The sequence below is a fragment of the Zalophus californianus genome, chromosome 1, assembly GCF_009762305.2.
Source record: "Zalophus californianus isolate mZalCal1 chromosome 1, mZalCal1.pri.v2, whole genome shotgun sequence".
Lineage (NCBI taxonomy): Eukaryota > Metazoa > Chordata > Mammalia > Carnivora > Otariidae > Zalophus > Zalophus californianus.
In genome coordinates, this window is record NC_045595.1 from 65586879 (window position 1) to 66074465 (window position 487587).

The 487587-nt window shown below is 41.1% G+C and overlaps 6 protein-coding genes, 1 long non-coding RNA gene and 1 pseudogene across 34 annotated transcripts; 4 read left to right on the forward strand and 4 right to left on the reverse strand.

Moving 5' to 3' along the window:
- Nucleotides 1-16890: 16890 nt before the first annotated feature.
- TRANK1 (tetratricopeptide repeat and ankyrin repeat containing 1) lies at nt 16891-117193 on the reverse strand. Of its 5 annotated transcripts, none has more exons than XM_027582772.2 (24): nt 117084-117193; nt 98956-99087; nt 94369-94495; nt 90918-91068; nt 88098-88216; nt 85496-85579; nt 85118-85256; nt 83107-83241; nt 71550-71720; nt 58410-58571; nt 56356-56610; nt 54396-54572; nt 51066-53966; nt 45596-45795; nt 45150-45287; nt 40694-40840; nt 38203-38359; nt 35366-35454; nt 31924-32027; nt 31681-31813; nt 26571-26716; nt 20403-23452; nt 19447-19542; nt 16891-18238 (listed from the first exon to the last, which is right to left on the reverse strand). In XM_027582772.2, the coding sequence occupies exons 1-24, from the start codon at nt 117104-117106 to the stop codon at nt 18138-18140; spliced, it is 8937 nt and encodes a 2978-aa protein (XP_027438573.2). In that variant the 5' UTR covers nt 117107-117193; the 3' UTR covers nt 16891-18137. The 5 variants fall into 5 exon arrangements, with proteins under 5 accessions (XP_027438573.2, XP_027438576.2, XP_027438575.2 ...); XM_027582775.2 differs by lacking the exon at nt 117084-117193 and adding an exon at nt 99529-99582; XM_027582774.2 differs by lacking the exon at nt 117084-117193 and adding an exon at nt 99470-99486.
- Nucleotides 117194-145846: 28653 nt separating this feature from the next.
- On the reverse strand, nt 145847-153628 carry EPM2AIP1 (EPM2A interacting protein 1). The gene has a single exon (XM_027587574.2). It carries the CDS (start codon nt 153494-153496, stop codon nt 151670-151672), a length of 1827 nt encoding a protein of 608 aa, XP_027443375.1. The 5' UTR covers nt 153497-153628; the 3' UTR covers nt 145847-151669.
- A 309-nt stretch (nt 153629-153937) lies between these two features.
- On the forward strand, nt 153938-198453 carry MLH1 (mutL homolog 1). Of its 4 annotated transcripts, XM_027587558.2 has the most exons (21): nt 153938-154087; nt 155916-156006; nt 158250-158348; nt 161166-161239; nt 162846-162918; nt 164098-164189; nt 165630-165672; nt 165813-165901; nt 168072-168184; nt 170490-170583; nt 171476-171629; nt 177801-178177; nt 179629-179777; nt 181809-181856; nt 187386-187494; nt 189416-189479; nt 194295-194459; nt 194998-195090; nt 195381-195494; nt 196095-196146; nt 196272-198453. In XM_027587558.2, the coding sequence occupies exons 1-21, from the start codon at nt 153972-153974 to the stop codon at nt 196331-196333; spliced, it is 2271 nt and encodes a 756-aa protein (XP_027443359.1). In that variant the 5' UTR covers nt 153938-153971; the 3' UTR covers nt 196334-198453. The 4 variants fall into 4 exon arrangements, with proteins under 4 accessions (XP_027443359.1, XP_027443357.1, XP_027443358.1 ...); XM_027587556.2 differs by lacking the exon at nt 196095-196146 and having other exon boundaries at nt 196272-196592; XM_027587559.2 differs by lacking the exons at nt 153938-154087; nt 196095-196146 and adding an exon at nt 154699-154745 and having other exon boundaries at nt 196272-196592.
- Nucleotides 198454-198593: 140 nt separating this feature from the next.
- Nucleotides 198594-305778, reverse strand: LRRFIP2 (LRR binding FLII interacting protein 2). Of its 13 annotated transcripts, none has more exons than XM_027587560.2 (29): nt 305512-305778; nt 286263-286406; nt 269141-269227; nt 267833-267883; nt 262133-262180; nt 261992-262036; nt 258484-258552; nt 256503-256544; nt 254960-255025; nt 252955-253029; nt 251451-251498; nt 251326-251370; nt 250418-250465; nt 249895-249951; nt 245403-245471; nt 243087-243176; nt 236355-236399; nt 234697-234813; nt 231880-231951; nt 225877-226047; nt 217773-217865; nt 215402-215494; nt 209619-209720; nt 209214-209346; nt 207401-207450; nt 202443-202563; nt 200026-200105; nt 199337-199441; nt 198594-198902 (listed from the first exon to the last, which is right to left on the reverse strand). In XM_027587560.2, the coding sequence occupies exons 2-29, from the start codon at nt 286350-286352 to the stop codon at nt 198792-198794; spliced, it is 2223 nt and encodes a 740-aa protein (XP_027443361.1). In that variant the 5' UTR covers nt 286353-286406; nt 305512-305778; the 3' UTR covers nt 198594-198791. The 13 variants fall into 13 exon arrangements, with proteins under 13 accessions (XP_027443361.1, XP_027443362.1, XP_027443364.1 ...); XM_027587561.1 differs by lacking the exon at nt 305512-305778 and adding an exon at nt 304653-305071; XM_027587563.2 differs by lacking the exon at nt 262133-262180.
- On the forward strand, nt 247295-248339 carry LOC118356374 (ubiquitin-conjugating enzyme E2 N-like). Its single transcript, XM_035724634.1, has one exon. The coding sequence runs from the start codon at nt 247346-247348 to the stop codon at nt 247679-247681; it is 336 nt and encodes a 111-aa protein (XP_035580527.1). The 5' UTR covers nt 247295-247345; the 3' UTR covers nt 247682-248339.
- A 108-nt stretch (nt 305779-305886) lies between the features above and the next one.
- LOC113918776 lies at nt 305887-350499 on the forward strand. Its single transcript, XR_003518683.2, has 3 exons — nt 305887-306127; nt 339248-339483; nt 349794-350499. It is a non-coding gene; the product is annotated as an uncharacterized LOC113918776 (long non-coding RNA).
- LOC118356373 lies at nt 338437-338978 on the reverse strand (annotated as a pseudogene).
- Nucleotides 350500-355215: 4716 nt separating the features above from the next.
- GOLGA4 (golgin A4) lies at nt 355216-476270 on the forward strand. 9 transcript variants are annotated; one of them, XM_027587142.2, is made up of 26 exons: nt 355216-355544; nt 372390-372479; nt 384641-384739; nt 388982-389047; nt 398442-398756; nt 401918-401965; nt 403457-403513; nt 409369-409467; nt 410282-410411; nt 411532-411719; nt 412010-412093; nt 414233-414380; nt 425223-425401; nt 427966-428094; nt 430684-430839; nt 432375-436621; nt 437612-437733; nt 438331-438461; nt 451834-451947; nt 452097-452117; nt 452482-452550; nt 454773-454848; nt 461787-461890; nt 466739-466825; nt 472954-473016; nt 475579-476270. In XM_027587142.2, exons 1-25 carry the CDS (start codon nt 355473-355475, stop codon nt 472981-472983), a joined length of 6861 nt encoding a protein of 2286 aa, XP_027442943.1. In that variant the 5' UTR covers nt 355216-355472; the 3' UTR covers nt 472984-473016; nt 475579-476270. The 9 variants fall into 9 exon arrangements, with proteins under 9 accessions (XP_027442943.1, XP_027442945.1, XP_027442944.1 ...); XM_027587144.2 differs by lacking the exon at nt 412010-412093; XM_027587143.2 differs by lacking the exon at nt 472954-473016 and having other exon boundaries at nt 475579-476264.
- Nucleotides 476271-487587: the final 11317 nt, after the last annotated feature.

Sequence of the window (487587 nt, forward strand, 5' to 3'; positions counted from 1 at the left end):
AAAAGTGCTCAACATCACTTGGCACCAGGGAAATCCAAATCAAAACCTCAGTGAGATACCACCTCATACCAGTCAGAATGGCTAAAATTAACAAGTCAAGAAATGACAGATGTTGACGGGGATGTGGAGAAAGGGGAACCCTCCTACACTGTTGGTGGGAACACAAGCTGGTGCAGCCACTCTGGAAAACAGTATGGAGGTTCCTCAAACAGTTGAAAATAGAGCTACCCTACGATCCAGCAATTGCACTACTGGGTATTTACCCCAAAGATACAAATGTAGGGATCTGAAGGGGTACATTTATAGCAGCAATGTCTATAATAGCCAAAATGTGGAAAGAGCTAAGATGTCCATCGACAGATGAATGGATAAAGAAGAAGTGGTATATATACACAATGGAATATTATGCAGCCATCAAAAGGAATGAGATCTTGCCATTTGCCACGATGTGGATGGAACTGGAGGGTATTATGCTGAGCGAAATAAGTCATTCAGAGAAAGACATGTATCATATGACCTCATTGATATGAGGAATTCTTAATCTCAGGAAACAAACTGAGGGTTGCTGGAGTGGTGGGGGGTGGGAGGGATGGGGTGGCTGGGTGATAGACCTTGGGGAGGGTATGTGCTATGGTGAGCGCTGTGAATTGTGTAAGACTACTGAATCACAGACCTGTACCTGAAACAAATAATACATTATATGTTTAAAGAAAAAGAAGAAGAAGAAGAAGAAGAAGAAGAAGAAGAAGAAGAAGAAGAAGAAGAAGATACCAGGAGAGGAAGAATGAAGGGGGGGAAATCGGAGGAGGAGACTATCCGTGAAAGACTATGGACTCTGAGAAACAAACTGAGGGTTCTAGAGGGGAGGGATGTGGGGCGATGGGTTAGCCTGGTGATGGGTATTAAAGAGGGCACGTTCTGCATGGAGCACTTGGTGTTATACGCAAACAATGAATCATGGAACACTACATCAAAAACTAAAGTTGTAATGTATGGTGATTAACATAACAATAATAAAAAAAAGGAGAGAGAGAGAGAGATGTTATTATGTACTAATATATATAAAGTATGTTATTAAGTGAAAAAGAGAAAGGGTATTATGTTCAAAGAAAAACTAAAAGGTCAGGAGGAAAGAAGACAATATTCATAGTATATTCTTGGGTAGTTTTAATGTTTTACCTTGTGCATAATTGTTGTGTTTATAGGTAAAAATTCAGTCGATATTAATTAATTTCAAAATATATTATCCAAAATAGTTTTTTCGGTTTAATGATAAGTAATAAAAGATAGTTTTATGAGAACCAATCCAACTCTCCAGACGTAGCGCTATTTGGGGAAATGGTAGATTTTCCTTAATGACCCCAATTCTTCACTCCTCCTTATATCCATGCCCTTCGTCTTTCGTAGGTAACTTGTTCAGGGATCTTTCACTGTGGGTGGGACATAATTTCCCACTCCTGACATCCATGTGACTTGCTTTGACGAATACTATGACAGTGAAGGAATGGGTGTAAGCTCCAAGATTGGGCTTCAAGATACTCTCTGTTTCAGTTTGTTCCTTGTGCTTCTGCTCTCTTCATGAAAAGGACATGCCCAGGCTTACCCACTGGTCCCAGGAGGGGAATGAAAGACAGATGGAGCAGATCTATTCCAGCTAAGACTGCTTAAAGGTCAGCTTGGTGCAGAGCCCCCAGATGACCCACAGACACATGAGCAAGCCTAGCTAAGATCAGCCAAGCCCAGCCTCATGACCTGCGAGCTCTAATAATGAATGACTGCTGTTCTAAATGTTCTAAATATTCTAAATTACGGTGGTTTGTTACACAACAATTTCTAACCAATAGGGCTGGTGTTGAGGCAGTTTAAATATTACCCTGGGTGATGTATGGTGAGACCAGAAGCAAATTAAGAGAGAGAAAGTTGAAAGACTTTTACAATATTGTTACTCATTGTTTCCCTGGGAGAGGACAGCCCACCACGCAGGGCCACTCAGGGAAGCACGAGGGTTGGTCAGGAGGCAGAAAAGAAAGGAAAACTGTAGGCAAACACCTTTGACATGGCTTCCGAGGGAAGGGACGGGCAGGCGGGATGAGCAGGTTTATGATTGGCCAATGTGAATAATGTCTGAGGCATAGAGGCTGTCCTTGGTGGTTTGGTACCTGGCCCTGGGCGACTGGGCAGCTGTGTGGTAGCCCATGTGTGTGGTGGTCCGGGTGTAAAAACCTGATAGGGTGGGGAAGGATTTAGCTAATCAGGAAGGAGAACTCACCAGCCTCTAGCTAGGACCTCAAAACTGGATCAGGGAAGTATTTTTTAAAAACTACAATACTCAGGGGGCACCTGGGTGGCTCAGTCGTTAAGCGTCTGCCTTCGGCTCAGGTCATGATCCCAGGGTCCTGGGATCGAGCCCCGCATCGGGCTCCCTGCTCGGCGGGAAGCCTGCTTCTCCCTCTCCCGCTCCCCCTGCTTGTGTTCCCTCTCTCGCTGTTTGGCTGTCTCTCTCTCTCTCTGTCAAAATAAATAAATAAAATCTTTTTAAAAAATAAATAAATAAATAAATAAATAAATAAAAACTACAATACTCAGGGTCAAAGTCCCTGTGATCTTAAGGACTTTATCATACATGATATGTGCTAAGAAGCACTCAGAAGCAGGAATCCCAAAGGGGGGGAAATCATAAAAAGACTGCATCAATTATTATTAATTATTGGGACGGAAAGTCCATTGGAGGTATTCCAGTTACTATGGCTGCAGAACTACCCCAAAGCATAGTGGCTTAAAACAAAATTTATTTTGCTTACAGATCTGCAGTTTATGTAGGGTTCAGTGAGATAGCTTGTCTACTCCATTAGGCATCATCATGTAGGGCAGCTCAAAGGTTGGGAGCTGGAATCATTGGAAGGCTTGCTCACCCATGTGTCTAGTGATGGGGTGTCTCATGTCAGCTGAGACCTAAGCCTGGGCTGTTGGTTGGATCACCCACAAATGGCCACTCCATATGGCTGCTTAAGCTTCCTTACAGCATGGTGGCTGGGTTGTGGGAGAGAGAGCAGGGAGGAAGCCATATCACTTCTTATGACTTAGACTTGGAAGTCATAGTTTTCTTCTACTATATTCTTTTCCTTAAGGTAGTAATGAAGTCCCACCAGTTCAAGGGGAGGGGAAATGAACCATCTCTTGGCGAGGAGTATCAAAGTGCTGGTAGAGCACGGGGACTGGAAATACTTCTGTGCCAGTTTTTGGAAAACATAATCTGCCATGGAGGTGGGTGGAGAGAGACAAGTTGAAGATGATAGAGAAGCACAGGAGAGATGAGGTGGGGGTGTTTCTTAGGTGGAAACGTGAGGAGGGGCATGAGGAAGCTCAGCTGCAAAGAGCCCAAGAGTGGAAGGGAGTAATCAGTACCCGCCCATGGTGGAAGCAAGAGTGAGAGACATGGTAGGGCAACTAGGAGCTTTCATGTCCTGGTGGTTTAACAGTTGAGGGAGTCAGAGTTACCTGATGCTTGATCAGGTCCTGAATGGGGCACATGGCTCAGGCCGGCTGGCTGGAGAGGCAAATCTGATTGCTGCCAAGGACATGGAAGGGGCAGCCCATAACACCCTCATGTTTATACTGTGCTAGCCAGGTGTGGAGCCGTGCTCGGTGGGTGGGTGAAGGAAAGGCACCACATGCAGCCTCACCTCCTCACACCTCTGTTTCTACATCTGCAGGGTGGACACTGTCTACTTTTCAAGGTCACTAGGAAGATTAAGCACAATGACAGCCGTGAGACACTTGCCAGTCACTGGGTGCTCTGCACAGAGGCCACAGCTGCCCTGCTTGGATTGCTCATGAACTTTCTTGAGGGAAAAGGAATGAATTGTCAATTCCTTGACCAGGAATAGATTGATTCCCAGGTGGCAAAATGATCTTATGCTATTAATGCCTGGGAACATTTAGGGAGAAGGCAACCGAGTTTGATAGGGGAGATGGCCCACTTCTTGATTTGCACCTGACAGAGCTCAAGAGCCTCCCACTCACAGCCGGAGGGCCTGCAGCCTGGGTTTCCCAGAGAAACCAGCCCACTGTGGCTGTAAGGGAAGTGCCTCTGTTGGAAGGTAAGACTGACACACAGCCCCAGATTCAGGCTGGAAGAAATCCAGGAGCCTTGCTCTTCCCCTTCTGCATGGGCCTCCCTGCATCCTCTCTACTGTCCCATGTCCCTACTCAGAGGCTAGGCTCAGGATGTTCTGGCTACTCTGCGAGGCTGCCCAGCTGGCTGGGCAGGGCAGGGCAAGACAGCACAGTGGGACAGGAAACAAAGGAGGCAGCACTCAAAAATTCTGACAGTCACAGACACATACGCTCGAACGCACACCCTTGGCCCTTAATCTGTCTTAAGCTGTGAGCCAAAAATGTGTCTTATCCAGATGGGAAAATGTATCTAGAATAGCAATTGTCTGCACCCACCCACCCACCACCACCACACACACACATACACACACACGCACACATACCACCACCACCACCACCAGCCCCACCAAATTTTGGGGCTGTACATTAGGTCTGGCAGATAGTAGGTGCTCAGCTCCCGGGCCTTCCTTTCTGTTCTCCCCATCCTTCTCCCTGCGAGGCAACTCTCAGTTCACTCTGGAACACTGCAAAGCTGGTTCGAGGACACCAAAGATTCTTTCTTTTTTTTTTTTTTTAATGGTCTTCTGATTCTTTTACTTCCTCTAAAGCATATGTCTAACTTAATTCAACAAACATTTATGGAGCACTTGCTATGGGTCAAGCACGTACTTACCGCCAGGACAGGCATCTAGATGCTCTGGATCTAGAGCTGCGCTGTCCTGTAGAACATTCTGTGGCAATGGCAATGTTTTAAACCTGTGCTGTCCACTACAGAACCACCAGCCACATGTGGCTACAGAGCACTTGAAAGGTGGCTGCTGTGACCGAGGAATGGAATGTTCAGTTATATTGAATTTTCGCTAATTTTAGTTTAAATCACCATATGTGGTTAGTGACTGCTCTATTGGACAGTGCAGACTAAAATGAGGCGGGCATGTGCACAAAAGCCCTGTTCCACCTCTGCTAAAATGCCGCAGTGGAGGTGCAGAGACTACCTGAAAAAATAGGTGAATTTCCACGTGGGCATTACGGAAGTCTTCCTGGAGGTGGCAGCCTGGGAGAAGAGGACTAAGGGAGGGAAAAAATTTCAACAGGTGAGTCTGGCTGGGAAAGGGACTTGCAGGAGAAACCAGCATTGGGCAAAAGTGCAGGTGCTGGGAAGTGCAGTATAAACACGGAATAGTTAGTTCCTTGGGGGCAAAGGAGGCTGGACAAGCAGGCTAGTGAGAGCCTGATTGGCAGGCTAGTGTTTGGGTGCCTCAGAGCAACAGAACGACGTGGTCATCATGAGCTTTAGGAAGCAGACAGTATGGCTAAGATACAAATGAGGGGAAAGCTGAGAGGCCCTTGCGGGGGGGGGGGGTTGGTTCACAAACCGGCGCCAGTACCCGAGGCAGGCACCGAGAGACTGAAGAAAGAGGCGGGCCACTCCAGATTGGCAGGTGGCAGTTTTCATAAGCAAGGCAACTTACTTACAGGCTTGTCTTGGCGGCTGCAAGATGAGTAGGTCCCACACCTGCCACCAGAATCTTAGAAGCTTATATAGAGGCCTTAAAGGGGCTCAGTCATGTATAGTGTCCAGGGGATTTCAACCACACATTGCTCCCACAAGGCTGTGTCCTTGAAAACAGCTCCCACCATGGGAAATGTGGTTGGAACGGACTTTCCAAGGACAGGGGAGGGGTGAGGAGTCTCCAATTCCCTGGGTTCAGCTTGCAGGTCATCCTCTCTATGACCTCCTCCAAGAGGGTACCATGGTCCAAATGAGGGGGAACAAAGGCCTGAGTTAGGACAGAAGACAGCTGGGGGGTGGGGAAATGTGAACTTGTCCTTGGATGACACTCCTAGCGCCTCCTACTTTGTCCTGCCTCCCTAACACCCAGCTACATTTCAGTCCATAAAATGGACTGTCAAGAGGCGTCTGGGGGCTCAGTTGGTTAAGCGTCTGCCTTTGGCTCAGGGTCCTGGGATGGAGCCTCATGTAAGGTTCCCTGCTCAGCGGGGAGTCTGCTTCTCCCTCTCCCTCTGCCTCTCCCCCCAACTCATGTTCTCTCTCACTCACTCTGCTGTCTCTCTCAAATAAATAAAAAAATTTTTTTTCTCATGGACTGTCAAAGCACATAGTAGACATCCAATAAATGTTTGCAGAAAGATGGATGAGACTGAGCAAACTCTCAAGCTGGGTGATTGATTATAAATTAGTTTTGGGGATAAAGCAGGGTTAGAGATTCATTCCATCAGTCTCCAGATAGCTACTGTGTGCCCACTAAAGGCTGTACACAGAAGCACAAGGGGTGCAACAGTGAAACAGCCCAAGTCCTGCCCTCAGGGAGATCACAGTCGTGTTGAAGGATGCAACCAGCTTCTTCCGGGACTCACGACTGAAGGGGAAGATGGCTGTTAATGGAAATTGAGAAATCAGGACCAAAGGGTGACCCAAGGGGACAGAGCATTTTGTTTGGGGCACTGGAGTTTGGTGTGCCAGTGAGACATCAAGTTGGAAAAGGTCAGCACGTCCTTGGAAGAGGTGTTGGGGCGGGAAGACTCGCTATGAAGCCATGAGCAAGCCAGGGAAACTGAGGCTGCAGGAGTGATGGAGATGTCCAGGCAGTAGGATCAGACAAGACAAAAGGGAAGCAGAAGACAATGCTCAAAGGACAGCCTTTAGGCCCCCTTCAGCCAGCCAGTCGTCCACACCTCACCCTCAGCATTATGGTCAACCAGATGACATCAACCTTCGGTCCCCTCTGCTCAGCCCACACTTCCCCATCACAGGCTCTGCTCTCTGCAATTGGGCAACCGGATATCATAGATCCAACCAAAGGCATTCTGCCTCAAGTATTGCTCAGAAAAGCTGAGCCTTTACCTGCTCCTCCAGGCCAAGTTGTGTCCCCTAAAGTTCATAGGTCAAGGTCCTAACATCCGCTACCTGAGAAGGTAAGATAGGGCCTTTTTAAATGAGGTAATTAAGCTAAATGAGTTTATTAGGGTGGGCTCTCATCCAGTATGACCAGCGTCCTTATGAAAAGAGGAAATGTGGACGCAGACATGCAAAGAGGGAAGACCACGTGAAGACACGCAGAAATGACAGCCATTTCCAAGCCACGGAGAGAGGCCTCCAGAAAAATCAAATGGCTGGCACCTTGATCTCGGACTTGCAGCCTCCAGAACTGTGAGAAAATACATTTCTGTTGTTTTAAACCCCCTAGTCTGTGGCACTTTTTTACGGTGGCCCCGGACAGTTAATCCCCGCGGTTATCATCAGCAGGGTGCGGGCCCTCTTGTCTCCTGTCAGACAGCTCCCTCCGGCTGCGCAGAGCAGGTACCCCTTCACCACCACCCGCACCCCCCCGCTGCCTCCCCACTCACCCCGCCCCCACACACACCTGCTCCTATGGCTGCAAGATGAGAAAGGGATCCATAGACCCTTCAGAGTGCAGGCTCCCACTTCATTTTTTTAACTGTCTCCTGTAGAAAGGGTAGACAAAACAGTGTTTTTCCCTTGGCAAAGACTCCTTCTCAGATATATTTGTGGATCGCAGTTCACTTGAACTAAACAGCCGTGGCTTGATTCCACCTGGACACCCCCGGGCAGCCTGTGCACTTTTTTTCCCTTTAAATTAGTTGCAAAGGAACAGACGGGATGAGAAATTCAACCACATGTGCCTTCTTCCTTTATGCCCCAGTCCCCCTCCACACACACACACACACACACACACACACACACACACACACACACACACGCATGCACGTGCGCACACGGACACGCACATGCAAGCACACAGGCAGAGATGCTATTCTTTTCTCCTAGCCAGTGTCCTGCCTACCGAAAAGCTGTGTCCTTGGGGCCCAGGCCACAGTCCCGCTCCTCGGCATAGACAGCCTGACAGCCCAGGATCTCCGGAGTCTACTTTAGTTCTAACAGGATTTCTGTTGCTTTAACATTTTTATTTGAAAACCCTTGATAGGAGGAAGATTAGTGTTCTTCCAGGAAGGCACCTCAGATACAAACCCAGATCTCCCTGAAAACTCTAAGCCAATCTGGGTTCTTAAGAGCTGAGTTTTGATGAGCTACAGGAACTGGTATGAAGGTCAGCAATCCTACAGTCAGCAATCCTGAGGACTCGGGTGTGGCATCAGGCACACAAAGTCCAGGATGACCAACTGCCTTTCGTGCGGCTCTTCTGACATCTCAGAGCCCTAGAGGAAGGGCTAAAGTGCTTTTCCCCTCGCTCTGATCCAGAAGCTCTGAAAAAGCTTTTAAAAAGTTGAAAAAGTCACCAACCTGATCCGTAGTTCTGTTTCCTCCCTTGTGAAGTCAGGAGCATTCCATGTGAGAGACTCTTCCCCTTCCTTGGAAGTGCCGGAGCCCTGTATTGTCCGAGGGGTCCCACTCCAAGATGAGCAACGTGGCGGAAAGAATCCCTGACTCAGGGATAGCTGAGTAGCTATCATCATACCATCATAGCTCTCACCAAGACAGTAGACTTTGTGAACAGTGACAGAAACCAGACACTGCCACCTCCTTCCGAATGCCAAATTAGCACCTGGAAGGTCAGCAGCCAAAAAAGCCAAAGGACTCCAGAGAATTGGAAATACGTTGACAACGGCTTGAAGGAAAACTGAACAGAAGAAGAAATTGGAGATGGAAGAACAGGGTTTTTATTCTCAAGAAAATTTCCACCCTTTCTGTCTCTATAGACTAACTTCTCTGTGATCCCCACGGACTAAGTCTGGAGCAGGTAGTCCTGAGGGACAGGGCTACATAGAGCTTTCAGCACTTTAGTCGCCACGGGTATGATGGGGGCAGTTGTGGGTACTCACCAAGGTAGGACCTGTGTGAGCCAGGACTGAAGTACTTATTCATTAAATGATATCTGTTGTGATTATCATTGCTTTTTGCTGGTCTCAAGCCCCACACCTTGATGGGCGTGTCTTCATAGCTCAAGAAAGATGCCCCGGAATATAGCAAGAGGATATCATCAGTCGGGATACTTAAGAGCAAGGATGTTGCCAGGGGGTAAGAAGTTCTAGAGCCAGAAGTACTACCAGTAGGACATCCAAGGACCAGCTAATAAAGTTCAAGTTGTCGGGAATGACCTTAAAGGGTCTCTCTTATTCACATCTGGCTGCAGATGCACTCCAGTGGAATGGAGGTCAGCTAGGATGAGAAGCACATGGCCGGGCTAGACCTGTGTGGGACCCCTGGGGTGTCTAGGGGAGCCTCTTTTCCTACTGGATTGTCATCACCATGGGACATATGACAGTCTTGCTTTCTAAACACCTGAGTGGGGGAAGCATGTTCTTCTCTGACCACCTCTTTGAGCAAAAAATATTTGCCTACTGTACCTCTCCATTTTGATTTCTAAAAATATCCTTACTGTTTTCTGTGACCACAAATATAATCCAAACAATTTTTTAAAAATCTGGCCCTTACAGAGTACCCAGAGTCACCACCACCACCACCTCCAATTTGGAATTAAATTTTTATTGATATTTACTTGAACCATAGAGCCTTTTTAGCTTGAGTTTTCAGTGAGCAATTGATTTTTGCCATATTTCCATGCCAGCACATTTAGCTCTTTTTAAAAACTGAGCCATATTCATGGTGTTTAGCCATACCCTTGCTGAATACTGGAGTTGGCTCCAATTCTGCACTGTCCCAGATGTTCCTGATGTTAGTAGGAGTGCTGGTAATAAACATATAATTGAACATGATTCAGCCGTAAAAAGGAAGGAAAATCGGACACATGCTACGACATGGATGAAGCTTGAGGACATTATTCTAAGTGAAGTAAGCCAGTTGCAAAAAGACAAATGCTGCATGAATCCACTTATATGCATCACCTAGAGTAGTCAAAATCGTAGAGACAGAAAGTGGAATGGTGGTTGCCAGAGGCTGAGAAGAGGGGAAATAGGGAGGTATGGTTCCATGGGTTAGAGAGTTTCAGTTAAGTTTCTGGAGATTGGTCACACAACGTGAAAGTAACTTTCACGTTGTGTGACTGAGCTGTACACACAAAGGTTTAAGATTGGAAATTGTATGTTAGGTATACCTTAACCTTAAGGTATACCTTAACCACAATTAAAATACTAATAATAAATCATTTCTTAAATCCCAAAAAACAAAAAGTGGGAATGCCAAGTTCAAAGGTGATTCCAGTTTTAATTTTAATAGATATTGGCGAAGTGCCTCCAGAAGGGCCGTACCAGTCTTATTTCCACTGCAGCGTGAGAGGGACCCCTTCTCCCACAGCCTCTCCGACACGGGCATTGCCAGGCTGTTCTCCATCATGATTTGGTAATGGCAGATGGGGACAGAAAGAGGGCAGAAGCTCGCACTCCCCCTGAAGTGTAACAAAAGAAAGTTCTTCTGTTCAGCCCATCTCGACACTTGAGGGGCCACCAAGTGAATTTGGGTTGCAGCGTTCTCCAGGGTAGGTGTAGATCTCTTTGGATGCCTCTGGAAACTCCAGAGTTATTCTAGTTCTTCCCCATCCCATCCCACTCCCTAACCTTAAAATCATGACTCCAAATATCACGGACTGGCCTACATATTTCCCTGAAACAGCTGTCCCGCAGAATCACTAAAACTTGGATTAAAAATAGCCTCAGTCTCTAAAAGAAGGTTGAGTCCCCAGAAACAAAGCCCGCTTAGAAATGTCCCCACCTCCGTAAAGGGCATACAAAAGCTAACCCAGCTCTGTCCCCAGAGCTGGTCTCTACTCGTGACCACCCCTTCTTGCCCTGGAAAGAGGTCCCTGCCTGAAATCTTTTCCCATTCTTGGTCCATCTATGGAAGAAAAACAGGGAACAAGGGAGGATAATGCAATTATAAACAAGCTACAAGCTCATGTCCTTATTTCCATTTTATAAATGCCCAAATGGGCTCAGAGACTTTAAATAACATGTCTGAATTCCCACAACCAGTGAAGGAAGCCAAATTTCAATCTTACATCTCACTTCAAAGATACTGCGGTGACAATACCCTGCTTCCCTAGTGTAACCCATCCCCCCTCAAAGGTCCTATCAGGTATTCAGGTCCCATCACCACTGAGGAGGGCCATGTGATGTGTCTTAGGCAGACAACAGAGAATTCTGAATAGGGCTAGAATTCCGCAGCACCAGGAGACGTTTCTAGACAACAACCCACCTAAAGAACGCCCGGTACCTTGCTGATGGCTTCTCCCTCCCCCTTAGCAAGTGGGGAGACACATTTTCCTGGGTGGTGGGTGGGAGTGAGGATCAGCTGTCTACTTTTGTTGGCAGACCTGGTTTCTTTGCTGTGGTAAGGGCTGGAAGTTTATCAGGTTAAACGGGGAAGCTTCCCATGAGCTCCTAACCTCTGTGCTGTTATCGTGGTTGCCAGGTGGGGAGATGGCCTCTGGCTGCCCACTTGACCTTGCGCTCTCCAGTCAGGATCTTCGAAGCATATTTAGAATGACAAGATCAGACAAAGCCAGCCTCAGTTTCTTAGGAAAGATATTTGTGGCAGAAGGAAGAGCAGATACCTGTTGCATTGGCTTACACATCCTCTGGATCATAAACTTAAGGATGATCCCCACGACATAGATGTCTGGCCATTACACGGTATTGATCCAGGAGGGCTTTCAAGGCATCCCAGACCCCAGATCAGCCTGCTGGAGAAGGCCAGGGATAATTGTATGTGTGTGTGTGTGAGAGAGAGAGAGAGCGACAGACAGACAGAAAGACAGAGACTGAGATGTTAGGCATTGAGACGATTAAGATGGTTATTATGGCAGGAGCATCTATGAATCCTGGATTCCTATCCTGCAAGGACACTGAAGGAGCAGATGCATGAGGAGAAATGACCAAGAGAAGTAGCACGAAGCTGTGTTCTTAGCTATATACTCTGCCCCAGACCTGGAAAAAGAGGATGTATCCACAGCTTTCTCTAGATTTTATTCCCATAGTGAGGAGCCCCCTGCTCAAATCTCCCTGAGTCTCTTCCCCACCGATGTGCTGGATCCAAGGGGAAGCCAAGAGTGGCTGTTCAGGGAAGTGAGGATGAAGCTATGTGATGAGCTTTCACGTATGGTTGGAATGCCCATACTCACGCCAGGAGACCCTTTGTGGTGTCGGCTGAAGCAAAGGGTGCGAAGAAAAAGGATGGGGGAGAGGTCTTTGTATTCTTACCCCACATCCCACAAATGTTAGGGGCAGACCTGCCCTTCTGTGATAGCCAGCACAATTGGCTGCCAGTGTCTCGGGGGAACCAGAACCCAGGAGCTGAGTGACGAGAACTCTGTAACGTTGGTCACAGTAACTCCCCCTGCAGGTTGCCCTGGCAACCAAGTCTTAGCGGCTGGTGAAACCTGCATGGCCTGCCAGATGTCAAGGTCCAGAGGGGAGGTGGCTAAGATGACAAATGCTTGGTTCCAGGGATAGGTTCTAGGATTCCTCCGGGTGCTAGGGTTCTAGGATCCCCACCAGGCCAGGCAGACAGATGGATGAAACCCCTTCCTTCCAAGGGCAAACTATAGAATAGCATGGGCTCCAATAGGAAGTTCCTATTTGCCTGACCTCAGGCAAACTCCTCCTTCACTTTACACATATTTGTGATAATCACTATATTTTGGAGCGCTGTAAGATCTGGAGCTAATGCATGCCTAATAGTACCTAACACGTAGTAGGGCCTGGTTTCAGTTATCTATTGCTGGGTAACAAACAATCCCAAGACTTAACAGCTTAAAGCCATAATGCTTTGTTAATTCTCAGTTAATTTGGGCAAGCCTCAGCTGGTGTGATGGGTGCTAGGGTCACTGCATTGGCCTCACTGAGCAGGCCCTAGGCTGAAATGTCCAAGAAGGCTCTGTTCACATGAATGGTGCCCCTGGGCTCCTACGTGCAGCTCCTACATGTGGCCTCTCTGCCTGGCTAGCTTGGGCTTCCTCACAGCATGGTGGCCTTGGCACAACTGAATTCTTACATAGCAGCTGGATTATCCCAAAGAAAAGCAGAAGCTGCCAGACTTCTTAAAGGCAAGACCCAGATTAGACAATGTCACTTCTGCTGCAATCTATTGGCCAAAGCAAGTCATAAGGGGAAGGAAAACTGACTCCACCTCTTGATGGGCAGGATGACACACACATGCAAGGACAGGAAGAAATAGACAGTAGCAGTCTTTGAAATCTACCTACCAGAGCCCTCAACCCTTATTCAGCTGTGAATTTGTGACTGTTCTCTCCGTATGTTCCACCCCCTTTTCCAAGGTAGTAGCTAGGACTCCTCAGTTCAGGAGTGATGCAGGGGCCAGGGGATGCCCTGACCAATAGGGACCTGCATTCACATTCATCGCAATGCAATGGGGAGGTGGGAAAACTTAAAGGATGATGGTTGAGTGGTTCATCTACAGATGCTGGACCAGATGTCCCAGGGCTCCTAGCCTCACCAAGCTCAGCTTGGAAGGAGAACAGTCACCCATCAACTCAGACCCCCCGCTAGCTTGGAAAGAATGTGTCAGTGGTGGCCACCACGAACTGAAGGAGAGAGGGCCTTCCTCCTTTTACCTGTGCTATGTAGACCTCCCAAGATTACAGACCTAAAGGAAACAAAAGGTCCCCCAAAATGACTTGGGTTGAATTTCCCAACAAAGAGGGCTCAGAGTAGGATTTTAATTAATTTAAATAAAATGTAACATTCCTTGTACAACTGAAATTCATGTGTACTGTCCTATTGTTAGATCATGAAATCCCAGTATTACCAAAGCCATACTAAAATCAGATGGAAACACAGGAAACTCACATTCAATGTCATTCACATTCAAAAATTCAAATGAAATACCTCATACACCTACTGGGTAAAACCTGGAAGTTGCTGGGATTTTAACATGGAGTGTTTATAGCCTTAATCATTTTCCTGGGCCCTGGGAGTGATCTCCCCATCCGAGCCTGGAGAATCCTGTGAGCTCCAGACAGAGGGCAGAGTACAAGCCTCATCCATCTCTTGGCTTCATCCCTCTCACATCCCCACAAGCCATGTGCCCATCCTGCAACACTGGATCAGCCCCCTGGGACGAGCCCAGAAGAGCCCATGTCATGACACTAGAGAAATGAATAGCTGACGCACTCCAGCTAGGAGGAGACCTTAGGGACAGCCAGGACCTGGAAGCACTACTATGCCTGCCTTCTGTGCAGAGAACAGGTGTGACATAAGCTGTAAATTACACTGAGCTCCATGAGCAGGGGCTCTTGCCATGGTCATTGTTGGCCAGGATGCTCAGCAAACCTGGGGCTCATTTTGCACGACAAGTGACCACTCTGGGGAAACTGAGGCAGGCCAGCAAGGGAAAAGTGAACATATCTACAGCCCTGGGTTTGGAGGTAGGGGATGAAATAGGATTCAGTATGCGAACTTCAGTATTCGGGGTAAAGGGTGGGTGCACTCAGGAGAGAGTAAAGCCGGCAGCTTGGGGAGCAGTGCTGAGCTTTGTCATCCACTGGGGATGACTCTGGGCAGCTGCTTTGTCCTGTTCTGAGTGGGTGGCAGGAGAAGACACATTAATTTCCTATAGGAAGACCCCAGTGCCAGAAAGCAGGTGAGAAGTTGAAGTGACTGAGCTGTGTCAGCGCCCAGGGGCCAGTCAGTGCACTCTATGTCCTGATACTGGGCTGGGGCGATGGGCTCCAGAAAGAATTGCTGACATTTGCTGTTGACCTCAGTGCCTGAGTCCTCCGTGGAGAGTGCTGGCTAGCCTCCGAAAACCCAGTCCAGGTCTCAGCCTTGCCTCAGAATGGCTCTGTGACCCAAGGTAAAATGCATCACCTGGACCCGTTTCCCCCACTAGTGATGAGGTGAAATACTGAGGTGTCAGCACAGAGCTGTCGGCTCCCACATCAGTGTCCTTCCTTCCTCCAGTCGTTGGAAGACTGAACCCGTTTCCCCAGAGAGAATTTGAGGAGAACAAGGGCTCTCGGCTAAGAACAGTCAGGCCAAAGCATGTGCATGTTGGTAGGAGCCACCCAGCCCTTTCCCTTCCCTCAGCAGGCTTCAGGGGCCCTAAACACCACTCCAAACAATTAATGCTGCCTGCAAAGAAGTGGAATTAACGTCTGAGGCAGTTAGGAAAATAGCTGATTCTTCATGATGGGATTTTGGAAGATGAACTGTCCCTGAGAATTCACCCTCTTTACAGGAGAGATAGACATTAGCTATGTACATGCTTGTCCAGCAGCTGGGTACATGGGGGCGGGGGGAGGGACCACAAGGCAAGCTAGGGGGCTGATCATGACAGAGCTCCAGCCTCGCGGAACCCCAGGAAAGAGTTAACACAGCAGGTCTGACTGCTCTCTTTTGAAAGAAACCTGCTTACAAGGTTTCCCCTTGGCTGGTGTCTGGTAACTTGAATTTCTGGAGGGTTCCTGCCATCTCCAGAACTGATAACCGTGGCTCAAAGTGCTCAAACTATTTGTACAATGTAGTTTATGCTGAATGCCTGCTTTCCTTCTGAGACGCTGTGACTTTGCTAGGTTCTAGGCAGAAGATACCCACATGACCAGGCCCCATTAAAAACTCTGAGCACTGAGTCTCTAATAAATTTTGATTGGCAACAATTCATATGTGTTGTCACACTCGTCGGTGGGGGAACTAAGCGTGTCCTGTGTGAGTCCACTGGGAGAGGACCCTCAGAAGCCTGCACCTGGTATCCCTCCCCACCCCCACCCCAGACTCAGCCCATGTGCCTTCTCCCTTTGCGCGCGGATGGTGCTTGGTATGCTTTGGCTATAATAAATCGGAGCTATGACTACAACTACATGCTGAGTCTTACGAGCCCTCTAGTGAATTACCAAACCTGAGAGTAGTCTTGGGGATCTCTGACACACAGCCCCCGTCCTGGATTTCTGGGCAAGGCCTGGGACACCAAAGCCCCTGCTACTGGGAGGGCCTGTGGATTGAGGTCATTGGTGGGAATTACTGACCCTGTCGCTGAATCCCATTCCTCACTCCCAACCTCCTCACGCACACTCTAAGCCCCCCTACAATTGAGAAGGTGGATTCCTGAGAGTGGTTCTCTCTAGGAGTTTCTATCAGACAGTGTTGATATAGAAGACAGCAGGCTCATCTGGCCCAGTTATGAGCCTCCTGGACCTCGAAGCATAGGATCAGAGGACACTTTGTTTCCTGAGACTCAGCTCTCCTGCTCACCCAACATAAGCAAACCCTGAGATCACACAACCAAGACCAGAGGGTGTTCAAACCCATGGCAACAACCTACAGAACCACTGGGCATCAGAGCACAAAGGGCTCTTGGACCATTCGATTCCCCCAAAGGGGAAACTGAGGCCCCACTGGACTACATAAATGCAGCTGCCACCCCGTGCGATATGCATTTCTATCACGGCTTCTTTCCCACGTCTCCACCTCCCCATCACAGCAGACTCTGAGCCCCCAAAGGGGTGCTGCATCTAGGCACTCAGTGATCTGACGCACCCCAGGTTATACCGCTCCGTAAGGGCGGGAGAGGATTCGAATCCAGGTCTCCTGTCTCCCAGGGCTATGTTCTTGTTGGCTGCAGTCCCAGAGGCAGCACTGACAAAACTCCGTACAGTCCACACCCCGAATGCTCAGGAGGCCCAGGCAAGGCCTCAGGAGACACTGCAACCAGCCCTGAGTCCCCGGATGTCTTCATTTCAGAAGGCACAGCAAGCTTCTGCCAGGGTCAGCATCAACCAGCTGGTCAGAGAGAACCAGTGCCAGGATTTACCGTTTACTCTCTGAGTGGAGACTTGAAACAAATAAATGGGCGGCTCCAGGTAAGAGAAATGATTTAACTTTATAAAAATGTGATAATACAGTAAGATTTGATTGGGTTTTTTTCCCTTTTGTTCCGGCAAGTAAAGTTTACAAAAAAACACCTGGAATAAAAATTAGAAACACAACCTAATAAAAATTAGAAACAAGGAAACAGTCATTTAGAAAGACGATAAGGAGAAAACAATAAGCAGCAAAAGCAGCAGAACACAGGGAGCAAGCGGTCTCTGCTGTGTGGACAGAGCGATGAAGGGCCCACATAACCCAAGCTTTCACAGCAGGCTGAGCTGAGGGGCAGGGGAGAGGGTGGACAGGAGCCATGAGCGGCATGGAGGCCTCCAGAATGGGACCACACTGATGGCCGCTGGCTCAGTGGGGCTTGGGTGTGAAGCAATAGCATCCTTCAATCAAGAAAACGAGACACACAGGGCCACATACAAACACTTTTTGGAATGTCTGCACCATAGCGAAGGCAGAGTTAGGACCATCTTGGAGAGGCAGGCTGGGAACCCCCTACAACATCCCCCAGGCTTGCCTCCTAGGGCAAAAGTCCTGAGGCTTCCGCCCACAGGACATGGCAGGGGGGGAGGAGGAGGGGGGATTTCTGGACTACATTCTGAGGTAGTCTAACCGTGACTTGCACAGGGAGCTGAAAATCATCCCCCCAAAAAATGGGGAGGAGGAGGGCAGAAAAGATGCACAGACAGAAGAAGCTACTGTACATAACAGAAGGGACCTTGCTACAAGTAGGTTCAGAGATGACCAGAGGGTGTGGCCGGGGGTCACAAGTGGCCAGTGGTGGGCCCACAGGGACCCCGGGCGCACACTGGGTTCCTGATGCTGCAGCCGCGTGAAAAGGAGATGAGGGAATCCGTGGAGGGATTTCCCAGCCGGGAGCAGCACCACCTCTGAGGTGAAGGGTGTCCCTTGCTGATGACTCATGTCACAATGGGGATGTGCCAGAGAACGTCAGAGCTTTGGGGTGAGGCATCCCCAGGTTATTTCAGCTATGACTCCTCTCATGTGAACAAGTTCTAGAGAGAACTACCACTGCTAGACTTCAAGGTGACAGAGTAATCAGGTCAAAGCCACCGGTGAGAAAAATAACAAGAACAAAAATCAAAGGTGTTGCTAGACTCCCCTACTTTTTTAAGCTAATTTACATTCCTTTTCTCTTCTGCTCCAGCACTCAGAATTCTAAGTCAGGATGGAATGTTCTGAAGGCTCAGGAGGCAGCAGCTGTGTGGACGTTAGTATTTTCTCTGCTTTCCACATTTCCGCAGACGTCTTCGAGGACGGAGCTCACCAAAGTCTTCCACTTCATTTTCGTAATCATCTTCCTGAACGATACCTGTTTCAAAAGCAAAAAACATGTGCTGTGATGAGCCCCGGGGGTTATACACAACTAATGAATCGTTGAACACCACATCAAAAACTAATGATGTACTATATGCTGGCTAACTGAACATCATAAAAACAAACAAACAAAAAACCAGAAACAAAGTACAGAATGGTGATTTCTTTTTTCACTCCACTATTAAATATAACATGCTAGTAAAACCTGATGTCTCTGTAATCGTTTTAAATTAAAGGCGGGAAAAAAGCCTGAATCAGAGCCCAACTGAACACCCTTCTCTAGAATTAAGTTCTTATACAAGGATGGTTCCTCTGCTCTTATTTCAGAGACCTTTCAAATGGCAAAGAAATCAAACAAAACCTAAGCTCAACCACAAACTTGAGTTGGTATACCAGTTATCTTCCTTTTGAAACAATCATAAAAATTATAGTCCCAGCAGGCACTATATTCTAAAGATTTTTTACTGCCAAAAGTATGTGTGCCAAGTCCCTTCTAGTTTTTCCCAGCTCTGGGGTCTGGATTTTCCAGTAGTATCTGGATTGATTAGGAGGACCCACAGAACATTCTGGGGCACATGAAATATTTGAAGAAGAAATAAGACACAGCCAAAAGCGGGCAACAATTAAAATGGCAAGAGGGAAGACTTCCCAGATGATAAAGAATTTGACAAGATCACTCTGACTGTCATGAGAAACTTGACTCACTCCATATAAGCCCTTAACCCTCCATGGGAAGGTGCATGCAAGTTTCCCATGATTTTGTTTGCTTTGCTCACAAATGTGTTTGTTTTATATCCCCAAGCCCAAAACAATGTTGATACATACTAGACATTCAATAAATACCCACTGACTTACATGAATGGTTCACACAGGTGAGCATATTTACCAAGAGGAGGCTTTTCAATACTTTGTCTGTCCTTGGGAGTCACTGTATTGAGGCGGAGTAGTGATTAGATGTCATCGATAACAGCTCATGAGAGGCCAAAGAGGTTGTCGAAAAAGCAACTAAAGTGAGCCCTCCCAGTCAGCTGGGGAAACTTGGATACTATGTTGCTAATAATCTGACTGACTGGGGCAATGCACCCAGACAGTGAGTGGCCACTGTTGACACCATAGGCAACCCCACTTCACATTGACCTGGGAGTCAGCAGAACCAAGAATCACGAGACCCAGAGCATTACCCTGGGATAAAGGGCTCCTTACCTTCCTCCTTTAAGTGGAGTTGTGTCTTCAGCCACTCCTGCGCATCCCTGACTGACCGGATCAGAATGCTGACCAACCGAACCATCACTTCCTCTGCTACAGGGACCAAAGAACAAGGTCTCTGAGTGAGGGGGCTGCTGCAGAGACCAGACCACTCAGTACTAGAGCCCAGGTCCCCACCTCCCGAGACCCTGTCTCTGTGCTTCCCCTGAGGAGGAAATGGGATAAGGACCCACAGCCACCTTCTGCCACCACAAACGTTACAAATTACAATTAAATACCATCACGGCATGTCTATAGAGAGTGCCGATAGCAAACCTCTCAAGGAAGCTTTGTTCAACATTTCACTAAACCTTAAACTAGAGGGTCCGGATTATAGAATAAGTTTTAAATACCTAGTTTCACTAATTTTATACATAACGTGACTTCCACGCAGTGTTGCTAAGAAATAGCTAATAAGGAAGTTAGAGGAAATCTGATTCAAACACCACGTAGGAACTCTTATTGTTGAAGTCTCACAGTTGGTATGGTTTAAGAACCCTCCTAAAAGGAAGACACCAGTTACACACCTCCGGATCTTAGTCAAGGGTTCAGTACAGAGTAGGTGTTCAAGAAATGATCACTGACGAACAGATCGGAAGCTCTCCTCAAGACTGAACGCTTTCCCTATATCCTTGCTACAGAACTAGTTAGCAAGCCCTTTTCTTGTCTGTAGTGCCAGGGGAAATCATCCTGACCCAAGATAATCACAATGTTTTAACGGGGGGCGGGGTGGTTCAAAGAATGGGGTTTTGCTGTACTTTGAGAACACACGTTCCTCGCTTGTATTTCTCGGCCAACGCCAAGTTCTGTCATCTCCAGGACAGACCACACCACAAAAGGACTTGACTCTGACACGTGTTCTCAAAGCCTGGGTTCTAACACCATCTGGGCCCCAATTTCTAAGGACCCCTTACCGCCAGCCCAGGCCTTGCGCCTGTAGAGGTCCTCCACCGTATCCGAAACCTTCTTGATGTTCTCCTGGACCTTCCTCTGCAGCATGTGGCTGTGCTCTTTGGAGCCCGGGTGACTGCAGACCCACATGCTCTGCTCAATGTCCTGTACCACCAGCTTGCCTTCATCAATGGCCGGGTCCACGTTCTCGCGGAAAAATTCCGAGTACTTCTGATAGGCCACCTGCTGCCTCTGATGACCTTCTAGGAGGATGTGCTGCTCGTAAGACTCGCTATTCCTCTCCCGACCCTCCGTGTCTCCCAGCTCGGCCCTGGAAATGGCCACCGCCTCTGAAGCCTCTCCCTCAAATGCTTTCCCGGGGCTGAAATAGTTGTCAGGACCTCCGGTGAACTTCACCCCACACAGGTCGCACTGGGTCCTGTCGACATCGGCCTTCTTGAAGTTCCCGACCCCGGGCTCCCTGGTCTCCTCCCGGAAGCACTCTGTCTGCGCACTCACCCTTCTCCTCCAGCTGATGCACAGGGACACCACCAGGCAGGCCCTTCTCAGCTTCCGCTGGATGGAAGCCTTCCACTGCTTCTGGGAAAGGATAGCAGCCAGGAGGCGGTCTCGGTCGTCTGAGGCCAACTCATCTGTCTCGTCCTGACCAAACTCGCACTCTGGCTCAGCAAGGTAGTCCACGGAGTCCACACAGAGCAGGCGGCTTAGTTTCACTTCCTCGTGGTAGAGACCGCGCACCACGGGCCCCTTGGTGTGCACGCTGTCCCACCGCCAGTGGCAGTCCATCAGGTACTCTTCGTCCCGTTCAGAGAGCAGGTCCTGCAGCGCCTCAGCCACAGACTTCACGGTGACTGCCGTCAACACCCGCTTGACCACTTTCAGGAGCCTCTCAGGAACCTGGGCCGGGCAGTCCATGCTCATCTGCTGCAGCCTCTTCTGGATCTCCTGGAAGTGGCGGTGCAGAAGAGGTTTGCAGCACGGCTGCAGGAGCTCCTTGGCATTCACCAGCATCACCAGGCACAGCACCAGGGTCCGCTCTGCCTCACCAGACACCACGTACTCTATCTCAGCGAAGGCATCGAGCAGGACATTGAAGTTCATGTTCTCACAGCCGCAGAGCACCTTGACGAGGTAGGAGAGGTGGAACCGGAAATCCTGAATGGCCCTTGTCACGTCCTTGGGTTTGTATTCCTGAATGATGCAGAACACGTCCCCGAGCTCCCTGTCTTTCTTGCTGAACAGGAACTCCCAGTAGTGCAAGAGCGCAATATAGCTCTTGGGGAGGCAGAGGATGGCATTCTTCAAGAGGCGGGCCAGAACCACCGCACAGTGGACAAACTGGAACTCCAACAGGGCCACGGTGTTCCCGATGCTGGGGATGAGCGGTTCTTTGCACCTCTTGACCAGGACATTCATAAAGCGGAAAAAGAGCCTCTTGTAGTCTTCTGGGTTCCTGTATACATAGAACTGGTCAATGCAATTCTCCAGCAGCCGGATGAAGCAAAGGTGGGTCTTCTCGGTATTGTCGTCATCCTTGTTGGGTGCCAACATGCCGAATTTTCCTTCTATTCCCTTCATCCTGCTGCCTCTCCCCCTGCCCCTTTCCTCTTTTTCAGCCTCTAGAGCTTTGAGTTCCCTGTTGTAGCTGTCCTCCTCCTGGTGGAGTAGCTTTTCAAACTCCTCCGGATAGTTGGAGGAGACAAGGAAAGCCTGCATGGCGCTCAGCCACAGGTCCGTAGACTCCCGGCGGCTTCGTGCCCTTTTGTTTTGAAACAGAAAATGGATGTACTCTTTCAGAGCAGACCTGCAGGACCGAAAGGATTTGTAGTTTGTTTTGAGGATTTCTTTGCACGCCATGGGGTTTTCTGACAACACTCTCTGATGGAAATGCTTAGGGAAGAGGACATTCAGGAAGGATTTGCAAAGGCCATACGTATCTGTAGGCAAAATATAATCAATTTCTTCAAGTTCTTCTGCCAAGATTTTAGGGAATACCTTTTTGGCTTCCAAAAGCAACCCACTGATGGCCACCAAGTGCATTTTTGACTGAACCAAACACTTGGCCTCGCAACGCCGCAAAGGCCTGTGGAAATCTTTACAGTTTTCATCCTCACATTTCAAGCCTACAATAAACCTCATGCAGACGCCTGGGTAGGTCTTCCCAAGCAGGCTCTGTGTGATCTGACACAGCCTACTCAAAAGGTGTTTGTTGAGGGCTAATTTCACTTGGTCAGTCATTATCAAGAAATAGTCTTTTGTTTTCTTCTCTTTCAAGTTCAAATCCAGGTCAAAAATTATTTTTAATATGGGTCCAGGGTCATTCTGAGCTATCTGGCAATACTTGGCATCCACCTGGGAAATTCCAAAAAACTCAAAGCAAGACTTGACCATCTCCTTCTCCGCATTGTTGGTCACTCTTTTGAGGGCCCTGACCAGATTGAGGAGGACTTCCAGACCCCCCGGAGCCAGGGCCAGGACCTTCTCAGGCTCGGCCTCACAATGGCTGGCAGCTTCGTAGAGCGCCTCCACCACTCCAGCTGAGTGATTGAGTGTGTCAAACTTGAAGAAGGCATCCTTGAGCTTTTGAAAGTCTCTCAGGATCACCCCCTGGAGGAAATGGGCCTCAGCGATGCCAGACAACTGATTGGTTTGATAACAGAGGTCAAGAGTTTCTTTCAGAATGGCCTTGGTGTGCTCTACATCTGAATCCCTGGCCACATTGAGGCGGGCAGCCCCCAGCAGACACGAGGCCTGGAAGTCCTTGTCGGCAGTGAGCCTGGCAGCCTCCAACAGGCAGCCATGTTGCTTCATCAGCAAGGCAGCCTCTTCTCGCCGACCTTCCCTGTTCAGCAGTTCTGCAGCTTCTGCAAGCCGTCCGCGAGACTTCAGGAACACCAGCTGGTCTTCTATGTCTAGCTTCGAGAGGACAGTCATCATCTCCTTGATCTTATTTGCACTCAGGTACTTTGCTGCCACTTCCAGGTAAAGCTGACTGGCAGAATAAGACAGCTTGGATATGGGAAGGGTCTTGGCCCTTAGCATTTCTTCGTACCTGCATCGACAGACAACACAAATGTCAACTCATTACCACCCAAAAGAAAATGTTCTCCAAAATACAGCATAGAGCCCGTTAACTACAATTCCCACATGTAGATATAAATAACAAAATAGGACCTAAACCTATCCAGCATCTTTACAAATGCTTCATTTCACATGGATAAAATTAATTCTTTATTCTCCAGAGGAACCAGCATCAGTGTATTTAATTAAAGAAACATAATGGAGTTGCAACCTAAGCAAATGGAAGTTAGGTTTGAAAGTCAATTTGAGGGGCAACAATTACGCATAATCAAAATTATCCCTGAAAAAAAACCCTTAAACTTTCATAAAAGCATGATAATCATTTTGGGTCTACAGCTCCACTGAGTCTGAGACGGGACTAATGAGAAAGGGTGAAGACAGAGACTGCACACACACCAGCAGGACAGTAACCTTCCTCTTATTACCCAAACTGTGATTTTTTTTCTTCTGCCAGGTATGCATGTGGTTGAGTTAGAGTGAGATTAATGAGGCTTTGAATGCTCCCCTTTACTCTGCTGATCAAAGTCAGTATATCCCCTACCACAGTCCCACAGTTTTCGAGGCACTGGAACAATCCAAAAAACATGCTTGCTTTTGAACTCTCATGGGATAAAATCCATTTCATCACAACCAGAAAAGTGCCCAGGTGCCTTATGATGCCCCAGAGTTATGCTACAAATATCAGATTTCCTAGCAGAACAGGCTTCCCATGAGGGGTGTAAATAAAGATGAAGAAAGGGAGTATACTTTACATGTGAGCATCGGCTGATGGAGTAAGGAGTAGTTTTAGCAAGTATAAAGAACTACCCAGGTATTTTCTTTTCAAATTTAAAAAGTCCTCAATACACTGTGAGTCAAGCCAGTCAGCAGATGAATTCTACACCCAGTATGCATGGTGTTCAAAGGACACTCAAATAGATCTAGTGTGAGGCTCCAGTTAATACTCAGATTACACTTAGATCTCAACTCAACACATCATTAGAAACTCTCAGTTGTATACCTCAATAAAGCTGAAAAAAAATAATGAAAGAAAGATGTTTCTGGGGAAAATCTATGACTGACTATTCAAGGCTCTACTGGAAAACTGAGGACTAAAGTTTAAATAACGAATTAAAAGTTTAAAAAAAAAAAACTCTCGGTTTTGTCTACGAACTCACAAGGGAATTGGCCTAGTCAATTACTCCCACCACCACTGCATAGCACCCTGATAACGGGGTACCCAATACATATCACAGCTGGTGTCCTGTTATGGACTGATAGTTTGTGTCCCCTAAAATTCATACAGTCAAGCCCCAACTCCCAGTGTGGTTGTATTTGGAGATGGGATCTCTAAGGAAGTAGCTAAGGTTAAATGAGGTCACAAGAGTGGTACCCCGATCCAAGAGAACTAGTGTCCTTATAAGAAGACACCAGAAGGGGGCACCTGGGTAGCTAAGTCGGTTGGGTATCTGACTCTTGGTTTTGGCTTGGGTCATGAACTCAGGGTCATGGGATCCAGCCCCACATCTGGCTCTGTGCTCAGCAGGGGGCCTGCTTGAGGATTCTCTCTCCCTCTCCCTCTGCCCCTCCCCTCACTCGTGCACACACACTATCTCTCTAAAATAAATTAATTTTTTTTAAAAAAGTAGACGACACTAGAGAGTGAGCGCTCTTGTGTACTCTCTCTCCTCAAGTGTCAAGGAAAGGCCGTATGAGGACACAGGGAGAAGGCAGCCATCTGCAAGCCAGGGAAAGAGCTCTGAGCAGCAGCCCAACTGGCCAGAGCCTTGATCTTGGACTTCTAGCCTCTAAAACTAGGAGAAAATACATTTTTGTCATTTAAGCCACCCAATCTATGGCATTTTGTTATGGTAGCCTGAGCTGACTAATACACACCCATTGCATATATCACATATATAATAGTACCAAAGACCCGGATAAAAGAATATGCTCATTTACCAGCCATGGCCCTGAACACCTACTTTTCCTTTTCCAAAAATAAAACTCAAAGTATTGAGTATCTTTATTGAGGTACTGGTTACACAAGTATATTAATTTTGTGAGAATTATGTGTACCTTTTTGAATATATACTTAAATAAAAGCTGATTTAAAAAATAAAAATCTGAAGTTTGAACATCTGGGTCAGTTATGTTCATTTTGTCATAGGTATAATTTGGTAGAAAGCAAAAGAAATGTAGAACCAACCCACACCCTACTTTTCCAGGAGCTGAAAGTGGACTCAACTCCTGCTCAGCAGAAACACAGAATAGCAGACTCTGATTCTAGCTGTCCCATACCACCAGGAAGATCTCCTAGGGGCATCAACAACATGCTATTTCTATATTCCTTGTCAAGCATTAACCCCACCATCTCCATTTCACCTTTGGAACATGAACTAGGCTAAAGGTTCAAGAAGGCCTCCAGTGGTCAAGTATGAAACTTATGAGGGTATGTGTTCATACACATATGTACGAGTGCATGGCTGAGGGTCTGCCAGTAGACTGCGGTGAAGCAAAATCCTGATGGCCCCCTAGTGCTCTTACCTTTATCCATCCGTTTAGCAAAACTGTCAACTCAGCAGGTAAAGGCGGAAGAGGACAGAACCATCATTGAGCACAAAATTGCCATGTGTGTTATGTACACACTTGTAACAAACCCTTCATCTTCTTCTACCCCTTTCTCCTCATGACACGGTGTCAAAGCTTATAAAGAGAGTAGAGCATATAAAATATACGTATACTAAGAGTGCGTATCCTAAAAGCACTGCAATGGCTGTCAATGGGGAGAGAACAGGAATGAAGACTGGCCATGAAGAGGAAGAGAATGAACAAACTAAAACCAATGGTGGGTTTGCTGTGAAGAGAAGATTATATTCCACTCTTTTTCCTCCCACACTTCCCATCCAGCTCCTCGGGTAATCCTTTAGGCTTGGCTCTTGCCTTCAAGGAGCTCCTGACCCAGCACCGACGCCACGACTCAAGTGGAAGGAGGGTGACATGGGCAAGCCACTTCAGAAGAGCAGGATAACACCATCCAGGGTAGGATGTCCCCAGAGAGCAGTGGGAGGGAGGGAACAGGGTGGAGGAAGGGAGAGAATAAAACCACCTACTTTTCCACTGCAATAGCAGCTTCTTCAAAAAGCCCCTCCTGGCAGTACATTTTGAGTGCTAGATCGAATTCCTGAATCTGCTCAAAGCATCTGAAAGCATCTTTGTAGCACTGGCTTCGCTTATAGTAACAGGCAGCATCTTTTATCTAGGACAGAGTAAAACATACTCTTAGAGTATTCATAGCATAACCTTTTATCTTAAAAATAACCCAACACCATGAATAGTATTGTCTGCTGTTAGGATCCAGTGAAAAACACTAAGACATAGGTAATATTAGGAAAACAAATTCTTTATAGGGAGAAAAACAAAGTTAAATCCCAACCTCACACCATACACAAATTTAACCTTTAGATAGGTCAAAGATCTAAATGTGAAAGCTACTGGAAGAAAATGTATGACAATATCTTTGTGACCCTGAGGTAAAGAAAGTCCTCAACAAAACCCAAAACACTCAAACATCCGGGGAAAAACTGATGGATTCGATTATATCACAACTGTTGAACAAAGGGCATGTGAAATAAAGTTAACAGAGAGAAGACAAACATTAACATCTAGACCAGCACTGTCAAATAGATCTTGCTGTGAAGATGGAAATGTTCTATAACTATGCTAGCCAATATGGTAGCCACTAGCCACATGTGAAGAGTAAGTGCATGAAATGTGGGTAGTGTAAAGGAGGAACCAAATTTTTTATTTCATTTCATTTTCATCAGTTTTAACCTTACTTTCCACCTGTGGTTAATGGCTACTGTATTAGACTGGACAGGTCTAGAACACTAAATGGATTCCCACAACCATAAGAAAAAAACTCCTGGAAACCCAGCAGAAAACTAGGTAAAGGATATAAAGTGGCAGGTCACAGTGGAGGGAAACTTGAATGACTAACAAATCAGTAAAGATGCTCAACCTCACTAATAAAGAATTGTGAATTAAAACCACATTGAGACACATCCATGAAGTTTACAAAAATTAGAAAATCAGAACCCATTGAATGTGGTCAAGAAGGTGGGGCACATGGAACCCTAATGCAAAAACTGGCACCGGTGTTCTAGAAAGAAAAGTAGCTTCCACTTTCACCTGGTGAAATTAAGTACATGCATACCCTAGGGCCAGCAAGCTCACTTTTGGCAGCACCCAGGACTGGAAGGAGACACGCTACGCCACAGTCCTGTATGCGGCAGCAGGTAACTTGGACGTTCACCGCTAGCGAAATGGATAAGTCAAAGGCAGGGATGCCCGTTCTGGATTACTGTCAGGGGTCAGAAACCTGGCCAGACCTTAACACTATAGCAGGGCGCGGAAAAAGTTAAAAAAAAAAAAAAACCAGAAAAATAGGCCATTTAAATAAGCTTAAAATATATATGTATAGAAAATATTACTATTTACTCTTCACTTATGCATGCAAATGGGGGCTCCACATTAAATGCACTGGAATGGCTGCCGGTGAGGAGACAATGGGAACGGACAGCAACCATGAAGAGCAAGAGGACGAACAGACGAAAACCACCAGTGGGTTTGCCATGGACACAAAATTCTACCCCACTCTTCCTCCCACACTTCCAGCCAGCCCTTCGGGTAATCCTTCATGCTTGGCCCTCCCAACGTTTGCCCAAATTCCCTTCCCACCACCTCCAGCACCCTCATGGCAATCCAAGCCACACCATCCAGCCTCGGCCTCCTCCCCACTGGCCTGCTTCTACTTTTGCTGCCTACACACCTCCTCCCGGAGCATCCAAACAATGAACTCCATGTCACTCCTGAAGTCAGAACCTTCCACCGGTTCCCTGTCAGCTCTGGACAAAATCCAGTCCCGACCATGGACTTTGAGGCCCTACCTGATTCGCTCCTGCCACCCTCTCTTGCTCATTTTACCACTTCCACCCACTCACTCTGCTCTGGCCCAACCAGCTCTCTTGCTGTTCCTCAAGCTCCCTGACATGCTCCCACCTTGGAGGGCTCTTGCCTGCAAGGATGCTTGGCCTGCGATGCCCTGCAGCACTGCTTGCAGTCTCTGCTCAAAAGGCAGTTCCCTTAACTATAGAGAACAAACTGAGGGTTGGAGGTGGGTGGGGGATAGGGATTAAGGAGGGCACTAGTGATGACAGGCACCCAGTGTTATACGTAAATGATGAACCACTGAACCACTCTACTCCTGAAACCAATATTGAACTGTATGTCAACTAACTAGAATTTAAATTTTAAAAAAAGAACAAACAAAAAAGGTAGCTCCCTGCCCACCCCCTGCCTAAAACAGCGGCGCCTGACACCTCTCTCCCCTGATTGCCTGGCCTCATCAGCACAGGCATCTCTTACGCTTCCGGCTAGTCTGTCATCCCTCTCCCACACTAGGAAGGCAGAGGCTCCTGCGTTGCCACCTGCTGGCCACTAAGCACCCAGAGTGCCTGGCACCCAGTAAGGGCCCATCTCTTCACGTTGAATATTTCGTTTCAAAATTCTACTCGCGGCACCTGAGGTCCAAAGAGAAAACAAAATCAAAGTGAAACAAGACAAAACACATATGCCAGGCCCTCTAATAAATCTGAGCTGGCTTTTATTTCTCTAGACAATCTACACCAAGCACCAAAATACAAAGAAGATCCAGGTACAAGGTTCTTCTATGTCCAGAGACCTTACAGAGCAGGGAACATCTAGACCCATCTCAGCCACATGAATACAACCCCATAACCCGAGCACCTACCACCCCATCTCTTGTCCTCTCCTGACAATGCTGATTACTCAGAAGGAAAACCCCCAAGTGGGAAAGCACGTCCGTCCTCTTAGGTGCCAAGCTTGTGCCCAACCAGAGAGAGAACAGAGGGCTGACTCTAAGCGGCAGCCCCCTGCTCTGCCTGTCTGCTCCCTGAGGGGAAGGGTCCCCACCTGCCATCCAGAGCAAGGGCCTTGAGAGGTTTCCAAGGAAACCAATGTCTCTCTCAGGCAAGAAGCAGGTGAAGCAGAGGAATCCCTGCAAAAAAAAGTCTTATACCCCCAGGGCCGCCTCACAAACATTTATTTGCGGGGGTAGCACACATCTGGGGGCTGGGAACATGGAGGCAATTTGGTCTAAGGATGTTGACAAACACTGCTGCCAAGCTGATCAACTTGAATCGTGCTGGTTGGTTTGGTGGGAGGACCACATGAGGTCTGAGGCTGGCTCAAGTTGGACCCCCTTCCAGGGAGGAGCCTGAGCAAAGAAAGAGATCAGCCCCTTCCCTGGGTGGGGCTTGGAGCTGCTAGAACATACAGGGGAGAGGAAGTGGAAGAGGCTGCTACCAGAGGTCAAGCCTGTGGAAGGGGAAGGAAACAGGGAAGGCTGTGTTTCTAGGAGCAGAGCGGCCTCCACATTTTGAAGACACTGAAGTCCCGAGGAAGGAACATAGGCTGTACTAATGGCCTCCTGGTCCCCGGGCCTCCTATTTTCCGAGGAAGAGCTTGCCAGGCTGGGGGGAGTTGGGTGGGCAACGTGAGTAAGGAGGAGATCTCTGACTCTGTCGTGGCAGACACTGGTACACAAAAAGGGGACACAAAGGCTTAGGCTGGTTCCCTGTAGCCGTCACCACTTAGGGTCCAGGTGGCGGCATGGGAGCCTGAAGGGCTGGCTACTAAGGAACACGGTAAAGTTGGAAGCTACCCTAGTTCCTAGGACCTTAGGACCCAAACTCCCACCCGCCCTGAAATCCTTATCCTATCCCCATCTCCCTCACCCTAACAAGTCACATCCCCTAATAAACAGGGGGCAGGGCAGGCAGCACCAGGAGGGCCTTACGATCTTTACACGGACTTGGGGCCACACTTGAAAGTCCCCGGTAGGTGCCACCCCCACCCCACCCAATGCCCAGGGTGCTCTGAGGATCCAGGAGCTACTACATTTCACAAAGACATGTGGAAACCCACCCCCCTCTTGGAGGGGCATAAAGCCCCTACCCCCGGGAGGAGGGGGGATGCAGCAGCCCCGGCTGAATCGTGTAAGGTACGGCATGGTGGCTATAGTTACCACTGTATTGTATATTTGAAAGTTACTAAGAGAATAGATCTTAAAAGAGCTCATCACAAGAAAAAAAATTTTGTAACTCTGTATAGTGATGGACGTTAATGAAACTTACTGTAGTGATCATCTCACAATACATGCATGTATCAGATCATTAGCTGTATACCTCTAACTGATATCATTTTACATGCCAATTATATCTCAATGAAAAAGACAAAGGAATCACTAAAAAAATCATCACCGGTTGGAGGTTACGGCAATGCCAAAGTGCTGTGACAGTCTCTCACTGGTTACTTTCATCTTCTGTGTTAATCTTGTTGCAGACAAATAAAAATCTGTGGCCCACCACCAGCCTGCCGACCACTCTGTGAGTAGCTAAGTTCTAATCAGCGGCTCTATCCAACAGCGCTTTCTGTGATGATGGAAATATTCTGGAACAATGAGCACTTCAAGTGTGGCTAGTGAGACTGAGGAACCGTATTTGTAATTTTATTAATTTTCATTAAATTATAAATTAAATAGCCACATGTAGCTGGTGGCTGCCAGATTGGTTGGTGCAGATCTAGAACAATTACTGAGAACACAGAAAAACCACTATGTCAATGCCAGGCCATTCACACAGGCAGACTCCAGACCGAACATGGAAGACAGGAAGGGAGGATCCAAAACCCACCTCCCCTTTGATTTGAACAATTGGGGGCGCCTGCGTGGATTAGTGGTTAAGCATCTGCCTTCGGCTCAGGTCTTGATCCCAAGACTCTGGGATCGAGCCCCACATCGGGCTCCCTGCTCAGCGGAAAGCCTGCTTCTCCCTCTCCCTCTCCCCTGGCTTGTGTTCCCTCTCTCGCTGTGTCTCTGTCAGATAAATAAAATCTTTGATTTGAACAATTGACCTTCCTGTGATTAACATCAGGTCGCAAACATTCACACAGATGTGGACACGCATGCGCACACACACGTCTTTGGAGCCACGTAAACACTCGTGCAAGTGGAGAAAAGGTGGCTGCCCTATAGTCTTCAGAGCCGACCTCTCCCTCCTTGGAGGCCCAGAGCCCCTCCCTGACTCAAGCAGGGGCTGAGGAAGCCCAGTTCTCCCAGCGGAATGCAGGCTAGGCCCGTACCTTCCCCAGCCTCTCGCACAGCTGGGCGGACAGCTGGAACTCCTTGGCATAGCTCAGGCACTTAAGGGACAGCTTTGGCTCCTTGCACTCCAAATAGGTCTTGGCCAGTTCCAAGTACTCCACCTGCTTCTCCCTGGAGAAGGGAGAGAAAACAGAGTACCCATGGAATGGTGACCTAGCCCCAACAGATCCCACCAGCTGATCTCACCAGAGCGGCCCTGAGATCACCCCCGAGGCTCTTACTTGGGGCTGACTTTCTTGGATTTCATGTTCAGAGCAGTGTTGTGGGCCAGCGCCAACTTCTCCTTCTCAAATGCACCTCCTTTCTGGTAACACTTGGCGGCAACCTAAAACAGGCAAAATGTCTTGATTCCCAGCAAGGGAATGGAGGTGACATACAAAACAAGGGTTAAAGCACACGTGCCATGTTTGCACTGACAAGGCAGTGAGTCTCATCCCAGCCCAGCCTGTGGGGGAGGAGCAGGAACGTGCTGATGAGCTAAAAAAAAAAAAAGGCCTCACAGGACAAAGCCCAGTAATGTTACCCGCGAACACTTCCCACTCAAAGGTTCCTTTTGAAGTGCCCAGAGAGGTGCCTGGGTGGCTCAGTCGGTTAAGCGTCTGCCTTCGGCTCAGGTCATGATCCCAGGGTCCTGGCATCGAGCCCCACATGGGGCTCCCTGCTCAGCAGGGAGCCTGCTTCTCCCTCTCCCTCTGTTCCTCCACCCCTGCTCGTGCACACACCGTCTCACTCTCTCTCTCAAATAAATAAAATCTTGAAAGTGCCCGGAATCCATGGAAAAGTTATACAGGATATATTTTTATAAGCTGCCATAATTAACACCCTCACTTAATCTTCCAATAGCCATGTGTGAGAAGTTTCATCCTTCTCATTGTATACAGTAACAAAAACACAGAGCCATGGGCCCAAAGTCACCCAGTGGCTCTTCTGGGCCCCACACAGGTTCTCTCTAGATGGTATGGCTAACCAATAGTCTTGGTGAAACAGCCGCAGCACAGAAATGGGGGTAGGGATGGGGATGGAGATGGTGTCACCACACATTCCAAAAGATAACTGGCTAGAGCCCTGGGTCATGCAGGTCTGTGTTAGCAGGTAGAAAGTGGGCAGACGAGCATCACAGGAATGTTGCCTGGACCCCCATTCCTGCCAGCAGAAAGCTGCCTTTCTAAAGCAGGAATGCTGACACCATGTCTCAAAGCACAGGCTATAGGGCAGAAAGTCACGTCTGGTCCAGCATGTAAAGATTAGGTCTCAGTGTGGGCGAGGAAAGGATTAAGTAGACAAGATGACATCTTGTTCCCTCAGGCTCTTTGCCTCAGCTTCCCCAGCCTCATGGGCCTCCTTGCATTCCCATGACCTGTGCCACACTCTTTCTCACCACAGGACTTTTGCACATGCTATTCCTTCTGATTGAAATGCTCTTCCACCCCTTCTCTGTCCACTTAACTTCATTCATCTTATAGGCCTTAGCTCAAGGCTCCTACTTAGAGCAGCCTTCCCTGGCCTCCCTGTCCAGGACGGGTGGTTCTAGGAGCAACAGGTCTCTCCGCCATGATATCTGTAACAGCTGGAGCTGGACACTCTTCTGAGTGCCTGTCCCGCTCACCATCACATCCCTGCAACCTAAACATGATGTTTGGCCCACAGCTCAACAGGAATTTGTTGAATGAATCAATCTCAAGTGATTGCCATTTGTATGGTGGTTCTGGAACGTTCACTGACATGCAGCCAAAAGCTCAATAAACCACCTGAGTCTTGAAGTCCTTTAGCGGAATCAAAATAAAATCAGGTGAGGAGAAGGCTTTTTATAACATTCTCATCTGTGTCTATTCCCATAAAAAAGGATTTTAGATTCAAATGTTCAAAAGGCTCTTGTAAAGGGATAAAGAATTGGAAATCCATAGGCAACACATATGGAGTAACACCAACAGTGTTCTGAAGGGAATAAAGGGAAAGGCTATCCAGTTTTCCAATTTCATATCCATACCTGCTGGCCATATTATCCCGCCCTTCCCTCCCTGCTCCTCCCCCGAAAAAGGATCTTGGTTTTACAGCAGCAGCCAAGTTTTAACAAGGATGGGCAGTGAATAAAGTTTCAGAGCTCTGTCAACCTCCAGCCGCTAAATACTACAGATTTGTGCAAACGCTTGGCAGACACGCCCAAACACACAACAGCGCGCATTCTGTTCTCTCACCCTTTAGCGCTGACTGCAAGGTGGCAACAGTCCGCCCATGCCCCTTTACCGTGTAATTCTGCAGCTTCTCCCACCCATGCATAGACATGCTGCCTATGACCCCTCCCTTCAGATCTGGGCCATGACCTGCTCTGGCCAACAGAATGTACCAGAAGCGACACAGGGCCAGCTCCGAGGCCAGGCGTCAGGGGGCCCCCTATGCTCCTCTGCTCTTTGAACGCTGCTGAGGCACCAGGTGAACGAGCCCAGGCTCACCTGCTGGAGGATGAAGTGCACGTGATTCAGGAACCCCATCACCCCCATCATCCGAGCCAAGAGCCAACCAAGCCCCAGAAGCAGACCTGCTTGTGGACTGGTTGCTGAGTTCAGACGTGGGTCACCTGGCTGAGACTACAGGAGCCACTCCGCTAAATTCGGCTGTTGGTTACCGGCCCACAGGATACCCCTCTCCCTCCCTTGCGTGATGGCAGAACCTGCCTGCCACGAAGGGCTGAAACTGCAGGATGGGACTGCTCTCCCAGACTCCCTGGCAACAGGCATGGGCATGTGACCTAGTACCGAGCAGTGAGATGTAAGGAGAAGTCTACGGGGAACTTCACGATAAAGAAAGAGACCCCCGAGAAGAAAGGCGTCCGCCCTCCAGCCCTGCTTGCGATGCTGCTGAGGGGAATGGGCTGCATGGCCTGCTGCAGTCATTGTGCTTCTGACAAGCCTCAGATGACACAAGGAGGAAATGGAATGAGACAGGGCCCATGATGAGTTTGTTGAGCTTAAGGTGTCTGTGCCTTGCAAGGGGAGACATCATCACCATTGCATCCTGGGAAACACACACGCCACGGTGCCCCACCGGAAACTGTGTGATGTGTAGGGATGCTGACCGTCGGGAGAGGGATGGGGCTCTTCACGCTGGTTTCACTATTTCCAGAGGACTGGCAGAGATAACACTGGCTGGAAGAAGACTGCTAAAGCTCACTAGGATGGCTTGTGGCCCAGAATTGGTCAACTGAGTCTAGTGATGAAGCTTAACCCCTGCTCACCAGACTCAGCTTGGCAGTCGAGTCTATGTCGGATCAAATTTGAAAAACATGAAAAACAAATGACCAGTCTGTGACTATTCTAAAATGCGGTGGGATGACAGCAAAAATGTTTAAACACAGAGCACAAGAGGGAAAGAAAGTAAGCAGAGGGGTTTGTCAGCAGGGCAGAGGTCATGACTCTCCATTTTCCTGGCAAGTCATGCCGACACTTGGCCACGGTGGAGGGTTGTCATGCTTGCCCTGGAGAAGGAGCTGGGCGGGGAGCTCTCCTCATCACAGGGTAGCCTGATGTTTCCGAAGAAGAAGCACAAGCACCACAGCCTTCGCCCTATCCTGCTGGCAAGCATGATGGTGGAAAACCTGCCTGTGAGGTCTGATGAGGTCACCAGTCACAAAGACCTCCCCCACTGGCTCCCAGCCCGGCTCCTTACCTTCCAGCACTGGTGTTTAGCATAATATTCTCCTTGTGCGATCCACTCCTCAGGCGTTGAGGTCTTAACAAACATACTGTCATCAAAGTCTAAAATGAAAAAAAAGTGGGTTTGCTACTCTGGGCGTCCATCCCCTTAAACTTGTCCTTATGGGCTGAAGTCTGCCCCCTTCCCCCACCGCAAAAATGCATATGTTGAAGCCCTAAACCTCAATGCCTCAGAATGTGGACTATATTTGGAGGCAGGGTCTTTAAAGTTGTGATGAAATTATAACAAAGCCGTTCAGGTGAATCCTAGTCCATTCTATGTCCTTACAAGAAAAGGAGATTAACACACACAGAAAGGAACACCAGGGGCTCACATGGAGAAGAAGCCATCTACAAGCCAAGGAGAGGGGCCTCAGAAGAAACCAAACCTGCTGACACCTTGATCTTGGACATCTTGCCTCCAGTACTGTAAGACAATACGGTTTGTGGCGCTTTATTACAGCTGCCCGGGCAAACGAATACACCTGTGCTGTCTTTCCAGGATTCATTTTAAGATGGGTTTTAGCTTACCAAGCCAGGTTGTTGTGTGTTTTGGAAGGAGGAGGCAGAGGGAAGAAAAGATGTTGCCCAGTTTTCAGTCTTCAGTCTACCTTCCTCTCCTACGGCGATGGATTAGAAGACAGAATATTCTAATTCCTCCTTGAAAATCCAAAGCCATGTGGCTCTTGGCAAACTCCCACACAGGGGACAAGGTGACAGGGTTTTACAGTATTTTCAAACGTGCAGACTTTGCCCTCAGAGTAAGCAATGTGACACGTCCCCATCGGTGGACATGGACTATCACAACCACCCGCTGTCAGGCCCTTCTGTTGTCACACTAGCCTGCTGGCGACCAGATCAGCCACCCCTCCTGCAGCCCCCCGAGCATCAACAGCCGTAGGCAACCCCTCTCTGCAGGTTCTGAGCCTCAGCTGCAAGAAGTATGTGGAAGACTGATGACCAACACAAGGTTGAGAGCCAAATCTGGGCCGAAGGGGTCCAGGATGCCCCGGCCCATGGATAGCAACGGGGGACAGCCAGGCAGACATGCCAGCTTCCTTTAGAAGGCACAAACTCCCTCTCGTTGGCCCTCTGCCATGCCCTGCAGTGCCGTGTGCAAAGATGACTTTGCAGCGTCTTGTCCTGACTCCGTGCGTGCTATCCGTGCTCCGGTGACATTTCATCCTCACAGGGAGCTCCCCGGTAGCTCCACCTAGGGCAGGCAAATGCTGCCAGCACGATGATAAAGACACCCAAATTACACAGTCAGTCCGCTCATCCCCAGCTCCCCCTGCACAGCGGGAACAGATGTTCTCACCGAGAACAGATGTACCACCGAGCAGAGAGCCCATGCACGTTACCATGTGCAACTTACAACACACTTAAGAATGTCCTTTTTCGTGTATTCTTAACGCTATCAAGACAGAAAATAAATTGTGATCTTGTTTCATTCGGAATCTTTAAATGAAAGAAAACTGCCTATCTTGATGATCTCTTATAACAGGTGCCAGAATCTACTCTGGGAATGAAAGGAATAGGCGCCACGAGGGAGATTAAGAATGACCACAGCAGGCCAGCCTGCCCCCTCCCTTTTCGTTGAAAAAGTGAAGGCCCAGGGTGAGAAAGTGGGTCTGGACAAGGTCATGTGGCTGCACAGGTAGAAAGTTTTGATGAGAAGCTAGGGTTTTTTCATTCCAAGACTTCAACTTTCCCCATAACACCCAACAGCCAGGGCCCAGAAACAGAACAGCTAACGCTGGTCCCCAACTGAGCCATTGGCTGCCACCAGAAATAGTCTCCATAAAACTGGCCAGAAAATGCTCAGGAAAGCAGCTGAGCCCTGCATTTTCCCCCATCCGTAGAGAAATTAACTGTGGCCTGGAGGAGCCGACTCAATGGCTAACCCATACGAAGGACAACAATTTTCTCCTTCATGAAGGGCTGATGACTTCTCCTGCGAGTTATCCTATCAGGAGATCTGCACTCCATTTTTTTAATTAGCCAGTAAGTGATCAAAACAATACACAATATTGGTTTGGCTTTTTAAGCACTGCAAACAGCACAGAAGGGGAAAAGTGAAAGGTGTCCCTTTCTCCTCAACAAGTCGCACAAGTCCTAGGACCAGAGAAGCCCCCAAGAACAGTTTCTCACTGGTGGACACTTGGGTCGTTTCGTTTCTTATAATTACAAATGGGGCTGTGAGGAACACTCTTGTGCATGTATCTTTGAGATTTTATTACAAGAACATCTCTAGGATAGGTTCCTGGAACAGGAATTGCTGGGTCACTTTTAACCCAGCACATTTTTTATTTTGATAGATATTGCCAGTCAGCTGTCCAAAGACCATAGCAATTTGTGTTCCCTCAACAAAGCCTATTTCTTCTCAACCTCGCCCAGGACCCTCACTTTTTTTTTTTTTTAAGGAGGCTCCACACACAACATGGGGCTTGAACTCATGACCCTGAGATCAAGAGTCAGACGCACTACTGACTGAGCCAGCCAGGGCCCCGCCATGACCCTCACTTTTAAAGGACCAATAATAAATCTTCCCTGAAGGTATTAACCTCCCCCCATCCCATTACAACCACACTTTCCCACACACCTTAGCAGTAAATACGAACTCTCATTTCTCAGAAGAATGTGGAAAGGAAAGAAAGTGCTTTCCAAAATCTAAATCCTTTATACCTGACCATAAGAAGAAGTTGAGAGTAACGTTCTGTTTTGTTTTGTTTTGGGGGGAATTATTATTTAAATGAGAGTAACATGTTTTGTTTTGTATCCAACAGCCAGAATATCTTAATGAGATCTTACCTTTATTTTCGTCTGTCTTCACAACTTGGACAAACCTTCTTCTCATGAAATATCTGAAAGCAGGAGCCCGCTTCTCTGGGGTTTCATCAAAGATCCAGAGGTTCACCCGGGCCCGTGTAATGGCAGTATATAGTTGCTTCAGCTCTCCATTGAGGAGCTAAATTGAGGACAAAAACGGAGAACTTTTTGTCTAGAGCTTCAACGTGATACACTTCAATTTGTTGAAATACAAAAACAAATTTCAGTATAGCAGAAGCGTGAGCAGGACAGGAGGCTCACTGTGGCCTCAGCACAGATAAGTGAAGCTGTAGCAAGGGAGAAACATTAGCACAGGCCTGCCCTTATCGGCTGTAATTTTATATTTTGAAATAATCATAGGTTCATAGGAAGGCACGAAGATAGTAACAGAGAGGTCCCATGTACATTTCACTCAATTTATCCCAACGGCTACATCTTACACAGGTACTATACCTTATTTTTACAAATTAAGCCAGTCCTACACTTCTATGACCACTATCATTAGTACAAAATTACTCATGACCTATGCCATGATTGAGGGCCGCAGATATAAGGGGGTTATGACTTGAACACAGGGAGGGCCTACTTGATTAAATAATGCACAGTTCCAAACAAGAGTGGATTTGTGGCTACCTAGAGGTTTGCATAGCTTGGCAGTGATTTAACTTTTATTTCTTTTTTTTTTTAAGATTTTATTTATTTATTTGAAAGAGAGAGACACAGCAAGAGAGGGAACGCAAGCAGGGGGAATGGGAGAAGGAGAAGCAGGCTTCCCACCAAGCAGAGAGCCCGATGCGGGGCTCGATCCCAGCACCCCAGGATCACGACCTGAGCCGAAGGCAAACGCTTAACAACTGAGCCACCCAGGCACCCCTTAACTTTTATTTCTGAAGAGCTTTCTAGGCATTTACTGAAATAACCTGATAATTGCTATTCTGTTTGTTTTATACTTTGTACAAGACATAAAACTAGGGCGGTAGTTTCTCCCCAAAGTTTTTCATTTTACTCGTTCAATTTTCACTCTCCCGAGGCTCCATCAACCTCCCTCAGTCAAGAACTCTGCAGAACTGCTCAGCTTTAGCCTCCTTCTCAGTGAGGCAGCTGCGATGTGAAGGGAAAAGGAAGCTGGGTCCCTTCACGGCGTAGTGGAGAAAAATTTGCCACCCCAAAATGTGTACTTCCATCTCTTTGGCATGTGGATTATTTTAGGCTGATTATTTTTACTTTTTTTTTTAAGATTTTACTTATTTATTCATGAGAGACAGAGGGAGAGAGAGAGAGAGAAAAGCAGAGGGAGAAGCAGGCTCCCAAGGAGCAGGGAACCCAATGCGGGACTCTATTCCAGGACCCTGGGATCATGACCTGAGCCGAAGGCAAACACTTAACCATCTGAGCCACCCAGGCGCCCTAGGCAGATTATTTTTAAGAAACAAAAGGTTCACAAAGAACCTTTGACCTTCCCCCTGACTTCCTAAAAGAATTTAGACAGAGAACCTGCTCCAGGAAGGGAGCAATCACCATAGATAACTGTAGTATATATGAACTAGGGGTGCTAAACAGGGAGCTCCATAGCAAAGCCTGTTTGTGTGAACTCCTCTGTGTCCCATTGATCTGGATGGCCCAACAAACATCTGCTTACCAAACATTCACGTTTTTCATATTCTTGTGAATTGCTTTCTTTCCCTTTGAAGTTCTAGAACCCTACACCTTTCTCCTTGGGACAGATACACCTCATTTTGCCTACTTTTGGAATCTCATGTTTATGTTGATTCCCTGTACATACATAACTAAATTTTATTTTCTTAACATTTTTTTAAAGATTTTATGTATGTATTTGAGAGAGAGAGTACGAGCGAGAGAGCAGAAACAGTGGGTGCAGCAGAGGGACAGAGAGAAGCAGACTCCCTGCCAAGCAGGGAGCTAGATGCAGGGCTTGATCCCAAGATCCTGGGATCATAACCTGAGCCAAAGGCAGAGGCTTCACCAACTCAGCCAACCAGGTGCCCCTAAATTTTATTTTCTTCTGTTAATCTGTTTCATGTCAATTTAATTTTTAGACCAGCTAGAGGAATCTTAAAAGGCAGAGAAACATTTTTTCCTCCCCAACAATAGTCAGGCCTGGTATACAAGTATCCATGAATTATTGTCCTGGACTTCACGTCTGAGTTCCCTGTCAGCAACTTCAAAATTTCTGAAGAGAGCTGAATTCCAGAGGTGACTAGAAGGTACAACCCTCCCCCTTTCACTTTCAGACAGTGCCCCACCCATCAAGCCCCACTCTCTGCTGAGAAAAGAGAGTCTGCCAACACTGAGATCCCTGCCATGCCCACTCCCATCCTCCACTCCCCAGTGCTGATGCACAAGAAAACCAGTCAAGTACCGGGCTCTATTTTTAACCTCATCTTCTCATTCAAACCTTGTTTACTGCCCTCCCCGTGTCAAATAAGCATGTGGACAAATGGCAGAAAATCACCTTGTACATTTCTGGATTCACCATGAGAGACCGACCCTGGGAGGAGCTGGGTTTCTCCAGGGGCACTTCAATCAGTGGTTGGTTTTCCTCTCTGGAGTCAGATGATGAAGACGTAAATGAAGAAATGATCTTCCATTCCTTGTAAGCCTGAACAACAATGACAAATTAAAAACCAACAGAATATACCCTTGAACTGTACACACAGCCTCATGATGAATTAAACCCCCTTTTCCTAGCTTGGGGCCCTCAGCCCAGCTGCAAGGAGGGGGCTATCCTATGGCCTCAGTTGGGGGGACCTCAGGTGGCACAGGCAGGGAAAGGGGAAGCTACCATGAAAACTCCCCCAGACACTTGGCCAAGATGGCCGAGAAGCCAGACACACATACCCACTTCCAAGAGGAATGCTAAGCATCCAGGAAGTTTCTTGCTTAAAGAATTTCCACAAGCAGTATGGAGGGAGGAACCCAGTGTCCTTCAGCCCTTTTCACAATGTGTGAGAGATGCCACTTAGTGTCAGCTGTTAAGACATATATGACAAAATTCTCTAACTAAATTATTCACCTAAGGATGGAACAAAATTCAGGAGCTGTGAAGTAAAGTGTGCACAGGACACTGAGATCAGACAACACATCTGTATCTCAGTTTTTTCACTCATTAGCTACGTGACCTCAGAAAAATTGTTTATTTCCTCCATGTCTCCTTTTCCTGCTCTGTAAAATGGGGATGACAGAACTACCCAAGTTTATTGGGAAATAAAAGGAGATAATCAATGTCGAGTGTCTAACACAATGCTTGACAAATAGTTGAGATTTTAGCCATGTGTCCCTTTATCCAAACTCAAACCACAAAACCATAGTGACTATATAGATCAGAAGTTGGCCAGTTTTTTTCTCTGAAGGGTCAGAGGATAAAAATTTCAGGTTTTGTGGGCCATGTGACCTCTCTCACAACCACTCAAGTCTGTTATTGTGATGCAAAAGCAGCCATTGTCAATTATGTAGATGAATGGGCTTGTGTGTTCCAATAAAACGTTATTTTTCAACACTAAAACTGAATATAATTTTCATGTGTCATGTAACATTATTTTCCTTTGATTTTTTTAACCATTTTTAAAAATGTAAAAACCACTGTTAGCCCACGGGCCATACAAAAGTAGACAGTGGGCTGGATTTGGCCCTGGGGACCATGGTCGACAGACCCTGGTAAAGCTAAAGTGCCCAGAATACATGCAGTATTTAGAGGGCAGAATTCCTATGACATTTCAGATTTCATACTTTACTGAATCTTGTGAGTAGCTAGTTAACTCCCCTCAGCCTTTACTTTTCCATGTATAAAATGGTGCTCCTTGCCACCTATGTATTTTCTCAAGAATAATGAAAACATGGAGTGGATACAGTTCACGACCTTCTTTAAGTCACCCCATAACTTAAACTAATAAGTATCAGGTTAAATGCTTTAAGCAGTCTAATTTATTTAATATTAATCAAATTATTATTACATTAAAATTATTTTGATATTAAAAAATAAACACTGTCTATTAAGTAAGGATGGTTATGCACTAACCAATTATGGAATTAATCACCATATTCTGAAAAGAGATGTGAATTATGTAATCATTGAAGTAGTTGGGAGTTAAAAAAAAAAAAGCCTCAGGACACATTTATGACTGTCCTCTTTGTAGAGCCATTCACACTCTGAATTGCTGGCCAAGGAAGGCAGGCAAAAGACACAAGCGTTTTGACATTTGTGAGGCTCTCCTGGCAGACAGCGTGAGGTGCAGACCAGCCGATCTTGGAAGGGCTAGTGAAGCACAACATATTTTAAAACTGCTGAATGAGAAGGAGAAGCCGCTCGTATGGTGCAGGACTAACCTGTTTCCAGGAATAAAACATACTTTACTTTCAAGATCGAGCCTCTGAGGAGTACGTGTATTTGTGGCAAGAATACAGGCCTACAGCACCTCTGACAATAAAAGAAGCAGCATGTAAGTCTTCCAGCTTCTTCTATTGGGACTGATCATTGTGAAGGTCACCTTGGTGGGGCCTGTTCTCTAAGTGAAAACCATAAAAGCTGTGGTTTTCAAAGTCCCTCCTGTCCTATTCACACAGGAGGATGAAGGAAAGGACTCCCCCGGGAGTCCTTACATTGGGGCTGAGTGTAAATGCCAAGCACCCTTCTAAGTCCCCACAGGAGGAGAGTTTGGGGGTGACTGGGAGAAAGACTGCTGCTCCCCGAAATGAGGCCAAATCCTAGAAGAGAAGGATTTGGCGTAACCATTCCTTGGTCCCTTCCCCATCTCAGAAGATGGCCCTGGCAACTATGTGGTTGAACAGGGAGCAACAAATCCTCTAAAGAGAAGAATCGCACACCAGGACAATAACACCCCCCACACACACACATGCACAAAGAGTGTGTTTGCCAGAAACATAAACCAGGGGTGGAAGAAGAGGCCAGGGGTGGAGAGAGGAGCTCTCCACTGTCCCGCGTGTCAAATACAATTACTATGCAGCAGCCTGCAGCCAGTCACCCCGAAGGAAACCCCACATGAGGAGCCAGGTGATTGAAGACTTAGGTGATCCCTGTCTTTCCTCTGCTTTGATTAGAGCATTTCCTCTCATTTAGAAATGAGATGTTTTTTGGTCTTAACTCTGTCGATGATAAATGGAGGGTGTGCTTTGTGCCGGGGGAATGCATAATGACATTCCTCAGGAACTGAGAAGGTGCACCACATCTGGAGTCTTTTTAGAAGTGTTATTGTGCACATGGGATGAAGTGGATGTTACCAAAAAATTCCATTTGTGATTATTTTAATTTTATGCAACAAACTGAGCCATTGGTTGGGAGCACAGGGTCAAGACATCTGGGCCTTCGCCATTTCCAGGATCAGGGTGAGACAGAATAACTGGATTTTTCTTTCGCAAACAGAAGTGACCACAAGTTACAGATCCATAAGTCCAGAGCTCCTTGGGCTTCTTACTGGCACAAGCATACAACTGGCAGTTAATAAAGGACAGGAACAACAAAGTCTTACCCCTTCCTCTTTCAGCACAGCCTCGGTCCAACCATGACCAATGGATGTATTATGAGAAAAAAGAGTTAGTTCTCAGAGATTAAAAATGGTTCCAGGGTTAATGAGAGTGCATCTGATTTCATTAACAAAAGTCAATAGAAAAGGAATGCACTTAAGGTATGGCAATGATATACTCATCGTGGAAGGTTCTGGAAGCCAATTTGCATGCGGGGCTTTAAAAGGAAAGGAGTACAGAGGAAAGATTGCAAAACTGAGAACTCAAAGCATCTGAGTTGGTCTCCAGGCTCTGGCACCTACACCGTGACTATGGGCAATTTACTTAATTTCCATGACCCTCAGCTTTATCTGTAGAATGAGGGTAATGAGAAGACATACAACCTCAGAGGGTTAGTGGAGGATGAAGGGAAACAAAGCATTGAAAAAGGGCTTTATAAACCGCGAAGTACCCATAGCAATAGTAGTCAGAGCTATCATCAAGGCAATCCTATTTTTTAAAAGATCAGGAAAAAAAAAATCAGGACTCCATTTAAAACAGTCAGTTCTGGGGCAGATTTAAGGTGTCAAAGCTAACAGTACAACAGCCCCTTCAAGCATGCACGATGTGCAGTGGGAAGTCTGCAACAGGGACCAGGACACAGCCAGCTACGTGCCCAGAGCAGAGCCCCCAGCACAGTCAGCAGCCAGCCTGAGCACCCACCGAAAGACAGTGGTGAAAAAGAAATCAGTGGCTCGAGTTGGTGACTCTACCCATAATGTACTGAGCTCGGCAAGAAAGACCATCCCAAGCTCTTGGACTCGGGAGCCAAGTCAAAGCGGTGGGCTGGCACGGAGGTCCTGCGGGTCGATCCAGAGACTCTCTCACTGCCATGGTCTGCATGGGCCACAAGCAGTGGGGAAGCCATGCCAGAAGGGAGCTCCCAGGCAGGGCAGCTCTCCTCAACCCCCACATTACCTGATCCAGTGGCCAGGAACCAGGCTTCATTTGTCTTCCCGGAGTTTTCTCTTTCTATGAACTGAACTTGCCCAGTTCTGTCCTCATAGGGTGGACACTGCTAACCTTGCCTTCATTTGTAAGGCTCTCCTTAGAGCTCACTCCAACTGGAGCATCCTTGGGAGTCAAGGATAACAGAGCTAGTGAACACTGGAAGCTGGCACTCGGGTACCAGGCATTCAGAAGAAAGAGAGAGCAGGGCAGGGCACGGGAGAACCAGCCCATGACATACTGGGAAACCACGCACAGCCACTGACAAAACCCATATCCAAGCACACAAAGCCCACACTGAATGGATGATGCTCCAGAACAGAAAGAGGTACCTGTGAGAAACTCACTTCTACTCAGCTCCACGTTCTCTTTCCCAGAGAGGAAGTGTAGCTCATACATATATATATGCATGCACAGCGTGAAAAGCATTTGGCATAACATACCTCAGAGTCAGTAAAAAAGTTGTAAAGGAGGACATCATCAAATTCTAAACCTTTCGCTTCATACACGGTTAGCACAAGGGCTAACCCCAGCTCTTCCGGAATTTTCTCCTTTGCCATTTCATTAGCTACAAGGATTACCTGGGGGAGAAGGAAAGAAGAAGGAGATAGGAAAGAGAAAACATCAAATTCTACAAAAAGGGATCTTGCAAAGCTCAGTCCATTTCTGTGGGAGGCAGGTAACATCTTTAAAAAGAAGTGGCCTGCCTGGATTTGGTAAACCAGGCTAGCTGAAATATTAACAATTGCTCCCTCACCCAGATCTGAAATTGACCCATTCTGGCAGAGGAGCTATTGCACTCTATGCTGTGGAATAATTCGTTCTCCCAAACCTTTTTCCAACTGCAAACTGCCTTTGATGTCACAACATGAAATCCCAAAAAGCTCACCTGGTGGGCTCCGAATTCAATAGGCTGGGTTTTCCTTTTGTTCCCTCGTAGCAAAATTGCCAAGTCGCTCACACTACAAGACTCCAAGACAGTTGGTTTGGGACCATCAAAGAGGCCAGAATCCCTGGGGAGGCGATCAAAAGATTCCGGGAAATAGAACTGAAGTAAATCCACTACCCCAGATGCCAGATTGAGGATCCCTGAGGTAGAACAGAAAACACATGTCAGATATGGAGCAACACGACAATAACATGGCTGTGGGTTTCTTTGTTTTTGTTTTTGTTTTTTGTGCTTTTGTGCTTTGTTTGGTTTTTTAATTTGGGCTTTGGCTTTTTTTCTTGAGAAGCAATATTGGTCCTGATAGTATGGATAATTGCAAGTCAGCTTCTAGTTCCCATTAGATTATCACTCTGCCCCTGCGTGATATTACTCCCAGTACAGGGGACGAAGGCAGAGATGCGTTGATAAGAAGGTTCTGTTGGCTCTCGTTCCTGACCTATACTCATATTAGAAAAAATTACCTCATAAAGAAAAATCAAGACAGAAATATAAACAATTAGAGCTGTTAGAAAGCTAATATAAGCAGCTGGCATGGATGGTAAGGGAACAAAAATTATTCGGACCCTCTCATTGGAGCTTGGAGCCGTAGAGACGTTGTCATGGTAACAGCAGGGCTGAATGTTAGGTAGGGGCAGCAACCAAGGCCTCCATCACCTCCCCATCAGGTTTATACCCAGCCAAGAGGACTATCCTAAGAAAAAAGGTAGAACTGGAGAAAGGATTTTGTGAAGAGCTTTCTCCCTGGGTCCCCTTGCTTATCTAAGCTCTGAGTAACGTTGCCAGTCATGATGAATGAACACTACCACAAGACAGGCACCTTTATAAAAATATCCCATTTAATCATTAAGACTGCCCAGTGACATAGACCAGACAATCCCACCCTTACAAGCAAAGACTCCAAGGTCTAAGAAGTTAGTAAAACCTCCACGTGACAGGATTTGAAGCTGAACTGAACACAGATCATCCTGGGTCTTCTCCATGGTTCACTTTGTGCCATGTGCCCTCTGCCTGATAGCAGGTAGAATACCGTGTTCTTGGTAGAACACCATGAAATAGGCATACATGTCCCCACTGCTATTACCAAATAATAAGGAGAAACTTTACTTCCCAGTAGTAATATTATTAGATGCATACAGTCGGGAGCACAAGTGGAAACTGCCAAATCTAAGCAAATCAGCTGCTACTGGGGTTCCCTCCTCTTTAAAAGCTAGCAAAGGCCAGAGATGTACATTAATGGGAGAATTAGAAAAGGGCACAGAAGTTTTGAATGCAGTGACAAATGGGAATCCACTGAAATGCCCTTCTAGAGAAACAAGATAAATAATTTTTAAATGAGCCTACCCAAAGAATAAAAGATGGTTCCACCATAAAAAGGAATGAAACTCTGACACATCCTACACCATGGAGGAACCTTGAAAACATTATGCTAATAACTTAGCCAGACACAAAAGGCCACATATTGTATGATTCCTCTTCCATGAAATGTCCAGAATAGGCAAATCCATAGAGACAGAAAGTAGATTGGTGATTCCCAGAGGGGAGGGGGGGAGGGGGGATGAGGAGTGACTGCTAATGGTATAGGGTTTCTTTTTGGGGTGATGAAAATGTTCTGGAATTAGATAGTGGTAATGGCCGCACAGCCTTGTGGGTAAATTAAAACCACTAAACTGAGGGGTGAATGTTATGGTATGTGAATCTCAATTAAAAAAAAAACATAAGGGAAAATATTCACTAAACGGAGTATATATCCACTACATGATCAATAATTACAGTGTGTGTGACACACACATTTAATGTCTATAAAGAAAAAAGATCAAAAGGAAATGAAACAAAATGTTTGCAGTGAGTGGCCTTACAGGTTGCTTGTAATTTTTTTTTAACATTTTAGGTGTTTTATAAAGTCCTTAAAATCTAGTACATATGATTTGGGCTTTTTCTGCCTCTATACACAGAAACATATACACAGTCTTCCCTCCATTCCAAGATGGGGTTTATGTAGTCATTGTCCTAACAGGTTACTTAGCAAAAACATCAAAATCGCTCCCAGGAACAGCGCCTCTGCCATGCTCTGTTTTGCCAATCAGAAAGGTTGTTGGCCCCAGACCAGTGGCACTGAACCAGAGGGTCAATCAGAATGAGGGGCTCATTCAACCACTCATGCCAGATCCTTCTACTGGGTGGGTCCAACCACAGAAAACTGGAGCCACTTCCTGAGGACAGAAAGAGTGAGTTCTGTGCAGCACACAGTGCCAAGCAGAGGAGGAACTCAGTAAACGTCTCCCTGAACAGAGGCGTGAGGGCCAGGGCTCCATTTCCTATTAAGAGACTAAATTACTACACAATCTGAGTCCCAGGTTATAAGACCACGGAAGAACAAAGTGTTGAACTGCCCAGACCCAGCCAGCTCCTGTGATTTTTTTTTCAAATGCGACCTCAGGGAGGACTTCCAGAGCCCTGGTAAGCTGGGCTGAGTTTGTGTGGTGCAGCTGCACTCTAGGAGGCCACCTGCCTTCTAATAACCTTCTGACTTCTTGGCTAAACAAATCAGAATTTTAATCTCATTTTACAATGTGTGTGTGTGTGTGGTATGCATCTTCTCTTTCCACCGAGCCACAGCCTACCTGAGCTGCATCTAGAGGAAGAGCATCTATCAAACCCTACAATAAACATCAGACTTAAATGGTAAAATATTAAAAATATTCCCATTATGCAGCCATCAAAAGGAATGAGATCTTGCCATCTGGCAACGACATAGTTGGAACTGGAGGGTATTATGCTGAGCGAAATAAGTCAATCGGAGAAAGACATGTATCATATGACCTCATTGGTATGAGGAATTCTTAATCTCAGGAAACAAACGGAGGGTTGCTGGAGTGGGGGTGGGGTGGGAGGGATGGGGGTGCTGGATGATAGACATTGGGGAGGGTATGTGCTATGGTGAGCACTGTGAATTGTGCAAGACTGTTGAATCACAGATCTGTACCTCTGAAACAAATAATGCAGTATATGTTTAAAAAAAAAAAAGAAAGAAAAGAAAAAGATAGTAGGAAGGGAAAAATGAAGCAGGGGAAATCGGAGGGGGAGATGAACCATGAGAGACTATGGACTCTGAGAAACAAACTGAGGGTTCTAGAGGGGAGGGGGGTGGGGGGATGGGTTAGCCCAGTGATGGGTATTAAAGAGGGCACGTTCTGCATGGAGCACTGGGTGTTATACGCAAACAATGAATCATGGAACACTACATCAAAAACTAATGATGTAATGTATGGTGATTAACATAATAAAAAAATATTCCCATTAACTTCAGAAATAACACACAGATGCCTGTTAAAGCTTCTGCTTAAGGCCCTAGCCAATGAAATATAGCAGGAAAAAACAAATGATAAATATAGAAAAGAAGATAAAGACTGCCCTTACCTGCATAAAAATGACAAAATCTAAAAGTTAGAATGTTCAGCATGATTGTTAGATTGACCGGATCAACATATAAAAACCGACAGCATTCCTCTATACCAGTAATAACTGATAGAAAATGTAAAAAAAAAGAAAAAGACGCAGCCATGATAGTAACAAAAGATATAAGATCCCTAGGATAAATCTAACAGCTGTGTAAAATGTCTGGGGAAAATTATAAAATATTATTTCGGCACTAAAAGACCTGAATAGAGAAAAATGCCAAGGTCATGGTTCAGAAATCCCAATGATGTAAAGATGTGAATTCTTCCCAGAGAGCCATAAATTCGGTGAAATTCCAGTCAACATTACAAAGAGTCAGAGAATCTGATAACTATGACAAATGTGATATCATGCTAACAGTACAAGAACAGACAAATGAGACAAATCAAAGAAAACAGTGAGCCCAGAAACAGAGTCCCAGATACATAAGAAAAGCAGCCTTACAAATCAGAGGCAAGGATGCACCACGCAGTGAATGGCATCAACACAGAATCTCCATATGGAAAAAAGTAAAATTAGATCAGAGAAGGGTTAGTTCAATAAAGACAATGTCACACCACACATACATTTAGATAGACTAAATTTAATTACTTAAATTTACCCAAATTTAAATACCTGCCTACATATAAAAAGCAAAATTTAAAACCATGAGAAAATTATACAGGAGAATATCTTACTAACTCCAGACCAGAAAAATTTCTGAAGACACCAAAAAGCAAATCGTAAAAGAAAACATTCGTAATTTTAAAGTATCTTCCTACTAAAGAACACCATCACTCATATGCCCCTTTACTGTAACAAAGTTAAAAAGATAAGCCCTGCAATTTTTATAATCAACAAAGGATGCAAAGGCAAAAATTCATAGAGAATTCTTAACAAATCAGTAAGAAAAACAACTCATTAAAAGGGTAGGCAAAGGAGAACAGGCAATTCACAGAATACAGAATCGCCGGGAAACACACAAAAAGACGCCACGTCTCAAGAAAATGGAAATTCAAACTATACCAGATATCCTTTCACACCCATTCCAAGAGTAAAGCAAGAAAGAGGACATAACATAGATCCAGAGAGATTTGCTCAGGAAGGTTCGCTCCAGGATTGTATGTCACAGTGAAAAACTGCCAGGAGCCTAATGTTCATTACTGGAAAATGAGTAACAAACTGTGGTACAGCCCTAAAATGGAATGCTAACACTAGTTAGAAATGCAGGGTCTAGAGCTTCGCATCATCAATATGCAGAATCCCAAAATGTAACGTGAAGCAAAAATACAAAGTGGCAGAAAGATATGTCTGGCACGATCCCATTAAATAAAGTAAAATGATACTCTATATTGCTCATGGACATGCAGGACACAGGAGGTGAATTGTGTGAGCATTCTATAAACCTAAAGGAAGGATTCTGACATGGATGGTGTGTTTTTCAAACCCTGCATGCCTCGGTGTCCTTTGTAAAATGGGAAGGCTGCCTACCTGGCAGGGTCGTTGTGAGGATGAAGTAGAGGTGGTCTACATCAGCTGCCTAGCATCACGCCTGGCACAGAGAAGGGGCACAACTGAGGTTTGAGTTAAAAGCATCTGAGTGTGTGCTATCTCCCATCACCCCATAGGCCTCTTTTTTGGCTTCTTGGGAGAAAAGCCGCTTTGGGAATCAATGACTTATAACTAGCACAAGAATGTGCTTCCAAAGTGCTTTAACAAAAGCAGTTTAAATGTTCCCCTGTAATGTTTTCATGTCATGGCAAGGTCCCTAAAATGTAATTTCCACTCCACCACAGCTTGAATTATCAACCTACAAATGACGAGTGGCAGAAACCATAAGACTTCTTGTTCATGGGTGCATTTCCCAACAAACTCCAAGATACTGTCCTTACTTCAGCTACAAAAGCCTAACCAAGGCAGCGCAAGATGATACCCAAGCACCTCCCCTGCAGGCAAGCACAAAGCCCAGACATACCCGAATGGGACCTGTAATTCTGGTACAGCTGGTGGATCTTCTTGGGCTTCCGGACAGCACACTGCTTGTCCACGGTGTTTCTACTGGCGTAGTGGAACAGAGAGCGAAGGTCACTGAAGCGGAAGGCCACGCCCTTCATGATGCTCTGGGCCGTGTCCCCCGTGAGGAACATGGCGTTGGGGTCATTGATGCATTTCATCAGCAGTGTCAGCTCGGCTTGGGTGAAGTCCTGAATCTCATCGCCATAGAGCTCATGGATGGACCATGGGAGCACCTTGAGTTTCGACAGCCTCCGGGAGAGGTTATACAGAACATCTTCTTCGTCAAAATAACCTTTCTGAGACCTGATCTGCTGGTACAGGCAGAAGAGACTGTAGATCTCGCTCCGGTCTTCCTTGAAATTGGGGGACCGCTTCCTCCCTAATTTCTTATACATTTCTTCTGTGAGCCTCCCCTGGGGGCAGCTGAGGGCTTCAAAAGACCCCTTCAGAAAAGATTTTATTTCTTTCCAAATCAATGCGGGGTTGTAGGAGGTTTTCCCTTTGATCATTTTGGGCCATATTTCATTGGTGAACACCTCAAATGTCACAAACACCCGGGGGTCACTGTCACACGTACGTGTTTCTGCAGCTTTATCCTCCTCGCCATTGTCCCCATCTGCCTCAGCCTCCTCCTCATCCTCCTGCCAGTTGGGGATGGTCAGCTCTTCCTGGGTGGACCATCCCACGATGGCTCTTTTCAAGCTGCCGTCTTCATTTCTCAGAAAAAATGGTTTGGGCAGGGAAGCATCAAGCAGGAGGAGCAGCTGCTTGGAAGTGACAAAGAGAGGAAAGTTCTCGTCCCTTAAGTCCTGAAGTTTGTGGACACTGGATTCCAGTGGTTTGTAGTGACTGGTGGCCTTGGTAGACTTGGAAAGCTCAATGAAATTCCTCTGCACCTCCTGGCACAGGACATGGTTCTTGGTCACGAAGATCTGATGTAAATGCTCCAGCTGGTGGGGATGCTCTGTGGCGCACACTTCCACCACCTGGCCAGGCTCGCCCGGCGCCCCGCTGGGTCCCACTGCACAGGCTTCGCTATCCCGCTCCTCGTCCATGCCGTCCGCTGTTTCCGCTTCCATGGAACCTTCCTGGTCCTCCTCCTTGTCCTCTTCGTCCGTCCGGGGACCTTCCTTTCCGGGTTCCACTTCCAACCTTCTCTTCACCCACAACTGCTTGGTCAGTAGCGGGCTTCCTGCCTGCTCAGCCTTCTCCCAGTAAATGTGGAATTTCTTCCACAGCCTGTACAAGCAGCAAGTTGTCTTCCCAGTGCCGCTCCGCCCAATGAGGATGATGGGCTCCAGTGGCCTGGGGTTGAGGTCAATCACGGCATACTCCAGCTCACCCACCCTGAAGGGGTACTCCACTGTCGCTGTTGTGTCGTTGAGGATGTTGGAGGCCATGCTGTTGCTAAAGCTGTGGAACTTCATGATGTTATACTCCGTCTCCACAGCGCTGGCCGGCGGGAAATACTCGGGGTTCACATGCTCCTGGCTCTTCTCGGCCTCCGTGTCCTCCACGTAGCAGCGGGGTATGCGCTTTTGGACTTTCACGTTGGCTGACACCTGGCCTTGGTGGATGCCCTTCAGCTTCTTCCGCAGGACACAGGACCGGCCCCGGTTGTAGGCGCTACAGATGGCCCTGATGGAGTCCGACAGCTTGCAGTGGTCCAAGACGATGTCCCAGATCCGGATGATTTCTGTGTAGACCCGACCCGACTTCTCCGGGCTGTGCAGGTTCCGCTCTGTGGCAGCGATGATCTTCTCCGGGTTCTCACTGCATCGAGGGGAGAAGTCAATGGCCAGCTCCCACAGCATTCGAGACCCCTTGTCCAGCTTGGCCTCGAAGAGCCGGATGCTTCCCTGCAGGTGCTTCAGCCGTTTCTGCAGGCCCTGCGTCCACTCACCATTCCCCAGCTGCTGGATAGCTAGGATGATTTTCTTCTTCATGACCTTTGTCATGACCTTACTGGACAGCTTTTTCAGCATTTCCGAAGTGCACTCGATCTCCCACGTCATGTTCTCGAAGTCCTGGAGGCAGACTTCGATCTCCTGCGTGTTCTGGCTGCCTGGATAATCGCTGCCCTCACTCCCTCTGTGGCCAGCAGGCATGAGCTGCGAGGCCCCGAGGCCTGCCTGAGCACATCCACCCCCTGCCTCAAGGACGCTGTGGTTGTTCCCACTAGAGTCAGAGCCTTGAGGCCCCAGGGCTCGCTGGAGCTCGTCCTTCTTTGCTTCTGTACCAACGCCTATCTCCAGAGGCTCAGAGTCCTGAGGACAGTCCTCGGGGAGGGACGTATCCAATTCAACCTGCTGAATTAAACCCATGATGTCCTGCACGAGGCGGTCTCTCAGAGAGCAGGGCCTGACAGCTCCAGGCTCCTGCCTCATCGCCTGGGCATCCGGGAGAGTCTCCCAGCTGTCGGGGACCATGGTTCCTTCGCGCAGGGTCCTGGCAGGAACGCTGCACGGCAGTGACTTGGATGAACCCTGGGACTTGAGCTGAGACGTGTGACCAGAGGCAGTGGGCCTCGGGAGCTTCCCCGGGTGGGCAGTAGAGTCCTGCCGGCTCCTCCGCTTGCTCTCCATCAGAGCTTTGTTCCAGGCCAAGAGCAGAGCATCGTTCTTCTTAATCCGGTGCCTCGCGTCTTTGCCTTCTTTGTTCTTCAAGTTCAAGTTGATGTCAAACTTCACCAGCAGGTCTATCAGCTTCTTCATGCGCTTCAGCATGCCCTTCTGGAAGATGATGTGCATCAGCGTGTTCCCATTGCTATCCTGGCTGTTGGGGTTGAGGTAGAAAAATTCAGTGGGTTTGGACCAGAAGAGATCCAACAGGTAGCTGAGGAAGTTAAAACCGGTGTCAGCTGAAAGACATAAACAAAACGCTTTGAGTGCTGAGCCGCCCTTCCCAGGGAACAGAGACCCCTGGATCTGGAGAGATGCCAGCCAGAGGCATCTCAGAACGCCACACCTCCCCAAGCACTTGATAACCCAGTGGTTGAAAACCAGGAACAATTTGCTCCCAAGGGATATCTGGCCACGTCTGGAGGACAGCCAACTTTGAAACTTAAGAATCCTCCTCAATCAACCCACCCTGACCATTCACCATGATGGTTGCTCCTTCTCATCCAGCTATGGGTGAGGGGCCAGGAGATAATGGGTGGGCCTGACCAAGAAACAGTCCTTTTTCAGATCATTGGTTTTCCCAATAGGAAAGATGAAAAAGCATAGCATCAGTTCTAATATCCAGCTTCCTCTTCAAAGAAAAGACTGCTTAAAAAATAAAGGCCTACCTTTGATGTCTAAAAAGATGTGGAGTGCTGCATGCAAAGGAGTATCACCTTCCGTGAGGGAGATACCGCGGGGGTCTGCACCCTTGGTCAAGAGAAGAAACGCCAGCTCAAAGTCCTCATGTTTCAGGCACATGACAAGCGGCGTCTCCTGGCTGTCATGGAGACCCTCGGGCAAGGCTGAGGAGGCAGAGGAGAAAGGCACATCCCCATGAAGGATGTACCCTGTGACAAGTGACCGCCTGGCTCACCTGAAGAGGAGGGGACCGCTTCTGCCTTATACTCCAAGGGAAGAGCTGATGCTGACCTGACTTCTGAGGCGAAGGCTTCCCAGAGCCCTCAAAGTGAAAGCCCAACTCCTTCTGGTGTCCCATTCATGGGCCGTGCCTCTCCCCACTCTCCTGCTCCCCTTCGTGTCCCAGGGTCCCGTCTTCAGCCCTGCCCGGTAGTGTGGACGGGACCCGGGAACAACGGAAACCCCAGTGCCTGCCTAATACCCTACCTGATACACAGTCAGTGATGGGGATATGAGCATGACTTCCTACGTCCATTGCTTCTATGACGCTTCTTCCTGAGGATGCCCATCTACCCTCAAATGGCATCTTCCCTGACACCTCTCCACCCCCAACATCAGCTTCCCTTTAGCTTGGTCCACGCCTCCCCTCTGCACCGCAGTCTCCGTGACCTGCACCCCTGCGATCTGCACACCCCCACGCAGCAGCCACGCTTTCACTTTGTCCCTGGTCCCCAGCACCCAATTCCAGGGAGGCGCTTCATAAACGCTGGCTGACTCAGGAATAAAACAGGAAGCCCATGACCGGCGCAGTTTCTAGGCAAAGGTAGTAACATTCCACTCGAGGAATGGTTTTGAAGAAATAAACTATAGGAGGCATGCCATCGACCTTTTGGAAACTGTGGGGACAGCCAATGCCCAAAGGCTTTGTATGGCACTTTGAGAGCGAAGGACCAATAAAGGACATTCCCTCTTAAACAGCTGAGCAAGCAGAAAACCACACGACAGTGCTCTTCCAAGAACCTGCATGCGTGAGCTCATTTAACATTCAAAACAGCCCTGAGAAAGAGGACTGTTATCATTCCTATTTTATAAACAAGGAGATGGAGGCAGATATAGCATGCCCAAGGCCACACAACTAGTAGTGGCAGTAGTAGGGGGGGTGGGGATTGGGGGCAGGAGTAGGCTGGTGTTTCCAATCAGTTTTAAAATAAAACCCAGTCCAGAGCACCTCGGTGGCTCAGTCAGTTAGGCATCTGCCTTTGGCTCAGGCCATGATCTCATGATCCTGGGACTGAGTCCCACACTGGGTTCCCCTGCTGGAGTCTGCTTCTCCCTCTCCCTCTGCCCTTCCCTCCACTCATGCTCTCTCTCTGTCTCTCTCAAATAAATAAATTAAATCTTTACAAAATAAATTAAAAAAAAAAAAAAAAAAAACGCAATCCAGCAAGACGCTGGCTCTCTCCAGACATACATCCAGCCAAGTGTGACTGCACTGAGTATAGCGGTAGATGTATCCACCCACCAACTATTCGACTGTTTCTTTACAAAGAAGCACCTTAAATCCTAATCCGCCGATTAGAAACGAATGCTGGAGAGTTGACAGGGACTCACACAGCATACTGAGTGCAGGGAAAAGTCCAGCCGGCAGTCAGGAGGAAAGGACCCTGTGTGCCACACCCGGGGCCAAGGGCCCCCTGCACGCACCTGAGGTCTCTCACACAAGGCAGAAGAAAAGACAAGAGGTGACTAGGATTCACAAAGATGCAGGGTTCCTACAAGGCCAGAACCCACTAACAGGGCATTAACCCAGTCACTGTTGCAAAATGAGAAGCTATGGAGGAAGAGAATGGGCCAGAATTTAAAGGAGTCTCCAAAATCAAGTGAAAGACCCGGGACCAGTGGCGTCCCAAGGGACAAGTCCCCAGTGTCCATCATGAGCATTCTCACCTCCACTGTCGATGAGGCAGCCCAGGAGCTGCATCCTCCGAGTGTCCCAGGTGCTGAGGCGGGGGATGACAGCACAGAGGTCAAGGTCTGAGAAGTTGCAGTCCTTGATGAGACAGTCTCCCAGCGGTGGCTCCCCACTCACTTTGCGGGTCAGCAACAGAAGCACTTCCGGCCATTTCTGTTTCTCCAGTAAAAACTTGATGAAGGTGTTGGCGCAGTCACGGTTAATGTCACAGACCAGGTCAGGAGGAATTTCTTTCAAAAATAAGAACACACCACACTCCCAAAAAGGTTCACGTGACTCCTGCCCCCAGATACCACCCAACACATTTAGGCATAATTAACAAGAATTATCCGTAGGTATTTTTAACCTCTGGGGAAAATATAAGCAAGTAATTACTTTGGGCAGCTACTGAACCACTCGTAAATGTTGGTACAAGCACCGGAGGTGTGACCTTCTTGGGAAGGTCAGAAATATTTCAAGGGGAGTAGAGTCTGGGCCAGGAGGAGAGCAGAACTGACTGTCTTGGAGAATACGTGAGTCGGGGCAGTCTACTGAGATCAGAAGGGCAAGAGCCAGCTTAAGTTTTGCATAATATTAAGAGTGTTCTGCTTAAGGAGCACTGAAATACAGGGAGACACTGTAGAATAATTAAAAAGTTAAGAGTTAAGAGCATTCTATAATTTGTCTGGCAACCCTACCAGTAAGAAAGCAGGAAGAAAGAGAAGGAAAGAAATCAAGAGTTAACCTAAATAAGAGCAATTTAATTTGCATTTGCTAGTTTTTGCTTCCCACCATTCTCCAGGATTTCTAACACGAATATTCATTTTAATATTTAATATTTAATTTGAAAACAAGAAAAACAATTCTGTGTGCAGGACCCTGGACCAAGTGCTCAACATCCATCATCTCAGCAGATTAGTACCCTGGTTAATGGAGGAGTGAAGGAACTGACGCTTAAGAAGTTAAATAATTGGCCCGAGGTCACAGATCTGCTAAGTGGTAGAATTAAGATGAAAATGTAAAACTCCAAGCCTTAAACACTAAGATCTGCTGCATCCCCTGAAGAGCACTTTTGTTCCGCTGGCCACCCCTTCCCACATTCTCTAGAAAATTAAGAAATCTCAACCCTTTGAATGTGAATGAATGCGTTACAGTCCATGCTGACTGCCAATCTAAAAAATACTAAATTTCACCCACTTAGGGTTTCTAGAATCTTCCCTAATTAGTATCTAAAATGTGTCATCTAAAGTTCTTTTCTAGAACTTTCCTGATTTCCCAATGAAAAAAAATTAACATTCAATTCCACAATAACCTTATATACCAACATTAGCCAGTATCTATTTTTTTTTAATTTTTATTTATTTATTTGATAGAGAGAGACACAGCGAGAGAGGGAACACAAGCAGGGGGAGTGGGAGAGGGAGAAGCAGGCTTCCTGCGGAATGGGGAGCCCGACGCAGGGCTCGATCCCAGGACCCTGGGATCATGACCTGAGCTGAAGGCAGACACTTAACGACTGAGCCACCCAGTCACCCTCGGGATATTTAAAAAGGGATCGTATAGGGGCACCTGGGTGGCTCAGTCATTAAGTGTCTGGCTTCAGATCAGGTCATGATCCCAGGGTCCTGGGATCGAGCCCCACGTCGGGCTCCCCATTCCGCAGGAAGCCTGCTTCTCCCTCTCCCACTCCCCCTGCTTGTGTTCCCTCTCTCGCTGTGTCTCTCTGTCAAATAAACAAAATCTTATAAATAAATAAATAAATAAATAAATAAATAAAATAAAATAAAAAGGGATCATATAGGCAAAAGTACTTCTAGCAGGATACATGAAAAACCAGACACAGAGACTGACGCTGGGGATGGGACTTAGGTACTAATGTTCAGGGTGGATGATACGAACTTTCTGCTGAATAATGTTCTGTGCTATTTGAATGTTTCACACATAGCTCATCACTTTCATGTTTTTAATTAATTGTTTTACAGATGTCAGAAAAGAGTTCTAATGGGCATAAATCATCTTTGGCACAACTGAATGTTGTCAGGAAAGTTACCTTGCAGAGAAGAAAGAAGGCGCAAGAACCTCTGAACGACTTCTTGCTTCAGAAAGTTTTTATGCAGTAGCCCGTTTCCTGAGTTCATGTACTTCACCAGCTGCTCAGAGGCGTTCCTGAAAATGTCAGTCTCACTAACAGGTCCGTCACCATTGTTCAGTCCTGCAAAACAAGCACATGATGCCTCCGAATACAGAGATCACAGCTGTGGGAGATTGCAAAAGTTACCGCAGTTTGCCACCCCTCCACGGAGCCCCTTCTTTGCCCCATGACTTCGGGTCTCCTTCCATCAAGAGGTGGAGCCTATTCTCTTCCCCACCCTGGATTCCAGCCTGGCTTCTGGACTTGGTATGACCAATAGAAGGCAGTGTGATTTTTGTCCTGGTTCTGAGGTGGGGCCTCAAGAGGCCTGGCTTAGTTCTATTCACTCTTTTGAGACCCTGGCCTCTGCCAAGTGAACAGGTCCAGTCTCAACTTCGGGGGGACAGGAGACAGCATAGAATCAGTCCAGATGTCCAAACTGGGGGTCCATAGATGTGAAAGAGCCTGGCCAAGATCAGCAAGACCACAGCCTCCTGGAGGAATTCAGTTAAAGCTATGAGAACAACCCAGCCTAAACTGCTGGCCTGCAGGGTCACGGATGAAATAAATGCTTGTTGTTTAAAGCGACTAAATTTTGGGAGCAGTGTGTTACACAGCAATAGATAACTGACATAAGAGTTGAGGGAAGTGACAGCAACAGGAGGGCTTAGCACCACATGCCAGCCGCCCATGCATCTCACTGGCCAGCAGAAAAACCCAAGAGGCAGGAGCCACCTCTCTGGCCAAAGAAGGGAAGACAGTATCTCCTTGGTTCAGTTTATTTGAGAAAGTAGTCAGGATTAGAAAACCCCCCCTGACAGAATGTTGAAATGCACAAATGTTTTATTTGCTATCAGATGATACACTCAAAAAGCACTCTCGCTTAAAACAGAATATTACTGAGCACATAAGGGAGCAAAACTGGACGTGTTTTCACACCCAATGAAAAGGGCCTGGCCCACAGCATTAGATGCTGTCACATTGTGCAGAGATGAGCAAATATTCAATGTCGTGTTCTAACAAAGTAGGAACACTTTAAAAGAGATGGACTATTTGAAAATGAGAAAAAAATGAAAAACATCCTACCTTCATCAGGTTTCCCAGCAGGTTTCCCGGCCCTGGGTCAAGGATTTGTGTGCAAGTAATTCACAAAGGAGGTGACAGGTGGGAAGCAGATTAGGGGTCAGAAGGAAGCCAGGTGGCCTTGCCTGATCCCACAGGGGAGTTCTGGAGTGAGAGTACCCCTCACAGCTATCCCCATCCAAGGCCAGGAAGACGGGCTTTCAAATTCTCACCTCGATCTATCACTGGCTATAGGCTGCCCTGGGAGGATGTAAGTTCTCAGGCACTTCTAGTTTGAAGGAGCCCCAGCAAAACTGGCTCCATACACTGTTCTCCTTGAGAGGAAGCCTTAGATGCTGGCTTCCCAAAGTGAAGGCACCCCCAAGTCGAGGGGCACACAACAATGGTTAAAGGGGTCCAGGGGATCCAAGCAGAGCTCCAACATTACCTGCTGTGCCTTCTGATGCACACCTGGGTCACCTTTCAACAAATGAAGTCAGAACACAAGAAACACACACACACACACACACTGACTTCAAGGGTTCATTGCCCTCTACTCAAGAGACCTTCAGGTGCCAGAGAGAAGCAAGACCCGCTTTAGCACCATCCTCCAGAGAAAAAGAAATGGAAACCACTTAGCGAAGGAAGACCTACATCACCTCAGCTGGAAGCCCAGAAAACATCTATGTGCTGCAACAGTGACTCGTCTCTCCCACCTTCATTCTAAAATACCTATGAACACACAGAAATGGTGAAAAGCTCACATTACAGAGAAATAGGATCCTTGGAAAAGGAGCAACTTCCTTCACTATCATGTGTTACTTGTCCCCCAGCCTCATGCCATTAAAATCTTTTCTAGAACATCATTCTTCCACTAGGGAAATTAGTATAAAAGTTACTTGACACTGAACAGAAATAGATTAAGATGGCCAGTACAATTAGATGCAGTTGTATAATAAACGCATGGTTGTGTGGTTCAAAATAGGTAAACAATGGGTCAGAGAAAGTTCCACGTGTCAGGAAAGAAACCAGAGAATGATATTAACAATGTAAAGACACATAAAAGGAAAGGTGCTGGCAATGGTACCCCTGGGTAGACGTGGGTGGCTTATTTATTACTCTGAATTTGTCTAGTTTTTTTCTAAGTTTTCTATAAGCTTAGTTAGAGACAAAAGAAACATCAGAATATAAAGTCGCTTATATATTATAGTCACAGATTGCTTTTTAAAAGATGATTACATAAGTGCTGAACAACACCAACAAAAAGGCTGGATAAACTATGCCAAAGTATAATCACAATAAATTTTTCTTTTTACATAAAACTATGTTTTTACAAATTTTCTACAGTGATATTTAGTAGACATATAAGATTTGAAATTAAAAATTAAAACAAAAAGAGATCTTCTGAAATTGCAATAGTGCTCAGAAGTTTAGAAAATAGAAATAAATCATTTCAAAAAGAGATTTTGCCCTAGCCTGAAATTTTTCTTTCAAGCTAAAAAAGGCAAAACTGATTAAGTTTTAGTACACACATTTTATCAATTCAAATTTATGTCCCTATTTCATTTTTTATAAAAGAAAAGAAAAATGTATAATTATGAAAGCATGGAATAAGACTAAATGACCAAATCACAAATATATTAATTTGGGGGGGCAGGTGAGTTTATGGAGAATTCATATTTTCTTGTTTTCCTTTTCTATATTTTGTAATTTTTTTAAAGAAAACATTGCATTTATAGTAAGGAGAAAGTATCCTGAGCATCCTTTAGGTCGATTCCAGATGCCTGCATTTGCTGAAAACAGGGTACCGTCTTTGGTGCTGAGGGATGGTAAGATGACGAACCAGGGCCTCTGAGTCCCAGGCCCCGTCAGTGGGGAAAACCAACAGAGAGAGAAAGTTCCAGGGTCCTCTGAGCGCTGTGTCTGAGGTGCCTGCATGAGCACAGAGCAGAAAGCAGCCGGCTCCCACTGGAGCAGCAGAGAGAAGGCCTCAGACACCTGGAATGGTTCTCTAAGTGAATCACAGATTACAAACCCTGAGAAGGAAGGTTCCAATCCTGTTCTTGGTCCTGAGAAAAGAGAATCGACAGCGGCCAGAGAGGTAGATGTGCTGCCACCTAGTGGTGGCCGTGAGAGGCAGGTAAAAGCAGTTAGTTTTCACTTTCCACCGAGGTCACCCAGTCAACCACAGTCCAGAAGCAGATGATCCTCCTTATATCAAATCGTCAGAAGGTCAGTAGTACAGGGGCCAAAGTGGCTCAGTCGGTTAAGCATCTGACTCTTGGTTTCGGCTCAGGTCATGATCTCAAGGTTGTGGGATCGAGCCCTGTGCCGGGCTCTGCACTCAACACAGAATCTGCTTGAGATTCTCTCTCTCCTTCTCTCTCTGCCCCTCCCCCCATTCTCTCTCTCTCTCTCTCTCTCTCTCTCTCTCAAATAATAAATAAATAAACCTGAAAAAAAAAGAAAAGGTCAGTAGTAGCCTAATGCTCTGTCACAGTGCCTGCATCATTCTCATTTCACCTGACCAGGCAGGCATTTTATCATCCCATATTATCACAAGAAGCGTGAGTACTATAGTCAGGTATTTTGAGAGAGAGAGAGAGAGAGACAACATTCACGTAACTTTTATTACTGTAGATTGTTATAATTGTTCTATTTTATTATGAGTTGTTAATCTCCCACTGGGCATAATTTATAAATCGAACCTGATGTGATGTATGTATAAGAAAAAACAGTACATACAAGGTTCAGTACTATCCACAGTTTCAGGCATCCACTGCGAGGCTTGGAAGTATCCTCTGCAGATAAAGGGGGACTGCGGTATATAGTCCTGACTACTTAAGAGGTAAAGCCTTGTTCCTACAAGTGGGCTCTGGCTTCCCCTGGTACTTTGCAAGAACTACAGAATCTCAGGTCCTGCCCTGAATCTGCTAAATCAAAATCTGCATTTTAACAGGCTCCCAAATGGTTCCTGTTAACAATGGGAAGCTCTGGTTTAGAGAACAGCAGAAATCATCAGCAAGACCCTTCATGTCTCACCTCGATGCAAAAGCCACCCTCTCCAAAGTCATCATCACCATAATCATCAAAATGTTGTACAGCAATGCTCAGGATAAGGAAAGGGTGAGAACATCTTTTATCTTAGTCTCTAAGTTAGAATGCTGTTCGTCTGGGTACAAAAGGCTAGCATCCTTGATGGTGCTTTACTTGGGGCCACAGATGTAAAAAAAACAAAAATCATTAAGTCCGTGGACTCAGGTCAGGAACCAGGGTACCCAACTCCCCAGCAGAAGCTCTTCCCAAAGACAATGGGTGTCCATCAAGCCTATTAATGTGTGAGGATGGGGAGGGATTAAAGTCCATAATATCTTCATTTTTATGACTGGAGATCTACATTTATGCCCATGGCCCCAGGCCCTCCCTTTGCCTGTCTTCTCAACTACTACTCTGGTTTAAAAGACCATGCCGGTGACATCTTCAGAGCACTAAATGAGAAAAATATGCAGCCAAGAATACTATATCCAGCTAGGCTGTCATTGAAAATAGAAGGAGAGATAAAAAACTTCCAGGACAAACAAAAACTAAAGGAATTTGCAAACACAAACCAGCCCTACAAGAAATATTGAAAGAGGTCCTCTAAGCACAAAGAGAGCCTAAAAGCAGCATAGATCAGAAAGGAGCACAGACAATATACAGTAACAGTCACCTTACAGGCAATACAATGGCACTAAATTCATACCTTTCAATAGTTACCCTGAATGTAAATGGGCTCAATGCCCCAAGTCAAAGGACACAGGCTATCAGATTGGATTAAAAAACAAGACCCATCCATATGCTGTCTGCAAGAGACTCATTTTAGACCCAAAGACACCCCCACATGGAAAGTGAGGGGGTGGAAAACCATTTACCATGCTAATGGACACCAAAAGAAAGCTGAGGTGGCAATCCTTATATCAGACAAATTAGATTTAAAAACAAAGAGTGTAATAAGAGATGAAGAAGGACACTACATCCTACTTAAAGGGTCTATCCAACAAGAAGATCTAACAATTGTAAATATCTATGCCCCTAACGTGGGAGCAACCAATTATATAAGGCAATTAAAAACAAAAGCAAAGAAACACATCGACAACAATACAATAAGAGTGGGGGACTTTAACACCCCCCTCACTGAAATGGACAGATCATCTAAGCAAAAGATCAACAAGGAAATAAAGACTTTAAATGACACAGTGGAACAAATGGACTTCACAGACATATTCAGAACATTCCATCCCAAAGCAACAGAATACACATTCCTCTCTAGTGCCATGGAACATTCTCCAGAATTGATCACATCCTAGGTCACAAATCAGGTCTCAACTGGTACCAAAAGATTGGGATTATTTCCTGCAGATTTTCAGACCACAATGCTTTGAAACTAGAACTCAATCACAAGAGGAAAGCCAGAAAGAACTCAAATACATGGAGGCTAAAGAGCATCCTACTAAAGAATGAATGGGTCAACCAAGAAATTAAAGAAGAATTAAAAAAATTCATGGAAACCAATGAAAATGAAAACACAACTGTTCAAAATCTTTGGGATACAGCAAAGGCAGTCCTGAGAGGAAAGTATATAGCAATACAAGCCTTTCTCAAGAAACAAGAAAGGTCTCAAATATACAACCTAACCCGACACCTAAAGGAGCTGGAGAAAGAACAGCAAATAAAGCCTAAACCCAGCAGGAGAAGAGAAATAATAAAGATCAGAGCAGAAATCAATGAACTAGAAACCAAAAGAACAGTAGAACAGATCAACGAAACTAGGAGCTAGTTCTTTGAAAGAATTAACAAAATTGATAAACCCCTGGCCAGACTTATCAAAAAGAAAAGAGAAATGACCCAAATCAACAAAATCATGAATGAAAGAGGAGAGATCACAACCAACACCAAAGAAATACAAACAATGATAAGAACATATTATGAGCAACTCTATGCCAGCAAATTAGATAACCTGGAAGAAATGGGTGCATTCCTAGAGATGTATCAACTACCAAAATTGAAGCAGGAAGAAATAGAAAACCTGAACAGACCTATAACCACTAAGGAAATTGAAGCAGTCATCAAAAATCTCCCAACAAACAAAAGCCCAGCGCCAGATGGCTTCCCAGGGGAATTCTATCAGACATTTAAAGAAGAATTAATAACTATTCTCCTGAAACTGTTCCAAAAAATAGAAATGGAAGGAAAACTTCCAAACTCATTTTATGAGGCCACCATTACCTTGATCCCCACACCAGACAAGGACCCCATCAAAAAGGAGAATTACACACCAATATCCTTGATGAACATGGATGCAAAAATTCTCACCAAAATAATAGCCAATAGGATCCAACAGTACATTAAAGGATTATTCACCATGACCAAGTGGGATTTATCCCTGGGCTGCAAGGCTGGTTCAACATTCGCAAATCAATCAACGTGATACAATACATTAACAAAAGAAAGAACAAGAATCATAGGATCCTCTCAACAGATGCAGAAAAAGCATTTGACAAAGTACAGCATCCTTTCTTGATCAAAACTCTTCAGAGTATAGGGATAGAGGGTACATACCTCAATATCATAAAAGCCATCTATGAAAAACCTACAGCAAATATCATTCTCAATGGGGAAAAACTGAGAGCTTTTCCCCTAAGGTCAGGAATGCGTCAGGGATGTCCACTTTCACCACTGCTATTCAACATAGTATTAGAAGTCCTAGCCACAGCAATCAGACAACAAAAAGAAATCAAAGGCATCCAAATCGGCAAAGAGGAAGTCAAACTCTCACTCTTTGCAGATGATATGATACTGTATGTGGAAAACCCAAAAGACTCCACCCCAAAACTGCTAGAACTCATATAGGAATTCAGTAAAGTAGCAGGATATAAAATCAATGCACACAAATCGGTGGCATTCCTATACACCAACAACAAGACAGAAGAGAGACAAATCAAGGAGTCGATCCCATTTACAATTGCACCCAAAACCATAAGATACCTAGGAATAAATTTAACCAAAGAGGCAAAGGATCTGTACTCAGAAAACTATAAAATACTCATGAAAGAAATTGAAGAAGACACAAAGAAATGGAAAAACGTTCCATGCTCACGGATTGGAAGAACAAACATTGTGAAGATGTCAGTGCTAATGCAATCCCCATCAAAATACCATCCACCTTTTTCAAAGAAATGGAACAAATAATCCTAAAATTTGTATGGAACCAGAAGAAACCCTGAATAGCCAGAGGAATCTTGAAAAAGAAAAGCAAAGCTGGCGGCATCACAATTCCGGACTTCCAGCTCTATTACAAAGCTGTCATCATCAAGACAGTATGGTACTGGCACAAAAACAGACACATAGATAATGGAACAGAATCGAGAGCCCAGAAATGGACCCTCAACTCTGTGGTCAACTCATCTTTGACAAAGCAGGAAAGAATGTCCAATGGAAAAAAGACAGTCTCTTCAACAAACGGTGTTGGGAAAATTGGACAGCCACATGCAGAAGAATGAAACTGGACCATTTCCTTACACCACACACAAAAATAGACTCCAAAAGGTTGAAAGACCTAAACGTGAGACAGGAGTCCATCAAAATCCTAAAGGAGAACACAGGCAGCAACCTCTTCCACCTCAGCTGCAGCAACTTCTTCCTAGAAACATTGCCAAAGACAAGGGAAGCCAGGGCAAAAATGAACTATTGGGATTTCATCAAGATAAAAAGCTTTTGCACAGCAAAAGAAACAGTCCACAAAACCAAAAGACAACCGACAGAATGGGAGAAAATATTTGCAAATGACATATCAGATAAAGGGCTAGTATCCAAAATCTATAAAGAACTTATCAAACTCAACACCCAAAGAACAAATAATCCAATCAAGAAATGGGCAGAAGACATGAACAGACATTTTTCCAAAGAAGACATCCAAATGGCCAACAGACACATGAAAAAGTGCTCAACATCGCTCGGCATCAGGGAAATCCAAATCAAAACCTCAATGAGATACCACCTCACACCCGTCAGAATGGCTAAAATTAACAAGTCAGGGAACGACAGATGTTGGCGGGGATGTGGAGAAAGGGGAACCCTCCTACACTGTTGGGAATGCAAGCTGGTGCAACCCCTCTGGAAAACAGTATGGAGGTTCCTCAAACAGTTGAAATTAGAGCTACTATTCGATCCAGCAATTGCACTACTGCGTATTTACCCCAAAGATACAAATGTAGGGACCCGAAGGGGTACGTGCACCCCAATGTTTATAGCAGCAATGTCCACAATAGCCAAACTGTGGAAAGAGCCAAGATGTCCATCGACAGATGAATGGATAAAGATGTGGGATATATACACTATGGAATATTATGCAGCCGTCAAAAGGAATGAGATCTTGCCATTTGCAATGATGTGGATGGAACTGGAGGGTGTTATGCTGAGTGAAATAAGTCAATCAGAGAAAGACATGTATCATATGACCTCACTGATATGAGGAATTCTTAATCTCAGGAAACAAACTGAGGGTGCTGGAGTGGTGGGGGGTGGGAGGGATGGGGTGGCTGGGTGATAGACATTGGGGAGCGTATGTGCTATGGTGAGTGCTGTGAATTTTGCAAGACTGTTGAATCACAGATCTGTATCTCTGAAACAAATAATGCAATATATGTTAAGAAAAAAAAAAGAAGAAGATAGCAGGAGGGGAAGAATGAAGGGGAGTAAGTCGGAGGGGGAAACGAACCATGAGAGACGATGGACTCTGAAAAACAAACTGAGGGTTCTAGAAGGGAGGGGGGTGGGGGGATGGGTTTGCCTGGTGATGGGTATTAAAGAGGGCACATTCTGCATGGAGCACTGGGTGTTATGCACAAACAATGAATCATGGAACACTACATCAAAAACTAATGATGTAATGTATGGTGATTAACATAACAATAAAAATTTATTTAAAAAAAATAAATAAATAAAAGACCATGCTGGGACTAAAGTCTAAAACTACACTATCCACTACAGTGGCACTGTATTTAAAATAAAATTAGAATTTCAATTCTTCTGTTGCATGAGTCATGTAGATTTCAAGTGCTCAAAAGCCATATGTGGCCAGAGGCTATCCTATGAGACAGAGCAGATATAGAACATTTACATCAGTACCAAAAGTTATATTGCATGGTCCTCATCTACAAAGATTCCCCAGCCCCACTCAGGTTTTAAAGTTTATGCCACTGGCAAAATCTTTGAAACAAAATGTGTGCATACAACTCTATACAGCTGTATGGATGCACAAAGTAACCTGCTACTCAGTACAGACGTCAGATTCCAATACCGACGTCTACAAGGGTTCCACCGCTAGGGGTCTTTGGGAAGTATGCTACCCGGAAGACTCCAACTCACTAGCCCTGCCTCCTAACTGGTCATCCTCCACTTGTCCGATTTTTATCAGTTTCTTTTGCTTTTCTTGATTCCATGTTTCCCTATAGTCTTTCAATATTCTTCTAGCATGGCAAGGAAAAATTCATGGTGGATGGTCTAGAATATTTTAAAGTAACCAAACATCCAATAAGTTTACCAAGGAGTATCGGGGGCTGTAGGCTTCGCTGTATCCACTGTCATCACAAACTACCCAGTGAGCCAAAAGGCAGGCTTGGAAGGAGGCACATTCCTCTTGAATGTGTTTTTCTTCCCAAGCGAGCATAACTGAATTCTAATAAGTAAAAAGGGAAGGGAACCAGCTGCTTTTCTACTGAGTCTCTTCTCCTGATTCCAAATCTGGGCCACAAATCTAGTTGGTGAAGGTAAAGAGAGAGGAAAGGAGGGTTAGACCCTATCTCAGAAACTGAACTGTTTTTAGGATTAGCAGATATTCTCTATTATGCTCTTCCCCACCAAAAAAAAACTGAAAAAAATCAAAACTTTAAAAACTAAACATAAGGGCGCCTGGGTGGCTCAGTTGGTTAAGCGACTGCCTTCGGCTCAGGTCATGATCCTGGAGTCCCGGGATCGAGTCCCACATCGGGTTCCCTGCTCAGCAGGCAGTCTGCTTCTCCCTCTGACCCTCTTCCCTCTCGTGTTTTCTGTCTTTCATTCTCTCTCTCAAATAAATAAATAAAACCTTTAAAAAAAAAAAAGGAAGTGATCCTTAAAAAAAAAAAAAACTAAACAGAATATCATGGCTTATGCTAAAGCCCATACCACTAGATATAGCATACACATACACATATACAGTATTCTAAGAATTAAGGTTAGAAATAATTGCAAACAAAAAAATTAAATGCAAGCAAAAAATCTGCAAACAAATCAGCCATTTTCTACCATTAACTGGCGGTCCTTTTTTGTTGTTACACTAAAACTGGAAATTTGCTGGTAAAGAAATCTGTTCGGTTAGTTTCAATTTCTCAAACAGTAGAACCCATCCTGGAGTTGAGATTACAGGCATAAACTCTCAGAAAGCATTTCACAGTGACTTATTAATTATACTACTTCACAGAAGAAATCACAAGTCCTTAACACGGGGGTCTTTTAAAACATAAATATATGTCACTTTTTAAAAAAATCCATGAAAAATAGAGAACTCTGCAAATACACTTCTTTCCCCTCATTCCTGTGATGTCACAGAAACAACAAACGATATTTTAAATAAGTAAATGAAAATGAAAACATAGATGGGGCAATGTGGGGCAGGGACGTTAAATGAAAAACAGCTTCTCCCCCATGTGAAAATTTCCTGACCCTGGCAATTGCGATGACCCCCACCTGTCCAACTGCATCCCACTCCAACACATACACCCCAACGGGCTGCCTTCAACTTGCCACCTACTTACCCACTACAGGGGTGGGGGAGTGTTTCTAGGGAAACACATCCACATAACTTCAGTAAACACACTAACCATCTATTAAGTATTAATCAGTCCAGTCCTTCATTCATGCACACAGACCATCCAAAGGGCAGAAGATAATTAAAGAAAAGCAATAGCACAAAAGAGAAACAAGAAAGTGAATCTACTCACCCCAAAAGAAACAAATAATTCAGAGAAGAGGAAGATGTTCTTTTAGGAAAAAAAAAATTCAATATTCTTAAATGCCACTCAAGAAGAGGCGGCACATATAAAACAAGCAAAAGCTGCCATAGATTAGAAAAAATCAGAGAGCAAGAGTTCTTAGAAATTAAAACTGAGTTTCCAAATTAAGACAAATGCAATGGGCAAGCTGAGTTATAAAAGGGAAAGCTGTAGACCAAGTTAAAGGTCTGGGAAGAAAAAATACCTAGAAAACAGTAGGGAAAAGTAGAGAGACTTGTTATAAATTCAGGAAGCTCAGCCATTTAATACTTGCAGCAAAGAGACATCAGAAGGGAATAAAATGATAGAAGATAAATTTCCCTGAGCTAAAAAAGTTAGATTGAGAGGGGTCAACAAGAGCCAAGTGAGAAGAATGTATAAGGACCCACACCAAGAAACTTCCCAGGGACATTTCAAAACTCGAAGGACAGAGAAAATCCTAGAAGGGAAAATAAATGAGACTGATATCAGACTTCTAATCAGTAGCAAATGGAGGTTAGAATACAATGACACAATTTCCTCAAAGTTGGGAGGAATGAGGTTTTACAGCATATTTCATAAACCTAAGATCCTGTGCATTGTCCTACACAGCAGCAACAGCTGCATCAAACTGACCCATCACTGATGGTGAAACATTCCAATTTTAAAGATGTGGAGATAAATTGCAATTTAGAATCGATGAAATACAATGCCTATATTCGAAAACACGATGCCCATATTCAACCAATATAAAGACAACATAAAGACATTTTCAAAAATTCCGTAAGTCCATGCCTCCTCCAGAAGAAACTTGAGCAGGTATACTAACAAATCAAGAGAGAAATCTAAACAGACAACATGAGCCACAAAGTCATATATGAGTGCAAGAACTAAAGGAAGCATTTATACACACACACACACACACACACACACACACACACACACACACACACTGGGGCTGAAGTCTAAATAAAAAGTCTAAATAAGGTCCAAACAGTATATATACGTACATACGTGTATACACATAGGGTTCATTAAACTGGGATGCTTCAATGGTATCACATTGAAAGAGCGAAGTTTTCAGGACGTTTGGTGGTTCTTTTCTATGGGTTCTGTTATGCTACCAGTTGTAGAACGTAGTTTACATAACCATTTACATAATCATACTACCACCATGTAAATGCGATTTACTGGTTTTTCATTTCTACAGTTCATCTATGGATGAAGCCCAGAAAACCCAAGAGCTAAGGAACAGAATGTAAATGACACAAATGACATTACTGGGCAAAATTCATCAGTTGGAACGAACTTGTTGCATTTCATCCTATACAGCAGCCAGTCAATAAATGCTGTCCCAAACTGATAAACCATATCTATTTCAGAGATATGAACATATTTTAAATTGTTGGTTGTAGTTGCTTCTGAGGAGTAGGCTTGATTTTTTGTTAGCCCCTCTTCTGTATGACTTTTTTTCCTTTTTATACTGTGTGCATGCATGGGGAAAAAAAAAAAATCACCCAAACTACCCAAAGGTGGACCTGGCAAAGTGATCAGGATGTCACAGACACTCTCTAAATAAGAGTTGTCTCACAGGGGTGCCTGGGTGGCTCAGTCGTTAAGCATCTGCTCAGGTCATGATTCCAGGTCCTGGAATTGAGCCCTGCATCGGGCTCCCTTCTCGGCGGGAAGCCTGCTTCTCCCTCTCCCACTCCCCCTGCTTGTGTTCCCTCTCTCGCTGTGTCTCTCTCTGTCAAATAAATAAATAAAATCTTTAAAAAAAAAAAAAGAGTTGTCTCTGTCTTTCAAAAAAAAGCAAACAAGTTTTCCAAGACTGGGGGTCTCACTTCCATCTTCATATACTAAGAAAGTATAAACTGATTTGTATCTAATGTCACAGGACCCGTTTTACCACCCATCTCCCAAAAAGTTATTTCACTAGAAGCTGTACCTGATAGGTCCTTAGAACATGCAGCCAGCTTTGCCAAGTGACTGTTGATTTTCTCAATGGCTTTGAAGTTCTTATTCCTCTTCAGGACATCCATGGCAGAACGGGACTGTCGATCCAGCAGGGTAGGGTCTGCCCCAAAGCTCAGGAGCATCTGCACATCCTCTGTTTGCCCTAGACCGGGCCAAAAGGAGAAAGGGGGGCTGTCATGGTCCCTTCCATAAGGAGACGTCCCCATGAGTGCTCTTCCTCCCAGTTCCCTGCCCAAGCAGCCTGGGGCAAGGGGACCAGTGTCACTCTGCTCATAGAATCTAAACTGCTGGCCTTGGGCAATCCACCCAACTCCCCGAAGCAAGGAGTCCTGTGTGGAGTGAGCAGGACAATAGCTCTGAAGAGGTTCAGAAGTGCGCTCCTCTCTACCTTTCTGCCCTCTCCCTGGCAACGAGCAAGGAGAGGGGGAATCTGGTTACTAGGCAACAGTTACAGCTGTAAGGATAACAGCAAGCCGTGACTTCAGATTTCTTTATTCCCTAGAGAGGAAACAGAATATTCTTCCAGAAAAAAAAAAAAAAAAAAAAAAAGCCTGTCTGGGGATTGGAAAAGAAAGTGGCAATTGCCTTTGCATCGGGGTCTTTTTGTTGTCACCGTTTCCACCCTCCCAGCCCCAACCCTCTGGCTGCCAGCTCCATTTGCTGCTTTGACATATCTATTTGCCAAGCATCAAGGTGTCTCCATGATCACAGATGCAACAGTTTCCTGAATGGAACGGGTGTATCCCTGGGGGTACAAAGACTGACATGGGCACAAAGAGTTCAGCAAATCAATGCCTGATCCCCATGCTTTCCTAAAATCCACTGCCTGGACAAGGCACCTGTACTCCAGGTATCGTCCTGTTCAGGGCGCTCTCCTTTTCCATCTCCCCAGTCACAACTGCCCTTCTCGCATTTACAAAAATGAGACAAAATTAAAAAGTCAAACGTTTTACCCTCGGAGTATCTCACTGAGGCAGGCAGAATTCCAAGACAGTCCCCAGGATTCCCAACCCCTGGTGCACACACACCTTCTCCCCCAGTTACTCAATCAAATATGAATCTAAACGTGATGAGACTTTGCAAATGTAATCAAGGCCCCAAAGCAGCTGACCTTAAGATAGGGAGATTACCCTGATCTAATCACATGAGCCATAAAGGTCAAAGGTCCAGAGGTCAGAAAGAGGGCAAAGATTTAAAACATGAGAGGGAATAAAAAAAATAAAAAATAAATAAAATATGAGAGGGAAGTGATTGCATAAAAAATTCTCCCCTGCTGGCTTTGAAGAGAGAGGGGGCTACATGACAAGGACTATGTGTGGCCTGCAGAAGCTGAGAGCAGCCTCCGGCTGACAGCCAACGAGGGAACAAGGACCTCATTCCTACAACCAGAGGGAACTAGATTCTGCCACAACCATGTGACCATGAAAGAAAGCCCACAATTCCAGATGAGAACACAGCCTCTGTCAGTACCTTGATTTCAGCCTCGGGAGACACTGAGCAGAAAACTCAGTCACATCATTTCAGACTACTGACCTACAGAACTGTGAGCTGGTAATGATTTTGAGCCACCAAGTTTATGGTGATTTGTTACAGAGAACTAGTTACTAATTAATGTATTGCCCCAAAGGCAGTGAAAATTCCTGACTTCCAGAGTGTCCACTGAAGGGAAAATTAGGTGCCTGCCAAGCCCCTTTTAAAAGGCGCTACAGGGCACCTGGGTGGCTCAGTCGGTTAAGCATCTGACTCTTGATTTAGGCTCTGGTCATGGATCAGGCCCTGAAATCAGGCTCCATGCTCAGCAGGGAGTCTGAGATTCTCTCCCTCTCTCCCTCTCCCTTCGCCCCTCCCCCTGCTCTAGTGCTCTCCCTCTTTCTCTAAGTAAAGCTCTAAAAAATTAATGAAATAAAAAAATAAAAGGTACTATAATCTACCCTCCTCTTACTGCCCTCCAAAATTATTATTTTCTTCTTTAATAATTAATTACAGAAGATTTTAATGTATTTCTGTTGCTTTGATATCTGTAGTAATAATTTTGTAATAATTAAATCTAGAAAAAAAATTAACCCCTAGAGTCTTAAATCACAGAAATTTTTTTCTAATTTAAAGCTATACAAGTACTTCTATTCCAGAAGAAGATCACTGGATGACTAATAAGATTTTCAAGCATAAACTATATGAGGGTAAACTTCTTTCTGAAAAGTAAACTAGAGATATGATCCCAAAAAAAGGAAGGTACAATTTGATATTTTTGACTATTAAAGAGCTGGTCCACAATTTTTTAAATACATGTTTGAGGGTATAAAGTTGCTGTAGTATTTATATTCTATTATATGCAACTAAAGGAGTGAGATAATAGTCTTATTTTAAAATATCTGTGTACACAATTCTGAAAATTACCTTTTCTTACATATTTTTGACTCACAGACAAAAAAGTCTATGCGTCAATATAAAAACATGTAAAGAGGTACATAGGTTTTCAAAATTCTTGAGGATAAGGAAGCAAAATTTGAAAACATACTAGACTTTTTTTTTTAATTGACTGCATCCATTAGCCCTTTTCCTGATAACACCACCTCAGTTTTCCTTTGGAAAAGCACCTTTCCCCCCCATTTTTAGCCTACCTGATCTGACGCGAGTAAACACATTCAGTCACGACGACATACTCAACCACTGCCCCAGCCCGAGCTCGGGGGGCGGGGGGGGGGGGATAAACATTTGATCAGAATCTGACCAACCAGATCATTCCATTCTCTGGCTCTGCCCCCAGCCCCAGATCCAGGGGTGAACACCTGATCAGGATCTAGCCAATCAGATCATTCCATCCTTCTGGCTCTACTGATTGGTTCCTGGAGGCATGTGACCAAAGTCAAGTCACGGAGGCGCATTCCTAGGACTTTAACTGAAATACCGAGTAGAAATATCCTCTTTGGCTGAGACTGACAAATAGGCATAATATAAACCTATTATCAGGTGGCTTCAACGGAAAGAGAGCCTGCCTAAGAATAACCCTAACGCAGAAGAAAGCAGAGCTGGGAGACAGGGCAGATTCTTGAAGATGTCTCTGGAGCACCTGGAGCAAACTCTGGACGACTGAGTCCCCTGAGCCAATAAATTCCCTTTCTTGCCTAAACCAGTTTGAGTGTCTGTAACCTATAACCAAGTCAGACACAACTACTGATCTGGCCTCATGGCAGTTCCAGAAGGTGATCATTTCTAAGCTTTAGGTCCTGGTAATTCCCTGAGCCTGAACCCCTGGGCCTCCCAAACCACATGGATCGGGAGCCAGGAGGACCATCATAACAACGTCCACCCACCAAAATGCCAACAGAACTGATGATTTCAGAGGCTCTGTGATGCTACAATTATTTTAAGTGGTGAATTTGGAATTTGGGCCACATTAAAGTATCTGGAAAGTTCCTGACTCTCCATGTATCAGAAAAGTATTTAAGATGTAGATAATCTCTGGGGCGCCTGGGTGACTCAGTCGTTAAGCGTCTGCCTTCAGCTCAGGTCATGATCCCGGGGTCCTGGGATCGAGTCCCGCATCGGGGAGCCTGCTTCTCCCTCACCCACTCCCCCTGCGTGTGTTCCTGCTCTTGCTATCTCTCTCTCTGTCAAATAAATAAATAAAATTAAAAAAAAAAAAAAAAGATGGAGATAATCTCATACACTTTTGGGGCAACCTTTCCAGGGTTCAAGTTAACAATAGTTTTCAAAAGCCAAATACATCCCTCCATGCTAACAACATCCTCAAACTGCACATATGTTTTTACTTATACATTATAGAATATTTGTGGGGGGAGCCTGAGTGGCTCAGCTGGTTAAGCAACTGCCTTCGGCTCAGGTCATGATCCTGGAGTCCCGGGATCAAGTCCCGCTTCAGGCTCCCTGCTCAGTAGGGAGCCTGCTTCTCCCTCTGACCCTACCCCTTCTCATTCACTTTCTCTCTCTCTCTCTCAAATAAATAAATAAAAAATATTTGTGGGGAAAAATCATAAGATATTGCTAACATTGGTTTCTCAGGTTAAAGGACAGAAACTCTCAATGTATACTTTTTGTATCTTTTGATTTGTGAATGTAATCTATTTAAAATTTAAATAAAGTGAGTTTATCCAAATAAATAAAATGTACAGTTCTTTGAACAAGCAATCTCTCAACTAGGAAATAATCCTACAGATATATTCCCACCAGTTCACAAAGATATATATAGGAAAATATTCTCTGAGCATTGTTTCTGGTAGCAAAATAACTTGAAAACCATTTAATCATCCATTAGCACAGTATAGTCATGTCAGAGAACACTGTGAGCTGTTAAAAAGAAATGAAATAGTTATGCAGGTACAGTTAGGGACAGATGGCCAAGATTATTGTTCAGGGAAAAAGCAAGTTGCTGAACAGAATGTAGAGTATGTGCACATTCATATTTAAAAGAGGAAAAGAAAAATTGGCAAGACTCACCAAAAAAATGCTTGGTAGACTTTGTGAAAGAGAATTTACTTTTTATCACATATCTTTTTAACGTGTTTGAATTCTTTTTTTTTACCAAGAGCGTGCCTTTCAATTTCTTTTTATTTTTTTACTTTTAAATTTTTTTTGATTGAATAAAATTCATCCTTTGAAAGTATACAATTTAGTGGGTTTCAGTATATTTAGGAAGTTGTGTAATCACCACTATCCAATTCCAGAACATTTCATCACCCCAAAAAGAAACCTTATATGCATTAGCAGTCACTCCACATTTCCTCCTGCCCCACCCCCAGGGCAACCAGTAATCTGATTCTGTCTCTAGGGATTTCCTTATTCTGGACATTTCATATAAAAGAGATCATGCAATATGTGACCTTTTGTGTCTGGTTTCTTTCCTTCAGCATAACATTTTAAGGTGCATCCTTATTATAGCGTGTATCAGTATTTTGTTCTTTTTTATGGCTGAATAATATTGCATTGTCTGGATGTACCGCATTTTGTTTGTCCATTCAGCAGTTGGAGATTTGGGTTGTCTGCATGGTTTTGGTTGTTATGAGTAATACTGCTATGAGCATTCATGTACAAATGTTTGAATATGTTTTCATTTATGTGAGGCAAATACCTAGGAGTAACGTTGCTGAATCATATGGTAACTATTTGAGTAAGTGCCAGACTTTTTTCCAAAGCAGATGCACAATTTTTCATTCCCACCAGCAATGGGTCCCAAATTTTCCACATCCTTGTCAGTACTTGTTGCTGTCCACCTTTTTTTATTTCAGCCATCTTGGTGTGGAGTCTACTTCTGATTTTTAAACTAGTTTTTGAAAGGTGATTCAAAGAAGCCTATATGAAGGGGTGCCTGGGTAGCTCAGTTGGTTAAGCGTCTGCCTTTGGCTCAGGTCATGATCCCAGGGTCCTGGGATCGAGCCCCGCGTTCGGCTCCCTGCTCAGCGGGAAGCCTGCTTCTCCCTCTCCCACTCCCCCTGCTTGTGCTCCTTCTCTCTCTCTCTGTCAAATAAATAAAATCTTTAAAAAAGAGAAGTCTATATGAACAATGAGACCAGTAGAATAGAACAGAAAGTCCAGAATTAGTGGCATCTCAAATTCCTGAGGTCATGAGAACACTTATAAACAAATGATGCTGAGACAAATAGGTAGCCACCTGGAAAATGGTAAAACTAGATCCTTACATGAAACTCCAATGGATCAGGGATCTAATTAAAAAGGAAACCATAGAGGCACCAGAAAAAAATAATAACTCTTTAACTTGGATGTTCAGAAGGTTTTTTTAACTCTGACTCCAAATACAGGAACAATAAATCAATAGATTGATAAATTTGACTACATAAAAAGAAAACATCTCCATGACAAAAAAGCCCAAAGTCAGAAGACAAGTGACAAACTGGGAGGGGGGGAATTCATAACTTATACCACAGACAAAGAGCTAATGAACAAAGAATTCTTAAAAATTGAGGACAAAGGACCAAAATCTCTGTAGAAAAATGGGAAACAGACATGAACATATAACTTGGCAAAAAAAGATTAAAAAATGGTTCTCAACTGTATTTTAAAAAATCCAAACCCACACATAAACAAAGAGATGCAAATTAAAACAAACTTGAGATACCAATTCACACCTCTCAAGACCAGAAAAAACTTAGAAATATAACAACAAAATTCTGTTGATGAGACTGTGGGGAAAGAGGCATTCTCCTCCATTACGGGTGGTTGTGCAAATTGGTACCATCCTTCCGAATGGAGATTTGACAATATCTAACAGACCTACATATGCATTCATGCATATGAACGAATATGGAGTGATTTCCAGGACATACTGTTAATGAAAAAAAAGCCAGGTGCCAGGCAGAATCTATAGAATGGGGCCCTCCATGTAAAAAAGGAGGTGTAAGAAAATACACATATGTCTGCTCATTACTGCAAAAGGAATCCAGAAAGAATGAGCCTAAAAAAAAAAAAAAAAGAAAGAAGGAAAGAAAAAGAAACTGATCACCTACAGGGGGTGAATGGGAAAGGGGCAGAAAAAGGGGGTAAGTGGAAACTTAGGGGGGTCAAGGGACGAGGAAGAAGTGACACTTCTCTGAGTATATCTTTCTGCGAAGTTCAGACATCTAGAACCATAGTAACTTTTCACATATGTGCCTTCCACATACCAAAATATAAACAAAACCAATCAGGATGTGAGGAGAACCCTAAAACAGAATGCAAACACTGAAAAATATACCTAAGTGTACTACAAATGAGCAAAATAACCATAGTAAATAGGGTGGGGAGGAAAATAACTTAGTATCTTGACTAGATGCTATAAAACTGAAGACAAAAAGAACTGAACACAAACATAAAATGAACATAAAACAAACATACATCTATTTAGATGTGTTTCTCAAAGGGACATGGGTTAGCAAGTCTGAAACTCTTAAAACTGAAAAAATAAATATATTATAGATGAGAGATGTTACAAATTTTAAAAAGCTAAATGACCATGGTGTTGGACCAGAATCAGAGGTATCAGCATAAACTCATGGTTTTTAATACAGAGACACAGTAATACAGATGTGTGTATTCATGGGTTAGTACATGACCATATGCTTCCTCCCTCTGTCTGCTGAGAAGGCCTAGAAATAATGACACTTCAGTAGCAATGATCACACCAAGTAGCAGACCTTGTTTTCTACACCATTCTTTAACAAAAGGAACTGGGGATCCTTGGAGGAATGGGAGACACAGAAAATTCAAGGTGAGCCTGAAGCAACTTGTGGTATCTGAAAGTAAGGAAGTGCTCAGAAAAGGATGGGGCTTGTCAAAGGAACACGGGAGCCAACCAGAAGAAAGGAGTGCCTAATGGCCAAAGCTGGAACAATTTGAGCAACTATGGATTTTATCCCATAGAATAAATATCCATGAGTCCATACATACATACATACATACATACAGAGAAGGGACAGCTCTTCATTGCAACAGAATTCCAAGTAATAAATGTAGAAGGAAAGAAGAAAATAAAAAATCAACATTAATTGAAGATCACAGTGATAACTGATGCTGACAAGATCCACCAACGAAAATAAAATTAGTGTGCAAAAATTTAAAGAGAAGCAGCGTATTTGCATAGCCTCAAAGTATCTCCTCCGAGATATTTAACAACTACAAAGGGAAAGATGGTAACTTTACAAGGGAGAAATCCCATGGATCCCACCTCAACCAACTAATCAAGGTTAACATCACAAGACATATTGGCATGATGAACTCCGTAATATAATACGGAGAAGACCACAAACTCATTTCTGTTGTATTCTTAGCAAAAATGCATAACTTTATTCCAATCATGAGAAAAACATCAAACAAACTCAAATTGATAGACCATCTACCAAACAACTGACCAATCTTCTTCAAAAGGGTCAAGGGCATGGAAAACTGAGGAACTGTCAAAGACTGGAGGAGACTAAGGAGCCCTGACAAGTAAATGCAGTGTGGGTCTCCAAATGGACAAAGGACATTAGTGAAAAAAGGGTGAAATTCGCACGAGATCTGTGTATTAGTTGACAGCACTCTGTCAATGTTAACTTCTTGATTTTGATAACTAAACCCTGACATATAACATGCTAAGATTAAGGGAAGCTGGGTGAGGATATACAGAAACTCTTGGAACTATTTTTGCATCTTCTCTGTATGTCTAAAATTAGTTCAAATTGAAGATTTAAAAAAAAAAAAAAGGTGAGCTCTCCCGAAAGAGAGAAAGGGGACGTGGGTAGTGAGAGAGAGGTAGAATTAAGAGGAGAAGCAGCCTATTAAGAGTCGTGAAGGCTCATTCGGTAGCGGCCGGGGGGGCAGGCCATGTTACACCTGCATGAAGAAAGGGCCATCTCTTGACTTCTTATGTTTATTCTCCCATGTTTCAGAAAGTCAGGAAGGTTTCAGCATTTGTAAGAAATAGTATTAAGTTGTGCTGTCCAATATGGCAGCCACGAGGCACAGAGGTGGCTACTGAGCACCTGTGGCTAGCCAACAAGGAGATGGGCTAGCAGAGCAAAATATATGCTGGATTTCAAAGACTTAGCACAAAACTGAAACACAGAATGTAAAATGTCTCCATACTTTTTATACTAATTACACATATGTTGGATAGATGGGTTGGATAGATGGGTTAAAATATATCACCAGGGCACCTGGGTGGCTCAGTTGGTTAAGCGACTGCCTTCGGCTCGGGTCATGATCCTGGAGTCCCCAGGATTGAGTCCCACATCGGGCTCCCCGCTCAGCGGGGAGTCTGCTTCTCCCTCTGGCCCTCTCTCCTCTCATGCTCTCTCTCTCTCTCTCTCTCTCTCTCTCTCTCAAATAAATAAATAAAATATTAAAAATAAAATAAAATATATCACTAAAATTAATTTCACCTATTTTGCTTTACTTTTTCATAAGACTACCAGAAATTTCTAGAATTTTGTATGTGGCTCTCATTATGCTTGTACTGGAAAGCACTCGTTTAAGTCCCAGGAAATGGAATGCTTGCCAAGTTATCGATGCATACAGTAGGAATCTAAGGCTCTGCATGCATATAAACTACCCAAACACTGCTCAAACCACCTGGATTTCAGGAGACTTGGAGTTGTGTTTCTTTGCAAACCAAAGAGTCTTGTCTGGAAATCCTTTTTCTTGGGCATTTTCTGGCTGGGGAAGTGTAAGGAGAGCACAGTGATTGGAGGCACAGATTTTAACCGTAAATTACCAGGCTAACGAGAGCTTTAGCACAGAGGTGTGCTGGAACCAGCTCACACCAGTCCACAAGCGCCAACTGTCGAATATCTAGAAATGCTACAAGATGGTTGGTAAACATGGCCATTATTAACAACTAACTTATTTAAACTTACAATAAATAAATTATATTAAAAACAAAACTCATCACTTCCCAATTATTTTACTATGCTTTGCTATTGTCTATGATGAGGTTTCTTTACATCTATCTTAACATGGATCTGTGTGGGGGCACCTGGGTGGCTCAGTTGTTAAGCGGCTGCCTTCGGCTCAGGTCATGATCCCAGGGTCCTGGGATAGAGCCCCGCATCGGGCTCCCTGCTCAGCAGGGAGACTGCCTCCCCCTCTGCCACTCCCCCTGCTTGTGTTCCCTCTCTCACTGTGTCTCTCTCTGTCAAATAAATAAATAAAATCTTTAAAAAATTGATCTGTGTGGTAAAAATACAATATGATGGTATGCTACTGCACATGTCCCAGCCCCATGTTCAAAGACATCACATTAATAGCTTGAAATCAACCATGGTGGGAGTATCTATACCAAGGAAATTGGCAAACACCACAATTCGGGGCTTTTCTTTTTGAAGATCCAGTTGTCAAGCATTTGCCAGAAAACCATGGTCTCTCAGAGGGTACTAAAATTCAAAGGACACCAAAAAGACAGACAGTACCAAGAGCTGGCAAAGACTTAGAAAAATTAGAATCTTTGTGCATTGCTGGTGGGAGCATAAAATGGTTCAGCCACTTTGGAAACTGGTCTGGCAGTTCTTCAAGAGATTAAATATAGAGTTACCAAGTGATCCAGCAATACCATTCCTAGGTATCTACCTGAGAAAAATGAAAATATATTCCAAAAGCAAAGACATATATATAAAAATTCACAGCAGCATTATTCATAAGAGCTGAACAAATGTCCATCTGCTGATGAATGGACAAATAAGATGTGCTTCATCTATACAATGGGATATTATTTGGTTTGAAAGCATGCTCGGTGAAGGAAGCCAGTCACAAGACTGTATGATTCCATTTCTATGAAATACCCAGAATAGGCAAGTCCCCGGACACAGAAGGTAGATTAGTGGTTGCTTAGGGCTGGAGAGGGAGGGGGAAATGGGGAGTGACTGTTAATGGAGACGAGGTTTCTTTTGAAAATGATGAAAACGTTTTAAAGGTTGATTGTGGTAATGGTTGCATAACTGTGAATGTACTAAAAACATGGATGTGGATGCTTTAAACAGGTGAATTATATGGTATATGGATTATATTTCAATAAAGCTCAAAACAGTATCTACAGCTCACCCTTTCTCCATTTGCCCAGATGTGGGTTCCTGGGACACAGTCCAGTGGGGAATAACATTAGAGAAATACCCCTCACTGTGCTCCTCCAGGACACGCTGAAGACACAAAACTCTAAGTTCCCAGGAGGACCCAGCAGGCTAGGGGTCCCCAACCGGACGCCTCTGGGCTCTGTCTAGTCCTGTTTAATTTTGAGCAGACATTTTATAATCATGAGTTGTCTTATTTTTAAAAAAAAAAACATCTTTCCAACGTCTCCTGCCATCAGAAGATGGCCTAGTTCCCATGATCGGCAGGAGGCTGTGGCCACACCGAGCCAAACTCCCCAGCCCTCCCTGTCACCTCCCTTCCACGGGGGCTAGGAGTCCATTACCATTCATCATCACAGCTGTAACATTATTATAGAACAAAATGTGCTGTCTCCATGGGTTTCCAGAAAGGCGAGAGGCATCAGAGAGCCTTCCTGTTTCACAGGCTAACAAGGTATGTCTGCATCAAAAGAAGCAGCTTATCCTTGCATGCATCAGCCTCACTCTTCGTCGTAGTCTGTCTGGCCCTGGTGAGTATGGTGGATGAAATCCCTGTGTTAGATTCTACAGTGGCCAAGAAGCAGGACCATGTCTGTGGTCTGGTTCACAGCGTATCTCTGGTAACAAGTGCAGATTTGACATGAAATAAAGCACTTAGTACCGCGTGATGAGGGAGAGAACAAGTGCAGCCAGAAGCCCCTGTCCTTGAGACATTCAATCCCACGGAAGCCACTGAAGCGGAAAGAGCACGTGGAACCCCGCCATTCTTCCTTCTCTCGCCACCCCCCCCACCCGTCTTTTCTGCATACAGCCTGCCCTCCCCGTCATGCTTAATTCAAGGTGAGGTTTAGTCCTGAGCCTGTCCCAGGATGGATGGGAAATACGTGCGGTCGGTTGTGTGGGCTCTCTAATGCCTGAGGTCATCCAGCCCATAGCGCACCCTCCAGCCCATAGCGCACCCTCCAGCCTGCTTACGCTTGATGAGGTATCCTGGGTAGGGGGCCGCGGCGACGACGTGGAGGACAGTGCAGCCATCCTCGTCCTTCTGGTTGATGCGGCCTTTCCACTCGGGCTTGTGGTCCATTAACCACCTGAAAAGATGGTTTTCCTCTGAAGGGAATTAAAATGAGTGACTGATGTTATTTTCTACAGACAGAAAATCAATAACGCACATCAGTGTGTAGCGCCATGAGGGAACCAAATGGGGAATCCCACACACATTTGACACTCAACACAAATAGGCCCGGGAGACACAGAGTCTGTAAATTAAAAGGATGAATTCTAGAATGTTATTCATAATAAACTCAGCCAGTTTCCCTAGAAGCAGAGCCTGAGACAAGGATTCCTGTACATGTGAGTTATTGACAGGGAGCTCAGGAAAGAGACTGAGGGAAGCAGGACAAGGCAGGGGAAGGAGGCAAGCAGAGATGTGGTCTCAGCTGATTCAGCCTCAGCCCGATCCCACAGGGAGCTCTGGAGCATGAACAGCACCAGTGTTGACCCACCATGAGGCGGGGGCTAACATTTTGTACCGCATGTCAGTTAGTCAAGAGCTACAAAACACCTCTAAGGAGGGGGTGAGGTTGAGGGAGAACCTCTGTAGGACATGGTGCATATTGGCAAAAAGCAGCCTCTGGGGAAGGAGGCAGCTGTGAACCGGCAGGGTGTGATGGGGGCCCTGGTGGTAAAGAGGCTCCAGGCAGGGCATCAACAGCACCCATGTCAGGAATCAGGTCAATATCTGAAAAGACTACCCTACTCATTCCTATCGATAGGACATATATTTAAAAATTATTTTCCCAGGCTCCTTCCTTGTAGCTCCTGGGCTCAAGGAATGCCACATGCTTCTACCAACTCTGCAAACACCATTTGTCACCATGTCAGAGTTTTCCTCTGAGAAACAAATCAGGGATAAAGTTAAACAGCTGATCTTACTGATTCCTGCCTGTCCCCCCAGGAGCTAAAGTAAAGAGCAGACACAGTGGGGAATCGTGACTCTCACAACCAGAGACACACTTCTCTGGGCTCCAGATTCCTACTTGAAAACTGGTAGGACTGGATCAGATTGCTTTTAATCAGACTTTACTTTTAAACCTTTGATCCGCCAATTCCTGTGTGAGAATAAAACATCTCATGGACTCCCCAGTAGGAAATGGATAACAGCAAGGCAAATGTGGCTAAAGCAAAGCAGCGGCCCAGGTCTTGAAGCCCCTGGCCAACCCCCTCACTCTTTCATTCCTGGGAAGGCAACCCAGCCTAGAAGAGGAAGACTGTCTAGAAAATTCTCTTGGCCCTTTCTGGCTCTAAAACAGTATGGGTACATGTCGAACGCTGATGCCATACACGCTTGGAAAAGAAGAAAAACAAGCTTTTTTATCTAACGTGTGTATGTGATAATGAAAAAAATTAAATATTTTAAAATTTAAATCCTATCGCCAAGTGGTGAAGACTTAAAAAAAGAAAAAAAGAATTTTACGAACATCAGCGTTCTTTAGATGAACCACAAGCATTCTGTCTCAGCCAGAACCAGTGTTTCCCTTGGTATCAGCCCCCCGCACCACCACCACCATGGCAGTCAGCCCTCTGGCTAGAGAGAAAATGAACTTGAACAAGGGGGAAAGACCACCTGTGCCTTGGCCAGCTGGAAGAAACTCCACAGCCTCAGGGAGCTCTGCCCAGCAAAGGCTGTCTGTCCCAAGTCCCCTGCATGGGTCTCAGGACTCCTCTACCCCTAGCATCTGTCTAGGAACACAGAATCCTTTCAACTTGGGCCCCGTAGCTACCAGGTCCCAGGTGAAATAAAAACAATGCTGTTTACCCCGCTGCCTGCATGCATTTGAATAATCAAACTATTTGCATATTCAGATCATTTGAATATTCCACCTTCAGGTGGCTAAATTCTGGTTTCTCTTGAGCTCAGCAGAGCACGTGGGAGCTCAGGGCTGGGAGGGCAGCTCGGACAGCGTGTAACTGGAAGAACACTCACTTGCTCGGATACAGAGTTGCATGAGGGCATGAAGAGGGTATGGTCCTATAGTCTCAATACTTGCACCAAGGCAGATGAGCCACTGAACTAATTTGGGCACCTGTTCCATCTTCTCATAAAGTCCAATGAAGACGTATTGCTGGGGAAAAAACACACAGGAAGAATCATGGAAGTCACTCCGTCAATATGAAACTTCAAACTCCTTCATTCATAATGTTGGGGTTCAGTAAAACCTGGATAGCTGTGGCCCAAGCCTGAGATGATTATAAATAATAAATTTGCAGTGAGACAGCTGAAGTCCCCTTATACAAGCTGAGGTCCCAAATATAAGCCTGAGTGGCCTGACTTGAAACCGTATGTTTTAAGAAGCCACCTTACCTCAAAGAGACTCTTCAGTGTTAACCCTGGGACATGGATATTTCTCGGTAGCCGGTCTTTTCTCGCCGACAGAAGTAGGAATGACTGATGAGAAGGGAGAAAAAGAAAAAGCTGGAATAATCATGTTCTCCACATAGATTATTAGAGCAAAAGTTATCTTCAGGGTTAAAACAAGCAAAAAAACAAAAAACAAAATACCCTCCAGCCCTCTCTTTTTAAGCTACCTGCCAACCTTTACAGCCTGAGCTATAATCGAAGTCCCTCTGTCCAGCCAATGTCCTGTTCCTGCTGAGAGCTAAGCTCTCTCCACCTTTCCTCAAAGCCTGCTGAGGATAGCAGCACCAGTGGGTAAAAAAGTGATTCCGTGCAAAGTTTTGAGGCTTACTTAGCAAGCAGAAGAATCCAATCCTTTACAAGTAGCTCCTTCCAATTCATTCTTTAGCACTTTAGTGTTTCATAAGCCCCAAGTGTTTGGGGTCTGCTAGACCCTGTCGAGGCAGCTAATGAGCACCAACTGCATTTCAGAATTCCCAATGCCACATCCTGTAGCCCTATTAATGAATTCAGATTGGGCCATGGTGAGAGTATTGACACTACAGAAATTGACAAACATTTTTTTTCTCAGAGAGCCAGTTGTTAAACCACTGACGCCATCTAAAGTCACTGAAGAAACTGAATCCTGGAAAGGTTAAGCAATTTTTCCTAGGTCACACAGACAGCATGTCCTAAGAGGTCCCTACTGAAATCATCCAGGTGTGCCAACAGGTCTAAGGGCTCCAGGCTCTGGCATGGCCACAACTGGAGACCCAGGCTCAGCCTCAACCTCCGTCATGTATGCACCTGCTAGTGGACGTGGGACCCCAGGGACTGAGCCAATGACCACATCTTGCTTCCGGGTTTTCAGCCTGATGCCCACTCTTTGCTGCTCGCCCTGAACAGACCCCAATCTCAAATGACATGCTCAGGATTCTGCCAATCCTGATTGCTGACCTGGCCTTTTTTTTTTTTTTTTAACAAGATGTCTCTATTTCCATTAGGTGAAAAAAATTACTGGGGCCCCACAGCTGGAATATTGGACCAAGTAGACCTACCACTGGGCTGCATTCTCGGGCCTTCCCTTGCCTGCCTGCTTTCTCAAGAACTTTTAATATGGAAGTGAGCTTCAGGGAACTCATTGCTGGACTTTAGGGGATTTCCCATGAACCACCTGAAACTATACCCATAACTGTGTGTGTATGCAAAGAGAACCCCATCGATTTCATTAGATTTCCAATGGAATCCATGAGCTTTTTAAAAATTGAAGAATTCTGTATTCTAAAGTCATTTGCCCTGCCTGGCTCTAGAGAGCTTTTGGGTTGCCCTTGCTTTTGGTGACTTTTCTGCACTGCCCAGCTTTAGAAAGCCCAGCAGGCCCTTCCTGATCTAACTGCCAGCCTTGACCAGCCCTTTCCATGCTGACTGAGAGCCCACCATCAATGACAACTACTATTCACTGGGCATTCGGCGCACGCCAGGTATCATAAAGCTCTGTTAGCTCGGTGCTTGGCATACTGTAAGCCCGTGATAAACATTAGCTAATATTATTAGTAGGTGTTCTTGGTCCTTTATTTCTCATCCTCACCAAAACCCTGAAGAGTAAGTTTATATCCTGCATCTTACAAATGAGGAAATGAGGCTCAGAGGGGAAGTAATTAGCCCAAAATAGAAAGTGGAAGACTATGATTTGAGGAGGCATCTGTGTGACACTGAAGCCCAGGCTCACAGTCCGCTCTGTTCCTCCATTCTCTGGATTCCCAGCCCTGGGTTTGGTTCCTGCAGCCTCACTATGATCTGTGGGCAGCAGTCCCTTAAAGCTACACAGATGCAGTGCGCCTGGCTGGCTCAGTCAGTTAAGCGCCTGCCTTTGGCTCAGGTCATGATCCCAGGCTCCCTGCTCAGCCGGGAGTCTGCTTCTCCTTCTGCTCCTCCCCCGCCAACCCCCATGTTCACGCTCTCGCTCTCTCTCTCTCTTGCTCTCTCGTGCTCTCTCGCACACACGCACCCTCTCTCAAATAAATAAATAAAATCTTTAAAAAAATTTTTTTAATTAAAAAAAAAAAGCAGCACAGAATTGCTCAGAGCAACACAGGCAGGTCTTTTGAGCCCACACTAGCAAATGCAATAAAAAAAAGATGATGAAGATGAACATGCAATCGTTTATTTTCCTCATTCCACATTATCATTAGCACTTGAACTTGACACTTCTGTGATGACAATGAAGACACAGAGCAATAAGGGAGATAATACATTATATATAATGTGATATATAATACATTATATAATATATATAGTATATATAATGTGATAATCTGAGGGTGATAAACATTAGCTAATATTATTATTAGGTGTTCTGAATATGTTTCCTATCTTTAAAAAAAACAGAAACTGACTAATTAATAACTCTCAGTGACTTTCTATCTTTAATGATGGTGCAGTTAAAAAGTTATTTTGGCATCAAAATAAACAGATAATAAATTACAATCCCTTCCCCAGTGCAGGCAGAAAAAATCCATTTAGCCAAGAATGTACTTTCCCCACAAGAGAGCCATCTTCTTTTACTTACATGCCATAATCCTTTTTTTGCCAACTTTTCTATTACAGATTGCCACACTTCTGTTGAGAATCCGGTAGTAAAAATATGATCAAAACAGGGCAAGAAACTTTGCAAAACAATGGGGTCACCTGAAAGAAAGTTCCATAGTTTAGAAATTTTAACCCGGGCAGAGTCTAGAACATTTGGGAAAAGGTCCACAGATAGACAAATGGAAAATTAAAGATATCAGAAAGAGAGGCATTTTCAAAGTAAAAGTAAAGTCAAAGGCATTTTCAAAGTAAAAGTACTCTATAATGGAACGAAGTGGAAACACTTTAGGTTCATCTATAAACTCAATGCCCAAGAGTTAGGCAGTGGGATTTAGCTCTTCCATATGCCAAGCCCCGCAATACGCGCTAATATTTAACCCCTCAAACAGACCAATAAGGCACTGCCCTATTATCTCCACTTATAGAGGAGGAAATAGAAACTCAAAAGAAGTTAAAAAAAAATTTAAAAAATAGCACCTCACATCCTTTAAGAAAGATGTTGACAAATATTATTGTCACCCAACTGATGAGAAATGATGACAAATGAGGTCAGGCTTCACGGCATATCATGCAGCTAGTTAACAACAAAAACAAAGACGGGGACCCAGATCTACCAACTCTCTTAGTCAATACACATTCTTCTAACCTAGTGGTCCATTGCATCTCATGATCCTCCAAACCACATTTCTCAAACTCATGGATGAGATCATCCAAGGAGCAAGGGCAGGTGCCAGAATAACACGGCACCTCCTCCAGGATTGTCAACTTCCAAAAATAAGTAAATATCAAAATAAACAGTATTGCACAAAAGGATACAAAATTTCCACAAATACATTTTTCAAATTTTAGAAATTGGACCGTGGACATACATTCACCCTACAAATAGAAATACTTTGGTATACAAGTATGGGATGCATTGCCCTATGAAGTTCTAAGAAGTGCCCCCTCTCAGGATGGTGGCAGAAGGGAAACCATCCAGATTTCTTAAGGGAGCAGTCCCCCAGAAATAAACAGTGACTTCACAAAGATGCAGAGACGACATGAGGGATGGTAGGGAACACGCCAAGCCATCACACTCAGAGGAAAGGGAAACAGGCTCGGTCACTGCCAGCAAAAGGCTGACTGGAAACCTGGGACCCGTCAGCATTTATCTGGGGATCTTCCACCTCTCTGTCCAAGGGACTCGGCTGTGCCGACCTCCAACCCCTTCCCACTGCCTGCCTGATATGGCTCTCACGCCCCCCACTCCCCCATCTGCCAAACTTGCCCAAATTTGTAGAATGTCGGCCACAGACCACAAGAGTTGTTCTCCCACAATCGCAGTGGGAACAGGTGGATCTGCAACAGTTGAATCAATTTCCCCACCTCTGAAAGCCAAAGACCTTTTTCCCGCAATTCTGACATGTGCCATTTTTCACATTCTAACATCTCTACAATCGGGACATGTGTGACAACTGATTTTGACTCTCAGTGGCAAAACATTTTCCAACGGCACATCTTAAGTCGGTACAACCTTAAATGCGATCAAACGCAATATTTGAAAACAATGGCCTGGTCATTGGCAGAACTTTAGTCCGTGCCAAGATAAGCACAAGAGAGCTCCTTTGTCACTGGCAAGGATATGTTACATCGTGTTTTATGGTTTTCAGTTTTTGCCTAATCCAGGCCACTGACAAAGCCAGCTCACGGCCAGGTCGTTAAGAGTAATAACTCAAGGCAGTGATGCAAAAAGTCCTCCATGCGTCACTCCTACACGGAGTGGCTGGGTCCTCCGCTGCAGTGAGCAGAGCCAGTGAGGCCCTGAGCACCGCGTCAGCTTCCACAGCACCCTCTGTGAGCAGTTAGTTGGACAGTGAAGTAGTCCTGGCCAGGGTCCCCAACAAGAAAATACGGAGTCAGGACAGCTAAGATAAAACAGCACTAACATCCTGTTTCACAGCTTAGACAGGAGCGCACTAGCATTCTGCTTTGCAGCCTTTGCAGAATTGACTTCTGCAAAACGTCCTAAAATAAGACAATTAACCACAAAGCACTTGTCACTATCACAGGCAAGGGGCAGTTAAGACATAAGCCCCCAGATGTCAGCAAAAAAGACCATCAGCATGTTGACATTAACCTAATAGGTAGATAATGTGACCAAAGCCCTGATTGGCACAACTCAGCACAACCTGGCTGCTTAAGATAGTTCCACAGAAGAACTCATTAAAAACCGCTAAACTTAGAAACTCCAGGGGCAACCCACTCGGGCCCCCCTCCCTCTCCGGGAGCTTTGTACTATCCCTCAGTAGACTTTGCTCTGCTGACCACCACTCTTCGTCTGACCTACCTCTTCTTTTTTCCAAGCGGCATGACCAAGAACCACGGGCATTTAAGGCAGAGAAATCCTGAGACACCTCCATCAGCCCTGCCAGGGTATTTTGATAGCAAACAGGACTATTTCTCGGCATATTGGAGAAACACATGCAAACATCACAGGAAAGAGCACAAATCACATAAAATCAGTAGCATAGAGGGGGAAAGATCTCTAAGTAGCAACAGAGAAAACTGAAGTCTGATTGGCAGAGCTTTAAGTGGTTTCTGCGAAAGGATTTTCTTGTTTTTACAAGGACATGAGCCACCAAACCTTCCAAAATGCTTTCTAATGTGAAAATCAGTTCCAGTCTAACGACATAAATAAGCCACAAAGAAACACCCTGAAATTATCTCCCCAGGAGCCGTTCGAATAAAATAACAAGGACTTAAAAAAAAAAAAAGGAAAGAAAGAATGAACAAAGGCTTCCCCCTCCCCCTTCCAACTTACTGCCCATAGTGGTGAAGACTCCCACGAGGAAATCAGCAACCTGGATCTGGTCTGGAGTGCCTTGCAGAAGTCGCAGACCCTCAAAAAACATGCGAGCTGCTTCATAAGGTTGGAGCAACCGCAGTAAGGAATAGCCCGCTTGGTAGTATCCCTGGGACAGAAGAAAAGCAAAACCGTAACTCGCCCATCTCTTCCAACCAGCTGCTAAAAGGAAAGGCAAGATTGATGAGCTGGGGAAATGGACCGTAGAGGTTTCACTTCTATGAAAACACAGATTTCTAACAAGCACTGGAGACAGCATTCCCACATCACGTTGTGTGCCACATTTTTCCTGTCATTTTTTAACCGCGAAGAAAATAATCAGTTTCAAATCCATGACTGATACAGCATCTAACACATGACACGGAGCGAGGAAGCAGGACTGGTTCCAATTATATGTGTGGCTTATTTATTCATGCCTCCAGTCACAGCCCGGGCAAGAAGAGAATGAAAAAATCCTATGATGACAGAGTTCCAGAAAAGAATGAGATTGTCATGTAAACACAGAAGTTGTTCCCTGTTCCTTTCAATCAAAGTAAACACAATTTCCACTGGGTATGTAGCCGAGGGAAAAAAAAAATGAAAATGGTAATGACAAGCATTGAGATGTATTGAGCTCCACATTGTGGGCCATGTACACCAGAGGCAAAATTTTTTTTCTTTCTGTAGAGGAAAATTACAATGAGTAACAGAGGAAAATGGTTTAGTTTTGCCTATATACAAACTGCGTACGTTGAGTAGGAACAAAATGATACTGCTTTTCTCCTCTTTGATTCTCTAAGGGAATCCACACCAGGACCTACCAAGACAGCATTCTAAGATAATAAATAAAAAGTGTTCACCAACCAGCTTAATAAAAAAAAAAGCAAGCACTTAAAAATTCCACTTGACACCAAATCTCTGGTTATTTATCGATTTGTTTTCACCTTCATTTGAAAGTCTAGAACCTCAGATAACAATCAGAAAAAAGGGGTGGGAGAAGGTGGGTTTTTTTTTTCCCCCAACTCGGTAAGCTGGATACAGAATTCCCCACTTCCTTGCCCTACTCAGATTTAAGTTTCTTTCATCTTTTACTTTGGCAGGGGAATGAAGAGGATCAGAATATGCCACCCCAAAATATGACACTTTGGCATAAGGGTTATCTTGAGCCCAAGGCATTTGAGATTCAACAGATGTAGAAAGAAGCCTTCCTGGAGCTTCCCTTATCTGACTAAAAGCAGAAAGTCTAAAAAACGAGGACTGCCATAAATCCCCTCTCCCAGGGAATTCTTATGGCCATGAAGAAGACAGAAATCGGCACTGTGGGACCAACACTGCTAAGCATTGCTAAGATAGCCTTGCTTTCCCTCCCATTAGTTTCCCCCATGTACGTGTGTTCCCACAGTCCAGGGCTCCAGATGTCTAAACCCCTTTCCTTTGTCTGACCTGTCTCCACAGTTTATTGCTCTCTGTTAAAAATGTATATGAGCTCTAGGGGCGGGGCTCAGTCAGTTTTAAGCTTCTGACTCTTGATTTTGGCTCAGATCATGATCTCAGGGTCACGGCATCAAGCCCCTTGTAGGGATCTGCTCTCAGTGCCAAGTCTGCTTGTCCCTCTCTCTCTGCTCCTCCTACTCTCTCTCTCTCTCTAAAATAAATAAAATATTTTTTTGAATGTATATGAGCTCTCAAGCCTAAATGTATATGAGCTCTCAAGCCTATCTGATTTTCTTGGGGTCTTTCCTAGGAAGGCCCCTGTGTCATGTAAAAATTATCACAAAATAAAATTTGTATGTTTTTCTCTTGTTAATTTGTCTCTTGTCAGTCAAATTTGCAGGGCCCCAGCCATTGAACCAAAAGAAGGAAGACAGAAAGCGTTCTTCTTCCCCTACAGAGGACATTTGGGAGAGAACCGGAGGTGGGAAAGAATGGGGAAAGAGGAAGACACCCAGGAGTAAGAATGGGGGCGGGTCCTGGTCGCTGTGCTGCCACAGACTGAGGCAGGCCTGGCCCCTCAAGGAAGTCCGGCCACCGCCTGAGGAATGTGCGTATGCCCCCAACTCCTTCCCTCCCCGCCCCCAATCCAGTTGGGGGATGGGGAAAATCCTAAAATGCCTCTGAGGAGATTTCCTCAGGAGTGCTTTCCCATTTTTAAAACTATTCAATAATTCCTAAAGTATCCATCCTCCAATAGAAGAGGCCTAAGGTAAAACAGACAAATCGCTCCCTCAGGGATGTAGAATCCGTAGGTCAAAGCCCCTGGCCACTTCCCGCTGTTCCACTTCTAGCAGTCATACACAAAATGCAGACCCCTGAGGAAATCGTGCAAACTCCTGTTTACCGAGAGTGCCAACAACTTGAACTAAGGTCTCTGAATCCTTGAAGCAACTCTAGGATCCTGGTAGCATCTCCCTCTACAGTCGGGGGGGAAAGGAAGGCTTAAGGAGGGAAAAGGCGCTCCTCCGGGCTGCTGAAACCAGTCCGCAACAAGGCCTGCGCTTTTCCCACCTCCGCGCCTCGCTCTCAGTGGTCTATATCACTAACGGGACACGTCACTGTATGTGCCTCAGGTGGCTCCTGAATGGCAACTCCATTATGGTCTCTGATTCTGCTTTCCGTCCTCCTCCAAACCGATAGTGAGTTACTCAAAAGCTGGGATGGTGTCTGCCTGTCCGTTTGTTTGCCTCAGGCATGAAGAACGTTGAGGTGCCTTGCAGAATGGGCACTGACAGCATTTCAGCTGAGAAAAACAATCAAATGGTCGTTTATTGACCTTGGCTAACACCAGAGAGCGGCTGGCTGACTGGCCTCCCAAACCTCCCCTGATCTCCACGTAAGAAGTTCTTTCTGAAGAATCCGTGTCATGTGTCCCCGCAGCTAGCAAGTGAAACAATGATGTGAAGTGAAACTTTGCTACGATGAAACTTGAAAGCACCAAAGAACACTTTAGACTCCCAGCGGGGAGGTAACTACATCAGAACACAAGAGCTCCCCGCACACACACACACACACACACACACACACACACACACACACACACACACACACGGGCATTTCCACACTGGGCCACCATCATTGTCGTTAGTCTTCTCCCGAGGGGCTCGCATGCCCTAGGGGCATCTGTCTGAAGTGCAAAGAGTTGAATGCAAAGCTCTCCTCATATTTCCATTTTTAAAAAGAAGGGAGGAGGGTCGCCTGGGTGGCTCAGTCGCTTGGGCGTCTGCCCTCGGCTCAGGTCATGATCCCAGGGTCCTGGGGATCGAACCCCTGCATCGGGCTCCCTGCTCAGCAGGGAGCCTGCTTCTCCCTCTGCCTGTCTGCCTACTTGTGTTCTCTCTGGCAAATAAATAAATAAAATCTTTAAAAAAAAAAGAAAGGGAGGAGAGGCAGCAGGTGAGGAAAAGACAGGCAGGGTCCCCGGCTGTCACCGTACCTTCACGTAGGTTGGATCCCACTGGAGACATTCCTTGGCTGCCACGAAGGCCTCATTCCATTTCCCAAGGCTATAAAACGCACTGGATTTGTTGCACAGCAACACAGCCAGCTCCCTGGGGGGGACCCTGTCAGAAAGAACAGACCGGACCGGCGGTCAGTAGAGCTGTCTTTCTGCAAATACAGAAACCACCCTTGAAGGCCACAATGCTGGGCCTGGCTGCCACCATCACCAGTTAACGTCCCAGTTACACCTATCACGTCTGGCCCTCCAGCCCCCACTGCCCCAGAAAACCCGGGACAAGTCTGTCCCTCCTCACTCCCAAATCGTCCCCTCCTTTTCATGACAAATGTTCTCAACACCTCAGTTCTACCTCTGACTCATCTCCATGGATCTTTTCATTTTTTAGAGACCACCTTGGTGAAGATGCTGTGAAGGTGCTGATCGGTCCTAAGGACAGGAAGGATGGGAGTTCCCACTGAGCCTCAGCAGAGACCACTGACTGGTGCAGTGTGGGGTGAGCCCCTCCACGTGCATGTCCACGCTGGATGGATGCAAGCGTATCACAGGAAGGGCCTTTCAGAACATGTGACCACACCATCCCCACGGAACTACCATGACAGGTGCAGGATGAGCACCGTTGTAGTGTAGAGACAGGGCAGCCCTAACATTTGCAGGACCCAGGGCCAGAGTGCAAATGGGGCTCACATACCCTGGGGCTAATCCGCACTGTCCAATATGGTAGCCACTGGCTATGTGTAACTATTCATATTTAATTTAATTTAAATAAAATTTAAAATTCAGTTCCTTAAATGTATTAGCCACATTTCAAGTACTCGATACCCACATTTTGTATTATAGGACATCTTCATCATCATAGAAAATCCTATTGGACAGTGCTAGCCTAAGTATTTGAAGATCATAAATCAAGTTCACAAAGTGTTCCATAAAATACGTTCTATCTTCCTACTTTACAATAACTGGTTCAAATTTAGAACGGTAGGAAATGTGTCAGGGCAGAGTGATCCAGGACTGCACCCCTGCCCACTCCCTCCACCTCAGCCTTCATCCTGCACTGCAGGAGGAACGATTCCAAGTGCTGTCCACACCCCTGAACTTGGTCAGCCCTGGGAAGAATGGGCTGTGGGTAGGAGGTCTGTGAAGACCCTGGAAGCAGAGTCCATGGGCAAGAATTCCAGGGTCTTGGTACCTATGGAATGAACCAAAGGGGAGGAAAAGACTCTGGGTGGGTAAAGCCTGTGGCCCCACAGACTCCTGCCTGGGTGGTGGGCCCAGCTGGAGGGAAGCCACAGGAGGGCCCTCTAAAGCATGTCAGGGCGGGTCCCTCTTGCCTGGGTCTAGGCATAACACTACCAGGTTGGTGCCAAACCACAACAGAATTTGAAGACAAATGCAAAGTGTACCACAATATGTTAAAGCCCAGGTGCCATTGGATTCAAAACACATGAGCAAAAAAAAAGCCAGGCTTATACCTCTTTTTTACTGAATATTTTAATTGCAAAAGTACTACAAAATCATTATAGAAAAGTTAGGTGATGCAGATAAGCACAAATAAAAAGCAAAGTAAAAAGCATCTCTACTACTGCCCCATCCTCAGTGCTTTATGTTTCCGGCTTCTGTCACTGCCCATCGTTCCCGCTAGGTGAAGGGACGAGGGCCCGAGAAGCACAGAAGGGGCAGTGGGACAGCCAAGGGGTGACTGGCAAGGAAGCTGTTACTGCAGGTGTCCAGCCCAGATACCCTGGCCAGGGCAGTCATCCCCAGCTGCAGTGAACACTGGCTGCCGCTAGGGGCTCCCAGTGCCCTGTTCTCCAGATTTGCCCTCAGCCTAATGGGATCTGCCCTCTCCCCAGGAAGTTATGCCCCTGCTGTGAACTAAATTGTGCCCTTCCATCCATATGTTGAAGGCCTGCCCACCACTGTGATGGTATTTGGAGATGGGGCCTTTGGGGAGGTAATTAGGTTTAGCTGAGGTCATGAGGTGGAGCCCTCATGATATGAAGAGACACCAGAGAGCTTCCTTTCTCTCTCTTCCTCTTTCTCTCTCCACCCTGTGAGGACACCGTGAGAAGGTAGCCATCTGGAAGCCAGGAAGAGAGCTCTCACCAGAAACTCAACTGGCCAGCACCTTGATCTCGGACTTACCAGCCTCCAGAACTGAGAGAAGTAAGTTCCTGTTGTTGACTCCACCCAGTCAATGGTATTTTGTTACGGCAGCCCAAGCTGACTAGTACAACCCCACTCCTTAGGACAACTCCTAGGGGCCAGACAGCCATCAATAGATGGCTGGCTGAAGTGAGAATCAAAAGGTCAGCTCCCTTGCCCCAAAGTGGGACCAGCTCTGCAGTAGAGCTCATGCTCCGGAGCTCCCCCAGAGGGTCAGGCTGAAGCTGCCTCTGGTTGACACACCATCCCTGCCTGGAACCTTCCCCTGACCCATCCTGCTTCCCTTGGCCCCCTCCTCCTGAGAACATATGCTCAGTAAACCACAAGCACTAAATCCCTATGTCAGCTGGCAGTGGCCGGAAGGCAGGCTGCAGGTGATGAGCAAGGGCAGCAGTGTCAGGAAAGCCATGAAAGACAATATGTGAGGGTCCAGGCAGAAGTCCCATTAGTGGCCCCACAGTGTGGGGTCGGTCTACAGTCATAACCACTACACAACACTTCCTCTTTAAGAAAGTCAGATGCTATGGGCACCTGAGTGGCTCAGTTGGTTAGGCATCTGCCTTTGGCTCAGGTCATGATCCCAGGGTCCCGGGATCGAGCCCTGCATCGGGCTCCCTGTTCAGCGGGGAGCCTGTTTCTCCCTCTCCCTCTGCCTGCTGCTCCCCCTGCTTGTGCTCTCTCTCTCCGTGTCAAATAAATAAATAAAATCTTTAAAAAAGAAGAAAAAAAAGAAAGAAAGAAAGAAAGAAAGAAAGAAAGAAAGAAAGAAAGAAAGAAAGAAAGAAAGAAAAAGAAAGAGAGAAAGAAAGAAAAAGAAAGAAAGAAAGATGCCTTGCACTCCAGGCCCAGCTTTGACACAGTTCTGATCTGAGCCAGGAGTGGCAGAATTACAGACCCAAACCAATTACACTCAACTCACATCCAGCTAGAGTGTAGACACCAAGGTGCTAGAAGGTAGGAAGTGGGAGGCATGGTTCAGTAATTTCATTCAGTGGCATTTCCCAGCACAAGTTTAGGCTGCATGCACCCCACAAATGACAACCTCTATTGCAGCTGTTCCCAAAGCATGGTGCGGGAACCTCTGGGGTCCCTAAGACCATTTCAGGTGGTCCACAAGGTCAAATATTTTCACAATGGTAGCAGGCTGAATAATGGTCCCTAAATAATATTACCTTTTATTGGCAAAAAAAAAAAAAACCACCTTTGCAGATGTGATCAATTTCTAGATCTTGGGGGGAGATTATCCTGGGTTAGGATTCAATCACAAGGGTCCTTGTGAGAGAGAGACGGGGGAGACGTGATACAGAACAGGAGACAGTGAGACAGTGCAACAGCACACTGGAAGGATGCACTTTGAAGACAAAGGAAGGGGCCACAAGCCAAGGTGTGCAGGCAGCCACTCAAAGCAGAAAAAGGCAAGGAAATGGATTCGCCTCCGCAAAAGATCAGCCCCACCGACACCTCAATTTTAGCTTCGTGAGACTCACATTTCAGATTTCTGACCTCCAAAACTGAAAGATAATAAACATGTATTGTGTTAAGCCACTAAATTGTGGTAATTGGTTACAGTGGTCACAAGGAACTAAGATATTATGTGCCTTTTTCACACATTCTCTCACATGTACTCGAGGAATCTTCCCAGGCTACATGATGTGTGATATCCCAAAGGACTGAATGTAGAAGCAGATATGAGAAGTCAGATGTCTTCTATTGAGAAAGAGCTCTGCAAAAATGAAAAATGTGCCACTCTTCTCACGAAGCTTCTGGTTTTGGAAAATACACTTATTTTTCATTAAAATATGTTCCCGAGGTTGACATGGAATGAGTTTATTACTGAAATTTTAAGGAGGTGATGAATACATATTTTAAATTTATCTTAGTTTTAAGTTCGAATCCAGGCTATAGTGATAGCTACAGCTTACATAAACAAAAGGCTCTTAGGGGTCCTCCATAATCGTTAAGCATGTCATGGTACTTAAATGCTTGGGTACAGGTCGACTTGAAGGGGCAGGGAAAGAGATGAGCCTGAGCTCCCCGGGGAACGCACTGTAGCCAGGGCGGGAAAGGGCACAGAGAACCAGGAAAACGAAATAAATGACAGCGGAGACGTTGGGGCCTTGGATCATCCCAGGAACTCTGATTCCCATCACCAGACGAAGGGGGAAGTTGTGCAACAGTCCCCTGTGTTTCACTTTCCATTTCCCTATCACTTAGTATTCTCTGTGCAGTTTCTGAGCTCACAGTACTGGGAGGATACTTAGGAAGGGGGCGGAGAAAGAAAACAGAAACTAGGCGGTGTGGTAAGAAACGGGAAGAAAACATAAGTGACAGAGGGAGTTTCCATTTACTGAAAAAAACAAAAACAAAAACCAAAGGTGCGGGGTAAACCCCAGCACTTACCCCCACTGGTATAACTGCAGGAGGATCTGGATGGCTTCGTCGTACTTTCTGATGGCCAGAGAGAAGTTCCCGTTCTTCAGGACGTGGTTGCCAGCCTCTTTGAGCTGCTCGGCGTAAGCTGTGGGGTCCATCCTGTGAGGAGACGAACTTAGGGCTCGCCGCCCGGCCCCGCACAAAACCCGTCTCCCTTCCCGTCTGCATTGCTGGGAGTCTGCAGACGCACTTTGTTCATTCTGGCCCCGCCCACCCGCAGAGAGCACATCCTGACCACGCCCCTCAAGCCCCGGGGACCAGACGGGGCGTCTGCTGAGCCCATTTCTTCCTCAGTTCTCGTCTGACCTGGGCGGCAGCGGCCAGAGCGATTCCATGTACTCCGTGGCAATGATCAGCCAAGCACTGAGGGAGGAGGCTGCTGCCAAGCACGAGACAACTCACAACCTCGCGGGTAGCGTGCGCCCGTGAAGTGGCAGCTATTCCCCAAACGGGCACTAGTGTTCCTTTCTCATTTACCCACCGCTACGGCCCATAAGGAGGCACTGTCCCCACTGTTCAGATGAAGAAACTGAGGCTCACGGAGGTTCAAGTCACTTTGCCCAAGCATCTGCTAATGGCATTTCCCGGTTCTGACATCACGTCCAAGTTTCTGCTCTTGACCACTGCACCACACCACCTATCGGTACAAGCAAAACTCAGTGGGCAGTCCTCTCATTCTCTTGGGAGGGGGAAAAGGGAGCGGAAGGGCAGTTCCAAAGGCCTCCATACACAAGGGGCTAGGTCACAGGGCCACAACCACCGCCTCTCCCGCCCTCCTCCCTGCCTAAAACACTTATTAAAGTAAGCCTCAGAGTACTTGTCCCTCAGATTACTTCTTGCAGGTCACGACTTTTGTCTTACTCTTTTTGTAGCCCACAGACTAGCATATAACCGGTGCATAAATATTTGTGGTGTAACAGATGTGAAGGCTGGACCCAGACGGTTACCTGTTACTGATTCTGTCTGGGGTGGCCTGGGGAGTCGGAGACAAGTGACTGGAGCCCTACCTGCCGGTGGAGCCCAGGAGTGTTTGCTGTACAAAGGTAATAGAAAGGAGAGCGTCTAGGGAAGCCTGGAGAAGCAGCCACCAAGGAGGCAGAGAAAAGGTGGGGCTCAGAAGAGATGTCCCTTAGGATCTCCTCCTCTCAGGGTGGCAGTAGGAAGGGGAGTCTGAAATACAAGCGAGGACAATTCAGGTGTTTGCATAGGCCATGTACCTGAGGGGGGGGGGGGGTCACACAATCTATGGGGGGGGTATTATTGATCTTAGCTAATGAGTCATATTATTTTTATCATTTCAAATCTTGGTGAGGGGTTTTGGGACAGGGGAAGCAGATCCAAGCAGATATAAGTGGTGGCCTATTTTAAACCCATATGAGCTTACCAAGGATGGGGTTTTGGAACAGCGCTGCATTCCTCAGCCAGAGCTGAATCTGAATGAGGCTCATGGTTCCTAAACAAGTGAGAGTACAAAATTGCACCTATACTTTCCGTTAAATAATCTCTCAATGCCCTGACTCAAATTTACACAGAGATGACTGAGTTGAACATGAAAAAATGTTCAAGAGTTGATTGACTACAGATATAAACATGTTTCTCTTCTGAGTATTGTCAGCTATCTGTCCAGTTTTTTACACTGGCCATGACCAGACAACCAGGAAAAAGAAATCACCATTAACAACTGACAAAGATTAATATGCTTCTTTTGGGTTCCCTGCTCAGCGGGGAGCCTGCTTCTCCCTCTCCCTCTGCTGCTCCCCCTGCTTGTGCTCTCTTTCTCTCTCTCTTTCTCTCTCAAATAAATGAATAAATAAAATCTATTAAAAAATATGCCTCTTTTAATTTTTTTTATGAAGTAATCTCTATGTTCAAGGTATGGCTTGAACTCATGACCCCAAGGTCAAGAGTCTCATACTCTACCATCTGAGCCAGCCCAGCACCCCAATTATGCCTCTTTTAGAAATACCTTTCCACTGCAAGAAAAGGCCATGAATTTGTCCAAAATGTGTAAGGCCCTAAACACACAATTCACACAGGAATACAAGTAATTTCTAAGTATATGGAGAGCAGATAAACAGGATCCCCCTCACTGATGAGCAAAGAAATGAAGAATTACAACAACAAGGTATCACTGGAAAATACTTTAAAAAATGACCCCAAATATTGGGGTCATATACTACATCATGTTGCTTACAGGGGAAATATACTACATCATGGACAGATTTAGTCTCATGGATGTTTGCCACAGTGAAAAAGTATAAATAACCCTAGATGTCCTACAACTTGTAATGGATTTGAATCAGTTATAGAATATCTATATGGTAGAACACCACACAGTTATTTCAAAAATCATTTTGTAAAAGAATATTTAATGACTGGCTAAGTTAGTAAATGAAAAATACAGTCTACATAAATAGGGGTATAACCCCAAATTGAATTTTTTTCAAGATTTTATTTATTTACTTGAGAGAGTGAGGGAGAGAGAGAGCACAAGTGGGGGATGGGGGCAGAGGGAGAGGAAGAAGCAGACTCCCCACTGAGCAGGGAGCCCAATGCGTGGCTCAATCCCAGGACCCCCAGATCAAGACCTGAGCCAAAGGCAGATGCTTAACCAACTGAGCCACCTAAGCACCCCCCCAATTGAATTCTAAACACATATAATATATTGAAAATATGCCAAAATGTTAACTAACAGCCACACCATCAGGATTAGGCAGGGTTTTGGGGTGCCCGGGTGGCTCAGTCATGATCCCAGGATGCTGGGATCGAGCCCCACATTGCGTTCCCTACTCAGCTAGGAGTCTGCTTCTCCCTCTCCCACTTGTGCTCTCTCTCACTCTCTCTCTCTCTCTCTCTCTCAAATAAATAAATAAATAAATAATCTTAAAAAGAAAAGCCTTAAAAAAAAGGATGAGGCAGGGTTTTAATTTTCCTTCTTGTGCTTTTCTGAATTTTCAACTGCTCTACAATGTACAACATTAATAATCAGAACATAAATGTTATTAAAATGAGACTCTTTAAGGGCTTAATTGAAGAATTTAAAAGCAAAACATTTCCACTGTATTTACAAATACAATAAAAACTATTCATGAGAGAATTTGGGGTTTTTTTCATACTCCTCTAGACACCAAGAGTGAGCTCTTAAGGCTAAGTGAGCAAATATCGAAAGTATTCCTTCGCTTGTTTCTGCTTTTTCTTGGTAAAATCACATCACAGGAAATAGGGGGATTGCCAACCACCCAGAAGGCTTTTTGCTTCTTAATAGGATTTATTGGCCGTCACATTCTCATTATAGGGAAGAATGTTTTACATCTCTTCCTTAGAACACAGGGCTCAGTTGCTGAAACTTTTTTTTTTAACAACTGGGCCGTCTGTTTATAAGATGAAATCGTTGAATACAAGTGGTAAAGGCAATGTGCCTGATGGCTAATAGGTACTGAGCACCTACTATGTGCTTTATGTCAATCATGCCACTCTGTCCTTACAAGAAAGCCCATGAGGTAGTCATGATCGTCCCCATTTGACATACAGGGAAACTGGGGCTACTTGCCACAGTTACCTAGAAGGTGGTGGTGCTAGAATCCAAACCCAGGTGGTGTGACTTTAAGCTATACAGAGGCTCAAAGGTCAGCACCCAGTCAATCCCCCAGGCATGTGATGATTTGGTTGACACCCAGCACTCACTTCCAGTTTTGCTGGTGGTATGACAGCAGTTTCACACTTTGACTGTGTCCCTATCAGAATTCAGGGTCCTTTTGTGGGGAGGTGTCATGGGCTGCCTACTTACACCCAAGGAAGTTAGAAGCAAGAAAAATACAAATGCACTCAGATTTCGAAACAAGCAAATCTGAAACATAGCAGAACCAGGTTATTGTGTCTTTTATTACTTGTGTATTAACACATGAAATTCTGTAACTGACTTACAGGAATAGAGTGAAACCTGCAAACGGGTGGGCTTGAGGCCACTAAAATGGGCAGAGGGAGGCTTCACTTTCATACATTATCTGCGTGCTACTCGAAATCTTGATAGAAAATTCACTTTTCTTGTTTTGGGGTTTTTTTTTCCCCTTTTTATTAAAATCTTTTCAAAAGACCCCAAAACCAGCCAATGATCTAAGATGAAATCTGGAATGCTGGGAATAGAGAGTTCCAAATTGAGGCCAGGGAGAACAGTTCTTAAAACTGACTCCTTCCTACTCCCCACAAGAGAGAAGGCAGCCACAGATGGTCCGGGATAAAAATCCAAAGTCAGGAGGCACCTGGGTGGCTCAGCCAGTTAAGCATCTGACTCTTGGCTTTGGCTCAGGTCTTGATCTCAGGGTTGTGAGTTCAAGTCCGATGTTGGGCTCTGTGCTAGGCATGGTGCGTACTTTAAAAAAAAAAAAGAAGAAGAAGAAGAAGAAGGGAGGAAGGAAGAAAGAAAGAAAGTCCAAAGTCAGAACTCATTCTGGGGACTTCATTTAGTTTTCTTTGCCTTTCTTTTTTCCTGAGGGGAAGGGTGCAAATGGGGAAGAAGAGTATAGAGATTTTCTTACGAAACTCACTCACATTTTTTCAAAAGGCCTGTGGCAAACTATGAAGTGCTGGGCTCAAGCTTTTCCTACTTGGGTGTTTTAAATAGAACAAGAAAGACCAGACCATTGTGTTGGCCCCCCTGAGCTGTCTCACCAGCCTGCCATGGGGTAGGGGACAGAAGTAAAGCTGGGGAGGAGGTAATGGCTGCCAAGGGCTAGACAACCTGGGATCGTGGAGGCCATCCGAGGGTTCTAGAATTCATCTTAAATGCAGTTGGGAAAGTAGCAGTGTCCATTACAACTTTCTGTGATGATGGGGATGTTCTGTTCTGTACTAGCCAATACAAGAGCCACTAGCCACAGGTGGCTATGACACCTTTGAAATACAACTGGTCCAGCTGAAGAACTGAATTGTTTATTTTATTTAATTTTCACTAACTTTAATGTATACAGCCACAGGTGACCAGTGGCTGCCATGCTGCACAGCACAGAGCTAAAGGGTTTTGAGCGGGGGATTAAGAACTAACTGCATCAATGCTGGCTTTGGGCAGGATGGAGAGAAATGGGCCACTGTAAGACCAAGTCAGGAGGCAGACAGACTCCACGGGAGGAAAGCGCAGGGAAAGTCAACACCAAAGCTTTTAGTCAAACCTTACCTTGCATTACAGAAATAAAAGCTCCTATTTCAAACACATACATGTAATGTTGAATTATCTTCTCTACACACACACACAGCCTAGCCCCTGAGGACAGCCATTCTGATGACACTGAATCAAATGGGGTAAAGTATATGCTCTGTGAAGTACACAATGTGGGGAAATACACAAAAGCCTGAGGATGGATCCCCTGTGACTATCAGGGATATACCAGGTAGAAATATATTTCTATATTCTATAGGGGAAGAAAAAGAAGTATCTAGAGAAAATTTTCTCTACCACTTTAAAATGTTTTTATAGGGGCACCTGGGTGGCTCAGTCAGTTAAGCGTCTGCCTTTGGCTCAGGTCATGATCCCGGGGTCCTGGGATCAAGCCCCACATTGGGTTCCCTGCTCGGTGGGGAGCCTGCTTCTCCCTCTCTCTCTCTCCCTGCTGCTCCCCCTGCTTGTGCTCTCTCACTCTTGCTCTCTCTAATAAACAAATAAAAATCTTTTTAAAAAATAACATGTTTTTATAAAACTTATCTAATTTTTAAAGGATGATACTAATGTGAGAGTAGGCAGACCAGCGGAACAAAACAGAATATCCTGAAACAAATATATACTATGAAAGAATTCCACGTGTGGTAAGGATGGCTTTTTAATAGGAAAAGAATGAATTGGTTTGGTACAACGGACTGTACATCTGGAAAAGAAGTTAAATTTGTAACTGGTACCATGTGATAGGCCGAACAGGAGACACACACACCCCTGCCGAAAACGTCCATGCCCCAAACCCAGAACCTGTGAATGCAAAAAGGGACTCTGTAGATGTAATTAAGATTATAGGCCTTTAGACAAGGATATCATCCTGGATTACCCAGGAGAGCAGAGTCAGATCATAGGAACACTTAAGAGCAGAAAACCTTCTCTGGCTGGAGTCGAGATGATGCCAGAAGAAGGCAGGAGAGATGCAGCAGAAAATGTGAAACTAGAGAAAACCCAGACTCATCACTGACTGCCTCGATGATGGAGAGGAGGCAACATCAAGAGGAAGGCCGGTGGCCCTGGCACCCGAGAGAGGCCCCTGGGTAACAGTCAGTAAGGGCCCAGGGCCCTCAATGCTATAGCTGCAAGGAGCTGGATCCTGCCAGCAACGTGAATGAGCCTAGAAGGCGCTTCTTTGCAGACCCACCCGGTAAGAGCCCAGCCAGCCAACACCTTGACTTCAGCCTTGTGGACCCTGCCAAGTTAACCCAGACTTCTGACCTCCCGACCATGACACAATTCATTTATGTGGCCACTAAGTCAGTGGTCATTTGTTATGGCAGGAACAGAAAACCAATACAAATTGTGTAATGAAATGCACAGCAACATACAGAACCTCAAAAATAGTATGATGAGCAAAAGAAACCAGACTCAAAAGAATGTCTACTGTGTGGTTCCGCTTGGATGAAGTTCTAGAACTGGCAAATCTTAGAAAGCAGAACAGTGGTTGCCTAGGGAGGGAGGGCTATTGACTGGAAAAGGGAATGACTGCACTTTTGGGGGGAAAGGAAATGTTCTATATTAAAGCTCATCGAACAGTACACTTAAAATCTGCACCTTTTATTACATGCAAATATCTCACTTTTTAAAAAACCATTGAGAAAAAGAGATCATAAAGGCAGTAAGAGAAAACATAGGTACAAATTTTAGATCATCTGCAACTGCTCTAGGAGGAAATTTGGGAATACTGAACCAAGTGACACATACATAGAGCCTTTGACCCAGCAATTCCAATTCTGGAAACCAATCTTACAGATGGATTGCACACACCGGAAATGGAAAATGTACAAGATTATTCACTTGTCAAGTTGTAATTATAAAAGAGTAGGACGAGCATTAATGCTCATTAACAGGAGACTGGTTTAATAAATTATAGTGCAGCCCCCACAACAAAGCCTTACAAAAGTAAGAAAGAAAGAAAAACAAAGGATGAAGATGCTTTCTATGTACTGATCTGGGATAATCTCCAAATATATTTGAAAAAAGCAAATGCAGAATAGTGTGTATATCACGTTACCTTTTGTACAAGTTAAAAAAAAAAACAGAGGGAAGAGTTGAATAAGAATTTATACTCGCATTTGCCTACATGTGCATAAAGAAGTTCTGGAAGGATCCACCAGAAATAAAATTATTTACCTTTACTGGGGGATGGGGCAGAGGGCAGAGGAGGGGGACCTACTCTCTCCTTTCCATGGGAACCTTTTATATTTTTGGATTCTTGAATTAGATAAATTCAAAAAAGTTTTAATTCAATGAAAAACACTATGTAATCTTCACACTCAAGAAGGCCATTCTTATTATAGCAAAAGCAGAAACCATAGACAAGAATTCATTAAAAATTAAAAACCTCTGTACATCAAAAAGCCTCCCAAACACTGTGAGTCGGCGAGATGATGGGTGGAGAGTCACTCACCTAGAGCTGATGGCCGGGTAAAGGGCGGGGTGGGGGAGCGTCTGTCTTCGGAAACAAATGCACACACTTCCCCACAGCTAGTTAGCCAAATGGGAATGTATTCTACAAACATATTTCTTTCACGTACATGGGATATTAACTGCCTCGTCCTTTGTGAAAGCAGAAGTGTGATACAAATCCGAAAGTCCAATAAGTGGAGACCTTTATACAAAGAAAGGTACAGCTGAGTGCAGAACACGATACAGTTGTTAAAACCATGAGCTGATCTAAGTAAGAGGAAGCCATGTCAAGGTGCACAATGAAGGTGAATAAAGCAATCTGGAGACCAATTTGTAGAGGTACTTGGAGAGCTTAAGGATGTGTGTGTGCGCGTGTGTGTGTGTATACACTTGACCTACCGGGAGAATTTCTGGAAGATCTTAAAAAGCGAACAAGAATGGTGATCTTTGGGGTGTAGGTCTGGGAATGGGGAGAACATTCCCAAACAATGATAGAATGAACCTCTGTTGAGGTAAGTCACCCAGGTTGTGGTAAGTAGTTATTGCAGCCCTAGGAAACGAAGGTGACACCTTTCTGAATATGCTCACAGAATCATATACATAGAAAGGACTTAATAAAGTGAGATGGTTGGACTAAAATTTCTGGAGCAAGGAAGCCAAGGCTCAAAGATTTGGGGGCCTGACCACGGTCACACCGTGGTGAGCACCAGAGCTGAAACCCGGGCTGACTCCCCAGCCTCCGCCCCGGTGCCCTGGTCCACAGCACGGGGGGGGGGGGGGGGGGGGGCAGGAAAGCCAGGACCAGAAGCCACGCCTTGCCCCTGGTCTGCGAAGGTTCGGGTTAATGGTACTGGCCGTGATGACTTCTGTAGGTTATTTGAGTGTAATCCCTGCAACATTTACAGAACCTTTGCTTTGTTTACCCAGCAAAGAGAAAATATTTGGTAAAAAATACAGCCCTAGTATTGGCCTGTTTCCACAGGGGTTCCCTGAAATTAACAGTCAGTTAAACCGCTACAGCTGAGAAAATCTGAGCTTCCAGGCCTTCCTTGGATGAGGAGTGGGAGGGGGTCAGCCCTGTAGCATCTGAAAATGGCCCCAAGCTTTCTCTACTGGGACTGTTCCTTTGAAAAGAAGGGCCGACCTCCTGCTTACAGGCCCTAATAAACTCTTGTCAGCTGGACAGTCACCAGGGTGAGCATGCTCGGGAATGGCTGCTAGGCTCACCACAGAGGCCTACTGAGGGGAGGTCTGGGGTGCACAGAGGCAGGCCCCAGGGCCTCCCACGTGCTCTATGTGCCAGACCTATGGGCCAGAATTCCCTGACAGAACCCTTCCCCGGGACTTTTGAATCAGAACTTTGGGAAGAGCCTCCTCTGGTACTGGCAGCTGATGCAGGAGGCTCCAGAGGGCCACAGCCTTATCCCCCACCCTGAGAAGAAGCCACTCTGGGCTGAGAGAATACAATACCTACACCCAGAGAGAGCAGAAAGAGGGGCTCCCTCCACATTTCCCTGCCTCTGAGGCCCAGCTCCTTCCCTACCCCTTCTCAAGTTACTAGAGACATCAGCAGCCTTCTAGAACTTTCCCCCTTTTACCTAAACAATTTGAGTTTTTATTTGCATTCACTAGAAAGAGAGGAAGTGAGAGCGGCTTGCCCATTTCATCCCTCTCTGCAGGTTCACATTAGACAAAGATTTCTACCAGGGGTGTCCTGACCCCATCCCACTCCAGACATCTCCAATCACCCAGTAGTCCTTCCTTCAGGGCCTGAAAAGCCCTCAGAATCCTTCCCCAACATTCACTCCAGGTGGCACACATCCATGCCCCAAACGAACCCTATGTGCCATTCCCAGTTGCACACCAAAGATTTGGGCCAAAAATCAACTTGTGCATCCAAACATGAACACCAGAAGTGCCCTAACCAGGAAACAACAGGCCGAAGACAAGGCAACTGCTCCCCACCTCTCCCTCAGCTTCATCATCCCTAAGAGGCACCCAGGCCTCAGAACAGCTGTCCCCAAGTCCAGTTTGCACACACCCTCTAGAGACATCTTCCCCACTGGCCTGGGTTACTACATCATCTGCCTTGTGATCCTCCTCCTGCCCCAGCCTCACCCAGCTCCAGCTCAGCGTCCTCACCATCACTGGTAAGACAGTCCCCAAATCCATCAGACCTCATGCTGTGGGGCGGGGGGCGGGGTGGTTAAAAGCCTCCGGGATCTCCCATTCCACCTCCTCTCAGGCAACATTTCCATGAAAGTTCCCAAAGGTTTCAGACCCTGTGTGCAGCTTTTATACAGTTTAACACCCTGAGTTACAATCTATCTACTCCTCTCGACATGTATCTCCCACATAGCCTTTATGCTTCACACCCAGTGCTAGGTTTTTCTGCCTTCCCCAGTAAACTAAACTCTTAAGGGAGAAACTAAGTCTTACTGAGTCTTATTATGTCTGCAACCAAGGGCTCAGCATTGTTAAATGAATAAATGACTTTCTGGCTATTTCTTTACTCATCAGATTAAGCTAGAGGAATGGCAAAGGAAGAAAGGTTCTGGAGTTTAATTCGAACTAGGCAATGTCACTCCTGGTTTCAGATTTCTGACCATCTCCTGGAAAGCCAAGAATATCAGCTGCTCCTGTGGAAAAGGACACAAATTTAATAAAAGTCAACCGCATAAAGGACAAACCAGAAACAACCAGATAAGTCCAACCAAAATCTGCCAAAGCGGTCAGCTACTTGGGGAAAACAAATTTATAAACATCTGTTGAAAATTCAACAGACACACACAGGGCCATATATTCCCATGTGAAATTATATTCCTGGAGATTCAGAAATACTGAAAGCAAAGAATAATCCTATAGATCAGTGGTTCCTAGACTTTTGGAACTGACAAACAGAAACATTTACACACAGAGAAAAGAAACTGAAGGGTACCGGGAGCCTGGGTGACTCAGTCGGTTAAGCCTCCAACTCTTGATTTCAGCTCAGGTCATGATCTCAGGGTCTTGAGATAGAGCCCTGCACCAGGCTCCATGCTCAGCTTGAGATTTAATCTCCCTCCTCCTCTGCCCCTCCCCCCTACTCATGCACACTCTAAAAAAAAAGAGAGAGAGAGAGAGAAAGAAAGAATTGCCAACTCTTTATTTTGCCAAATAAGAACATTTTTTAAAAAGCGTACCATCAAGGAAGACCTGCCTGGCCAGTTCAGTCACTAGAGCATGTGACTCTTGATCCCAGAGTCGTGATTTCAAGCCCCATGTTGGGCATAGTTTACTTTAACATTTTTTTAATAAAAAAAAAATTTTAAAGGTATACCATCTACTGCCCCTAGAATTTCACAAAAGAAGGAATTTTTAACTCACCAAATAAAAGGGGTGGGGGGGAGGAAGAATGTAAGCTCAGACTAAAGATTCTTGCAAAAGGATGAACCAAGAACCTTAGATACACTATAGGCTTGGACGGTGTGCAGATAGTATGAGCTTTGAGAGTAGACATTCCAAATGCCTAAAATTACGCCAGGTCCCCAGAAGGTACTCAAGAAATATATCACTAAAGGCAAAGACGGATCAATTATAACTCCTAGTTCTGAAGTGGTGTCCCGATCACTTGACCTCCCTCCCAGCTGGGAGCCAGTGATGGGCATGATTTCTCCTCAGTGTGTGCACAGACTAGCATCCTTCCATTTTGCTATTTGAATGAGAGTAGTCCGAGGCAGCTGTGTAATCACAGCTGAAATTTACTGAGCACTTAATATGTGCCAGGCCCTGTGCTAAGCCCTTCTTGGGCATTTTCTCATGGAACATCCCTAACAATGCTAGTGAGGGAGGTATAATTATTATCCCAATAGTACCGGTCGGGAAACAGCTTCATCAAGGTGAAAGGACTTCTCTAAGCAAGGTACAAACCCAAGTCTGATACCAACTGTTCACAACTCTTCGAAGCAGATAGATGCAGAAAGGGTGAGGGTGTTTGGGGAAAACAGAAAGGATGGCCTTCAAAATTAAAATCAAATCCAGGGTCACCTGGCTGGCTCAGTTGGTAGAGCGGGTAACTCCCAACCTCAGTTGTAAGTTCGAGCCCCACGTTGGGTGTAGAGATTACTTAAGAATAAAATCTTTAAAAAAGATAATAAAGTCTTTACAAAAGCAAACCTGAAGGAAACTGAATAATGAGCATTCCATACTCTGTCTCAAGACAGATGAGGAAGGTAAGCATCAGCCAACACAGGTTGCTTACAAATCCAGACTCGGTGTCCATGCTAAATCCGGGCTGCCCAATAATTGCCACATTCCCCTCAGTTAGCTTTCCCACTCTCCGTTGGAGCACCTGGGAGCTATAGATGGTTGCGAAGTCAGGGGCAGCCCCCAGGGAGGACACAAGGCCCTCCTATGACAGCCCTTGAAAAAAGGTGCTTTCTCATTCATTCAAAGGAGAATTTGGAGTTTGGTTACCAGCAGCCCTGTCATCTTCTCCTCCAGATCCACCCCAAGCCTCTCTTTAATCATTTAAATACTACTTAATGGCCCCCATTCCAACTCCCACCCTCAAATCCACAGCAGTCTGCTTCCCCCTCAATCTGGAAGGCAAGACGAACCCTGCAGAGGACTAAAACACCAGCCACTGCAGCCTGGGGAGGGTCCACAGGTGCCCAGGAGCTCCCCATAAACAAAACAGTCTCCCCCAGGCAGGGACCCTGAAAGGCACACCCGGTGAAGGGAGGTCCCTTAGCGGTGCTGGGAGGACCTGAGTCCTCAGCTCTAACACCGCTGACAGATTCCTGAAACACTGGGAACTTGAACTTGGCCTTTAAAAAGGATGAACTTTGGCCAGCCTGAACAATTATTCATCCACAGCCTCAGCCTTCTAAATAAAACACAGAGTTAGACACACACACACACACACACACACACACACACACACACACACACACACACCCTTCATCTTAGCTTTCCAGTATTCTCCAACCCTATGTGCCTGCCATGTTGTAGCCACATAACCCCAAATTCTTCTGGCTCCCTCTCTCTCATATGCCTCTGCAGTGCTGGAGCTAATGCCAGAAGGAGAATATAAGGTTATGGATGTGTCCTCGTATGAGAAAGGCCAAAAACGGGAGATCAGAGTCACCCTTTACCTCTTCCAGGCCACATAAGCCTAGGCCGGTTTCCTTCCTGGAAAACAGGGACAACATCACCTAAAGCACTGGACTCTCCATTTCCTCAGTCAGTCAACACACATTAGTTGAATGCCTAATATGTGCTGCGAAGCTGCTGGATGCCTGGGATATATGGATGAACACAACCGATCGAAACGCTGCTGCCCAGAAGCTTACATTCTGGGGCAAGGACATCTGTAAAATGGGGATTGTTCATAGTACTTCCATGACAATTACATAAGAGAATATCTGAAACACACCCAGCATATAGCCCAGCTCAAGGGCAACTGTTATTATTATTATTACTATTATTATATTGATATTTAGAGTCTAAGCCCTTTTGCTCACTGTTATTCTTGAGAAGAAGCTGTTTCTTTTACCTGGACTGTCCCTCTCTCCCCCCTGGCACCCCTCAATCTGCCCACTGTAAGTTCTCTTTATCTGCCCAGGCATGGTTCAACACTAACCTCCCCTACTTCCTCCTGGGAAGGATTCAGGAGCTAGCAACTGTCTTAGAGTGTTTGTCTACATCTCCACGGATGCTTTCTCACAGGTCTGCCTGGCATTAACTCTGCTCTACCACCACCAGAAGCACCTCCATAGGCCAATGCAGAGCCCTCAGTATATGAGGAGAACTGACTTGGACAATGAAGAGCAAAAAGAGGTGAGAATAGGTAAGACCCTGAGGGGAGAAGAAAGGGCCTATCAGAGAGAAAGTCTAAGGGCCAGACTATAAGGACCCTTAGTCCCTGGCCAATAAGTTTAGACTTGAGTGAGCCCTCAAAATTACCAATTTTTGAGCCTCCAGGGAGAGTGGACCCCAAAGGGCAGAGGATGAGCTGGCCCAAAGGTGACCAAAGGAGAGCGCCCTGGAGGCCACAGCTGGGTATGAAGCTCATTCCCGTTCAGGGCTGTGAGCCAAGTATTCTTGTCACCGGCAATCAACTTGCCCAGTACAGCACTATAATTCTCTATATTTTCTATATTGTGTAGTGCTGGCTTGGATTCCCCCAAAATATCATCAGCATTTTCCAGGGCTAGCAATCTTGTTCCCTTTCCAAATGCTACTCCACTGATAGGAGGACCCAGTGCTTCAAAATAAAAACATCTCAGTCTAAGCGGTGTTGGAACGTCAGACACAGACAGAGCCAAATTCAGACCCAGCCTGCCTCTGACAGACAGAGGGTCCCACCAGCTTGCCAGGCTCATAAGAGCTCAGGTAAACACATCACGGTGAGTGCAGGTGGGCAATGATACAGACAAGGCAAAAGATGGAGTCAGTTCAAGCAAACTGGGTCCAAGGTATCACAGGTAAAGCTCATTCACCCTTCCAGATATTCAACAAAAGCAAGGAAACAAGGCAATGCTTTACGTATGAATGTTGAGACCAAGAAGAATGCCTGGTCAGGCAGAATGGACAACCATGCTGACCAAAAGAAGAACACTGCTCTCGGTTTGGGCACTGTGACATTTTGGGGTCCCAAGATGTCTGGTTCAATACTTTTTAAGTTTAAACCTGAATGTTCGCCCCCACCACTGCCACTGTCCCCACCATCAGTCTCTGCCGTAACTCGAAGTGTCATCTTGGGTAAGGAAATTGTCCATTTCCCCTATTTCCTCTTTCCTGTAAAGATTTCTTATAACAAGGATTTGATGGCCATAAGAACTTCAGGCTGCACTCCAAGGAAGCTTGTTACCAAAGCCATGAGGCCATACTCAGCTGTGTCACTGACTGGAAAACCAGAGGCAAGCCAATGTCAGCTCCACTTCCCCAGCTGGAAAGGCAAAGGAGAGTTTATTCCTCAAGGTCAAGTGAAATAATGCCACACTCTTGACAACGGCCGGAGGCCCACAGCCCAACCTCCACTTCAGTTCTTAAAAACATCCACAGGATCGCTTTACCCTTCTCAAACACGGGACCTCCAGGCTCCACTTTGGCTACTAAAAAAATCTGCAGTACTGTATGATCTCTCTTGTATGTGGAATCTTTAAAAAAAAAAAAAGGCTCATAGATACAGAGAACAGATTGGCGGTTGCCAGAGGTAGGTAAGGAGGATGGGAGAAATGGGTGAAGGGGGTATACATTAATTAAATAGAAAATTTAAAAAACAAAAACAGCATAACTGATCTGACTTTGCATACCTCACTCTGGAGAAAAGACTTTCATTTATTTTTGTTTTCCATCATTCAATTAACTCTTAACACCCATATGTACAAAATGCTCTTACCCATTCTATGAACAGAAAAGGATTCACAGATGTCTAAGACATGGTCTCCACCTTCCGTACAACTTCAAATCTTAATTGACAGTTAATGAGGCTATATGAGTGGCATATGATAAATGCCAAAACATAAGCTAGCCCTTAAAATAGTGACGAGGATATGGTAGATGCTCACCAAATGTTTTGATAAAAAACCATATGTGTAAAATTATTTTTACAGCATTTATCTTTTGTGTCTAAGGAGGATAAAAGGAAGGTGGGACAATAGTCCAGAAAACTCTTAGTGACATTTTCCCAGTGACAGCTAAGACATTGAGATGAAAGATGGGGCCACACCTTAAGTGAACCTAGAGTAAAACAATAATAATAATAATAAAGTCAGCAGCTGTAGACCTAAAAAAGGGGGGAGGGGCAGTGATCCTGAGAGATGGGAAATAAATGAGGGGGAACCTTGGGGCGCTTAGGTGGCTCAGTCAGTTAAGCGTCAGGCTCTTGATTTTGGCTCAAGTTGTGATCTCAGAGTCGTGCGATCAAGCCCTGGGACAGGCTAGCTCTCGGCGAGGAGTCCACTTGAGAGTCTCTCTCCCTCTGCCCCTCCCCCCAGCTCTCTCTTGCTCTCTAAAATAAATGTCTTTTAAAAATAAGTAAAAAATAAATGAGAGTGAACCTTATAGTTGTCACAATTTACTGCCAAAAATCATTTCCTGAGCCTAGCACATGCAGGGGAAACCTAAGCAAAAAGAAGGGGTGGAAAAAAGAATCATCATCCCAAGAAACAAAAATAAAACAAGAAGAAGGTATATGCCATAGAAATGGGCCTTTGGCAGCAACCCAGGAAAACAGAACTAATCAGCAAAGAGAAGTTTGAGAATTCCACAAGAGCAAAGTCTCTATTTGGTCCCTGAGAGCCATGGGCTGGAAAAGCAAGACAGTGGGCGTCCAATCCTAGAGGTACCTTTAATTAGCTAATGACTACTGGGTGATGGGCTTCAGTTTCTCCATCTATAAAATGTTCACGGCCCTGCTCCTAACACTGCTGCTGTGGAATTCTGCGCAGAGACTTTAAGAATCCTCTTCTGAATTCATGAATCCAGAGTTTGTGGCCAGCTGTGCAGCACCTGCCTTCATACTTCACCACCCCAAAAAAGGCCTAATGCCAAGGAGCCATTATGTCCCTATCTCTCGAAAGCTCCATGTCAGGCGGCCAGCTAGCTCTGTGTGGACAGACAGACAGACCTAGATTAACCAGAAGCATTCCTTGGTCTGCGTTTGTAGATGCTACTGGTGGGAACCACACAGTCATTCCTATGGTATTCTTATTACCCAAGTATGAATTTCCTTAATCTGGTACGAATTTCAGCCTCCTTCATCTCTCCTACACCAACTCCCTCCCTTCCAAAGTTGCTTTCTCAGTGAAATGCTGATGTTCTCCTCAGCCTCTCTTGGGGTGTCCCAAAGAAAGCTTGCAGTTGCCACCTAAAACTGATTAGTCGAACACAACATCAAGTTCATGGATTATGACTAGTTTTTTTAAACAGGAGAAAATAGAATAGAATATTCTATAGATTCTATTAGATTCTATGGATTTTAATAGAATGCTCCATCCTTATGAGCTTGCCAGGCTCTTGGTTTGGGCACTGAGAGAGAGAAAGAGAATAAAGAGAGAGAATAATGTAGAGAGAATAAATATACTGTAAAGCCCTTGTTGCAATTTTATACTTATGTGGGTTGGTGTGGGTCTCTATTGGGGGCTTGGTTAAAAAAAAAAAAGACGGAGAAACCCACATCCTGAGGCAGTGGGATCCTACTCTGGGGGTGAATGCCACACACACCTATCCTATCTCCAGCCCTTGCGGAGGATGCAAGAACAGCAAATGTTACTTCGAACTCAAAGGCCCATCCTGCAATTCTAGGCAACAGACCAGACTGGAAAACAGTTGAAACAAACTTCTGACTCTCTTACAAGGTAGCACTTTCATTAAGGCAAAAAACGGGATGCTCAACAAAAGACCAAGCCATCCGGGTAAAAGTTTTGCCTCAAAAAGGTGCCTGGCACCGGGGAGGCTCAACACCAGGCAGCCGGGGAGAACCTTGTCCCTGGGAATGCAGGACCCTTTGCTCCCAGCTCTTTCTCCCCGCCTATGGATTGACTGGGCCAACAGCAACTGGTCTGGGGACTAGAAACCTCAGGAGCCCCCCTCTCTCCCCCTCTTTTCAAAATTTTTCTCTTTAATTTTTCAAAGTGCACATCTCCCTAGAAATTGTCCCTGGGAAACACGAAAGCTCGCAGGCTCCCGGAAACGCCTCCAGCTGGGAGCAGAGCTGGCCCGCGCTGCACACCGAAAGAGAGGCGCTATTCCAGCCGGGCTGTTGGACTCCCGGGGCGGGGGGGGGGGGGGGGGGGGGGGGGGGGCGCGGAGAGGGGGGCGGAGTGCGCCGCACAACCTACCAGCTCGGAGCCCACGACTGCAAACGCTCGCAAGCTGAACCCTCCGCTTCTCAGCCGGGGGGCCCCGCTGCTACCCCGCCCCTACACTCCGTTAGCCGAGGATAGAGGACTGGACAGCCCCTTTCGGGCCAGCCCAGCTCGCGATCGCGGGGGCTGGGGACGAGGCCTGCCCGGGGCTGGAATCGCGAACCTCTTCCCGCTGGGCAGCGGCCAGCGCTGTCCGAGTTCCCGCAAATCCCTCCCCGAGCCCGGACCTGCCAGCCCGACTGCGTGCCCCGGGGGCGCGTCCGCTGGCCCGCTCATCGCCACCTGCTAGCGGCCCCGGGATCCCGCGCGGGAGGTGGGAGGTGGGCCCGGGAGCCGCAGCTTCGGTGCCGGGGTGGGGACGGGGCAGGCCGCGAGCCGCCGCAGTCCTGTCGCAGAGCATGTCCTCGTCCCCCCGGGCCGGGAAGGCCGGAGCCGCCCCCCGCGCGCGCCCCCGCGCAACAGGCCCGGGTCGGCCCCCGGATGACCGCGGGGCCCGCCGGGCCCACGGGGACGATCGCTCGGCCGCCGCCTCGGGGGTCCCCAGCCCCCGCGCGCCGCCGCTTCCCGCCGGCAAGAGACGCGGGGCCAGGCAGGCCGGAGGCGTCCCCCGCGTTTCCCGCGCCGCTACGCACCTAGCTGCCCGCGGGTCCCACATGGCCCGGGCCGCCGCCTCGGGGCCGCTTCCCCGGGGCAGAGCGCGGCGGGAGGCGCGGAAGCCCGAAAGCCGCGGCCCTGGGCACGGGCGGCGGGAGCGGCGTGAGCGGCGGCCGCGCGGGGCCCCTGCTGGCGGTGGCGCGGCTCCCCTGCTGTGCCGAGGGGGCGGGGGCGTGGGGACCCCAGCGCCCCGGCTGTGTCAGCTGCAGCCCTATTCCAAGTTTCCACGTAGTTGCAAGAGCCCGAAAATTGTCACGTGCACGTCGCCGCTGGGTGGGAGGGCGTGTTTGTCACCGTGTTCAAAAGAGGCGTTTCGATGTCGCCCATCTGGCATGCGAGTGCTCCAATGGGGTGGCTCCCGGCCGCCTTTGAAAAACAAGTGCTTCGAGCCGGCTTCCACGACGGACCGAGCGCACACACACGACCCTGCGACGCGTTTGGGTCCTTGGAATTTCGTAGGCTGGCCCACCGCGATGGTGGGGGAAACTGAGAACACGGTTAGCTGAGGGGCCTGGCTCACCTCTTCTCTTCCCTCCGGTCCCCTCCAACAAAGAAACTGGGGACACCAACCTCTGTCAACCAATACTATGCCCCACTCCGCGGTCGCCTCGGGCAGTCACTGGTTGGCTATATAGAACTTACTGTGTGCTCCGGCCTCCATTCTGGGGACGCGGGGCATTCAGGTGGGAAGAGGCCAGTGAGGCCCCTGATGTCTTGACGCTCACAGCCGCGTTCAAGGTGTTTGCATTGGAGTGATCTCCCCCCCTTCAGGTGGAATGGCGGGGAAGCTCCTGGAAGGGCAGTGATGACTGAAAGTGCTGGGGACGGTTAGGACGACCTCAGGCTGCCATTTCGCCTTTGGTCGTCGGCGCCACAGGCCGCACAGCCTCTCACCCACCATTCGGGTTCGGCGCCCAGCTTGTCTGGTACAGGGATCACTTTCCCAGACCCCAGGGATTTGACCCAATCCGGGAGCAAAGCCCATAGTCCTCTCTTGGGACAAGGCTTTGGCCTACACTGCTCCTGGCAATTCTCTCACCCATTGAGGGCCACCACACAGGGCAGCCCCGTAGCGGGAAGGAGGATGCCACAGAGGTTTCCGAGAGGGACAGTACAGTTTCCAATGAGGCAGGGAGGTGACACATGGTGTGTCATGTGGTGTCACACCAATGTCACACATTGGTGACACATGGACACACCTAATGCACACAACCCGTGTTCTTCTCTGCACTGCTTACTCTGAGTCAAAAACCAGCTTTTCGGTCTAGCTAGTGGTCTTTTTGCTTCTAGAGTCTCAGCTCCTCCCATTTCTTCTGTCCATTAATCTTCCCCAAATCTCACATTGCATCATTTCCAGTTCAAATTCTTCAGTGGCACCCCCATTGTCTACTATAGATCAGATTAGGTAGCTGGGCATTTGAGACTCTTCACAATTTTTGCCACACCCTTCCAGTCTTAGCTTCCTCACACACAGACCACTCCAGTGGTTCCCACTCTGACTGCACGTAGGAATCATCTGAGGGCCTTTTAAAAATCCTGTTCTCTGACGCCTGCTCCCAAATAGTCTGATTTAATTGGTATGGGGTATGACATGGGCTTTGAGATTTTTCAAAGCTCCTCGGGTGATGATAACATAAAGCAGTTTGGGAAACACTTCTAGTCTCCAAATACTTGGAGCCACTTCCCATTTCCCAGACATCATTCATCCTTTCACTTTCAGGAAACTTGACAAATCTTTTCTCCAATTTTTTTCTCAATATCCCCCAGTTCTATATTTGGGAAAGGTCCATGCCACCTCTTCTAGCATGGCTCTTCTTTTTAGCCAACTTAAAGGAGTCTCTGCTTCCAGAAGACTTCCAGGTTCTTACATGAGGAGAGCAAGTCAAGAAGTTGGTGAGGGTACAGTAGGTTAAGAAGGTGCCTCTAAACCTTCACTACCCTTTGACCAGTTTTCACAAGCCTATTAGAATCTTTTTGTCCTACTGGGCTGCCTGGGGGCTCGGATCATGCTCCCAGCGTCCTGGGATTGAGACCTGCATAGTGCTCCCTGCTCTGTGGGAAGGCTGCTTCTCCCTCTCCCACTCCCCCTGCTTGTGTTCCCTCTCTTGCTGTGTCTCTCTCTGTCAAATAAATAAATAAAATTAAAAAAAAAACAATCTTTTTGTCCTCCTTCTTCCTCTGTATCTTTTATCATGGTTCTCAAAACAATCACATCAGCTCAAAACAGACCTCAAAACAGTCACCCTTCTTTTTAAAATCGTTTCTTCTCTTTCTGATTTTTTAATATTTTTATCAAAATTATACATTCTCACAATTAAAAGAGCAGTCCCCCCCACCACCTGACTTATTCTCCAGAGGCAACCACTTTTACCCTTGCTATCTAATCATTCTGTTGGCTCTGTTCCTGCTTCTAAATAACACTGCTACTCCTTGTTGGGTGGTTTTCCCCTCAGTCTTATGCATCATCAGGTAATTCTTTTTTAGATTGTGCTTGTCTGAAAAAAATGTCACCTTTGATGTAGTTTGGCTGGGTATAAAATTCTAGGTTGGAAATGACTTTCCTTCAAGATTTTGAAACTATTACTCCAGTGACCACTGTCTTCCAGTACCACTGTTGAAAATCTGAACACATCCAGTTACCCATCTTATGTGACCTCTTTTAAATTTCTGGCAACCTGAAAAATCTTTTTCTCCCCAGTGTTTTGAAATTACATGGTGATGTACTTTGATGTATGCTCATCCATCTATTCCACTGTGTACTGGATGGGTTCTTTAATTCTTGACACTCAAGTGATTTAGTTTTGAGAAATGACCTTGAATAATTTTGTGGATTGTTTCTTCTCTTCCATTTTCTCCATTCTCTTTTTTTGGAAATCCTGTTATTCAAAAATTGAACTTCCAGGATTGGCCCCTGTGATAAGTTTCCCTGATGTTTAAATCACTTTTATTTTTTCTTTTTTGCTGGAAGATTTCCTCAACTTTATCTTCTGATTCTTCTTAATGAGTTATTCTTTTATTTCTGATAACATACTTTGATTGTTCCAAGAGCTCTTTCTTATTCTGTGATTTGTTGGGATACCCCATTCTCTTTTTCATGGTTACACAAATTTTCTCATCTCCCTGCAGATATTAATAGTGTTGTTTGTTTGTTTGTTTGTTTGTTTCTCTACATAGGCTCCATTCTCTGGGTTCCTTTTCTTGTTGATGTTTCTTGTTTTATTCTCCTTGTTATGGATTTTCCTCAGATGTTATCTGCTCAGGATTAAGACTAAGGGAACAAGATGTCCATCAGTAGAGAACTGATTGAATAAATCATGGTATACCCACACCATTAAGAACCATGCAGCTATACTAAGAAACGAAGAGGATTGCTATATAACACTATGGACTGAGGCCAGGAAATACTGTCAAGTGAAAAAAGCTAGGTGAGAACTGTGTTGATAGTATGTTACCTTTGGGGTAAGAAGGGAAGGTGAATATTTTCATTTATTTGCTTATATTTTCTGAACAAAACAATGGAAGGAAAAACAAAAACTAAGACAAATCGTTAATTATAAGGAAGAACAGAGCAGGAGGGAAAGATAGGGGCGCTGAGTTTCTTTAAATATACCTTGTTTTAAGACTCTGAATTATAGATAACAACCTGATGGTTACCAGAGGAGAGGTGGGTGGGGGGATGAGTTAAATAGGTGATGGGGATTAAGGAGTACACTTGTTGTGATGAGCACAGGGTAATATACAGAAGTGTTGAATCACTCTATCATAAACCTGAAACTAATATAACATTGTATGTTAACTGGAATTAAAATAAAAACATATATTCCTTGTCTTACAGTTTTGACATTGGAACCATGTGAATATTTAACATAATTGAAAACTTACATCTAATTTTAATGTAGCCTTCACACGCAGCATGGAGCCCAATGCAGGGCTTGAACTCATCACCTTGGGATCAAGACCTGAACTGAGATCAAGAGTCAGATGCTTAACTGACTAAGCCACTCAAGTGCCCCAACTTAAATCTAATTTTTAAAAAGTCGTTCTTAAAATTGAAAACATACTGAAACAAATGACCTTAACTGTATATCAAATGTAGCTTAACCACCCCAAAATTATTTCAAGTTTCAATATTGATATGTTTTTAAAACATATATCTAAAAATACTACTGAGTGATATTTTTATTACTCAGACTGTGTATAAATTAGAATAAGCAAATAATTATGATAATGTTATCCAGAACCAAGACTTTCAGTGTAAGAGCAAAGGAATGCAAATATTAAATCAGAAAAGTTAAGGAAAAATTCTGTAATCTAACTGAACTGGAAATATCAGTATGAACTTGTGGTTTATTGCCTCACTTTGTTCATTCCATCCATCCTTGATGTAATGATGCCATACTGCTGGATTGAATAATACTGTGCACCCCAGCACCCATGAGGTGATCTCTAAACATCATTCCTCTCTAGAAGGAACAAAGACTCATTAAAAAAAAAAAAATCACTAATTCCATGTTGGGGGCAGAGATGTGCAAGTTGAGCCAGGGAGATTTTGTTGTTCTGGAAAGCAAAAAAGCTATCAAAGGAGAATGGGGTTATGTCAAACAACCCAGACTTCTAGAGGCTTCCATTGATCACACATGGGAAATTTAAGCATTTTGAAGTGACTTTTTAACTCTACCCTTCTTTCTGCATTTATTACGTAGAGTTCTTCTTTCCATCTATAATCATTTGGTTGCCCTGAAAAACACCTCATATAGAAAAAGCAGAATAAATGCTTGTTCCCCCACTTTGTTGACTAGCTTTCAGAATAATGAGTTGGTACACTAGTAGCCAACAATTTTTTTTTTATGAACTCTCATGAATTTCTAAAAACATGTCATGTACTTTTCATGTACTTCAATCATTATAATCGTCTTTCTTTTTAAGGCTCTAAGTTCCCGTATTTGAACAGTAGGAGCCCATCTACCAGGGATCACCAGTGGTAGTAAAACCACTGGAGAAAAGATGAATCTGGCTATTTCTTTTCAACCCCATTTGTCAGTCCTATCATCACTAAAACTAGGACAGCCAGACATTAGGTACCTCCTGCTGTGTCGCAGAAGGAAGGACCCAGCAACTCCAAGGAAGAATTTTTGTCTCCCAAAATTAAATCTGAACCTAAGCTAGTCTGTAAATTAGAGATGTTAAACCAAGGATCCATGGATAGAGTTCAGGTCTGTGAATCTGAACAAGAATGTAATTATCATTTTAATTTTCACTAACATTTAACTGAAACTTACCACTGTCTTCAATTATGAATACAGGCAAATTCAAACAAAAAATAAAACTACACTAAAACCAGTACATAAGGCTTTGTTGACAGTGAAATCAAAGATTCTTTCCTATCCCATCATCATTGTTGTGTACACCTCAAAATATTGTTTTTGTTTATACCTACTTTACAATTATGCTAATTATTATACCTGCTGCAAGGTCTTGCTATTTAACGTGTTAATCAAGAAGATGTATTATACGAACCATGAGAGACAATGGACTCTGAAAACCAAACTGAGGGTTCTAGAGGGGAGGGGGGTGGGGGGATGGGTTAGCCTGGTGATGGGTATTAAAGAGGGCACGGACTGAATGGAGCACTGGGTGTTATATGAAAACAATGGATTGCGGATCACCACATCAAAAACTAATGATGTATTGTATGGTGATTAACATAACAATAAAAAATTTTTAAGAAAAGAAGATGCATCATTATATCACAAATTAGTGTTTTTGCTATTTTGAGAATTATAGTTCAATGTAAATAGTTCTCTTTGTAATATTATGCATTTTATTTTATGTATTTAAAAATATCCTAAGAGGGGTGTCTGGGTGGTTCAGTTGCTTAAGCATCTGCCTTTGGCTCAGGTCATGATCCCAGGGTCCTGGGATCGAGCCCTGCGTTAGGCTCTCTTCTCAGTGGGGAGGTGTGCTTCTCACTCTTCCTCTCCCTCTGCCCCTCTCCCCCAGTTCATGTTCTCTCTCTCTCTCTCTCTCTCGCTCTCTCTGTCTGTCTCAAATAAATAAATAAAATCTTAAAAAATATATCATCCTGAGAAGGGATCTATGGACACTGTCAAATTTCCAAAGGGGTCCGTGATCCCTAAAAGATAAAGAATCCCTGCTCTGGATCTGTCAACCATTTTATAGGATTCACAGAGGATAGAGAAACATGTTACCAGGACACATCCAATATGCAATCAACCAAATCCATGGTGTGGAAAATTCTACAGGGAAAATGACTTCCTCTCTTCAGCCAAAAATAATGGTAATAACAACATGGAGAGAGAATGAAGGAGGGGTAATTATAATAGAGTGTAAGAGACTTAGGGACATAATCAACCAAATGCAACATGTTAGCCTGGTTTGAATCTTGATTCTAACAAACCCATTGTAAAAGTAAATTTTTGAGACAATCTGGGAAATATGACACAGACTGCATGTTATGATGACATTAAGGAATTATTTGTTGTTAATTTTGTTGAGTATGATAATGGTATTGTGGTTGTTTTTTAAGTCTTTATTAGAGATACATACCAGGTATCTCTCTCTCCTTTTTAATCAGTGAACTGATATGGTGTCTGGTATTTGTGTTTTTTTTTTTAAGATTTTATTTATTTATTTGACAGAGAGAGATAGCAAGAGCAGGAACACAAGCAGGGGGAGTGGGAGAGGGAGCAGCAGGCTTCCCGCTGAGCAGGGAGCCCGATGCGGGGCTGGATCCCAGGACGCTGGGATCATGACCTGAGCCGAAGGCAGACACTTAACAACTGAGCCACCCAGGTGCCCCTGGTATTTGTTTTAAAATACTCAAGTAAGGGGTGCCTGGGTGGCTCAGTCGTTAAGCGTCTGCCTTCGACTCAGGTCATGATCCCAGGGTCCTGGGATCCAGCCCCACATCGGGCTCCCTGCTCCACAGAAAGCCTGCTTCTCCCTCTCCCACTCCCCCTGCTTGTGTTCCCTCTCTCGCTGTGTCTCTGTCAAATAAATAAATAAAATCTTTAAAAATAAAATAAAATACTCAAGTAAAACAAAACCAATAAAAAGTGGATGTATAGATGAAACAAGATTAACAAAATATTGATAATTACTGAAGCTGGGTAATGGGTTTTATAGGGATTCATTATATTATTCTTTCTACTGTTGGGAAATTGAAAGTTTTTCCATACAGAGAGAGAGATGGATTAAAAGCTAATTGGAAATTCAAAGCAAGTGAGCGTGATTATTAGCTTGCAAGCAGTCAGTGAGCCTCTGAGATAAAGAATCTCTGACATCAGGGTCTTTGGGTTTTCCCTCTGGGCCTGGTCAGAGTAAGCAATCTCCTTTCCAGAAGATGAAGGTCTGGCTGTGTTATGGGCACCTAAGGGATGTATGGGAGTTAGGGGCCTCAGCATCCAGTATACACGTGTTGACTGCTTGCAGTGTGGTACCTTTATTTTCAGCTTTGCCTGGTGTCCTCCAGTCCTGAGACCTGCCTTTCTGCCTCCACAGAGAACAAAGCCCTTGTGACCAGGTGAGGAAGGGGCAGTGGGCAGCTCTGCTGAGTTGGGGCGGGATCTAGAGATCCTACATTTCTTAAATAGACGTTCTACCAAACTTACTTATCCTGTTCATTGGCCCTACTTCCAAAAATATCTGCTGCCAATAGTTTCTGAGACTTTTGGAGATTCTGTTGTGTAAAATGAGCTGGCCCTTGACTTCCCCTCTGCCAACTCACCATCATTTCTCTTGTGTCTGCTAAGTCATTTCCCATTCTTCTAGTAGCTTTCCAGCACCAAGCTTTTACTGCTGTTGTATTCTTTCCTGTTCTCTCTCTCCATATGCCTTTTAAAAATCTCTTTACTATAGTTTTAGTAGGGCTTCAGGAGCCAATGAAACCATATACTTGTGTTCTGTCCACTATTGTCTTCTAATATTCTTTTTAAATGGTTGAAAGTTCTGCCTTTTGAAGAATGTGCTGAATAACACTGCTTCTCCCATCCCACAACCCTGCTCTCACCCGCAGCTGTGCTTTTGCTCTGTGACACTGCATATCCCTTCTTTACGGCCTTAGAGTGCAGAGCCAGATCAAGGGGTGATTTATCTGCACACCTGCCCGTGTTACCTCTAAGGAGCCCCAAAACATTGGAGCCCCAAAGATGGAAAATGTTGTATCTACCCAAACTCCAGGAAGAGTTTTATATGGAATGTTAATGAGTATTTGGAAACACCATTTGGTTGGGGGTTTAGGGGCAGGAAGGATGGAGAGCAACCCTAAGGACAAGTTCACTAACAATGGATGGTCACTGTTTTCCAAAGAGGGTGGATCCTAGTAAGTGTAGGACTCAGCTTGTACTAAGCAGAGTATGTGAAGGGTCAAGTCAGAGATAAATTCTCCAGCCCACAAAGGGAGGCTGACATCCCAGCAGGGTCCCCCTCCTCTGCCTTTGACCTTGTACTCCCCAGTCTGCCCTCTGTGGACAGGTTGAACATGGATTTAAGCTTCATGAACGTGGATGTTCAAAGGTCTCCCTAGGTTTGGGAAGTTCTCATTCCCAAATAGATTCAGCCCAAAAAAGATCTTCTCCAAGACACATTACAATGAAACTGTCCAAAGTCAAAGAGATCATTTTTAAAGAAGCAAGAGAAAAAAAAATTCCTCTCACACAGAAGGGAACCCCCATAAGGCTATCAGGGAAAGATTTCTGAGTAGAAACCTGGCAGACCAGGAGACAGTGGGGTGATATACGGAAGGTGCTGAAAGAAAAAACTGCCAACCAAGAATACTTTATCCGGCAAAGCTGTTCTTAGCAACAAAGGAAGGATAAAAACATTCCCAGAAAAACAAAAACTGAGGGAGTTCACCACCACTAGACCTGCCTTCTAACAAAGGCTGATAGGAGTTTTTCAAGCTGAAATGAAAGGATGCTAAATAGTAATATGAAAACATATAAAAATATAAAATAAAAGTATATAATCAAATTCAGAATACTCTAATAATGTAATATGGTGGTGTGTTAATCATTTAATTCTAGTATAGAGACAAAAGAACAAAAATATTTAAAATAAATATGGCTACAATAATTTGTTAATGGATACATAATATAAAGAAATGTAAATTGTGACATGAAAAACATAAAATGAGATGGGGGGAGTAAAAGCATTTTGTTTTTGTATGCAGTCCAAATTTAATTGTTTTCAGCTTAGACCATTTTGTGTAAGCCTCATGGTAACCACAAAGCAAAGACCTACAGTAGATACACAAAAGATAAAGACAAGGGAATCAAAACATATTGCTATGAAAAGTAATGAATTCTCAAAGAAAGACAGTAAAAGAGGAAGAAAGGAAAAAGGAACTACACAGCCAGAAAACATTTAATAAGATGGGAAGTTCTTACCTATCAATTATTATTTTAAATGTGAATTGATTATTCTCCAATCAAAACACACAGAGTGGCTGAATGGATTAAAAAGCAAGACCCGGCCTGCAAGACACTGCCTAAAAGAGATTCACTTCAGCTTTAAAGACATGCATAGTCTCAAAGTGAAGAGATGGAAAAAGATATTCCCTACAAATAGAAACCAACAGCGAGTAAGGATTGCTATACTTAACATCAGACAAAATAGACTTTAAGCAACTAAATAACAAAAAACAAATAATCTGATTTAAAAATTGGCAAAGAAGCTGAATAGACATTTTTCTGAAAAAGACATACAAATGGTCAACTGGTACACGAAAAGGTGCTCAATATCACTGGCTTCAGCTGGTGGTTGCCATAGAGAAGGTGGGCCTGATGTGAAAAAAATCTTTTGTTTTTTGTGGGGGTTTTTTTTTGGTGGAAACCAGAAATCTTGATTTTATTATGTGAAGAAGTTCCCACCAAATAAAACCCAACCCCAGACAAGCCACATAGGACAGCCAAGTTTATTGGCACTAATACAGCTCAACACCCATACCAGATCCAGCTGTCAGGCTGAGGCTAGCTGGGAGGTACCCCACTTGGTGGTTTGCCCTGCCCTCACTGAGGAACTAATGATGTTTTCATGTGTTGTTATTTTCGCAGCCTGATGCGACCTTTGCATCCACCCTCTTCTATCTGGTAAACCCCACAAGTCCCTATATGACTCATCTCTGTCATCACCTCCTATGTGAATGCCTGGACTGACCCATCCCCCCAGCCAGCCTCTCCATTTTCATCACTTCCTGCTCCCTGCTCCTTACTCTTGTCTCAGTTTCAGCCCATACCACATGGCTTCGGAACTGTTTACTCGTCATCTAGTACTAGACCATAAGTGCCTCCAAGGCTACGGTTTTATCTTGTTTATTCTGTGTTCCTAGCACCCCGGCACTTATCTGGCAATGCCTGAAGAGTGAATGAATAAACAATACATATAAGTAATGAGAGCCGTGTCGTAAAGCTGCTGGGTATACAGTTGACCCTTGAACAACACCATCTGAAATGTGTTGGTCCACTTTTAAGCAGATTATTTTTCATAAACACAGTACAGCACTATAAATATGTTTTCTCTTCCTGATGATTTTCTTAAAAAATATTTTATTTATTTATTTGAGAGAGCAAGAGAGCACAAGCAGGGGGGAGTGGCAGCACGTGCGGCAGAGGGAGGAGAAGCACACTCCCTGCTGAGCTCCATCCCAGGGTCCTGGGATCGTGACCTGAGAGGAAGACAGACACTTAACTGACTGAGCCACCCAGGAGCCCCTCCTTATGATTTTCTAACAGCATTTTCTTTTCTCTGCCTTACTTTACTGTAGGAATAGAATATATAATCCATAAAACATACAAATATGTGTTAATGGACTGTTGATGTTAATCGGTAAGGCCCCTGGTCAACAGTAGGCTATTAAGTTTGAGGGAGTCAAAAGTTATAGGCGGATTTTCAGCTGGGTAAAGTGGGTTCCCTAACCCCTGCATTGTTCAAGGGTCAACAGTAGTTCCAAACTGCTATTTGTGACAATCAGTTCATCATCATTATCAGAGTTTAGGAATGGGGCAATATAATGTCCAGCAGAATGGCCAAGGACTGGGAAACTGATTTTCATTGGAGAGGGGAAAGAGGTGGAGCAGGGAAAAAAAAAAAAAAAAAAGAACAATTCCTGGAATGAAACTAAAGCCTCGAAGGGCAGAAAAGCCTGGTCGGCTCTCATGGTGAGGATGTAGGGACCCTAAGGCGACAGATGAAACAAAGCAGTTGTAATGGAGGGGTATTAAAAGGGAGCTGTAGGGTGCAGGGGCAAACCAGGTGGTGGGGGATAAGAATTAGTAAAGCACCTGCAGGGGTACCCTGGGTGGCTCAGTCGTTAAGCATCTGCTTTTGGCTCAGGTCATGATCCTAGCGTCCTGGGAATGAGTCCTCCGTTGGGCTCCCCGGTCCGCGGAAAGCTCGCTTCTCCCTCTCCCACACCCCCCGCTTGCGTTCCCTCTCTCGCTGTGTCTCTCTCTGTCAAACAAATAAGTAAAATCTTTTGGGAGGGGAAGTGCCTGCAGCCCCCTTCTGACAGCCACCGTGAGCGGTGCCAAACTTGGAAAGGGTTTCATTTCCTCGGGTGACTGGCTCCTCGCTGATTGTTTTCCCCAGCTTCCTTCCGGGAGGGACTAGGCAACCGGCGTTTCGGTCTGCCGCCCCCCTGCGGCAGTAGTGTGCAGTTACACCACCAGGCGGCGGGCTCTGGCTTCACTTCCAGGCAGGTGAAACCCTACTCAAGCCCAGCACGTCTATAGATCCAATAACTTCAATAACATTTAAATATAATACAGATTTTTTTTACATCAGCTAAGGTCAAGCAAAAGGAAGACTGCAATACTCATTTCACAATCCATCATGTCCCTTCCTGATGCTTATTCCTTGTCTTGTGTTTGCTTCCCACCCAGTCTTTCCCAAAGGATTTAGGGACAGAGATTTCTTTGTCTTTGCTTCCCCACAGGGCCTTACACACTGCAGGTGTTTTAAGGAAAAAAAGAATCTCCGCTTAGTGCATTTATATGTAGATGATATAACCTGTTTGTTTAGAGCACCAAAAACAAGTCAAATAAACCAGACACAGAGGGACAAATATTGTATGATTCCACTTATGAGGGCACCTGGAATACTCAAATTTGTAAGGACAGAAAGTACAACACTGGCTAAAAGGGGCTGAGGGGAAAGGCGGAAGGGTAGTTGTTGTTAATGGGTCTAGCATTTCTGCTTGAAATGATGAAAAAGTTCTGGGATAAGATAGCAGTAATTGTGAATGTACTTTATGCCACTGAACTGTACATTTTAAAATGGCTAAAATGGAAAATTCTGTATTATGTGTAATTTACCATAATAAAGAAATGAAAGAAAGCTCATCTAGTTCTATTAACATGAAGCAAAACAGAATTTAGATCAAAAAAGCGTTAGAGAAGGCCACTTCATTATGACAAAAGGTTCAAGTCATCAGGACAAATTAGCAATATTAAATGTGTATGTACCAAATAACAATCTTCATATGTGTAAAGCAAGAGGAGCCAGACCCACAAAGAGAAATTCATAATGCTGGTGGGAGATTTTAATCATGTTACATCACTAGCTTGTGGAACAAGAAGTAAAAAATTCTCCTATACATCATTAGCTCCAAAAGACATGTAATAGAGATATTTATAGCAGCATTATTCACAATAGCCACAAACTGGAAACAACGTAACTATCCATCATTAGTAGAATTGTGATGGATTCATCCAATGGAATACTACACAGCAATATAAATGAATGAACTACCACTACATGCAACAACATGGATGAATTTCAAAATATAATGTTGAGTGTATGAGGTCAGTTATAAAATAATACATACTGTAGTATTCCGTTTATGTGAAGCTCAAAAATAAGCAAAATTAGACTATGTGTTTCCAGATACACACTTATGTAATAACATTATTTTTTAAAAGCAAGTGTTGCTTCCATAAAAGTCAGAATTGTGGATATCTTTGCAATTGGAAAGGAACATATGAGTTGGGGTTGGAGGTGCTGGTGTAGACCTTTAGGGTTTTGATGAAATGTCATTTTATGGCCTAGATGGGTATTTACTTTTATAACAATTCATTAAGATACATATTTGTGTTTATGCACCTTTCTGTATATGGATTCTATTTCACAATTTTTAAATTGTTTTAATGAATTAGTGAAGCACACCTTCAAAGTACTGTGGGAAAATAATTTTGAACCTAGAAATCTATACCTAGCCACATTAGCTATCAAGATCAAGAACTAGGGGCACCTGTGTTGTGCAGTCAGTTAAGCTTCCAACTCTTGGTTCCAGCTCAGGTCATGATCTCAGGGATGTGAGATCAAGCCCCAAATCAGACTCCGCACTCAGTGACGGGTCTGCTTAAGACTCCCTCTCCCTCTGCCCACCCCACCCCCCACCGCTCATGCTCTCTCTCTCTCAAATAAATAACTAAGTCTTTTAAAAAAATTGAGAACTAAGACCATTTTTATACCTGTAAAGATTCAGAGATAAAATAGTCTACTATTTAGCCTTTGTGAAGGAGATAATCGAAGATGTTGGCCAAGAAATCAAGTGTAAGCTGTATGTAGCAAACAAGAAATGACAGAACTAACCTTGCTAATCTAATGAAAAGAAATCCTGGGATGATAGCTTGCAGCAGGTTTTGAAAGAAATCTGTCCAAATTAAAACAGGAGGTCAGTCATCTCCAAAGAGATGTCTTTAAGAAGAGTTCTAGAATAGGCCCTGCACTATTTAGAATGAAAAAAAGACTATCAGTGCTATGATGAAAAACTCTTTTCCTTCTCCCAGAAAGGGGGAGGAGCAACAAAAAAGTCAAAGAAGACAGGAAAGTTATGATCCATATTCGAAGCAAACTAAAATATCGTATGAATTTGAGCAACCGTGGTAGTTTGAAAAAAGAGACTCCATTTGATGATTTGCTAGGAACATTGTCCCTTGAAGGGCCCAGGGTCATGACATTATAAGGATAGGAGAAAATGTAACTAATCATATGTCATAGCAATCGATTATTTACTAATTTAAAGCTTGTATCATCACCTAGGGACCTGGTGTGGGGAATAGTTCTGATTCCTGAACAGAACATAAAATGTTTCAACCTTGACCACGTAAAGACAAGAGTGAGGTCCCCTAATTCTAGCCCCAGGCTGATGGCCAGAGACACTAGGAGGTAGAGGTGGGAGGAGAGATGGAAGGTCAGATGGGGCAGAGCCAAGAGAAGCTGGTGAAAACTGACCCAGGAAAAACAAATAGTTTTAGAATAGCATCTGAATTTGCAAGAGAAATCACTGAAATGAAAACCAATGATGCAAGAGAAAAAAGTGAAGCAAGAGGAAGGAAAGGAGAAATAGGGTGGTACGGATCCTCTAAGTCCTTATTTATTGTAATACGCAATAAAGAGACAATGTCAACAGTGGATCAGTGGAGTTCATGATATATAGAGATTCATATGAAACCCAAAGGACCAATATAAGAAAAGCCTACAAGCGGTTATTACTAGAGCATAGCAGGGACAGGGAGAGAAGTGGCTGGGGGCACCAAAGCTTCTAATCATGTCTTTTGGCATTTTCTGATTTGTTTTTAACCATCACTAGGGCTGAGTATGCAGAGTATAGAAGGGAGTATTTGGTGAGGAGGTGTTCCCTGTCTGTCTGCCCACTTGCTACGGACGTGTTCGTGCTTGCTGCCCAGCACCACTCCTTAGGGAGGCCTCTGTTGCTAGGGAAACCAGCTTTTCACTGATACCAAGAATAATGCTGAGGCCTGCTATTCACCAAGCAAACTTCCTCTTGAGCCACGCCACCTTCCTGGACTATCTCTTGCCCCTGTGTGATGCTGCCCAGCTGTAGGAAGCTCACACCTGCTCTCTCTCACTTCCCTCTTTGTGGCCTGCCACACTGGCTGGGGGCGGCACCAGTCAGCTTGACGTTGACCTGCTGCCTTTGTTTTGTTACAAGCAAACCTGCTCATTTGAAATGACTAGCGGTTCTCTTTTAAATGATATACATCAAAGCACGGAGCATAGTGTAAAAGCCACATTATTTTTTTTTCAGCCTGCTTCACTGACCCCAGGGGCATAGGAGGGGAGCCGAGAGAGGACATTTTTCTTATACTAATTATGTTGAGGTATAAATAACAAATAGTAATGCACAGATCTCAAGTATACAGTTTTATGAGTTTTGATAAATGCATACACCTGTAGAACCACCACCCCAGTCAAGATATAGGATTCTTGCATCAAACTGGTGAGTTCCTTTTTGGACTGTTTTAGTCAATAACACACAACACACAACACACACACACACACACACACACACACACACACACTTCCACCTCCTACCCTCTCTGCATCCCACCCTCGCCCCCACCAAGGCTCTGATTTCTATCACCATAGTATCACCATTTGGATTCTTCCGTTCTTAACCTTCGTATTAACAATTATGTTTCCTTCGGCATCTTGTTTCTTTGGCTCAGAATAGTGTTTTTGACATTCATCCATGTTTTAATGTGTATGCATATTTGTTCCAGATTAGTATTTCATTGTATGAATAGAACACAATTTGTTTATCCCTTTCTTATTGATGGGCATTTGGTTTATTGCCAGATTTTGGTTATTATGACTCAAACTGCTATGAATATTCCTTAGCAATGAACATTTTTGTCACATAGTTTTCATATCTCTTGACTAAATATCTAGGAGTAAAATTGCTGAGTCATGGGATAGGCTTATGTTTATAGAGTAGTGAAACTTGATTCTTTTTTAAAATTGTGGTAGAGGGGCGCCTGGGTGGCTCAGTCAGTTAAGCATCTGCCTTCAGCTCAGGTCATGATCCTGGGGTCCTGGGATCGAGCCCCATGTCGGGCTCCCTACTCAGCCGGGAACCTGCTTCTCTCTCTCCCTCTGCCTGCCCCCCACCCCCGCTTGTTCTCGCTCTCTCACTCTCTGTCAAATAAATAAATAAAATCTTTTAAAATAAATAAATAAAATAAAATTGTGGTAGAATTTAAATATAACACAAAAGTTACCATCTAACTGTTTTTAAGGATACAGTTCAGTGGTATTAAGTACATTCACATTGTTGTGCAACCCTCACCACCGTCCATTTCCAGAGCTCCTTTCATGTTGCAAAACTGAAACAGTGGACCTATTAAATATTACCGCCCCCCCAGCCTCTGGCAACCATCTTTCTACTTCCTGTCTCCATGAGTTGGATACTCTAAGTGTCAAAATTTGACACTCTCGTGGAATCAAACAGTATTTGTCCTTCTGTGATCGGCTTATTTCACTTAGCATGATGTCCTCAGGTTCACCCATGTTGGAGCATATGTCAGAATTTTCTTCCTTTTTAAAATTGAATAACATTCCACTGTATGTATATGCCACATTTGGCTTATGCATTCATTCGTCATTTCCACCTTTGGGCTATTGTGAATAACGCTGATATGAACTTCCGCATACAAACATCTCTTCAAGTCCCAGTTTTTGCTTCTTTAGAATATGTACTCAGAAGTGGAATTGCTGGATTGTATGATATTTCTATTTTTAATTTTCTGAAGGACCACCAGACTTTTTTATATAGGGACCGCACCATTTTATATTTTCATCAAAAGTGCACAAGGGCTCTAATTTCTCCATATCCTTGCCAACACTTAATATTCTGTTTCTTTTTATAGTAGCCATCCTAATGGGTATAAATTGTGATTCATTTTTTAAAAAATATTTTTACTATGGGGGCGCCTGGGTGGCTCAGTTGGTTAAGTGACACTGTCTTCAGCTCAGGTCATGATCCTGGAGTCCTGGGATCGCATCCCACATCGGGCTCCCTGCTCAGCAGGGAGTCTGCTTCTCCCTCTGACCCGTCCCCCTCTCATGTTCTCTCTCTCTCATTCTCGCTCTCTCAAATAAATAAATAAAAAAAACCTCAAAATATTTTTACTATGGAATTTTCAAACATACACAAAAGATGAGAGACCTCCAGGTGCCCACACACAAGCTTTGATAGAAGGCACAGAAGGACATACATTCTCTTAAGCAGCTCTGAAAGCAGAGGCAAACAAAGATTTCTTTGGAACCACCAACTAAGGACAGTGTTTTGCATGCTGTTGGCCCAATAAAGGCTGGATAACTAGTGTCTAGTCTCTCTGCCTGTGTTCAAGAGATGGGTTAAGGGCACCTGGGTGACTCAGTCAGTTAAGTGTCTGCCTTCCATTCAGGTCATGATCCTGGGGTCCTGGGATCAAGTCCCACATCAGGCTCCCTGCTCAGCAAGAGTCTGCTTCTCCCTCTTCCTTCCCTTGCTGGTGCACGCTTGCTCGCTCTCTCTCTCAAATAAATAGATGAAATCTTTAAAAAAGAGAGAGGAAGATGGGTTAACAGTCAAGCATACTTGGTAAAAGAGCAGCAGAGAGAGGTTACAATCAAGGGCCATAAAGAAACCCTCACCACCATCCTTCATATTCCAACTAACAAATGATTTCCCTTTTATAGGAGATGAAGGCTCTGATTTGTCTTGGTGACCCATGTCATCCACCAGGGGGAGACTAAACCAGATGCTATAGGTATCTGGTAATCTGACAGTGCTAGTCAGTTCATGCCTAGTTGCATGGAAACTGGAGGAACCCAAGCCAAGCACAAAAGCCAGAACTGAATTCTCCCTTGATTGACACATTCATGCTTGAAGAAAGAGCCAGTATCCTTTTGAATAGGAAACTCCTGAAATGAGTCCCTTGAACATCTGCAAGAGTAAGTCAGCTATCCCTGAGCTGGCATTTGCATTTTTCCCACCAGAAAATTATGGCATCGGGAATGGCAGTTACCCATCATATTAACTGTATTTTCTCATTTTCTGTTTTCCTGATGTTCTGCTGTCCGGGTCCTTCCTGACCCAGGAAAGTGTCCAGGGCTAGTGCCCAGGGCTAGCTAATTCCTAGACTTAGCAAATGACTTCCTTTGAGCATGTCTGTCATATGTAAACCAACTAATCCAGAACCTATACTCTGGACCATCTTTTGGTGCTTACACCCCAAGAGTCCATACTCTTCTGTTCTAATCATCCCATGGCCAGGTACTAGACAACTAGAGAAATCCCCTATGTCCCATAACCAGCTGAAATTATTCACACTAGCTAATCCTAAGCGTGCTTACCCTGCCTTGCTTTGTTTTTCCCATGGAAACCACAAGTGTTCTGCCTATGCTTTCCCCTCGTTCCTTATGAATCCTGACCTACCCTGGTGCCCCCCCATGTTGCCCTGCATGGCATGGAGGGCCCCCTATTCTTGGCAACTGTTCAGTAATAAATTATCTTTTCAGTGGCAGTCATCTCCTGATCTCTTGGTCTCATCATAACTGAATAATAACAAAACTTGCATTTTAAAACATCCCTTCTTCACCCCTAACTTCTCACCCAAAAGGCCAATGAACTAGACAAATAGTTCATTGCAAGTTAGCTCCTACATAGGGAAAAAAAAAAGTCAGTGAAAACACCCATACCTAGATACATCCCAGCATATGTTGTGAAGTATAGATTTTGAAATGCAGAGTTAAAAAACTATACTTTTAGAAAAAGTTACTTGAAGATTTACCCCAAATGAAAGAATAAACAAATTAAAGATTTTTCATTTTTAATATTTCAACAATATTTTGTAGTTTCCAAAATGTAAGTTTTGCACTACTTTAGTTATATTTATCACTAAGTATTTTATTCTTTTTGATGCTATTGTAAATGGAATTGTTTTCTTAATTTCATTTTTGGTTTTCTCAATGCTACTGTATAGAAATACAATTAATAGAAATACAATTAATTTTTGTATAATGATCTTGTATCCTGCAACCATGCTGAATTTGTTTATTAGTTGGAATTGTATTTAGTGGATTTCTTAAGATTTTCTATATGTGAGGTTATGTTATCTTAGAATTACGAATAGTTTTACTTCTTCTTTTCCAATAACATGACCTGTAATTCTTTTTCTTACCTAATTGCCCTGGCTAGAACCATCAGTATGTTTAATAGAAGTGGTGAGAGGGGACAACCTTATTTTTTCCTAATGGGGGAAAGCATCCAATCTTTCACCACTAAGTATGATGTTAGCTGTGGGTTCTTTCATAGATGCCCTTTATCATGTTGACAAAGTTTGCTAGGTGTTTTTATCATGAAAGGTGTTGGATTTTGTCAAATGCTTTTTCTGCATTGTGTGGTCTTTCTTTTTATCTTATTAATATATTATGTTAATTGATTTTCAGATGGTAAACCAACCATGCATTCCTGGGCCAAATCTCACGTGTTCATAGTGGTTAATTCTCTTCATATGTTGCTGGATTCAGTTTGATAGTATTTAGTTGAGGATATTTGCATCTATATTCATAATAAATATTTGTGTGTAGTTTTCTTGTGGTGTCTCTGGTTTTGGCATCAAGGTAATATTGACCTCACAGAATGAGTTGGGAAGTATTCCCTTTTATTCTATTTTCTGGAAGAGTTTGTGAAGAACTGGTATTAATTCTTCTTTAAATGTTTGATAGAATTCAATAGTGAAGCCATCTGGGCCTGGACTTTTCTTTGTGGGTAATTTTTTGGTCACTATTTCAATGTCTTTGCTTGTTATTGGTCTGTTCAGATTGTCTATTTCTTCTCAAGTCAATTTTGGTAATTTGTGTCTTTCTAGAAATCTGTCCATTTCATCTAAGTTATCTAGGTTATTGCCATGCAGTTGTTATAGTGTTTCTTTACAATGCTTTTTATTTCTGTAAGTTATGTTCCCTTCTTTCATTTCTGATTTTAGTAATTTGAGTCTTCTCTTATTTCCTTGGTCAATCTAGTTAGAGGTTTGTCAAAAAAAAATCAACTTTCCCATAGGAAAAAATATGTATATGATCAGGGGAAAAAATGATACAGTGGGTAAATATCTGTAACTTACATCACACAGGACTAATATCCCTAATATATAAAGATCTCCTAAAAATTGTAAAAGGTCAACAGCCCAGTAGAAAAATAGGCAAAAGATTTGAACAGATGGTTCACAGAAAAAAAACACAAATAATCTTACTATATTTTTTGAAAGTTCATTCATTCATAAGAGAAACATAAAGTAAAACTACACTTGGATGCCTGGGTGGCTCAGTTGGTTAAACGTCTGACTTCAGTTCGGGTTGTGATCCCTGAGTCCAGGGATCGAGTCCCGCCTTGGTCTCCTTGCTCAGTGGGAGCCTGCTTCTCCCTCTGCCTGCCCCTCCACCTACTTTGCTGTCTCTCTCTCTCTCTCTCTCTCTCTGACAAATAAATAAAGATCTTTAAAACAGATAAGTAAAGTAAAGCTACACTGAAATGCCATTTCTTAACCATCAGATTGGAAAATATCCAAAAGTTTTACAACTTTTGTTTTTTGTAAGACTGTGAAGAAACAGATACACATACATTGCTGGTGAGGATGCAAAATAAAGCAACCACAAAGGAGGAAAATATGGCAATATCTAGGAAAATAATGAATGCATTTATGCTTTAACCTAGAAGTTCTAGTTCTAGAAATCTATCTCAAAATTCCACTGACAAAACAATGAAATGACCTATGCATAAAGTAAGTCATAAACACATTATTTGTAAAAAAAAAAATGGAAGACTGGAAACAATCTACAGGAGTAGTTGAATAAATTAGATACATTCACACAAAGGAATACTGTGTAGCATTAAAAAGAATGAGGAAGATCTTTGTATCAATTTATAGTAATCTCCAAGATAATGATGTTCGTATTCATTTTAAAGGGGTGCCTGGGTGGCTCAGTTGGTTAAGCAACTGCCTTCGGCTCAGGTCATGATCTCAGGGTCCTGGGATCGAGCCCTGCATCAGGCTCCCTGCTCAGCGGGAAGCCTTCTTCTCCCTTTCCCACTCCCCCTGCTTGTGTTCCCTCTCTCACTGTCTCTCTCTCTGTCAAATAAATAAATAAAATCTTTAAAAAAATAAAATAAAATAAAAGGGCCAAAGAAAGTTGGTATCATGCTGCTTCATGTGTCTGGTCCCTTTGGGGCTGCCATTTTTTGTACAAGAGGTTAAGATAAAGTCTATGCCCTCACAGAGCATAGATGAAGAATTGACTTTACTGGGGAAAAATTTAAGACCAGACTTAGCAAAACAAAGATGTATACAATCACCCAGTCTCTCCATAATCCCATGGACAGATGTACCAGGGCCAGAGTATCTGCTAGACACAGTGTGTGTTCAATTCCATCAGAGGAACTCCTCCCAACTGTGGGACAAGTAGTAAAGTGATCTTATCAGTGGGGGAGTGAACAGGCTGTTTGATGACAGGCTGTCTGGGATTGGAGGTACCAGTTTTCACAAGGGTTGTCTGGGAAAGTCACTTATCCTTTACCCAGAGACCCTGAAGCCTGTGGCATTTTACAAATCCTTTATGCAGGAGGGAAGCTACTGATACCATGAGAAACTGAGCTTAGGTGCTATGTGGTGCTGTGTTAATTATATCTCAACTTAAAAAAAATTTACCTTACCCAGAAAGAGGTCTGGCCTTTGCCCTTGGCTTCTGGGAAGTGATCTCTAAACCCTTGGAACACTATGCCTAATAGAAGTGTCTTTGTTTACCTGGGGGCCTTTGGTCATGCCCAGTAGTCCAACAATGTGATTTAGGTCACAGGCTTTGAATCACACCCAGAGTGACTGGAGACCAGAGACTGAGATCAGCCACTTTGACAGCCAATCATGCTTATGTAATGGAGCCCCAGTAAAAACTCTGGACATTGAGGCTCAGGGGAGCTTTTCTGGGTGACCATACTCTATGCCCTTGGTCACACATCAATGCCAGGAAGGAAATGCATCCTGATTCCATGGGATGAGGACAAAGGAAGTTCCATGTCTGATACTTTGCTGGACTCTTCCCCATATGCTTCTTCCTCTGATTGAGTTGTGTATGTATCCTTTCCCTGTAATAAAGTATAATTATGAGTACAACAGCTTTCAGTGAGTTCTCAGTCCTTCTAGTGTGTAACTGAACCTGAGAGTTGGTTTTGGGAGCCCCCTTGAACTTGCTTTTGTCTCAAAGGGAGAGCAGTCTTGTGTGGATGGTATCTCTCTAATTCTGTAGTTGGCCCTGACTCTTCACAGGTGCTATCATCCCATCAACGAAAAGGACCAGAAACTAGCTAGTTCATTTTCTAGACAATCCATGGTGAGAACACAGGGTTAATTTTGAGCAGTCTTACTCCCTGCATAACAAGGAACAGGGTAGAAACAAGACATCATACAGTTTTTTTTTAAGATTTAGTTATTTATTTATTTATTTGACAGAGAGAGAGACAGCAAGAGAGGGAACACAAGCAGGGGGAGTGGGAGAAGGAGAAGCAGGCTTCCTGCCAAGCAGGGAGCCCTATGAGGGGCTTGATCCCAGGACCCTGGGATCATGACCTGAGCCAAAGGCAGAGGCCCAACGACTGAGCCATCCAGGTGCCCCAAGACATTATAGAGTTTTACCTTCAGAAGCAATACTTCCCTTTATATATAAACATAAAATTAAATAAAAAGTGAAAATCAACCTAAAACGTGTCCCAAACTGAAACAAATAATCTTAAATGAATATCAAGTCAATGACATAACCATACACACAAAAATAATTTAAATTAACTTTATAGCACAGTATTTTGACTGTACATTCTTAATGGAATATATTTTAAAGACAATTGTAAAGACAACCAGAACTGTACAGAAATCTCAACTTCATTTGGTTATCTTACTATTATTAATATTACTAAATTATTTAAACTGTTGTTATTTTGAAAGTATTTTATGTGTACTGTGGTAAAGCAAATAAGTTACTATGCTAATGTTTTAGAAACAAGTATTTTCAGCCCCCAAAAAATATTAGTACAAAATCAAAGAAGTTGAATAAAAGTTAAGTAAAAACTCTGCAATGTTAAGTTAAACTGTAAAAACTAACATGGCCATAAAATATGTATTTCTTAGCTCTGTGCACCGGAAAGGCCTAGAAGCAAGGACAGCTAATGAATGAGCAACACCAACATTCTAACAGTGATCTCTGACCACCAACCATTCTCTACTTTGAGGAACTGGGACTCCCAACCAAGTATGGATAGGAATATAGAGATGAACCTGGAACATCTGATACACAAAAGCATGGAAGCTACCAAAGACTAATGGGATTGTGGCAAAGGATACAGGAGTCAATGCAAAGAAGCTGCCAGTGGTCAAAGATGAGTCAACATGAGCATGAAGAACAATAGTGACTGCAAACTGATTGAAACAATTAAAAAATAAGTCTTCAAGTTTATAAATAAAAGTTTTTATTGAAATGTAAAAAGTTCACAAGTAAAAAATAAAAACAAATAAACAAAAATGGAGACACCAGCACCTACCTCTGAAAATTAGTAATTAAAGGGGAAGAATTATGCATTTATTCTTCTTTCTTTTTTTTTAAAGATTTTATTTATTTATTTGAGAGAGAGAGAATGAGAGATAGAGAGCACGAGAGGGAAGAGGGTCAGAGGGAGAAGCAGACTCCCTGCCGAGCAGGGAGCCCCATGTGGGACTCAATCCCGGGACTCCAGGATCATGACCTGAGCCGAAAGCAGTCGCTTAACCAACTGAGCCACCCAGGCGCCCTCTTTTTTTTTTTTAAAGATTTTATTTATTTATTTGAGAGAGTGAGAAAGAGAGAGAGAGAGCATGAGAGGGAAGAGGGTCAGAGAGAGAAGCAGACTCCCTGCTGAGCAGGGAGCCTGATGCAGGACTCAATCCGGGGACTCCAGGATCATGACCTGAGACAAAGGCAGTCGCTTAACCAACTGAGCCACCCAGGCGCCCCATTTATTCTTCTTTCAACAATGGTTTAGTGGAGGCCTACTGGTGTCAGGCACTGGCCTTGGTACTGAAGATTCGTCAGGAAAGCAAAATGAATTCCTACCCTCGGGGATCTTGTCTGTGACTCCTTGGCATGTAACTATATTTCAAGGTAACTAAATAGTCCTATTATTAAGGAAAAGTTCTACTTTCCAGAAGAATGCAGCTGATAAGTATAGAAGAAATGATAGAGTTAGAAAGACAACTATATTGTAAGTCCTAATGAATGAAAGGGTCCAGGAGAGGGCGCCTGGGTGGTTCAGTTGGTTAAGTGACCAGTGGATGGTCACTGGATCATTGGATCCAGTGGATCAAAGCCATCAGCTAAGAGACTGGGAGGGAGCCTGACAGGAGAAGGATGGAGTTGCAATCGTGGCCCCACTGACCAGTTCCAGTCTTACTAGAAATGGGCAGACCAGAGTTTGTGATCCTGTTGTGAAGCAGCAGAAAGCTCACACTAACATATTTCCAGCCTTCTAGCCACAACAGTCCCACCGGAATCAAATCAAGCCTTTAGTGGCACCTGGGTGGATCTGTAGGTTAAGCATCTGCCTTTGGCTCAGGTCATGATCCCAGGGTCCTGGGATTGAGCCCCATGTCAGGCTCCCTGCTCAGTGGGGAGTCTGCTTCTCCCTCTCCCTCTGCTGCCCACCCCTGCTTGTGTGCTCTCTCTCTCTCTGTCAAATAAATAAATAAAACATTAAAAAAATTAAAAAAATCAAGCCTTTAGCATGAACTTCAAGACTAAATAAAATATGGGGGATAGAAGAACAAATTACATACAACAAGAAAGAAGACAGATCAATGTAGCCTGTGGGACAGTCTCTACAGCAGCAGACCTGGCTTTTTGAACAGAACAATGGTATGAGGGAATGTGGAGCAGGAAGAGGGACTCCTCTGGGTTAAATGAGATGTGAGAGACGCAACAACCAAATACAGCGTGTGGACTTTGCTTGGATCCTGAGTTGAAGAAACTATCTTTAAAAAGTCCATGTTGAGAACAACTGGCGAAAACTGAATATGGACTAGGCATTAGTTTTTGTCGAAGAATTAATTTGCTATGATGATAGTATTATAATTACATATGACAGTGTTCTTGGTTTTTAGAGATGAAATAAGAACCTCAGTGCTGACTGAGGTATCTAGGTGGTGTGGTACAGCATCCATGTCAGTCAAAGAAGAATTCAAGTCAATCAAAGGCATAATAAAGGCCTTAGAAATTTACTTTATATTGATAATAGGTTTGATGTATGATGAAGATAGGTTAGCTATTAAACAAAGTACAAATATTCACTTCAAGGATATGGAAAAATAATTGAAGGGAGAAAAAGAATAAGAAAATAGGAAGAATTAATTAAAGAAAATAAAAGCAGACATCAATGAATTAAAAAATAGAATTATTTTATAGGATACTTAATAGAATAGCACTTATAGAACACAAGGGCAAATTCATTGAAAAGGACAAGAAAATAAAAATCTGTAGTGAGACTAATTAAGAAAAAGAGAAAGCCCAAACGTTGGGAATGAGACAGGGAATATAACCAGAAGAACAGAGGAGATAAAATTAAAATGTTATGAACAACGCAATAAATATGAAATATTTATTTCGAAATAAATATGAGAACCTTAATTTAATGGAAAATTTCCTAAGAAAATAAAAAATTGAAATTAATTCAATATGCAAGAGTCATAAGAAGAAATTGAAAAATTGTAAAAAAACTACCTAAGTGGCTATTTACCCAAAGGATACAAACACAATGACTCAAAGGGGCATATGCACCCCAACGTTTATAGCAGCAATGTCCACTATAGCCAAACTATGGAAAGAGCCCAATGTCCATTGACAGATGAATGGATAAAGAAGATGTGGTACATATACATACAATGGAATATTACTCAGCCATCAAAAAACCCCAAATCTTGCCATTTGCAATGATGGGGATGGAACTACAGGGTGTTATGCTAGGCCAAAATAAGTCAGTCAGAGAAAGACAAATACCATATGATTTCACTCATATGTGGAACTTAAGAAACAAAACAGATGACCATAGGGGAAGGGAAGGGAAAATAAAGTAAAATGAAAACAGAGAGGGAGGTAAACCATAAGAGACGTCGAACTCTTAGGTTCGACCCTCGAACTCTGAGGGTCGCCGGAGAGGAGGTTGGTGGTGGGGATGGGGTAACTGTTGATGGGCATTAAGGAGGGCACTTGATGGAGTGAGCACTGGGTATTCTATGCATCTGATGAATCACTAAATTCTACCTCTGAAACTAATAATACACCATCTGTTAATTAATTGAATTTAAATAAAGAATTAAAAAAAAACTACCTAAGTGGCACCAGTCCCATTCTTTTCAGATTTTTTCAAACCCTCTAGAAACAGGTACTGTACACTACTTAGATTGTTTCAGAATACCCATCAAAATATGAAAATTTTAATAATTTTTACTGTATATCTAATGTAACAATATCTCAAAGAATTCTGGATTCCTAAAGGATTTCTGTTAAGCTAAGATGATACCCTGTCTCAGCCATAGCTAGCCAGAGCCAAAGGCCAAGACTGTGAGGACTCTGGGGTCCCCCACCTGGCAAACAGGTAGTTCCTTGAAAGGAATGGGGGCAAAGAGCCAATCTGGCAATGACAGAATGGCAGAGTGCGAAAAGCACAGGAACAGGAAGTAGCTTTCACCCTGGATCTGCTGCGTAATTCAGAATAACCTTAGCCACCTCTCTGGGACCCAATTTCTCGACCTGTAAAGGAGTTGGCGTAAATGATCTTTCTATGGACTCTTGAATATTCAGTTCTATAAATTCTCATTGAGAAGGGTCAATGAGAATGCTGGTGACGGAAGGCCATAAACTATTGGAATAACTTTAAAATATCAGTGGTTGCTAAGCACTGAGAGATGTGATAGGCAACTTTTGGTGCATCTGCCCAGCCCAAACCCTCCTAAAGAGGCTTCCTCTTCAACCCACCTCCACTAAAGGACTGGGCCTAGAGCTGCCTGTTATAGATCCCTTTAGAGAAAAACATCTCTGCAATCACAACAACCATATTCCCCCGTTATAAAAATTTATACACACACATACATGCAGGGGAAGCTGGTGTTCAGAGACAAAGAAGCAGGTGAGCAAGGAGGACACAAACAAGACCCATGAAGGCAGGAAATTTATTTGGCTTAGGAATCTGAGTCTCTGGTGCCCAGACAAGTGCCTGGCACTAGTAGGCTTTCATTTAGTGATTGTCAAATGACCACTGTATCTTATTCCCCTACTTGGTTTCCATGAGATCTCTTGTCTTTCTCTAATCTAGCTAGCACAAGTTGGTTTCTTACAACCAGAAAGCCCTACCAAATACATTAGTGGCCTCTTCCTTTCACAGGCATTACTCACTTCACTATGGGTAAACAAACCTCGCCTCAGGGAAGACATCACCAGCCTGCACTGTCACAGGTCCTGCCCAAGAATGTGGAATTGGCATAGTAGGAGACTGGGTCAGTGGTCAGTGGCACTGGAGTGGAGTGGTGATAGACAGCCAGGGAGATGTACAAAGGCTGGCTGGCAAAAGTGATACGACAGTTCAGAGAGGGGAGCCCGGGTGGCTCAGTCAGTTAGGAGTCTGCCTTGGGCGCAGGTCAGGATCCCAGCGTCCTGGGATCGAGCCCCATGTTGGCTTCCTGCTCAGCAGGGAGCCTGCTTCTCCCTCTCCACTCCCCCTGCTTGTACTCTCTCTCTCTCTCAAATAAAGAAATAAAATCTTTTTAAAAAAAGTTCAGAGAGGGAAGTCAACAAAAGTGGCTCTGAGAGAACCTCATATTCTTTTAATAATGTCCTTTTTCCCCACCCCCACTTAAATTGGAGTAAATTTCCCTTCCCACTAGTGAAAACCAAAGGGCAACCTTTAGGGGACGATGAAATGCTCATTATCTTGATTGTGGTTTCACGCATGTGTCTTTAAGCTGTGCAGTTTATTGTACTTCAATTATATATTAAGAAAGTAAAAAAAAATGTGGAAAGAGTTTAAGTCAAATTCTTTCAGTTATTTTACAATAATCAATATATCAATAATGGTAGGATGTTAAAGGAGGCCCTTTGTTATGAGGGTGCTTTTTGGAACGTGCTTAGTATCAGCACTTCTTTATTTATTCCAATGCCTTCTCACCCCCATCCCCACCATCTCCCTCCTATCCCTCAAGGAAATGAACATGTAATAGCAAACAGTTAGGTTGTAAGAGTAGTCAAGTTGGTGAACTCTAATTCATAATCAACAGAACTAAAATGCAAGACTATACACACTTTTTTAAATTTATCAGGAAGCTTTTACATTTTAATCTTATTCTCTAAATCCCTTCCCAGGGTTGCAATTTACTTTACACTTTTATAATTCTAAATTATTTTACACTAATGAATCATAGTGCAAATTTGCCTCCTATTCCGTACAGTAATTGATTTAACACAAACTAGTGTTACGGCTTGTTAAAATTATAGGTAACAACCACTTTAAGGACAGGGTCAAATCATTTATCTTGATTCCCCAATTCGCAAGCAGTGTCCAGTACAGTGACTAGGGATAGGGAAAGGGATTGAAGGATGTGACGGAAGACAGGGTAGGAAGAAAAAGGGTTATGTGGGGTGCAGATCATGCAGGGCTTTGTAGACCACAATAAAAATATTGGACTTTATTCTAATTATACTACTAAGCCATTGGGAGGATTCTGAGCAGAGGTTGGCATGGTCTGATTTATTTTTTACAATAGGGATCACTCTAGTTGCTGTCTGAATAACGACAGGAAAGTATGGAAGCTGGGTATATACCAGAGTATACTGAGAGAAATGGGTGCACATGTTCACTGAGAGATTCGAAAATGTTTATAGCAACTTTATTCATAATCACAAACTGGAAACAACCAAAATTTCCATCAACAGCAGAATGGATTTATAAATTGCAATACAGTCATACAATGGAATACTGCACAGAAGTAAAAAATGCTGCTACATGCAACATGGATGAGTCACATAGTATTGAACAAAAGACACAAGAGCACATATAATTATTACATTTACATGAAGCTTTAAAAAGACAAAAATAAACTCTGGTGATAAAGGTCAGAATAGTGTATCTGTGTGCAGGAGGGACATGAGAGCATCTGCCAGGGTACCAGAAATGTTCTGTATCTTGATCTGGGTGATGGGTTGAAGAGTGTATAAAAAAATCCACTGAGGCATACATTTAATATTTACACACTTTACTGAATAGTTTTACCTCAATAAAAAACATTTTTAAAGAAATTAGAAAAATGGATAGATATAACCACGTGTTAATCTAGTGTCGTCTTCCAAATAGTTCTGGTTTTCTTCTGAGGCACAGGGAAGGATTACAGTCTTCCTGGAACTTTGGTGTGGCCATGGGATTTGTTTTGGGCAGTGAAAGCGCTTTACAGGCCTGTAAGTGATTTGCTGCATTTTTTTTCATTTCCCAAAATGAGCAGCCACACCATACATGATATCTGGTTAACCTGAGACCCAGAGTGAGAACTTTGAGTAGGGATCAGTGAGCATTTTCTGTGGGGTCATGTAGCAAATATTTTAGACTCTGTGCGTTGTACACACTCTTTGTCACAGCTATTCAATTCTGCCATTATAGAGCAAAAGCGGCCATAGACATAAATAAGCGGGCAAGGCTCTCTTCTGATAAAACTTTATTTACACAAACAGGCCACAGGATGGATTCTGCCTGTGGACTGTAGTTTGCTGACCCTCGACCTCGAGCAAAGTCCCTAGCCAAGTTGCAAGAGAAAAGTTCCCAAGGCATTGAGATTTTGCTGTTACTGTATGACAACCTCACCTATCCTGATATAGAAATTAGCTCCATTTAAAAAAAAAAATTAACATACTACACACTGGCTTAGTTGGTAGGCACTCAGGAAATTGCTATTGGAGGATGGAAGAAGTAACTTATGGGGGCAACTCATGTTATGGAGTGGTGAAACCATCTCTTGGGAAAGCCTGTAAGGCACAGAATCTATCCTTTACTAAGGGGCGGGGGGCGGGGCGGAGTAAAACAAAATGTTTTATGGTTGCTGTTGGCTGCATTTGACAAAATGTCTAAGAAAGAGATGACCTCAGAATTCATCAATTTGCAAGCACTAATGAAAGGGGGTAGAGTTCACAAATCTGAGTACTTATTGGATAGGATGAGGCCACTTCTCGATTATGAGAAGATAAAAATGAGAAATTCCTTAATCCAAAGGATTAAAGAAACCCATTAAAACCCAGTTTTGCAGCAAGGATCACTGGATGACTATCACACCTACTGTTAAGATTTCTGGATGAGTTAATGTGCCTCAGACTAAAAGTCCAACTTAGTGTAACACTGGTTAATCCCTTAAATTGGACAAAATGGCTCAAGGAAAAACACTGTGAGTATAGTTCTTCCACGAATCCCAAAAGCCCTGGTTACCCAGAAATTAAGTTCAGAGGCACGTGAACAGGAAAGCAAAGAAATATAGCAAATCTAAGAAGTACACCTTGATTACATGTCACTTTTGGGTCATCTTTCTTGGAGAAGTGATAAGGACATTCTGTAGGCAAGAAAGCAAGAGAACTGGGTATCTAGGGACCAGGAAGACAGAGTCACTCTTCTAATATCTTATTAAATTTATTTACTTTTAAATCCCAGAAGAGCCAAAACTCATCTGTAAAGGAAAGTGGCAAGTAAATAGTATGCATGTTTGCTGCATTTTTTTCTGATACTGAGTTTAACTTTTTGATTACCGAAGTATTATTTTAGTCCACTAAATAGTTGTCCAATCTTTTTCATCTAGATTCCTTTGGAAGTCTATCTTTGGAAATCAGAAAAAAAAAAAGAAAAGAAATTAAGACTTCTAAATAAAGGAGGTAAAGACTTAATATTCCATAGGTTCATATAAGTACACCTGGGTTTGAATCCTGGCTTTACTACTTACATGTACTAGGGCAAATTGCAATCTCTGTTTGTTTCCTCAAACAACATTCACATAATAAATATTTGAGCCACATGCCAAGCACTGAGCTGAATTCTGGGAATACAATTCCCTAGTCACAAAGAACTTAGTTTCATTTCTTAATTCATAATATGTGAATAACAATTACCCAACAAGCAGGCTAAGGCAGGAAGACCTCAGTAAAGGTCAAATAAGACTATGAAAGGGCTTCAAAGATCATAACACTACACACATATTTATTCATCCAAACGTTTATTGGAACGCCAGGCATTGTGCTAAACACTACAGATAGAACAGCTAGCAAGGCACAGTCCCTGCCCTGGTAAAGCTTACAGTCTAGCAGTGACAGATAAAAAGTAGCAACAAAATGTGACAGGTGTATGGCTGGGAAAAGTAAAGGGTATTTAGAGAGTGCACAGTGGGGGCACTAGTCTAAAGGGCATCCGTGAAGGCTTCTTAGAGGAAGTGGTACTTAAACTGAGACCTCAAAGATGAACAGAAATTGTACCTTATCCTATGTCATGGTGAAAGCAGTGGAGAGATATGACCAGGTATATCTTTCAGAACAATCTGGCTGCAGCATAAAAAATGATCAAAACCAGAGAAAAAGAGACTAACAAGGATGCTGTTGCTCTAATTTAGGTAGGCTGACGGCCTGAATTAGGATGGTAGCACTGGAGAAGTGAGAAAAACTTGAGACAGTAGACCTAACACAAAGGTTTTCGTGAGTGGATATGATAAGGTAATGGACAGATCAGTTTTTGGCTTGGGCTAGGGCAACTGGTAGCAGCAGTGCCGTCTACTCAAAGACGGAACAGAAGAGAAGGTTTGGGGGCAAGATCAATGACATACTATGGTGTCTACAAGAGGGGACTTAAGTTAGCAGAGTGACTACGTCAGCAATTAGATACGTGTATTAGGAAAGGCCTAGAAAGGAGATATGAACTTGGGGATCATTTGCATACAGATGGTAACAGAAGCCATGGTCAGGGATGAGAGCAGCTAAGATGATGTAGAAAGAGACTCTACAACAAAATTTTAAAATCACAACACAAACATGTCAGGCGAAAGGGGTGCACCTACGAAGCGGACTGAGAAAGCATACCTGCAGATAGTATCTACCCCTGAAGCCAACATATACAAGTACTTCAAGGAAGAGTAGTCAGTGGTGTCAAAGAGGGTTAAGAATGCTGACAAGGATCTAGCTGGGTAGAGCAGTTTGAGTGGCACTAAGACTGGGAATACAGACAGATCTTTTAAGAAAACTAGTAGGAATGGGAGATACAGGGACATAGGGTTTTTAAAAAATAGTGCTTATTTTAACTATAATCACTGATACAATAGGACCAGTAACAACTATTTTGTAAAAAAAAAATTTTAAAGACTGCCATGCAGTTACAGAATTACTTAATACAGAAAACAATAACATACACACAGTTTTATTACAAACAAGACTAATTTATAGCAAATTCTCTATTATTTAGGGTCAGTTTTAAATCCTTAGCTTATATCTCCCCCCAACTCAGTGACTACATGATGCAAACTAGTTTTATTACCTTAAGCAAAATATATAGTGGAACTGCACAAAATGTACAAGACTTCAATATTTTAGGAACTAGGGTAGGAAAGCAGAAGCAGGTCCTCCAAACATTCTTTCAATAAAGCACTTGCCATGAAAGAGAAGACTCTAAACTACTGGCAAATTACCGGTAGATTTGGGGGGAGGGGTTGGTTTTTCATTGTTGTTTCTCCAGATATTTAAGCTTACTCCCCGTTCACCGAAAATCTCAACTTGACCATCCTCAATTACTAGCTTGTTAATACTTGCTTTTCTGTTCTAATTCCGTTTAACAGAACTGAGCCCTTTAGTCTGGTTCAATATAAGCCACTGACTTAAATGCTACTGTGAGCTACCAGAATCTATCAAGGCCTTTACTTCATCTTACCAGCCAAACCTGGAACGTTGGAATAAGTCTACCCTATCGACTAGTGTCAGTTTGCCCGACTTGCTTTTCTCATTCTGCTTCTACCGGTAATTTGCCCTGTCCCTCAAAATAAAATAATCTACAAAGGTACAACAGGGGACCTACTGGCACTTTGGGAAGGGTAATTCTCCATTGTGCCTTGTTGTCCTATGCACTGCGGCGGGGGGGGGGGGGGGGTCCTTCATGCTTAAATGCCAGCAGAATCCCCCCAGGTAAGTCTGACAACCAAAAGTCCCCTGTATTTTCAAACAACCTCTGGAAAGAGGGGTTACTGCTTCTGGTCAAGAACCCTTGACACAATTTTGGTTCCTGAGCTCTTATGGCATCTATTTTGGTTGCTCGGGAATCAGTTCCTTCTAAATTGTTGGTTGTATCCTGGTTCCATGAATTTGCTGGATTAGTGACCAAGAATAATGTGTTATAATAGTTAAGACCGGACTTCAGCACAGGTTTGCAAATTGTACTTGAGAGGACCTCTCAGTTGGGTCCTGCTTTTAAATCATTTTATATATTTGGCTTTACTGTAAGATTTCCTTTTCATGGTTAACGTAAGTTTGGAAAGTACTGTTTTTCCACAAAGCAGATGTCTCACTAGAAATACGGAATTGCTACAATCTGTTAATAAAGCTGCTTCTTGAGAGTTAAGTATTTCTACTTGTGCACTATCGTAAATATAGAATGTGTGGGACAGTTTTAAATTCTATAGTAAATCCACTTCCAGCAGCTAACACAATCTGATGTCATATCACTTTAAAATAAAGGGTTTCCTTTAAACAGGATTTCTTTATAAAGCAGTAACACCCATGCATAATAAGCTAAAATATCTCACACCTCCTGATCCTGGAGGGCAATAATCTTATTCTGTCATCCTTTTTTGACAGGGCCAAACTTCTATCTGGAGTAGAATAAAGAATAACTAATGGGCAACTATTAAGATTCTATACTTACCGTAGTCCTTTAACAGGCAAGCTGATAAAACAGCACCCAACTGTGAAAAATTCAGGGGAGACCCCCAATAACTGGACAGTATGATCTCCAAAATGCAGGAAGCCTCCTAAACCAGCAATTTAAAAATAATTCTTACTCCTCTGACTAAAATTTTGTAAGATTATTCTCTTCTACTAGTAATATTATCACTAGGGCAGGTTGGGGGGTGAGAAGAGGAAATCTGTCAGTGTTGACTTCAGACTCAGAAAAATGTTTAAAAAAAAAATACTAACATTTTGGTAGTTAAGACAAAATACCTCCACTGTATGTACGTTCTTCCTTCTCAGAAACTTCTGAACTTACTATGTGAGTTTCTGCAAACTGGCTCAAACATACATTTAAGGAATTGATAACTTCAGACCATATGCATCAGAATTTTAGCACTTTGTTAAAACCTAAAATTTCTTTAAAACATCTGAAAAACAGACTTCTAATTCAACTCACATTATCAGTACTGAACTTCTTTAAAAACAATCGTATCATAAAAGCAAAATACAATGACTTCGTCATTAAATTAAATTTTAAAAAAGGTGTTTGCATGTCTCAGTCCCATGCTGCCTCTTGAGATGAAAAAAAAAAAACATCTGTCAGAAGAATCTGAATCGTGATCAATTTGGATGAATAAACTTGGTGCTTTGCCACAATCCAAATTAGTTCACTTGAAAAATCGGACAAATGTTTGCTTTTAGAATGAGATTCTCTTTGAGTGTCTCAATGTTGTACTACCAAGGCTTATGGATTGGATTCATTTCTTCCTCTCACAAGGTCATCCCAATGCGGCTCTATTTCAGTTGTGGCAATCCTAAACAGGGCGTGGAGATGCTCATCTGTCAATGGCTGGCTCAAAGTGTGTTGGTTTCGAGTCAAATATGAAAAAGCCTTTTCGCAGATTTCGTTACTATCAAACAAGGATGCCACCTTACAGGCAACCCCTTTGATAATTGGGTAAGATTCAGCAGACAATCCAGCATAGAACTGCCCCAAGTCTTTGACTCTGTATTCATTCCAAAGGTTAGTATTCGCCTGAAGTTTTGTTAGTTCCACTCTTACTGAAATAGGTGCATATTCAGGTTTAAAATTAAAAGGATTTGCAAAAAGTTCTAAGTCCTTTTTAATGAACCTGAGGTCCTTGAAATGTCTCTCAAATTCTTTCTGTAGGCGACAGATCACCACTTGATACCTATCAGGATCAAATATTTTTTGATCTTCTTTAAGATGCTGTTTCAGCTCATCAACAACTTCTCTGAAGGCAGCAAAGTGTGTTAGATTTTTTTCCTCAATATGTCTCTGCAGTAAATTCAGCTTCACTTCAAAGGTACAAATATGGTCAAAGGCAGCAGCAGCAAAGACTTTACTGACTCTCAACAGTTCACTGAGTTCTCGGAGGTGGTCCATAATATCCACCAAGAAGCCAAAGTCACACAGCCATTGCTTGTCTGTGAAATGGACCGTTGTTGCCCCTATTGAAACCAAGAATGCTTCTATCTCTTTTCTCAGGGAAAATACTAGTTTTAAAGTCTTCCCTCTTCTAAGCCAATTGTTCAGACATCGTCCATTAACCCTTTCGCCATGCTCTGATTCAGATTCAGTTAGTAAAGCCTGAAATTCGGGGCGCCTAACGCCTCTGGTCTTAATCAGAACTATCCATTCTGATATAGTATTTATGATCTGATTAACGTCGACATCGTAGGAGCTCAAGAGTTCCAAGTGCAGAAATCCTGAATAATGGATAACATTCCAACAGTTGGGGCTTACAGCCTTTTCCCTCATGTACGACACCAGTCCTGAGTTCTCACCAATCATCCTCAGAGTGTGGGTCGTGGTTAGTCCAACCATTCGCTGCAAGCTAAGCCCTGCTGTCTGCAGGGCCTCAAGGATTGCCGCCATAAGGGCACCAACACTGAAGTGACGAGTCAGGTTGATTATGGTCAGAAGCTCTTCTTGGACCTCCAAGTCCTGGCCCACGCCGCGGACAAAGACCAGGAGGTAGTTCTCATAAGCCACAAAGGCCTGGTCGTCCAAGGCAAGGGAATAGGCTTTAAAGTCCTTGGCTCTGTCAAAAAGCTGACTGCGTAGGTTCTTGTTAATGTTCAGGACCCTCTGCCGCGTGACCTCTGGAGATAAATCAATGCCATCCAGAACGCTTACGTGTTCGGGCAGTACATCCCTCAGCATCACCTCCATGCACTGGTACACAAAGTCCCCCTCACCCCAGCCGCGACCCTTCAAGGCCAAAAGGCGGGCGAGCCCGAGGCCTGCACGAGCAGCTCTCTCCTCGGGAGTGAGCGGGGCGACCACGGGCAAGTCGCCCTGCCGCAGACGCTCCACTAGGGCCGCGCGCTCGCCCTCCGCCACATACCGCTCGTAGTAGTCGTGCTCGGCCTCGTAGTGGCGCCTGACGTCGCGTTCGCGGGTGGCTACGACGAGGCGGCGACAGACCAGGCACAGGGCCCCTTCGCCCTCCGGAGGCTCCACCACCAAGTAACGCTGGGTCCACTCGGTCCGGAAAACCCGAGATTCGTCGACTTCCATTTTGCTCCTCTTGGGCGTCATCCACATTTTACAGCAGGCCACAAGAAGAGGGCCGACCTCCGAGAGGCCGCAAGGAGAGGGGAGGAGCAGGGGCAGGAACAAGCACCTCCTCCGCTCTGCGCCAAATCACCCCAGCAGGGGGACACCAACCTCCGGCTACGCCACCTGCGTTCCTATTGGCTGGAGATTTCGTATTCCCTAGCTCAGGAAAGAGCCAATGGGGAGAGCGGACAGCGCGCAGGCGCATACCCTTCTAGCCCGGGGCCTGAAGCTGCGCGCTAGGGAGGGACCAAGAGACCCAGGAACCGGACTTAAGAAACTTGACTGGCATCCAGCTGCCCAATCAATAGCTCCCTGGTCCCGAAGCGTCTGCCGCGGGAAGGTGGGACAAGACCGCGTAAACAGAGTTGGTGGAAAGACGTGGGCACGAAGCCCTGAGGTGATTGGCTGAAGGCACTTCCGGTGAGCCTCTCGACGTGGCTTAGGCTCCTCTGGCGCGAAAATGTCGCTCGTAGCGGGGGTTATTCGGCGGTTGGACGAGACAGTGGTGAACCGCATCGCGGCAGGGGAAGTTATCCAGCGGCCGGCTAATGCCATCAAGGAGATGATTGAGAACTGGTAGGGAGGGAGTGGAGCCGGGCTTTCTTATCAGCTACGATTTAACAGGCCCCCCTTCAGGATGGCGCGCGGACACGCCTCCTGCCCCGGGCGGAGGCGTGTACGGCGCATGCCCATGGCACCGGAGGCCGTGGGGTCCTGCCTTTTCCCTTCCCGGGTGCCGCGAGTTTCTGAGCGCTCTCGCGAGACTTTAGTAGGATTGTTCGGGGGTCCAAATGGAGGGCTACATTTTATTGTTTTAATGGCGCCATTAGTTAAGGGAACTACTTTTAAAAAAATTATATGTACAGAAGGTGCAAAACTTTTAAATGCATAAACATTTTCGGGGGACGATCTCCAGCCATACTTCAGAGGGTACCGTGTTATGCGTGTTAACGTTTCTTGCATATTCCAAAAATAACTCGTGCACATTCAAGAGTACCGTTCGTTTGATTTTATTCCAAACGAATTGTCGAGATTTTAGACAGGCCGATGGACTTTGGGTTTAACTTGTGATTGCCCTATTGCCAAATTAGTGACCCAACTTAGTGTTTTCCTCCCCTTTACCTTTTGGGGGGGGCACATCGAAGATACCTGATTTCATGAGGGTATCCCGTGGATTCTGAAGTTTAGAAGTGTCACAGTGTGGAAGGAAGAGGTTAAAAACCTGGAAAGAAAGGTGGGTGTAAACTATTAACTTCAAGAAGACATGCTCATGATGTACCTAAACGTTACCTTCGTGTTGAAATCATCTGATGTTAATAAAATAAATACACGAAAAAAACAAAATGATCCAGCGAAGAATGGTGGGTTTGTAAGGAGATAGTGAAAACATAAACAACCGCTCAGGGTAGTGAGACTAAAAGAACAGTGTAGAAAGGACCACTGAGGGAAAGGAACAGAATTAGGAGGTGGACAAAAGAAGGAGCAGGGAACATGGGAACAGGTTCTCTTTTCACCAATTGTAAAGGCTGGCTTTTGTTTCTACGATGTTACAATTCACTGACAGAATAACCTGGGCCTATTATCTGATGGCCCAGACTACTGCACAACCAAACTGAACATATTAGCTAAGTGGTTTATAATTAGTTCTATGAGCAGGGATTTTGTGTGGGGTCCAGTTATGCTCTTTTTAATATGTAAATCGGGATGGCTAATACAACTTCAATTCAAGGGCTTCTCAGAAAGGTCTTTAATATTTAAGTAACTTATTGTCTTATTTTTGAAGAAAGAATTTTCTTTGTGTGGAGCAGATTACTTCTTTCTCAAGCAGCCACAGACTGAATTTGTTTTCTGTAGCCTGTGCTCTTGTGATGTTGGCTACTCTTTGAAAGTATGAAAGATTTCTTGGCCTCTCAAAGAACTTTCTGCATTGCCATTTTTTTCTCTTTTCCCCAACAAAATGTATTTTCTTAAAAGGGAATAAATAGTAGAAAAACACATTTATGATTTTTTTGAAATGGCATCTTATTAGGGTCACTTGGGAACCCGAGACTGAATAAAATTGAGGTAATAAATGGCAAAATTAGTTGAGAAGAGGGTAAGAAATAAGCATGTGGTAAAAGGATCCTACTTTTCACTTTCTTTCCTAGAGGAACAGAAATGGTGTTGAATGTCTTATTGAAAATGATGATTGCCCCCTCCTGCCTCTCTCTTCCCCCTCTCTCACACAGCATGTAAACTCATTACAGTGTAGTCAGTCACAGAGCCTAAAGAACAGAGGAAAAACACAATAACCAGACAGTCTTGTATTTATCTGGAATTTGTTCTTATACCTTGGCTCATGTTAAAATATGTACATTAGAATAGTTGCAGAATAATAAAAAATTTTTTCTGTTTAATTTGCCAGTTTAGATGCAAAATCCACCAGTATCCAAGTGGTTGTTAAAGAGGGAGGCCTCAAGTTGATTCAGATCCAAGACAATGGCACCGGGATCAGGGTAAGTAAAACCTCAGAGGAGCAGGCTGTTTGTGTGCTTTGTGGGGTATATCTAACAGGAAGCGACAGAGCTTTTCCTTGTTCGGGAAACTCTGGGCTTTTTGTGGATGGGATTTTTAACTGAAATATTCAATACCAGTGTTAAATATATATTGAGCACCTATTCTAAGCTGGACAGTTATTCAGGAAAATAAGGTGAAGGAGAGAATTATGAGGCTGCTTAAAGGATGAATGTTCTTGGGCAGACAGAACATGCAAAGACCACGAAATGGAAGCCCACTTGACTTGTTTAAGGACCGGCAAGGAGGCCAGTGTGTCTCTAACAGGGTGAGGGAGTGGAAGAATAATAGGAGATGAAGTCTGAGAAATAAGTAGGCTCGTCACGTAGGACCTTGTGGGGTGTTGTAAAATCTTTGGCTTTTACTCTGAATAAGGTGGGATACTGTTAAAAGGGTTTTGAGCAAAGAGGTGACATGGTTTGATGAGTTTTTTAGGGACCCTTTTGTCTAGATTATGGAAGATGGACTGTAGCAGGACAGTACAGAGGCAGTAAGAGGGCTCTTGGAGCAATTCAGGGTGACCATGTCTTGGACCAGTTTGGTTGCAGTAGAGAGGCAAGAAGCAGTGAGATTCTGCATTGATTATTAAGACACAGCTCTCAGAATTTGCTGATGCTTGGTATAAGAGAAAGAGGAGTCAAGAATGATTTCAAGGTTTTGGCCTGTGCAAATGGCAGAGTTGCCATTTACTGATGGGAAAGCCTATGGAAAAAACACACTTGAGGGCAGATCAGAAATCCGTTTGGGGCCATGGTAACCTTGAGATGGCTCTTAGTTGAGTAAGCATGTGAGTCTGAAGGGCAGCATAGAGGTTTGGGCTGGAGATAAAAATTTAGTGTATTGCATTTTGATGGTGTTAAAAACCATTAGACTCCCATGAAAAGGTGTTGAACGTAACAAGTCATTAGGGAAATATGAATAAAAGTAGCAGTGACCTACCATTTGACACCTATTAGGATGGCTATTAAAAAAACAATAAAATAAGAATATAGGGAAATTAGAACCCTAATGCAGTCTACAGTGTAGCCACTATAGAAAATAGTATGGTGATTCTTGAAAAAATTAAACCGAATTACCATGCAATTCAGCAGAACTTGTGAGTATGTACTCCAAAGAATTGAAAGCAAGGTCTTGAAGAGATTTGTGCCCCCATGTTCATAGCAGCATATTCACAATAGCCAAAAGCTGGAAGCAACCCAGGGTTCCATAGATGAGTGGATTTAAAAATGTGGTGTATACACATAATGGAGTATTATTCAGCCTTACAGAGGATTGAAATTCAGACACATGGTGCAATATGCATGAACCTTGAAGACACATTAAGTGAAATAAGCCAGTCACAAAAGGACAAATATTGTATGATTCCTCATCTAGGAGGTTCCTAGAGTAGTCCCGTTCATAGAAGGTAGAATGGTGGTTGCAAGGGGCTTGGGGGAGGGGAGCATGGGGAGTTATCGTTTAATGGGGACAGAGTTTCAGTTTGGAAGGATGAAAGAGTTCTGGAGATGGATAGTGGTGATGGTTGTACAACAGTGCGAATGTATTTATGGCCGCAGAACTGTACACTTAAAGATGGTTAAAATGGTAAAATTTGTGATGTATATTTTACTGTAATTAAATGCCTCTGTAGATTTTTTTTTTAAGATTTTATTTATTTGAGAGAGAGAGTGAGAGAGAGAGAGCCCAAGAGGGGGTAGGGTCAGAGGGAGAAGCAGACTCCCTGCCGAGCAGGGAGCCCGATGCGGGACTCGATCCCGGAACTCCAGAATCATGACCTGAGCTGAAGGCAGTTGCTTAACCAACTGAGCCACCCAGGCGCCCGCCTCTGTAGATTTTTAATAAAGAAGTTTTCTAATGATAATAATGATATTTCAAAATTTGTGTGCCTTGGAGAATTCATCAAGAGAATGAGTGTAGACAACAAAGAGGTCCAAGGCTGGAGTTCTGGGTTACTCTGCTGTCAGAGATGAGGTGGAACCAGCAAATGCAGATGAGAAATGCGACTCATGAGAGAGAAGGGACACCGGGACAGTGTGGCATTCTGGATGCCACATGAGGAAGTTGCTGATTTTAAAACTCTTTTCCTAAGAGGGGTTTCTTCTTGGATTCAGTCAAGAAAAGGGAAATTCAGGATTTAGAAAAAATGAATAACATAGTTATTTACTTATTTTTTGGTATCTTCTAGAAAGAAGATCTGGATATTGTGTGTGAGAGGTTCACTACAAGTAAACTGCAGTCCTTTGAGGATTTAGCTCGTATTTCTACCTATGGCTTTCGGGGTGAGGTAAGCTGAAGATTAAAGAAGTGTGTAAACTATCCTGTGAATGACATTTCTGCCATCTGTCAACATATGTTTCTCAACAGAAGTAAATAAGATATGATTCTTTTTACCTGTTAAATATGTGCAAATCAAACAAACTTAATTAAATTTCATTTTCCAAAACCAAGGATTGTTCATAAGTACTTAATACACTGAAAACTATTTTATCAACAGATACAACCCCCCTCCCCTCCTGCCAAGATGTTAAGTGTCTTTTGATGGAGAATGCAACACCACCCACAAAGTTTTTTTGTCAAATTATCAAATGTGAATCTGATTAATACTTACTAAGTGCCAGTATTGGGAAAATATAGGAGGCAAGGGAACATGGTAAATGGAACAAAAAACCTGTAGATTAAAAGAGGCTTGGGGCACCTGAATGGCTCAGTTGGTTAAGTGTCTGACTCTTAATTTCAGCCCAGGTCATGATCTCAAGTTCGTGAGATCGAGTTCCAACTTGGGCTCGGAGTCTGCTTAAGAGTCTCTCTCCCTCTTCCTCTACCCCACGCATCTCTTGCTCTCTCTCTAAAGAAAAAAAAAAAGGCTTAAGAAGCATATGAACCAGCTCCAATGTGAACAGCTTACTTGGATTCTGATTTGAGCAAAATGTAAAAAAAAAAATTTTGAGACAGATATTTGAACACACTGGTTATTTCATAGTATTAAGAAGAAATTGTTGGGATGCCTGGGTGGCTCAGTCGGTTAAGTGGCTACCTTAGGCTCAGGTTATGATCCCTGGGTCCTGCAATCCATCCCCACGTCAGGCTTTCTGCTCGATGGGCAGCCTGCTTCTCCCTCCACCACTTGTGCTCTCTCTCGAGCACACGCTCTCTCTCTCTCTCAAGTAAATAAATAAAATCCTAAAAAAAAAAAGAAAAGAAATTGTTGATTTTCTTGGTGTAGAAAATAAGACCATGTTTTTTGGAGGAGTCCTATGTATTCCCAAATACATATGGGAATATTTGTGAATAAAATTATGTGATCCATCAGAGGAGTATACAATATAAAAAGTACAAATAAAATTATATGATGCATCGGAGGAATATACAGTATAGAAACTACATAACATTTTAAGACTAAAATAAGATCTTATAATATTATGACAATACGCTGTGGATATCTTTACATTCAGTATATATACAGTCCTGTGTAATTTTAATAGTTCCATCTTACCCTATATATGAACATACTGTGTTTATCTAAATGATTTCCTGTTGAACATTTATGCTTTTGCCATTTTCTTGGTGAATATTCATATATTCATATACAATGTGTTTTGTTCAATTACTGTCTCAGGGTAAATTTATGGAAATAACATTCGTGGGGCACCTGGGTGGCTCAGTCGGTTAAGCATCCAAGACTCTTGATTTCGGCTCAGGTCATGATCTCGGGGTTCTGGGATGGACTATATACTGTGTATATTTAATGTTCTCCTTATACAGGTCTCAAAATCATTTACATTTTTAATGATGAAAATTAGCTCAGTCACCTAAACTAGGGAAATCCAGCTACAACCTGGTAATCTCTGAGCCTAAGCCATGTTCCTTATTAATGAACTGAACCTCCCACAGGCTGTGTTCACTGTCTTCCGAGATGCTGTCACACAGACCCCATCACAGTGCCTGGTTGTATTTTTATATTCTGTGATGTCCTTCTGGTGAAAGGAGAGGCAGGTTCCAGTGGGCTAGGAAACCAGTCTTGGTTACAAGGGGGGAAAATGGTAATTTTTAAAAAATTTGTTTTGTCTTAATTAGATAATTTTAAATTTACATTTCTAAACCTATAAGTGCTTACAGAAAATAGTTTTGTGTATGTGTGCAACATTATGTATTTGGAGTGTCCCCATTTCTGAAGGCAAGTTTTCAAATTGTTGGGAGGCAAATCATTGAGAATAATATTAAGCATGCCTGTAATTCTGCTGCCTGAATGCACCTGCTAACACATTAATACTCTGGAGTGTTTCTTTACAATGACGTGGATGGAGCTAGAGGGCATTAGGCTAAGTGAAATAAGTCAGAGAAAGACAGATATTATATGATTTCACTTATAGGTGGAATTTAAGAAAGAAAACAAACAAGCAAAGGGGAAAAAAAGACAAACCGAACAGCAGACTCTTTAACTATAGAAAACAAACTGATGGTTACCAGAGGGGAGGGGGTGAGGGGCAATGGGTGAAACAAGTGAAGGGGATTAAGAGTACACTTATTGTGATGAGCACTAGTCATGTATAGAATTATTGAATCACTGTATTGTACACCTGAAATTAACGCAACAGTGTATTTAACTATACTGGATTTTTTTTCTTTTTTTAAGATTTATTTGTTTATCTGAGAGAGAGCGAGAAAGTGAGTGCACGTGTGCACACGGGAGCAAGGAGAGAGAGAATCTCAAGTAGACTTCCTGCTGAGCTCAGAGCCCAATGTGGGGCTCGATCTCACAACCCTGAGATCATCATGAGCCAAAATGAAGAGTTGGACACTTAACCGACTGAGCCACTCAGACACCCCAACTATACTGGATTTAAAATAAATTTTAAAAAAATACTCTGCTGTTTCCTTTTGGACTTTTTCTAATATGTATTTTCCCCTTGGTCTAATAATATGCTACAAATTCAATTTGATATCCTTTTGTTAACATGTCATGAAAGTGAATGAGCAAAATACCCATTGTTACCATTTGCTAATACAAAATGGAAGGGGTAATTTAGATCACCTTTCTCCTTAATAAGCTGCCAGTGGGTGACCCAGCAATGTTTTTCTTTCATTCCATTTTCTTCCTTAGGCTTTGGCCAGCATCAGCCACGTGGCTCATGTTACTATTACAACCAAAACAGCTGATGCAAAGTGTGCATACAGGTATGGCGCAGTCTGCTTTATTCATGTATTCATCCTGAAACATGCTTTATGCCTAGATCTCAAAGTGACCCTATCTAAACACCAATGTCATCTTTTTTGACCAAGATCTTGGGTAGTTTCCTTTCCTCCCTATGGACTACTTGATAATCCACAGGGATGATTATTAGGTAAAAATCTTGCTGAACATCTGTTAAGAATCAGATAAGATGTGACATATAAGTGCTTACAAGCTCTGTTTTACAGATGTATTCTAAGTAGGTGGTAGATGCGGATGTTATTCTGCCCCTGTGCCCTTTAGTAGGATATTACTTTGATGACAGGGCTGTGGCTGGGGTGCTGGAGGCTCACGGTTCCTTAGCTGGCTTGTAAGCCCCCGGCTCCCTGCCGCACGTGCATGCCTGTGCTGGCTTGCCCTCCCACGGGAGCCGCTGGCCCTCTCTTGTGCTGGCACAGTCTTCAGAAGCTGACAGACAGCCTTGGAACAGCACAAAAACAGGATTTGAGGAATCAAAGTTAGACCTCTGTTTTTATAAGCACTGGCCATTTACTAGTGGAAGACAGGAGTACCTAATTTAGGAGTACCTTGAAAAGAATTCTTTTTTAATCATACAGATTGTCCATAAATTAATATGGAAAATAGCTCCAACAGTGAAAGTGCTGCATATTTCTCAATCTTTAGCAGACAGACGTGTAATGTGATGGAACAGGGAGCATTCTAGAGTATACTTCACTGTTGCTGGGGGATTTTGACGCCATGTGAATTATACTTGCCCTAGGATCTGGGTGTGCTGATATGATCAGAATTCCTTCTCACAAAACAGGGAGATACTTGTGAATTAATGTCTTCCTAAATAGCCTGGGGTGCAGATTCTGGTCCTTCACCACTGAGATTATATTATGTTCCTGCTTGGGACCTCCAGTGGCTCCCCTTCCGTGGTGGTATGAAATCCAGAGCCATCCCTAAACAGCAACCCCCCCCCCCCGCACTGTGCTCTCCATCCACCTTTTCAGCCTCTTCTCTGCACAAATTCCCAGGTGCCAGGTGTCAAAGCTTCTGTGCTTTTATGTTTTTCTCTTCCTGGATGGTCTTTGGTGCTTTCTCCCTGAAACTCTTCCTCTCTAGAGCCCAGATGAATTGTCATCTCTTCTGTGATGGTTTCAACCCCCTCCCCAGTCCCCAGCTGAATATTTGCTTCCCAGATCACTTAGCATGATGTTCTCCACTTTAGGGAAAAGTGTGTCCCCTAGATTGAGAGCTCTCCAGGGCCTTTCTTTGTTACCAGGGCCTCTGCAGGCCTGTCATGTGGTAGCCCCTCCATAAATGATTACAGAATTACTGAAAAAATTTTACTGTCACTGTGGGCAATGGCAAAACTATTTGTAGCTCAAAACTCAGGAACTAAAAAGCAACATTTGCTAGAAGAATAGGGATTTTTTTTTTTTGGTATCCAATTGGAATGATAATGGAATAGTAGAAAAAGAAGAAAATGGTAATTAAGACAGTAGATAACATGGCTATACCTTATTCTTGATATAATTTCTTTTTTACCCTTTGGATAGATACTCTGCTTCTATTGGATATTAATCTCTTATATTTTCTGTTAAGAGCAAATTATTCAGATGGAAAGCTGAAAGCTCCTCCTAAACCCTGTGCAGGCAATCAGGGGACCCAGATCACGGTAAGAATGGTACAAGGGAGTATAAATTGTTGAAAAAGAGCTTTGTAGAAATGCTGAAATAAAGAATAAAACTGTCTCAAAAAAAAAAAAATTGTCTCTGAGTTTTCAAAGTAATAATAAAATGAATCTTTGCTGGTTAAAAGAAATAGCAAGATATTTCTCTCTAAACAAAAGGACTGATTATTGGCTTTTTTTTTTTTTTTGATTATTGGCTTTTATGGCATGGCAGCCTGTGTGTACTCCTGCCATCTTTTTTCAGAGACTGGCAGATTCTTTTATTGGGATGGCAGAAATCAGTGGCAAAGTAGTTGGCATTGAAAGGACCTTTAAACTTGGCTCCAGAAGATGTGAGTTAGAGTCTCAGCCTTGCCACTCAGTGGTTGTGTGTCCAGAGGCAAGTTGTTTAGTGTCTCTTAACCTCACTTTTCCCATCTCTCAAATGGAACAAAGAATATCTGCCCACTCAGAGGGTGTTTGAGTAATACGGTTGTATCATTAATCAGAGAAAATCTTGTATGCTGCCTTATGTCTATGGTGCCACATTTGGTCTCTTCCCGTTGTGTGATCCTACAAAGCCTCCCACTGTCATGTTATGCGTTCCCACCCCTCTACCTCAGCCCCAGTTGGCACACATTTCCCTGAAGTCTAAACCCTAGCCTTATTGATAAAGCAGGCAGGAGGCAGAAATGAATGTGCTTCTAAGCACATGTTGAGACAGATCTGGTACACAGGGTGGCCACAGTGTGATTTCCAAGAAGCCCAAATGATCTCAGAAATTTTATAAGAATTCTTAGTTTGGAAAATATGCTTGGATGCCATGTGATAGTATAATTATGGTAAATTTACATGTTTGCCCCCACTGAATCTTGTGCTATCCTGGGTAAGACTGTGCTTTGTCTTCGTATTCCCAGTACAAAGCAAAGAGCCTGACCTAGAGATAGCCCCCAGTACCTATTTGAGAAATCAGTGAATGAATATGGGAAGCAGGAAAAATACCCTTTATTTCCTTTGTTAAGGCTGACTTATCTCTTGCCCCCCTCCCCCAATCAGTGCTTAGAACTGTACTGTTGGTAAGTATAGTTGGATTCTCTGCTGGCCAGCTTTAGGTAGACTGCTTGGGTCTTTATTTCCATGTATTTCTGTGAATTTACAAGGAAAAAAAATCAATCTGCATTTCAGGTGGAGGACCTTTTTTACAACATATCCACGAGGAGGAAAGCTTTAAAAAATCCAAGTGAAGAGTATGGGAAAATTTTGGAAGTTGTTGGCAGGTACAGTCCACAATCTGGGAGTGGTTCTTTGCCATCTCTCACCGAAGGAATGTGTGCCGGTGCTTGTAAATTGAGAACAGTTGGTGAGCTAGATGGAAAATGGCACATCGTGTTCTAGCCTGTGGATTGTTTCTGGTCAAGGTGTAGTTGCCAGTTCTGGGCTTTTTCTCATCTCCCTGGGAGAGAGCAGTTGGTCTCTGCATCAGTGAGGGTTCTTTGGTGGAAAGCAAAACAGATAGTCTCCAGCTAACTTGAGCCCAAAAGAAATTTATTGGAAGGCTAAGAATGGCAAGAAGTGTCAGCAGCTGCTCCCTGGAGAGGATGAGAACCAGGCTGGCTTTGGGGATTAGATAGTGGCCCTGATACAGTTGTTTTCATTCTTTCCTGACTCTACTTAAGAGTCTGTTTCCTGGGAGAGTACATCTGATTGGTATGGCTTCCCCATCCCCCACCCCACCCCAGTCTGTCTGTGGGGAGATTCCTTAGATTGGCACTCTGAGGATAATCAGGTGGAATGGGGAAGAGGTAGTTTCCCAAAGGGAGACTAGGGCCTGTTAAAAGAAGAAGGAGAAAGGGTTCAGGGCAGGTGAAAATAACATTATGTCCACTGTAGACTGACTTCATCTGCTGGTTCAGTGGATCCAGCGTGGGCTCTCTAAGCCTGCACATCCTTGAATCGTAGCAGAGATCTGTTAACTATTTTTCAGTATTTCTGAAAAGTCCAAAATGAATAAAACATTTGCTCCTCAGAAAGTGGAACATACTTCCACATCAAGTTTCTTTGCTTTTCCCTGGAGTTGTATAAATCAGCATCAGAATATTAATTATCTCCTGGAAATAGAGGAGTTCTAGTTGGCTCTTTTGGTTCTAGGTGTGGTCAAGTGAATTCTTAATTGTCAGCTGAATGAATGCATTTTGCTAGACATAGTCCTTCAGTTTGTGGGGCCCATGAGGGAGGAATAATAAATAAATAATAGCCAACTGAGAAAAGACTGGGAGATGCTGAAACAGGGCTAGGGGCCGAAAAAGAAGTGGGTGAGGAGGGGGGCGTCTTGAGGGGCTCTGGGAGAGAATAAAAGAGTCCAGGAGTTGTAAAGGCTACATTCTCAAGATGCAAGCTGGACCTAGTGGGTTTACGAAAGTAAAACTGTAGGCAAGGAGGAGATTGTATTGAAATACCCTGAGTCTAGTCAGAACCCTACAAAAGTAAAAAACCCTGTTTTTTATTTGCTTCTGCCACATTTAGCATTGATAGTTCCCTGAAGTCTGTGCTGGCTTCTTTTCCTGTGGGTAAAATTTGATATATGGAGATATTCTTGACTGTGTATATCTTTGTTTAAATTACGTCACCCCACCAATTCATTTAACCAATAGGGAGTTCTGCCTTATATTGTGCATTTGGCCACTCTGCTTACTCTTTTGTTGTCTTTTCTTTACCAGGTATTCAATACACAATTCAGGCATTAGTTTCTCGGTTAAAAAAGTAAGTGGTTGGTTTATAAGGGATGGTTATGTATTAGAAAAAGGGATTTTTTTTTTAATAGTTCTCCTGAGGAGATAAGATTAGGATGTTTCATTCACAACTGTGAGACAGTAAACTGTATTTTCTGCTCTGTTTATCAGCAAGGTGAGACTGTAGCTGACGTTAGGACACTGCCTAATGCCACAACGGTGGATAATATTCGCTCCATCTTTGGAAATGCTGTTAGCAGGTATGTTGATAATTCATCATATTTTGAAAAATCTACTTTCCATGTCTTGGTTTACCATTTATCACATGAGTTTGGAATCTATCAAAGTAGCACCTGCCTTAAGAGTTTGCTTTAATGAAATAGGCAGGCATTATTTCCATGCTCCACATTTGTTCGTGGAGTCATGATTTCAGGGAACCCACACTTCTTGGGTGCGTGTTATCTCCCAGATGCTCTGGCTGTAAATCAGTGTGTTCTCTTTAGTCTCTGTCTTCAAAATATTCACAGTGTAGTAGAATTTTTTCTTTTTTTCTTTTTTTTAAAGATTTTATTTATTTGAGAGAGAGAGAGACACAGTGAGAGAGAGAACACAAGCAGGGGGAGCGGGAGAGGGAGAAGCAGGCTTCCCGCGGGGCTCGATCCCAGGACCCTGGGACTATGACCTGAGCCGAAGGCAGACGCTCAACGACTGAGCCATCCCAGCGCCCCCCTAGTAGAATTTTTTCATCTTCCAGCGCTCCCTCTTTTCCTGATACTTCCCTTATCGTCACTTTGGGATTTCACTTACTATTGTTCAACATTTACTGTTTCCCATATTCTAGGCTTTGTGCCGGAGTTAAGGATGTAAAGACAAATAAAATATTCCCTGTCTGGTGGTGAGCAGACTTCTAAGTGAAGATCTAAGATCTTCATTGTCAGGGAAAGCCTCCGAGGGGAACTTGCAGTATAGATGCCTCACGGCCCTCCCTGGGAGGCAAAAACCACCATTTCTATCACAGAGTCCTAGCTAAATCTCAGGACTCTGCAAAGCCCAAAGTGCCCATGTCATAATCTGAGGGGAAAAATACTAAGGGCCCTCTGTGTGCCAGGCATGGCCCAGATGAGGGGCATACACAGATGGAGAAGACAGCCCCTGGCTTCACTTTTTCCAAAAATCTTAGAAGCAGCAGTAGTCCCAGAGCCCAGTTTTCTACTTCAAAGGACAAATTACTCATTTCTTTGAGCAAAACCAAGCTCCTAACTAGGGAACAGTCAATTTGCTTTTAATTGCCCTCTTCTTTACTAATTGTTAATCAATTAAGTTTTTTAAACTCTCTTCCCAGAGCAGAGAGAGAACACTATTGTACAATGAAACTTATAAGGGCTTCTTTATTATTTAAAGACTCAGAATTAGTCGTCAGGAAATTCCTAGGGACTATAAGAGATTAGAAATCTCACTGCGCAGCAGTTCCCAAAGGGTGTTTCCAGAACACCAGCCTCTTGAGTCATTTTGGGGAAGAAAGGGTCTGCTGGTTTACTGTGTGTAGAGAAACACGGCAAGCTGCATTCTCTGCTCAGACTCAGAGTACACAGTACTACTTGATAGCTTCCGCCGTACGTTCAGCAAATGCTCAGTGAATGCCTGCTGTTTGCTGGGTGCTGTGCTGAGAAATACAGTAGGGCATAAAGCAGAGATGCTTCTTGCCCTCAGAGGACTCCTATCCCGTTGGAAAGACACATGAAATAATTATGCCATTCATTAGTGATTGTGCTAGATGTCTCAAAGGAACAGTAGAAGGCACAACAGGAGAATCTCTCAAGGTCAGGGAGAGGGATAGTCAGAGAAAGCTCTTTGAAGGAGTAAGCCCAGACATATGAGGAATAAGGAGGAATTAACTAGCTATCAGTAGGAGCTTCCCAGGCAGAGGGACCCGCACTTGGGAGGATCCTCAGGCAGAGATGAGTGTGGCTTATGTGGGGACCACCTTTCACCCATTAACCTCACCCCCCCCATAAGCACAACCCTGAGGACACCACGCTGGAGCCCCATTGTGATGTTCATATAGTAAGGGATTCAGTAGAAATGAGTCGTTTTGGAATTTCATCTTTGGGGTTTAGTTACTAAGATACATAAAAGTTTCAGCAAAATAAGGTCTCAGAGCTTGGATTTGTCATATGTCCCAGCAGTCAGAGCAGTGCTTGGCATAGAACATAAGTGCTTGAAAACAGTGATAGGGTGAGTAGCTGGGTAGATGGAGAGACAGACGGATGGATGGATGGGCCCAGAGGACCTCAACAAACCAAGTTTCAGGAGTCCTTATTTGGCAGAATTAGTTTATGAAGGAGCCCTGATTTTTCCAACTCTGATTCTTTATACTGTTTGAATTTTCCATTATTTTCAAGACACGCAAAATTTCTCTTTTTCAACCAGAGAACTGATAGAAGTTGGGTGTGAGGATAAAACCCTAGCCTTCAAAATGAATGGCTACATATCCAATGCAAATTACTCAGTGAAGAAGTGCATCTTCTTACTCTTCATCAACCGTAAGTAAAAAAGAACCATGTGGGGAAGCCTGTCCACAGGGAATTTTATGGGACCGTGGAAAAATTCCGAATCGACAGGCTTAATTACACCCAGCTGGATTACACCCAGCCTGAGGAGGCCGAAGTGTGGCTTGATTAGGAAGCATTTATAATTTCTAGCCCAAGTCTACTCAGCCCTCTGATATGTGCTCATTGCTGGCCTACTGTTGGCAGAGTGTGGTTGTTGCCTCTGGGAGAGGGCATCACCGACGCCTATGAGCCTGAACAGCTTCCTCCCTGCTGGCCTCAGAGCCTTACAAGCAGGCCCCAGGCCTTTGTTTGTTCTTGCCCTAGATCAATAGTCAGCTGTTTGAATCGCACAGCGGGACACAGGGAGGGGGTCCCTTGGGTGTAGGCAGTGTCATTAGTAAAGAAATGGAATGTTAAACCCCTTGGGATTTTTCTTTTTAAAGAATGAGTTATTTATGATAATGAGCAGTACTAGAAATCAGGGAGGAAATTAACTAAATTTGGATTTTTGTCAGATTCCTCTCTGGTCTTTATCTCACTGCAGGCATATTGTTTACATGATTGCTGCTTGTTGAGTAAATACTATTTTGCATTCTGTTTCTTTTTACTTGATTGCGTATAGTATGATTTTGAGAGAGTGTGACAGGGAGCCACACATGGGTCTAATTCAGTTTTTAATTTTCCAGCCAGAAATGCATCATGCATCTTGCCATTTGTTCAGTCCTTACATTTTTATCATATCGGTCCATTACCTTTATTGTTCAAAGCAATTTGTAATTATTTTATAGTTTTGTTGGCTTGCTATTGAAAATGGTATATTTCCCTGTTCCGTTTATAATGCTAGCCAGCCAGAAGTGTCCCAGATTATACATGTTTTACAACAGTTTTCCAGGCCATATAGAAACAGAGAAGAGGGAGTCAATATTTTATAGACATATTCTGTTAAACTGGTTTATATTATATTAGTAGGGTTTTTCCTACTTCATTAAGAAGGACTTAAGCCTGATCTGTAATAAAGCTGGCTCTAATCAAGGCTCAGAAACGATTTTCGCTTGTTTTTCTAACCATGAAGAATACTGCTTTGTGACACATGTGTTGGCTTCAGAATAGATGAGCAGAAATCAGGGTAAGTGCCGCATGCGGAGCCCGTCTGTGCTGCTGGCGAGCTGTTTACCCCACGGGCTCTGCGTCGGCGTTAGCGAGTTTGTCACCGCACCGATTTCCCACTAGCCCAGACGTCAGACTCTTAGGTGTATCGTCCAGTTATCTCCACACCATGCGCTCTCACTTAGGTGGTGGTCAAAGGAACACTCTTTCGGCGTGTCTCCAGTCCAGAAATCGCAGCAGAGGGGCTCTGGTCATGCCCTTGTCAGGGTCCACACCTGCAGGACCTAGACCTGCATGCTCGTGGCACGTGTCACCGAGGACAGTGCCCTTGTTGAGGGCCCGTGGAGGTGGTGAGCACTCAGAAAATAATGGTCTCCTCATTGGTAAGATCACAGGCTCTCTTCCCATTGGAAGTAAAACCATGGGACATATCCTTGGCTACACCAGCCCAGGAGAACAGACCACCAGCAGGTCATCTGTCTGGGGAGAAAGGAGGGCTGTGTTTTCTGAAAACAGATTTTCCTCTGATTTTTGTCTTCTCTCCCCCAGGTTTTAGTGTTTTCCACCCTCTTCAACCCTGGCTCATTTCCTGAATTACCTTAAACATACATTCAGATAGTTGTACTGCCTGAAGTGCCTGGAAAACTCTTTTTTGCCCTTGTTGCTCAGTTGGGATACCCCACTGTTGGGAACCCCCCGGCCCCCGGGCACAGTTGGTTACTCCATCCTCCCACCACTTGGCACACACATCTGTCGTGGTGCTTACCACCTGGAACTGGAGTTCATGTAGTCGCCAGCGTATTGTCCCCAAGCCCATTGCATATGTGACAGGCAGCCAGTGTGTATGTGCAGCCTGAAAAGTCTGAGAGCTGACAGCACACACTGCCCACCGTGCCGGGCAAGGGCAAAGGTAGTCCTCCCGGGCTGACTGAGGGAAGGGAAGCGGGGAGGCAGAACTTACTGCCTCCCATGGTCCTGTGACTTGGCTGAGAGGAGAGAGCCCGAAGCCCAGAGCCAGATGCTGGTGGATAGCAACACATTAAAAGAGGCCTTTCTTTCCCGGGGTCTGCTGAAGATGTCTCTCCAGAAGTGTTTTTTGTGAATGATTTCATGGCATGGTACAAACGTGCACCTGTTGCCTCTCCCTTCAGGACAGTTTTGAGCTGGTTATGTTCCTTTTATTTTCTAGATCGTCTGGTAGAGTCAGCTTCCTTAAGAAAAGCCATTGAAACAGTGTATGCTGCATATTTGCCCAAAAACACACACCCATTCCTGTACCTCAGGTAAGGCAGCGTCGGACTCCTCACCCGAGACTCACAAGGAACAAATTCTGTCCAGCTGTCCTCTTTGAAAGAGATGGGCTTGCTCATAGCTCTAGCAGAGTGGATCCCATCCGCCACTGGCAAAAGGAGGCTCTGTCCTTTCTCACAGGTGAAGGGCATAGCTTGCCTTCATTTACTCACGCAACAGAGTCTCACTGAGGGCCTCCCGTGTGCCAGCCCCCGTGTTGGTGAAACCAAGGTGAATAATGGATCTTGCCCCCGAACCAGCCAGAAGCTGCCCCCTAACTGGCAGAAAAACCCCTTCCTTCTCCACGGTCCTTCCAGTGCCCTCTCCTGACACAGATTCACCTTGCGGTCACGGAGCAAGCAGTGAAAGATGGATGTGGAGCCGAGGCAGTCAGGTGATAGCTGGCACAGCGTCTAAACTGACTTTTACATTACATTTTGATGATAGAACATTCTCTCACGTGTACTCTTATTTCGATCTTCATAATACTGAAAAGTAAGTAGGGAACAGGTTCATGGTTACAGATGAGAAAACCCATCCACAGGGGTTAAGTGACTTGCTCCAGGTCATGCAATAAGAAATTCCACTAGTTCTGGAACGATGGTAACAGCTGATGTATAATAAATATGCCAGGTAAAAACACGCAGTGTGCTTTGCATGAATTTAAGCCCCACCACGTGTTATATCCGCTTTACAGATGAGGAGACTGAAGCAAAGAAAGATGATGTCACTGAGCCCAGGCTACACAGCTTCAGAATCCAGGTCGCTAGGACTTGACCCGGAAGTTTTGACCGCTATGTCATTTGAACCCACAATCCTGCTGGCGAGAATTGTTTTCCCCATTCCCCGCCACCCGAAGTAATAGTTTGCTTTTCTTCCTGCCAGCTTAGAGATCAGCCCCCAGAACGTGGATGTCAATGTGCACCCCACAAAGCACGAAGTTCACTTCCTGCATGAGGACAGCATCCTGGAGCGGGTGCAGCAGCACATTGAGAGCAAGCTCCTAGGCTCCAACTCCTCCAGGATGTACTTCACCCAGGTGAGGGTGCTCTCCATCCGGCCCTGCCTCTGGTGCTTTTGCCACCACCTGAAAATGTGGCCCATCAGACACGAGAGCCCAGAGTTTTGCTTGTTGCTTTAGGACTGTCTTTCCAAGGATCACTCGGATAGTTTTCCTTTGGTAACTTTTCCTTTTTTGAACCTAACCATGAAAGGATTATGTTATCCCTGTTCCTAGAGTCAGGAGGCCTGCGGTCTCACTCTGCCTCCATCCACAACCTTTGACTGACTTCTCAGTTTTTCATACAAGCTGTCTGAAGCAGAATAAGGGCACCTCTTCCATGCATTCATCTTCCCTGGGGATGTTCAGGAGGAGGCTAAGCCCACATTCACAGGGCAGAGTGGAGGGGCGGGGCCCCTGGGAGGCAGTGGGACAGTGGGAGGAGCAGGGCCTTAGTAACCCAGACGGGCCTGGGTTACCACCATGTGACTAACCTTCCCTGGTCTCCCTGGCTCCCTCATTGAGGACTGAATTGGTCATCATCATCTCGGAGGGTGGTGACAAGCAGTAGGTGGAAGTGTCCCGATGCAGGGCCTGGCACCATCCACCTTGTTATAATTACCCAGGTTCTAAGTGCTTATGGTTCTAAGCTACTCCCAGCTCTCCGGGGCCTCAGGTTTCCTATCTGTAAAATGGGGGATAATATGATCTCCAGTATCCCATCCCAGTTCTGCCAGGATGGGATTCTAGGCAGCACATGGTGAGAGTGTGTTCAGAAGCACAACAGACCCCAGAACTGGAGAAACAGAAATAAACAGAAATATCCCCCCTCCTCTTCCCTCCCTCCCTCTCTAAAAAAAAAAAAAAAAAAAAAGCGGGGGTGTCGGGGCACCTGGGTGGCTCAGTTGGTTAAGCATCTGATTCTGGATTTCAGCTCAGGTCATGATCTCAGGGTTGTGGGATTGAGCCCCACGTCAGGTTCTGCACCGGGCATGGAGCCTGCTTGAGATTCTCTCTCCCCCTTTCCCTCTCCTCTTCCTCCCCCCTAAAAAAAAAGAAAAAGAAAGAAAAAAAGAAATGGAAGCACCGGCTCCTGCAAGCAGAGAGTGGGCTTCTGGGAGCCTACTTCACAGAAAACGTTTTAAGTTCCCAAGCCAGTGAATGCTTCCCATAGGAAACTTCATGGAAAGCCCCTCTCTGGGAGGCGCCGTGGGCACAAAGCAGTGAGGGTAAATGCCGTGGGGGCAGCCCTACCACCCCTGGAGCCCCCGCCGAGGCTTGGGTGGTGAGTCCGCGAGGGTCGCTGCTGATGCCACCTGAGAGGTGTGTGTGGCAGGTGGGCAGAAGGCAGTTCTGCCTGGGAACCAGCGCTCAGTCTTCTGTTAGTTTTGCTGGGCCCCTGGTGCCACACAAATCCTTGCAGTGCCGGTGGTTGAGATATAAAACTTGTAGGAAGAATCCTGTGGTCAAGTGGGGAAAGGACAGCAGAGGGGCATGATGGAGGCCCGCAGCTATTTGGGAGAAGCAGTGAGGGGTCTGGGGGGTCTGGTCTGGAGGTGGCTCCACTCCCAGATGGTTGAAGATTTGGAATTGCCAGGACCCGGCAAAGGTGTGGCTGGCGGGGAGCGGGAAGACAACCTCAAAGTATGAGGTGAAAATAAGGAGCACATTGTCTGGGCCAGAGTGGTTGTCTTGCTCTCTCCTAGCTGAGATCGAAAGAAAGATTTGCCAGAGGTCCTGGAGTGTGTCTGTGGCTGCACTGGGGAAGGAACTTCTCGTCTTCCTCCTTGTCTTATTTTGCATGAGTCAGGTTCATTTAGTTAGCTTACTTTGTATTTTCCCAGAGAATTCTGCATAGTCCTGACCTGTGTGCCTTCAGAAGGAAAGTGGGTTTCTGGATCAGACAGCCTGCCTCTGTTGGTGCAGTGGCACAAGCCTTGGAGCATTGCTTTGGGTGGTGGGGTCCAAACTCAGAGCTGTCCCCACTCCGCTGGGGGCATCAGAATACCTTCTCTCCCACTCCACAGCTTTGTCTTGCACAACACTGCCCAGGGCCTACAGCACAAACCCTGGTTTGCAGGGAAACTTTGGTATGGAAATCAGGAAGCCTGGGGGCTCTTGGGGTTTGTGGCAACTCTATCCTGTTGGACAAGGTGTTTCACTCTTCTGGACCTTAAAATTACTATCTGCAAAGTAGTTCTGTTAATTTCTGCTTCTGTGGCTATTGCAAGGCAAATGAAGCAAATACATTTGACCTTTACACAACGCAGGGGTTGGGGCACCGACCCCGTAGGCAGTCAAAAATCTGACTCTCCAAAACTTTTAACTCCTATTAGCCTACTGTTGATCAGAAGCCTTACAGATAACATAAACAGTCGACTAACACATATTTTGTATATGTGTTATATATTGTATTTTTATAGTAAAATAATCTAGAAAAAAACTGTTCCTAAGAAAATCATAAGGAAAAGAAAATACATTTACAGCACTGTATTACTAAAATTCTGTATACAAGTGTGGACCCATTGTGTTCAAATCTGCTTTGTTCAGGGTCAGTTATAGTCACTTCATTTGCGTGTTTACTCTGCAAGGGTTTTATATTATCCATGAAGGGAGGTTTTTCCTTTTTGAGCACATTTGCTACTTTATTTAACTTTTTGTTATTTAGCTCATTATTGAATATTTCTAAGTACACGTGGAAGTAGATATTATACAAATAATCCATGTACCTCTCACCCAGCTTCAACAGCCATCAGCATTTTGCCATATATGTTTTCTCTTTCCCTTTCTAACTTGAGGGTGGGGAAAGAGTGGCGGTTTTTTGTTTTTGTTTTTGTTTTTAAATTTTTTTTAATTTAAATTCAATTATCCAACATATCATGCATCATTAGTTTTTGATGTAGTGTTCAATGATTCATTAGTTGCGTATAACACCCAGTGCTCATTGCAATACGTGCCCTCCTTAATGCCCATTACCCAGTTACCCCATTCCCCCACCCACCTCCCTTTCCGCAACCCTCAGTTTGTTTCCTGGTGTCAAGAGGCTCTCATGGTTTGTCTCCCTCTCTGATTTCTTCCCATTCAGTTTTCCCTCCCTTCCCCTATGGTCCTCTGCACTATTCCTTATATTACACATATGAGTGAAACCATGTGATAATTGTGTTTCTCCTATTGATTTATTTAACTTAGCATAATCTCCTCCAGCTCCATCCATGTTGAAGCCAGTGTTGGGTATTCATTCTTCCTGATGGCTGAGTAATATTCCATTGTGTATATGAACCACATCTTCTTTATCCATTCATCTGTTGAAGGGCATCTCTGCTCCTTCCACAGTTTGGCTATTGTGGACATTGCTGCTATGAACATTGGAGTGCATGTGCCCCTTCTTTTCACTACATCTGTATCTTTGGGGTAAATACCCAGTAGTGCAATTGCTGGGTCATCGGGTACTATTTTCAACTGTTTGAGGAACCTCCATACTGTTTTCCAGAGTGGCTGCACCAGCTTGCATTCCCACCAACAGTGTAGGAGGGTTCCCCTTTCTCCACATCCTCGCCAACATCTGTCGTTCCCTGACTTGTTAATTTTAGCCATTCTGACTGGTGTGAAGTGGTATTTCATTGTGGTTTTGATTTGTATTTCCCTGTTGGCAAGTGATGTGGAGCATTTTTTTTTAAAGATTATTTATTTTAGAGAGAGAGCGCGCACAAATGGGAGGAGCAGGGAGAGGGAGAGAGACTCTCAAGCAGACTCTGCACTGAGCAGTCTCACAACCCTGAGATCATGACCTGAGCTGAAACCAAGAGTCAGACGCTTAACCCCTAACCGACTATGCCACCCAGGCGCCCCAAGGGAAAAGAATATTTTAACCAACTGAGCTACCAAGGCGCCCGGGAAAAGAATATTTTAAGCGCACTTCAGGCATTTACTTTTTTCCCTAGTATTTTATTATGCGTTTTAAAAATATCTTTTCCTTATATAATCACAATGTCGTTTTTTATACATAACAAAATTAATAGTAATATCATTTAATATCTAGTCCATATTCTAATGTCCCAACTGTCCAAAAAAGATCCTTTTATAAAGTAGCTTCATTGAAATACATATTCAGTTAAGTTCTACTCACTATAATTGTTGTCTTTTAAATCTCTTTTTTTAGTCTCTTTGAAACCAGAAAAGTCCCTGTACACTTTTTTTGTTGTTCTTATTGGCTTATTCTAAAGGCTTCTTGTAGAATAATGTACATTTCAGTTTGGCTGATGGCTGCTTCTTAGTGTCATTTAACTTGTTCTAATCCTCCACATTTTCTGTAACCTGGGAATTCCTATAAACTGGCATGATTACATTCAGATTTGTGAATGAGATTTCTGTGTGAGAATTTTTGATAGATGATGCCATGTACTTTCTGTCACACCCCAGCAGGAGGCGCATACTGACTTGTTATGTCATTTTGGTGATAAGACTCATCTGTGGGTTCAGCTGGTGACAGCCTGTTTCCTTCATTGTCAAGTTCCCCAGGAATATTTAGCTTAATGGTTTCACCACTCATTGATGACCATTACCTGAATCAGTTATTTCACTAGGATCGCAAGATTATGGTTTTCTGATTTTATCGTTTTCTCTCAATTGATTGTAATTCTTCTGTGTACAATAACTTTAGAGCTTTTTGGTTATCCTGAAATACAGTTCACAGTAGAAAGTAAGGGTAAATGCTGAGTTCTGTCCCTTTAATTATCTGTGTGCAAAGGAATGAGTTCATGTCCGAGCGATTTCCAGTGGTGTTTAATGACTTTGTCCTCTCTCTTTCCCTCTCCCTTACCATCTTTTTCTTTTTCTCTTAATATTTTATCAAAGCTGTTAACAAAGCAATATAATTTAGTTAATTATAGTCATTTTTCTTTTGGATCCCCAAATTATCCAATCTTAGACCAACAAAAACCCCTTCAAACTGGTGCTCTTGTCATTTTGACCCAATTCCATTAGTCTTTGATGGTTTCTTGTTTCTCAAGAGAAGATGTTGTAGGCTCACTCTGTACTTTCCGAGCCCAAGCCCTGGAATTGGCCATTTCTCTAAGGAACTCTGGTTTATTTTAGTGGAGATGGTATTTAGAGACTATAATCTGGGATCGGGGGTCTTTATTGCTGCTGGGTGGTCATTGCTTTAGGCCTTTCCAGTGGACAGAGCTAGGAAATTGTATATCTAAAAATAGACAAACTAGTGGCTGCCAGGAGCTAGTGGGGAGGGGAGAATGGTGAGTTATTGTTTCATGGGTACAAAGTTTCAGTTTGGGACGTTTAAAAAGTTCTAGAGATAGATAGTGGTGATGGCTGCACAATGATGTGATGTACTTAATGCCACAGAGCTGTACACTTAAAAATGGTTAAATGATAAATTTTATGTATATATTACTACAATTAAAAAATGAAATCCTCTTATGGAAGCAAAAAAAAAAGAAAACACAAAAATATAAGGACTTTACACTAATATTCCCCATTTCAAACCAATTTTAAAATTATAAGGATTTTTCTGAATTTTTGTATTTTTACTGGTGTATCTTTTTCAGAATTGCTTCTATATTAATACTTCCGTAATGATAGATTATACCTGGTTCTAGCTTCTTTCTCCAGTACTGCTCCATTTTGGGATCTGGACTTCTTTTTTTTTATTTAAAAATTTTACTTTTTAAACTAATCTCTACACCCAGTTTGGGGCTCAAACTTAACCCCAAGATCGAGAGTCGCCCCCTGGGACCTGAACTTATTTATTTCATATTCTGAATCGTCCCACTGCTGCCTTTTTTTTTTCCATGTGGATTCTACTCTATTGAAACATATAGGACAGAATATAGAAAGAGTTCAGCAAAAACATAAAGTGAATCATATATTACATAAATGCCATTGAGCTTGAAAAACCACAGTGGCTAGGAATCTTATTTATTTAAAAAAAATTTTTTTTGGGTGCCTGGGTGGCTCAGTTGGTTAAGCGACTGCCTTCGGCTCAGGTCATGATCCTGGAGTCCCGGGATCGAGTCCTGCATCGGGCTCCCTGCTCAGCAGTGAGTCTGCTTCTCCCTCGGACCCTCTTCCCTCTCGTGCTCTCTATCTCTCATTTTCTCTCTCTCAAATAAATAAATAAAATCTTTAAAAAAATAAAAAAAATAAAAAATAAATAAAAACTTTTTTAACCCACTACCTTCTTTTTTGACACAGACTTTACTACCAGGTCTTGCTGGCCCCTCTGGGGAGGTGGTTAAATCCACAATGGGTGTGACCCCCTCATCTACTTCTGGAAGTGGCGACAAGGTCTATGCCCACCAGATGGTCCGCACAGATTCACGGGAACAGAAGCTCGATGCCTTTCTACAGCCCGGGAGCAAGGCCGTGTCCATTCAGCCTCAGGACGTTGTCCTAGAAGACAGGACCGATGCTTCCAGTGGCAGGGCTGGGCAGCAAGATGAGGAAATGCTTGAACTCCCAGAGCCTGCTCAAGTGGCTGCCAGAAATCAGGGCACGGAGGGAGATGCAACAGAGGGGACTTCAGAAACGGCAGAGAAGAGAGGGCCCCCTTCCAGCCCGGGCAACCCCAGGTATGGACTTTAGGAGGAGTGCAGCCTGCCTCTGCTGTTCTTAACTGAAACCGCCTCTGTCTTGACTCGGCATGAAGCACCTGCCGCTTCTCTCTGCCTCACCTGCCCTCTGCCTCCAATGGGACAGTGCTCTGCCTTGTCCACTCTCCACCTTTGACCATGGCTTGAGAGTCCCCCAGTCAGTGGCCTTTGAGATATCTTAAATGTCCATGGTTCCAAGCATGAGTTAAACATACATCAGAAAAAAAAATAAGATGTATCTTTTATTTTTAGTACTGGGTTTTGATAACGCCTCAATAGCAGAGGTGGCCAGAGAGAACCCTAAAATATCCAGAGGATTCTCCTTCATTGCCCTCAAAGCTGCTTCCACTCCTCTCAAGAAAAATGCATTTTCTCAGTTCAAATTATGAAGCCCCCGAAGCCTGGGGGCTGGTGGTGAGCATGGGAGAAGGACGGATGGAAGAGCGGCTGTCATTTCCCTGCTTTCTTGGGACGCTCCTTCCCCAGCAGGCTCGGGGACGCGCCTGGGCTCAGGGTGAAGGCGCCCGCCCAGGGCTGTGCATCTGCCCGGCGCTGAGTGGCTATCGGGGTTTGGATGGGTTACTTGACTCCAGTTTCTCATTGCCAAGCCCATCTAGCAATACAGTGTGTAGGGATGTCTCCAGGGAATCATCAAGGGTGCTGCCACCAGTGGGGAGCCCACTCTGTGCCAGGTACTTTACGTACACTATCTCGTGTCATGCAGGGCAGGGTTACGTGTCTCTCTGTCACTGGGGGAACTTAACACCACCAAGCTCTTTACCACACAGCAGTCGAAAGAAATCTGTGAAACCAGAAATGAGACTGTATCACTCCTCAGCTGAAAACCCACACTTCCCCCTGCACTTGGGTGCACCTGCCCTGCTCCCCCTTCAGCCTCCCCGCTTTCCCTCTCCTGCGGGGTGCTCGGCCACTCCACTGTGTGGCTGGCCTGAACTGCCTGAGCTCCCCCACCCCTTTGTTCTCCCTGTGCTCTGGGCCTAGGAAGACTACCTTCTTGCCACTCAGGCCTCCACTCATGCGTGACCTCTTGCCAGAGGCCCTCTCACTGCCCCATCATCCTGTTACCTTGTTTATTTTTCTTAGCATTTTCTGCTACTTCAAATGATCCTTTTTCTGTGGCTGACTCCCCATCTAGAAAGTAAGCATGCTGAGGGCCGGCACCTTGTCTGTCTGGTGCGTGGCCGCGGCGGGCTCAGGGTCAATCCGATAGGCAGGGTGTGGGGTGCAGGAGAACAGACCGATCTTGCTAGTCTGCCGCCCGCGCAAGGACCCCGCCCCAGACATGCAGAGCCAGCACGAGAAGCTGCTCCCTTTTCCAAAATGCAGTATGCAAAATTTGGCTGACTTAAAAAAAAAAAAAATGTTTTTAAGGATAGTCATGATCTGCCGGCTCCTTATCTTCGTTGCAGAAAGAGGCCTCGGGAAAGCTCTGATGTGGAAATGGTGGAAGATGATTCCCGAAAGGAAATGACAGCAGCATGTACCCCTCGGCGGAGGGTCATCAACCTCACCAGCGTGCTGAGCCTCCAGGAGGAAATCAGTGAGCGGGGACATGAGAGTACGTGAGTGCCGGCGGTTGTGGGGCCTCCGAGGGCCAGAGCTGCCAACGTCAAATTGTAGGAAATGCAGCATTGACAGTAGGGCAGCCACTGCGCATGCCGAGCACACCTCCCTTTCCTTAGCCGCAGCGGCAGCAGCTAAAGGCCATTTTCTTTTTTTTTTTTTTTTTACAGATTTTATTTATTTTTCAACAGAGACACAGTGAGAGAGGGAACACAAGCAGGGGGAGTGGGAGAGGGAGAAGCAGGCTTTCCACCGAGCTGGGAGCCCGATGCGGGGCTCGATCCCAGGACCCTGGGATCATTACCTGATCCGAAGGCAGACGCTTAACAACTGAGCCACCCAGGCGCCCTGAAAGACCATCTTCAACTGGGAGGGAAGGGAAAAAGTAGTCTCTGGTTTTAATTATAGTTGATCTGTATTCTCACTAAAGCCTAGCAGCCAGAGTAAAGGAGTCATTTACATAATCTTCAATTCGTTTCTTAGCTTAAAGCGGTGTAATGACCCACAAGAGTCTAATCTGTGGCCTACACGGTGTGTGCTCTTGCTAAAGCGCACAGGCTTTGGCGGGCCCCGAGGGGATATCCTGGCACTACCACTTCCGCTGTGTGACCTTGGAGTTGTGACTTAACCTTGCTCTATATCGGTTTTTCCTCATCTGTAAAATGGGATTAATTTTGCTCTTGAGGCTGATTGTGCTGATTAGAGATGAAATGTAAGTAAGGAGTACTTGTTACAGAGTAGGGAGTCAGTAGATATTTTTATATCCCGAAGACAAAGCCATAAATCAGTATCACCTTCCTCAGAACTAGTGTTTCAGAATACTTGAGTATAGAGCTCCGTTTTGGTCCTGTTACTTCAAAACTAGCTACCGTGGTTTTAGGAATTCAAGGGGGCTAGTCCTGTCCCGGGCACAAACTGAGCAAGGATTGAGGAGTAGAACAGCAGCTTGGCCCAAAGGGCCATCCACACCTGGTGAGTCAGACACTCGTGCTCCAAGTGTAGACAGCACGGCTCCGGGCTCCACACAGCGGCTCTGCAGTTGGGTCCACACGGGTTAGTCATGGCCTTTCCACGTTTCATCTCTAACACGTTTCCTGGTTAAAATAGTTGTGCTTCAGCGCTGTGTCTTAAAATATGACAATCTAGATTAGCTGGTAAAGCCCTGAGTGGCCGGGGAGCAGGTTAGCACTTTTCACACTAATCCTCCACCTTTTTTTTTTTTAAGATTTTATTTATGAGAGAGAGCACAAGGAGGGGCAGTGGGAGAGGGAGAAAAAGACTCCCCACTGAGCAGGGAGCCCAATGCGGACTCAATCCCAAGACCCTGGGACCATGACCTGAGCCAAAGGCAGACACTTAACCGACTGAGCCACCCAGGTGCCCCAATCCTCCACCTTCTAAAGCACTGCTCTGACTCTGGCCCCTATGTTTTCCTCGTCCCAGTCTCCTCTTGTTTGAACGAGTTCAGGAAAGCCTCTGTTTGTTTGCCTTTCCTTGTTCCTCCCCTCTTTTTCAGCACTGTGGGCCTTTGTCCACATGTGGGCAGAGCCGTAGGTGTCACTACACGTGGGAGGGGTAAAAGCTTCCTGTGACTGAGGTCTTGCCAGCTGTAGAAGTAGCTGCCAGTTGGCCTCTGATTTTTATTTCCAGGAAGACTTGCTCCAGTTGTTCTTTACTTCCGGTTATTGGCTTTCAAGCTGGGAGCTTTTAAAACCATTTGAAACAATGTAAGAGAGGTGGGCTGCTCCTTGATTTATTTAGGGGGCTTGTTCACAGTAGTTTCAATTGACAGCCTCCCTCAGAGTTGGAGTTTACTTCAACTTCCTGAAGAGTTTGTATCCCTTATGTAAAGCAGGCTATTTAGAGTGTCGAGAAATTTCTGACTAGTTGCATACTATTTTCAGTGCATTGTCAAGCTAACCTGTGTCAAGTTTGGTCAGGTTTGGAGTCTATTGCTGAGGCTCGGATGATGAATCTAAATGTTCCCGAACTATGTATTTGTACACGTTATCTCATTTAATTCTAGAATCGTCTTGTGCGGGAGGCAGGGCAGCTGCTGTTACCTGTTTTGAAGGTGAGGACATGGAATGGAAGATGGAGAGGACAGGAGAGGACAGACGAGTTGGAACATCCCCGCGATCAGAAGCGGGCCCAGGGACACATGTCACCAAGGGCGGGTGGTGACTGGCATGGCCTGCACACGAGGTGGCTGGCCCAGGACTCAGAGGCTAACCAAACCAGTGGCGTGTGGGGGCATGTGCCCCTGCTGATTTGATCCCTGCCACTGAGGCTGGTTTTTCAGGTGCGCCGGTGTAGAGTCTCAGGGAAAGCATGTAGTGCCTGTCGTGTGGGAGTGGAGTGAGCCAGACAGGCTCTGCGGCAGCCCCTGCCAGCCACACCATTCGCTTGCCCAGTGGGAAGTTGTGAACCTTTTCGGGGCATCGTCTTCCTGCTCCACAGCACAATAGCACTGCTACAGCCTTTACAGGGCCCTGGTGATGATCAGCCGGGATACCGCACGCATGCGTCGTAAGCTTGGGCCTCTGTCTGACGGGAGGGGCCTTGGGTCCTGCCCCCTGGCATGTGTTTTAGGCCTGAGGCCCCAGGTGGGGCAAGCTGCTTGTCCTCAAGGTGAAGGCTGTACAGGATTGCCCTGAAGCTCCAATTTGATGAGGAAGGCCACTTGCCTTAGCACTCCAACAGCCCGGCTGTTCCCACACAGGGGCTAGCCATGCCCCTAGCCCAGGAGAGAAGTAAGGGGTGCTCTCCTTGTACCGAAGTTCCTCATTGTGCTCATTTGTGTGACTATTCGATCAGTGTATCGTCTGTGCGGGGACCGTGTCTGTCGCACACACTGCGTCACCCTTGCTGTCCGCAGAGTGCCTGGCAGGTGGACTCAGATATTTGCTGATACAGCGTGTACGTGATTGAGAGGAGTCGCCTGAGAGGTGAATCTTTCTTCTAAAGGATGTCAAAGTCGGACACTCAATCAGGCAGCTCTCTTGAGTCTGCTGGATTTCCGCAGCCTTGGTGGGCACACTGATCAGCAAATGAGAGTAGTTTTTGGCCCAGTATCCACTCAGTTCCACGGAATTCGGCTCATCTCAGATTAGTAATGACTGAATTTACGTGCGAGTCCCAAACTTTGGATCTATTAATTTTTTTTTTTTTTTTTTAGATTTTATTTATTAATTTGACAGAGAGAGAGAGAGTGAGAGCAGGAACACAAGCAGGGGGAGTGGGAGAGGGAGAAGCAGGCTTCCTGCCGAGCAGGGAGCCCAATGTGGGACTCGATCCCAGGACCCCGGGATCATGACCTGAGCCGAAGGCAGACGCTTAACGACTGAGCCACCCAGGCGCCTGGATCTGTTAATTAATGAGGACAAGGAATGTTGTAATTTTTTTGCTATCGTTTGAATGTGAATGTGTTTAACATTTTACCCACTGTTTTACTTTATTTTCTTGGTCTTTGGCAAACGGTCCTGGGTGTCAGTGTTCATACTTTCATATGGCTTGTTCCCAGGTGATCGTTTCCTTTGGTACATGAAATCAGCTTGGCAGACATTTGTCAAGTATGTTCTCTGCACAGAATGCCTGGTGCCGGGGCCCAAAGCAGAGGGGGAGGTGAATGAGCCTTGACCCCTGCCGTACAGGATACCGTGGTGGTGTGGGGAGTGTTGAGTAAATAAGTGGCTACAACATCAGGTAAAATGAAAGATATTCTGTAACAGAGGTAGAAGGCCACATCAGCCAAGCCCAGGGTGAGACCTGCCGGGGAGGGCTTCAGATCATCTCCCGACAGCCGCCAGAGGCTGTGCACCCAGGGGCTTCTGCAAGGCCGTCCGGCACGGTGCCAAGCTCCTGCTCTGCACATGGCCATGAAGAACTAGAGGACCCGTCGCACTTCCTTCGGGTTTGGCTTTCCTCGCTCCTGAGTAAGACCAGGGCCTCCATTGAGAACTCAGCTGTGTGGTTTGGCATTGAAGCCAGAAGGATCTTGTCCATTTTGCTGCTGGCAGAATGGCAGGGAAATGCCCACAGACTTCTGATGCTGTGGAGATAGTTAGAAGACAGATGAAACAGAGGCCCTTGGGTCCTGATAAGAAGTCGTGAAGGAGGTCCAAGTAGCCTCAGGAAGCCCAGGGAAGAAAAGGCCTGCCTGGCTGAAGGAGTGACTCTGGAAGCCCCAGGCCAAGCCGGCAGCCGCTTACTCCCTTCCCTGCCCAGGCTGGCAAGGCCGCACCTCGGTAGCTAGGATGCGTCAGAGGGTTCCATGAAAAATTCGTATGGAAAAATCTCTGACCCTTTTTTTAGTGGATTACACTGCTTTCTCTTTCCTCCAGTGCCTCATTATTCAAGATTATTCGATGTTCTCCAGCTTTTAAAATAATCATTTTCCGCCTACGCAGTACATCCTGTAGAGACATTGAGTTTCCAGTGGGAACAGAGGGGAACACTTCATTCTAAAAATGAAGAAAATAAGTCTCTTTTTATTGGGGGTTGAGGGGACAGAGAGTGTTACAGAACTTATGTAACAGTGTGAGAATTCATTTGTGGTGCCCAAGCTAAAAAAGAAAAGTATAGTGAAAACGTGGTATACGGACCCTTCCCTGTGGTCCCCAGACCCTCTTCCCCTACCCCCCTTTATGGTGGTGGTATTTTTACTTACACACGCATACACACACACACAGATGTATTCGTAAATCAAAAATCAAATTTATAAAATATATACATAGGATCTACACAAGAAAACACGTGAACACCTGTTTAAGAGATAGAGCATTGTGGGTTTCATCCCCTTTGAAGCTCTCAGGTGCTTCTTCCCTAAACTGTCCCCTTCCCTTCTCCCTTAGAGGTAACCACTATCTTAAATTTTATGATTGTTATTTCTTTTCAATATAGTTTTACCACCCATATTTGTAGCCCTAAAAAATTTGTTCAGTTTGCAAGTTTTAAATTTTACATAAATGGAATCGTATTATAAGGGGTTTTTTTTTTTGGGGTGTGTGTGTGTGTAATATATATATGAAAACACACATACACGCACATTCTGTTCCTAGAATTCATCCATCTTACTACATATAGCTCTGGTTTGCTTTTTCTGTGTAATAGATTCCACTTGGTGACTTGGTTGTTCATTCTGCTGTTGAATCTATTACACTTTTCTGTGTAATAGATTCCACTTGGTGACTTGGTTGTTCATTCTGCTGTTGAAGGACATTGGGATTCATATGGCCTCATCCCTGCCTCCTCGTACCCCGTCCCGCTCCTGGCCATGAGAGATTCAAGAGCTTGGCACACTAGTTGGGAAGCTCGGCTATGGGTATACACTCAGCAGAGCTGCTGCTGGGTCATAAAATGATAAACTGTTTTTCAAAGGGGTCAGATAAATATACCCATGGTTGGTCCCACCAACAGTGTACGGAAGCTGCATTTGTTCTGCTTCCTCTCCAACATTTGACCTTGTCAGACTTTTTGCCAGTTTGGTGTTCGTGAAATGGTAGCTAATGGTGGTTTTATTCGCATCTCCCTGATTACTCTGAACTTAAGGATATCTCCCCTTCCGGTAAGTGCCTTTTCTATAGTTTTTTGCCCATTTTTCTGTGGGTTTTTGGTCTTTTTGAACTGATTCGAGGGGTTCTTCATATATTCCAGATAATAATCAGTTACGTGAAAACATCTTCCCCCAATTTAGGACTTACCCATTTTCTTCTTCTTCTTTTTTTAAACAAATACTTGTTTCATGAACAGAAATTCTTAGATTTAACATAGGCAGATTTTGTGAGTTGTTCTTTAGACTGGCTTCTTAAAATCTTATTTAGGAAATGCTTCCCAACTCTGGGATAATTAAAGACATATTCTTATACTGTCTCCTAAAATGCTTATACATAAAGCCCTAGTCCTCCTGGAGTTCGTCTTTGGTGTATGGTGTTAGAGTCAGGGTTTTCATGTAGATATCAGATTCGTCCATAATACATTGTTATTGTCTGCTTGTTTGGATTTAGCGAATATTATTTGCTCATAATTCTTTCCCTTGGATTGTTCATGGTCTGCCTGAAGCATATCATTTAGTGGGGTCTTGGGTGGCCGACTGAGTTTTGTTTTGTCTAATTCATCATCATTTTGAAAAGTGTTTTTTGCTGGGTTTAAAATTCCGGATTGACAGTTTTTCTTAATGTATCAAAGGTGTTGTTCTGTCATTTTTTCGCTTCCACTATTACTGTTGAAAATCCAGCTATCAGTCTTATATTTTATTACGTTGTGGGGAATCTCTCTTTTGTCTCTGAGTGCCTTTAAGATCTCTTTTCTTTAATGTCCAGTATCTCTGTGTGCCAAGTGTGGGTTTTGTTGGGCTTCCTAGAACTGAGGTTTGGTGTCTTCCATCATTTCTGGGATAGTCTCAGATATTTTTGGCTTCAAAGTCTGTAAATATCATCTCCCCCCTGCCCTCTCTCCCTTCTGGAACTTGAGTTATATATATTTATTATCCTCCATGTTGCATAAGCTGCTTCCATAGTTTTCCTCTCTTTGTCTCTCCGCGCTGCATTCTGGATAATTTCTTCAGATCTACCTACCAGTTATTATCTTGGCAACTTTGTCTCATCTGTTGTGAAGTCGGTCTTGAGTTTTAATTTCAATTACTATATTTTTCATTTTTAGAAATTTGGATTTTTTGGAGATCTTGATCATTTCTGATAGTCTCCTGCTGCTCATTCATTGTTTAATCCCTCTGAAGCATGCTGAACATACTTATTTTCTCTTCTCTGCTGGTATTTCCAGTCTCTGAACCTTTGCAGAGGTCGTGTGGTTTCTTCTGGATTCTAATTCTTGGTGCATTCTTTGTGTGTTTTGTAATTTTTTGACTGCTAGCTACTGGTGTTGTATCTGTGGGGGATAATTTGAAGCCTGGACTGAAACTGAATTTCTCCACAGAGAATTTGCATTTGATTCTATCAGGGACCTGGAGGATCAGTCAGCCCTGGAATCAACGTTAAATTAAAATCTCCATACAAGGCAGTGCTTAGCGTGAGTCTTGCTGCAAAAACATGTGAGGACCAGCTGGTGGTTCCAGATTCTCGGGGTTATGATTTTTTTCTCAGCCCCAACACCCAGGCTTGAGATGGGTGGGCATTTGGGCTCCCTGCCCTGGGGCCCGGGACATGGCAGGATTTCTTTTCTTTTGCCTGAGGGTGTGGCCCTTGGTGTCTCAGCTTCACGTGCTGGGGAAGTGGCCTCCTGTTAGACTCCCCGTTTCAAATCATTCCTACCTTTTTGTTTTTCTTTCCCCGTACCTGAGAGCCGGCGAAAACTAGCACTCATGATTCCCGAGGTTCCTCTGGTGTCTTTGGGTGAAGCTGGCTTCCGAGCTCGCAGTACTTCTCTGGCTTCCTGCATTGCCTCAGGGTGTGATCTGCGGGCCAAGTTCTCCTTTACCTTTGGGCAATGTTTTTGTTGCATTTTGAAAGATTAGTTATAATCTATTCCTCATTTGTGTGTGTTTGCTGCAAGAGGTACATTGCAGGCATCGTTGCTCATCTGTGGTCTCTAGCTCTGGTGCTTGGCGCTTTGGGATGCCGTTCCTGACCTGCGCTTTCTTTTCCAGCACTCCGGGAGATGCTGCATAACCACTCCTTTGTAGGCTGCGTGAATCCACAGTGGGCCTTGGTGCAGCATCAGACCAAGTTGTACCTTCTCAACACCACCAAACTGAGGTAAACGAGTGAGTGCATGACACAAGCAGGACCGCTACAAGAATGGTCCTGGAGATGCAAGTGCAAAAAGCCAGGGACAGCGGCATGAGCTGTTTGGAAAGGTTCCTGGCTTTTGGAGACAGACAGAGATGGTTTCCAGTCCAGACCCAACAATTTACCGTTTATGTCACGGTGGACAAGATACTTTCCTAAACTGCGTCTCAGATGTCTCATCTGCAAATTTGGAAATTACTACTTAACTTACAGGGTTTTGTGAGCATAAGAAATGACATGAGAAGCCTGATGTTTGGCAGGTTCTTGGTCCTCAGTAAATGTTGACCAATGTAGTTGAACCAAGTGTCAAGGGCTTAGTGCCAGTAGAGAATTCTAGCATCTGCTGTGTGCAGCGGGGTACTGTGGGATGCAAGAGACAAAAAGACCCGATGCCCCCTTTCCTCCTTAGGGAATGTCACCAAGGCTTACTCTCGCCATCACATGAGCCAGTGGGGTTGACAAGCTGTGCCATTTGCCCAGTACGTAGCCAGTGACCTTTCTATTGATTGTTCTCAGAGGCTTTCGTGGATGAGCTCCTAGTGAGTCTAGAACCTGTATCAAATTTGTTCTCAATTAGGTGGCACAGATGGGAGGGTGCTGCCACCCTGCATCTACTAGACATCACCTGGCCACTGTGGGGGCCCTTTCCCACCAAGCCCTGCTGTCGCCTTGCAGTGCTTCTCGAGCCCGTGCAGCAAGGCAGCCACCATACGTTGCTTGGGGGTGGTGCACAAGATAAGAACTGCTTTCCTCCCTCACCCAGAAACTGCCCAGCCCAGAGCTGACTGCTGGCACACATACCTCTTTGGGTATTCAGAACTCACCCCTTTTGGGCCCTTTTCGTGCAGCTCTGTTCGAGATCCCTTGTCTCTGCTTTGAGAATCCTTTGGCTTGTGCAGTGGGCTGTCTCTTAAGAATGTGTTGGGAATTCTGCTGCCCTTGTTCTTTTTTTTCCAGCGCCTGTAAGTACATTTCCAAGGCTCCAGATCACATTGTGTTCAGGTTCTTTCATTTTACAAACAGAAAGCCAGGCCAGTCCAAGAATTTCAGCTATTAATAAATGTGAATGGTTTCCCAGTGAGAAGGTAAAAGAAACAGATTGAGAACCAGGTTCAGAGTGCAGAATCTGGATTCAGCTCCTTCCTTTCCACCTTATTAACTCTGACTCGGGACAAGTCAGGTATTCGCTGGGTGCCTCAGTTTCCCCCTTGTAATGCAGGTGTAGCAGATGCCTTGTCTACTTTGATAATGAGAAGTCTTTAAACAGACCTATATGGTTCAGATTGCTTAAGAACTATAAAGTACCATTTATTTCAGCACCGTGTTATGTAAGGAGGTCAGTGTATTGTACACCTGACAGCTGCTTTTGGAGTGTTGCCAGACAGTGCATCATCCTACACCAAACACCCGGGTGGTCTAATTCTGCCTTGTATCTACTTGTGATTATTTATCGTTTCCTGCCCTCCCTATACACTCCATACTATTTTTAATGGTGAGTTGTAAAAAAAAAAAAGAAAAGAAAAGGTGACTTGTAGGAGGATTCGTTGTAAGTGGGGAAAAAGTAAGCAAACAAAAATTTCTTACATTTCACCTACAGGGCGTTCAACAGCCTTTTACAGCACCAGGGGGTGGGGACAGAGCCTGAGTGACTTAGAGACTTAGTCTTAGTGCTCTAAGCCACGTGCAGAGGCCCGCCAGCCAGAGTCCTAGCTGGAGCATGCAGCGGGTCCCAGCTCCTTAGAGGAGAAGGAGTCTCATAGACTGTCAGGAAGGCTCCACAGCATGTCCCATCCATGTTGCAGGAGTTCTTTCTCCCATTTGTCCTGACTGCTTGACTCTCAGGCATGGATTCAGCATTTCCTTAAAGTCACTTCATTTTTATTTTCAGTGAAGAACTGTTCTACCAGATACTCATTTACGATTTTGCCAATTTCGGTGTTCTGAGGCTGTCGGTAAGTTTGCTTCCTGCTTCTCACTTCTGAAACTTCCAACAATTGGTCATTTCTGAAAATAATAGCTCTACCCTAATGTCTGATTTGCAGTATATTAGGTTTTTCCAAATATGCCTAGGACAGCTTCTGTATTGTATGATTTGTGTATGGAAGTATCTTTAGTTATAACACGGTTTTATACAAAGCAGAACAGTCATTTGGTAGTCAGCTTAAACAAAGTTTTAGTATGATATTGGTTAATACATATCTAAGAAAACTTGTAAAGAGATAAAAATAGAAATAAACATTCTCTAAAGCCTATGACCCAAACACAACCAACCCCAGCTGACAGTATTAGGTCATTTCTTCCAGGACCTTTTCAATGCTTAATTTTAATTTAGAATTAAAATCAGACTACTTATCTATGTAGTTTCATATTATCTTTGTACAGCTGACATAACGCTACAGAAAAGCCTACTGGGATTTTTATTGGGATTGTCCTGAATCTACAGAGCAATTTGGGGAGGAAATCTTTTGTTAGATTTATCCCTTAATATCCCACATTTTTTGACGCTAATGGGATTTTAAAAATTGTCCAGTGGAAACACAAGTGTTTATTATGTACACTGATCTTGTACCTTGCAACCTTGCCAAACTCACTTAGTAGTGCTACTAGTTTTCTTACAGATTTCCATCAGTTTCTGCATGAATGATCATGGCAATAAAGGCAGTTTTATTTTTCCTATCCAATCTGGATGGCTTTTCTTTCTTTTTCTTGTCTGATTGCACTGACTAGACCCTTAGTACAATGTTGAATAGAAGTGGTGAGAATGGAAATCCTTCTCTTGTTGCTGATACAGGGAAACACATTCAGTCTTTTGAAAGTAAGTATGCTTTTTGCCGTAGGTAGAGATGAGATGTCCTTTATTAGGTTGAGGAAGTTCCCTTCTGTTCCTTGTTTGCTTACATTTGTTTTTATTCAGGAATGGATATTGAATTTTTTCAAATGCCTTTTCTGCGTCTGTTAAGATAATTGCATGGTATTCTTTTTTAATTTCTTAATATAATGAATTACATTGATTTTCATGTTAAAAACCAGTCTTGCATTCCTGGGATGAACCGTGCTTGTACGTGATATGTTACTCTTTTTATATATTATTGAAATTGATTTGCCAGAATTTTGTTTACAATTGCTACATATATGTTCGTGAATTGATACTGGTTTTTATTTTTCTTGTAGTCTTTGGTTTTGGTATCAGCATTAACGCTGGTTTCATAAAATGAGTTGGAAGCTATCCCCTCCTTTTCCATCATCTGAGTCTGTATAGAATTGGGGTTTATTCCTTAAATGTCTGGTAGAATTCAACAGTGAGTGAAGCCATCTGGGCCTGCAGATTTCCTCAAAGGAAGGTTTTTAGCTACAAATTCAGTTTCTTTCCTAGATAACTATTCAGATTTTTTCTTCTTGACAGAGCTTTGGTTTTTGTTCCTTTCAAGGAATTTGTCCATTGAAGTTTTTGAATTTATTGGCATGAAGTTGTCCATAGTATTTTTCATAATTCTTTTAATAAGTAGATCCTCTCTCATTCCTAATATTGGCGATGTGTATCCTCTCTTAACCTAATCAGTCTGATTAGAAGTTTACCAATTTTCATTGATCTCAAAGAACTGACTTTTGGTTTCATTGATTTTTCTGGTGTTTTTCTGTTTTCTCTTCCACTGATAATTTACTCTGATCTTTATTACTTCCTTTCTACTTATTTTGGGTTAAATTTGCTCTTCTGTTTCAAATTTATTAAGGTAGAAGCTGAGGTCACTGATTGGACATCATCCTTTTATAATATAGGTGTTAAGTGCTAATAAATTTCCCCTCAGTGCTGCTCTAGCAGCTTCCCACAAATTTTGATGTTTTCATTTTCATCCAGGACAAAATAGTTTATTTCCTTTTTGATTTCTTCTTTGACCCACAGGTTATTGAGAAGTGTGTTGTTTCCAGTTACTTGGAGATTTTCCTGATACCTGTTCCTGAATTAGAAATCACTAAGAGTATGGTTGGTGCTGCTAAATGACCCACACACACTTGAAACAAATGTGTATTCTGGTCTGCTTGCGTGCAGTGTTCTGAGTGGCAGGAATAGCAAGTTGACAGTGATGCTCAGATCTTCTATATCCTGACTTTCTACTTGTTCCAGTTTATTTTTTAAAAAGGGTGATATTGAAACCTCTGACTGTAATTGCAGATTTGTCTTTTTCTCTTTACCAGTTCCATTAGTTTGATCCTTCATAGATTTTAAAGTTCTGGTACCAAGTGCATTAACATTTAGATTGTCGGGTCCTTTCATTGACTCCTCTATTATAAAAAAATAGGAACAGTGTTCTGTGGGTTTATAACATGTAAAATGAATGACCATAGTAACATCAGAAGGGGAGAAATGGAAGAAAATTGAGGCATCTTACTTTTAACCATGTATTTCAGTCTTCTTCCTAATCAGATGACTTAGCTGAGAGGTCACTGAACTTCTCCCCTCCCCTGGCTTCCTTCTCAGTGAGGCAGTGGAAGACTTGCAGCTCCACGGGAGGGCAGTGCCTCCACCCAGCCTCCCCCTCCCACCTGCTCAGCAGGCTGGCACATCCTCTCTGCTGAAATGGCCACCGGGAAGGAGGGGGAAGAGGTTTTCTTATGGATTTTCAGGTGTTTCCTTTGTGGGAGATGGGCTCGAGTGAGTGTTAGCTTTGGGGTTTCTCAGCTGCTGTCAGGATCATGGCTTTGTGGCTTTCACACAAGCACACCTCGTTTTAGTCTGTGCTTCCCTGCGCGTCACAGACCTTGCATTTCTACAAATTCAAGGTCTGCGGCAACCCCACAGTGAGCAAGTCTGTTGGCGCCAGCTTTCCAACAGCGTTTGCTCACTTCCTGTCTCTGTGTCACATTTTGGTAGTTGTGGCAGTATTTCAAACTTTTTTATTATTGTATTTGTGTATAATACAAACTGTGATCAGTGATTATAATTCACTGTAAGCTCAGATGGTTAGCATTTTTTAGCAATAATTTTTTTTTCCAGAAGCACACATTTTCTTTTTTCACTTTTTTTAAATTTAAATTCAATTAATTAACATATAATGTATATTTGTTTCAGGGGTACAGGTCTGTGATTCATCAGTCTTACATAACACCCAGTGCTCATTACAACACATACCCTCCTTAATGTCCATCACCCAGTTACCCCATCCCACCACCCCCCTCCCCTTATCCCAGCACCCCCCTCCCCCCAGCAACCCTGTTTGCTTCCTATGATTAAGAGTCTCTTATGGTTTGTCTCCCTCTCTGGTTTCATCTTGTTTCATTTTTTCCTCTCTTCCCCTGTGATCCTCTGCCTTGCTTCTTAAATTCCACATATTAGTGAGATCATATGATAATTGTCTTTCTGATTGACTTATTTCACTTAGCATAATACCCTCCAGTTCCATCCACGTCATTGCAAATGGCAAGATTTCATTCCTTTTGATGGCTGCATAATATTCCATTGTATACATATACCACATCTTCTCTATCCATTCATCTGTCGATGGACGTCTGGGCTCTTTTTCCGTAGTTTGGCTAATTGTGGACGTTGCTGCTATCAACATTGGGGGTGCAGGTGCCCCTTCAGATCGTTACATTTGTATCTTTGGGGTAAATACCGAGTAGTGCAATTGCTGGGTCGTAGGGTAGCTCTATTTTCAACCTTTTGAGGAACCTCCGTACTGTTTTCCGGAGTGGCTGCACTAGTTTGCATCCCCACCAACAATGTGGGAGGGTTCCCCTTTCTCTGCATTCTTGCCAACATCTGTTGTTTCCTGACTTGTTAATTTTAGCCATTCTGACTGGTGTGAGGTGGCATCTCATTGTGGTTTTGATATGTATTCCCGATGCCGAGTGATGTTGAGCATTTTTTCATGTGTCTGTTGGCCATTTGGATGTCTTCTTTGGAGAAGTGTCTGTTCATATCTTCTGCCCATTTCTTGACTGGATCATTTGTTCTTTGGGTGTTGAGTTTAAGAAGTTCTTTATAGATTTTGGATACTAGTCCTTTTATCTGATACGTCATTTGCAAGTATCTTCTCCCATTCTGTCGGTTGACTTTTGGTTTTGTTGACTGTTTCTTTTGCTGTGCAAGAGCTTTTTATCTTGATGAAGTCCCAATAGTTCATTTTTGCCCTTGCTTCCCTTGGTTCTGGAGACGGGTTTAGCAAGAAGTTGCTGCGGCTGAGGTCACAGAGGTTGCTGCCTGTGTTCTCCCTCTAGGATTTTGATGGATTCCTGTCGCACATTTAGGTCTTTCTTCCATTTTGAGTCTATTTTGGTGTAAGGAGATGGTCCAGTTTCATTCTTCTGCATGTGGCTGTCCAATTTTCCCAGCACCATTTGTTGAAGAGACTTTTTTCCACTGGACATTCTTTCCTGCTTTGTCGAAGATTAGTTGACTGTAGAGTTGAGGGTTCATTTCTGGGCTCTCTATTCTGTTCCATTGATCTATGTGTCAGTTTTTGTGCCAGTATCATACCGTCTTGATGATTACAGCTGACTAGGTTTTTTTTAGTTAAGGTATGTACATTGTTTTTTTAGACATAATCCTATTTCACACTTCATAGATAGGATATATGTGTGTAAATGTAACTTTTTTTTATGTGCACTGGGAAACCAAAAAATTCGTTTGACTCCCTGTATTGTGCTACTTCTTTACTGTGGCAGTCTGGAACCAAACCCCAAGTACCGCCGAGGTGTGCCTGTGGTGGTTTTGTGGGAAGGAATTCAGGCTTCACTTGGATGCACGGTTGACATCTCCTCTGTTCTAGGAGCCAGCGCCGCTGTTTGACCTGGCCATGCTTGCCTTGGATAGTCCTGAGAGTGGCTGGACGGAGGAAGATGGTCCCAAAGAAGGACTTGCCGAGTACATTGTTGAGTTTCTGAGGAAGAAGGCTGAGATGCTCGCAGACTATTTCTCTTTGGAAATCGATGAGGTGTGTGACAGCCATTTTTATGCCTCTGTTGCATTCCTCAGATAAGAGTCAAGTTCTGTAGTTGGTCCGAGATCAGGACGAGAAGGGAGAAGGCCGCCCGCCCCTGTGAGATGCAGCACGTGACATCCGTTCACATCCTCACTCCCTGTTTGCTTTCTCATCCATTCATGCCCCTTCCTGTTCCCGGGGTGAAGTACCCCAACAAGAGAGAGCTGAATCCCACAGTCCCTGCGAATGAGAGGATGCCAGGCCACTTGCTTTCCTTGTTTCTTCCTCTTATCCCTTAAACTTTGGGGCTTTCCATCTCGATGTGTTCTTTAGCTGGTGAGCATATTGAAACAAGAAGTTTTTCTGTACAAAAAGCTCTTTTTAAGCACTTTGCTCTCCTGCCCTCAGTGCCCAGCCCAGTCAAGCCACCTGGTCACCCAGAGTGCAGACATGCGGACAAGACCTGGAGGGAGCACTGGGGAAATGGAACTAGATTAAACTCTAACAATTTACTTCTTGTCCCTTGTCGTGGCCTTTTCTGCACAAGCAGGAAGGGAACCTGACTGGATTACCCCTGCTCATCGACAGCTATGTGCCCCCTTTGGAGGGTCTGCCTATCTTCATCCTTCGACTCGCCACGGAGGCAAGTGGTCAAGCCATTCCTAAGTATGTGGGTACCTGCGTGTGGGCTGGCGGGAGACGGCACGGGGCCACACCTTCACATGGAATGATGGAGATGAAAAGGATACAACAGTTGAAGGCCCCCCTTTACCCCACCTACCCCAGCCGTATTCGGCAGTTCCGGTTTACAGATTTAATGCTGAAAACATTACATGAAAAAAGCTTTAAGTAGTCTGTAACCTCCACTTGGAAATGAAATGTTTGTTAAAGCAAGTACCTATGTTGAGGTATTAATTTCTCTCTTTGGACCAGGTGAACTGGGATGAAGAGAAGGAATGTTTTGAAAGCCTTAGTAAAGAATGTGCTATGTTTTACTCCATTCGGAAGCAGTATATATCTGAGGAGTCAACCCTCTCGGGCCAGCAGGTACTGTGGTGATGCACATTAGCACCCAGGATGGGGATGGGCCTCACACAACCTTTAGCAAATGAAACCTGCCACCTCTGAATTTGTAGGATTTCACTGCACATAAGGTTTCAACATAATGGTCAGCTTTTATTCATGAATTTCACTTCCTTCTGCTGGTTTGGAAGATCCCTCTAGAATGATCTCAGTACCTGTCAAATGTGAAAACACAAGCCGTCACTGTGAGAGCTGGGAGGCTGAGCTGGTGGATGATCCAGGGCTAGCGAATTCTCGTCTCCCACCGTTAGCCCTCAGGTGTGCAGCCCCAGTCTTCAGGTTCTGCCCCAGTCTCCCCACGCTCATTTAGCTTTGGCTCATTATACATCTGACCACTGCTCTTCCAGGCAAACAGGGCAGTACTAAGGTCAGATCCCTAGCTCTTCTTACAGATCAGCTGTACACAGAAAGGGCCTGGGTGAATACACTTCCTACTATTGTGGGCTGAACCTCATAGTCAGGATCAGACCTTATGTTAGATGCTGCTACAATCAACAGTTCTCCTGAATGGAAACAAAGTTTCCATGGGAGGTCTCTGCCTGCCTTTCCCCTTGTCTCCTTGAGGGCTGTAGGATCCCTGAGAGGCTGACCAGAGAGGATGTTTCACCAGCAGCAGGTAAAACAGCCCATTGTAATCAGCAAGACTTCCAGGCCCAGTACAGGTCAGCCAGGAAACCACAAATGCTGGGATGTGAGCCGGGCGAACAGGCAGGCTTGTGACCTCGAACGTGTCTTTTCCAGAGCGAAGTGTCAGGCTCCTCTGCAAACCCCTGGAAGTGGACTGTGGAACACATTGTTTATAAAGCCTTCCGCTCCCACCTTCTGCCTCCTAAACATTTCACAGAAGATGGAAATATCCTACAGCTTGCTAACCTGCCTGATTTGTACAAAGTCTTCGAGAGGTGCTGACCACGATCACTTGCGGACTCTGGGCTGTGTGGTTCTTGCACTGCATCCTGACGAGGATAGGTCTTAGGGTTGAAGACTCCCGTTTGCCCTCTAACTAGTAGCACTCTTTCATGCTTGGTGGATTGACCAGAAATAAATTGTCGGATGTGTCCTAACATGATTTCTTATTTAATTTCACTACACTTGAAAGGTTTTCTAGATCCATTTTCACCTACAGTATACTTGATTGTGTTGAAGAATCCAAAAGCAGTTTGAAAGCCCTCTGGGCATCTGATAAGAATTCTAAAAAGGCCTTGAAGATTTTATAGATCTTGCTCTGGTTTGGTTCTTTGTGTACTCCAGTAAATTTCTAATATCAGTTGATATGAATTACATTGGTTCACTTGCCTTGGAAAGAGGTCCCGAACGTGTAAGAGGCTCTGGTGACACTGAGTATGGAGAAGGCTGAAATGATAAGCTGTTACTACCTTATGTAACCAAAGCTAATTAATCTGTAATGAAAGAAAAACTTTCAAGAGGACAGCAGTCCTGATGGAGTTTGTAACTAGTGTGCTCTTTAAGCCCCCTTTGTTAATGGATCTGAATCCTACCAGCTTACGTTCTAGTTATTCTTGTCTGAAGAATGACATAAAAATACACACTTAAGCTGTAGGTACCATTACAAGAAGCTGCCTTAACACTAGCCTGCGTTAACAGAAAAGTGCAGTGAGCATGGGGAGGACGAACGCCTTCAGTACAGAGGTAAAATCAGATCACAAGACTCAGTGAAGAACGTTCCATGGGAAAGAACAGGGAACTCTACCGAGTGAAGACAGCCATTCCCTTTGGAAGAGACTGGGACAACAGAAGAGACAAATTTGTTGTACCACAAAAGGGGCAAAGTCAGGTTCAACCATGTAGAACTTCCAAAAAGTCAACAACAGGGCGGCTCAGCAGTGGGGCTTGCTGAGCCCAGCGGGGTACAGGCTGAACAGAACTTTGCCCCCCTCTCCCTCTCTCGCAGCTCCTGCACAGGTGATTGCACCCACTATGACTAGAGAGAATTTATAGGAAATCCCCTCCATTCAGGACAGCGGTTTCCATATTTTAAAAATAAAATACAACTACAAAGCTCATTGCTCTGAAGAAGGGGGTAATTCGTAGAGATTTTCACACTCAAGTTAGCTTTACCATCTAGCTTCAAGTCTAAACTTTATCTCATGTGCCTTTAATTCATGAGACTTCCCCTTGCATTTGTTCTGTAGATAACAGCCACCATCTCCATAAAACCACCTTGGTTCTGAGGGCAAAAGAGAATCAAATCCTGCAGAGTAGCCACACTCGATGATAAAAGCCCCTTGAACTGGGTGCCTTTAAAGATGAAACTGACTGAAGTTCTTAAAAAGCTGTACATTCCAGATCATTCTTCTTGCGGAGGAGAGAAGAGGGGCAAGGTAACAGGGGTGTGTGTGGCTGCCTTGAGGTGTTTTAAAGTCTCCCCCAACAAAAATGACTGTGTCAGCAGCCAGCCATGGTCAGCAAGAGGGTGCGTTTAATAGTCTTCAGGCCGACCTCCCCCTGCCTGTCCCCACCCCCACTGGGCTCGTCTGAGGGGTCACTCCACAGATGAGCAGCAGATGAGATACTTTACATGAGATACAGCACAGCTGACATTGAAGACGAAGGGCCCTACTCTTACTTTAAGAGTGTTAGGCTTTGGACATTCCCGGCCACATGCAATAAAGCAAGTTTTATATACACTCCCCATATCTTTTTCTAACATTTTCTTATATAAATTTAAATATTTTACAAAAAAAGGCTTTTTCCTCCAAACATAGAAATTTGAGTGAAACATATATTCCCCGCCTGTGAACTTGTTTCTTCACTAAAATATAAATGCCATCTGATATTAAGGGTAAGTGTCTTTTGACCGCTGGGGATGACTGAAGGCTGAATTGCACCATGGAGAAGGCACTTGTGTTTTCCGAGGTCTCCAGCCGAGTTACCTCATTGGGCACTCACAGAGTCGCTGTCCTCCGGAACCTGTGCCAAGGCCTCCGAGTGCCCAGTCACTGAGGCAGCTGGGGGAAAATGGTGAGTAAACTTGATTCTAAAATTATGGAAATTAAAAAAAAAAAACAAAAAACCCAGCATGGACCAGTTCTTAGTCTAGAATCAAACTACAAACGAAATCCAAAGTGTTCATTCATGAAGATTCAAACCTGTTTCATTCTCTCATAAATTATAAAATACAAAGGTGGCTATTTTAATGACAAAACTCAAACAGTACTGAAGGGGGTCTGTGTCAATGGACAAAAAGTCAGTCCCCCTGGAGGGGGCCCAGAAGCGGCGCCCGGGCCGGAGGGTGGCCTCCTACTGCTGGGCCAGAAGTGCTGTTCTGTTGGCCTTCATCTTCTCCAGCCGCTTGGCCAGGTGGCTGTTGGTCATCTCCATCTCCTCAATCTTGTCCAGTGCCGTTCGTAACTGCAGACAGGGAGGGCGCAGTCACTTCACACCGTCACACACGAAACCCAGTGCCACCTGAGCGTGCCCCCGCCCCCTGCCTGCGACACGGAAGCACTCCCCCCCCCCCCCCGCCCCCGCACAGTGCCCTGCAGCCTCGCCTCTCTTTCGCCAGCTGGCAGCACCGAGCAGGGACACAGAGCCTCAACCCCAGAAAGGACAGCCGGCGGGTGGGGGAACAGACCGGCTCCACAACAAAAGGGAAACCTATCCTTCCTCTCAGTCTCTAACTGGCCGAAACCTAAAAGTAAATGGCAGTCACCCCGCAGGTCGAAAACCAACACCGAAGAGTGAGAGACTCCACGGCGGGTCCCTTAAGATTGAACCAGGATTCAGTTCCTCAGGCAGCAAAGGATCTGTTCTTTGTGGGAATGGGAGCATGCGAAAGCGGGTACCTCTCGCTGCAGCTTCCTCTTCTCCGCCTTCAGTTCGTCTTCCACTTTCTCGGCGTTCTCCGCGGCCGTCTTATACCTCAGCACCTGGCCCTCCAGCCGGCTGATCTGTCAACAAAGAACACGAGCCTCTGCTAATGGCCACCGGGGGCCCCTTTCTCGCAGCCACATGGAAACACAGCGTCATTACAAATCCCAAGTCATCCCCTCACGGTGAGTCAGAGGGCCTCTCAGCACCCGACGCCTATTTATAGATCAAGAAATGTCCCCGGAGAGGGATAAGGCTGGAGAGTCCTTATCAAGCCGATTTCCCATGTTAAGTTTATGATGAACATACTGTTTAAGTGCCAAAGTAACAGTGCAGGGCAAAACTCACTAAATGGAAAAGCTTTTAGACTTTTTGAAATGTACAATAAGGGATTTTCAAACTACAGTCTTCCTGAAGTCTCTTGAAATAATCTGGAAAAAACAGAATTATAGCTTCAGTCTTCTGCACTTTTACAGCTAACAGAAGGCTGAAGTGACCTGCCAGGTTCTCTCTGCTGGCGTTTCTACTTTAATAGAGAGCTTTTATAGAGACCCCACTGCAGAGGCAGCCCAAAGAAAAGCCAGGTACTCCTGGAGTTAGCCACTCGGATGCAGGAAGTTTCCAAGGGAGTGTAAATCACTTGGTAGCACACTGAAGTACTTACATTCTGCTCCAACGTGGTTATATCCTGTTCTGCCTTTGAAAGCTTAAATTTGTATTCACTAATTTGTCTATTGGCATCTCCTAGAAGAGAAGAGAATAGTGAATCACCTGTCAGAGAGCAGGTGTGACCTCAGGCAGTGACAGCCTCTGCAGCCCAGAAGGGGACCGAGCGCAAACGCGCAAGTGGCAGCCACAGCACCTCCCGCAGCCTGGGCTCTACAACGGCTCTCCTGCAAGAAGCTCTAGCCCCTGATCCAAGCATCCCTTGGACCAGGGAGGTGGAAGAAAATTTACTCTTTACCCCATGGTGGGGGGAGGCCGATGAGCAAGGAGCCCTATCAAGTGCATCGGTGGCCCCCGCCAAACTTAGGTGCTGCCCTTCCCCCAGGAGCCTCCAGTTTTCCTCACCTTCCCACCTTCCGCGCTCCCTTTGGCTGCCACACCTTGAGGGTCCTGCTCTCCCCGCCTCTGACTGAAGTCCTCAGCACCCTCCAGCATGACTCTTGCTTAGTCCCCTGTAACTTCACCTTCCCCGTGGCGTTTTATTGGCACTGTTTTTGCTAACACTAATCGTGCTTTCTGAACACTGTACGTGAGGAGAGGGGCCCTGGCTCTGCCTTCCTCAGTCTACCTCTGTATCTCGCCAAGGGCTTTGTGCATGTGCTTAATAAACATTTGCTCAAAGAAATGCTTTTCAGTAACATGTTGTGGTAATATGATAGGTAGACTTCTAAATCATCAGTTGTACTTCTGACCTAAGAAGTCATTTAAAATGAGAAGTTAAAAAACTCCTTCCAGCAAACCAAATTTAACAAAAATCATTCTGAAATGATTATAGGGTAGGAATCATAAGGCCTAAAGGAGATAAACCAAATCTAAGCTATCTAACTTAAGAACTTTTCTGCTTTTCTACATCACTGAGGTTACAACTACTTATATAATCTTGAGCGAGAGGTTCTTCTCACAGGTAGTTACTGTCACCTGAAAAGTAATGGGGCTATAAAACTCTCACCCCAAAGGCCCCTCTGGCAGTGAGAGACAAGAGTTCCTACTGCTGGACTCTAAAACACAAGCTTCAGGATCTAGCTAATTCTTCATCCCAGCACTTACTAATTATCACAATGTGCTGCTTCCTTCTCATGGTAAACCTCCCTTTCCTTCCTGTTTTCAAGAGTGTAAGTCCTGCATCTTTGCCATTTCGTGCTTGCTATGAAATTCCATTCAATCACACCATGCTTATGTCCCCGGGCTTCCTTTGCTGGCCAGGCCTGTCTACTGGGTCCCGCTGAGCCCACCTCGTTCTACAGTCACTCTGGGTCCTTCCCAGATACCAGCTCCATAACGCCCACCTGCCCTAGGAGCATTCACATGTAAGGCATGCCTGTCCTCCCTCAGTGGGACTCCTTTTGATTTTGCTGCTTTAGGCCAATCTACCCCCTGCCCTCTCTCTAAGACTGTTGGCAGCCACTGTACTGGTCCAGCTGATCATCACAGCCTCCCAGCTAGTCAGTCTGCTTCTAATACCCATCTTCATCTATCCTCCACACCAAAGTATTTCTAGAATAAAATATTCAACAGGAAGTGTCACGAGGGTCCCAACTGATCTCTAATAAAGGACATGATACTAACCTCAAAAGCCAGTATTAATAGTATCAATAAGCCTTAATCCAAGAAGCCTTTTCTATTTAGCCTAATGCAAAAATATTTAGATGAAAAAGCCATGAAATAACTGATATTTTAAAATAAATTATCAGAAAAGCCACAACTCAAACTGAATAAAAAGTAAGTCTCCCCTCTCCACAAACGATACATTGTCTAGCTATATATGAATGGCTGCTGACCTCCCCCGACCATGGAGATTACTGTGAACACAGCAGGCATTTTAAAACAACATGGGGTCAAAAACAGAAAGGGAGAAAAACTGCATGAATGGCTTACTTTGTGGCCTTGTTTTAAATTCCAGCTATAAAGATTAATTTGGTTAATAAAACTTCTGGCAAAGTTCTGAAACTATTCAGCATTAGTGTGAGTTAGTTCCAATAATATCCTTCACTATCCAAGATAGATTCCACAAGAAAAATCTCATCAAGAAGGGTGCTATATGGGAGCTGACAGTTGAACTACCCAGGTGTGGGAGAGGACAGTGCCAGGAGGACACCGTTTCCAAAATGTCTCTAGAAATCACTGCGTTAACCCGGTCCTCTTGTAATCCATTCCCTGAAGTGCAGAGGCTACTAGAAGCCTCTACCCAGCTGCACCACTGATCGGGACTACTATCTGGGCTCGCTGAGGACTAAGCAATCTCTGTAACCTGGCTCCCCGAGACAAATGCACATCAAGACCGGCAGCGTGCCTGCAGTTGCACTCCTGGAACACAGCCTCCCCACAGAGTGGCCCTGGCCTGGCCACGGTACCTACTCTGCATCTCGATGAACTGCAGGTCGGAGCCGTTGTGCAGGCCCGCCACGTCAGCTGCCGAGCCCTCGCTCCGGGAGCACTTCTGCCGCTCCTCCTCCAGCTGCAGCTTCAGCCTCCGGATCTGAAGCAGAAAGAGAAGGCCGTCATGAGATCCACAGGGCATGGTGGGTCCTCAGCCCCACAAGTCATCCGCCCAGAACCTGAGTGCCTACCACGGGGCCACACTGCCCACATGCTAGCGACAAACTGGGAACATCAGAAGGAGTGAAGTTCCAGGACCAGGTGTCCCAATCAAAGCAGCCCTATTTTATCATCTGTGTAGGCTGGTGGAATGGCAGATCTTGTCAGGGTTTGTCTTAGAATTAGGGTAAATACTGTAGGTTAAATATTTAGGAAACTTAAATATTTTAAAACTTGAAGTCAATTAAATATTAAGTAAATTTAATTAAAATAGTAAGTTAAGTATTAAATATTAACACTTAAATATTAGGTTCAATATTTAGAAAACCTTTTGTATGCAGAAATAATTGGAAATATATTTTTGAGTTCGGCTACAGTTGATCTACCTTATTTTACCCAAAATAAAGGATGTTTATAGTAGCTTATTCATAATAGCTCCAAACTGGAAATAATCCAAATGTCTATCAACAGGAGGATAAACAAACTATGGCACATCTACACAGTGGAATTACTACCCAGCAAGAAAGGGGAAAGCACTACCGATACGTGCAACACGGCTGAGTCTCAAAATAAGCACGCTGTGTAGAAGATGCCAGACAAAAGAGGACATACTATATAATTCCAATTATATAAAATGCCACAAAATGGAAACTAATCCACAGCGACAGAAAGCACATCAGTGGCTGCCTGGAGTTGGGGGGAGAGGGAGGCTCAGGAAGGAAGGGACACCAAAGGACACCGAAACTTCGGAGGGGTTATGAGTATTTTCACCATTTTGACTGTGGTCATGGTTCCATGAGTATTGTTATGGGTTGAGTTATGTCCTTGTAAAATTCATATGTTGAAGTTCTAACTCCCAGTACCTCAGGATGTGAACTTATTTGGAAATGGAGTCACTGAAGATGCATTTAGTTAAGTTGAGATGAGATCATGCTGGAATAGGGTGGGGGCCCCTAATCCAATCTGACTGGTGTCCTTCTGAAAAGAATGCCAGATGAAAAGAGAAAGACACGCACAGAGGAAGACAGATGTGAAGACGCACAGATGCTCCTCACAAGCCAAGGAATGCCACAGACTGCCAGCAAACCACCAGGAGCCAGAAGAGAAGGGTGGGACAGATTGCCCTTCACAGGCCTCAGAGGGCACCAACACTGCTGCCGCCCCACCTTGGGCATTTGCTAATCTCCAAAACTGTGCAGACAGGAAACTTCTGTTCCTCTAAGTCACCCAGTTTGTGGTACTTTGTTAGGGCAGTCCTCAGAAACTAATATGGTAGGTACATTTATTTGTACACTTTATGTACAAGCAGCTTATTCTACACCAGTTACACCTTAATAAAGCTGTGGGGTTTTTTTCATTTGCAAACTGAAGAAACGAAAAATGAATCAAATGCAAAGGGACTCAGGGTTGGGAAAAGACAAGGCCCAATGGAGACAGGAGCCCCGCATACACGGAGAACAAGATCAGGTGAATAGACGCGTACTGATGCTGAGGCCCCCAGTCTGGCCTCAGTCCCCAGAATGCTGCCAGCAAGACTGCTCTCCGCATAAGAGGACTGGGGGATGTCTCCCTGTAGAACTGTCTGCCTAGTCTAGAGTAAAGACCAACATATCCACGTCAAAATTTCCCAACAAAACACCCAGACCCATCAGCCTTACCTATGCTCAGAGCTGCCCATCAGCGTTTTAGTACTCCCCACCCCGCCCTGAAACGTAGGGCCAAACAAATACACACAGAAGAGCATCAGTTAGGAAATAAACTATGCATGTGGAAGGAAACAGCAGAGAACAGTGACAAACTAAATATGCTCTGAGGTAAGTGAAAATATCTCTATCCTGGAAATGACTACAGAAACACAAACGCAATGGAAGTATTCAAAGACAGAGTTGAGAAAATCTTTTAAAAGTAGAGCAAAAGAGATCAAAAGGGATGGACAAACAGGAGAGAAACAAAAAAGTTAAAGAGCTGATCCCAGAGGTCTACTGCCCCTTCCTTCAGGAATCGGAGCCATGTTTCCCCGAATGCCTACAACTCTTTTATCAGCAGAGATCTGGGGAGCACATCAGCTCAGAACTACAGCGGGGAGCTGCCTCTGGGACCAAGACCAAACCTCCCCAGGCCTCCTTCGCCCTTCATCATCGAGGGTCAAGGGTGAGTGTGATGCTCAGAGTTAAGGGGGCTTCCCTAGCTGGGACCCCATCAACAGTGGTCAAGGGAAAGCCTGGGCACTAGGACCAAGTGGGCCACATCCCCACTGGGGAAAGGGCGAGCTCTGCACTGGGAGGAAACCCATGCTTCCCAGACACCTCTACCCTTTCAACATCTGCCTTGAGTTTTCTTTATCCCCATCATCATGTCCATCTCAAAAACAGTCATCCTCCTACACTCTTCCCCAAAGGGCTCTGTACAGCCATCGCCCCCATCTGCACCTCCTAACCCTTCCCAATGCCTGAAACTCTGGATTACTATTTCCCCTCATCCTCATTTTCTTCTCTAAGTGGTCCCTTTACCTAGTGCATTAGCAGAAACCCACTCTCCCCTGAGAAGCCTGTTCCCTTTGCAGCCCTCTGACCTTCTGGTGGTTTCTCCCAGAGCCCTACTACCACTGAGCCTGAGAACACAACACATGACCTGCTTTTTGTGCTGTTGCCCAACTATTCTCCCTCGGTGCTCCCTGAAATTCCTGCTTCCTGACCTCCTCCCCTCCCAATTCCACACAGCAACCACCCCTCACCTTCGCCCCACTCCTTCTTCACCATTTAGCTCCTGACTTGTGCTCCCTCAAGTATAGCCTGAGCAATTTCAAGATTCATCTAGGTAGCGGATTTCTCCTACAACCGATGGCAGTTTCCAGAACACCTCCTCTCCCAAGGACCTTGACGTCTCTCTCTTCTTGCCCTCACTACTCTCCCAAAGTCACGTACTCGATCTCCCACTCGATTAAGTGCAGGCCCTCCATGAGTCAGTCCCATTATCTGCTCTCTAACCTCTACTCCTGGTCTTTCCAGCTCCCTCTCTCAGGAACCCAAATCCCAGTCTTTCAATCCCACTGATATTGCTCATCTTCTTTCCACTGGGCCTTGACATCTTCCTGGATTACCCATTAGCCTCATTACCCACTTCATCTCTGCGGTCATCATTATCAATACTGTCCTCCACATGCCCTCACCTCCTCTGCCCAATTACACTCCCGGGTAAAATCCAACTCCACCCACCCACGCCTGCACCTATGGCCACTCAATGTACAGTAAGTGCAGTCACACAGACCTCGAACATACCATATAACTTACGTATTCATTCCGTCTCTTGTTTATTGTCTGGTCTCCTCCCACTAGAATGTAAGGTCTACTAGTGCAGGGATTATTTAACTGATTTGTTCACAGAAATATGCCAAATGCCTGGAATAGAGCCTGTTAAAGAGTGGAATCTCATTCAACATTTGCATGACTGAATAGGAGTTTCAAAAAGAGATAACAGAATATGGGAAGGGGGAAAACCAGTCAAGAAATTTTCCCAGGATTGAACGATAGGAATTCCTAGAATTGACAGGGGCCCAAACCACATCACTGTGAAACTTCCAAGTAGGAAGGAGAAAGTACGACATAAGCCACCAGAGAGGGTAAAGAGTCACATACAAAAGATGAAAAATCAGAATGCCCTCGAAATCCTCAACGTGCTAGCTTCCATACTGGAAGCCAGAGACAATGAAGCAATTTCTTAAAAAAAAAAAAAAGAAAATGATTGCAATGAAGAATTCTATATCCAAACTGTTAATCAAGTAATAGAGTAAAATGAAGCCATTTTCAGGCCTCCAAAGTTAAGAAAAATTTACAGCCTATATACCCTTTTCTCAGGAAGTTACTGGGGGGTGTACCAAAAAGAGAACAAATAAAAAAGGAGGAAGGCCTAAGGCACTGCAAAAAGGGAATCCAACTTGAACCACAGGCAGGGGAAAGCCTAGGTAGCAACGAAGGGCAGGCTGGCTGGGTGCAGACAGAGCGGGCCATGATGTTCCCACTGGGCCAGGTCAGATGCTCCAAGAACTCAGGAAGTGGAACTGAGAGAGTACTTGGTGCATCTGAAAACGCTAAGAGCAGATTTAACTACCGTTGCCGATGCGGCAGCTACACTGGTATTAAATACACAGGAAACCAAGCAGAGGAAAAGAAAAGCCAAAGGATTAACTCCGGGGGAGCTAGAGCTGTGAAGAGGAGGAAAGGTGGCCCTGCAATGTTGCGGGGCTCCACGGCAAGTGGCACTCACGAGCCCTGAGAACACACGCAGACAGGAGGTGCGCTGGGCCTTCACCAGGACGACAGGGGATGGGAAGGGTGTGCGTGCTGGGGACAGAAGGCTAGATGGTCTTCTTCCACAGAAGGATGTCAACAGTGCCTCAGACAGAACCATCAGGAAGCAACGTGAGCGTGTGGGATGGAAATACACAAGAGCAGGACACACGGAGAGAACGTGCTAAACCAATCAGAGTGGCCGGGGTAAATGTGAGGAGGCAGAGCACGGAACTCCTGTCTTGACAACAAGCGTGGTACCACTATTTAACTCCTTAAACTCCACATCTGATACATTTTTTTTTTTTTAAGGAACAGGAAACAACAAAGGCAAAATATGAATTTATCTTTTTGTCCTTCAAATCTTGAGTACTGGTGTTTGAAATAAGCATGTTTCTTTCTTGTGTATATTTTAATTCACTAATGTTTTGCCATGTGATTTATTTAGTCCGTTAAATTAACATTACCTTCCGGTGAGAAGAATGCCTTTACCTGTGATAGTAGCTCCTCCTTTTCTCCAGCAAGTTTTCGTAGCCTGACATCTAAAACAAATGGAAAAGGTTGTAAACTAAATTTGTGAGGATATAATACCAAAACAATTAAAAATTATTCTTGAAAATCAAAAGCAGCATACATTATCTTTTAACTTACAGCTTTCAATATCAAAAGAAATGAAGGCTTAAGTTAAAGGTGCTAAGGAAAAGTACTTAATTATTCAACACATATTTCCACACAACGGATAGCTATCAAGGCACTAAATACAACATTTGCTCCCAAGGGCAGTGATTTTCCCCTGAAAGACAAACCAAAGTACAAAGATCACTTCCTTATTTCAAAAATGTGCAAGCAGGCGCCCAGGTGGCTCAGTCGTTAAGCGCCTGCCTTCGGCTCAGGTCATGATCCCAGGCTCCTGGGATCGAGCCCCGCATCGGGCTCCCTGCTCCGCGGGAAGCCTGCTGCTCCCTCTCCCACTCCCCCTGCTTGTGTTCCCTCTCTCACTGTCTCTCTGTCGAAAAATAAATAAAATCTTAAAGAAAAAAGAAAAAAAAGACGTGCAAGCTTTCACCAGCAGACAGACAACTAGAATGCTGGGGTGCTCCCATAGGAGCAAACAAAATCTGGGAGAGAAGACAGACAGGGTACAAAGGGGCCTGGGTGGGGAGAATGGAACAGGGAAAATGAGAACACGACAGGGAAGAAGCAAAGGCCTACACAGGCGAGCGGGGGCCCAACTCAAAGGTGCAGGCAGTCAAGGGCTAATCTGAGGCCTGGCGGCAGGATTGCCAGGGCTTGCTCCTGGCCTGGGGGGAGGGCCGCTGCTTCCCAAGCATGCCATTAACACAAGCCCCTCAGGGTGAGGAGGACCACAGATGAGTACAAGCAGCAGGCGACACCGAGACAGTGCCTCCCACAACCAATTAGGGTCACGGCCAAATGTTAAGTGCTGGCTTCCCCAGTACCTTCCAAGCAAGCAGGGGAAGCTCTGGGCTGCCCCCAGCCACACACTCAGTGCATTCTCTAGAGCAGCTCCCACTGCCTAGCCCGCATCCTCTGCTATATCAAAGTGCTCTGTTTCTGCAATTCTGTGCATCGGAGAATGTGTTTACTAACTCTGACAAAGTCCCACTCCTCTAGGAAACCTACACATATATGAAAACAAAAGAAAAAAAAAGTGAACTGGCGTTAAGAGTATCTGTGCTATTTTCCTTCCTCTAGAGCAGAATTCTTCATGGAGCCAGTGGATGGGCATCTGTGTGGTTTCCTGGGAGAGGTGTTATTAAAGTCTCCAAAGTTTAAATTTAAGAGGCTTAGATGTTAAGAGGCTCAGAAGCCCTGCTCTAGAAAGAACACTCCTCTAAGATCTGACTTCTTGGTCACCTGTTTCTTGCCTTAAGAAATGCAGTAGCAAAGAGCTACAGGACCCTGGGATAAGTAGCAGAGCATAAAACCAGATTCTCCAGGAAGCAGAAACTTAAAACACACCTGGGGAAGTCCCCTACCAGCCCACCGGTTCCTTGGGACACATACACTGGATTCTCTCTTCCAGGAAGGTTTGTATCTAAGTAAAAAAGCAATGTGTATCCACCAACGTGCTTCCATCCAGAGGCCTTACAGTGACCCAGATGCTGGTTTCCCAAGTTCAAGGGTGCCTAAAGACACTGTGCCCAGATTTCTTCCTGTGAAGAATTCAGTTAAACCTCAGACAGCCCTTGTGTTGTTTTTGTTTTCCAAGATGGGCTATGAGTAAGCCGGAAGTCTAGCCGAACAGTAAACCCAAGCCAACAGAGCAGCAACCATGTCCTACCTAGTGGACCTTCTCCTGCAGACTCCAAGACCTGAGCAGCCTCCTGAGACACCACGGTGATGGCTCCAACCACTGGTTCATGACGGACATCACCATTGGGAGTGCCATCGGGGATTATAACTAAGCCATGTTTCTGTGGAGAAGGAGAAAACCCACGGTCACAAAACATGGCCCACATGGCAGTATGCTCTGTGAGGTGACTGTGACAATATGTTTGCCACAGATAACACCAGGTTAGAACTAGTTACATGGAATACAGGTCCGTAGAAGAAATGACTGAAACCTACCAAATCTGCACTGAAGAATGAACACTGGTTTGTCTTCGGGCTGAGAAAAATAACAGGATGAAAGGAAGGAAGACTAAAGCAGTGAGGGACTTGGAACTCCAGGCTAAAGCTAACGTACCTCTCCTGTCTTCACTGTCTCCTTCAGGTCAGCCAGCTCCTCTCTGAGCGTATCTCGCTCATTCCTAAGGCAGGCAATGTATCCTTTCTGTTTCTCTAGGGCCTGGTTTTAGACAGGGCAGCAAGGGAAAGAATGGCACAGAAAAAGAGCAAGTGAAAGAGGTAGCAGAGAGCACCTAGCACCTACTTCAAATAAACAAAGACGAGGGCATAAAAGACAAGGGGGTGGTAAAAGCTTGGAGACCGGCAGTTAGATATGGGAAGAAGTACAAAGTCATATGGACACACATCTCCACAGGAGAGTTTTAACAGAAACTGATTAATCGTGCATCAATTCGTCAAAACATGCTTGTCACATCAGGCAGGAGAAGTGATCTTTCTTTTCCAGTTGATGAAAAAAAAACAGGAAAAGGAAGATGAAGACAGCAGTCATATTAAAGTTTTCCTTACTGACCTTACTACATTTTCATATGGTGACCCAAACAAGCAAACAAATACATTTCACGTTTAACTAAAATTGTTCATTCAAGAACACAGTGAAATTTCTTAACTAGGAAGACTAATTTTATAGTTAAAAAAATTTTAATGGCCCTGGAAGAAAAAATCACCAGTACGCACAAGGTATTTTAATTAAATATTGGCTATAGTGAGTGTTCTCCAAGCAGTGCCACAAAATATTCCTCAAATACCACTTAATTCAAAATAGCTAATCTCCAAAGGGATTCCCAAGGACCTGTGTTTTGTAATTTAGTTAAATACAATTAAGAATCTGGTTTCTGATACACCTTTCTAAATGGGAAAAAGGAAAATAAAACCCTGACAAAATAAATACAGCCCACCTATGGAGTGCCGCAGAATATGGGTTTGGGGGTCAGGCTTTCGAGTCCCGGCACGTACTCACTTAGGTAAGCCTCAGATCTCTCATCTGAGTGACAGAAGGGACAACAGCAGCACCACCCCACGTACACAGCGTAAGCACTGCTGCTGTGCGAGTCCCGGAAGGCGCAGGAAAAGCCTACCACTTTCTTTCCACTTGGATCGCCAGCACCACCCCCCCACGCCCCCCGCCTGAATCACAACTGTCAGAGCTGTGGCCAACGGGGCAGAAGCAGACACACGCCTGGGTCATCAGTGACAAATCGGATCTGTTCTATGTAATGAAATAACCCAGAATTCAAAACATACCCCAGGCAGGCAATCTATGCAGACACCTGACGGCTGGACTATTCTGAAAAAGCCTTTCTCTACACAAGTGTTCCTATATTTCATATTTTCTCCCAACAGCCCCAATAGGCCACAAAGTTAAACTACAACAGGTAACTTTCCTCTAGCCTTATGGGGTTAGAAATGAGCCAACTGCTTCATTACTGACTGCTGAGTAGTTGGACAATGTTCTAAATCATTCTAATCTTACCGTGCACCCGAACTGGCGATAAGGGACGCTAGCGACCACCAACCATGTGGCTCGAATTATACAACAGGCACTGCTACAAAGACATATAATCTTGCCCTAATATATTTATATATATATAATTTCTCCCTTATATATCCTGCACTTGTCTTATCCCCATTTCACAGATCAGAAAATTGAAGCTCAGAGGTTTTATATATATTTTTTTTGCCCAAAGTCGCAGTAAGTGACAAAGTCAGAAAGTGAATCCAGTTCTTTTTGGTTTCAAAGCCTTTGCACACTTTTTCTATATCACAGCCCCAAGAAGGCCACAATTATGTTTCCTTACTGTCATCCCAGATGCTGCTGGAAAAGTAGCCTATAAGTAGCCCTACCCCGTACTTACCCAAACTGCAACACCAATATCTAATTTCCTTCCAGCAATTTACATTCACACCATATGGCATGTCTTGAGTCTGCCTTTGTGTTAATCATTTCAGTTTCTAGCATCACGAGGCATTTACCCTAACACTTCAAGCTACTATTACTCCATTACATTAATAACAAATGTTAACATCAGGACAAAAAAAGCACAAGCAATATTTTCCCCTCTGTTGACAGACACTTTAACCTCTGTGGGGTTAGGTATTTGTGGGTTATCGGTATCTGCGTGCATAGTTATGCCATGCATCACCATGTATAACCGGGTCAGTGATCACTGCCACAACATGCTCTACATAAACAACACCACTAAATACACAAGATCTTTTAGGAACAGACCAATTTGAAACTAGAAATTCTAGCAAATGCTACAAAATGCCATTTGCTCTTCTTCCTACATCTTATAGCAATGGGTTTTATCTTTGCTTTTGGACTTTTTAACTTCATCTTCCCATAATTATGGACGGGAAAATAAAATACATCCTATAAGTTCTCCCATCTCACCACAAAGTTTGGGGGCTACTGAAATACCTTATAATTGGAGCAAATGTAGTCACACCGGATCTGAAATCCTCTGTAGCACCTGACCATTAAAACCGATACCCTGTGTTTGCATTCAATAATAGCTCTTATAGATTTTTTTTCCCCGCTTAGAATAAAAACTACATGCTTGTGGAGACCTAAATAATTCTTTACCCCGACCTAACCTCAAATTCTAGTGTCAAGAAGCCTGAAAGATATGTGTAACAGGCTGAATTCTGGGGGCAAAAGGTTATTTCTCCATGTAATTCCATGGGGCCAGAAATATCTTTAGTCAGAATGGGATGGAGTCTCACACGGGGCTATCCAGATACACCAGTCCAGTCCTTTGTATGTGCTTATTCCACATGTAGCCCCCTGGCACTTGGAACTGCTTTAGGGCTACGAGCATGACCACAAGGATCGATGAAGGAGAGCCAAAGAAAACCAAACTCTTAACATGAGAATAAAGGTCATGTTCCTTTATTAAGTTACTGACTTTAAATCTTGAAAATGAAACTGGAGACGAGGGATACGTGAGGTAGTCACTGACTAAATTGAAAATGTGTCTTGTGCGAGTCATGGGAGGACCACACTAGGATGGCTATCAGAAAAACCAAAAACAAGTGCTCGTCATGGAACCCTTGTGCAATGCTGATGAGAATGGAAAATGGTACCGCTGCTGTGGAAGACAGTCTGGATATTCCTCAAAAAACTTCAACATACCACTACCATATTATGCAGCAATTCCATCCCTGGGTATCAACCCAAAGAAATGAAAGCAGGGCCACAAAGGGGTATTTGCAAACTCATGTGCACAGCAGCATTATTCACAATAGCCAAAAGGTGGAAGCAAACCAACTATCTGTTCACCAACCGATGAATGGATAAACAAAATGTGGTACACACGTACAATGAACTATCCTTCGGCCTTAAAAAGGAAGGACATTCTGACACATGCCCGACCACAGTTAAACCTTGAGGACATGATGCTAAGTGAAATAAGCCAGTCACAAAAAGACAAAGACTCTAGGACTCTACTTATATGAGGTACCTAGAAGAGTAAATCCAGAGAGACAGAAAGTAGAATGGTGGCTGCCAGGGACTATAGGGAGGACGACGGGGGGAGCTGTTTAATGGGCACAGTTTGGGTTCTGCAAGATCAAAGAGCTCTGGAGATGGACGGTGGTGACGGCAGCACAACAGTGTGAATGTCCTTAATACCACCAGACTCTACACTGAAAAATGGTTAAAGTGGTAAACTTGACATTATTTGTATTTTACCACAATTGAGAGTTTCCTAAAAAGTCAGAGGGACCAACTACTGATACACGCAACTTGGATAAATCTCAAGGTAATCATGCTGAGGGAAAAACATAACCCCAGAGGGTTAAATACTTTTTTATTCTATTTATATAATGGTCTTATAATGGCAAAATTACAGAAATGAGAACAGATTAGTGGTTGCCAGGGCTTGGGGAGGAGTAGGAAAGGTAGTAGATGAGGCCATAAAAGGGCAACAGGAGACATCCTTTGTGGTAGTGAAAATGTTCTGTATTTTGCCTATAGCAAGGTCAGTTTCCTGGCTGTGATACTGTACCATAGTTTTTGCAAGATGTTCCATTTGGGGAAGACTAGATAAAGGGCATACAGGACCTGTCTGTATTACTTCTTACAACTGCATGTGAATCTACAATTACCTCAAAAAGATTTTTTAAGTTTAATTTTTTTAAAAAGCCAAAGGAACACATTATTATATACCATACAGAAAGAAGATAGCCACTTACTCATTCAACAATGCCATGAATATTTAAAAGTCAAATAACTTGTCTTAACTATGAGCACCATCTTTTTGGTAGAAAATAAATTTTTGTTTTATTTTGAATAGCTATTTTATTGGACTGAGTGGTTTGGGGTTTTCCTATGGCTGATCCAAAATAATCGGTGTAAATACTAAGATAATTATACAAAATAGAAATCATGGACCTACAAATCATGGACAATAACATAAAGAAAATTATGTTAAGGTCCTAAAAGAAGACCATTCTAGTGACCAGACTTTAACTAACCTTTACAAATGACCTACTTTGTGCCATACATTTTTTTCACATCTCATTTTAAATTCCCCAAGTAAAAATGTAAATAAGATCAGTAGTTCACAATCAAAATTTCAAAACTCAACAGTTGTTATATTCCAGAAGGCTCTTCTAATTTTGGGTGGAATTTTAGAAACTCAGTATTTAAATATTAAAAGCTCTTAAGAAGTAATTTTGTTTCCCATGTGTTTATTAATAAGAGGATGGGAGGTGGCACCCGGGTGGCTCAGTCGGTTAAGTGTCTGTCTTCTGCTCAGGTCATGATCTTGGGGTCCTAGGATCCAGCAAGTAAGGCCCCTGCTCAGCGGGGAGTCTGCTTCTCCCTCTCCCTTTGCACCACCCCCCCAAGCTGGTGCTCTCAAATAAATAAATAAAATCTTAAAAAAAAAAAAAAAAGAGGATATGTCCTTGGATGTATGAAAAGAACTAGATGCGAGAACCCTTCCCCCCAACAATGAAGGCTATGACCCAGAAGACTGCTCATCCAGGCATGTCTATCACAGGTGTTCTTGGGGATCTTTGCCAACTTTTCCCTACACCACCTAACCTCAAGATAACAAAACTTTCTGTGTTCTGAGGACAAGGGATTCCTTCCTTCTCTCTGCTTCCTCGGCCATAGCCCTTCCCAGACAAGGTAAGCCTCTGGCAGCTATGGCTGTGTGGCACCCCCAGTGCAGGACAGGGAACAGAGAGCTCACAGCGTGAGATGGGGCGCATGTCAAAGGGTGACACAGGATGAACTGGTGGGAATTTTTCGAGCCTCCTGTGCAAAAAAAACACTGAAGACTTTCCTTATCTGGGCCCCCGCTTTGGGGAGTCATGGGGTTATAATTAGAGATGATGTCATGGTTTGGCAACTCTGGCAAATCTTACATTCCTATCCACTTCCGTAACTAAATTGATGTTAATCTCTTCCTATTTTATTCACCAAGGATTTATGGGAGGCTAATTACTTGTCCTCCACCCCCCACTCACTGTTCTCTTGCTTCTCATCCAAAATTCTTGCAATGTAAGAATATCAAGTTTACCCACAGAGTTTGAATTAAATGCCTGTGGCTGCTTCTGGATGAGAATCCTGGGGAAATAAACTTCCCTAGAAAGTTCCTACTTTGTAGGTTTCACAAAGCCCAGAGTCCTGCTAGCAAGAAGAGTTCTTTCCAGGCACAGTATCAAGTTTTCCCTCTGGAAGTTTTTTTCTGTCTTCTCCTTATTCCCATTTCAGTGTATAAATGCTCAAAAATAACCAAAAGGACAGATTTTTAGGAATCTCTAAGTTAAATTATATTGGTCTATTCCTCATCGATGAGCTTCAGACCAAAGCCCAATTTCATTTCATACCCTAATGTTTTTATCTTTCCAAAGAAGTGTCTCCTGGAGGTCAAACACCTCTTTTGTCACGGTGTCTATTTTCTGCTGCATTCGCTGATTCTCCTGCAGAGGAAGTGGGGAGAGAAGTAATAAAAGAGCAGAAAGAAAAAACGGAGGGGGTCAGAGGGAGGAAAAGAGAACAAAAAATAAAGCTGATAAAGAAACTTAACAAAGGGAGAAAGAAAGTCTGTGCTCAACAGGCAAAGAGTTACTCGCTAAAGGGAAAGATGACATCCAGTGTCTTGGCGACAGGACTCCCGCTGGCTTGCCACAAGGGAAGCGGGAAGAACAGCTCTGTGGCAGCAAGCCAGTTAGGGTTTGTGTGTACACGCAGCTCCGTGTGTGTGCTCTTCCTCTGAGAACTGCCTTTTTTCCAAACATGGAGCAACTTACATTTCTAGAGAGGGAAATTCAGATTTGCTCATGAACACATGATCCTTAACACAGAGAACAAGCCGTAGTTTTAAACTTTATTTTCTTAAGCAGAACTAAAAAATACAAGACATATCTCAGCTTAATCATTTTGAATTTGTTAGCAGAACCTACGACAGCAAGAATATCATGAATTTGAAGGAACATATTTTTATTTTTTTAGAAAAACTAGAATTCAGCATGTAGCAATTCTTAAACAACAAGGCTCAATTTATACCCTTGAATATGTAACAGGTTTTCTTTTAAGAATTATTGGTAAATTACCATTTCCTACTTTTCCTACTTACACATTTCTTACCTACTTTACCGTGAAAGACCAAAAAGCATTATTTTGTCATATTCGAGGTTTTTGAGTTACACATACGCATGGGTATGAACATCTAAGAGATGTTAATTCTAAACGGGAAAACTCCTAAAACTAAGGTCTTTAAAGTTCGCACTATAGCACCCTCCGCTTTTAAAGAAACCACAGTGCCAAGTTATGGGAATCAAGCATTACAATTCCTCTTAAGCACAATCATCAAATTAAAAACTAAAACACTTAACCAATTCTAACTTAAACTACTAAATCTGAGAAGCAGCTGCCAAAGCAGTTTTATTATTCTTTTGAAATCAAAAGTGGGGAAAAGTATGTATCTTAATTAGAAAAAGAAATAGCAAGTGGCTGGCATATAGACACAAAAAACACAAACGGACAAAAAAGGAGAGGAATTCTCATTATTTTTAAATACGAGGAGGATACAAAATTTAGATAATATGCTTTCATGCCAAAAATGGAAAAACTAAGACAACTAACTTCACGTGTAATCTGGTATTTTCAAAGGGTTATGTGTGTCTGCATTTAGCATTCACAAACTGAATCTGCAGGCTACATTCAATTCAATCATTCTCAAGAATGAAGAAAAGTTAACACAAATCCACAAATAGAAAAGTAGTCATTTGTTTTCCTCTAGTAAATTTTTTTTTTAAAAGTCATTTACAGGGTGAGAGATTAAGTGGGGCAGGGAAGAGAGGAGAAGGGAGGGGAATAAAGTGGGGGCGGGGTGGGTCCTGAGCGACAGGAACGTGGATGAGTATGAGTGTGGTGCGTGTGGTGCGGGAGGCATCTCCCAGGGATCAGGAAGAACTGGCCTTCCTGAAATAACTCCCCCTGTCATCAACATTAAGTTAACATAAGACACCTTTGATAACCACAGCATGCCAGTGTGCAAGAGCCCTTCCCGGCATACTTATAATACACGAGGAAAACCCTCCTCAAGAGGAAAAACCACATTTAAAGAAAAACAGAGATGCTCACAAGGTAGCAGGAACAAAAGGACAATAAATGCTTTCAAAGATTTCTTGGTGGACCCCACAGCTTCACATTCCTAAGGATGCTGCCAACACTGGGGCACTCAGGGGTTCCTCCACCAGCACAACCTGCCAACCTCCAGGTTTGCGTACAGAAGTTGTCTTTCTTGCCTAGCTCTTTTCCTTTAGCTGCCGCAGAACAGATCTACCTCAGTGAAGAGCAAACATCTAATTCCCCAAGAATGCTGTCCCAGCAGACAGCATTCACTACATTCCAAAGAATAATGGTACTCATAATTTTTCCTTTTGCCCATCTCCTAAGATATCTTTAGGAAACAATGTGCTTAGGAATAAAAGATAATTACAAAGCTTTTGCTATTACAAGGGGGAATGTTTATAAGGTTGGTAGCATTAAAAAAAAAAAAAAAAGGTTGGTAGCATTAACTTTTTAAGCCTGACTTTGTTTCATGAGTGTGAAATTTTAGGGTACACCCAAGATGAAGAGACAAGGAAACTCTGTGGCATTTTAACTCCCTTCCCTCCCAACACACACCAACCCCCTTGTCCCATTCAATGCATTTTGTTCAAAATTAAGTATTTCCACAGTTCATGCACATACCTCAATGAGCTCATCTCTCTGTCGAAGGCCTTCTTTAAGTTCATCCATCTTATGCTGTAGCACACTACACATATGTTTCTGCCTTTCTAACTCCTGTTAATAAACAAATGATACAGCTTATACAGATAATGGCACACAACAAACTGGCACATCTACAATATAATAATACAGAGGCTAAGACTGACCTCCAGACACATACTTGGACTTCCCATGCATAATAACTTAGAAAAATTCTGTATTCAATGGAAAGGTTCAGAAAATTAACATTTTTCATCTCCTAGGAGTATATAGCTAGAAAACCCAGACTAATCAATGGCAAAGTTACTGAGAACGATGAGAAGACTTAATAAAGAGGTTACAAAATTAACATATAAAATCCAATAATCCTCACAAATATAAATAAAATCTAGAGAGAAAATATAATAAACACAATATCAAAAAATAAAATTTTTAAAAACACACATGTAAACTTACAAGAAATACCCAAACTCAGTATGAGGAAAATCATATAAAATATTCCTGAGGGACAGAGAAGTAGGACCAAACAGAAAGGCACACTATCCTGGATAAAAGGACGTAGTATCATAAAATGTCAGTTCTCCCCCAAATTAATCTATACATTTAATGCAGTCCAAATAAAAATACCATTACGCTTTTTTCTCACCAGAGCTTGACAAATTGATTATAAAGTTTATTTGGAAGAAAAACATAAGAAAAAACAGCCAGGAAAAAAATAATGATAAAGAAGAAAGCCAGCTTCACTAGACGTAAGGTCAATATAATTAAAACAATGTTTGTAAGGGCTTTTGAATACAGATGAAAGGAGAAGAGAAAATCCAGAAATACACCCAGTTACATGTGCAAATGTACTAAGCAAAAACAAAACAAAAAGATCATCTCAAATCAATGAGAAAAGATAGTTTTATGTAAATGAGGCTGGAATAACTGGATATCCAAATGGAAAAAGGAAATTGGAACCACACCTCACACTATACACCAGGACAAATTTCAAATGGATTGGAAGTGTATGGAAAAAAGAGAGAAAAAAAAAGAGAAAAGGAAAGAAGGATACAGTTACTTGAGAAAAAAATGAGTGAATTCCAAAGAGTAGGAAAAAAATGTTACTGAAAAATGACCTAAAAATCCACCAGCAAGAAAGGTAAATGGGTAATGTTAGACTACATAAAAACTTTTGAATGGCAAAAGGCACTCTAAGCAAGGTAAAAACACAAATGATAAACTACAAAAAAAAACCCCTGCAACTTTTATCAGAAACAGAAGGTTATTGTCTTTCTATATAGAGCCTCTAAAAAGAAAAAAACAGTAAAATAGTTAAGAAATGGACAGTTCACAGAAAAAGAAAAAGAAATCACTCTGAATATAAAAAGATGATCGTACTAAAAGAACAATAAATTAAAACTGTATGTCTCACTTAAACACTAGTAGAAGTCCAAAAACTTGACAACGTATTCAGGAAAATACTGTGGGGATGGAAACAGGCCCTCTCATACATTCTGGCAGGAATCCAAAACGGTATAACTAATACAAAGGGAAAACTGGCAGTATCCAGCAGAATGAGCATGCCTTTTGACCCAATAAACCCCACTTTGATGACTCCCCTGGCTATCCTGGCAAAAATGCAAAAAGACTTATGTAGTACATCATTTTTGCAGCACTATTTTTAACAGCAAAAGACTGTAAACAATTCAGATGTCCATCAACAGGGAGCTGGTGGAATAAACTATAGTACATGTGCACCATGGAATCACTATGGAGTAATACCAAGGAATGAAGAAGACCCACAGTCATAAGGTGATAAAGAGCAAGGTGTCGAGCAGTATTTATAGTATGCTACCATTTTCTAAGAAAGGGGGGATAAAAAAACATATATTTGTATATACTTTTTCAAATACCAAAATATATCTATCTTCTTAAGTTAAAAAATGGAAGGATAAAGCATTTAATTTAAAAAAATCCCCTCAAGAAATTGGGATGAACAGAGATAGAAGATTGACTTCTTTGTTGATTTCACTTCAGATACATGTAGATATCTTATGTAACTGTAAAACAAAATTAAATTCAAAAAGCAATTCCTGATGGAAGCAACCCAAGTGTCCACAGACAGATGAATGGATACACAAAATGTGGTACATACATACACCGGAATATTATTATTCAGGAAGGAAATTCTGACACATGCTACAATACAACATGGATAAGCCTTGAAAGCATTATATGAAGCCCAGTCACGAAAAGTCAAATGCTGCATGATTTCACTTTTATGAGATACCTAGAGTAGCCAAAGTCAGAGAGAGAGAGAGAGAGAGAGAGAGAGAGAGAGAGTAGAATGGTGGTTGCCAGGAGCTGGGGGCGGCCGGGGGGCTGTTGTTTAAAGAGTACAGAGTTTCAGTTCTGCAAGATGAAAAAGTTCCCATTGCACAACAATGTGAATATACTTGATATTACTGAACTGTCTGAACTGTAACACCTTAAAATGGTTAAGATGGTAAATTTTGTTATATTTTTATCACAATTAAAAGCAAAAATAGTCTAAAGATAAAAATTTTTAAAGCAATTCCTAAGTATTGAAAATAAAACGCAGTGAGCCTAAATTATACATCCAGTTAGCAGCATAAGCACAGAGAAACTATTTCGAGTAACTTAAAAAACAATGGTTGGACTATACATAGTATAGCAGCAAAATAACAGCCAACCAGAACAAAACAAAAAAACTTTTAACTATTTTCAGTAATTATATCACTTGTGGCAACATTGGTATTGCTATTCTGAGCACTGTGGGATAGAGCAAAGAGAACAGAATATAACATAATTACTATCATCCCCCAGTGACTTTGAGAACTGGCATGGCAGTGGGAAAAAAGAGATACACATATGTAAAACAGAGAGGGTAAGGAAAAATGCCAGAGTCCTGAACATGAACTAGAACTACCAGCATAAATTCATAATATATTTTGACTTTGACTTTAAAAACAAAAAAGTATCCCACATAAATATTTCCCTGATATTCCACTAAAAAGGCCTTTATAAACAGTTATCTTCTTGGTGGCAAGAGCTCTCCAGCGCCCACACCACCTCACTAAAAGAACCAAGGCTCCTTGGACAAACAGCTCCAGGTCTGGAGCAGGAAATGTACCAGATGAGCCTGGAACACTTTCTTGTGCTAGACAGAATTTATTTAAAAAAAAAAAACAACTTAGACTCATGTCAAAATTACTTGGTAATTGGGCGCCTGGGTGGCTCAGTTGGTTAAGCGACTGCCTTCGGCTCAGGTCATGATCCTGGAGTCCCGGGATCGAGTCCCGCATCGGGCTCCTGCTCAGCGGGGAGTCTGCTTCTCCCTCTGACCCTCTTCCCTCTCGTGCTCTCTATCTCTCATTCTCTCTCTCTCAAATAAATAAATAAAATCTTTAAAAAAAAAAAAAAATTACTTGGTAATCAACCTGAACATGTTCAGATTAAAGGTTGAACAATTTGAAAATCAAAAGAATAAAAGCTACAATGAATTCAGATCATCAAACGCTTGTATTCTTGACTTCATAATGATATTTTAAAATATTTTTTAAGTTGTATCTGATAAAGGATTTGTATCTAGAATATATAAACTCTTGCAACTCAATAATAAAAAAAAAATCCAATTTAAAAATAGGCAAAAGAGGGGCACCTGGATGGCTCAGTCAGTTAAGTATCTGCCTTCAGCTCAGATCCCAGGGTCCTGAGATGGAGCCCCGCATCAGGCTCCTTGCTCAGCAGGGAGTCTACTTCTTCCTTTCCCTCTGTTCCTCCCCCTGCTTGTGGTCTCTCTCTCTCATTCTCTTTCTTCTCTTTCTCTCAAAAAATAAAATCTTTAAAAAATAATAAAATAAAAATAGGCAAAAGATCTGAATAGCTATTTCTCCAAGGAAGCATATGAAAATATACTCATAATTATTAGTCATCAGGAAAATGCAAATCAAAACCACAGCTGCTAGGAAGGCTGTAAAAAAAAAAAAGTCAGACAATACTAAGTGTTGATGAGGCTGTGGTGAAATCAGAACTCACATACACCACTGGTGAGAACATGAAATGGTGCGGCCACTGTGGAAAATGGTCTGGCATTCCTCAAATGGTTCAACATAGAGCTGCCATATGATCCAGCAACTAACTCCCTTCCCAGGTACACACTTAACAGAAAGGATAACATACGTCCACACACAGACTTGTACACAAATGTTTACAGCAGCATTATTCATCATAGCATGTGCATCAACACACAAATGAACAAAGAAATGTGGTATGCCCACGCAATGGGGTAGTATGAGGCCATAAAAAGTAATGAAGTAGTCACCCACACTACAACACAGATGAATGTCAAAAATAGTTCAGCTAAATAAAAGAAGCCAGTCTCAAAAGCCACCTTCATAGGCTATGACTCTATTGACTGCAAGTTTAGAATGGGGAAATCTATAGAGACAGAAAGTGGACGAGTTACTCAGGGCTGAGGGGCAGGAGACAGAGCAATGACAGCTAAAGGGTACAAGGCTTCTTTATGACATGACCACAGTCCTCTAAAACTAACTGGGACGGCTGCACATAATATGAATATACAAAAGCCCCTGAATTGTACCCTTTTAAAAGGATGAATTAGATGGTATGTGAATTTTATCTCCAATCCATTTTAAAACAATACAAGAAATATGAAACAGTAATGATAAAATTAATATATCCCATTTTGTAACCCCTGATCCACTAACAGATCGAAGCATCTAGCAACAGCATTATAAAAAGAAAGGGCCATACATCAGGGCCTCCTGCCAGAAGATAAACCCGTGAAGCAGACTTGCCAAAAATGCTGCACCTGTATTTGGTTAAGCCTCTAAACCTGACTACCTGTTTACAGAAAAGACAGAGGAAAAGGGAACACATTAAAGACACCATAGAAATGAAACAGCAAAATCCCTAAGGCTGTCAGAAACTGTTAAGACAAGCAATCAGTCTCTTCAACACACAAATTGCAAGGGAGGAAAAAAAAAAGAGAGAGATGAAAGGAAAGCTATAAATAAAAAGAGACTTAAAGACATGACAACTAATTCCAACTTATGGAACTTACCTGGATCCTCAGGGTTTTGTTGTTTTTTTTTTTTAAGTGTAAAAAAGAAAACCACTTAGGACATTTGAGACAATTAAAATTTTAACAATGGTTGGATAGGTAGTATGAAGGAATTATTCTTAATTTTTTAGATGTGAATGGTCTTGTGGTTATAAAAAAAAGAGGGAGTCCCTCTCGTTTAGAGTCATACCTAAACTCATATTAAAATATGAGATACTGAGGGGTGCCTGGGTGGTTCAGTCGGTTAAGCATCTGCCTTCGGCTCAGGTCATGATCCCAGGGTCCCAGGATCAAGCCCCACACTGGGCTCCCTGCTCAGCAGGGAGTCTGCTTCTCCCTCTTCCTCTGCTCCTTCCTGGCTCATGCTCGCTCTATCTCGCTCACCCACTCAAATAAATAAATAAAACCTTAAAAAAATATATGACCTACCGAGGTCTTGTCTCAAAGAACAGGAGTGGGGGAAATAGGACAAAATTGGCCATGGGTTGGTGGTTGCTGGAGGTAGATGATGGGCTTTAGGAGGGTTCAGAATAGTCCGCTATTTTCTGTATTTTTAAAACCTCTGGCACCTGGATGCTCAGTTGGCTAAGCATCTGCCTTCCGCTCAGGTCATGATCCCTGGGATCAAGCCCCGTGTTAGGCTCTCTGCTCAATGGGGAGTCTGCTTCTCCCTCTCCCTCTGCTGCTGCTCCCCCTGCTTGTGTGCTCTCTTTCTCTCTCTGTCAAATAAATAAATAAAATCTTTAAAAAAAATAAAATAAAATAAAAACTCTAATAAAACATTTTTTAAAAATGTTAAAACAACTTTAAACATAAAATGTTTAAAAACGTTTTTTAAAAAAAAAGAAAGAAAAAGAATCCACTACTAAAATAAATAGCTATTAAGGAAATAATATACTTCAGACATTCCTAATCAGGCATTCTTCCCCAGAGTAGGTATAGAGACAATATTTAAGATACAGTCATAATCCCAGCAGGAAGCACTGAAGACATTTTGAAAAATTGTATTAATATCATTGTTGTTATAATTGAATGGTCCTTCTCTACCCTTTCTTTCTGAGCTATAATGAAACATACCTGAGTGCCTGACCTCTCTGTAGGTCTCTGAACGTGAACATTCTACTGCATGAGGCAATATCTATAGGGGCACTTGGGTGGCTCAGTCAGTTGAGCAGCCAACTCTTGACTTAGCTCAGGTCATCATCCCAGGGTCCTGAGATAGAGCCCCTTGCTTGTCCCTCTCCCTCCCCCTCTGTTCCTCCTCCTGCTTGGGATTTTTTTAATTTGAAAAGCACAGGTTTTTTTTTTTTACATAAAAATTAGAAACCACAGCTCTATGTAGACTAACACATCTCTAGATATTAGAAAAAGACAAAAGGAAAAAAATATTAAGTTGCCTAGGTAAGTTAATCATAGAGGTTTGTGGGTTGTTGGGTTTTTTTAATGCTCAAGGGCATTTGAGAAGATGGAATAACTCATTTTAGTGCTGAACATTAAATACTTACCATGAGATTTTCTTCTAATCTACTAGAAACAAAGAGCCAGAAACAGACATGAAAAATGCGTGGAAAGGCAAAAAAGGAGTCCAAGGGCTCTACATAAAATATGACAGTTTAGAATCTCAGAAATTGGCCCTTGAGAAACAGGAAGAATCAAAGAGGAAACCACCTATGCCACCAAATCATAGTCTTCAATGAGCCCTGTCATCCAGTATGAAAATATCCGGAGGTCTCTTTTTCACTTATATAGACACAAGTCTTCTTACCCTAACTTTTTTTTTAATAGACTTTATTTTTTAGAGCACTTTTAGGTTGGTGCAGTTGAGTGGAAAATACAGAGTTCTCATATAGCCCTGTCCCCACACACAAAGAGCCTCTCCTACCTACTATCAACATCCTGCACCAGAGTGGTACATTTGTCACAAGTGCTGAGCACACACTGACACATCATTATCACCCAAAGTCCATAGTTTACATTAAGGCTCACTCTTGGTGTTATATATTCTATGGGCTTTGACAAAAATAATGTATCCACTAGTATAGTATCATACAGAATAGTATCACTGCCCTAAAAATCCTCTATATTCTGTCTATTCATCCTTCCTTCCCCCAAGCCCTTGACAAACACATTTTAAACATGACCAAAACAGACTGCAATGAACATTTTCAGTCCTCAAGGAAATAAATCCCCATTAGAGTGTATAGTATTAATACCAGTCCCTTTGAGGTTATATTAAACAGCTTCTCTCCCTTCAGATTACTGATGTTTTTAACAATTCACTGTGTGTACATTTCCTAAATTGTTTTCTGGGCTTTTTATTTTTATTTTTGCAATGTAGTCACAACTCATTTTTTTGGCACTAATAACCTTTTGTCCTCTGCTTGGACTGACATCAACACTTTAAAAAGTCCAAATCCAGTAAGAGAAGCCAATTTGTTTTCCGCAGTTGTCAAAGGGCAAATCTGAACCTTGGACAGTGGCTTTTATTTTCCATCTGCACATTTTAACAATATAACTTACAAACCTCTAAAGAAAACATCTGTTGACGTCTGACCCATGTCTCCATCCTGCTGTTTCTAAGTAACTGGTTAAAAACTTCTCTCCAATAATTTAGAAAACAGATTATCTTAAAAAATTATAGAAAAGAAAAAATAAACCATCTCACTGAAAGTCCTCAGAGCTTTGTGGCATTCTAGCCAGTTAAAACAAGAAGAAATTAAGAGATAGAAAATAAAGATAAAATTTGAGTTGTATTCTATCTTCAGAAAATGAAGGTCATAAGATTTTCCTTAAGAAAATTAAATAGATTTTATAAAAATTTAAAAAGGAAAATATCTTAAGACCTGGTATCTCATGTTTGTCAATTTCCCTGGACCAGTTTTGACTGCAGCTTCAGGCCCGGGTATGCTGCGCTCTTCCATCAAGCCCAGCACCTCCGAAATGGCAGGTTCTAATTTTCTGACCCAGAGAAAGGGATGATACAAGATGCACAATTACCTTTGATTTTTCTTCATTTTCTCTATAAAATTCTGCCATTTGTTCCTCCTGTTCTTCAATAACATCCTTGAGGGTGTCTACCTGGTAGATCAAATTGTTCTTCTCATTGTCTAACTGTGCGTTGGAAACCATGGCTTTCTTGTATTTTTCTTCCACTTCGGATAAAGACTCCTAGATGAAAGTCACAGCCATCAGCCTGATATCTAAAATATGTTCATTGCTTATAATCAATATAACAGGAAATACAGCACTGGCACAAACACATGAAGATGCATTTTTGCAAAATGCAAGCGGTTGAGGGAATTCCTGGTTTAGTAACATGCACATGAAACGGAAGGATGGTAATAAGCCAATTATGCCAGGATAAGAACTTTATATGCTCTCTGCTGTCCAAGAAAACAAAATCAAGCAGCAATGTAGCCTCTGAAAGATATAAAGGTATGCAGACCACATATATTTGTGAAGAGTCATAAAATGAAGAAGCATCGATGTTTTCAGAAATGTTACTCTTGTTTTTAAACAACAAGCTGTTTGGTATTCAGAATGCAATGATAGAACAAAATACAGCCTCTCTTCACACAAGTAAACTTACTACTCATTTGAATTTTGCTACTTTCCAGACATCTGTTTTCAGTACTTTCTTGTTCTGTATAATAATGCTAATGTAAAGGCATAAACATTTTTTTCTAGCAATTATTCACGTTCTGGTCATTCTTTAATAAGTAAGCAACACAAAAATGATTTTAAAAAAGTAACAACAAAAAAAGAGCAAAAACAAAATGCCTGAAATTTTATATAATTCAAAGTTTTCTGCTTAAAACAGCTTACAAGTCTATTTTTTAATAACTATCTAATTTGGTAGATTATTACTACCTAGTAATAGTTTTTAAGGCTAAAAAGAAAAAAACATTTTGGAGTGCCTGGGTGGCTAAGTTGGTGAAATGTCTGCCTTCAGCTCAGGTCGTGATCCCAGGGTCCTGGGATCAAGCCCCACATCAGGCTCCCTGCTCAGTGGGGAGCCTGCTTCTCCCTCTCCCTCTGCCCCTACCTCCGGCTCATGCGCTCTCTCTCTCTCGCTCACTCTTGCTCTAACTCAAATAAATAAAATCTTAAAAGAAGCATTTCACATAAAAAAGTCATTACTTCTAGAAATAAATTTTAAAAATACTAATGTAAATGTTCAACAAACCAAGATCAAAGATACAGAACTGATAGTCCAGAACCCTTACATTTGTGATCGATTGACTTTTTTTTTGTTGTTAGTTGTTTATTTATCAAGACAAACTATTCCATAACCCAATATTCGTGTTTCATAGTTCAGGAACACAGGTCAGTGACAGACTTCAATGGAACTCAACCCAAAGAAATTCTTTACATTCCAAAATCATTTTGCACTCTGAAAACTACCAGCCTTCTTCATCTCCTCAAACTCTTTCATGGAATCATAATTTCTGTAGAAATCTGCGTATGCCTTTTTTCTTGGTTCGGCCACAGCAGACTTACAGAATGCTGCAACCCCCGGGGATACAGTGAACGCTCCAACAATATGAAATTGCAAACACTTGGCCAGAAGGCCTGGCATCTGAGATTTCATCAGAGCACTGGAAGTCACGGTAGTTACTCTCTTCAACACCAACCTCAAACCTAACGTCCTCCCTAAATGATACAGAAATCTGATCAATTGACTTTTGACAACTCAATGGGAAAGGAATAGTTTTTCAACAAATGGTGTTGGGAAAACAGGATATCCACATGCAAAAGAATAAAGCTGGCTTCCTACATCACACCGCACACAAAAATTAACTCAAAATGGATCAGAGACCTACATGTAGGAGCTAAAATTACGAAATTCTTCAAAGAAAACATAGCACTAAATCTTCATGATCTTAGAGTAGACAGAGTAGGTTTCCCAGATACAATACCAAAAGCACTATCAATGAAAGACTTCATCAAAATTAAAAACTTTTGTGGTACAAACAATATCATCAAGAAAGTATTAAAAAAATCCATACTATGGGAGAGAATATTTGTAAATCATATATCTGATTAGGGACTTGTATCCAAAATATATAAAGAACTCTCACACCACCATAATAAAAAGACACAGAATTCAGTTTAAAAATGGGTGAGGATCTGATTAGATATTTCTCCAAATAGGATACGCAAATGGCCAATAAACACATGAAGACAGGCTCAACATCATTAGTAATTAGGGAAATGCACATCAAAACCACAATGAGATACCACTTCAGACCTATGATGGCTATAATTAAAAAAAAAAAACAGAAACAAGATTAACAAGATGTTGGGGGTGAGGATGTGGAAAAACTAGAAGCCTCATACATTGCTGGGGAGAATGTAAAATGGTGCAGCTGCTTTGGAAAACAGATTGACAATTCCTCAAAGTGTTAAATATACTGTTACCATATGACCCAGTGATTCTATCCCTAGGTATCTATCTAGGAGAAATGAAAAGGTATGTCCATACAAAAACCTGTACACAAATGTTCATAGCAACATTATTCATAACAGCCAAAAACTGGAAACAACCCAAATGTCCCTCAACTGACACATAAACAAAATGTGGTAAATCTATACACTGCAATATAAACCAGTCGTGATGGATGGATGGATGGATGGGAGGAAGAAAGGAAGGAAGGAAGGAAGGAAGGAAGGAAGGAAGGAAGGAAGGAAGGAAGGAAGGACGGACGGACGAAAGAATCAAAGAAAGTAAGTTACAACATGGATGAATCTTGAAAACATTATACTAACTGAGGTCAATCACAAAAGACTACATATTATATGATTCCATTTATATGAAATGTCCAGAATAGACAAATCCACAGAGACAGAAAGTAGATTAGTGGTTACCCAGGGCTGGGTGTGTAAGAGGAAGAGGAAGGGTGAGGAATGACTGCTAATTAGTACAGGGTTTCTTTCTGGGGTAATGAAAGCATTCTAAAATAGGGTTGTGGTGATGGTTGTGCAACTCTGTGACTATGCTAAAACCCACCTGAATTGTGTACACGTTAAATGGGTAAATTTTACAGTGTGTGAAGTATATCTCAATAAGGATATATACACACAAGAAGAATGCTTCATAAACCAGGGCTGTATTAACAGGCAACATTTATACCAGGACTGGGAACAAATATTAAAACAAATAAAAAATATAAGCAAAGTCAATTGTATAATGGTTTAAATATAGTGGGATCCTAATATAATACAGAATAGAATGATTCTGATCCATCTCAGGGGCCAAGAACATTAAAAAAAAGTCTTCCTCACAGCTCAGTCCCATAGAAAATGGAGCATAACTTCATGAACATCAGAATCTAAGATAGTTTAGCAAGAGATGCAAAAATACAGTAACAATAAATTTGATGTAACATTTATGGCATGTACTCTTCCTTTAAACAGACCATGGAAGACGGTTTTAAATTTGTGTCAAGGTAGTTTTAATTATTTCAATCTAGCTTACATAGTGGTATCTATTAGGAATTAATTTTACTTAAATGTGTCTAAGGCAGTGATTTTGCAAGTGTAGATTCTAGACTAGCAGCAACAGCATTAACTGGGTAAACTTACGAATTTTCAACCCCATCCCAGACCCACTGAATGAAAAAATCTGGGAGTAGGGTCCAGCAGTCTGTGATTTAACAAAACCCAGGTGGTTCTGCATGGAGGCTAGAATGAGGAAAAGAACCCCAAAGGCTGCCTCACTTAATCAAGAATAATGTCATAAGCAATGACCCAGTATCCTTTTTTAACAGGATACATTCACACCACCATGCTTGATCACCAATCAGACCATTTTTTTAAATGATTTTTCCTCTGGGCACCTGGGTGGCTCAGTTGGTTAAGTGACTGCCTTCAGCTCAGGTCATGATCCCAGAGTCCTGGGATCGAGTCCCACATCGGGCTCCCGGCTCAGCGGGGAGGCTGCTTCTCCCTCTGACCCTCTCCCCTCTCATGCTGTTTCTCTCCCTCTCTCTCTCAAATAAATAAATAAAATCTTTAAAAAAAAAAAAGATTTTTCCTCCTTGGGCTCCCTGCTCCTTGGGAGCCTGCTTCCCCCTCTGCCTCTCTCTCTCTCTGTCTCTCATGAATAAATAAATAAAATCTTTTTTAAAAAATGATTTTTCTTCCACTTAAAAAAGTCATTTCAAGTATAAATATAACCTGAACTCAAGCTCAATTATATGCTGACTATGAATTATGAAAAGGTGGGGGGGAAGGGAGGTGAGGGGGGATGGATGAAATAGATAAGGAAATTAAGAGTACACGTATCATGATGAGCACTGAGTAATGTAGAGAATTCTTGTATCATTATGTTGTGCACCTAAAACTGATATAGCACCATGTTATACTCCAATAAAATAAACATAAAAATAAATAAAATAGATCTCTTCTAAATGAAAAAAATTAAGTAGGGTACACCACTGTATATCACAAAGTAATTTTTCCTTTACTCTGGATATGCTTAAAACTGTTGCACTGAACATGGATATACTTAACGTATTTTTTTACAGTTTTTCTTAGCATGGTATCATTTATGTGAGGAACATTAAGTTTTGCTTTTTTCTCTTAAAAAAAGGGATCTTGTATCTGGTCTCAAATAAATTTAATCTGTTCTTTTGTATCCTTCAAAGAATGTAATAAATGGTAGATCTAAAACATAAGAAAAAAATGTTTTAAATAAAATAAAAAGCAAGTAAGAATGCCTCTGAATCGCTTGCTTTCCTGATACATATAAGACTTCAACATGAATGTATTTACTTAATATATAGGATTTGTTCCCTTGATCCAAGATATTTCCAAAAGTCTTATCTCTAAAACCTTAAGAGGGGATTAAATCCTGAAGATTAGAGCCATGAAAACTAACTGAGCACATCCACATACGACTTCTATAATTCTCCTGATGTTTACTGATAGCCTCACACTGCCGTATCAGCGGCCTCCACACTTCCCTCCCGGACACTCTCCATAGGACTCCCTACCCTTTTTGGTCCTGAGTCTTAACCATAAGTTCCTTATGGACAATAATCATCCACATGAAGGTTTTGACTGGTAACTGGGCTACTTCACATCACGCCAGGAAAGCTGATGAAAGCCTTGCGTATTAGGCCTATGCTTTGTCCTTTGAGCATATCCCGAATCACCTTTTTGAATGCCTTACTTATGTGATTTTAGAGGCCTGACGTGTATTTTTTATTTCAAACAGGGACATGCATGTGTTCAGGAAAACTTTTAGTTTCCTCATATTAGATTTGAACTTCAAAATAAAACATGGGGAAGAGCATGATAAACCAAGTGCCACTGACAACCAAACTGTCTGCCTCACTCGGACACTTACATTGAAAACTGGTAGCCATCCTTGCTCAGAAAAGATTTAGGCCCATTTAAATTTACCTACAAATTTTTTAAAGCACTGAATCTGTATAATCCTTTTTGACCTATAGTTTAAAAAAGAAGAAGAAGAAACAAAACAAAAACACAGGCCTCCTATCTCAGGGTCCTTCCTCCAAAAGGAGTATTTATAATAATGCACTCTTAGCTGTTTCTTCCTCCTGCCTTTAATATTGACTGAATTTGGTGACAGAAATAGGCAATATTCTGTCATTTAGCATGGACGAATTTTAAGGTCTAATTTTTAATTAAATATATATATATATATATTCATTCTCAGAATACTTTCTAAGAGTTTGCCCAATTCAATTTTGTATGGCTAAGACACAAGGGACATGCAAGTATTTTACAAAGTTAAAAACTCTAAGGTGTAATATCTTTTACTGAATATTCCAAAAACCATACTAAACATTTAGACAAAGCAGAGACTAAAAGTTCGCCTTTCCTATGCACTGCAGGTTAAGCACATGCCTGAAAGACAAACACTGTTAGTAAAGCTCTGTGCACCGGGGTTAACAGAACTTGTGAAACCACCATTACCCAACCCTTCTGCGTACAGACAGCATGCTTGGGCTGCAGAATGGGCGCTGATACCTTTAGTTCTTTAAGCCCTTGCATGTATCTCCCTTCTACATCCTGTATCTGGTCCTTAAGGTCATAGATATCCTGCAGGACATAGGAATGAACCATTGCATAAAATCATGCACAAACATATCTTAAGTCTCAGAGATTCAGATGAAAACATGAACTACTTTTGTATATTCCAGACTAAAAGCAAAGAAATCAAAGTACACAAGCGTAACTGCCACTCCAAACCATGGAATAGGGCAAACAGGTCAGGGGATAGTGGGGCTGGAGAAGGTCCGGAGTAATCAATCTAAAGTGTTCACTATTTTCTTGGCATTAACATTTGTTGAAACAGCATTAGCAAAGGGGGGTGTATATGGAAAAAAGCTGTATAAATTATAACATGCTTAAGATATAATATTAAAAATTTTATAAATCATTCAAATAATTAACATAATGCTTCACCTAGAACTAGTAAAACATGTAGTAAATTAATTATAAGCAGCAAATTTTACTGACTCATGCAAAAGTTTTAAAAACTGTAATAAATGGATATGAACAACGTTGTCTTTCAATGACTTGCTTACCAACCACAATTAATTTGGGAGAAAGAAAGTAAAGGGAAGGAAGTTAAACACCAACATTTTAAACATTATGTCAAATGAAAGTCTGTGCTGAGGATGGCATTTAAATGATGAGAAAAGAGCATCTGCTCCAAATGTAACCATAATCCTTAAAAAGTAAAGCAGGTCAAATTTTAAATGGAAAACACAGTTTCCCTTATACCTGACCCTGCTACATACAATCTATTCAGATGCTTGATTTAGGGAGAAAATAACCGCCATGGTTATTTTCCCTGAGCACCCTTCTGCAATACAGACAGGATCAATTCTCCAAGGCCAGTCACACACACTTTCTGTATTATTCTTCCCCTGCCCTCTTCATTCCCTCCTTTGTAGGTTTGTCTGTCTTCTGTCCATTGATTCATTCAACAGACATATATAGAAGGGCTACGAGGAACCAAGTATAAGGATACAAAGCTCTCATTTCCTTCAGGAAGTCACTCTCTTAAAGAAGCAATACGAGGAAACGGCAAGCACGAGCTAAGTTGTGAGGCTGGAGGGCCTTTCCCTCCTTTGTTCTGTCCCACTGAAGGCAAGAGTTTATCTTACTCAACTCTGCACCCCCGGCACCTATGCCTGGTACTTAGTAAGAGCTTGGTAAATACTGATACACGCAAAGTCATGCCATGTCGGCCTGGGGCAGCTCTCCTTCTCGACTGCCACCATCACTGCTGCAAACCTCTCCACCCTCTAACCACCGGCCCACTTTTACAGGCTGCCCACTTCATAAGCCAGACTCTTGCTCCTACCCGCCTACAATCCGACTCAGTACCCCAGTCCCCACCTCCTCCTGTGTCAGCAGCACTGAACCTCCACATTTGGCCCTCCTCCATCTGCGCCCTAGGCATTCCTCTCGCCCACTCAGGCACTCTGCTCTTCAGTCACCCTCTCCTTCCTTTGCCTTCCTGTCCTCTCTCAAGTCAAGCAATGAAAATAATAATCAAGTCCGCCTTTGAAAGAAAACAAAAACCTTCTCTTAAGTTTCCTATCTCTCTCTGCTGTTGACCAATCAACTCCAGTATCCTCCAGTATTCTCTTCAGAGCAAATTTCTTCCATCTTCTTGCATCACAGTTTTGACTTCACTATTCAACCACAGGGTATTGTTCCCCTTGCCTCCAGTGCTTCCTCCAATCTGGGGTCACTCTTTAAGAATGCAAATCAGATACTCTCACTCCCCTATTTAATATCCCACAGTTGCCAGGGGAATACCAAATGCCTTCTAGGCTCCTATACATGATGCTTTGTGGTCTGGCCCAGAACTACTTCCCCGGTCTTCCCCCTCACCCACCTCTCCTCCTCACTTCTTATCCTACCCTCAGGGAACTGTACTATACAGAGTATCTTCTGGTTCTCTGAAGTTCTGAGAAAAGCTTTGTCCTTCAACTTTGCCTGGTTCATGTGTATTCTTCTTTCATACCTTAGTCCAATGTAGCTGACACTTCTCTGAATTCCCTTAATAGCCCTATTCTGGCTACTACCTATTATAACACGAGCTGGTTTTACTGGTTTCTATCAGTTTGTCTTCCCTATGAAACAGTGAACTCCTGAAGTTCACAGTGTGTTTCACGGCCTAAATCTCTGGGGCCAAAGGCTCAATAAATGTTGAATGCATGAATGAATGAACGAATGCAATTTTTATTACTACCCTTCCCCCATTGCTCACAAATAGCAGGTTCAGCAAATAAACATTCAAATACATTTTGAAAGTCCTCATTTTTTAAATAAAAAGGTTAATAAGAACAGGGACTCAACCCAGGGGACTCAACTCAGGTATTTCTGTTATCCCCAATATTACACTTTTCATGAAAAATTGATAGATAACTATATTCAAGCAGCCAAATAATACATAATGGCTCAAAAGACCGACAATTCCTAGAGTCTGGTTCCTTGTATATCCACATATTTTCCATTTAAAATATGGCCAATAATTTCTGAGAGAATTACTTTACATACATTAACAAGTTTTTCTGGCATCTGTAAATTAGCAGAACCCCTTCCAATACCATCAAATATTCAGGAAAGAGAACAGAAAAAAGAATTAACTAATCTCCTTCCTTTCAAATCTGAGTCACATTCCTGATCTTTAATAATTTTTTTTAAAGAACTCATATTCCTTTTCTTTCTACTAAGTCACATTAAATGTTAAATAGTTCCAGTATACTATACTACAAAGAAGCCAAAAAACAGTTTTTAAAAAGCAAACCAAAGACTGCGGTTTACCCGCAATTCACTTAATGAGGTGTCTGGATCTACTAAGCTGCTGGTGTCTCCGCTCCCTCGTCTGGATGAGTTTCCACTCAGCGGGGTCGTTGCTGAGGCAGAATTCCGAGATGACGGCTAGAAAAAGAGGAAGAGGACACATCTGAGTCTTGCTTCTTTCCAAATGCGTTTGCTGTGGAAACTAAAACTGGGCCCAGGGTGGGGTATGGGTGAGAAGACGGGGAGAGTGCAGACTGCTATGGGAAGAGGGTATCCAGAGAAGGGCCCAGGCATGCTACGCAAAACTTAGTTCACTCCAACACTTTAAGGGAATCTAGAATTCATAATAAAGGAAACAGTTCGTGTGCAAGTTGTTTTCTAAGTTTATCTTTTCTACATCGTAAACAACACTGGGATGAGCACATCAGATTAATTTAAAACAGTTCAGGACTTATAACTGGTATGCTGATTAGCAGCCCTCCTACCGAGTTCCTGAAGATGCTCCTTCAGAATCTTTTCTTTTTCTAGTATTTTGATAAAGTTGGAAACAAACTTTGCAGCTGAAGCAAATTGTATATCACTCTGAATTTAGACTGCTATTCCCACAGTTAGTTTAAATGTGAGATTATGCTACTGGATTAATAAATGGCACAGATCTATACTGTCTAAAACAGTAGCCATTAGCCACATGGGGCTACTGAGCATTTGACACATGGCTAGTCCAAATTGAGATTTTATTTTTAATTGTAAAATACACAACCAGATTTCAAAGGCTTTATATGGAAAAAAAGAATGTAAAATATCTCATTAATAATTTTTCACATTGATTACATTGACATATTTGGGTTAAATAAAATATATTATTTAAATAAATTTTACCTGTTTTTTTTTTAAAGATTTTATTTATTTATTTGACAGAGACAGACACAGTGAGAGAGGGAACACAAGCAGGGGGAGTGGGAGAGAGGGAGAAGCAGGCTTCCTGCGGAGCAGAGAGCCCATGCGGGGCTTGATCCCAAGACCCTGGGATCATGACCTGAGCCGAAGGCAGACGTTTAACGACTGAGCCACCCAGGTGCCCCTGTTTCTTTTTACTGTTTTAATGAGGCTACTAGAAAATTTAAACTTACATATACATGGGTACACTTGTGGCTTACACTGTATCTCTATCAGACAGAACTGGTATATCTTTTTGGGATATAGCATGAAATTAATCCTGATAATTTCCCAAAGATGACTTTCTAAAAATACTCTAGAAGTTAGAAACTTTAACACAAAACAACTCCTAGAAAGGAGTTATTTTACCTCAAAAAAAAAAAAAATTAACTATTAAGGGCGGAAAGAAAAACCCTCAGAGTTTGTCACCACCATTCCTAAAGACACTTCACTTTCAGCGTCTAATGGCTTCTCAGGATCAAATTCTAAGGGAACGAAAATCAAAAGAGCAGCCAAAAGCTTAAAGAAGTGACATTCAAGGAAATAAAATGCAGTGTCTTTTCTCTTCCCAGTGCTTCACATGATTCAACCTCAGAGGAATTTGGGGGGTCAAGGACAGGAAATAGATGAAGAAAGGGGGAGTAGCCCCACCAGTTCAAATGCAGTAAAATAATGACATAGCAGTAGAAATTAAGTTTAATTGACCTTGAGAATCTAATTCCCTTAGGAATTTATGTACTCACCCTTGTGTAATTTTCAGCATACTGTTTGTCAGATTTTTCATCCAACTAGAAAAAAACAGAGATAAAAATCAGGAGAGATACTTAGCATGCTGGGGGTTTTTTTAGAGGAAAAAAAGAAGTGACCTCATTTGAGTTCTCCAAGTTCAACTGATGTTTGGAACCTAAAAGTAAACATATTGAAACTGAAATAAAAGTTGAGACACATTAAGACAAAATGTCAACTTCAATTCTTATCCTAAGGATGACATGCAGTAAGCAAGTTGTCATTATGCATGTTTAGAACCTGTAGATTTTCCTTTTCATGGTATTTGAAACACGTTAAAGAAAAATATATGTAAACTTGAGCTTTGGCAATGCAAATGTTAACATACATACACACACACACAAAAACTTGTACACATCAAAAGAAAAAGACTGATAAAACCGAAAGCCAAAAAACTTTATTATCTAAACATTATTAGAACACGGGACACATAGATAAGACCAGTATACTTAGCCAAAAAAAGTTCAAATTCGATTAAAGCAAGTTAAATATATCATCAAAAAAGATTTCCCCCACAGCTCTTAAGGATTCAGTTCTTTGGCTTTGTTGTTTTTTGCTTTTTTAAGCAATACATGCACATATGTCAAAAATAAAAAAAAAAAAAATCAACCAGCACAAAAGGGTATCTCCCTACTATACCACACCCAAACCTTCCAATTCTCCATCCAAGGGCAACCAGCCCCCGTGTATTTAACAAATTCTAAAGTAATGTCCCAAATACATTCTATACCTTCTTTTTCTCCTTACCAAGTTTCAAAGATTAAAGAAACTACCTCATTTTTCTTCATGGCATTGATCACTCCCTAATCCCATGATATTTATTTGTTTATTTATTGTTTGATCTCTTTAATGTATGTTCTATGTCTATATGTTCATTTCTGTATTCCTAACATCAAAAATAGCACCTGGCATATAGAAGGACTCAATATTTGTTGGGCAAATGAGTAAATGAATCATACCCCATCTGTACTTACAGACTTACTTCATTTACTTTAACAACAACATAGTGTCCTATCATCTGGGTACGCATAACTGAGTTATCCTACCTTCTGTGGATAGGATTAGTGTTTCTTTCATAAAGAGAGGTACCTCATAGGTCTAATCCCAAATGCTGACCTTACAGCTGAGGAAAGAGAAATTCAGAGGCAAAAGATGTTCCTGAAAGCTGAACTACTGCTAAATGTCAGGGCTGAGTCCAGATCTCAGTTTTGTGAATCTTTAACCCTGTGTTCATATAATTTACCTGTATATACTGTCCCAATTACCATTAGGGGGAAAAAGTCACAGAGAGATTTAACTAAATGAAAATATACCCAGATTCCAACACCTAGACCAACCCTCCCAGCCCAATCTAGAAAAAAGATTTGAAAACTTTCCTCGTTAATTATTGAAACACAAAATACCATTATTTCTGGCTCTATTCAGATCACTTCACTCTAACTTCCTCATAATTGAAAGTTTTTCTGTTCTTTTTCATTGCCCACATTTATCATGTTCATTTTTTCCTCAGTGTTTATATAACAAACACTGTTTATAATAAAACGTGTTTACTTTATTAGAAGTACTATATCAGTAATATAAATACTATCTCAGGCTTTGATCTCTTTTTGCTACTTTTTATTATAATACTTTTTTTAAGATTTTATTTATTTATTTGACAAAGAGACCCTATTATAATACTCTTAAAAAGGAATTGATTTTAGTTAACTTTGATTTTTTTAAATCGCATATAAAATGTTCAAAAACAATTACAGTATTTTTTAACAATTATTGTCGCAAAAAGGAATAACCTTCCATCACATTTATACTAGTAAAACACATTGCCTGATACTTAAAATGTTATTCTTCAGAATCAAAGAAATACTGTATCTGAATAAAACTGCCATATTTTCCTCAGAGTACAACTCTCTTCTACTAATGAGTTAAAGACAAAAACAAGCAACACTCAGAAACACTCTTCTAGGTCTATTTGAAATCCTGGCTCATATTCCCCCTCTCACAAAAATGACCCCCAAGTCCACCCATTTTTTTTTAACAGTCAACTTGGAATAATCTTACATTTCAGAGGCTGCATCATTGAACTAGTCCATCGCAATGTTGATTCTATTGCTTTCACTGTCTTCTGACAGATCCCAACTGTCGCAACCCAAACTGATCATGCGCCAAACCTCAGGGATTGTTAAGGCAGCAAAAAATGCCAAGAGCAGCCATGCCGCAGTCCAGTCATTTGGGCTGCAGTGACTTGGCCAGAGACTCCAGTTCTCACTTCTCAGATTGTGCTATATTATGTGCTGTCTTCCACTTAGACAAAACACTACTTGAAACCTGGTGTTCTAAAAGCCCCAGGGCTCTCTCTAGCAGCCAGGAGCTCTACACAACTGCTCTGCAATGACACACTAATGTTCGTAATGATGACCCAGAGTCTGCCGGATCCTGAAAAGGCTTTTAAATGGAATAAAATTTAATCGTTTTTAATATATTAAGGTATAAAATAGGGAAAGGTTGGTAAAAGGATACAAGCTTTCAGCTATAAGATGAATTAAGAGGATCTTATAAGATTAGTAAGTGAGAAATCAGAAAACAAAGGCTATATATACTATATGGTCACAATTCTGTAAAACATGCAAATTAAACCGAGATAGAAAAAATACTAAAAGTAAATCGAGTTGCTAAAAAAGAAAGTTGCTAATAAAAAAGTAGATTTAAAAAAAAAACCAAAACAAAAAAACACTAAGCAAATCTTCCCCCCTTCTCCCAAATATGGCCCTCAGGACTTAGCCATTAATGTTAACTATAGCTTACTATTCTCAAAAAGTTTCAAGTAAATATCATGTCATTGTACCCTTAAATAATTAAGGAGGTAATTCTCCAATCAAGAAAAGGGTTTCTTTGATAGCTGGAACTTAGAAGTCAGCTAACAAGCTTGTAATATTTCATATTCATATTAATGTGAAAAGAAGAGCAAGGGCATCTGGGTGGCTCACTCGGTTAAGAGTTGGACTCTTAATTCCAGCTCAGGTCATGATCTCAGGGTCCTGAGACAGAGCCCCATATCCAGCTCCCTGATTAGTGGGGAGTCTGCTGGAGATGCCCTCTCCCCTTTGCCCCCCTCCCCCGCTACTCTGTCCCCCCGCTAGCATACATGCCCGTGCGTCCATACTCTCTAACAAACAACTCTTCAAAAAAGAACACATGGTAGCAGACTTTGTATTCCAATTTGAATGCTTTAAAGTTCAAAAGCAGTATTTCCTTAAAGAATTTCAAGTTATCAACTAGTAAACAAAATCTTAAATAAATATAATCTTTCCCACATTTCAGTGATAAATGCCTTTGCCTTATTTATGTCTGAGACATCTGAAAATGCTTTGCTCTTGACATTAAAATTATGGATTGTTTCTCTTTAAATCTAAACTCCTTGAATATTTGTTGAAATTAGTACATGTGAGAAATATTTCTTAGAATACATATCTTGTCAAATCCTTGAAACTCTATTTCTTCTTAAAAGAAAGATGTTTGTTTATTCTCTGGTTAAAAAGCCCTTTGAACTTCATTTCAGCATATGGCTACTTAGTTTGACAGATAATTTTACCTTACTAACATGGTAAAATACAACTGAATCTTTTGAACAGAAAGAATTCTAGTTGTAAATACATTTCAATACTGTCATTTAAAAGAGTTGTTCAGAGGGGCACCTCGGTGGCTCAGCTGATTAAGCATCTGACTCTTGATTTCAGCTCAGGTCATGATCTCAGGATTGTGAGATCAAGCCCCAGGTCAGGCTCTATGCTGAGTGTTGAGCCTGCTTAAAATTCTCTCTCCCTCTCCCTTTACTCCTTCCACCTCCCCTTGTGTGCGCTCTCTCTCTCAAAAGAAAAACTAAAAAAGATTTTTAAAAAGAGGTGTTTAGAAATAAAGACTTACATCTTGTTCTAATTATATTTTTTTCTTAAAAGGATATCAGAGATTTGAGGGCACCTGGGTGGCTCAGTAGGTTAAGCATCTGCCTTCAGCTCAGGTCATGATCCCAGAGTCCTAGAATTGAGTACAGCATCAGGCTTCTTGCTCAGTGGGGAATCTGCTTCTCCCTCTCCCTCTACCACTCCTCCCTGCTTGTGGTCTCTTTCTCTCTCACTCTCACTCTCACGTTCTCTCTCTCTCTCAAATAAATAAAATCTTAAAAAATATATTAAAAAAAGTATCAGAGATTTGATGTAATTGAGCTATGCATATCTGATGTATATCACGCTGCACCCATTCCTGTCAACTGTATCAGTAAATCTAATGTAATATATATGATCAGAAGATAAAGGTATTCATATTAAGGCATTTGAATAAACTTTTTTAAGTTATAAAATTATAGTCAAACAAAGTATTTATACTGTTGTTTAATGTAGTTATTGGAGTCTAATCCTTTAACTTCCAATTTTATATATGGATATAATAATATCCATCAAAAATTCTGCTTAATGGAGGAAAAAAAAAAACAACCAGAAAACTGACGACTGATTCCCTAACCACAGAAGAGAAGGGAGCAATTAATTTTAATAATCTCCTAAAGCAAAAATGGCTGAGGATTTCATTCAGAAATGGTCTGATTACTAACAATCAGTAAAATGAAAGCACATTTACATCCTTTTCCCCAGCCTGACTGATGGGACAAAGGAACAACGCAGAAGAAAAGACCAGAGGCTTGAGCAATCATAAATATCGTATAATGAGTCTTGCCAAATCAGGGCCTAGCACCCTTTTTCAGCACTCCTAACTCAGAAGTTATAAATGGAGCAGAATGTACACATGTATCTGATCCACAATGGGGAAGCCTGAAAGTGACTTTTAAAATTTTGAATTCATTGTCAGCATTTTAAAATCAGGCTATTTCACATAAAAATGCAGATTTCCTAGCTTATCATATCAAAAAGTGGTGTGTGTTGGGGGATCTTACCAATGTCAAGTCCACTTTTCATTTGTCTACAATGAGCTGTATAGTTACCCTTTAAAAGAAATAATATTAGAGAAAATTCTTGCTCTAGAGAGGAGAACAGCAAATTTTTAGGCTTTGCCAAAAGGCAAAATTAAGGATATCATATAGGTACTTAGATAATAATGAAAAAATATATAAAAACCATTAGCTCACAGGCTATAAAATAAGAGGTTGCTGGCCATATTTGCTAACCACTGCTCTAGAGAATCTTTTGTTTATGTTATAAGGTGTACAGCATGATGATTTGATATAACATATACATATCAAATCATCACATTATACACCTTAAATATGTATAATTTTTATTTAAAAATATGTAAATAAACCAAAATAACTACCTGGGTAAAGAAAAGAGTTATATTAAATTAGTAGAAGCAGGGAGAGTTTTTTTTAAACTATCAAGCTTATCACTTCTGTGTAGTTACTAAAATAAATTGCCAAGAAATATATATAAGGAGGACATAACCACCATCACAAATTAAAGGCTAATAGAATTCAAAGTTTTTAAGAAAAAAAGGTGTATACAATAAATTAAATTGTTTATATCTACAAAAAAAAAGAATAAGTTGCTAAGCAAACCAATAAAATGAGCAATATTTCAGGGGAAAGACTTGGGAGCCAATCCTCCAACTCAGCGTGCAGAGGTTCCTTGATCTAACAGAGGGCAAGAAGACAGGGTTACTAAACAGCCAGGTTTGAGATCCAACAATCTGGAATACTTACGGACCACACTTAAAATTATTTTCCAGGATTAAAGTCATTCAAAAATAGCTATTTAAATACAACGAGCAATGTGCTAAATATAAATAATATCTCTTCATTCAAAAACTAATGTTTTGGTTAGGAAACACTGCCTCTCACCTGCTTCAAAGTGCTTGAAAATCAGACAGCATTGGTCTATGGGCAAAGCAAAACTAATCCCAGCAAGGGACAGGAGGTGTCAAAGAGAAAAAGAGGCTATTAGATCAGGCAGGGAGATATATGCTGGTTGGAGTTCCTTCATTAAGACAAATGCCTCAAGGCATCGAGGACAATCTTTCCTAAATTCAGTTCCCAATGCATGTGAAAGCAATGGACAGGCATTTCTTCAAAATAATGCCATAGTCCAGATGTTTAAAATCTATTTAGATTCTTCCCAGTTACCACAAATTAGTGACACTTTACTAATATCTTCTATTGTTCAACCTTCAAAGTCTGTCTAATACTTTATATATTCACCAAAATAAAAAGGGAAGAAAAATTTTAAGACTCATCAGGGATATCTAAATATGGGCTAGGTATTAGAGGTTTTAAGGAATTATTTTTAATTTTATTAGGTATGATAATGGTAGAATAAATATAAAAAAGAAATTCTCAATTAGAGATGCATACTAAACTACTGGGAAATGACATGGATTTGCTTTAAAATAATTCAGGAAAAAAAAAGGAAAAGGGAGGAAAGAGATGAAGCAAAACTGGCAAAACACTGGTAATTTTTGGAGCTGCTGATGGGCTCTACAGGGGAAATTTTTCACAGAAAAGTTTTTTTAAAAAATCAGAGCATATCAGTATATACATTCCAAAACAAAACAAATAACTATACTTTGTGTTACTGTATCCCAATAAAAATTAAAGCAGTAAATTAAGTTACTAACTTTCAAATAGCTAATGTATTAGCCGTTAGTCACAAGCCTGAGACACCAAAACCACCCCCATGCAATACACTCACGCTGGTCAAATCGGGGATACTGACGTCATCCACCTCAGAGACTACACTCCCCCTACGATTGGAGCGGCTAAAATAATCAGCGGTAGAAACCTTTCAATCAGAAAAAATGAAATGCTTTAAAGGTCAAGAAAAGAGAGAGGAGAAGGATAAGAACATTGTCAAATGAGGGGAAAAAATATTGTTTTGGTGCTTGATAAAGTATCATGCAATGACGATACCGCTGCAATTAACCTACTCAAAAAAAGTAGAAAAGAAATGTAAAGGGGTTCCTAAAGGAAATCACAGCTCCCTTAAACAAGCTTTTATGCACCTTAACTCGAGTTGTATATCACAGAGATCATTTACTGCCAAGGGCCAGCAAAGGCTCCCGTGTTTAGCACATGCATCATCCTCACTAGGATAATATTTACCTAAAGCCTCTACCATATTTCAAAAACTTAGAGTTCATTACAGCTATCAACTCTGTTAAGCACATATATATGCTCAATGCAGCATTCTTTGCAGGGTATTTATTGCACTATTTGCCCAATTTCTACACTTCCCCCTTTTTCATATTCCTCAAGACCAGGAACTGTGAGACAAAATAATGGAAGAACTACACTGGCCCCTTTCTGGTTCCCCAAACTCAGTCTTTTCCTACCTGAGACTTTCTCATTGGCCTAGAAAGCTCTTCTCCCGCTCTTGAGGCAGCTGGCTCCTCCCATTCCAAGTTGCAGCTCAAAGGTCACTTCTCTGGGGGAAGCCTTCTCTGACCACGCCATCCAAAGGGATGCACACTCGCACATGCATCCCTCAATGTTCCCTGTCCCATCACCTGCTGTTCTCTTCACAATGCCTGGGGTTACTTCTCTTTTCTTCCTTTGTTTACTTATTTTCTATTTCTTTCACTAGGATATAAGCTCCACGAAATCAGAAATCTGGTCTAGCTTACCACATTATTCCCAGCACTTAATACAGTGCCTCACATATAACAGGTACTCCACAAACATCTGTTGAACTAATAAGTAAGGAGTATTTTTTACCTCACTTATCAGCTTTCCTCACCTCAGCTCTGTCTGATTACCTTGCTTAAAAACTCTTCCATTCCAGGAAGGGAATTTGGAAGTCCATCCACAGAGACAAAGGCAGCTTACAAGTGTGAAGTTTTGCTAAGGGCTAATGCAGTCAAGCAACAATATTTTTATTCATGGTAATAGTAATACAACTTAGATTTACATATACCTAATATTTTACTGGTTCCTACTGTCTCAAGAATTTTCTAGATCTTTTTCCATATAGTATTCATTTGCATATATTAAGCCTACCTACAAAGAAAGTCATTAACATCCCCATTACAAATAAATTGCCATTAACACAACTAACAGGTTGTAGAAGTGGCTCAAACCCAGGCATCATTACTTTAAAGTCCCTGCCTGCCCTTTCTACTCCTTCACTTTCCAAGGTGCTTTCAGGTGTCCTGGCTTGTTTTTTCTCCTTCAGCTGTATGAGCATTAACTGGCTCACCAATTGACCACAATTGCCTTAAACAAATCACTGCATTTTTGGCAACAAATCTCACAAACACTCGGTGTTCCCCTTTTCTATGAAAACTTCAGGTTTACAATCTTTCACAAAACATGGCTCTTTTCTAGCTCTAAGCTGACATATCATGCTTACCAATGTAATTTTCAAATCAATTCTTAAATATAGCAAAAATGCCATCAGCTCTCTGAAAAACTTCCAGCATCATCAAAAGAATAATCTGAAATTACACCAATCTGTATTTTGACCTAGCTATTTGTTGTCTCTACAATTACTATGCTAGCTGAATTTTTGGCCAGAATTTCTAAATTTTGCCATCAACGACTCTTAAAAAGTTCACAGGTCTTAAAAGATGTATAAACTATAAACAATACATCTTAAATACACAGCGAAGAAAGCAACTGATGGCAACATGATTTGTAATCCATAGTTACGAGTTTTAGTGGAACATTCATTTTGCTGGAGACACTTTTGTTACTGGTGAACTGTGCACATAAATGCATGTGCATAAAACAGCAACAAAGAATAAAAAGTGAAAATCTTTCAAATACACAAAGACCAGCACATAAGAGGTGTAAAGAGGCAAGTTACTGATGAAAGCTTCCATCGCCCAACAGAGAATACATATTCACAGGAACACATTTTTGAAGGCAAATTATTCAGATAAGCTAAATTTGAGGAAAATGCTCATTTTCGTCAAATGCAAATTTCACTTTCCAGTAGATTTCATGGGACCACATATAGGGGGGCAATTTAAAAACTTATTGTATGAGTTTGCATGCAAACCACGCTCACCACACTGTCCCTTTGCCCACGACTGGCACGACGAGAAGATGCAATGCTTGCAGTGTCATCATCGGTAAACTACAGATATTAAAAGCAGATAATGAAAAACATGTGATTTCACTACAGGTCTTACCTGGCTGTAAGCACATTAGGTAAGGTTTGGGGAAGCATGCAATTACTCTACATGAGCATATAATTAGCACCATCTATTGTGCACCATCAAACAGAAAAGTGGCTTCAAAGTATAATAAACTATCGTTAAAAACCAAACGATATTTCTAAAAAGCACACAGAATAAAATACTACTTTCTCTTTTATTTAAGTTGTAGAAAAAAAGAGGACAGGAGTGGAGGGCTAGGGCATAAATAGACCAACCAAAACCAGCCAGGGATTTCATGCTTTTTAAACCACTAGGCCCTTTGGAGCCCATCAGGGGGTCAACAAGTATACTTAATGCTTAAGTTTGGGAGAGAAAATATAAGAATATTTTCAAGTGAAATAAGTCAAAGACAGAATTTCCTACCAGCAAGGACACTGAAATGATGATTCTTATTTTCCTTTATTCATTCCTATGCAATGGGTGGAGATATTTCTAACATCACCCTACAGTTTTCTTCCTATTTCACGAGCAGCAGAAGACTCATCTTCCGTGTGTATAAGTTACCTCCATTCTGACATCACTGAGGAACCATTCTGGCATCACCAAGATAATAACTCTGAACCCAACTTGCAAATGAAACAAGATGTAGCCAGCACACAAGGAAGGACAAGGTTCTACACTTGACTGAAAATGTACTGCCATAATTTTGTTTGCAAGGGGCCATCATATTGGTACATTAAAAATGCTACCGGGCCCAAGAATTGCCAAGTGGAATTTTATTACGGAGTGAGGTAAAAGTAAACTTCCTACTTAGATCAAAGAGCATTTACCTCCTTAAACATTCCTGTGTACATTTTTGTTAAGTATAGGAGTGGAATTCTTGAGAAGTGCCGCTTGGAAATGGCAGGAGAACAGAGCCCAACATGAATATAAAATAAAATCCATATAGCTCACCTATTCCACTCCACAGAGCAATCTGTATTGACCATTAAGAAACTGCTTTAGTAATTTCTCCTATTTTGACACTGTCAAGAATAACAAAGTAGTTCCTAAAGTCATCATTTGCCATTGGAAATGTAAATTAGTTTAGTCTCTTTGGTGGGCAATACAGCAATACGCATCATAATTTAAACGTATATATTCTTTGACCCCCATCATTTAATGATTAGCAATTTACCTTACATGAGATCTACTCGTAAGTACACAAAAATACACCTGAATACGAAAGTCCATTACGCAAGTGTTTGCTGTAGCAAAAATATAGCAACCTAAATGTCCATCAATAGGGAGTGGGAAATACAAGCTTCCAGTTATTTAATGATTGACAAGGATAAAAGCCACAGCATAGAAAATCTAATCAATGGTACTGTAATCACACTGTATGGTGACAGATGGGAGCTACACTTGCAGCGAGCACAGCATAATATACAGAGTTGTCAAATCACTATATTATACACCTGAAACTAATGTAACCTTGTGTGTCAACTATACTTCAATTTAAAAGCAAAAAAACAAAAACAATACCTACGAAAAAAATAAATCTATCCAAGAAATCCTCAAAAAGAAATGAACAACCCATGCACTAGTGGGATAATATATTGCCATTAAAAAGAATGTGCTGACATAAAACTATCTCCAAAACGCATTCAGTAGAAAATGGAACATAGGGAAAGGATCAGGGGACTTTTACTTTGGACTTTCCTTAAGCTAATACTACTTTTATAACTTAAAAAAAAGTTTTAATATTCCAGAAAGATTAGGGGATTAGAATTATCCCAGTTTTGTCTTTTATGTAAACAATTTTTAAAAGCTGACTTGTTGAGACCAGAGGCCGAACTCGGGATCTGACAAGATGGCCGGGCTGCCCCGCAGGATTATCAAGGAAACCCAGCGTTTGCTGGCAGAACCAGTTCCTGGCATTAAAGCAGAACCAGATGAGAGCAACGCCCGTTATTTTCATGTGGTCATTGCTGGCCCCCAGGATTCCCCCTTTGAGGGAGGGACTTTTAAGCTTGAACTATTCCTACCAGAAGAATACCCGATGGCAGCCCCTAAAGTACGTTTCATGACCAAAATTTATCATCCTAATGTAGACAAGTTGGGAAGAATATGTTTAGATATTTTGAAAGATAAGTGGTCCCCAGCACTGCAGATCCGCACAGTTCTGCTATCAATCCAGGCTTTGTGAAGTGCTCCCAATCCAGATGATCCATTAGCAAATGATGTAGCGGAGCAGTGGAAGACCAACGAAGCCCAAGCCATAGAAACAGCTAGAGCATGGACTAGGCTATATGCCATGAATAATATTTAAAATCGATCTGATCATCAAGTTCTCCTGTTCTCCTGTTCTGCCAAGACTTCTTCCTTTTTTGTTTGCATTTAATGGACACAGTCTTAGAAACATTACAGAATAAAAGCCCAGACATCTTCAGTCCTTTGGTGATTAAATGCACATTAGCAAACCTATGTCTTGTCCTGATTCACTGTTGTAAAGCATGAGCAGAGGCTAGAAGTACCATCCGGATTGTTGTGAAACGTTTAAAAGCAGTGGCCCTTCTCTGCTTTTATTCATTTCCCCATCATGGTTTGAGAATAAAGCACTGTGAATGAAGGTAGTTGTCAGGGTTAGCTGCAGGGGTGTGGGTGTTTTTCTTTATTACTTTTTTTGAGGGGGAGAGGTAGTTTTATTTTAATTTTTTGGGCTCCTTTCCCCCCTTTTATGGTGATCTAATTGCATTGGTTAAAAGCAGCTAACCAGTTCTTTAGAATATGCTCTCTAGCCAAGTCTAACTTTATTTAGACGCTGTAGATGGACAAGCTTGATTGTCTGAACCAAAATGGGAACATTAAACAAACATCACAGCCCTGACTAATACCATTGTGACTTGCTGTCAAGTGTAGAATCCTTCCTTCAAGAAAAAGCTTGTGACCATTTTGTATGGCTTGTCTGGAAACTTCTGTAAATCTTATGTTTTAGTAAAATATTTTTGTTATTCTACTTTGCCTTTGTACAGTTTATTTTACTGTGTTTATTTCATTTTCCCAATGTGACAATCGTATTTAAAAATTAAAACTGATGGAACATTCTCTTTTGGTCTTCACCATCTGACAAGTTGATCCGGCAGGAGGTGGATTTTGCCAGTTTCTTTTCCCTAATGCAAACTTGTGTTAAGATGTCACTGAACGGAGTATTTATAAGCTGGCCCTGAGCATGCATAAAGCATTGGTATTTGATATTTTTTTTACCTCCTAGAAATTTGAATAAATGTGTTTGTGTTGTCTGATTAGATGATCACAGGTGTCTTGCCATGATGTTTGAAACTTACTGTACAGGAGAGTCACAGCAAAGCGGCAGTTGTGACTGTGTAGGACTCACATGTTGTGCCACATTTGTTTGTGTCTGGCATTTGGGATATGACCTTTTTCTTAGTTCTTGTCTGGAAACTTCCTGTGTAACCACTGGTATGTGCTACTAGGAAACACCAATCTGATAATCATTTGGGGTTGCTGAGGCATTTATGAGGCTTCCTTATAGACCTGATGAGCAGATCTCAAGCAGCCACCTTGCGTAAGTGTCATCTGAAAGGTTTCTTCCTTTGAGAGTATCAGATCCTCAGTAATGATTCTTTCATCCTTCAGTATTTGCTATGGGAGCTCCTGTTGTGATATTCAGTAATTTTTTTCTGCATTGACAGAGTTGCTCCCCTCAAAAAACTGTTCTTTCCCACCCTTCTCCATATCGAATTCCCTATCCTTGTTCTTTGTAAGTCATCAGTGTAGCCAGTCCTGAGTATGTAAATGTTAACCCGCAGGTTGGAACCTTTGTCTCTCACTATTTAAGGTAATGGATATTGTAGCCCGTCTGAATTTGCCCCACTCTTGATTCTCATAACTTCTGGAGTTTCTTCAGAATGTGGTGTATTTTACTGTGCTCCTATGTAAGATGAAGAATTATCTATTAAAATTACATTTTCAACATAAAAAAAAAAAGCTGACTTGTTTTATTACTTCTCCTTTCACTCCATTGATTGAAGTGCTGGCAAGCAAGTGAAATGGCTCAATGCAGGAAGCAGAGACAGAAAAGAGAAACATAAGATAACCAACCCATACAGTGAATCATCACCACGAAAAGATAAGAAGTTCACATAAACAACAATACAGAATTTTTAAAAATTCTAATGGCACTGGTTCCAGACTCATTTCAGAAATTGTGTGCTAAGTCACATTCACACAAAAACCAATTAGGACAAATTAATATACCTGAGTCTGTGTACTGAAGGAAAATGATAATCCATGCACAAAAGAGTGAAACACACATCCTCAATATTCCAAACTGTGAGTACAGATTAAGGAAACAACTGAAAGTATCTATAAAGCATGCAAAGAGACCAGACAGCTCACCACAGGACTGCTTCGGGCCGAACTTGTTCTTGATGAGTAATAACTGTATTCAGATGGCTATAAAGTTTCCAAGAAGAAAGGTTTTACAATAATGGCCACCTCCTTTGCCTGCTGGGGGAATACGTTCGTGACCCTGCACCTAAGTGGCCGCTGGGTCCCGGGGTGAAGGTGACTGTCCTCCCAGGTCTGGAACTCTACCTCCCTCCCAACCCCCCAGATCCAGCAGCCCTCAGCTGGAGGGTGAGGAGGGGAAGAGGAAGCCCTGAGGAGCACTGCTCCCATCCTCTTCCTCAGGGACTAATGAGCAGGAAAGGAGGTTTCTCCACTTATATTCCCTTCATACTCTGAGCCATGATTTCCGGCAGGCAGTTCCTCACAACTTGGCTGAGAGTCACAGTTGGCTAGCTTACGGGTCACAGCTTATAGAGCAACTGCAGGTCAGATTAAATGACTTTTTCTTTGTAAGTAAACTGTACCCACCCACACACCACCCTCCTCACCACCTTCCCCTGGTTGGACTTACAGTTCGAGACCCGTAAGGTTTATATAATCCACCATCATACAATGACACCTAAAGAACAGAGGAAATACCACTCATCTATTTATTCAGGTATCAAAGTTGTTTTGAAAATGTCACAACTTCTTCGAAGTACTCAGTTCCAAAAAAGTGTTGCAGTGTAGTGTGTCAGGTGAGAAAACTCACTGATATGCGTAAAGTCCTACATCAGTCCCAAAACTTCAAACTCACACTTCCTTTAAAAAGCACCATTACAGTATTTCTTTTTACCATCATGTTATGAAACTAGAAGGAACATTTATGAATTTATTCTCTCTCAAGAGGGGACTGAGCAGAAAAGGAAAGTGAGGGACATAAAGCATTTTGCCCACTGGCACAATAAAATGAACCTACAAAGCCTCCAGTTGCCAGTCTACGAGAACAGGCCACAGGACAACAAAGCAACAGCCTGAAAGCAGCCAGCTCACAACTTGCACATTACACAGAGCTATGGCGCACGTTACACAGATAATGGCTTTTGCTTCCTAGTCAGCTTGCTTTATTAGAGCCTAGTATTAACACGGCCAAGGCCACAGCTGTCCCAAAGGAAATATGACATCTGTGCATGGGCAACCATCTCACAAAAGTATACAAGTGTAGTGGGGCCCATGCAAGTTTGTCTTCTCTACAGGAAACCAACTGTAAGCAAGGGCCTACCAACAGCCAGCAGTATCTGGAAAATAGGGCTGGTTGGGTTTCTTTTTTCTTACTACCCTAAAGTTTTGCATTTTAAGCATTGGCAGCACATTCTGCAGTGTACATAGCATCAAAGCCATGTGTCCTTGACTATTTTGGAGGAAAGCTGTCAAGCCAGGGTCAGCACCATGAGAGTGGCTCTACCAGGAGTATACACGTTGGAAGAGAAAAATACAAACCAGGCTGGTACTTCTCAGCAGACCAGAATTTGCAGTAGAGGAGGCCTATGAAAAAAGCGCATGATTTAACCCAAAGAAAAGCAACTTCAGCTCTGAAGGCAACACACTTCTTAGAAAGTACTAACCCTGGTACTCTTTGAGGTCGCCAGAGGGTCACTACACAGGGAAGAAGACTGTTAAGAAACAAAAACAAAACAGAACAAGATAATTCAGCAAAAGGAGACTTGGTCTCTCCATCACGAGAGCAGAAGCTGTGTTTATTCTACACTCCATAATTGATGAGCAATTCCTGAGGGCTTACGATAGTTAAGTAACACATAAGGTGAAGAAAACTTAGCCATTAGAAATCTTTTTGAATACCCATTTTAAGGGATAAGAGAAACACCTGGAATAGTTTTCTATAAATGTGTTTAAGTCTTACTGGGCTTTCGATAGTAATGTTAGGAGATGGGGTGGCAACCTAAGAAAACACTCAAGAAAAGAGGGCCACGGCACAGAGAGTGTGGAGGACAGCGGCCACACCCGGGTCACCAGAAGCTCCTGGGACACTTTCTGAGATCTCACAGCAGACTCTTGATGAGCTTAGCCTGACTGCTGAGGAACCAGGTAAAGGATTTCCAAGTTACACTACAAATACACAAGCCATGGACAAAGTATCTTAGTTTAATCAGAAAAAATGTACTGGTCACAACGAATTCAAGTCACTAACAAGGCACAGCATTTTTAAAAATGGAATTAAATCTTTCCTCTTCTGATGTCACCTGAAAATAATTTTCAACTCTTTTTTCCAAGCCCATCAGACAGGGAAAATAAGAATATCTAAGTTGCGTGTGCAGGTTTTGACAACTGAATTATTTTCTATGTACTATGTGCCACATATTTATGTTTTAAATGTATGATGTGCCAAATGTCTTGAAAAAACAAGGATTCTAACATTAAACAAATATAATATTCTTTACATCCCATTTACAGTTTAAATTTTTACACGTAAGCTTTTATTAAAAGGCAAACCACCATGATGTGTAGTGATGCCTACAACTTATTCTGAAATACATCCCCCCAAAAAAGATGGATCGATGGACGGACAGATGGATAGACATTAATACGATAAAGGAAACACAGTAAAATATTAATTGTAGAATCTAAGTAGTAGGCATGTGGGTGGTTAATATACAATTCTTTGAACATTTTTGTATGTTAAGTATTTTTCATTTTAAAAAACTGGGGAAGGGCGCCTGGGTGGCTCAGATGGTTAAGTGTCTGCCTTCGGCTCAGGTCATGATCCCAGGGTCCTGGGATCGAGTCCCACATTGGGCTCCCTGCTCCTTGGGAGCCTGCTTCTCCCTCTGCCTCTCTCTCTCTCTCTCTGTCTCTCATGAATAAATAAATAAAACCTTTTAAAAAAATAAAAAATAAAAAACTGGGGAAAATGGTACTCATTTATAAATGTGGTGGTTCAATAGTTCACATCATCTAAAGATACACAGGCTCTATGAATTCAGTTACCATAAATCAGTGTACACACAGCCACTCACAGATTAGTTCTAACTAGTCAAAATGCAAAAACCAGGGGTTAGAAGTGCGTTAAAGTTAGATAAAACACACAAAGCCAAAAAGCTTGAGACAAACCCGAGTGTAGTAGGCAGAGGTGGGTTTGCTATGTCTAAGACTGCTATAGTTTCTCTGGTCAAAGTAGAGGCCACTCTGCAAAAAGTAAAATTAAACACATTTTCCTTAGGTTAAACATTGTTGACAATACACAAAGGCAAACTCTAATACTGCCAAACCCTCTCTCCTCCAAAACAATGACTTTAAAGCACTGAATTGCATTAAGTAAAAGTCAAAATAATAATTATCTCAAGTCTCCAAAAAAAAGACTAATATTAAAGGTTAACTGTATTCAAACCAAGTCATTACTAATTTTTTTTTACTTTAAAAACATGAGCATAAACCCTCAGTCAAAATGGAATGGAAATGATAAGTGATTTATTCTCATGTCATACTTAGTAACATCCTTGAAAAATCCAAGACAACTGAGTAATTACCACTTTTATAATCCACTTGGCAATGCCACAGAAAATAGTAGTCTTTTTCTTCAAACTTCTCCTAGTCCCATTATTTGTCAAAATATCGAATTAAGTTACCAAAGACACAGTGCAAGTGTGTACGAAATAGGTTTGGCCTAAAACATCTATGGCAGGTTCATCTTCAATACGCCGCACAAAGGGGCCATTATACGGATTGTGATTACCTGGCAAAGAGGACGTCATCTATAAAACTCCCTTTCTAACTTATCCAGCCATCTTTTTCACTCAGAGTTAAGGAAATGTCCGCAATCCCTGACTGACAGACTCCTCCTGCACTGCTGACACTGCAATTGGTGGGGGGCGGTGGGGGAATCCCTGTTCCCACTGACCCCTGCCACTCCTGGCCTGGCCTCCCCACACCACCCCTTCAACAAGGCACCAGGACTCACCTCTCCCCAGGGCTCCCAAGGCTTCGCCCTCCAGCGCTTCTCACTAATGTCCTCTCCATTATATTCCCTTCTACCTGCCAAAGTCTACTGATCCTCTCTCACCCCACCAAAGGTCGGAGCCCCTTCCACAGGAACCAGTTAACAGGGAGCTTGGGAGTGATTCTCCCGCCAGTACTGTGGCAGCCCAACAGAAAGAGGCATTCCTAATACCCCAAATGGGCATTCTGGACACATTTTTACCCCACAGAAATGTTTAGCAAGGTGGCTGGAATGGAGCACTATTAGTTCTGCAGTTTAATGGCATTCTAGGTTAAAGAGTTTTCTGCAAGACAACATGGGAACTCTGCTAACACACACTTCGTTGTTTCTACCAGAAAATTCATTCCACGTTCCCCAAATTTAACCTACAAACAAACTCTCACAATGAAACCTATTTGTGAGTTTGGCACTGCCTATAACACCACAACTAAATAAAATTTCTAAAATAAGGATACAAATCTCACTAAACCTGGGCGACTGGGTGGCTCAGTCAGTTAAGTGTCTGCCTTTAGCTCAGGTCATGATCCTAGGGTCCTGGGATCAAGTCTCGCATCGGGCTCCCTGCTCAGCGGGGACTCTGCTTCCACCTCCGCCCCTTCCCCTGCTCATGCTATCTCTCTCCCTCTCTCTCTCTCAAAAATAAATGAAAAATCTTGGGGCGTTTGGGTGTCTGCCTTCGGCTTGGGTCATGGTCCCAGGGTCCTGGGATCGAGCCCCATGCAGGGAGCCTGCTTCTCCCTCTTCCACTCCCCCTGCTTGTGTTCCTGCTCTTGCTATCTCTCTCTCTGTCTCTGTCAAAATAAATAAATAAAATCTTCAAAAAATAAATAAATAAATACTCTCACTAAACTTATTCTTGAAGTATATTCCAAAGGACAGTTCATAAATGAAAATAGGTGATTAATGAACTTCTTGTATTAACTTGATATTAAATTCTGTAAGTGAAAACAAAATTACTTTTAAATAAGATTCTGATAAATCATGTTTCAGTATGTTATCAAATTTCAACAATACCTAAGGCACACACCAAAGCAGTCATAATTCTTAAGTTCCCTAAAAGTAATCAGGGAATTTTACAGCAGCACAAGACAGTGGGACATGAGACAGAACATAACTAACCAGTGGGTCTTTATGAGAACCAGAAGACCTCCTCTTCATTCCATAAGAATGACTGTAAGAATGATTCTGGAAGTAAACATGTGAAGTTAACTTTCATGATCACATAGTGAAGTTTAAAAAATAACTTAATAAACTTCGTCTTAAAATTATACACAGAAAGATGCATATGAGATACAGAGCAGTCTCCATGGAATATATTTACCAGCTGTTAGTAAATGATTCATGGCACTTGATTGACTAGCTAAGGTATCTAGCACCTCTACACATCCACACTCCCCCTCGCTTTCTCCTGTGCCATCCCATCTCCATGTACAGCCAGCTCAAAAAGATGTAATTAGGACTCAGAGCCACGCAGGGCATTTGTGAAGATGTTCACCCCACATCTTATTTGAGTCCTTTCTATCTTCTTTATAAAGGTATGGGACACAAGAGGGTTGACCTCCTTCTAGGTCTTCCTTAGCAAAAGGCCAAAAGGCAATCTTTTGGGATCAACCAAAACAAGATTGAGAGAGAAAGAACATGGCATTGCTTTGCCCAAGAAAATACTCCTGACCCAAGTTAGTGGTCCCCCAGCACATGCTGCTCAGGAAGAAAACAGCCAAGATGGTATGGACTGCCCCTTGTAGCAACAGCTTTATCAGACAATGACCTTACACGCAGGTCCTCTGAAGACAGCACTGTCTCAATACATAACTTCTCCCAGGAGCACAAAGACAAGTGTATATGAGGGAATGAAGGAGGACAGAAATACTACTATAAAGATCATTAGGTAGACAAGAAATCCAATCTAGCTATACACTGCCCACCTGAAATGAGGAGGTGCTAGCAACGTCCTACTTAACAGCAGTCTGCTCCAGGCAAATCATCTGTCATATGCACAGCTAGATCCTGAATCCATCCACTCATTTTTCTTTTTTGAATATGCATATCCTTCCTTTTATACATTACCCTGAACATTTTAAGAGATGACTATATTGTCTAGAAACTCAGGGAATCTACTGACATAATATTAACCCAAGGAAAACATGCTATAACTAAACTTCCTTGGCTAAAATTGACATACATAAAAAACCAACCAAATCAAGCAAAAATGAGCAGGTATAACTGATGTTTCAGGTATCACCTGTCACTGCTGGCTATTTCCTGTTTAGCAACTTCACACCTGCCGGCTTGTGACACATAATAAGAAACACAGCAGGGCCTGTATTTCAGTGGGTATCAAACACTGCCAGAAACATGTCTTCCAGGCAACGCATATGTGTCATTTGAGGAGCTCATCACTTTAAGAAAAGATATTACTACCAATCTTAGTCCTGGATAAGGAAGCAAATCATTTTTATCTGATCCTGAAATTCTAAAACAAAAAATTATTCAAATGTTCAATTATGCCACCATTGCAAAACAGTCTTTGCATTGTTGGCCATACGCTTTCCCCAAAACATAATAACAAACCTGTGGAAAGTTAGTCATAATCTATGATTAGCATGATCAGGCATTTATACAATAAAACTCTACATTTAACACAAAGTCATGCACTACATACTAATGATGAAAGTCTTGATGATTTATCCTTGAGAGCATCATACTGGATTTCAGAAAAAGTTGAATGTTGATTGTATTCCCCAAATCAGAAATATAAAGAGGAAAAAAGCAACATTTGCAAAGTTACTAAAAATCCAAACTGTAATTTAAATAAAACAATTTTAAAAAATCCAGCACTACTTTAAAAGCTAAAAATTATTATACACAAAGGCTATTACATTTGAATTAAAGAATCTTCTTCCCCACACCCACACTTTCCTAATATAAGTGATTGCTAAACTCTTTGTACATGTAAAGCTGCATGTTCTCTTTCAAACACAGAATTCCTAGTCAATAATGGCGAGATGACTCAACCTCAGTATACCCCGCACAAAACACCCGCAGAGAGCCTTTACATGCAGGAATTAAACATTTTGAAATTAAAAAGATGTTTTACTTTTTATTATTGTGGCTGTTACCATCATTTCCCATTGTTTGAAACATGGCAAAAGCAAGGAAGGCATGGACAACGAAGTGAGAGCACATAACTAATAAAATCAGGCTTACAAAAAAAACAATTGCAGCATCAAAATGTGGAAGTTCCCTTGGATCTGCCTGTGGACACACAGCTGAAAAACTTCCTTTCTCAAGAACTTTCCCTATTAAAAACACTGAACAAAACTGGAAACTTAGTCCAAGCAAAGTGCGGAATATGCACAGTATACATACAAGTGTCGGATTAAATATCAATCAAAGAAAAACACATAAAATTTATGATAAGACCAGAAAAACCACATTTCATGTAGGGTCTTTAAGAAAATACAATAATAGGCATAATACCACATTTCAAATCCAAGAAACTGAATTAAATAGTAACTACTTAGAATTGTGATTTCCTAATTTTGTTTTTTAAGCATTCTAGCTTACACCTTTTAAGCAATCTTACCCAGAAGAGGCAAACAACAAAGAGTGTTATTACATGTATAACAAAAATCTTGTTTATCTAAAATTTTCTAAGATGCCTAAAGGTGCACATTTAGTAAATTATGTGCAATGGTAAAATAGTCAGTGACATTTCCCTGAAAAGTAAAGTTCCTTCTCTATAGAAATTTCACTTAGGTCTCCTCTCCATTAACAAAATATCTTTTTTGTTTAAAAAAAATACCATCACTAAAATATGTATTACTAAAGCCACACATTCTTGCATATAAACTATTCTGCCCTCCCAACCAGATAAGTTCACTGAAGAAAACAGTCACGTCTTATGTTTTCTGATCCTCTCTGTAGCACCAATGGCATTTTACAAAGGCATAGAATTTAACAAAGGAATTGAAATTGACCTATTTCAATTTTCCCTTTCCAAAATATAATGCAGAGTTCAGATGGTTTTTAAAAAAACTGCTGAATCTATCTGATAAGAAATCCATAGTTTGGACACTCCAACTGCTACTAGAACAACTGGGTAAACGAAAAGAATCGCCCTAGTACATGCCAATTGGTATCTATGTTGTTTAAAAACAAATAATTTGGGGTAACTGGGTGGCTCAGTCGGTTAAGCAGCTGCCTTTGGCTCAGGTGTCCTGGGATCGAACCCCACATCGGGCTCCTTCCTCAGCAGGGAGTCTGCTTCTTCCTCTCCCTCTGCCTGCCGCTCCCCCTGCTTGTGCTCTCCTCTCTCTATCTCTATCAAATAAATAAATAAAATCTTTAAAAAAAAAAACAAATAATTCATCAGAGGGAGAACTGAAGATATTAAGGGCTCTAGCTAAAACATTTCCAAATCTTTGACAGTCTATCAGAAAGAATTTGTTTAACTCCCACAGAAAGTTACCTGAAAGTCTTCATTTGAAATAAAATTAAAAGAAATAGAGCCACTTTTTGTTTGTGAAACAAAGTTCAGCAAGTGTCAATTTCCATTAGAATATACCCATTACTCAAGCCCACAGAACTCTCAGAGTCAAAGTGCATAATATTAACACTGCACATTTTTCTGAACTACACACCATGATGTCTTTCCTTTTGGGTGTACTGGCTCTGCTCCAGTGTGTCCCAGTTATGTCCTTCGATGGGTTCTTCCATGGAATTAAACAGTGTAGGAGCAAATGACAAAACACAAATTGCAAGCATATTAAAGTTAAATTCATTAAAATTATATCAAGGGTATTGATAATTAAAGAGGAACTAATATACACAACAGTAAAAATCTGCACCAATAAGAAATTGCAATGTACCCCTACTACTCTGGTTCAAGATGGACTCAATTTTCTAATTTTGGACCTCTACCTTATAGTCTTCTCAAATTTCAATATAAAAAGCAGTGACCAGGCATTTTCAAGATGTTTTTCAAAGGCAGATTGTTGTTGTTGTTGTCTTTTTAAGATTTTATTTATGTATTTGACAGAGAGAGAGAGAGAAACAGCATGAGAGGGGAGAGGGTCAGAGGGAGAAGCAGGCTCCCCGCTGAGCTGGGAGCCTGATGTGGGACTCGATCCAGGACTCCGGGACCATGACCCAAGCCGAAGGCAGTCACCCAACCAACTGAGCCGCCCAGGCACCCAAGGCAGATTGTTTTTTAAAGAAACAGACTGTTTAAATTCTAAGCTCAGGGCTTTGATTTCTTCCTCCTTCCCCCAAACCTATCATTCACAGTCTTGAACTATCTTTGTTCTTTTTATTTTTTATAGAATGTCTATAACATGGACACCATTTCCAGCCCAAATACCTTCTGGCAGGTCATCTTTCAAGAAAGTATTAACTGAAGTTAATTGGATAAAAAAAGATTAAAGTCCTAAGAATACGGCAGAAAACCTTAAATACATCTGCCTCACATCCAGGTACTGCTTATGTTCACACATCAAATACAAGGTCTAAAGTGTTAGACCTTTTTAATATACAGCTCACACGTTTTAAAAAATAACTGACAAAGAAATACCAAAACTCCCAAATTATATAGCAAATCCCCATAAAGTTTAGGTCAGTGTTTAGGCCATCACATTTATTTTTAAAAGAGAACAAAAGCTGTCTACATATTCAGCTTAATGTATGTGGTAGTTATTTTTTACTTTTTTAAACTTTTATTTAAAGATTTTATTTACTCGTCAGAGAGATCAAGAGGGGCGCCTGGATGGCTCAGTCGGTAAGCGTCTGCCTTCGACTCAGGTCATCATCCCAGGGTCCTGGGATCGAGCCCCACGTTGGGCTCCCTGCTCCACGGGAAGTCTGCTTCTCCCTCTCCCATTCCCCCTGCTTGTGTTCCCTCTTTGGCTGTCTCTCTCTCTGTCAAATAAATAAAAATCTTTTAAAAAAAGAGAGAGACAGAGAGAGCACAAGCAGGGGGAGTGGCAGGCAGAGGGAGCAGCAGGCTCTCCGCTAAGCAGGGAGCCCAACGCGGAACTCGATCCCAGGACTCCAGGATCATGACCTGAGCCGAAGGCAGACGCTTAACCAACTGAGCCACCCAGGTGTCCTGTGGTAGTTATTTTTTTTAAAAAGTAAATAATCTGGGGGCTCCTAGCTGGCTCAGTTAGTAGAGAATGCGACTCTTGTGAGCCACCCAGGTGACCCCCCCAATTATATTTCTTTTAAACAATGTTATCAGTGAGCTTTCAGACTTATTTCCAGGAAATCTAACTACTTAAAATGTGCTGGGTATACACTCGTACACAATAATGTACTAGAGTCTCCTCTAGGGTGTAAAATTTTTATTAATCTTCATGTTCACACTCAGATTTTTTAAAATACTGTGAGCTTTACTCTTTACCACAGTAGCAAATTTTCACACTTACCACAGTGAAATAAAATGCTGTGAGAGTTCTAGTTTTATCTTAAATTTATTTAATGATATAATTTCCATAAAAAGAAAATCATCATCATTACTTTAGACACTCATGGTAACCAATTCCTTATTAGCTTAATTGCAGGTTTAATTTCTCTTGTGCTTGTTTGCAGATTTGTTTTAGAGGATCCTAAATTAGGGGTGCCTGGGTGGCTCAGTCAGTTAAGCATCTGCCTTTGGCTCAGGTCATGATCCCGGAGTCCCAGGATTGAACCCTGCGTCAGGCTCCCCGCTCAGCGGGAAGTCTGCTTCTCCCTTTCCCTCTGCTCCTCCCCCCTGCTCGCTCTCTCATGTGCACACACACTCTCTTTCAAATAAACAAATAAAAATCTTTTTAAAAAATGATAAAAAAAGTTTCTTAAATTAGGTCAAACTTGGATTGTTTTACTGTTCAGTTAAACTAATATCAATATATAATCAAGTTTCCCTGAGACCACATAGAAAATTATAAATAACCAGCTTGATAACTGTGTGAAACTTCACACTATGAACATTATAATGAAAAGCAAAGGAAAAAGCCAGAAATTTTTTAAAAATGAGGAGAGATTGTTTTCAAACTCTCAACACTCAACTTTCAAGCTTTTATTGACTAACTCCCTGTATGATGTTTAAAGAGAAAAAAATCTCCAGGGAGAAGCAGGATGAATTTATTATCTTAAAAAATGTTTCTCCTGTAAAATCATTCTTAAGTTGCTGATTAGGTTGCTGTGAAGGCTTGTTAATATTCTTATAAATCTAAAGTTTTGCAATTAACTAAAATATTTATGATTCAAAGTGTACTGACTTCTGTAAAAAGACAAAGATTACATTCACCAGTAAGAAATATGACTAGAGTAAAGGACTATTTCAGAGTACAAACACATCTGTAACTCATATACCAAACACACTTGGTTTCTTGTATTACACAAGACAGAAAGAAAACTAGACTTAGGGAAAGTTAACCAATATAGACCGCAACATGAAAGATCATTTTACTGATGAAAAATCTAGATATACACATAATAATATTGTCAATGCAAAATTAAACGAATTGCTTTAAGGTTTAAAGCACAATTCTTTAAAAAGAGATCAGTGTCTTGGCACAATATACAAGACTTTAATGAACGAAGTCTCATTTACCTTGATTTACAGCAATGCATGCTAAAAAGCCAAGGCATACTACAAAATGTTAATCAAAATGTTGAGGTTTGGTAATTACTATAAATATGATAAGCAGGGAATTTTTCAAATCAGTAGCTCAATTTTTCCATGTAATAAAACTAGAATTAGTCAACCAAGCCCCAAAGCTATTACCCATTTAATAAATTATTTAAAAAAATAGGAAAGTAGGAAAATCTGAAAGTTGAACCACACAGATGTCATTCCATAAAAATCAATCTTCTTATTTTGCGATACTTTTCCAAAATCAAAGGTCCTTTTATACAAAAAGTAACACATATGTTAATAGTTTAAAATATTCATGATTGTAGAATTGATTTATATTGATTATAGCAATAATTTAAGAGAAAGATCACTTTCCAATGAAAGGACTTTGCCAATATTTTCTGGTTTTTTTGTTTTGTTTTGTTTTAAGGCAAAGGAATATGAACACTGTCAGATTGTTCAGGCAATAATGCTGCAGAAAGCTCAAACATATAAGCTTTGCTATCATGGTGCAAACAACTTAAATTACCAACCCTGTGACTGCCAAGACTTCGAATGGACAATGCATCCTCAACTCCCTGATAAGAACAAAAACAAACATAGCATAAGTTTGTGGGTGACTGCATGAAGTTAAAAAGGGGCAAGTAGGGGCAAGTTTATTGGTTATTACAAACCAGATAAGGTCGATGATGACTGGAATACCTGGCCCTTTCTGAATCTTCCTGGGAAAGGAGAAAGTACATGGAGAGTTAATCACCAAACAGAGGGTTGTCTATCAGAAGAACTGCGCAAACAACTATCGGTTAGGAGCACAGCAGCACCTTCCTTATAGCAAGCAGGTGTGGACAACTCAGCTTCTAAAGTTGGTTCTGGGGCAGCCACATATTTCAGGTGGAAAGAAAGTAGCAATAATAATTTTGTGTATGTGTGTCTGACCACTTGTAGAATGTAATCTATAAACGACCAAGAGAGCTCAATATACCAAGATAAAAATAAGCAAGTATACTTAACAAACAGAAATTGAGTTCAGCATTAAGGGGCGCCTGGGTGGCTCAGTCGTTAAGCATCTGCCTTCGGCTCAGGTCATGATCCCAGGGTTCTGGGATCGAGCCCCACATTGGGCTCCCTGCTCTGCTGGTAGCCTGCTTCTCCCTCTCCCACTCCCCCTGCTTGTGTTCCCTCTCTCACTGTCTCTCTCTCTCTCTGTCAAATAAATAAATAAAATCTTTTAAAAAAAAAAGTAGACTTTTATCTATTCTTTTTTCATTGTGAATGTTCATTTATGCAAGGCAGGAAGAAATGTTTATTACAAAGATAGTTTAAGAACTTAAAAATTTTTGGGTGATAAATAATTTTGTGCTCACTGCAAAAGAATTTCTTTTTGTTTTCTTGCACCCCTCTACCTGGAAAAGAAAAGAATAACTAAATAAAATAGCCCCTGTGTCTGGTTAATATGAAAAACTACTTATAATTAGAAGAAACTACATAAATATTTTAGAGCTGGTAAAATTATTTCAAGAGTTATGCTTCATGAAGATGGTAAAAAAAGAAAAAAAAAAAAAAAACATGACCACAGCCTAAGAGCTGACTAAATTAAATGCAATTCTAAACTTTTTGACAGTCAGCTATTAGCAATGGAGCATTAAGTCCTGTCTGTGAGATCAAATGACTAGTTCCTAGAGTCTAATTACTGCAACAGTAAGGAACTTCTGATCTTTCAGAATTTCAAAGTCCAAAGTGGTAAAGTAATTTGCACTAAGTAAGAATCTACACACAACTGTCCAGTTGGGTTCATGGCTAATCAACGCTGTCTCTTCCAAAATGAATCAATACCTCAACACCATGTGGCACTACGGCATGATCATTACACAGGTGGAACAAATAGATGTGGTTATGTCTGATCATCCATTTCAAATTACATAAACACCACAACCTAATGCCTTATTTTGGTCATGATCTTTCAGCATCCTTCAAAAACACTCCTGGTTGTCATCTGCTGTGTACACTGATGCATGTGATCAAATCTGTTCAGAAGTCTGTATAAGCGCCAATATGATTCAATGATATAAAACCCAACAGAGTGTTCTGAACTTTAGGAGTTCATCACTGGTTTACATTTTTGTTATATAATAGACACATGTAATCTGCAAGAAGCCAAGCAAATTTCTTCCTTTTTCCCTATCAGGTTATATACCACAAAAGTTTTGGGAGCATGTGCATAAACCCAGCAGAGTAGGCACAGTTTATTGAGTGGTAACCAGTTCTAGGCTAGTTAGCTTTAAAGAACCTTGTGCTATGCAGGCAGCCTAATTCTACACACCCCTTCCCAGTCTTATTTGGGGTACTAGGGCAACCTACATAGTTTAATGTTCAATCTTCCCTTTAACCTTTTTTCATTCCACCTACCACACAAGAGCACTTTTTTAAAATCGACCTCTAAAAACCACAGCTCATTAAAGATGCAGCAAAGACAGATAAATTCATATTTATTTTCAATTATTCTACTTATAAAAATAATTCTTTTTTTTAAGATTTTATTTATTTATTTGAGAGAGAGAGAATGAGAGATAGAGAGCACGAGAGGGAAGAGGGTCAGAGGGAGAGGCAGACTCCCTGCCGAGCAGGGAGCGCAATGTGGGACTCGATCCTGGGACTCCAGGATCATGACCTGAGCCGAAGGCAGTTGCCTAACCAACTGAGCCACCCAGGCGCCCATACTTATAAAAGTAATTCTTAATAAAAATATCTTAACTTATTTTTTAGCCCCATTTGGGAAAAAATGGCCTAAAAAGACCTTAGAAGACTACAGAATAAAATGTAAACCCCATACAGGCCAGTTAATGTGAACTGCAAGAATACAGTTTACTCCACTCATAAACTACACCTTAAACCAGCACTGTCCACCAGAACTTTCTGTGACAAAGTGGAAATGTTGTGTTTGTGCTATCTAAAACAGTAGCCAATGGCCATTTGTGGCTATTGACCACCTGAAATGCTATAAGTGTAACTGAGGACCTAAATTTTTAATTTTAATCTATTTAAGTCTAAATGTAATTACCCACATATGGCTGGTGGCTACTGTTCAACAGTAAGGCGAACTCAAAGCAAATTTTCATTATACCAAAACACCCACAAAGCACATATTTTACTAAGAGGCTGCCATGTAGCGCCACTCATATAAAGAGACAGGCATTCAGGTAGTTGTGAATTACTGCCCCTACCTCGAATACTTCTGCACAGCGACAAATATGAGAGAAAGAGAAGGAAACTCTTGTATAAAAGACCCTAGAATTATTTTTAAGAGCTAGAAAGTTCCGTAGAGATTATATAATCCGATCCCTTCATTTTAAAGTAAAGAAGATTGCACCACAAAAAGATTAAGTAGGAATCCACAAAGACATAAAGCTGGGACCAGCATGCAAATCTTCTGACTCAGTAGACCACCAAACCATAAAGAGACCATGCTACACTGGCTAAATCTACACTGATTACAAAACAAGAGCATGAAGAAAATGGCCAGGTAACCTGGGTTTTACTCAAAGATTTCTCTTTCTCTGGAAGAACAAGCAACTTCATTTCCCAGGTATTCTAGAATAGTATTTTAAACTGCCAGTTGGCTTTTCCTGAATTAATAGCATCAGGGGCCAAGAGAAAAAATTTCAGCAACTGTGTTTCTAGGTACCAACTACAAGGCTGACTATCCTTCTCTTCCACGGTCTGGGAAACAATCCATTTTCATTGTCCTGGAAATCATTAGCAGTATAAAGGATCCAAGGCAGAAAATAACAGGACAATGCCTTAAAAAATGGATGTATAAGGGAGCCTGGGTGGCTCAGTTGGTTAAGCGACTGCCTTCAGCTCAGGGCATGATCCTGGAGTCCCGGGATCGAGTCCCAGGATGGAGTCCCAGATAGAGAGTCCCGTGTCCGGCTCCCTGCTCAGCAGGGAGTCTGCTTCTCCCTCACCCTCCGCCTGCTGCTCTGCCTGCTTGTGCTCACTCTCTCTCTCTGTCAAATGAATAAATAAATGGATGTATATTTGTTCAAGGCTTTCTGGAAAACTGTTTTGATACTTTTAAATTAATGGAAATGAAACATAGACTGCTTTTAAAAATTCACTTGATGTGGGGATGAAGTGATTTTAATGAAAGAAGACCACAGCCCACTGAAAACACCTGGCCCTGTTCTCTGTCAACAAGTAATATTTAAGTCAAGGCTAGAGCCATTCCCTCAGTTTCAAATTAGGAAACCTCAAAAGTCGCACATTCTCTTCCAGGTCACGACATGCTGATGGAGACACTCTGTTTAAAAACGGAAACACTGGCCTCACTAGGGCTATCTGAAGGCCTACAAAAACTTGGGCCCTTTCATCTTGGTCCTTTCACCTTCCAACCCATTAGCAGGTGTGGTGCGCTCTCTGACCTTTGAATTCTGGCTCTGCCAATGACTGAGCAAGTTGTTGGCTTCACCAGTCCTTCATTACCTTATCTGTAAAATGGAGATAGTGGTCCCTATCTTATCATGTGAAATGGAGACATATGTAAAAACCACTAGCACAGTGCTGGCATACAAATCGCACTCATTTGTTAGCTTCATTCCCGAGCCTCATGCCCTGGCTTTTCCTGTTCACATCCCCCAACATCCACCCCCACACCTAGAAAGTGTGAAAATTAGGAGAAATGTTTAACATGGGTAGATTTTTCCTTCTGATAACTGACAATCCTATTATTTGTATATGCATTATTTTATTATAAATTTATTGTTCTTTATATCTTATATATTGTGACTACAACATGCCAACTTCTACTATAGGCTCATAGACAATGCAGCCAGAGAGACAAATAAGCTGAAAAGTGAAAGGAAAAATTAGTTTGAAAAGAGTAAAAGCAAGTGTCAGAAGGGGTTAAGTGATAATCATTCCCACCTGAAACTAAACCCCATCCATTTTCTCTGCCAGTCGGAGCTATCACTCAGAACTTGAGTTAGTCACCATCTACATTCTAAACCTCTAAACCCAAAATGTTCACCCTTCCATGAAAATCTAGTGCACTCACTTCCTGAACTGCACACATTTCAGAGATAAAAAATATGTTTTTATCTTCATGGCCTTGGAATATGAGACTTTCAATATAGGCTTTTCTTCTTATTTAATGTTTTGGTGCACCCTAAGATAATAACATCTCAGGCAGTTTAATTTTAGATCTATAATACATAATTTTTAAAAATGAAATTAATATTTCCATGGAAAATTTGCAAGCAAAAGTGATTTCTTTTATTCACACAAAATGTTCTTAATGCATCAACAGTAAGATAACCCAGTTTCATGCAGAAGACACTTTAAATAAAACCAATTAGGCTAGCTTTAGTAACAAGAAAGGACAGATTCTACTCCAAAGTAACAAACACATTCATGAGGAATCACTTAATTATAAGTAACCAAACATCATCTTTCTCTCCTTTCTAAAATATCACAATGAGAAGTATGATAAAGTTTTAAATCTGTAGGTCAGTACAGTCATAAATATTTTTTACACTCATAAATATTTTAATTCTAGTTGTACTTCAAAATGCTGCTACAGAAGGAATTTGCTTATAAAAATTTCTTGTTTAATAGCAATTAGTGGTTCCTAACCCTTTAGGGATCACAGACTCCCTTGAGAATCTTGTATTCATAACACCTGTGGGGCACTTCACTTAAAAATATACATACATTCAAAAGTCTGCGTGAGACTTTAAGGCTTCCTGCACCATCTCCCAAGCCTATTCACATGGAGGAAGAACCTCTGCAATAGGAGAAAACTGGTGAAATCACCAACATTGAAAAAAGTTCAAATTTAGGAATGATTCCCAATAAGTAATATTTTACTGGTTCACGATTTGCTCTTGTAACTAAAAATTTGGGAGTGGTGGTAGAAGATTCGAAAAAGAACTGAGAGAAGTGAAAACATAAGAGTAATTTTCATAGAAAATTAAAGAATGACTTGGGTCATCTCTCAATGAGGACATTTCTGCCTAGTTTTTTTAAAAAAGAGAGAAAGGAAGGGGGGGAGGAGGGAGTGAAAGAGAGGGAAAGGAGAGGGGGACAAATTTGAGGGAGACAAGAACAAACTCAGAGAAAGAAAACACATCCATTTACTCAGTCTTTCTTGGTCAAGAGCATTCATGACAAAAGTGTGAGGCTATAGACTACAACAGAAAATGGATGGACTCCAAGTACATATTTGGTCCACTACAGACAGAAGAGACACACTCTGACCTTTAAGTTCAAACATGGCAAACACTCCTACTTGGCAAACTATTAGTCAATGTTTTACTTCAAGATTGCATTATTTCAGCAACTGATCACAACATGCAGGGCAGGCAATCTTGGCCTACCAGCCACTTCTGAATCTGTCCCCATTTCCGATCAAAGGAATAATGAGAGTGCTACAAATGCAAAAGTTTCATCAACTGAAGTTTCCAACATACTGCATGATCTGAAAAGTCTTAAATTAATCCTATACATTTGCCCTGAAGAGCAGTGATCGTTAGCTCAACATAAGTTACACATTCAAAATACAGATAATTACTAAGCTAAATATGCTCAACAATGAAGAGATATATGGCTTTCTGCAATTTAGAGGAAATGGAATTTATACTTAGCAACAATCTTCTTATAATTTTACTATAATTTTAGGAGTATAAAAGACAGTGCATTGCAACACTTTCATTTTAAGCCAAGAATTGCATTCAATATTTGAAACTATATATGAGATCAAAAACAAAAATAGCAACATAGATATCAACTGTTTTGTGGTTTAGGTTTTGAGCTGTGAATAAAATCTATACAGTTCTCTTCAACACATTAGTAGCAGTCCACCACCAACACCAAAATAAAGTGTTTAATACTATTAATAATATCCTGCAGGCTTTTTCCCCTTTATACCAATATGGCATCAGAAATATTTTTTATGTGAATTTTCAGAGTCAGGTTGATGTCAGAAGGAAAGAGTTAAAAAGAGTATTTATTTCATTTTAAAGCAGCCCAATTTCTATATGCCTATTTTATTTTTCTATTTTTTGCTTTTCTTTCTGACGATAAAAATGTATTGAAATTTATCTACAAAAAAGCACGAAGAAAAAACAAAACTAATCAATTCCACCACTGACAAACCAAAGTATTAATAGTAATCATTTCTAAGTAGTTTTGGTCCCTATATATGATACTAGTTTTTTAACACACAATGGGAGTCCTACCAGTCTTAACAACTGTTGTTTTTTTAATTTTCTTGCACGAATATCTTCCTCCATTATTAAATATGCTTCAAAACTGTAAGGTTGAATGACTTCACAGTGTTTTACTATGTAGATATAATAATATAATTAACCTAAACTCTAAGACAGTTAGGACTATAGTAAATAACTTTGTCATCTCTAAGCTGACTTTAGCTAATATAAGTAAAGCACTCATCACACCATAACAACTTGCTACAATGCATACAGTAAGAGCTATTTATGTGTTTGCTGTTATTATTTAAAGCAAATATTTAATTTGCTGACATGGAATGGCTTGTTAAAATATACACATCAGGTTATACTATTCCCAGTGTTTCAACAGGAACCAGATTTATTTCAGAAGGAAACTAGCCAAGTATTAATTTATTTGAGACTAGCACAGAATGAAGATCATCCCCCCCAGATTACCTCTTTTTGTTGTCGCTCCAGTTCTCTCATGCGTATATCCCTCGCTTCTGCCCGGGCAGCCCGTTTTGCTGCCAGCCTTGCCTCTGCCTGAAATGTAATATTAAGATTCAGCTTTATTTACGAACAACAACAACAACCTGCACACCAGCTGCGAGGGTAAGGAGCAGATGGGACACGACCGTCCATAGCAGGTGGGCGGACAAGATACCCTCTCGCTCAGCTGTGTGACCGCCTCAGTCAGCTCCTGTACACTCGTTTCTTTGTTCTAGCCCAGAGGCTCTCCTGAAAACTGCGCCTTTATTTTTAACTGCTTGCCTTGATTCCACATTCAAAACATTTCACACAATTCATTATGTCTCTGCAAACTCACTTTTTCCAAAATTTCTTTCCCTATGAAAATTCAGTCATACAAATTAGAAACTTCAGAACCAGCCTCTATTTCATTTTGGACATTGCCAATATCCAGTCTTAAAGTACTGCCAATTCTCTACCGCTGGGTTTCTCTCACCCCCACGGCCATTATGCTGTTTCTGTTTCAGGAACTCTTCATATCTTTCTCATTTTAAACTGGCATGCAAATCACATACCATCAAATTCACCACTTCCAATTAGACAATTTGGTGGCTTTCGGTACTACAGTCACAAGTTTGCACAACTACCACTACCATCATCTGTTCCTCACCATGCCCATTAGTAGGCACCCCTCATTCCCCCTCCTCCCAGCTCCTGGAAACCACTAATGGTACTTCCTGTCTCTACGAATTTGCCCATTCTCGAAATTTCGTATCAGTGAAATTACACAATAGGAACTCTTCATCTCTTGTTTGAACACTACAACTGCAACTGCCTTCAAACAACTGCAACTGCCTTCAAATTCACCTACCTGCCTCCAGAAGCTGCCCTATAATTCCCTTCTACAATGTGACAGGATTGCCAATCTGCCTTTCAAAACACATTTCTGATCATATCAGTAAGCAGTGTAAAGCCCTCCCCTGGCTCCCCATTACTTCTGGTTAAAGCAAAATTCCACAGACTAGTACAAAGACAAGATAGAGAGAAGAAAAGCAGAAACAGAAATAAGGTTCCTCCCAGTCAGATCTCCCCCTTATTTCCCAGGACTTGCTCCATATGAACAGCTGCTGGCCACCTCCCTCCATCCAGGACTTCACGGTGCTCCATTAAGCCTCACTTCAGCTCAGGTAACGATCTCAGGGTCATGAGATGGAGCCCCACATTGGGCTCCACGCTCAGCAGAGTCTGCTTAAGATTCTCTCTCTCTCCATCTCCCTCTGCCCCTCCCTGTGCCCACTTGTGTGCACACTCTCTCTCTAAAGAAATATTAAGAAATACAAAACAAAATTACATGCTTCTGTCACCCCCACAACGTCCATGTCTCAATAGATGTCTGCTAAATAAATAGAAGAATTTCAGGCCATGGACCAACGCATCTAGGAAATGAGACAAGGAAAAAGCTTGATGTACCACATGAAACTTAAAAATCTCCTCAGTGATTTCTATCTTGCAGTGGTTTCCTCTGTTCTCAGCCACATCCTAACTCTGATTCAGATTGCCCCCTGATAACTACAATAGCTGCTTTTCCTGTGGTGTTATATTTGTGCCCAAGTCTCACATTAAGAGACTCAGCCAATGTTTAAAAGGGTCTATTGTACGGAAGCAATTATGTTCAGTGCTGAAAATACAGGGTAAGATGTGACATCTCCGCCCCAAAGAAGTCCTCAATCTAGTTGAAGGACATGGAAACACAATGCTAAGGGGAGGAGCATGAAGTAGAGAGCAATTCGTTTTCCCTGGCAAGATCCTGGCAGGCTTCTAAGAAGAGGAGACAGCTTAAGAGTTAACACTTATTCAACTACCCCAATTTTGGCACTTTCCCAGTATGCCTCGCTGGCCTTTTAGTAGCACAAACCCTAAACATGTATCTGCCAACCTCAAGCTCTAAAGAATAACATGACCAGAGCAATTAATCTTCTCACATGAATTTTTCATTGGCCTCTATCTTTTAAAAAAGCTATTCTTACCTTCTTTACCCCTCTGACTACTGGTAGACACCACTTTCTTACTAGAGTTCGTATTTTATAGAAAAATACTTCAAGGTTGAGTTCAGCAGATAGCAAATACATTTTTAAATTACAAAGTATCATTTTTCTGGGGAAAATTTTCAAACTTTTTTTTTTTTTAATCTCAGCAAAGCCATGGCAATGTGTAGGGATTGTCATTTCCATGTTACTAGCTTTGTACTTGTAGCCGTCTTTAGAAATGTATTCAGAATGCCCATTTCATCCTTCCAAGATCAATGGCCAATTCTGTACAATTTATGCTAAAATAGTTCACCAGTTTTCTCCCACCAAACCTAAATTACAGATAAATGAAATCTACTCTCTGATAAGATTTCTTTCACAACAAAAGGAAAGGGAACCTGGCTGCTGTGTAACAGAAAGAACACGGGCTTCAGAGCCACAAAAATACCCTTCCCTTTGTTCCTTAGCCAACTTTATCCAAACTCAGATATGCCTCCCTTGGAGATGGTACTGAAGAAGGCCACTAAACAAGCTTAAAAAAGGTAAACAGGATCTAAAAATACTTTATCTTGGGGCGCCTGGGTGGCTCAGTCATTAAGCATCTGCCTTCAGCTCAGGTCATGGTCCCAGGGTCCTGGGATCGAGGCCCACATGGGGCTCCCTGCTCCGCGGGAGGCCTGCTTCTCCCTCTCCCACTCCCCCTGCTTGTGTTCCCTCTCTCACTCTCTTTCTGTCAAATAAAATCCTAAAAAAATAATAAAAATAAAAGTACTTCATCTTAGTATTTTTCTACACATTGCTACCAGATGCCTGAAGCAGTACTGAGAGTAGGAGTAGCAAAAAGCAAAAGGTGATTCCAATCTAGTAGACAAAACATGGTACTCTATACTTGTACCAATGCATTTTTAAATAGATAAATTATAGGTACATAAAGCATACTTCCAGGTAGTATCTTCCCTCAGAATACAACTGCATGATTTCTACACATTCATTTTACACACAGATATAAAATAAATGAGACATAAGAAAAAAGGATCACAAAAATTAAAGAGGTTTAAAAACAAAGTTGGCAAAAAAAAAAAGTTAAACATAGAATCACCATTTGATCTGGTAATTCCATTTCTGGGTACATACACAAAAGAACTGAAAGCAGAGACTCAAACAGATATCTGTATACCAATGTTCAAAGCAGCCTTACCCATAATGGCCAAAAAGTAGAAACAACCCAGTGTCCATCAATGGATGAATAAACAAAATGTGTTATATCCATACAGTGGAATATGATCCAGGAGGGAAGGAAACTCTGACACATGCTAAAACATGGATGAATCTTGAAAACATTATGTTAAGTGAAACAAGCCAGACACGAAAGTACAAATATTGTATGATTCTACATATTTGACGTACCTAGAATAATCAAATGGCCTGGGCACAGAAAGTTGAACAGTGGTTCTGAGGGGCTGGAGGAAAGGGAGAAATGGGGAATTTTTATCAATGCGTACACAGTTTCAGTATAGGATGATGACAAAGTTCTGAAGATGGAGAATAGTGCGGGATGCACAACAATGTAAATGTACTCAATGCCACTGAATTGTATACTTAAAGATGATTAAAATGGCAAATTATGTTATGTATTTTACCACAAAAAAAGTTAAAGTTACCATAAGACATGAAATCAGAATTATTCAGGAGCTTAATTCATTTAAGTATTTTTAGAGTCTTTAAGCTCTATATGACTCACACGTTTAAAATAAAGTTAATAGGAAAATTTAGGAACTGGAAATTCAGGTTCAGAAGTTACTTGTGAAATCAAGTAGGTCAATGGACTAGGTTTCTAAAAATTTTTCTCATCATTATGCTTTCAAATATTAGGCACAGTAAGAATGACTAAAGGAAATATGCAATCATATAAGTATAGAAATCTATTCTTCTTAGAACAGTGAAAATGATAAAACAAAAAGCAAAGATATATTTGAATAGAATTAAATCCATTTCCCACTAAATGCTTGGGGAAATGGAAAAATAAAATGATAGCAAAAATCATGGGACTTGATCCCCTCCTGGAACCAATTGCTTTAGGTTGTATTAATTCAGAAACCTTCTAAATTTGTTGGCTGTTCACTTCGCAACTCAACTAATAATTAGGAATCATACAATCATAACTAAGAACTTCTAAGGGCACCTGGGTGACTCAGTCGGTTGGGCGCTGGACTCTTGGTTTCACTCAGGTCATGATCTCAGGGTCCTGGGATCAAGCCCCCACGTGAAGCTCCCCACTCAGAGTAGAGTCTGCTTGAAGATTCTGTCCCTCTACCCCTCCCTCCACTTGCACGTGCATCCACACACACACATTCTCTCTCCCTCTCTCAAATAAGTAAATAAATCTTAAAAAAAAAAAAAAAGGAAACGAAAGAGACAAAGAAAAGAACTTCAGGGGGGTGCTGGGTGGCTCAGTTGGTTAAGCATCCAACTCTTGATACTCTTGATTTCAGCTAAGGTCATAATCTCAGGGTTGTGAGATCGAGGCCAAAAACCAGCTCCACACTGAGCTTGGAGCCTGCTTAAGATTCTCTCTTCCTCTCCCTCTGCCCCTCCCTGGCTCATGCTTGCTCTCTCTCAATCTCTCTCTCAAATAAAAAAATTAAAAAAATTCTGGGGGCGCCTGGGTGGCTCAGTCGGTTAAGCGTCTGCCTTCAGTTCGGGCTGTGATCTCAGGGGCCTGGGATAGAGCCCCACATTAGGCTCCCTGCTCAGTGGGGAGTCTGCTTCTCCCACTCCCTCTGCCCCTCCCCCCGCTTGCACTCTCTCTCCCTCTTAAAAACTTCTAAAAATAAATAAATTTTAAAAAATTCTCTAGAAAGAACTTCTAGGAAAGCTGAGAACTAACGACATACTATGGTTTGAGTACTTCTACTTTAAGGACTTTTCCTTTACCATCAGGATTTTATATTATGCTCTTCTGGAATTTAAGAAAACAAAGCAGATTTGCAAGCTAAGATGGCAGCATATGGACCCTATGCTTGCCTATCCCTAGAACACAACTGGATAACTATCAAATCATTCTGAATACCCATAAAATGGACCTGAGAACTGACAGAATAAACTGTATAACTAGAGGGAGAGAAGAAGCCACATCGAGGAAGCTAGAATTTAAATAAAAATGTGGGGGGAAGAGATAAGAGAAAAGAGAAGAGAAGAGAAGGGAAAGAAAAGGAAAAGAGAAGAAAGTGGATGAGATGCAATAAAAAATACAAATCACTCCATTTTAAAATGGGCAAAGGATTTGAATACACATTTCTGTAAAGATGATGTACACACGGCCAATAAGCACATAAAAAGATACTCAACATCATTAGCCATTAGGGAAAGGCAAATCAAAACCACAGTGAGATACTTCACACCCGTTAGGATGGCTAAAATTTTTAAAAAATTTAAAGAGAAAATAACTAGTGCTGGCAAAGATGTGGAGAAATCAGAACCCTATACACTGGAAAGGTACAATAGTTTAGCAGATCTTTAAAACATCAAACATAGACCATAGAGACCTCATCTTCCAGGGCATAGGCTCTGCTTCCCTATTTTCCAATCTCCAGAAATGGAACTCTTGTCACACTTGTTCAAAACCCAAGGTCTCAGGGCCTCCTACTTCCTAACCAAATCTTACTTTGCAATATCCCTTGATTTTCCATTTCCAACCACCTTTAATTTCCATTCCAAGAGACTCCACCCACTCTTCCAAGCAGGCTCTTACCACTTTCAGCTAGAATACTTCATTTCCTAATTCTAACTTCACTTTCTCCATTCCCACTCTCCTCCTACCCTTGCTATTCCATACTACACACTGTTGAATTACTCTGCCTAAAACACCAAGGAACAAGCAAGATAAAACATCCCAAAATAAAATACGATTAGCCATAATGTATTTTATGGTTTCCAATGCCCAAAAGCATCCTTATACAAATCTGGATTCTGTTACTCTTTTGGTAAAATAAGCATAGGAGAACAGGCTAAAATAAACTCATTGTGGCTCCCAGTGGCATTCCAAGTAAGAAACTCAACTGAAACCAATCCTGCTGGGGCACCTGGGTGGCTCAGTTGGCTGAGTGTCTGCCTTCGGCTCAGGTCAAGATCCCAGGATGCTGGGATCGAGCCCTGCACTGGGCACCCTGCTCAGCAGAGAGTCTGCTTCTCCCTCTCCCTCTGCCTCTCCTACCCACTTGTGCTCTCTCTCAAATGATAAATCTTAAAAAAAAAAAAAAAAAAAAAGGCACCTGGATGGCTCAGTCAGTTAAGCATCCAACACAATCTCATCTCAGGTTTGTAAGTTCAATCCCCTCATTGGGATCCACAAAAAAAAAAAAATAGTTTGAATCCATCATCCTAAGATTCAAAGGCAAGAGAATTATAAGCCATATAACTTAATATAAATATAAAACATATATAACTATATCCCTCCTGAGACACACACACACACACACACACACACACACACTCCATGTTATGATGTGAAATCCATCTTCCCGAGGGAGGTTGCCTCAACTATGTGATTTCCCTTCTCCATCTTCACTCTCTCCTTGTTCTTCTCATTAGATAGGTTCAAACTCCCTCTCATCTTCCAAAAACAAATAAAAACAAACAATCCCAACCTGGTTCGATTCTGCCTTGTCTTCTCTTCATAGCCAACTTTTCTTACACCTCCTCCTCACTTCCCACTTTCTCCACGTGACTGCATTCTGGCTTCTGCCCAAATAATTTTATTGAAATTGCTCCTACAAGTCACTAATGACCTCTAACTACCAAACCCAATAGGATTTTTCTATTCTTACCTCACTTGTCCTTTCTGGACTTCCAACATCCCTGACCACTCAATTCCTTCTTAAATTTCCCATCTCTTGGCTTTCTGCAATACTAATCACCCAGTTTTACCCCTGACTCTCTGACCTCTCTTCCTCAGAATTTATCATGAGCTCCAAAGCTCTAAAGCTTCTGGGCTTGATCTCCCTTTTCACTCTATGCTCCCCCTCCATCCCCCACCCCTCATCGTGATACTGATTATCTGCAAATCTTTTATGTCCAACTCAGACTTTTCTCCCACAGTCCTGCTCCAACTAGCTATGAACCACTAAGGCTGTCCCACTGGAACCTCAGACTCAGTGTATCACAAATTGACTTTATAATCTTTCCCTTCAACTTCCTCTTCCTCTTTATATTCCTTGGTAGCTGTGCAGTTACCCCAAAACTGAGATAAAGAATCATCACAAGGCTCCTCCTTCTTTTTTACTCTCTCTCCACAGTCACCAAACCTCAACTACATAGCTCCCTTCAAGATTCTCTTTACTGTTCTTGCCATCCAAACTTTCCTCTCCATTGTCACTATTACTGCCTTAAGTCAGGCTCTCAGCACCTCTTGCCAAGATGACCACAGCAGCTTCCCAGCTAGTTTTCTGCCTCCTACACCAGTCATTCTTCATATGATGGCTAAAGCAATTGTGTTACAAATCAAATCCGAAAAATCTTTTACTCTTCAATGGCTCCTCCACAGCTTCCAAAATCAGAGTTAAACTCCTCAGCACACAAATCCCTTCATGACTGGCCCTACAGTCTCTCCAGCATTATCTCCTCCCATTCCCCAACCTCTCTCCAGCCATACTGAGTTGTTATTCTGGCAGCTTCCCACATGGTTCTACTTGTTTCACACCCGCATGCCTATTGAGCACTTGGAAAACAATACACAAAAACCCATAAAACAATACTGTTTATGGAGATATGTATTCGAGCTTTTAGAACAGACAGGAAGGAAATTTTATCATAGTGGTTCACTGTTGGGTAAAGGGTGGGGGTGGAAAGAGAGGCCTAGGAAGTGAAAAAGGGGCCCTAAACTTCGTTTATAATGTCTTCTTTCTCCCTTCCTTAGCTTTTTTAACCTAAAGCAATTATCAAAAAACACTGATATCAGTTAACGTTGGGTGGTAGACTCATGGGTAGCTATACTATTATCAAAACCTTCCTGCATTTAATATTTTCAAAGAGAAGTACATGAAAACCCACACTCAAATGCCTTTAAAAGAAAGGAAACCTCTAACTTTAAAATTCTGTCCTACTGTGATCATGTAACACTTTTCAAGAGAGGCAAATTAAAATTTCTTAATTTGAGGGGTGCCTGGATGGCTCAGTAGGTTAAGCTGTCGACTCTTGATTTTGGCTCAGGTCATGATCTCAGGGTCCTGGGATCTAGCCCCAAGTCAGCGCCATGCTCAGCCAAGAGTCTGCTTGAGGATCTCTCTCCCTCTCCCTTTGCCCCTCCATTCATATGCACAAGCTCGCTCTCCCTCTCTAAAATAAATCTTAAAAAAATATATTAAAAAATTCATAATTTGACAGAAATGCACTTAATCAAGCCAAGTGCAGAGCTGCCAACTTGCATGTATACCCATAATATAAAACCCATGCAACTGGCGTAAGAAATACAAAAAATAATCTGTATCTTTACAGACTATGCTTTAATTTCAAGAAATGTATAATACAAAATTCTAGAAAGTGAAACATTCAAGGAAAATGACTAATTCAGGTAGCTAGGACTCAGAGTTTACTGTGTTTAATTTTGTTTATTTTTCCATGACACTGAGTCATGCCAAAGAACCCTGAAAGACAAATTGAGAGACATAATATTTATTGTGTTGCTATGGTTTCCAGACTAACAAAATCATTACTCAATTTCTTAACAACTTCCCTTTAGTAGAAAAATCTCAGGTACCATTTTTCTTAATTAGATCTTACAATGTAATTATGGTTAACTACTTTTTTAAAAAGCTTTTCGTAGTTGAAAACCAACTATATAAATTCTGAGTACAAATACCTGTATGTATTCGATAAAAATCTAAGAACTTTAAGCCATTTTCTTCTGATGTCAAAAAACTGTATCTTCCTTTTACTCAGAGACCTTTTGATAGCAAAATATTCTTTTGGAATGAGAGAGGAAATTTAAGATTATAGACTATATTACTCAGGTCTGAATACAAGCTAATAAATAGACAGCTCAGGAGAACTGAAATTCTGGATCTGCAGTGACATATCTAACCAGAGGGGAAAATGTGAATCATAGTTCTCATAGAAATACTTTGGGGGAAGAAAAAGGGTGTTGCCAATAACGTCTTCACATTTAGGTTACTGATATTGTGCTATTTGAATTTTTTTCTCCAAGTTCCTCTAAGTCCCAGGAATGGTGAAAATTATGACAACTGAATGCTACACCAGATATTTTTCAGTCACACTCACACAAACTCAGTCCTGTTAATTCTGGTTAGAACAACAAATCAAGGAAAAGCAAGATACTCAGAGCAACGCTGGCCATCACAGAGCCTGAGCTCTGACTTAGTTCTAGGGGTGAACGGGGAAAAAAATGGACAAAGGTCTGCATGCAATGGGAATTGGCTGAATTCATGCACTAATGCCACTGGAAGGAATTCTAAATGACCAAAAACAACAATATAGATTTACCCTTTCAAAGGATTTGTCTAATAAAGACAGTAAGCACAAAGGGGGAGAATTTTTTTTTAACCAGGGAGAAATTTAAACAGTCACTTTTCATAACTCTAAAAAATTAATTTACATTTCATAATTTTTATAAATTTTTGTGTACCACCATTGAGAACACGCAAAAGCATTTTAAATAAGAGTCATTATGCCTCCTGTGGAGTTAGCTTTCCAGACAAATCTGATTTGCACAGAACAATCTGAACCGAGCACAAAAGGATGACCAAAAAAGTGTCAGAATTAAGAAAGACTCAAGATTGACCTTGAAGTCCTGGAGCGGCCTTAGGACTCAGCCTGAGGAGTGATTATTTTCAACTCTACACTTCCTCCTTAGACAAATTTCATCCAGACTCACGATTTCAATTACCTTCTACATGCTCACAGGTCTCAATGTTTATCTACAGCCCAGACCTCTCCTTAGAGTTCTTGATCCATATCCGCAAACTGCCTCTTCAGTCTCTTCTTAGATGCCTCACAGGCACCTTAAATACAACACATACCACGTTAAGTCCATGGTCCTCCCTCTCCAAGACTCCTTCCCACTCAAATGATCCCTACCACCACCCAGACGCACAATCCAAACTTTCCCCTCTCTACTACTCAAACACAACCACTCACTGAGCATCAACTACTTACTTCTCCGTTCCAACCATCTCTTACCATCCCCACTGCCGTCCCTCTGGGCCAGGCCCCCACTGCCTCTGAAAGTCTCACAACTCATCTCCCCATATCCACTAATATCCTTTCTGATATAGATATACTCTCCAATCTGCACTGAAGTCATCCTTTTAAGGCACAGATCTGATCATGTCATACCCCTACACAAAACCCTTCACAATATTTTTCCACTGTTCTTCGGACACAGACCCAAATCCTAAATACACTCTTTAAGAACCTGTAATAGGGTTCTCAGCTACTGACTATTTGGGTCAGATAATTCTTTGTTGTGGAGGGCTGTCCTGGGCATTGTAGGATGTGTATGAGTATCCCTGGTCTCTACCCACAAACACCAGTAGCAACACCCCTCCTCCTGTTAGGACAGACAAAAATATCTCCACACATTACCAAATGTCCTGTAGGGGACAAAATCACCCTCGGTTGAGAACCACTGGCTTATGTGATCTGGCTCCTGCCTACCCCCTGGCTACTCCCCTCCTTGCTGTGCATGTTAGTGTTAACAGTACCTCAGAGGAGGCACAATCGTTTACAAGCAGAGGAGCCTAAGTGCAAATTTCAGCCTTACCTTTCTAGCTATGTGACCTTGGGCAAGTTACTTCACTTCTCCATGCCCTGCATTCATAATCAATAAAATAAAGAACTTAGGACAGTGACTGGTACGTAATATGAGCTCAGTAATCAGTACGTTAGCTGTTGTTATTATTCCTCGAATTCTCCATACTCTTTCAGGCTCAAAAGCTTGTCGCGCATTCTTCCCTCTGACTGGAAAGCTCTTTCCCACATCTGACAACTCTTTCCCCTCAATAATTCCATTCATCCTTCAGAACTCAGCTGAAAGGGCTCAGGGAAGCCTTCCCAAAGCCCCCAAACATGTCAAGTCCCCTATCACACACTTTTTAATAAAATCATTTACTGTCCACTCAAAGCGCTTAACACAGTTGTAAATAGATTACTGTATTTCCTCAATTCTGAAAATGCCACTGTGACATACACTGACAATCATAGCTTTCAAGACAGAAATTACCATGTTAAATGTAGACATTAATTTTAAAGAAAAAAAGGAACTGAAAATTGAACTAGTCCATTCTGTAATTCTTTGTTTAATGTCTATTTCCCCCTATAGAAAGTAAGCTCCATGAGGGCAAGGACTATGTTAGACCTGTCCACTGTCTATCCCTCACATCTGACACAGCACTTGCGGAGGACAGATGCTCAAAAAACATTTATTGAATGAATGACATTCAAAATTTGTGCATTTTTTAAAAACTCTATTCCTTTTTCTTTCTTTTGCTTTTTTAGGGCTTCGCATCCAGCATGGAGCCCAATAAAGGACTTGAACTCATGACCCTGAGATCAAGACCTGAGCTGAGATCAATTATTGTGATTATGGTAATTCTTTACATTTTCAAAAACTGCTACCAAGTTTTTTTATCCTTAATTTGCCATGCCCTAAAAATGAATAAATTACTCAGGTAAAATAGTGAGATAACTATGAGATCATCACTTCTACCAAGCTATCATGGTTATCGTTCCATAAAACAATAACACTGGACAGTATCTTTTAAACTAAGCACAATTCTTGCCTTTGCATCCTTCTGTTCAGGCTGCTAATACATAATCAAAACCTGCAAACTTCTGGTTCTCACTACTAGATGCCTGGGATGGCTGTTATTTCCATAGGCAGCAAAATGAAATCCAACCAAGCATCCATCAACAGATAAATGGATAAACAACATGTAATATATACATACGGTGGAAAAGTATTCAGCCTTAAAAAAGGAATGAAGTTATTTGAAGGAGGGGAAAGGAATGAAATTCTGATACACCCTACAACACGGATGAATCTTGAAGTCATTATGCTAAGTGAAAAAGAGCCAGATACAAAAGGAAAAATACTGTATAATTCCACTTATATGGAATATTCAGAATTAGACAAATTCATAGAGACATAAAGTTTATTAAAGGTTTACCAGGATCTGGAAGAAGGGGAATGGGGAGTTATTACTTAATGGTTACAGAGTTTATCTCTGGGGTAATGAAAAGGTTTTAGAAATAGACAGTGGTGATGGTTGCACAACATTGTAAATGCAATGAATGCCATTGAATTGTAGTCTGCAAATAGTTAAAATGGCAAATTTTGTTATACGTTATAATCACAACTTAAAAAAAAATCAATACTGTAAAATACCAAAAACCATTGAATTATACATTCCAAGTGGATGAAATATATCTCAATAAAGCTATTTTGAAAAATGAAATCTGGGGGTGCCTGGGTGGTTCAAAATGTCCAACTCTTGTTTTGGCTCAGGTCATAACAACAGGCTCCATGACATCAGTCTACTTGAGGATTCTCTCTCCCTCTCCTCTGCCCCTCCCCCCACTCATGCACTCACTCTCAATAAATCTTTTTTTAAAAAAAAGAATTCTGAAAGTCCTAGCAGCCACAAATGTCAAAAAGCCGTAAAAGCTTCCTTTCTTCTTTATTACAAGTAGGTGTATGCACCCAATATCTACATGTACATTCTGCTCAACAACAAAAGTCTCTGAACACTCCATTTGCTAAACTCTTAACTCCTATAAAAGATTATCAATTTCTATGCTTGTCATTGATCCTTTAGATCTCAGAGAACTGCGCATTATGAGCATGAATCTCTTTGGGTCCTGGATCTCAAGGGAACTCAAAGAATTTTAGAGCTAAAAGGACTTTTAGATCATAAGGTCCAAAAATAAGCAACATTCTGATAACTTCCATTTGGAGAGATGTGCATGGAACATGTTTTCTTCATATCTGCAGCTCTAAAACAAGGAGAACAGTTATATTCCAGGCTTCTGTGATGCCTTAAGAAGACTGTTTGCTATCCCTTCAAAAGGCTTAATTTCTTTTTCTGGGAACACTCACCATAATATTTGCCAAACTAACTGCAGTAAGGGGGCATAAGTAGCTTTCATGCTACCCTCATCTTTCTCCTTTGGAGAGCTAGCTGCCTAAGGGTTCCCAGTTTGATACACGCTGTGCTTTCAGGTAAGTTTTCACTTAAAGTCAACCCTCTAATTGCATTTCCCCCAAACCTGTGGAACAATCAAAGCCAAACAAGCAAGGGAAAAAAGAAAAAAAAAAGCATGTGAATTGGTCCTCTGACACCCGAGAGGACTTGCTGGTGACCCCTTCTGACACTGCTCCTCTGAGCTCTTCAAAGAGCTATGACAGCCCATGCTCCCCGCACAGAGCAGCAACACGACTACAGACAGGACGGGGCTTCTAAATCCATCCACATTCCTGACTTCATCAGAGCAGTCTTCAAACATCCAAACATCTTTTTAAAATGTACACAGGTCTTACAAAATGAAGACTTCTGTAGATGGGTGGTGATAATGGTTGCACAACAATGTGAATGTACTTAAGGCCACAGAATCCTATAGTTGTAAAAATGGGTAAGATAAGTTTTATGTTATGTATGTTTTACCACAATGTACTCAGTTCCATATTTTAGCATGCAAATTATCCAGTTTGCAGAATATGTTTATGCCTTTTCTTTCTTTTCCTCCTCATTCCCTCTAGTTCCCTGACTTGTGGCCAACTGAGGAGCAAAGAAACCTGAGCAAATAGTATGCAGGAGGAAAAAGAGGTTATTTTTCTTTATTTGTGGCATTCCCTATCTCAAAAAACAATTTGAAGTGAGAAAAGACAAATTAAACTGTTGAGATTTAACAATTAAAAAGGGGGTATTAAGCTACTTGTCCTTTTTAATCATTAAGGGGGTTCTGTTCATTCTGGTTTCAGGCATGTTTTTTGTGAAAGGGATGATCATATGGGAGAAAATAAGGATTGGGGTGATCTGCAAATGTCAACCATGTAATGTATGAATGCACAACTGAGAATTAGCTATGAAAACTTTAAAGGAAAAAAAAGAATCACAAGAAATATATGAAGGAATTATTAAAACTGCTAAACCTAGTTCCTCTAAAATTTTCAAACTCTACATCACACATTAGGCACTCATACAAATAAAAATCTTGAATCTTAATAGAAACTGACCCTTTCATATTGAAGGTTAAGCTGAGCCTTTTGACCAGGTTATTAAGAGTCGGCACATTCATATTCAGAGCTCTGAAAATAGAAATAAAAACTAAAAATACTGGCCTTTTAAATCCTTTTATAATAATAACTTTTATTATTATACAATAACTTATTAATAACTGTATTAAACTAAGTTATTTCATAGCAAAATAATAACGTACAAGGAGGAAAACAACCTGTAGGTATAAAAAACAGACCATCCAGGATAGGATCTTCTCTGTATTTTGTTTTGGGTTCTTTTTTTGTTTTTGTTGTTGTTGTTGTTGTTGTTTTCTTCTCCGCATTTTGGTTCATGGTTCCCAAATCTGAATGGCCATCAAGATCCCCCAGGAAGAAGTGTGTCTGTGTGTATGTGTGCATGCATGGGTGCACATGCACTTAAATACAGGTTTCTGAGCTCAACCCCCACAGATTCTGATTTAGCAAGTACAAGTAAAGCCTGGGACTCTGTACACTAAAAAGGTTCCCTGAGGGAGTCTAGTGATCAACCATGTTTTAGAACACCTATCTTAATAAATTTCTTTTTTAAAAAAGACGATTTTACCTCTACTCTCACTTTTAATTCTGACTTATTACTAGGCAACAAAATAGCCCACTGCAAACCTAACACTATGATAAAGGTTTACATGCTTTGTGTCCTTTAATCATCACAACAGCCCTGTAATACAGGAAGACAATATTATTCCCATTTTACAGATGAGGAAACTGAAGTCCATAGTAGTTACTTAACAAAATTACTCAAGAAGCAACTAGTAGAGGCAGGATTCAAAGCCACACTTAGAACTCTCCAAAGCCTGTCTCTTCTGGAAGCAGTATGGTACAGTAGAATAAACAATGGCTTTAAGTAGCTGATTTTGAGCCTCAGCTCTGGTATCTTTTAGACATTTATCTCTCAGTTTTGTCTGTTTCCTCATCTGTAAATAAGGTTAATAATAATATCTATCCTTCCTAACTCACAAGGTTGTTGTGAGAATCAAGATGTGCAAGCACCTTCAAAATCATGAATAGTTACCAAAAAAGAAACTATTAATGGGGGAGTTGGAGACTACTGAGAAACAGCACAACACAGCAAGTAGTTAAATGCTCAGACCTTAGAGCCAGACTTCACGTGTTTGAACCCAAGCTCTGCTATTTTCTGGCTGTGTGACCTTAGGAAAGATACTTTAACTCTTCTGTGCAAACGTTTCTTCGTTAAATCGGAGATAATAAAACCAATCTCAGAATTTTGTGAAGATTAAATGAATTAGGGGCGCCTGGGTGGCTCAGTCGGTAAGCGTCTGCCTTCGGCTCAGGTCATGATCCCAGAGTCCTGGGATCGAGCCCCGCATCCAGCTCCCTGCTCCGCGGGAAGTCTGCTTCTCCCTCTCCCACTCCCCCTGCTTGTGTTCCCTCTCTCGCTGTGTCTCTCTCTGTCAAATAAATAAATAAAATCTTAAAAAAAAAGATTAAATGAATTAATGCAACTTAAATGCATAGAAGTGTTTGTCACATAGAAAGCACTCAAGTGTTAAATGTTTAGAATGCATCCACTTTGCGAACAAAGCATGACAGATCCAAAAAAAGAGTTCAAATATTTAGTGACGGTACAATAAAGCCTAGAAGGTGCCAACATTTTCTCTCCTTATAGAAATCTGGGTAAATCCCTCAATTTGGGAAGTAAACATTTTGAGTAGTTTCAGTTTTCAAATAAAACTATGTGGCTTCTAAAATGCTTCATTTGTGCAAATACTTAAAATCCTTGTATCTCATTTTCACTTCATTTTAAAGAATCTTTTACCCCTTTATCTGAAAATATCTCGCTTGATTTTTTAAAGGTGATTTTGTTAAAGTATCACAAGCTTGCCAACAGTTATTAGACAACTTTTCTTTGCTTCAAACATCCTTCTGTGGAATTTGACTTCTAATTCAAAAGCTAACGGAGTAGCTTACCAGAGGAAAAAAATGTAACAATGAGCTGGGCCAAAAAGAGACTGTATAATATGTCAAAAGGAAATAGCACTAGTCCTAAATGATCTATTTACTAAGAATAACAAAGAGGAAGTGGTGAAGTACTAATCCTCACAAAAAGAATATAATTTAATAATGCTCTAACCAATTTTTGTACCAGATTGATTTATGCTCAGGTCTACAGATGCAGATAGACTCAGAGTCTGAAACAAAGTTGGCACCTCAATAAGAAATCACAGCTGGGAGTTATCTTAAACTTCCAATATGCAACAGGAAATGTTGCCAGTGATTCAATAGGTGACAACCCTTTCCATTTTTTTCTTTCTTCTGAGTTGTCAACAAACTGAAACAAAAATGCTCCAGAAGCTCTGGTACTAGCTGAAAGTTAAACATAAAAATTCCACTGCAGTATTTCAAAAAACAGCTAAAACAACTGAATCTGGGCAGACACCAAATAAAGACTGTTTCTATCAACATTTATACAGTGCCTCCTGGAATATGTTAACTGTATGGCCTACGAGTGTTTCTATAATATAGTTATCATATTTTCCACATTCTAATCACCTTAAGTTTCAATACTGAAGATTCATTATAAATTTCAAAACATTACAGGTACCTCAAAGTAATCCACAAAAAATGAAAAATTTTAGATGAGAAACAGATATCCAAATAAAGAGATGGTAACTATATTCTATTCTAATACAGTATTTAGAGGCCATATATAACATCTTATTCACAGTAAGCATTCTGAAACCAGCTCAGTGAATGAAAGTCTATCTCCCCCCAACATTTTCACAACGTTCCCAACTGTGCAACTCAACATTGAGAGGGGGTTTTCCAGACACACCTCTCTGGCAATGTTACTCAAAGCTTCATCTTCTGCAGAAAATCGGTCTTTTACAGGTGTCCTTTTCCTTCCAGAACCAGGAGTCCCCATATTGCCTTCTTAATAGTTTTTTAACCGTGAAACGTGATTTCACTATTTTCGGCCCTGAAATAAACAGAAACAGAATTAACTTAGGACGTTTCTCTTTGTATCATTTTAAAGCTCCTTAATACATTCACTTTTAGAAAAGAAAAATTATATTTATGTATTTACATATAAATCAGTCACCAAATACATTTTCCTCAGTATAAAATTATTCCAACAAATTTCAGAATATTTAAATTTATACTAATTATTAAACCTCCCAATTCTTTTTTACCATGCTACCCATAGACAGCAACCTATAAGAATGTATTGTAGGGGCACCTGGGTGGCTCAGTCAGTTGAGCCGCTGAATCTCGATTTCAGCTCAGGGTTGTGAGATCGAGCCCGGCCTCGGGCTACAGCCTTGGCAAGGAGTCTGCTGGAGATTCCTTCCCCCTGTCTAACCCCCCTAACCACCCCCACCCCCTACCCCTGCTCGCATGCTCTCACGGACGCACGCGCTCTCTCTCTCTCTCTCTCAAATAAATAAAAAGTCTAAAAAAAAAAGAATGTGTTGTAACATTAGCCTCAGAAAACTGCAGTCAACAGTAATTCTACTTAACAGTTTAAAATTACTACAGCTATTTCTAAAACTTATTTCCATCCCAGAGCAAAAAACATTTCAGCAAAGTCATCCATTCTAAAGCTTTGAAAGAACATATTCAAGAAATTTTAATACAGAACCTTAAACTTAACGAAGATAAGTTGGTTTTTTAGTGTAATTTAAAAAACAATTCCAATTAAACTATTACCACATAAAAGAACAAATGAAGATTTATTATTCCGCAATTAACAATTACCAACACTGTCCATGCAACAATATCTGAGTGCCTGTTACCGCCAGGTACTGTGGAAAGTGCCAAAGATAAGGTGACAAACAAAACTGATGTAGGCCAACGACTAAGAATATATCTATGGATCTATTATTGTTGCCGTTATTATGAAATAGACCCATTTTTACAAAAAAAGAGAAGAAAAATTCATCTGCCAGGATTTAATAATAAGGATAGTAGAGATCATCTGGCCTTCCAAACACGTGGTATTTGAAATTAAAGATTCCCATAAGAAAATGCATTTGCATGACCTCCCTCTCTCCTATACACATTCCTGAGTACAGCTCATTTAGCAAAATACCCATTAACTTAAATTTTTTTTCCTAGCTTTAACAAAATAAACTGGTGAAATTTTATTACACGGTGAGTCACAAAGGAATTTTCAAGTAAGTTTGCCCCAGTAGAATGAACTCTATTAAAACTCCAAGTGACTTTAATGTGTTGGAATTTACTTGTTTCAGGCAAAATAAAACAGAACCACTTCATCAATTCACTCTTCCAAAGAAAGTCTTCTCCAGTGAAAATTCAGGCCATTCCCCTCTTATCTGACACCATTTTTTATTCCCCATAGCTGGCATTCTATGTTTGTCAATCAGAATGAAGACTGATGATAGTTCATCACTCTGCCATAGAAAATCTATCTGGATATGATAAGAAAGGACTCCTTCAAATGGAAACGAAGAGAAGGAATGTTATGTCTGAAAGCAGCAGCTGAGAAGTCCCAGCCACAAATCAGGACAATTTCTAAAAAGCTCAGTGTTGTTTTTGCAGAAGTCTTCCATCATCCTCACCCTCAGCATCCCTTTAAAAAGATCATACACTTAATAGTAACGATGTACATGTATTAGTCACCTACTGAGAAAAAAGCAGCATGTAGTACTTTTCAAAGACTGGAGTGACAATTTAACTGATGCACAGTAATATCACCCAATATTTGTCCTTCAGCCGGCCTTCCAAGGACACATTCAAAGACATTTCACAAAGACAGGAAACAAAAAGAGGCATTTTTCTAATTCCAGGAACATAATAACAATTATAGAGGAAGAAATAAAGATTTTATCAAAAGTTTAACAGTGATTTCATTAGGAGCAAAGAATTATGGCTGCACTTTTTCTTCTTCTTGATTTTCTAACATTCCAATAACATTGGGGAGAAGAGAGATGCATCAATCAATCAATCAATCCAGATCCAAGACTCAAAGAATAAAGTGGCCCCAAAGTGGATCACACCCAAATTAGGCACCATATGGTACACTGCTAAGACACACTACCTGAAGCCACTCCTGGTGGCACTCTTTTGAATGGATTTCTGTCTCCTCTTTTTCCATAATCCATTTCCTTCTTTCTCAAGAACACTGCCTTAAACCTCAGGATACTTCTAGCACACAGATTTACAAAGAATTATCTTTCCTTAAAGACGCCTCAAAACAAAACTGTTTCAACAGGATCCAGGATAGCCAGCCCTGAGAGAAAGATGACAAGAAAAGAGACAGAGGCACAGGATAAGCAGGAAATGGGAACAACCTTCTGTCTTCCTTGTCCTTCTTGTCCTATCCACAGAGAATATCTAGGGGTTTACATGACTCATTGGCCAGGTCCTGTCACCTTTTTCAGATGCACATAAGGCAGATCAACCATTACCTATGTCAAAAAACAATCCAATGTTTTTGAAAGAATTACATGATTTGTATTCTTAGGCAGACATCCTTACTAATATTAGAAAAAGTAAAAGGTTTTCGGCTCCTAGGCAATCTATCTTCAAAATGACAAAAATAAGGACACAGACTCAAAAGGTGATCTCAAAAAGATTATTTCCAGTTTCTGATCCTAAAGGACTTTCAGTAAATTACTATCGCAAAGAGTTTTCCTCAAGAAAAAAAAGAATACTTTTCTTCAGGAGCCGTGTTAATTTCTTCCAGCTTTTCCTTGGTGGTATTGACCAAACTAAGAGCTAAACCTTTACATCCACTGACAAAAACAAAACTGCCCACATTCTGTCAAGTCCATTACCCAGACAATGTCAAGCTGATTTTCTCCAGATGGTTTGTCATTAAGGATCTGTCTACCTAAGGGAAAGAAGGGAAGTACCTTCAAGGATATTGTGAAATAGAAACCTTCCACGATAGATATATCAACAAGGCTTTCTTTTCTCCAATGAGCTTCTCACATAATACGTTTCTGAAAAATAGGCACTTTGCCACATTAAGTGGCATTTCAATCATGATATTGTTCACTCTTGTGAGAACAGAATGGGTATGTAATAACGTATGTCACATTCTAAATATAGACACTTAGAGAGTTCTGTCTGGATCCCAATAGTTGCAGTTAGTTCTCTATATCTGAGTATTTCATCATGGGGGAACTCAAAATATTGGCATAGGCCTCTGCATCAGAGTTGTCATTACAGTTAACACTAGTCTATGCACTAAAACATTTGGTCTTCATTCATCAGCAAATCGCAGTATCTGGAATGGCACTTGAACTAAAGACTGAGTGGGACTGCAGCTGTTGCCACTGGACTAAAGTTAAAGTGAGAAGATCTGAGTTCAACTGCTGCACTGCCCTTTCCCCTACCTGAAGCTTGGTTTCTTCACTTACAGAGCAGACACAACTGTCTGCCTATCCAACATGGTTAATGGGAGCTCAAGTGAGTTCAGGTAAATGCAAGCACCCAATAAACTTAGAAAGCACTCCATAAATGTTTCAAGTGTCTTGAATTAACTACCTCTTTTACATATTCAGCTTATAAAGTGGACAAAAGGGCAATCATGGCCTATCATTACATTCTCATACTTTTAACTGAACTAAAACATCCTCAAGTTACTTTCTCCAGCATGCATTATGTGATTATCATTAGCAATGCTAAGAATATTTGCTGAAGCATGGAAAAATCTAAAAAAATAAAAATACCTTTAACTATAATCATTATATTATGTAGCACATTTACATAATAAAAAATTAAAAAGAAGAAATGTTTAAGGTATTTTGTGGCATTCAAAGTCTATTTTTGAAAATCCAAATGAATATATACAAGTTTTAGAAGTGTGGCCTTATAATGGGAGTTAGTTCTCTCATGAGAACACAAGTGACTCAGAAGACAGAAATCATTAAATGGTACACTTAAGATCTGTGCATATCTTTTATTATTATTATTTTTTTAATTTTCTTTATCTATTTGACAGAGAGAGAGCACAAGCAGGAAGAGCAGCAGGCTGAGGAGAAGCAGGCTCCCCACTGAGCAAAGAGCCCCATGCGGGATGGGATCGTGACCTGAGCCAAAGGCAGACACTTAACCCACTGAGCCACCCAGGAGCCCCAAGTACAGTAAAATATTAACAGTGGAATTCAAGTAGTAAGTACACGAGTGTTCATAGTAGAACTCTTTTCAACTTTTCTGTAAGTTGCAAAATGTGTATAATAAAGTGTTGGAAAAAAATAACTAGTTGAGAAAGGTAGATGAGTAAGTGAACAAAAGGCATGGGAACTGGTAATTTCAATAAAAAAATCCTGGTTTGAAACCAAAAAGGAAGGTAGAGGTAATCACAGTACAGAAGAATACCAATAATTATGTATACATTAGAAAGATTATGGGCAAAGGAGAGAATGCCTCAATTACTGGTTAGAAGAGAAAAAAAAGGAAGGGGGAAGGGCAAGGGTACGAGCAAAGCGGTAGGGGAGGGAAAGAGGGGGGACGGGTAGGCAGGAGGAAAGAATTAACACTTAAAGACATCAATTCCTGTAAATAGCTAAATGACATTACGTAAAATGAATAAATCATTAACAGAACCTACAGAAAGAATAAAAGGTACATCTAGAAATTGAAGCAAAGTACAAAATGAAAATATGTATTATGAGGCAAAACTGGAAGACCTGGCATAACATGAAAGGTAGATGCTAAACATAAACTAAATCTCAGGAGAATAGGAGAACCTATAATGGTTAAATTAAACTCATATTTTACAAAATATAATGCCTATAAAGGGTCAATGAGAACCTGTATAATCCCATCTCCAACTTCCACATTTGGTAGTCCTAAGAATTAACAAAAATGTTTCTTAAAGTCTCATATTTTGAATACATATTATTCTCATACACCCAAAACAACTGATAATTTTTCCATTTCCTCCTTTCATAAGATGACATGCCAGTGGTTGCACTTCCTTCCTGGCTAACCATGTTTAAATAAATGAACTCTAATGGGCTGTATGTTCGACATGATTTACAATACTATTTTCAATAACTGTGCAGAACCCAAATTAGGAAGATGTGCTCTTACCAAACAACTGCATTCTCAGTATGCCCTGAGAAGTAAACCATTTTCTAGTACCATTCAAATTCCCTCCTTTCCCTATGCCTTTTAAAAAGTATCTCAGTGTCAATTATACTTAAAAAAAAAAAGAGAGAGAGAGAGAGAAAGAAAAAAAGAAAGAAAAAAAAAACACACACATCAGAAATGTGTGTATGAACATACATTCAGAGGATGAAAGGAGGGAAAGAGAAAATTACATACGCTGAGGACAGGTCAGACTTAAAAGTGTGCAATAAAGCAGAAAACAGGAAAAGAACAAAAGTACTAGGGAAAACAACAGAAGCTCAGGCAGCAAAAAACAAAGATAAAACCAAAGACGAGGGAGAAGTAGGGAAGCATGTAATAAAGATGTGATTTTTTAATGTAATTAATATGAAGAAGGTTCTAAAATTAGAAAACTGTTATAAAATAAAATACATACCTTTAAATTTTCTCTTTCCAACAGATACGTACTGTGAATTTGCAAAGCACTATGTACATTGGCTTGTAAGTGGACAAAAGAGTAAATGGGAAAATGAAAATGGCAAAGAAAAAGTCAGAGAAAAGTACTTACACTATTTCTACATATCCTTTCTTAATGGTGTTCTCTGAAGCATGAAAGCTTTTATTTTGAGGAAGTCAATTTACCTATTTTTTTCTTTCGTTTCATTTGATGTCATTTCTTTTTTTTTTTTAAGATTTATTTACTTATTCTTGTGAGAAAGAGAGAGAGAGAGGGCAGAAGCAGGAGGCACAGAGGGAGAGGGAGAATGAGTCCCAAGGAGATTCCACGCTGAGCACAGAGCCCAACACAAGGCTCGATCCCACAACCCTGAGATCAGACCTGAGTAGAAACCAAGAGTCCAACACTCAACCGACTGCGCCAGCCAGGCGCCCCCATTTGATGTCATTTCTCTTTTTTTTATTAATATATAATGTATTATTTATTTCAGGGGTACAGGTCTGTGATTCATCAGTCTTGCACAATTCACAGCGTTCACCATAGCACATACCCTCCCCAATGTCCATCACCCAGCCACTGATGTCATTTCTAAGAAAGCACTGCCTACCCCAAAATCTCAACGATTTATTCCTATGTTTTCTTCTTAGAGTTTTACAATTTTAGCTCTTACCTTTAAGTCTATGATCCATTTTGAGTTAATTTTTATAACATAGTGTGAGGCAGGGTCCCAACATCATCCTTTTGCCTGTGGATATCCACTTGTTCCAGTAACGTTTGTTGAAAAACTATTCTTTCCACAACTGAATGACCTTGGCAGCCTTGTCAAAAACCAATTGACCATAAAAATAAGGGTTTATGTGTGGACCCTCAATTCTATTCCATTGATCTATCTACATAAATCTATATATATAAATAGATATAGATATCCTTCTGTCAGTATCACACTGTCTTGATTACTACTGTAGCTTTGCATTAAGTTTTAAAATTGGGAAGAGTGTGTCTTTCAACTTTGTTCTTTTTAAGATTTTACTGGCTATGCTAAGTCCCTTATATTTCCATATAAATTTTAGGACTGGCATGTCAATTAAAAAAAAAGGCAGCTGGAATTTTGATAGGGATTACACTGAATCTATAGATCAATTTGGGAAATATAGCCATCTTAACAATATTGATTCCAATCCATTAACATGGGATGTCTTTCCATTTATTCAGATCTTTAATTTCATTCCACTATGTTTTGTGGCTTTCAATGAATTCTTATACTTCTTTTATTAAATTTATTCCTAGGTCAAGTAGATATAAAAGTTTCTACAGGGACTCCTGGGTGACTCACTTGGTTAAGCATCTGCCTTCTGCTCAGGTCATGATCCCAGCGTCCCGGAATTGAGTCCCACACTGGAGCCCGCTTCTCCCTCTGCCTACCACTCCCCCTGCTTTTGTGCTCTCTCTCTCTCTCTCTCTCTGACAAATAAATAAATAAAATCTTTAAAAAGTTTCTATAGAGTATAAAATGCTATGGAAATATACTGTATCACCAACACCAAAAAACAAAACATCTAAAATCACAATAAGCAAAAGAGAAGGTAGTAAAGTAAAATTCAGAAGTAAATCCCGTGGCTAAGGTTAATCTTAGTTGAGCCATGGGTGGGCAGGGGAATTGCATATTTTCAAACACAAATATAATCCAACACTACACCTATATACTTAGTGGGAAGGCATTTTTCACTATTTCCAATTTACTAGATATGTAGCAATAATAAAAGAAACTGAAAGTCCTTTTACTGAATTAATCAAGGCTGTGTTTTCTATCTGGGGTATAGAGAATTATTACTGAAATATTTCTTCCACCAAAAGAAATGAAAATCAAAACTAACATGATAGAAGTAAGTAACTTCTGTTACTAATAAGAAAATAGAAGGAACCGGAATTAAGTTCCAAAGGAAAAAAGAACTTAGACTAGCCTTAGACCTTAGGCTCTCCTTCTGATTAAGATGAACTCTATTGACAATACTTATATTAACTATACTCTAATAACAAAAATAAAACTTAGAATATAATGCAACAAGAGGAAAAAATTACATTAATAAATATGATCATTTTAATTTTTTGTTAGTCTGTAGTAAAACCAAAGATAAAACTGAAAATGACCCAAGCTGACAACAACAGCTTTAAGTCAAGGCCAGTCAACATGATGTAATAAATTGTGGCAGGAGAAAACTCATAGGAAGGAAGCAAAGACAAGGACACATTAGATATTATGCCTATAAGGTGCAAAAAGATAATAAAATGCCATGTAAAGTATAACTGCAAATACATAAAACTTCATACATACAAATAATGAATAAAGACAATATGTATAAAAAGAATTTTCCTTTTTCTTAAGTTTTATATACTGTTGATATCAAAAATGATTTAAGCTAAAATCTACAATTATGGGCTACTTCATAGTATGAAAATACAAACTTACAAGAATAACCAACTTTGAAACAATATTAATGAACTGATAAAGGGGAAAGATTCATTGGTCTGTCAGAGCAATTGCAAAGTAGGACTATAAAAATCTATGTTGGTCATCTCTGGTAAAACTGTAATTTCCTAATAGATTTCACAGTGACCAACAACACTTTTACAGGCATAATGACTTGTAAGTAAGTGAAAAACACATTGCTAATTTTAAATAGAATGAGTACCACTGGATTAACCTTTAAAATTAAAAATCTAACTTGAATCAACAGGTCAAAATTAGAACAAAGAAGCAAGCATTAATGTCCTCTAAAGTCCTGGGGGAAAACAACAATTTTTAAGTCTACAACTTTTTATTAACAAAGCAAAATCCTTTCAAATTATCAGCTTTCCCTAAAGACCTCTATTCTATGAATCCTTCCACCCACGTAGCTAGCTCACTGAATGGATAATAAAATAGTGCCATGAGATACTTTTATAGCTCATAATGGGAGAGGCCAACATTTCCCCTCTCTTGAGCCATGCTGGTCAGATTTGTGTAGCTTAAACCTGTCTTAGAAAGGGCAAAGTAATACTCTGAAATGGTAGGCAAGATACCAATCAGGCCCATAAAAGGAAGTCAACAAGATATAATGCAATGTAAGTACAATGTTCACAAGGGAATAATTAGAGAAGAAAGCCAAGCTGACAGCACAGCTGTGAGATTAGCTAATCCAAGTGCCATCCAATCTAAAGCCACATGCAATGAGCTCCACTTCAGATGCATGACTTTGCTCATAAAAGACCTAACATCAACATTTGGGTAGCTCCTTTTTATACAAATAAAGACAAACTGACCATCCCTCCTCCCATACCTGCTCATCCACCACAGCCTCACACACACACAAAGAGAGAGAAAGATATCATTAATAACTTCCCAGAAGTTAAGGACATAAGTTTCCAGATTCAAAGGGCCCACAGAATGCTCAACACAAGTCCTGAGTCGATACCAAAGTATTTCATAGTGAATTTCAAACACTGAAGATGATTTTACAAGCTTCCATGGGTGGGAAAATCAGGTTACATAGAAAGAATTAACAATTAGAATGGCTTTAAACTTTTAAAAGTAATTCTGGAAATGAGGCACCTGGGTGGCTCAGTCAGATGAGCAACCAAACTCTTGATTTCAGCTCAAGGTCATGATCTCAGGGTGGTGGGTTCAAGTCCCACATAGGGCTCCCCGCTCAGCACAGAGTCTGCCTGACATGCTTTCTCTCTCCCTCTCCCTCTGCTCTTTCTCAAACAAATAAATAAAATCTTTTTTTTAAAAAAGGTAATTCTGGAAAGAGGACAATCACTGTATTGATGCCTTCAAACTCCTGAAGGAAAACTACAGACAACCTATAAACAGCCTATGCCCAAACCATTCTATTTCCCATACTTGATGATTAAAGACATTTTTAGACATTTGAGGCCTCAAAAACTTACCTCTTTTATGCCCTTTGTCAATAAGCTACTAGAAGATATACTTCACCAAATAAAAGAGAAAAATCAAAGGAGTAGTTTGTTGCAGAGTCCGCCAGGGACTCAGGTTCCTTTCCTCCAGTGACTACTCCTTTACCCCTGCTTCCCAACTCGCAGCTGATAGAGATGTGAGCGAGATATACACCTGAATTGTGTTAAACCACTGAAACTTGGGGGTTGTTTAAGATGGTTAGTCTATTCTGACTACCAGACACAAAAAGGTGATAGAGCTATTCCACTTTTCAAAACTGAACCACATATTGGTTAGAAATACATGTTTGGAGAGTAGGACGGCACAGTTGGGCAAGGAATGGTCCCAAGAGAGCGATTAACATGTAAAATGGCATTGTGATTGCCTGAGAAGGAAGGCACACATTAAAGAATATGTACAGGAACTTCTAGGATAATTGTAATGTTCATTTCTTGCCTAGGTAGCGAGACACAGATGCTCATTTTATTGTTCTTCCTCAAACTGTATTTTTGTTTTATATCTCTCCATGTTTCACAAATAAACTAATTATTTTGTTCAAAATAAATCAGATACATAGGATGAGGCACTTAAAAAAAATGTTGGAGTATTTGGGAAAAAATAAGGTGAAGAGAAAACTAAGTAAAGAAAGGAAACCCCCTGGCAGCCCCCCTGGAAAAACTGAGTTAAACAAGAAAGAAAGCAATCATGGTACAATACTTGGCTAAGCAGTAAATAATATTTATTTAGTTATAATGAAAACACCAACTATTGATTTAAAATTGCAAAACTGGAATGTTGCAGAGAGGAGATGAGGGGAATAATGAAGAAACAGAAAATTAACAATAAAAACCACCAGTAATACTTAGTTAATTGCACATACATGTTTTTCAAAGAGAAATAGGTTTATAAAGTATGTGCTATTTTGTAAGATACTTCTTTTAACTGCACATACATGCTTTTTAAACAAAAATGGGTTTAAAAATTATGTGCTATTTTGTAATCAGCTATGGCAGACAGACTCTAAGGTGGCTCCCCACCATTATTCCCCCTCCTGTTCCTACCTTTGTGTAAACACCTCTCAAAGAATGTGGCCAGGACTTGTGACTTGCTTCTAACCAACAGAATACGACAAAGGTTATGAGATGTCATTCCCATGGTTATGTTACATTATATAAGACTAGCCAGCTAGCCGACTTGCTCTAGGCTCTCCTTAATGATTTAACCAAGTGGTCATATCAGGAAATTCCATGGGGCGAAGAAATTCATTCAGGTTGCCTCTTAAGAGCTGAGAGCAGCCTTTAGGAGCTTGAAGACAGCCTCTACATAACCTTTAGTTATCCTAGAGTAACCTTTAGTAAGCAAGAAGCTTCAGTCCTAAAACCACAAATAAATTAATTCTGCCAAAAACCTCAGTGAGCTGGGAGATGGATTTTTGTCATGTAAGTCTTCAGAAGAGGATTCTGCCCAGCCACACACACCTTGATTACAGCCTCATGAGACCCTATGCAGAGGACCCAACTCAGCCACGCTCAGACTCCTGCCCCACAGAAACGTAGGATAATAAATCTGTGTTGTTTTAAACTCTAAATTTGTGTAACTTATTACACAATACAGAAAACAAATGCAACAGCTTTTAAAACTTTGGATAAAAAAAAAAACCTTTGGATGAATAAATTCTGCAAAGGTACAGGGATAAAAAAAAAATCAACACATACACACATGTACAAAACAGCTGCATTTCCATACACTAGCTATGCACAATCCAAAAACGAAATTAAGAAAACAATTCCATGTACAATAGCATCAAAAAGAATAAAATACTTAGGAAAAAACTTAACCAAGGAGGCTTGTACACTGAAAACTACAAAACATTGCTGAAAGAAATTAAAGGAGACATAAATAAATGGAGAGCCACCCCCTGTTCAAGGATTGGAAGACTTAACATTGTTAAAATGTCAATGATACCCAAAGCCATCTACAGATTCAATGCACTCTCTATATCAAATCCTAATGACATTTTTTGTAGAAATAGAAAAACCCATCCTAAAATTAAAATTTATATGCAATCTCAAGGGATCATGAACAGGCAAAACAGTCTTGAAAAAGAACAAGTTGGAGGTATCACACGTCCTAATTTCAAAACTTAACTAGAAAGCTACAGTAACCAAAACAGTGCCTTACTGGCATATACCACAACCAAAAATAACTCACAGTAGATCAAAGAAATAAGGGTAAGCTAAAACTACAAAATTTTAAGAAGAAAACATACACAAAAAGCTTCATGACATTGGTTTGGTGATGATTTCTTGAATATAATGCCAAAAGCCCAGGCAACAACAACAAAAGGTAGATAAATTGGACTTCATCAAAATAAAAACTTTGTGCATCAAAGGACAATATCAAGAGAAAAAAAGTGACCCACAGGATGGGAGAAAATATTTGCAAATAGTACATCTAATAAGGGATTAATCTCCAGAATATATAGAGAATCCCTAAAATTCAACAACAAAAAACAAACAACCCAATTCAAATATGGGCAAAGGAATTGAACAGATATTTCTCCAAAGACAGATAAATGGCCAATGAGCACATGAAAAGATGCTCCACATCACTAGTTATTAGGGAAATACACATTAAAACCACAATGAGACACCACCTCACATCCATTAGAATGGCTATTATTTTAAAAAATAATAATAAGTGTGTCAAAGATGCAGAGAAACTAGAACCCCTGTACATTGCTGGTAGGACTGTAAAATGATCAGCCACTGTGGAAAATGGGCATGGCAATTCCTCAAAAAATTAAACATAGAATTGCCATATAATCAAACAATTCTACTTATGGGTATATGCCCAAAAGAAATGAAACCAGGGACTCAAATAGATATTTATACACTTGTGTTCATAGGTAGCAGCATTATTCACAATAGCATTATTCACAATTTGGTAAAAGCTAATTAAGTGTCCATCAACGGACAAAGAGATAAACAGAACGTGGAATATACATACAATGGAATATTAGCCTTAAAAAGGAGTTAAATTCTCATGCATGCGGGTGCCTGGGTGGCTCAGTCGGTTAGGAATCTACTTTCAGCTCTGGTCGTGATCCTGGCATCCTGGGATCGGTCCTGCATTGGGCTCCCTGCTCAGCAGGGAGTCTGCTTCTTCCTCTCCCTCTGCCCCTCCTCCCCGCTCATGTTCTCTCTCTCTCTCTCATAAATAAAAATCTTAAAAAAAAAATTCTCATGCATGCTACAACTCGGATGAACCTTGAGAACATTGTGCTAAGTGAAATAAGCCAGACACAAAACAGAAATATATGATTCTACTTATATCAAGTACTTAGAGTAATCAAATTCATAGAGACAGAAAGTAGAATAGCGGTTGCCAGGTGCTATGGGGATCGAGGAATTATTTTTTAATGGGCGCAGAGTTTCAGTTTGGGATGATGAGAAAATTCTGGAGATGGATGATGGTGAAGGTTGTACAACAGTGTGAATGTATTTAACACCACTGAATTGTACACTTAAAGATGATTAAAATGGTAAATTTTATATTACATATATTTTAACACAATTTTTTAAAAACCCCACTTGGATGGATAACAAAGGGTGAGTTGGGTAAGACAGGCAGACAATGACTCTCATTTCTTTGACTATCCACTGAGATATGGCAATATCCATGACAGGGGGGAAGACAGCCAATCTAAAACTGAATTTTTTTTTCTATCTTTAATCCTATAATCCTTGGGTCACTTTACTGAAATCCTTTTTTTTTTTCTTTTTAATAGCAACCTGTATGCTTACTAATTGTACTCTTTATTGTTATAAATTACTTAAACCATTTAACAGGGAAATAAATATTTTAACATCCTAGTCCTCTGCATACAGTATACTCTATTTTACTTAGAAAACAGCCAAAAAAGTGCTCCTGGCTGTTAAAATGTTTCAACTTAGGAAAGTGGGGGATATAGAAAGAATAACAAAGTGATCAGAACAAGTAACTTTAAAAAGAGTTTCCTAAAACAGTAAAGTTATGTTATATCAAAACTAGTTAAGGTTTTGGTGTTCATAATGAAAAAACAACTGAAACATACAAGGTTCAAAGTGAAAACAATGAAAAAGATGAACTACGATTTTTTTAAGAAGGGTTTTAATAGTTCCCTTCTGAGGAAATAAAAACAACCTGATACACATTTGTACAAAATGTACAAAAGTACATTGTACTTTTTTTTTTTTTTTTTTTGGTAGAGAAAGGCTGAGACTTGAGACAGGCAAGGGATAAATAGGAATAAATCAAATAGGAATAGAAAAAAAAAGGGAAAATACTCCAGTTTACTTTTTCTCCTCACACTCAATACAGTACTAAGTACATCATTATCAAATGCAAATAATCCAAATTTCTGAGGGCAAGGAAAAACTAAATTTCTTGGAGTTACAACCTAATCTAAAGCAAAAAAAGGAAACCATCTGCAGCTTTGCATCTGTAAATTAAGTTTGCACTGCATGCAGAATTCTTCAAATAACCTTGACTGTAATACAAGGCTGCAGTTTAATATAGTGACAGGAACCTTGGGTACACGGGTGGAGTACTAAGCCCTTTAAACAGTTTTCTAGCCTAAGTAGTGAAATCAGTTTAAGAACTTTAAACCCAAGGGCCTCATTCACTAAGTATAGAAAACACCAAGGTTTTCATGAGAAAGCACATGATACACAGAGGCAGCTGTGCTGGGAGATAGCATCTGGTAACAGCCTCGAGTTATTTTTAAAGAGATAACTTCATGATAATGTACATGAGATTGTAGCAGTTCCATGGGAAGAAGAGCGCGAGAATTTGGGAAGAAGCTAATTTCTCTGTACGAACTCAAAATAATCCTATAAAACAGCCCATCATTCCCAGTGTCCTTTTGATCCAAAGATATGTGTGCAAGTCTCTGAAGTGGACTAGTTCAACTAGGGCCATGGCCTCCCTATGCCAGTATCAGTAATGGTTTTCTTCTGTTGTAAAACATTTGACTGATCACTCTTAGACCCAGACCATAACATCATGGTACAATCCTGTGCTCCTCCTTCTGCACATTCCTCTGAAATACTTTTCTCATTAGTTTTCCTTAATCACGCTCTTTTCTCAAAAAAGAAAGACAAAAAGAAAAAAAATGATCCTAGGATATGCACGCTAAGAAGATTTTCACCCCAAAACTTAGCTTTAATCTTCTGGAGGCAAATGTCCTTTATAAGCTCACTTTTCTGCGGTTGCCGCTTTTCCTGAACCGCAGGCCTTCCTGACTGGCAGCCGGGCCAGGACAGATTACAGTTATGTGGTAGGTTCTGTCGGACGATCTCTGACAAGGCCTCAAAATAGAAGCTGGGCACAAGCCAGAGACATTGCCACTCACAAGTTCCAACTTCATCATCATACATCAGTACTTTATTTTTTCTCCCCTAGAATCTCTCATTTTCAAAGGGCAAAAGTTCCTGAACCCCCCTCCTCCTGGTCATGAGTGAGCTGTATAATACAGAAATTAAACTTTTAAACTTTTAATTTGCTCACAAACACTTTGCAGAATAAAAACTGAAGCTGTACCTACCCCCTGCCTTGGGATATTAATCCATCCATAGCACTCTGGTTTGCAAAAGGATTTTGGAATCTCAAACTCTACAGAGGTTTATTTTATTATGAATAGACTAGGATGTGGAAGGTAAAGAAAGACAGAAGGTGGACTATATATTTTCTGTGACTAATAATATAGTAGCAGACTTCATCAGGGCAAGAAGTTAAACTATACACAATATTTTTAATTGATATTGGTCATAAAATCCTAAAACAATCAACCAACTACAAAAGGTATTCATTTAACTATTACCCAATATATAAGTGAAGTGGTTTGTCTATAACACCAGTCTTCAAGCCACAGTATTTTCACCCTTACCAAAGTACAAACAAAATTAATCACCAGTCACTCTAAATGTTTAAATTAAGATTGCCTTATAAAATACATTTTAATATTTTTTAAAATGGAGAGGACAGAATACAAAGTAAGAGTTCCTTTCTCCTACAAGGTTGAGAAAGAAGTTAACTTCTGTTATAAAATAAAATCCAACATAAAATTGAAACAAATTTATAAATCTTCACAATTTAAGGTCCAACTTTGCAATCACTCTTTCAGAAATATATTCCATATACATACTTATGGAATAGTGCAAAGATTTATATACTAGTTGTTCACTATAGCAACATTTGTAGAAAGCTAAAAACAACCTAAATGTCTGTTAATAGGGAATGGTAAAACAAATCATGGAAAATGAATAAACTGTGGTTCATCTACACTAGGCAAGACATCCAGTCTTTTTTAAAAATCAGATGGACACATGTACTAATACAGAAAAGTCTCTAAGATATATATCAAGGGTAAGAATGAAAGATAGAAGAAAGTTCTCCTAAACATAGGTGATTACATATGTAACAGAAAATTTGGAGAAGAATATACAGGAAACTATTCACAGTAGTTGCTTGGATTGGGGGTGGGGGAGTGAGAAAAGGCTAGAAGTTTGTTGTGCCTTTGCACCACATAACATTTTCTTTTCAAATGTTTTATCAATTTTTAAAAATCCTACAAACATCTACTGTACCCATGAAGTGGGCATTCTCTTTCCATGTATGTATGCCATGTCCTCTGTCTTCTCAACCATTTTTACTCTTACCTACTGCTCTCCCTACCACTAAACCAAAACAAAAGCATACACATTTAGCAAATCTCAGAGTTCCCCCAAGAAACAGAATCCTTTTTCCATCCCTCCACCAGAATAAAGAAATAATAGAATAAACAAAAAAGTATAACTTATACTAAACCCTGTTTTTAGCCCCATGTTTGATTCCTTTTAAGTCTGGCCTAATTTCTTGTAGGGCAAAAAGTTTTAAAAGTGAAGTGCAATGTGCAACACAAAAAAATTATTTCCAAAGGTGTCTATCTAGTATCTTAAAAGGAGAAATGGAGAAAAAGGTAAAATTATTCTACTCACTGGGCAAATTCTGCTCAATCCCTTCCCTCTGAAGTTTTAAAAAGTTGAGTTTTGAATAATGCTCATAAAGTCTATTAAGTCTATTGCAAACCGGATAAGGTAGTACATTTTCCTGGTTAAAGGTCCATCTCACCATTCAAAGTCTCCAGAAAGAAAGTAACTACCTAAAAGGAAAAGGCTATGAAACGGCCTCTATTTTGTAGGTTCAATGGATAGTGCTCCTATGGTAAAGACAGAATTGTATCTCCTCTTAAATGATCCTCATCAACATTCCCAGCACGCTGCCAGAATTTTTTTTTTCTATACATCATCAATTCTGTTCCTTTTCACACTAGGAACACCGTAAAACAATTCACAAAAAGCTTAGCAAGACACAGCTCTCATTTCTAGTACAAATATGTTTTTGGTTTTGTTTTTAGAGAAAAAGAATCTACTTGCCAAATATACCCTCCTATCACTTTTTTTCCTTCATTACGGAGATGCTTAAATCATGACATTTAAGGCTGGAAGGCTTCTCTTGCATATCTACCTATCAAGACTGTTAGTTATGGTGCTTTCCACAAGGGATTTTCCAAAAGGGAATCTCTCTTTACTGGGAACTGAAACTCTTAATTAAGTCACTATTAGCTGGACAAAAATCAAAAGCAACATTAGGGAACACTCTATATATAAAAATGAATATCCAAGAAAATAAGATGATAAAATTTAGTCAAATAATTAAAGGAACCTGGTAAGCAAGACCAACTTACCATTACTTTATAGCTGATAACTAAAGTTCCCTACAAATGAAAATCAAGGTAAAATAAGCTGAATTCCAAAAAGAAGTAAAAGAAAACAAGGCTAAGTGTATCAAGTTCTCTGTGATTCGAGGTTATTTTGCTTAACAATATTTTTAAAGCCAAAAGTGATCAAATTACATTTCAGCAATAAAAAGTTATTTCTAGTTTACAATGAATTCATTCCAATAATAAATCACAACTTCAATACCCACTTTCTTCTATAACAGAACTTATGTAAGAACTCAGTGTAGTCTCATTCCACATTTTTAAGGATTCACAAAATAGGTGAGGCCTTTCACTGAAAAGACTATTTTGTATACTGTAGATTCTTTCAGTAAACTTTTTTATACCTTTTCTCATTTATTTTGTTTCTAGACCCCTTCACTTATCTTCCCACATCTGGCAAAAAAAAAAAAAATAGGGGGAGTGGGGGAGGGTAAAATAACAACAATTCACTTAGGAACTAACTATTCTAAAGCCAAACACTCTGCAAAAGTTCAATTTTTATGTCCTTACCACACTTCATGACAATAAGTATGCAGCAACAAACCTAACAAAGCATAATACAACACTTCATATAAAATGACTGAAGGCATCTAAACAGGCAATAACAAACTTCTAGCTTTCCTCTATTCCAATTTTAAGATCCATATCAATGATTCACAGAGTGACCTAGCTTTCTAAATGAATCACGCTTTCTAAAATTCTTACTCTAACATGAATACTAGGTCATCATCTCTATATTTGTTAAAGAGAGCATGATGTTGGTTAAAAAGGGTTAATACTGCAAGACTTCCAAACCACAGCAAACTTCAAGTCTCTGCCAACTAACTCTTATCTGCAACACTGCATTCTCCAACAATTGCACCTTTATATATAGATTCATCCCCATATAAAATGTTATCTTGAAAAAAATGTTATTTTATATTATGAACTCGCCCACCCGTACCTGTTCACCATCTCTCTGGTTCCATTCATTGCATCCACGTTCTCTTCCCATTGCGATAACATAAAAAATTAGTGGCTACTTAGTTATTCTTACACATTATCTCCTAGTCAATTAACCTACTCTACAGTTTTTCTGTTTACCGGAGAAGTGCTGAGTCATTAAATGGAAACTCAAAGAAAATGAGCTACAAACAGTTAAAGTTTAGGATACAATATTTCCCTAGCCGTGTCTCAGCAGCCTAATATTTGTATCTCCCACGGTGGAAAAGTAGAGCAAACACTTGAACTTTTTCCCTCTAAGAAAGGAAAAGAGGTGCGTTCCCTTATGTCCGCCTGCTTCCTGCTGGATATCCACAGGCAAGAGAAGCAGGCCTGACTGGAGCTGTATAATTTAACAATCTGGGTGTGAATAACACCCATATTAGTCAAGCATTAACCCCGACACTCCTAGCAAGCGCCTGTTATGCCCGCGCTTCAGTTCGGGTCAAGGAAGAAAAAAAATCCCATAAAAATGCTACGCCCTCCACCGGCCTGACACCGTTCGCTGGGGTGCCGGTCCAGGGACAGAAGCGAGGGAGTGCCGCGCCGGGGGAGAGAAGGAGCCTCGAGCACCGAGGCACAGGGACAGCGGCCCAATGTAATTTCTCCCACAATGGGAGTAACCCCTTCCCCTGGCACAGACGGAGGGTGCGCGTTAGAAATCAGGCGTGCTGCCGGCGAACGCGGTAGGCGGGGGGCGACCCCGACCCGAGAGCCCGCAGGGAAGCCCGTCCCCCACCAGGGGTCAGCGGCGGCGCCGGTCGCACGGGCTGTAGAGGCCGGGAAGGGGGCCCCGGGACGGCGGGAGGGACGGCCCTTACCTGTCCCTGGGCGCGGGCTGTGGCTGTGGCGCCGCCCGGGAAGGGCCGGGGCGCGGGTCGGCCGCCGGGAGCCGGCCGGGCGAAAAGCGAGGAGCGGAGGGCGAGGGGCGCGGACGGCGACCTGGGTCCCAGGCTCCCGGCCAGGGAGGCCGGGCTGGACGCGGCGGCTCCCGGCACCCGAGGCCGGTCAGTTAGTCACGCCGGTGGCCCCGCGGCGCGGTGGCTGAGGCAGAGACAGCGGAACCGGCCCCCGGGAGGAGCCGCAGCCCGAGCGGCTGGCGACGGAGGCGAAGGAGGGGCGGGGCCACAGGGTCGGTGACCCGCTCACCCGGAAGCAGTTGCGGCTGCGGCGGCGCGCGCTGCGGGACGGGCAGGATCCCGGCCTGGCGGAGCACGACTGGCTCTCCCGCAGCCAGCTGCGCGCCGTTACGGGAGCGGTGCTTCCGCCGCAGTGCGCCACCACTACGAGCTGCCGGCGCCGCGCTGGAGGGAGGGTGGCTGGGTGCGACCCCGGTGGGCGGAGGACCGGGAGCCCGGAAGGTGAAATGAGGCGGGCGCCCGCTCGCGGCTGCACCTGCCCTGGTCGCCCCTAAACTGTCCGGCCTGGTGGGCTTGGGTAAGTGGGCCGGGGCGGCGGTTCCGACTGTAGAGAACGAGTGTGCGAGAGCGAGTGGGTGTAATGGCAACGCGAAAAGCCTTATTTCCAAAATGAAAACGCGTGATTTTAAAATGATTTCCGGAGAAAAATGCGGCGGGGTTGGGGGGTGGGGTGGATGGAAGGATGTAGAGGCCATTAAATATCTGCTAGACACGGAGGTGTCATTCATTCCAGAAGTGTCTCTCGAGACTCAGCAGGTTCAAGGCGCTGGAGAAAGGCCAGGGCCCAGCTCTTTGGGAAGCTTACCTTCTAGTGGGGTAGAGGGATTTAAGCAGACAGACAAGGTAATGACAGATTGTGGTAAGGCTGTACAGGAAATACATAAGAATGATGTGAGAGATTGTGTGGGCGAGACCCCTTTTTCAAGATAGGATGGCTAGAGAACCAACCTAGAGGAGGGAAGTGATAGTTGAGCAGCTTCCTGGGGAAAAGGCACGAAATACACTTAGCCACAATCTTAGAGACTACAGGTTCCAGAACCTGCTTGAGTAAGCCCACGGATTCCATGTGAAGAACCTGTCTCTAAAGCCTTCTAAGGTCTGTCTGTGTGCTGTCCACCCTTGCAATTTCACAAGGTTGCTCACCCTTTCGAGTTGATGGAGCCCGGGAATATGGCTCTTTTAGCGGAGGTTCAAGGCCTGAGTTAGGGAACGTTGGTCTCCAGACAGAGAGACCAACGTCAACAGGCGCTTCCGGGGGAGAATTACACCATCAGCCTTGAAAGATAAATTCTTTAACCTTTTACCATTTCTTTTTCCATGTCACTTTTTCTCAGACCCATGAGTAAACATTAAAATTATTATTTTTACCTGGGATCAAGAGGAGTTTGGGGCACCTGGGTGGCCCAGTTGGTTAAGTGTTTGCCTTCCGGTCAGGTCATGATCCCAGGCTCCTGGGCATCAACCCCCGTCAGGCTCCCTGCTCAACGGGGAGTCTCTTCCTCCATCTCCCTCTCCCTCTCCCCCTCCATCCCGTTTGTGCTTTCTCTGTCATTCTCGCTGTCTCTCAAATAAATAAATAAAATCTTAAAAAAAAAAAAGAGGTGCTTTAATCTTCCCAAAAGGTTATATACTCTGTTATGATCTGAATAAAAGAATGATGGCCTATTTTGCTATATCAGTTAAAGTCAAAATAAAAAGCCAACTTGCAAAAGAGAGGACCTATTCAGGTACTAATGCATTACCTGAATAATACCAGTAAATCCAATAATGTTTATTAAATATTTGTTTATATAACTGCATAATTAATAGAACAATTGTTTGGATAATAGTAGGATTAGATTCTCTTGCCCTTTTTATTTACCCCTTAGCCATTTGTTTTGACACATACCACACTAACAGGGAAAGAAATATTTTGTTGTGTCTTCTGGGAAAACTGGGAAGGACCTCACACTTACTGCTACCTACTGTTTGCACAGCATTGTGCTAGGCAATTAAATACATTATCCCTTTCAGTACTAGGACCAACCTTGAGATATGGTGATTATTATACCCATTTTAGGAGCAAAGACATTGAGATTCAGAGACTGTGACTAGCCTAAGGTAACAAAACTAGTAGCTGGAAGAGTCAGAATTTGAACTCAGGTCTTCTAGCCCTAATTCCCCTTTTACTTTGTACAGAGTTGCTAAGCTCTAATATTTAAGAAGGAAATATAAGTGTCCAGCCAAGCAGATTTCTATGTTACTTTAATAAGCTTTAAGGTACAGTGAGATGAGGCAATTTGGGAGCTTCTCTGGGTTTTCAATTCTCCCTCTGTAGGATATTTGCCATCTATTTGGCACTGAAAAAGCTACTCATAAAAGTTCATAATGCCGTGTGTCCTTTGAATGCTCCCAGGAATGTGGTAAATTATGACACTAACGTTTTATCATTGCAAGGGGGTCCTGCCTAAATGTGTCCCTCTGAATTCTTTCACAAGCAGTCTTTCCTTGCACATCAAGTAATTTCTTTCTGCCAAAAATATGTGTTCCCAGATTTTTATGGAATATCGTGACATGTGAATGCCCCCAGGTCTGTGTAGGCTGGCTGCTCTAGGGACATTTAATGGATGAAGGAAAATCTTGCAAATGTTTATACAGTTTTGAGGAATGAAGTGGTAGGATTTGTACATTTTTGTTCCTTTCATATCAGATCTTCCACGTTTTTCTTTGATGATGTCAAGAAATACAAGTTTTCCTTTCTCAAGAGCAAACACTCATTTTTGTGGTTTTTGCAAAATTAAGTTGTTTTTTGGAAATGGTACTATGTTTCACTCTCTACATGTCTCTGGAAAATATCATTAGTTTGAACATTAAAAATAGGATGCCAGTTTTCAGAGCCTAATATTTTTATTAGTAAAGTGTGTGCCTGTCTGTCTGTCTTGGACACATTTTTTAAAATTTTGGTTAACTCCTCACAAACCTATGGAAATTTGGCAAAGCAAGTCTTCAACTATGTATATTTAAATTCTCTTTCTAAAAATACCTTATCTCCCTTTACTATTTTTCCTCCTGTCTTTTTTTATTTATTTATTTCACTTATTTGGAAATAATTATAGACTCACAAGAAGTTGCAAATATAATACAGAAAGGTTCTATGTACCCTTTACCCAGGTTCCCCCACTGGTAGCACCTTGTATACCCATAATACATTATTAAAACTAGAAAATTAACATCTTGCTATCTTCTTTAGGTTTTTAGTTTCTTTTTATGTTTCATTATATCCAAAAATTACCATTTTATACCATTTTGTAAATTCATCTTTATTGTACTTGATTTGGCTCTTCTCCCTTTCCTAAATTAATAAATGACAAAGTCAATAAGCTTGCCACAGTGCTCATGGAATTCCAAGTTTACTAAAAACTTCTGTTTCAGCGCACGTAAAAAGAAGTCATTTGTAAGATTTCTGCTTTTTTTCTGCTTATACTGTTCCATGTCATTCTACCCTAATAAACCTGTAAATGTATATAACCTGTGATGTGTATGTTTTTATATATCCTCTGACTACTGAAATGTTTTCAAAGAGATTGCTGTTAAAATTAAAAGAAAAATAGAGGCACCTGGGTGGCTCAGTTGGGTGTCTGACTCAATTTCAGCTCTGGTCATGATTGCAGGGTCATGGGATTGAGCCTCACGTTAAGCTCAGCACAGAGTCTGCTTAGAATTCTCTCTCTCCCTCTGCCCCCCCCCCAGCTCTCTGTAAATAAAAAAATAAATAAAATCTTCAAAAAAATAAAAATAATGCAAAGCTTTTCATTTGGGGAAAAAATGTTTCTAGGGGCACTTGGGTGGCTCAGTCAGTTAAGCATCTGCCTTCGGCTCAGGTCATGGTCCTGGGGTCATGGGATGGAGACCCAAGCCCTGTGTCAGGCTCTTCTCTCAGTGGAGAGTCTGCTTCTCCCTCTGCCTCTTACCCTGCTCATTCTCTCTAAATAAATAAATAAATAAGTACAATCTTTAAAAATAAAAAAGTTTCGGGGCACCTGGGTGGCTCAGTTAAGTGTCTGCCTTTGGCTCAGGTCATGATCCTGAAATCCCGGGATTGAGTCCTGTGTTGGGCTCCCTGCTCAGTGGGGAGTCTTCTCATTCTCCCTCTGCCCCCCCCCACCTGCTTGTGTTCTGTCTCTTTCTCTCTCTCAAATAAAATCTTTAAAAAATAAAATAAAAATTAAAAAGTTTCTAAATATCTGACTATCCAAGTGAGAATGCCACGGTCTATTGGCTCAGAAGCCAAATCTCACTTAAGGCTAGTTCTGGCTCTATGTGGATTTTCCTAGACAGACAGCTCACCCTTTACTCCACTAGAGAGTAAACAAAGGAAAGAAAAGAAGTGTAACTTACTTTCTTCAGTCTTAGTGGTGAGGAAAAGTTGATGAGGGAATTTGGGATTTGGTGTAGGTATCAATTATGTATAAATGCCTAATCACAGATAATCAAATGATGGCTCTTCTGCATTATATTTATTGTAAACGAGTAGTCAAACATCTTTCATACTATGGCTCGTTTAGCAAAGGTATTCATCTATTGTGTACCAGGTACCCAGTTAGACACTAGTAACAGGGACACAACAGGATTGATTTTTTTTAAAGGAGTATTAAACTCTTACTATGTGCCAGATACTTCATAGATGATAGGGATCCAGTAGGAAATAAAAAGAAAGCTGTGTTTTCTTATGAAACTTAGTCTGATAAGGGAGACAAATTATCACACAAAAGCAACTTTATAATCCAAATAGGTATTACTAAGGGTAAGGAGGTGGTGCATGAGGGCATTGAAATGAAACTCAACCTAATCTGGGGTGTCCGAAATGGCTTCTCACAAGAGATGCCTTGAGCCAAGACTTAAAACTGCCTCAGGGTGGGGCACCTGGGTGGCTCAGTTGAGCATCTGACTCTTGATTTCAGCTCAGGTCATGATCTCAGGATCCTAGTTTCAAGTCCAGCATCAGGCTCTGTGCTCAGCTCAGAGTCAGATTGAGATTCTCTCTCTCCCTTTGCATGACCCCACCCCACCCCCAATTGCATACGCTCTCTCTAAAATAAATAAAATCTTAAAAAAAAAAAACTGACTTGGAGTGAACTTGTTACAGAAGTATCATAAAGGGAAAACATAAAGACTTCATAATGGAATCAGCTGAGTCCCAGGGCCTGAAAAGAAATGAGGAAGATAATGTGAAATGAGTCCGGAGAATTAAGCAAGGATCCATCAGGCAGGGTCTTATAGGTTTGGTAAAGATTCCCGTCTTTGTTTCAAAAGTGATACAAACCAATTTAAGAGTTTTTAGTGGGAGTGACATCAGATTTGTGTTTCCAAAAGATCACTCTCGCTTCAACTTGAAGAATTCATTCTTTAAATAAGTCCTGAGTGCCCACTAAAGGCCAAGTTCCAGTCTGCATGCTGAGTACACAGCACTGAACAAAACAAAGATCCCCAGTCTTTGAGGATCTTCTAGACAGTATACAATGATAGCACATAAAATCGTGAGAAGCTCTATAAAGAATATTGGAACCCAGGTGAGAATAAAAGGGTAGGGTGGTGGTGCTATTTTATTAGCTTGAACCATATGAAATTCCTGATATTTTTTAGATTTGTTTTTAAACTCAGAACAATATTAGGTTCATTTGATTCAACATGGTTGAATGACACCTAATACTCGGAAGAGTCAGAGAAGACCTCTGATGAAGTGATCCAAAGAAAGAGGCAAGTCATTCAAATACCTAAGAGAAGAGCAACCCAAGCAAAGGGACAGAAAATGCAAAGACCCTAAAGCAAAAATGCACTTGCCATGTTTGAGTAGCAACAGGAAACCAGTGTGGCTGAAGAGTAATAGACAACAGGGAAGAATGGAATTAGGGACCAGCTCATAGTAGGTCTTGAAGACTATCAAGAAACTGCCTTTCCCTTTCTGAATGAGGTAAGCTATCTGAGGGTTTTGGACAGAGGAGCTACACAATCTGTCATCTTAAGCAGGAATGCTCCACTAATAGTAGAATCTAGCTAGTGGGTATACAGATGGAGCAACGTAAAATTTTTTCACCTTTGCCGTATATTTGAAAATTTACCTAATAAAATGAGACTGTTTTAGCTGCTGTATTGTGAACAGACTTTAGGGGGACAATGATGAGATCAAGAAGACCAGTTAGACTATTGCAATAATTCAGACAGCAGTGGAGATAAGTGGTTAGATTCTGAATACATTTTGAAGATAAAGACACTAAGATTTGCTGATGGAATTGGTTCAAGATGCAAGAAAAAGAGAAAAGTAGGGGTCCCTGGGGCTCAGTTAAGTGTCCAACTTCAGCTCAGGTCATGATCTCAGGATCCTGGGATCTAGCCCCACATCTGCTCCGAGCTCAACGGGGGTCTGCTTCTCCCTTTCCCTCTGGCCCTCCCCCAGCTCATGCACTCTCTCTCTCTTTTTCTGTCTCAAATAAATAAGGAAAACCTTTAAAAAGAGAGAAAAGTAAAAGACAACCCGTAAGGTTTTAGACCTGAACAACTGGAAGGAAGGGCTTGCCATCTACTGAAATTTGGAAAACAGTCTAGATCAAGCAAGTTTGGAGGAAAAGACTTTTTTTGGACATCGAAGTAAAGATATTAAATAGGCAATTAAATATACAAGTCAGTAATTCAGAGGAAACGTCCAGACAGGAAATAAAAATGTGTGAATCTACCTAAAGATTAGGGATATGAGGACCAGTGCCTTGAGAATTAAATGGAAGTACTCAGAGTTTAGCCTAAACCCTTTACCCATACTTTTGTTGTAGGTTGGTTTTGTTGCCAGATATCACTTTATATTGCCATGCAGAATATTTATATGCATACTGTTTGCAATTCATTTATGTTCTAAAGGGTTTCATTTTTAATGTTCATGTCTTTCCAAGCAGATTATACATTTCTTGAGAAAAGATTTATTTTATACACTCCACAATGCCATATCCCTAGAACATTTTATGATGCTTATATAATAAACTCTTCCAATACAGTTTTTTCATTTCTCTTGTTGTCATAAAGTATCAATTTTCTTATAAAACACTTCTAGCTGTCCTGTGAAAATAAGGGTAGAATTAGAACTTTGAACCTACTGCTACTCATGCCCATTTCAGATCAGATCAGAGAGAGCCTTCTGAAAAACAAGAAGCAACAGGGCGCCTTGGTGGCTCAGTTGGTTAAGCAACAGCCTTCGGCTCAGGCCATGATCCTGGAGTCCCGGGATCGAGTCCCACATCAGGATCCCTGCTGAGCAGGGAGTCTGCTTCTCCCTCTGACTCTCTTCCCTCTCGTGCTCTCTCATTCTCTCTCTCAAATAAATAAAATCTTTTTTTAAAAAAAAAGCAACAGTGAAAAAGTCTCAGCTCTCCTCCGTATTGCCTTTATATTCAGGCTTCATGTGGTAGCAAGACGGTTCCCCAAAATTTCAAGTCTGCATCCATCCTTGTCCAAGTCCAGCAAGAAAGAGATCCTTCTCAGAAGTCCCTGGATTCACTAATTAAACCAACACAGATTATCTGCCTGTCCCTTAACAAATTACTGTAGCTAGGAAAATTCTATGCTGTGATTGGCCAAACGTGAGTCACATTTCACTGCTGTTTCATCCAAAGAACATGGACTATAGCAAAGGAGTGGTTCCCTAGAAGAAAAAATGGGGTGCTGTCACCAAAATAAAGAAATGGATACTGGTGGTCAGAAAATAATACATACTGTATCAAATAACAAAGGCCTAAAGCATTCTTCCTTAAGCTTTTTTTTTTTTAATTTATTTATTTGGGAGAGAGAGTGTGAGAGAAGGAGCAGGGGGAGGGGCGGAAGCAGACTCCTCGCTGGGCATGAAGCCTGACGGGAATCATGACCTGAGCCAAAGGCAGACACTTAACTGAGCCACCCAGACAACCCTTCCTTAAGCCTGAGTGGCCTGAGTTCAAAGCCCACCTTGGATGTAGAAATTACTAAAAAAAAAAAAAAAAAAAAAAAGTAAAGAAAGAAGAAATACCACAGCACTCATTTTACATCTCTGCCAATTCTATACACAATACTGCACTATTTCCCCTGTATCATTAGGCTGTCATATATTCACTTGTCATTGATGAGTGAATGTCACAAAAAGTAAATAAATGCATGAATATAAAAGTTAACCAGCTGGAAGGGTCAGTTTTTCAGCACATCACTTTCCAGGATAGTCCCACCTAAGTACTGCAGGTGGTTTCTTGTCCTACAATTCTTTCCTATTGTCAGTGTGCCTGAAAAATATTTACTAGCCCTCAGTACCCTGGGGGCAGGGTGGCTGCTAGCTAAGATGCCTGAGAAACCACTGCAGAAGCAAGTGACAATGAATCAGCTTAAGTTTATCTTCTTGAAGCCTATTTACACAGTGTAGAAATTTTGCTTGAAAGCAAAATATATCAACAGATTAGTTTTCCGATTTCTTTTTGGTATCACCATTTCCATTCCTTTCTACACTAATAGGTTACTTTCCCCACAAGATGTTTAACCTGACCTGTATGGCATTTTTATCCTTTTAGTTCAAATTTTGCTGCAGAAAATGGATAACATGGGTATAAAGAGAATGTTGGCTCTCTCTATTATTCTGGAATTTGGGATGGCTTCTCCAGTTTGCTACTTCCCTGGACACCAAACATAACATTCTCTGTTCTAGGACCTGCTTCAAGTTGGTCATAAGACTGGCAGAAAATCAAACCGAACTAAATGAATAGTTGTTGAAGTTAATCTCACATCCTGGAGCTATATGTGCCATGGAATCGCCTGCTGTTATTAACAAGCACGATTCTCATCAGAATCACTGCTCTGTGGTCCTGTTCATCAGAATCTCATGTCTGGAAATTGGATTTGGGTCTGGTTACTTTAAAAATAGATATGATCATGGAATATAGCCATTAAAATTTCTATCGTAGGAAAAGGTAACATAGGATAGTATTAGCCATGTATTTAACGTAGAAGTACACTGCTAAACAATATGTTCAAGATGATTCCTATACTGTTTAATATTACACACAGACATAGACACCCAAATGTTAACCTTAAGGAATGGAACTACCAGTGATTTTATTTGATTTGTTTACTGTTCAGGATATTCCTAGATGAAAGGTACTCTATTCAAAGTAATTACTCAAAGTAATTTTTAAATAAATTAAAAAATAAATAAATAAATAAATAAATATATGTATCATGCCATACCCCAGAGTCAAAATATGCAAAAGGTACAACTAAAAAATAGATCTAATTATGACTCTCACTGCTCAAAACCATTGTAGATTTTTCTCTTGCCTTGCATACACCATTTTTTTCTTCCATTTTAAAAAATCATGTACTGGATGCTAGGAGTAAATGAACAATACAGGTGTGGCTTCTGCCCTCTCAGAACTAACTGTCTGGTGGCGATATAACAAGCAAGCTGACAAAACAGTCCAGCCTGTCACAGTCGATAATAGAGTTTCATGCATACTCTGCTAAAACACCTAACCCTCCTTTTGCACATCAAATTCCGGCTTTGGTATGTCAGCGGACAAGCACGTTCAACTCACACACAGGCACTCACTATTTGTCAATGCTTCCATTTGAGCTTCGTCTCCATTGTCTACACACTCATGCTCAATTACCAGAGTACTGGCCAATTATTTGGTGTTAATTTGCTCTTATTTTATAAAAATGAAATTCCAAATACTAGTTATAGGAAATGTAGGTCTTATAAATGTAATTTGAATGCAATAAAGATGGAAATCATTAGGCGTGCCAGAAACTGAATCTCTAGCCTCAGTCAGATAACTCAGACATTCATAATATGAAGTCGAATAAACTGAGTGAAAGTAAAGAAGAAAATCAGAGAACAAGTATAAAATCCTGGAAATATTCATTGTTAAATGTTGTGACTAAAAGTTTAGGGATGTTTGGAGATTTTGATCTTAATTTTTAGTTCCATAAGGAAGGATTCCTCCTAAAACAATAAATTTACTGTTTGATTTTTAGATCCATGGTCAGGTATGCTTTATATTTGAAAGTTGCCTGGTTCACCATTGCCTACAGGATAGATTTGATTGATTGATTGATAAGATTTTATTTATTTATTTATTTATTTATTTATTTGAGAGAGAGAGCGCAGGAGTGGAGGGAGGGGCAGAGGGAGAAGCAGGCTCCCTGCTGAGCAGGGAGCCGGATGAGGGACTTGATCCCAGGACCCTGTGACCATGACCTGAGCTGAAGGCAACCGCTTAACTGACTTAGCCACCCAGGCGCCCCTACAGAATATATTTTAGATCACTTATCACATCAATGATATTAAAATCCACAAGTTTATGATGACATTAGGAAAAGAAAATATACAAGTCACATGGAAGTTGCCATAGTAAGTTGCTAAGTTATATGGTAATGGCAGTTGGTAAATAAAGGAGAAGAATCAAACATTCTGCTTCTCCTGTACAAATTGTATTTTAGGGTGACCAGAGTTGTTAAGAAAAAGCCTCTTTGTATAAAATATTTCCAACTGAGGGTTACCTAGTTGGCTCAGTCGGTTAAGTGCCCAACTCTTGATTTTGATTTTCAGGTGGTGATCTTAGGGTCCTGAGATCAAGCCCCCTGTCGGGCTCTGTGCTCAGCACGGAGTCTGCTTGAGATTCTCTCTCTCCTCTCCCCACCTCCACGCACGTGAGCGTGCGCTCTCTCTCTCAAAATAAATAAATAAAGCTTAAAAAAAATATATTTCCAGCTGATAAATATAAAAGAAATGACAAAAGATCATTTTGTAATCTCCTAATAAAATTGACTTAAATACCAATCACCAATGGCTGCTAAAACATTAGATGAAAGATTGATGGGTAGAGTGAAAACACCTGGAGCCACTGATCAATATTTAACATCACTAAGAGTCAAACGACCATAAATCATATGCATCTGATGTGGTGCATTCAAAATATATTGAATCACCTATGAAGTATTTTTGCTACTCCCCCAAATATTTTGAGTTTAAATCCAATCAAGCCTCTTAATGTAACAGTTGAGGAGGAGAAGGGAGAGTGAGCAATATAGGAAAGTGTCAAAACAACACTAGAGAAGATGCAATCAACTATACCCAGAATGTGGAAAGTTCTACAGGACAAATGATGGGATTTCTTCAACCAAACAATTACCTTTTTTTAAAAGTATTTTATTTATTTATTTGAGAGAGAGAGAATGAGAGATAGAGAGCACGAGAGGGAAGAGGGTCAGAGGGAGAAGCAGACTCCCTGCCGAGCAGGGAGCCCGATGCGGGACTCGATCCGGGGACTCCAGGATCATGACCTGAGCCAAAGGCAGTCGCTTAACCAACTGAGCCACCCAGGCGCCCAACCAAACAATTACCTTAATAAATTAAAAAAGATTTAAGAAACCTAACAACCGAATAAGGTAGGTGGATCCTGATTTGACAAACAAGTTATAAACAGACATTTTTGAGACAATTGGGAAATTTGACTGTAGACTTTAAGCTGTTATTAGATGATATTTAGGAATTATTAATTAAGGGTTTGTAATTTTGTCCTTGTCATAATGATACTGTGGTTGTGTTTTTGCAAATAGTCTACTAGAGTCATATACTGAATAAGGACAGAATTCTATAATCTACAGAATTTCCTTCAAAATATTCCAGAGGGAAGGGGGAAGTGGCATGAGAGATGAAAACAAGATTAAGCAAGAATTGATAAGGGTTAAAGCTGAGTGATGGGTACAGGAGGGACAAATGGGGTTTAATACCATATTCTCTATTTTTGTGTGTATTTTAAATTTTCCATAACTGGAAATTAAATTTAAATCAATCAGTCCATCCATACATACTTAACATACAAACATACATAAAGGCTTTAGGGCAGCTTATTTCTATACCCGACTTGTGCCCTGGGGAAGTTACTGAGTAAATGAATCCAAAGACCTGTAATATTAGGATCTCTGAGCCAGTTGGTGTGGATGCATTGTCTAAAAGTATGATCCTGAGGAAAGGAGCATCTCTCTTTTTTGTGGAACCCCTGAAGGGAAGTGTTCCATAATAGCCACAGTGAGGACAGGAAGCACACTCCAAGTCCCTTCCTTCTGATGGCCTGTGTATTCATAGGCAATCAAAGTAATGGTAGCCAAAGGTCTTGGCAACACTGGAGCTTGGATCTGAGTTGGAGTGTAATTATCTCAGACTGGTGCTTCAGTAGTTACAAGGACCCTATGTTCAAATCCTGTGGGCAGCAGTGGAAGTTGACAAGGGCATTGCTTTCCAAGGGCATAGCTTTGGAAAGCTCTGGAGTCAGCAATGACACTAGACTCCCAGCTGCTACAGCAGCTAGGGTAACACCTTCCCCAGAACAATCAGCCATGATTTTGATTGCTGTGATTCCCAGATATACAAGAGAAAGAGGTGGAGCAAGGAGGAGAGAGGAGGTCTGGATTTCCCACTGATCTAGACATGTGAGGCTTGCATTGACAAACCAAAGGCATCCCTATGTTGAATCACTGTGTGTTCATCGACTGGTGAAGCAGGATTTACTCATTACCCAGCTCTTGAATTGCATGATTGTATCATTATATTTGATGGAAATTAGTCTGACTATGACTCAGAGGTATGACTAGAAAATTCCTCCCACTCCCTCGTCCCTTGTGTAATCTTGAGCAGGTTGCTCTTCTTGAAATTAGGATAATAATAGCTTGCCTCTCTACCTCCAGGGTTGTTTTGAGGATCTGAAAAGATAATATGTGGAACTATAATTTTTGTGAACGATCAAATGCTGTACAAATATAAGGCATCATTATTACTGTAAGTGATGAGGTGATCTATATCTCAAAGCCCCTTATTTCCTTTGATTTTGTGTTAACAATGAATGTTTAATTAGTACATTATAAAATTAGAAAGTCAAGAAATAACTACAGAGAAGTTTAGTATATAGTGTGATCTTTCTGCTTTCTCCTATGTTACATAGGAATTCCGGGGAGTAGGAAGATCTTATCTACTTATATCCTTTATAGATATATATCTCCTTTCTAGTTATATCCTTGAATATGTGCTTATCAATTTAGGAGACAAACAAGTTGCTCTATATCCCATAAATAATGCATACTACTTTATAATCTCAACTTCATAAGTCAATATTTCTCCTGTCCAATAATGCATCACAATTGGGAGAAAGATCAGAAGTTGACCAACTATAGCTCATGCAACAGATCTAGCTACCACTATTTTTCTATGGCTTGTAAACTAAGAATTGTTTTTGACATTTTGAATTTTTTTAATCAAAAGAATATTTTATGACACATGAAATTCAAATGTCAGTGTCCCTTTATTGGAACACAGACATACTCATTCATTTATGTACTGTCCATGGCTGCAACAGCAGTTGAGTAGTTGTGAGAGAGACCATATGGCTCATGGTTTAAACTCAAGCCCAAAATATTTACTGTCTGGCCCTTTACAGAAATGTTTTCTTATCCTTATAAAAGAGGAGTCGAAAGGACAAAAATTTAAAAATAAAATATCTAACTTGCTAACTTTCCCGGGGATAAATAAACCTGGAATATATGGATTTAAATTATGCATATGCAATAAGAGAAATTCAAAGTTATGGTTTTAATATACAATGACTGTTTTCAGTCAATTAGGAAGAAATTAAAAATACGATAAAGTATAAATGGAATACCGTTAAATCCTTAAAAGCATGTTCCCATTTTGCCCCATGTTGCTGGCAGAGTAAAGAAAATAGGGGGTATATCTATTCTCTGATTAACACACAGTAGAAACTGACTCTGGCTAAGGGGAAAAGGTAGTTCAATTGGAAAGAGGATTCTTGAACAATTCCAGAGTTGATGGGAGAGCTAGAGATTATAACCTTTGAAAGGACAGGAATCAGAAGACCTCCAGGTCTGCAACAGCAAGAGACCCTGTGCCTGTTCTCAGGGCATTTCCGCAAGACTTCAGGAGCCTTCCATTTGAATTTTGGGGAGAAATAAACTGATGGGCCTGGTGTAAGACCCTGGAGCTAAAGAGATAGAGTAACGTGATTGGGAGTCTTTCTGGAATTACATGGTTGGAATGGAGAAATAAAGAGGAAGTAAGAAAGGGGTAGGGATTACAGGCAGACAAAAACCAACAGATGCACTCACAGGAAGCTTGTCAGGAAACATGGGCTTTAATCCCAACTTCAGCAGCAAATGGGTGAATGCGAGAATAAGTCATCTTATTGAACTTATTTGTACAAAAGGAGGGGTACAGTTAGACCCACCTGCCATAAAACTATTCATTGGCCACTGTACATAAAATTCTTACCCTTGGAACAATATACATTTTTTAAAGATTTATTTATTTGAGGGGGGGCACAAGTGTGAGGGGCAGAGGGAGAAGGAAAGAGAATCTCAAGCAGACTCCACGTGGATCATGGAGCCTTGATCTCCCAACCCCAAGACATGACCTGAGCAGAAACCAAGAGTTGGACACTAAACCCACTGTGCCACCCAGGCACCACTCAAAACACTATTTTTTAAAGTTAAAGAACAATGCTTTCTGGGGTGCCTGGGTGGCTCAGTCAGTTGCACATCTGACTCTTGGTTTTGGCTCAGGTCATGATCTTAGGGTTACGAGATGAATCCCCACACTCAGCAGGGAGTCTGCTTGAGAGTCTTTCCTTCTCCCTTTGCCCCTCCCTATCCCCCAGCTCATGCTCTCTCCTTCTCTCCCTCTCTCAAATGAACAAATAAAATATTTTTAAAAACAAACAATATCTGGGGCACCTGGGTGGCTCAGTCGTTGGGTGTCTGCCTTTGGCTCAGGTCATGATCCCACGGTCCTGGGATCAAGCCCCACATCAGGCTCCCTGCTCCTCGGTAAGCCTGCTTCTCCCTCTCCCACTCCCCTTGCTTGTGTTCTCTCTCTCGCTGTGTCTCTCTCTGTCAAATAAATAAATAAAATCTTTAAAAAAAACCCAATATCTTCCATAGGATCAAATTAAAAGATAATTGTGTGTCTCCATCCCCACTTTTATTCAACATTGCACTAGAGTTTTCAGCCAGTGCAATAAGACAAGAAAGTGAAATAATAAACCTACAATTTGTAAAGGAAGAAAAAAATGGATCATTTTTTACAGAAAGTGATTGTATACATATAATATCCAAAAGAATCTATAAATCATGATAATTAATAAGTGAATTCAGTCAAGTCACTGGATGAGGGTCAACCTACAAAATTTCATTTTATTTCTATACTGGAACACAATAACAACAAAAATAAAATAAAAATTTAAAAAATGGTACTATTTGCAATAGCATGAAAAAACATTAAATATGTAGGAATAAATGAAAGAAGTGCAGCCAGTTTCCTCAAATTTATCTATAGGCTAAGGCAGTCCCAATGAAAATCCCAGAAGGCTTGATTTCTTTCTTTTTCTTTCTTTTTTTCATTCTTTCCTTCATTCTTTCTTTCTTTTTCCTGGAAATTGGAAAGCTGATTCTAAAAATTTTAAAGAAATGCAAAGGGTGGAGAATAGCTGAGGCAATTTTGAAGAAGAAAAACAAAGGAGGATCAATGCCACCAAATATCAGAACTTAGGAGGATAACCAACCATCCCAGTTTGCCAGAGACTGAGGAGTTTTGTCAGATGCAATACTTTCAGTTTTAGAACCCAGAAATTTTCATATATCAAATCATTATGTTGTATACCTTAAACCAATACACAATTATATGTCAATAATATCTCAAATGGAAGGGGAGGTATGTGTGCAGAATGTACTAGGAAAACCAGGACAATCAGTCACCCTAAGACTTAATAGCACTATAGTGATATAGTTATATCACTATAGTTATCACACTAAGACTATAGCACTGTAGTTATTAAGATAGTGTGATATTGGCATAAGTTTAAACAAATAAGCCAATGAAAGAAAATGGAGAGACCAAAAATAGACTCATACATGTTTTATCATCTGATTCTGACAAATATGGCACAACAGTAGTCTATTTGGGAAAGGATGGTCTTTTCCATAAATGGTGCTAAGTAATTGGCTATCAATATGGGGGTTGGGGGCTCAACTCGTAACTCAAAACACAGAAAATAAATTCTAGATAAATTGTATTTCTAAATGTGAAAAGTAGAGTGGTAAAACTTTTAGAAAAAAAATGGGAGATTATCTATATGACCGTGATATGGACAAAGATATCCTAAATAGGAAACACAAAATGCTAAACATTTAGGAAAAAATTGATAAATTGGACTAAATTAAATTTAAATGCTTCTTTTTTTTAAGATTTTATTTTTAAGTAATCTCTACATCCAATGTGGGGCTTGAACTCAACAACCCTGAGATCCAGAGTCCCATGCTCCACCGGCTGAGCCAGCCAGGCACCCCAAATTCTTGTTTTCATTATAAAAATTATTTAAGAGGGGTACCTTAAATAATATAATAAAATAATAATAAATATAATAAAATCATAAAAATAATTCAAGAGGGGCTGGTTCATTTGGTTGAACATGGAACTCTGGATCTTGGGGTTGTGAGTTTGAGCCCTGTATTGGGTATAGAGATTATTCAAAAATAAAATCTTTATTTTTTAAAAATATTTATTTATTTATTTATTTTAGAGAGAGAGGGAGCTATCATGAGTAGGAGGAGGGGTTGGGGGGAGGGAGAGAAAAAGAATACTAAGGCAGACTCCCTGCTGACTCTGGAGCCCTACCCGGGGCTCCATCCCTGAACCCTGAGATCATGACCTGAGCCGAAACCAAGAGTCAGATGCTCAACTGACTGAGCCATCCTAGTGCCCCAAAAATAAAATCTTAAAAAAAAATTATTTAAGATAATATTTAAAAAGCAGCCAGTCACAGAGTGATTTTTATGTAAGTATATTGTATATCTGATTATATATTATAAATAAATATATATTTGTATTAAATATTTTATTTAATGTATTTCAAATAAATATTTTAATATAAATATGTTAATATTTACTTTTAAATATAAAGTTATGTATAACAAATATATTTTTACATAAAAATTACGTATATCTTCTTCTACTATGTGTCTGTGTGCATATATGTGTCTATATAGCTCTACATATCTCTATATATTGTTTGTTATATATCTGACAAGGGACTCATATACAGAATATATAAAGCATTCCCATAAACAATAAAAAAGATATATGAAATGGTGCTTAACTTTATTAGTCATCAGAGAGATGCAGGTTAATATCACTATGAGATAAGACAAACAGTACCAAGTGCTGGTAAGGATGTGGGGCAATTAGAACTGTCATACACTATCAAAAGCAGTATCAAACGGTACAACCATTTTGGGAAACTCTTTGGCAATGTCTACTAAAGCTCAACACATTTATACCCTTACAGATTCCACTTCTAGGTTCATACCTAGGCACCTAGCATAAACCCTCCTTAATGGGTTTAGGCTTGGGATCATACATTCAAATGCATACAAAGAGAGGTCAGGCAATAATAACAATTGTGATAGGAATACAGAGTGTCAGAGACTGTGGTAAACTGTCTCCACTCCCTATTATCTATCACAATTGACACAACATGGCTAGCTTATCTCTGTTGACATTGGAATTTGTGACTCCAAGCCTAAAGCCATTAAGGAAAATTACGTTAGGGGCCTGGGAAGCAAACGTTCTCCAGCTGGCCACAGCTCTGCACTCTGTCCAGAAGGACATTTTCAGTGGAAGTGGTACAAGTAGATATGCTGGACACCATTTGGCATGACTGCCCTTCACTCTTCCGTTCACTTACCTCTGGAAACAGCCCCTGCTGCCCTGTCTAGATCTCAGGTTTTGGCCTCTCTCTCTCTCTCTCTCTCTCTATGGCTGATTGCTCTTGGGTGGACACCTTACCCAAGCTGGGTGCCATGTGTGGATACAGTTGGTGCTCTGCCTAGATCCCAGATCCCCTTGGGAGGGCAGTGCACCAACCCCCAACTGCTGTGAATGTTGGCTGCTAGTGGCTTACAGCTACCCCCTTCTCTTGAATAGCCTTGCCCAAAAATGTTTGAGAAACTATGCCCACAGCCAATAACTGATGGACATAGGGATGCAAAAGGCACACTCCCTTGCTTCAAGATGGGATAACTCTGCAGATCCCACTGTAAGATCAGGCTGAGACTAGACTAGCTCCTGCCCCATCCTGCTTCCCTCACTGTTTTGTAGGTTTCTGCTAAGAGCACTCCCCACAAAAATCACTTGCACCACAGTCCCTCTGCTTGTAGGGAACCCGACCTAATTCACAGGGCCCATAAGATTTTCTTCCCCTGAAGAGCCAGAGAGCCTAGGCAGGCTGAAATAATCATATCAATGTCAGCACAACCATGAACTCCTAGAGCTCCAGTCCTTCCCTTGCTGAGCTGCAGTTATTCAGCTTTCCTTTGATTTCATAAAAGCCCCCAGGAGCTTTCTGATAATCCCCCTTTTTGTTTAAGTCAGCCAAAGTCCATTTCTCTGCCCTGAAACCAGTACCACCTTAACTAATATGATGGGTAATCCAGGCCTGACCTAACATGGCCTTGGAAATCTGACCCAATGTTTTGTGGGATAACATCAGTTGGAATCCTAAGGGAAAAAAATAATTGATTACCCTTCCTATTCTCTTGGCATCAGTAACTAGAAGTGCTGCTGGGCACGCTCCCCATCCTGTAATCCTCCAGGAATTTGCCTTCCTAAGGAGCTAATTTGTTACCCAGGACTATACTTCCCTGAGACCTTCTGGATTCCCTGGAGGCAGGAAAAGTTAAATTCCTTCCACTGGACATCATCCTCTTGCATCTCTCTTTGTCCCAATCCTGTCCAGGAGGCTCTAGCATCTCTCGGACACTTCTGATCCCTCCAACATACTTTTCTACATTCTCCGTCTGCACACGTATGTGCCAAGCATATGCAGGGTGTTTGCACACACGTTAGGGAGGCAGGAGGAGGAGGTGGGGCAGGGGGAATCAGAGTTCAGATCACTAAGCTATGGGTTATAAAGAAAGGGTGACACAACACAAGCCTGATTAGTTCCACTCAGAATTGTTCACTGATTCATCAGAAAATTGATCCTTCTGACCCAGGCGCCCCCCTCTCTTTTTTTTTTTTTAAAGATTTTATTTATTCATTTGAGACAAAGAGATACAGAGAGAGAGAGAGAGCACGAGCAGGGAGAGAGGCAGAGGGAGAGGGAGAAGCAGGCTCCCCACTGAGCCAGGAGCCCGATGTGGGGCTCGATCCCAGGACCCTGGGATCATGACCCTGGGATCATGACCCTGGGCCTAAGGCAGACGCTTAACCATCTGAGCCACCCAGGCGCCCCCCAGACGCCCCCCTCTCAATAGTCAAAGGCAGTTTTTGTCGGAGCCGCTATTTGCACCTCTACAGCAATTTTCAGTAGTTTGGCCCAAGACAAGTTGCTACTGGAGCCAAATGTGGATCTAGCAGAATGATAGTTTAAGATATTAACATACATTCTATTTTCCAGGGAGTGTGTCCTCCTCTCCCGTCGCTCCATTCAGACTGACAGTCCTGTGGTCTTAGGAGGGGACTTGGTGTAGAGTGACAAGTGGGAAGTTGACAAGTCTCTCTAGCTTCCTCTTACTGACTGGTAGAGGCCATAAATGAGGGTCCACTGGTCTTAGAGTGTCTACAGAGAAGGTTCTTTTTGTCCACACAGTACTTTTTCAAAGTCTGATTTTGGCCACAGTTTGCCACAGTCCCCAGCATTCCCTATTGTCTGTCACATTACCTGCCTGGCTTATTTCTGTGTGCACACAAATCTGTGACCTTAAGCCCAAACCCATTAAGGAAGATCATGTTCTGTGCCCAGGAAGTGAACATTGTCCTCTCTGAGGAAGGAACAGGAAGATTAAGAGAGGGAGGTTTTCCATCAGAAGAGGGAAAGCCCCAGGTTATGGGCAATGATGAGTCAGAGCCTCTTAGAATCATGGAGAAGGAGCAGAAGCAGAGTCCACAGTTTAATTCTGAACCCCCAGGCCTGGACACTGCTTGGCTCCAAATGTCTGAGGAGGTGGGGGAGTTACAGAAAGCACTGCTTTGAAGGAGCAGGATTCCCAAGACAGGAAAGAGGGAGAGAGGTATATGTAAGGGCCTAAGGTCACGGTGAGGAAATTTTCCCTCCCAACCACCCTTTTTGTTTTTCCCATGTGATTCATCCACTGAAGAGATATTTATTAAACATTCATTAGGTGTCAGGCATTGTTGTAGGGGCTGGGGATATGCCACTGAATAAACTTCTGTGGAGCTTTTTACTATTTAGTCTCTGTGTCTCTGTCCGTCTGTCTTTCTCCATCTTTCCTTTTTTTTAAGATTTTATTTATTCATTTGAGAGAGAGAAAGAGATCATGAGCAGAGGGGAAGGGTAGAGGGAGAAGCAGACTCCCTGCTGAGCAGGGAGCCTGATGTGAGACTTGATCCTAGGACCCTGGGAGGACCATGAACTGAGCTGAAGGCAGACACTTAACCAACTGAGCCACCCAGGTATCCCTTTCTCCATCTTTTCATCCAGATTTGGAAACACCACCACCCTGTTTTACCTCTTCGGGTAATTTGAATACCCCTTTGCCTTGAACAAGATATAGAAAATTGTCTTCCCTTTATATAATTCTAGAATGATAGTTCTGAAGAAGCCATGAGAGTTGATGAAGGCCTCCCACCTCCAGGAAATGGAGACCCAGATGTGTGGATATAAGCTCCAGCAGGGTAGGAACTTGGTCTCTTTGGTCGCTACTGCATCCCCAGCAGTGCCTTGAACAGTGCCTGGCACATAGTAGGTTCTGAATAGCTTATTTGTTGAACGAATGAACAGACAACGAGTGAAGCAGTTAGTGGCAGAGTGGGCCCTGGATGAACATATCCTGAATCCCTGGCCAGTCTCTTCCCCCAAACTACAGGTTAGCAAAGGGAAAGCCAGTGGTTCTCATAAGGGCTTTAAATAAAAGACTAAGTGAGTAAAAAAGAACATAAAAGAAGATTCAATGACTGGGACAGTTTCAGAAGCACATCTAACCATGGCAGACGTCTAGAGGAGCCTGATCTGGTGGAAGCTGCCTTGAACTGAACATAATTTATAAAAATACCCCCAGAACTTCTTGAACTAGTTGCTCTTACCTGGGAATAGGTATATTTTGGGGGTACAGGAGTCCCCCAGGGAAAGCTTCCTATTTACTTGGAGCCCTCCTTGGTGTCCTGTGCTTCCACCCAATACGCAGCAGATCACCCAGCTGATACCTGAGCAATAGTGGGGCTTTGAGCAAACATATGGAATTAGGAGCCTCAGCTCTTGGCTCCAAGAGGTTTACAGATTTGGAGGAAGGCAACAAGTGTGCTTCTGACACAAGAATAATGATGGCCCTGATGGTGATTTCGCTGCACATAATTTAAGTGACAACTGTAGGCAAGACAGGCAGGCAAGAGGCCATCCCAAGAGAAGACAGCAGTGTGGGTCTAAGTCTCGAGAGAAGGAAGAAAAGGCTGTGGTCCTCATGTCTGACCTGCCTGGCCTCCCTTCCCCCTTCTGGTTGTAGCACTTTGGTTATCCCCCCTCCCCCAAAACTGCCCCCAATCCATTGCACACAGTTTTGATGGGATTGTCAATTAAAGTGCTGTGGCCAAGTGACACACCAGGCCATTTATGCTCTTTCTTCCAGGAATTTGAATCCAGAGCACAGGAACATAGGGTGGAAAAATCTATCCTGAAGCTCCCTAAAAGGACCACCCATTAATTCCTGCTACCTGGACTCCTCAGGAACCTAAATTCCTCTTCTTTCAGGGGCCTGCCAGGTCGGATTCTATATATTCTGTGAGCTTTCCAATATCATTCCAATAAGGTCTTTTAGGGTCAGTTTCTATTGCTGGCACCCTGAGAACCCTACCTTGTACAGAAAGGTTCCTAGAAAATGTGGGATGTGAGCTGACAAATACAGCTGGAAAGGACAGGGGACATACTCCAGGTGAGAAGGACAGTATCAGCAAAGCCTCTCAAGAACTCTGCTTGGCCTGGTTCAAGGGCAGACTTCAGGGGAGAAAGTATGAGAAATCAGGTAGGAGATGGGGGGGGGGCTAGTGTGGGAAATTTCCTACTCATCTTTCTTCTACAGCAGAGGTTCCTACGATGCTGTGGGACACACTTCTGGGCCATAATCAGTGAGAGCTGCAGATGGAGGGAGAGCCAGCCAGCAGAGTTGGACTGCACATATTAGTAATTGGGGATGGGCCAGGGAAGCCGGTCATGCTGGGCAATATCACCTGTCTGGTAGGTTGAGGCAGCAAAAAGTTGGGAACCTCTATGATGAGAAATAAGACCTATGGAGGAGGGGAGAATATAAGGAGGTGGTGATTGTCAAAGGATAGAACAGACTCCTGAGTCAGTCTGCCTGGGTCTAAATCTTGGCTCCATCAGTGACTGTGTGGGAATGAATTCCTTACCCTGAAACAGTCCCTACTTCAATCTAATGTAGTGGCTGGCCAATAATAAGCACTCAATAAATGGTGGTTATTATTATTATTATTATTATTATTGTCAATAAAATTTGATTATGTGAATACAAATTGTTAATTATCAATTATCATTATCACAAATTAAATTTAAGATTCAAAGCCCCAGACCATCCCTATGTGCACAGCCACCCACGCACAAAACACAATTATATTTCAGAAATGCCCCTGGGGCCCAGCCTGACATTACAGACTAATAAACCTGAGACAAAGCCAATAAGATATTATAAAAGAAAAGATCCAACAGGCAGAGACTTCTACCACTGTGTTAAAAGGGAAATGGTGATCCAACACATAGAATTATGCCATGGACAAGGAGCCAGGTAACTGGCAGAGTTGGGACAAAATCTAAAATAATTCCTGTTCTAATAAAGATCCTTGGAGGGCACCTGGGTGGCTCAGTTGGTTAAGCGACTGCCTTCGGCTCAGGTCATGATCCCGGAGTCCCGGGATCGAGTCCCACATCGGGCTCCCTGCTCGGCGGGGAGTCTGCTTCTCCCTCTGACCCTACCCCCTCTTGTGCTCTCTCTCTCTCAAATAAATAAATAAAATCTTAAAAAAAAATGATCCTTGGAAACTAGGTACAGATACAGTACATAGTGCTTCAACAGGAGAATGATGGTCCAGGAAGTACCCAGTGAGCCCAAGGAACTGGACTTGAAAATATAATTGTATTATTACAGTATTTCATGTATCACTGTTTAAGAAGATGGAATGGAGAAAGTGCTGACTTGGGAATTAGAAGTCCTAGATTCCACAGAGAGTATGTCAGATGGAGACCAGACATGGATTGTTGTGGGGCCTGGTGAGATTAATTGGCCTCAGGGTTGCAAACAGAACTCTGATGTAAATCTGTTTCATGGACTCACTGGTATATTTGGGGTCCCCAGTAGAGTTGTGTTAGGCCCTCAGCACCAGTACATCTTCTTGCAGACTTCGAGGTGGATGCAGGAAGAGGCCTAGCAATGTGGAGAATTTTTTCTGTGAGGACCATGGGCTGGGACAGGCTGAGGCCTGCCATTGTTGAGCCTATTTCAAACACAGTCCCCTCCCCTGGAAGGTACACAATGACAGGACCTAGAAGCATGTGTGACAAGACAGAAGTAGCATCATTATCAGAATGTAAGAGGTGTGCTTACCCTGATTCAGTGTGACCTTAATGATTAAGGTTTACCTCTTTTGACCTCTGATATTTTGTTTTTTCCAGTAGTAAAATATGCAATTTGGGAAAAATGTTTTTACTTTTCAATTTTGTGTGTCATAAATCTATAAGGGCTTAAAATGGTGTATACAACACCTCCTATAATGTCTGAAGATCTGAATTAAATTTGTGGAAACAACTAAAATTTTCTGGTTAATCATCTTTTGAGGAATTCGCCGCTGCTGCCATCTTGTGGCCACTTGGAATAATAACAACTAGAGTGTTGCCTTTGGGCTTAGGAATCACCCACAAGACAATGCCCAGAGTTCCTCCTCCTACACCCCATCCAATGGTCCTCTGGATTCCGAATGGACATTTCCTATGCAGGATGCAAATTTGCAAGGCAGTCTATACCTACGTTGTAAATATTTGAGTATTAGAAAGTTCTTTCTGATACTGAGCCAAATTCTGCCTTGGTCTCATTTCCATCCAACCTGTCCTTTTCCTATTGTGTATTTTTTTTCATATCTGAAGGCAGTTGCTTATCATATTTCCACATTTTTTATTCCTAGACTATTTCAGCTCCTCTATCCCTCTTTACATGATACGATTTCCAGAGGCCTCATCATCCTGTGCTTCTCTCTCAGGTCAGATTCCCTAGAAGCAGAATCTGAAACAGGGGTTCTAGTGCAAGTGATTTACTGGAGGCGAGCCCTCAGGGTACACCTGTAGGGAAATAAGGGATGCTGGATGGGACAGGGGACAGAGCTGAGCAAGTATGTGGTTTCAGCTGGAGACTAGGCTGAGGGTGATCCCCAGGGCTCTGGAGCATGAATAGCACCACAGAGATCTCACCATGAGATGTGTGGTTCAGCCTTTTGTATTCTGTGCCACTCAGTCACTGGCTCTGGGAGTGTGGGGAGTTAGGAGCAACCTTCTTGAGTAAAGTGGTTCCTGTTCCCGTTGTAAGGGGTTCTCAGGAACAAGGTACAGTTGGGCGCTGTTAGCAGCCAACAGTCATGGTTTGTGGGGAACGGGTGCCCAGAAAAGGGGATCTGTCTACCTTCTGCTAAGATCCTGTCTCAGTCGTAATACTCAGACCAAGACCCACATATTCCAGACGCAGTCTGACCTGTAAAATTCGAGGGGGCCATTAAATCCCATTCTTCTTAGCCCAGGATCCATAATCTAGGCTCACTCTGAGGGCTGTGCTAATCTAACCCCTAAGATGTTTTCCATGTAAAATTGTTCCCAAGCCAAGTGTCTTCCATCAGTGCGTATGGCATGGTGAATATCAGAAGCAAAAGCACTTTTATTACTTTAAAATATCATGTTGATGTTTTAAGTTCACATTCTAGCTGGCTGAGTTCTTTTTGAATCTAGATTTTGTCGCCTAACCCAGCACTGCCTGCTCTTACCCACAGATATAAGTGTATCTCTTGGTTGACTTTCAACTTTCTTGTCCATTCTTGACACTTAATGGTTGGTCATCTCTCAATATTTGGCTCTTCTGATGTCTGGCTCATTGCCCCTGCCTCACAATTCCTATTCTGTTGCTGCAGCCCATTCAGCATCCCCTTCTAACTTTGGTTAAAAATGGATAGAAGCATTCCTGAAGCCAGGGCTCAAGAGAGTCTGCCAAGGTCTCACAGAAACCCGAGTTCGAGATAAGCAAAGAGTCAGGAACCCAGCTAGATTTCAAGGCTATACTGAGTGACCAACGCTAAAAACTCAGGGATATCAGCACAGTAGCCCTGAGCCTTTTGGGTAGCTTGACAGGAGGTAGAGAGGTGTCTGAGAATAACGTAGGGAATGTATTCAACTAATATTAAACTTACTTAAGTGCATTGCAGAGTGGTGTATGATTGCCTTGAATTTTACAATGTGTAGAGAATTACCCTTGATAATTGGTCTCCTTCATTGTCTAGGATAATGTTTTCCATGTATCCAACTGCAGCATCACTTTCAGTGTCAGATCCAGAGAACATAGGCAGCATGATGCTTTCTCCTTCCCTCCATCTATGAACTGGGATGGAGAGGTCACCCTCATCTGTGACCCTGATTGAGGTGTTGGTCAGCCTCCGCTCCCCAGGCCTCCATCAGTAGAAGGGATACGTGCTGTCAGTTGTCCTGCTAACATATTTCTCTCTGCCAGCCTTGTCCAGAACTAGTAAATCCTTTCCCCCAGAGGGCACATATGAAATGAGTCACCATGAAAGGCAGATCAATTAGGAAAGGCCAGGGATCACCTAAAATCACCTCCTATACCCTAAAGATATGTGTGTCCCATCCACCATTTGGGAAACACTAACTTGCAGCATATATCCTGGAGAATGATCTAACTATTCCTTGGTAATTCCATCCTCCAGGCCCTGAGTCACTTCCAGACCAAAGACCTAAAAACCTTGAGAATAATGAGACAGAGTGGAAACCACAGTAGAAAGTTATTGTATTAATTACCTTTGGATTGTGAAATACCCTTTTTTCCCCCTAGTTAGAGCCATGGGGCTTTACATATAACATATCCTCTCTTATTTGCTACTCTGTTCACCAAATTCAGTAGGTCTTTACATACTTGGGCTCTCTTTACAAAATAACTTAAATTGTGGTTTTCACAACAAGCAGAGATTCCAGGAGCAAGGGACACACTCCAAATGCTGATATAAGGCAAATTCCATACTGGGATGATTCAATCCAGGCCCTTGATTTCAGAGTCGCTATGTCTGCCTACATTTAAAACAGGTGATTATTTTTAACTAGGCAAAAGCATTCAAGTTAGAAAAGGTCACAATGAAGACTAAGTTCCCTTCTCATTCCTTCTCTTGGTTCCAGTTCCTTTCTCCAGACGTCAATGTTATTGCCAGTTTCTCGAGCATCTTTAATCGTGACTATCCTTCTAAGTATATGTTCATTGTGCTGTACACATCCTTTATTCATAATTCTTTGAAATAATGTTCCAGTAAAATCTTAAGAAACCTGTGTTTCATGTCACCTGTCTTAGTTGGGGTTTCCTCAAAAGCAGAGACTGAAACAAGGAAGGACTTGGGTGAAGCGCTGAATTAGGGAGGTGGTCAGTTTCAGCATGAAGGAGTGGAGGCAAAAAAGAAGGGAGAAGAACTAAGATAAGAACATCTGCAGTGAAGGTAGAATCAAGAATTTTATCTTGGAAGCGTGGCTGGGTGGATCAGTCTGTTGAGCATCTGCCTTTGGCTCAGGTCAGGATCTCAGGGTCCTGGATTTGAGCCCTGCATCAGGCTCCGGGCTCAGGAGGGAGCCTGCCTCTCCCTCTGCCGCTCCCTTCATCTCCCTGCTTGTGTGCTATCACTCTCTCTCAAATAAATAAATAAAATCTTAAGAAAAGAATTTTATTTTAGATATATTAAAATTTGAAATGATCTTTAGACACCCAATGAAGAATTGAAGCAGGCACTTGGCAAAAAGAGTCAAGTTATTCGCTTGGATCTGATCACTATCTAGTTGCTCCAGCAACAAGTCCCTCCTCTGACATATTCTCAGTCACTGCCCAGGCTTTCTTTCCCTGGGATTGATGTCGGTTAACTCGAGACTGAGCGTTGTATCAGACTCCATTTAGCAGTATGGAGAACATAAACAGCTAGGCTTTACTGCTGGTGGCAGTTGCTCTCCAGATGCCAGAATCACCCCTGAGACCTGTTATTGCATTAAAAAAATGGTCCCAAATGCTGCTTTCCACAAATTTCATACTTAAGTCTTCTTAGATGTTTTTCAGTATATTAGCTCATAAAATGGAAGCCATTACCACACTCATTTATTTTTCATGAAGTGTTGTATCAGGAATCGTGGATTCATTAAGTGAAGCTGAAAGTCATATTAATAATGCATGTTAAGTACAACTGATAGGCACTCTTGTCATCTTAACATCTCCGAGAGTGTTAGACCCAGGAGGTGTACATGTGGCAACATGGTCATGCGCTGCATCCCTTCTGCAGGGAGACTGGTAGTGAAGGGACCAGAGGGGGAATCTTTAGCTTTCAGCTAAAGAAACCACTAGGTTTCTTCAGTATTAACCAGCAGAAAAACCATCCGAGGGTGACTCTAACTCGGTAGGCCACTTTTTCACCCTCCCTTCCTTCCCAGTGTATCGGACAATGACTGAGCCCTAGAATCTGCATATTACTAAGCCCTCCTCCTGATTTTCATGTAGGTGGTTCACAGAACACTGTAGGAGAAGCTAGCCTAAAGAAACCTATAACTGATAACTGTGGTTGTCTCGCTAACGTCCATTTTATCCCGCTCCCGGCCCACGCACGCAAAAGGGAAGTTGTGTTTGGTATCCACCCTTCTCTGCTCCTCCACAAGCTCCAGGAGAGGCGGGCCACCCACCCATAGGGAGGGCCTGATTGGTCTATGGCAATCACGGTTTTCCTTCCCCCTTTTCAGGGATTGGCTTAGACATGGCCACGTGATACAGTTCTGACCAATGAAACTGAGGAGCAGGCGGCCAGAGGCTTCTGGGAAAGATTTTCTTGCTCCTAATACAAGACCCAGTGGGGAAGATGGTCTTTTATTTATTTATTTTTTCCCTTGGACGTGGCTGTATCCAGGTGTGGAGGCTGGCACTGGGATAGCCGCCTTGTGACAATGAGAGGGGGACTAGCACAAGGGTGAGGCCTGCCCACCAGGGTGACAGAGCGGCCAGATGTCATTGAGTCACGGAATTACCCTGGAGCTGTCCTATCCTTGGACTTTCAGGTATTTCCTTGTTGTTCAGCCGGAGAAGTTTCAGGTTCTTGTATGTTTCCCGCTAAAAACATTCTGACAGGTCCCGAATTCGTATGTGCACTTTTGATTCAGGGTTTAAGCTTTCTGTAACCTACTACTGAAGAATTGTAACATAGCGTCTTCGTAGGCTCCCTGGAAGCAGGTTCTGAGATACGAGTTCGAGCGTACGTGATTTATGGAGGTTGTGATCTCAGGACAAGCCCGTAGAAGAGGAGGGAGTGAGCGAGGATAAAAAGGGAAGAGACAAGCAGTCTCAGGCAAAGTCTGTCCTCGGCCTGATCCATGGGAGGTCCTGGATCTGCGCAGTCTTATATGGTAACTACCACCTACATGCAGCTATTTACATTTACATTAATCAAAAGGAATTAAAATTTAAAATTCAGTTTCTTCGTCTCCTGTCAAGTGCTCAGTTAGCCACATGGGAGCCGGTGGCTCCCATACTGAACAGAGCAGACAGAAGCGTTTCCATCATCACAGAAAATTCTACCGGACAGCTCTGTGGAGTGTAAATGATAACACACAGTTGCCCCACCCTGATGCTCTTGCACTGCAGTGTTAGTCAGTCTTTGCAGCCCTGCGGGGAGTGGTGAGGTAACCCCTCCAGGGAGATCCAAGGAGGTGGCTCCTGTCAGCCAAGGGCAGTACCTCAGAACGGAGCACGGAAGGTCGCAGCACCCACAGCCGCTCCAGTTTGGCCATTAGGTAAAGGGACCTAGGTGAAATACCAATAATGACTACCGCCGTGGTGTCAAGCAAGCATGAGCTGGGATGCAATACTTGTGGCAGAGTGATTAGGCTAATCCAGAATCTGGGAATTCACCATCTCCTGGGATTACTCCTAGGGAGCACCTTTGGTCCATAGCCACCCCTGGGTCAGATGTGTACCAACTCCAGAGATACTCAAATTTCAGGGGAGACAATGGGGGCTCAGAGAGCAGCCTCTAAGGGAGAAAGGCACATGGCCCAGTGAGTAAGACCTACAAAAAGCGCCCGAGTGTCAAAGAGCGGTGGTGACTCTGCACAGAACCTGGAGCTGCTGCCACATCTAGCCCCTGTGCCCTACTAGAAAGAACATGAGGGTATAAATTCTTATTAAGTGCTCATTATGCTTCCATAACACGTTGTCCTATGTTCTGCGTCTGTCTACTCTTTGTTTACCTCTTCCTATGACACCATTTTTGTAATGCCATCTTCCATAAAGAGAATAGCAGATAATTCAGTCTTTTATCTTGCATGGTTTATCAACATGTTTTATTATTGCTGCTTTAGAAACATTTCTTTTAGCTCCACAGTTTGTTAGGGAAAGTGACACATCCGTACCTTCCTCCTCGGTTCCTTGATCAGGAGTTAATTCCTCTCGAGGGGAAAGTCCTCAGGTAACACAAGCCTGTGATTTCACTCTTCCTTGACCTCCCAAAAGCTGCTGCCAGAGTGGCCAGTCTAGCTCAGATCAGGTCCTCACTGCCCTGAACACCTGTTCCATCACTGGTTTGGTCCCTGAAAGCAGGGTGGTGGTGGTGGAGCAGGGGGAGATAGCGTGAGCCTAAGTCGTAGTCACCCCTGAGCAGGAAGCAAAGGAGCTTCTCATTCCAGATTCTTCTCCTTGGGTCAAAGATGGAACCCAGAGACTAAGTGACCGTAGTGGTGTTCTATTCACCTTTCCTCAGTGCACAACAGCCCAACTTCCAACTGTGGGCACCTGTAACTTTGTCTGAGGGCTGTACTCTGGCCACTGAAGGCCATTTTGCTCACCTGTGTGGTAGGCCGCAGGTGTCCAGAAAGTGCTGTCCTTCCCCTCACCTGAACCCTACTCCCCACTAGTCTTCAACCAATGATTAATGGAAGCTAGTGTATAAATACCAAAGATCCTCATCCCTTGGATAGGATACTTGAGTATGAATCTACATGGGCTCTGAGTGCCCCATCATGATTGAGCTCTAGTTGTCCTCATGGTAACTGGCTTGATAATGTCTGAGCTCCCTTTATTTGACTGCCTTTCCCATACTGTCTCACTTCCCCTCTTACTGGTGGTTTTTGTTTTTTTGGCTCCTAAATGAACTACTTGTATTTGAGTCATTGTCTCAGCATCTGCTCCTGGGGGAACCCAATGAATATCCTAGGTAAAGTCCACCAGGCCAGTTGTCACTGGAGACTGCTGCCCAACCTGAGCCCTAGGACCATCATCAGGGCACAGGGGCTGAAGGGGAATGCCTTGTCTCCCCCTCTGCTGAATAGTTAGTTTTATTCTGGAGTGAAGATTATTAGCAAATGTATGAGGCATACAACATGCCAGTTGCTCTGTATCACTCCCCCCCCCATCACTCTTATTAGCTATAAAGCTGATACTTTGTTCTCCAACTCCTATTGTTTATTTCTAGGTGGGCTGAGAACTTGAAAGGAGAGTAGGAGGTTATTATTATTTTTTTTAAAGATTTTATTTATTTATTTGAGAGAAAGAATGAGAGAGAGAGAGAGCATGAGAGGGGGTTGGGTCAGAGGGAGAAGCAGACTCCCTGCCGAGCAGAGAGCCCGATGTGGGACTCGATCCCGGGACTCCGGGATCATGACCTGAGCTGAAGGCAGTCGCTTAACCAACTGAGCCACCCAGGCACCAGAGAGTAGGAGGTTATTAATTGAGTCTCCTGAAACTGTTGCAACAAGCATGGTAGAAAGGTAGCAATTCAGGATGAGCAAAATCCAGGTAAATGGGTCAGAGGGTGGCTAGATGCCGGTCCACAGAGGAGGAGGCAGAATGAGGTAGTAGGTGGCATACCGGAATAAGAATTCAGGAACAGAGACAAGGCAAAAACCAAATAATCAGAGCACTTGGGGATGCTGGGGATGTGATCCTGTTGATGAGACCAGAGCTCATTGCTTAGCTTGTATCTTTCATCTTCTCTGCCAGGGTTCATGAACCATGAGGGGAACTCGGCTGCTCTAAATGACTTCAAATCTGTCCTGTTCCAGACAAGTTAGAGAACAGGTATACAGGTCAGGGCTCTATCAGTTACAAGGGATAGAACCTAGGGTGTCATAAAATGGAACTGTGGACTCATTGCCAGTAGGACTCTCTCTCCATCCAATTCTCAACACCCTTTGTCCCGCTTTTCTTTGCATGTTCATCTTATTCTCTCCACAGGCAGGCGTTTAGGACACTTTTAATCCCCCAGCACCTTTAATCCCCAAGTTTACCAATGTCAGCAGAAAGGGGTCTGTGTTCCCAGGAAGGACACTGATAGGTGCTGCCTAGACCTTATGCCCATTTCATGGCCCAGCATATAACAGGCAATCAGTAAATATTCTTGAATGAACGAATAACATCATCATGGCCCATGTGGTGGATATAGCCCCATTGTTATATATTAATAAATTGTAGTTGATGTTTCTATCTCGAGATCCTGGTTCATGTGCACGCACTTGCTTCCCAGAGATGTCTGCTCTTGGAGTGTTGAGGAAACAGTCTCTGAGCCTGCAAGGCTGAGAGTTTTGCTAAATTCAGCTCGGTTAGTAAATGCCACCCTGGGAGGTCTCCTGGACCACAGTCTGCTCTACTTTCTCAGGTATCAGTCTGGACTATGCTGTTGATGGAATTTATGCCTGTTGCTGTTTGAATCTTCACACTGAGAACTTAACTATGAAACATAGTTTTCAAACTTATTTTCACAATATCATTGTGAAGTCATTGTCAGATAAGGTCTTACTGTCTCTATTCACTAACTAGGAAAGTCCAAGCATACATTGGGTAGGTTGCTATTTTCCAGGATTTCTTTTCCAGAATGTGAGCTCCTTGAGTATCCATGAAAATGGGTTCCATAGTCAATTATGTTTAGGAAACCTTTGATCGATTCACAATGCATGCTAGTATATTAAAGGTTCTGAAAGAAACTATAATTATGAAACCTATATGAACTGAGCTCATTTTAATGTTGAGCGAAAAGATTTTGCAAAACTATTGGATGCTAAACCTTCTTGCATCCATCTTCTCTTGTTCCCTCCTGTTTTCCCCGACTATCTCTTTCCACCTAAAACCAGTCCCTTCATCTATGCCCAGCATCTTATCTCTGCCCCCCCCCCCCCATCCTCAGGAATCTTCTTTTCTTTTTTTGCTGCAAGAAATCTTTTATTGTTTCCATTTGGTCCCAGGCTTGGGAGGGTTCCAGGGTGGTTAAAAAGCTGCAGGGAGGGGCACCTGGGTGGCTTAGTCGGTAAGCGTTTGCTTTCAGCTCAGGTCATGAAACCAGGGTCCTGGAATGGAGCCCCGTATTGGGCTCCCTGCTCCTCGGGAAGCCTACTTCTCCCTCTCCCACTCCCCCTGCTTGTGTTCTCTCTCTCGCTGTCTCTCTCTCTGTCAAATAAATAAATAAAATCTTAAAAAAAAAAAAGCTGCAGGGAGAAGTTTGGGCAGAAACCCTGACACCAGGGGGGTACCAAAGGGGCCACTGATCCCCCAAAGCACCTAGTTGTGCTTGCAGGTGAGCCTTATAGAAGGGATACTCACCCACCCAGCATGAGGGCCGGCCAGCCTGCAGAGGTGTGTCAGGTGGTTGACCATCTTCTTGATGAGTTTCACCTTCTCATCTAGGAAGCTGTTCTCTAGGAAGTTACAGAACCCACAGCATGCAGATCCAGAAGGGCCTGGTTCACGTTCTCCTCCTGGATCATAGCAGCTTCCCTGGCGTCCAAGCTTTTACCACACTTATCCTGGGATGGCTTCTACGTGTCCCGGAAGAGGGCACGGCTCCTGCTCTTATGGTTCTCCTTGGCCAACTCCGGGAGTAAGTGGCTCACGTTCTCCAGAGCCACATCATTGGGTTGAAATAGAAGCCCAGAGAGAGAGGTAGGGATGGGAGGCCCACAGATGCGTGTTGACAGGTGGTTGACAGCGGCTTCCACCTTGCTGGTATAATTCTGACAAATCTGGGAGTTCATGGTTGGTTAGCAATAAAAAGCTATGTGCGCGCGCGCGCGCGTGCGCGCGCGCACACACACACACACACACACACACACACACACACACACTCACAACATTGTTGGCTGATCCCAGAGGCAGAGGATGGCTGAGACGATGGGATGGCTGGAAGAGAGGTTGGAGGGTGGTTGGAGGCTGAAAGAAGGCATGTCCCTGGGTCCCATCCAAACACTTGAAGCAAGAGATAGATCTGGGGGACTGCCAGGGTGCATCTCTTTATCTCTTTCAGGATCAACACCTTCTCCCTCCTGGATCTTTCCAGTCAGCATTTCCACAAACTCAAGAGCCTAAATCCTTGCTTTCAATGTGGTCAATGAAGCAGCATCCTCAACATCACCTAGGAGCCGGCTACAAATGCAGAATCTCAAGCTCCACCCCAGCCTGCTGATTGTCTGCAGTTTAACAAAATCTCCAGGAGATCTGTATGCACATTAATGTGCTCTAAACCACAACCAAGATTCTCTGGTAAAAATGCATATCACATCTTATCTAATCTCCACCAGAAACATCCTGTTCTCCCAGATTCTTTCCCACCCTCCCTCGCTTCCACAACTGCTAATTTCCTAAAATGAGTTTTCCAAGGACCCTCTTTGGTAAACACTGGGCAGTCATTTGTCCCAGCTTTGTGACAGCACCTGACTCCCTTGCCCTGTGAATTTTGCACTATGTGATCAGAGTACAGAGTCCACTTGAGGATTTTGAGCTCTGATTTGTTGCAGAAATGACATTCTCAGAGTCAGTCATTTTCCAGTTTGTTCTCAGGTATACTCTCCGCTCTTGCTATTGCAAGGGGCCCACCCTACAACTGTATTTCCAGGCTCCCTTGCCAACTGGGTGCTGCCAGTGGGAAGCACTGGCGGAAGATTGAGGGTGGGAGGATAGGAGTGTCTCCATGGAGGCGGCACCACTTTTGTGGTTCTGGTCCTGCTCCTGGACTCTATTAACACTGCCTCCTGCCCTTGGTCCTCCAGCCCCAGGGATCATAAGAGCTCCCTGCTCTTGCCAATCTCTCTGTGGCCTCACCATCCCTTGTTTGGGTTTTTGATTTTCCCAGTACTTACATAACTAGTTCCCTACACCTGTGATGGGTTATGCTTTCCTGAGTGACTACTCTGACTGATACATGGAAGTATCAGAAAATGGAGTTTGGGGGAGGGAGGACATTTGAGAAATAGGCAAATTCTTTTTTTCTTTTTTTTTTAAAGATTTTTATTTATTTGAGAGAAAGAGAGGAGGGACAGAGAGAGAGAGGGAGAATCCCAAGCAGATGCTGGCCAAGCACAGAGCCCAATGTGGGGCTTGATCCCATGACCCCAAGCCCATGACCCAAGCTAAGAATCAAGAGTTGGACACTCAACCAGTTGAGCCACCCAGGACCCCTAGAGAAACAGGCAAATTCTACTTGACTCGACAGAAAACCTTGAAGTCCAGGCCCATGCAATGGGGCCCAGGAGGCAATGACAGCATATTTGTGTCATGAGTTCTTACCTACCATCACTCCAATAGTACATTCCTTTGAAAGCTAATGTCCTCTACTCTGGGGCGTGTGGGAAAGTTTTATGAATAGGGAAAAGGGTAGTTACAGAGGACAATCAATCTCCCTGCACATGAGTGACTCTGGTTGTAAGTCACAAATAAATCAGTGCTGTTGTGTAGTTGCCTGGGGCGGGGTCAGAGGAGTTGTCTCACAACAGAAACCTCTTCATCTGGGAACAGGTTGGGAACAACTCTTTTGGCTGCATGCGTAACCGGTCTGGGTTGGACCAGCTGCTGAGTTGTCATAGTTGGTGGTTGGGGCCTATTGTCAAATGTCAATATTTTCACAATCATCCCACATTGCCGAGCTACAGCTCACCCTGGCATCTGTCCCTTGGCCCTGGGAGGACAGGCAATTCTTTCATACATAATGGGAAAAGATACAAGAGAGACTGTCTTTTTCTCTCAAAGACTGTTAAAGTAGAAGGCCAGTGCGCTCTGAATAATGCCCTTTCAAATGGAAGAAGAATAGAATTCTAGAATCACATACTCCTGGAACAGTTAGAGATGGCAATTTACTGAGTATGTTTTTTGCAAGAAGATTCTGTAATGAAATGTAAGCCTCAAAGTCAGAAATAGTGTATTTACTCAGAATATTGCATGTTTGTATGTGTATGTATATGTATGTTATCATCCTTCAAGTGTCCCATGATCAAGACGACAATTATACCATGCCTGGAAATATAGACAGAGCTAAGGCTGAGAGTGCAGGGCAGGTAGGAATTGCACGCATAAGGACGCTCATCAACCAAGGTGTTTCTCCATTCCTTTTCCTCTGGAGGTTAAACCAGGAACTGCTGGTCTTGGGCACTCCCCTTGGAGAGCTGCTGAACAGGTGTGTGGGGCATGGTCTAAGGTGAGAGCACTCTGTGGGAAGGAATGCTTCTTTACCTTTCACAAGCTGAAGACACAGCTTAACCTGGAGGTGGGGCAGTAGAGATTTTGGCTGAGACTAGAGGCCCCAACTATCTGCCCCGTGTGAGGAGAGGTGATCCGACACACTCCTGGCTGCCATGGGAATCATGGAGGGCAGTTGGGGGCCCTGGTAGCAGGTGGGCACACATGGTTTCTCCTCTAAAAGTCTAAAAGGTGCAGCCGGGAGCATCCCAGCCCCTCACAAATGTGGGACACTTGTTCTTTTGTCCCTGAAACTCAGGCCTCATTCTTTTTAATAATGCCTCATTGACTTTGATTTTATTCATTTCTTCCTATAGGAGCCTCATTCCTGCAAACCCTGGTTAAGATACATATCCTTAGCTTTTGTTGAAAACAAATTTCCATGGTTAAGAAAATGTCAGTTAAAAAGTCTGTATTTTTTTAGTGTTGGTTTTTTCGTTGTTTGTTTTTGGTTTTGTTTTTTTTAGATCTAATTGGCTTTATTAAGCAATTCATGAATCGGGCGGAATCCCATCTAGCAAATAGAGAGATGCTCCCTAGCTCTGATTTTCTTAAATTACAAGTGTGATCCTTTACAAATTGATGACAGAAAAAGCCTGATAGTTTATGATCCCCTTCCTTCTTCCTAAGGAGGCGGTCCCTAGTCAACCAGAAGTTCTGTTTGCTCAGTTCCAAATCAACTTCCCTGTAGCAATTTGCCTCTCCTGCCCCTGAGGACAGAGTTAAGTGATAGATGTGGGAATGCAAGATTAGAGAGGTGGGACAGAGGGGGCCCTACTTCAGGAATGAGACAGAAATGGCTGGAGGCCCAGGCCGAGGAAGCTGAGCCAAACCGGGCTGACCTATGCAGGGGGAGATTAAGACATCCACCCAGACGGCAGCAGATAGGGTGGTTTGGAGAGAAAAGATACGTTTAATAAAATGATTCAGAGTAAAATAGTGTGCACTAGAATGTGTAAACTATAACCTGGGTTCTCCTTAGAAAATCTAGATTTTGGAAATTCTAGATTCTGAAGTGAAACATCCAGTTTTTGCTATTGCATAGAGAGGAGTCTGTTTTCCTTTGGAGAGTCAGTTGAAGTATATATTGTTCTGAGATATAGGCAGAAAGGGGACAGTGCCTGCCTCTGGGGCTCATCCACATGGCTATATATAAAATATATATGTGTATATTATATATACATTTTAAATATTCAAAACATACAGAAACACACAAAGTAAAAAGTGAAATTCCCCCCCCGTTTTGATGAATTATACTGTTCAGGGTTAACCCATCCACAACTAATAGTTTGGTGTGTATCCTTAAGTATTTTTCCTAAGCATTTGTGGACACATACACGATTGATTAATTATTTGGTTCAAAAAGAATTCGAGGTTGAAAACAATTTCCCTTTAAAATTGTGAAGATAGTGTTCCATCGCCTACCTCTTTCTGAACGTGTTAAAAGTAATTTTTGGATAGTTAATACATGCTTGGGATATGAATTCAAAAGATAGAAAAGCATATGAAAGTAAATGTCCTCACCATTGATACTTCCAGCTGCTTAGTTTTCTTCACTTAGTTTCCTTTCCTTCACGTCATTGGTTTTTTTATGTATCTTTTGAGATGTATTTTGTGATATCTATGCCTTTATAAATATATATACATGCATATATGTAGAAACATATGAAATTACCATTTTGAAGTTAAAAAATCAGCAATTTCATGAGACTCAACATAACATATATGTGTATACAAATACAAATTTTTTCGAAGATTTTATCTATTTCCTAGAAAGAGAGAGAGTGCATGAGCAGGGGAAGGGCAGAGGGAGAGGGAGAAGCAGACTCCTCGCTGGGCACAGAGCTGACGTGGGGCTCAACCCAAGGACCCCGAGACCATGACATGAGCTGAAGTCAGACGCTTAACTGACTGAGCCATCAGGCGCCCCACGAATACAATTTTTAATGCCATTAAAAGTAGCATGCTGTATGCGGTGTAGTGCACTTTGATACCTCACTTAACAAAAAATCTTGAGATCTTCCCATATTCGTATGTATAGAGCTGCCTCATTTTTTAAAAATCTTTTGTGCCTATTATTTTCATGGTAAACTATTTAATTATTTTAAAACTTACATACAGTAAAATTGAATTTTACTTTTGGTATACAGTTCTCTGAGTTTTAACGTATGTGTAGATCTGTATACCCACGACCATCATCAGGAAACAAATATTTCAAGCATATCCATGTAAGCACTACCAATAGCAAAGATAGAGTGCTACCCTCAGGTACCCTAGGATCTTCCCGCAATCTCCCCTCCTTGTTGCAGTGCCTTTTCTACACCCAAGACAATATTTTCCTTGACTTCCAATGCCATAGATTAGTTTTGCCTGCATGGAATCAGGCAATTCAGGCAAATCAGGCATGCAATCAGGCAAATAGTATACATTCTGTTGTTTGCCTTCTTTTGCTTAACATTATATAAGATTCATTCTGTTGCCATGTGATTACTACAGAGCAATGCATTGCACAATATTTCCTTATATTATGGCATTTTTGACATGCAGAATTAAGAAAAAACATATAGATTGATACATTCAACTTTGTTTATTATAATGGTTTCTGTGTTTGTGTTATACTTACAAAGAAGGCCTTTACCACTCCAAGATTATAGAATAAAATATTATAGAATAAACCATCCCATGTTTTTTTCTAGTGCTTTAATAATTTCATTTTGTAGGTGTGAGGAATGAATCCAACTTTTTTTTTCTTCAAGATACTGACTTATTATCCAACTACTTCTTTAATCCTCACAGGAAATTTATGATGGATATAATTATGTGTCTTCATTTTGCAGATGAAAAACTGAAACAGGGGCACCTGGGTGACTCAGTTAAGTGTCTGCCTTTGACTCGGGTCATGATCTCAGGGTCCTGGGGCTCGCATTGGGCTCCCTGCTCAGTGGGGAGTTCGCTTCTTCCTCACCCCCTGCCCCTCCCCCTACTCATGCTCTCCCTCCCTTTCTTTCTCTCTCTCTCAAATAAATAAGTAAAATCTTAAATTAAAAAAAAAAAGAAAAAACTGAAACAGAAGCGAAGTAACTTTCCCCCATCACAGAATAATGTGAAGCTGGGATTTGAACCCAGTGGGTTGAGTTTAATGTCTGTGTGCCTATTCCTTAATCCTACCCAGCCTTTCCCTATGGGAGTAACCTACCAACACAATACCTTGAATATGAGGGGAGGGCTCTTTTTGTTTTTCCTGCAACACAAACACAGTATCCAAATGTTTGCAAGAGTGAATTTGTTTACTTAGAATCTGATTATCAAGCAGTTACTTAGTAAGGAGCAAGGAATTTGCCACTTCTCACCTTTATTCCCTCAACCCTTCTCTTTGTTACCAAGACCTCATTCTTGAAATGATTTTTTTCTCAGCTCAGTGTTGGGCTTTCCCTTCAAAAGATTCTTCTCATTAAATTGTTGCCATCAGCTGTGCAAACAGTCCCAGGACATGTTATGTAAACAATTATAAAACTGCTAAAGATGACATTGAAGTTTTAAAAATTGAGCAGGGTATGTCTCAGAGAAGAGAAGAAAGTGTTAAATTTATGACAGTTGGGAGGCCAGGATAAATAGCAAGAAGGCCTGAGGTCACTTTCCAGTTCTGTCACCGAGATCATATGACTTTAGAAGAGTAATTTTTTTGCTCTTCTTTGTGACTGTTTGTCAAACAGGGGCAATAGCAATGACAATGTAACCCTTCACTTTTCCCTAGTTTACTTACTTTCTGCCTACAATAGGGATTAAATTAAAAACAAAGATACCCCCCAAAATTATTTAAAGAAAAGGCTGTAGGCAGAAAAGTAGGCTAAATTCCTGAGAGTCATAGTCTAAGTTTAGACAAAGGTATGGAGACCTTTCTTTCATGGGAGGCTTTCCAACTGTTTTATAACTATACTTTATATAGACATACAATGTTCTTTTGCAAAAGTAAATATTAAAAACATAATATGTTTTAAGTGTTCTCATGAAGTGCATTAAAACAGTGTAATGAAGTATTTCAAAGTGTTCCAGATCTGTTTCTTGCTACAGCCAAATTGTGTGTGTGTACAAATACATACTATACCTATACATATATATCCCCCTTTCCCATACAAATCTGGTGTGTGAAGAACAACACAGAGGTACCACTTTCACATTTGAGGATAGTGCTCTGCATGTACAAAAGTAAAATATTTCTTTTCTGACAACCAAGAAAGAATTTTAGTGAGCACACTTCAGTGTCAGTCAGTAAATCATTTTGGAGCAGAGTTGGAGAGCACAGAGAAATCAATGTCATTGAAAGTCTGTGCCTCCACAGGAACGGATCCAGAGGTAGTATGGGTGGTGATGTGCCATGGGCTTTAGAGCCATGAGAGCTCTGGGTTCAAATGCTGCTCTACCATGTCCAGGCTGTGTTACTTTGAGTGAGATTCTTAACCTCTCTGAGCTTTAGGTTTTTAACTTTTATTTTAAAAATTTCATACAGTAAGATTCAGTGTTTGTCGTGTATAGGTTTTTTTCGGTTTTGAGAAGTGCACGGAGTTGTATGTCTACCACCATAGTTATGATATGAATTCTTTCATCATCCCAAAGATTCCTTCATTATGCCCTTTTAATAATTCCTCCACCTCACCCCCACCCGTCACCCTTCTCAGGTCCTAGAAAACACTGATTTGGTCTCTCTCCCTACCATCTTGTCTTTCCAAAATGTCATAGAAATGGAATCATATATATGTATGGCTTCATTTGAATCTGACTTCTTTTGCTTAGCAAAACTTACTTGAGATCCACTCAGGTTGTTGTGGGTATCAACAGTTGGTTCTTTGTATTTTAGACTAGTATTGCATGGTATGGATGTACCACAATTTATTTATCCATTCACTGGCTGAGAAACATCAGAGTTTTGATAATTTGTGTCTTTCAAGGAATATGTCCCTTTTTCTACATTGTTGAATTTGTTGGCCTAAGCCTCTTCGTGGTACTCTCTGGTACTATCTGTAGAATCTGTGGTGATAGCCTCTCTTTGATTCCTGATACTGATAATTAGTGTTTTTCTTTCTTTCAATGAGTCTTACTAGGGGCTTATCAATGTTATTAATCTTTTCTAAGAACCAAATTTTAGCTTTGTTGGTTTTTCTCTATTTCTCTGTTTTCTATTTCACTGATTTTTGCTCTTATCTTTATTGTTTAATGCCTTCTACTTTGGTTTTAATTTTCTTCTCTTTTTTCTAACTTCTTTTTTTCTTTAAGATTTTATTTATTTGGGCGCCTGGGTGGCTCAGTTGGTTAAGCGACTGCCTTCGGCTCAGGTCATGATCCTGGAGTCCCGGGATCCAGTCCCACATCGGGCTCCCTGCTCAGCAGGGAGTCGGCTTCTCCCTCTGACCCTCTTCCCTCTCATGCTCTCTATCTCTCATTCTCTCTCTCTCAAATAAATAAATAAAATCTTTAAAAAAATAAAAAAAAGATTTTATTTATTTATTTGACAGAGAGAGAGAGACAGTGAGAGAGGGAACACAAGCAGGGGGAGTGGGAGAGGGAGAAGCAGGCCTCCTGCTGAGCAGGGAGCCCGATGTGGGGCTTGATCCCAGGACCCTGGGATCATGACCTGAGCTGAAGGCAGATACTTAATGGCTGAGCCACCCAGGCACCCCTTTTTTCTAACTTCTTAAGTTGGAGTATTAGATTATTTATTTTTAATCTTTTCCTTTTCTAATATAAACATGCAATACTATAAATCCTTCTAAGCACTGCTTTAGCTGCACCTCACAAATTTTGATATTTTCATTTTCATTCATTTAAAACATTTTCTGATTTCCCTTGAGTTTTGTTCTTTGACCCATCACTTATTTGGAAGTTAGCTGCCTAATTTCAGAATATTTGGGGATTTTCTAGATATCTTTTTGTTATTGATTTCTAATTTAATTCCTTTGTGGTCAGAGAATATGCTGTATGATATTAATCCTTTGAAATTTATTGAGACTTGTATTATGAATTAGCATATTTTCTATCTTGGTGAATGTTCCATGTGTACTCAAAAAAGAATGTGTATTCTGCAGTTGTTGGTAGTAGTTTTCCAAAAAGATCAATTAGGCAGAGTTAGCTGACCCAGATTCTCTATATCCTTACCTATTTTTCGTCTACTTGTTTTATCAAAGACTAAGAGAGGTATCTTAAAATCTCCAACTGTAATTGTCCTTTCATTTCAGTCACTTTTTGCTTCATGATTTTGAAGCTATGTTATTATGTAGATACATATTTAGGATTATGTCTTCTTGATGAATTGTTTCATCAAAAAGATGAAATCTTTTTGTTATTTTGAAATGTTCCTTAGGGGCACCTGGATGGCTGAGTGGGTTAAGCATCCAGCTCTTGGTTTTGGCTCAGGTCAAGATCTCAAAGTTGTGAGATCAAGCGCCGCATCTGGCTCCGCACTCAGCGTGGATTCTGCTTCAGATTCTTTCTCCCTCTGCTCCTCCCCCTCCCTCTCTCGAATAAATAAGATCTTTAAAAAAGTTCTTTATTTTTGTAATACTCCTTGTCTTGAAGTCTATTTTATTTGATATTAATATAGTCATACAGCTTTCCTATGATTCAGTTTTGCATAGTATATTGGATTCTCTGGTGCATTGTTCAGATGTGCTTTCAGAACTGAGGCATTGGGGTGCCTAGGTGGCTCAGTTGGTTAAGCAGCTGCCTTTGGCTCAAGTCATGATCCTGGAGTCCTGGGATCAAGTCCCACATCAGGCTCCCTGCTCAGCAGAGAACCTGCTTCTCCCTCTCTCTCTGCCTGCCTCTCTGCCTACTTGTGCTCTCTCTCTAGCTCTCTGTCAAATAAATAAATAAAATCTTTAAAAAAAAAAAGAACTGAGGCATTAATTTCACCAGCGGCTAATAGTGTGGCTACACCTGTATGTATTGTCCCCCACCTCCACCCTTTTCCCCTCTAACAGGTTCTAACAAATCTCTTGTAAGTAAAGAGTCTGTTACCAGGGGATCTTGATGTGTGATATACAGTATGTTCTTTTCCATGTTTTTATTAACTTATCTGTGTCTTTATATCGAAATCACATGCCTTAAAAACAACGTATAGTTGGATCTTGTTTTTCCATTCATCATGACCATCTCTGCCTTTTCACCAGAGTATTTAATCAATTTATGTTGAGTGTAATTTTGATATGATTGAGTTTAAGTCTACCATCTTGCTCCTTGTTTTCTATTAGTCACATTAGTTCTTTGTTCCCTTTTCTTTTCATTGTTGTCTTCCTTTTGATTACTTGAGTTTTTAGGATTGTAATTTATATCTTCTAATGGGACTTTAAGTTAAATCTTCTGCTTTATTGTTTCTTTTTTTAATGGTTGTTCTAGGTATTATAATATGCATCCTTAACTTATCACAGTCCAAATTGAATTAATGTTGTACTACATATATAATGTGAGAACTTTACAGCAGTATACTTCCATTTGCCAACTCTTTATCCTTTGTGCTATTATTATCATAGATTTTACTTCTTTGTATGTTAAAAACTCCACAATTTATGGTCATGATTTTTGTTTTAAGCAGTCAATTTGATTTTTTAAAAAAAGATTTTATTTATTTATTTTTTAAGATTTTATTTATTTGACAGAGAGAGACACAGTGAGAGAGGGAACACAAGCAGGGGGAGCGGGAGAGGGAGAAGCAGGCTTCCTGCCGAGCAGAGAGCCCGATGCGGGGCTCGATCCCAGGACCCTGGGATCATGACCTGAGCTGAAGGCAGACGCTTAATGACTGAGCCACCCAGGCGCCCCAGAAGATTTTATTTATTTATTTCAGAGAGAGAGAGAGAGAACATGCAAGCAGGGAGAAAGTGCAGAGAAGGGGGAGAGAGAGAATCCCAAGCCGACTCTGTGCTGAGTGTAGTGTCCAACCTAGGCCTCAATCCCACGACCCTGACTGAAATCATGACCTGAATTGAAATCGAGTTGGACGCTCAACTGACTGAGCCACTCAGGTGCCCCAACAGTCAATTTGATTTTAAAGAAATTAAGAGAGGAGAAAAAAATAGTCTTTCACATTTATCTGCATATTTGGGAGCTCTTCCTTCCCTCTTGTATATCCATCTGGTATAATTTCTTGAGCACTTCTTATAGTACAAGTTGCTGGTAAAGAATTTTCTCAGCTGTTCTTTTTCAGAAAATGTCTTTGTTTGCTTTTGCTATAGATAAATGCTTTCTCTGCACTTTTTAGTGTGTTTCAGCATTTTAAAGATGCTGTTCCATGAAGTCATTTTTGTTTTCTGCATATAACATGTCTTTTTTTTTTCTGGCTGCTTTTTAAGGTCTTCCATGCTGTTGAGAAGAATAAAGTGGCATACTTTCAATTCTCAAGGGACACTTTGAAGAGGATGGGCTGGAGTGCCACAGTCTACCATGGAATCTACTACTGGAAGCTCAGTCCCCTTCCCATGTGGTATTATTTTAGTCTGAAGAGCTCAGAGTAGGATAAATGTAGAGTTAAGGAATACAGAGTCTCCAAGATTGCCCAGATGTTGAAGCAGCATGGGTCAACTTCTGTGGGTAAAGGTAAAAGTTTTCCTAAAGATTAGTAGAGATTTGCAGTGTAGAAGCTAGAAGAGGATGCTCCAGCAGAGTGGTCCTTATGGACAGAGATAAGGGAATAAGATTAAGATCTGGGAATGGATAATTTTGAGTTATATCCTTGATAGGATATAACTTTTTAAAAAAATGTTTCTTTTTTCTTTTTCAAAGTAATCACTACACTCAACATGGAGCTCAAACTCACAACCCTGAGATCAAGAGTCACACACTTGTCTGACTGAGCCAGCCAGGCACCCCAAGATTATAACTTTTGAAGAGTTTTTTTTTTTCCTTAAACTGTGGGAAAAGTTGTATTTAGCATATAGTTTTTTTGTTTTCATTTGAATATAGTTGACATACAGTGTTACATTAGTTTTAGGTGTACAACTTGGTGATTTGACAAATTTATATGTTATATACGTTTAGCACAAGTGTAGTTACCATCTGTCCCATTATATCGCTATTACAGTATCATTGACTGGGTTCCTTATGCTGTGCCTTTTATTCCCATGACCTACTCACTCCATAACTGGAAGTCTGTATCTCCCACTCCCCTTCACCTATTTTGCCCAATCCCCCACCCCCTATTTAGCATATAGTTTAAATTTCTTCCTTTAATATGCCATAATTCCTTTAGTGTTTTCCAGTCTGCTAATGCATTTGATAAGTCTGCATGTCTTTTTTTTTTTTAAGATTTTATTCATTTATTTGAGAGAGAAAGTGTGAGAGAGAGAAAGCATGAGAGTGGGGAGGGTCAGAGGGAGAAGCAGACTCCCACTGAGCAGAGAGCCTGATGTGGAACTTGATCCTGGGACTCCAGGATCATGACCTGAGCCAAAGGCAGACGCTTAACCAACTGAGCCACCCAGGCACCCCTTCTAAGTCTGCATGTCTTGAGTAGGGCTGTAATGGAAGGAAATGAGAGCTGGATCCATAAGGATATTTGATATCTCCTCCAAATGCAACTTGTTTTTCTCCTCCCTCCTGATTCTCATCCTACAAAGTCCCTTAGAGGTATAGCATCAAGGTACCCAGGGAGACTGCATTCATGATTTCCAGACTGAGACCAATAACAATAACAAATGAAGAGCATTCTCATGGTGGAATGGGATTTAGGAGAGACTTTAAGAAGAACCTTGGAAGATCAAGGAACACTCTATTTCCCCAAATTTACTTAGAGGGAGTTGTCCCTTAGGGGAAAAGGAAAAGCTATTATCTGGGTTGCATGAATTTTATAATATAACCTGAGAGATCTATAATAACATATACTTGTGACTGAATTTTAACTTTGCTTATAATTAAATGGAAATCAAAATACCATTTGTTATCTTTTTGTTGTCAAAACTTTTTTAAAATATGGAAATGGGGGGGTGCCTGGGTAGCTCAGTCAGTTAAGTGTCTGCCTTTGGCTCAGGCCCTGATCCCAGGGTCCTGGGGTCGAGCCCTGCCATCAGGTTCCCTGCTCAGTTGGGAGTCTGCTTCTCCCTCTCCCTTTGCCCCTCCCCCCTGCTTGTGTGCTCTCTCTTTGTCCAATAAATAAAATCTTAAAAAAATGGAACTGGGCATTTCCACTGTGGATAGAAACATAAATTGGTATTGGGCACCTGGGTGGCTCAGTCGGTTAAGTGTCTGCCTTCGGTTCAGGTCATGATCCCAGGGTCCTAGGATCAAGCCCCGCATCAGGCTCCCTGCTTAGTGCGGAGTCTGCTTCTCCCTCTCCCTCTGCCCCTCCCCTCTGCTCGTGTTCTGTTTTTCACTCTCTCTCTTTCAAATAAATAAATAAAATCTTTAAAAAAATAAAAAAAGAAAAATTGGTATTCATTTTGGAGATCAAGTTGGCATTAACTGTACATAATGAATGGATTCTTCAATTACCTTTCTGGGAATCCATTATTTTCCACAGAAACGTACACAAAAGTACACAAACATATTTATAAAGTTGTTCACTTTAATATTGTTTAATAGCAAAAACTGGGGAGAAGTGAAATATCCATTAACATGGAAACCGATACATCAAATCATAAATACTTTATCTATAGTATAAAATACTATGCAGTCATTAAATGGACTGAAATACAGGTACTGATTAGAAATGATATTCATGGCGTGTTAATTGAGAAAAGCAAAATTAATAAAATTAAATAAAATAAAACTACAAATACATAGATAATTACATTTACACATCTCTATATTTTCATTAATACAGAAACAAAATGGAAAGAATACAACTAAATTATTAATAGGGGTTTTTTGGGGGGATAAGATCATACAGTTGATCCTTGAACAATGCGGGGGTTAGGGGCACCAACCTCCCGCATAGTTGAAAAATCTGTGTGTAACTTTTGTCTCCCCCAAAACTTAACCAATAATGACTGGCCTACTGTTGACCAAAAGCCTTATTAAACAGTCGACTAACATGTATTTTGTATGTTATATGTATTATAGACTGTATTCATACAATAAAGCAAAGAGAAAAGAAATCATAAGGAAAATACATTTACAGTACTGTATTGTATTTACTGAAAACAAAATCCATGTATAATTTCACCTGTGCAGTTCAAATCTGTGTTGTTCAAGGGTCGACTGTACTTTTGTTTTTGTTACAGTGAGTGTATGTTACTCTTGTAAGAAAAGATAAAAATACAGTGTGATACATACATTAAAGCTTGTAAGATTGAAGTTGTATAGAGGGGAGCATGATTAAGTCCACTGATGTGTGTGTGGTTTTAGGGATGGTGTTAGGAAATGCTTGAAAGGGAAGATGACATGTGGGCAGCATTATCAAGGATAGATAAGAAAGGTGGGAAAAGAAGAAATGTACAAAGTCATGGAGGATAATAAGTAAACTAGATTCATTAAGGTGTTCAAAGCTACTATATATAACCTGGGGACTAAAAAAAGAAAGGTAAGGAGGTATACAAAAGCTGGATGTGCAAGGGAACCACAAGTCAATTTGAAATTTCTGGAGGTTTCAAGTGTGAAGTATGGAAAGGGGGTAGTGAGAGAGAAAGCAGGAGCCAGGCTGCTAAGGGTTTCTTGTACTCCTTGGGAATTTGAATGGTGTCCTGCAGAACAAGGAGGTCACTGATGGGGTTTTGGCAGGACAGTAACATCAGCTATATAGAAGATTGATTGGAGAGAAGCCAATCTGGAAACTGGGAGATCATTTAAGCAGTGAGATGTAATGAAGATTGAAACCAGCTAGTGGCAGGGTGAATAGGAAAGAGAATGGATTTGAGAAATATTTCAGAGTAAAAGACAGAGGGCTTGGTGATTTGCTGGATATGGGTGAAGAGTGAGAGGAATGTTTTGACTAACTTCAGCAGTTTTCACTTGGGTAACTGGGCAGATGGAGATGACACCAGCAAAGGCAGAAAATACAGATGGCAAAGCAAGCTTGTGAAGAGGAGAAGATGCAAGAGGGCGAGAAGAAATGCAGAAGGGGCAAATCTGGATGGTGATGGTAGGGGATGTAGTAGGAGATGGTATCAGTTTCAGACAAGTTGAATTGAGGGGCCTATGCACTATTAAGAGAAACTGTTCAGTAGGCAGCTGGCTGTATTAAGACTAAGTAATTCTGTAGAAATTTAGTGTCAGGCCCTGTAGTAGGCACTGGTTGAGTTGTATAATAGCCATGGTTTTTGCCCTCCCGAACCTGACAGCCTAATGAAGATGGTATGATCTGGAGCTCAGGGGAGAGGGTCTAGGCTAGCGCTCTCAACACAGAGAGGGAGAGTGTTAGAAGAAGAGAATGAAACTCTTAGAATTTTTAAGTATCATTTACTATGAACTATACTCTAGACACATCAAACTTCGCAACATTCCGATGAAATATTATTAAAATGTTATAGATGAGGAAAACGAGGGGCAGAGAATTGAGACTCAGAGGTCACAATCTGGCCTTTGGCCTGAATTTTATTCTAAGAGCTATTTTGCTGCAGTGATTTAAAAATACCTCTGGATAAGTTTGTACTACCCAGTTTGTTACTTTCCCTCATTCTCCATTGTCTTATACCATATGTGTGTCACTCATAATCTTTCTGCTCCCTTCAGGCATTTGACTTTGTACTATGTGGCCAAAGGTCACAGTGCTACTACTTTCTTGGTGAATATGTAGGTGTTCACTATGAGATAAGAGAGGACTTGGCCCAGCTGTCAATGCAGTGTTCAGACTAGGCCCTGTTCTGGCTCTACTACATCTAGGGATCAAGCTATGGAATCTTACAGAGGAACTTGCTAATAAATAAAATTTGCTAAAATGTGAAGATCAGCATATATTCTCTCAGGTTCTGATACACGAGGCAATGTGAAGCAATTTGGTATAGCATGCAGAGGTAGTTGCTGAGATGGATATGGGGGTTCACAGATGGCCCAAGTTAAGGGTGTTGGAAGAATTAAGCACATAAACATTAAACTCTCTAGGATGATTGCAAATGCAGATGCTTGGACCCCTTTGGAAATTTCTGCATTCCCTCAGCTGTGAATTCTTTTAACATCCCCAAGGACTTGGCACTTTAATAAGGATTTTGGAATGAATACGTGAAAATATACGATTTCCGTTAAATAAAAAATACAGGCAGATGTCCAAACGGTTGAGATTTTACAATATCGTCCTGAAACGTTTGGACCCTGGGAGTCTGTGTCAGGTACTTCTTGAGACCTCTGGAAAAGTCCAGGGAAGGAAAGACGGTCCCTCTGGGGAGTAGTAGGAGTACCAGGCACTGAAGATGCAGACTCTAACTACAAATACTGAACAAAAAGTACACTATCCTTCAGAGCGCAAAGCAGGTTCCCTGGATACCCGCCTTCTCCCAGCCCAGGCGCTCACACACGCCGCTCTTCACGGTGGGCCTGTCCACCGGGCCGTCCTGAATAGAAGCAGCACCCTCCCCCAGGACTCTGCAGTGCCGAAGTGCGGGTGTGCGTCACTGCGGCGCTCAGACCAGCCCTCGCCCCAACTCGGAGGGCAGCTCCGCAAGCAATGAACTGGAGCAGTGCGGAACACCGCGTATTACTCGCGGGTGTCGCGTTCGGGAGCGACACCCCGAGCGCGCATGTGCCGGCGCGACTTCGTGCTTGGCCCCTCCGGCGCTCCGTAGAGCTCCCTTGGCGAGCTCCACGTAGGCCGCGCAGGCGTCTTTGGCACACCGTTCACCTGCTGCCGTTGTCGCCGCCGCCGCCGTTGCCGGGGCTGGATGGGGGGCATAGGCCAGCCAGTGGCACCCAGAAGAAAGAGACGCGGCGGCGGCGACGTCGACACCCGCAGGACGAGTGTCTCGATCCGCCCGCGAGCCCAAGGAGGAGGCGGTGAGGCCCGGCCCCTACTGTCCCTGGTGTAGAGAGGCCGCCGTCGCCGCCGCGGCCGGATCTCCCTGGGCGCTCGCCCCTCAGGTCTCACACTCAGGACCCCGCGCTGCACCATGTTCAAGAAACTGAAGCAAAAGATCAGGGAGGATCAACAGCAGCTCCAGCAGGCGCTGGCCTCGACTCAGGTACTATGGCCGCTGCTCTCGTCTAGTTCCCGACACCCCTTGACACAGCTTCGGGGGGCCAGGAGGAGGAAAGGTTCTTCCGTGACCCTTGACCTGAGAATCTCCCCCAAACTCTGGACTGGGAATGAGTCCAGGGCGGCCCGGGTCCTCTGTACTGGGGACCTGGGGCCCCCAACCCCAAACTCCATGCAGGAGAGTGGGAGGGGGTGGCCGGATCCCTCGGGACGTCTGACCTCTAGTTTTCCCCCAGCGCACGACCCTGGCCTGAGAATAAGTTAGAAGGGCTCCGATCTTGCGTGACTTTTGACCCCTATCGAAGGTTCCCCCACCCATCCGAGACCCCAACTCAGGAGTGGGGGCGGGATGGGGAAACCTGGGTCCCTTGTAATATCTGACTTGTCTGAAGTTCCCTCTCCCATCATGACCCGAGACTGAGTACGGAGGGGTCTGGATCCCTCTAGACTCCCGACCCGTTACGGGGGTCTATTGTCAAACCGTGGTCCAGAGGTGTGGGCCGAGGGTCGAGCCATTCCAGGCCAGGCTGCCTGCCGGAGCGTTGGACCTGAAAGAGGTGGCAGTGTGGCCGGCGTCCAACGCCTGAGGCTGTCACGAGTTAGTCACTTCGCATAACTTGGTTGATCCCGGACGGGCCGTAGGGACAGACATTCTGAGGCCAGGCCGGGGTTCGGCCTAACGCCAGCCGTGCTTCTGCTTCTTCAAGAGTCTTGTTCAGTTTTTTTCATGAATGCTGTTGCTTCAGGAAATGACAGTTTCTAGGAAAAAGGGGGCGTGTTAGCAGTGTTAATTTAAAGAACAGTCTCCTAGACACCAATGAGAATGTGTGTTTTGGTGCTCGCAGCACTTGTCTCTTGAGCAAAGATGAGGGCTTCTGCTAAATTTCTTCCCAGCCTTTCTCAGTCTCAACAGATTGAGCAATTCTCCCTCTCTCAAATTTTAGTTTCTGTAAGAAAGGCTGAGTTTTAATGAATTTGGAGACATTTAAAAGTAATTTTAAAAATACGTTTTTCTTATACAGCTTTTAAACAACTGTTAAGCAACTAACAACTATTAAATCAGCTATTGCATTAGAACAACTGTCAACTATAAATTGAAGTTGTTCTCTTAAAAGCTAAAGCTCATGTAGAGTAAAACTGCTTGAAATACACTGGAATATGACACTGAATGTTCTAAGTAAAATGTAAATAATGATTAAAATTTAGATAGTAAATACCTTACTTTTCATACTATTTACTGCCAGCTTTTCTAACTTTACAAAACACATTTATTTAAGAAACAAAAAACTTAGGAGTGAGGTAGAGATGAGGAATGTGGGGAAACACCATGTTGGCGAATATGAAACAGTTATATTTGGGAATGTATAAAGAATCATTGGTCCAAGATTCCACCTCTAGAAATTTATTCTAAGAAAGTTTAGGATGGGGTGCCTGGGTGTCTCAGTTGGTTAAGTGTGTGCCTTCGGCTCAGGTCATAATCCCAGGGTCCTGGGTTCCAGTGGGGCATAGGGCTCCCTGCTCAGCGGGGAGTCTGCTTTTCTCTTTCCTTCTGCCCCTACCCCCTGCTCGTTCTCTCTCTCTCTCTCCCACTCTCTCTCTCAAATAAATAAAGCCTTTAAAAAACAGTTTAGGATGTGTTAAAGATTTAACCTCATGGATTTTTATTTCAGTGTTGTTTTAATAGGTAAAAGCTGGCTAAAAATAGAAAATTGATTAACAGGTTAAGATAGTTGGTTATTATGCAGCCTTAAACAAAAACCAACATTTATTGGGCTCTTACTATGTGAGAGGCATTTTGCTTTGTATTTTACACGGATCATTTTATTTAATTCTTACATACACCAAAGAGGTAGATACTCTTACAGATGGAGTGAGGTTCAAAGAGATTAACTTGCCTAACACACCTATTGTTAGAACCTGCAGGAAAGTAATAACAACATGCAAAGATATTTGTGTTAAAGGACAGATTAAGAAGCAGCATGTAAAGTGTGATCCCAGTTTTGTGGGGAAAAAATATGTATATAAAGTATATATGTATTTTTAATTATTAATTTTTTTAAGATTTTTTATTTATTTGAGAGAGCGCACAAGCAGGGGGGAGCAGCAGAGGGAGAGGGAGAAGCAGGCTCCACGCGGAGCAGGGAGCCCGACGTGGGGCTCGATCCCAGAACCCTGAGATCATGACTGGAGCTGAAGGCAGACGCTTAACAGACTGAGCCACCCAGGCACCCCATATGTATATAAAGTATATTTATATACAGGCACTGAAAATAGTTTAAGAAGGAAGTGCTCATGAGATATCATGATTATTTTTCTTATAATGTTTAGTTTTTCTTCATGAAAATGAATTGATTTTGTGCATTAACAGAGAGAGGTGGTTTTTAGAATAGTAAAAAAGTTAATGAGCTAACATATTAGGTAAGACAGTGCATCTGGATCAAATAAAATCACTTTATGTGTAAAAGATTTAAAACTTTGACAATATGTATAATATGTATATCAAGAAGGTAAAAGTTAAATTGTTAGTCGTCATCTACTCATAGAAACTTGATTCTGTTCTGGTCTCAGATCTTCAGCTATTATGAACCCTTCAGGATGAGAAGTTCTGGATTATTGTTTTCAAAGTTAAAGATTTTTTTTCAAGGGTGAATTAAAAAAACAAAAACCCTTTTTTGATGACAATCCTTTTGCAACAGATTACATGTATCCTTGTCTTCTTAAGCAAAGGATCTTGAATTTGTATAATATTATCATTTCTTAAATTTTGAGTATAAATTATTTTGTTTTGAAGGCACCATGCCTCAAGAATTTACCTGGGTGTGAAAGGCATTTTCCTTTTACCCATTCAAGAGGATTTGTTTGTTCTTGGTCTATTTTTTGTAATTTTGTAACCTCTGTGTCTTTCTTCTCTCTGCCTTTGAACTGTTGTGGGCTTTGAATCAAGACACATAAGCAGCTTCTTTTTTTTTTTTTTTTAAGATACGTAAACTCATAAAATTTTGTGTGAGATAAGGGCAAGTACCTGAGGGATTTTTTAGCACAGTGTAGTGTATTAATACAAATTTTGAGTGTTTGGAGGCCTTTGTGTGCATACTTTCTGTTTCTTAGCTTGCTTTTCATAGGTGTGGTGGCCTGAGAGGTATTTTTCCAATAGATTGAATTGTAAGGCATAGATAATTCCGGGATAAACCATTTGCATCACAATATTTGTAAAACTTTCCAGCAAAAATAATAATGATATAGTATAGGGTTTCTTTCTTTTTTTTTTTTTTTAAAGATTTTATTTATTTGACAGAGAAACAGCGAGAGAGGGAACACAAGCAGGAAGAGTGGGAAAGGGAGAAGCAGGCCTCCCGCTGAGGGGAGAGCCCGATGTGGGGCTCGATCCCAGGACCCTGGGACCATGACCTCAGCCGAAGGCAGACGCTTAACGACTGAGCCACCCAGGCGCCTAGTATAGGGTTTCTTAAGGTTTTGAAAACATTCAATAAAAACAAGAAATAGCCTTCTAATATTCCCCAATCACTTCTATTTGGTTGGTACTAAGATTATTTGCACCTTTCCTTGACAAATATTTTAAGTAATTATTTATTCAACACTGATGATGACTTGAAGCCTAATCACTAATTAAAAATGAAGTTAAAAAATTTTTAAATAAAGGTTCACTTATTATTATTATTATTTGTTTATTTATTTATTTTTTAGAAGTAGGCTCTATGCCCAGTACGGAGTCCAGTGCAGGGCTTGAACTCACGACCTTGAGATCCAAACCTGAGCTGAGATCAAGAGGCGGACATTTAACTGACTGAGCCACCCAGTGCCCCCACTTATATTATCATCATCATCATCATCATCATCATCATCATCATTTTTTATTTATTTATTTTGTTTTGAGAGAGAGAGAGTATGTGTATGAGGTGGGGCAGGGAAAGAGGGAGAGAGAGAATCTTAAGCAGGCTCCACACCCAGCACAGAGCCTGACCCAGTGTTGATCTCAGGACCCTGAGATGAAATCAAGAGTCAGAAGCTTAACCAACTGAGCCACGTAGGCACCCACTTACATTATTTTTTTAACAATGAGTATCTGTTTTGGATTCTTAAATTCCTATGTGATGTCTGTCTCGATTGGATGGGGGCCCCCCAAATGTGGGGCATCCTGATTAGGTGGGCGCCAGTGGCATGGGCGGTGAAAGGATTCATACAAGGCAGAACAAAGGAGATAGAAATTTATTGAATACATAAAAAAATAATGTAAGTGGGGTGCCTAGGTGGCTCAGTCGGTTAAGCTTCTGACTCTTGATTTCATCTCAGGGTCCTGAGATCAACACTGGGTCAGGCTCTGTGCTGGATGTGGAGCCTGCTTAAGATTCTCTCTCTCCCTCTTCTCCCTGCCCCGCCTCATGCACGTACTCTCTCTCAAAATAAATAAATAAATAAGCAAATAAATAAATAAATGATGATGATGATGATGATAGAGATTTATTGAATACACCTTTGCTGCAGGACAGCAAAGCAGACTGTTTGCAAGGAGGCAGTGAGTGGGGGCTATATTTAAAGCAGGAAGGTGAGGACATATGGGGACGTAGGGAATTTTCACTTTTTTGGTAACTGTTCCTGGTTGTAAGTAGCCCATTGGTCAGTTAGGGCCTATGGATATTTTGAGGGGGGTTGCCTGATGGGCCTGCCTGTATTTAGGTAGGTGGTCGCTGTGGGCCCTTTTGCCTTGATAAAGTTTCTGTTGCTGAAGCCTGTTGTCTAAAAGCAGTCTTACAGGGGCGCCTGGGTGGCTCAGTCGTTAAGCATCTGCCTTCGGCTCAGGTCATGATCCAGGTGTCCTGGGATCGAGCCCCACATTGGGCTCTCTGCTCTGTGGGAAGCCTGCTTCGCCCTCTCCCACTCCCCCTGCTTGTGTTCCTTCTCTCACTGTGTCTCTCTCTGTCAAATAAATAAATAAAATCTTTAAAAAAATAAAAGCAGTCTTACAGAATGAGTTGGATAAAATAAATATTAAAAATAATATAGAATAGGGGCGCCTGGGTGGCTCAGTTGGTTAGGCGACTGCCTTCGGCTCAGGTCATGATCCTGGAGTCCCGGGATCGAGTCCCACATCGGGCTTCCAGCTCAGCGGTGAGTCTGCTTCTCCCTCGGACCCTCCCCCCTCTCATGCTCTATTTCATTCTCTCTCTCAAATAAATAAATAAAATCTTTAAAAAAAATATAGAATATCTTGTAATTGGGATATATGTAATACATAAATAAAAATATACTTTTAAATTTTATTTATTTATTTAAGTAATCGCTACACCCAGTGTGGGGCTCTAACTCATGACCCTGAGATCAAGAGTTGCATGCCCCTCTGACTGAGCATGCAACTAAAACTGGTTAAAATGGTAACTTTTATGTTATATATATTTCACCACAATAAAAGAATTAAAAACAGCAGAAAGTGGGACTCCAAAATAACAGTTTATGTAATAGAAATTTTAAAAAAATGCACCGATAGCAGGGAAAAGAGTCCCTTTCTGAAGGAACATAGACTTATTGTAAATCCATGTGTACTAAATAATTACCCTCCATCTTGAAACTGGGGAAACCATAATTCCCAGGGAGAACATTAATGTACAATAATCTGTATTTTGACCAGTAGCACATAGTGGCTGTTGGTAATTCGTTAGATAGAATGTGCATTAAGTTCTCATGTTTTAAGTAATAAAATAATCCTAGTTTATGGGATTAAAAAAATGTGCTATGAAACTTGAATAGAGTACTGGTCATACAAAGTTCTTTCATCTGCTTCTTAGTTTGATAGAGCTAGAGGAAAAAGTTCTAAGAGAAGTTTTGTCTTTCTAGCTTTTGGGGTGAATTAACCCAATTTGTTAAATTGTGAGATTCAAAGATCCCAGGACATGGATGTAATTTTACACACCTCAACTTTACATCCCATGGAAACTGTAGGAAAATTCAAAGGGCATCCTGCAGGGCCCAGACAAGAGAGCAAGGCTGGAAACTGATGTAGAATTCAGTTAATGTGTTAATATGGAAGGTCAGGGCTCTAAAAGTATAGGATTTTAACCAACAGAGGTTGGTTCCTTTACCTTCTAAATCACAAGATATTAGTAAGATTTTCTCATTTATTTATGCAATTTTACGTGGGAAATATTCCTTCAGACTGTTGAGCGTCTTTCTCTTCATCTTCGAGCATCATGTGTTTGAGATGAGAAGTCTAATTCCAAACCTGTTCTTTCTTCATTGGTAGTTAACCTGATGTTTGAATTTTCTCTTCCTCCCTTGATTTTAGGAAATTCCCAAATTTCTTCTTTTAGTTCTTTGTTGTTGTGTTTTGCCCCCCCTTTAAAAATCTTATTAATCTTTCTCAACAAGTTCTTTGTATATATATATTTTTTTAAGATTTTGTTTGTTTATTTGACAGAGAGAGACACAGCAAGAGAAGGAACACAAGCAGGGGGAGTGGGAGAGAGAGAAGCAGGCTCCTTGCTGAGCAGGGAGCCTGATGTGGAGCTCGATCCCAGGACCATGGGATCATGACCTGAGCCAAGGGCAGACGCTTAACGACTGAGCCACCCAGGCGCCCCTCTTTGTGTATTCTAACTTTCTTTTTATATATTCCTTTTTTCCTGTTTGCTCTATTGTTTTGAGAGATTTCTTCAAATTTTATTACTAGAATAAATTTCTTTAAATTATTAAATTTATTTAGTAATCATTTAATTTCTACAAATAATAACAGTAGTATTGAGTAATTATTATTAATCAGGTACTTTTCTTGGTTTTATTGCATGATTTCTAAATTGAAACATGAAATAATATAACATATGACTTGTATTATCCCCATTTTACAGATAAGAAATTGAAGCTGAGGGAGGTAAAGTAACTTGTTTCTGGTACACAGTTAATCAGTGGTAAAGCTGAGATGAACTTGGGTAGTGTGGCTCAGAAGCCCATTTTTTTAACCACTGGGCTTGTACTTACTGCTTTGTTTTACTTTTTAGTAGCAGCTTATGTTTGTTTAAAGAAACTAGAGCTTATCAAAACTGGGAGGATAAGCATTATATTGTGTGTGTGTATACACACACACACACACACACACACACACATATTTAAGTTCTGTTTCTTGATTTATCTGATTTTTTGGGGGGTCACTTATTCTTACTTGCCATCTTGGTTTTTTGTTGTTTTTTTGTTTGTTAAGAAAAATATCTTGTGATTGTTGGTTGTTCATTTATATTTATGAAGTCCTGGTGGGTGATTTATTTTGCTAGCTGACATGGGTTTTCTCTGCTCTTATGTGCCTCTCCCCTGTGTGGAGAGTGGTTAGGGAAGAGAACAATCAGGATTCCTCTCTGCCAGCCCAAACAAGGGGGGTCTACCTACTTTGAAAGGTGACCGTATAATTTATCATGCAAACATCTTGAGAATGAAAGGGGACACTACTTCTAATAATGATCTTGGAACATAAACTGGCATAAACTGGGTAAGACTGGGTTGCAGTGGGCAAACTCAAGTGTATTGTTACCCTGATACTTTGTGGTACCAGCCCCCACTTCTGAAGATCTAACTCCTACAAGGTAGGTTGCTTATTACATTTTGCAGTTGCTTTTGTCTGGACATATGTTTGGGTAGGAGGAGGCTGACCTCCAGTACCTGTTTGTCATACAAACCCTTAATTAATCCCTGAGAACAGTATCTCCCATTCTAGTACTCTAAACCTGTGATTTTTTTTTCCCCTATTGGAAGAATTTGCTGCTGCTACTACTTCAGCCTTCTGTGCAAATTTGGAGTTATGGCTACCTTTGTCCTTATTTCTCCACCAGTTTGAATCCTTTTGCCTTCGATTCTTCAGAAATTTGTCATTATCTTTTCTTTTCTTTTTAAAAGTTTTATTTATCCACTTGACAGAGAGAGAAAGAGCACAAGCAAAGGGAGCGGCAGAAAGGGAGAAGCAGGCTCCCCACTGAGCAGAGAGCCTGACATGAGACTTGATCCCAGCACCCTGGGATCATGACCTGCGCTGAAGGCAGATGCCTAACTGACTGAGCCACCCAGGCACCCCTGTCATTATCTTTTCACTGTTGATATTCTCTGTCTTATTCTTGAGTTTTAACTAATCTATGTTTTTCTACCTTTTTTTTTTTTAAACTTTCATTTCAGTGGGTTTTTAGGAGGGAGAGGAGGCAAACAGTATTCAGTCTACATTCTTGTACTGGAAACCTGATCATCATGATGTATTTTTTTTTTTAAGATTTTATTTATTTATTTGAGAGAAAGAGAGCACATGAGAGGGGGGAGGGTCAGAGGGAGAAGCAGACTCCCCGCCAAGCAGGGAACCCGATGCGGGACTCAATCCTGGGACTGCAGGATCATGACCCGAGCCGAAAGCAGTTGCCCAACCAACTGAGCCACCCAGGCGCCCATCATCATGATGTATTTAAACATAAGTTCAGGGGTCGCCTGCGTGGCTCAGTCGGTTAAGCATCTGCCTTCGGCTCAGGTCATGATCCCGGGGTCCTGGGATTGAGTCCCTCATCGGGCTCTCTGCTCAGCAGGGAGCCTGCTTCTCCCTCTCCCTCTCCTGCTCCCCCTGCCTGTGCTCTCTTACTTTTGTTCTCTCTCAAATGAATAAATAAGTAAAATCTTTTAAAAAAACAGCATAAGTTCATCTTCTGAAATATTTGACTTTTTTTTTTAAAGATTTTATTTATTTGTTTGACAGAGAAAGAGAGAGAGAGAGCATAAGCAGGAGGAGTGGCAGGCAGAGGGAGAAGGAGAAGCAGGCTCCCCGTTGAGCAGGGAGCCCGACGTGGGGCTCCATCCCAGGACCCTGGGATCATGACCTGAGCTAAAAGCAGACGCTTAACCGACTGAGCCACCCAGGCGCCCCTGAAATATTTGACTTTTAAATTATAAATTCTCAACAAGTGTATATTCCTTAGATTGTAAAGATATTATCTGATTTTTCTATCTTATTTATTTTGTAGAATCACTTGGTTAAGTTAGCATATATCATGTGATTGGCCTTGAAATACGCTGTTAACAATAGCTAGTGTCTGAAATGTTGAGAATATCAGTGCACTTACTATTCATTATCAGCCATCTTTTAATCTCTATGCCATGTTTTAAATTGTATTGGGTATCTTGTATTGAACATACTAAATACTTATGATTTTAATTAAAATTTTAAATAAAAATTTTGCTTTTATTTTTATCAAAGTAATATGTTACAAGGTTTTAAAAGGTGAAGTACTATGGAAAGGATATTATGCAAAAAACCATTGTCTGCTCCAACTCTCCAGTTCTGTTCTCCATGTTCTCAACATTTTGTTTGCTCAGATATTTAAATTCATATTTCTTTTTTTTTTTTAAAGATTTTATTTATTTGACAGAGAGAGACACAGTGAGAGAGGGAACACAAGCAGGGGGAGTGGGAAAGGGAGAAACAGACTCCCCGCTGAGCAGGGAGCCCTGTGCAGGAGTGGATTCCAGGACCCTGGGATCATGACCTGAGCCAAAGGCAGACGCTTAACAACTGAGCCATCCAGGCATCCCTTAACTTCATATTTCTAATAATAAGCTTTTGTTGCTTTGCTCTTTACTGAGTTGTACATTATAAACCATATTTACTGATTTCCTGCCAAGGTAGATGATTTTGGGAGCATTGCTCCATTTTCTGTTTGCAGTGTTGCTATTGAGAAGTCCATTGTCATTCTGCTGCTTTTTTCTTTCTAGAGATTTTAGGATCTTCCCTTTACATCTTGTTGTCTGAAATTTCATGGTAGATATGCCCCGTATGGATTTCTTTATGCGTTGTGCTGGACACTCAGTGGGTGTATGGTGCCACTCCTGTGCTTAAATTCTTCAAAACTTTTACGTATTGTTTCTTTGATAATTCCCTCCCCTTTATTTTTTCTCTTCTCTCTTGAGGTGCAATTTGGTAGCTTTTGTGCCTTCAGGATAGGTTCTCTTTTTTTTTTTTTACCATTTATGTTCTGTTTTGGGTTTTTTGTTGTTTTGGGTTTTGTTTTGCTCTACTTTTGAGAGATTTCTTCAATTTATTTAACTCTTCAATTGAATTTTTAATTTTGGCTATCTTATTTTAAAATTTCTAAGGGCTGTTTCTTACTGTCTTTTCCTTTTTCATAGCATTGTTCTTGTTATACAGATAAAATATCTTTTATCTCTCAGAATACTGATATTTTTTGAAGTTTTCTTTTAATCTTTATTGTTTTGTTTTTTCTAGTTTTTGTGTTTTTGCTTGTTTTTGGCTCACTTTTTTACTCTGGAAACTTTATTGCATGCTCTGGGCTTCCCATTCATATTTAAGGGTGAGGCACTAGAAATCTGGTGCTACTTGGAAGTAGCATGTGACAGAGACAATGGGGTTCTCTACTGGGTTATTATTGGGAGAAATACCTTCATACTGGTAACCACAGGTCTGGAGGTCATTTGGTTTCTCCAGAGAAGCACAGTGTGCATTGGAGAAAGGGTGAGGGGGTTATAAGCCAAGCTGCCAACCTTCTGGAAGCAGGGCTGATTCACTGTGCAGATACCACTTAATTCCATTAAGGTTAGTCATATACTTTGCCCTTTACTCCTATCTTACTGTGCTTGGTTTTGCCCAGTTTGGAGCCTTATTGGCTTCCAAAAGTAAACCTCTGGTTCTTCAGAGGCTCTGAAAGGTTGGATAGGGATCTGGGGATCTTTCAACCAGTCTTCCTGTTTTTGGTCTTGTCTCTTCACTTTTGCATCTTGTGTTATATTTTTGCTTTAAGTCCTAAGTCTTTTCATGGTTCTGGGGAGAAAATAAGCTTGCTTCTCATCATTATTCTCTTTTGTAGCTCCTTGGGGTTGTAGTGTTCTCAATTGTGTTAAATCCTTTACTGTTCTTCCAATTATACCAATCTTCTGAACATTGGTTGAAATTTTCTTTCTTTCTTTCTTTTTAAAGATTTTATTTATTGAGAGAGAAAGGAGAGAGAGAGAGAGTGAGCAGTGGGGACGGGCAGAGGGAAAGGGAGAGGGACAAGCAGACTCCCTGCTGAGCAGGGAGCCCAATGTGGGGCTCCATCTCAGTACCCTGAGATCATGACCTAAGCTGAAGGCAGACACTTAACCAACTGAGCCACCCAGGCTCCCCTGGTTGAAATTTCTTAGCTCTTTGGGAGGCAGAGAAAATAGGAGCATATACTCCCTCTGCCATGTTTAACTGGAAGTTTCCTTAAATTACTTTTGGGTGAGTGGATTTCACTATATTAAAGGACTGGTTTTGAGGTAAGCATTTATAACATGAACAGCAATATTTCATTTCCAGCACTACTATTTTAGATGTCAGGATGCAGAAGGTGTTTTACGAAGGACATAGTGAAAATATCTAATAATCTCTAATAATTTTGGTAATTAGAATATAAAAGTTTATGTGAAGAATTAACTCCAGGTTACTTTGGCCACCTCTATAGAGGTGTGATATTAAATAGATTGGAGAGAGACACTCAGCAGGGCTGTGATGAGAAGGATTCTATGGTTGTGTCCTTGCCATGATTGATTGTCCACAGGTATGGGAGGGAGAAATGAAGCCAGATTTTGTTACACGTGTGTAAGAATAATGTCTCATCTCTTTGGGGCATAACTTGAGAACCAGGAAATAAGTCAAAAGGCATCCCAGATTTTAATGTCACCAACTTCACATTACATAGCTAATCTTAAGTTATTAATTAGGAAACTTAAAAAACCCTCATTTAGAGCTTCCTTATGCTTATTTTGTCTACAATTCCAATAAATGTAGTTATCCAGTTTCTAAACTAGTAGCAGGCTAAAATGAGTAGAGAAGACTTACTATAAGTAGCATATTTACAAGAGTGATAACCTAGAAAATGTTAAAGAAAAAAGAAAATGTTAAATTATGTTGTTTCCTTTTTTTTTTTAAGATTTATTTATTTAAGAGATAGAGAGCAAGCACAAGCAGGGGGGAGTGGCAGGGAGAGGGAGAAGCAGGCTCCCTGCTGAGTGGGGTTCAATCCTAGGACCCTGGGATCATGACTGAGCCAAAGCGGACGCTTAAGCGATCAGTCGCCAGGTACCCCTCCTTTTATCTTTAAAAACTAGAATTAGTTAATTGATTTCAGAAAGTTGTAGATTCAAAATGGTTACAACTCATTATATCTCCAAAGCCCTTTAGGTTTTCAATGAGGTGTAACCATTTTGAATCTATAATTTCAGATAGATATCTGCATCTCTACCAATGTCTATATTTATATCTATATTTTTCTAAATCTATCTAATAATTCAGCTATCTTAATTCTTTCCATGAATACTCCCAGATAGTAGAGCCCCTAATGAGTAAACTTTGGTTAACATAGTTTTGACTCTAATGTAGAACTTTTCAGTAATATGAATATCCAAAATTTGTGTTTTTGTTATCTTTAGGTTGTGTTGTTCAGCCTAGGATTAGTGCTTTTTAATTTTTATTTTTTAAGATAACTAAAATATAGTAGATATATCTGATGTAGTCTAGATTTACGAGTTAGTGGCTGTGTTTATTTACACTGTTCTTCCAAGGACATGGTATGGTGAAAGCATTTAAGAGGGTTGTGGAATCTTTTAGTGGGTTGAGATCAGCTTTTTTTTTTTTTTTTTTTTTTTAAGTAAACCCTACACCATGCGTGGGGCTTGAACTCAACCCTGGGATCAAGCTAGCCAGGCACCCCCTAGCTTTTTTTTTTTTTTTTGTAGTGAAAGAATTAACTGGGTCAGGAAATATGACACTTTCTGTCATAAAGATTAAGGTTCTGTAAAACTTTTGTCTTAGAGGTATCTGTATGTAAAATGCTTTGTGTTGTCTGTTTACATCATGGGTCCCAGTAGAAAAAAAAATCTGAGAAACAGTGATTTAAGAATACCAGGGAAGGGCCTCTGGGTGGCTCAGTTGGTTAAGTGACTGCTTTCCGCTCAGGTCATAGTCCTGGAGTCCCTCATTGGGCTCCTGGCTCAGCGGGGAGCCTGCTTCTCCCTCTGACCCTCTCCCTTCTCATGCTGTTTCTCTCTCTCTCTCAAATAAATAAATAAAATCTTTAATGAATACCAGGGAAGTGGATGAGGGAATTGGAAGACCTGTGTCCTAACCCATAACACAGATCTTGTATGCAACCTGAGCAAGCGACATAAGCATTCTGACCATATTTTCTCATCAGAGATGAGAAATTGGGGATGATAATATCAGTCCTTCTTATCTTTCAGATTGGTTGTGAGGATCAAAACAAAAAGTATTTAAAAACATTTATTGGGGCACCTAGCTGATTCAGTTGGTAGAGTATGCAACTCTTGATCTCAGGGTTGTGAGTTCAAGCCCCACATTGGGTGTGGAGCCAATCAATCAATCAGTCAAATATATTTGTAATTTTAGAGCACTTATTTATTGAACAGGGCCTTCTAAATTGCTTTGTTGGATGTTGCATTAGCCTTGAAGGGTAGATGTAGTCTCTGTACCATGGGGTTGAGAGACAAGTACTCCTAGTATGGTAGTAGTGTGCACAGGGTGCCGTGGCTGCACACAGGAAAGCATTTTTGAGAGAGGGTGACATCTGAACAGAGTCTTGATGGACAATGAAAAGTCATGGTATAGGGACAAGCCACTCAAGGCTTATTATTCCCAAAGTTGATTGTATACATTTTCTAATGTTGCATAACAAATTACTACAATCTTAGTGTCTAATAACCCAATTGTTACTTCATAGTCTGTAGGTCAGAAGTCTGGCATGGGCGATGGTTTCTCTGCACAGAGTTACACAAGGTGTCATCCAGACTATGTTCTTTTTTTTTTTTTAAAGATGTATTTATTTGAGAGAGAGGGCATGAATGGAGAGGGGGTAGGGCAGAGGGAGAGGGAGAAGCAGACTTCCCGAAGAGCAGGGAGCCCGATACGGGGCTCAATCCCAGGACCCTGAGATCATGACCTGAGCAGAAGGCAGACACCAACCTGACACAGCCACCCATGTGCCCCCAGACTATGTTCTTATCTGGAGCTTAGGGTTTTCTTCTGTGCTCATGTGGCTGTAGTAGAATTTAGTCCCCTGTGGTTATAGGACTGAGGTCCTTATTTCTTCCTGGCTGTTGAAGAGGGCCATTCAGCTACTGAGGCCACCTGCAGTTCCTTGTCACTTGGCCCTGATAGGCATTTTGTTTTCTTTCAGGACAGCAGGGGTGCATTTCTCTGCCTTCTGCCTCTGCCTTTGCACTCAGGACTCTTATTTGAAGGGCTTTTGTGATTAGGCTAGACCCATCCAGGTAATCTTTTGATTGACTCAAAGACTACTGATTAGAAACCTTAAATATGCCTGTAGAAATCCCTTTTACTATGTATACAGTGTGAGATAGTCAAGGGAGTGAGCTCATCATATTCACAGGGTGAGGGTCGTTTGGGGTCATCTTAGAACTCTACCTACCACAGTGACTAAAATGGTTTTCCCTATACTGAAATAGAGGCCAATGGTTAGTTAATAATCCATTGGTGGGCAATAAAGATATTAATTGTGACAAATAGCTTAGAAACCAGTCCAGATTTCTCATGGCTATGAGAATTAATTAGACCAAGTGTAGTTTGGAGGAATCTAAATCCCTTTATATTTTGAAGTGAGGATAGCCCATTAAAGATCCAGGACCTTCCGATAAATGGTCAAGTACAATTAGTTTTTTATGCATGTTTTGTATTTTACAATCATACGTAACATATGTGATCCTTACTCTTGCAACTCCAGGGTAAGACCTACCAGCCATCAGGCCAAGCCTGCAGGTGGTACTACTTTTCTGAATACAGTGTGTTTTATGACCTACCTATTGCACACTCCAACATTTGATTTTGCTAGTTAATCCAGAGCTGATGAGGTTCTCAGTTACTGATTAGGCTCACATGAAGCCAAAGTATAAAGATCTTAAATATTTACATTGGGGGTATACTTTTTGAGTGATTGGATGGTCACTGTCTAAAAGTAGCCCTTTCCTGGTATCTGGAAAGCTGAATCAATAATTCCTCTGCACAACTGCATAAAGCTCTGTTTCCATTGCTCACCAGATGATGAACTTCAAATTTGTGTGTCTATTTTCTCACATCCCTCACTTATGACTCAGAGTCTCATGTGGGTATATTCATTGTTGGAGCTCAGGTCACCTGCCCTAGATGAAAGGGAGACTGAGTAAGTTTTCTGAGTTCTAGCTTACGGAGTTACAAGAGCTGTTTAGAAAAAAAAAGTTGTTAAATTTTTGTCATTATTTTGTTGATATTTTCCCCCCTCCTCCCAATTAAACTGTTCCTTTTGATTTCTGGTTTTGACAAAAGTCTCTTTTCTATTCAGTGATTATAGAAATAAACTCTCATATCTTCTTTTATATTTCAATTTTTAAAAATCATGAGTTAAATAGGTAATAGGGATTAAGGAGTACACTTGTGATGAGTACCGGGTGTTGTATACCTGAAACTAATATTACACTGTATGTTCACTAACTGGAATTTAAATGAAAACTTAAAAAAATTCAATCTTTAATATAGCTTAAGTATGAAGTAAGCATCTGATTGGTGTCTCTCCCCCCATATGGATGGCATTTGTCCCAATACCATTTATGGGACATCTGTCTTAATTTGAAATGTTGCACTTATTGTGAAGTAAATATGTATATGTGTGTATGTATGTATGTGTGTGTATGTGTGTACACTATTCCTAATGACCTCTCTGTTCCAGCCTACCCACAGCAGTATGTGCCCACTCAACAGATCAGGGTTCCATTGGTTCATTCATTCACTCATTTATTTAACAAATATTTATTAAATGCCTTTTATTGATGTAGTGCTTTGCAGACTACAAAAGGGTAAGACATCAGGGCTTATTTCTATGTGTAGATGAGTTCAGATCTGTTTTGTTATCCATGAGGGAGGGTCTTAAAGTTTTGGCTTTATACTTTTAGGATTTTTTTAGTTCATATTAGAGTAGTAGATTTCAACCTTCTAGTTTAAATTTTGGGCCTTTTCTCCTGAGGATTTTTGTACTGAAAATGATAGGAGTCAGGCTCTCCTTTGCAGAACTAAATAGATTGGCATCTTAGGATCTAGCTGTGGTGTGCAAGGTAGACTTAAAGCAAGGCCCTTGACTAGAGAGATGTTTACTTGTGCATTACATAGTATTGAATATTAGAGCTGGAAGGCGCTTTATTTTTTTATTTTTTTAAAGATTTTATTTATTCATTTGCGAGAGACAGAGACACAGAGCACAAGCAGGGGGAGAGGCAGAGGGAGAAGCAGACTCCCCGCTGAGCTGGGAGCTCAATCCCAGGACCTGGAAATCATGACCTGAGCTGAAGGCAGACGCTTAATCATCTGAGCCACCCGGGCGTCCCTGGAAGGCACTTTAAAGATTGAATTGACAACCTTATTTTTTTCATGAACTTTTAATTTTGGAATAATTTTGATTTTAGGGAAGTTGCCAAAATCGTACAGAGAGTTTTCATATACTCCTCAGCTGGTTTCACTTTCCCCTAATGTTATCATCTTATGTTAACAGCACAACCTTATTTTATATATGAGGACACATAGCCCTCAAAAAGTTAGTTTAGCTAAGGTTACAGTTCTGGTTGGTGGTAGAGTCAGACCCAAGGACCCAGTAGGCAGCCTAGGTCTTCTAGTTGATTGTTTTCAGTATTGTTTTCTTTTTCGTGTGTTTGTTTTTTCCTTTCTTTCATGGGGTTCTTTGGGCATGAACTGAGAGAAAGACTACACAATACATAGTCCACTAGCCAATGTAGTTTTTGTAATTTATGCAATAATTTTTTAATCTAGGCTCCCTCCAATTCTTCAACACCAACAAGAACCAGGAGCAGGACATCTTCATTTACAGAGCAACTTGATGAAGGTACACCCAATAGAGAGGTAAGTTTGGAATTTCTTCTTTAATAAACCTCTTACAAGAAGCTTACTAATCTAGAATGCAGGCTACTGTTGATAACAAAATGGAAAATTATTTTGACAGGTCAATTTTTAATTGTTGGGTATTTTTATTAATAACAACATTATTGTTTCTTTGTAAATAGTAATGCTTTTGTAAAGTATGTTTTCTTTGAGAATTTTAATTTGAGAGGACAATATACTCTGCCTTTAATGGTTGAGGTTTATAATAATTTGATAATAATTTGTTTAACATAGCATCAAATAGAAAAAAGTTCTATATTTTCAAGCTATTGATTGGAATCTGTGAACCTAACTGATTTTGTGTGACTTGCAGCTAGCCCCATAGCTCAGATTAGATTATTTTCAACTTCTTTTTCTTGTGGTGAACTGCCACACAGGTTCAGAAGAGAGTAAAACAGAAATGCACAAATCAATGAATTATGAAGGAAACCACTGAGGTTCCAAAAGGAACCCTGCCAGCATTATAGCGCTGCCTTCTCCCCCCCAGAAGATTACTATCATCCTGACCTTTTGGTACTTGTTTCTTTCCTTGTCTTTATAGTACCACTTAAGTATGCTTTCTGTTGTGAACATTATAAACATTTGGGTTGTTTACAGTTTGGGGTTATTATAAATTATGCTCCTGTGAACATCATTGTACATTTCCTTTGGTACACATGTACCTGCATTTCTTTTGCTTTGTACCTAGGAGTGGAACACTGAATCAAAAGGTATATAGAGTTTTAACACTTTAGAAGATAATGCCCACTGTTTTTCAGAATAGTTGTAGAACTTTACTTTTCTACCAGGAGTTTCTAAAAGTTGCTGGTGCTCTTATTCTTGCTAGTCTTTTTAATTTCAGCCATTCTCATGGATGTCTGGTGTTCTCTTATTGTAGTTTTAATTTGCATTTCTCTGATGACTAATAAGATTGTGCACTTTTTATCTCTGTATTGGCCATTTGATGTCTTTTTTTGTGAAGTGCTTGTTTATGTATCTTGCTCATTTTTCTCTTGTCTTTTATTGATTTGTAGTTCTTTTTTATGTAGTATGGATAGGAGTTTTTTTAATTAAGGTATAATTGACATATAACATTAATTTCATGTGTACAATATAGTGATTTGATATTTTAATACACTGAAATGATCACCACAATAAGTCTAGTTACCATCCATCACCATACATAGTCACATATTTTTTTCCTTGTAATGAGTTTCTTTTTCTGTATCTTGATGTTTCTTCTTCTTCTTCTTTTTTTGTTTCAAGTTTTTATTTAAATTCTAGTTAACATATACAGATAGGAGTTTTTTATTGGCTATATGCCTAGCAGATATCTTCTTCTGGCCTGTGGCTTGCCCTTTTCTCTTAATGGTGTCCTTAGATGAACTGAAATTCTTAGTTTTAATCTATTACAATTTATTAATATTTTATTTTCTGGCTAGTGTTTTTGTTTCTTATTACAGAATTCTTTTCTTACTCTGAGAGTATTTTCCTGTTTTACTTTTCAAAAATCATTTTTTTTAAGAAGTATAGTGTACAACATAGTGATTTGACAAGTCTATAAGTTACATTGTGCTCACCAAAAGTGTGGCTGCCATCTGTCACCATACAGTGCTATTACAATATCTTTGACTGTATTCTCTATGCTGTACTTTTTATTCCTGTGACTTAATCATTCCATAACGGGATGCCTGTACCTCTTGCTCTCCTTCACCCATTTTGCCCATCCTCCCATATCCTGTTTCACTTTTCACATTTGGATCTACATTCCATTTGGAAATGATTTTTTTCAGCATGGTGTGAGGTAGGGATCAAGTCTGTGTGTCTCCCTCCCACCCCCCACCCGCCCGTATAGCTATCCACTTGTCCCATTCTTTCCACATTGCTCTACTGTGCTACCTTTTTTCAGAAATTAAGTATCTATATTTGAGTAGATTTGTTTCTGAGCTCTCTATTCTGTTCCCTTGTTTGCTTTGTCTGTCTTTGATCTGATACCACACTGTCTTAATAACAGTAGTTTTATATTAAATCTTGTCTTCTGTAGAGCAGGTCTTTGCTGTCTTGGTCAGTGTGGGCTGCTTTAACAAAATTCCATACGCTAGTAGCTTAAACAACAGACATTTGTTTCTCACAGTTCTGGAGGCTGGGCAGTCCAGGATCAAGGTGCCAGCAGACTGGCTGTCTGGCGAGGGCTCTCTTAACTGATTTGCAGGTAGCTATCTTCTCATTATGTCCTAGCATGGCCCTTCTTGGTACAGACACCTAGGAAGAAAGGGATGGGTGGGAGTAGGGGAAAGGCAGTTCTGTCTCTTTCTCTTTTTATAAGGATACTAATCCCATCATGAAGGCCCTATCCGCTTGACCTTCTCTAGTCAATTACCTCCCAAGGGCTCTGCCTCCAAATAACATCACATTGAGGGCCTAGGGCTTCAATATGTGAATTTGGGGAGACACATTCAGTCCATAGCACTCCTACCTTGTTCTTCTTGAGTGTCTTAGCTATTCTTATTCCTTTCCATATAAATTTTAGAATTAGATTTTCACATCTCAGAAAAACAAACTCACAACGAAATGAAACACAATGACAACAACAAAACAAACCTGTGGAGATTTTGATTGGGATTGTATTGATTCTATAGATTAGTTTGGAGAGAGTCTCAGTATTATAAATCAAATTTTATAACCTTTTCAGTATTATAAGCAGTACTGTACTGAGCATTGTACATAAACATTTATAATGCTATTCTTCTGCAAGATAGAATCCTAGGAATGGGATTGCTGGGTTATAGGATGGATTTCAAATTTAAAAATTTGAGCGGTATTTCCAGGTTGTTTTGATGAAAGTTATTTTTTAATTTTTTCTAAGGTTACTTTAACACAAAATTTTAAAACTTTATAGTAGATGTTGATAGCAAAATAAACACTTCATAGTATAGTTTTTTTTTTTAAAGATTTTATTTATTTATTTGAGAGAGAGAGAATGAGAGAGAGAGAGCACATGGGGGGGGGGGGTCAGAGGGTGAAGCCGACTCCCTGGGAGTCCGATGCGGGACTCATCCAGGCACTCCAGGATCATGACCTGAGCCGAAGGCAGTCGCTTAACCAACTTAGGCACCCAGGTGCCCTAGTATAGTTTTTGCATTCAAAGTTAATGGCATATTATACTATGTCCTTGGTGCATAGATTTAAATGATCTGACAAAGTTGTTTAAAGTATGAAGTATGTGCATACTTTCTTTGGGATCTTATTTTCTTGTGTATCACTTGCAGTATTACATCTCTTTGTGATTTCAAATTTAATGCTGTTGAACTTAGTTTATACATGTAACCAATTTGAATGAAAGCTGCAGTACTGAGTAGAACCATTTTGGCAATCAGTGTTGATAGCATCATTACTATACTCAGTATATTGGTTGATTTTATAGTATATTGGTTTACACACAATACAGTTGAAACCCTGAAAATAACTTGTTGATTGCTACTATTGCTTTTTAATTTTTTTTAATTTTTATATATTTTTAAAGCTTTTTTGTGTAAGCAATCTCTACACCCACATGGGGCTCAAACTCACGATCCTCAGTCACATGTTCTTCTGACTGAGCCAACCAGGCACCCCTACTATTACTTTTTAAAAAATATTTATTTTATCTAGGATGCTCTAAAACTTTTTAATTGAATATATCTTTACAAAATAATCCTTTTTGAAAGGGATGATTTGAATATCCTTTTACAATAGGCTAAGTGAGCTAAAGGTTATTTTTTGTTTTTTCCCAAATTCCCAAATTTCAATCCTAAAGATCCTGTACTTCATAGGTTTAACTAAAGAAGTGGTTTCTGATTCAAAGAGCAGCATCATCCCTTCATCTCCTTGCTTTTAAAGTGTTTCCTAACAACTCTAAAAGCTATTTTTGACCAATGTAATTGGTCAGTTCAATTTATTTTACAAAATTAAAGGACTTCCTAATTTCATAATCAAGTTATTGATTAAATGGGCATTACATAAGAATTACCTTTTTATTCATCCTCCCACTCCCTGGGTTTTTGATTTTGTTAAATCTCTGAGATAGAAGATCCCAACTTTCTGTTTTTAAATGTTATAATGTTCCTTTTTAGTAAAATGTGGAAGTTTAACTCAAAATATAAATATTTGTCCACCTCTCCAGTAAATACAGTAGTCTTTGTTATCCAGAATGCTTCAGAAGTAGATAGTTTCATTAAATAATTTCCTGGATAATTAAAGTTTTTATATACCTCCTAATATGTCTATTTTACTGTGTTAATAAATACTATATGTAAATCTAAATAAGTCTGTCTTTGGTTGCAGGCTTCCTTATAAGGATATAAAAAATCATCTATATGATTCAGACATTGAAGGCAAAGGAGAACAGACTGAGATTGTGCTGACACTAAGGTCTACAGGGCTCTGGCACTCTCTCATCCTGTGCACATGCACGTTGACCATCCGCTTTCTTCCGGTGATCTGGGCATAGCCTTGTTATCTTCAGCATAGAGCTTCCTTCTTCCCCTTTTGTTGCTTGAGATGAATCTTTTTTGCCTCTCTAGAGCTGGATGCTTTAGAGTAGTAGAGAGTGTAGGATCATGTGAAAAGCTGACTAGGCAGATGAGGCTACCATAGCCTCCTGCGCTCTGTTCCACTCTGATGATGTTTTTTAATTGAGATTAAATTCCTATAACATAACATTTACAATTTCAAAGTGGCATTTCATATATTCACAGTGTTGTACATTCATCACATCTCTCTAGTTCCATGACATTTTCATTATTCCAAAAAGAAACCCCATACTCATTAAGCAGTTACTTCCCCATGCTCCCTCTCCCCCAGCCCCAGGTGACTGCTAATCTGTTTACTGTCATTATGGATCCATTTATTCTGGATATTTTGTATAAATGGAACCATACAATTTGTAACCTTTGGTGTCTGACTCTTTTAGCATGATGTTTTGAAGGTTTATCTATGTTGTAGCATGTTTCATACTTCATTCCTTTTTGTGGCCGAATCTAATGATTTTTCTAAGAGCGTGAAGGTCTGTTTATGTAATTTGTTTGAAGTAAGACCTGGTGTAGACTACTGAGAAGAGGATAGTGTTTGGAGTCATCTGGATCAGCCTGGATTAACATCTAGGCTTTGTCACTTGCTGGCTGAAGGACCTTTGAAAGTTAACTTTCCAGTAACTCAGATTTTCTCTTTGTAAAATGGAAATAATAATACTTGTTTTGTGGGGGTTTACCAGCATGTAAGTCTCCTAGCATGGTGCTTTGCATGTACTAGGTGCTCGTTAAGTTTTAAGTAGTTTCTGGGGGCAGCCATGGAAGATGGGAAGGTCTGCTCAGCTTACTTTGCTTAGGTCCCTGCCTGAAGGGATGGAAACAGAGGGACCATTATGTAGACTAAGGTCCTAGGGATGTTACTCTCTGTCTCTTTACTTGCTGAACTTTTGAAGGAAGGATTGATATCTTTACTTACCCTGCTCTCTAATTTGCTGTCTTTTGGACACACTTCCTCATAGTTTAGGCATGTCCGTTCTTATCCTTATCCTAGGGACTCGTCTAGCCAACATTTTCATATTGTTTTATTTTTTTGAAGATTTTATTTATTTGACAGAGAGAGAGAGACACCGAGAGAGGGAACACAAGCAAGGGGAGTGGGAGAGGGAGAAGCAGGCTTCCTGTAGAGCAGGGAGCCTGATGTGGGGCTCGATCCCAGGACCCTGGGATCATAACCTGAGCTGAAGGCAGACACTTAACAACTAAGCCACCCAGGTGCCCCTTCATATTATTTTAAAATTAAATTCCAGAAATCAGTTTATTTTCTTAGGATCCTTTTTTTGTTTGTTTGTTTGTTTTGCTAAAAAAATGATGCATAGAAATAAATAGCTCTGGTTAATTGATTGATGGATTCCATTTTGTTTAGTAGATGTGTGTTCATAAATACCATATGCTTTTTTGCTTCCCTACATGCAGAGAGACAGCCTGGAATGGTGGAAGGATCACAGGATATCATCCCTTACTTGCTGTGTGACTTTGGACAAAACTGCTTTTAACTTCTTAGAGTCTCAGCTTTCTCATCTTTAGAATTGTGTTATAATGAATATCTCCTCTCATAGGGTTCTTGTGAGGAGCAAGTGAATTTAGAAGTATGAAAATACTCATGATTTTTGAATCACATACAAAAGATTATTATGATACAGAAACGAAAAGGCTTTTTCTGTACCTGTCAGCTCTTGGATAGCACAGACACTAAATTTTTAATTGTGACATTACAAGGGAAGAAATAATGAAGCGTCGGCCTGCTTTGGATTGGAATGCTTTCCCAAATGTTGAGAAAGATGTCACTTTTTCTTCTTCCTCCTCCCCCCCGCCTTTTTTAAATTCTGTTTTCAAACAATCTTTATACCCAACATGGGGCTTGAACTCATAACCCTGAGATCAGGAGTTGCACGCTCCACTGACTGAGCCAGCCAGGTGCCCCTCTTTTTTATTCTTCTTGATCTGAGACATCTTTCAGAAATAAAATACTGCTTCTCTAGTTGTCTTTGCCATTCCAAGTCAGTTTGTACTATTCTATGACACTCTCAGCTTTTGATAATTCTTAAGCACATTTTATAAATTTATTCTATTTCAGGGCTACAGGCATTGTTCTTTAGGAGTTACTGAGAAGTATCTTGAAAGTAATGGGCGAGAAACATTTCTTCTTAAGTTTGGAATGGATTTTGCCCCTAAATAGATTGACTTTCAAAGCTGATATGCTTTTACTTTGTTAGACATTAGATTGGAAGTTACCTGTCCCTACCCTCTGTCAGTTAATGCAAGTCTTTTATCCCTGTCAAGTTGCCTTAGTATCTATTCAGTTCTCATAGTTTTTTCTTTTGCTCTAATGATAGGATATGAGTTATATTAATAGGCTTCCTAATATTAAGCTAATTGTTCATTCCTTAAATCAACTCAACTGATCAGATTGCATTATTAATATCTTGCTGTACTCACTTTGGTAGTTACTTTATATACATGTCTCCCAACTCTATTTGTAAGGAGAGTGGCTTGTACTTTTCTTTTTGTGTTGTCTTTATCAGTTTTTATTAGTTGGGAAGCTTTTTATCTTCTTCCCCTCTCTTTTTTCCCTCTCCCCCTCCATTTATTTAGATCTTCTTTAATTTTTTTCAAAAAAAAAAAGTATGCTTTTCAGAATATAAGGTCTGTACTACTTCTGTTAAATTTATTTTCAAGTATTTTATTCTGGATGTTACTGTAAACGGGATTGTTTTCTTAATTTCATTTTTGGTTTTCTCATTGTCACTCTGTAGAAATAAAATTGATTTTTGTCCATTGATCTTGTATCCTGCAACCTTGCAGAACTCATTTATTAGGTTCTAATAGTTATTTAGTAGATTACTTAGTATTTTCTAGGTACAAGATCCTGTTATCTGCAAACAGAGGTAGTTTTATATCTTCCTTTAATCTGGTTGCCTTTTATAACATTTTCTTCCTAGTTGCTCTGTCTAGGACCTTTAGTACAGTGTTGAACAGAAGTGTGAAAGCAGACGTACCTGTCTCATTCCTGATCTTGGGGGGAAGGTATTCAGTCTTTTTGTCTTTAAGTATGATGTTATCTGTTGGAGTTAGTAAATTGCCTTTATTATGCTGAGAAAGTTCCCTTCCTTTCCTAATTTGTTGAGTATTCTTAGAAGCAGTGTTTAATTTTATCAAATGCTTTCTTTGTGTTTATTGAAATGGGCATGTGGTTTTTTTCTTTATTCTGTTGATATGGTGTATTATATTAATTGGTTTTTGGATGTTAAACTAACCTTGCATTCCTGGGGTAAATCCCACTTGTTCATGGTGTACATCTTATATTGCTGGGTTTGATTTGCTAGTATTTTATTGCGGATTTTTGTGTCTATATTCATAAGAGATGTTGGTCTGTGGTTTTCTTTTTTGTGATGTCTGGTTTTGGTATCAGGATAATATTAGCCTTATAAAATGAGTTGGGAAGTGTTCCCTCTGCTTATATTTTTTGGGAAGAGTTTGTGAAGATTAGTAGTAATTATTCAGATGTTTGGTATAATTTGCCAGTGAAGCCATCTGATCCTGGACTTTTCTTTGTGGGAAGTGTTGTTTGTTGTTGTTGTTGTTTTTTAAGATTTATTTATTTATTTGAGAGAGTGCACATGAGTGGGCATGAGCTGGGGGAGGGGCAGAGGGAGAGGAGAGAGAAAGAATCCTCAAGCAGACTCCCTGCTTGTTGAGTATGCTGAGCATTTTCAGAATTAGAATGGCGAGCTGATCTTTCTTTCTTTTTTTAAGATTTTGTTTATTTTATTTGAGAGAGAGAGAGCATGAGTGAGAGAAAGAGACAGCAGGAACAGGGGGGAGAGGGAGAGGCAAAAGCAGATTCCCCCCTGAACAGGGAGACCAGTGTGGGGCTTGATCCCAGGACCCTGAGATCATGACCTGATCTGAAGGCAGACGCTTAACCGACTGAGCCATCCAGGCACCCTGCTAGCTGATCTTTGAAGACTTATTTTTCTTAAGCAGGTGCCCTAGGACTTAGTAGAAATTCCTTGAATCCATATTGCTGCTTCCTGGTTTCCTAGCCCAATATAACTTTCTTCCCATTTTTATATACCGTTGGTCTTTTCAGTAGTGATTAGGGCAAGGGAATATTAACACCTTGTGCTGATTTGCTACTTTTTTGTTTAGAGACCTTATATATAGTAGATATATTTATATAGACAAAATGGTCTTGAATTTATTCAAAATGATTTACCCATGGTCTGTACTGAATGAATATTTTCTCATCTGCTGCTGTCGACATGCTGTAAACAATTTTATTCTTGAATCTTTGATAGAGTATATTATGACAAATACTTCTTAAAATGTACATTGTTGGAAATAAAAAGAATGAGTTTAATGTCCCCTACTAGTAAGTAGGTGTTGTAGCTGACATCTGTATATAACAGTATCTAGGAAGTTAGAAACAAGACTTATACACACTTGCTAAGGTACTAAACTTTTTAGAGACCCTCCTCTACTAGGAGATACATTAATTCATAGGAGATATGCTAATTTGTTACATACAGTGAATGCTAGTGGATGCCTTAGCACAGTCATTAGGACTTAATTTTCTCTTTGAACTCTGGTTAAGAAGGACGAAGTAAGTCAATCAGAGAAAGACATGTATCATATGACCTCACTGATATGAGGAATTCTTAATCTCAGGAAACAAATAGGGTTGCTGGAGTGGTGGGGGGTGGGAGGGATGGGGTGGCTGGGTGATAGACACTGGGGAGGGTATGTGCTATGGTGAGTGCTGTGAATTCTGTAAGACTGTTGAATAACAGACCTGTACCTTTGAAACAAATAATACATTATAGGTTAAAAAAGAAAAGAAGAAGAAGATAGTAGGAAGGGAAAAATGAAGGGGAGGAAATCGGAGGGGGAGATGAACCATGAGAGACTATGGACTCTGAGAAACAAACTGAGTTCTAGAGGGGAGGGGGGTAGGGGGATGGGTTAGCCTGGTGATGGGTATTAAAGAGGGCACATACTGCATGGAGCACTGGGTGTTAAATGCAAATAATGAATCATAGAATACTACATCAAAAACTAATAATGCAAAAAAAAAAAAAAAAAAGAAGGACTGGCAGGGTTCTGTGCCGCCAAAGTTAGATTTAGTGCTGCAAGACAGGAGCTGAAGTGGGGCTCCCAGCCCTGGAGGAAAGAGGTTGAGAAAATCTTTCGCTAACTGTTGCCTTGAGCTCTCTGTGTCCCATTATGAGAAGCTGGTGTCCCTAGGGAGGCTTCATGACCAAGAACTGAAGCAAACTCACATTGGCTTATTGTGACTGAGTCAGTGATAACCCCTATGTTGCCATAGGGCAGGAAACTCAAACTGGAGCCTAGGGAATCAGATTGACTGGATAAGGAAAGATGAGTGCAGAAGGAAGGAGAAAGATGATACCTTCCTCAAAGTGAACCTGTAAATGAAAATTCTAAAACAAATGCTAGGAAGGCAGCCAATAAAAACAGGAATTGGAATATAAATTTATCCTAGATGAAATTCAAATAATAGTCTAGAAAAGACTTTAAAAAACAAATATCTTTAATAAGATACACGCAGTAATAATTCTCTGAAAAAGAAGATAAAATTGTGGGGGGAAAAACAGACCAAAACAAAAGTAGATTAGGTAGATAAGAAAAAGAACCAATTAGAAATCCTTGAAGTGAAAAAAAATTTGATATAAAAACATAGAATAAAACTCAGACAAGTCCCAATTCATGGGGAAAATCAGGGTATTTAAAAAGAATACAGAGTAATTCCACCAAAAACTCATAGAGATAAATATATATATGTGAGAATAAGAGACATGGAGGATAGATCAAAAGCCTTCAGCAGATATCTAATGGGAGTTTTAGGTATCTTCATAAATGTTTAGACATAATATAACTTCAATCAGTGTTAGTTCAACTGATGGCTTCACCTAAGGACCACAGAAGAGGTGAATTAAGTTCTTAATAGATTTGGATTAGAATTTGAACAGAGTTTGAGAGATATGGAGTTGAGACAGAATTTGATTGAGAATATTTGGGAACTGATGTAAGATTTTCATAGGCATAAGAAGCAAATGACAAGACAGGCGAGTGGGAAGAAAGGCTCTTTAGGTTTTGAGGTAGCTGTCAATGGAAACTAATTTTGATACACTTGGCTTTTACTTGGGCTAGGGGCAGGAGTGTAAATTGCTCTTTGGCAGCATCTTCCTTTGAAATGTTCGGTCAGCATGTTTTTCTATACTGGGTATCCGCTTTTGTGTTTTTTTTTTTTTTTTTAAGATTTCAAATATACTCTTTACTGTGAAATTTTAAATTATTTTGTTGTGGGCCAGAGTGACTTCATTTCAAATGTTAATTTTGGAAGCCTAAGAAGAGTGAATTTGTATAGTCCTTAATTTAAAATCACATCCATTTCAAGGATGACCTTTCTGAATTGCCAGGAGAGTTCAGATTTTCAACAAGAGTAGAAACTTGGATAGGATGAGTGCCCAGAGCCAAACAGGCATCTAGTACATTTTAGTATACCACTAATACTCAACTTTTAGGACCAGATGAAGAGTTAGTGGAGGCTCTATAGTCATATCCATAACTCTACCATACTAAGATGAAAAGTGTAAGTTCTTAAGCTTGTGCAACATTTATTTTCTGATACAAGTTCTTTATATATAATATTATAATATACATTAACTGCAGTGTTAATATTTGCAAAAGATTAGTTTTTTTTAGTTTTTATTTTGAAAAAATCCTAGATCCACAGGTTTTAAAATTTTTTTAGGGAGGGCCTTTTACCCATTTTCTCCCAAAGATGTCTTGTATAACTATTGTATGCTATCAAAATGGGGGAATTGACATTGGTAAACTGTGTGACATCCACAGAGCTTATTCAGATTTTAGCAGTTTTACATTTAAAAGTTCATTTTAATTATAATTTCTTCTAAATCTAATTCATGATTATTAATATTTTGGTGTGTATAGTTTCTGAAAGAAGACTGAAGGACAGAAGAGAATACATATTACAAGAATTAGTATAAAAGAATTTATCCTTAAAACTTGTTATATGAATTTCAGTTTCGAAAGTTTCCTTTGTACATGTTGGAGAAAACTATTTTTGTTTCTAAGTACAAAATAAATGATTTAAAATTTTATGTGTTTTGTCCTCCCCATAAATTTCAATGCTGTCTTTTTGAATGCATAAAAATGGTTGGTATTTGTTATATTAAGGCTTTGTGTTCTTTACCATGTATGGTTTTTTATTGGTTTAGACTCTTACACCAAATTGGCAGACACGCGGTGTGCAGTGGTGGCTGTTGCATATATCATTTGTATGCCAGTAAGCAAGTTGGTTCAGGTTGGGCTTTGAGTTTCTAAACTGCTCAACTCCTCTCCATTGCTAACCTTCCCAGTAACTTGTTATTTCTGTGGGTGGAGAGATGGTAGCAGTTGCGGTGGGGCAAGGCCACTGTAGTGTTGTTTATGCTGCGTGGAGAGAACACTTTGCAGCATGCTCTTATTGTGATCTCTTTTTCATTATTTGTTTTATTTTTATACTTCTGCTTCTTACACTGAATGAGACAGCTACTAGCCGGGATGATAGCAGAGCCTGCTTTTCTCTCTGAGTATACTATTTTTGCTTTGGATTCCTCCAAACAGCCTAAAACACAGACTGACAGTGTGGTGAGTCCTTCCACCGCTTTCTGCATTCCCTTTGTGGGGAAGCAAAGTAATTTGATAATTCTAGAAGCAAATCTCATGCTGCTTGTCACTGTCTCTCAAAGCATCTTCAGTGCCTTGTTGCTAACCCTGCTCTAAAAAATCAGAGTGAATTGCTGAATTCTGATGGCTGGTGTGTTTTCTGGTAGTTTTTTAACAACAACAAAATAACACTGTTCTCATTAACGTGGTGAAGACTACCTTCAACTTGGTCTAAACTCTAAATTTTCTCTCTAGGGAATGTTTGCACATTAACTAAAAATGGTATGTATTACTAGAAATCTCTGTCTTACTATTGGTAGGAGGCCAAGAATATTTTGAGATGTGACTCAAATTTTAAGAAAAAAAAGCATTGTATGTAAATCCGTAATTGAACAACATTGAGCAGGTAGGTGGATTCTACTGTAACAAATAATTGCATCTTATTTTGGGAGAATACCAGTTTTCTATATATTAAACATCTGAAAGGAAGTAATTATCTCATTATTTTTCAATTGACTGAATTCATATAATTTTGAATCTTGTGTATGATTTCACTCTGAGAAAGTAGACTGTTTTTATATGTGTCTTAAGTTCTTAATATAGGGAAATTAAAAACTTACAGATGTTTGATTACCCAGTAAGGATAGCTTTTTTTGTTGCATTGCACACTGACTGATTTGGGATTAAGGTTTTCTTAAATGATGAGAACTGGTTTAATTTACAAAGTAGCTTGTGATGAAATTAGAACATTTCTGTACTTAATCCAGGCAGCCAGTAAAAACTTGGTCTGCATATGGTCAGTAGCAATCCTAAATTACATTCTGAACTTGGGTTTTTTTTTTTTTAATTTTTAAAAGATTTTATTTATTTGAGAGAGAGAGAACAAATGGGGTGGGGGCATAGGGAGAGGGAGAAGCAGACTCCCCGCTGAACAGGGAGCCCAACATGGGGCTTAATCCTAGGACCCTGGGATCATGACCTGAGCCAAAGGCAGATGCTCAACCTTCTGAGCCACTCAGGCACCCTGAGTTTGGTTTTAGAGAAGAAAGCACCTGAGGGTTTTAGTGGTGCCCTAGCTTGGATCTTAGGGCAGAGGGTCTCTCCTTCGTTCTGGCTGTAAGTAACACCTCACTATTTTCAAAACTGGTTTGAGAGGGAGACAGGAGTCCCAGTTAAAGATAACTTACCAATTTACTTTAAAAACACAAAATGATATTACTTTATACTTCATGTAATAGTAACAGAGACTTAAAAGAGCTCCAAGGCCCACTTCCATATACATAAAAGTAACTTTTTTAAAAAAAAATTTTTTTTTTTTTGAGACAGGATGAGAGAGAGAGCACATGAGAGGGGGGAGGGTCAGAGGGAGAAGCAGACTCTCCGCCGAGCAGGGAGCCTGATGCGGGACTCGATGCAGGGACTCCTGGATCATGACCTGAGCTGAAGGCAGTTGCTTAACCAACTGAGCCACCCAGGCGCCCTACATAAAAGTAACTTAAGTACCTCTTCTATTGTGAAAAATGCTAATGATTTTAAAATAGAGGCTTTTTAACTATTTAAAAATAATTTAAGTAGACTAAAAGTCTTCATTAATCTTATTTAAATTTTGTTCAGATAAAAATTTCTCTCCATGTAACAAAGGGAAACCATAACATAACCTATAATGGAATACAGATTTAGTGAGGGTGTACTTATGAGTTCATCAGCTGTTGACTTTTAGCTAATTCAGTTTTTTGAAAAATGACCCCGAATTCTAAAAATTGCTTAGTGCTCAGCAGTCAATAAATAGTTGTTGAAAGATTGAACAAAACATAATTGAAGATAAGTCTGGCAGGGAACCTGTGTGTGCTCTTGAATTAGATGCACGTTAGAGTAGAAGAATTTTTCTCTTGTCTTAGAATTGCCTCCAGGAGAAAGTATTGGTGACAGTTGAGTATTAACATGAGTTGAGCTTCTCTCTGGGAGAAGGACTTCAGAAGTCTTTTTATACTGAAGGAAGTAACTGCATAAGGATTTGACAAGCATATACTGAACTTCTACCACCAGTCAGGCAGAAGTTAGGTCCTGGGGACCAAGACGAAAATACAGGGTTCCTGCCCTCCAAGAGTTTATAGTTTAGTATGGAGACACATGCTTGAAATACAAAGGAATTAAACCTTCACAGAAGAAAATATAGGCATAGGGAATGTGTTAGCCCTCAGGCAAGCCATATGAAGCTTCATTAAAGAAGCTGCATTTGAGAGTTGAAAGGTAAATGAGAATTTGGGCAGAAATGAAGAAGGCATTTCAGGTAGTTTAATAATCTTTAATTTGCTTATACAGTTTTGTAATTTAAATTTACAAGGTAACATGACCAATTCTTTCTTTAACTGCCCTGCATTTATTTAGATATATGGTATAATACATGTATTGAAATATATATGCAGGGAGGGAAAGTTTTTAAATGTTAGGTTGTGTTTGTCTGGTAGGGTGATAGGTCAAACAATTATAGAATAGCTTTTTGTATGGATCACAATCATGTGTCAAGTAACTTAAGAGTAGAATATGGACTCTCTCACCAGTCTTCCTCCTAACTTAAAATATTTTAGGGAACCATTTCATTTCCTTTCTCCATAATTTAACTGTTAATTTTCAACATATGGACTGAAAGACTTGTCAGACTCTATAAAGTATGTTTTTTATTGTATAGTGTGTAGCATAGTATATTTTTAGGGCCAGCAAGCATTAATTATCACGCTACACAAATATAGCCATATATACAACTTGCAGTTCTTTGAAATGGCAGAGAACAGGAAGATAAAAGTTATGTTCCCCCAACTTTTCTCCCCTGTGTAACTCAAAGGAAAATGTCTTGGACTGATAAAATTTGATGACTTTTTTTTTTCTTGCCCTGAAAGAGAGAGAGAGTGTGTCTGCATACGAGCAGGGGGTAGGGGGAGCAAAGGGAGAGGGAGAGAGAGAATCTTAAGCAGGCTCTCCACCCAAAACTCTTTTTATATTAGAGGGAGAAAGTATTTCAGTTGTTATTAGAGAAAAATCCAAACCAAAAGTGGAAGTAGTGATAGTGGTATAAGAACTCTCTCACGTCCCCCAGTATCCTCAGTTAATAACTCATGGCCATCTTATTTTATTGTCATACACCTGTGCTTCTCTAACCACCGACCCACACATGCACACCTCCCTTCCCCTGTCTCCATCTCTGTTGCATTATTAGCAAATTTCAAAACCTTATTCCATCTGAATGTTTTGGTATATATTTCTAAAAGATAATGACTAAAAATATATAACAATACATTTATCACATCTAAAAATTAATGATTTCTTAGTATCAAATACCTAATGAGAGTTCAAAAATTTGAGAACACTTGCAAAGCCAAGTGCCTTCTCCACTTATATTTAAGAATAAGTAAGGTCAGGTATTTGACCCTTCCTTGGTCCACTATGGAAATGTATGGGAAATGTCTAATTTAACTACCAACTTACTGAAACATAGTGGCTAGTATTTGCTCTAATGCTTAGTTTAAAACTTGAAAGTTATTTTATCATGAGCTACTTATATAGCTCTAATTTTGGTTAGTGTATTACGAAGGCAGTATAGAATTTTGAATCTCGAACAATCTCATTCATTATCATGGAACCAATGCCAGAATGATGTAGTGTCACTTAGAACATTCATCATACTAACAGAACAAAACAAAAAGCTTTCACGTGTGGAAGATTTTATAAGTTTTTCTGAAAATTACCATAATAATTTCATTTAGATTGCTGGTTTCAGATGAATGAGGCATTTCCATTTCTTGTTAGGAAGATGTGTTTCAGGTCTTAGCCCAAATAACTTTAATTTGAGTATTATCTTATCATAGGGAACATTTGACATTTTCCTGGATAGTTGTCTATTTGAATGAGTTTTGCTAATTGAATCCCTGATGTTAATTTTGTCATGGGAGACAAAACTGGGGACATTATAATGGGGAGAGGTATGTGATTAGTTTAAAATAAACTTTGCTACATACTAATCTTTGCTATTTAGTTACATAGAGCAAAATAAATTTTCTAAATACTCACCATACTAGTTTTGCCTTGCATGAAAACATTCTAATAAATGAACTAATTTTGTTTGATAAATGTATCTAATAGGTTTTGGTACTTGGTTTTTGTTCTTAACAGTTTTAAAAGCTTAGCTTTTTGTTTCTTTTCTTTATGATGTTTCTTTGTTTTTCTTAGAATGTATCTATCCAAGCCACGAAATCTTCCGACAGTGTTAATGGAAGTGAACCAACAACTCCTCAGGTCTGTTACTGATGTTATTTTAGAAAATAGCAATTCGTTTCAGAGTGTTGGTCAATCTATATTATTAGCACCTGACTTTCATTGAAATAGTGATGTCCATACATTTCATATAATATGTATGGTAAATCCAGGTTGGTTGATGCTTTCTTGGAAACAATTTTAAATGAAAGTAGTTCATGTATATACACCAGTCATGTAACATGCCATTGTTATTCACTTAAAAAATTAACGGCAGTGAAGAGAAAAATTTTGAAAAAAAGGAATCTGACTTTATAGTTGTAAAAGATTATGAACAGTTTATATCTAAAGACATTGAGTTCTTAATTTAGAAGGTGGGGATATGGAGGAAATGGGATTTCTCTTAAAGTTGGCTCTAATGCATAGTATTTTACTACTAGAAAACTTGTGTTATCTTTGATTTAGAAGTTATTTGGGGAGTACAGCTCAAGTGACATTTTTTTGACTCTTTCCAAAAAAGAAAGAAAAAATTCATTAAAAACGTCATAATGGCAGCAGTGTCTGAGATGAACATTTGTTTACTTTGCCTTTGATGATGATATAATCATTAACCTGGCCATTCTCAGCAGTCTCTAATGTAGGGCAAAAACATTTTTAATCTGTGAACCTGGAGCATATATGTAGACGATTTATGAACTAAATGATTTATGAACTAAATTATGTAGACTAAACATTCTAAAGTATTGTCTAGCAAGCGTACGGATTATAGCTTCCCAAACTCCATGAACAGATTCTATGAACTGAGAACCTCATTCCTTTCACTGGGGGGTGGTTAAGTTCTAGGCATAGTCCAAGTCCCTGAGCTTGTTGACTCTGGCTTTGCCCAGACTCCCTAGTTAATTCAAAGTCCTCTACAAATATATCATTTTCTATGAGCGCCATGAAGTAGGGGTAAAATATTTGGAGGCACCAATGGTACTGGACAGATCCAGTGATCTTTAGTGAATATTATTAAAAAATATTATTTAGAATGCCTATTTTCCTCTCTCTTAGAATAGTCCAAAAAGACTAAATACTGTTATGAATACAAAAACTAGAATGAATGATAACCAGCTTTATAACACATTCAGGAGAAATTTAAGTTTTCATTAAGGTGAAGAATGAACATGCATAATATTCAGGAAGTAAGCCCACTGAAGGCTTTGAAATTTCTTTAAGAAATACAACTATTTTTCTAAAAAATAATAAAGTAGTATTTAGTATGTGTCTGGCATTGTTAAACATTTTACATATATGATCTCATTTGATTCTAATAAGGGAGATGCCTTTACTCAGAGTCTATTTTTCAAACATTTTTTAAAAAGATTTTATTTATTTGAGAGAGAGAGAGAGACAGACAGAGAGAGCACACAAGCAGGGGGAGCCGCAGAGGGAGCCACAGAGGGAGAGGGAGAAGCAGGCTCTCCACTGAGCAGGGAGCCTTATGCGGGGCTCGATCCCAGGACCCTGTGATCATGACTTAAGCCGAAGGCAAATGCTTAACCAACTGAGCCACCCAGGTGCCCCGCAGAGTGTATTTTTAAACACATTTCTGACAAGTTGGTTGTTGGCTGTTATTAGCAAATTGGGAATAATGTATATTCTTAAAGGGGGTGGAATGCTTACTATAATTGGGCATCTTGACAGCAGCAGGAAATCAGAGTTGACACCAAGGTAGAAGAAGAGATGGTACAAAGCAAGCCCAAGAGTTCGTAAGCATAGCTGCCTGTGATCCCCTTATTACTGGGTCAGACATCCTACGTAAATCAGTTGGTTTTGGCACACAATATCATGATTTAACAAGCATTTACTCCTTTTTTCTTTTCATCACAGTATATTATGAAAATTTTCAAACACATAGAGAAATAGAACTTTAGTGTGAGCATCTGTGTACCACCCAGATTCTATCATTGGTACTTTATTATACTTGCTTTATCACAAATCTGTCCCAGTATACATTCTTCTATCTGCCCCTCAATCCATTTTACGTTTTTGATGTATTTCAAAGTAAGTTGCAGGTCACAGTATCCTTCCCCCTAATATTTTAGCATGTACATCATTAATCAGAGTTCAGTATTTGTATTTAAGTATTAATGCTTTAATTAATTTAAGAAGAGAGAAATACCATATATAAGAATTAATTCTCAAGTTAAAAAAAACAAGTTAAATCAAATTTTAAGGGACCTTGATATGGAATTGATTAGTTTCAGAGGTTTAATTAGTGGTATAATTATGTATATAGCTACTCATGACACACAGCCTAGTGGTTCTATAGGAATGAATCATGATGAAAATTTACTTTAGTTAATTTATCTGACGAAAAGGGAGTTATCTCCCTAGATTTTTTTTTAGACTGAAGTATAATTGACATACAATATACCTTTAGTTTCATACTAGGTGCACATCATAGTGATTTGATATTTTTATATGTTAGGAAATGATCCCTCTGATTAGTCTAGTTACCAGGATCTGTCACCATACAAAGTTATTACAGTATTACTGTGTTCCCTATGCTGTACATTACATCCCCCTGACTTCTTTCTTTTATAACTGAAAGGCTCTACCTATTAATTCTCATTATGTATTTTGCCTTATTCCCCAGACCCCTCCCCACTCTGGCAACCAATAGTTTGTTTCCTGTATCTTTGAGTCTGTATTGTTTTATTTTTTTTTTAGATTCTACAGATAAGTGAAATCATAGGGCATTTGTCTTTCTTTGTCTGAGTTACCTCATTTAGCATAATACCGTCTAGGTCCATCCAGGTTCACAAATGGCAAGATTTCATTCTTTTTATGTAGCTAAGTAATATTCTTATATATATATATTCCTGTAATATTCCTGTTATATATATAATACATATATATATATCACATCTTCTTTGTCCATCTATTGAAGGACACTTTAGATGTTCCTTCTGTATCTTGGCTAATGTAAATAATGCTGCAGTGAATGTAAGGATACATATATTTTCTTTGAGTTGGTGTTTTCATTTTTTTGTTTCAGATAAGTACCCAGAAGTGGAATTGCTGGATCGTATGGTAGTTCTATTTTTAATTTCTATTTTTTGATGAACCTCCATACTGTTCTCCATAGTGGCTGTGCCAGTTTACATTCCCACCAACAGTGAGCCAGGGTTCCCTTTTTTCTACATGCTCACCAGCACTTGCTATTTTTTGTGTTTTTGATAATAGCCAGTCTGACTACTGTGAGGTGATACCTCGTTGTGGTTTTGGTGTGCATTTCCCTGATGATGGTGAGCATCTTTTCACATGCCCATTGGCCATCTGCATGTCTTCTTTGGAAAAATGTCTATTCAAGTCCTTGCCCATTAAAAAAATTTTTTATATTGTGTTAGTTCTTTATATATTTTGGATATTAATCCCTTATCAAATGTATGATTTGCAAATATCTTTTCCAATTCAGTAGGTTGCCTTTTTGTTTTGTTGATGGTTTCCTTCACTGTGCAAAAGCTTTTTAGTTTGATGTAATCCCATTTGTTTATTTTAGCTTTTGTTACCCTTGCTTGAGGAGACTGGCCCAAAAAAATACTGCTAAGACTGATGTCAGAGAGCTTACTGCCTATCTTTTCTTCTAGGAGTTGTGTCCTTTTTTGAGGTAAATTTTAAGTAAAATGAAATATATAATCCTCAAGTGTGCATTAACTGAGTTTTAACAAATATATATACCAAACCCATATGCTAAACGCATACAGAAATATAGAACATTATCAACACCCCAGAAAGTTCCTTTATGGTTCTTCTCCCTCCTAGAGGCAATCTTTTAAAAATTTTTTCCACCATACCAAGTTTTGCTTGTTTTAGAACTTTATATATAAAGTAGCCTCATGTATGTAGTATGTACTCTTTTGTAGGACTTCTTTCACTCACCATAGTGTTTTTGAGATTTCATCCACGTTATTGTGGTTATCAGTAGTTTGTTCCTTTACATTTTCGTATAGGATTCCTTTGAAGAGATATTGTACAGTTTATTTACCTGTTAATGGACACCTAGGCTGTTTCCAGTTTTCGACTATTATGAATAGAACTACTAAACATTATTGTAGAAATCTTTTTGTGGATGTGTGTTTTCATTTCTTCCTTTTTCTTTTTGACTTATGGATTGTGTACTAATACTTTTTGATGATTTCTAGAATAACATATACTGTATCTGTAAAATGATGTGCTTGATACATCTCGTTTTGACCAAAACACTGAATGTTTAAATATCTCTTATTAGATCATCATTATCATTTTGATAGATTAAGATACAACTGAACAAATGTGTACTAAGTAGCTGCTTTATGGAAAGCACTGTGGCAAGGAGACAGAGATAGGGAATATGGATTCTTTTCTAAATGAGCATAAAGTCTGGGGTGAGGGTGTGTGTGAAGAAGAGATAATGACAGGAAAACTTAGTGCTTACTGCATATAATACATTATTTTAAATATTTTAAATGTTTTCATTCATTTAATTCTTATATAACAATCCTACTAGGGTAGTACTCTTATTATTTCCATTTTGAAACACAGAGGCCTTAAAACTACAAACTACCAAGTGGTAACGCTGCAATTCACATCAGGGAATTTGGTTCAGAGTCTGTGTTCTTAATCACTGTGCTGTGATGTCACTGTAGTTATTCTGGGGCATAAACAACTCAGTTGTTATACCAGCATGTAAGTAACTAATGGTGAGTCAGAATGCAATAAGCGCTCCAGTAATGGTTCTAGTAAAAGCTAAGGCCATCAAGAGAGGTTACTTCTGATGAGTGAGATCTGAGGTTTCCTAGAAGAGCTGACATTCGAACTGAGTTTTGAAGGATGTCTGGATTTTCCTATGCAGGAAAATTATGGGCAGTGGTACAGAGGCACACAATGATGCATTTGTTCCGGGGCAGGAAGTTGCCTGTTATGACTCAAGGTTTTGGTACATGGAGGGGTGAATTTACACAGAAAAGGGTCTTGGGAAATGGGAACCTTAAATATAAGCTAAGGATTTTGAACTTTATATTAAATGAGAACCCAGGTTAAGAATTGGAATGAAATGGTCTGGATGATGTTTTAGGAAGACAATTCTGTGGTGACAGTGCAACAGGGTAGATTGGGGTAAGAGATTAGAGGCAAGAGAACACAAGGCTGCTGCAGGTATCCAGCTGATACGAGGATAAGGGTCTGAACAAGAACAGTGTTGGGGGAATAAAAGGAGGGGTTGAAAACAGGGTCAAACGGGAGACAGAAAGGAATTAAAAGTAACTCTGATGTGTTCATTTATTTTTGCATATATATTTCTCCTTCTCTAACCCCCTTCAGTTTTTTCAAAAATGAATTCTAAATTGGTGAATGTCTTTGGATCAGAAACCTGACAACAGTTGGCACGAGTGGGAGTTTAGTTTTTCACACATCAGAAGGCCTGAGGATTAAGGGCCCTTCTCCCTTCAGCCTCTTGTCCCCCCACATCCTTGCCACTGCCTTTCACCCTCACTACTACAAGTTGGCCTCCAGGAATTGCACCTTCATTTTAGACAGGAGGAAAGACTGAAGACAAGGACTAAAGCCATATTCCTTTTTATAAAGAAAATAATACCTGTCCTAGAAGGTTGTATTTTATAGATTTCCACTTAGTGTAAATAGTACAATAGTGGCTGAACTTATTATACCTTTGTAACCAACGCTCCAAATCAAGTAACAGAAATTACCAGTATCCCAGAAGCCCTTGTGCTCCCTTCCATTCCCTGCTCTTACTCCCAGGGGTAACTTCTATCTTTCATCTAGGTTAATTTTGCCCGTTTTTGAAATTTATGTAAGCAGAGTAAAAATGGGTACTCTTGTGTCTGTCTTCTTTTGCTCGGTACTTTATTTATGAGATTCATCTATATTGTCGTGGTTGTAAACCATTCTCATTGCTGTCTAGTATTCCATTGGTGAACAGACTGCAATGTATCTATTTGGTTATTCATAGTCATCAACAGTAGCTTCAAGTTTGGAGCTATTTTGAATAAGTTTGCTATAAACTATCTAGTTTGTCTTTTGTTGAACATATTTACACCTTTCTATTGAGTATATACATAGTAGTGAAATTACTGATTCAGATTGTGTACACGTGTTTAGTTTTAGTAAATACCGACAAATAGTTTTCCAAAGTGGACTGCTCCACATCCTTACCAATACTTGGTATTTTCCATAGTTTTAATTTTAGCCACTTTGGTGGACGTACGGTTGTATCTCCTGTGGCTTTAATTTGAATTTGGGAAGGTGAATGTTTTTACCTGGGTGTATTGTTACTCTGAACAAAATTGGGGTCTGGTAAAAAGAAAGAAAAGAAGATTGGATATCAGATGGTAGCCAGTATATGTTGTTCACCTTAAGCCAGTCATGCTTCGGAGTACTGCATATGTATTGATTTATTACTCCTCACAACTACCCTATGAGGTGAGTAGTTGCTATCCGCATTTTACATATGAAGAAACAGAGGCACAGAAGGTTAAGTCACTTGTTTAAGGTCATATTGCCAGTAAATGGGAGAGCTAAGATTTGGTCCCAAGATGTCAGGTTTCATAGCCTGTGCTCTTAGCTACCGCATCATATAATCAGAAGACTCTGCCACATAAGCTTGTATATGACATTCTTATTTGTAAGTTTGTTTTTTGTTTTAGTCTTCTTTCTCTAATATTAATGACAATTGCTAATGTTTATTGAGTATTTGCTACATTGTAAGCACTTTGCATGTATTAACTCCTTAGTCCTTGTGGCCTCCATATGAGGTGGCTGGTATGACTATTATCATCATATAATTATTTTTATCATCCCCATTTTACAGAGGGGGAAATAAGACTAGTGAAGTGATTTGGTCAGGGGCATGTAGAACATAGTGGTGGAGCCAGGGTTTGAACTCAGGCACCCTTACTCAACAGTCCACAGGCTGAATCACTATACTCAAACATGTTACTTCCCAGTGTGGTGGAGGTGGCAGTTATTAAGTGTATCAGCTTCTGCAAATACATGTCTTTGACATTGTTCATTAGCTTTTGGCTGACTCTAAACCAGCTATTTCTAGTGTTATTCAAACTTGCTTCACCTGTTTGTCCTAGGGCAACTTACCGTGTGAAGGGAAAAGCACTTTTGGCTTAGGTCAGAAGTGGCTGGTAATGGCATATCAGTAAAGCAGTTCTTAAAGGTTTTTGAGCATAAAGGTCTCTCCTCTTCCTTAAGACTTTCTCCATCTCCCCCCTCCCCTAATATACGGGCAAAACTTACACATTATGAAAAAAAACCCTAGAAAGTACAAAAAAATATAAAAAATGAAAATTTAAAAAACCACCTAAAATTTTACCACACGGCATCACTCACTGTTAACTTTTGGTGTTTATTCTTAATGACCTGATTCTAAGGGTGTTTGTGTGAACATACACATATGTTTACACATATGCATGTATATTGAAAAGTACATGTCGTTGCTTTAAATCAAAATGAGTTCACAATATGCATATTGTTTTCTAACTTGGTTTTTCCCATTTAATAGTATGTCTTGAACCTCCCTTCATGTGTTATAATTTACATCATGTATCCTCTAGTGGTGTACATTTGGGTTTCTTCCAGTTTTGACTATTACAAACAACCTGTGATAAATCTCTGTGCATATGAAGGGGGTGGGGCATGTTATCCCCTCTTACTTACTCCCACCTTGCCTAATACTATTACTAAATCTCTAAAATCCATGAGTAAAGTATTCTTGGTTTGATTTTTAAAATTGGATACTAAAGAGAATCTTTTTCTTTTCCTGTAATCTTTGCCCACACATGACCTCAGTCTTCTCTGAGCATTCATTCCTGGCATTGCTGAGATCTTGCAGGTGACTCTGTGGCACTAATGAGAATGAGTTTGTTGGAAGCACCTGTTAAATACTGACTGCTGTAACCTGAACAAAATACTGTAGTTTAAAGCAGGTTGTTGAATTACACTATTTTTCATTGTTACTAATGAAATGAATGTTACTTGGGTGCCTGGGTGGCTCAGTTGGTTGAGCGACTGCTTTCGGCTCAGGTCATGATCCTGGAGTCCTGGGATTGAGTCCCACATCGGGCTCCCCGCTCAGCGGGGGGGTCTGCTTCTCCCTCTGACCCTCTTCCCTCTCGTGCTCTCTGTCTCTTATTCTCTCTCTCTCAAATAAATAAATAAAATCTTTAAGAAAAAAAGAAATGAATGTTACTCAAATTAAGAGAACAGCTCTTGCTTATCACTTTTTTTTTTTAAAGGATTTTATTTATTTGACAGAGAGATAGCACAAGTAGGCGGAGTGGCAGGCGGAGGGAGAAGCAGGCTCTCTGCTGAGCAGGGAGCTGGACGCGGGGCTCGATCCTAGGACCCCAGGATCATGACCTGAGCCAAAGGCAGCTGCTTAACCGACTGAGCCACCCAGGCACCCCTGCTTATTACTATTTCTAACATCAGACTTAGTGATCTGTGCAGAGGGACTCTGTGCAGAGGGACTCAAGCTCAGACTTTTCAGCTGCCCTCCATGATTTTTTAATGCTTATTTTTATTTTTTATCTTATATTTATTTTTATTCCCAGTAGACACAATGATAATTAGAGCAGAGCTGGATGCCACTAGTCAACTCTGCCTGGCATTCTCTTATTGAACAAAGTGGGCTCACTAAGCATTACCCTCACCTTTCCCCCATTCCCCTCTTTTGTTGAAGGGAGTGATGAGGAATTAGCACCTCCATACAGACTCAAGGTAAAGCCCACTTGATTTCAGCCACACACTTCACACTTCATATTATATACTCTGCTTTTAGGCACTGGGTATGTACTGCTGATGCAGATAACACTGCTTCCAAGGATCTTACAGTTGAGGGGACGAATCCTCACAGCATACCTGTGAGGTCAGCTGGGAAAGCATGGCATCCGTCTTTTTTACAGATGTGCAAACTGAAGGGAAGTGACTTAGTGAAGCTTGTTCCACTGTTTGGTGACGAACCTGGCACCTACACCTGAGTCCTCTGACTCCAGGTCCAGTGCTTTTTCAGAAATAACGAGATGTCTCTTGTTTTTCAGAAAACAATGTATTATGTACAATGTCAGGAATATAAATTGAATTTGTTAGAGCCTTTTTTTAAAAAAAGATTTTATTCATTTGAGACACAGAGAGAGAGAGAGAGCATGAGCAGGGGGAGAGGCAGAGGGAGAGGGAGAAGCAGGCTTCCTGCTGAGCCAGGAGCCCAATGTGGGGCTCAATCCCAGGACCCTGGGTTCATGACCTGAGCTGAAGGCAGACGCTTAACCATCTGAACCACCCAGGCACCCCATGTTAGAGTTTTTAATAGATTATTTATGGTGATAGAGAATACTGAAAGTCTAAATGTGCATTTTAACCATGTTTCGTTGGATTTCGGTTACAGTCTGGTGACATGCAGTCTTTTGCACAGAAGCTCCAGCTCCGGGTGCCTTCTATGGAGTCTTTGTTTCGAAGTCCACTAAAGGAATCTCTCTTCCGATCTTCTTCTAAAGAGTCTTTGGTACGAACATCTTCCAGAGAGTCCCTGAATCGATTTGACCTGGACTCCTCTGTGGCCACCTTTGATCCATCGTCTGATATGGAGAGTGAGCCCGAAGACTCACTCTCCAATTTAGACAGTCTCAGCAAAGAACAGTTGATTCAGTGGTTGCGAAGAATGGAACGAAGGTTGAATAGCTACAAAGGAAAATGTTCTGAGGTAGGGGCTGACTTTTTTGCCTATATGAAATATTTTCCCATTGTTCTCTGATTCATGTTACTGTATGGCTTTTATTCTTGTGGTTGCTTAAACTGTTGATTCCCTAGATACACTGATTACGAAGGGTGGGTAGTTTGTGGCATTATCTAGTTAAAAGATTTTCAGGTGAACAGAAGCCCTTTGGCAAGACATTTAGTAAAATTTTGGAGAGGATCACTGTCTGTAGCTTTCTGGTTTGCACATTCTGTGCCCCTTTTTTCCCCCAGCCCCTCTCTCCAACATTGCTTGGACACTTAGTGCACAGTGCATCGTCTTTCCTCCTCACATCCCCTCCCTTGTTCATCCTCTAAGTGCTATAGTTCCAAAATGACCTCTTCTGCCAACCAGATTTTCATTACTACTGATCCCAGTTATGTTTTAGGTAGTCTGATTTTCTGACACATTTGGTTCATGCTCATTATACCTACATTTAAACTTTGCCTCAAATGAATCTTTAACTGCTAAACCCCCTGAGGATGACTCTCTGTGGTCTAAGAGAGGAAGAAGTAGTCCTGCCCCATCTCTCTTTTCTATTCTTCCTTTTGGGCTGAATTATATTAGTTGCCCTGTGTAGTTAAAACAATTTATCTTCAGGAAAGCCTTTCTGGAGCAAGTTGCCCATGGATTTTTTTTTTTTTTAAGACAATGCGTAATGTTTTATTGTCTTAACAGTTTGTAACCCAGCATTGTAGTTAACTTTAAGTAATGAATAATAAAGTTCAAGGTTCGTATATAAAGTTAGCCATAACTTCTATTCCCAGTTATGGCTACAATATGTGTAGTTTTACCCTGCAGCCAAAAATAGCAACAGAAACCCCTAATGAAACATATAAAATATCTTTTTAAAACTAGTACTGACAAAATAGAAAGGAAATATTAGGCAAAAATCTATCAGTTGGCTGGACTCTAGAGATGTAAACAGAGCATTAAAGCCACCTATTTCATGAGGTACTTGTGGAATCAGGCAACTTTTTCCTTTAAATTTCTTTTTTTTTTAAAGATTTTATTTATTTGAGAAAGAGAGAGTGGGGGGAGGGGCAAAGGGAGAGAGAGAGAGAGAGAATCTCAAGCAGACTCCTGGCTGACCACAGAGCCTCATGCAGGGCTTGATCTCACGACCCTGAGATCATGACCTGAGCCAAAATCAGGAGTTAGACGCTTAACCGACTGAGCCACCCAGGTGCACCATTTATTTTTTATTTCTATCCAAGTTAATAATGGTCCTGAATTTGTTGTTGTTGACTTACCCATGGCTTCTGAGTTTGAAGCTGGGGCAGTAGTATAATTAGTATTTAAGTATGCAAGACACTATGCATTTTATGTTTATAGTGCCATTGAATTTTACACCGTCTCTGTGAAATAGATATTAATTAGCTCTGTTTTGTAGAATAGGGATTAGAGACTCCTAGAGACTTAATCATAGAGTTTAAATAATGTGCTTAAAGTCACATAGGTAGCAGTTAACAAACTGTGGATTTGATTTTAGGTCTTTCTGGTGGTTTCCATTCTTCTGTGCCACCCCAAGTCGAGTCATGCAGCTTATTAGGGATGAAAAGAGCACGTAGTCTTTGTTTTTTTTTAAGATTTTACTTATTTATTTGACAGAGAGAGACACAGCGAGAGAGGGAACACAAGCAGGGGGAGCGGGAGAGGGAGACGCAGGCTTCCCGCTGAGCAGGGAGCCCAACGTGGGGCTCGATCCCAGGACCCCGGGATCACGACCTGAGCCGAAGGCAGACGCTTGACGACTGAGCCCCCCAGGCGCCCCGAGCACGTAGTCTTTGTCTGTCTTTCCTTGGCACTGTAGGTAACCAGGATAAAATAGCGCTGTAAGGGACATCCAATCGTTAGGTCGCTCTTCACCTGTACTGCTCCCCACTCTTTGAATACCATTTTCCTATCCAGCAATAAGGGTGCCTAGCTTAAGGTCATAAGAGCAGGAGGATCTTGGTCTTTGGCAGAATTTTTTTTCTTCTTTATTGCTTTACTTACCTTCCATTGCTGCTTGCCTCTCAACTCAAGACATCAGCAGATGTGTTTGGGGGCACACAGCAACCTTCCAAGGGAAATGGCAGGGCTCAGAACAGGGGAGTACTTCCTCCCAAAGCTGTAGCCTATGTCTTCAGAGTCCTCTTGTACTTCTAAAGTGGGGTCCAAATAATTTAGTGGAGTCATGTGCTTATTTTTCAGATGAATAATGCTAATTAATAGGTTAAAAGATTTGTTAATCCGTAATTTCATCAGGTTGTGCTAGAATGTTCAAATATCCTATTTAATTAGGTTAAATGTTTAAACATCTCTTTAGGACCCAAATTACCAGTTTTCATATGTTGGTTATAAGTTCCTTTCCTCAGATTTTTACCTAGCCATAGTCACAGTTCCTATAATCAGAGACTTTTAGAGATGAATTACATGGTCTGTAATAGCCCAAAGCAAGAATCACCTGATGAGCTTGCTAAATAAACACATATCCTGTCCCCCCTCCACCCCCAGTCTCATTCACTTAGTTTGGGGTGGGACCCAAAAATTTCTCCTAGCAAGCCCCCAGGGGATGCTGTTGCTGGTGGTGACTACAGTTTGAGTAGTCTCTTCCCCTTAGGCAAATTGGCTTTAATCCCTACCCCATTCATAATTAAGTACTGAAATTTGAAGATTTATTTATTTGAGAGAGAGGGAGAGAAAGGGAGAGAGCACTGAGCCGAGCCGGGGGAGGGGCAGAGGGAAAGAGAGACAGAGAGACTCTCAGACTCCCCCCTTGAGTTCAGAGCCCAACGTGGGGCTAGATTCTAGGACCCTGAGATTGTGACCTGAGCTGAAACCAAGAGTCGATGCTCAACTGACTGAACCATCCAGGCGCCCCTAAGTAGTGAAATTTAAAGATGTATGTGTCTAAGGTGAAATCAAGTACAGATTTAATATCTTTATTTATAGTCAAGTTACATTTTACTTTCTAGAAACATTTCTAATGTTTGTTTTGACTGTATATGCATCTAGGTTGAATTATCTATAAAAGGATTCTTCCGATTTGTGTATTTTTTTACTTTTGTAAAGATATTTTAGCAGAGTTTAGAATATTTATTTAGGAATGACTGATGTTATTGGTGATTTTGTCTTTATTTTAGTTTGTTATAGCTTATCAGACTCTTCAGAGAGAGAAGAAAAAGTTACAAGTAAGTGATATCTTGGCTGTGATATTGATTCATACATAATTTAAAAATTAGAGTCTTATTGTAAGATAGTTCTGACCCTCACTTTTAATAATTCTCCATGCGATCCATGTATTTAACCTATTTTACTACTGGCGATTTTAATAAAGAGAGTGAGTGGAAAATTCCAGAGATTTTACCTCTGGTAGGGATGGGCTTTTTTTGTTTTGGATCCCGGCAGTGTTCAAGAGGTTTGGATTTAAGGCATGTTTGCCTCTTTCAAACATGCTTTCTAGTGTCTTGGTCTGCAGGTTGAATCTTTGTTTTAGTTGTAGAGACATACAACCTTCTAAGCTTTCCCTTCTGTTTTTGAAATACCTGCAGACATTTCTGTTCCATATCATTCTATCAGGGTCCGAACACAAGCATCCTCTCTCTTTTTTCCTGAGGCTGCTTCTTGTAAAGCTCTTGGTCAAGTATGTGGAGAAGGAGGAAGCCATTAAGCTCTTCTGGGTGACCCACCTTGGCCCCACTGTGTCACCCTGTTCCGTGGCTAGACATTTCCCACCAGGTAGCCCAGGTGATAATTCACAGGTCAGAGCTAAGGGGAAGTATCCACTCCACTTCAAACAGTGCCATCAGTTTGCTGTGCTAAGATACATAAATATTTATCATTTAGAATAATGCTTTACTAATTTCTGCTTCTGTCCTGTCTTGAGAAGGATGGAGAATTATATTCTTATATTTGTTAGGGGATAGCATTCTGTATCTCTGCTGTATCACTTATAAACATTTTTAAATCTTTTAATGGTAAAATATATAGAAAATCATGCACAAAAAATATAGTCTTATTTTTTACAGTAGAAGTTATTTAAAACAGTTTAGCATTTTGTCCCATCTAAAAACACTAATTACATAACCAAAAAGTTATTTGTAAAGTGAATTTTGGTAAAATTAATTTCCCCATGTACATTATCTTAAAATATTTAATCTACCATAAATAATCTCCATTAAGTACAACATTAAATTTCCTGGCTTTGTTCTGGAGTATAATCAGTTCAGAATTGGTAACACCAGTTATTTATTGCTGATTCAGTGTTCTCATTGTCTATAACAAGTGTGAAAATTAGATTATTACAAATAGAGTTTTTAGTTTGACAGTGTTCTCTTAAACATGAGGTCTTTTGAAGTGGAGGGTAGCTCTGATTTAATCCATTGTATTATTAATATTCCATAAATTCATGCTTAAAAGTTCATCTTATTCCCACTTATTCCTACTGTTTGGGGGTACCTTGCTTGGGTCTCTATGAATTGTCTCTCGAGTTTTATTTCTAGATGTATGTAATTCTACCACTAAGTGGCGGTAGAGAACTGTAGAGAACTGTGGTTGTATAGTTCCAGTGTAAAGAATGTTGAAGATAAAGTTCAATGACTTGTGCTCTTTTTTACTTGCTTTTCATTACTATGTCATGCAGTTGTTTGAACCAGCTTTTTTTTTTCTTTTTAAAATTAAAGGGTATATTAAGTCAGAGTCAAGATAAAGCACTTCGGAGAATTGGAGAGTTAAGAGAGGTAAGTCGTAGTGATTATTTGAGAATTAAATCTCTCATTTTTATCGTAACTTATACTTGTTGGGATAGTTTCATATTTACTTCATTAGTTATAGTAAAAACCAATCAGCCCAACCCCTAAGACCAGAGATCAATTCTTATGGTTTTATTTGTGTGGTTTCCCTAAGATATATGCTGGTGGAATTTATGACATAAGAATGCCTTATTTAGCAACAGAATATCATTTGCCAGCTTGACAGTCAGTGGCAACTTCCAAGGCTAACCTGTCTCTTCTATTAGGTATTTGAGGCTTCTTTTCATTGTTCCTAGCCAACAATCTTGATAAAATTAAATAAAAATTATGTTCCTTGTAATTTTGGGGGATAATTTTTACAGTGAAATATTAGAGTCCAGGCAGATATTTATCATTTGGAATCATACTTGACTCATTTATGTTCCCGTCCGGTCTTGAGAAGGATGGAATATTGCCTAGCGGGTAGGATTCTATGTCACTGTGATATCATTTAAACATTTTGAAATCTTTTAATTGTAAAAATATTTTAATTGTAAAGTACAACAAATTTAGAAAATCATGCACAAAAATATATAGCTTATATGTATATGGTGAACACTTGTGTAACCACGACTAAGGCCAAGAAATAGAATGTCGCCAGTCACCCTGAGAGCCCCTCTGTGTTTCCCAGGCCAGTCATAGCCCCTCCCTTTCTCCAAAAATAACTACTGACTTTTGTTGTGCTTCCTTGTGTCTCCTTAAGGTTTTATCACCGAAATGTGAGCCTCTAGGTACTACAGTCATGCCCATGTAAAAATTGTTTTGATACATCTTTTAAGTCTTCTTTAAATCTATATATCCCTGCTGCATCTGTTTTCGTTACAGGTCACCTGTCGAAGAACCTGATGATAAATTAGAAGACCCCCAAATGACTCATTTGCCTTATTCCAGCATTATAAACACAACACTCTTAGAATAACAATACTATCACCATCAATTATGATTACTGAGATTAAATAAATTTTTATATACTATTTCTGTTTTCCACCTTTAAAAATCTTTTTCCATATCTATACTGTTAGATCATAAGCCATTAAATATGTATTCTTTCCCTTTTAACCCTTGTGAAAACCCTCGTAGGAAATACTGGTCAGAGCCACAGATTGATAAGTTTTAGTTCTTTTTTTATTTTTACTTATTTTTATTTTTTATTTTTAAGATTTTATTTATTTGACAGAGAGAGATACAGCGAGAGAGGGAACACAAGCAGGGGGAGTGGGAGAGGGAGAAGCAGGCTCCCCGCCGAGCAGGGAGCCCGATGTGGGGCTCGATCCCAGGGCCCTGGGCTCATGACCTGAGCCGAAGGCAGACGCTTAAGGACTGAACCGCCCAGGCGCCCCTAGTTCTTTTTTTATTATCTGCCTACTCGTATTAGTTTTCTATTGCTGCTGCAGCAAATTACCACAAACTTAATGGCTTAAAACAACACAAATCTCAGAAATTTGACACAAGTCTTACCAGGCTAAAATTAAGGTGTCAGTTGGGCCGTTCCTTAATGGAAGTTCAAGGGGACAATCTGTTTCTTTGCCATTTCCGGCTTCTAGAGGCTGCCACGTCCTCTGATGCATAGTCGCTTTCCTTATCTTCAGAGCTATCAATGTTGCATCTCTGCCCATTCTACCATAATCACTCCTCCCCTTCTCTCTGAACTCAGTTGGGAAAGGTTCTGATTTTAAGGACCCATGTTATTAGATTGGTCCCACCCAGGTAATCCAGGATAATCTCCTTGTTTCAAGGCTCTTAATTTGATCACATCTGCAAATACTCCTAATATGTTCCAGTTTCAGGGATTAGGATTTGGAATCTTTGGGGCCATATTCTGCCTACCACACTGCCTTTAGTCAAGACTATAATCAACGAAATGGCCAGGAGACAGCTTATAAAGGAAAGGAGGAGAAATAAGGGGTCTAGAGGCCATATAGTAAATTGCTGTTTGGTGCATATCTATACTGTTATTGTAGTAGCTAAGATATATTTCTGAATCAAAATCCTGGTTACAGTTACATGAAGAGAGATTTATTCAGTAATTTATATGTAAATAGTAGGTAGATAAGTGAAGGTCTGGATATTTTAAATTTTGTTCACAAAGAAAAAAATTTCCTTCAACTAAATAGTATAACCCATTAAATCATGACTAGTATTTAATTGAACATTCGAAGTGCTATATGTCATAAAATGTTCTGTTTCTTTGGAATTAAAGTCCGAATAGAAGTTACATACTGTTTCATTAGTACTTTATTGACTTAGACTGGGGCAAAACAGTATAATGTTCCTTATTTTGTTATATCAAGATACTCAAGGTATCAGGAAAGATGTTGGGTTTGAGGTTGGTGTTGAGGAGAGTAACTACCATGACTTCCCGTGCTCTGATGAAACCTCAGATGCGAGGCCTTCTGGCCAAGCATCTGCGATTTCATATTGTTGGAGTGTTCACTGTATCCCCGGGGGTTGCAGCATTCTGTAAGTCTGCTGTGGCCGAACCAAGAAAGAAGGCATATGCAGATTTCTACAGAAATTATGATTCCATGAAAGAGTTGGAGGAGATGAAGAAGGCTGGTATCACTCAGGGTGTAAAATAATTTTGGAATGTAAAGAATTTTTTTGGGTTGAGTTCCATGGAAGTTTGTCACTGACCTGTTTGGGTTATGGAATAGTTTCCCTTTATAAGTAAACAACTAACAAATACCGTGGGCAGTAAAAAGAAAAAAAAATTTTTTTCAGAAGATAGTCCTTAGTATTTTATATATTCCTCATGTTGTTATGAGTATATGCACGAGTAGAATCCATGAACATCTCTCCTAATATTTTCTAGGGAATGAAAGAAAACAACAGTTCTGTATAGGCAAATATTATGTCTTATGTCAGTTTCTAGCATATTAGAGATTTGTTAATGAATCAGATAAAGAAGTAAAAAGGTAAGCGAAAACATACCCCAACAGATACCCTGTAGTTTTCTTCGCCTGATTTTGAATCTTAACATCAAAACATAATAAATAGGAATATCATACTATGAGAAGCTATGAAAATTATGAGCTCATCCAAATAGATGGGGGGTTCTCTGATTTCCTTTTAAGGCCAGTTAAGTGGGGAATAAGTGAAGACATTATTTTAGATATTTCCTCCTTTCTCTGTCCTTCTGTCTGTGCATGGTGTGTTCTTTTTCTAGGCTCACCCAGATGCAGCTCGCTACGAGCAACTGCTGTTCTCAAAGCTAACTTCAGGGAGGGAGGGTTCATGTTTCTCACCGTGAAACACAACCAAACATAATGGGTAACATTAAGGCTGAGATAAAAAATAAATAGTTAATTAGTTGGGATATAAGTCGTTTTTTTTTTTTTTTTTAAGATTTTATTTATTTATTTGACAGAGAGAGACACAGTGAGAGAGGGAACACAAGCCGGGGGAGTGGGAGAGGGAGAAGCAGGCTTCCTGTGGAGCAGGGAGCCCGATGTGGGGCTCTGTTCCAGGACCCTGGGATCATGACCTGAGCCGAAGGCAGACGCTTAAGGACTGAGCCACCCAGGCACCCCTAAGTAGACAGTTCTTAAGTTTCTTTGTAGTCTTTACTGCTTATGGAGTGCTTTTTGGTAGAATAGGGTAAGGTAGCAGGGGGAGGGAGAAGAAGATATGATTAAAGATGCTGCCATTGTATCCAAGGACTTCTTATCTACATGGGGAGATGAAAACGTTTTAAAACCTGAAAACCATCATATAAATTGAGGAATTTTTGTTGGCTGTTAGGGATGGCATGTAACAGAGTCTAGTATGGTAGGATGTAGAAAATTATGTGGAAAAAATGAATTTTAAGGAAAGTAGAGGACTGCATTACTATTAAGGAGATGTGCAACTGTTTCATACTAAAGAATTGGCCTGTGCAAAGTCATGGAAGATAGTGCTTTCCAGACTTTTGGATTTCATGGACTGAAAAAACTACCTTCCAGTTCCTTCCAGATATGGGGGAAAGGAGAATTGTCATAGACCTGCAAACTTTCTTTTAAAGATTTATTTATTTATTTGAGAGAGAGCCCGAGAGAGTGTGTGCACATGTGGGGGAGGGGCAGAGGCAGAGGGAGAGAGAGAATCTCAAGCCGACTGGCCACTTAGCTGAAACCAAGAGCCTGATGCTCAACCAGCTGAGCTACCCAGCCTCCCCAGAGCTGCAAACTTTTATTTTTTCAAGTAAGGATGTTGAAGAAACCAAATTCTTTTATTGTCATTATTTCATGAAAGAAAGCTTTTTCTTTCTTTCTTTCTTTCTTTCTTTTTTTTTAATTTTTAAGTAATTTCTACACCCATCTCAGGACCCTGGGATCAAGATTCACATGCTTTTCTAACTGAGCCAGGTAGGCGCCCTGGGAAAGATTTTTTTTTAATATCAAAAAAGATGAGGAAGGACATATTCTCAGAGTAAAGGACAGTTGTTTAAATGAAAGAAAAACTCTCTCTGTTGCTTTTCTGTTTGTTATTTCACCATGGGTCAGTGAAGACTTCATTCTGGACTTGTACTGATTCAAAGACTGGCATTTGGAGACTACTGCTGTGGGAAGAGTCAAGCCAGGAGTCTTTAGTGAGAGGAACAGTGCAAATGGGATCTTAGGGCAGTGTAGGTGTGGGGGAGAATAGAGGACAGTTAGTGCTTCAGTGTTTTGAGAGTTAGTAAATTTGAAACAATGCAAAAGGAGGGCGTTGCTTGTAAGTCCTTGAAAATATTGTTTGAGGAAAATTTTCTAGCAAATGTGTAAGGGATGGATTAAACCAGAGGAAGACTTGGGGTAAGAATTCTCTCTAGAAGGCTACCGAAGGAAATTAGTCATTGAAATGATAAAGATCTGGACTATGGTTATGGATGTGGAAAAGATAGGACTTAAACATTGTAGAAAAAGTAATACAAGAATTTGATTATATGCAGGGATTGACAAAGTTAGGTAAACTGTGACTGAATATTTTGAGCTCAGGGAATTAGAAAAGTAGGAATCCTAGAAAAATAGAGGGATTTGATGGGATATTTCCTATGTTCCAGATATTATTCTCTAGGATTCTAATGGAGTAAGTGTAAGGAAGAAGGACTGAGGACGCAAACTGAGTCCAGGGGGATAGATGCCCATAGAATCCGTGAGGCAGGTAGAGGAAATTCAGAGATACAAGTGTAGGCAGGAGCCTGAAGCCGCAGAGAGCGGGTATCTCAGCTGAGGAGGGACTTATTGGTGACTAGTGTGATGGAGAGGTAAAGATCATTGGATTTAGTGAGGAAACCTCATTAATGACCTAAAGAGAGTAGCATTCTAAATAATTTCAGGAACTTGGAATTTTTCTGTTTGGTAATCAGCTAGTTCAAACTTTTCATTTTACAAATGAGGAATCTTCTGACTTTGGCTATTGACTGCTGTTGTGTATTGGGAGGAGGAAAGTTCTATTGGCTATGGCTATCTGTTTGGTATAAAACAATGTAGTTTTAGATCAAGTGCATATAAGGTAGCACACGTAGTAATATGTCTTAAAGTAGGATACAGTTTTTTTATCTTAATTAATTGTTTTATCCTCTCCACATTATCATTACAGAGCAGTCATTACAGCTCTAAAAATATACTTTCTTTTCTTGGATCTCGTATTTTTTAAGGAACAGAATTATCCACTGGGATAAATACCAATGTTTTACCTGCTGATTCTTCTCTAATTATTGTGCTGATACCTCATCTTAAGAAAAATGCAAATCTGTATTGATCATGTTTTTAAACTTTGAAAACTTCGTTTGTATTTTTTTTTTTTTTTATTGAAAACTACTTACAAAACCTTTTATGTTTTAGGAGCTCCAAATGGATCAGCAAGCAAAAAAGCATCTACAAGAGGAGTTTGATGCATCTTTAGAGGAAAAAGATCAGCATATCAGTGTTCTCCAGACTCAGGTAAAAGAGTAAAAGAAAAAGAGTGGAATTTTTAGATAAAGAAGAATTAAAGGGGATTTGATGGGATATCTCATAGGTTCCAGATGTTACAAAATGACCTATTTTTAAAACTCTTGCTTTTTCTTAGGTGCTTTTCAGTATATTTTTTAATGTATTTTGTCTTTTGGCTAACTATGATATCATTGAAAATAGCAAATATAAAAATTAACTTCATTGGGAGTAAACATTTTATTTTGATTTTTCCTCCCAGTATAATGATAAAGAGTATCTTTTACTCTGTCCCCTCTGTTTTGTTTTATTTTATTTTTTTTAAGACTTTATTTATTTATTTGACAGAGAGAGACACAGTGAGAGAGGGAACACAAGCAGGGGGAGAGGGAGAGGGAGAAGCAGGCTTCCCGCTGAGCAGGGAGCCCGATGCGGGGCTCGATGCGGGGCTCGATGCGGGGCTCGATGCGGGGCTCGATCCCAGGACACTGGGATCCTGACCTGAGCCGAAGGCAGACGCTTAACGACTGAGCCATCCGGGCGCTCCCCCCCTCCCCCGTGTTTTAAAGTACTACTGTGTAGTTTCTTTCTCTCTCTCCCTCTCCCTCTCTTTTTTAGAGTGAGAGTTGGGGGGGTTCCGCACAGACGGAGAGGGAGAATCTTAAGCAGGCTCCATACCCAGCACAGAGCCAGAAGGCAGGGTTTAGTTTAGATCTCACAACCCTGAGATCATGATCTGAGCCAAAACCAAGAGTCAGACACTTAACCAGCTTAACTACCCAGGTGCCCCTCATTTTTTTTTTCCTAAGGCACCTTTCTTTTTTAGGTTTCTCTGCTGAAACAGCGGTTACGAAATGGCCCGATGAATGTTGATTTAGCAAAACCATTCCCTCAGATGGAACCACAGGCTGAAGGTGTCTCTAAAGAGAACACAGACGGTGATATAGAGCCAGCAGGTAAGCTTCATCTTGTCGAAAGGTTAATTTAAAAGCTAGAGGAGGATGTTGATAGTTTCCAGGGCATGATGTGGGCTGAAGTAGAAGTATCCTCCAGGAAGATGCAAGAGTTTTAGTTGTTTTGTTTCTTTGCTTGTTATTGTTCTTCAGGAGAACAAAGCTAAGTAATTGTGTTAAGACTTGAAAGTCTGTGTGTAGCACCACATTTTCGTTGTAACTAAAATTCATTCTAGTGTTCTCGTCAGCAGCACGTATACTAAAATTCATTATATTACACTGTTATTGATAGCAGTAGCTAGATTTCATATAAACAGGTCAGTTCTGTTTAAGATGAATGAATTTGCTATTTTCATTGTTTGGCTGTTTTAGTTTTTGAGTAATATTGCTTACATACTTCTACATTCAAAGATATCTATAGTCTATTATTTGGTTTCTAATTAGAAAGGAAGAAATAGTTAAATTTTGTCTCAAAATCCAGTTATAGCCCTCCATATTTTTTGAGGCTTTAAGGTACATATTCAGTAAAATTCCCACTTTTTATTTACTGGCTCTTTCTCTCAAAGACATTTATGATAAACTTTTAGTCCAGCCAGAGCCAGAGCAAGGTGCTGAGCAGCTGTCTGAGCAACCAGGCTATAAAGGGTCCTGAGAGTCCCTTAGGGTATGAAAACTTAACTCATAAATGTGTGGAGAATGTAGAAAGCTGTACTTAACCAGAACTCCTCTCAGGGACAGATTAGAATGCATTGGAAAAAAATTCTTTATTAGTCTTTTAGGGATGGGAGCCAGGACACAGAGGGCACTTTTGAATAACAAAAGATGGTTATCAAACTGTCTTTTAAGGAGGGTGAATTCAGTTAATGTTAGTTGACTACTGAGTGTTTTGTGCCATTTGTGGTGGGCCTGAACCCTAGGGAGGTGACTGTGCTCCTCAGCTTTTTGGGATATGGATCATACAGATAGTGAGAGTCGAAGTTGGGAAGGGTACCCTTCCCTTCTTCGTCTGGCTCAGAGCGTTGGGGTGGGAATACACCCCTGTGTACTAACAGAGTAACTGTTCCCAGGGAGCCCTTCTATTCCTTACTGACCACCCCTACCTGTGCTGCTTTATTGTTGATAGTGGTAGATGGAGCTTCTGCTAAAACACTGGCGGTACTTCAGCAGAGAGTTAAGCGGCAAGAGAATCTTCTGCAGCGTTGTAAGGAAACCATTCAGTCACATAAGGAACAGTGTGCACTCTTAACCAGTGAAAAAGAAGCCCTGCAAGAACAACTAGATGAAAGGCTTCAAGAGCTAGAAAAGATGAAGGTAAAAGAGCAAATGAGTTTGGTTTATGTAACCCTGTGAAGCCAGATCCACAGGTCCCAGCGTGGCCTGCACCTCCCTCCTCTGCAGAGCCTTCCCCTCCCTCCATAGAAAGCACGGAGACAACTTCCGCGCACCCTGGGCTTCAGAGCACTTGCACCATCCTTTTCTGACGTCCTGTATACTTGGCTCTTACTGGACTGAGAAATATCCAAATTCGATAAAATGTTTAGAGTTCTCATACGAGGAGAAGCGTTATTAGAGTTGGAAATGAATTTTTAAAATTTTTTTAGGAGCTTCATATGGCTGAGAAGACTAAACTTATCACTCAGTTGCGTGATGCAAAGAACTTAATTGAACAGCTTGAACAAGATAAGGTAAACCAATAAACCTTACGATACTAAAATTTGTCAGGGGGCCCCAGCATTCCCTTTTGGAAGCAGTTAGAAGCATTCAGGCTTATGCTTTCCAAAGTTATTTGTAGCTTGCTTCCATGAAAAATCTTTTTGTTGTAAGTTTGAAATTTAAGTAACAGTTAGCATTAGTTGTGTATCACGTGAAGCTGATTCTCTGTGATTTTTTGATCCCAGTCAGCATTTTGATTCAGAGATTAGAATAGCTATTGCAAAAGAAATCTGTTTACAGTACCTACCTACTTTTCAGAGAAAAGTTGAATTTTTTATAGTTAAGGCATTACTAAATGTGAATGATATTACATATTGTCTTCAGCGGAAACAGAAGAATCTCTCAGATACACTGTCTAAAGTGAAGAAGTGGTAGTATATATATTAGTGTAAACAGAAGTTTCTGCAGGTGAATTTTGGGACTCCTTTCAGGTGAGATTGGCAGTGTAGCGGTAGAACAGCAGCTGTGGTGATGGCAGCAGAGGCAACTGAAAATTCATGGGCAGACGCTTTTGCGCTAAGTCTTTCAGCCCCAGGTTTTTGGGTTCTTTTTCTAAAGCAGCTCCCAGTTGGTTCGCATTGTCCAGCGTTTTCTTCAGTATGCCACTTTACCGCTACAGTATTTTAAGTGGCCATGCAATTAAGAACATGTCAGGGCTGTTCTGCTTTTTGAAACGTATTAGCAGTCTTTGCATTCTATGATGTCGTTTTGTTAGATTCTACTCCGCACACTTCATGAAGGCCCGCTTAAAAAAAGTGAACCCACCACCCAGCTTCAACAGTTAATATCTCAAGGCTAATGTTGTTTTATCTGTACATGCCCAGCCTTTATTATCTATCCTCAACCCAGAATTTATTTTCTTGTCGAGCAAATTCAAGAAATCTCATAATTTCTTACATAAGTATTTTGATGTAGTTTTAAAATAAAGGACTCTTTATTTTTATAAAAATGTAACTACATTATCATGATCACATCCAAAAATTTAATAAGTCCTTAATACCATCAACTAATCAGTTTCAGATTTGCCTTTTGTCTCATACCTTTTTTCCATTTTTATGGATCACGATCTAAGTAAGTTTCTTTCACTGTAATTGGTTGATATGACTCTTAAGACTTCTTTTAATCTATAGGTTCCATTGCCTCTGTCTCTCCGTGTCTCTTTTTCTCCATTGTGATTTGGTTTTTGAAGAAACTGAAGCCCAGCGATCTTGTTTTGAAATTTTGTGTAATCCCCACTTACCTGGTTTTTATCTGTCCATTAATATGAGCCATCTGGAAGAGTCAAACCCTAAGCCAAGGTTTGACAAACCCTGCAAGTAAAGTAATAATCTTCTTAAGACCATAAAATAGCTGTCACAAAAATCTTATTTTTCAAGAGACAAGTTGAATCACCCTGTTTTTTGTTAGTCACAAATGACTGATTCAGGATATAATATTTTCCCCCTAGTGACCTTCATTTTATGTGTAGATTATCCAGGGTGGGAAGCAGTAGCAGTTAGCAGACAATTTGCAGACAGTAGCAGTTAGCAAATTGGAGGAGTGGGGGTACCTCCCTGACAGTAGTGAGGAATGGCGGTGGGACCAGAGACTGTCACAAGAGAAACAAGAAAAAGCAGGTAGATCTGTACCACAGGCTTGGCCCATCTTTGTGGCAGCGTAACCGTCTACCCTCAGTAGCCTCTGAGGCTCTCCACATGTTCCAGCAGAGATCAGTAACATAGTTCATGGTGGCCCTGAGCCAAGTACAGAAGGCTATATTTTGTTCATTATAAACTGTTCACTAAGATAGGGAAAATTATAGCAAACATTTATAGAAAGATTATAAAGTAACACTTTTAATTAAAATGTGTTTTTAATACTCAAAAGACTAAACTTACTATTAAAATAATTTTTTATATTAACAAATAATCCTCATCTGCCAGGTAACCAGAGTTGTGATACTGTGTAGTGTAGTATAGAGTGCAGAACACAGACTTCAGTTTGTGAAATACTAAAATAATTCTTATGCTGTACTTAGTAAGAAATACTATGTTTTCTGCCTTTTAAGTAAGTTTGCTATTGATGATACAGTTTTGTTATGTAAACACTTCAGTGTCTGCACTTCTGTTTAGGGAATGGTAATAGCAGAGACAAAACGTCAGATGCATGAAACCTTGGAAATGAAAGAAGAAGAAATTGCTCAACTCCGTAGTCGCATCAAACAGATGACTACCCAGGGAGAGGAGTTACGGGAACAGAAAGAAAAGTCTGAAAGAGCTGGTAAGAACTCAGGGATTATTTGTTGTATGTTAGAACTTGAAAGTCATGTAAAGTGCTGACCAACCAACATTTAGAAGAATTAGTTAAAATTGATACAGATACAGAGATTTTGTATAAGATACTGAACTGTTCCTTAGAGGGGGCAGGGGCTAGTAAACCATGGCCTGTGGGTGAAATCCAGCCCATGCACGGCCCATTTATAGGACTCTCAAGCTTAGCATGCTTTTTACATTTTTATGTAGTTGAAAAAAAGAAGAATATGTGACAGAGACCATACGTAGCCTGCAAAGCCAAAAATATTTACCATTTGGCCCTTTACAAAAATGTTTGCTGACTACTGCCTTGGAGTATCAAAATTCAGGTTTACACTTTTGGAACTCCCCAAGTAGGCACAGCATAGTATATATTAAATAAATGCTACCTTGTAGATAGATGCTCTAGAGTAAACAAAAGGGTAAACAAAAAATATAAGATAAAGTATAAGATAAGCCTTTTAACATAACGGAATTATGTTTTGACATAATAAAATGCTAGGCTGTGAAAGTGTGGAGACCAGCATAGTGTTCTACAAGGTACGATACTGAGTAATGCTGGGAAAGAGAGGAGAGAGCAGAGTGAAGGAGCATTTCAGGTTAGTGGGGGTGTGAGGTGTTTTTGTTTTTGTTTTTGTTTTAAATTTTATTTATTTATTTGACAGAGAGACAGCCAGAGAGGGAACACAAACAGGGGGAGTGGGAGGGAGAAGCAGGCTTCCTGCTGAACAGGGAGCCCGATGTGGGGCTCAATCCCAGGACCCTGGGATCATGACCTGAGCTGAAGGCAGACGCTTAAATACTGAGCCACCCAGGTGCCCCTAGGGTGTGAGTTTTGAGTTGGGCCTCTGGAGGAATGAATAGAATGGGCCTAAGCAGAGAGGTGGGGGCAGCATACATTCCAATTACTTACAAGGGCATTGCAGGCCGAATGACTAGAGTGGATGTATTAATCAGCTGCAAACAGTTCTTGTTCAAGTGGGAAATAAAGTTGGATCTGAAAGAACTGTTAAAATCTTAAAAGGTGAATCGTTGAGCTTAGATTTTGGTGTACAAGGCAACAGGAAACCAGTAATAAGAAAGCATACTGTGATGGAAGCTAGTGTTTTACGTAGAAAAAAAATGAAGTGGGAAGTCAGACCTACAAGCAAAGGCAGAAATCTGGGTGTGAGGGATTGGGCGCTCTGGCCACCTTGGCTGGCATGAATCTAGGAAAGAGAGGAAGAGTGCATCTGTAGAACTTGGTGTCTGATCAACTTGCAGGGGCAGAATAGTAGAAGTCTAAGATGACTCCAAGGTTTTAAGTTTAGGAGATTGAATGAATAGTGAGAAGTCAGAACAGGAAATCTAAATGGGGAAGTTGAGGAATGGAGTGGAGTGATGAGTTTGCTTAGATACTTTGAATTTGGTCAATCATGAGCTTTCCGAATTAAATTGTCTTCTAAGAATGTGGAAAAGAAACTAGAGCTTTTTAAAGGAGTCAGTAGCCTAAGGTGGAAGGCTTTGATTAAATCCGAGGGAGCGGCTGATTTCTCCAGAAGATTAAGTCTTATAGAGGTAGCGGTAGCAGCTGCTAGTACCTATGAGCGTGCACGTGCCTCGTTGCCAAGGCCACTAAGAGCCAGCATTTAGTTAGCTTTTTTATGCAAGGCTCTGTTATAAATGCTTTACTTGTATTCACTTGTGTGTGTGCTTGTATTTAATCCTCTCAGTTTCTTTGAAATAGGGACTGTTATTACAAATAGGAGAACCCAAGAATGTGGAAGTTAAGTAGCTTGCCTATGTTCATGCACAGAGAGTAAGTGTATAGTCAGGACTTCAGTCTGAGCATTTTGAGTCCAGAGTCTGTGCTCTTAACCATAGAGATCTTGAGTTTGGCAGAGAGAAATAAATGAGGGGGAAAAAAGTTACCCAAGAAGTCAGAGGAATTGTGGGTAGTTATGCTTTGGGGGGAATATAAGAGGCATTTCCAGAAGTGGGAGAGGTAGGTTGAAGACTTTAAAAAAGGTCTTCGAGGGCACCTGGGTGGCTCAGTTGGTTAGGTGGACTGCCTTCGGCTCAGGTCGTGATCCTGGAGTCCCGGGATTGGAGTCCTGTATCGGGCTGGGCTCCCTGCTCAGCGGGGAGTCTGCTTTTCCCTCTGACCCTCCCCCCTCTCATGCTCTCTCTATCTCATTCTCTCTCAAATGAATAAATAAAATCTTTTAAAAAAAAAAGTCTTCGATTTTGGTGAGGATTTGATTCCCTGGGTGCAGTTTGAGAAATGATTTTAGAAACCAGATTGTAAGGTTTAAGATGGGAAATGGGTCTGGATAAGAGAGCTAGTTGGTTGATACCAAATGTGCTCATAAAATCTCTTTGTAGTTGTTTTATTAATAAGTGGTTGGGGAATTTAGTTAATGAATTTGTTCCCAGTAAACCCAAGAAAATTTCTCTCCAGAGAGCATTAATTGACAGCAACTCTCAGAATATAATCTCTGAGGAATTACCTGAAGCAGTTTGAGAGGTGTGAGGCATTGTTAAACAGGTTTGCTTTCAGGGAATAAGAAACCTAATGCATGGTCTCAGCTTCTCATATCAAGCTGTTCCATTTTTAGGGCTGCTTTTGTTGACTAATGTAGCCAGTCACGAGAAAATAATGTTGGTTAGGGGATTAAATTTTCTTTAAAATTGGAGTGTAGTTTGTGAGGAGGTAGAAATCCGTGACCCAATATCAAGTTGAAAGAGGTGAGTGACAAAAAGGTAGACAGAATACAGTTAATTCACACGTAGGCTCCCAGGCTCCCATTTTAGTCATTTCATTAGTTAGTACAGCCTTCCTTCTCTTGCTTCTCCAGAACATGATTGTATTTTGTCTTTAAATGGTATTTTCATAAAACCATATTTTTGTAAATATTTCAAAGCTTGTAGGTTGGGAAACTTTCCTGTTAATAGTACCATAAAAATATCAAAAATTAATAAATACTTAAAGAGAATTATGATTTAGTTATTTAGTAAAGACTAACTTTGGAAAGTCTTCGGATCACACGGTTGTACGTGCCTTTATAGATATTTTAAGAATTATGTTTGTAGTCCTAATTATTGGACTGTAACAGAAAGTTGTAACAGACTCATTCTACAATGAAGATACTGCCTTTTAAATCTATAATGATCTATAATGAAAACTGGTCTTGCACAACTGCATTTCATCTAATGATTGTAGTTAAGTCTAAACAGAACTCTTAAAATATAAAATGTTTAATTCAAATATAAAATGCGTATGCCAGTTGACAGAAAAATTCCAATTTAGTGCTCAAAGTAGGAAAAGGTCTTTTTATTTAAAGGAAGTAGAGTTTCTGTAGTCTGTGAACATAATCTGGCTCTTGGAGAATTCTATTCCTCTATGAAATATTTGTCTTTCTCTTTCTTGAATTTAAAATTCAAAGACTAAACATGTAAGAGCTGGCCATGAGAAAGAAGCATTGACAGCATTAATATCATTAAAGCTTATGGTTGTTAAGGATTTTTAAAAGTAAATTTGTCTACATAAAACGATTATAAAAGAATATAAACTCTCCTAATTAATTTTCAACTGTAAAAATTTAACCCTGATATATCTAGTAATTATTGACGTGTGGCTCTCAGTAGACAACCCGTTTTTTTGGCTCACCTATTCTGGCGGTAAAAATCAGCTCAAACACATTTCCCACTACTTCCCACCACTTTTCTTGGAAAACAGTCTATTGCGCTGGTTCTCATAGTTTTTTTAAACGAGAATTGTGATGCCTCCCATATGTTGGAGGACACAGAAATCTAAATGTCTCTGATTTTAAAAAGAACAGTTCTGCCCTAAAAGATGGAAACTATGTGAAATATGGTGACATGCCCACTTTACAACATACACTGTACCAACATGTAGACTTATTTACTCTCTAGAGAACTGTTGGGCATGGTTTTTGAAGCACGACACTATAGCATTCTTGTTTTGTTAAAATTATTTATTTTAGTGGATAAAGAAAACCAAAACCAAATATATTTGTTAGAAGCATTTTACTACCATTGTTGATAGTTTTCCTTTCTAGGTGTCACTTAAGAACAGATGGCCACATCTTCAAGTAACCAGACTTTAAACTTAGAGAAGTCTGGTGATTCAGCTTTAGTGGATAATGCTATATTTTAGATGCTAGGGATTATTATTAATAGTCTAGAATATTATCTCTTCAGTGCAACACAGAGTGTTCAGTGCAACAGTGCAGAATGTTAATGCTGCTAAATTTTGCCCTAGGTTTTGGCTGTTCTTTGTGTGTGCATGTGTATGTTTTAAGTGGGGTAGGAGGTAGAGGTAGCTGGCTAGTTATTAATACAATGTATTGCAAAAACATTGGAACAGAGAGAAGATGAAAGCACATCACTGTTGTTTCAATACACTTCCATTTAGTTTTTCCTCCAATCCTTATTTTTATATTATTGTAATCCTATTGTACATATAGTTTTGTATGCTCCTTTTTTTTTCCATTTAGCATTATTTTGAGTACTTTTACATGTTGCTAAAGTACTAACATATTTTAATGGCTGTGTCAGAATGCATGTACATCACTTAACCATTTTCCTCTTGATCATCATCTAGATAATTTTATATTTTTGCTATTATGAATAATAACTATAACAATACTGTGATACAGCTTATTCCATATTTGAGTTTTTTCTCAGGATAAATTCTTGCCCACAGACTTCTAGTCTTTTTTGTAAGTTAGTTTTAGGTATTTAAATATAGCTATTAGAAAAAACCCATGTCACAGTGTTAAGTCCTTTGCCCCCCATAAAATGTTCTTGCCTACAATTTATGCAAAGTGAATAAAATATTCTACTTGGATTAGGAAAGTTTCCAGAGTGCTTTCCAGAGTATCTTTTGTAAATCCTGTTTCCTTTTCATTTACCCTGTCTTTGCCTAAGTCACGTGTTTTCTATGATTGGCTGCATTTAAAAACTTAGATTAACTCATAACATTCTTTGCTTTTTTATTGCCATGCTGTTTGTGCAGGAAATAAGTTTCTTATTTATTTGTATAGTGTAGGCCTGATATATCAAAGACATACAGTGGAATATGTTTATTTGACATTTGAAGGGCCCTCTTAAGTAGAGTTTATGTGTTTAAGTAATATGTAAGATTTATGCATATTTATATAATAAAAATCAGATGTGTATTTAAGTGGTTTGTTAGTTGCTGATAATTTATGTAACAGAGTTTTCTTGGAGTCTTAAGTCTCACAAAACATCTTATTTTTGTGCATCCACACATGCCAATAAGTGAATCATGGTGCCTTTCCCAAGCCTTGTATGAACAGGACTGGGGTAAGGGCAATTTTTTTCTTATCATGGGTACTTAGAGTAAGCTTTATAAAGAAAATTCCATGTTTCTCAGGCAAAAAAGTTTGAATCAAAGTAGAATTTATGTCTGTCATGTTAGGTAAGTAATATGTACATATTTTGGCACTAAATGTATACCTGATGGAAAAATTTCTTATTTTAAATGGAATTAGATTTTCATTCATTATACGTGGTTTATTTAATAGCCATATATTTGCAGGTACTTGATATGTTTCTACGTACATACACAATCATTGTCATCCTGTGCTCATGTCCCTGGCAGTGTCAGTGTTACTGGAAAGCATCAGGAACCCATTTCTTTGCTACAGAATCACATTTTCTTTTTTTCTTTCTTTTTTTGAGTGAAGTTGACACGCAATATCACATTAGTTTCAGGTGTACAACATGATTGGATAAGACTATACGTTATGCTGTGCTCAGCGCAAGTGTAGCTCCCATCTGTCACCATACAGCGCTCTTACAGTGTCATTGACTATCAGAATCATATTTTCAATTTAATTAAATTTACTTAGCTTTAGCCTGATACCTTTCAAGATTAGCCTATTGTTTTCAAGGTATTTAATAGATAAATTTGCATGGTTAATGTAAGGAGTACATGAAAATTTGGATAGATCTGTGAAATTTTTAGAAGTCAAAGCCTGGTCAATCTGTAGAGTGAATCTTGTTGTGTATTTCAGAAAGTGGCTTAAAAAGTAGATTTCCATTGCAAATGTGATACTAAATTTCCGAAGACCCCAATTTATATACAAGTATTGCACTATCTGGTTTGTGCCACTGGGTGGTAGTATTATTTTCATTTTTGTAAACTCTAGACAAGCGGTTTTCAAACTTCTTGATCTCAAGGACCTCTTTACACTGTTAAAAGTTACTGAGGATTCCAAAGAGCTTTTGTTTATATGGGTTACATTTAGTGATATTTACTCTATTAGAAATTAAAACTAAGAAATGAATAAAGTTTTTAGCTCTTTTAAAAATAACTATAAACCTGTTACATATTAATCTAAACATTTTTATAAAAATTACCTATATTTTCCAAAACAAAATTTAGTATAAAGAGCGGTCTTGTTTTACATTTTTGCTTATCTCATTGTTTGGCTTAATAGAAAATAGTGGATTTTCATGCCTATTTCTGTATTCTGTTGTGATATGTTATTTTGGTTGAAATATATAAGGAAAATCTGCCCTTAGGCAGATATGTATTTGGAAAAAAGAGGCCCTCATAGACCCGCTGAAAGGGCCTCAGGACCCAAGGATCTTTGGACCACACTTTGAAAACTGCTGCTCTAGACTTTTGCTTTTATTCACAAAAGAGCCTTGATGATGGGTGGGAATTCTGATAAAATTCATTTTATTCCTTTCTCTGCTAATTTGCATTTCATTCATTTTGTAGTACTACCTGTGTTTTTTTTTTAGTTTAATAACATGAACTTTAGCAGTTTTTTTTGCTGGGATGAAAACACGGGCACTGGCTTACTTACTCATTCTTATGTCATTAATCAGCTTCTTAGGATCAACAGTTAATCTGCAGGTTGGCAGCCTTTCTGCACTTCTGCATCTATGTTTATTCCCTGTAGAGGGAGTAAAAATGGGTCTTATTATCCTTATAGTAAAGTGTACTCTGGGATAGTGCAACAAAACAGTAATGCTCCCTGGATCTCAGAATTCTGGCATTTGTTATTGCGATGGGTAAGGATGTTGAGGATGAGGAGAGGCAAAGGTGGTGAAGTGGCAAAAGCAAACATCACATTCTTCCTAGTTTTACCTAAGTTTTGTTCCCCTTGCCTTTAACTTCGTCAACTGCTGGAAAATTTGGAAAATTTGTCTTCATGTCACCCAGTGCCTCGCTTATGCTTGGCAGATGGCAACATCCAATCAATGTTTGTTGAATGAATGGTTGGATTATTGAGCTGTAGATTGCCAACCTTTCCCATTTAATTCTAGTGAGCATTTATCCATTTTTATAATCCCCATGGATGTGAGTGAACCTTGTCTGAAGTGGAAAGCAATAAAAGGCCTCCCCTGCATTTTACTTTTGACAGAGGACCATTCTTAAGGTTTATTAAATTTTTGCCTAGAAATATTTTCAAAGTTGTTTTTGTTTTTTTTTGTTTTTTTTTTTAATAAAAAGTGCCTGAGATACATTGAATTTTGCTTTGGAAGAACACAGTGTGTTCTTGCAAGATTTGGCAGCAGTTCGTGCTTAGCCTTCCTGTTGTCGTGTGTTGTGACTGTAGTTTTCCTGTGCTCTCTTGCATGTTGGCAGAGGACTTGTCAGCTGTGGCTGATGCACGCTTTCTTTCTCCCCACTCACTTATCCTTTGTTGGTAATTGGAAAATAAATTGTGTAGACATTCACAACATACTTCTTTACTCACATTAAAATCCTAGAATAGTTTCATTTTGGAAAGTGTGGGAAATTTATCTTTAGAGCATTACAAGCTATGGGTACCACTTTTCTTCTATCTGATGGTTGTAAGATCAGAGGGTGAGACATTTCTAGTTAGTAAGTAAACTCTTAGTATATTCTCCTTCAACATTGAAATGGGACTCATTGTTGGAGGCAGACTTCCTGTAAGAAAGTGGCTTCATTTGTGGTACAGTGTGGAATCCAGAATGAGTTTGAAATATGTTTTCTGTATGTCAATATATGTAATGTGTTTTAATACCACCCCCCACCCCCCCCCGCCGGATACTTAACATTTCCGGAAAGCAAGGTGGAGATGGAACGCAGTGGAGGTTTTCTGTGTCTGTCAGAGGTATAACATGCTATATTTTGTTGAGAGTTAGAAGCCATCGGCAACTGATCAATTCAGAAATTCTGGTTTAGTAAGATACATTATTGCCCAATTGAGCTGGATCAATGTCAGCATTCTTAGAGTTTTTAAAAAATAATGCAAGATAAAGAGTGTTCCTTAAATATTATTTTAAAGTTCTGGCATCAAGCTAATATATTCAAGTTGATTTATCATCTGAGGGAAAAGTTGGATGCCTCACTTCTTGCATTTGAATGAGAATGTTGAATTAAAAGATTTCTTTCTAGGTATAAAATTATGTGGTTCTCTGACGTGGTAGCAGAAAGTGGGAGAGAGGATTAAATTTAGATGAATGGAACCAGATTTATCCTACTTTAATCATTGTATGATGGATAATCAAGTGACTTAGGAAAATGATTTAGTGGACAAAACACTAAAATTAGAATATAATATAGGAGAGTATTCTAAAATTTACTGAGTGTGGCTAGGAAACTTAATTATTAGAAAATTATTTCTCAGTAGGAACTTTGTGACATAGATTTTTGTTATTTCAAAAAGTGAGAGCACTGCATCTATTTTTATCCTGTATTGGATTGTGGAATTTTAAGAATGAAAATGAGGAAAAGTCACTTGGTATTGCCTGTATACAGTTGTTTTATTTTGCTTAATCAAGAAAAGTTTTTCGCTTAAAACTCAATTTTGTTGGAAGAGTATCAAAACTACCTTCAGGTTTTCCAGAGCCTAATTTAGGAAATTTCTGTAAAGTGCTTAAAAGTCCTAAGATACAGTTTGACATACTGAATAATAACAGTAATGAAAAGACGATGGTGACATCCAGCCATTAAAAAGAATTGTCATTTCTTTTCCCATTTTTCTATTTCCCAGATTTAAACCTTCAGCACAAACTGAGCAGTAAGCACCTTGTTATAGAATTTTCTCCTATAATTGATCACTTGACTTATTTCTAGGAAATTAGGAAACTGGTTTTTAAGAAATTAGGAAACTAATTTCTTGTTAGTAGCAAGAGATATTTCTTTATGCTTGACACTAAAATTTATAGTAAAAGAATATCCAGATAAAACAAAAACAAAACAACAGTTTTCTTTAAATATTTTATTTTCCAACCTAATTATGTCTGAGAATCTTGGTCTTTACAGGCAAATACCAGTAAAGTTAGATCAGGAGTCTTTAAAAATGATTTCAGCTAATTAATATTCCTTTGTAATTTAGACCTTATTTGAGCATCAGTTTTATCTTTTGGACATATAAAAGGAATAAATTGGACAGGTTTTGTTTTCATATCAAAGAAAATGTTTGCTAGAGAGTTATTTTTTTAAATGTTGAGCAGAGTAAGTTGTGTTTCGCAATTGTTACCAGAATTCAGCCTTTCTTTTGTCTTTTTCTGTACTAATGCAATTTACCATTAAGAATATGCTATAGAACAGATATTTGTCTTCACGTATGAAATTCCTGTGCCCAATCCACCATCTGTTAAGCCAAGTTGTGGTTAGTAAAAGGGCTCTACTTTTTGAGATGCCATAGGTTGAAGTTGTACCTTTCTTATACCACTGAGGGTGAAAATACTATGTATATTAATGAACTGTCTCTCCCCTGGACATATGTTTCTTGATCGGATTTAAAACCCATCTTGAAAATTTATGTTTTGTTTATAGTCCATCTCTATGGTAAAGGGAAGTCTGGTGTCTTCTGTGAGGACTAAAGAAAATAATCTAGGATGATAGTAGCAGTAGGATTTTGACAGTGTATCGCTATGCTAGTGGAGAGAAAGAGAGTGTGTACAGTGCACACATGCATACATAGACACACACAGATGCATATACACACAAATATACACAAACACACACAGATGCATATTTTCAGTGCTGAGTTCCAGCTGTTGTATCCAACCCGTCTGATTTTGTTGGAAGCTGGGTGAGCTATTTGGCCTTCTTAAAGATCATACTACTGTACCCCCGATGATTGTTTTTGTAGGGCCTGAATTCTTATCTCACAAAGAACTCCCTGCTGGTTATGCCTTTCTATATACTGTTGAATCAGGTAAAGATTTCTTTCTAGTTAACAGCCCTGGTTTGAAACTTACACAAATAGTAGGTTTCATTTCAGAATACATTGTTTAAATATGTGATTCAGCTAGTAAATGGTAAAACAAAAACCAAAAAACTCTGCTCTTTATGTATTATATGGTTAAGAGGTTTTTAAAAATAGAATTAGTCAAAGAATAATTTTTCTGTTCTTAAAAATGTCCTAGTGAGTGCATAATAATATTACCTAATTATTGATAAGAACTCCATAGCAAACAAAAAAGCAGTTGAAATTATATCATACAGAAGTAGGAACAAGTCTTCATTTCTTTGAATTTGTTATTTGTGGGTAGAGAGCGGGGGGAGCCATTAGTAATTTAATTTTTTTCCAGACTCCTGAACAGTTCATATAAGCAGTCTTAAGATCTGAATCCAGAACTCAAGGACAAATTGGTTTCAGTAACTGGACACTTCTTGTGGCTTTGTTGAACGGCTCGGAACTATCTCTTGGCTTAAAACAAAATGACTATTTTAACCTGTCTTGCTACTGCTGCCCTTAGTTCCCATAAACTGAATTAAATTAAATTACTACTTTAGCTCAATGATAGTATTTCTTGAGATACTTGTTTTCTCCTGTTTTCATTGTAGCTTTTGAGGAACTTGAAAAAGCCTTGAGTACAGCCCAAAAAGCAGAAGAATCACGGAGAAAAATGAAGGCAGAGATGGATGAACAAATAAAAGCTATTGAAAAAACAAGGGAGGAAGAACGTACCAGTCTTCAGCTGGAATTAAGTCGGGTGAAACAGGAGGCTGTTGATGTGACGAAAGTAAGAATAGTTCTAGATTATAACAGGCTACAACAATTTTGAAACATAAGTCATATGCTTTTCCTACAATTTTTGATTGTAAAGAAGAGTTAATTTATGTTTTAGACCTTGACCATTTCATGAGTTCAGGATATAGGAAAAAAAAATCACTTTGATAGAGAAAAGAATTTATATCTTTTTGGATATACTTCCCAGAGATAGTCTCTGCATATAATTTCTCTTTTATGTTTTTTAATCCTCTCTTTAAAATTTTCACACAAAGGATGGCATGTTATATATACTGCTCTGTGTTTTGCTTTTCTGCTTAATATGTTCCTCATCATTGACAATTGGTAATGGTGCCACATTTGTGTGTGTTTTTTTTTTTAAATGCAGCTGTTTTGAAGACAGCTCAGGATTTCACTGTATGAATGTTTCATAATTTAATAAATCTGATGGATATTTAGGTTTTAATTTTTTGCTGTTGCAAATGGTGAATATCCTTATATTTGTTCACCTGTATGTTTTTTTAGGATAGATTCCTAGAAGTGGAATATTAGGCAAAGATTATGTATTTTTAATTACTGTATAGCTGCTACACGCTCTGTGGAGGACACTTTATACACTCACAAGCAAGGTGTTACCTCATAAGGATGGTGTTACCTAGCTTTTTTTAATCTTTTCAGGCTTATCAGTTTAAAAAAATGACATTGTAGGTTTTTTTAAAGATTTTATTTATTTGAGAGAAAGAGAGCGAGTGAGCAGGGGAGGAGCAGAGGGAGAGGGACAAGCAGACTCCACGCTGATTGTGGAGCCTAATGTGGGACTCAATCCCTCGACCCTGAGATCATGACCTCATCTGAAATCAAGAGACGGACACTTAAGTGACTGAGCCACCCAGGCACCCTGACGTTATAGTTTTAATGTGCTTATCTTTTTACCAATAGGATAAACATATTTTTATATGTTTTAAAGGAATTGGCAGTTTTTCTTTTTGAGTTGGTTGGTCAGATCTTTAACTTGTTTTCCTGTTGGACAGTTGGTCTTACTGATTTGTAGATGTTTTACACTTAGAGTAGGAATTATTTCTTTGGATATATAATGCATTTGTCCAAATAATCTTCTTCTTTTTTTTTTTTTTGAGAGAGAGAAAGAGCACACACACAAGTGGGGAGGGGCAGAGGGGGGAGGGAGAGAGAGAATCTTAAGCAGGCTCCATGCCCAGCATGGAGCCCAGAGATCATGACCTGAACTGAAACCAAGATACTCGGACCAAGACACTCGGACGCTTAACCAACTGAGCCACCTAGGCTCCCCTGTCTTTTTTAAATTGACTTTGTTTATGATTTGTTTTAGCTTTGGGATTGGTTTATTTTGGGAGAGGGCATGCAGAGATTTTTTTCTTTTTCTTAAATGCTGTCTGGATTTTTGTTCTGATTTAAAAATATATTCTCACTGAGATCATTTTAAAATTCTACTTTTCTTATGGCACTTACATGCTTTTATTTTTTATTATTAAATCTTCGATCCAACTGGAATTTATTTGGTATTAGGAGTGAGGTAGGGATCCAACTTTAATTTTTTTCCAGATGACTGACTACCAAGTAGTCTTCAAATAATTTATTTAATAATCCATGTTTTCCCTTCTGGTATGGCACACTATCTTTATTTCATACTAAATTATTGTGCTACATATGGGTCTCTTTTTTGAATTCTCAGTGCTGTTCCATTGCTTCTCCTGACCACGTGCCAGTATTACACTGTTATAATTACTCAGTTTTATTCTATTATTTGGTAGCTTCCCCTTATTACTCTTATTTTTCAGAAGAGTGCTGGCTGTTCTTGCATGTTTATTTTATCCAGTGAGCCCCTCCCTCCCCATTCTGTTGGTAATTTTATTCAATTATATTAAATTTTTAGATTTATCTAGGGAGGTTTGACATTTTTATAAGATTAAGTCTTCCTGTCCAAAGAACAAGGCCAGTACTTTTTAATAAATAGCATATGCATGGAAAGCTAGGCGTCATTAGATTGGTACAGTCAGGGCAGCTTGACCATAGTGGAGTGCCCTCTTTGAGAGCATCCTTATTCCTCCTCCTATACTTCCCCATCATGATTGGTGGGGAACATCCCTGCAAGATGTGGAAATGCTCCAACCCAACAGGACTTACTACTGAAGCAATAGCCATCCTTGTCTTAAATGAGAAGTACTTGGGGTACCTGGGTGACTCGGTTAAGTGTATCCAACTCTTGATTTTCGCTCAGGTCATGATCTCAGGGTCATGAGATCGAGCCCCATGTCAGGCACGGAGCCTGCTTAAGATTCTCCCCCTCGCCCTTTGCCCCTCCCCCACCCTGCACTCTCTAAAAAAAAAAAAACATAAAAAGAATAAATGAGCAATACTTGATTGGCTTTTCTTTTAATTATTGAGACTTTGGTGACTTTTGATTTATGTGGGAAATATGTTTTGATTCTTCTCTTACACTATTGGCTTGATGATTAAATTGTAATAAAGTCTTATTTAATTGTAGAGTTACATATTTTATTCTGGGTGTTTCAATTTAACTATTTGGCTGACTTTCAGAAATCCTCAGAACAAATTGCTAAACTACAGAAGTTTCATGAAGAGGAGCTGGCCAGCAAAGAGCAGGAACTGACCAAGAAGTTTCAGACCCAAGAAAGGCAATTTCAGGAGCAAATGAAAATAGCTCTTGTAAGTACCTATTTTGTTTTTGTTATAGGTAAACTTTGCAGCTTTATTACATTGTCATCTTACTCCTGCCTTTCAGCTTAAGGTCAGACTACTGGCAGCCTTGACCTTTGTGTGTGCAGAGAGGATAGGATATAGGCAGGGAAGAGGGTTGTCAGAGCTTATTAACTTGGTATTGTGTGAAAATTATATTAACTAACATGCTCTCAGTAACCAGTTTATTTGTTTTTATGTCATCCCTCTCACCCTGGCAGTAAGCTGTGATTATGGAGAAGTAAAGGGGAAGATAGGCTAATTGAAGCCAAGAGCCAGTGACTGCATAACTCAGGAAAAATGTCTAGAAACTCACCAGACTGAATATAACAGTTCAAGGCTCAGAAAGTTTTGTCTGAAATGCATTTTAAAGAAGAAAAAATGAAAATGACCAAGTAGTTTTCATTTTAAGTAGAATAATTTCAGTAGTAATTTTCAATACTTATATTTTAAAAAATAAAGTAAAATTAAAAAATGACTGACTGGACTAACCAAAATAATATCCAGAAAAGCAGAGGTAAGATTTGGGGGAATAGTGTAATTTGAAAGTTTGAAACAACAAAAAAAAAATTTTCTTTTTCAAATTGTGAAAAGCCTTTTTATATAGGTTACCATAAGAAGTATTAATGCCAAAAATGTAGGTCAATTGTTTTTATATGAAATTATTATCTATAAGGTAGTATGTATAATTTTAAAAATCTTTTAGTGCAGAAGGATGAGAAATAGTATTTATAATTTTAATTTTTTTTATTTTTTAAAGACCTTATTTGTTTTAGAGAGAGTGAGCACGAGCTGGGGCAGGGGCAGGGGGAGAGGGAGAGAATCTTAAGCAGACTCCCTCCTGAGCGCAGAACCTGGTGCGGGGCTCAGTCTCATGACCCTGAGATCATGACTTGAGCTGAAATTGAGTCGGACGCTCAACTGACTGAGCCATCCAGGTGCCCCTATTTATTTATTTATTATTTTTATTTTTTTAAGTACACTCTATCCTCAGCGTGGGGCTCGAGCTCATGGGACCCCAAGGTAAGAGTCACATGCTCTACTGACTGAACCATCCAGGCACTCCAGCCTAGAAAGGATTTAAAATAGTTTACGAGAATGCTTAAAACTATAACAGGACAGCATAGGGGCATAAAAATTAAAGAACAAAGCAGGACATAAATGAAGCCAGGAATTGTTCTAAAAAATTCCTGTCATAAAGATCTGTGTGTTTTCATGCCGGAGTAATTGGCCTTTGGGGACACTGAGACTTGAACATTGGCCTTGGTAAGACTGCATTCTAGAACTGATCTACTCATATATTCTGAGTAGAGAGAGCAGGATACAGATACACATGAAGCATGCACACACGTGTGCACTTGCTGCTTTCTGCTCCCCTTTCTACCTAGTTCCTCAAAGAAGTTAGCTTTGCGTTGATAGTCAAAATTCAACAGACTCTTTGTCCTCTTTTATTTTTATGGGCACAGAGAGATGTATTTAAAATGTAGTTTACAGGGGCGCCTGGGTGACCCAGCCGTTAAGTGTCTGCCTTCAGCTCAGGTCATGATCCCAGGATCCTGGGTTCGAGCCCCACATCGGGCTCCCTGCTTGGCGGGAAGCCTGCTTCTCTCTCTCCCACTCCCCCTGCTTGTGTTCCCGCTCTTGCTGTGTCTCTCTCTGTCAAATAAATAAAATCTTTAAAAAAAATTAAAAATAAATAAAATGTAGTTTACATTAGACAATGTAGTATATTTAAAATGATGTTTTAAAATTGATTAGAAACTAATATTCTCATATCAGTCTGCTTATAATGGGGCACAACACCTTTCCTTAAAGCAATATATGCTTCACCAGAGTGTAGTGAACTGAAAATATTGCTGCTAGCACCATGGAACTCTATGCAATAGGTATGGATAAGTATTCTTAATTGGAGTCCAAAGCCACTAAATGTTAAAAGTGCTCTCTAGAGCTTCTCTTTTCAAAGCAGTAAACAGTTTTAATATAGATGTTGATATATAATAAGGGCAATCAAAGAAGAAGCTTTTTGGGATTGATAAAAGAGCCCAGGTCATCTGAGAAGAGTTATGTAGGCTTTTATAGATATTTCCTTGATCTAATCCATATATTCACATGTAATCTTCTGATTTTGATTTGTTTTTCTATGTGGGGTTCCCTAATGAGGTATTTCTCGTAAATTATATAAACTTACAATCTAGTTTCTTGGCCTAGAGTTGAAATAATCAAACTCTGGAGTGCAGAGAAGTAGTAGTGACAATTTGGGGACCCTTCACATTAAGCCCTGTTTTGCAAAATATTTTAAATAGTGGAAAAATAGATGTAGTGCAGTTACTGGAACAAAATTTTTCTTTTCAGTAGTAATTGTGGCAAATATTGGCTGGACCACACTGGAATAGCCACAGTGCTTTGTTTCTGCAGGCTAGGGCATGGGAAGAGAGAGGTGATGATACTGCCTACCTCATAGGGCTGGTGTGCAGATCAAATGAAACATGATTCCTGTGGAAGTGCTTTGGGAATGCTGAAGATTTATGTGGGTCTAAGGTGGTATTGTTTTTGGCACAGGAAAAAAGTCAATCAGAATATTTGAAGATCACCCAAGAAAAAGAACAGCAAGAATCTTTGGCCCTGGAAGAGTTAGAGTTGCAGAAAAAAGCAATCCTCATGGAAAGTGAAAATAAACTTCGGGACCTTCAGCAAGAAGCAGAAACTTACAGAACTGTAAGTTTAAATAATATTCAGGTTGGAATTATTTGTATATAGAAACTGTTGTTATCTCTCCAGTCAGTATAAAGTTGTTGAGAAGCTTTTGTTTTACTGGGTTAGGTTCACATACCTGCACTTCATCTCATGCCATGTCCTGGACATAATTCGTCCTGTTTTTTCTTTTTCTTTCTTTCTTTCTTTCCTTCCTTCCTTCCTTCCTTCCTTCCTTCCTTCCTTCCTTCCTTCCTTCCTTCCTTCCTTCCTTCCCTTTTCCTTCCCTTTTCCTTCCCTTTTCCTTTCCTTTCTTTTCTTTCTTTTTCTTTCTTTCTTTCCTTTCAAGATTTTATTTACTTATTTGACAGAGAGAGAGAGACAGCGAGAGAGGGAACATAAGCAGGGCAGGTGGGAGAGGGAGAAGCAGGCTTCCCGCCGAGCAGGGAGCCCGATGTGGGGCTCAAACCCAGGACCCTGGGATCATGACCTGAGCCGAAGGCAGACATTTAACGACTGAGCCACCCAGGCGCCCCTTGTTCTCTGTTTCTGTCACAGTGTAGGCACCCCAGTGCCCTGCTTTTAACATAAAGTTTTCCCATATTAAAACAGTGGTGGACAAATTTATATATATGTGAACAAATTTGTATTATCTGTCTCAGTGTGCACATTTTTAAGGCCCTCTGGCCCTTCCCTTAGCAATATATGGAATGTATGACCTGTTTTGAATAAACTGATGTTATTTATATTTTTGCTTTGGTTTAGACAGTGAAAGAATCACACTTCTTTCCCATAGTTCTAACTGTACTTTACTTTCCCATGTCCCACATTTATGTAAGGTGGCATGGTGGAGGGGAATAAATAAGATATTCAGGAGACCTAGATTTTTCCGCTTGCTAGCTTTGTAAATTAATTATACCTTAATTTCTTCACCTGTCTTACGGAGAAATTGGATTTTGTAATTCCTTAGGACTTTTTCCATTCTGATGTTGCATGGCTCTGCCTTACTTAGCTCTTTTTCCTTTAGAGTCCAAGATTGACATTTTCATGAGCTAATAGTAATCTTTGGTAAAATTTGTATAAGTAGCTTTTTGCAAAAAATCTTCTAAATAATCATTTTTGCAGTGGAAAAACCAGATACATTATTTATCTTCCAAAATCAAATTATGAAGGTAATAGAATACTATTAATAGGCCTTAAAAAACACACAGAAAAAAATAACCATCTTCCTACCAATAGTTACTGTTATCTACTTTATGATTTATTCCTTTTTGACTATCCATTCAGAATATTCTTGAAAATATGCATGATTGAAATAGTTACCCAAGTAGGTAGAAAGAATCTGAAATTTTAAGTTGTGTTAAAATAGAATCTTTTCTTTGTTACATGATTCCTTTAGGAATCGAGCACAGATTCTCTGTGCTTTCTAGTGTTTGGCATGATATATAGAGTTATTTTTCTAAGTTTTAATTTTTAAACAGGTGTAGACATTATGTCATGTATTTTCGCTAATAAGCAAGTCTGTACTTTAATAAAAGTACATCTGTTTTTATTAACAGAGAATTCTTGAATTGGAAAGTTCTTTGGAAAAAAGCTTACAAGAAAGCAAAAATCAATCAGAAGATTTAGCTATTCATTTGGAAGCTGAAAAAAATGAGCACAATAAAGAAATTACAATCATGGTTGAAAAACACAAGACAGAATTGGAAAGCTTGCAGCATCAGCAGGATACCCTTTGGACTGAAAAACTCCAAGTGTTAAGGCAACAGCATCAGACTGAAATGGAAAAACTTAGAGAAAAGCATGAACAAGAAAAAGAAACATTGTTGAAAGACAAAGAGAGTCTCTTCCAGGCCCACATAGAAGAGATGAATGAAAAGACTTTAGAAAAGCTCGATGTGAAGCAAACAGAACTGGAATCATTGTCTTCTGAACTATCAGACGTATTAAAAGCCCGGAACAAGCTAGAAGAGGAGCTTTCTATACTAAAGGATCAAGCAGATAAAGTAAAGCAGGAGCTAGAGGCCAAGCTAGATGAACAGAAAAGCCATCACCAGCAGCAAGTCGAGAGTATCATTAAAGAACAAGAGATATCTATCCAGAGAACTGAGAAGGCATTAAAAGATGAAATTAATCAACTTGGGCTTCTTCTGAAGGAAAAGGACAAGCATTTGAAAGAGCAGCAGGCTCATGTGGAAAACTTAGAGGCAGATATTAAAAGGTCTGAGGAGGAACTCCAGCAGGCATCTGCTAAGCTGGCTCTTTTTCAGTCACAGCAGAGTACTACACACGAGCAGGCCAAAGCATCTGAGGAGCACTTGGCTCAATTGCAGCAGAAGTTGTTGGACTTGGAAACGGAAAGAATTCTTCTTACAAAACAGGTAGCTAAAGTTGAAACGCAAAAGAAAGATGTTTGTACTGAGTTAGACACTCACAAAATCCAGGTACGGGACTTACTGCAGCAACTAGAAAACCGGAAAAGTGAAATGGAGGAAAAACTACAGGCTTTAACCCAACACTATGAGTCCCAACTTAGAGATACTAACACAGAACAGGCACAGACAAAGCAGAGCTTGATAGAAAAGGAAAATGTAATTTTACAAATGAGAGAAGGACAGAGCAAAGAAATTGAAACACTCAAACAGAAATTATCAGCCAAGGAGGACAGTTTTAGTGTTTTACATGAGGAATATGAAACCAAATTCAAAAATCAAGAAAAAAAGATGGAAAAAATTAAGCAGAAAGCAAAGGAGATGCAAGAAACATTAAAGAAAAAATTACTGGATCAGGAAGCCAAACTTAAAAAAGAGCTTGAAAATACGGTTCTAGAGCTTAGTCAGAAAGAAAAACAGTTCAATGCCAAAATTTTGGAAATGGCACAAGCTAACTCCGCTGGAATCAGTGATGCAGTGTCAAGACTGGAAACAAACCAAAAGGAGCAGATAGAAAGTCTCACTGAGGTACACAGACGAGAACTCAGTGATGTCATATTGGTCTGGGAAAAGAAACTTAATCAGCAAGCTGAAGAACTCCAGGAACAACATGAAATCCAGTTACAGGAAAAAGAGCAAGAGGTAGCAGAACTGAAGCAAAAGATCCTCCGAAGTGCATGTGAAACAGAAGAGATGAACAAGGAACTAGCGTGGCTGAAAGAAGAAGGCATTAAGCAGAACACAGCAGTAAGGGAATTACAGGAACAGTTACACCAGCAGTCTGCTCAGACGAATTCTCTCTCACAAAATGAAACTAAACTAAAAGCACAACTTGAAAAGCTAGAGGGTGACTTGAATCATTCTCTGAGGGAAAATACTTCTCTGCAAGAGCGTATGGTTGAACTGGAGATGCTGGCAGAGAAAGACAAGCTGAAGGTTTCCGAGTTGACTGACAAGTTGAAAACCACAGATGCACAATTCCAGAGTTTGCAATCTTCACATGAAAGAAAGGAGAAAAGCCTAGAAGACAAAAGCTTGGAATTCAAAAAACTGTCCGAGGAACTAGCAGTTCAGCTGGAAACTTACTCTAAGAAAACTGAAGCCCTGTTACAAGCTAAAACAAATGAGCTCATCAACATTAGTAGTAGTAAAATTAATGCCATTCTTGCTAGAATTTCCCACTGCCAGAAGCACACAACAAAAGTTAAGGAGGCACTAGTGATTAAAACTTGCAAGGCTTCTGAATTAGAAGCACAGCTCAGACAGCTAACGGAAGAGCAGAACACACTAAACAGTTCTTTTCAACAGGCTACCCATCAATTAGAAGAAAAAGAAAATCAGATTAAGAGCATGAAGGCTGATATTGAAGGTCTTGTAATGGAGAAAGAAGCCTTACAGAGGGAAGGAGGGAGCCAGCAACAGGCTGCCTCTGAAAAGGAGTCTTGTATCACGCAGTTGAAGAAGGAGTTATCAGAGAACATCAATGCTGTCACACTGATGAAAGAAGAGCTTAAAGAAAAGAAATCTGAGATCAGCAGTCTTAGCAAACAGCTAACTGATTTGAACACCCAGCTTCAGAACAGCATCAGCCTAACTGAGAAAGAAGCAGCCATTTCATCACTAAGTAAGCGATACGAGGAACAACAACGTGAATTGCTGGGTCAGGTGCAAGATTTATCTTTGAAAGTTGAAACTCTGAGTAAAGAGAAGGTCTCTGCTCTTGAACAGGGAGATCACTTGTCCAACAAATTCTCAGAATGGAAGAAGAAAGCACAGTCAAAATTCATACAGTATCAAAGTACTATTAAAGAATTGCAGATGCAGCTTGAGTTAAAAACAAAGGAAGCCGGTGAAAAGGATGAGCAGATACATGCACTGAAGGAGGACCTTGATCAGCAAAATGAGAGATTGGTATGTTTAAAGGGTGAAATGGAAGATAAGAAGAGTAAGCTGGAGAAAAAGGAGTGTAATTTAGAGACTGAGTTAAAAACTCAGACGGCAAGAATTGTGGAATTACAGGAGCATCTTACTCAGAAAATAACTGAAATTGAGTCCTTAAATGAAGCTCTTAACAAATACAATCAACAAAAGGACACTGAACAGAAAGAAATGCTGCAGAAACTTCAGCACATTCAAGAGTTAGGGGAAGAGAAGGACAACAGGGTTAAAGAAGCTGAAGAAAAAGTCTCAAGACTTGAAAAGCAAGTGTCTTCCATGAAATCTGAACTTGAAACCAAGAAGAAAGAATTGGAACATGCGAATTCAGGTATGAAAGGCAAAGAAGAGGAGTTGAAGGCACTGGAAGATAGGCTTGAGTTAGAAAGTGCTGCAAAATTAGCAGAACTGAAGAAAAAAGCCGAACAAAAAATTGCTGCCATCAAGAAGCAGTTGTTATCTCAAATGGAAGAGAAAGAACAGCAATATAAAAAAGACACAGAGGGCCATTTGGGTGAGCTAAACACAAAATTGCAGGAGAAAGAGAGAGAAATTCATGTCTTGGAAGGAAAACTTCAGTCAGTGGAGGGTCCACCACAGTCAGAGGCGTCAGCTGTACCCAGATCGGCAGAACGCATGGCAGCCTGTGCTAAGCAAGAGGAAGCGGGTCTCCAAGGCTGTGTGCAGAACGCATACGAAGACAAAATCAGTGCTTTACAGAGAAGTCTAATGGAAAAAGAAAAGCTGTTGCAGAGGCTAGAGCAGGAAAAAGAAGAGATGGTATCCTCTCATTCTGAAATGCAGGGCAGATACCAGGAGCTCTTAATAAAGATAGAACACGCTGAAGCAAAGCAGCATGAAGATCAAATTATGATAAATCATCTTCAGGAAGAACTTGAAGAAAAAAGCAAGAACTATTCCTTGATAGCATCCCAGCATGTGGAAGAAGAGGGAGGTGAAAACAACATAGGGGCAAAGCAAAACTTGGAAAATGTGGTTGATGATGTCCAGAAAACACTCCAGGGGAAGGAACTAGCCTGTCAGATCTTGGAGCAAAAGATAAAAGAACTGGATTCCTGCTTAGTAAGAGAGAGGGAAGGGCATAGAGTTGAAATGGAAGAGTTGACCTCAAAATTTGAAAAATTACAGGCTTTACAACAACAGATGGATGGAAAAAATAAACCCACAGAAGCTTTGGAAGAAAGTGCTGAAGAAAAGTCCAAATCACACGTAGTCCAACCCAGATTGCCTGGTAACGTGGAGGCGGCCGAGCACAATGACCTGGAATTTAAATTAGCAGGGGCAGAGCAGGAGAAGCAGAAGCTGGGCAAGGAGATCGTTAAGTTGCAGAAAGATCTTCGAATGTTGCGGAAGGAGCATCAGGAAGAATTAGATATCATGAAGAAAGAGTATGAACAAGAAATAGAAGAGAAAATCAAGTAAGTTTTTCAGCATGAATATTTATTTTATTTATTTACTTTAGAGAGAGAGTGAGAGCGGGGGACGGGGTGGGGAAGAAGAGAAGGAAAGAGAGAATTTTAAGCAGGCTCCATGCCCAGCATGGAGTCCAACTTGGCGCTTGATCTCACGACCCTGAGATCATAACCTGAGCCAAAATCAAGAGTCGGACACTTGGGGTGTCTGGGTGGCTCAGTCGGTTAAGTCTTCGACTCTTGATTTTGGCCCAGGTCATGATCTCAGGGTGGTGGGATGGAGCTCTGCATTGGACTCTGTGCTCAGTGCACAGTCTGCCTGTCCCTCACCCTGCACGTGCATGCTCTCTTGCTCTCTCTCAAATAAATAAATAAATAAATAAATAAATAAATAAAATCTTTAAAACAAAACAAAAAAAGAGTCAGACATTTAACTGACTGAGCCACCCAGGCGCCCCAGCATGAATATTTTTAAGACAGTCTTTATTAATTAAGTCCCTTTTATTGTGCCTAATACACTTAACTTTCACCTACCCAAACTATGAAACATGATTTCGAGTAAGTTGTTAAATGCCGAGAAGAAATATAAAACAATTTAAGGCAAGAGGCATTGTTCTTTCATGTCTGTTTAGAGGGGAGAAAAACATTTCTTGCATATATGATTATGGTTATTATGTACGTATCCCAGTAATTACTTTCTTTTTGTTTTACTATTTTTAGTATTAGCATTATTATGATATAAGATAGATGTGTATGATGAAAATTTTAAGGGGAAAAGAATTCTCAAATCCCCAGGACTGTTGTATAGAGATAATCATAGTTTCTGTATCCTCCCAGGAGTTTTCTGTGCCTGGACACACACATACACACGTATGCACCCTTGAACCTGTTTTTATACCAATGAGATCTTACGAGCACTGTTGTGAAGACTAGGTAACTCTATATGGCGTGTTATGTGTTTGACAACAGTTAGCTCTTTATATTTTTGTTGCACAGACAGGAGCAGGAAGATCTTGAGTTGAAGCACAATTCCACATTAAAACAGCTGATGAGGGAGTTCCATACACAGCTGGCACAAAAGGACCAGGAGCTGGAAATGACCATAAAGGAAACCATTGGTGAGTCAAATTTTAAATTCAGTAAAGAACAAGTCAGAATCAGCAGAGACTATTTATAATTTACACTTACTATTTTCACACTGTGCTAAGTGCTTTTAAGTAATTGAACTGGAGAAAAAAAATGATTCCTGTCCAAGAAAGTTCTCTAATTGGAACCTGTGCTTGCTTGGCAGCAGCTTGCCTTTAGGAGAGGAGGGGCGGGTGAAAGAACCTGAAACATTAGCTAATTAATTGCCTTATAAAGACATTCCTGCCCTGTACAGGAGGGTACATATATGATCAATTGATTTTTTTTTTTTAAAGATTTTATTTATTTATTTGACAGAGAGAGAGGCAGCGAGAGAGGGAACACAGCAGGGGGAGTGGGAGAGGGAGAAGCAGCTTCCCGTCGAGCAGGGAGCCTGATATGGGGCTCGATCCCAGGACCCTGGGATCATGACCTAAGCCAAAGGCAGACACTTAACAACTGAGCCACCCAGACAAGACACCCTTGATCAATTGATTTTTATCAAATTTAATTTGGAACTGAATTTGGGATGTAGATACTAATTCTTGCCTAATGTGTGTTCTTGTGTGTCCCCATTTTTTATGTATTAGATAAAGCCCAGGAAGTGGAAGCTGAACTTTTGGAAAGCCATCAGGAAGAGACAAATCAGTTATATAAGAAAATTGCGGAGAAGGAAGATGATTTACAAAGAACAGCGAAAAGATATGAAGAAATCCTTGATGTACATTATTTTCTTTCTCTTTTTTGAAATTCACCTGTGCTGGATTTCGTGGTGGTGCTAAAGATTGGGCTGTCAGATTTCCTGCTTTTCTAATGTAGAGGGTTTTTGTTTTGGCTCAATATTAACCAAATTTAATATTTGCACTCTATGCATATTTATAAGGAGTCTGATTGATTTTTGTCAGGATCATAGTTTCCTGATCAGATTCTGCTAACCCAGCAGTTCAGTCCACTTGGCAGGTATCGAAGCAACAGTGAGTTACTAAGGGGAAGAATGGATTCTCTTCTTGTCTTTCTCTCAGTCAGACTAAATTGTAAGAGAACCAGACTAAGAATTGAGAACTTGTGCTTAGGTAAAATCTAAGTAATGGGGCAGTTAGTGTGTGTGTATGCGTTGGCCACCTAGCTGGGGTCTTTCCAGGAAGGCCAGTTAACTTTATTCCATCACAACCCAATTTTCACAGTTTTTGTTCCTCTCAAGAGAGAAAAAAGATGGGAAAAAAATGGAATGCATCAGCCAAATCTTTTATACTTAGTGGAAGGTTGGTTCACTGTACTTACTCTACTAGTGGTGGATTAGCATTGCCATTTCGGTGTGTCAGGATAAGCCATGAATGCCGGTATTTTGGACTCCAGAAAATTTTCAAATGAAAACAACATAAAGTATGCTGTATTGGGATGCAGATTCTTTAGTTACTCCAAGCCTTATTTCACTATATGCCAGGAACCACTTGATGATTAAGAATGCATAAATCAGAGAATCATGCCTCAACAGACTATGGCAGCAATAGAAGGCTGAGCCAGGAACAGTATAATAATAATTATTTTTAAATGCAATTGAAAAGGCTGGAATTCCAGGATAAGGCACATGCATAGAAATGCCACCTTTGTGTAATTTTTGAACTTTAGATTTTATTATGAAAAGGCTTGAATAATTTTACTCATTTTCTTATACTTCTGTAGAGTGTATATGTGCGAAGCTTTAAAAAAGCTGTTGTTTCTTGAATGCTTAGAGAATGTTGGAATTGGAAGATACATTAAAGTCAGTTTAGTTTCATCTTTTTTTTTTTTTTTTTTTTTTTGTAGAAGGCAAAGCAAGTTCAGCATAGTTAAGTGATTTACCTAAAACTTCAGTGAGTGGGAGAGCATTGACCCTTCATTAGCTTCATATATTTATAAAGACTTCTCTCTAAGAAAGGAACTTGGGGAAGGCACTAGTTATTCATCATGGATAAGTAAGTCAGGGAGCTTCACTTGCAGGGGATGAACTGTGCCGCAGCTAGAATGTTCCCTTTTGTGAATTACTTCTCTGTCTCTGGATGTATGGGGTAGCAGACAGAAGACTTTCCAAGGTCATGACAGACCTCTATAGGTAGAGGGGTGAGGGAACAGAGAGGCAGGTAAGAAAGTTAACCTGTGGTATGGTTCTTCTTGAAAATCTGGTGTTTATTTGGGAAATTAAAGGATTGATCCTCTAAGTTTCAGGCTTCCAGACAGGAATTGGAGAGTGAGGGAAGGAGTTGGGTGGATTCTTCTCTAAAACCCCTTCCTGTGCCTCAGACCAGCACTGTCCATTAGAAATAGAATGCAGACCACAAGTGGGAGCCATACGTGTAATCTAACCTTTTCTAGTACCTACATTAAGAAAGGAAAAAGAAACAGGTGAGCTTAATTTTTTAAAAAGTTTTTATTCAAATTCCAGTTAGTTAACATACAGTGTAATAATAGTTTCAGGTGTACAATACAGTGATTCAGCACTTCCATACAACACCCAGTGCTCATCACGGATAGTGTACTCCTTCATCCCCATCACCTATTTCACCCATCCCCACCCACCCACCTCCCCTCTGGGAACCAGCCATTTGTTCTCTATAGTTAAGAGTCTGTTTCTTGGTTTCTCTCTCTCCCCCTCCCTGTCCCTTTCTCCTGCCCTCCCTCCCTCCTTTTCTCCTCTGCTCATTTGTTTTGTTTCTTAAATTCCACATATGAGTGAAATCATACGGTATTTTTCTTTCTCTGACTTTTACTAGGTGAACTTAATTTTAATAGTAATATGTTAACCCATTATATCCAAAATATTATCATTTCAATATGTGGTCAATATAAAAATTACATATGTATTATTTAAGATTCTGTGTGTTTTTCTGTTTGCAGCTCCCACATCAGTGTGGATTAGCTACATTTCAGGTGCTCGTAGCCACAGTTCTGGGTAGCTTATGGCTACTCTGTTGGACAGTGTGGCCTCAGACTTTTAACTGCCAGATCTAGGGCTGACTTTGACAAATAGGCAGGTCATCTGAACACTCCAAATACAAACTCTGTCTTGAAGAATTTCTTTTTAAAAGTACAGGTATTACCGGGGTGCCTGGGTGGCTCAGTCGGTTAAGTGTCCAACTCCATCTCAGCTCAGGTCTTGATCTCAGGGTCGTGAGCTTGAGCCCCACAGTGGGCTCCACACTGGGCATGGAGCCTTCTTAAAAAAAAAAAAAGTACAAATATTACTAAAAGAGATATTAACAGTTCTTAGCAAATACTATATTCCTTTGATTCTGAGACATATTCTCTACCATTCTCCCCTTTTAAAATATCCAGAATTAGAGTTTTATATGGGATTTGTATGTTTTATGTAGTGGTGTATTTTCCCCCTCTGGAAAGCTATTATCAGATTGATGATGTGTCTGAATGATGGCATTGAAGAATGCTGTATTTTCATTTTCATTTTCATTCATCCTTTAGAACAATTCTGTGATTTGTTAATAGCAAAGTGGTGCACAGAGACGTTTTCATTTTCCTGCCTTTACTTTAGTCTTAAGTCATTCTTACTATTCTTTCCCCTATTTGAAGATGCTGGGAACTTTTGTCATCCTTGACAGAAAGACCTTCTCTCTTTCTCAGCCCCTCACACATATGTATCCCCACACCTGTTAGGGCATGAAATCTGCTTATCTTCCCTGATTTACTAGGCATAGAAATCATCTGTTTCCCATTAATTGTATACCTCCAGCACAATAACCAACGTATAGTAGACTCTCAGCACATAGATTTTCATTGAGTCATACTGCATGTTCCTCTCCTCTCAACGCCACCGCTATTACCACCGTCTGACTGCCATCTTCCATTCGGTCTGGTCTTTTGTATTACCCAGCTGATGTCTTTGCTACTGGTCTTTTTTCTAAGGTATTCATCTCTTCTTGTCAGTTATTTTCTGTCTTGAAATGAGGATGTGATATATCACTTTCTTAAATACCTTCAATGGCTTCCCATTATCCCAGTGACACTTCCTCCAGTTCATCCTGTGCTAGATGAACTCAACTTTATCTTGTTCTTCATCATATTTTACCTTTGGTCATGCTTTTCTGTGTGCCTAAAGATCACTTTCTCAAGCTTTGTGAATTAGTGAGTTATTACCATCTCTCAAATTTGGCTTTAAAAAATAAGTTTTCAACTTAGCTTTTATTTAGAAAAAAATTTTTGAATCAAATCTTTTCACACAAAAATCAAAATAATATAAAAAATATAGAGAATGGTCTATAATGAAAACCCATTCCTGTTCGCTCTATTCTACATCTTGCCCCTTTTCTCTCCACAGGTAACCATTCTTCTTTTCTCTCTCTCTTTTTTTTTCTTTTTTAAAGATTTTATTTATTTATTTGAGAAAGAGAGCAAGGGTGCATGAGCAGGGGGAAGGGCAGAGTGGGGGGAGAGAGAATTTCAAGCAAACTGTGCGCTGAGCATGGAGTCTGATGCAATGCTCAATCCCAGGACCCTGAGATGATGACCTGAGCCAAAATCACGAGTCGGACATTTAACCCACTGAGCCACCCAGGCGCCCCTGTTCTTTTCTTTTTTAAAAAAATTCAATTTATTTAAGTAAGTAAAAACCCAAACAAAAAGAGTTGATCCATTTCTCCTACCTCCCCATACCCTACCTCTGGCAGTCACCAGTCTGTTTTCTGTGTCTTTGAGTTTGGTTTTTAAATTTTTACTTATTTTTAGATTCCACATATAAGTAAGATTATTATGGTATTTGTTTTTCCCTCTCACTTCTTTCATTCAGCGTAATGCCTTTGAAGCCCCTCCATGTTGTCACAAATAGCAAGGTTTCATTCTTTTTTATGGCTGAATGATATTCCTCTGTGTATGTGTGTAACAATTTCTTTATCCATTCGTGTGTGTGTGTGTGTGTGTGTGTGTGTGTATGTGATAGTTTCATTATCCATTCATCTACTGATGGACACTTAAGTTGTTTCCATATCTTGGCTATTTATTATAAATAATGCTGCAGTGAACACTAACTTTTTGAATTAGTGTTTTTGTTTTCTTTGGATAAATAACCCACAAGTGGAATTGGCTGGATCATATGGTAGTTCTATTTTTAATATTTTGAGGAACTTCCACACTGTTTTCCAGAGTGGCTGCACCAGTTTACATTCCCACCAACAGTGCACAAGGGTTCCCTTTTCTCCACATCTTTATCAGCACTCATTATTTCTAGTTTTTTTTTTTTTAATAATAGTTATTTTAACATTTGTGAGGGGATATCTCATTAAGGTTTTGATTTGCATTTTTCTGGTGATTAATGATGTAGAGCATCTTTTTATGGACCTGTTGGCCATCTGTGTGTCTGGAAAAATGTTTATTTAGGTCTTGTGCCCATTTTTAAATTGGATTTTTTTTCTTTTTGCTGTTGAGTTATATGAATTTTTTATATATTTTGGATATTAGCCCTTTATCAGATATTAGCCCTTATCAAAATACCAGGTCAATGTTTTCTCTCATTTAGTAGATTGTCTTTCCAGTTAATGGTTTCCTTTGCTATCCAGAAGCTTTTTAGTTTGATGGGGTGCCACTTGGTTATTTTTGCTTTTGGTGTCAGATTCAAAACCATCACCAAGGCCTGTTTCAAAGAGCTTACTGCCTTTGTTTTCTTCTAGGAATTTTATGGTTTTAGATCTTACATTCAAGTTTTTAATCCATTTTTTTAAAAAAGATTTTATTTATTTATTTTAGAGAGAGAGCACAAGCAGGGGGAACAGAAGTGGGAGGGGTAGCAGCAGGTTTCCTGTGGAGCAGGGAGCCCAATGTGATGCAGGGCTCGATCCCAGGAACCAGGATCATGACCTGAGCCATAGGCAGATGCTTAAACATCTGAGCCACCTAGGTGCCCCATTTTGAGTTAATTTGTAGATGGTGTGAGATGGTAGTCCAGTTTCATTCTTTTGTATGTGGCTGTCCAGTCTTCTCCACGTAATTAAATGAAGAGACTATCCTCTACCCCATTGTATGTTCTTGGCTCATTTGTTATAAATTAATTTACCATATATGCATGGATTTATTTCTGGGCTTTATCCTATTCCATTGATCTCCATGTCTGTTTTTATGCCAAGACCATACTGTTTTAATTACTATAGCTTTGCAAAAATAGTTTGAAATCAGGGATGCCTCCAGCTTTGTTGTTTCTCATGATTGCTTTGGCTATTTGGGGTCTTTTGTGGTTCCATACAAATTTTAGAATTATTTGTATAGTTCTGTGAAAAATGCCATTGGAATTTTGGTAGGAATTATCTTGAATTTTAGATTGCTTTGAGTAGTATGGACATGTGACAATATTAATTCTTCCAGTCCATAAGCACAGAGTCTCTTTACATTTATTTATGTATTTTTCTATTTCTTTCATCAATGTCTCATAGTTTTCAGAGTACATGTCTTCCACCTCCTTGGTTAAATTTATTCCTACATATTTTTTTGTTTTTTAAAGATTTATTTATTCATTTGAGAGAGAGATAGTGCACAAACAGGGAGAGGGGCAGAAAGAGAGAGAGAAAGAGAATCCCAAGCAGACTCTCCACTGAACACAGAACCTGACGTGGGGCCCAATCTCATGACCCTGAGATCATGACCTGAGCCGAAAATCAAGAGTTGGATGCTCAACCGACTGAGCCACCAGGCACCCTAGTATTTTATTATTTTTGATGCAATTGTAAGTGGGATTGTTTTCTTAAATTTTTAGTTTATTTATTAGTGTATAGGAATGCAGTAGATTTTTGTGTATTGATTTTTGTATCCTACAACTTTACTTAATTCTTTTATTGGTTCTAACAGGTTTTTGATGGAGTCTTTAGGATTTTCTATATATAATATGTACTCTGCAAATAGTATTTTCCTTTTCTTTCCAATTTGGATGGCTTTTATTTATTTTTCTTGCCTAATTGCTCTGGCCAGGACTTCTAATACTATGTTGAATAAAAGTGGTGAGAGTGGACATCCTTATCTTGTTCCTGATCTTAGAAGAAAAGCTTTCAGCTTTTCACCATTAAGTATGATGTTAGCTGTGGGCTTGTCATATTTGGCCTTTTTTGTGTTGAGGTACATTCCCTCTGTACCCACTTTGTTGAGAGTTTTTATTATAAATGGATGTGGAATTTTGTCAGATGTTTTTTTCGGCATGTATTGAGATAACCGTATGATTTCTAGCCTTCATTTTGTTAATGTGACATTGACTGATCTGCAAATGTTGAAACATCCTTAATCCCTGGAATAAATCCAGCTTGATCATGGTATATGATCCTTTTAATGTATTGTTGAATTTGGTTTGCTAATATCTTGTTGAGGATTTTTCCTTTTATGTTCATTAGAGTTTTGGCCTATAATTTTTGCATATTTGTGTGGTGTCTTTGATTTTGGTATCAGGGTGATGCTGGACTCTTAAAAGGAGTTTGGAAAAGTTCCTTCCTCTATTTTTTGGAAGAGTTTGAGAACGATTTTTCTTTGAATGTGCAGTACATTCAAAGTGAGGGTGTCTGGTCCTGGACTTTTGTTTATTGGGAGGTTTTTGATTACTGATTCAATCTCATTACCAGTAATTGGTCTGTTCAGATTTTCTACTTCATCATGATTTAGTGTTGGTAGATTGAATGTTTCTAGGAATGTTTCTGCTAGGTTCCCCAATTTGTTAATGTATAATTTTTCATTGTAGTGTCTTACAATTCTTGTATTTTTGTGGTATCAGTTATAACTTTTTTGATTTCTGATATAATTTATTTGAATCCCCTTTCTTTTTTTCCCAGTGAGTCTAGAAAAAGATTTGTCAGTTTTGTGTATCTTTTTAGAGAACCAGCTCTTAGTTTCATTGATCAATTTTCTATTGTGTTTTTAATCTTTATATCATTTAGTTCTAATCTGTTATTTCCTTTCTTATTCTTTCGTTCTTTTTCTAGTTCCTTGAGGTGTGTGTAAAGTTAGTTTGTTTATTTGAGAATGTTCATGTTTCCTGAAGTAGGCATTTATCACTATGAACTTCCCTTTTAGAACTGCTTTTGCTGCATCCTATAAATTTTAGTATGTTCTATTTCCATTTTTATTTGTCTCAGGATCTTTAAAAATTTTTCTTTTGATTTCTAGTTTGACCCATTGGTTGTTCAGTAGCATGTTGTTTAATCTCCACATATTTGTGAATTTTCCAGTTTTCTTTATGTGTGTGTGTGTGTGTGTGTTTAATTTTTTAATTTAAGTACAGTTGACACATAATGCTACATTAGTTTCAGGTATACAACATAGTGATTCAGCTTCTCTATATGTTATGCTACACCCACCATAGTGTAGCTACCATCTATCAACATCCAACGCTTTTACAATATCATTGACTCTATTCCTGGTGCTATCTGTGCCTTGCAGTTTTCTTTGTGTAATTAATTTCTAGTTTCATACTGCTGTGGTTGGAAAAGATGCTTGATATGATTTCAGTCTTCTAACTTTATTAAGACTTGTTTTGTGGCCTAATATATGATCTGTCTTGGAAAATATTCTGTGTGCACACAAGAAGAATGTGTATTCTGTTGCTTTTGGATGGAATGTTCTGTATATTTCTGTTTAGTTCATTTGGTCTAATATGTCAGTTAAGGCCATTATTTTCTTATTGATTTTCTGCCTGGATGATCTATTCATTGATGTAAGTAGGGTTTAAAGTCCCCTACTATTATTGTATTGCTGTCTGTTACTCCTTTTAGGTTTGTTAATATTTGCTTTATATATTTAGGTGCTCGTATGTTGGGTGCATAAATATTTGTAAATGTTTTGTCTTTTTTGTAGGGTTGACCCCTTTACATTATGTAATATCCTTCTTTGTCTCTTATAGTCTTTGTTTTAAAGTCTTATTTTATCTGATATAAGTTTTGCTACCCTGGCTTTTTTGTTTATTTCCATTTGCATGGATATCTTTTTTCATCATTTTACTTTTAGTGTGTATGTCCTTACATCTAAAGAGATTCTCTTGTAGGCAGCATATAGATGGGTCTTGTTTTCAATTTATTTAGCCATTCTGAGTCTTTTGATTGGAAAATTTAGTCCATTTATGTTTAAAGTAGTTATTGATAAATATGTGCTTATTGCCATTTTGTTCATTGTTTTCTGGCTGTTTTTGTATTTCCTCTCTGTTTGATGCTTCTTTCCCTGTTTTCTTTATATTCTGATGACTTTCTTTGATGGTATGCTTATCTTTATCTTTTGTGTATTTATTATAGTTTTTGCTTTGTGTTTACCATGGGGCTTACATAGAACAACTTATAACAGTCTGTTTTAAGTTGATAACAATTTAAGTTTGATCCCATTACAAAGCTCAACATTATAATTACTCCTTGACATTCTATGTTTTTGATGTCACATTCTACATCTTTTTATCTTGTGTATTCCTTTTTTTTTTTTAAAGATTTTTATTTATTTATTTATTGAGAGAGAGAGAGCGCACAAGCAGGGGGAGAGGGAGAGGCAGGCTCCCCGCTGAGCAGGGAGCCCGATGTGGGGCTCAATCCCAGGACCCTGGGATCATGACCTGAGCTAAAGGCAGCTGCTTAATGACAGAGCCATCCAGGCGCCCCTGTCTTGTGTATTTCTTAATTCATTATTGTAAACATAATTATTTTTACTACTTTTGTTTTTTAACTTCAGACTAGCTTTATAAATGATTATACAGTAGATGAAACAACCACCTCTCTCAGTCTTGAAGGATTGGCATCATGCAGGAGATGAGCCTTTATTGTTCAGCCCTGCCTCAGCTCTTGGTTGTCTCTTAAACCTTTGTGCTTGTCCGAGCAGCTTATTATATTTTTAATAGTTCTCAGTAGTTGAGGATGTGCTACCAACCTGTCAGTATTTCAGAAGGGAGGCTCTCAGCACTTAGATTCATGCTGATTGGAAGCCAGACCCTCAGGCATCAGTTTTTAAAAATATGCAAACATATATAGTCCTGTGGGACTGCAAGCAAGTGTAAGCCCTGCAGGCCACCAGAGGCAGGCCATCTGAAAGTGTACCTTGAGTGGCAGTCACAAAAATCACGATTCCATATGAGTGTATAAGCTCTTTTCTGGGTGATATTGGCAAGCTAGAGCAAGGCAGAAGGAGGGAGAGCACCATGGTAGCATCCATAGCCTGTGCTCCCTGAGAGCAGCTCCATAAGCCACAAAATGTGTCCCAAATCTGAAGCCTGCCCCTTAGGCCAGAGCTCCAGGACAAGCAAAGAGGCCTCCTTCACAGAAAGATTGGGGGTTATACTTCAATCCACTGTTTGCACAGTGCCCCAGGGGTGGGTAGTCTGCCAAGAACCATCTCTCCAATTGCCATAGTGCTATGGGATCCAGGAATGCAAGCCATCTTGGCCACCAAAGCCAGGTGATCAAGGGGTGTCTTTGGGCAGTAGTGGCAAAAATCAGGACACCAGACACATGTAAAGTTCCCCTCCTGAAGACACTGGTGCTCTGGAGTATGGCAGAGGGTGAGCTCAAAGATGACTTGAGGAAGGGATTACATTCTGCCTTTAGGTGCATGTTTAAGTAGAAGCCTTCCCCTTAGGCCACAGTCATGATGATTAACCAATAGGCCTCTTTCACACACAGTCTGAGCTCCTGTGTCTGTTGTCTTTTGCTGTGCCCTTGGGGATGGTTAGCTATTTAAGAACTTTTCCTCTGTTATAGCCCTGTGGGATCCATGGGCACTGTCCACCAGAGCCAGTATAGCTGTGTTCCCTGGCAGCAGCTGCAAAAATTGGGGCACCAAATGGAGATATGAGCTCCTTTCTGAGTGATGCTGATTATTACAGTCTCATGGGACTAGGAACACAAGCTCCCTTGGCCTCCAGAGCCATGTGATCAAGAGGTGTCCCCTTAGGTGGCAGCTGCAAAAATCAGGGCACCAGATGCCTGTAAAAGCACCCTTCTGGGAGATACTGGTGTTCTGGAACATGTCAAAAGGAGCATGGAAAGATGGCACCTGCCAGTCTGTGTGCCCAGAGAGTATTCCAGCAGGCTCCTAGGTGTGTGTGTTAAATTAGATGTCTGCCCTTCAGGCCAGTGCTTTAATAGAAGCAGGTGAGTCTCCTTCACTTTAAGTCTGGATGGAACTGGCTACCTCTGAGCTGGGCCCTGAGGTGGGTGAGTGCAGGCACAGGAACCCTTTAAGAGTGGTTTCTCAGATCACTAGTTTTGTGAGTCTCAGGATGTGAACCTTGTTGGCTTTCAAAGTTAGATGTTTTGGGGGCTTGTCTCTCAAGTATATATCTTAAAAGTTGGAATGCTCAGTCCTCGGAAAAATTCTGGGTTTTGAGGTTCCTCCCAGTTGTTGGTTGTCATGCTGGGGATGGGATTTATGACCAGGTTGTGTCTTAGCCTCTCCTACCCACTCCAGTGTGGTTTTTTTCCTCATTTGCCTGATGTGTAGCCATCACTCAGCCAGGCTTTTTTGTTTTTTATTTTTAAGAGGAAATTGTTCCCTATGTAGCTGTACACTCAGTGTGTCCATGGGAGGAAGTGAGTTCAGGATCTTCCTGTATTGCCACCTTGAGCCAGAGATCAATGATTAGTTTCTTTCATAATATTGCAGTGTTTTGTGTAAACAGAAACAAAAATGAAATATGTTTTTTCCCTTTTCTACTCAAAAGTTTGCTTTTTGAATATTCTTTTCTGCATCATATTGTTTTAACATAGTTTTTTTTAGAACCCCTTAAATATAATTCATTGCATCAGTGTTCTTTTGGTACTCATCTGTATTCATTACTTCACTTATAACATGAATTTTTGTCATACATACATATGTGTGTAGGAGAATATTAATGTGTATGTCCTCTCTCCTAGATTATAAGCATCTGGTGGGCAGGGATTTTGTTACTCATCTCTAGTCTTGAAGACTTAGCCAGATACTTGGCACATACTAGACACTTGGTAAATTTGAAGGAGGTGACATGTGCTAGGGCAGGGAAGAACCCATTTGGGAAGAGGGACTGATGACATCTCAGAGGAAGAGCTGAGTACTCATGTAAGTGAGCTTAAGTAATAGCCTGGTCCCAGCTCAGAGCAGTCCCACTGGGAGGAGGTAGCTTGGCTACATTAGATACAAAACTGGTTTCCTTTTGACATTGACTATATTTTAGTGATTTGGCTTTGGCATAATAACTAGACTCTCAAACATGATTTCCATGGATGTGCATTAACATTCAGTTTAACTGGTTTTCCTTATTGTTCTTACTTTGAAGTAAGTAGTACTGTTTTTTTTTCCTCCTTCAATACTAGAAAGCTCTTAAAAAGGAATTTACAAAATTGTTTCTTAAATTAGAAATAACACAGAAGGGATTTTTTCCTAATTCTTAGTGGGCTTGATTTAGATAGTATCCCACAACTGTCAAAGGAAATGTCAGACATAGCTGATTGTCATATTAAAATCTGGGCCTGGGGGCACCGGGTGGTTCATTTGGTTAAGCGTCTGCCTCTTGATTTTGGCTAAGGTCATGATCTCAGGGATATGAGATTGAAACTCACGTCGGGCTCCATGCTCAGTGCGGAGTCTGCTTAAGATTTTCTCTCTCCCTCTGCCCCCCCGCCGACTCTCTCACCAAATAAATAAATAAATTAGTAAAATAAAATAAAATAAAATAAAATAAAAATTGGGGCCTAACTGAATAAGTAGCTGTAGAGGTGATCCTTTCAAAGGTGCCTAAACCACATTGACACAGACATCCACACAGGATATGCCGTGGTAGACTAAAAACAGTAAACTGTGGGCAGTAAAATATTTGCAAGAGTTTGTGGTTGATGGTGTTTTAGGGATGGAGGCTAGGTTCAAGTGAGCCTCAGTGGGGAGATACCTAAGGAGGCTGGTTACTAGACATCCCTGCTTTGCTTATGTTGCCAGAAGAAGTTTGTTCTTTTTCAGTTGGTCTAAGTTTCATGACCAGTGGGGTATTTCAAAGTAGATTTTCCAAGTGTCCTTATGGTTCATTGCCTTATTTTGTGCCATGGGGCCTCTCTTTTTTTTGTTTGTTTTTGAGGATGATGTTTCTTGGTTCTGTCAAGTCAGCATCTGTTAAATCAGATATCCATTTGTTGCTGTTTTTCCTGTTCAGTCTCTTAGTCAGCAAACACTTGTCCTGTCTTCATTACTCAATCTGATCAATATTTCAATTGCAAATGTTCTTTTAGTAAAGATGTTATTACAAGATTTATAAGAGCAAGAAGAGGTCTGGACTGCTCTGTACAATAAATGATGGCAGTTATCAAGACAAGTGAAGAAATGTAGAATGGGCAATAGCCTTTACTAGGGCAATCAAAACAGAAGAGAGAAATGATTTGTATACCAAATTTTCTAAGTTAGGATTTTTGGACCAATAAGTCACATATACTTTTACAGCCTTGTCTATTTTTTTGCAAAGTTCAGGGCAAATGGAGACATTACATGGTTACTAATACATTGGACAATAATTTTTTTTTTAATAGACTTTAGTTGAATATTTTACCCCAGAGAACCACTGGTGTGGTTTAGGGACAGATGTATAGATGGAGGTTTGCTGAACCAGGACAAAAAATCATTTCTCGATTTACACAGCTATCCAAAGGGCTAGGAAAAACCTCCACAACTTGTGATCAGTAAGTTGCCAGCTGGTTGATCAGTGCTGTGCCTCACTGTATCTACTATATTATTTGTATTTGTATTAATGGATGTTTTCTGGAAATCAGATCCTAATGTGGAAAAGGGCAGAGTCCCTAACACACAGGCTCTGTGTTCAAGTCCTGTCACCACATTGTTACATACCTGATGGTCATTCAAGCCTGGGAAGCTTACGGGGAAAGAAACTGCTTGATGGGCTTTATGGAGTGGGGACAGAGGGAGTGAGAGAGGGAACAGTAATATGGCATGAATAGCAAGGTTGACGTTAAAAGTGGGACATGAAGGAAGGTATTTAGAGTGTAGTCACGAATGACGATAGAAACAATGGTTTGTGTCTCCAGAAATATTTAGGTATTTGTTTCTCCTTCTGAGAAGTTTACACTGTGTTGCCTCTACGATGTTCTTTTTGGTATGTTCATTAGCACTTTTTTTCTTTAATCTTAAAGGCTCGTGAAGAAGAAATGACTGCTAAAGTAATCGACCTGCAGACTCAACTGGAGGAGCTACGGAATAAGTACCAGGAAAGGCTGCAGCAGGAGGAGAGCCCTGGCAATGACAAAGTGAGAGGAACTAGACTCTTAAATCTTACCACTCTCTTAAGACTAAAATACTAAATTTTTATTTTCTTGTGAGTTCATATTGTTCCATTTTATTGCTTCTTATCGATTTTAGTGTATTATATACTCATTTTTTTCTTTTCCATTTACAGATAACAATTATGGAGTTACAGGTAAGACTAGTTCTTCATTGAATTTGACTGAAGACAGTATATTTTCAGGAGTATTTTGTGTGTGTGTGTGTGTGTGTTTAAGAGTTTATTTGAGAGAGAGCACGAGTCGGGGGAGGGGCAGAGGCAGAGGTTCAAGCAGACTCTCCACTGAGCGGGGAGCCCAACACGGGACTCGATCCCAGGATCCTGAGATCATGACGTGATCTGAAGTCAGGTGCTCCACCAACTGAGCCACCCAGGTGCCCCAGGAGTATTTTGTGTTTTAAAAGTTAAAACATAAAGATAATTTACCAAGCAGTACAATGTATATCCAGGCAGTGATGAAACCCATATGCATTTCAGATCTGACTTTATGTTTTTTTAGACACAACTAGCACAGAAGACTACTCTAATCAGTGATTCAAAGTTGAAAGAGCAAGAGTTCAGAGAACAGGTAAGGTTTAATTGGTGCCTTTTATTTTGAACTGACTGCCTTAATTTATGTTCTTTTGTACTTGGATCTCATTTAGCTCACTTTTAAAAACGAACTGATATAATACTGATTTAATAGCTGGCTTTGCAATTTTGTCTTACACAGGAAATTTTATTTCCAAAACTGAAGGTGCTGGAGTTTATCTCTTAAATTCATGATCACATGTATTTAAACAAGAACATTTGTATCTTATTCTTTCTAGTGTTTAACATCTTGGATAAGAATTTGTCTTTATTTGTAATAACAAGTTTTAAAAAAAATGTTTTTGCTTTTATCAGAGGGAAAATATGTTGACATCAATCTTTACTACTTTTTCCTAGTAAATTGCCTTGTAAATTTTGTCCATATATTATCCAGTAATTAGGTTTAAATAGGACTGTGTATATATGTCTACAAGCATGCATAAGCATGAAAATACCAGTATATGCGTATCTGTGGTGCATCATCTTTAGTAGTCTTTTCTCCCAAATTCTAGAGGGATAGTGTACAAGTCAGCAGGCTGTTTGAAGGCTATATCTTCAGGGATTTTCCAGTTTTTGCTTTGTTTTAAAAATTATTTGAGGGAGCGCACATGCAAGTGGGGGAGGGACAAAGGGGGGCAATCTCAAGCAGACTCCCCACTTAGCGCAAAGCCCAACATGGGGCTCAATCTCACAACCCTGAGATCATGAGCAGAGCTGAAATCTAGAGTCAGATGCTTAACCGACTGAGCCACACAGGCACCCCAATTTTCCAGTTTTCTTAAAAGTCATACATACAAAAATCTTGACAATTGTTGAAATTAGGTGACGGATTGATATATATGGGCATCGATTGTACTATATTCTCTGTGGTTATGTTTGAAAACTTTCACAATATATTTTTTTTAAATCATAAAAATAGTTGCTAAGTCCCAATGCTACTTTTTTTTTCTACTTCCCAGTGGTTTATCTTTTCTCATCTATTCTCAAGGTTGTTGCTTTAAAACTCTCTTCTTATAGCATCCTCAAATCTTCAAACTGTGCTAGCATAGCAATTTTTGTATTAGTTATTTTTATGGTGGTAAAATACACATAACATAAAATTGACCATTTTAACCAGTTTAAAGTGCACAATTCATTGACATGTAGTTCATTCACAATGTTGTGAAACCATCACCATTATCTAGTTCGAGAACATTTCATCACCCCATAAGGAAACCTTATACCCATGAAGCTGTTACTCCCCATTACCTCCTGGCAACCACTACTCTACTCCTGTGTCTGTAAATTTGCCTATTGTATTTTATATAAATACAATCACATAAAACATAGCCTTTCTTATCTGGCTTATTTTACTTAGCACAGTGTTTTTAAGGTTCTTCAGTGTAGCATGTATCAGTACTTTATTCTTTTTTATGGCTGAATATTATTTAGTTATATGGATATATCATACTTCATTCATTAGTTTATGAATGTTTGGGTTATTTCTACCTTTTGGCTATTACGTATAGTGCTGTCAGGAACATTGTGTACAAGTTTTTATTTGAGCACCTATTTCCAGTTCTTTGGGGTATATACCCAGGAGTGAAATTGCTAGATCATTTGGTAATTATATGTTCAGCTTTTTGATGAACCACCAAAATACATTGTGGCACCATTTTACATTCCCACCAACAAAGTTATATAAGGATTCCAATTTTTCCACATCCTCACCAACAAGTTTTTGATTATAGCCATAGTAGTTGGTATGAAGTAGTATCTCATTTTGGTTTTAATTTGCATTTTTCTAACGACTAATGATTGGACATCTTATATTCTGTTTTTTGGCCATTGGTATGTCTTATTTGGAGCAATGTCTAAGTCCTTTGCTAATTTTTTAGTTGGGTTATTTGGTTTCTTGTTCAGTTGTATTCTTTATTCTGAATACAAGTCCCTTAAGAGATACGTGATTTGCAAGTATTTTCTCCATTTTGTGGGTGGTCTTTTCACTTTGTGATAATGTCCTTTGAGGCACAAAAGTTTTACTTTTGATAAAGACCATTTTATATATTTTCTCTTTTGTTTGTGCTTTTGGTGTCATATCTAAGAAACCATTTGTATTAATTGTATTTGCCTATATTCTGTCCTAAGTATTAAAGAATCTAGTAGCTATAGCAGTCCTTTCTTTTACATATGGTTTCCATACGAATCTTATGATATGATTTAAGTATTTGTTACTTTTAGATTCACAATTTAGAAGACCGTTTGAAGAAATATGAAAAGAATGTATATGCAACAACTGTGGGAACACCTTACAAAGGTAGGAATGATCTCTTATGCTTTCCACAGTTATCTCTTATTGCTGGATTTATGGAGGAGTTTTATTTTTGTCTTTGCTAATCTGCTCTTTACAGTGAATATATTTTACCTTTGTAATTCACCAATGACAGCTAGTTTTAAGGAAAGAATGATAGTAATCTAAAACAAAAATAATGCATATTTGTTGCAAAAAAAAAATCAAACAGCTGCCGTGTGTAAGTGGAACTGCAGGTTCCCACTTTACGCTCTCCAGATGGAACCAACCTAGTGGTAATTTATGTATATTTTCCCAGACTCTTCTGTATGTATGCAAACATTTATGTACTCATACAGACACAGCTCTATGATTCTTTTTTTTTTTTTTTTAAGATTTTATTTATTTATTTGACAGACACAGCGAGAGAGGAAACACAAGCAGGGGGAGTGGGAGAGGGAGAAGCAGACTCCCGACTGAGCAGGAAGCCTGATGCAGGGCTCGATCCCAGGACCCTGGGATCATGACCTGAGCCGAAGGCAGATGCTTAACAACTGAGCTACCCAGGCGCCCCTATGATTCTGTTTTTTACTATTACCATAGTGTTATATTTACTAATTTTAAACTCTGATTTAAGGAGAAAATAATTTCATAAAAATTCTTATACTCAAGGTAGGAGAGGGTGATTTGGAAACATTCTCTTGATTGAAATAATATATGCCACTTACAAAGGATTTTAAAGATGAACTTGAGTGTTTACATAGTGTTTCCCTTGAGATAACTATGACCTTTGAATAATCTCATAACAATTTCCCCATCTGTTTTGCTGCCTCATTTCATTAAGAATAGTTTTATTTTGCTAAATGTCTTATAAAGCTTTTTGCTTTTTCAGGGAAGCACTTGGGCATAAATCTAAACCATTTTACATCCCTTTGTGTTATTGAAAGCTCTTACTTACTGCAATGAAATAACACAAGATATTATATAATTTTCAATTAAATTAAACAAGGACTTGCTTTGGATTCTCTCCAAAATGCTCTTCAAAAACAAGAGAAAACCAGCTTGGAAGTGTCTCATGGCTCGTTGCAGAAAAGATTCCTGCTACAAGGATTGTTTGCCATATCTAAGTCAACACATATGATTGTCAGCTCAACTGCTGACTCGGTGCTCAGCAGTGCATAGAGAATAATATTGATTCTTTTCATTAGTTTCAACTTAAGATTTTTATAATTTTCTTTTTTTCTCAGTTTTGAATTGTAAAATGAACACACATGTACAGGGTATTTAATAACTAACACATATACCAGTCTCCTCTACCATCTAAAAGTAGAGCATTCCTTTGATACCTTTCATAAGCCGAAATGGTGTAAAGCAAAGAAGCAATTACAGTTAGTTTATATGGAAAAAATTTTTAGCATTCCCAGACCCAAAAAATATCCTCTCTTAGGCTTTTCTGATACCTTAGGACACATCTTGCTAACAGATGCACAAATAAACCAAGATAAAGCACAGATGCTCACAGACACAGTTCAGAGCTATGGCGGCTTGATGCCGAGCGTAGTTCCTGGGGGCAGGAGCTCGATAGAGTCACCCTTCTGCTGGGGGTGTGGGCTGCCTCTGTAATGGCTCACTGCAAAACAAATGCTGAACACTATTTTCACTTCTCGCCTTTTTCATAAAAGCAAAAGACTCTTTAGATTTTTTTCGTTAGCAAAGACAGGTACTAGTGTAGGTTTTTGTAAAAGCGAAGTGGCGTAACATGAATTTTCGAAAGGCAGGGGATACCAGAATAACACTAAGTGCTGGGCACTGTTTTGCATATCAACTCATTTAATTCTCTCACCAGCCTGGTCAGTCTAGTTGAATATGCACGTTAATCTCTTCACCATGCTATCTCTTTAAAGAGTAGAGTAGAATGAGCATCCACCAGGCAGGAAGAAATAAAAAGTACTAGTTCTTCAAAACCTCTGTGTAGGCCTCTGCAATAATAGCTTTATTCCTCCCCTCTACTGACTTTTTTTCCCCTGACTTTATGTTAACCATTCTCTTGTTCTTTATTGTTTACCACCTATGTATGTATTTCTAAGCAATACTTTGTTTAGATTTTGCTTGTTTTGGAACTTCATGTAATAGAATCATACTATAAGCTTGTATTTTTTCTTTTGCTTAACGTAAGTTTTGAGGTGCATCCATGTTGTGTGTAGCTCTGGTTCACTCATTTCCATTTATTAATTTTGTATATTGTACATGTCTCATGTGAAAGATTTTCTCTATGCAACTAAGACTGGATTTGCTGAGTCATAGGATATGAACATTTTTGTGCACACCCTATCCTAGGTTGGCCAAACTAGATACAATTTGAAGATAATGTAGGAAACTGTTTTCTATATTTTTGTACTAATTTTCATTTTCACCAGCATTGGATAAGAGCTCTCATCACTCCAGCTCCTCAGCAGTCCTGGATTTATTAAAGCCCTTTTAATGCTTCACTGATTAAATTCTGTGCTGTGACTTGTAATTTTAATTACATCTCTCTTATTAGTAATCAGGTTGAACATCTTATTTGATCTTTTTTCTTTAAAGATTTTATTTATTTGAGAGACAGAGCAAGTGTGCATGGACAGGGGGAGGGGCAGAGAGGGAGGGAGAAGAAGAGACTCTCAAGCAAATTCTGTGCCAAGCATGGAGCCCGATGTGGGGATCAATCCCAGGACCTGAGATCATGACCTGAGCTGAAACCAAGAATTGGACTCTCAACCGACTGAGCCACCCAGGCGCCCCAATTGTTCATTTTTTTATTCATTCATTTTAGCTGTGTATATTTCTTTTGTGAAGTTCCTCTCCATTTCTTTTTTGTTTTCTAAGATCATCTATCATTTTCTTACTGATCTGTAGGAGTTTTTAAAAAATTCTGAATATTAATCCTTGTTTACACATTATAAAAACAAGGATTAATATTCAGAATATAATACATATACTATGTAGCATATATATATGTAGTATTTATATAGTATAATATTTATATATATCATAAAGATATTGTACTAGTTGGTATTTTCTTTCTTTATTGTCTTCCTTTTGAATTTTTTATTATGGAATTTTTTTAGACATATAGAAAAATAATGAATATGGCATATAATGAACACACATGTACACATCAGCCACCCTCCAGAATTATCAAGACATATCTAATCTTGGTTCATTTGTACCCCAACCTTTCCTATCCTTAGTCCATTGGATTATTTTAAAGTAAGGTAGGTATTATATCTTATTTCATATGTAAATATTTCAGTATGTATCTATACAGAGGATTCCTTTGAAATAACCATGGTACTAATATCACACTTAAAAATTTCACGGTAATTCCTTAATCAAATAACTGGTCAATGTTCAGACACGTGTAGTTTCATAAATGTTTTCTGGCAGTGATGGTGGCAGACAGTTGATTTATTTGAATCAGCCAAGTAGTACCCATACTACTTTGATTGAGAAATCACTTAAGTCTGTTTTTAAAACTCTAGATTCCTTGTCTTTCTCCCTCTCCCTTTGTGTCTCCTTTTGTTGTTTATTTGTTAAAGAAACCAAATTACTTGTGCGTAAGTTTAAGGCATTCTGAACTCTTGGTCCTCCATCCCCTAGTAGTTAGAATGAGGGGCTTGGTCAGATTTAGATTTGTGTTATTGGCAATAGTACCTCCCAAAGGGAGCCAAACTGTATGTTGTTTCACATCAAAAGACAGGTGTCTTTTTTTTTTTTAAGATTTTATTTATTTGAGAGAGAGAGAGAATGAGAGATAGAAAGCACGAGAGGGAAGAGGGTCAGAGGGAGAAGCAGACTCCCCGCTGAGCAGGAAGCCCGATGTGGGACTCAATTCCGGGACTCCAGGATCATGACCTGAGCCGAAGGCAGTCGCTTAACCAACTGAGCCACCCAGGCGCCCCGACACATGTCTTTTTTGTAACTGCTTTCACACAGTTCCAGGTGTCATCAGTTTGACTCATCACCTTTCACCTTGATTTTAGCACCCAGTGGGGACTGTTTTCCAAGATCTGTTTCACTAGTTATTGTGTAATGGTGATATTCACATTCTCCCATTTCTTGTGCAGATGTTAACTGGAATTCTTCTGTAAATGGAAAGATTCCCACATTATCTATGTGGTTACCTTGAGGTAAAGCTCATACAGGGAAAGCAGGATAAGTTCTTTTTACCCAGTTTAGTTATTCCACATTTTTGAGGGTCTCTTTTAACACCAGTAGTCTGTTCCAGTGATGGATTTGTCTTATGCCTGCTCTAACACTTCACTCTATTAATTATGATGACTTCATAGCCTTTCTTGTTGTTTAGCTGGGGAAGCCCTCCCACTTTGTTTTTCAAGAGTGTCTTAGCTATCCTTAGCTCTTTGAATGTCCATTTAAGTTTTAGAATGAGATTATCAAGTTATACTCACAACACACACCCAGACCTGAGAGGATTTTGATTAGGATTGCTTTGAATTTATAGAAAGATTGAAGAGAATTGGCACCTCTATGGTATTGAGTATCCAACCCATAATCATGATATCTTTCAGCATTTACTTAGGTCTTCTTTGATTTCTGTCGCTATTGTCCTGAGTAGTTCTCTTGCACCTCTTTTATTACATTTATTCTTAGGTGTGATTGTAAAAGTAAAATTAGTTTTTTATTTTTATCTTTCAATTAAATAAATGCATGTACAGTTTTAAAGAAAATCTGAGCCAAGCCTGCTGTTAACTAAAATTATCTGCAATACACTTAGTTGATTAAGATTGTTTCAAGTGTAGTTAAATGGATTTTCCAGTTGTACATTTTGGAATTGGGCCCAGGTAAAGTATTGTATTAAAAATGCTGAGTAGTACTCAGATAAAGTTATTTGGAAAGACTTACAAGAAACAGTGGGTAGACAACCTGGCAGGCATCTTTATTTGAATAACTAATTTCCACTCTCATTGCTTAAAACCGAAAGTAAGAATTATGAGGAGAGGAAGAAATTTCTTTTATATGCTACTGTTAGGGAAAAGACAAGAAAGGGGGGTATATGCATTGAAAAACAATATTAATTACTTGTCCCGGAAAATGGCTATACCTAAGTAATCCACGTGTTTATAATAATAAAGTCAATTATTTTCTGAAAAGGGTACAACATTGTAAACTCTTGCATTTTGCATCAATCTAGAGGAATGAAACACTTAAGTATGATATATAAATGGCTTTTGAAGAGGAAGTAGTGCATTATCATTATTGAGTTCTGGTTGCTATGTATTTACAAAGCGTGGTTTGAGAGCTTGTTTGGAGGTTGTAGCAGGGGAGCGCAGCTGAAGGTGTGGTTTGAGTGAGTTGGGACTTTAAAGGTGTACACTTTTAAAAAATGAAATATTCCAAACATACAAATGCATGCAAAGTAAATACCAAGTACGAAGACTGGTTAGCACTTATGAATTCGCCCTCCAGAACATTGCCAGTGCTCCTTGTGCTGCTCTTCAGTCTCCTATCTCCCTGTTCTCCCATCGGTAACCACTGGTAACATGCTACAGCATATGTACAGTTCTCTAAAACAGTTGACTTTAACGTGTTACATGTTTTGGGCTGTATAGAAATGATATACTGTGTATATTCTGCATATTCCTGCCCTTTTTTCACCTAGCATTATGATTTTGAATTTCATTCTAGAAGCTATAGTTGTTTAACCATTTTGAATGCTGAGTTTAGTAATAATACATTCCATCTGTATACCCTATTTTATTTATTCTCCTGTTGGTGGACCTTTGAATTGTCTCAGTTTTGCTTTTATAAACACTGTAACTGTGAACATTGACTTCTGGTGTACATGTGAAGCGTTTCTCTAGGATGTTTTGGTAGGCATTGAATTTTGGCATCATAGAGTATGCTTGTCTTCCACTTTATGAAGCTCTGCAAAGCAATGCCGAGTTGTCTAGGGTGGTCGCATCCATTCACACTCCACAGTCGGTGCACAGCCATTTCCATTGTCCTACACACTCACCAGTTCTTGGCATTATCTGACTTTCGGGATTTTACTAATCTCTTATGTGTCAATAATACTCCATGAGGTTTTATTTGTTTCTTTTTACTGAACAAATGGTGGTTTAAATTCTCAACCAAAAGAAATGTAAAGTTACAATGAAAGGCCACTTTCAACTTTGGCATTTAGAGGCTCACGTATTGTTCATCGTACAATATTTGAAGCCTTGATGTATTATCTTGCTGCACAGTGTGATTTTGTATATTCAGTTTTTTAAAAATCCAGGGTATAAATTTACACATAATATTCAGTGTGACTTCATATACCTGATCTGTATTTATTGTTTACTTTTAGGTTGAAATGGGGCTTGGTTAACAGATGGACTATAACTTTTTATGACAGGCTTTAAGATGTTGAACCAAAATATTTGAAAACCACTAAAATGGCATTAATATTTCATGCATTTTCAAGTTATTTTATCTGTCCTGTGTATCCAAAGAGTTTTGAAAACTTGATTTAAACTCAGGTGCTTTTAGATTTGGAATATGAGAAAAACTAGAATTCTGTTCTGAGATACTCAGTTCTTAATAAATACAAATGATTATTAATTTTAGTCATTGTGGAATATCTGAAGCCAACCACATAATACTGAGAAGAGAAATACCGGATTTAAGGAATCTTTATATTCCCTAAGTATAGTCTTTTAAAATTGCCATGCCAAAAGGAGGAGGAGGAAAAGATATGAGAAATAAAATTGCTATGATAATTCTTATTTTTTTCTTCCAATGGAAAAATACCAATTGGAATGTTTTGTGTATGTATGTACAGTACTATACAGTACAATATAATTAATACAAGAATGATGCCTCCCTTTATTCTTTGAATTGTTCTTTAGTTTGGTGTCTAAGTAATAAGTAGCTTATCTGGTTTTGCTTTACAATGTGATCTGTTTTTTTTTTTTATTTGACAGGTGGCAGTTTGTACCATACTGATGTCTCGCTCTTTGGAGAACCTACCGAGTTTGAGTATTTGAGAAAAGTGCTTTTTGAGTATATGATGGGTCGTGAGACTAAGGTATAAATCATTTCTGATGATTTGGCATGTGGCTTAATTTAAAAGGAAATGTGTGCATTTTTAATACTTTAATACACATATTGATGCTGTATTTTTACTGTTGGCAGACCATACATGCTAATAATAGATAATAGGTAATTGTGTTATTGTTCTTAGTTTACAAAAATGAATTGGCAGATCTTGCTTATATTTGTTATAGTTATAAAATATTAATTAAAAAATACTGTTGGTTGATGCTGAGTACTAAAAATTGACATTTCATTAACTGATACTTTGTGAAACATGTGGCTATTTTTACTTTTGACCTCAAGTCTTAAAGTTAGGAGAATAGATTTCATTTTCATGGAAACTTTAGGGTAATGTGGAAGTATTGGAAATGGTCATAATTAAGAATTAAGTAGTAGACTACATAATTAAGCAGTTGCTTAGAGATATTTAGAAATATTTTAGTTTAGTCACTGTGAGAAAATCATTCCTATACATATGGAATATCGATCATTAAAATCATCACATAATATAAGTAATAGTGCTTGGCTAAATTTGTTTTCTGGAATGTTAAATTTATTGTAAGGTTCTTGAGTATATAGTCTTGTCTTTTTCTTGTTTGTATCCCCTGCAGTGTTCTTAAAAGAGCCTTATATTGGACTTTTGATAAATGTATCTTGAATTGAATATATTTAGGGAAATTCATGAGCCTTTCCTCAAAATTTTTCATTTAAAGCAATTTCTTTTCTGACATTGCTTCAACTTTTTACCTTCATAAACTTTTACATTGTCCATATACGTTGGCTGAGAATGGGATTATGAGTTTTCCATTTTTAGAAGCAATCAGTGTTTTAACTTACGGGTCTTTGGGGGTTACTGAGTCAAAGAGGGCTAAACCAGTTCAGAGATTAATTTGGCAGATATATTTGAAGCCTAAAAAGTAAGGGCATAAGAAAATCTCTTAAAAGAATATTATGAATTTATGGATTATAGATTAGCTAAACACTAGGAGTTATAGGGCTCTAAGTCATTTGAATCCTTAATATCTATAGAAATCTCATTTCATTTTATCAAATAGTTTCAAATTAAAGTAGTATCTAGTGTGATCCTGAGCATGTAACACAGGAAGGGTATGTTAATTCATAGTAATTCAGTTTTTTTTCTTAAAGGAATTTTTTTTAAATTCAAAGAATAGCTAAAGCGAATTTTCTGCTTTTTAAAAATAAAGCTAATGAAATATAACAATCTCTTATTAAGTCTTTATTGGATAGTAGCCTGTATCTGAGGTGGGGTAGATAATTTAATGTTACCTTGTTACTGCAGGGAAGGGAGAAGGGTATATCTTTAAAAAAAAAAAAAAAGGCTTCTCAGAACTGTAGCTCTATTGGTTCATTTGTTGAATCTAAAGCTGTGATCCAGTGTGCTAAATAAATTATTTGACCTTTTCTTGATCTGTGGAATGAAGAGACTAACTGCCTCAAACTGTGTCTTCTGGAGGTTGCGAACTGTGGAGGCTGAGATCTCTACAGAGTTTGAATCCTGAAGAAAGAGCCAGCCCAAGCATAGATGTGTTCAGGGGCAGTGCCAGGCTGCCAAGTGCAAGCTTGTGCTTCCAGGGTTGTGCAGCTTGTTTTAGGCTGTGACTTAGGAAACAGCTGGAAGGGGTGTCCTCAGGACACAGGCAGCCCTATCTAATACCTGACTGGGAATCCATGTGGCAGAGTGCTCTCTCTGGTCTTTTATCGTCAGCATTCAATGCATCTGGTTAATGATGAGTCTGTCCTTCTGCCATCACATTTTACAGGTAAATACAGAAAATCGGTAGCAGATATTCAGCTTAATTTACTACTTATTTATTGAGCACTTGCTACATGCGGCCTTTTGTTTATCACCACGATGGGTAGAAAGATGAAATTTGACACTATCCCTAATTTTTTTTTACACCATCCCTAATTTTAAGGAGTTTACTATATAGTAGGAAAGTGGACCTGTTCCCAGTTAAGCATAACATGATACAAAATGTCATTAAGAGAGGCACAGAGTTCTCCTGTTGACTTGTGGGAAGGTCAAGGAGGACATTGTGGAGAAGCAGTTGTATCTGCTGGGCTTTAAAGCCAGGTGGGGGGGTATGTGGGGGTGGTTAGATTTGAATAGATGAACTCAGATGTGAGGGAAAGCCTAGACAGGAGGTCCAAGGCAGGAAATTGAGTGTGGGTTTTGGAATGACAAGTAGTCTGGTCCAACTGAAACACTGGATCTATGGTGGTGGTGACTCCTTTTAGGGCTGCACAGGGTGTGGAAGGCATGGAATGTTTTCAGAGTTTTACCTGTAGGGACTGGGGGTTAGTTAGCCCTTGAGCAGAGATTGACAAGATCAGAGCTGGTTTTAGACTTATCTTTTACGGATTTGCTTCATTTCTACACATTAAAGAATTTGAAATGGAGACCAGGCTGTGGTTTTAGAGTGAGCCAGAGTATATTGTGGCCTTTGGGATTTGATCCTCATCTGAAGTTGTATCTTGTCCAGCAGGATATGTATGTCATCCCACCTGTGTTTCTTCATCTGCTTTTGCACACAGTGTTCCTTATTTTATGAGGCAGATGATTTATTTAAGAAGACCACATGTAGGACACTCATTCTTATAGTATGAAGCTAAGTAAGTGTCCCTTCTTTCTTCTGTCCTTCACTTTCTTTTTCTTGGGTTTTGATCCTCCATGCTAAATTCAGCCTGTTTTCCTTTTCAGTAGAAAGTGTTTCTCACCCTAATTTTTATTAAAGCTTCTCCCTCAAGAAAACCTGGCAGGAGATGCCACCTCTAAACCAGGTGGCTCATTTGAACTTTGCCTTACCTCCCAGGGACTGAGGATATTACTGTATATAGAATAGACCGACTGAGTTTTCTCCCATGGTATGGCAAAGAGCCTGGGCTTCTCCATTTAAGTTTTTTGGCAAGCCAGGGAAGAGCTTTAAGTCTTTACTGGGTAATCTGCTGCAATTTCAGGATTGCTGATGAATCTAGAGGTGGGTTTCTCATTAACATTGTCTAGAAACGAGACAACTAGCGACAGTTTGGGGTTTTTTTGACAGACATGTTTGTGTGTGCGTGTATGTGGTTTCAGAGTGAATATAAGTGGACTTTTCGGTACTTTGAATCTTACCAGCTATTGAAATTAATTCCTAAAAACAGTCTTCTTAGACAGTATACCAAAAACCATTAAAAATTGCTTCAGAGTGTTAATGAAAAAGATACTGATATAGTCTCTACTTCATATTCCTCTTGTCATTTCATGCCACATATGCTTAGTTTCTAGACTGGTTTAGCATGGAAGATTCTGTTCTATCTAGGCAATACAGTTTAAAGGATGAGGGTTTTGTAAAATGCCTTTGGAATTCTCCAAGAACTGCGTTATTTTAAATGGTATTTTTTTTTAAAGATTTTATTTATTTATTTGAAAGAGAGAGACACAACGAGAGAGGGAACACAAGCAGGGGGGGTGGGAGAGGGAGAAGCAGGCTTCCCGCGGAGCAGGGAGCCCGATGTGGGGCTCAATGCCAGGACCCCGGGATCATGACCTGAGCCGAAGGCAGACGCTTAATGACTGAGCCACCCAGGTGCCCCTTAAATGGTATTTTTTTGATCCTCAAAATGGCAGAGGTAAAGATGAAAGGAAGGAAGGGGCTGAAATCTTGCTGCGTATGGGGTTTGTGGTGGAAGAACAGAATTAGTTGAAATAAGTATTAGAAGTATGTAAAGTGCCTTGCCTGGGCTTGGCACATAATAGGAATTTTAAAAAACATTAGTTTCTTTCCTTCCTGGAGATAATTATACATATACATATACATTATATATGATGTGAGTTTGTAAAATTTTTGGTTAACTCTATTATGTCATCTTTTCCTTAGTGGCCTTCCCTAGTCCCCGGCCCCCTCCCGTACACACACACACACACACACAGAATCTGTGTAACTGTGAACCAAGAATGTTAGAGTGAGTTCTCTAGGTGACCCTGCCATCCTCTGTAGGAATCCTCAGGGGAGAGCACTAGCACCTGAATTTGTATGTAAGCACTGAACTTGTTATCCTACTTATTTCGTAAGTGTATCTTATTTCATAAGGTATCTTCTTTCCTCTCTGTCTCCCTCAAAACATCTCATCTTGATACAAAATAGGGAATTTCCACCTTTGAGGAGAATTTTCCACGAGCTTTTGGGTGACAGTCTGACTTACGGTATATTCATTTAGATCTGCACAATTTATGATCTTGTTTTGCAAGCCACCATGTGTAATGTTTTGATTCATCATGTTTTCTACCAAACAAAACATCTTGTGTTTATTTAAAATGTAATTTGTATTTCTATTAGGCTGATGTGCTGCATGTTGTAAAAAATACCTACTAAGCATGTTCATGTTCATGCAGTAGCCCATGTTTATGAGATATATGATGTGATTTAGTTAAAGCTGAACTCGGGAGTATCTAATTCTGATTATCTAGAGCATATGTTTGGCAATACATCACTTACTAGATAGATTTCTACAAATAAAAAACCTAATAAAATGAATGAGTAATAAAGTTTCATCTTAATTAAGACAAAGGGCCAAGAGCATTAGAACTTTATATAGCTTCATGCTATTGTAATTGCATCGTCTTGAAATAATATCAACAGACATTGTGAGGAGTCCTTTTAAATTGAAATTCTAGTGTTGGCTGTTATTTCCTTGACTGATACCTTCACATCATACTTCTTTGGTCGTGGCTTCCATTGAGAGCACTAAAGAATCCCACCAGCAGAACATGTCAGAATGGGGTGAGACTTCATCTGCTTCACCGTCTGTTAGTGATCATCTCTTGTTTTTCTTGTAGACCATGGCAAAGGTTATAACCACTGTACTGAAGTTCCCTGATGATCAGACTCAGAAAATTTTGGAAAGAGAAGATGCTCGGCTAATGGTAAGCTTTAAAAGTAGGCTACAGATAGAAGATGACTTTATCCCATCTTTTTATATCCTGTTTAATTTACAAAGACTTTGAGTTGATAGAAGATATTTTAAATGTTTAGTTTTTATTATACCGTAGCCTAAAAAATGAGAGTGAATCTACATTAAGGAAGTTTAACCAAGGGCAAATATGAAATGGTGTCCTCAAGGAAAGAGCAGTCTTCTTCAATAGCATATATGAGGTTGACACCCATATATGCTGTATGTGGGATTTCCAGAACTTGGGCTATTTATGGGAAGTACAGAAAAGGCATTTGTTCTGGTATCTCTAGTAATAATTTTTTAAAACCAGTTTACGCCATGAATTTTGGTGTTCTATAGATTACATCTCTCTTTCCCACTTTAGTTATTTTCAAATATAATAATTCTGAGTGAAAAATTTAAGCATTTTTTAGTTTTTGACATACCCAGCAAGGGAAATGTGGATAATTGTATTATTAGAAACCTTTGTGTGAAGTTAGCTGTAATTGAAATGAAACAAATACACACTTCATAAATTATGCAGAATTATTCCCCAGCCTAACTTCTTTTTGCCCTGGGCCAGTAATTCACTAAGAAGATCCATTCTAAGCAGAGTGTGAAATTTGTGAAGTCTCAGGTCCTGCCCTGGCTTTCTCTTTCTGCTTCCTTTTCTTGTCTTGCTGGTAGCCTGCAGCACCATTCACATCCTTCTCCGTTTCTTTACTTGCTTCATGATCCCAGCACCACTGTTCTCTTCTCACTAAAGCAAGCAAAGATCTCCTTTATGATGGGTTAGCCTATGTCTGAGTATCCCTAGTAAGAAGGACTAAGTCAATAAACCTCCCAAAGCATCCCATCTGATCTCGACAGAGTGTGTCTCTTACAAAAGCTTTTGCTTATCTTGAGCCCCAATCTTCCTTCCTGTAGTGGTTACCAATTTGTTCTGGTTCTAACCCATGGAACTCAACCAAAAATTTGTGGATAGCCTGAGTGGAGGACTTTTCCTCTCCAGGCCAGACACCCTGCACCTGTCAGCCATTTCTTTCTTTCTTTTTTTAATTTGCCCATTTTATTTATTTTCTTTTTAAGTTAGGCTCCATGCACAATGTGGGGCTTGAACTCATAGCCCTGAGATCAAGAGTTGCACCCTGGAGCTCCTGGCTGGCTCAGTTGGTAGAGCATGCGACTCTTGATCTCAAGGTCATGAGTTCAAGTCCCCTGTTGGGTGTGGAGCATACTTACAAGAAAGAGAAAAAGTTGCATCCCTACCAACTGAGCCAGCCAGGCGTGATGCTTCTCTCCACTGACGCATTGCGCAGGGCCAATTGTGAAGGAACCCCAGTGTATCAGGCACATCCTGATCTCCTCTTCCTTGCTTTCTCTAAAGTCATCCCAGCATCCCTGACCTTTGTCCCATTACTCCATTGCACATTGTATCATTTACCTATTGTATATTTTCTGAGACAGTTGCAATTATTTTGGTTAGCATTTAAGTGTTTTTTGGAAAGCATTCCTCCCGGTATCTAATGGCCTGAAAAACATTGTTATACCTCTGTAGTTATTTCGGGTGATAAATATTTTTTATAAGAAGTATATCACTATAATGTATGCCCTTGGTCAATAGAATGTTTTAAATTATAGCAAACTTTAATTCTAAAACCATGTAGTTACTCAGAGTAGTTTTCCTCCTCACTGTATAAAACAGCTGTGTCTTTGTGAAAATAAAACTCTCCAATGTAATTGGAACCTGTCGACATGATTCTGTCATTATGGCCCAGTTTAAGAAAATATTTTTAAATGATCTAATATACCTTTGTTCATTCTCCCAGGGCCTCTTTATCATCTTGATATTGGGGTATGGCAAACTCTCCTCTTACTCTTGGGCTACATTTTATCATGGCTTTGGCAATATGGTGGGAAATATTCCCCTTTACCCCATACACACATGCAGTCTTGGATTTGTTTGTCTTGAAGGAAATGGTGAGTTGATAGTGTAAATAGTGAACCATGTAAAGAAAAACCTTTTAAAGCAGATGGAAAAAAAAATTTTTTAACTAAAAAGAAATCTTTGAAAAATATTACACTCTTTATTCCTGAATAAAGTGGTATTCATTCTAGATAGGGATGAAATGGTGACTGTTCGTTCCTTCTTGAAATAATTCTCCCTTGTCCCAGAGGCTGACCTGCCCAGGAAGAAAGTCCCACTCTTTCCACTACTACTTCAAGCAGAGTCTTATCCATCATTAGCTTTTGCTGAATGAATGAGTTCAGTCAGCAATCACCTACTCTTCTGTTTGTTGTGGTGGGTATAGGAAAATTGAAGACATGGAAGATAATGGTTGTTGACCTTGTGGGAGCCTTTAATTTTAGGGGTAAGAGGTAGCATCCATTCATTGTGCACAAATAAAAGGTATTTCTAGTAATATAAATCAAGTAATAAAAATAGATGCTTAGGAAATATGAAATAATGTATAATGAGCATGAAGTGAGGCTCAAAGATGGCTTATAAATCAATTTGAGTCACCTTTTGTTAGTTTGAGATTCTTGGTACTTGAGAGTGATTCATGGTTGTTTTTACATTTGATATATAACTGTATAGAATACGGGCTTTTTTAGGAGTTTATTAAATGAGCACTTAAAAACTGTTTAGTGACATTAGCTTTATTTATTTATTTATTTTTGACATTAGCTTTAAATGTGTGTTCCAGATGGATCTACTCTGTAATTTGTTATAAATAAGCAGCACAATTTCCCTTGTATTTAAAATCAGCACCTTGAATGCTTTGTTATTATAACTTTGGACGCTAAAAAGCTGGTAAAAGTAAACCAAAACAAACCCAAGCACATTACAGAGCTGCCTTCCCATCCATTAATTTTGGGGATGCTCGAGAGAGTGTGGACCGCGCTTTGTGCTGACAATGTGTAGCCACGCCAGCATTTGCATTATTTAGTGGGTGTTGTAGGAGGAATGCAGTCTAAAACTTTGCTTCATGACCCTGATGATTGTGTATTTGCTTTTTGGCCTTGATCAAAGAATTTCTGTGACTGCTGGTAAGGTATTTCTCAATATACCTCTTTTTGCTTTACCTCCCCTCCCCTCAGTGAGTTTTACACTCTGTATTTGAAAACCCCATTATAGAAAACAACGATTATTACTTAATAAGTGGTTTCAGAGTTTAACCTAATTTCAGGATTATATTTCATAGATGAGAAATTGTTACCAGTCAAGATTAAATTGTACAGCATAATTAAATGCTGGCTTATTTGAGGGCTGTGATGTGTAGAGAAGGAATCCTAGTCCTTCACTGACAAGTGTCAGAGCCTCTGTTTCTTCACAAAACAAACATCCCCTTATTAGGTTGTCAGAAGACCAGAGTATATAGTGCTTGCATTGGGTTTCTGAGATGATGGTAGAGGGGGCGGTGATGATCACTTAGCCGCCACACAGCAATACGTGTGTGTAGAATGTCTTTCCTAGCAAAGGAGACTTAAAATGGTCAGTTAATCGTGATGTGTGTAAGATCAGTCATTACAGATGTCAGGAGGACAGTCAGGTCATTTTGCAGGAATGATAGCAGCTCAGAAAATGTCCCTGTGTCCATGCCAGTGCCTTGGAGTGCCCGCCATAGGCTGCACTGAAATATTTGTAGATTTTCAAGTTTTAGATTTGTTTCAAGTGGAAAAAAATTGCCTTATGTATAACAGAAGTTCAGAAGAAAACTCACACCAAATGCGCGTGCTGTTTTTGGTGAGAACAGCCTTTTTCTTTCTCTTAGCTTTCCAGCTTACTGTGCCTGATACTTCATTTTGTGATGGTTTAGGCAACTTAGATGGCTACAGTACACTAGATACTTTGAGTAACAGGGTAGGAGCAAGAGTGAGTACAAAAGTCTTTGACTTGTCTAATTATTTTTTTGCTGGATAAAACTGCCCTACGAGTACACCATCAGCTTTTTTTTTTTTAAGGAGAGTGTTATTATTTAGGATAATTTTATTAAAGTTTATTTCAATCAGGTGCTAACTCATCTCTTGGAATTGAGAGGTTCTTTTGTTATATAGACATCTCTTTTAAAGTGTTCTTAGCAATGCATTTTTCTTTTTAGGGTACTAGCAAACTGACATGTTTCACCTAGATGGCTATTTTCTTGAGGACTCCATTGAAGGAAAATTTTTTTCTCTTCTATTGAAGAAGATTTGGCTTATTTTCATTCCCCATCCACTCTTGTCATTTTTAAAAATTGATTTTCTTTTGACTTTGTTTTTGCTTTTCTTTCACACTGATCCTTTGTGTTGCGTCAAGTTCTTGATCAGTCCTTGCCCGACCAGTCTTGTACTTAAGTTAATGTTTCTCACTTTTTCCCTTTGGTTGGAATTTTAAGAATCTCCTCTGAGTTAATAATTCATCTGAACTTTTCAAGCATTGTTAGATACAGAAGTTTTCCATCCCAAAAGAGGCTTACCTTTGCTTTTGTGTGGGCTCAGTAGATGCATGGAAGGTGGATCAAGAAACAGATGGCAGGGGTGCCTGGGTGGCTCCGTCTTTGGGTGTTTGCCTTCGGCTCAGGTCGTGATCCCAGGGTCCTGGGATCGAGCCCCGCATCGGGCTCCCTGCTCCTCGGGAAGCCTGCTTCTCCCTCCCCCACTCCCCCTGCTTGTGTTCCCTCTCTCGCTGTCTCTCTCTGTCAAAAAATAGGTAAGATCTTTAAAAAAAAAAAAAAAAAAAAGAGATAGATACTGATGCAAAGTGAAAAATACTGTACAAAGTGCTTATTTGTTGTCTCAAAGTGGTTTTGACTCTTGATTTTCTTAGAATTATATAATATGTGGTCATTGCAAAAGAAAACATTGCAAACAATTCAGAATTATATTACATAGAGAGGGAGACCTTCATGTTTTCAGCTTCCCAACACTTTCTATCATGCCATGATCATCTCTCTTAATAGTTTGTTGAATATCCCCAGGCTTTCTAATAAGATTTATAAATATATATTTATAATTATGTTTTTAATCACTTAAGTATTTTATAAAAGTGGCAGAATGCAACAGCTTGCTTTTTTCACTTAACATATTTATTTTTATTTTATTCCACCTCATTACAAATTGATGTACCTTAATCTTTTTACTGGCTGATTGTATGATTATATGGATGTCCTACAATTTAGTTCACCAATTTCCCATTGATAGACATGTAAGCCGTTTCCAGTTTTCAGTGCTTACAAAGCATACACACAGGGAGTGTCCCTTTATATATAGTTTGCCCACTTCTGCAAGTTTTTCAATAGGATACTGGCCTTATTGTGTTGTGTGTTGCAAATATTATTTTCTAGTTTGTCTTTTGATTTTGCTGCTTCTTACTAACTGCACCATTAAATATAATAGAAAAGTAAAGTGATTCTTCTGATGGTTACACTAAGAACAGACTCAGATTTTATAAATAACCCTTTTTACTGATGCTATTTTGAAGCAAACCAGAAAGCTAATTAATAATCTTAGATTATGGCCATTTTAGATAGGACAAAGAATTTATTTAAGAAGGTTGTTAACAGTAAAAAGTATGTTTGAGATTGGGTCCCCTTGACTGGAAATTTTCGGTTTGGGTCATCATTCCTGAAACCATTCCTGACAATATGCTGTTGAATTACAAGAGGGTTATTCAGTGATAAAACTGACATATATTAGGAAGGACAATTCAACATAGAGACATACTGTATTCACATCCATCAACATTTTCCCCCAAATTTTTGATGGTAAATTGAGATTATATAAATCAAAGTTTAATGTGTACTTTAATGGAACTATGAAAGAAATCTTTTTATAAAGCAAATAATCATATCCAGTTAATCTTCTGTATAAATATTTACTTAAAGTGTGAAGTATCTTTAATTATGTTGTTCAAATTTTTAAAGTTGCAAATGAAAGCTACATAATACTATACTTAGAATGGGAGGGAGGTGTTACAGATTCCTTATACTTTGCCTATGCTCCCTTGATTTGGGGAGATTTGAGAAAATGTTAAGTACATTCTGTTTAATCCTTTGAAATTCATATACACATATGATCTCTGTGTTATATTAAGTCTTAAAACTAACCCAATAAGCTTTTTTTCTTCCTGGCTTGTAGTATACTTCACCTCGCAGTGGTATCTTCTGAGTAAACCATCAGTCTGTGCTTAGTTAGCATGTGGTGAGTGAAGAATAATGTCTTGTGTCTTTTGTGCAAAAATCAAATGTATTGCATGATACTAACCATTTCGCTGGAATTCTTTTGCTCTTTTGTTTAATGAATATATGATTATGCTGTGGGTTAATATAGGTATTTTCTGTTAATTCTGTTTTATAGATTAATAATATATAGATTAATAATCACCACCACCAGTAAGAGTTACATAATCTTAGGAAATTTTGCTTCTGTAAATAATAATTGAAAGTTAAAAAATTGCTCTTTAAAATTTTATTAATTCAAAAAAATTTATGTATTTTATCATCTTTTTAGTTTTTATTTCCCAAGATTAGTCTTGGCAATTAATAAAGATTGTTAGAGAGAAGTGAAAAATCATTTTCTAGGTAGAGGTGAAACGATATATTTCACGAAACCAGAATTTAAAATATTGTAAGGCCCACTTATCAGGGCCCGTCTGAAATAATGAAAACTAGTAAAGTTGATTTTAAAACAAATGTAATTTTATTACTTCCTGGGCTCATACGGTATAACAAGCTAACATCTATCCTGAGGAGACCCTAAGGCAGCCTGCTTCGACTGAATGCGGCTGTTTGTAGTTAGCATATTGTTATTAGGAAGTGAAGGCATCTAAACTGTTTGGACACAGTTAACTGTCCTCACCATTTAAACATCCCGCCATCAGCTCTGTGTATTAGTCATGCTAGTGGCTTGACTTGGCACCACCTAACATTTACGGTACATCTTTACCTCTGACTTCGCTGCAATTTTTACAAATGACAAATAAGCTAGATTGCAATTAATAGAGCTTAATCGAATTAAGATAAAGATTCTCTGTGATTCTTAATTCCGCTAGTATTCAGCTAATGGTATCAAGGTTTAAAATGCCAAATGTATAGCTTTTCTTTTTTAATCTTTTAGCTTTAAAAATCATTTATGCCTACATTTGAGTCTTACTTTGATTTTAGTATACATCAGTTAACCTCCCTTAGTGATTATCTAGAACTATCTTTAGTCTTGTAAATCCCTTAACATTTTCCTTTGTTCATGGTATTATAAATACTCCATTATGCTTGTCTTTGTATCATTTAAATACTATCATTTATCACTGGAAGTGTGTACTATGTAGCATTTTATCGATTGATTGGCTTTTCAGCTTTTATTTTGAAAAATTTCAAACATAAGATTTGTAAAAAATAGTGCAGTGAACACCTATATATACCCTTCACCGATATTCACCAATTCTTAACCTTTTGCAGAATTTTCTCACTTGCTGTCTCACTCTTGCTCTTTTTCCATATATATCTTCCCCTCCCTAACACTTGACCATTGCTTGCAAACACTTGCGCTTACAAGCATTTGACACTTACTTACAAACTTGCAAAATAAATACTTTAGAAAATATCTTTAAGAACAAGGGCATTTTCCTACAAACTCAGCAATACAATTATCACTCTCAGGAAATTTAATATTAACATACTGTTACCTAGTATATTGTAAATATTCACATTTTTCCATTTTTCAAATAATGTCTTTCATAATTTTTTAAATTCCAGGATCCACTCAGAGATTGCACATCACATGTCATTGTCATGTTTTTCTAGTTTCTTTTACACTAGAAAAGTTCTCCCAGCCTTTTTTTTTTTTTTTGGTTTTTCATGACATTGACATTGAGCAGCATTATTAAATCATATGTGAATTTCTTTTCCCACAGCAGTATAAGCTAAGGCTTCAAAATAATAACTGACATAGGAATTTAAATATGACAGAAGATCTTTTTCTCATCTTCTCTAGGTTTCTAGGACCAACCTGATTGTTGAGCAAGTTTTATAAATAATACACTATTGGGAATACATCATGAGTATCAGTGGGTTATATTTTTCACTTACAAATTGTGAAGACTTTAAAACTTTCTCTTTCCACTAAATATGTATAAAAAGTTTATCTCTTAATTTTATTTGGTAATTTATTTTTGTGGCATTTTAACTTAATCTAGCTACTGGCTTTTAGCATTTTAATCAGAGAAACCTTATTAGGAATCATTAGCGTCATTTCTCTTAGCATTTTAGGGTTTTTAAAATTGAGTTTGTTAATTTCCGATGAGGCATAGCTTTTTTACACCAAAATGCTGTTTGTCCTTTGCTGCCATGCGTATCATCCTAGGATAATTGCAATATGTAGAAAAATCAACACATTAGAGAAAAGGGAAGAACTCTCTGTCCCCTTTAAATCTGAATAACTGCATCCTTGTGAGGTTCTGCCAAGTCAGCACATGTACTCCTGGCTTCTCCAGCTATGATCAGTAGCATTCAGGACATGTGAAAGGTGGCAGTTCCAGATGTCACTGAAACGTCCTGTCTTTCAGGATCGCTGACCTGTAGGATCTATAGGTCAGATCATTCCAAGAATTTTTAGAAGATTTTTTTTAGGATTTAATATTTAGAGAATATTTCTACTTTAATCCCTAGACCATAGAATATAATTTTATTTTAACTTGAAAAAACAAATCTCCCAAAAAGTTGGCTTAAAATTTTTTTTCTTTATCCCTTTTCCCTTCTTCTTTTCCAGTCATGGCTCCGATCGTCGTCTTGAAGAAACGGGGTGGTGGTGTTGGGCAGGCATGGAGCCCTGTCTGTGTTTGCCTCTTTGAGAAGCAAGCTGTTATTCAGGGCCCGATATGGAGCCAAAGACCAAGAGAAACCTGACATTGGCCCACAGATATATTGCAGACTGCCTTTCAGATCGATTATATCAGTGGAGAAATGGTGATAGTTTTTTTCTTTTTTGTTGGGAGGAGTTTTATGTTGTTTTAAAAGATATTTTGAATAACTCAACCTGACTTACGGGCTCATTTAATGTTCCTTTCTTCCATTCTTTTTGTCCCTCTTTTTGAAGAACTGCTTGCCTTTCCTATTTATTTTTAGGGTGATTTCTTTTAAAGACTTGTGCAATACATTTTGAGGTGAAACTTAGTAGATTTTTTCTGATAAATTAGAGCATTTAAATTGAGTATTTTATCCAGATTGATTTGTTGAAAATTTGCTAAAGACTAGTTCTTTAAGCTATACATATGATAAATCCAAACAGCAGTACCTCATTGTTTACTTAGCTTTTGTACTTATATTTTTCAGAGGAAAAAATACTACTGTAAATTGTAAATAATCAATATTGTATTGTATGCATACTGTATTGTATGCAGATCTGTGACTGTTGGCAGTGTCATCTTGGAAGAACAGATAAATAAAGTTTATTTACTATATAAAATTTGCTTATTGTGCTTTTTTACTATGTTGAAATCTTATTTCAATATAGTTAAGAAATGATGTTCTATCTGGGTGAATATTTTGAGGAACTGTTTGTCAAGATAGCTAAATGCTAACCATTTGGGAAGATCTTTTATGTTCAAAATTAGCATGACCAAGTTAGAAGAAGTATGGAAACAAAAAATACTTCATGATGTGTGTTTTAGGAGTCTGCCAACTTGGGGATGCCTCCTCTCTCTGGAGTAGACCATACTTTGATTCTTTTTCAACTTAATGAGAGAGAGCATCTCTTGGACAGCAAGAGATGGGAACTGTTCAAGAGGGCTTCACATACCCTTTATATTCTAGCAAATACAGTATTCAGTATGTAGGTATTGCCTAACCTCTGCCTCAAGATGGCATCTCGATTATCCAGACAGTGTGGACCTTCGCATTGCTGGTGTATCCTATAGTGTGATCAGGAATGGGGAGCTCAGAGGGATAATGACCAGTGGGTCTTCCTATATAACCCACAGCTGATTCCTTTGAGGACTACTGTTTCAGCAAGGGAAGAGGGTCTTCTTACCACCCCCCCCCTTTTTTAAAATTAGGATTCACTTAGGGGGCAAAATTTTGTGCCACCAAAGGGTTTCTGACAACAGACATGACCATCTCTTACTTTTTTTTTTTTAAGATTTTATTTATTTATTTGACAGAGAGATCACAAGTAGACAGGCAGGCAGAGGAGGTGGGAGAAGCAGGCTCCCCATTGAGCAGGGAGCCCGATGTGGGACTCCATCACAGGACACCAGAATCACGACCTGAACTGAAGGCAGATGCTTAACTGACTGAGCCACCCAGGCGCCCCAACTTCTTACCTTTTTAATATATCTTTTCCTAAGGTAGAAATTGTGGACTCCTAGTAAAATTTATATACAACTTCCTACTCACTACTTACAGAGACAAGCATATCAAAAAGTGTGTCGGGGGTCAGCACACTTTTTCTAGAAAGGGTCAGGGTCAGATAGTAAATATTATCTGCTTTACAGGCCATACAGTCTCGGCTACAATCTACCCCCTCACCCCCGTCACTGGAGTACAAATACGATCATAGGTAATACATAAATTAATGATCATAGCTATGTTCCAATAAAACTTCATTTATAAAAGCAGGTGGCAGGCTGGATTTGGCTCACAGGCTGTGGTTTGCCAGCCCCTGAGAAAGTGAATAAGCTGGATCTTAAACATCGAGTTGGGGGAAGGGTGCTAATCAGTTAACATCAGGGGTTGCTTCTTTTTCCTCAGTGCAGGCTTACAGCCTCTCTTTCAGAAAAAAGTACAGCAAATTCAGTTCGCCTTGATTAAGAATGATGGTGACATTTTCTCAATGACTTGCTTCAGCAAGAAGGATCAAGTCTTACGGTGGACTCAGTGTCAGGGTCTCAGACCCACCTGGGACCTTTTCTTGAAGAGCCCCCTATAACTGTCCCTGATCGATGCCTGGGAAATGACAAGAGTTTTTCCAAAAAATATTACAGGACATGCTTACATCATAGAATACAGACCACTGCGTACTTTGCCACAGAGAGAGCTGTGATCACAGCACTTGGATTGCGGACACTAGGGCTCCGAACCCAAGGCGTTCTCTAAGACATCATGACTGCAGTGCACACAAAGGTTGATGGGATAAATTTACTGCCAAGAAACCAGCATTTCACTTTGCAGGTGTTAGATGCTAGTAAGATGTTACATTAGCAAGTTTTTGGTAAAAATTTCACTTGTAGCTACAGGAATTAATTTTATAGTCACTTTGTTCAGGTCAGCTGCATGCGACTTTTGGTAGACAACTACCTTTTTGTTGACTTGTGTCTTTGTCTGTTTATGCTGCTATAACAAAAATACCACAAACCAGGTGGCTTGTAAACATGGAACATTTATTTCTCACAGGTCCATAGTCTGAGAAGTCCAAGATCATGGCACCGGCAGATCTGGTGTCTGGTGAGGGCCCGGTTCCTAGTTCATAGATACCTTTTTGCTCTGACCTCATGTGGTAGGAAAGCAGGAGCTTTTTTTCTCTGGCCTCTTTTATGAGGGCATTTATCCCATTCATGAGGGCTCCACCTTGATGATCTGATCAATCTGATCACCTCCCAGAGGCCCCACCTCCTCATACCATCGCCTTGGGGGATAGGTTTTCCCATGAGTTTTGGGGGGACACAAACATTCAATCTATAGCAACTTGAACATTTTTGACTTGGGCATTTCTAAATTAAAGGACTAGAACATCATTCATGAAATTCTGATGTGTGTTTTCTTCTTGCAAAAATTCACTGGCCGCAAAAACTGCCTGTGGAGTAAGGAGGCATGTGTGCCCTTTCTATAAAGATGCTAGAAGGGTGCTCATGCCTTTCTCTTGCTGTAGGCCCCAGAAGATAGGGATGGCTTCCTTGTAGCTTCCTGGCCCTCCACAGCAAGCAGGGGTCCGAGGCTGAAGGACAAAATAATGTGTTGGGACTGAAGTTCCTTTAAACAGGAAAGACCTTTTCATTTTATTTTCTGTCTGATTCTGGAAAAAATTTAGGTTCATTGTAGACAATTTGGAGAGTACATTTGAAGAAGAAAATAATCTTCCAGAATCCCCCACCAAGAAAACACCACCATGGGGCGCCTGGGGGGCTCAGTCGGTTAAGCGTCTGCCTTTGGCTCAGGTCGTGATCCCGGGGTCCCTGGGATCGAGCCCCGCATCGGGCTCCCTGCTCAGCGGGAAGCCTGCTTCTCCCTCTGCCCCCGCTGCTGTCCCTCATGTTCGCGCGCGCGCTCTCTCTCTCACGTGAATAAATAAAGTCTTGAAAGGAAACATCACCATTTCTACTTTGGTACCTTTATTTTTATTTATTTATTTATTTTTTGGTGCCTTTAATCAAAGGAAATGAATATTTTTCTAATGTGTGAATGGATGTATGGAAGAACAGGCCGTGTGTGTGTGTGTGTGTGTGTGTGTGTGTGTGTGTGTGTGTGTGTGTGTGTAACCTACATTTATATGTCTATTTACATTTGGGGCCATTAAAATTTCTTTGAAACTATTTCCAGTTGCTCCTTATTTTACCCAGTGGATACATCATTGTTTAATCCCTTTTTCTCCTGTTGAACATTTGGGTTATTTGTAATTAGTCACTTTCATTTAGTACTCCAAGGTGATCTTCCTGTCCATATTGTAAGCACAATTGAAAGAAACAATCCAGGACCAACCTGTCTTTCTCTCAACAGCCTTTGGTTTCCAAACAAGTGGACACATTTTACATTACTGTATGCCCCATTTGTCTGGCATTGCTTCCCCTAACATTCCGACAATGTGACGCACGGGGGAACATTCTGAGTCTGTACACTCTTAGAATAGTACATTTCAAAACTGAGCTTCACCCAGATTTGAAATATCAAAGATGAAATGGCAGCGGGTGGCTTTCCTTCCGTCCTCGAGCCCTCTGTTTCTATAGTAGTAACAATTTCTCGGGCCTCAATTTGGGGTCCTCTTTAGTTAGGTTTTGTTGTTATGTTCTTCAGAAGTGTTCAAACACCAAACATCTATAAACAATTTCCTCAATGACACAGTAAACAGTACAGCCACTTTAAAATTTAAATATTTTCCCCTAAATCAGCCTAAAACGCAGCTATGGGTACATCTCTTACACTTCCCCAATTGCTCATCCCCCCGCTTCAGGAAGACTGCCTCTTGGTTACCCCACACCCGGATTAGGCTGCCTTCCCCTTTTAAACGGGGACTATTTTGTGTTTCCATGTCCCTCTTGCTCTTTCACTGCTATCTGTTGAGAGTGGGTAGACAGATGATTTGTCTTTTCATTCACAGTTTCCAGGAGCTGTTGACACAAGGTCTGGTGTGGATCCTGAGAGCCTGGCCATAATGTCTGATGCAATGATTGGATGAGACTTTTGGGATGCCTTTGGGAGGAGGCTGAGTGTATGTTATGGGCAGCCAGGAAGGAAATGAATATTTATGATCCAGTAAGCAGATTGGATGACTGTTTCCAAGTCTTCACACACTTTGTCATCTGACTTTATAGTACCTTCTAGCAGAGTGGGCGCAGTGCATTTCTCCACCAACACTGAGTGTGGCTGCGTGACTTGTCCGTGGGTTTTGAGTGGACATGATTTATGCCACATCTGAGCAGCAGTTTTAAGAGCTCTCACGTAGGTCAGCCATTGCTCTTGACCTCTGCCATGAGTTTGAGATGTGGTTGCTCCTTCAACGTGGGCCCTAGGATAGTGAAGACACATCAACTAGACTTGTAACATGAGTGAGAAACAAACATTTATTGTTATAAGTCACTGAGATTTGGGGATCACTGGTTATTGTAGCATACCCTAGCGAAAGCTGACTAGTATATTGTGAAGGAGAAAAAAAAGCAAAGCAAGTTGCAGGATAGTGTGCTCAGTTTTTAGAGGTTTGACTCTATTTCTTGGTGTAGATTTCTTCAGTTTATCCTATTTGGGATTTTCCCAGTTTCTTGAATCTACAGGTTTGTCTTTTGCCAAATTTGGGAAGTTTTCAGCCATTATTTCTTTGAGTATCTTTTCAGCCATACCCTCTTTTTCCACTTCCTCCTCTCTGTCCAGGACTCCAGTGTCACAATGTTAGATCTTTTTTTATAGTCCCATAAGTCCCTGAGGCTCTGTTCATTTCTTTTTTCAGCCTGTTTTCTCTCTCTTACTCAGACTAATTTCTGTTGTTCTATCTCAAGTTCATTGACTCTTCCCACCGTCCCCTCCATTCTGCTGTTGAACCCATCCATTGAGTTTTTAATTTCAGCCATTGTATTTTTCAGTACTAAAATTCCCACTTGGGTCTTTATTTCGTCAATTTCTTTCCTGAGATTTTCTGTTTCCTTGCTGAAATTTTGTTTTCTTGTTTGTTTCAAGCATGTTTGTAATCGCTCATTGAAGCAATGTATGTATGACAGGCGCTTTCAAATCTTTATCAGATAATTCTAACATTGCTGTGATTGTGATGCTAACATTTATTATCTTTTTTTACTCAATTTGAGATTTTCCTGATTCTTGGTATGTCTAGTGACTTTCAATGGAAGCCTGGACATTTAGGATATTATGTTACGAGACTCAAACATTTAAACCTGTTTAGCTGGTCTCCTCTGAGACTGCTCTGGCAGGGGAAGGGCTGGGGCAGTGCCAGGTGGGGATAGAAGTCCAGATTCTCTTACTTGGCCTTCACTGACACCCAAGGTGGGGAGGGGTGTAGAATTACAGATCCCAACTGGATACCACCTGGGCTAGGAAGGGTATGAGTGCCTCTTTACTCTTCCCCATGTAGCCCCCACTGACCCCCAGGAGGAGCAATGGGAAGAGTGACCTCTTTACCTTTGGGTAGTAGTGAAAGTCCTTGACTCTCCACTAGGTCTCCTCTTACCACCCCCCACCCCCACCCCAGCAGGGAGAGGGAGGGGACTTTTGCTGCTGGCAGGGGTGGAAGTCCAGGCTTCTCCACTGACATGGGGATGAGGTGGGATGGGGAAGGCCCATTGCTATCCACCAGGGATGAAAGTCCTTGCTACCTGTTCAGTCTTCTCCAACAGCACCCTGGCATGAGTTTGGGGTGCCTCCTTACAGCCTGGCAATGTTAGAGGTCTAGGCTCCCCACTGGGCCTTTGCTGGCAGGGGTGAGGGTAGGGCCATGGTGTTTTCTGCGGTGTTTGGGTAGAATACAGTGGCAGTTGTCTAAAAGCTGTCTTGCCAGGCTGCTCCTTTCCCAATCCTCCAGCCAGAGAGAGCATTGAGCATTTCCAGGCAGCCAGCTCCTTCAGCCCCAGGTCTGCCTATGTGCATGAGGCTGAGAAACCCTCAGGAACTCACAGCATGCCATTCCTCAGGCCCCCAAGGCCCCCAGCCAGTCTGCCATCTTCCCCCCACCTTCAGGGTCTTCTCAAGTTTGTCTTCTATGTAATGTTCAGGGTTTTTAGTTGTACTTAGTGGGAGGAACAGGGAGGAGTGCATCTATCCATGCTCCTAGAAGTGAAAGTCTCCTACACAATGTGATTTTATTCAGGTATCTATTATGTATTATTCATTCAATTTAAAGAATTCTATGTATTTTTACAGATGCACATACTTTTAATAAATATATGATATATAATATATTTATATTTATATAAAATATATAAATGAGAGGGGCATACAGTTCATTCACAATAGTGGCTAAAACTAGTCTTCCCTGATCACTTCCTACCCTGTCTCTATTTCTCGCCTTCTTTAGCTTTCTTCATTGGCATTTAGCATTGCCTGCCCTCAGTAAACATGGTCCTTTTCCTTGTACTAGAATAAAAGCTCTAAGGGGGCAGTTGCATTATCTTTTTCACTGTTGTATTGTTAGGATCTAGAATATGTAGTAAATACTCAATAAGCATGAATGAATGAATGAATGAATGAACGAACAAGTAAATTAAGAAAGAGTATAAAATGTACCAGCACTTTATCTGAGATTAAAAACAATTTTTGAAAAAGACTGGAACATTCTTTAAAGACCTCTTTTTCTGCGCGCTGAGAAGGCACATGGGAATGCCGGGGAGCAAGAGGGTCACAATCATGGCCGAACCTGGACTTTGCCTTCACTTGTTTTATAAGTCAGTTAGTTACAAAGACTGATATTTTAAGGAACCAAATCCTGGTAACACCTGAGGACATATCAGTGGAAATGAAGACTGCTGGAAAGAATCCCTTCCCTGGTGTTTTCATTCCTAATTTCCTAGATGTTTTTCTTTCAAGACTGAGCCATGTAGGATTCGAAGATTAGGTTAGGCCCAGGGTAAGAATCTGTCCAAACAGATTAATTTTTCCTCATCTCTGGGGGAGGAAACATTGCATGATGGCTAGGAGCGCAGACTCTGGGGCCAGACGACCAGGGTTCCAGGCCTGGCTTGGCCATTCACTCACTACGCAAGGGACCTAACCTGTAGACCTCAGTTTCTTCATCTGTAAAATGGGCATAATAATAATAATGATAGCATCTATGTCTCAAATTGAATTAATACTTATAAAATGCCTAGAATGAGGGGGCGGAGCAAGATGGCGGAGGAGTAGGAGACCTGGATTTCGTCTGGTCTCAGGAATTCAGCTGGATAGGGATCAAACCATTCTGAACACCTACGAACGCAACAGATTAAAGAAGAGAGTAGCAACAACTCTCTGAACAGAGAAGCGACCACTTACTGGAAAGTAGGACATGCGGAGAAGTGAATCCGAGGCGATATTCAGGAGGATAGACGGTGGGGGAGGGGGGCCTCCATTGGCCGCTTCTGGCAAGTGATAGAGCCACAGAGCACAAAATCGGAACTTTTAGAAGTCGGCTCCACTGAGGGACGTCGCTCCAGTGGCTAAGCGGGGGGTGGAACCCTCGCGGGACAGTGTGGTCTCAGGACCCTCGGGGCACAGACCGGGGATGCCTGAGTGTGGCAGAGCTCCCAGGTATCGGAGCGGGGAAGCCGGCTGCAGAGACGGAGCCGTGGCGCGGGCTCTCAGCTCGGGGTTGCCATAAACTGTGATCCGCGGCCCAGTCGGGCCACTGCTCCTCCATCAGGGACCCGACAAGCGGCAGAGCCGGGGAGACTCCCCTTCCTCCCCTGGGAGGAGCGGCGCGGGAGCGCACCGCAGGGATCTGCTGGGTTTGGAGACTCCACACCGGATCAGGTGCCAGAGATAGAAATGCTCGGTCACAGGCCAGGTGAGCACGGAGTGCAGCCGGAGACTGGGGACACGGGAGTGCCTGACTGCTTTTCTCTGGGGACGCACTGAGGAGCGGGGCCCCAAGTTCTCGGCTCCTCCGGGGCGGAGATTGGGAGGCCACCATTTTCACTCTGGTCCTCCAAAGCTGCACTGAGAGCTTGCAGGGAACAAAAGCTCCCGAGAGCAAACACGAGCAGCTCGCTTAGCCCGGACCTACAAGGGCGGGGCAATTCCGCCTCCGGCAAAGACATTTGGGAACCAAGGCAACAGGCCCCTCCCCCAGAAGATCAGCACGAACAGCCCGCAAGCCAAGACCAAGTTTACCGATTAATGATAACGGGAGAACTCCAGCGCTAGGGGAATATTGCACATAGAATTCATGGCTTTTTTACCATGATTCATTAGTTTTTCAAAGTTAATTTTTTAACTGTTTTGTTTTGTTTTGTTTTGAATCTTTCTTTTCCCCTTTTCAACCAACATCTTATCAATCCCTTTTTTAAAAAAACATTTTTTATTTTTCATTTTTAGAGTCATATTTTATCCCTTCATAGTAGTTACCCTTATTTTTGGCATATATATATAAGTTGTTCTCTCTTTAAAATTTTGAGATACAATTTCTTCTAACAGATCAAAATATACCATAAATCACTAGTGTATGGCTTTGTTCTAGTCTCCTGCCTGATCACATTCTCTCCCTTTTTTTTCCCTTTTCTTTTTTTTTTAAATCTTCTTTCTTTTTTCAAACAACTTCTTATCTTATCAATTCCTTTTATAAAATCTTTTATAATTTTCATCTTTACAGTCATATTCCATCCCTTCATTGTATCAACCCTTATTTTGTACATATATGTCTTTCTTCCTTTAAAATTTGAGGAGGCACGTTCTTCTAACAGACCAAAATACGCCCAAACTCTAGTGTGTGGCACTGATCTATGCACTAGCCTGATCATATTTGATCAGATTCTGTTTTTTTTTGTTCTGTTTTTTTTTTTTCTTTTTCTTTCTTTTTTTTTTTTCCTCTTTCTTTTTTCTTTCTTTCCCTTTCTTTTCCCCTGGTTTCAGGTCTTTTCTGATTTGTGTAGAGTATATTTGCTGGGGACGTTGTTAACCAGTTAGCATTTTGTTCTCTCATTCATCTGTTCTCCTCTGGACAAAATGACAAGATGAAAAAAATCACCTCAGCAAAAAGAACAAGAAGTAGTACCGTCTCCCAGGGACCTACTCAGTACGGTCATTAGTACGATGTCGGACCTAGAGTTCAGAATCATGACTTCAAAGATACTAGCTGGGCTTGAAAAAAGCGTGGAAGTTATTAGAGAAACCCTTTCTGGAGAAATAAAAGAACTAAAATCTAACCAAGTCGAAATCAAAAAGGCTATTAAGGAGGTGCGATAAAAAATGGGGGCACTAACTGCTAGGATAAATGAGGCAGAAGAGAGAATCAGCCATATAGAAGACCAAATGATGGAAAATAAAAAGGCTGAGAAAAAGAGAGAGAAACAACTACAGGATCACGAGGGCAGAATTGGAGAGATAAGCGATACGATAAGACAAAACAACATTAGAATAATTGGGATCCCAGAAGAAGAAGAGAGAGAGGGGCAGAAGGTATATTGGAGCAAATTATAGCAGAGAACTTCCCTAATGTGGGGAAGGAAACAGGCAGCGAAATCCAGGAGGCACAGAGAACCCCTCTCAAAATCAATAAAAATAGGTCAACACCCCGACATCTAATAGTAAAACTTACGAGTCTTTGAGACAAAGAGAAAATCCTGAAAGCAGCTCGGGAGAAGAGATATGTAATCTACAAGGGTAGAAACATTAGATTGGCAACAGACCTATCCACAGAGACCTGGCAGGCCAGAAAGGACTGGCATGATATCTTCAGAGCACTAAACAAGAAAAATATGCAGCCAAGAATACTATATCCAGCTAGGCTGTCATTGAAAATAGAAGGAGAGATAAAAATCTTCCAGGACAAACAAAAACTAAAGGAATTTGCAAACACAAAACCAGCCCTACAAGAAATATTGAAAGGGGTCCTCTAAGCAAAGAGAGAGCCTAAAAGCAGCATAGATCAGAAAGGAACACAGACAATATACAGTAACAGTCACCTTACAGGCAATACAATGGCACTAAATTCATATCTTTCAATAGTTCCCCTGAATGTAAATGGGCTAAATGCCCCATTTGGATTAAAAAACAAGACCCATCAATGTGCTGTCTGCAAGAGACTCATTTTAGACCCAAAGACACCCCCAGATTGAAAGTGAAGGGGTGGAAAACCATTTACCATGCTAATGGACACCAAAAGAAAGCTGGGGTGGCAATTCTTATATCAGACAAATTAGATTTTAAAACAAGGACTGTAATAAGAGATGAAGAAGGACACCATATCCTACTTAAAGGGTCTATTCAACAAGAAGATCTAACAATTGTAAATATCTATGCCCCTAACATGGGAGCAGCCAATTATATAAGGCAATTAATAACAAAAGCAAAGAAACACATTGACAACTATACAATAATAGTGGGGGACTTTAACACCCCCCTGACTGAAATGGACAGATCATCTAAGCAAAAGATCAACAAGGAAATAAAGACTTTAAATGAAACACTGGACCAAATGGACTTGACAGACATATTCAGAACAGTCCATCCCAAAGCAACAGAATACACATTCTTCTCTAGTGCCCATGGAACATTCTCCAGAACTGATCACATCCTATGTCACAAATCAGGTCTCAACCATTACCAAAAGATTGGTATTATTCCCTGCATATTTTCAGACCACAATGCTTTGAAACTAGAACTCAATCACAAGAGGAAAGTCGGAAAGAACTCAAATACATGGAGGCTAAAGAGCATCCTACTAAAGAATGAATGGGTCAACCAGGAAATTAAAGAAGAATTAAAAAAATTCATGGAAACCAATGAAAATGAAAACACAACTGTTCAAAATCTTTGGGATACAGCAAAGGCAGTCCTAAGAGGAACATATATATGCAATACCAGCCTTCCTCAAGAAACAAGAAATGTCTCAAATACACAACCTAACCCTACACCTAAAGGAGCTAGAGAAAAAACAGCAAATAAAGCCTAAACCCAGGAGGAGAAGAGAAATAATAAAGATCAGAGCAGAAATTAATGAAACAGAAACTAAAAGAACAGTAGAACAGATCAACGAAACTAGGAGCTGGTTCTTTGAAAGAATTCACAAGATTGATAAACCCCTGGCCAGACTGATCAAAAAGAAAAGAGAAATGACCCAAATCAACAAAATCATGAATGAAAGAGGAGAGATCACAACCAACACCAAAGACATACAAACAATGATAAGAACATATTATGAGCAACTCTATGCCAGCAAGTTAGATAACCTGGAAGAAATGGGTGCATTCCTAGAGATGTATCAACTACCAAAATTGAATCAGGAAGAAATAGAAAACCTGAACAGACCTATAACCACTAAGGAAATTGAAGCAGTCATCAAAAATCTCCCAACAAACAAAAGCCCAGGGCCAGACGGCTTCCCAGGGGAATTCTACCAAACATTTAAAGAAGAATTAATACCTATTCTTCTGAA

Coding starts and splice junctions, on each gene's coding strand:
- TRANK1 (XM_027582772.2), bottom strand. CDS start 117,106: ATGTGGGACCCGCGGGCAGCTAG. Junction 45,288..45,595: donor TTGAATTCGGAGCCCACCAG/GTGAGCTTTTTG, acceptor CTTCTCCCCCAG/GTAATCCTTGTAGCTAATGA. Junction 38,360..40,693: donor TGAATCCAGAAATGTACAAG/GTGATTTTCTGC, acceptor TCCTCAATTTAG/CTCCTCAATGGAGAGCTGAA.
- EPM2AIP1 (XM_027587574.2), bottom strand. CDS start 153,496: ATGTGGATGACGCCCAAGAGGAGCAAAATGGAAGTCGACGAATCTCGG.
- MLH1 (XM_027587556.2), top strand. CDS start 153,972: ATGTCGCTCGTAGCGGGGGTTATTCGGCGGTTGGACGAGACAGTGGTG. Junction 158,349..161,165: donor CCTATGGCTTTCGGGGTGAG/GTAAGCTGAAGA, acceptor TTTCTTCCTTAG/GCTTTGGCCAGCATCAGCCA. Junction 195,091..195,380: donor TCCTTCGACTCGCCACGGAG/GCAAGTGGTCAA, acceptor TCTTTGGACCAG/GTGAACTGGGATGAAGAGAA.
- LOC118356374 (XM_035724634.1), top strand. CDS start 247,346: ATGGCCGGGCTGCCCCGCAGGATTATCAAGGAAACCCAGCGTTTGCTG.
- LRRFIP2 (XM_027587560.2), bottom strand. CDS start 286,352: ATGGGGACTCCTGGTTCTGGAAGGAAAAGGACACCTGTAAAAGACCGA. Junction 267,884..269,140: donor TGGAGCGACAACAAAAAGAG/GTAATCTGGGGG, acceptor TTGCATTTGTAG/CACTCTCATTATTCCTTTGA. Junction 251,499..252,954: donor CCTCTGCCTACTACACTCGG/GTTTGTCTCAAG, acceptor GTTTCTTAACAG/TCTTCTTCCCTGTGTAGTGA.
- GOLGA4 (XM_027587142.2), top strand. CDS start 355,473: ATGTTCAAGAAACTGAAGCAAAAGATCAGGGAGGATCAACAGCAGCTC. Junction 452,118..452,481: donor TAACAATTATGGAGTTACAG/GTAAGACTAGTT, acceptor ATGTTTTTTTAG/ACACAACTAGCACAGAAGAC. Junction 454,849..461,786: donor TGTGGGAACACCTTACAAAG/GTAGGAATGATC, acceptor TTTATTTGACAG/GTGGCAGTTTGTACCATACT.